The sequence below is a fragment of the Manis pentadactyla genome, chromosome 4, assembly GCF_030020395.1.
Source record: "Manis pentadactyla isolate mManPen7 chromosome 4, mManPen7.hap1, whole genome shotgun sequence".
In the NCBI taxonomy this organism is placed as follows: domain Eukaryota; kingdom Metazoa; phylum Chordata; class Mammalia; order Pholidota; family Manidae; genus Manis; species Manis pentadactyla.
The window spans coordinates 139,728,018-140,272,130 of record NC_080022.1 but is presented as its reverse complement, the minus strand read 5'-3'; the positions used below and the strand labels follow the sequence as shown (position 1 = coordinate 140,272,130).

Sequence of the window (544,113 nt, the reverse complement as noted above, 5' to 3'; positions counted from 1 at the left end):
TGCGGGGAATAATAAACAAGTTGGACAATACACCTACCTCTCCCTTGGAGCCTTCCCCCTTTCTCTGCAAGGGCTGAGGTGCATTGAGGGTAAGAGAGGAGGAGAAGTAGGAGTGGGAGAGCAAGCTCTCTGCAAGAGTTGAGGGGGGCAGGGCTAGTTCTCCTCACCCCCAAAGAAGTTTCCTTTTTTGAGGGGAAGGAATCTGTGGGCAAGGTAGGAAGGAGGAGGAATGAAGCTTTTGGCCTGGTCCTACTTTCAGCGCATGAGTTGAGTGTTTATTTATGAAACAGAGAAATGGGAGGAAGTGAGATAGAGAACTGAGTTGGTCCATAGGCTGCCAGTATAGATTCTAATGGAGGCAGTAGAGACTAGATGCAGTGCAAAGATGTCTGGGGTCCCAGTTTGGTCCCCTGACCTGTGAGGCAGCAAATGGAGAAGCCAGGGCTACACATAACCTCTCCCAGCTCTGGCACATGCAGAGATTGTCACACTTCAGCCCCCATCAGACACATAGACACTATTCAGGAATTCCATCAAAGCCTCCGAGCAATCCAGTTAAAGGGTGTTTGTTTTGAAAAAAAATTTTTTTAATTATTCGAGTCTACGTGAGACCACATGACTACAATACAAAGGGGAGTTCTTTTTTCATTTAACAGTACAATATATATAGCAAGTTCAGGCTAGAACTTACCATTTGAACAAAAGTATTTAACCTTTTCCATGCTCTTTATGTTTCCAATGTACAGAAGTCCTGAAATTTAAGCCAGGCCTGTTAGGCACTAGAGAAACCTTTGTAACTACCACAAACTTCAGCCCCCAAACTCAGTTGTATAAGAAATAGAGCTTGTTTTTTTTAGGATCCCCCATTCCCATGAGTTATATGCTGTTTTGGGAAGGCTTCTTGTTGGGAGCCCTATCATTCCCCCAGGCATTGGTCCTCACAGGTCACACCGGCCCTGCTGACTGTTTCCATTCCCAACTTGGTGACATGGGACTCTGTCCCTGGATGCACTGAGCAGCCATGTCCTTCCCAGAGGACCCAGTGCTTCTGCTCTCTGATTCACAGCCCTCTCTGCTCTTTCCTTCTCTCCTTCAAGTAGCCTGGGGGAAAGTATTGATGTATGATTATCAAAATATTTTAAAAACAGACTTATGATCTAGTAAAGTATGGATTTCTTTAAAAGCACATTACATACCAAAATCTAATGATGGATCTAATAACTTTATACTTTTGAAGTAGTGATAAATGTAAACAGTATTTCAATGTATTGCAACATCATAATAGGATATGAAAACGGCTGATTTCTGCTGATGACAAACGTACAGATACTGTTAATACAACAGTGGTTTGTTGCCTACATTCATAATTGAAGGACATTTACAGAATACGTTAGTGAAAATAAAGATGTAATTATTTTCCCATCCAAGTTCAAGAGCCCCAGGTCATCAAAAACCCTTGTCAGAGGAAATGCATGTCTTGTCAATCCCTGTTTCTTCCATAGGAGCCACAAGCTCTTCCTGAGACAAATAGCACAAGACCTATTATCTGCTTGAATGAAGGGAAATAGAGAATGTGTACATAGGCTAATATTTCAGTAAAAATTTTCCATTTTACCTTTTGGGGTTTATTTACTCCTAGTTTATACACAATCTTAATGTTCCCAATCATCTCTTTTCTTAACTCACAGGAAAAGAGAAGCATCCCATTAGAAAAAAGGAAAACACATTTGTAATACCCAAGGTGATTGCAAATAGCCTGAAATACAGGAAGAACTGTTATTTAAGGCAGACAAGAATTCAAAAATCATAGAAAATTGGAAAGATATAGTTGGTGTAGGAGTAATAACTATATGTACTTTAATTTCCCTGATTGCTTCTCTGAGATTATAGTAAGTTATATTCAATACTTGCTTTTTGAGATCACAACCAAGACTACACACACCATACACACACACACAACCAGTCCTTACTCTGCACAGTTCCAAAATGTATGAATTTCAGTTACCACAGTTTAACTAAATAGTAATGGTCCCCCAAGAACACAGTTCTGATTTTGGCTACCACGGTATATTACCTGTGAGTAATTGCATGAAGTACAAACTTTACTGCTAACAATTTAGTGCACAAATCATGTGAATAACAGATGCACATCATAATCAGTGATTAATCATGTCACTTCTTTCAAAGTCATTTGGTGACTGGTTATTGTGTATCTGGTATTGAATTCACTCACAGATAGCAAAGTATGTAGCTGTGTTTCCTTTATGTGATTGAATATAATTAGGAGATTTGAAGATGGTAACAACAAAGCAAAGATAAGAAGAGACTTAGACCCATAGGAAGCTTCAGTATGATTCATGCTAAAAAAAAGTTTGATGAATATGAAAAAACAAGGTAAAGTCACTTCACCAGCTTTTAGTTTAAACTGCACTAGAAATAGAAAGCTACTTATAGTTGAATTGGAGTACTTGTACTTGGAATTGAAAAATATAATAATTTTAAAAAATAAATCTGTTTGGCTAACATTCAGACCAAAACATTGGAGTTAATAACCACATTGAAAGAGACTGACAATTACAAGATGACTGAAGAACATCTACTGCCAGTACTGGTTGGTTTCATCATTTGAAAAATCAGCATAAATTGATTCATATTAAGCTAAACTAGTGAGACTGCTAATACAGATAAGGATGCTGCTGTGAAATTTGGACCTAGATTCAAGGGTTTGTTAAGGCAGGTAGTTGTGGTCCCAGAGGAAAGGACGCTACTAAAATTTAAAAAAAACAAAAAAAAACAAAAGAACATTTCATATTGAAGGAACTCTTAAGAGATTTCATGACATTGAAAGCTCAAAGGATAAAATCTTGGAAGCTGATCCAACCTTAGAAAGGAATGTGACAGTTCACCAAGCCATAGAAAAGATGCTCACTCTGTATCGTAAGTTACATGATGAGAAGAAGGCAAGCACTGTTGATAAATTTTTTACAAAGACATAAAACACTTTAAGTTTCAATGTTTCCAATGTTTTAAAAAACAGTGTATTAAAAATATATTAACTTTCCTTTTTTCACTTTCCTACACACTTGTAACTTACAGTAGGGAGTTTTTAGTGTTTTGACCAAAATATTTAAAGGTCACAGAACAATCATACTTTTTCCCATTGATTATTAAGATTGTTTTGCAATGGTTTCAGCTTGCATTGTCATTTTTGCAGTCCTGCATTACCATGCAACCTGAAGACTGCCTATATATATTCATTACAGGGGTTTCACCTTATATAATTGTTAGCCGACTGAGCAGTTTCTGGAAGGCTTCTGTCTTCACATCTGATGCTGGAGCTTGAAGTCCACAGGGCAGGCAATTGGGAATGGAAAATAGGTATAAAGTGGAGGAGAGCAAGAACAAGCTGCAACTCATAAACATGAGCTGGAGCCCATAAGGACTGACTTATGTGTCAGTTCATGTTGCCTCTGATGTTGATGGTGTGGGTGTACTGTGGAAGCCAGAGCTCTTTACACAGAGCTAAACACCCACACCCGACCCAGGAGTCAGAGAAGCTGATGGAATAATCAGGAAGGTGAAGCAGGTACGTGCATGGTTGCTGCCTCATGCCAATGAGGTGACACAGTGGATAACTGGCAACATGTGTCAGCTACAAAATGGCTGCTCTTCACTTCCGCCCTCCAAATCTCTCATAAGAATCTCCCTTGTGGCCCATGCTAATTGGAAACATACTGAAAAGTGAATTCTGGAAATGAAATTCAGTCTAGCTAAGCTGGTACTCTCAAAGTTATCATACTTACTCTATAGCTTGATGGTTATGAACACAGGCCCTATAATCAGACCTCCCAGTTTTGAATCACAGCAACTTTATTTCAAGCTGTGTGTCCAAGAATAAGTTACTGTTTCGGTACCTCAGTTTCCTTGTCTACAAAATGAAGATATAGTAGTAGTACTTACTTTATAAGATTTGTGTGGTTTAAATAATATTTATTAGCTGCTGATATATGATTAATATATAATCAGTAAGATATGGCCCATTGGAAAAGTTCAGTAAGTATCAGTTATTATTAGTTGTATGATACTGGGCAAGTCATTTAATCTTTCTGATCCTCAGTTTTTTTCATCTATAAAGTAGAGATAACTTCCCTGGCCTACTTCAAAGGCCTATTGAGAATCAGATAAAATACTCATCTTGAAGTCTTATTCAGATGTGAACAGGGAGTTCTTCAGTGATTACTCATGAAAAAAGTGGATTTTCAAATACACCATATTAATGTAAAATGTTAATAATAGGTGAAACTTGTTGGGTAGGAATATGGAACTCTGTATTTTCTTAATTTTTCTGTAAATCTGAAACTACTCAAAATAAATTTATTAAAAAAAAATCTTAACCTTAAAAAATAAATTTAAAAAATTTAAAAAGAGAGAAAACAGTTCTCAAACTTCAGCAGGCATCAGAATCCCCCAGAGGGTTTGTTGAAGTAGACATTGCCAGGCCCCACTCCCAGTGGGTTCGGTCAGTTTTGGGTGGGACCTAAGGAATTGCATTTCTAATAAACAATGATGAAACTGTTGATCTGAGGATCACACTTCCAGAACCACTGACTTAAAATTTAAACTACATGGGCTTTCCTGTATTTCCCATAAATAGAGGCTTGCATTCATTATGACCTGCCATTTCTTGGCTCATTCTGTCCGTGACATCACCCAACATTTACTTACCAGACAAAGAGACACTGATAATCAACTCAGTCACCCAGCAGGACAGTTAAAAAGGGCCTGAAAAATCCCTTTTACCTTCTTCCTCCACTTCTCCAGCCTTTTCAGAGCTCTAGGCCATGGATCAAACCATGATTAAATAATATACACATATTTAATATATGTAATATATTACATGAATTTAATATATATAAATATAAATGAATTTAAATATATAAATTTCATTGTAAAGAAAAATGTGCTCATGGAGGAGAAGTATGAAAAAAAGTAGAAAAAAATTACAATATATATAATTGTCAAATCACATGTTGTACACCTGAAACCAATATAATATTATGTATCAACTACATCTCAATTTAAAAAATAGAAAAATAAAAAAAAATAAGCAAACAAAATAAATTATGATCTAAATTTAAGAAAAAAAATTATCCACAGCTTTCCCACCCAAAACCAACCACTTAATATTTTTGTACATTTACTTCCTGAATTTTATTTCAACTGTATTGAGATTTTTCTTTTAAACATTGTTGTAATCAAAAAGGATATACATTTTTATATCCTGCTTTTGCTTAACATTATATCATGAACATTTTTATATTATTGGATAGCGTTTGCAAACATTAAATTATTTTAACACTCTTTAACTGCTCCTTTCTTGTTGTATGCTCCAGTTTTTACAATTTTCCTCTATTGTAAAAGAAGGTTGCATGAACTCAGGTGAAGAAAAATGTAACTCCCTTTATTTTCCTATAACTGAACTTAACTTTTCTTAAGTCCTGGGTGTCTAGAGGCAAAAATCATAATCAAGTCACTTCTGGGTAAATTAGTCAGAATCAGGATTCTTCTGCTCTTCCCAGCTCTGCACCTCTCTGTTGTTGAGGGAGTTTTGCAAAATCACCAACAAGTCAATGAGGAAGGGACAGCCTTCTTTTTTTTTTAATTGAAGTATCATTGATATACAGTTTTACATTCGTTTCAAATGTACAACACAGTAGTTCAGCAGTTATTCATATTATTAAATCTTCACCCACACTAGTGCAGTTACTATCTGTCAACATAGACAGATGTTATAGAATCATAGGCTATATTCTCCATGCTGTACTACCATCCCCATGACCAACTTATATTATGATTGAGAATTTTTGTGTCCCTTTATCCTTCTCACCCTCACCACCCATCCATCCCAACCCCTCTTTCATGGTAACTACTAGTCACTTCTCAGTGTCTATGAGAATACTGCTGTTTTGTTCCTTCTGTTTTGTTTTGTTTTTATATTCCACAAATAAGTGAAATCATATGGCTATTTGTCTTTCTCCACCTGGCTTATTTCACTGAGCATAATACCTTCTAGGTCCATCCATGTTGTTGCAAATGGCAGGATTTCTTTCTTTTTTGTGGCTAAATAATATTCCACTGTGTATATATGTACCACTTGTTTATCCATTCATCTGTTGATGGACGCTTAGGTTGCTTCCATATCTTGGCTATTGTAAATAATGCAGCAATAAGCATAGGGGTGCATATATCTTTTTGAATCAGAGATTTTGTTTTCTTTGGATAAATTCCTAGAAGTGCAGTTACTGGGTCTTATGTATTTCTATTCTTAGTTTGCTGAGGAACCTCCATACTACTTTCCACAGTGCTGCACCCACTCCCACCCAGTGTAGGAGGGTTCCCTTTTCTCCACATCTTTGCCAACACTTGTTATTTCTTGTCTTTTGGATAGCAGCTATTCTAACTGGTGTGAGGTGATATCTCACTGTGGTTGTGATTTGCATTTCCCTGATGATGAACAATGTGGAACATCTTTTCATGTGCTTGTTTGCCATCTGTATGTCTTCTTTTGAAAAATTTCTGTTCAGGTCCTCTGTCCTTTTTAAAATCAGGTTATTTGATCTTTTGGTGTTGAGGTGTATGAGTTCTTTACATATTTTGGATGTTAACTCCTTACTGGATAAATCATTTACAAATATATTCTCCTATACAGCAGGTCACCTTTTTATTCTGCTGATTGTGTCCTTTGCTGCAGAGAAGCTTTTTAGTTTGATATAGTCCCACTTGTTAATTTTTTCTTTTGTTTCTCTTGCCCAAGGAGATGTATCCAAGAAAAAATTGCTCATGCTCATGTTCAAGAGATTTTTGCCTATGTTTTCTTCTATGAGTTTTATGGTTTCATAACTTACATTCAGGTCTGTGATCCATTTCGAGTTTACTTTTGTGGATGGAGTTAGACAGTAATCCAGTTTCATTCTCTTGCATGTCACTGTCCAGTTTTTGAAGAGACTTGTCTTTCTCCGCCTGGCTTATTCCGCTTAACATAATACCCTCTAGGTCCTTTATGAGGCGACTCAACACAAGGTATTGAAGAGAATGTCTTTTCGCCATTGTACAGTCATGGCTCCTTTATCATATATTAATTGATCTTATATGTGTGGGTTTATATCCAGACTCTCTATTCTGTTCCATTGATCTATGGGTCTGTTCTTGTGGTGGTACCATACCATTTTGATTACACTAGCTTGAAGTCCAGGAGTGTAATACCACCAGCTCTGTTTTTCTTTCTCAGGATTACTTTGACTATTTGGGGGCTTTTGTGGTTCCACATGAATTTTAGAATTATTTGTTCTAATTCATTGAAAAGTGCTATTGGTATTTTGATAGGGATTGCATTGAATCTGTAAATTGCTTTGGGCAGGATGGCCATTTTGGCAACATTAATTCTTCCTATCCATGAACACATGATAGATTTCCATTTATTTGTGTCTTCTTTAAGGTCTCTCCTGAGGAGACAACTTACATTCTTGATCTTCATCTGCTTTGTCCCATGGTGGCCTCCTATTCTAGTATAACAGGTGAGCCACCACCATCTGGCTAATAGAAAGGAGCAGTAATGATGGTATGGAAGTGGGAGTTGAGAAGGGTCCCTCCTCTGTGCCGACAGTCTGCTGTTAGGTAACTACATACTCATCCTCATCCACATCTGGCATCCTCTTAACCCAGGCAGGAGTGCTTCTCCCCACCCCCTCACCAGGAGTAGGGTGTAGAAGCTGGGAGAGTCTGCTTCTGGTCTCAAGCCTTAACATGCAAAGCTATCATTTCTACTCCATAATATCTGCACCATTATGGTGGAAGATTTGCCTATTAGGCTTGTTGCCTGCCTGAGCCTTGCCCAGGAATCAAAGTCTTTTAAATCCCCAATTAAAGGGGCTTATTGAACTTCAGATGGGGTCAGGTGCACCATGAACAACAGTGGCATTATCCTAGGATCTAGGAATAAATCACCGATGCCTCCTCAGTGAGCAAAGATGGGGAAAAGGTTGTGTCACAATTAAGGATGCCCTTTCCAATTCACAGGGACAATGATGATACTCCAAAGCAATGGCTTACTCAGACAGCCCCATCCCCCCAATCTATCATTTACCTTTCTATCAATCTATTTATCTGCATGAAACCTTCATGTGCACCTAATTTAGATATTTTCTTTAAATGTTTTCTCAGAAGTGGAACTACTGAGTTAAAAGGATAAAACTTGTGTAATTTTGATATTTAAAGAAAAGACATACAGCCATGGTTTAATACATGATCTTTTTTTTTTTCCAGAGGAGTGACATTTTTTTTTCCGTATCATTAATATGAAATCACATGAGCAACATTGTGGTTACTAGATTCCCCCCGTTATCAAGGCCCCACCACATACCCTATTACAGTCACTGTCCATCAGCATAGTAAGATGCTATAGAGTCACTACTTGTCCTCTCTGTGCTATACTGCCTTCCACGTATGCCCCTCTACATTATGTGTGCTAATCCTAATGCCTCTTATTCCCCTTCTCCCTCCATTCCCACACACCCTCCCCAGTCCCTTTCCCTTTGGCAACTGTTAGTCCATTCTTGGTTTCTGTGAGTCTGCTGCTATTTTGTTCCTTCAGTTTTTGCTTTGTTCTTATACTCCACAGATGAGTGAAATCATTTGAAACTTATCTTTCTCCACCTGACTTATTTCACTGAGCATAATACCCTCTAGCTCCACCCATGTTGTTGCAAATGGTAGGATTTGTTTTCTTCTTATGGCTGAATAATATTTCATTGTGTATACATACTACCTCTTCTTTATCCATTCATCTACTGATGGACACTTAGGTTGCTTCCATTTCTTGGCTATTGTTAATAGTGCTGCGATAAACATAGGGGTGTATATGTCTTTTTCAAACTGGGTTCTGCATTCTTAGGGTAAATTCCTAGAAGTGGAATTCCTGGGTCAAATGGTATTTCTATTTTTAGTTTTTTGAGGAACCTCCATATTGCTTTCCACAATGGTTGAATTACCTTACATTCCCACCAGCAGTGTAGGAGGGCTCCCCTTTCTCCGCATCCTCACCAGCATCTGTTGTTCCTAATCTTTTCTGTATTGGCCATCCTAACTGGTGTGAGGTGATATCTCATTGTGGTTTTAATTTGCATTTCCCTGGTAATTAGCGATGTGGAGCATCTTTTCATGTGCCTGTTGGCCTTCTGAATTTCTTCTTTGGAGAAGTGTCTGTTCATATCCTCTGCCCATTTTTTAATCAGGTTATTTGCTTTCTGGGTGTTGAGGCATGTGAGTTCTTTATATATTTTGGATGTTAACCCCTTGTTGGATCTGTCATTTACAGATATATTCTCCTATACTGTAGGATGCCTTTTTGTTCTGCTGATGGTGTCCTTTGCTGTACAGAAGCTTTTTAGCATGATGTAGTCCCATTTGTTCATTTTTTATTTTGTTTCCCTTTCCTGAGGACATGCATTCAGGAAAGAGTTGCTCATGTTTATAGTCAAGATATTTTTGCCTATGTTTTCTTTTTTTAATTTATTTTTTATTAAGGTATGATTGATATGCACTCTTATGAAGGTTTCACATGAAAAAACAATGTGGTTACTACATTTACCCATATTATCAAGTCCCCACCCATACCCCAATGCAGTCACTGTCCATCAGTGTAGTTAAGATGCCACAGATTCACTATGTGCCTTCTCTGTGCTACACTGTTCTCCACATGATCCCCCATTGCCTATGTTTTCTTCTAAGAGTTTTATCGTTTCATGACTTACATTCAGGTCTTTGATGCATTTTGAGTTTACTTTTGTGTATGGGGTTAGACAATAATCCAGTTTCATTCTCTTGCATGTAGCTGTCCAATTTTGCCAACACCAGTTGTTGAAGAGGCTGTCATTTCCCCATTGTATATCCATAGCGCTTTTTTCATATATTAATTGACCATATATCCTTGGGTTTCTCTATATCATATATCAGGGCTCTCTAGTCTGTTCCATTGGTCTGTGGGTCTGTTCTTGTGCCAGTACCAAATTGTCTTGATTACTGTGGCTTTGTAGTAGAGCTTGAAGTGAGGGAGCATAATCCCCCTGGCTTTATTCTTCCTTCTCAGGATTGCTTTGGCTATTCGGGGTCTTTTGTGGTTCCATAGGAATTTTAGAACTATTTGCTCTAGTTCATTGAAGAATGCTGTTGATATTTTGATAGGGATTGCATTGAATATGTAAATGCTTTAGGCAGGATGGTCATTTTGACAATATTAATTCTTCCTAACCAAGAGCATAGGATGAATTTCCATTTATCAGTGTCCTTTTTAATTTCTGTTAGGAGTGTCCTGTAGTTTTCAAGGTATAGGTCTTTCACTTCCTTGGTTAGGTTTATTCCTAGGTATTTTATTCTTTTTGATGCAATTGTAAATGGAATTCTTTTCCTGATTTCTCTTTCTGGGTTCATCATTACTGTATCAGAATGCAACAGATTTCTGTGTATTAATTTTGTATCCTGCAACTTTGCTGAATTGAAATATTAGTTCTAGTAGTTTGAAGTGGATTCTTTAGGGTTTTTTATATACCATATCATGTCATCTGCAAACAGGGACAGTTTGAGTTCTTCCTTGCCAATCTAAATTCCTTTTGTTTCTTTGTGTTGTCTGATTGCTGTGGCTAAGACCTCCAGTACTATGTTGAATGAAAGTGGGGAGAGTGGGCATCCTTGTCATGTTCCTGATCTTAAAGGAAAGGCTTTCAGCTTCTTGATGTTAAGTATAATGTTGGCTGTGGGTTTGTCATATATGGCCTTTATTATGTTGAGGTACTTGCCCTCTATATCCATTTTGTTGAGAGTTTTTATCAAGAATGGATGTTGAATTTTGTCAAATGCTTTTTCAGCATCTATGGTGATGATCATATGTTTTTGTCCTTGCTTTTATTGATATGGTGGATGATGTTGATGGATTTTCGAATGTTGTGTCATCCTTGAATCCCTGCAGTAAATCCTAGTTGATCATAATGGATGATCTTTTTGATGTATTTTTGAATTCAGTTTGCTAATATTTTGTTGAGTATTTTTGCACCTATGTTCATCAGGAATATTGGTCTGTAATTTTCTTTTTTTGTGGTATCTTTGCCTGGTTTTGGTATTAGAGTGATGCTGGCCCCGTAGAATGAGTTTGGAAGTATTTCCTCTTCTTCTACTCTTTGGAAAACTTTAAGGAAGTTGGATATTAGGTCTTTATTAAATATTTGGTAAAATTCAGCAGTGAAACCATCTGGTCCAGGAATTTTGTTCTTAGGTAGTTTTTTGATTACCAATTCAGTTTCATTGCTGGTAATTGGTCTATTCTTATTTTCTGTTTCTTTTTGGGTCAGCCTTGTAAGGTTGTGTTATTCTAGAAAGTTGTCCATTTTTTCTAGGTTATCCAGTTTGTTAGCATATAATTTTTCATAGTATTCACTCATAATTCTTTGTATTTCTCTGGTGTCGGTAGTGATTTTTCCTTTCTCATTTCTGATTCTGTTTATGTGGGTAGACTCTTTTTTTTTTCTTGATAAATCTGGCTAGCGGTTTATCTACTTTGTTTATTTTCTCGAAGGACCATCTCCTGCTTTCATTGATTCTGTTGTTTTATTCTTCTCAATTTTATTTATTTATTTCTGCCCTAACCTTCATTATGTCCCTCTTTCTACTGACTCTGGGCCTCATTTGTTCATTTGCTAGTTTCATTAATTGTGAGTTTAGACTGCTCGTATGGGATTGTTGTTCTTTCCTGATGTAAGCCTGTATTGCAATATACTTCCCTGTTAGCACAGCCTTCACTGCATCCCACAGGTTTTGAGGAGTTGAATTATTGCTGTCATTTGTCTCCATATATTGCTTGATCTCTGTTTTTATTTGGTCATTTATCCATTGATTATTTAGGAGCATGTTATTAAGCCTCCATGTGTTTGTGGGCTTTTTCATTTTCTTTGTTTAAGTGATTTCTAGTTTTATACCTTTGGTCTGAGAAGCTGGACGGTACAATTTCAATCTGTTTTAATTTACTGAGGCTCTTTTTGTGTCCTAGTATATGATCTATTCTTGAAAATGTTCCATGTGCACTTGAGAAGAATGTGTATCCTATTTCTTTTGGATGCAGTGTTCTGTAGATGTGCGTTAGGTCCATATGTTCTAATACATTGTTCAGTGCCTCTATCTCCTTACTTATTTTCTGTCTCTTTGTTCTGTCCTTTGGAGTGAGTGGTATGTTGAAATCTCCTAAAATGAATGCACTGCATTCTATTTCCTCCTTTAATTCTGTTAGTATTTGTTTCACATATGTACGTGATCCTGTGTTGGGTGCATAGATATTTATAATAGTTATATCCTCTTGTTGGAATGACCCCTTTATCATTATGTAATATCCTTCTTTGTCTCTTGTTACTTTGTTTTGAAGTCTATTTTGTCTGATACAAGTACTGCAACTCCTCCTTTTTTCTCCCTATTATTTGCATGAAATATCTTTCTCCACCCCTTTACTTTCAGTCTGTGTATGTCTTTAGTTTAAAGTGAGTCTCTTGTAGGCAGCATATGGATGGGTCTCATTTTTTTAATCCATTCAGTGACTCTATGTCCTTTGTTTGGTGCCTTCAGACCATTTACATTTAGGGTGATTATTGATAGGTATGTACTTATTGCCACTGCAGGCTTTAGGTTCATGGTTACCAAAGTTTCAGGGGTAATTCCCTTACTATCTAACAGTCTAACTTAACTCACTTAGTATGCTATTGTAAACACAACCTAAAGGTTCTTTTTTTCCCCTTCCTTTTCTTCTTCCTCCATTCTTTATTTATTAGGTATCATATTCTGTACTCTTTGTCTATCCCTTGATTGACTTTGGGGGTAGTTGACTTGATTTTGCATCTGCTTAGTAATTAATTGTTCTACTTTCTTTGCTGTCATTTTATTTCCCCTTGTGACAGCTATTTAGCCTTAGGAATACTTCCATCTATAGCAGTCCCTCCAAAAAGCACTGTAGAAGTGGTTTGTAGGAGATAAATTCTCTCAGCTTTTGCTTACCTAAAAATTGTTTAATCCCTCCTTCAAATTTAAATGATAATCTTGCTGGTTAGAGTATTCATGGTTTGAGGCCCTTCTGCTTCATTGCATTAAATATATCATGCCACTCCATTCTGGCCTTTAAGGTTTCTGTTGAGAAGTCTGATAATAGCCTGACTGGTTTTCCTTTGTATGTGATCTTTTTTCTCTCTCTGGCTGCTTTTAAAAGTCTGTCCTTATCCTTTATCTTTGTCATTTTAATTATTATATGTCTTGATGTTGTCTTCCTTGGGTCTCTTGTGTTGGGAGATCTGTGCACCTCCATGGCCTGAGAGACTATCTCCTTCCCCAGATTGGGGAAGTTTTCAGCAATTACCTCCTCAAAGACACTTTCTATCTATTTTCCTCTCTCTTCTTCTTCTGGTACCCCTATAATGCGAATGCTGTTCCATTTAGATTGGTCACACAGTTCTAATATTCTTCCATTCTTAGAGATCCTTTTTTCTCTCTGTGCTTCAGCTTCTTTGTATTCCTCTTCTCTAATTTCTATTCCATTTACCATCTCTTCTACTACATATAATCTGCTTTTAAATCCCTCCATTGTATGTTTCATTTCAGATATGGAATTTCTTAATGATTGAATCTCTGTCCTAAATTGATCCCTGAATTCTTGAATATTTTTCTGTACCTCCATGAGCAGTTTGTGATTTTTATTTTGAGTTGTCTTTCAGGAAGATTGGTGAGTTTAGTTTAATTTGGCCCTTTTTCTGGTGTTTCTGAGATTTTTGTTTGAACCAGGTTCCTTTGATGTTTCATATTTGTATGTGGCACCCTCTAGTGCCCAGACACTCTAATTTCTGGATATGCTCAGCCCCTGTAGTGATGTCAGGGGTTGTAGGGGAGTGGCGTTGGTGCCTGGGGGGAGGAAAGAGCTGTTTGCTGCTTCCTGGCTGTAGTGCCTGTCTCCACTGTCAGAACCAGTGGGCCAAGGACACTGTGCTTTGCATCTGTAGCTGCCATAGGTGGGGCTTCTCTCTGGCTGACCTGATGCCAGGCCAGGGAGCTGGTTTGCAAGCCAGTGCCAGCAGGCCAGGAGGAAGGCGCAGCAGGCTGCATATCACATTAGGGGGCCTCAGAGCTGTGTAGCCAGCCAGGGGGATGGAGTGCCTGAAGCTCCTGAAGGTTCCCAACCAGCGGGGCCAAGTGCACCCAGACAACCTTGTCCACCTATTCCTTCTCCTGCTCAGCAAGCTGCATATAAACCCTACCCTTTCAGCAGCCCTCTCGCTGTGAAGAAGCCTCTCAGACCACCCGCCTTTCCTTTGTCCCAGAGCAGCCAGATGTGGATCCCCATCCTCCACAAACGGCCGGAATCTCAGTCTCTCCAAGCACTCTGCCTGTCCTAGCCTTCCAACCCACCAATCTCCAGAGCACCATGCAATGTAGGCCCATGCTCCCAAAGCAGATCTCCAGGGCTGGATGTTCAGCAGTGGTTTAATACATGATCTTAACACAAAAACTGCCAAAGCTATTAACTTAAGGGTGATCCAGCATCAGACACTGGTGGTAGAGAATAAATTGGTACAATCTGCAGGGAAATTTGTCGGTATGTCAGTATATATAACACAGTTTGACCTAGCGCCTCCACTTTTGGGATTTGTTTGAAGGAAATAACTGGACAGATATACAAGGACATATGTGCCAAGAGATTCAAAGAAACATATTTATAATAGCTAAAAATAGATGTGATTTAAGTATCTAGTAATAAAGAATTGTTACATAAAAAAATAGTACATCCCTGTGATCAAACATGTAGTCATTAAAATGATAACAAGAATCAACATTGACTGAGAAGAAAAATATGCATGAAATAGTGCTCAGTGAAAAGAGCAGATTAGAAAAAAAAAACATAGTATTGTCCTTTAAAAATTATATTGTGTACAGGTACATAAAATAGAAGACCAGAAGAAACACACCAACATATTGTTAGTGATTATCACTAGGTGGTGATATTATGGCTGATTTCTCTTTTCTTAGTTATTCTTGTCCATACTCTTTACCTTATATTACTTTTAACGTCAGAGAAAAAAACACTGAAAGGTAGCATGTGTGATTAGGCTACTTGGAATGTTATTTTATACACCTTTAATCTTTTATTTACATAAAGATCTACCTGCACTGAAAAATATTTCTTGGACTCCGTGCCTCTTATCACTTCACTCAGCTCAAGCCCTGCTCTTTCTTTGTAACTCCAGAATTCTGCACTTGTTTCCCCACCCCTCATTGCCTCTACTTCCTCCTACAAGCCCCTATTCTATTACCACCAGCCTTCCTTAGTCCACATCCTTTTCAAAAGTGGGCCTCGCTCTTTGTGACACATCTCTGAAGTGGCCCAGGAAAATCTCCGATGGTGGTTGCCCTTTACTCTCCTTCACTGCAGCCAGACTTGGAGGTCACAAGTCTCCAACAGCATGGGGCCTGTCACGGACGAGGGTGCCAGCCAAAGTGGCACTGCTTGGTGGCAGGGAACAACCGAAGTCCACTACCAAGTAGCACCTGGGCTGGGCCAGTAATGGGCCCTGATAAGCTGTGGGAAAGTTTGCTCTTCAACCCTTGGACTCCAGCCATGGAAGGAATCAGCAGAACTGAAAGTCCTGCTCATTCAGCTGGTTTCAGGCCTTAGCTGTGCCAGCTCTTGCCCTTAAACCTGGACACTGGAAGTAAGGGTGTGACAATTGTCAGGGAAGACTCCTACAAGTTCAGGAGGGGATCAAACTTCTAAGGGGCAGCCCTTTCACCCACTGAGAACATGTGCATTCCCTTCTGACTTAACTTTCCCAGCAAAATTTGGATCATGGGCTCATATAGGACCTTGGAGTTGGAAAGGCTGTTAGATGTTACCTGCTCTAACCTCTCCCTTTACAGCACAGAGAAGCCAAGTGACTTGCCCAATAAACTCAGTTTTTGACACAGTGAATACCAGAACTCAGGTTTCCTAACTCCTGGCTCAGAGCTCTAGCTTTAATGTAACTCTATTTGTCTTCTTCATAATGGAGTATTTCTAAAGCAAACTGTCTTATCCCCTGTGTCATCTTACACTGAAATCAACACTGACCCAAATATGACTGTAAACAATCAAAACTAGAAAACAAATGCGTCCAATCTATTTGTTTTACAAATGAGAAACTGAGGCCCAGAGAGTTTACCCAGGGTCACTTGGCTGTCCAAGTTTGGAGTCAGATCTCTGGTCTCATTCAAAGTTGTTCCCATTACATACTGCCTAGATCCTCAGCCAAACAGGATTGAACAGTGTGGAAAGCAGATTTGTGTGTCCAGATCACATACAACCAGGAAGTTCTTAAGCAGATAACTATTCCCTGGCTCTCTTCCCTCTTTCTTTTAGTTGAGTGTTCTCATGCTCAATTCCTGGAAAGATGAATGACCCAGAATCTGTGAATGTTGGTGCTGACAAACAAATTCCAATCTAAAAAGAATTGAGTAAGAAAAAGTGAGAGGTAGAAATCGAGTAAGACAGACAGACAGAGTGTGTGTGTGTGTGTGTGTGTGTGTGTGTGTGTGTGTGTGTGTGTGTGTGTTGGGAAGAAAAGTTAGGCCAAGTTTCAAGGTGTTATGGACACCACATTTTCCAAATAAAATACTGAGACTATGGTCTAATGCTTCATTTAATTAAAGGGCAGAGTATTTGAATCAGGATTGTCTTCTTCGTAGATACTTGAAATTCTGAAAGATAAGTGTGAATGATTTGCTCATGTGAATCACCTGGGCCAGACAACTGCCAAATCTTAGAGCAGAAAGTGACAATGAATCAGTATTCTGGTTTTTAGATTAGTAAATGTCTCAAAGTAAATGGCTGTCCCTTCTGTTCCTGATGTCTCCAGGGAGATGGTACCACATCCCTTCACACATTCCCTGAGGGATTACACACTGAGCAAGAATAGGAGATGGAGAAGCCTCATTGCCCAGGGCTAGGACATATGCCCTCCTCCCCTGGCATTATGGTCTGGGGTCAGCCTCACCTGAGGCATGGTGTAATGCAGACCACATGCATTACAAGTGGGGAGGGGATTCTCCAAAGCAAAATCAGGGGACCATTATCAGAAAAAGGGAAGTCAAAAATGGCTCTGCCCATAACAGAGACAACGATGATTTCATAGAGGTTATATACTAGAACCTCTGTGTAGGATATGGTTGACAGACCTTCAGTATCTTCTTCAGGGGTCCTTCCTATACTAGAGAGGCTGAAAAGATAAAGCTACACTTCCCAGATGGCATGCAGCTAGGATTCTGGGTGCAAATTAGGTCCTGCCACTTAGATGCATTTCTGTGAAATGTGAAATGTGGAAGTGAAGTGGAGATGCTTGTTGCTTTTAGCTCTTTGCTTCAGCAAGCAAAGCCATGAGATGCCAATGTTCCATATCCAGGTTCAAGGATGTTGAGAGGAAATTGTGGAGGCAGCAGTGGCAGAAATCTGCATTTCAGTGTCCAGGTCCCAGCAACAGTCTCCTGGTCCCAGCTTTCTGGTGCCTGCATTGTAGCTAGAGCAGTATGTATGTCCTGGAACTCAACCTTTTTGCATGTGACAGAGGGAAGGGGTCCCCTAGAAGTGTTCTGGGAGTAATGAAAGCAAGCCTTGAGCCTGCTCTGCCTGCCCTTCCAGAGGTTTGTTCATTGCCTAATCTGTGTTGAATCCATAAACACTGGAAGTGATTTCATTCCCTCACCTGATCCCTGACTGAAACACCTGCGTGGCTTGATGCTTATATGACCTCTCCTCTCCTTGGAAATCACTGATGTAAAAGTATAGTAACATGGAAAGATGTTCAAGTTACAGTAAGAGATAGAATGAAACTACAAAGTTGCAAATAGTCTGATTCTCTGCTCCCCATCCTCAGTGTGGATGAGTCTATAACCCAGATGTCTGCCTCGGGAGGTTGCCAATATTTCCAGACTTGGAGAGTCATGCTTTCCTGATTATTCAAATAGAATGACTCCAGCATCTATTCCACACATTCTGGTGCCCACCCTCAAAAAAGCTCCAAAGACTTTTCAAGGGTCTAATTGTTCTCCTGGACACTGAAAAATTCTCTGTCTCTGCTTTGTTTTCACCATTTTTGTTTCTTGCTGGGTCACCTCATCTTTTCATTTCACCAAAAATACTGTACTGCTAGCCTTAAACTCTACATGCAAGAGACTTTACTGAAGATGTGAAGCACAGAATCACAACACTCTACAGTCTCGGTTACAGCTCAAAATTGAGCATTAGGGAACAGTGCCCTAGATAACCACCTGCCATTCTGCCTTCTTAAGACATTTCTTGATGTCCCTGTGTTTGCCACTTCCCCCAGGCCTGCCCCTAGTCTACACCAAATCTTTGTGCAAATTAGAAAAAGGTGCTTGCTCTGAGTGGGGCTAATGCAACACCTGCCCAAGAGGAACTGGTGGACAACTGGAGTGTCCATGCCCCATCTTAACTGGACACCTGCTACTCGTTCTGGTCAATCGTAGTGTTGCAGGAATGTGAGCAAGTATTACCATGCCTTGCAGAAGGGGGAAAAAAAAATAAAGCCAGAAACTTAGATTTTTATTTCAAAATCCTCAACTTCATTTGTTAGTAACTCACAGGCAAATCAAAGTATTTACTTAGTACTTACAATAAGTCAAGTAGTTTCCCAGACATTTTGTAGGTATTAATTATTTGGTCTTTATACCAACCTCTAAGGTTAGTCACTATCATTATCTCCACTTCATAGATAAGAAAGCTGAGGCAAAGAGATTACATCTTCTGAAGTCCTATGAATAAATGCCAGAACAGGATTTGAACTCAGGCATCTGACTCTAGAGACTACCTTCCTAATCACCAGATTTTGTTGTTATGAACTAAATTTGGCCCATGCGTTGCAAGTTTTTGATCTGTGTTAAAGATTAGTGCAATCCAATGGTTTACTGCGATGATGGCAGTGTTCTATTCTGCGCTGTCCAGTATGGTAGCCCTCGGCCACATGTGTCTGTTGAGCACTTGAAATGTGGCTAGTGCAACTGAGAAACTGCATTTTTATTTTTATCAAGTTTAAATAGCCTCATGTGGCTGGTGCCTTACCATATTAGACAATGTGGCTCTAGACTCCTCTTGCAAACTGTCAGTTTTTACAGTGCCTTAGTTTTTGTTTTTAATTAAAGTATCATTGATATACATTCTTATGAAGGTTTCACACGAACAACATTATAGTTTCAACATTCACCCATATTATCAAGTCCTAACCCCCCTATTGCAGTCGCTATCAGCATAGTAAGATGCTATAGTCATTACTTGTCTTCTCTGTGTTGTACTGCCTCCCCTGTGTCCTACTTACATTGTGATTTGTGAATTATAATGCACCTTAATCCCCTTCCCCCTCCCTACCCACCCTCCCCAACCCCTTCCCCTTTGGTAACCACTAGTCCCTTCTGGGAGTCTGGGAGTCTCCTGCTATTTTGTTTCTCCAGTTTTGCTTTGTTTTTATACTCTACAAATGAGTGAAATCGTGCCTTAATTTTTTTAATTTAACTTTTCGATGCCTTAATTCCTACCACTTCCTGCTGGCAGAGCATTTTATGGCTCTCTTTGTTTTTTCAAAAACATTTTCTTTCCTTGTCTTTAAACTATGTTCTGCAGGGGGCTGGGGTGATGACTTGATATTCATTGACTTGTGGGGCCCATCAAGAATGCCCTCCATGAAAGAATCATCACTCAGTTAGGAATCATGAATCATGTACTCTCCCAGGGGCAGAAATGCAGTTGTGGTGGGTTTTGTTTTCTAGATAGCATTTCCCCCTCTGATATATATATTGATAAGTTAAAAAAAGAAAAAGATCAGAAAGATAGATAGAAATGTTAATGGTTATGTTTGGGTAGATGAATTATGTATCACCTTTATTTTCTTTTTTGTGCCTTTAAAATTTTTGACAATGTATAGGCCTTTTGAAATCACATCAAAACAGTGATTATGCAATCAGAATTCCCAGGAAGTCAGCAAAGGAAAGTCTCAGGAAGGGAGCCTTGCAGAGGCCCAGAGGGCAATTTACTCAGCTGCAGGAAGGGGCAGCAAGAGGGATGCCCAGGAAAAAAATGGAATTGAGGGATTATCCTACAAGTTTAACTGTGTGGAAAATTGGACTGAGAGGGGTTTACAGAGTTTACAGAGAGTGTGTGGGAAGACTCACAGAGTCAAACAAAGCCAAGCACATGAGAAAAAGAGGAAGTTAATACCAGCGAGGACAAAAGGGAAATGTACTTGTATCTGTCATCATCAGTATCTACATAGTCATAATAATGAAGACATGAAGAATGGTGTTGTTCCTTCTCATTCAAAACCATATGCAATGCTGTATTTTTTCCTTACATGTATGTATAACAATAACAATATTATATGCAGCAGCAATAGTAGTATAACTCCATTTAGGTTCCTGGACCCAATTCTAATGTGTGTAAATAAGTGGGAGGGGTCTTCCCACACATACTAACACAAAGCAATTCTTGAACACCAGTAGGTGTTGGAGAACTCAACTCAATTCTGATGCTATCTGCCTGGAGACAGCACCAAATTCCCAGTTAAGGGCTCTGTCCTACAAAATTGCTCTCTAGCCCTGACTCCAGATGCTGGTTGCCAAGCACCAGGCAGTTACCTCTGCTACTGAACTACAGGCTACAGATTGGAGGTTCCTATAACCTCCCCCTTAGGTTCAATTAATTTGCTAGAGCGTCTCACAGAACTCAAGAAAACACGTTTCCGAGTTTACTAAAGGATACCCTAAAGGACATAAATTAACAGCCAGGTGAAGAGAGACATAGGGCAAGGTCCCAAATGAAGGAGCTTCTGTCCTCATGGAGCTTGGGGCCTGGCTCGGTGGGACGTGGAGACGTTTTGGTTCCCCAAGCACAGGAGCTCTCTCAGACCAAGAAGCAGGACACAACCAAGGAGCACAGCCAGGGAGGAGGGTACAGAACAAAAAGCTCTTCTTGGGGGATTTTGTGAGGGCTTCATTGCATAGTCATGATTGACTAAATAATTGGCCATTGGCTGATTCAGCCTCCAGCTGGATCCTGCCTTCAGGTGGGATCCAAAAGTCTCTCGTTAACATGACAAAACACCCTTTTCACCTTTAAGACTGCAGTGTTTCCAGGAACTGTGGATGAAGACCAAATACACCTGGGAAATATACATTTGGTCATATGAATGGCTAAATATGTATTTCTTAAAACTCATTATATTCCAAATGACTTTAACCAAAATGGTGTTAAAAGACGTTAAGAGAGGGGAAAACGTAAAGGAATAATTAAATGCTCCAAGTCCACAGTAGGAAGCCCATGGGGAATACCTGCAAATGAAATTTTAAGAAATACCAGTATAAGCTTGTGATTAGAGATAAGGGGTAAATACTGAAGAAACAGCTAAGAAGGAGTCAAAAGTGGTTGGTTCTACAGAGCTGGACTAAGGTGGGAGTTGGGGAGCAGAGGGCTGCTGTTTTTCCTTTAAGTCTTTTTCTTTTATTGGACTTTTCAGCTTGTTAGCTCCATACCTACATTATTTTATTAAAGATAAAAATCTTAATGAAATTAAAAATAATCCCTTTTCGTGACCAGAGTACAGTGGTGCTCTGCTGGCTTGCTCTTCTCCCAGTGCTGGCAAGTGGGTCCCTGCTCCCTGTGCTCATCTTGGTTTGGCCACACTTTGGTCAGGCACAGTGACCAGGATGGGACACCTAGCCCACGCAGGCTGAATGACTAAGAAGGCAGGAAAGGACTCCCCCACACACATCCCTTTGGCTCCAGCAGTCTGTCCTTTACTGCAAGAAAATCGAATTGCTGAGGCTGAGGCAGCAGCAGGACAGTCACCATGAGGAGGAACCCTAATGCCAGAGGACAGTGCCAGGAGTATAGAGGAGGGAAGGACCCCAGGGTGTGGTTCTGTCACTTAATTACTCTGGCCCTGCACCTCGCACTTGGGCCCAGTGGTGTGCCAGCTGCTGCTGGATGTGGGAGAGGGACAAGGAGACAGACAGATGGGACCTGGTGTGCCCTTGAGGCCCCTGCTAAAAAGTCCAGGGATCAGGACAAATTCATAACCTCCACCCTAGATGATCCAGGTCCTTCTCCCCAGCACACCCCATTGGAGGCAGACTGCTTAAGGAAGACAGGATAAGGTGCCTGAGCAAATCTCCTCTTTCTGCTTCTTTACTTTCTTGCCCAGTCCAGGAGATACAACAATTAACGAGAGCAGCAAAGGCCCAGCTGTCATGGAATTTATAATCTAGTGAGGGAGAAAGACTTAAGTTGAATAATTGCCTTAAATTAATGTATAGTTACAAAATAAATGCTCTTGTGGCAGAGATTATAGTAATCCTTCAATGCTAATTCTCTCCTCCTTTATGAGTAATAGAACTTACCATTTCCAGGTGGATATATGGTTACCTACAATAAAAACTACATTTACCAGCCTTCTTGCAACTAGATATAATCATGTGGCTAAATTCTGGCCAATGGTATGTAAGTAAAAGTGGTGTGTATAACTTCCAGGAAATATCTTTGAAGGGAATGTTTAGGGTTGAGTTTATCCTGGTCCCCAATGCAACAAAGAATTGAAAGACAGAGACACAGTAGCAAAGCAGAATGAAAGTTTTATCTGAATACACTCCAATGAAGCAGCGGGCCAGAGTCAAGGTAGACAAAGGCAAGAAAGGGAAGCTCATTGAACTCCTGCTCAGCATTTGGCAAATCCCTTGACAACTCCTAAAACCTGGCATCCAGTGTCTGCTTGGATCTGCACAGCGTGGGAACTAAGTCCCTACCGCCCCAGGATTTGGAGGAGCTGCCGAGCTCTGGATGGAGTGAGATTATGTTCTGAGAACTTCCCAAAGGCAAAGAAAGGAGATTTTTAGGCAGGCTACTAATAAGCAAGATTGTACAGCTGCAGTCCTGTCTGGGTTACCCAGGCAAAGGGAAGTCGCAAACCCAAACAGAGCTCTTAGCAGCCCCTCCTTACTTATCTGGAGTAGAACAGAGAGCCTGCGACACTGGAAGAAAGGGGAGTGTAAGCAACCTCAGGGGATGTGCTTAAGGTCTGAGGTTTTATAGGGCCTTTTTGGGTAAGGGTCTGCATAAGGCATGATATATACAGGTGATTCATAATTCCTTTGAAGTTTTGTCTTAAGAATAGGGTTACTTAAGTGACTGTTGGTCAAGATCCCAGTATTCTTTGTCCACATAGGTTTGTTTACATTTTAGAGGTCTATCTCCTGTCCTGGTGACAAAGTTGCTTAATTAAGGGGCTACAAGAAGAGGAAGAATGGCATACAGGTTAAGTGAAAGAATAAGCTGTGCCTTTTTTTGCAGGCTAAGTAGATTTTACAAAGGCATGATCTAATTGGTACAATTAAGACATGGGCTGCGCTCAGATACTTTTTTTTATCTGGGGATCATCCAGACGTTCCAAGTTGCTCCTGGCCTTTGGAACTTCAACTAATTAACTCATTAGCTCTCTGAGTCCTTTCTTGCTCTCTCGTTTTATCTGGTTAACTCTTTGAGTCCCTTTTTTAATGGGCTTTACTTTTACTGGCTTTATTCTCTCTCCACCCTGCTCATGTCTGTTTTTCTGCCTAACAGTGACCTGCAATAAAAAGTACATTTACCAGCCTTCTTGCAACTGGAGTAATCATGTGGCTAAATTCTGGCTAATGGTATGTAAGTAGAAGTGGTATGTATAACTTCCAGGAAATATCTTTAAAGGGAGGAGGCTTGCCTTTTTCCCCTCTTTCTTCTTCCCACTTGTGGGAATGTGGACATAATGGCTGGAGCTCCAGTTGGTGTCTTGGACCATGAGGTGAACTTGGGAATGAAAACCACATGGACTGGAACAACAAGAGAGAAGCAGCCTGGGTCCCGGGCTTTTGTTTAAGCCACTGTTATTTGGATTTTTTCTGTAATTTGCAGCTGTAACAGGAAGATATATGGTTCTATAAGCATATATAACACAGGATCTCACCCATACTGAGGTGCTTCACTGAGGAAGTGATGGTCAGATTAAGTTAGCCAAGAACAGAGTAGGGTGGAAAAGGTTTTCAAGCAAAGGGAAAATCCCATGCAAAGGCCCTGAAGTGGAAAAGAGTTTGGCATGTGGAAAGGCAGAGAAGGAAGGACAGTTTGACTAGTACAGAAAAAGCAAGGAGGTAAGTGGCACAAAATGAAGTCAGAAAGATGACCACATAGAGCATCTATCATAAGCCTGTTAAGGCTTTTGGTCCTTATCCCAAGAGTTCTGGGGAGCCATTGAAAGGGTTCAGGGAGGAGTTACAGGGTTAGATTTGCTCTCCCTGTGGCAGGTAATTCCATCCACCTGAAACATAGATACCATCCCCCAAACCCAGAATATTCTTGAGGCCAGGACCAAATGTTATTTATCTGTGGATAAATTTGTTTTTTCACTATTCTATTGTCACACTAAAATACGTAACAAAATTTGCCATCTTAACTATTTTTAAGTGTGCAATCCAATGGCTTTAATTGCATTCACAATGTTGTGCAACCATTCCCACCATTTCCAATATTTTTGTGTATGAACTTTTGCACTTATTAATCATTTAATAACTGTGTGTTGGATTGAACTGTGTCATTGCAGTAGTCATTGTGTGTAAATTCCTAGAAAGTGGGCTGTGGGCTGTGAGGAGGAGTTGACCAAGTAAGAGACAGCTGGGGCCAGCCTAAAGAATGTCACACCCGGGCCAGCAATCTGTTAGCCAATCTGTCAGCTGTCAGCAGACAGGTCATTTTGTGTGCTTTACTTAAGAGAAGAATTTATTCCCTGAACTGGAACCAGGGTAGAGAACAGAGTTTGATCTCTTAGGGGATCTTAGGAAAACATTTTGACCTATTTGATCTACCTGAGAATGCCAGAGACATGGAGCACTGATTTTGTCTGTGTTCTCAAATGGAGGCAAAGAGTTCTCTGGATAGACACAGTGGTAATATGACATATTTAGGACATATGAAGCCCCAGGATAGACATAGCGATCTTCCTAGGACATTCATTTGGTATGGTAGGAAAAAATTTGCATGCCTTTATTTTGAAACAAATACTCATGTATTATGAGACAAAAAGTAACTTAGGATGATATTAAAGGGTAAAATACAAAGTTTTGAAGAATGCATGCTTACTGCTTTGGGCCTTACTCTCAGATGATGTCCAAGAATATTTGTCCCTTTCCCCTGCTGATGGTGGTTTTTTGATCTAACAGAGGGATTACGAATAGACTCTCAAACCAAACAGCCCAGAGTCAAACTCCTGATATTTCTTAGCTGCGTCATCTTGGGCAAATTATGTAACCCGGCTGAGTCTCTGTTTCCTAATCTGTAAAACAAGAAAAATAATTGTCCCTAATGCACAGGTTAATTATACGTTAAATACTTACAAAATGCTTAGCCCATACCAAGTATTCACTTATTATTACTGGTAATAGCAATATCAGATGGAAATGTTTCAGACCTTCAGCTTTTTTTTCAAAGTTTTTAAACTTATTTACCAGTAGTACTATCTGCTGATTGTAAAATATTCAAACAATATAGGAGGAAACAGGAAATCATGAAGGTTCCCACTCCCCCTAAATTCCAGTGACTAGACCAGAGGTAAACACAGATGACTATTAGGTATGTATTTTTCCTTCCAAACATTTAAAAAAAAATTCAACAATCATTTATTGAGCACCAACTATGTACTTTGTACCACTGTTATATTTTCAACCTCACTCATCTGTGATGCTTTGGGGCATTTCAGCTGTGGTGCTGACTGCAGCCTTCTTCCAGAAACTTGTGACAGGTGGCATGCTGAGAGTGAATGGAAAAGACTGTGCTCCCGACCCAAGCTATAAGCAGTATCCACTCTGTCCACATCCTCTGTTTTGGAAAATCACTTCAACAAAGGATCTTTCTATGGAGGATGTAGTCTAATAAGACTTTGAGGGACTAGGGAGCCTCAAGAAGAATGGTCTTAGCGTTTTTCTTTTGTTCTTCTTGACTTCAAGTTTCCACCTTGATGTCATGATTCCATATTTAGTATGAAAGGAGGATGGTTGAAGGTTGAAGGCTGATTGAAATTGCAAGTTCTTTGAATTCGTATCTCAGTGGTTCCCCCTCCTTTTCCTCTCCCTCTCTACCCATTAAGAAGGCCAAGTAGAGAAGGTCTCAAGACTCTCCTCAGCAGTCCTTTCCTCTAAGGAGCCTTTCTCATGCACCCCACCCAGTATGAGTCATGTGCTTTTCCACCTATTTGCATTGTGGCCTCTAAGTTTTGTTGTGGCTCCAATTACACTTCATTGTGATATTAGTTTACTTGTTATGTATTCTTCACTAAATCAGATCTGCAGAAAATGTGCCTGTTTTCTCATTATACATAGGACTTAGCACATGGCACATGATATTTACTAAATAAAAATACACTGAATAGATGGTAGGAGTGGACATTTCTTTACAAAGATGGCTGCAATAATTTTTTCCCATCCCTATATGCAAGTCCCTTTGCAATGTGACCTTGTACCACCCACAGGGGGTGGGGATTATTCCTATACTTCTTGAATCTGGGCTTGGCCAATGGGACATGAGCAAATATGATACAAGCAGAGGCTTGAAAGATGCTTGTGCAAAAGGGCTGACTCCCTTTCAGCTGTGGCTATAACCCTGAGACTGAGATGTGAACAAGCCTGAGCTAGCTCAATAGAGAGGCCATATGCTGGAGAACTAAGGACACCCAGCCAGCAGCCTGCCTATGTCAACTGGCCAATTACTAGACTTGTGAGTGAGGACGTCTTAGAATATCTGACCTCAGTTAAGGCCCCAGATGATGACAGACAGATGAATGAGTTTGGGCAAGACCAGCAGAAGAAGCACTCAGGTGACACCAGCCCAAATTACTGACCCCATAGAATCATAACAAGCCAGTAGGTTTAGGGGTGGTTCATAATGCAGCAATAGGTAACTGGCATGGAAGCTACTTTGTAAGCTTCATGCAGTTTATCTTCATACCCTACTTTTAGTGGCTGGCTCTAGTTTTTGCTTGTCTAGACTTCATTTACTTTCTTCTTGTACTAGCAAATAGATATTTTCAGTAGGACAAATACTTAGAAATGAAAAATCTGAATCAAAGAGTGGTAGATATTATGGTTTTCTTTGTAGCTTATAATTTTGATAGGTCTTATGTATATATACCATCAGATATTTATATGTCAAAATGTACACAACATTTTATACTTTAAGCATGTGTATCTTATTGTATGTCAATAAAACTCAAAAATTTGATAGATAAAATAAATACAAACATGGATTTTACTAATTTAGGGGCAGTATTGTGGTGTCCATCTTGTGAGAGCTGATCGTTAAATTTTGAGTGAGCTAGTTATTAAATCCAATCATCATCAAGAAGTAACCTACACACTTACAATTTCATTAATTGTATTTTTCAAAAGGTAATAAATACTCAAAATCCATTTTACTACATTTTGCTACTGTCTGTGTTTGTGAAGTTATTGACATCTATTCTATCTCTATGATGGAAATATTATATAATGGTATGCTGCTGTACCTCTCTTCCCAACTCCATGCGCAGTGATGTAACACTGGACGCTTGAAATTAACATCACATTGAACTACACTGGGAGTATTTGCAGCATGAAAATTAGAAAACACTATAGATCAGGGCTTTTTCCCTTCCAGAGAGCCAACTGGGAAACATTTACCAGCACTGTGCTATTATGAGTAACCAAAAGGAGAATAAAAATAAGTGTATCTTTTAAATCAATGATGGAGAATTTAGTCTATCCAATGAAAGGAGAAAAAAAGAAGTATGATAATAAAAAATATAAATTAAGAGGCAGAAATAATTATAATAAGTATATTGGACTCATCCATCAAAAGAGACTCTAGGTTACATTAAAAAACAAATCAAGTAAACTGTCTACAAAAGACTTTCTTAAAACAAAAATAATACTGTAAACTTGAAAATAAAGGAATAGAAAAGTTAACCACACAAATATGAATCAAAGGGAAACTGTGGTAACAATTTTAACACCAAAATAGTCAAAACAGAATTTATGAAATAAAACAGTCATTAAGGGCAAAAAAGAACAGAAAGGGACAATATATCAAGAAGATATAATAACCATGATCACACATGAACCTAATTATACAGCTTCAAACTCTAAAAAGCAGTAATGGAAAGAACTACAATGACGAGTAGATACATAAACACCACTCTAAGACTTGTAACTCAAGCAAATAAGAATAAACAAAGACAAAGAAGATTTAGATAACATAACTCAAACTAGTACATGTATACATAAATAAATATGTAAACATATGTGTATATATGTACATGACCCTCACAAAGTCTAACAGCATACATTCTTTTTAAGCACACTGGGGACATTGATAAAAATTAATCATGTATTGTTATTTCTAAGAAAATCTCAATACCGCATATATTATGCTCTCTGGCCATAATTCAATAAAAAGAAAAGTCAGTAAAAAAGGATAACAAAAGATCCCTTATGTCTAGAAAGTAAAATTTATACTACAAAATACCTCTTCGGTCGAAAAGGAAACTACGATGTGTATTTATGAAGTACTTTGATTTGAATGGCAAAATAATACACATTAAAATATTTACACATAGGCAAATAAATAATTAGAAAAAATATGTAGTTTTGTAGTTCTGTATACATTTATTAGAAAGTAAATAAGCTAAACATTAAAAGCAGGAAGTTTGAAACAAGTGACAGAGAAAACCCAAAGGAACAAGAAAAGAGGAAATGATAAAGATAATAAATCAGTAAAGTGGATTATTGAGAGAGAACATTGATAATACCAAAAGCTTGTTTTTTAAAACATATTAATGTTTATAACTGTAAAACCTCAGCTAAGACTGCTCAATAAAGAAATGATACAAATAAAATAAAAGCAAAAAAGGAAAATAGTGTGTTGTATACTTGAAACTAAAAAGACTGTATATCAATTTAAAAAAGGGAAAATAGTACAGATACAATAGGGATTTTAAAAATAATAAAAGAATATTATATATAAATATATGCTAATAAATTTAAAACCTAGACAAAAATGGAAAAATGTCTCAGAAAATATAAAATGAGAAACTTGGTACAAGAAAAAATAGAAAGTTTGAGTAGTCTAAGTATTTATTAAAGTATCTATTAAAGAAAACAAATGGTAATAAAGGACCTCATCCCAATTCTATCCACCAAAAGCTATTCATATTCCAGCACCTTTATTAAAATGATAGCCCATTGCTTCAAATACGTTTTTCCAGAAATTAGAAAACAGAGTGAAAACTTCTTAGCTCATTTTAGGGCTTAATATCACTATGTTTCCAAACCAGATAATAACAATAAATGAAGAAAAACTAAAATCTGTGTCACTTATGAACATAGATATGAAAATATGAAATAAAATGTTAACTAAACAAATCTAGCTACATACAAAAATAATAATACATTATGCTCAAATAGGAATGTAAAGATGATTTGACATCAGAAAACCTAACAAGGTAATTCATTAACAAGCTAAGAAAGGTAAAACACAGGATTATCTAGAATGCAGAAAATAATTTGAAAAACTTTAATATTTTTTATCATAAGAATTCCCAGAAAATTTAGAATAGAACTTCCATAACTTTGATAACCAAAAATCTACTATGTATAACATAATACTTCGAGAAACTTTAGATAACATTCCCTTTAAGATCAGGAATAAGACAAAGACACCCACTAATGCCATTGCTATTCACATTTCTGTCATCACCAGTAAAAAAGGGCAAATTAAGTATAAGGATGAGGAGGTGTGGTGAACAGAGTAATAGCCCCAAAGATGTCTACATTCTAATCCCAGAACTTGTGCATATGTTATTTTTTGTAGCAAAAAGGACTTTGCCATGTGATCTGAAGATTTTGAGATAAGGATTACCTAGGTGAGCCAATGAAATTACAAAGGCACTTGTAAGTGAAGGATGGGAAAAGCAGGGTCAGAAGAAAAGGAGGATCAGAGTCACAATGATGCTTTGTAAGAAACACTTGAGTAAACTGTTGATTTTGAAGATGGCCAAGGAATGTGGAAGCCTCTAAAAGGTGGAAAAGGTAAGAAAATGGCTTCTCCCCTAGAGCCTCCAGAAAAGAATGTAGGCCTGCCAGCACTTTGGTTTTAGCCCACTGAGATTTATTTTTGGATTTCTGACCAATTGTAATAAGATAGGAAATTAATACAGAAGGGAAGAGATAGAATATCATTATTTATAGATGGTAGTTATCTGTATATGAACCCCAACAGATTCAACAAGTTCTTAGAGATAAATAGAATTTAGCAATAAGGCCAGATAGAAGAACGTATGAAACTCAGTGTGGGGTAAAGCACAGATTTTCCAGAATCTCCCTCCTGGTCTTAGCCTATTTACATATACCGCCGCAGCTTCCCGCAGCCTCTGGGGCAACGGGTGGAGAGAGGCTTTTCTCTTCTCTCCTCTGTTGCCTAATTGGTCTGGTGCCTGTCAGTCGCTGGGACCCTCCTGTGGCCTTCCTCCCGGAAGGGGCGGGTGGGAAAGCAAGAGGGTGCGGTGGCTGCATAGACGGAGAGCACCAAGCAGGTTTTTGCTAGCGGGGACCGGGGAGAAAGGACAGAGCAGCACTACGGAGCCAGGCCTCACTGTGAAGAGTAAAAGGATTTCTCCCGACTTGCCTTTCCCTTGACTGATTTCAGTCACACCAGTTTATTCCCCCAGGCCGGGAACACGCTTCCCCCCAACCCTCCCAAACAGGAGCTACACAGTAATAACAGAGAGATGAATGATAAACAAAATCTGGTATGTATAAACACACACACTGGAATGTTATTTAGCCCTTAAAAGGAGTGAAATTCTGGCACATGGTACAATGTGGATAAACCTTGAAGACATTATACAAAGTGACATATAAGCCACACACAAAAGGATAAATATTGTGTGATTCCACTTATATGATACCTAGAGTAGGCAAATTCGTAGAGAATGGTGGTTACCAGGAGTTGGGGGTAGACTGGGGAATAGGGAGTTGTGCTTAATGGGTACAGTTTCTGTGTGGGACGATGAAAAAATTCTCAGAATGGACAGTGGTGACAGTCGTACAACATTGTGAATTTACTTAGTGCTACTAAATCATACACAATCATATATAAACCCTTAAAATGCTTAAAATGGTAAATTTTATGTTATGTATATTTCACCACAATTAAAAAAACAGGAAAACACCTAAATAACAAATGTCTGGGTTATAATGCCAGTTGAATCTAAATGGTCCCTCCTGTTACCCCATTGAAGTCATAGTAAAGGACTAAAAATATGATAAGCCACAGGTCAAAGAGAACGGTAGCAGAGAAAACAAATGATGTCAACCACATCTTAGAAGATGTAAAGGGGATGGATTAGTGATAAAAAATTTTGGTTTCAGCTCTCCCTTTTCTACTAAGTTCTCTAGCAAAATAAGGCCTCAAGAAGGAAGAAACATGAGATTCACTTTGATGAATGGCTGTGGAAAGCCTCAGAGGCCAGAAGCATTGAATACCTCTCACAGTGGGAGTGGAACGCTAAACACAGGAGCATTAGCTGACTGTGTAAGAAGGATCTCTTTCCAAGCCGACAAAGCAGGAAACTTCTGCCAGCAGAAGATGAAGAGGTTCATGGAAAGATTGAGGAGGCTCTAGACTAGGCATATCAGGGATGGTTCCCAGGGGCTGAGATACTTTTTTGCAAAGAGGAAGACAGAGTGGAATTCTGCATACTCAACAACCAGCTTCTCTCCCTCTTGGATACAGGAAAACTGACTAACACTAACTGGATTATTACTACTTTGATCAACCTTCCATAAGAGGAGGGTTTCTCTCTGAAGAAATTGAACACCAGAGATAAAGGTTCCACAGATACTGATTCAACCAAGTGTCTGGGTCCCTCAACCCCACTAAGTCTACCACATGACAGCCTTACCCATGCAGAGTTTCTAATGACCTTTTCTGTCTTACTCTTAAAAATAAATGGATAGATAAGGATCAGACTTTTGATGGCATTCATGGGAAATACAGACAATGCAAAAAAGACAAACTAGAAAATCCCAACCAATTATGATTAATATTCCTGGAGTGCTCTGAGAGGTATCACATTTGTGAAATAGGAACAGGATACTTTCTAAAAGGAACATTCAGTAAGTAAGAAGTGCCTCTTTGAAATAAGAAAGATGTAAACGGAAAAAGTTGGAACATAAGGTTAAGGAAATCTAAAATGTAAGATGAGGGAGAGAAGAGAGTAAAGAAAGGATTATTTGTTTAGAGGGGTCTAACGACTGAAGCGTAAGTGTTTCAGGAAATAAGAGAACAGAGAAAAATCCCTGGGAGGTCAGTATTAAAGCACAAGGTAATTTTCAGAATTAAAGGATGAGTTTTCAAATGGGAAAGACCTACCAATTGCTAAGCATGATTATTGAGGAAAAGCCCCACATCAAGCCAATCTTCATGACTTTCAGGACACTGGAGGCAACAGAACAAGTCACATATAAAGAGTCAGGAATCAGAATGACACTGGATTTCTCATTATAAATAAATAAAATCTATATGAGCACAAGATGAAAACTCTCTTTTCTTTCTCCACACACACACACAGGCATACACCCACATATACATACATAGAAGTTAGTGGTACATATATGCAGTTAGAAGACAATGGAGAAATGCTTTCTAACTTCTGGGAAAAAAATGATTTCCAACTTAAAAGTCTAGACAAACCATAATTCAAATGTGAGGGATAATAATACATATTTGAACATTCATGGTCTCCAAAAATTTATCTCCCTTCCAAGTAAATTTCTGAGCAAGCTCCAGATGGATGATCTCCACCACAATGAGGATGTCATAGGTTCATGGAATAGGGGCTCTAACATATATATATAGGGACCAAGGATGGAAATGTTAGGAAGTCCAGGTAATGGTTTTTCAGCAGATTTAAGGGTAACTGGAGCAGGAGAATGGAAAGCTTCAGAGGCAACACTTCCAAGATAGCTGTGTTTGAGTATATTGAGAGCAGTTTCAGAGTTATTCCGCAGACTTTGAGCATGATGTGAAACCAACCAACAAACAAAGCAAAGTTGTTTTTAACGCCAGGGAAAACAGAAAGGTGACAAAGATACTCATGGCATATTATATGCCTCAGCTGTGAACCGTATTACATGGTTATAACAAGAAGAGCACTGAGTATCAATTTTTTGTAATTGTAATAAAACTGTTTTGGGAGGATCAAGGAGGATTTTCATGTGTGTGTGTGACTATATCTATGTCTGCTGTAAAATTGAGCAAAATCCTATTTCAGTAATAAGGAGTCAATGGATAATAGCTAAAACAGGAACATTTAAAAATGACAGTATAAAAATCTTGTTTAGAGATATAGAGAAGAAAGAACTAAGAGGATGCAAGTGGTGGCTTCTGGGGAATAGGGCTGAAGGTCAGGGATAGGGCAAGGGACTGTTGAATTCTATTACAAAGCTTACAGTTCCATTTTATTGTAAAACATAGGCACTTAATAGTTAAGTGCTAAAATGCATGCAGTATGACCTTCAGAGTAGACATTCAAGGGCAGCCTTCTGCAAGTAAAGGAAGTGTGAGTTGGGACTTGAAGGATGCATGACCATTAGACAAGTGTAGGGAGTGGCATTACCTGTAAGGAAGCCTGAGGGGTAGGGCAGATAGGTAATTATATGCTGTATATAGGAAGATGGTCCTCTGGACTAGGGTGGACAGTGTTTTTAAAAAGAAATAAGAGATACAGTTGATAAAGCGGCACAAGGGAAGGGGGTGATAAGCATCAAACTTTAGAGGAATGGGCTTGGATGTGGTAGGATATAGGACTGTGTTACCAAATCGCATTTACTATCAGGAGTTGCTAGTTTTTGTTTTTTGTTTTTTTTACATATTTGTTACAATAAAGTTGATATACAACATTAAAAAAAACAGGCCCTTAATATTACTTAGACTCTGTGGCATCTTACTACACTGATGGACAGTGACTACAATGGGGTATGGGGAGGGACTTGATAATATGAGTGAATGCAGTAACCACATTGTTTTTCTTGTGAAACCTTCACAAGAGTGTATATCAAAGATACCTTAATTACTTAGAAAAATCAGTTCTCCCAAATGTGTCTATAAATTAAATACAATTCGAGGGATCGGAAGATGGCGGAGTGAGTAGAGTAGCGGAAATATCCTCCCAAAACCACATATATCTATGAAAATATAACAGACAACTCTTCCTAGAATAAAGACCAGAGGACACAGGACAATATCCAGACCACATCCGCACCTGAGAGAACCCAGCGCCTTCGTGAAGGGGGTAAGATACAAGCCCCGGCTCGGCAGGAGCCGAGAGCCCATCCCCCCAACTCCCGGCGGGAGAAGAATAGGCAGAGCGGGAGGGAGACGGAGCCCAGGACTGCCGAGCACCCAGCCCCCGCCATCCGGGCCAGAGCGCAGACACAGTACGTGCCCAGGGGGCCCTGGATGCTAGGAAAACAGGGCAGCAAGAACAGTGAGCGGGCACTGGAGGCCAGGTGCCGGAGGACATAAGAAAAGCGAGTGACCAATTTTTTTTTTTTCTGTTTTGTTTTGGCGAGCGCTTTTTGGAAGTCTTAAAGGGATAGGGACCCCAATACTAGGGAAACAGGGCAGCAAGACTGGTGAGCAGATGCCTGAGGCTGGCGCCGGAGAATAAAGAAAAACGAGCGGACACCTTTTTCTTTTTTAATTAAAAAAAAATTTTTTTTTTTTTGTGGTCGTTTTGTTTTGGCGGGTGCTTTTTGGAAGTCTTAAAGGGGCAGGGTGGGACACTTAATCCAGAGGTAGGGAATCCGGGGAACTCTGGGCACCCTAACCCCTGGGCTGCAGGGAGCAGGGAGGCCCCTTACGGAGATAAATAGCCTCCCAGCCGCTCCCCCTCCAACGCGACTCCACCACTTTGGAGCAGCTGCCCGAGCCAGGCCACGCCCACAGCAACAGCGGAGATAAATTCCATAGCAGCCGGGCAGGAAGCAGAAGCCCTGTCTGTGTGCAGCTGCCCAGCACAAGCCACTAGAGGTCGCTGTTCTCCCAGGAGAGGAGGGCCACAAACCAACAAGAAGGGAAGTTCTTCCAGCCGTCACTCGTCCCAGCTCTGCAAACTATTCCTATCACCATGAAAAGGCAAAGCTACAGGCAGACAAAGATCACAGAGACAACACCAGAGAAGGAGACAGACCTAACCAGTCTTCCTGACAAAGAATTCAAAATAAGAATCATAAACATGCTGACAGAGATGCAGAGAAATATGCAAGAGATATGGGATGAAGTCCAGAGGGAGATCACAGATGCCAGAAAGGAGATCGCAGAAATGAAACAAACTCTGGAAGGGTTTATAAGCAGAATGGATAGGATGCAAGAGGCCATTGATGGAATTGAAACCAGAGAACAGGAACGCATAGAAGCTGACATAGAGAGAGATAAAAGGATATCCAGGAATGAAACAATATTAAGAGAACTGTGTGACCAATCCAAAAGGAACAATATCCATATTATAGGGGTTCCAGAAGAAGAAGAGAGAGGAAAAGGGATGGAAAGTATCTTGGAAGAAATAATTGCTGAAAACTTCCCCAAACTGGGGGAGGAAATAATCGAACAGACCACGGAAATACACAGAACCCCCAACAGAAAGGATCCAAGGAGGACAACACCAAGACACATAATAATTAAAATGGCAAAGATCAAGGACAAGGGAAGAGTTTTAAAGGCAGCTAGAGAGAAAAACGTCACCTATAAAGGAAAACCCATCAGGCTAACATCAGACTTCTCGACAGAAACCCTACAGGCCAGAAGAGAATGGCATGATATATTTAATACAATGAAACAGAAGGGCCTTGAACCAAGGATACTGTATCCAGCACGACTATCATTCAAATATGACGGTGGGATTAAACAATTCCCAGACAAACAAAAGCTGAGAGAATTTGCTCCCCACAAACCACCTCTACAGAACATCTTACAGGGACTGTTCAAGATGGGAGAACTCCTAGAAAGAGCACAGCACAAAACACCCAACATATGAAGAATCGAGGAGGAGGAATAAGAAGGGAGAGAAGAAAAGAATCTCCAGACAGTGTATATAACAGCTCAATAAGCGAGCTAAGTTAGGCAGTAAGATACTAAAGAGGCTAACCTTGAACCTTTGGTAACCACGAATTTAAAGCCTGCAATGGCAATAAGTACATATCTTTCAATAGTCACCCTAAATGTTAATGGGCTGAATGCAACAATCAAAAGACACAGAGTAATAGAATGGATAAAAAAGCAAGACCCATCTATATGCTGCTTACAAGAAACTCACCTCAAACCCAAAGACATGTACAGACAAAAAGTCAAGGGATGGAAAAACATATTTCAGGCAAACAACAGCGAGAAGAAAGCAGGGGTTGCAGTACTAATATCAGACAAAATAGACTTCAAAACAAAGAAAGTAACAAGAGATAAAGAAGGACACTACATAATGATAAAGGGCTCAGTCCAACAAGAGGATATAACCATTCTAAATATATATGCACCCAACACAGGAGCACCAGCATATGTGAAACAAATACTAACAGAACTAAAGGGGGATATAGACTGCAATGCATTCATTCTAGGAGACTTCAACACTCCACTCACCCCAAAGGATAGATCCACCGGGCAGAAAATAAGTAAGGACACGGAAGCACTGAACAACACAGTAGAGCAGATGGACCTAATAGACATCTACAGAACTCTACATCCAAAAGCAACAGGATATACATTCTTCTCAAGTGCACATGGAACATTCTCCAGAATAGACCACATACTAGGCCACAAAAAGAGCCTCAGAAAATTCCAAAAGATTGAAATCCTACCAACCAACTTTTCAGACCACAAAGGCATAAAACTAGAAATAAACTGTACAAAGAAAGCAAAGAGGCTCACAAACACATGGAGGCATAACAACACGCTCCTAAATAATCAATGGATCAATGACCAAATCAAAATGGAGATCCAGCAATATATGGAAACAAATGACAACAACAACACTAAGCCCCAACTTCTGTGGGACACAGCAAAAGCAGTCTTAAGAGGAAAGTATATAGCAATCCAAGCATATTTAAAAAAGGAAGAACAAGCCCAAATGAATGGTCTAATGTCACAATTATCGAAATTGGAAAAAGAAGAACAAATGAGGCCTAAGGTCAGCAGAAGGAGGGACATAATAAAGATCAGAGAAGAAATAAATAAAATTGAGAAGAATAAAACAATAGCAAAAATCAATGAAACCAAGAGCTGGTTCTTCGAGAAAATAAAAAAAATAGATAAGCCTCTAGCCAGACTTATTAGAAAAGAGAGTCAACACAAATCAACAGTATCAGAAACGAGAAAGGAAAAATCACGACGGACCCCACAGAAATACAAAGAATTATTAGAGAATACTATGAAAACCTATATGCTAACAAGCTGGGAAACCTAGGAGAAATGGACAACTTTGTGGAAAAATACATTCCAAGACTGACCCAGAAAGAAACAGAAAATCTAAACAGACCAATTACCAGCAAAGAAATTGAAGCGGTAATCAAAAAACTACCAAAGAACAAAACCTCCGGGCCAGATGGATTTACCTCGGAATTTTATCAGACATACAGGGAAGACATAATACCCATTCTCCTTAGAGTTTTCCAAAAAATAGAGGGGGAGGGGATACTCCCAAACTCATTCTATGAAGCTAACATCACCCTAATAACAAAACCAGGCAAAGACCCCACCAAAAAAGAAAACTACAGACCAATATCCCTGATGAACGTAGATGCAAAAATACTCAACAAAATATTAGGAAACTGAATTCAAAAATACATCAAAAGGATCATACACCATGACCAAGTGGGATTCATCCCAGGGATGCAAGGATGGTACAACAATCCAAAGTCCATCAACATCATCCACCACATCAACAAAAAGAAAGACAAAAACCACATGATCATCTCCACAGATGCTGAGAAAACATTTGACAAAGTTCAACATCCATTCATGATAAAAACTCTCAGCAAAATGGGAATAGAGGGCAAGTACCTCAACATAATAAAGGCCATATATGAAAACCCACAGCCAACATTATATTGAACAGCGAGAAGCTGAAAGCATTTCCTCTGAGATCGGGAACTAGACAGGGATGCCCACTCTCTCCACTGTTATTTAACATAGTACTGGAGGTCCTAGCCACGGCAATCAGACAAAACAAAGAAATACAAGGAATCCAGATTGGTAAAGAAGAAGTTAAACTGTCACTATTTGCAGATGAAATGATACTGTACATAAAAAACCCTAAAGACTCCACCCCAAAACTACTAGAACTGATATCGGAATACAGCAAAGTTGCAGGATACAAAATCAACACACAGAAATCTGTGGCTTTCCTATATACTAACAATGAACCAACAGAAAGAGAAATCAGGAAAACAACTCCATTCACAATTGCATCAAAAAAAATAAAATACCTAGGAATAAACCTAACCAAAGAAGTGAAAGACTTATACTCTGAAAACTACAAGTCTCTCTTAAGAGAAATTAAAGGGGACACTAACAGATGGAAACTCATCCCATGCTTGTGGCTAGGAAGAATTAATATCGTCAAAATGGCCATCCTGCCCAAAGCAATATACAGATTTGATGCAATCCCTATGAAACTACCAGCAACATTCTTCAATAAACTGGAACAAATAATTCAAAAATTCATATGGAAACACCAAAGACCCCGAATAGCCAAAGCAATCCTGAGAAAGAAGAATAAAGTAGGGGGTATCTCACTCCCCAACTTCAAGCTCTACTATAAAGCCATAGTAATCAAGACAATTTGGTACTGGCACAAGAGCAGAGCCACAGACCAATGGAACAGACTAGAGAATCCAGACATTAACCCAGACATATATGGTCAATTCATATTTGATAAAGGAGCCATGGACATACAATGGCGAAATGACAGTCTCTTCAACAGATGGTGCTGGCAAAACTGGACAGCTACATGTAGGAGAATGAAACTGGACCATTGTCTAACCCCATATACAAAAGTAAACTCAAAATGGATCAAAGACCTGAATGTAAGTCATGAAACTATTAAACTCTTGGAAGAAAACAGGCAAAAACCTCTTAGACATAAACATGAGTGACCTCTTCTTGAACATATCTCCCCAGGCAAGGAAAACAAAAGCAAAAATGAACAAGTGAGACTATATTAAGCTGAAAAGCTTCTGTACAGCAAAAGACACCATCAGTAGAACAAAAAGGAACCCTACAGTATGGGAGAATATATTTGAAAATGACACATCCGATAAAGGCTTGATGTCCAGAATATATAAAGAGCTCACACGCCTCAACAAACAAAAAACAAATAACCCAATTAAAAAATGGGCAGAGGAACTGAACAGACAGTTCTCCAAAACAGAAATACAGATGGCCAACAGACACATGAAAAGATGCTCCACATCGCTAATTATCAGAGAAATGCAAATTAAAACTACAATGAGGTATCACCTCACACCAGTAAGGATGGCTGCCATCCAAAAGACAAACAACAACAAATGTTGGCGAGGCTGTGGAGAAAGGGGAACCCTCCTACACTGCTGGTGGGAATGTAAATTAGTTCAACCATTGTGGAAAGCAGTATGGAGGTACATCAAAATGCTCAAAACAGACTTACCATTTGACCCAGGAATTGCACTCCTAGGAATTTACCCTAAGAATGCAGCAATCAAGTATGAGAAAGACCAATGCACCCCTATGTTTATCGCAGCACTATTTACAATAGCCAAGAATTGGAAGCAACTTAAATGTCCATCGATAGATAAATGGATAAAGAAGATGTGGTACATATACACAATGGAATACTACTCAGCCATAAGAAAAGGGCAAATCCTACCATTTGCAGCAACATGGATGGAGCTGGAGGGTATTATGCTCAGTGAAACAAGCCAAGCGGAGAAAGAGAAATACCAAATGATTTCACTCATCTGTGGAATATAAGAACAATGGAAAAACTGAAGGAACAAAACAGCAGCAGAATCACAGAACTCAAGAATGGACTAACAGGTACCAAAGGGAAAGGGACTGGGGAGGATGGGTGGGTAGGGAGGGATAAGGGGCGGGGAGAAGGGGGGTATTAAGATTAGCATGCATGGGGGGGTGGGAGAAAGGGGAAGGCTGTACAACACAGAGAAGACAAGTAGTGATTCTACAACATTTGCTATGCTGATGGACAGTGACTGTAAAGGGGTTTATAGGGGGGACCTGGTATAGGGGAGAGCCTAGTAAACATAATATTTGTCATGTAAGTGTAGATTAATGACACCAAAATAAAAAAAAAAGGCAGTTCCTGTGTGGAGATCTCCAATGAGTTCTACACAAGGGTGTAAAGGGCATATAAAAGTGTAGGCAAAGGGTCTGTTTGTGTTTATACAGAGGATCAAAGCCTAATTGGGCTACCCTGAAAATGAACTAAGATACGATATGAAAAAGAACTTCCAACATCAGCACTCTCTGGAAGACTCATGCCAGAAGATGATCATCAAAAAACCCCAACAAAGATCCACTCACTGCTACAGCTGTAGATGCACTCATCCCACCAGTTCTTGGACTTGCCATGGGAATGAAGAAGGAGATATCTAAGCTGGCCTGTGCATACAGTAAAACAACAAATTTGACTGGATCTATACTGTTGGAACTCAACCAAGAATTAGGAGAAGTGCAAATTGTAGCGCTCCAAAATCTTACAACTACAGACTATTCACTGTTAAAAGAACATAAGGGATGTGAACATTCCCCAGGAATGGGTTGTTTTAATTTGTCTGATTTCTCTCAGACTGTTCAAGTTCAGTTGGACAATATCCACCATATCATAGATAAGTTTTCACCAATGCCTAAGGTGCCTAACTGGTTTTCTTGGTTTCACTGGAGATGGCTGGTAATTACAGGTATGCTTTGGTTATGTAACTATACTCCTATTATGTCAATGTGTGTGTGCAATTTAAGTAGTAGCTTAAAACCTATACATGCTGAAGTTACTCTACAAGAAGATATGTCAAAGAAATAATCAATCTTCCCATGTTTTCTTCCGCCTGCTACTTCTATAGCTTTTCTTCTTCCTTCCTAATTACAACCCTTAAATAGAATTCGTGCCTCATATCAAATTTACCGAGTATCATAATTCTTCCAAGTGGTAAAGATACCTCAAGACAAATGCTGGGCATAGAAGCCACAGGGCATAAATATGCAAAGAAATAAAAAGCTAACCATTTCAAACAATAAGGCTTCTCTCTCACTTACCAACTTTACATTTCCCTGTATGGCCCCGGAAGATGACTGGTTAGCCAGAGACAGGTAAGATTCCTCAAGGGAGGAACAACCTAAGACAGGCACAGTCGCAGGGGGGTCATCAGGTGAGAAATTGGGGATCAACAGAGGTGAGGCTTAGAACCTCACCGCCCCCCCTGTTCTGAGAGAAATCTTCTGCATACGTGGATGTTTTATTGCCCTTGTCTAGCTTGGATTAACACATAGTCTACAGGCACACACCTGATCATCTACATTTGCTCTCTTACAACACTAAACTATGTTTTCTACCTTTATCTTGTATCTACCTACCACTTCAGCATTTTATTAAAAATAATAATAATAGAGAAATGTGGTAACCACATATAAATCAAGTATAAAAATCAAATGAGTATTCATATTTGAACTGAGTGTTTATAGTTCATAATGCATGAGCAAAACTGAAAGTTTCTGTGATGACTGCCCTTGTACTGTTCACTATGTAACTTATTCACTATGTAAGAATTTGTTCTCCATGTAAGAACTTGTTTGTTATGCTTCAGAAGATTGGAGACTGATGAAAATTAGGCTTGTGGTGGATTAATGATTGTGCATTGAGCATTGACTCCCCTATACAGAATTTTATTGTTGTTAACAACCATTTGATCAATAAATATGAGAGATGCCCTCACAAAAAAAAAAAAAAAAAAAAGTACACGCTTGCAATGGTAAAATAAATAAGTAACCGGGATGTAATGTATAGCATAAGGAATATAGTCAAAATATGGTAACAACTTGGTATGGTGATAGCTGGTACCTAGAATTATCATGTATATAAATGTTGAATCACTATGTTGTACACCTGAAACTAATGTAATGTAATACTGTGTGTCAACTACCCTTCAATAAAAAATAATTATCTACAAAAAAAAAAAAATTAAATACAATTCCAAACAAAAGGTCATCAGGGTTTTTTGAGAAATTGAGCAAATTTTTTCTTGCTAGAATAACTAAATTAAATTTGGATACAAAGAGCAATGAGAGGGGACTAGCTCAGTCAGATTTTATGGTATAATATGAAGCCATAGTCATAAGACCAAAATGGTGATGCTACAGGAATAGATACATAAACCAGAGGAACAGATTAGAGAACTTCGAAATAAGCCCATACATCTATGGGAATTTGACTTAAGATGCAGATGACATCACAAGTCACTATGGAAAGGATGAATTATGCAGTAGGTGATGTCAGGAAAACTGACTCACTATTTGGAGGAAAATCAGTAAGATTCCTATCACCTACTAGACATTAATCTGCACACCAAGGGAATTAAATACCTATGAAAGATAAAAGAACACAAAAAAGGCAGGAAACCCACTTGAAAAATGGGCAGAGGCTGTCAGTAGGTAATTCACAGAAGGGGAAATGCACATAATTTAAAAGAATGAGATGTTAAAACTCACTGGTAGTCAATGATAAGCAAATTAAAACTACGAGATAGCGTTTTATTCCTATCAGAGGGGCAAAAATTAGAGGGTTAGAAAACAGCAAGTGCTGGGGAGACTTAGAGAAATTAAAAACATTTGCGTCATTATAGGAGTACAAACTGGTTCAGATGTTCTGGAAAAGAAATCTGGTAGAATTGGTGACTTTAAGGATGTAGACTCAACAACCAGCAATCCCAACACAGCCTACATACTCCAGAGAGTTCTCAGCTCCATGAGGGACCATGTACAAGGATATTCACTGAAGCTATGTTGTGCAAATGAGGAGTTGGGGTCATCCAAGATGTCTCTCACTAGTGGACTAATTGAGGGCATCTTGTGTAGTGTGCTCTTCAGTAGGTGGAAATAGGAGCTAGATGTGCATGCAGAAGCATTAGCAGGTCATAAAAACTGTGTTGAGTGAAGAATAGAAGAAATAGAAAAACATCCTTAGTCCAATGCTATTATGTGAATTCGAAACATATGCACAAAAGAGAAGCATGTATTTTACAAGAATACATGCATGTCCGAGGGCATATTTCAAACACACAACTGTGGGTGATTATGTGGGAGAGGAAGGAGAATGTAAATAAGAAATAAAGGAGTGGTTACACAGACCATGTGTGCCATGAACTGAGGAATCTGGGAAACTCAACCTTTAGCATGCAAAGCATCCCTGGCACCCAATTCTTTCAGCAAAAATCTCAGTGGAATTTCTTAGAGACCTTGCAACTTTATTCTAAACTTTTTCTGGAAGATAAGTAATGAAGAAAATATCAAAAAAGTTTGAAAAAGAAGAGCATGTAGGGATGACTTGGCCTACCAGATAATAGAATGTATAAATAATCCAGCAGTCACTCTGACAGTATGTTACTGGCACAGCAATAGACAGAAGAATCAATAGAAAAGAAAGGGCAGAAATAGACCCAAGAAGTTAGCAAAAACTACTAGATGATAAAAGTGGCATTTCAGTCAGTGAGGGAAATGCTGGGTTTTACAATAAGTGACATTGGAAAAACTGACTAATGACTTTTAGAGGAAGTTAGGATATGTATATATATGATCTCTGAAAGTAGACAAACTTAGGGTTTGAATGCCAGTTTTGCCACTGATTAGCTTTGTAATTGCAGGCAAAATACTTAACCTCCCTAAGCCTCATTTCTCCCATTTTTAAAAACAAGGCAATAAAAGTGACTACCTCATGTGATTATGAAGATTAAGAGAGATAATGGATGTTAAAAATAAAAACATGGTGCCTATCACACAAAATGTCTTATAATGCTGGCTTTTATTGTTTCTACCCTATACCACGTGAAAAGTAATGTACAAAATGAAACCATAAACATTTCAGAAGGAAAGAAATGAGTATTATTATAATCTTGGGGAGCAGAAATACTTTCTAAATATGACCGTACAGGTAGAAAACATGAAGGAAAAGATAACAATTCTGAGTACAAACATCCCCCTGCCAAAAACAAAACAAAACAAACCTTCCTTATGCCAAATCCCACCACATACAAAGTTAAAATACAAATGGCAAAGTGGGGAAAATATCTGCAATATATGCAATAGACAAACTGCTCATGGTCTCTTACTAATCCACAAGGAAAAGATGGATACAGCAATAGAAAAATTCACCAAGAACATTACAAATAAATAAGCAAAAAAAGAGATTACAAATACATAAATAAAGGGGGAAAGGTTCAACTTCCCTAACAAAGAATGAAAATTAAAATGGAATCCATTTTTCATTTATCAAATTAGCACCATAGATTTTTTTTTTGCTATCATTATTGTACAATTGCATGAACAACGTTATGGTTACTAGACTCCCCCATTATCAAGTCCCAACCACATAGCCCATTAGCACCATAGATTTTTATGATAATATTCACTTTTACTAAGCATGTTTTTGTATGCCTGTCCCCTTCACCTCCTATTTTCAGATAATCCACTCCCATGGCAGACCTGGATCAGCAAGTCACCGTAAGGAAGCAGGAAACATAAAAGACTGAAGCTGACTGGTCAAGAGAGACACTGTCTGAGGGAGCCAGTCCACCAGTGGGTCAGCTGTAAGTGCTTTCTTTATGTGATCAAGTTGGAAAAGATGAGCTTGATCCAACATATTCCTCTCTCAGGAAGTAACACAGAGGGAAGTAATCAATCCAAGGTAGCCAATTGAATGGAAATCTATGAACAATCAAGGATGGGGCAGCATGTTTGCAAGCATGTGCAAACCAGAGTAAGCAAGAAAGAAGACCCAGAGGGAGACAGTCGGGAGGGAGCTAGAAGAAAGATGAACAGACGCACCTAAAGCTGCCAGTAAACCATGACAGAAAGAGTGGGTTGCCAGGTTCCAGAATGACTGGCTCCTGCTTGCCCTGAGGCTCCTGCTTTTTGCTTTCCTCCCATTTCTTTATCTTTACACTAACCTTAAATTTACTTGAGCTATTTATTTCTAGAAGCTTGCCTTCCTTCCTTCCTCCCTTCCTTCCTCCCTTCCCTTCCCTTCCCTTCCTTCTTTCTCTTTCTTTTCTTTTAACCAAAAGAGTTCTGACTAGAACACAACATTGGTGAGACAGAGGCAGACCCAGTAATTCCACATCTTGTTCTTGATCCTCAGGATAAAATTATATTGCTGGATGAAACATAACTGTTTTTTTGAGTTGAGTTATAATTGACATATAACATTGTGTAAGTTTAAGGCATGCAACATATTGATTTCATACATTTATATTGCAATATGATTGCCATTGTTAGCTGACACCTCTATTGCATCACATAATTTATCATTTCTTCTAGTGGTGGGAACAATTAAGGTCTAGTCTTTCAGCAAGTTTAATGTTGATAAAACAGTTTTGTTGTCTGCAATCCCTATACTGTGTATTAGATCTTCAGAACTTATTTATTGACTAGTTGCAGGTGTGTACCCTTAAACAACATATTTGCATTCCCCCACCCCCCAGCCTTTGGTAAGCACCATTCACCTTTGAGTTTTTCGAGTAAATTTTTTTTTAGATTCCATGTATAAGGGATGTCATATAGTATTTGTCTTTCTCTGTCTGATTTATCTCACTTAGCATTAAGTCCTCAAGGTCCATCCCTGTTGCTGCAAATGGCAGAATTTCCTTTTTCCTCATGGAAATGAATAGTATTTTATTGTATACATATATATATATATATACTACATCTTCTTTATCCATCCTTCTGTTGATAGACACTTAGGTTGCTTCCATACCTTGGCTATTGTGAATAATGGCTGCAGTAAACATGGGAGTGGATATATCTCTTCAATAACATGTTTTCATTTCCTTTGGATATATATGCAGAAGTAGGATTGCTGGATCATATGGTAATTCTATTTTTAATTTTTTTGAAACATAACACTTTACCGAGTGTTCACTATGTGCACTAAATGCTTTATCTATATATCGCTTTATCTTCCCTACAACCTGAGATTAAACAATTCCTATGGTTATATAAATATTGAATCATTGTTATACACCTGAAACTCATATGTTATATATGTCAATTATACCTCAATTGAAAAAATACCTATGCTGTTTTATGGACGAAGAAATGGAGGCACTACAAAGTATGGCAGACAGTATTGCTCACTCAGAATTCTACCTGTTCCCCAACATTTCCCAGCCTTTCAAAGTTGGGTGGGGCCAGAAGTGCTGGCAGAATAAAGCCTGTGCATGATTCCCCAGCTCTTCTCTTCCCCTACATGGTGACCAGAAATGTAGTGTCCAGATGGGGCAATAAACAAGGTGGTAGACCCCCCATCAGCTTGGTACTTTTAGTCTTTCCAAGAAGAGCCCCACCCCTTCCTCCACTGACCACATTGCATATTGGATATATACTATAAATAAGAAATAAATCTTTCTTTGTTGCACTACAAAGATTGTGGTGCTTCTTTTTATTGCTTTGTTTTAACTGCAGCACATTCTGGCTAATCTAACATATCGAAAAGGGTCTGGGAAATTTACCCAAAGTATCACCTCTGGCACATGGCAGAGCCAGGATTCAAACCCTGACCCACCTACGTTCTTTTTAAAAATTGTGGTAAAATATACATAACATAAAATTTACCATTTAAACCATTTTTAAATGTACAGTTCCTGGCATTAAGGTACATTCACAATGTTGTGTCACCATCACCACTTTCCATTTCCAGAACTGTTCCATCATTCCAAACAGACACCTGGAACCTATTAAACAAAAACTCTCCGTTCCTCTCCCCCTTGGCCCCTAGTGACCGCTATCCTACTTCCTGTTTCTATGAATTTGCCCATTCTAGTTATCTCATGTAAGTGGGATCATACAATATTTATCCTTTTGTGTGTACTTACTTCAATTAGCATAGTGTTTTCAAGGTTTATCCATGTTGTAGCCTGTATCAGAGTTTCCTTCCTTTTTATGGTTGAATGATATGCCATTGTGTATATATATATATATACCACATTTTGTTAATCCATTCATCTTTGATAGGCATTTGTGTTGTTTCCACCTTTCGGCCATTGTTAATAATGCTGCTGTGTCTGAATCCTTGCTTTCAATTCTTTTGGGTCAGAAATTATTGGATCATATGCTAGTTTAATGTTTAGCACTTGACAACTGCTGATCTGATTTCTATCCCTATTGTTTTGACTTTTGGAGAAGCTGCCATCCTGTTCTTTTCAAAGTCAGGTTTATTAAGGAATCATTTACATATGGCAAAATTTACCTTTTAGCTGTACAGTTCTATGAGTTTTGCCTAACATGTGCGGTCACATAACTACCACCACAATCAAGATGTAGAACAAATCCATCACTCCAAAAAGTTCCCTTTTACTCCTCTGCAGTCTATCCCAAACCCTTCCTGCCCCCAGCACCTGACAACTGTTAATCTGATTTCTAACCCTATTATTTTGACTTTTCCAGAATGCCATACAAATAGAATCATTGGAGTCTAGCTTCTTTTGATCCAGCACATTTTACTTGATTCATCTATGTTGGTGTGTAACAATAATTTGCTCCTTTTTATTGCTGAATAATATTAATTGCATGACTGTACCACATATATTTATCCGTTGGCCAGATGAACATTTGGTTTGTTTTCAGTTTTTGTCAATTATGAATAATGCTGCCATAGGCATTTGCATAATGTCTTTGTGCACATGTGTTTTTATTTCTCTGGGTAAAAGCCTAGGAATGGGATTTCTGGGTCATATGGTAAATGTATGTTTATAAGTTAAACTGCCTATAAGTTTTCCAAAAAAACTGTATGCCATTTTTGATTCCCATGCACTGGAACTCTGCTGTTCCATAGCCTCTATAACACTTGTTATTGTCAATTTGTTTGTTTTTATTTTAGTCATTCTAACAGGTATATAATGTGGTATCTCACTACAGGCTTTGTTACAAGTTGGTTTAGCCCATTCTGTCCAATACAGTGTCTGCTCATCACATGGACATTTAAATTTCTTTTTTCCTTTTTTAGATTAAAATATAGTTGATATACAATATAATATTGTTTTCAGATGTACATCATAGCGATTAGACAAATTGTATACAGTACTAAATGTTCACCACAATGAGTGGTTGTCACCTGTCAATATACAAAAATATTGCAATATTACTGACTATATTTCCTGTGCTGTACTTTCATCCCCATGACTAATTATTTTATAATAAGATGCTTGTGCCTTTGTGTTCATTATAATTTTAATTTTTCATATCCCTAATGGCTATTGATGTTGAATTTTTTTCCTATGCTTACTTACAATCTTTTTTCTCTTACGTGGCGAGGTTTCTGTTCAAATCTTTTGCCCATTTTTGAATTGGGTTGTTTTCATATTATCGAGTGTGGGAGTTCTTCATATATTCTGTGTATAAATCTTTTATCCTATGTGTGTTTTGCAAAAATTTTCCTCCAGTCTGTCTTGTCCTTTCATTTTCTTAACAGTGTCTCTTCAAGAGCAGAAGCTTTCATTTTAATGAGTCTAACTTATCAATTTTTTCTTTTACAATTCTGGCTTTTTATCTCTTATCTATGAAATTTTTGCCTATCTTTAAGTCACAGATATTTTCTTCACTATTTTATTATAGGAGATTAATAGTTTTAGGCTTATGTTTAGATCTATGATTCATTTCAAGTTCATTTTTGTATATATGTACAAGGTATGGATCCAAGATTGTGTTTTTTGCGTATTGATATCCAACTCTTCCATCACTATTTATTGAAACGAACCTGTTCTTAGCTGCCCTATTTTATATATATATATATATATTTTTTTTTTGGTATCATAAATCTACAATTACATGAGGAACATTATATTTACTAGACTCACCCCTTCACCAAGTACCCCCAAAAAAACCCCATTACAGTCACTGTCCATCAGCGTAGCAAGATGCTGTAGAATCACTACTTGTCTTCTCTGTGTTGTACAGCCCTCCCGGTGCGCCGCCCCCACATTATACATGCTATTCATAATGTCCCCTTTCTTTACCCCCACTCTTATCCCTTCCTTCCCACCCATCCTCCCCAGTCCCTTTCCCTTTGGTAACTGTTAATCCATTCTTGGGTTCTATGACTCTGCTGCTGCTTTGTTCCTTCAGTTTTTGTTTTGTTCTTATACTCCACATATGAGTGAAATCATTTCATACTTTTTCCACCTGGATTATTTCACTGAGCATAATACCCTCTAGCTCCATCCATGTTGTTGCAAATGGTAGGATTTGTTTTCTTCTTATGGCTGAATAATATTCCATTGTGTATATGTACGACATCTTCTTTATCCATTCATCTATTGATGGACATTTAGGTTGCTTCCATTTCTTGACTATTGTAAATCGTGCTGCAGTAAACATAGGGGTGCATATATCTTTTTCAAACTGGGATGCTGCATTCTTAGGGTAAATTCCTAGAAATGGGATTCCTGGGTCAAATGGTATTTCTATTTTGAGCTTTTTGAGGACCATATTGCTTTCCACAATGGTTGAACTAATTTACATTCCCACCAGCAGTGTAGGAGAGTTCCCCTTTCTCCACATCCTCGCCAACATTTGTTGTTGTTTGTCTTTTGGATGGTGGCCATCCTTACTGGTGTGAGGTGATATCTCATTGTGGTTTTAATTTGCATTTCTCTGATGACTAGCGATGTGGAGCATCTTTTCATGTATCTGTTGGCCATCTGAATTTCTTCTTTGGAGAACTGTCTGTTCAGCTCCTCTGCCCATTTTTTAATTGGATTATTTGCTTTTTGTTTGTTGAGGTGCGTGAGCTCTTTATATATTTTGGATGTCAACCCTTTATCAGATCTGTCATTTATGAACATATTCTCCCATACTGTAGGATGCCTTTTTGTTCTATTGGTGATGTCCTTTGCTGTACAGAAGCTTTTCAGCTTGATATAGTCCCACTTGTTCATCTTTGCTTTTTTTTTCCTTGCCTGGGGAGATATGTTTATGAAGAAGTCACTCATGTCTATGTGCAAGAGATGTTTGCCTATGTTTTTTCCTAAGAGTTTTATGGTTTCATGACTTACATTCAGGTCTTTGATCCATTTTGAATTTACTTTTGTGTATGGGTTTAGACAATGATCCAGTTTCATTCTCTTACATGTAGCTGTCCAGTTTTGCCAACACCAGCTGTTGAAGAGGCTGTCATTTCTCCATTGTATGTAAATGACTCCTTTATCATGTATTAATTGATCCTATATGTTTGGGTTAATAGCTGGACTCTCTATTCTGTTCCACTGGTCTGTTCTTGTGCCAGTACCAAATTGTCTTGATGACTATGGCTTTGTAGTAGAGCTTAAAGTTGGGAAGCGAGATGCCCCCTGCTTTATTCTTCCTTCTCAGGATTGCTTTGGCTATTCGGGGTCTTTGGTGGTTCCATGTGAATTTTAGAACTATTTATTCCAGTTCGTTGAAGAATGTTGTCGGTATTTTGATAGGCATTGCATTGAATCTGTAGATTGCTTTAGGCAGGATGGCCATTTTGACTGTATTAATTCTTCCTAGCCAAGAGCATGGAATGAGTTTCCATTTGTTAGTGTCCTCTTTAATTACTCTTTAGGGTGTCTTGTAGTTTTCAGAGTATAGGTCTTTCACTTCCTTGATTAGGTTATTCCTAGGTATTTTATTCCTTTTGATGCAATCATGAAGGGAATTGTTTTCCTGATTTCTCTTTCTGTTAGTTCATCATTAGTTATAGGAAAACAACCAATTTCTGTGTTTTAATTTTGTATCCTGCAACTTTGCTGAATTCAGATATTAGTTCTAATAGTATTGGAATGGTAACCTTAGGGTTTTTTATGTACAATATAATATCATCTGCAAATAGTGGCAGTTTGACTTCTTCTTTACCAATCTGGATTCCTTGTATTTCTTTGTTTTGCCTGATTGCCATGGCTAGGACCTCCAGTACTATGTTAAATAACAGTGGGGAGAGTGGGCATCCCTGTCTTGTTCCAGATTTTAGAGGAAAAGCTTTCAGCTTCTCGCTGTTAACTATGATGTTGGGTGTGGGTTTGTCATATATGGCCTTTATTATGTTGAGGTACTTGCCCTCTATAGCCATTTTCTTGAGAGTTTTTATCATGAATGTATGCTGAATTTTGTTGAATGCTTTTTCAGCATCGATGGAGATGATCATGTGGTTTCTGTCCTTTTTGTTATGTGGTAGATGATATTGATGGATTTTCAAAAGTTGTACCATCCTTGCATTCCTGAGATGAATCCCAGTTGATCATGGTGTATGATCCTCTTGATGTATTTTTGAATTCGGTTTGCTTTCTTTGCTTTGATTTTATTTTCTCTGGTGACATCTATTTAGCCTTAGGAGTGCTTCCATCTATAGCAGTACCTTTAAAATATTCTGTAGAGGTGGTTTGTGGGAGGCAAATTCCCTCAACTTTTGTTTGTCTGGGAATTGTTTAATCCCTTCTTCATATTTAAATGATAATCGTGCTGGACACAGTATTCTTGGTTCAAGGCCCTCTGTTTCATTGCATTAAATATATCATGCCATTCTCTTCTGACCTGTAAGGTTTCTGTTGAGAAGTCTGATGATAGCCTGATGGGTTTTCCTTTGTATGTGACCTTTTTTCTCTCTCTGGCTGCCTTTAATACTCTGTCCTTGTCTTTGATCTTTGCCATTTTAATTATTATATGTCTTGGTGTTGTCCTCCTTGGGTCCCTTGTGTTGGGAGTTCTGTGGGCCTCCATGGTCTGAGAGACTATTTCCTCCCCCAGCAATTATTTCTTCAAAGACACTTTCTATCCCTTTTTCTCTCTCTTCTTCTGGTACTCCTATAATGCAAATATTGTTCCATTTGGATTGGTCACACAATTCTCTTAATATTCTTTCATTCCTGGAGATCCTTTTACCTCTTTCTGTCTCAGCTTCTCTGTATTCCTGTTCTCTGATTTCTATTCCATTAATGGCCTGTTGCACCTCATCCAGTCTGCTCTGAAGTCCTTCCAGAGATTGTTTTATTTCTGTATTCTCCCTCCCTACTTGCTCCTTTAGCTCTTCCATAATTCTCTGCAGGTCCATCAGCATGGTTATGACCTTTATTTTGAATTATTTTTACGGAAGATTGGTTAAATCTATCTCTCCAGGTCCTCTCTCAGGGGTTGTCTGGGTAATTCTGGACTGGACCAAATACTTCTGCCTTTTCATGGTGATTGAAGTAGCTGTAGGCAGGCAGCATGTGTGTCAGCTGGGAGAACAAAGTCCTTTCCTGTTTACCGATCGCCTTTCCCTTCTCCGCTGCCTGTGTCAGTTGCCCACACTCCTAGAGCAGTCTCCAGATTAATCCCCTAAGCTGCCATGGGCGGGATCACTGTCAGGGTAGCCCAGAGCCCTGCAGGGAGTGGCAAGTGAGCCAGGTGTGCTCTCCTGCGAGTGCAGCACCCCTCTTCCTGTGCCAGGCAGCTGCACGCTGGCGGTGGCCATTGGGTCTGGCCTGGGCGGTTGCGCACTGGGAGGAGATTCTGGGTGGCTGCTGGGGTCGCGGTCGCTCCTGGGCTGCTCTTCTGCTGCCACGGGCACATGCAGCCTCTCCTGGGCTGCTCTGCTGCCGCTGCTGACTCGCACACCAGCTCTCAAGCTACTGGGCTGCTGTGTCGGGGGCCACACTGGCCCGGGGAATGACTGGTAAGCTGCTTATCGCTGTGAGGGGCTTCAGAGCTGTGCTGCCACCCAGGGGGTTAGGGCACCTGGAGTTCCCTGGGATTCCCAGCTGCTGGGCTGCGTGTGCCAGGATGATTCCATCCAGCTGTGAGGTCCCTGTCCCTTTAAGACTTTCAAAAAGCACTTGCTTTTCTTTTGTCCCAGGGGAGCCGGTTGCGGGGACCTGCTCTCAGATTTTGCTTTTTCTTTTTTCTAATATCCAGCACACCATGCACTGTGTGTCTGCACTCCTGGTGCAGATTACTAGAGCTGGTTGTTTAGCAGTCCTGGGATTTCACTCCCTCCCCACTCCGACTCCTTTCCTCCTGCTGGGGAGCTGGGGTGGGGGGAGTGCTCAGGTCCTGCTGGGCCGCGTCTTGTATCTTACCCCCTTTGTAAGATGCTGAGTTTTCGCAGATGTAGATGTAGCTGGTTGTTGTACTGTATCCACTGGTCTCTCTTTTAGGAATAGTTGTATCTGTTGTATTTTCAAAAATATATATGGTTTTGGGAGATTTCCTCTGCCCTACTCACATCGCCATCTTGGCTCCTCTCTCTGCCCTATTATATTTTATAGAATAGCTCTTTTCCTTATTTGTACCAAAGTCTGGTGAGGCTTGGGAATATACAGCAGACACACTTGAACCATTCTTTATAATTGACAAATTACTTTTGATTATATAATCTCATTTGACCCACAATCAACCCTATGATGTAGGAATAAAAATATTATCCCTCCTATTGTATAATGAAGAGACCCAGAGAAGCGTGGCCAAGATGACAAAACTTTCAGAACTATTTTTAATACATTATTGACCTTTGCTGAACACTGAGTTGCTGTTTCCAAGATCCAACTTATTCCCATAAATCTTCCCATTACTCGAGAGCACTGGAAGCAAAAGTTAATACTCATTTATTAATTTTGAGCTTACTGGCCTGGGAAAACTGAAAAGGCTAAGATGATTGGTAGGAAGATGGTCATTTGGACTACCCATGAGAAGTGGTCACATATCTTAATCCTGTGATGTGAAGTGGTCATGGTCATGCAAACTTCATTCTATCAAAATGTATTTAGAAATCTTCTCTTTAGAAAATTCCTGAACTTCAACAAGAAAAAAATTTACCAAGTAGTCCAACTATCAGTGCAATAAACTGATTTAGTTTATGTTTTTGGTCATTTCTTAGCCCACTAGCCACCCCCTTTCTTTGGGAATTATATTCTTATCACATCACTGGAGTTGGGCTTGTGGGAACCACTTTGCTACCACTTGACTGCCTCTCGGGCCCTGGCTGTTTGCACCGGAGGTGTACACATCACCTGTGCTGATGATTAGATTGTTTATTTGGAAAATTTAGAATTGGACTGAGAAAGAGATTACCAGTCTGCAGTTGACTGGAATTTTAACATGTGAACTGGAAGCTATCTAGCAGCTATATTCTACCTGTCAAGAAATAAAAGCAAATGTTCAGAGAGAAAAACAAATGTGCAGAGAGAAAAGGAATGAAGCAGGGAGGGACTCAAAATTGCTTTACTGTTCTGTTTTTAGACTCTTTCAGTGGCCTTGCTGCATGCCTGGCCTTTGGTGCTATGAAGCACCTCTCCATCCTTTAAAATTTATCCTTTTTCTTAAGCTAGCTCAAATAGGTTTCTGTTACTTACAACCAGAGAGTCTTAACTAATACAATAGAAGTAACTGAGTTATCATGGATTAGAAAGACATGGCTAAGAACTGGCATATTAAAAACAGAACTAACTTTTCGGGCAATGGGTGTATATCTGAGAGACAAAATCCTTCCACTCTTTTATTCTTTATGAAATAATTTGCATGACAGGTTTGGGCCAGCTGAGTGAACATCACATTGTATAATGAGAACACAAGAGATTATTAACCAGGTTTAACTACCATTTGCTTCCAATTGGGAAGGAGCAGGGAGGAGGAGGAGGAGGATCAAGAAAAGAAAATGGGTGGGCGGGAAGCCCGTGGAGGAAAGAAGGGAAAATCTGACATGAGGTGATATCCAGAAAATTTTTATACATTCACATTTGGAGACTCCTTTACCTTTCGATGAAGAATGCTGATCAACTGCCAAATATTTTTTTGTAAAGTACATTCTGTCTGTGAAACTCACTTTCTGACACATTTCCAGCCATTCTCTGAAGCAGCTCCTGTGAAATCCTGACTTTTTATAAGCAGAAGTAAATACTGTGGCCTTGTGTTTTCCTCTTGCCCTGAGTCTCAGTTTCTTTGCTACACCCCTGCCTTTGCCATTTGCCATAATCAACAGAATGAAAGATTCAAAGAGGCAGGTGAGACAATGGGGCTCATTCATGGTTTGGGAAAGCAGGGAATTGTCACCGATCAAACACTGGCCCTCCTTTTTGCTGGGGACACTACAATGTTCAACTGAAAGCGTCTTGCTCAGGTTCTTCCAACAGGCATGATATGGAGCACTTAAAAAAATCCTGAGATACCTGTCAGAGATTGTGATCTTTGTAAACAAACAGAGGTTATTTAAACAGTTGTTAATTTCATTAAAAAGCTTCACTTTAAGGTCCCAGAACAGGCATTTCTTTTTATGTCAGGATTATCTCTGTGTTTTACATTTCCATCCACTCCTGATAGTTTAGCTGGGATGTCAGGTGCTAAGTTTACACTGGATTGGTGTTATGGCTTGGGCATCAAAAAGAACTTAACTTTAGGGCAGACTGAATTAGACTAAAATAAATTTAAAGGATAATTTAGAAGTATATTTATATATTTTTTTATTGGTATCACATTGTGCATACTGTTTTGTGATATTTTTCATTGAGCATAATATGAAAACATTTAATTGTCAACAAATTTTTATTTATAATATAAATTATAATGGATGTATTGTATGCAACTACATGAATGAGCTATCACTTATTTAATTGTCTCTTGATGTATATTTAGGTTGTTTTCAATTTTTCATAGCTATTAACCATACTTCCATAAAAATTATTGTAGATAAATCTTTGTAATTTCCTTATTTTCTAGGAAAAACCCTAATTTCTCATTCAGAAAAGCTACATATTTTTAATGTTTTTGACACATACTGAGAAATTGCCCTCCAGAGTAATTTATATTTCCTCCAGTTGTGTACTTTCCTTCACACATATTCAGCTTTCCAGGCTAAATTTTATTTTTTTTTCTTGGTTTTTCCAGGTAAGTGATCATATAATCTACAAGTTGTGACTTTTGTTTTTTGTTTCATCTACCAAATGGGCAAAAGTTTCAAGAATTTATACTTCATTGTTGGTGAGAATCTGGAAAAATGGATGTGCTCAAACCCTATGAGTATATAATTAGTAGTATTTTTGAAGAATAATGTATCTGTGAAAAATTTCAAGTTGCATATCCTTTGACCTAGTAATTTCAATTCTAAAAGACTAACTTTCACAAGTGAACAAAGATATACATATAAAGGTATCCATTAAAACTTTTTTTACACTCCAAAACTACTAGAACTAATATCTGAATTCAGTAAAGTCGCAGGATACAAAATTAATACACAGAAATCTATTGCATTCCTATACACTAATGATGAACTAGCAGAAAGAGAAATCAGGAAAATAATTCCATTCATAATTGCATCAAAAAGAATAAAATACCTAGGAATAAACCTAACCAAGGAAGTGAAAGGCCTATACCCTGAAAACTACAAGACACTCCTAACAGAAATTAAAGAGCACACTAACAAATGAAAATTCATCTTCATGCTCTTGGCTAGGAAGAATTAATATTGTCAAAATGGCCATCCTACCTAAAGCAATCTGAAGATTCAATGCAATCCCTATCAAAATGCCAATAGCATTCTTCAATGAACTGGAACAAATAGTTCTAAAATTCATATGGAATCACAAAAGACCCCAAATAGCCAAAATAATCCTGAGAAGGAAGAATAAAGTGGGGGGATTATGCTCCCGACTTCAAGCTCTACTACAAAGCCACAATAATCAAGACAATTTAGTACTGGCACAAGAAGAGACCCATAGAGCAGTGGAACAGAATAGAGTGTCCAGATATTAACCCACGCATATATGGTCAATTAATATACGATAAAGGAACCATGGATATACAATGGGGAAATGATAGCCTCTTCAATAGCTGGTGTTGGCAAGACTGGACAGCTACATGTAAGAGAATGAAACTGGATTACTGTCTAACTCCATAAACAAAAGTAAACTCAAAATGGATCAAAGACCTGAATGCAAGTCATGAAACCATAAAACTCTTATAAATAAACATAGGAAAACTCTCTTGAATATAAAAATGAACAACTTCTTCATGAACATATTTCCATAGGCAAGGGAAACAAAAGCAAAAATGAACAAGTGCGGCTACATCAAACTAAAAAGCTTCTGTAGAGCAAAGGACATCATCAATAGAACAAAAAGGCATCTTACAGTATGGGAGAATATATTCATAAATGACTCATCTGATAAGGGGTTAAAACCCAAAATATATTAAGAACTCTTATACCTCAACACCCAAAAAACAACCCGATCAAAAATGAGTGGAGGATCTGAACAGACACTTCTCCAAAGAAGAAATTTGGATAGCCAACAGACACATGAAAAGATGCTCCACATTGCTAATCATCATGGAAATGCAAATTAAAACCACAATGAGATATCACCTCACACCAGTAAGGATGGCCACCATCCAAAAGACAAACAACAACAAATGTTGGCGAGGATGTGGAGAAAGGGGAACCCTCCTACACTGCTGGTGGGAATGTAAATTAGTTCAACCATGTGGAAAGCAGTACGGAAGTTCCCCAAAAACCAAAAATAGAAATGCCATTTGACCCAGGAATTCTACTCCTTGGAATTTACCCTAAGAATGCAGGAACCCAGTTTGAAAAAGACATGTGCACCCCTATGTTTATCACAGTATGATTTACAATAGCCAAGAAATGGAAGCAACCTAAGTGTCCATCAATAGATGAATGGATAAAGAAGGTGTGGTACATATACACAATGGAAGATTATTCAGCCATAAGAAGAAAACAAATCCTACCATTTGCAACAACATGGATGGAGCTAGAGGGTATTATGCTCAGTGAAATAAGCCAGGCAGAGAAAGACAAATAACAAATGATTTCACTCATATGTGGAGTATAAGAACAAAGAAAAAACTGAAGGAACAAAATAGCAGCAGGCTCACAGAACCCAAGAATGGACTAACAGTTACCAAAGGGAAAGGGACTGGGGAGGATGGGTGGGAAGAGAGGGATAAGGGGAAGAAGGGGCATTACACATAATGTAGGGGATGGGGCACGGGGAAGGCAGTATAGCACAGAGAAGACAAGTAGCGATTCTATAGCATCTTGCTATGCTGATGGACAGTGACTGTAATGGGGTGTGTGGGGAGGACTTGATATTGGGGAGAATCTAGTAGCCATGATTGTTGCTCATGTAAGTGTATATTAATGATACCAATATTTTTTAAAAAAAGAAAGAAAGGGAAAAAGCAAAACAAAGAAACTTTTTTTAATAGCAAAAAAATTTCAAACAATTTAAAATTCCTGTCATTAGGGTATGTTTAAACAAATTATGGTACATGTTTGGGTGAAATACTGTGCAGCCATTAAAAAGAATAAGGTAGATCTCTAGTAGCACCTTGGACAACTCATTCCATACTATTTATTATGTTTAAAAAATATGTTGCAGGATAACAATATAGTATGATCACAATTTTATTTTTCAAAATCCAAGTATATACACTCCAAAATACATAGAAAAGGGTCTGTTGAAGGTGATTACCTCTAAGTAATGCAATTATTAGAATAGTAGGAAATGTTTACTTTTTACTTTTCATTGCTGTTATGCTGTTTTATTGCTTTTACGCTGCTTTATTACTTTAATATTTAAATGAGCATTTATTCTTCTAAAAAAGTAGAAAATTAGTCTCCTTTTTACGATTTTTATACATTTTATTTTTCTTATCTTATTGTATTAGCTTAGAATTTTAAGAACAGTTGTAACTAAAAGTCATGACAGATGATATACCCTTGTTCCTGACTTTAATAGTAATGTCTTTAATATTTTGTAATTAATCCAGTATGGTGGTAAGGAAGTACCCTGACTTTCTTATTCAATTAGAAGATTTTTATCAGCTTAGTTTGTTGAAGTTTATTAGAGGCTTTTTTGTCATCCATTAGAATGATCATACAGTTTTTCTCCTTTGTTCAATTAGTGTGGTTAATTATATTAATTCATTTTCAAATATCAAACAATCCTAATTTCCCTAGAATAAATCATTCTTGGTCATAGTGTTATTATTTTAATGTAATTTCTAGATTTCATATGTTAATACTTTTTACTGTGGTAGAAAACATATAACATAAAATTTCCATCTTAACCATTTTTAAGCATACAGTTGAGAAGTGTCAAATATATTCACATTGTTGTGAAACACATCTCCAGAACTGAAACTCTTCATGCCCTTTAAAGAACTGTTTCTCCTTTTCTCCAGTCTCTGGTAATCACCATTCTACTTTTTTTTCCTTAATATAAATTTGACTACTGTAGATAGCTCAAAATGGAATCATATAGTATTTGTGTCTTGTGATTGGCTTATTTCACTTACCACAATGTCTTCGTTTCATCCATGTTGTAACATGTGACAGGATTTTCTTCTTTTTTTTTTGTTCTTAAAATATGATAATTTTATTCTCTCATAGTTCTGGAGGCTAGATGTCTGAAATGAATGTGTCAGTCAGCAGGACCATGCTTGTTGCCGTCGGGGACCGCAAAAATGAGAAACTGAGTCAGAATGACGTTTAATTCAGAGGGCTTAGACTTCCTTGGAGACTAAGCACCAAGTCAGCGCTCCCCTGCGCTTTTATTAAATTTCAGCAAGTTAAAAGACAGGCATCGATTGATGATTATAGGATGTTTTTTCATCCAACTGAACAGTTGCAAACTAATCACCTTTTAAAGTTTCTCTTATGTCTTTTCAAGTTATCGGGCCATGTGAGTCTCACAGTGTGTTTCTTATCTGGGTTTGCCTCAGAAAGGATATGAAACTGCTTGCAGTCCTTGTCACATGGCTCATGACTCGCACCAGATTTCAAGACGCAGCACCTATTGTTCTTCTCTCTTAAATTAGTTTTGGCTATAGATTAAGCTTACGCAGGAACTAAATTACATCAAAGTTAATTGCTGGGGTATCTGCACTGGGGTTTCTACACATGCTTCCTCCAAAGACTCTTCTAGCTTCTGACAACCCCAGATGTTCCTAGGCTTATGGCACTTAAAGAACTTCCAACCTTTTTAAAGCCTGGATAACATGCCATTGTATGCACATATTACATTTTGTTTATTCATTCATTTGTCCATGGATATTTGGGGAGCTTTCCTCTCTTGGCTTTTGTGAATAATATTGCTAGAACATCAGTGTGCAAAAATCTCTTTGAGACCCTGCTTTCAATTTGGATACCCAGAAGTAAGATTGATAGATCATATGGAAGTTCTATTTTTAATTTTTGATAAACCAACATACTTTTTTTCGTAGTGGTTGCACCATTTTACAATCCCATCAACAGTGCACAAGGGTTCCAAGGTCCAATCTTTCCACATTCTTGCTGACATTTAATATTTCCTTTTTTTTTTTTAAAGAAACCATCCTAAAAGGTATGTGTTTATAGTTTTCTGTGCCCAATTCCAGTATGGTGGGGGTTTCCACATACACAACACCAAGGAATTCTCAGACACCAGCAGGGTGTCCAAGAATTCAACTCAATTTGGACACTATGAACCTGGAGATTGCATCAGATATAAGTTAAGGGCTCAGTCCTGCAAGACTGCCCCCAACCCAACACTTCAGTTGCCAGTCACAAGCCCCAGGATGCACTTCTGACCAACTGGCTCTAGATTGGCAGTTCCAAAGACCTCCTCCTTCAGTTTGATTAATTGGCTAGGTTGGCTCACAGAATTCAGGGCAACACTTACTTATGTAATCAACAGCCAGATGGAGAGATACACAAGGTGAGGTCTCAAAAATGGGAGCTTCAGTCCTCATGGAGCTTGGGGCCCAGCTTGATGGCACCTGGAAGCATTCTGGTTCCCCAAGGATAGAAGCTCTTTAAAAAGAAAGAGGACCAAAAAGCTGTCCTCTTGGGTTTTTCTGGAGGCTTTGTTACATAATCACGATTGACTGTATCATTGGCCATTGGCTGATTCACCCTCCAGCCCCTAGCCCCTCTCCCCTCCCTGGAGGCCGGGGTGGCGAGTAGGACTGAAAGCTCCAACCCTGTAATCACAGGGTTGGTCCTCCTGGCAACCAGCCTCCATCTTTAGGTGCAGTCCAAAAGTCACCTCATTAACATAACAAAGTACACCTTTATTGCTCTCATCACTTAGGAAATTCCAACTGTTCTGGGTGGGAGCTATGAGCCTGAAATGGGGATAAAGACCAAATATAAATTTCTTAAAATAAATCACAGTATCACAGTGTAAGATGATATCTCTGAAGATTTGCATTTCTCTGATGATAGTGATGTTGACTATGTTTTCACATGCTTCTTGGCTATTTGTATATCAGCTTTGGAGAAATGTCTATTCAAGCCCTTTGCCTAATTTTTTTTCTCTGTTATTCAAGTTTATTTTTCTTTTTATTATTTTTATTTTGGTATCATTAATCTACAATTACATGAACAACATTATGGTTACTAGACTCCCTCCATCATCAAGTCCCCACCACATTCCCTACTACAGTCACTGTCCATCAGCATAGTAAGATGCTATAGAATCACTACTTGTCTTCTCTGTGTTGTACAGCCCTCCCCGTGTGCTGCACCCCCTACATTGTGTCTGCTAATCATAATGCCCCCTTTCCTCCCTTGTTCCTCCCTTCCCACCCATCCTCCCCAGTCCCTTCTCTTTGGTAACTGTTAGTTCATTCTTGGGTTCTGTGAATCGGCTGCTGTTTTGTTCCTTCAGTTTTTTCTTTGTTCTTATACTCCACAGATGAGTGAAATCACTTGTTACTTGTCTTTTTCCACCTGGCTTATTTCACTGAGCATAATACCCTCTACCTCTGTCCATGCTGTTGCAAATGGTAGGATTTGTTTTCTTCTTATGGCTGAATAATATTGCATTGTGTATATGTACCACCTCTTCTTTATCCATTCATCTATTGATGGACACTTAGATTGCTTCCATTTCTTGGCTATTGTAAATCATGCTGTGATAAACATAGGGGTGCACATGTCTTTTTCAAACTGGTCTCCTGCATTCTTAGGGTAAGTTTCTAGAAGTGGAATTCCTGGGTCAAATGGTAGTTCTATTTTGAGCTTTTAGAGGAACCTTCATACTGATTTCCACAATGGTTGAACTAATTTACATTCCCACCAGCAGTGCAGGAGGGTTCTCCTTTCTCCACATCCTCACCAACATTTGTTGTTGTTTGTCTTTTGGATGGTGGCCATCCTAACTGGTGTGAGGTGATATCTCATTGTGGTTTTAATTTGCATTTCTCTGATGATTAGCAGTGTGGAGCATCTTTTCATGTGCCTCTTGGCCATCTGAATTTCTTCTTTGGAGAACTGTCTGTTCAGCTCCTCTGCCCAATTTTTTATTGGATTATTTGCTTTTTGTTTGTTGATGTATGTGAGCTCTTTACATATTTTGGTTATCAATCCTTTATTGGATCTGTCACTTATGAATATATTCTCCCATACTGTAGGATGTCTTTTTGTTCTATTGATAATGTCCTTTGCTGTACAGAAGCTTTTCAGCTTGATATAGTCCCATTTGTTCATCTTTGCTTTTGTTTCCTTTGCCCTTTGCATGAACATGTTCATGAAGAAGTTGCTCATGTTTATGTCCAAGAGATTTTTGCCTATGTTTTTTTCTAAGAGTTTTATGGTTTCATGACTTACATTCAGGTCCTTGATCCATTTCGAATTTACTTTTGTATATGGGGTTAGACAGTGATCCAGTTTCATTCTCTTACATGTAGCTGTCCAGTTTTGCCAACACCAGCTGTTGAAGAGACTGTCATTTCCCCATTGTATGTCCATGGCTCCTTTATCGTATATTAATTGGCCATATATGCTTGGGTTTATATCTGGGCTCTCTATTCTGTTCCATTGACCTATGGGTCTGTTCTTGTGCCAGTACCAAATTGTCTTGATTACTGTGGCTTTGTAGTAGAGCTTGAAGTCAGGGGGTTTAATTCCCCACACTTTATTCTTCCTTCTCAGGACTGCTTTGGCTATTCAGGGTCTTTTGTGGTTCCATTTGAATTTTAGAACTGTTTGCTTTAGTTCATTGCAGAATGCTGTTGGTATTTTGATAGGGATTGCATTGAATCTGTAGATTACTTTAGGCAGGATGGCCATTTTGACAATATTAATTCTTCCTATCCATGAGCATGGGACGTGTTTCCATTTATTGGTATCTTCTTTAATTTCTCTCATGAGTGTCTTGCAGTTTTCGGAGTATAAGTCTTTCACTTCCTTTGTTAAGTTTATTCCTAGGTATTTTATTCTTTTGGATGCAATTGTGAATGGAATTGTTTTCCTGATTTCTCTTTCTGCTAGTTCATCATTAGTGTATAGGATTTCAGCAGATTCCTGTGTATTAATTTTGTATGCCCAGTCTTTTTTAGAATAAATGACCAGAATTGGCCCTGCTCATTATATACATTAAAAATTTTAAGTATCTAACTTTTAATAAGAATGTATCACATGGTACAAAGTTCAAACAAAACAAAAAGGTTTAGAATAGCATATGGAATTTTTACCAGGAATGCAAGGTTGCTGTAGAATTCAAGGCAACCAATGTAATACACCTTATTAACAGATTAAAGCAGAAAAATCATATGAGCATCTCAACAAATGCAAACATAAAAAGCACTGACAAAAACTCAAACCATTTATCATTTAATTAAGCCTCAGCAAATTAGAAATGGAAGGGAACTTTTTCAGTCTGATATAAAGTATCTGAAACAAACTTCAGCTGACATTGTAGAGAGGAAGTATTTTCCCCTAAGGCTGGAAAGAAAACAAGGATGTCTCTTCTTGCCTCTTCTAATCGACACTGTACTGGAAATCCTGGCCAGTGTTATAATGCAAGAAAAAAAAGGCATAATGATTGGTACAGAAGAAGTAAACAGACTATTATTTGCAGATGACATGATTGTGCATGTAGAAAACTCTAAGTGAATTTAGCAAGGTCACAAAATATAAGGTCCATACACACAAATCAATTGTATTTCTATATCCTACAAACAAGCAATTGCAAAACCAAATAATTGCAAAACTATATAAATAGCATTTATAATAGCATCAAGAAATCATGGATAAATAAATCTAATGAAAGATATGTAACCTTTTCTAACAAATCTCCTGATGGAGAAGGCATAAATAAATGGAGAGATATGCTATTTTTATAGACTGGAAGGCTAAAATTAAGATGTCAATTCTACCAAACTTTATATATACATTTGATGCAATCCCAGTCAATCCCAGCTAAGACTTCTTTTAAATATGAGTCTACACTAGCTCTATGCCAAAAATTTTGAAAATCTTGATGAAGTATTATTTATTTGAAAAGATAACTCAAGGAAAAGATGAAAACCTAAAACACCAATGATCACAGCAGAAATTGAGAACATTGTCAAATAACTATTTTAAAAAGTCTATGTACAGATAGCTTTGTGAGAAAATCTAACTTTAAAGGAATGGATCATTCCTGTGCTATACTTGTTTTAAATTTTCAACTATTCAAAAATGTACAGATTGGGTTCTCTTTTTTATTATTATTAAGGTATCATTGATATACACTCTTAAGAAGGTTTCACAAGAAAAACAATGTGGTTATTACATTCACCCTTATTATCGAGTACCCCCCCATACCCCATTGCAGTCACTGTCCATCAGTGTAGTAAGATGCCACAGAGTCCCTATTTGTCTTCTCTGAGCTACACTGTCTTCCCTGTGACCCCCACACACCATGTGCACCAATCATGATATCCCACAATCCCCTTCTCCCTCCCTTCCCACCCTCTCTTCTCTACCCCTCCCCTTTGGTAACCACTAGTCCCTTCTTGGAGTATCTGAATCTGCTATTTTGTTCCTTCAGTTTTGCTTCATTGTTATACTCCACAAATGAGTGAAATCATTTGGTATTTGTCTTTCTCTGCCTGACTTATTTCACTGAGCATAATACCCTATAGCTCCATCCATGTTGTTGCAAATAGTAGGATTTGTTTCTTTCTTATGGCTGAATAGTATTCCATTGTGTATATGTACCACATCATCTTTATCCATTCATCTACTGATGGACACTTAGGTTGCTCCCATTTCTTGGCTATTGTAAATAGTGCTGTGATAAACATAGGGGTGCATATGTCTTTTTGAATCTCAGAAGTTGTTTTCTTTGGGTAAATTCCAAGGAGTGGAATTCCCAGCTCAAATGGTATTTCTATTTTTAGTTTTTTGAGGAACCTCCATATTGCTTTCCACAATGGTTGAATTACCTTACATTCCCACCAGCAGTGTAGGAGTGTTCCCCTTTCTCCGCATCCTTGTTAGCATTTGCTGTTCCTAGTCTTTTCTATGCTGGCCATCCTAACTGGTGTGAAGTGATATCTCATTGTAGTTTTAATTTGCATTTCCCTGATAATTAGCGATGTGGAGCATCTCTTCATGTGCCTGTTGGCCATCTGAATTTCTTCTTTGGAGAAGTATCTGTTCATATCCTCTGCCCATTTTTTAATCGGGTTATTTACTTTTGGGGTGTTGAGGCCTGTGAGTTCTTTATATATTTTGGATGTTAACCCTTTGTAGGATATGTCATTGATAAATACATTCTCCCATACTATAGGATGCCTTTTTGTTCTGCTGATGGTGTCCTTTGCTGTACAGAAGCTTTTTAGCTTGTTGTAGTCCCATTTGTTCATTTTTAATTTTCTTTCCCTTGCCCGAGGAGATGCAGTCAGGAAAAAGTTGCTCATGTTTATAGTCAAGAGATTTTTGCCTATGTTTTCTTCTAAGAGTTTTATGGTTTCATGACTTACATTTACGTCTTTGATACATTCTGAGTTTCCCTTTGTGTATGGGGTTAGACAATAATCCAGTTTCATTCTCTTGCATGTAGCTGTCCAGTTTTGCCAACACTAGTTGTTGAAGAGGCAGATTGGGTTCTCTTTTAATTATTTAAAATTGTAGAAGCTCTTAGTATATTACAGATATCCATATGTTGAGGTATAACCATTAGTAGAATGTTTTTCAAGTGCAATGGATGTGAGGTTAGGCATTCACTTTGATATGATGGATAAGACACACAGGAAGAAGCTCTGACAAGAGGCTGAAAGAGTGAATCCTTGAAAAATTCATCTCTGGTTCTAGTCCTTCACTCCTACCTTCCTATGGTTGGTTATGTGAACTAATACGTTTCTCTTTTTGCCTCAGCTATTTCAATTTCTATTTATTTCTTGCAACCAGAAGAGCACTAATACAACAGTTACTAACACGATGCTGTACAGCCCAGATGGCATCTTGACTGCAGTGTTATGAGACCCCCATGCCAGAACTGCTCAGCAAACCTGTTTTCAAATTCCTGATTCACAGAAACTGTAAGATAATTTTTTTTGTTTTAAAAAATGATGTAGAAATATGTCTATTGACATAGTTATGATACATTGTTGAATTGAAAAATCAGGTACAAAGAAATGTATGTGGCATAATTGAACTTTTGTAAAAGTAAAATATATCTGAAATGTAACTACATAACTACAGTAAATGAGTTATGGGAAGACAGACACCAAGATGGAAAAAGTAGTTGCCCCTGTTTGGGAGGATTTATTTTTGTGTTGCTTGTGTTTTATTATTTATTCGTCTATTTTCTGATTATTCTGTAAGGAATAAAAGAGAATGTTTTTCCTTATAGAAAAGAATGACAAATCATGGGGAAGGCAGTACAGCACGGAGAAGGCAAGTAATGACTGTAGCATCTCACTACTCTGATAGACACTGACTGCAGTTTGGGGGGTGAGGACTTGATAATATGGGTGAATATTGAAACTACAGTGTGTTCATGTGAAACCTTCCTAAGACTGTATATCAATGATACTTTAATAATAAAAAAAAGAACCTCAAGACCTAAATGTAAAACCAAAAACTATAAAATGTCCAGAAGAAAACATAGAAGAATGTCTTGGTAACCTTGGGATAGGCAAAGATATCTCAGATTTAAGACCAAAAGCACAATCCATAAAAGAAAAAAGATTGATGAGTTAGACCTTATCAAAATTTAAATCTTGTTAAAAGAAAGGCCACAAAGAAAATATTTGCAAATCACATGACTGATAAAGGACCAAATAAGGAGTGCATACTTATACATAAAACTCTAGAAAAAGCCAAGTAATCTATATTATATGGGTAGATCAGTGGTTGCTTGGGGATGAAGAGAGAAGTGGGGAGGGAGAGATGACAAAGCGTAGAAGTAAAATTTGGGGGAAAGAAGATGAATGTATTCATTATCTTGATTGTGGTGATGGTTTCAGATATATACATTTGTCAAAACGTACCAGATGTATGCTTTAAACGTGTACTTTATTATATGTCAATTGTACTTCAATAAAACATTTTTTAAAAAAAGAAAGGAATGACAAATGCACAGTGCTGTAAGGGAGACTGAAGCCATTGACACTTTTTAAAAAAGTGACTTACCATTCACATTCAGTGCTTTAAAAACCTACTTGCTTTTTGGCATAATAATCCTAATCTTTGGATTAGAATATGATAACTATTTTAAGGAAATAACCTGTGTAATGCAGCAAAGATCTATGTTCAAGAATTTCTATCACATTTTTATATAATAATGAAATATTAGAAATAATCTTAATGCACACTAAAAGAATAATTATAATTCCAAACCAGAACGTTTCAGCTACAATGACTGGGAAATGTTACTGGCATTAGTGACCAAGAACCAGGGATGTGACAAATTCTTCATAAAAAAGGACTGTCCCAACTTCCATTAATAGAAAGCTGGAGTAGATATACTTTTCTCTATTGTTCCTTCTGAGTACAACTAAAACCCCTGAACATTGTGGACAAACATAAGAAACACGTCCAAACTCAATGTATGTGGGCAGCATTACCCTGATAACAAGGCCAGACAAATACAGTACATTAAAAAACTACAGACCAATATCCTTTATCCTTTATTGATGTAAAAATCCTCAACAAAACATTAGCAAATAAAATTCAGCAGTATATTAAAAATGATGATATATCATAACCAAGTGGGATCTATTAGAGGTTGGTTCAACATATAAAAATCAGTCAATGTAATATACCATTTTTTACAGTGAAGGAAAAAAATTTACATGATCATCTCAATGCAGAAAAAGCATTGGACAAAATTCAATATCCTTTCATGATAAAAACATTCAGTAAACGACCAATGGTAGGAAACTTCCCCAACATCCCTACCATGGAGTAGTACTCAGCAAAGAAGGAATAAACTTCTAAATACACAGAACAACCTGGGTGAATCTCCAGAGAATTATCCTGAGTGAAAAAAAAAAAGCCAGTCTCAAAAGGACTGGCTTTCATAATATTCGATTCCACTTATATAACATTCTTTAGTTGATTAAATTCTTGAAATAAAGAACAGATTAGTGGTTGTCAGGGCTTAAGAAGGTGGTGGGGTGGGAGGGAAGTAGGCATGGCTTTAAAAGGGCAATGGAATAGAAATGTTCTGTATCTTGATTGTATCAATGTCAATATCCTAGTTGTGATATTGTACTATAGGTTTGCAAGATGTGACCACTGGGGCAGAGTATAAGGGATCTCTTACTCCTTACAGTTGCATGTCAATCTGCAATTATTCCAAGTATCTTGAAATAATTTAATTAAAATTAAAAAAAAATAAAGGATTGTCCCATCCAAAATACCAATAGTGACCCTGTGAGAAACACTAATACAATGGGCTATACAGCAACCATTAAAAGACTGTGCTTTTGAAGAGTATTTAATGACATGGAAAATGTTGATTTCTAACCTTCAGTTAAAAACTGTTAAATTTCAAAACTGCATTTAAACTAGGATCCTGTTTTTGTGAAAAATATTTACTTACATATATGCAAAAAATATTGAAAGGACACATACAATTTTTTCACTGTGGTTTTAGGTGAATAATGGGATTTCTTTTGATTTTCATTTTTTTCATACTTTGCATTTCCTAAATTTTTTTGCTATGGCATAAGTCATAAGTAAAAATGAAATAAACATATAACTAGTGAAAGAAAGCAGTCTTACAAATTAGCAGGATGTGGTTTGTAGAGAACTCAAACCTTTCATCCTAAATTATCCCCCATCTCACCTGTTAAGAGTGCTCCGACTAACCTGATTGCAGTCCTAGAAGATGCACAAGTATTTAAAACAAATCCCAATTTTATTATTTATTTATTTATTTTTGATTTAAGTATTATTGATATAAAATCTTATAAGGGTTTCATATGAACAATATTGTGGTTCCACCCATATTATAAGTCCCCCCCAACCCCATTGCAGTCACTGTCTATCAATGTAATAAGATGCTATCAAGTCATTACTTGTCTTCTCTGTGCTATACTGCCTTTCCCATGACCTACCTATATTGTGATTGTGAATTATAGTGCCTCTTAATCCCCTTCTCCCTCCCTCCCCACCCACCCTGCTTAACCCTTTCCCTTTAGTAATCACTAGTCCCTTCTTGGAGTCTGTGAGTCTGCTGCTATTTTGTTCCTTCAGTTTTGCTTTGTTTTTATACTCCACAAATGAGTGAGGTCATTTGGTATTTGTCTTTCTCTGCTTGGCTTATTTCAAAGAGCATTAATAACCTCTAGCTCCACCCATGCTGTTGCAAATGGCAGGATTTCTTTCCTTTTTCTGGCTGAATAATATTCCATTGTGTATATGTACCACCTCTTCCTTATTCATTCATCTATTGATGGACACTTAAGTAGTTTCCATATCTTGGCTATTGTAGATAGTGCTGTGATAAACATAGGGTTGTATATGTCTTTTTGAATTGGGGATCTTGTTTTCTTCAGGTAAATTCCTAGGAATGGAATTATGGGGTCAAATGGTATTTCTATTTTTTGTTTTTTGAGGAACCACCATATTGCTTTCCACAATGGTTGAACCAATTTACATTCCCACCAACAGTGTAGGAGGGTTCCCCCTTTTCCCCATCCTTGTTAGCATTTGTTTTTTCTTCTTTTTTTTGGATGTTGGCCATCCTAACTGGTGCGAGGTGGTATCTCATTGTGGTTTTAATTTGCATTTCCCTGATGATTAGCGATGTGGAGCATCTTTTCATGTGCCTGTTGGCCATCTGAATTTCTTCTTTGGAGAAGTGTCTGTTCAGGTCCTCCACTCATTTTTTGATTGAGTTGTTTTTTGGGTGTTGAGGCGTGTGAGTTCTTTATATATTTTGGGTGTTAACCCTTTATCAGATGAGTCACTTATGAATATATTCTCCTGTACTGTAGGATGCCTTTTTGTGCTGCTGATGGTGTCCTTTGCTGTACAGAAGCTTTTTAGTTTGATGTAGTCCCACTTGTTCATTTTTTACTTTGTTTCCCTTGCCCAAGGAGATGTGTCCAGGAAAAAGTTGCTCATGCTTACATTTAAGAGATTTTTGCCTATGTTTTCTCCTAAGTTTTATGGTCTCATGAGTTACAGTCAGGTCTTTGATCCATTTTGAGTTTACTTTTGTGTATGGAGTTAGACAATAATCCAGTTGCATTCTCTTATATGTAGCTATTTTGAAGAGGCTGTTTTCCCCACTGTACATTCATTGCTCCTTTATTGTATGTTAATTGGCCATATATGTGTGGGTTTATATCTGGGCTCTCTAGTCTGTTCCATTGATCTATGGGTCTGTTCTTGTGCCAGTACCAAATTGTTTTGATTACTGTGACTTTGTAGTAGAGCTGAAGTTAGGGAGCATAATCCCCCCAGCTTAATTCTTCCTTCTTAGGATTGCTTTGGCTATTCAGGGTCTTTTGTGGTTCCATATGAATTTTAGAACTATCTGTTCTAGTTCACTGAAGAATGCTGTTGGTATTTTGATAGGGATTGCATTGAATCTATAGATTGCTTCAGGCAGGATAGCCATTTTGACATTAATTCTTCCTATCCATGAGCACAGGATGTATTTCCATTTATTGGTATTTCATTTAATTTCTTTCATAAGTGTCTTGTAGTTTTCAGGGTATAGGTCTTTCACCTCCATGGTTAGGTTTATTCCTAGGTATTTTATTCTTTTTGATGCAATTGTAAATGGAGTTGTTTTCCTGATTTCTCTTTATGCTAATACGTTGTTAGTATATAGGAATGAAGCAGATTTCTGTGTATTAATTTTGTATCCTGTAACTTTGCTGAATTATTAGTTCTAATAGTTTTTGGTGGAGTCTTTCGGGTTTTCTATGTATAATATCATGTCATCTGCAAACAGTGACGGTTTTAACTTCTTTCTTACCAATTTGGATGCCTTTTATCTCTTTGTGTTGGCTGATTGCCATGGCTAGGACCTCCAGAACTATGTTGAATAAAAGTGTTGAGAGTAGGCATCCTTGTCTCTTTCCCAATCTTTGAGGAAAAGCTTTCAGTTTTTTGCTGTTAAGTATGTTGGCTGTGGGTTTGTCATATATGGCCTTTATTAGGTTGGAGTGTGTACCCTCTATACACATTTTGTTGAGAGTTTTTATTATGAATGGGTGTTCAATTTTGTCATATGCTTTTTCAGCATCTATTGAGATGATCAAATCCCAATTTTCTAAGAAAGAAATTTGGAACAAGATTTTACATATTTTTAAATATGGATTGTCAAAAGCAATTATAGGGAAAATATTATTATTTTGTTCATATAAGTACTGTACAATGGAGCCTAGGAGGAAATCACAGATTCTGAATATGCACCCATACTTTACTCACCTGTGAAAAGGATGGAGTTAGCACAGTAATTTTTTTTTTTTTATGAAGGAAGAATCCGGTGGGTGTTGTGAATGCCATCAAAGTTGTATAGTGAGATGATAGAAATTTCCTCCTGCTAGTGTAGTATGGAGGAGGGGATGTCAGTTTGTTTCCCCAAACCCGTACTGGAAATAGGGAAACTCTGTTTTTGTTTGTTTTTATGCTTATAGGCATTCTGTAGACCATTTTTTTAAAAATTAGCTTTGGAAGAAAAAGAAAATATGAAAACCATTTACTTAGGGTATGTTTTGATATAACCTAGCATTAGTGGTTTTTCTGGACCATCATGCGGAGAGCTGGAATTCAGTCCTTCCTTTCTCTGTTCAGCCAATAGGGGAAGGAGGGACAGTAGAAATAGCAACTGGGAGGGAAAAAGAGAATACTATTGAAGTGAGTCGGGGAAATTCTCTTTGAAAGATGAAGGTTATTGGTTTATGGTCTTACACAAAGACAAATTAACGAGCCCCACAGCAAACAGGACAAACTAGGCTATCAAGATGTTCACAACCTTCCAGTCCAGATGATATTTCCAGTCTAAAAGCACATATATTTCTCTCTTCTTCCTTCTCCATCCCTCCATCTACCTTCCACCTGTCTCTCACATACAAAAACACTCCTTTTTAGTTACACTGGGACCATTTCTTATTCCCAGAACTTGCCTTCCACAAGCCATTCTTTTCATCTAGATTACCTTTCCCCCAGACCTGAACTGTCCACAGTAGCCATTCGCCACATGATCTATTAAGCACTTGAAATGTGGCTAGTGTGGACTGAGATATGCTATAAGTGTAACATATATACTGGATTTTAAAGAGTATGAAAGAAAGATAAAATCAATTCCACCTCTTATTTTTTAAGATGTGGCTACTACAAAACTTTAAGTTATATTCATGGTTCATATTATATATCTATTGGACAGTGCTGCCATAGATCCTTATATATTAACCTTAAGGACTCATTAACCATAGCATTTGCAAATCTAAGCATTTGTCAGAATTTACTGAATTCAGTAAATTTTAAGGAAAATGTATTTATCAGAACTGACTCTATTTCATCAATTTAATTATTTGATCAATTCTTTATTTAGAGTTAAACTGCTAACAATGTTTCTATTTTCATTATGATTTTAAAAAATTATTTTCATTGGCATCATTCTCTCCTCTAATAGTTTTTAAAGAAAATTTGAGTTACTCATGAGGTTTTTTTTTTAAGTCTCTTTTTTACATTCTCTGTTACTGTGAATATCCTTGATTTGGTCATGATTTTGACCACATGCAATTTTCCTTGGTCAAATTTTGGAGATAAAAAATTTACTGTATGCTGTTTTAGCTATTGCCACTTACACACTTGCAAATCATTTCTGCTAGTAATAGTACTTTTAATTGGTAAAAGACCAATTGCTTATATTAATTTTCAAATTTATCCATGAGAAAATTGTGGGCAGATCTCAAATAATTCAGAATAATTTGATTGTCCAAGATCACTTAACTGTATTGCTTGCCCAATTTCTCCATAACATTTTATCACTCCATGCCTTTAGATGCAAAAATCAAAGAGCAGGGTCAAAATATCCTTAAGGAATTATTGTTATTCTTTTAGGTGTACTAATGATATTGTGGTTATTTTTCAAAATGTTATTTTTTCCTTCAGAGTTACATATCAAACTATTAATGAGTGAAATAACTAGATGTCTAGAATGTGCTTCAAAAATAATATGGATGGGGAACTAAGTGGGAGTATGTATGAAACAAGATTAGCCATGAATTTATAATTGTCCAACATGGTGATATGAAGTATAGGAGAGTTCATTATATCATTCTGGGTATTTTTGTATATATTTGAAATTTTACACATTAAAATCGTAAAATGATAAAGTAACTATTTGTTTTTAAGTCCTAAAGATCAAAAGGCAGAGTCAAATGTGTTTTTTTTGTCCTTACCTTTACCCACAAGTATAACCCCAACTCCCTACTATGTTCTCAAGGCCCTGTACTATCTGATTCCTACTTGTCTTTCTGATCTGGTCTCCTGCTACTTTCCTTTGCTTGGTTATTAAGAGAATAAAATGTTAGTGGTGTCCCCTGGACCAAGAGAGTCAAGAGGCCTCCTTCCTCACCATCATTTCTCTCCATCTGCCTGAACCTTCTTTCATTTCCTGGGACACAGCAAGCATTTTCCTGCTTCAAGGCCCTCGCACATTTTCCTTAATCTCAAATTCAACTGACTATTCAACTCTTAGCTTAAATGTCAGTCATTCCTCAGAAATGTCTTCTCTTACCTTCCTCACTAACACAGTCCTTATTTTTCTCCATCTCAGTAATATTACCTTCATAGCAGTGCCACCTTTTTATTGTCTTCTACCAGAATATAAACTCCATGAACTCAGGGATTCTGTTTTGTTACTCGTGTATATTCAGCACCCAGCAAAGGGTCTGGTACATACACAGAAGGTAATCAATAAATATTTGTTAAATGAATTAAAATTCTAGCCTTTTTTTAAGGTTTGTTTTAAATAAACTCCTTCATAAAGGCTTGAGTCCTCTAGGTGAAAATTAATATTTTACTCTAGTAGTTGTACAAACAGGCATAGAAGAGAAGAAAGCTTGTTTTATTCTCTGCCTGGTCTACTGTGGTGACATTCTAGAATTAATCTGATACATCCTTTTGTATTGTTCCTTTATGTTAGCATGTTAACATTTTCTATATATTTTTTAAAAGGTTTCAGATTACAAAGTGCTGCTTCTAAATATTTCTTCTCTGTCCAGGCTGAGAGTGTCATCACTTTTAAATGTGTCTAATTTGTCTCTATGGCCTCCCAATTTCCGTGACACATAAGGATGTCATGATACTGAGATGAAGAACGACTGGTTTAGTTGGACTTGCCCTCATTGACATATCCATGCTTCGGGGAAATGCAAGTACACAAATTAATTAACTAAAATGTCCTAGAGTGAGGTCTATGGTTCTCTTGCAAATGGGACTTTGGTTTGTATAACCTGTATGCCTAAAAAGCTACCTTCTCACCATTTGTCAATTGCTTTCTATCAAATATGAACATACTATAATGTGTATTTGCTTATAAACCAAGGACAGTTTCATTCTCAAAATGTTTTAACATTTGTGCTCATTATATGCAGATTTTTCCTCTCTGGAGCTGCTTTTAGAAGATATTTTGTCTTCTCCCCAATAGCAGTATTTTTGGAATGTTTCTTGTAGCCATCTTATTTGCAGAATTGTTTAACACTAATTTTATTGCAGCAATTGAAACAAATGTTTCCATTTTGAAAATGTCTGCTGGAAAAATAAAGATTTGCAATTTAAATGAATGGGAAGATTATTCTATTGTACTAAGTAAAATGGATACTATTTTTTTTCCAAGAAACTTCATCTAAAATATTCATTATTAAATGTTTCCTGGATGGATATAGTAGTTTTTGTGTAACTTATAAATAATGATTGATAGTATAGATGTCCTATTTCTCCACTCTCAATAAACAAGTGTTTATTGAGATGTATCTATCACTTTAGCAACTGAAAAGTGCAAAGAACCATGACACATCACTCTATATCAAATTAAGCACATAAGAATTTCATTTCTGTTCAGAAAAATTATAATCCAGAGTTTGTTTTTTGAAGGATTGCTACAGAAATAAAACATCATCTCAGTTTAATGCATTATTACATAATACAGATTTTAACATAGTCTAATTATATAAGCTTAAGGTTTATAGGCATTAGTACTACTTATTTGTATTAAATCAGTGTTTATCAATGTGATTCTGATTTCTTTCTGGGCAATTTTATTTTTTAGAACACTTAAAAAATAAAGAACTGACTTACTTAGCTGATTAAGTATTAAGTAGTGTGACATCAGGCAATAATATATGTTTTGAAAGGTAAAAATGAACCTCAGGTGGATTCTTAGCACAAGGGATGTTAATTTATTTCATGTTTATTGACTGATACTGGACATAGCACAGATCAAATCTCTGTGCCTCATCCTGTCCTTATCTAACTAGAGAATCCCAAAACTATAAATCTGGAAAAGACTTTCCAGAAACCATTTGCTTTCCTTTTCTGCCTTCACAAAGGAGAAAACCCAAACCCTCCAGACAATCTGATCATGTTCTTGAACACCTCTAGGGATAAAGACTTACAACCTTTCTTGATAAAAAGAAACATTGTGGTATCGAGCAACAGTAATGGTTACATGAGTTACCTATGATTCCCCACCATGATGCATCTCCTATTCCTCACAAAAGCCTTACAAGTTATTTATTGGTTCTATTTTACAGAGACAGGAAGGCCAAAGAGTATAATTTAGCCAAGATCACACTTCTGTAAGTGGCTTGATCCAGGATTCACACCCTAGTTCTCTCTCTCATTAACCAAGCTGCTTCTCAACGGCAGTGTATGTATTTAACTTACATAAAGGTAAGTAATAAAATCAATAAACATACGCCTAAACCTAAGTTTCAGTTAAAGAGTTTCCTTGGATAGTACAAATTAGACAATAATACTAGATACCTCTTATTAAGAGAATATCCAATCCTGAATGATTCAGAACCTCAAATCTAGCCTCTTTTAAGTCAAATATATCTGTGTGGAATAAACAGACTACAGATCCCCAAGAATTCTTTGTCATCAGTATCTCAACCCATAATTTAGCAAACACACACACATACATGCCTTATAGGAATAAAGTTCCAGGTCTTTCTCTGGGCGTCAGTTTCGAGGCTTGAGAGTCTCGGAAGTGTGTGACTAAGGAAAAGAATAGCTGAATCACATCTAAAAGCGAATCCTCCCAATTGAAATCTATAATAAAAAAGACAATTAGGCATTCCTCCGCCTAACCTCAAGAAGCTCTTCTCCCCAACTTACTCCCCTCCCCTCTCCCCAGACCCCTAACTTGGAAACAAACCCGAAGGGCGGAGGTAGAAAGGGCGCTCGGCCCGGGCTCTGCTGTATTCCGAAGCCTACCGGGGTCCGGATCCCATGGGTGCCCACGGGGGAAGCGGGGAGCGCGCCGTTTGTGGGCAAGAGCAGGGAGATGAACAGAGTTGGAGTTTGTGAAGGGCCAGGAAGTCAGACGTCTAGGAAAAAGGAGCCGAGGGCCTTTTCCCAAGGTTACAGAGGCAGGCGGAGCGCCAGAAGGAGAGCCTCGCGTGCAAACTCGCCCGCCAGCACCCCTCCCACCCCCACGCCCCCGGTACCGCCAAGCCGCATCGGGAGCCCGCCAGCTAAGCCCGGCAGCGCGGTTCAGGGCCGGGCCCAGGCTGGCGCATGCGCCGCAGTCCCTCTCCGCTCCCGGCCCCCCTCCCTTCCCTCATCCCGGCGGGTCTGGGGCGGCGGCGGCGGCGCGGTGACGTCAGGGCGTTGGGGCAGCTCCTGTGACAGACGGAGCTGGAGCGGCGGGGCGGCGGCGGAGTCCGGCGGCCGAGATAGCGAGTGAGCGAGCGAACAAGCAGCGACCCCAGCATCCAGGGAGCTAGAAAGAGGAGGAGGGGAGCGCTCGGGCGCGAGCAAGAGAAACCGCGAGCGCCAGGCTTAGGCTCGAGCCCCAGAACGGCTGAGGAGCCCGTCCGCTCCCCTCCCCCTCCCCTCCCCGGGACAGGGCCCAGCGCGCCATCCTTCCCCTCCCTCTTTCCCTCCCTCCCTCCTTCTTCCCTTCCCTCTCCCCCTCCCCCTCCCCCGCCGGTGGATGGGAGTGAAGGACGGAAGAGGCCCTGCGGAGGCGGCGGTGCAGCGCTCCGGTAAGGCGGCAAGGGTCTGCGTCCTCCCCTCAGTCTTCACCGCGCTCATGCGGCTGCGGGCTGGGCCCGGCTGCCTGACGAGGTGGCTGCGCCGGTCCCCTCCCTCCCATTCTCCCCTCCCCCTGCCGCCGCCTCCTTCTTCTTCTCTCCTCGCTCTCAAAATGGCGGCCGCGACGGCCGTTGAGTGAGAGACACGGGAGGAGGGGGAACAGGCCGGGAAGGGCGCTGCCCTCCGTCCCCTCCTTCCCGACCCGGGTTCGGTGGGTGCCAGGGCCGCCGCGGCTCCACCCGCGGCCTTCCCCTCGAAGGGATCGCCCTCCTCCTCCTGTGACTTAGCAAGAAAAGTATTCTTGTGTAGGAAGGGCGTGGAGAGCCGGTCGCTCTCTGATCTTGGGGAAAGGGTTCGGCCTTCCTCTCCCCGGCCGCGGAAGGCGAGCTCTGCAGTCCACACCCGACCCGCGGTTGGCGGCTCGGGGACAGGGCTCAGCCTCGCGCCGCCTCGGCACCCATAGGCCTTCACGCCTTCTGTCCCCGACCTGTCCTTAGGATGGGGTTGACCTGAGGAGGATGGCTCATCCCTTCCCTGGCCCCCCTGTGCGTTGGTCCAGCCTCTACACTCAGTAAGGAGGAGCGTCCCGACCCTCCGAACCGTCCGCAGGATCCACCCACCAAATCAGGCAGGATTTTCTTTTCTGCTACCCGCTTCTCAAACGGGAGTTGCCTTTTGACGTTGTAGCACTTGATCTTCGAGGCCCTCAGCCGTTCCTCCAACTAATCTAATCTCCCTACTTTAGGAAACGCAGTGCCCGTTTTAGGCTTCCGAGAAAATGCCTTTGAGGTGGTGGGCAGATTTTAACTGTCCCTTTCTAAATCTAAGAAGGGAGAAGAGTAGGAGGTTTTCAGTATCTGAGATGAGGGAGAGCAAGGTGCCTTGGCTTTATTTGTTATTCTGCTTTTCTTCAGTGACTTAGCAAGAAACTCCGTGGAAGGCAGGAAATTATCTTTGGGGGTTGGGGTTTGGATCCAATTTATATCAGTTCTTTGGTTAAGAAATTGTGCCTTTGAATTGAAGAACCAGATTTGTGGTTTCGTTCTCAATGGGCGATGTCATGCCAAGGTCCCCCCACCCGTTTTCCTGAAGAGGCAATCTGGAGAGAATGAAGATGTTACTGTTATTTCGATCTCTACTTTAGCACAATCCTTGAGATTCATAACGTTTTAAAGGCTAACCAAAAAATTTGTGCCATTTTTGGTAATTCTATTTCTGAGAGGTGGGTTGTTTTGTGTGAATTTCCTTTTGAGGTAGGGCGACGGAGACCGTGCTTGGGCCTTTCCTACCAGTAATGTCATCCCTTCCCTTTGCTACACAGTAGTATTTGCTTAAATTTTTTTTTTCTTTGCTGCAGCAGGGCTTGATTGCTGTGGGGCCCAGTCTCTTAATCAGGAAAATTTTCTGCTTGGGTATGTCGGTAGTGATAGATAAAATGTTGACTATATAAGAAGCTTTTACTTTAAAAAATTCTCATTTGGTCCTAAGGAATTAGCTAGCTTTTCATCTCTCGTGGGTATATTTTAGGACACAGTTTTGCAAGATAATTGGCGGTTGCAAATTGCAGTTTTTATTAAAGCAAAAGTGTAATCTGATTTAGTGATTTGTTCTTTCATGTTCTATTATAAATTATCATTGTTTGGGTTGTTCAAAAGGAACGCTCTCCTAAAACAAATTTGAAGCTGTTATTTTTTTATAAATCAGAAAGGAACCCAATTTTTCACAAAATAGTTTTGTATATATTGATTTTGATGGAGTTTACCCTATTTCGGTACCTCCTCCCCACCTCCTTTTTTAAAAAATGGGCTAATATTTGTGGATGCTGTGAACAGCCATTGAGCCGAGGAGACTGGGTGGAGTAAGAGAGCAGAAGCTGTGAAAAGCTAGATTGCCCTTTCATAGCATTTTTCTCTTGCTTATGTTTTGTAAGGTTGTTTGCTGCTAATTAGTGCTACAAAGGCATTTCTCTGTAGTAAATCTTCAAATCTAATGTTTTTAGTTTCCACCTTTTTTTGCAAGGTGGTTGAATGATTGGTGTAAAAAGCAATGTCCCTGCTATAAAGCAGACACTTATTGTCTCTGTATAAATGCATACGCACACACTTGTTACTGTTTTTTATTGTTGTAGTCAAGTGAGTGTAAATGAATGCCAGAAATATTTGGCAAGAAGTAGTAGAAATATTGTAAAAATCTAATAAGAATCTACAGATGTTTTATTTTAGTTTAGTTTGGATTAACAGTAAATCTGATTTTTTAATTATGTCAAAGATGAGTAAAAAAGGATAAGATAATTTGTGTTAAAGGCTATATTGACCTTTTCTCTCGTGTTGTCCCTTGAAAGGGACTTTTTTGTAAGGTACTCCCATAAGAGAGGGTAGGTCACTTTAATGTAGTAAGCATTCGTGTGAATAGGTATCTTCAAAAGAACGTCAGATTCATGTGGTAAATGTGATTTTGACAAAGCTTATAATTTTGTCTGTGTGTGATATACCTTTTGTTATTCTTAATGTGATTAGAAAGTAGAAGAGTTCATGTGGTGAGGAATGGTATTTCTCTTGTTATGTCTGACATATCCCTAATCCCTAGTATTTTAGCTGTAAAAGTGCACCAAGAGTAGTGATTTTTCAGTAGATTATTAGTTTATTAGGAGCTTAAAATAATTTGAGAGCTTTAGTTCCAAATGTGTATGTTTCTGATACATGTGACAGAATCTTTTGCTTAAATTAGATATCAAGTTTTTAAATGCCTTGTAATTCTGTATTTGTAAACCTTAATAAGATTGGGATAGATTCCACTTTTTAGTAGAATTATTTAGTATCTTTTCCCAGATAAAATAACTAATATGTAAGACATTTGGAGATGTTTCTGGAAGGGGAAAATCAGTAATCTCATAATTGTTGGTTTTCCAGCTAGAACATACATGCGTTTATTTTTTCAGTGCAAATGTTTCCCTATATACTTACATGTGTATATATATATATATATATATATATATATATATATATAAAACTAATGGCTCATATTTTAGGTATTCAGGGAAAAGAAAGCACCTTACCTTTTGTTTACATGTGGTTCATATTAACGCTTCTCATCATAATAAGCTATAGAAACGATGGAAGTTGTCAACATTAGGATAGAGATGTCTTAAGCAAACTCAAAGTGAAATTGTAGGGCAGAGTGAATTTTCCTGTTCTTCCCACCGAGTTCTAAAATAGTGAGTCATGCACTCTTTTGCCAAGGGACTTGAAGCTCATTGGTTTTAAACTGAGCGGGCCATGTCTGCTGTGGTCCTAAAAGATTTTTTTACTTGCCTCTGGGTCTCTTGTGAAAAAATTTCATTACGTCAGGTAATGTTTTTATGTACATTGCAAAGTTAAGTTGGAAGTAGAAGTTCTTTACCATTGTTCTATGTCTTCTACAATATGACTGTAATTGAGTGTGTTGTTTTTACTTATAAAGTTCTATTCATAATAAAACTGATGGTATACATTATGGGTTCTGAAAAGAAAAATAAAACCTACCGTTCTGAAGATGTTTAGCTGTAGGATGAACCTAGTTGCTGAAGGACAGATGTTTTGAGATACCTGTACTTCATGAAGAAAGGTGCTGTATTATATACACCTCACAGTTAACTGCAATGAAACCCTTTTAGATTGTTGTAGCTTTGTTGCTGGTTTGGTGGTGGCTGATTTTCAGCTAGTCATTTAAATAGAACCTTAATTTCTGCGATGTTAAAATTTTTAACCTTGCTATGGTAATTACAGATTTAATTGATATTTGTGAAATGCTTTGTACTCACTGGCTGCAGGTATCATAAGTGGTTATTTCATTTTTTATTTTCTCTTTAAAAGATGGTGATTTTTCATTGAAACTTAACCTCGTTAGGATTGATCTGTTCATTTAAGGAGATTTCTGGAAAGATATATTCTGACGTTACTGTTATTTAACATTATCGTATTTCCCTAGAACTTTGTGAATACATCAAACATAGTACTCATTTTCACTTATTCTGCCAGCTACTTTTTGAGGTAGATGAGTATTTTTATGGATGAGAGAACTAAATGTCAGATGTCTTTTCTAAGGTCACATACTAGGTTCGGTAGTAGCTAGAATGAGGTAAATATTATAGGCACTGGACCACTTATGTATTGCCTTGCACGATCAGAGAAACATTCCTTTTTTTTTTCACTAATAGACTCTTTGTATGATTATTCTTATGCTTGTTAATTTCTTTCTTTTCTAAAATGGTAAAAAGCAGTGACATTTATTACCTGCATCGTTTAAATGACATTATTAACATATGGTTTTGATTAACTATTTTGCTTACATAAGGCCTTAGGCATTTGAGTAGGGACTCCCAGAGAGAGCCTAAAACTGCTTTACAGTAGTAGTAATAAGTAAGTAAATATTTGTTGCATTTGATTGGATGTAGGATTACGTGAAAGGAAATGTCCTATCCTGTAGTTCTTGTAATAGTTAACTTCCAATGATCTCTAAGGAATTAAAGTGAAGGAGGAAAATGTGTTATGCTTCTTTTACAGAGATTTTATGTTGTCCCAGGGAACTAGATCATATTTCTAACATAGTTGTTTTAGGGTCACAAAATTCCCAGTTGGACAAATTAACATTTGTATTTTGTAATTATCTTTTATTTGCATTTTGATTGTCTGCTCTTTGAACTCTGATGTGTTGATAAGAATTAATGGCAGTTAACTAAGGCTGTTAAATTTTCTGGGAAACTATCTTTTGACAATGAAAAGAATCTGGGAAATTTTTGAGGAATTTCATATTTAAAGGCATTCTGCAAAGTTTCATGTTTATACAGATTCTGTACATTGTTGATTAATCCACTTTTAATCTATGGCAAAGGTAGAAGGATATGTTATAAAAGTTTCTTATTTGCATGAGGCATATATTTCATCTTTCCATATTTGTTTTTATTTGATCAAAAAGATGCTGATTGCAAAAGAAGGGAAGGTGAAGAGAATATCAATTTTATTAATGGATAATGTTCACAGTATCTATCTCATAGGGTGGTTGCTACTATTGAAGCATAAAAGGCCTGTAAATCCTTCAGTACATGTTTTTTATTACTAGTTTTTTTTTAAGGAAGAGAATTTAACATACAGTTTAATCAAATAAGCAGCCATTAATATATTGATATAGTTCTTAACATTTTGAAATATAGTTGTTAAGAATTAGTGTTGGGGATTCTTTACCTCTTTTATTATCCATTATGTGTACCTGAAACCAGTGATGTCTTCAAAATTTCTAATAGGCAAGAAGTGCTATGTAAATGAATGCCAAATGGAAAAAAAGATATTTTTTAAATTAAAGTATCATTGATACACAATCTTATGATGGTTTCAAATACACAATGCAGTGGTTCAGCATTCACCCATATTACCAAGTCCTGACCCCCTCCACTGCAGTCACTGTCTATCAAAGTAGTAAGATGTTACAGTCAGTTGTATTCTCTGTGCTGAAATACCATCCCTGTGACCTGCCTATGTTGTGATTGCAAATTATAGTGCCCTTTAATCCCCTTCTCCCTCCCCATCCCCCTTCACCAAGCCCTCCCCTTTGGTAACCACTAGTCCCTTCTCAGTGTTTGTGAATCTACAGCTGTTTTGTTCCTTTTGTTTTGCTTTGTTTTTATACTTCACAAATAAGTGAAATCATTTGGTATTTGTCTTTCTCTGCCTGTCTTACTTCACTGAACCTAATACCCTCTAGATCCATCCATGTTGTTGCAAATGGCAGGATTTCTTTCTTTTCTGTGGCTGAATAATATTCCATTGTGTATGTGTACCACATCTTTATCCATTCATCTATTGATGGACACTTAGGTTGCTTCCATTTCTTGGCTATGGTAAATAGTGCAGCGATAAACATAGGGGCGCATATGTCGTTTTGAATCAGGGATCTTGTTTTCTTTGGGTAAATTCCTAAGAGTGGAATTACTATGTCAAATGGTATTTCTATTTTTAGTTGAAAAATAGTTTTTAGTATAAAATTGTTACAAATAAGCATTTTATGTAAACTGTAAAATGCAATTTACATATTTATTTTGACAAAATTTTTTTGTATGTTTAAATATTAATTTAAATTTCACATTTTTCCCTTTTTATTTTGTAGTAATTTTAGATTGACAGACAAGTTGTAAAGATTCTTGTATATACTGTGCACCCCATTTTCCTCACTGCTAATGTCTTACATTTCTGGGGTATATTTGTCAGTTCTGGTATTTACTCTTAGCTAAACTACAGACATTATGTGGATTTCACCAGTTTCCATTAATGTCCTCTTTCTGTTCAAGAGCCAGTCCAGAGTGCCACATTTTGCTTGGTTATGTTTCCCCAGTCTCTTCTGGTCTGTAACAGTTTCTCAGTGTTTCCTTATCTTGACAGCCTTGAGTAGCACTGATTAGGTATCCTGTAAAATGTCCCCCAAATTAGGTTTGATTTTTTTTTCATGAGTAGACTGGGTTATGCTTTTTTGGAAAAAATACCACAGAGGTGAAGTGCGCTATCACATCATGTCAAGGGCTGCATGATACCCTTAAAACATCACTGGTGATATTACCTAACCTTTAACCTTTGTCACTTAATTAATGTAGTGCCTGGTAGTTTTCTCTACTGTAAAGTTTTTTTTTCCTCTCTTCTGTTTTATTCTTTGGTTTGAGTCAAGTTACATGTTCTGAATCAGGGAGTGTTTACATTATTATTTGGAATTCTTCTGTAAGGCAGATTCATCTCCTCTGCCCCATTTATTAAAACAATTTACATCTTTATTTTAATAGAAGAAATTTTAGAAGTTTAAATATTACCTATTTAAGTAACCACAAATTTTTTGTAGTTGAAAAGAAATTTTTTTAAACAGTAGTTTGGAGAATAAAGATCAAGGAAAGCTTTTGAAGAAGCTGTATTTAAGTGAATTCTACATTCCTCGAGAAACTACTCTGAGAGTAAAATTCACTGTTGGGATTTTAGAGAAGAGTAACCCATTTTGGGGTTTGTTTGGAGGGAGACTGTAATCTGAGAAGAAAGCAAACAGGGTATCTTGTTATTGGTCCTATGCTAGGATTTGAATACACCTTGTTTTTCCTTTTCTTTCAAAAATTTTAAAATATTACAGCAGAAAACAAAGTATTCTAAGTGATTTGACCCTTATTTTAAAAACAGAACTGGTAAATCCATGTCCTGAAAGATATTTATTTTACATTAAGTAGAGTTTATAACTTGAGAGCAAGATTATTGAGAATTGCAGTTATTAGAGTTCTTGCAGTTGTTTTATTTCTTTCCGTTCCATTGTAACACTTGTATAGAGAATCTCCTTTGGTTTCTACTCTTAAAAAATTATCCGTCATGACATATTTTTGTTTCCTATCCAAATTTTCATCAGTTTCCTGTTCTGCAAACTTTTATTCAGCTATGTTAATTCCAAGCATTGGGGATACACACTATTGTTAGCCCCTGCTCTTAAAGATCTGAAGATTTTATCAGCACATTTAATATGCAACGATTAGCATAACATTGGTATTATCAAAACATGTACTTGATGTATTGAGAGCCCAGAGTTTTCGAGGAAGCCTTCACAAAGATGTTGGTTAACATTTTTGAAGAAATTTTGTCACATTATTTGGGGTTTCCAGGCAGAGGAAGTAATTGATACCCAGTCTCATAAAATACACCTTGGTTGGTGAGGGAAGTTCCATGTAGTTCAGTATGACTGGAGTGATTGGGTTAGTACGGAGGAGTGAAAACTCTGATCTGTCCTGTAAAGCAGGGTGTTCATGGACCATCTTCATCAGATGTAGATTTTTATTTTTATGTGTTAAAATTGTAAATTTCCAGGCTCCTTCTTCAGTCTTATGTAGTAAAAATCCCATGGGGAGCACCTGGAGTATCTTCATTTTCAGTAAACTTCTCTGGGTGATTGTTTTTGAGAATCACTGCTTTTGCCCTTGAGGTGCCACTGGAGGATTTTAAGTGTAAGTGACATCAATACATTTCCCTTTTAGAAAGGCAGCTGTCAACATTGTGGAACATGCAATTATGGAGTAGATGGAGGCAGATAGACTTGTGAGATAGACTAAGTGGCAATGCAGGTTGAAAGAATGGATTTGAGAGGAGAGAGAGTATGAATTAGTAACCATTTGGATAAGGGAAATGAGAGAGATGAGGAAAGTGAGGAATTGAGGTGATTTTGTTTTGGGCTATTGAGTGGATGTGGGTGTTAGGAAGGAGAAAGAAAGAGCTGAGGGAGGACCAAGGTTGAAGGTTTTTGTGGTTATTATTTGTGTGTTAACTGGATAACCATTAGCTGTATTAGAGACTTCAGTTGTAAAACATTTGGTTTTTGTGTTTTATATGTCTTATGTGATTTATATACCAGTGTAATTAATAATACAGAATTTAGTCTGTTATTGCCTACTAACTTTATGAGGCATTAAAAAATTCATTCTTTCATCAGAATGTATTCAATGCACTCTGTTGTAGGAATGGTGTTAAGGTACTTGAGGGTGCTCCAGGCAGCTGACTGGAGGCGAATCATGAAGGACACCAAGTGGGAGAAGGAAGGCATACAGTACGAGATGCTAAGTGATACCGGAGTGTGAACAAAGTGAGGCTTGATTAGATGTGAGACTCGAAATGTGGGCAGGGACCAGATACTAATCCAAGACCTTATAAACTGTTTTAAAGCATGTGGACTTTGGGAAATAGGGAAGCAGAATAGTCAATGATTTAAGCACCCTGACTATGGAGCCCAGATACCTGGGTTCAACTTTCAGCTATGCTGCTTCTATAGTGCTTGTGCACACGCACACATGTGTGCACACATACACACGCTGGTTATGTAGGTAGTTGTGAGGAGTAAATGGACACTTATAAACACTTCAAGCAATGACTAGCGTACAGTAAGTACTATATAAATATTTGATAAGTAAAAAATAGGAAGCCAATCAAGGGTTGGTTTTTAAGTAGAGAAGTGATATGGTCAGATTGTATTTTAAGTAGATGACTCTGGGGGCTATGTAGAGGTAGATGTTAATAGGCCCAGACTGGAGTTAGAGAGACCTGTTGAAATTATTCCACATGAGAGGTGATGGTGTGAGCAATGGGAGTAGTGGTTAAGAATAGACAGAAAGAGAATAATTCAACAAATACTAAGGTAAACTTTGCAGATGGAAGGAATTGGGTATAGAGGAATGACAAAAATAAAGAGTCAAGGTTGATTTCCACATAAATTATTATTTCTAACAGTTTTAAAGTGATATTCTTTTAAAGTGTTTTGGATCTTAGATACCCTCTATGCTAGTGAGGATATTTGAGGCTTTGGGGGTATATATTGATACCTCCATAAAAAAGTAAGAACTAATGGTCCGAGGTAGTTTTTAATTTCTCTAAGTTAATAGACCTTTGCTATTTTCTCAGTAGATGAAAATAAATTTCTTTTTAGGGATATACTATTATGCAGAAAACTCTTTAGCCCAAGTGCAAAGAGACTTTCTGGCTTAAGTAATGATTTTATGTGTTTTTTTTTGTTGTTGTTGTTATATATCTTTATGTTGAGGTTTGTGATTGTAAAGATACTGGCATCGTGGTAATACTTTGGTAGTAAAATTACCATTTGGGTAATATATGATAAAAATTTGAAGTGACTGCTGAATCATTAAAATATTGAAATTTGTTAATTCTATTATATCTACCTTTTTAAATTGTTTATTCATATATGATAAATAAACTTTGATAACCAGAATATCTCATCACCTCTTCATTCCTTGGATAAATCTTAGTTGCCCTCCCTATTTCTAGATTGGTCAGAATATGTTCTCTTTCCGTTTAATTTTATAAAAAGGGGGAAAATTGATTGAAATTAGAACTTATTTGAATTTTCTCTAGATTCTTAGTGAAATAATTAAATGTATAGGAAATTCAGTGTTCTTATATAGTACTTCAAATCTGGGCCCTGGATTATAGTGGTGTACGTTGTGTATAGTATCTGTCACTTAGGCTATTGCAGGGCCCATATAAATCTCCTCACCAAAGACAGTTGAAAAAGATGATATTTAAACTGAATCTTGAATGAATAATTGGAGTGTACACGGAGAAGGTCATTTTAGGTAGAGGAAACAGCAACATACACAGGTACAAAAGCATGAAAAACTATTATGTGTGTGCTGGAAAGTAGTTTGGCAGAGGGATTGTATAGTACATATGGGTATGAGGTTGGAAAGGTACGTATGAGCCAGGTTGGTAGAATATGTTATCTTGTGTATAGGTTATAAGCCATTTGGAAGTCAAAACAGTTTCAAGCAAAGGCAAGCAGCATGATCAGATGTGTATTTTAGATAGTTTGTGTGGGTGGCACTGAGGAATATGGATTTGAATTTGAAGGTCACTTAGAAGGCTTTTTCAGAAAGAATGATTAGTACTTGAAATAAGAGAGGCACAATCAAGGTTGTTGACTAGCAGAAGGTTTAGGAGGTAGAATTATGAATGAATCATGTGATGGGGAGATGTGAATGAAATATGTGATGGGGAGAGAGTAGTATTAGAAGACATTTCAGATTTGTAATTAGAGTGACTGAGTGGAATTGACAAATTAGGTGTCATTAGCCATAGTAGAGAATAAGAGGAAGAATTTATGGGGGGGGATATTACATAAAATAGCCAGATTAATTTCCTGAACCACAGTTCCCAAGTCACTTTCCTGCCAAAAACTTATCACCAGCATTTTATTTATGTATGTGAAAATGCAAAGGGTACATTGCTAGCAACATAGTATTTAATCCTAAATGGGCACTCAGGATTTATATCCTGGCATACCTTTTTCATCCTTTTTCTTACTGCCTACCTTGTGTCTTGTGATTCAGCCTTACGAAGATATGTTTTGTTACTTATGGTGTTTCCACTCTTTACTACTCCTTCCCTTTCCTTTTCCTGTTTATCATCTGACATGTCCTTCAGATTTACATATCAGATTCTCCATTTCCAGGCCACCTTCCCTAATTTCTTTTCACCTGAAATTTTCTTTTTTGGATTAATTATCTTATGATATCTATTAACTTTTTTCTTGTTACAGCTTATATAAAAATTTATGTGATTTATCAAATGAGTTAATGCATTTAAAGAGCCTGTAACAGTACATAGCACATAGTAAGTACTCAGTAAATGTTGGCCATTGGTATTATGGTGATGATGAAGATGATTGAGTTGATAATAATAGTAAGAGGGGCAGCCCACATTTCTGTCTTGTATTGGTAGAACTGATTTGTTCCCTGTCCTTGGACACTGGGAAGGCAGTGTGTCTTGTGCTTTGCTTATGTACATAAAAGTGCAAAATGTACTGTGCCCTATCATCACCTTCAAAGTGAAATTACTTTCTCTGTATGTCTTTGCTATTCCTGAGCTCTTTTGAGGGAAGTAAAATGGTAGACAAGCCCTTGATAGTGATTATGTCATGAAGCTTCACAACACCTGTATGAGATAGGTGGTAGGTAGTATTTTTTAGCCCCTTTTACAAATGTGCAAATAGGTCTTAGGAAGCTTGAAAATTTGCCCAAGGTCACATGTAGTGGCCAGGTTGATATTTGAACCCTCACTATTTGATTCTAAAATTCTACATAGTAGGACCTCAAAGTGTACTTACTCCTTCAGTGCTTTAATATCATTTACATATTTATCTTGCTGTCAGAGGGCCTATCTTGGGACCTGTACTTTAAAAAGTACTTTCTGTTTTTCCTTTTAAATTTTATGTATTATAGTTTAATGAGTTATTTACTTTTATTATGGGTATGTCAAATGTAGGAGAAGTACATGCAGTACTGTAACAAAATATCCACATAACTACTACCAGAATCAACAGATGTTAACATTTGTCCTGATTGCTTTAGAGTCTTTGAAGAAGTAAAATATTATTACCGTTACAGTTGTCCCTTTTGTACCTCTTTCCATGATTATTCCCTCCCTCCCTCTTCCTAGGGGTAAAGTTCCTCTTGAAGTTCGTATATATCTTTTTGTTCCATTTTTATACTTTTACTGTACATATATGTATCCATAAAAATGTATAATGCTTAGAATTTACATGAATTAACATAGTATTGTATATTCCACAGCCTGGCTTTTTTACCTAACAATGTTTTCTAGCTGTATATATGAACTATGTATATAGTTCATTGTGTTATATAATTTCTTAATATGATTATACTATAGTTTCTTTATATCTACCCTATAGAAATGGACATTTGGTTTGTTTCCAAATTTTACTATTGTAGATAATACGTTTATAAACATGAGGAAGGTATGTGCAGATAATAGGATAAGATTTGTTTTTGTTTTTGCATTGCAGAATTCACCCTAAGGTTAATTAAATATTTATTTTTTAGTAATCTTTATGATTTTGAATTGAATAAATAGAACAGGCCATAAATTCATGAACTGTTACATTTTATTAAGTCTCTTCAACTATTCAAAAGGCTGTATTTATTCAATACTGAGCCAGGGGTTGCACACTGGCAGCCTGTGGTCAAGCTTAGGCCAAGCTAAGTAAATGAGTTTCTCTAAGCTGTGCAGATTTTTTGAGTCAACATTTAAAAATTATCTACTTTGCATAAAGTCTTTATTTCTGGGTTATCCTGAAAAATTAGAAACTCTGGCAAGAGTGGGGCCCACATTTTCCTGTGGCAACACTTGGCCCAATCTGAGTCACAGCTGGCCTCCTTTAGTTGGGCATGAGCTGTAAGTGCTCCAGTGAAAGAAGTTCTGCCACTCCTTTTTACTGTTTATTAGAGCTCTTAACACTGTTGTTTGTAGTGAAAAAATACTTGTCTATTGATGTTTCTACTTAAGGAAATGGGAAAAAGTATAGTTGGGCCACTACAATATTCAAGAACAGCATATTTCTCTGGAAGTGAAGAATATTGTAATATGATTAATATACAAACAGATTTAGGTGTACGGGAAGATTACAACCTTGCCTGCTTCACTCATTTATATTACCTGCATTGTTCTTTGTAGGCATGAGTTTGTGATCTCTGTATTTTTTTGCAGGTAGTTGTGAGAACTGCTGCACAGTGCATTTGAAGACCAAAAAGATAAAAAGACCGTAAATCATGAAATTTTGTGCAAATGCAAGGTATTTACCTGTTCTTTTAGCTGTTACATACACCCTTGCTCTAGAAAGGTTTTAAGCAGAGGGATTGAAACTCATTTAATATTCCTTAACCATCCCACCTTTGAGCATTTTACATTAGGTTCCTTATTGGTAAGTTATAAATGTATGGTGAAGGATTTGAAACACAAACATGTTCTGTCTGCTCAGTGATTTTGTATTTAATTGATCTTATTTAAAAAGCCAGTTGTATCACTGCTGTCTTATTTCTAGCTGATTCACACTTTTACCTGCCTAGTTAGTCTCTATTTGATTTGTAACCCTTTATTTAAGGCAATTTACAAAGATGCACAAACTACAAAATATGACAGACTATAAGTGAAGAGAAAAGAAAAAAAGGATAAGGATAAAATAGAATCAGAATCTAGGCCAAAAAGGTATATCACAGTGTTCTTGCTGCAGGCAGAGCACAGATTTGACTCTGAGATTTCTGTGAGCTAGCAGGAGGAAAGAACCTGTTAGGTTATTTTTCACAATGTTCTTAAGATAAAAATAAACCAGGTAAGAAGGAAACTAACCACTTGGTACTATCAGGCTAGAATTTCTCAGAGGGGTCCTGATAAAGATGATTATGTGTAATTATCATTATCCTCTTCAACATCTCTGAGGTCGATGGATATTTAATATTTAACAATACTCAGTTGGGAAGACCAACCACATCATAGTGAGAGTCAGTCTGAAAGAGTGGGTAGATTGTCCTTTGATGTCTGACCAGCTTTTGATATGCATTGATATTAAGTTCTTTGGCAAATACATAAAATGCAGGTGTTTGTACAAGTTGCCAGATGGCAAGTACAATAAATACAGACCGTTTTTCTTAGGGATTTAAATATTTTTGTGAGAACTTAGTTTTATCCAAATGGGATTTGTGGGAGTGCTTGTAGGTTATGATTCCAGAGAAAATAATTTTGAATCTGCTGTATCCCTATCTTTCTGTTTTGAAGGTGGACAGAGCAGTATTTTGTTTATATTTGAAGAGATATGGTCACTATCCTCAAGAAACATACTAATATATGGCTCTGCCCCTTCTTCACATGTGCTTAAGAATCCCCTTTGTTTAAAAAAAGATTTTTTTCCTTCATCTTGTTACTATACTGCTTTTATCTTGTTACTATACTGCTGAATCTTGAATTCAGAGTTGAAACCTCTTTGTTTTCTTACTGATGACCGCCCTTTATATTTCTCAGTTTGCCATCTTTGGCCTCAACTTTTCAGCAATGCTATATTTTCCAACTGCTTAAAATAATTGTACATTTGGATATTTTGCCAGTCATTTCCTTCTTTGATTTATAAATCTGACCTGCTCAGTCTTCCTTTCATACTACATTCTTTTCATCACCTTCTTTCCTGTTCCTGCCCTCCCACCTCACTCTAGATTTTATATTCCCTTAGGGGTAGATTGTATTTTATTCATCTTTATTTTAAAACCTCGTAACTCAGAGCCTAGTATGATAGTCAGTGTATGAAAGGATATATATATATAGCTCACATCTTCAACTGCATTGTAAGTTTCTCATGGACTGGGAATCTATCTCTTAACATCTATTTTGTATCACATGTAGCTTTCCATAGATAAGGGTGCATAGTTATTTATGTACTGAGCAACATAGGACATAGATATATATTGTTTGGTTTGAATACTAGGTCCCTGGTAGATCCTCAGTACAGAAACTGAATAACTGACACAGAATATAGTTGTTTCTTGGTTATTTGTTCCAGTGGAGACAAACGTAAGTGTGGATAATAGTAAACTAGAAACCATTCATATGAGACAGACTGCATATTTTCCAGTTGGGTTGTTATAACACCTGGGCAGTTTTCCTTGGAAGTAAATAGAAGATCTGTACATAGGGGACCAAGATCATATCCTTAGAGAAGGCTGTCTTTAAGACCAAGAGAAAGTAGTGGACTGTGTTAAAAAAAAACAAAAAAACTGCTTCTACTAATTGCAGTTTGGTCATAAAGCTTTTTTTGTTTTCAAATCATTCCCATTGCTTCCATCATAGTCCCAGCCTCTGTCATCTTCTTTCAGCCTTTCTTAGCTCTGATACCTCCTGTGCATTATCTCCAGAACAATCACCATGAAACACCAATTTGAGAGCAATGCTACCTTAAGAACTGCAGTGATTTCTGCGTTGTCAAAGTTCCTTTGGGTTATCTGCATTAGCATTTACCATACCATGTGCTTAAAAAACAAACAAACAGAACAATATGTCTTCTATTGCTTGCATGCTTGGAAGTATTAACAAACCTTTTTCTTCCGGTGTAAGGAAATGGATATTTTTGACTTTTGACTTAAAAAAAATCAGATTTACAGGGCTATTTTAGCTATGTTTGGTCTGATTGTCACTTGAAAATGTAGCATGTGTAAGCAGAAGCCAGAAGAGTAATATGCACGTTAGAAGGTAAAAAGATCTTTCTAAAGTTTTTGTATAAAGTTGACATAGCCAATTGATTTTCTAACAGGATTTAAAAATTGGTATGCTTTCTCTGGTGTACATTAATTAGTGTTCAATTTTTTAAAAAACTACATCAACACCAGCCCCAAGCAGCTGGACTTTGATTTTGCCCATATTTTAGAATTTGATTTTTTTAATTAAAAAGGTTGGAATAAAGTGTAAAGTGATACAGTTCATCTTTAATTCTGAGAACACAGTAAATTTTATCTTAGTTTTACTATGCCTTCAGTAGTCATTTAGAAACATTTTCTAGATACCTACTGTGTGTTTATTACCATATTTGATAGAGATACAAGGAAGAATTTGTCAAAGTTCCTTTTTGGAGGAGTGTTGTTGAGAAGACAACCTCAAGGCAGATAATTAACAGTGTAGTGTGAGAAGTGTTAAATATGTGTAATGTACAAAGAACTATGAAATCACTGAAGAGGGATTTACTGTTCACTTAATTTTTTGTCAAAACTATGTAAATAAATCCCTCAAGTTCTGCTATTTATACTAGTGCTGAGACCTTTGCTAATGCTGTTTAAATGCCATTGATAAGTATTAAGTTGGACCTATGTAATTGCTATTATTGGCAGTTTTATATGGCTTAACCGTAATAGCATTTTGGTATGGCAATTAAAATAAAACATGGTTAATGTTTTTTGCCAATATTGTTTGACTGGATAATTGATTAATAATAAAGCTTTGAATATTAATGTGCCATTTTGGAAAACATTTTTAAAAGTTCAGCTTGGTTCTCTTTTTAAAAAGATAATATATGGAAGGATTTTATTAAATATAACAAAACTTTATTCCTTACAAACATTTGTTGAGTGCCAGACACTATTTCTGGTTTTGGAGAGGCAAAGAAATTCAGTTCAAGTGTTTGCTGCTAAGAAGGTTAGTGTGGTATTATAGACAGTATGTCTATAGTCACAAAAAAGTCTTGGAAGCAGCACGGGGTAGAATCAGTGATTTTTCAAATTTATCTAAACAGTGGAAACTTTTCCCAAAAAAAACCTTTTGCAGAAACCCAATATATAAACAGATAAAAAGAGAATCCTACCTCCTTGGCCTACTCTCTGTCCTCTGTTTCCTGCTGTTTGAAACCATTGGTGTGGAAATCAGAAACAAACCTGGTCCTACTACTGTCCAGCCATTTGACTTTGGATACATGGCCTAACCTTAGTGAACTTGTTTCCTTATCTGTTAAATGAGGATATTAGTTTCTTCACTGGGTGTTGTAAGAATTGAAAATTGTACCAAAGGGGCTTAGCATGTAATGGCATTCAGTAAATGGTAGCTATCATGACACAGTGAGACTAAAGAAGAGATTAGAATTATGTGCACATGACACAGCAAAACTGAAGAGTACATACCTCTGTGAAGGGAAATGGGCTGGCCAAGGGGAGGGCTTCACAGAGGCTGCCTTGGCTGAATCTTGAAGGGGAATGGAAAATTGCAAGATATATGGGTGAGGGTTGTGTACTCAAAATAAAACATTTTAATAATGAAGACTTGGGCAAGTGGAATGCTGCTTCATTATACTTTTCTGGAGATAACTGGCCTCTCTCGCTTCCTAGGTAGCTTTTCCTTGTATTCTTTTACTCACACTTCTGTGTTAGGCTGGGCCAGGCCAGGGTGAGAGTCACTGACTTTATTTGCCTAATTAACAACAAAAAGTACTCTAAATCTGAATTTGTAAGCTGAGTCTTGGTTATAACTTGGTTATAATGTAGCACAGCACTTAGTCCAAGTCCTTCTTAAATGCAGTTGCCTTAATACGTTGAAAATTAGGGATCTCTTTCCTCATCTGAGGAATTAATAGGTAGCCTGAGATTCCAGTTAATGGGACTGACTACTGCTGTGGATAAATTGCAGGTGGATATTTGTTTTTGGATTGAGCTAGAAAGTTTGTTTTTAGGAAAAACTAATGATTCATAATTGGATACTTTTTCTACAATGACAGGTCTTTCCTTTTTATAACAGTCATGTTTGAGGCAAAACATATCAATGTTATAGGCTAACAGTGAAGGTGATATAGAAAGTGGAGGAGATAAAGAAAGATATGTATAAAATCATATAGCACTTGCTACATACATGTGTGTACCAGTTTATTTAATCTTCCTGACAACCTTGTGAAATAAATAACTCCTGTTATTAAAAATAGCCTGTATCAAAAACTTTGTTAAGGGGCTTTGCAAACTATGGTTGGCAAGCAAAATCTTGTCTGCTACTTGTTTTTGTACAGCCTGTGAGCTAAGAATTTTATAATTTCTATTGGTTGAAAAAAGCAAAAGAATAATATTTGTAAATTTTTACTTTGTAAAAACATCGTAAATTTTATTTTGTCATTAATAATTTGTAAAATACTACATAAAATTCAATTTTCATTGTCCATAAAGTTTTATTGGAAGAGCAACACATCTGTTCCTTTACATATTATTTCTTGTTGTTCTCTTGCTACACAAACCATAAGGTCAGCAAAAACCCTAAAATAATGACTGACTGTTCACTGGAAGTTTGCTGACCCCTGGTCTAGGTACAAAGGGGGAAAGATACAATCAAGGTAAAAAAGCAACATAGTTAATGTAGATGCAAAAGAATGTGTCTTTGTTAGAACATACCAGAAGGACTAGTTATGTAATAAACAAGCTAGCTTAATTTTCTTCTTGACCAGTTTTAAAAAAAATGTTAAATGAAAGCTTAACTCTAATGAACCTTCTTACCTAAAATGTTGGGTTGGCCTCTTCCTGATAATGTGACATGTTATCTCTTTAAGATATAGCTGAGTGGTTTTGTAAATATTTCTTTGAATTTGAGTGACAGTTACAATTACCTTTGAAATATGAGTACCTAGGTTTCACAATTTGATTTTTGGCCTTGGAGCCCAGATGACGTTTTCTGACACTGATGATTTCTTGATTTCCCCTTCTCTGTAATTTTGTTTTTGATCCTTTAGGACTAGCTGTAGTTAGTACTGTACTGTTGAGTGTATAGTTCTCTATTGAGGATATGCATCAGAATCACCTGGAAAAATTTTTTAAATTTAGGTGCCTCCTCAGAATCTCTGAGGATAGGTAAAGTGTTACCATGATTGTTTTCACGAAGTTCCTCATGTAGTTCTGATGCACACTTCTAAGATCCATAGTTCATTCTTCAACTATTTTAATAAATCCAAATAGAAAAAAGTACATATATTGCATTTATCTGAAACATATTCTGCTTCCCAGAGGTGTTTTTCAGCCTAAAGAATCATTGCCCAAATTTATGTAAACTTGGAGAGGCCAGCGGCATCAGTTTGATAAATTAATTTTCTCTTTTGATGTCACTCAGTTAATAGAGTAATATAATCCAAGTTGGAAGTTACACTAGAGAGCAAGTAGTATGATTTAATATTCATTTTTATGAATCTGGAAATAATGGATTTGATCAGGTGTAGAATACAATTTATAGGAAACCCAACATTTTAAGGAAGACTAGTTGACTAATTTATACTCCAGACCATTTTGTTTTGTGTTCCTCTCAGACTGTATATAACCATACAGATAGTAAAATAACCATATAAATAGATATTTTTCCTCATTTTCATTTGAATATATTTTGAAATTGATATAAATTAAGAAAAAATGACCCACTGTCTTTAAAATAATACTAAAACAACAAATATTTGTCTTTTTTCACATTTCCTTTCACAGTCCATAGGCATACACAGTACTTGTATCATACAGAATAACTTTTGAGTTAAAAAGCACAAAGAATCTGTATACCAAAAAATCTAAGCAAGTCCTTAGTTTCCTTGGAACTTTCAGGTGTGCAAAATGGCTTCATGCCTTAAGTTAAAAAGGGGGGAGATAAAAAAAAAATCAGTGAAGAAGCAGTCTTTGAGCACCCATTAAGTGAACACTTCGGGAACAAAGATTATATCTAGCATGTGTTTGATGGGTGTGCCATAGGAATGAAGATTCATCCTGATTAACATCTGTAAAGGGAATCCAAGAAGCAATGGGGTAGACAAGCCAAGAAAGAAGCAGCAAGGAGAGAAAAGGGAAGAGAAGAAAGATCAGTAATTAGATGGTGCCTGTAAGTTTTAACAGCAGTGAATACCAAAACTCTTTAATGGAGACAGAGATAAAGAAACAGAGTAAGACGAGCTCTCAGTTGCCTGTTTTGCACCTCAGCAACCCTTGTTCAGGACATCTGTCTTGTTTGCTGTAGGTAGAAAGCAGTTTTTTCCACTTGATAACCCTTGAAGGCATCAGTTACCTGGTATTCAGAGAGTATAGTAAGCAGTATGAGGAGGTGAAGAGTATTCATTCTAGTAGAGTTTAGTGACAGGCCAAGCCTGTAATAATAAAGATGGTTATATTATTATAACAGAACTGGGGGTTTGGGTATTACTAGTCAGGGTTCTCCAGAGAAGCAGAATCAATAGAATGTCTGTTACGAGAAAAAAGTGACCAACAGTCAATTTCTGTCTGTTCTCTTAAAAGGGGTGGAAAGGGAGAGATTTTACGGAATTAGCTCATGTGATTGTGAAGGTTGGCAAGTCCAGAATTTGCAGGGGAGGCCAGCTGGATTGACACTAGGGAAGATTCGATGCTACAGCTCAAATCCAAAGGCACTCAGCTGGGAAAATTCTCTCTTCCTCAGAAGATTGTTTTTTTCTTAAGGCTTTCAGCTGATTGGATGAGACCCACCCACATTATGGAGGGTAACTGGTTTACCAATTCAACTGATTTAAATGTTAATCTCTTCTAAATGTTAATCTCATCTAAAAACTAACTTCATAGCAACACCTAAGTAGCATTTGACCAAATATCTGGATACTATGGCTTAGTCAAGATGACACATAAAGTTAACCATCATAAGAAGTACAGTAGAAACCATCTCACAATGATTCTAGTCTAATACATAAAGGCAAAAATAGCTGATCTTAAAAGAAAAACTGGAATCTAGATGTGATTTATATTCTGTTGCTTAAATCTAAGACTGATTTCAAAGCCTAGAAGTGATTTCTACTTTTGTTTCTTTAGATTCATAATTTACAGCTATGGAGCATCTATTTGCAACACTTGGCCTTTAATATTAGAGTTACTAAACCTGAGGTTGATAGGAACAATTCTCAGAGAAAAAAGTGATTATCTTAATATTTGACCCAAGGCTAATTGAAAAATACAAAATATTTTTAAATGTAAATTTTGGATGAGTAACTAAAATCTTGAAAAAGATGAGGTCATTAGTTGTAATTAATAAGAAAGTAAGGAAGTGGTGTGGTGGTTGGAAGAATTTTACTTTTTCAGTAAACTATGCCTGAACTCATTCTAGCTGTTAATGATGAGCCAACCCTGTCTTTTGTTTCTGTTGCTGCCTGCCAATAGTAGGTCCCAGTGAATCATGGGCCAAGCTGAAGTAGAATAAGAACCATTAGACACTGAAGCCTAGGTAGTTGACTAAGAATTTTCAGTGATCTAACATTTTCAAATTGTAAGAATGGGAAAATTTTTTCTCATACTTAGACCACTGCAAGAACAATGAATATTTTGCTTAATTTGACATCTTTATTTTATTTTATGTTATGTTACGTTATTTTATTTTGGTATCATTAATCTACAATTACATGAGGAACATTATGTTTACTAGACTCCCCTCATCAACAAGTCCCCACCCACATACCCCATTACAGTCATTATCCATCAGCTTAGTAAGATGCTATAGAATCACTACTTGTCTTTTCTGTGTTGTACAGCCCTCCCCGTCCTGCCCCCTACATTATGTATGCTAATAGTAATGCCCACCCCCCAACTTTTTTTCCCCCCCTTCTCCCACCCATCCTCCCCAGTCCCTTTCCCTTTGGTAACTGTTAGTCCATTCTTGGGTTCTGTGAATCGGCTGCTGTTTTGTTCCTTCAGTTTTTATCTTTGTTCTTAAACTGCACAGATGAGTGTAATCATTTGATACTTGTCTTTTTCCGCCTGTCTTATTTCACTGAGCATAGTACCCTCTAGCTCCATCCATGTTGTTGCAAATGGTAGGATTTGTTTTCTTCTTATGGCTGAATAATATTCCATTGTGTATATGTACCACCTCTTCTTTATCCATTCATCTACTGATGGACACTTAGGTTGCTTCCATTTCTTGGCTATTGTAAATAGTGCTGCAATAAACATAGGGGTGCGTATGTCTTTTTCAAACTGGGCTCCAGCATTCTTAGGGTAAATTCCTAGGTCAAATGGTATTTCTATTTTAAGTCTTTTGAGGAACCTCCATACTGCTTTTCACAATGGCTGAACTAATTTACATTCCCACCAGCAGTGTAGGAGGGTTCCCCTTTCTCCACATCCTTGCCAACATTTGTTGTTGTTTGTCTTTTGGATGGTGGCCATCCTTACTGGTGTGAGGTGATATCTCATTGTAGTTATAATTTGCATTTCTCTGAGGAATAGCATTGTTGAGCATCTTCTCATGTGTCTGTTGGCCATCTAAATTTCTTCTTTGGAGAAGTGTCTGTTCGGATCCTGTGCCCATTTTTTAATTGGATTATTCGTTTTTTCTTTGTTGATGTGAGTTCTTTATATATTTTGGATGTCAACGCTTTATCGGATCTGTCATTTATGAATATATTCCCCCATACTGTAGGATGCCTTTTTGTTCTATTGGTGGTGTCCTTTGCTGTACAGAAGCTTTTCAGCTTGATATAGTCCTACTTGTTCATTTTTGCTTTTGTTTCCCTTGCCTGAGGAGATATGTTCATGAAGTTGCTCATGTTTATGCCCAAAACATTTTTGCCTATGTTTTTTTCTGAGAGTTTTATGGTTTCATGACTTACATTCAGGTTTTTGATCCATTTTGAATTTTCTTTTGTGTATGGGTTTAGACAATGATCCCGTTTCATTCTTACATGTAGCTGTCCAGTTTTGCCAAAATAGCTGTTGGAAAGGCTGTCATTTCCCCATTGTATGTCCATGGCTCCTTTATCGTATATTTGTTGGTCATATATGTTTGGGTTAATATCTGGACTCTCTATTCTGTTTGACTGGTCTGTGGCTGTGTTATTGTGCCGGTACCAAATTATCTAGATTACTGTGGCTTTGTAGTAGAGCTTGAAGTTGGGAAGCGAGATCCCCCCTGCTCTATTCTTCCTTTTCTGGATTGGTTTGGCTATTAGGGGTCTTTGATGGTTCCATGTGAATTTTTTAACTATTTCTTCCAGTTCGTTGAAGAATGCTGTTGGTAATTTGATAGGGATTGCATTGAATCTGTAGATGGCTTTCGGCAGGATGGCCATTTTGACAATATTAATTCTTCCTAGCCAAGAGCATGGGATGAGTTTCCATTTGTTAATGTCCTCTTTAATTTCTCTTATTAAGAGTGTCTTGTAGTTTTCAGGGTATAGGTCTTTCACTTCCTTGGTTAGGTTTATTCCTAGGTATTTTATTATTTTTGATGCAATTTTGAATGGAATTGTTTTCCTGATTTCTCTTTCTATTAGTTCATTGTTAGTGTATAGGAAAGCCACATATTTCTGTGTGTTAATTTTGTATCCTGCAACTTTGCTGAATTCCGATATTAGTTCTAGTAGTTTTGGAGTGGAGTCTTTAGGGTTTATTATGTACAGTATCATGTCATCTACAAGTAGTGACAGTTTGACTTCTTCTTTACCAATCTGGATTTCTTGTATTTCTTTGTTTGGTCTAATTGTCGTGGCTAGGACCTCCAGTACTATGTTGAATAACAGTGGGGAGAGTGGGCATCCCTGTCTTATTCCCAATCTTAGAGGAAAAGCTTTCAGCTTCTCACTGTTCAGTATGATGTTGGCTGTGGGTTTATCATATATGGTCTTTATTATGTTGAGGTACTTGCCCATTTTGTTGAGAGTTTTTATCATGAATGGATGTTGAATTTTGTTGAATGCTTTTTCAGCATCTATGGAGATGATCATGTGATTTTTGTCCTTCTTTTTGTTGGTGTGGTGGATGATGTTGATGGACTTTCGAATGTTGTACCATCCTTGCATCCCTGGGATGAATCCCACTTGGTCATGGTGTATGATTCTCTTGATGTATTTTTGAATTCAGTTTGCTGATATTTTGTTGAGTATTTTTGCATCTATGTTCATCAGGGATATTGGTCTGTAGTTTTCTTTTTTGGTGGGGTCTTTGCCTGGTTTTGTTATTAGGGTGATGTTAGCTTCATAGAATGAGTTTGGGAGTATCCCCTCCTCTGTTTTTTGGAAAACTCTAAGGAGAATGGGTATTATGTCTTCCCTGTATGTCTCATAAAATTCCGAGGTAAATCCATCTGGCCTGGGGGTTTTGTTCTTGGGTAGTTTTTTGATTACTGATTCAATTTCATTGCTGGTAATTGGTCTGTTTAGATTTTGTGTTTCTTCTTGGTTAGTCTTGGAAGTTTGTATTTTTCTAGGAAGTTGTCCATGTCTTCTAGGTTTTCGAGCTTGTTAGCATATAGATTTTCATAGTGTTCTCTCACAATTCTTTGTATTTCTATGGGGTCCGTCGTGATTTTTCCTTTCTCGTTCTGATTCTGTTGATGTGTGTAGATTCTCTTTTTCTGTTAATAAGTCTGGCTAGGGGCTTATCTATTTTGTTTATTTTCTCAAAGAACCATCTCTTGGTTTCATTGGTTTTTTTCTATTGTATTATTATTCTCAATTTTATTTGTTTCTTCTCTGATCTTTATTATGTCCTTCCTTCTGCTGACTTTGGGCCTCATTTGTTCTTTTTCCAGTTTCAATAATTGTGACTTTAGACTATTCATTTGGGATTGTTCTTCCTTCTTAAAAGAGGCCTGGATTGCTATATACTTCGCTCTTAGAACTGCCTTCGCTGTGTTCTATGGAAGTTGGGGCTTTGTGTTGTTGTTGTCATTTGTTTCCATGTGTTGTTTGATCTCTATTTTAATTTGGTCGTTGATCCATTGATTATTTAGGAGCATGTTGTTAAGCCTCCATGTGTTTGTGAGCCTTTTTGCTTTTTTTGTACAATTTATTTCTAGTTTTGTACCTTTGTGGTCTGAGAAGTTGGTTGGTAGAATTTCAGTTTTTTTGAATGTACTGAGGCTCTTTTTGTGGCATAGTACATGGTCTATTCTGGAGAATGTTCCATGTGCACTTGAGAAGAATGTGTATCCTGTTGCTTTTGAGTGTAGAGTTCTATATATGGCTATTAGGTCCATCTGTTCTAGTAGTTGTTCAGTGCCTCTGTGTCCTTACTTATTTTCTGTCTGGTGGATCAGTCCTTTTGAGGGAGTGGTGTGTTGAAGTCTCCTAAAATGAATGCACTGCATTCTATTTCCTCCTTTAATTCTGTTAGTATTTGTTTCACATATGTTGGTGCTCCTGTATTGGTTGCATATATATTTATAATGGTTATATCCTCTTGTTGGACTGACCCCTTTATCATTATGTAATGTTCTTCTTTATCTCTTGTTTCTTTCTTTGTTTTGAAGTCTATTTTGTCAGATACTAGTACTGCAACACCTTTTTTCTCCTTGTTGTTTGCATGAAATATCTTTTTCCATCCCTTGACTTTTAGTCTGTGCATGTCTTTGGGTTTGAGGTGAGTCTCTTGTAAGTAGCATATAGATGGGTCTTGCTTTTTTATCCATTCTGTTACTTTGTGTCTTTTGATTGGTGCATTCAGTCCATTTACATTTAGGGTGAATATTGAAAGGTATGTACTTATTGCCATTGCAGGCTTTAGGTTCATGGTTACCAAAGGTTCAGGGTTAGCTTCTTTACTATCTTACTGTCTAACTTAACTCCCTTATTGAGCTATTATAAACACAGTCTGATGATTATTTCTCTCCCTTCTTTTTCCTCCTCCTCCATTCTTTATATGTTAGGTGTTTTATTTTGTGGTCTTTTGTGTTTCCTTTGACTGCTTTTGTGGGTAGTTGATTTTATTATTTTGCCTTTAGTTAGTATTTGATTGGTCTGCTTCCTTTGCTTTGAATTTATTTTCTCTGGTGACATCTATTTAGCCTTAGCAGTGCTCCCGTCTAGAGCAGTCCTCTAAAATATCCTGTAGAGTTGGTTCGTGGGAGGCAAATTCTCCCAGCTTTTGCTTATCTGGGAATTGTTTACTCCCTCCTTCATATTTAAATGATAATCGTGCTGGATACAGTATTCTTGGTTCAAGGCCCTTCTGTTTCATTACATTAAATATATCATGCCATTCTCTTCTCGCCTGTAAGGTTTCTGTTGAGAAGTCTGATGATAGCCTGATGGGTTTTCCTTTGTAGGTGACCTTTTTTCTCTCTCTGGCTGCCTTTAATACTCTGTCCTTGTCTTTGATCTTTGCCATTTTAATTATTATATGTCTTGGTGTTGTCCTCTTTGAGTCCCTTCTGTTGGGAGTTCTGTGTGCTTCCGTGGTCTGAACGACTATTTCCTCCTCCAGTTTGGGGAAGTTTTTAGCAATTATTTCTTCAAATACACTTTATATTGCTTTTTATCTCTCTTCTTCTTCTCGTACCCCTATAATGCCGATATTGTACGGTTTGGATTGGTCACACAGTTCTCTTAATATTCTTTCTTTCCTGGAGATCCTTTTGTTTCTCTCTGCGTCAGCTTCTGTGTGTTCCTGTTCTCTGATTTCTATTCCATTATCGGCCTCTTGCACCTCGTCCATTCTGCTTTTAAGTCCTTCCAGAGATTGTTTTATTTTTGTGTTCTCCGTCCCAACTTTATCTGTTAGCTCTTGCATTTTTCTCTGCAGCTCCATCAGTATGGTTATGACCTTTATTTTGAATTCTTTTTCAGGAAGATTGGTTAAATCTGTCTCCCCAGGTTCCCTGTCAGGAGATGTCTGTGTGATTCTGGTCTGGATCAAATTCTTCTGCCTTTTCATGGCGATAGAGGTAGTCGTGGGCAGTTGGCATGTGTGTCAGCTGGAAGAACAAAGTCCCTTCCCGCTTGCTTGTTGCATTCCTCTCCTGCGAGTAATTGTGACCCCTAGTGGCTTGTGCTGGGCAGCTGTGCACCAACGGGGCCTCTTAGTGTGGCCCAGGCAGCTGCGGAGAAGACTCTGTGCGGCCAGTGTGGGCGTGGCATGTCTCAGGCGGCTGCTCCGCTATGATGGGGCCGTGCAGAGGGACAACAGGCGGGAGGCTGTTTATTGCTGTGAGGGGCCTCAGAACTGCGCTCCAGATCAGGGGGTTAGGGTGCCTGGAGTTCCCCTGGATTCCCAGCTGCTGGCCTGAGTGTGCCGGGACGCTTCCGCCAAGCTGTGAGGCTCCTGTCCTTTTAAGACTTTCAAAAAGCACTCGCTTTTCTTATGTTGCAGGGGCGCCGGCTGTGGGAACCTGCTCGCAGGTTTTACTATTCCGTTTCCCTAGTATCCAGCACACCATGCACTGTGTGTCGGCGCTCCCGGTGCGGATGACTAGGGCTGGGTGTTTAGCAGTCCTGGGCTCCCACTCCCTTCCCACTCAGACTCCTCTCTTCCCACTGGGCAGCTGGGGTCGGGGGTGCGCTCGGGTCCTGCCAGGCTGCAGCTTGTATCTTACCCCCTTTGTGAGGCGCTGGGTTCTCGCAGTTGTAGATGTTGCCTGGCTGTTGTACTGTATCTTCTGGTCTCTCTTTTAGGAATAGTTGTATTTGTTGCAGTTTCAAAAATATGTATGGTTTTGGGAGGAGATTTCCGCTGCCCTACTTACGCCGCCATCTTGTCTCCTCTCCATATGAATTTGAAAACTGTTTGTTCTAGTTCATTGAAGAATGCTGTTGGTATTTTGATAGGGATTGCATTGAATCTGTAGATTGCTTTAGGCAGAATGGCCATTTTGACAATATTAATTCTTCCTAGCCAAGAGCATGGGGTGAGTTTCCATTTGTTAGTGTCCTCTTTAATTTTTCTTAAGAGTGTCCTGTAGTTTTCAGGGTATAGGTCTTTCACTAGGTTAGCTTTATTCCTAGGTATTTTATTCTTTTTGATGCAGTTGTGAATGGAATTGTTTTCCTGATTTCTCTTTCTGTTAGTTCATTGTTAGTGTATAGGAAAGGCACAGATTTCTGTGTATCCTGCAACTTTGCTGAATTCCAATATTAGTTCTAGTAGTTTTGAAGTGGAGTCTTTAGGGTTTTTTATGTACAATGTAATGTCATCTACAAATAGTGACAGTTTAACTTCTTCTTTACCAATCTGGATTCTTTGTATTTCTTTGTTTTGTCTGATTGCCGTGGCTAGGACTTCCCATACCATGTTGAATAACAGTGGGGAGAATGGGCATCCCTGTTTTGTTCCTGATATTGGAGGAAAAGCTTTCAGCTTCTCACTGTTAAGTATGATGTTGGCTGTGGGTTTGTCATATGTGGCCTTTATTATGTTGAGGTACTTGCCCTCTATACCCATTTTGTTGAGAGTTTTTATCATGAATGGATGTTGAATTTTGTCAAATGCTTTTCCAATGTCTATGGGAGTGATCATATGGTTTCTGTCCTTCTTTTTATTGATGTGGTGGATGATGTTGATGGATTTTCGAAAGTTGTACCATCCTTGCATCCCTGGGATGAATCCCAGTTGATCATGGTGTATGATCCTCTTGATGTAGTTTTGAATTCAGTTTGCTAATATTTTGTTGGGTATTTTTGCATCTATGTTCGTCAGGGATATTTGTCTATAATTTTCTTTTTTGGTGGGGACTTGCCTGGTTTTGGTATTAGGGTGATGCTGGCTTCATAGAATGAGTTTGGAAGTATTCCCCTCCTCTTCTATTTTTTGGAAAACTTTAAGAAGATCGAGTATTATGTCTTCTCTACATGTTTGATAAAATTCAGCAGTGAATCCGCCTCGCCCTGGGTTTTTGTTCTTCAGTAGTTTTTTGATTACTGATTTCAATTTTCTTGCTGGTAATTGGTCTGTTTAGATTTTCTGTTTCTTCCTTGTTCAGTCTTGGAAGGTTGTATTTTTCTAGGAATTTGTCCATTTCTTCTAGGTTTTCGAGCTTGTTAGCATATAGATTTTCATAGTGTTCTCTCACAATTCTTTGTATTTCTGTGGGGTCTATTGTGATTTTTCCTTTCTCATTTCTGATTCTGTTGATGTGTGTAGATTCTCTTTTTCTGTTAATAAGTCTGGCTAGGGGCTTTTCTATTTTGTTTATTTTCTCAAAGAACCATCTCTTGGTTTCATTGATTTTTTTCTATTGTATTATTATTCTCAATTTTATTTGTTTCTTCTCTGATCTTTATTATGTCCTTCCTTCTTCTGACTTTGGGCCTCATTTATTCTTTTTCCAGTTTCAATAATTGTGACTTTAGACTATTCATTTGGGATTGTTCTTCCTTCTTAAAAGAGGCCTGGATTGCTATATACTTCGCTCTTAGAACTGCCTTCGCTGTGTTCTACGAAAGTTGGGGCTTTGTGCTGTTGTCATTTGTCTCTATATATTGCTTGATTTCTGTTTTAATTTGGCCATTGATCCATTGATTATTTAGGAGCATGTTGTTACACCTCCATGTGTTTGTGAGCCTTTTTGTTTTCTTTGTACAATTTATTTCTAGTTTTTATACCTTTGTGGTCTGAGAAGTTGTTTGGTATAATTTCAGTCTTTTTAAATTTAGTGAGCCTCTTTTTGTGGCCTAGTATTAATTTTGACATCTTTATATTTTTTTAATGTATTTTTTTATTGATGTATAGTTCATACACAGTATTATATTGTTTTCAGGTATGTAACATAGTGGTCAGTAGTTACACACATTGTTAAATCCTCACTGCAACTCATGCAGTTACTATTGTCATCATGGGAGCATATTACTGAAGTATTCACTATATTCTCCCTGCTGCACTTCCACCCCCATTACCAACCTGTGTTACGATTGATATTTTTGTGGTCCTTTATCCCCCTTACCCATTCCACCCACCCACTCCATCCCCTCCCCCATGGTAACCAGTAACTTCTCAAGTGTCTGTGAGTTTAGTGCTATTTGTTTTGTTTTGAGATTTTACAAATAAGTGAAATCATGTAGTATTTGTCTTTCTCTGCCTGGCTTATTGCACTTAACATAATGCCCTCTAGATCCATCTACGTTGTCACAAATGGCAGAATTTCTTTCATTTTTATGGGTGAATAATACTCCATTGTGTATATATACCACATCTTTATTCATCTATTGATAAACCCTTTGGTTGTTCCTACACTATTGGTGGAATGTCAATTGGTGCAGCCACTGTGGAAAGCATTTTTTAATATGGGTAGTTTTTTTGTTGTTATATTTTGGATTTTAACCCCTTATCAGATTAATTATTTGTGAATATATTGTCCTATACTGTGGTTTGCCTTTTGTTTTGTTCATGGTGTCTTTCGCTGTATAGGTTTTTAGTTTGATATGGTCCTGCTTTTCTTTTTTTTTTGTAATTTTTTATTAAGGTACTATTGATACACACCCTTATGAAGGTTTCACATGAAGAAACAATAGGGTTACATTTACCTGTATTATCAAGTCCCCACCCATACCCCATTGCAGTCACTGTCCATCAGTATAGTAAGATGCCACAGATTCACTGTTTGCCTTCTCTGTGCTACACTGTTTCCCCGTGACTCCTCACACCATGTGTACTAAACATAATACCCCTCCTCCTTCCCTCCCCACAGCCCTCCTCCACCCTCACCTCTGGTAACTGCTGGTCCCTTCTTGGAGTCTGTGCGTCTGCTGCTGTTTTGTTCCTTCAGTTTTGCTTTGTTGTTCTACTCCGCAAATGAGGGAAAACATTAGGCACTTGTCTTTCTCTGCTTGGCTTATTTCACGAAGCATAATATCCTCCAGCTCCATCGATGTTGCAAATGGTAGGATTTGTTTCTTTCTTATGGCCAAATAGTATTCCATTGTGTATATGTACCACATCTTCTTTATCTATTCATCTACTGATGGACACTTAGGGTGCTTCCATATCTTGGGTATTGTAAATAGTGCTGCAATAAACATAGGGGTGAATACGTCTTTTTGAATTTGGGATCTTGTTTTCTTCAGGTAAATTCCTGAGGAGTGGAATTACTGAGTCAAGTGGTATTTCTATTTTTAGTATTTTGAGGAACCTCCATACTGCTTTCCACAGTGGTTGAACTAATTTACATTCCCAACAGCCGTGTAGGAGGGTTCCCCTTTCTCTGCATCCTCGCCAGCATTTGTTGTTCTTAGTCTTTTCAATGCTGGCCATCCTTACTGGTATGAGGTGATATCTCATTGTGGTTTTAATTTGTATTTCCCTGATGATTAGTGATGTGGAGCATGCTTTCATTTGTTGACCATTTGAATTTCTTTTTGTAAGAATTGTCTCGTCATATCCTCCGCCCATTTCTCAATCGGGTTATTTGTTTTTTGGGTGTTAAGGCATGTGAGTTCTTTATATATTTTGGATATTAACCCCTTGTTGGATCTCTCATTTACAAATATATTCTTCCATACTGAAGGATGCCATTTTGTTCTTTTGATGGTGTCCTTTGCTGTACAGAAGGTGTTTAGTTCGATGTAATTCCATGTGTTCATTTTTGCTTGTTTCCCTTGCTCAAGATGTGTTCAGGAAGAAGTTGCTCATGTTTATATTCAAGAGATTTTTGCCTGTGTTGTTGTCTAAGAGTTTTATGGTTTCATCACTTACGTTCAAGTCTTTCATCCATTTCAAGTTTACTCTGTGTATGGGGTTAAACAATAATCCAGTTTCATTCTCTTTCATGTAGCTGTCCAGTTTTGCCAACACCAGTTGTTGAAGAGGCTGTCATTTCCCCATTGTGTGTCCATGGCTCTTTATGTCATGTATTAATTGACCATATATCCTTGGGTTTATATCAGGGCTCTCTAGTCTGTTCCATTGGTCTGTGGGTCTGTTCTTGTGCCAGTACCAAATTGTCTTGATTACTGTGGCTTTGTAGTAGAGCTTGAAGTCAGGGAGTGTAATCCCCCCGCTTTATTCTTCCTTCTCAGGGTTACTGTGGCTATTCGGGGTCTTTTGTGGTTCCATATGAATTTTAGAACTATTTGTTCCAGTTCATTGAAGAATGCTGTTGGTATTTTGATAGGGATTGCATTGAATGTGTAGATTGCTTTAGGTAGGATGGCCATTTTAACAATATTAATTCTTTATATCCATGAGCTTGGTATGTGTTTCCTTTTATTGGTATCTTCTTTAATTTTTCTTAAGAGTGTCTTGTAGTTTTCAGGGTGTAGGTCTTTCACTAGGTTAGCTTTATTCCTAGGTATTTTATTCTTTTTGATGCAATTGTGAATGGAATTGTTTTCGTGAATTGTCTTTCTGCTAGTTCATTTTTAGTTCATAGGAATGCAACAGATTTGTATGTATTAATTTTGTATCCCGCAACTTTGCTGAATTCAGATATTAGATCTAGTCATTTTGGAGTGGATTCCTTAGGGTTTTTTGGTACAGTATCATGTCATCTGCAAACAGTGACAGTTTAACTTCTTTCTTACCAATGTGAATGCCCTTTATTTCTTTGTGTTGTCTAATTGCTGTGGCAGGGACCTCCAGAACTATGTTGAATAGATGTGGGGAGAGTGGGCATCCTTGTCTTGTTCTGATCTTAAAGGGAAGTCCTTCAGCTTCGTGCTGTTAAGTATAATATTGAGTGTGGGTTTGTCATATATGGCCTTTATTATTATTATTATTAGTTTTTCTTTTTTTTTTTTAGAAAACATTGTTTTTTATTCCTATTTAAGACAATCAAGGAAACTCTAAGTGGTTACTTTAAAATGCATTGTGTGTTTTTTTTTGGTATCATTAATCTACAATTATATGAAGGACATTATGTTTACTTGGCTCCCCCCTTCACCAGGTCCCCCCCACATACCCCTTCACAGTCACTGTCCATCAGTGTAGTAAGATGCTGTAAAATTACTACTTGTTTTCTCTGTGTTGCACAGCCCTCCCTGTGCCCCCCAACACTATACATGCTAATCATAATCCCCCCTTTCTTTTTCCCCACCCTTATCCCTCCCTTCCCACCCATCCTTCCCTGTCCCTTTCCCTTTGGTAACTGTTAGTCCATTCTTGGGTTCTGTGATTCTGCTGCTGTTTTGTTCCTTCAGTTTTCCTTTGTTCTTATACTCCACACATGAGTGAAATCATTTGGTACTTGTCTTTCTCTGCCTGGCTTATTTCACTGAGCATAATACCCTCTAGCTCCATCCATGTTGTTACAAATGGTAGGATCTGTTTTTTCCTTATAGCTTTGTAATATTCTACTATGTATATGTACCACCTCTTCTTTATCCGTTCATCTACTGATGGACATTTAGGTTGCTTCCATATCTTGGCTACTGTAAATAGTGCAGCGATAAACATAGGGGTGCATCTGTCTTTTTCAAACTGGAGTGCTGCATTCTTAGGGTAAATTCCTAGAAGTGTAATTCCTGGGTCAAATAATATTTCTATTTTGAGCATTTTGAGGAACCTCCATACTGCTTTCCACAATGTTTGGACTCATTTACATTCCCACCAGCAGTGTAGGAGGGTTCCCCTTTCTCCACAACCTCGCCAACATTTGTTGTTGTTTGTCTTTTGGATGGTGGCCATCCTTACTGGTGTGAGGTGATATCTCACTGTGGTTTTTAATTTGCATTTCTCTGATGACTAGCGATGAGGAGCATCTTTCATGTGTCTGTTGGCCATCTGAATTTCTTCTTTAGAGGAGGCCTTTATTATTTTGAGGTACTTACCCTATGTACCCATTTTGTTGAGAGTTTTTATCATTAATGGATGTTGAATTTTGTCAGATGCTTTTTTGGCATCTATGCAGATAATGTCGTTTTTGTCCTTCTTTTTGTTGATGTGGTGGATGATGTTGATGGATTTTCTAGTATTGTACCATCCTTGCGTCCGTGGAATAAATCCTACTTGATCATGGTGGATGATTTTTTTGATGTATTTTTTAATTTGGTTTGCTAATATTTTGTTGGTTATTGTTGCATCTGTGTTCATCCGGGATATTGGTCTGTAATTTTCATTTTTTGTGGTGTCTTTGCCTGGTTTTGGTATTAGAATGATGCTGGCTTTGTAGAATGCATTTGTAAGTATTCCCTCCTCTGCTACTCTTTGGAAAACTTAAGGAGGCTGGGTATTAGGTCTTCACTAAGTGTTTGATAAAATTCAGTGGTGAAGCCATCTGTACCAGGTATTTTTTTCTTAGGTAGTTTTTTGATTACTAGTTCAGTTTCATTGCTGGTAATTGGTCTGTTCAGATTGTGTGTTTCTTTCTGGGTCAGCCTTGGAAGGTTGTATTTTTCTAGAAAGTTGTCTATTTATCTAGGTTATCCATTTTGTTAGCATGTAATTTTTCATAGTATTCTCTAATAATTCTTTGTATTACTGTGGTGTCGGTAGTGATTTTTCCTTATCATTTCTGATTCTGTTAATGTCAGTAGACTCTCCTTTTTTCTTGATAAGTCTGGTTGGTGTTTACGTAGTTTTTTTATTTTCTCAAAGAACCAGCTCTTGCTTTCATTCTTTCTATTGTTTTATTCTTCTCGATTTTATTTATTTCTGCTCTCATCTTTATTATGTCCATCCTTCTACTGACTTTGGGCCTCATTTGTTCTTCTTTTTCTAGTTTCATTAATTGTGAGTTTAGACTGCTCATATGGGATTGTTCTTTCCTGAGGTAGGCCTGTATTGTAATATACTTTACTCTTAGCACCGCCTTAGCTGCGTCCCACAGATTTTGCGGTGTTGAATTATTGTTGTCATTTGTCTCCATATATTGCTTGATCTCTGTTTTTATTTGGTCATTGATCCATTGGTTATTTAGGAGCATGTTTTGAAGCCTCCATGTGTTTGTGGGATTTTCCATTTTCTTTGCATAATTTATTTCTAGTTTCATACTTTTGTGGTCTGAGAAACTGGTTGGTACAATTTCAGTCTTTTTGAGTTCACCAAGACTCTTTTAGTGGCCTAGTAGATGATCTATTCTTGAAAATGTTCCATGTGCTCTTGAGAAGTATGTATATTCTGCTACTTTTGAGTGTAGAGTTCTGTAGATGTCTGTAGGTCTATCTGTTCTAATGTGTTGTTCAGTGCCTCTATCTCCTTTCTTATTTTCTGTCTGCTTGATCTGTCTTTCAGAGTGAGTGGAGTGTTGAAGTCTCCCAAAATGAATGCCTTGCATTTTATTTTGCCTTTTAATTCAGTTAGTATCTTTTCACATATGTACATGCTCCTGTGTAATGTCCTTCTTTGTTTTGAAGTCTATTTTGTCTGATACAAGTACTGCAGCTCCTGCGTTTTTCTCCCTAGTAGATGCATGAAATATCTTTTTCCATCCCTTCACTTTTAGTCTGTGTATGTCTTTGGGTTTAAAGTGAGTCTCTTGTAGGCAGCATATAGATGGGTCTCGTTTTCATCCATTCAGTGACTCTATGTCTTTTGATTGGTGCATTCAGTCCATTTACATTTAGTGTGATTATTGATAGTTATGTACTTACTGACATTGCAGGCTTTAGATTTGTGGTTACCAAAGGTTCAAGGTTAACTTCCTTACTGTCTGAGCGTCTAACTTAACTCACTTAATATGCTGTTACAAACACAATCTAAAGTTTCTTTTCTTTTTCTCTTCCTTTTTCTTCCTCCTCCATTCTTTATATATTAGGTATCGTATTCTGTACTCTTTGTCTATCCCTTGATTGACTTTGGGATTAGTTAATTTAATTTTGCCTTTGCTTAGTAATTAACTGTTCTACTTTCTTTACTGTGATTTTATTATGTCTGGTGACAGCTATTAAACCTTAGGAACACTTTCATCTATAGCAGTCCCTCCAAAATAGACAGTAGAGATTATTTGTGGGAGGTATATTCTCTCAGCTTTTGCTTATCTGGAAAGTGTTTAATCCCTCCTTCAAATTTAAATGTTAATCTTGCCTGGTAGAGTATTCTTGGTTCGAGGCCCTTCTGCTTCATTGCATTAAATATATCATACTACTCCCTTCTGGCCTGTAAGGTTTCTGCTGAGAAGTCTGATGATAGCCTGATGGGTTTTTCTTTGTATGTTATATCATTTCTCTCTCTGGCTGCTTTTAATAGTCTGTCCTTATCCTTGATCTTTTCCATTTTAATTACTATATGTCTTGGTGTTGTCTTCCTTGGGCCCCTTGTGTTGGGAGATCTGTGGATCTCCATGGTCTGAGAGACTATCTCTTTCCCCATATTGGAGAAGTTTTCAGCGATTACCTCCTCAATGACACTATCCCTTTTCCTCTCTCTTCTTCTTTTGGTACACCTATAATACAAATATTGTTCCAGTTGGATTGGTTACACAGTTCTCCTAATATTCTTTCATTCTTAGAGATCCTTTTTTCTCTCTGTGCTCAGCTTCTTTGTTTTCCTCTTCTGTAATTTCATTTCCATTTATCGTCTCCTGCACTGTATCTGATCTGCTTTTTATACCCTCCATTGTGCTCTTCAATGATTGGTTCTCCGACCGGAATTCATTCCTGAGTTGCATATTTTTCTGTACTTTCGTGAGCATGTTAATTATTTTTATTTTGAACTCCCTTTCTGAAAGATTCATGAGGTCGATGTCATTTCAGTCTTTCTCAGGAGTTGTTTTCATAATTTTACTTTGAACCAGGTTCTTTTGGTGTTTCATATTTGTATATGGCGCCCTCTAGTGCCCTGAAACTCTACTCTCTGGAGCTTCTCAGCCCCTGAAGCAATGTTGAGGGTCTCCGAGGAGTGGTGTTGGTGCCTGTGGGGAGGAAAGAACTGTTTTCTGCTTCCCAGCTGCTGTGCCTGTCAGTACTGCCTGAACTAGTGGGCTGAGCACACAGGTATTAGCCTCTGTACTTTGTGTTGTAGTTGCTGTAGATAGGTCTTCCCTCTGGCTGTCCTAACATTAGTGTTGGGTGTGCCAGTTTGGGAGCCAGGTGGGGCTGGCCGGGAGAAAGGCATAGTAAGGGTGCATATCATGGAGGGGGTCCTTGGAGCTGTGTAGCCAGCAGGGAGCTGGAGTGCCTGAAGATCATGAAAGCTCCCAAACTGCTAGGCAGAGTGCACCCGGACAATTTTGTCTACCTGTCCTTTGTCCTGAGCAGTAAGCTCTGTGCAGTCCTCACCCCTTTAGCAGCCCTCTTGCTAAGGGCTTCCTTGTTAGGAAGTCTCTCAGACTGCCTGCCTTCTTTTTGTCCCAGAGCAGCCAGATATGGATCCCTACTTTCCACAAGTGGCTGGAATCTCAGCCTCTCTGGGAATTCTGCCTGTTTTAGCTTTCCAATCCCCTAATCATGAGAGAACCATGCAAGCACCATGTGATGTAGGTTTGTGCTCCTAGAGCAGATATCTGGAGTTAGGTATTCAGCCGTCCCAGGCTTCCACTCCCTCCCCGCTCCATTTCTCTTCCTCCCACCGGTGAGCTAGGTTGGGGGAAGGGCTTGGGTCCCGCCTGGCCACGGCTTTTGTACATTAACCTGTTCATGAGGTTTATTCTTTTCTCCAGGTGTATGCAGTTTGGCGCAGCCCTCTTTCCTGTTGGTCTTTCAGGATTAGTTGTATTAATTATATTTTTGTTTTATATGCAGTTTTAGGAGGAAGCCTCTGTCTCACCTCTCATGTCGCCATCTTTAATCCCTTCTTTCCACTTGTTCATTTTTTATATTGTTTTCCTTGCCCCAGGAGATGTGTTCAGAAGAAAACTGCTCATGCTTATTTATGTTCAAGAGATTTTTACCTGTGTTTTCTTCTGAGAGTTTTATGGTTTCATGCCTAATATTTAGGTCTTTAATTCATTTCAACTCTACTTTTGTGAATGGAGTTAAGCAGTAATGCAGTTTCATTCTTTTGCATGTAGCTGTCCAGTTTTCCCAGCACCGTTTATTAAAGAGACTGTCTTTTCTCCAATGTGCATTCATGGCTCCTTTATCATATATTAATTGACTATATATGTATGGGTTTATTTCTGGAACACTCTATTCTTGTACCAGTGCTGTACTGTTTTGATTACTGTTGCTTTGTATTATATCTTGAAGTCAGGAAGCAAAATAGCCCTATGCCATCTTTTTTTATTAGAAAACTATTTCAGAACTCTAGATGCGATGTTGATGAGAAAGAGTGGAAATTATAAAGATAGATGAAGTTAAATCAATTTTAGGCAGTAGTTTGTTGTCCTGTGTAATCTCTTAGATTTCAAATATAGACTGAGGTATTTTTCAGAGCATGAAATGCATTAAATTGTAGGTGAATTTACTTTTTGTTTTCATTATTTGACTGCATTGCAGTATAGCATTAATGATGCATTTTTAAACATTGTTTTTACCTAGCATAATAGTCACAGTTAGATTTGAGAACTTATAGAAACCTGTAACCTGGTGCCATGTCTGTTTCCATGTTACAGAGCATCATCTGATGAAGTGATAAAAAATTTGCAGGCACACTCAGAATACCCACCACTAGTTATTTAAATGATTAGAGATGTTCCTCCTCTTATCCTATACCACAAGGACTGTCCAAATTAAAACACATATCTATGTTCTGTTGGATTAATTATATAAAAATCAGGATGATTTGGGTGATGCTAACAATTTGGGGACGGACGGAAGAGAATAGAACACAAGTGAAAAAATACTTCTTTTCCTGAGAGCAAGACTGTATTTTGGGAGATAATTGCTTCAGTTTTTATTTTTATTTCACTTTGCATACAAAACTTGCAAAGTATCAGTCACTTGACACTACCCAGAAAGTTGTACACGTTCTTCACTGCTTCTTATGAAAAATATGTCAAAAATTAAGCCAATTTCATGGACATTTATAAGAAAGCATGTCCAAGGATCATTGCTGGTAGTCTTTTTCTTTAAGCTGGGATTTTGAAATTATTTCAAAACTGATGGCAGTATGTAACATGATATTCCTTTGTGAATTTGTTTTCATTTATTATTCTGTTTAATTGCCATTAAACCCTCTGAGGTAAATTTCACATTTAAGTCCATTTCATAGTTGAGACAAATCAGGGTTAATGAGGAAATAGGCTTATTACACTGTTTGAATACAGCTAGTAAGTTATAGAATCTTAATCATATACCCCATAGATATGCCCCCACCCTATATTTTCATAAACGTTTTTATAAATTCACCTGATTTTTAGTACATTAAAAATGAAGTGAGTAATCTGTTTTGATTAAATTTTATTTCTTGTAGCTTGAAACTTCAGGTGATGTTCACCAAGCATTTGCTGAGTTGTCTAAGTCTTAAATAAGACAGTGTTGTACCTTTCTTGCATTCAAAACATTCTTGGGACTATAACATTCACCTTAGAATGGAAATGTACAGGTTTTTTGGAGTATAAAATTTCTGTCTCATTCTTTAAGCTTTTTAATGACTACTGTATTCTGCCTTGGTATTTTCTTATATATTTCAGTTTGATTCTTTTCTGATAGAAGAATCTTTGATTCTTATCTAAAAAACCAAATTATTAGATTAACATTATGATGTGATGTGAATAAACAGATTTTATGTCTTTCTTTTGTTGGATGCTGTTTATCTATGCTTTTTAAAAAACTTGGTCTCATTATTTTAAAACACCAAGTATGGCCAACATAACTAAGAAAGTAGCTTTTAGTTGTCTTAACTCAAAGTGAGATCTTTATTAAATTATAGCCAGTTTTTTTTTACCACTATTTATAAAAAGATTATCTTTTGTTGTTCCTTATTGGATTGTTATTTACAAAATCTGTGTAAAGATATTTGGAAAATAGTTAAAATAGTTGGAAACATCAAGAGAGGTGTGTGTATCTGTAATATGATTAGCCATACAGATTAGTAAAATACTTTATGTCCTATTAGTGACTTTGAGAAAAATTTTATTTTTTGGAGCTGCAAGTCTAAAAACCTGCTAATTTCCAGTATCGTGAAATATGCAGTTTATTGGGAAACAATTGATTTTATATAACGCTTGAAATTAATTAGTCTGAAAAGACAGTCAATAATTCTTGATTGACAATAGCTTCTACCTCGCCTCATTGCTATATCTGGAAAATAAGTCTTTAAAGGCTGTCTTGAATTCTTCTACATCCAGTAATAAATCTGATCATTTCATTTTTTATGTTCATGCTCTGTTAACATGTAGTTAGTTTATATATTCCCTCACACATCCTTTATTTTTTGTATTATTTTCCCCTATTACATAAACTCCTAGTTGGCAAGGACCGATGTACAAAATAGATGACTAAGGAAATAATATTTTATAAGAATTTTGTTTTGATAAGTGTGAAACCTATGTTAACACTTTGAAAATTAAAAATAAGAATTTAAATTAATTCACCATCCTGTTTTATAAGATTTTTTAATGCTCTGTTTTTTCCTTCTTTTTTATCTCTCTTAATGTGGTGAGCTATATACCCAAGCAATAAATATTGGTCTAGGAGAGCTGCATTTGTATAGCAGATACGTGGATGTAATATTAGAATATAGAATGCTTAAGAATTCTGCATTCCAAAAAGCATACTGAAGCCTCTGTTTCTAGTGCTTAAGCAACACAGATCCGATTTCTAAGAATGTTGACATATTGACATACACATGAATGAATGGGACTCTTCTTTGAAATGTTTGTAGTATGTACAAGTAGCTTAAAAGATTATTGAAGTACTGCCAAAATACATTTCAAAAATGTCTCCTCATTCATTATATTCACTTCAGAAGGACCTGTGAACCCCCTTCAAATGCATGTAATGTTTATATATATGTACTTCTTGGCTTTCATCACATTCTCAAAGGAGTCCAATAACCCCCTAAAAAAAATAAGAACTCCACCAGATGGTATTAAGAACTCCACCAGATGGTGTGAAAATATTGCTTGGTTTATTTGTCCTGTTGATTATAAATATAGATTGTTTATTGAAATATATTTTAAGCTAGATTGTTTATTGAAATATATTTTAAACTATTTTGTTCCATTTGAGAACCATTTATTTCTGTTGTAATATGATATTGTTCATTATCATAACAATTATATATTAAAATATTAAGCTAAAAGGATATTAATGTGAATTATACCAATTAACCATCATTAATTAATATTAAGTAAAATATTAAGCTGGGAAGATAAATCTGAGAAATACTGTATGTTCTCTATATTCTTAAGTATAATAGCTCAATCACATACTTATACTTTGTGATAGCAAAATATGTATTAAAGGTAGGAAATTGATAGAAGGTGAAATAATCTGAGTTAAAAGTTAGACAAATGATTTAGGGTTATAGAGTTGACAATATACTTGAACCCACATCTTTCTTAATCTCTGTTGCAAGTGCTTACCATATCCACGTCTGTCATCAGTACTTGGTTTGTAATAAAAACATTATTAACGTGGTTAATAACAACACACAGTTAATATTAGTTAACAAATGAGAAGTCTTAAATTTATAATTATCCTACTCTATAACCTTTCAAGAGTTCTCCCAGGATATAGAGACCTCTGTTTTCCTAATCCTTCTGTTGTCTATTTGCCTTCCTCATTTTCATCTTTGCACAATGCAGTTCAGGCTCTTTGGTTATTACTTCAAGTTTCCTCATCACTGACTGCGTTCATCACATATACTTTGCAAACCCTCAACCTAACCCTAGCTCTCTAAGTGTGTAGCTTTGCTGTGTCTACAGCTGGACTGTGCATATTTGTCAAAGAAAAAAAATCACTTGCCTTTGTAGATTGGCACCACTACAAATTTGTGGCCTCCAATTTTAAAAATGTCTTTCTATTCTTCCTGTTCTGCTTCTCTTTTCTCATTATTGATAGCAGCTATTTCAAGCCTCTTAACAATCATCTTCCTCACACTACTCCTACTCAGCAAATGACTTCATATCCTATTTGCCCAAAATACAAAAACATACTTGGATCTTTTTCTCCTTTCCAGCACAGTGGGAGAGATGACCCATCTTTATGTGTAAGACTTCTTGTGGAACTCATTCCTTTCTTTTCCTTCTCCCTCAAGTCCTTGTTCATTGATTATTTTTCCCTCTTCTGATTAAAAAAAAAAAAAGACATTATAGAAAATTTCTGGTCCATACAATTAGAGAACAGTGAAATCCACCTTCTCGATACCCATTACCCATTACACAGCTTCAACAATTATTAACTCAAGGCCAATCTTGTTTCATAAATCTCTCTCCCACTTTTTCCAACAAAATTTTTTGGAAGCACATCCCAGACATATCATTTTACTGATAAATTTTTTATTGTATATTTCCAAAAGACTTTAAAAAAATAACCACAATACTATTATGACTCTTGAAGAATTCAGTTCTTAATAGCATCAGACATCCCAGTGTTCAAATTTCCCCAAATGTTTGTTCATTGGTTTGTTTATTTTACAGTTGTTTTGAATACAGATCTAAACAAGGTCTATAAATTGGAATTGGTTGATAGGTCACTTCTCTTTATTTTAATCTGTAGATTTCCCTTCACAACTTTGGTTCTTCCTGAATTTATTTGTAGAAACTGGGTCATTTATTTTCACAGCCTGTATATTGCTGGTTATAGCCCCATGGTGTGTTTAACATGCTCCTTTGCCCTCTATACATCTTGTAAATTGGTAGTTAGAGCTAGTGACTAGAACAGATATAGGTTTGATTTTGTGGCGAGAATACTTTATAAATAATGGAGCGTTATTCTATCGAGATACATCATGTCTGGTTGATTAGGGGGTGAAAATAGTGATAATTAAAATTTTTGTTCCTTTCTTCATTTCTCCTTTTTTTTCCCCCTTCTACCAGTAAATAGCACCTAAGCATCTTACTTGGTTGAGAAAAACAAAAACCAGTAAAACTGCTTTTCAACATTTCTATGTATTTCTAAGATAATTTGTTTATGGTACCATATTCATCTCCTTGCAGTCAGTCATCAGTCCATTTAAATATGGTTTCTGCCATGTTAAAGCTCGTCCCTACCATTTTACTGAAACCATTCTCATAAAGGTTGTCAGTGAACTCTATACTGAATGGAGCAGACCCATTTCAGACTTTATTTTGCCTAATAGTTGGATCATGTATTTATTGCCTCTCTTTCTAGACATATATATATCCCTTGGCTTCCTTGAAATACTCTTTCCTGTCTTGATTTTTACCTCTTTAACTGCTTCCTCCTATCCTCAATTGTAGACTCTATTCAAAGTGTTGGTATTGCTCTGCCTGGTTCTAGCCTAGCCCTCTGCTCATCTTGCTCTACATATTCTCCATGGGTCATCTCATCTATTATCATAGCTTCAATTATGCCATCGCTAAGCTGATAAATACCAACCCTTTTTATTTTTGTAGGTTGGTTCTCTTCAGAGCTGACTTACCTGTATAACGTCCTACTAGAAATCTCGCAGGCACCTTAGAATCAACATATTTAATAAAGAAAAGAACTATATTTTCTTTCCTCATCCCCTCACATGTTAAGAGTTTCAACATAGTTCTAAGAAAGAAAAATCTCTGGACGTTATCCTTGAGTCCTTGACTGACCTTAGTCTCCCACCTTCTTGCTGCCCACATCTAGTCACCAACCCTGTAAGAGTTGCCTGGTAAATTACTTAAATCCATCTAATTATCTTTATTTACTGCTACTGTGCTAGAGTAATACCCATCGTCTTATCACCTTTATTGCTACAAGCCTCCTATCTGGTCTCTTCTTTTCCAGTCTGTCCATTCTTCACTATGTAAGTGAGAGTGTTTTTTCTAAAAACTTACCTAATGGCTTGCTATTGCCCCTACAATAAATTCTAAAGACCTGCCCCTGCTTACCGTACTCCTCAGTTTCATCCTGAGTCATGTCGTGCCCCTCCATGTGGTAATACTTGTCATACTTCTTACAGTTTTAACTGTTTCTTGGCTAAATCTTCTAGTAGAGTGTAAACTTCTTGAGTGTAGAGACCAAGTCTTTTCCCTTGTTAAACTTAGTACTTTTTCCTTCTTAAACACAATAAACATACAAAGTGTTTTGGAAATGTTGAATGAATAAACTAACTTGTACAGTTATACACAATTATACATTCAATGATTTAGTTGTCTTGGTTTTATCATTAAATAAGTCATTCTACCCAGTACTATTGTTACTTTTGTACATTGATTTGCTTTCTTGGCTAGAGGTAGTTTCTATAATTAAATTGGACTCTGTAATGTATGTAATATAGTGGAGTTCTTTCCTGATTAAAAGGGATTTTTATCCTGTTCTTACTCACTTTTATTTATATGATTCTCTGTCAGTGGATTACCATTGTCCCAGGTAATAGAACCTTGTGGACAGTTCATGCAGTCACCACCGTTAGATAATCCTTACCCTTCTGTGACCTTTGTCAGAGTGTATGAATACCTAGATGCTTCGGCTGGATGACAGACTTAAAATAGTGAGGTTTAAATAATTAGGAGCTGTTAAATACCAAAAAGGAATGTTTTCCTGGGCCGTTCATTGTGTTTGTCTCTCAATTCACTGTTTATATTATTATTATTATTATTGTATCATTAATCTACAATTACATGAGGAACATTATGTTTACTAGACTCCCCCCTACACCAAATCCTCCCCACATACCCCATTAGTCACTGTCCATCAGCATAGTGAGATGCTGTAAAATCACTACTTGTCTTCCCTGTGTTGCACAGCCCTCCCTGTGCCCCCCCCCACATTATACATGCTAATTGTAATGCCCCCTTCCTACTCCCCCCCTTCTCCCACCCATCCTCCCCAGTCCCTTTCCCTTTGGTAACTGTTAGTACTTTCTTGGGTTCTGTGGTTCTGCTGCTGTTTTGTTCCTTCAGTTTTTCCTTTGTTCTTATACTCCACATATGAGTGAAATCATTTGGTACTTGTCTTTCTCAGCCTGGCTTATTTCACTGAGCATAATACCCTCTAGCTCCATCCATGTTGTTGCAAATGATAGGATTTGTTTTCTTCTTATGGCTGAATAGTATTCCATTGTGTGTATGTACCACATCTTCTTTATTCATTCATCTACTGATGGACACTTAGGTTGCTTCCATTTCTTGGCTATTATAAATAATTCACTGTTTATTATTGACAGTAGTCTTATTTCTGTGGATTTAGACATAGCGGTAGTTATGATTTACAGCTGTCCTTCTGAGCTAGCTAGTCTCCAGGTCAGAAGAGTCATTAAAGATCATAAAATAAATCCCTGGTTATATTTCTTAGAACTGTTGAGTGGAGAAGGATCGCCTTTGAAATTATAAGCTGCTGTTGGGGACATCTGAGCACTCTTTGTTTCTGGGCTCATACTTCAAACCACGGTTTGCTCTCTCCTTTTTCTTCCTTGACTGTCTTATTCAACAACATGTGCTCAGTGCCTGGAATATTGTGCCTGTCATGGCATGAAGAAGGTGTTCAAGAAATGGTCTCTGTCTCCTCTGTCCATGATGTATCTCCAGATAAGTGGTCTCACAGGCCCTTCCTTCTTAGATGGTCACTTCATTTCATTTGGAGAGTGATTTGAGATTTCTTTGAAATGTCCCTTCCAACTGAATTTTGTATGTACAAGTAGTCTGCATTGTAAGTAAGACTATCTTGGATATATTTCCTAAATACACTGGAAATTCTGTCTAGCTATTTTTGTACAGTGTGATAAAACAAACTAAAAACTTTTTGAAAAGTAGATTAGAAGAATAACTCTTTAAGAAACAATTCTTGATTTTTCTTTTACATGCATTTACTCTCACTGAGCTGATCACAGTACTTCTTAGATATTATATAGGAATTGATTTTATAGTATTACAAGTATAAAGAAAGAACTGTGAAATATTAAGTAATAAATATAAAGTACCTATATTAGACAACTGGATTACTGTGTGAGCACATCAACTCCTAAGAGTAGTCCATTCAGTTTTTCATTTTTAAAAAACATGCTTCTAAAGGACACAAAACAAATTGAATAATATTAAGTTGTTTCTTAATTAAATGCATTGGTTAAGAGGATATGAGATTGCTAGATAGTTTATTTACATTATAAATAATAGCTATTCTAATGTAACTAATATTCAATCTTGAAGTTATGTTTGGCACCTTGTGGGTGTGGACAGTTTGAAATCCTTTTCTGTCTTTTTTCTGGTGGTACCTTTTCTAAAAATGAGAAATTTTTATTTTTTTAATTTAAAGGAGAATTACAGTCTTCTGGAGAAGTTCTATGTTAATATTTGAAATTTAATAAAATTAGTATCAATATACCTGGCAGGTGACATGGTTGGGAGTGAATAAATTTTTAAAAAGTGCTGTTTTGGCTCAGCAAACTATTAAAGATAACTCAGAATACAGAAAATACTACATATTTTGGCATTATCACAGTAGACTGAAAACATCATCTGATGCTCAATTGACATCATAGTAAAGCTCATCTTTGAAAGTATGTACTGCAAATAATTTTAAAATAATTTAAATTCTAAGTGAAAGCAATAATCTTTCCTCTCTTTCTTTTTCCTCAGGTGGAAGTGAACCTTGCTTGCTGAATATCTCCTGGTTACTGGGTGGATTCACTTATAAAAGAATCGTTTTCCCCTGCGTGGAAGCCTTCACTTAGTGGCATATTTAATTATAAATCCGGGATCACAAAGCTTTTTGATTTCCCAAAGGAGGGACATACCACTATATCAGATAAGCTTGATATTACAGGCAAAATGGTGCTGTCCCAGAGACAACGAGATGAACTGTAAGTTTCTGTGTTTCATGTTTTTTTTTAAAAAATCCTCTCAGAAAGGATAAAGTAGTAAATTAAAATACAGCTTTGAGAGATCTATTCTGAACTACTATATCTATTAAAACTATTGCCGTGAATGTTCAAATATGGTTGGGACAGTTTGGCATGATTTTAAAACTGGGTCATACTTTTGACACAGTGTTATTTATCCTTGTGACTTTATCGTGTATAAGTTTAAAGTAGAACAAAGGAGTAAGTTAATTTGGATATGTTTTATCCTACGCTTGTCTTAAATATACATTTGACCCTTGAACCAACACAGTTTAGAACTCTGTGGTCCACTTATATACACGTGTTTTTTTCCCAATAAATATACACTATAATCGGATGTAAGGCAGCAGATTCTATGGATGATGTGGGGTCAGTAGAAATGGGAAAGGAAAAATGTTTTAAGTAGTAGTTCCTCCTAAGGGAGTGGAACCCACTGTCTTGACATTATTAGCACCATAGTCTGACCATTGAGCTAACCAGCTGTTACATGGAAGAGAGAGAAACTTTGGGATCTAAGAGCAGAACAAGGCCCTGATCGGCTAGACCAGGAAGGAGGTGGGAAAGAGTGTACTCCTTTCAGTCCAGGCCTGATCCACCCTGGCAGGGACCAGTAGAATAGCTAATTCACCTGCTTTCTCTCTTTTCTTTTTTGGACCCTGCAAGCCTCCCATCTCTCTTTCTACTCTTTGTTGCGTCTGAAGTTAATCGACTCATTTGATATACAGTAGGCTAGTAGCAGTTAAGTTTTGGGGGGCAGAGCTCCTAATTCCTGCTTTATTCAGTCGTCAGCTATATTATGTTCAGTAGGAAGATAGTGCTTCAAAACTCAGAAGTTTTTGTCTGGAATCTATGTTTCAGAAAATCAAAAGCTTTTTTGTTGTTATTGCTAAGGCCTTTCCTTTGTTGTATTTTTAATCTTTTATTATCCATTGACTATTACAGGATTTGAACTTTATGAGGTGGCTAATGTAATACTTAATACAAATGCATTAATGAGAGAGGCATGAAATTATTCGATCACTGTCATTTTATAGTATCTTATAGCATCCCATATTTCATAGCATTCTGTTTTTGTAGGTGAAGAAATGTAGGGGGGAAATTTTAGCTTTGTGTTTTAGGTGGGTTTTTTTTTTTACAATTCCTGTAGCTTTTTAAAAACTTTATATGGAAATAATTCCAAATTGATAAGTAAGTTGTAAGATTAATATAAAGAATACTTATATACATTTTATCCAGATTCAGTTGTTAACATTTTGTACCATTTGCTTTATCATTTGTACTCTGTGTGTGTCATACAGTACTTTTCTCTTAAACCATTTGTCAGTAAGTTGCATACATCAAGACCTTGGCCCCAGACACTTCCATGTGCAGTTCCCAAGTCTAAGGATATTCTTCTGTGAAACCACAGTGCAAATGGCAATTTCTGTAAATTTAACATTGATACAGTATTTTTATTTAATCTGTTTTTCATACTCCAGTTTTGGTAACTGACCCAATAAAGTTCTTTATGGCCTTTTTTCCACCTGTCTGTTATATATCCATTCCAGGATTAAGTATTGTACTTAGTTTGTCATGTCTCTTTAGTCTCATTTAACTGTATTTTTGAAGAAGAGTCTTTTTTTTAAATAGAGTATTCCTCATTTTATATTTTTCTAATATTTCTTCATGATTAGATTCAGGTTATGCATGTTTGGTCAGAAAATACAGAAGGATGTTTTATTTTTCTCAGGATATCATGTCAAGACAAATAATGTCTATCTGCCCCTAGATGATGATGTTAATTTTGATCTCAGTTAATATGCCTGGTTTCAGCCACTACGTAGCTAATATTATTTCCTTTCCAACAAACAAACGAGAGGCATTTTAATTTAAGACCATGCAAGCATTCTTATTTCCATCAATAGTCTCCCCCTAGACTTAATATCCATTGGTCATTCTTAACTAAACCATTTTTCACTATAATGGTTGCATTGCAAAGTGAAGATTTTCTAGCAATACCACTCCTCTACTAGTCATCATTCAGCTTCTTTTTCTCTTTTTTGTCTTTTCATTGTTGGTATGAATTCTGAGGTTCTCAAACTTTCAATAGTTTTACCATTCGTTACTACTCTTCTTACTGTTTTGGTGCTTGACTTCTCCCAGATTGTTTCATAGGAGCTTCTTTTGTGAGCACTTCCTTACTTTCTAGCATAATAAGATGTTCCAGGCTTATTGTATACCTACCCTGCTTTAAATCTAGAATCAACCATTGTTCCAACAAGCCCTGGTTACTCTGTGGGGAATGGTATTAGAGACCAGGATACAGGCAACAGGTGTACTTAATGCTACTGGGCATCTGCTTCTGTGCTGTGTAAGTAGACAGAACTAGGAAATGAGTACATGTATAATAAACACATACACAGACACCCTGGCATGCACATGTACTAAGATTTCTCATGCTTGGCACTGTTGACATTTTGGATTGAATAACTCTTTGCTGTGGGAGCTGTCCTGTACACTCTTGGATGTTTACAACATCTCTGGCCTCTACCCATTAGGTGCCACAACCAAAACTGTTTCCAGATGTTGCCACTCTCCTCTAGGGGGCAAAATCTCCCCCGGCTGAGAACTGCTGGTATGTACATACAACTGTACCAATACTTATTAGACTGCATGGATACTTTAGTTCCAGCCTATTCTCACAAATTTCTTTCTTCCACCTACCATGTGTTATATCCACTTCTGTAGTGAGACCCTGACTCCCAGCAACATCAACACATTGGCTCATTTGCTCACTCCTGTATTATTTCTAAAACAGTTCCAGAATTGTGTTCATACTACTTCAAAAAACAAACCTCTTGAAAAGGGCTCAGAATTTGTTTGCAGTTCTCTCCCCATCCACCCCTGCCCAAGACTGAGAGCATATAATCAAATGCTGTGTTTGTATATTACTTATATTAGTTTTATTTTTTCCCTCTTCATCTGGTTATATTACTCATTAAAATATGGTTGGGTTTATTCAGTTTTCTGTGTTTAGCATCTGCCCTGCCTTCCCATCCTTCTTAATTTAATATTTTCAATATGTAGAACATTATCTGTGCCAAAGTGTGTACTCGAGTGTTATTCTCTTCTGAATCCCTTCTACTAAGTTATTCCCTCCTTATCCCTTGGAAAAGCCAACCTTTTTGGTCTATAGTGTTAAGAGAGATACATGTATTCTTGTTTCTCCGTTCTTTCTTAAATAAAAGATAGCATGCTATTTGGGCCCTTTGGATATTTTGCTTTTTTTAGTTAGCACTGTCTCATGGAACTCAGACCATGTCAGTTCATAGAGATCCTCCTTTTAACAGCTGGATATTACTCCGCTGTGTGTATACCATAGTTTGTTCTATCATTCTCCCATGTATGAACATTCAGGTAGTATCTGCTATTTTTGTAACTACGAACAATAGTGTAATTAATAACTCCATGTGTACTTTTGTATTATTGAAGATATGTGTGTGTGTGTGTGTGTGTGTATATATATATTTATATATATATATATATAATATATATTTGTGTGTATATATATATATATATATTTGGTTTTTAATCATTTTGTTTTCTAAGTTTACATATTTTTCTTCTAGACACCTTGTGTGAGCTGTCATGACTAAGTCATGCTTTTACTGTCATAATCAGGATTAATAATTTAAACCTTATGGCCCAAAATAGAGCTTTTTATTTGGATAGAAATCAATTGAGAAGGGAATAACCTAATCTCACATGGCTAAATTTGTAGAGAATTTTAGATAAGAATTGACTTAATGTTCAAGCAAAGAAAATTTATCCAATAGCTCTAAATATAAGTTTGAGACATATATTTAGTATCTTCTGGTTTTTAGCAAGGAAATAAAATGAAGGTTTTTGCCTTTTCTCCTATGTTTGAAAATAATATGAATATATATTTAGTATGATAGGAAGAAACTAATGTTTATGTACCTCTAATAATTTCTAATAGGTTGGATAATAATTAACCTGTAAAGCTCTTTGAGGTATTTTTGGAGTAGAAGTGAAAGGAGTTTTGACATACTTGAAACAGATCATTTGAGCATTACGACTAAAATGTAATTCATCTTAGCACATGTGTATTGCCTACTTCCTATGTTCTTATTCTGGGGCATATGAACATGATAATAAAAACATTTTTGTGGATATGACAGATACTTATTTTGGAGATAATTGAGGATGGGAGAAGTTAAAATTAATCCAGTTTTGTGACTAATAATAGAGGCAGAACCAGTTTTCTAATTTTAAGTTCACTATTCATTGAACAGAATTGTTACCAAAATTAGTATGTCAAACTGTAAACATTATCCCCCTCCTCGGTTTCTCCACTTTCTAGAGATGGCTACTGTTACTTCTGCATATTGTAACTTTTTCAGATTTTTTCATTTATTTACAACAATTCCACAAACATCTTTTTTTCAAGATTTATAAAATAGAATTGTACCTCATAACCTGTTTTAATATTTTTTGTCACCCTTTCTGTGAATCTGGAAGTGGTATTATCTGTTGTTAGTTGTCTAATAGCTCCTTTTAACAAAATTAACTTAGACCTCTATTTCTTTATGAATTTTATTCTTCAGTCTCTCCCCATGAAAGATGAAGAAAGTTTGTTACTTTTCTGTTGTTTTGGGTTGATAATATTTGTACTGTTTGATCTGTTTCTCACCCCTAATTCATTTGTGCCACAACTTTTCCATTCTTGTATTATTTTAAGTGTATTTTTTTATTGAAGTACAGTTGAGATGCAATACTATATTGGTTTCAAGTATACAAAACAGTGATTCAACAGTTACATTATTCTTTTTTAAAAACAGCTTTATTGAAGTATAATTAACATACAAATAACTGTACCTATTTTTAATATGTACAATTTGATGAGTTTGGACCATTCTTGTATTCTTATTTTGGTTATTCAGTTAGGTGGATTTTAATCATTACATACGAACCTTTTTCAAGATGAGCTCATAAATGGACTTCTGTGAGTCTTTGAATGCTAGTAGGGATTAGTTTTTTCTTGCTCCCATAAATGAATGACAAGTCGAAGTTACACGAACAGTTCTTAGGTTTCACAGTTTTCCCACTCAGAGTTATAAGTATTAAGGAAAAAAATGCCATGTATCAGGCTGCAAAGAAAACTCAAATTTCAAAAAAGCTGAAATCATGTAGGCCTCATTTGCTGACTATAATGCAAAAAAAGTAAAAAATTAATAGCAAAAGGAGAGCTAAGAGAAATCTATCCATGTGGACAAAAAATGTACTTCTAAATAACTGGAGTTAAAGGGTCAAATGTTTCAATTTAGGAAGTTAAGCAATCAATAATAATGAGAATGCTCCTAACAAAAACCTGTGGGATGTAACCAACATAGCATACAGAAAATTAGATGGTATTTAATGAATCTTAAAAAAAAACAAAGGTCAGAAGTGAACTATACATTGAATTCAAGAATAAGAACAACAAAATAAATCCAGAGGAAGCAGGGGGGAAAAACTAATAAGTAAAAGTAGAAATTAATAAAATAGAAAATACAACCTGGTAATTTTAATTGGTAAAATTAAAAACTGGCTTCTTAAAAAAACATAAAATTTAATAAAGAGAGAAGGCAAATGACCAATACAGTAACAAGGAAGGGAACATAAAATGAACTCAGTTGATTTTCAGAATTATAAGAATGTTCTATCTTATTAAACCTCAAATGACCTAGGTGATTTTCTATGAAGATGTATATGATAAAATTTGTTCAGAAAAAAAAAACTTGAATAGATCAATGACAGTAGAGGAACTTGTAAAGATAGCTGCAGACTTTAAGGTCAGATGGTTTTTAAGCCTAGACTCTTAACTCTGTTGAGGCTTTAAAGGCCAGTAACTTCCCAGATTGTATAGTTTTTTCCAGAACATAGAAGAAAGTGGAGAATTTAGGGGCTCATTTTATGAGGCTAGAGTAACCCTGATAGCAACACTAAGCAAGAGGAAAATAACAAAGGACATTGCAAGCTAATTTTATATGAACCAGATATAAAGGTACTAAATAATGTAACAGTTGAGTCCAGTAGCATATGAAAAAGTTAATCATGGCCAAGTATGATTTATCCCAAGAATGCAAAAGTTTTTCAACATCCAGAAACCTATTAATGTAATTGTTATATTAGTAAATAGAAAGCCCATACGATCAATCCAAAAGATACAGAAATAGTATTTTTAATACCCATTCTTGATTGTTAAAAATTTTTTAGAAAACAGGAATAGGATGTTTCCTTAACTTGGTTAGAGCTGTCTGCCAGAAATTTACAGCAAACATTAGAAATATTAGGTGCGTTCCCATTCAAATCAAGAACATACTCAAAGTTCCTAAGCTACCATTTAAACTTGGATTTGAGAGTCTAGCCATTGCAGTGAGGCAACAGAAAGAACTAGATAAAACTACTGGAACAGAAGAGACCAAACTTATTTCTGGGATAGCATCCCATAGAAAATCAAAGAGAACATTTAAAATTATTAGACTTAGTAAGGTGGCCAGAAACAAGATGGCATACAAAAATAGTTTTTGTTATTGGATAATGTAGTAAAAAGATACCTTTGCCCTGTTTAATAGTGAAAAAAGTGAATGGAGGGAAGCTGTCAGAGCTCCTAAATTATTAACAACATTAAATACAATCCCAATCAAAATCCAAACTTCATGAATTTGACCAGCTTGATTCTACAATTAATCTGAAAGAGAAATATGTAGTAAAATGGCTAAGAAAAAATTTTAAAGAATTAATGAGAAAGGAACTAACTGTACTGGATATCCAAACTATAATGGTTATAAGTAAAATATTTGTGGAATAGGAATATAGGGTAGGGGAACAAATAAACTTCAGAAACAGGCCCATTTATCTGGAAATTCAACATATTATAAAGATAACATTTCCTATCAATAGTGAAAAGATGTACTGTTGAACAAATAGTGTTAGAACCACAGGTTGTATTAAATAAAATAAACTTCAATCCAGGTGAAGTAAAAGTCCAGATGTTAAACACATACAAGGTAACAATGTAGAAATGGTAGAAGAAAACATGGCTTTTTGGTAGGAAAGGACTTCCTAAAGATATCAAATGGGAAACCAAAAGAACAATTGGTAAATTTGAATAAATTTGAATATACAAAATACAGAATTTCTCTATGAAGAAAGACCTCAAAATACAAGTGACTGGTGGTGGGGAAGTACTTGCAATACCTGTAACAAAGGAATGGCATCTAGGATATATAAGGGGAGTCCTAAAAATTGATTAAAATTATCATAACCAGTAGAAAATGAGAAAAAGGTAATACTAAGGACATTTCACAAGCAAAAAGTTGGCTAGTAAACATATTAAAAAACGTTTAATGTCTGTATACAAAACAAAATACAGCTTGTTCTCCAAGTGATTGTACAAAAGGAAAAACTGATGATAGTCTTTGTTAGCAAGCATCTGGGGGAATTGGGTTCTTTGGGCACTGGTGATGAGAGTATACATTTTAATTTCTTGAAAGGCCAGTTGGATAATATGTTTAAAAATGTATGTGTTCTTTGGTCTAACAGCTATATTTATAAAGAGCTTTTTTAGCAATACTTCTCAAAGGGAAAGTATGTAAAAGGATATTATTGTTTTTTATGGTAAGACAATCTAAAAAGTTTATCCGTCAGTAGGGGTATATTAAATATGGTACATCCATTCTATAGGATACCATATAGCAGTCTAAAAATGAGGCATATTCATGTACATCTACATGGAAAGAGCTCTAAGATCTACTGTTAAGTGAAACAGCTTGCTAAATAAGATGATATGATGCATTTATATTAAATACTGCCCCCTCTCCCACACACAACTATGTATTTCTTTTGTGCTTGTATCTGAATAGATGCAAACACTTGAAAAGATAGACCCTCAACTGTTAACAGTGGTTACCTCCAAAAGAAGAATGAGATTGGATAAAGGTGGAACAAATATTTTTGACAGTATTGTTTCAGTGTTCTATAAGGCAAAATGTATTTGTTATTTTTTGTGTAAATAACAGCAAAATTCAATGAATTTTTTTTTTAAACAGAAACTATATGCTCTGGCACTATAGATTGCAGTGGAGAAATTATAGGTCAGCCTGATGTTTGTCCTTGCTTTCCTGCTTAGGTATCCATAGTATTTTTTCTCTAAATCTTCATGTTCACCAAGCTAGTTTTTGTTAGTTCTTTATTTTAGGGACATTTTATTATATTTGTTTATGTCATACATGTCCTGGATTCCTTTTATTTTTATCTTTTTAGTTTTATATTACCTTAGATTTCTTTGAGAGTATGTGAGTATTTATAATTTTCTGCTGCCTCCTGGGGTTATTCCTCCTTTCTAAAGCATGCTTTCTTCTCTATTTTACTTGATTTCTTGCTATTAAAATCCAGTTGCTATTTGCATTGCTCATCTTTCCTCTTCTCTTAAAATTTGCTGGGTGCTATGTTTCATCCTTCTTACTAACCATCTTTGGAGACAGTTCTGTTGGTGGAAAAGAATGACTAAACTGGAATCACTTGAAATTTGAATGGGCTTAGAACACCTTTCCTGCCATATTAGTACAGTAGTCCTTTGCCCTGGGGCATGTAGCCTCTCAGCTTTTCGGGTCCTTCTCAGATGAGCCCAGGACCTTCCTGATTGTGATCTCAAGCCTTTCTGGGTAATTTATTATCTGTTAGCTAATTTGGCCAGCACATGTAAAGCTAATTTTCTTTATCCTCCTCTTAAATCCTGTTTTACCTATAGACAGTTTCACTGCCCTTAAAAAGCCCCTGTGCTCCATCTATTTTTTCATCCCTCCCTCTCTTTGAACCCTGGCAACTAAGCTTTTTTTTTACTGTCTCCATAGTTTTGCCACATCCAGAAAGTTGGAATCAAATGGTGTGTAGCCTTTACAGAATGACTTCTTTAACTAACTCAGCAATATGCATTTAAGGTTCCTCCATGTCACTTCATGACTGTAATACGTTTTTAACCTCTACAGTTAATTGAGGTCTTTAAGTTTCTCCTGTGCATATATTGAACATTATATGTATTTAGCATTTATTAGAAAGTGGTTCTGCCCTAGCCTTTAAAAAAGTAAAGGTCTGCACTTACTGCACACTTGAAATTTGTACATGAGAATACACTTCAGCAGCACATGTTCATGGAGTTGAGTTAGATGCCAGACAAGGCTCTCGCACATATGCACATTGTCATCATGTGAATAGTTGTAAAGACTTGAGTGGGCATAATACCTTGCATGGTGGCAGTATCCTATTACAAAGAGAGAGTTTGAGTGCTTAAAAAGCTTTGGGGTTTTCTTGTCTGGCTTTAGGGTCTATAATAAGAATGAGAGCAATGTTTAGATCTTGTTAGTGATTCAGCTTTCAAACAGTTACTATTTCTCACTGCATTTAAGCTACTATGGCTCAGTTTAATTGGAGAATACTTGAGATGGCAAGCTGAGCTATTAAAATCCAGTTGCTATTTGCATTGCTCATCTTTGAATTAGAATTTCTTCATACTGGGCAACAAAAGCATTAAATACATGAATTAATTGAATGCTGAACTGAAATGAGACTGATGTATTTCAGGTTTTTATATTTATAAAAACAGCTATGTTTCATTGATTATAAAAAGTAAATATATATTTAAGCAAAAACTTACTAATATATTGCTTTTATCCACCTTATGTTTTGAGGTTCTGCTTTTTCAGCTTTAAAGAGTTGATAATCATGGAACTTATGACTATGTTGCCAGTATTATAACTTCCCATATAATGATCATCAAGTTTCTTATTATTGCCTTGAAGTAAAATATTTAAAAAGGACCTCTGAGTCTTCAAAGGGAGATTAAAATAGTCTCAATTTGTGTTGTATTTAGTCTTATTTTCTGTAAGTTTTTTAACTAAAATACTTCATTCAGAATGCACCATATTCTGATCATTCCAGATAACAAGCAATTCCATACAGTAGGGGTTACAGGTATTTTCTCCATTTGCTAATAATGTTAGATATGTCAAAACAATAAGCCAGTAAACAAAAACATAACTTCATTTGTGAATTTGAACCCCAAATTATGAAATTGCTGAATGTTTCAAAAAATAAATTTCATCATTTATTAAGAGTGAAGTGTAGGCTTCTCTAAAGATAATCAAGATATGGTCATCAAAGTTAAAATCACTGACTTTGAACTCATACAAAGCCCAGTTATGCCATATCTCATTTGATTTCACTGAAAGATTTGGTCATATTCTAGAGAATTGTATTAGAAGAAAAGAATTCCAGAGTAGGAAGGCAGTGCCACAAATACCAGTAAGGAAATTGAGAAAGTTGTATGCTGGTTAGCTCTTACTTCCTTTGTGAGGTTGGAGGTCTGCTGAAGGCTAGGATGTAAGTAGGAATTGGGAGTGAGGAAAGGGGACAAGAGACAAGTAAATGAGTCATTAGGCAGCAGTGGAATGAAAACCATATATTACAATTTGACCTCTACTAATTCTAAAAATAAAAATCCCATCATTAGCAGTATTGTAGGTTACTGACTATCCTGATGTTCAGTACAGGGTTAAAAACTATGTTCCATCAACAAATGTAACCTGTCTTTAGCCAGGTAATTCTGGGTATGCTTATATGAATATGTCCTAATTTTAAGGGATCTTAACTTTTATTCTTTAGGGCTTGACTTAACTATGCAATGATCTTACTTAGTTTAGTTGCTAACCCATCTAATTTGCCTGTATACTTCTGATAAATAGGTATTTAGGATGTCTCTAGGATAAATAAGTACTTCTTAAAATACAACTTTCATTAAACTGCTTTTTTTGGTCTTGTGTATCATTTGTAATCTTTCTGTTGTGTTCTTTCAGTCATTCTCTCATTATCTTAATCTTATTTCTAATATTTATACCTATTGTTTAGATGGATTGATTGCTTTTGGAAAAATCTAAAATAATGGTGATTATAGGCATCATTGTCTTGTGCAGGTATTTCTGATTTTTTACCATTAACTTAATATTTATTGGTTGAAGTTTTGAGAGAGTTTTTAAAACATTAATGAAGAGATATCTTTTCTTTTGCTTGTATTTTTTTTTTTAATTTTGTTATCATTAATCTACAATTACATGAAGAACATTATGTTTACTAGGCTCCCCCCTTCACCAAGTCCCCCCCCCACACCCCATTACAGTCACTGTCCATCAGCGTAGTAAGATGCTGTAGAATCACTACTTGTCTTCTCTGTGTTGTACAGCCCTCCCCATGCCCCCCCCCACATTATACATGCAAATCGTAGTACCCCCTTTCTTTTTCCCTGCCCTTATCCCTCCCTTCCCACCCATCCTCCCCAGTCCCTTTCCCTTTGGTAACTATTAGTCCATTCTTGAGTTCTGTGATTCTGCTGCTGTTTTGTTCCTTCAGTTTTTCTTTATTCTTATACTCCACATATGAATGAAATCATTTAATACTTGTCTTTCTCCGCCTGGCTTATTTCACTGAGCATAATACCCTCTAGCTCCATCCATGTTGTTGCAAATGATAGGATTTGTTTTCTTCTCATGGCTGAATAATACTCCATTGTGTATACGTACCACCTCTTCTTTATCCATTCATCTACTGATGGACATTTAGGTTGCTTCCATTTCTTGGCTATTGTAAATAGTGCTGCAGTAAACATAGGGTGCATCTGTCTTTTTCAAACTGGGCTGCTGCATTCTTAGGGTAAATTTCTAGAAGTGGAATTCCTGGGTCAAATGATATGTCTATTTTGAGCTTTTTGAGGAACCTCCATACTGCTTTCCACAATGGTTGGACTAATTTACATTCCCACCAGCAGTGTAGGAGGGTTCCCCTTTCTCCACAACCTCGCCAACATGTGTTGTTGTTTGTCTTTTGGATGGTAGCGATCCTTACTGGTGTGAGGTGATATCTCATTGTGGTTTTAATTTGCATTTCTCTGATGACCAGCAATGTGGAGCATCTTTTCATGTGTGTGTTGGCCATCTGAATTTCTTCTTTGGAGAACTGTCTGTTCAGCTCCTCTGCCCATTTTTTAATTGGATTATTTGCTTTTTGTTTGTTGAGGTGCATGAGCTCTATGTATTTTGGATGTCAAGCCTTTATCAGATCTGTCATTTATGAATATATTCTTCCATACTGTAGGATGCCGTTTTGTTCTATTGATGATGTCCTTTGCTGTACAGAAGCTTTTCAGCTTGATACAGTCCCACTTGTTCATTTTTGCTTTTGTTTCCCTTGCCCGGGGAGATATGTTCATGAAGAAGTTGTTCATGTTTATGTCCAAGAGATTTTTGCCTATGTTTTTTTTTTTGAGTTTTATGGTTTCATGACTTCCATTCAGGTCTTTGATCCATTTGGAGTTTACTTTTGTGTATGGGGTTAGACAGTGATCCAGTTTCATTCTCTTACATGTAGCTGTCCAGTTTTGCCAGCACCATCTGTTGAAGAGACTGTCATTTCCCCACTGCATGTCCATGGCTCCTTTTTCATATATTAATTGACCATATATGTTTGGGTTAATGTCTGGAGTCTCTGTTCTGTTCCACTGGTCTGTGGGTCTTTTCTTGTGCCAGTACCAAATTGTCTTGATTACTGTGGCTTTGTAGTAGAGCTTGAAGTTGGGGAGCGAGATCCCCCCCACTTCATTCTTCCTTCTCAGGATTGCTTTGTCTATTCGGGGTCTTTGGTGGTTCCATATGAATTTTTGAACTATTTGTCCCAGTTCATTGAAGAATGTTGTTGGTAATTTGATAGGGATTGCATCAAATCTGTATATTGCTTTGGACAGAATGGCCATTTTGATGATATTAATTCTTCCTAGCCAAGAGCATGGGATGAGTTTCCATTTGCTAGTGTCTTCTTTGATTTCGAAGAGATATCTTTTTTAATGTTAATGAAGTTCTTTCCATTGTTTAGGAATTTTTTCAAATCAAGAATGTTGAAGAATTTGATCCAAATATACACTGGTAATCTCCATCATGTTCTAGTTTTCCTTTCTCCCCCTCAGTACCCTGTCTGTAATGCCTACTTTTTCCTTTGAGGTTCAATTCACATCTTGCCTTTATAAAAAGATCATCCATTCAATATCATTTCTCTCTTTTTAGAATTAGGTTTCACGTACTTTGGTAACTTTGGTTTTGCTCCTCAGATAGGTTTACAAGTTCCTGGAAGGCAAGGGACCAAATAACATAATTCTCTTTTACATTTCCTAGTATGAAGCTGTAACAGATAAGTATCCTTTCCCCATCCCCCCTTTTTTCCTACTTTCCTTGCTTTATAGTGAAAATTTGCTTTGGATTTTAAAAAAAAGTTTCAGACTTCTCAGTACATGACAGTTTTATTGGCTTTCCTTACAGCCTGACTTACTTGTAGGTTTCTTAAGTATGCAAAATAATTTTTACAGGAATATATTCTGAAAGGAATCCACAGTTAAATACATGTCTTACTGTTCCTGTAGATGTACATTAAAGTTAGAGAAAATGTTTTAAAAGTTGCTGGTTGTATTGAGGAACAGGTAAAATCACCGTCTGTCTGAAGACATCACTGACCTCTGGTTTATACCAATCCATGCAACTTGTTTTTAAATGTCAGTCAGTAAAACACATGTGTATCATTAACTTGAAACAACACAGTTGGGAGTCTAGTCCAGTTAGTGTGATGTCATCATAATTTTACCTTCATTTACCTTAGTTTTAGTCAGGTTATATTTTTTAGCAGGTTAAAAGGGTAAAGAAGAAAACAAATAAGAAAGGGGAGATAAAACTGAATTGTTCAGTCGTGCTGTCTGCTTTGTGTTTCTGTTACTCAAAAAAAATGTGTCTAAATATTTAGAGAATGTTTTGCTTTAAGAGAAAAAAGTCCAACATAGTGTACTTACTTGGCAGATAGTTTTGTTGTATGCTGTGAAGAGTGAGGGGTGGATGTTACCTCAGACCCAGATCTCTGCTGAAGAGAATGATAACTGACAGGCTAGTATACCAGGTGTATGTTCTCTTGCTAAATGGTGAAGATGAAGGGTTCGCTCACCCTGTCTTTGCCCAGATTTCATTCTCCTTTACTTCATCCCTTCCAGGGGATAAGATACATTGTGATCACCTGAAGTGCTTGTACTTATCCCAAGACTGGTTAAATCCTGGTCTACTCTTGAAGTAGCTACAAATCTTCAAGTATGATAGTGAAGGATGATTATTTAACCCTTTCTCAAGGCACATGAGTTTGGAGAGAGATAAGACCTATGGCTAGAAACTCATCACATCTGTGCTACCCTTTCCCCAGAGACTCAAGGGGCAGTTGTAGCATATTTAAGAAGTTAAGACTTGGTTAATGTCCTGTGGCAGCAGTTTATGGAATGACCCTCAGTAGTATCCCTGTGCATGAAGTGAACTTTCTCACATATTCCCCCAGGACTATTTAGTTCATCCTAGGGTTTGTCTAAAATGGTATAGCTTGCGGTGGTATGTGGATTGTCTTTTGGAGTAGACCACTGTTGATGATGATGTGAAATTAAATGTTTGTTCCTGCCTAGCCTCTCTGTTGTCTTGACACTGTGCCCTCATAACCTTGAAGACATCTCAGATCACTGGGCTACTACAGCCTTTTAGAACAATGCACATTAACTTCATTGCTTTCCTAATTCCTGAAAATGTGATATCAACCTTTTCAGTGTATCTTTTTTTCTTTATTAAAGTATCATTGATATACAATCTTATGAAGGTTTCACATGAGCAGCATTGTGGTTACTACCTTCACCCATATTGTCAGGTCCCCTCCCACACACTGCACTCTAGTCACTGTCCCATCAGTGTAGTAAGATGCTATAGAGTCCTGCTTGTCTTCTCTGTGCTATTAACTGCCTTCCCCATGACCCCCCTACATTATGTGTATTAATCATAATGCCCTTTAATCCCCTTCTCCCTCCCTCCCCACCCCCTTCCTTCCCTTTGCTAACTTGCTAGTCTCTTGTAGTCTGAGTCTGCCGCTGTTTTGTTCCTTCATTTTTGCTTTGTTATACTCCACAAATGAGTGAAGTCATTTGGTACTTGTCTTTCTCTGCCTGGCTTATTTCACTGAGCATAATACCTTCCAGCTCCATCCATGTTGTTGCAAATGGTAGGATTTGTTTTCTTTTTATGGTTGAAAAATATTCCATTGTGTATTGTCTTTTGAAGAGTAGACCACTGTGGATGACGATGTAAAATGAAATGTTTGATCCAGCCTGGCCTCTGTGTTATTTTGACAGTGTGCCTTCATAACCTTACAGACATCTCAGATTCACTGGGCTACTGCAGCATAGTACCACATCTTCTTTATCCATTCATCTACCAATGGTCACTTAGGTTGCTTCCATATCTTGGCTATTGTAAATAGTGCTGTGATAAACATAGGTGTGCATATATATTATTGAATCTGGGATTTTGTTTTCTTTGGATAAATTCCTAGAAGTGGAATTTGAGTCAAATGGTATTTCTATTTTTAGTTTTTCAAGGGACCTACATTGCTTTCCACAATGGTTGAACTAATTTACATCCCCACCAACAGTGTAGAAGGGTTCTTCTCCTTTGTCCCCATCCTCACCAGCATTTGTTGTTCCTTGTCTTTTGGATGTTGGCCATCCTAACTGGTGTCAGATGATATCACATTGTGGTTTTTTGCATTTCCTTGATTGATAATTAGCGATGTAGAACATCTTTTCATGTGCCTGTTGGCCATCTGAATCTCTTCTTTGGCGAAGTGTCTGTTCAGATCCTCTGCCCAATTTTTAATCGGGTTATTTGTCTTTCGGGTGTTGAGGCGTGTGAGTTCTATATATATTTTGGATGTTAATCCCTTGTCAGATATCTCCTTGATGAATGTATTCTCTTCAGTGTATCTATTTTAATGGCCTGGTGAGAAATCATTTCAGTTTGTCAGCTTTTGACTTAACCTTGTTTTTCCTCATAAAAAATGAAATTAAAATATTTATATAATTTGCAGAACATTTTTATTCAGCCTCACAGTATAGATTACACAGTTGGAAAAACACTGTTCTTGTCATTTTGGTTTCAAAAGACCGAAGTTTTTTTCCCACATCTACCATTTGCTAGCCAAAAAGTAATTTAAACTCTGTGACTCTCAGTTTTGTTATGTGTGAAAACACCTTCCACCTCAGTGTCCCCTAATGTGTGTTGTGTAATTCCCTCTGCTCTGATTTAAATTTCTAAGTGATGCTGGGGACCCTGAATTATTCTGCTTTTATTGGTGGCACGCTCCAATATTTTTAGAGTTGTTACTGTTTAACTAGCAGTTCATAGCATTTAGAGTAACTTTTAAAAATCTTAGTAAAAGGGTTTTAATGTATGTAGGGGTTGGTAGTGATAGGATATTGTGAATGATAATCCAGCTACAAAAATTAACTGGGGAAATAAAAGAAAAATGAAGAGGGTGTAGGATATCAGTCAAAATGTTTAAAATCTAATTTTGGCATTTTAGTAAATTTGGAGTAGTTTAGAAATCAAACACAGTCTCACTTGTTATTGTCATAGTTGCAAAGGACAGCAAGACAATATTGCCAGTGTGGTGCTGTTCTATATGTAAAGCTAAGTTTTGTCTAGCCAGTTCTCTTTGTTCATGAATAAAAGTTCCCGTATATTATGTTTCCTCATCTTTATCTCAGTTCTTTCTTTTGGTTTTAACCATTTTCTCTGATTCTGCATAGGGTTACTGTTTTGGGCTACCCAGAAAGACCTGTTATACTTACGGATGAATTTTTCTTTGATTCTAGTGATTGGTTGTTTTTTCTCATCTCCTGAAACTTAATAGATTAATTTAAATAATGTGTCTGAAGTTTCTTTGACAGATTATTATAAACTTATGCCTTGACGTCCACTTGCTTCAAACCAGAGAAGTCTTATATCCTTAATAAACTTGATGAATATCAGTTCTAGATCAACAACTGAAATTAAGTTAGCAAACCCTAGAAGCATGCTTTAGGCTGTTAGAACCAAGAGATTCTTCAGTCTACACCTTGCCTGAGTTGGAAGTGTTGCATTCACTTGATCAGATAGTTGCCTTATGTATTTAGTGGTGAGGCAATGGGGGTGATGGTGCCAAAATTAATCTGGCCGTGGGAACTCAGCTTTGTTTCGTGACTCAGTCTCAACATCACTTTTCTGACATGTGGCTAGAAGTGTAACTAAGAGGTCTTATTAAATTGTATTTGATATGGAAATAGAATTGACTAGACATTTATGGGACCAGGTTGTAGACTTTGTACATCATCCGAATGTTGTACAATTATCCCTAATAGTATCAGACTCATTTAAACTTCAGTTCTAAATTGTTTGGTGTATTTTTGTATATATACCTTACTCTTTGGTGGTTCAGTATTATGATATCATTAATTCCATGTGATGTCTCTTTGTAAACTCTGTATGTCATCATGTTATTAACTGAACATTTTACTTTCATTAGATAGAAAGAGAACTCATCCCTGATATTCTCAAAACTCATAACTTCTTTCCAACTCAGTATTTTGCTGTGCTCATTTGAAATCTCATTGAGGAGTGGAATACTGAATAAGTTCTGAAATTGCACTTGCTAAGTCAGCAGGCACTTCTTAGTAACCAGATAGTTTGAATGCTTTTAAACTTAATTTATTTGACCTCTCTTAGATCTTTGTCACTGCTATCCATTTCCGCTTTCTTTGAAACTCCCTTCTCCCTTGACTTGTTGACATCTTATTTTCCTCTTAAATATTGGTATCTGTCAGCGTTCTGTCATTTACATTTTAGTCTCCTTTTTTCTTCCCATTATATACCTCTTCCAGAGTGTCTCGCCATTTACGTGGTTTAAATCATTACTGCCTGTTTGCTAATATTCCAAAATCCTTTTCTTATGTCAGATTTCTAGCTTCTGATTTGTACATCCAATTATCTTCTGTGTATCTTTACTTAAATATCTTATAGCTACTTCAGGTCAAAAGGTTTAAATCTGGACTTACTATATTCCTACCTTATAACCTTCCTTTTTCTAAGTTTTCTATCCAAGTAAATTTACTTTGATCCACCGGAAACATGTGACTCAACTATTTTCTCCCATATCTAGTTAGTAATCAAAACAAAAGCCTAACGATTGAATATGTGAGTCATTCTTGTTTCAAGTATTTGTGTTTAGGTCTTTTTAAAGAGCAGTATAATCTCATTTTTAAAGTATTCCTGAGGAAACATAATATATGGGAATATACATATATATTAAATACATATAAAAACTGTACAATTTCAGTTAAAGGAGGATGGTATAGAGCTTCACCTGTTTAGCCAGTTTCTTCCCCCCTCACTCAGTAAATATTTTTGGAATTACTATCCTAAATTATTTCACTACTTGCTAGTTATATGACCTTAGATAAATCAGTCTGACAATATATAATACAGTGGAATAACTTCTCTACCTAATTTGACATGATGGTCGGTCGTAGGATGAAAAAAGACAGTGAATGTTGTTTATATTGGATTTAACATTTTATAAACAGATAAATGCAACGTAACTGTTCCGAGGTGCTGCTTTATGCACATTGGAAATTACTTACATCTTTCTAATTAATCACGTTTGCCACACAGCATTTTAAGAAAATACAGATGTTCGGTTAAGCTGTGTAGAATTTGGAAATATTGCAGAAGTTTTAAAAATGCAACATCTAGTCCACTTTAGTAAAGATTACATAAGCAAAATCAAAGGGTTATCAACTTTTTTTTTAGTCAGTAAATGCTAACCCAGATGTTTGAAAAGTAAATGTGGTAAAGGGTTGATACTCATAACTGCTGGTAAGAATATAAATTGGTACAGCTCTGGGGAGCAATTTGACAGTAGCTATCAAAATCTCTTAAAAATGTATGTATCTTTTGTCCTAGTCTGTTCAGACTGCTCTAACAAAATACGCTAAATTGAGTAGCTTATAAAAACAACAGATTGATTTCTCACAATTCAAGAGGCAGGGAAGTCCGAGATCAGGGCAATGGCAGATTCAGTGTCTGGTGCCTTTCTAATTCATAGTCTCTTTTGTAAGGGCATTAATTCCATTTCTGAGGGCTCTGCCCTCATGACCTAATTACCTCTAACGACATCCCCACCCCAATACCATCACACTGGGAATTAGATTTCAACATAAGAATTTGGGAGGGTTGGTCAACATTCACTAGCATCTTTTGACCCAAATGTGAAGATATGAGAAAGGCTTTATCTGTGAATATTTATTTGCAACATTGTTGAAAATGGTGAAGATTTAGAAACAACCTGAAAGTCTAGCAATGGCTGATTGCTTAAATAAAGTTTGATGCATCTATTGGCCTGGAATATTGTTTGCGTACTAATAACTATGTCATAAATGAATATTTACTGAAAACAAAAGGTTTTCACAACATGTTAGCAGATTAAGTTACTTGATTAAAAGCCATACCAATGCATGTGAATGTGCAAAGAACATGTTAGGAGAAGACTGCTGAAAGGTTAGTGGTAGTCTCAAAGTGTTGGGATTGTTTTGTTTTGTTTAATAAGGGAAAAGGAATAGTCATTCTGCATTTTTCTTCTTTTAATGTTCTTAAGGGGAAAAGTATCACCATTTATCTGTCTTTCCCTTACCATTAAGATTATAGTTGTTATAATCCTACCGTTTGCAACAGCGTTGATAGAGCCTAGGGTATTATGCTCAGTGAAATAAGCCAGGCAGAGAAAGACAAAGTACCAGATGATTTCACTCATTTGTGGAGTATAACAACGAAGCAAAACTGAAGGAACAAAACAGCAGCAGATTCACAGACTCCCAGAAGAGACTATCAGGTTACCAAAGGGAAGAGGGTGGGGGGGGGGAGGGAGAAGGGGATTAAAGGGCATTATGATTAACACACATAATGTAGGGGGGTCATGGGGAAGGCAGTAATAGCACAGAGAAGACAAGTAAGACTCTGTGCTGATCGACAGTGACTGTAATGGGGTATGTAGTGGGGACTTGATAATAGGGGGAATATAGTAACCACAGCGTTGCTCATGTGAAACCTTCAGAAGATTGTATATCTGTGATACCTTAATTTTAAAAAAGATCATAACATAATTTGTGCATATGTTGCATATACATATCTGTTACTTGACCTTCAGATCTGTAAGCTGTGTGTGCTGTTTACAAAGTTTTAAGCATTAGGGCTTGACCCTGAGGTAGGAGTGGAGCTGGTAGGAATCACGACTGTATGTAATTTCTTCGCTCTTGATATTTGCCTTTATTTGCTTACTGTTGGTTTTGTTTTCTTTTTTTGTAGATAATTATTTTTTATTGAAGGGTAGTTGACACACAGTATTATATTACATTAGTTTCAGGTGTACAACACAGTGATTCAACATTTATATACATGACAATTCTAGGTACCAGCTATCACCATACCAAGTTGTTACCATATTTTGACTATATTCCTTATGCTATTTATACATTATATCCCGGTTACCTATTTATTTTACAATTGGAAGTGTGTACTTTTTTTTTTTTTTCTGTGAGGGCATCTCTCATATTTATTGATCAAATGGTTGTTAACAACAATAAAATTCTGTATAGGGGAGTCAATGCTCAATGCACAATCATTAATCCACCCCAAGCCAAATTTTCGTCAGTCTCCAATCTTCTGAGGCACAACAAACAAGTTCCTACATGGAGAACAAATTCTTACATAGTGAATAAGCTACATGGTGAACAGTACATGGGCAGTCATCACAGAAACTTTTGGTTTTGCTCATGCATTATGAACTATAAACAGTCAGTTCAAATATGAATACTCATTTGATTTTTATACTTGATTTATATGTGGATACCACATTTCTCTCTTGATTATTATTATTTTTAATAAAATGCTGAAGTGGTAGGTAGATACAAGATAAAGGTAGAAAACATAGTATAGTGTTGTAAGAGAGCAAATGTAGATGGTCAGATGTGTGCCTGTAGACTATGTGTTAATCCAAGCTAGACAAGGGCAATAAAACATACACGGATGCAGAAGATTCCTCTCAGAACAGGGGGGGTGAGGTTCTAAGCCTCACCTCTGTTGATCCCCAATTTCTCACCTGATGGTCCCCCTGCGACTGTGCCTGTCTTAGGTTGTTCCTCCCTTGAGGAATTTTACCCGTCTCTGGCTAACCAGTCATCTTCCAGGGCCATACAGGGAAATGTAAAGTTGGTAAGTGAGAGAGAAGCCTTGTAGTTTGAAAAGGTTAGCTTTTTACTTCTTTGCATATTTAGGCCCTGTGGCTTCTATGCCCAGCATTTGTCTTGAGGTATCTTTACCACTTGGAAGAATTATGATACTCGGTAAATTTGATATGAGGCACGAATTCTATTTAAGGGTTGTAATTAGGAAGGAAGAAGAAAAGCTATAGAAGTAGCAGGCGGAAGAAAACATGGGAATATTGATTATTTCTTTGACATATCTTCTTGTAGAGTAACTTCAGCATGTATAGGTTTTAAACTACTAATTAAATTGTGCACACACATTAACATAATAGGAGTATAGTTACATAACCAAAGCATACCTGTAATTACCAGCCATCTCCAGTGAAACCAAGAAAACCAGTTAGGCACCTTAGGCATTGGTGAAAACTTATCTATGATATGGTGGATATTGTCCAACTGAACTTGAACAGTCTGAGAGAAATCAGACAAATTAAAACAACCCATTCCTGGGGACTGTTCACATCCCTTATGTTCTTTTAACAGTAAATAGTCTGTAGTTGTAAGATTTTGGAGTGCTACAATTTGCACTTCTCCTAATTCTTGATTGAGTTCCAACAGTATAGATCCAGTCAAATTTGTTGTTTTACTGTATGCACAGGCCAGCTTAGATATCTCCTTCTTCATTCCCATGGCAAGTCCAGGAGCTGGTGGGATGAGTGCATCTACAGCTGTAGCAGTGAGTGGATCTTTGTTGGGGTTTTTTGATGATCATCATCTGGCATGAGTCTTCCAGAGAGTGCTGATGTTGGAAGTTCTTTTTCATATCGTATCTTAGTTCATTTTCAGGGTAGCCCAATTAGGCTTTGATCCTCTGTATAAACACAAACAGACCCTTTGCCTACACTTTTATATACCCTTTATACCCTTGTGTAGAACTCACTGGAGATCTCCACACAGGAACTGCCTTTTTTTTTTTTTTTTTGGTGTCATTAATCTACATTTACATGATGAATATTATGTTTACTAGGCTCTCCCCTATACCAGGTGCCCCCTATAAACCCCTTTACAGTCACTGTCCATCAGCATAGCAAATGTTGTAGAATCACTACTTGCCTTCTCTGTGTTGTACAGCCTTCCCCTTTCTCCCACCCCACCCACAATGCATGCTAATCTTAATACCCCCCTTCTCCCCGCCCCTTATCCCTCCCTACCCACCCATCCTCCCCAGTCCCTTTCCCTTTGGTACCTGTTAGTCCATTCTTGAGTTCTGTGATTCTGCTGCTGTTTTGTTCCTTCAGTTTTTCCTTTGTTCTTATATTCCACAGATGAGTGAAATCATTTGGTATTTCTCTTTCTCCGCTTGGCTTGTTTCACTGAGCATAATACCCTCCAGCTCCATCCATGTTGCTGCAAATGGTAGGATTTGCCCTTTTCTTATGGCTGAGTAATATTCCATTGTGTATATGTACCACTTCTTCTTTATCCATTCATCTATCGGTGGACATTTAGGTTGCTTCCAATTCTTGGCTATTGTAAATAGTGCTGCGATAAACATAGGGGTGCATTGGTCTTTCTCATACTTGATTGCTGCATTCTTAGGGTAAATTCCTAGGAGTGCAATTCCTGGGTCAAATGGTAAGTCTGTTTTGAGCATTTTGATGTACCTCCATACTGCTTTCCACAATGGTTGAACTAATTTACATTCCCACCAGCAGTGTAGGAGGATTCCCCTTTCTCCACAGCCTCGCCAACATTTGTTGTTGTTTGTCTTTTGGATGGCAGCCATCCTTACTGGTGTGAGGTGATACCTCATTGTAGTTTTAATTTGCATTTCTCTGATAATTAGCGATGTGGAGCATCTTTTCATGTGTCTGTTGGCCATCTGTATTTCTGTTTTGGAGAACTGTCTGTTCAGTTCCTCTGTCCATTTTTTAATTGGGTTATTTGTTTTTTGTTTGTTGAGGCGTGTGAGCTCTTTATATATTCTGGACGTCAAGCCTTTATCGGATGTGTCATTTTCAAATATATTCTCCCATACTGTAGGGTTCCTTTTTGTTCTACTGATGGTGTCTTTTGCTGTACAGAAGCTTTTCAGCTTAATATAGTCCCACTTGTTCATTTTTGCTGTTGTTTTCCTTGCCCGGGGAGATATGTTCAAGAAGAGGTCACTCATGTTTATGTCTAAGAGGTTTTTGCCTATGTTTTCTTCCAAGAGTTTAATGGTTTCATGACTTACATTCAGGTCTTTGATCCATTTTGAGTTTACTTTTGTATGTGGGGTTAGACAATGGTCCAGTTTCATTCTCCTACATGTAGCTGTTCAGTTTTGCCAGCACCATCTGTTGAAGAGACTGTCATTTCGCCATTGTATGTCCATTGCTCCTTTATCAAATATGAATTGACCATATATGTCTGGGTTAATGTCTGGATTCTCTAGTCTGTTCCATTGGTCTGTTCTTGTGCCAGTACCAAATTGTCTTGATTACTATGGCTTTATAGTAGAGCTTGAAGTTGGGGAGTGAGATACCCCCTACTTTATTCTTCTTTCTCAGGATTGCTTTGGCTATTCGGGGTCTTTGGTGTTTCCATATGAATTTTTGAATTATTTGTTCCAGTTTATTGAAGAATGTTGCTGGTAGTTTCATAGGGATTGCATCAAATCTGTATATTGCTTTGGGCAGGATGGCCATTTTGACGATATTAATTCTTCCTAGCCACGAGCATGGGATGAGTTTCCATCTGTTAGTGTCCCCTTTAATTTCTCTTAAGAGTGACTAGTAGTTTTCAGAGTATAAGTCTTTCACTTCTTTGGTTAGGTTTATTCCTAGGTTTTTTTTTTTTTTTGATGCAACTGTGAATGGAGTTGTTTTCCTGATTTCTCTTTCTGTTGGTTCATTGCTAGTGTATAGGAAAGCCACAGATTTCTGTGTGTTGATTTTGTATCCTGCAACTTTGCTGTATTCCGATATCAGTTCTAGTAGTTTTGGGGTGGAGTCTTTAGGGTTTTTTATGTACAGTATCATGTCATCTGCAGATAGTGACAGTTTAACTTCTTCTTTACCAGTCTGGATTCCTTGTATTTTTTTGTTTTGTCTGATTGCCGTGGCTAGGACCTCCAGTACTATGTTAAATAACAGTTTGGAGAGTGGGCATTCCTGTCTTATTCCCAGTCTTAAGAGGAAAAGCTTTCAGCTTCTCGCTGTTCAATATAATGTTGGCTGTGTGTTTATCATAGATGGCCTTTATTATGTTGAGGTACTTGCCCTCTATTCCCATTTTGCTGAGAGTTTTTATCATGAATGGATGTTGAACTTTGTCAAAAACTTTTTCTTAGCATCTGTGGAGATGATCATGTGGTTTTTGTCTTTCTTTTTGTTGATGTGGTGGATGATGTTGATGGACTTTCGAATGTTGTACCATCCTTGCATCCCTGGGATGAATCCCACTTGGTCATGGTGTATGATCCTCTTGATGTATTTTTGAATTCAGTTTCCTAATATTTTGTTGAGTATTTTTGCATCTACGTTCATCAGGGATATTGGTCTGTAGTTTTCTTTTTTGGTGGGGCCTTTGCCTGGTTTTGGTATTGGGGTGATGTTAGCTTCATAGAATGAGTTTGGGAGTATCCCCTCCCCCTCTATTTTTTGGAAAACTCTAAGGAGAATGGGTATTATGTCTTCCCTGTATGTCTGATAAAATTCCGAGGTAAATCCATCTGGCCCGGAGGTTTTGTTCTTTGGTAGTTTTTTGATTACCGCTTCAATTTCTTTGCTGGTAATTGGTCTGTTTAGATTTTCTGTTTCTTTCTGGGTCAGTCTTGGAAGGTTGTATTTTTCCAGGAAGTTGTCCATTTCTCCTAGGTTTCCCAGCTTGTTAGCATATAGGTTTTCATAGTATTCTCTAATAATTCTTTGTATTTCTGTGGGGTCCGTCGTGATTTTTCCTTTCTCGTTTCTGATACTGTTGATTTGTGTTGACTCTCTTTTCCTCTTAATAAGTCTGGCCAGAGGCTTATCTATTTGTTTATTTTCTCGAAGAACCAGCTCTTGACTTCATTGATTTTTGCTATTGTTTTATTCTTCTCAATTTTATTTATTTCTTCTCTGATCTTTATCATGTCCCTCCTTCTGCTGACCTTAGGCCTCATCTGTTCTTCTTTTTCCAATTTCGATAATTGTGACATTAGACCATTCATTTGGGCTTGTTCTTCCTTTTTTAAATATGCTTGGATTGCTATATACTTTCCTCTTAAGACTGCTTTTGCTGCATCCCACAGAAGTTGGGGCTTAGTGTTGTTGTTGTCGTTTGTTTCCATATATTGCTGGATCTCCATTTTGATTTGGTCATTGATCCATTGATTATTTAGGAGTGTGTTGTTATGCCTCCATGTGTTTGTGAGCCTCTTTGCTTTCTTTGTACCGTTTATTTCTAGTTTTATGCCTTTGTGGTCTGAAAAGTTGGTTGGTAGGATTTCAATCTTTTGGAATTTTCTGAGGCTCTTTTTGTGGCCTACTATGTGGTCTATTCTGGAGAATGTTCCATGTGCACTTGAGAAGAATGTATATCCTGTTGCTTTTGGATGTAGAGTTCTATAGATGTCTATTAGGTCCATCTGCTCTACTGTGTTGTTCTTATTTTCCGTGTCCTTACTTATTTTCTGCCCGGTGGATCTATCCTTTGGGGTGAGTGGTGTGTTGAAGTCTCCTAGAATGAATGCATTGCAGTCTATTTCCCCCTTTAGTTCTGTTAGTATTTGTTTCACATATGCTGGTGCTCCTGTGTTGGGTGCATATATATTTAGAATGGTTATATCCTCTTGTTGGACTGAGCCCTTTATCATTATGTAGTGTCCTTCTTTATCTCTTGTTACTTTCTTTGCTTTGAAGTCTATTTTGTCTGATATTAGTACTGCAACCCCTGCTTTCTTCTCACTGTTGTTTGCCTGAAATATGTTTTTCCATCCTTTGACTTTTTGTCTCTACATGTTTTTGGGTTTGAGGTGAGTTTCTTGTAAGCAGCATATAGATGGGTCTTGCTTTTTTATCCATTCTATTACTCTGTGTCTTCTGATTGGTGCATTCAGCCCATTAACATTTAGGGTGACTATTGAAAGATATGTACTTATTGCCATTGCAGGCTTTAAATTCGTGGTTACCAAAGGTTCAAGGTTAGCCTCTTTAGTATCTTACTGCCTAACTTAGCTCGCTTATTGAGCTGTTATATACACTGTCTGGAGATTCTTTTCTTCTCTCCCTTCTTATTCCTCCTCCTCGATTCTTCATATGTTGGGTGTTTTGTGCTGTGCGCTTTCTAGGAGTGCTCCCATCTAGAGCAGTCCCTGTAAGATGTTCTGTAGAGGTAGTTTGTGGGAAGCAAATTCCCTCAGCTTTTGTTTGTCTGGGAATTGTTTAATCCCACCATCATATTTGAATGATAGTCGTGCTGGATACAGTATCCTTGGTTCAAGGCCCTTCTGTTTCATTGCATTTAATATATCATGCCATTCTCTTCTGGCCTGTAAGGTTTCTGTCGAGAAGTCTGATGTTAGCCTGATGGGTTTTCCTTTGTAGGTGAACTTTTTACTTTCTCTGGCTGCCTTTTAAAACTCTTCCCTTGTCCTTGATCTTTGCCATTTTAATTATTATGTGTCTTGGTGTTGTCCTCCTTGGATCCTTTCTGTTGGGGGTTGTGTGTATTTCCGTGGTCTGTTTGATTATTTCCTCCCCCAGTTTGGGGAAGTTTTCAGCAATTATTTCTTCCAAGATACTTTCCATCCCTTTTCCTCTCTCTTCTTCTTCTGGAACCCCTATAATACGGATATTGTTCCTTTTGGATTGGTCACACAGTTCTCTTAACATTGTTTCATTCCTGTAGATCCTTTTATCTCTCACGTCAGCTTCTATGTGTTCCTGTTCTCTGGTTTCAAGTCCATCAATGGCCTCTTGCATCCTTTCCATTCTGCTTATAAACCCTTCCAGAGTTTGTTTCATTTCTGTAATCTCCTTTCTGGCATCTGTGATCTCCCTCCGGACTTCATCCCATATCTCTTGCGTATTTCTCTGCATCTCTGTATGTTTATGATTCTTATTTTGAATTCTTTGTCAGGAAGACTGGTTAGGTCTGTCTCCTCTGGTGTTGTCTCTGTGATCTTTGTCTGCCTGTAGTTTTGCCTTTTCATGGTAATAGGAATGGTTTGCAGAGCTGGGACGAGTGACGGCTGGAAGGACTTCCTTTCTTGTTGGTTTGTGGCCCTCCTCTCCTGGGAGAACAGCGACCTCTAGTGGCTTGTGCTGGGTAGCTGCGTGTAGACAGGGCTTCTGCTTCCTGCCCGGCTGCTATGGAGTTTATCTCCGCTGTTGCTGTGGGCGTGGCCTGGTTCGGGCTTCTGCTCCAAAATGGTGGATTCCTGTTGGAGGGGCAGCGGCCTGGAGGCTATTTATGTCCGTAAGGGGCCTCCCTGCTCCCTGCAGCCCAGGGGTTAGGGTGCCCGGAGATCCCCGGATTCCCTACCTCTGGATTAAGTGTCCCGCCCTGCCCCTTTAAGACTTCCAAAAAGCACCCGCCAAAACAAAACAACGACCACAAAGAAAAAAAAATTTTTTTGTAAAATTAAAAAAATAAAAATAAAAATGGCCGCTCGTTTTTCTTCATTCTCCGGCGCCAGCCTCAGGCATCAGCCTCAGGCATCAGCTCACCGGTCTTGCTGCCCTGTTTCCCTAGTATTGGGGTCCCTATCCCTTTAAGACTTCCAAAAAGCGCTCGCAAAACCAAAACAGAAAAAAAAAAAAAGGCTGCTCGCTTTTCTTATGTCCTCCGGCGCCAGGCCTCCGGTACCCGCTCACTGTTCTTGCTGCCCTGTTTGCCTAGTATCCAGGGTCCCCTGCGCATGCACTATGTCTGCGCTGTGGCCCAGATGGCTGGGGCTGGGTATTCAGCAGTCCTGGGCTCCGTCTCCCTCCCGCTCTGCCTACTCTTCTCCTGCCGGGAGCTGCGGGAAGGGGAGCTCGGGTCCCGCGGGCTGGGGCTTGTATCTTACCCCCTTTACGAGGCACTGGGTTCTCACAGGTGTGGATGTGGTCTGGATGGTGTCCTGTGTCTTCTGGTCTTTATTCTAGGAAGAGTTGTCTTTGTTATATTTTCATAGATATATGTGGTTTTGGGAGGAGATTTCCGCTGCTCTACTCACGCCACCATCTTGGCTCCAATCTTCTGTTGGTTTTTTAAAAGAAAAATAAAATAAAGCTAAGAAATAGATGTCTTTTAGTTACTTTGTCCCTTATTACTTGGGATATTCTAACCAAAGGGAAATCTGTTTTTGTTGAAGGTTTGTAATAGAGGCTTTGACAATACAATATTTGATAGAGTATTTTGAGTCATTGCCTTCCTACTTTGTATTGTATTGTTGGAAGGCCGAAGTAGAATCACATGGTGAATACTGAAAGGAAGTAGATTTCACCTCTGTGTAAATAAAATGCTTCTTATGAACTGAATTGAGTTAACCCTTAGTAGAAAGGGCCAGAAGGCACAGCAGAGACAATAATAGTAAGAATTTACCTTGCTTCAATCCACTCTCCACTAATGTGATGTGCTGACCCTACCCTTCTTCCACTAGTTATTGTAATTTAATCTTTGGTATGCTGATAATTACCTGAAATATAAAATATTTGCTCTAATTCGCTATTATCTTTCTTCACTGTTTTGTTTTTGTTTTTAATATGCCTTTGAATCCAAACTTGATTCCACCAATTCTACAGTACTACTAGAGTGTTTTTATTTCCTAAAACAATAGGTGGGAGTGGCTTTGATAGGATTGTCATGATAGTGATCAGCTTTGTAGTAGTAAAGCATATGTCTGTATAATGGAATGCAGCATTTTTTTTTAAAGCAGATTTACATCTGATAAGGAATAATTGCTAAGACTGCATTTATGTGACTTTGTAAGTCATTATACTAGTGTACTGCAGTTTGTTTCAAGAACAAGAATTGATTAGAAGATTGTATGTATATGTGTTTATATGTATTTATGCTGGTTGCCTCAGGGGTGGTAGATTGGGGGGTCAGTGGTAGATAGGACCTTCTATCATATACCTATATATTTAAATTTTAACTTTGTGTATGTATATAAACTTATAAATTAATTTAAAATATTTTTAAGGAAATCCCAAGCGAACAACTATTTCTCTCACGATGAGAGACTTAAGGCTCAAAAAAATTGAGAAACGTTGGAATAGGTTGCCTTAGGAGGGAGGTAGCTGATTCCCTCTTTGAAAAAATGTAAGAAGAGCATGAAAAGGCTTCTGCTAATTCAGCTGAGTTGTTTCTAATTCTAAATGGATGTCTCATTCTGTGATAGTATACTAAGTTTATAGATTGTGCTCTGTTTTTCCACCCACTCTAGTGGTTTATAAAGTTGTTTCTAATATTGAAATACTTACTTAAATTTTGTCACAATGATGCTCTTTGCAAAACTAAATTTAAATTGTAATTTTTTGAGTGTTGACATAACAAGTAGCAAGGGAATGCTAAATGTAAATGGAAACAAAATTGATTACTGTTACAAATTGATACCAACTTATATAAGCCATATCTTGATCTGTAGAGTGCCCACAGCTCATAAGATAAGCAACACATTAGAAACTTTTAATTGAACATACAAGAATAATACTAATAATACTACAGATGTACTATGACAGGGCTAATAAATGTTTTAGAAGCCTTTGGGGGGATTCCTTTTTTGTGAAAAACTTGTGTGATTTGGAAAGGAAAATACGCTTTAAAAGAACGACTTAAGATTTATAAGATTTAAATAGATTTCTTGAAAATAGAAATGAGATTTTGCTGGGAGTCACTTGATTTTGTTTTCTTTCAGAAATCGAGCTATAGCAGATTATCTTCGTTCAAATGGCTATGAAGAGGCATACTCAGTTTTTAAGAAGGAAGCTGAATTAGATGTGGTATGTTTGACTTTTCTATAATTATTCATAGTATCATCAATGATTTTTCTCTATCAGTAAAATCGTATTTGGATCTTACTCAGTTATCAGTCGTTAACAGTCGCCTCAGTTCTTACCATTTGTTATTGTGGTTTACTTGGCACTAAGCTTGGCTTTCACTCCCCTTTTTTGGTATAGTCAGATTTTTAGCAACTTTTGGGTTTGGAGATGAATGAATGGTCCATATGTCTTGAACTGTTGTAGTTGAGCCATTTTTTAAAAGGTTCTCAATTTTTTCTTTAGAATGAAGAATTAGATAAGAAATATGCTGGTCTTTTGGAAAAAAAATGGACTTCCGTTATTAGATTACAAAAGAAGGTAACTAAGTCTTTTTGCTTTAAAGTCAGTTGTTTTCAGAGTGTTGTTATTTAAACTTCCTGAAAATACTGTCATAACATAAATTATTCTTCTACATTAATTATCTTTAGTGTTGAAAGGGCAAATGAAAATATATTTCTATTGATTAAAAAAAATTTGGACCTAGATAGGTCATTGTGGATACATGCCAGCTCAGTGCAATCCGGGTACTGTCTGGGTTGAATCTACACAACCCTGATTTCAAGGAGCTGATACTGAAAAGAACTCCTTTGTGCACTTAGATGGGAAGAATACATGCAGCCAATGTGATGCTGGAAAAGAGCACCAAAGTATGTGCTTAAAGAAGCCCTTTTCATCTCTGAGCTTTTACTTTACCTGTAAAGTGAAGGCAATAAATGTATTCTGGCCCTAAAATTTATACTTGTAGTAGGCAAAGTCAGAATAAATAACCTTGTTATAATATAGGTTGAACCATAAAAAGCGCTTAGAAAAGTGCCTATCATATAGATGTGCAATGATTGTCAGCTTTTATTATTAATATTACTATTATTAGCATGTATAATGTAAACCATCATTTGGAAAGAATTTACTGGAAGTAGCAGATTTAGAGAGACCATGATAGGTGCACTGCTCTTCCTCTGATTAGTAGATAACAATTGAAAAAAAATTTTTTTTGACCTAAGTAATTAAGACACAGTTTATACTGGATTTTTCTGAATTTTCAGTTTTGTCACGTCACTAAAATTTTGGTGGTATATAGTATAGATCATTTTCAATTAAATCTGATGAATGCTTTGTAAGTTACTGAAAAGTTTTCAAGTGTCCTGCCTATAAAATGAAAAATAAAGACCATTTTAAAAAATGTCAGATACAGTATTTCTGTCAGAATCTGTCTTTACATAGCTATGTGTTCCTTCTCAAGGTTATGGAATTAGAATCAAAGCTAAATGAAGCAAAAGAAGAATTTACGTCAGGTGGACCCCTTGGTCAGAAACGAGACCCAAAAGAATGGATACCTCGTCCACCAGAAAAATATGCATTAAGTGGTCATAGAAGTCCAGTCACTCGAGTTATTTTCCATCCTGTGTTCAGTGTTATGGTCTCTGCTTCAGAGGATGCTACAATTAAGGTAATTTTTTCCAAAATTTAATGATATGTAATAGGATACTTATTAAGAGGATACTTATTAAGACCAGATTTAAAGTTAATTAAATGAAAGAAAAATAAAAAGATCCTGAAAATGAGGACCTCAGCAGAGGGACATGAGGGACTCTTTGAAACTGTGTGATTGGTTCTAAACCCTTAAAGACAGACTTGGAATAAAATTTCATTGTAGCTCCTGAGAAGCAAGCTGACAAATAAAGTTCACTGATAAATATGAGGAAATTGGGTGCCACAATTCATTGTTGTGACTGAGGCAATAGACATCTAGTGCTTGAATAATTTTTGTTCTTGGAGAATGAAGATAAAATGTGTGCCACTTAAGCAGAGGTGTAGATGAAAACAGGATTATAAGACTAGGAAGTCAAGGGATGGATTATATTCTGCAAAATAACTCAATACAAGATATATTTAAATTGGACTCTCCTTGATGTATTTAATATTGACTTAGATTCCAAACTAAACAGTTCTGTCCGGGGGTGTGGGAATGTAAGAGTTTTTCACTTTACATCATTTATTTCTCTCATTTTTGTATTTTTCACAATAAACATATATTTTTTAATGTTTTATTTTTTTAATCAGGAAAAAAGCTGTTTTTATAATTCCCTTTGATCTAGATAAAACACAGTAACAATTGTATAATCACCTGCAGAAAGAGAAGCAAAATGTAGTTAAAGGGTTTAGGTAGGTGTTTCTTCTCTGAGGCTTATTTCACATTAAGTTCTAGATTTTAAGCTTCATTGTTAGATGTGTAACTAAGAAAATTCGAGTAGATTGGGATCGTATATATCACATAGCAGTCCAGCATAAAATGCAGAAATGATTTACATATGACTATACTTAACCTGGTCTTCAAATTAAACACTGTTTTATGTTTTTGTTATGTGGTCTTCAGTTTCTGAATCAGTGACTTTCTTCTGTCCTGTGGGCTGGTGATCCATGGGGCAGGCTACAGAGTAATTGGAAGAATGTCTTAATTTCACATGTTCATCATGTATTTCTGTAGGCCAAGATAATTACATATCTAATACATTAATATATTGCATGTTTTCAAGTGTATGTAGACATGTAATGAAGTTACTGATTTCACCATGGTCTTGTTTACTATAAAATTGCACTGCTGTTATTATGAAGCATAAGGGTGAAGGTAGATGTTCCTGAACAATTTGAAAACCCAGTCTTAATTACTGATTTTGCAGCAGGTGCCATCTTGAAATATATAACTACTGAGTCAACTTTAAAATACTACAAATGCAAGTTCAAAATTTTTTAAATTTATAATCATACCACATAGCAACTAGTTACATACGGTTCCATTTAGTCTTTGTTTAATGTGTGCACATACACTTGTTTCATTAATGAAAAGGATTTATATTTTAGTTTTGTTTCCTTTGTGATTAAACTTATTTTAGACAACCTTTCTTTGTTTCTAGCGAATCAGCATTTTAGTGGTTTTAATAAGCTTACCATTTTATTTATATGTGGAGGCTTCATAGAGTAGTTAATGATCAAGAGCACAGGCTCTGGGTTCAGGTTCCGAGCTCACTGCTTAATAATTAACGTGATCATGGTGCTTCTCTTTCTCATTAGGTAATGAAGACAGTACCTGTCTTATAGGGTTTTGGGGAGGATTAAATGAGTTAATACATGGAAAATGCTTAAAACAGTACTGACCTGATACTAAAGGAGTATTCAATGTCACCAGTTTTTTAGCACCATTAACAAATCTTCCTTTGGACATTTTAAGTTATTTCCAGTCATCTACTGTCATAAATAATACTGTTCTATTCATTTTTACAGAAAAAGCTTTTTTTCTCATAACTTAGTCTTCCTTGGATATTTTGTGGAATGAAAACAGTTTCTGTTTCCCTTCTATACTTTTCTTTCTCCAGTTGTGGTAAAACTACGTAATTTCTAAATGATGATTGTGATAGAGCTGCTTCCCAAAAAACTCAAAAGAAATTTACAAAAAGAATTATTTGTAATTTTTTGGTGTCTTGGGCAAAGTGCTTGATATGTTGAAGGCTCAATTTTCTCATTTATTTGGAAGGGTGATTAAAGGTTATCCATGTCATAAAATTTTTCTGCTTAAAATAATGTATACATAATGCACATAACATTATATGTCATGGTATAGTGCCTGGCAGTTTAGATAGATGGTAAAGGCTCAATAAACTGTAGCTGATGTAAGTTAAAATTAATTGTTATAAAATTAAGATTTTTATTATATGAAATAATTTATCCTGTGCATATGTTAAATACAAATGGTATGTTCCTTTTAAGGCCATGCTTTAACATCATCAATATTTGAACTATAATAATTTAGTAAAAATGATAACCTGAGGATACTTGGAATAAGTTCATGATTGTATTTTTAATTCTGTCATTTAAATTTTTTAAATCTTATTTATCATTTAGAAATAACTTAATTATTTAAAAAGTGAACCAAAAAACTGAAAAGTATCTTGAACTAACAAAGCAGATGAAGGATTACCAACTTTGACATAGGAAAAACAATAGTTAGTATATCTGAATAGAAAAATGTATTGTAGGGACATGAGTAGACAATTCATGGAAGAAAAAATGGCTAACCAACAATAACAAAAGTTTTGTCCTTACTATTTGTTGTAGAATAAATGCAAACTAAAATTACTGTGTATATCAAAACTACCAAAATATTTTATTTTTTAAGTGAGAATTCTCAGTGTTAATAAGAATTCGATGAAGCAGGCATTCTCATTATTTTATTTTTTAAGTGAGAATTCTCAGTGTTAATAAGAATTTGATGAAGCAGGCATTCTCATTAGATACAATTGTATCTGCATTAGATACAATCTTATGAGAGAACAATTTGGCAGAATATATAAAGGACTTGAAAGTTTATACTTTTGACCCAAAATTATTTTTCATCATCAGTGTTGGACCCAAGTCTTGCAAAATGAGGACCTATTATTTTTCAGTATTTAAAGAGTCACTTACATAATGTTCTCTATAATGAAAAATTCTAGCCAACAGTAGAAATTCCTTTAAAAAAGAATGTTTGCTAAGTTTTTAATGGCATTGAAAAATCCTTAGGGTAAAAAACAAGGGGAGGATGGGATAATGAAGTATATACAGTTACTCTACTTATAAAGTATAGAAAAAATTGGAAACTGACAGAGGCAAAAATCTCAAACATAAACATGACCAGTTTTTTCTGGACACATCTCCCCAAGCAGTGGAAACAAAATACAAAATGAACAAATGGGACTACATCAAACTAAAAACTTATGTATGGCAAAGGAAACCATCAACAGAACAAAAAGGCAACCTACAGTGTGGGAGAATATATAAATAAGCTATTTATCTGATAAGGGGTTAACATCCAAAATATATAAAGACTCATACAACTCAACATCAAAAAAAAAAAACCCAGAAAACCAAATGACCCAATTAAAATATGAGTGGAGAACCCGAACATTTTTCCAAAGAAGAAATACAGATGGCCAACAGGTACATGTAGAGCTGCCCCACATCACTAATCATCATGGAAATGCAAATCAAGACCAAAATAAGATAATCACCTCTCACCAGTTAGAATCCCACTATCCAAAAGACAAGAAATAACAAGTGTTGGTGAGGATGCGGAGAAAAGGGAACCCTCCTATACTGTTGGTGAGAATGTCAGTTAGTGCGGCCACTATGGAAAGCGGTATGGAGGTTCCTCAAAACTAAAAGTAGAAGTACCATACAACCCAGCAATTCCACTCCTAGGAATTTACCAAAAGAAAACAAAATCTCTGATTTGAAAAGATATATGCACCCCTATATTTATTGCTGCATTATTTACAATAGCCAAGATATGGAAGCAATGAAGTTGTCAATAGATGAGTGGATAAAGAAGATGTATATATATATACACAGGATGGAATATTATTTAGCCCTAAAAAAAAAAAAAGAAAGAAAGGCTTTCATTTATGACAGCATGGACGGACCTAGAGGGCATTGTGCTAAGTGAAATAAGCCAGGTGGAGAAAGACAAGTACCATATGATTTCATTTACCAGAAGACTCTAAAAACAACAAAACAAAAAGAACAAAATAGCAGTAAATTCCTGGACATTGAGAAGTGACATGGGGGAATGGTTGGAGGTAGTTAGAGGTGGATAAAGAGGCACAAAAATCTCAATCATAATATAAGTAGATTATGGAGATGGTAGTACAGCATGGAAGATACAGCCAGTTGATTCTGTAACATCTTCCTATGTTGACAGATAGTAACTGCACTAGTTGGAGTGAGGATTTAATAATGTGTGGGTTAACTGGTGAACCACAGTGTTGTATACTTGAAACTAATAATGACATTGTATATCAACTACACTCCAATAAAAAAATACAAAAGAAAAAAGGGAAACCATGCCATCTATTTTCTGAGTTTTTCTAAATCGGTTGATATATACCCTACCATAGAAGAATCTGAACTTACTATGGAAAGAATGCAATCAGCTGTTGATTTCAGAGCCTGTATTTGGTGTTGATTAATGGTCGAACTTCAAATTGGCATTTGGCCACATTCAGTATGTTCATGAGATGTGTTTCTAATATTTTTGATAGCTTATTTATTGTCAGAAAAATTATCTTTAAAAAGTGTGAATGTGACTTAAGGTTTTTATATCAAAATGACATAGGCTTTTTGTTAATCTGCTATTCATGGACAATTACTGTAAAGTTTTTTCTTGGCCTCTTAGATATCTGAGCTCTGCTTGTCTACTAGAATTTAGTACTTCCTTTTGTTCCCATAAACGTAACCACATGAAACTTTTTGTTTTTGTACTTAAACTTATTTTACATGTCTATTGCCTGCTAACAGACCAGGAAGGGACTTTGTCTTGTGTCTTTATATACCTAATCATTAAGTATGTGGTAGATAATGTGGAACAAGAGTTCTATTTTAATTGTAACATTGATTTTCTCTGTAGAAAAAAAAACAATTTATACTTGAAGATGAGCTATTTCAAAGACAGTTACCCTTGGTCACTTGTGTAGTTAGTTACTAAGGTGCCAGACTGGCCTGTTGAGTGCTAATGTAAAACAAGAAAGAAGTAAGGGGTTGATCTTAACCAATTTTCTGTTCACTTGGCAGGTGTGGGATTATGAGACTGGAGATTTTGAACGAACTCTTAAGGGGCATACAGACTCTGTACAGGATATTTCATTTGACCACAGTGGCAAGCTCCTGGCTTCTTGTTCTGCAGATATGACCATTAAACTATGGGATTTTCAGGGCTTTGAATGCATCCGAACCATGCATGGTAAGGGGCAGAGGACAGTACTTTTTATACAGACATATAACATGGCATTCCAGAGAGAAGAATATTGCTTTCTGACAGTGCAGGTTCCCTGCATTCAGCTCTTACTTATCTATATTGGTGGAACATATGATCTAGATAGTACACGGATAAGCCACAGTAGTAGGGAGTTGTTTCTGTTACAAGATTTTAGGTATCTCTTACTGGTTTATATAAAATACTTAATTTGATTTCGCAAATGTTTTTGGATAAGAAAAGCTCCTTAGGACATCTGTCTATGTTTGAGAAAAAGAGAAAATGAAGCTACTGGATTTTTAAAATTTTTGTCAATTGGGAAACTGAAGTCCAAAGAGTAGTAATAGCTGAAACCCAGATTCCATTGCTCACTTTTAAAGTTCAGATACACTGTAGTCTCCTTCAGGTTGTTCAGACTATATCTTGTCATGGAGACTATTCTGAGGCTTTGTGGAAAGAGCATGCATGGGCTTAAGAATCAGATATCTGGGTTCAGATTCCTCCTTGTTTACTTATGGCATTAGGAAATTCTATCTGCAAGGTAGAAGTAACGTTAAGTCATGGCCTTGTTAGGATAAAATGAGATTGTACACTTAGATCATCTTGGTTTACTACATGGCACATAGAAGGTGCTCACTGAGTGAGGATTTTTGTTGTTTCTTTAAACATAATGGACTTTAAATGTTTGGATTGTATATAATGAATATATACTATATTGGTAGTAAATTTTTAAAAATAGATAATCCAGTGATATCAGTACATGAATAAGGTATGTAAAATTACATAAAGGGGTGGGTTTTCTGTCAAATTAAATGCATCAGAAAGCCTATCAAATTAAAGGAATTCTCTTGAATTAATTGTAAAATCTAATATTTATGTTTCTCTAAGTAGCCTGTAACTTGTTGCTCTAATCTAAGAGAAAAGAGTTCTTTCCTACCATTATATATGCCTTAAAATAATATATTTATGAAGACTCTCTGGGTCTTTGTCTGCAAAGGATATCTAACTAGGAATGTGATAATGTGTATGGAATAATGCAATTATCTAAAAAATAAGGCTTTTTTTTGTTGTTGAAAATCAGCAATGGATAATTTTCAACCACAAGTTTAAGTTTAGAACCAAATCCCCATTTCCTTAACCATTCTGTTTAGCTTTGCCTATCTTATTTCTATATTATATCTTAGATTATCAACCATGGAAAATTTTGTGTTTTTCCACACTTTATGTATTAACATTCCATGTATTGATATATTCAAATGCTGATGATATTGATGCCTTGTGATTTTAAGATAGTTGTACAGGATGACAATCATAAATTGAGCTGGCTACATATTTCATTGTGGATTATTTAATTAAATTACTAATTTCTTATTTGTATATAAATCCAAGTTTCTTACCAAGTTATATAAAGCCTATTTTATTTAAAATTGCTGTGATATTTGAAATCCTGTGGTACACTGAAGTTCAGTTGCTCTTGGTGTCATACCACTTAATATGTTGCTGTGTTGTATGTTGTAGGCCATGACCACAACGTTTCTTCAGTAGCCATCATGCCCAATGGAGATCATATAGTGTCTGCCTCAAGGGATAAAACTATTAAAATGTGGGAAGTGCAAACTGGGTAAGTAGATTTAGTAGAAAAGTTGTCAGCTAAAGAGATACTAAACAAACAAAAAACCCAAAATTGTGTTCTTGATGTCCCAGTAGTTTTGGCTTTAACCCAGAATGATCACTGTGACAGTTGTGCTATATGCTTTAAAACTAAGTTTTGATCTCTAAATGTATCCCAGAAAAGAATAAATTATTAAAAGAATCTGTGTCCTTGAGAGCTGTTTTCTGTGCAATGGCTTATTTTCTCTGGTCTCCTTTTAGGTGCTCTCTCTGTGAGTTGAAATAAAATGTAACAATATTTGTACAGGTATGCCCCAGTTAGGCTTAATTTGGTTGTGCTTAGAATTACACTTGATTCTTACGATAAAACTTTAATCTATGTACCAGTGAGAGCATGGAATTATTTTTGTTAGGTTTATTGTATGTGTTTAGTTATGGAAGATTTTATTTTCTATTTTACCTTCTAGACTGTGTTGATTTGGTTAGTTCCTTAATGATACTCCCATCAGCTTATTTTAACTGACTTTCCAGCCTGTCCACATCTTTTATTAACCAGAAATGTACATTTATCATGTTGATGTGCACATGATTTTCCTAACTCTGTTCCATTCTTTTCATTCCAGTGCATAGTTAGTTTTGTATTACTTCTGGAAGTGTCCCAACAATTGCCATTCACAGTGTAAATTATTAATTTATTTTGACAGCTACTGTGTGAAGACATTCACAGGACACAGAGAATGGGTACGTATGGTGCGGCCAAATCAGGATGGCACTCTGATAGCCAGCTGTTCCAATGACCAGACCGTGCGCGTGTGGGTCGTAGCAACAAAGGAATGCAAGGCAGAGCTCCGAGAACATGAGCATGTGGTAGAATGTATTTCCTGGGCTCCAGAAAGCTCATTTTCCTCCATCTCTGAAGCAACAGGATCTGAGGTACTATGTGATTTACTTCTCATTTCATGATTTTATTGCTGATGTCTCAGAATTTGAGATAACTACTTATGCTCAATTTCAGGGACATTAATGCATTAAAAAATGTCCATCCCAGAATTCTGAATCTTGAAATCCTCTACTCTTTCTAACTTGCGGATGTGTTTATATTGTTTAACCAAGGATTATTATTGCTAGTAGCTGACACATGATATGTGCTGGGGATGGGGGTTCTCCTGAAGAATAAAAGTGTTCATTTAAATGTATCAGAAATACCATTGTTCTAAGAGTATACCAGTGCAAAATGAAACTTATGGCAGAGGCTAAAGTTATCTATAGCCTATTTTAATTAACGTAATTATTTCCTTTTTAAATTTATGGTGAAATACAGTTCAGTACTCAAGTACTTGTTTTACTAAATAAAGAATATTTCATATGGAGTTCTTTAATACTCAATCATTAGCTGAGTCTGGAGTTTTATTATATTTCTTTATGATTCTCAATTTATGTTCTTCATGATTTCATTCTTAGTGATTAATGCCTTAAAAATAAATTACATAGTATTTTTCCTGTGAATAAGTTAGATGAGCCAAAATTGACCACATTTATTTTTTATAGAGGCATTCCTGTATGGATTTTTTAAATTACATTTTAATAAATGAAGGAGGAGAATCTCTCCCACCCCCAATTGTTTTTCTAACTGAAAGTTTTATAGAGATTATAAAGTAATCTATTTTTGGCTGGCTGGTTGCATTTTCAAATTCTTTTTACTGCCCTCTGGTGGTAGTTATTGGCCATGTCATTAATTTGATACTGGCTGGACTTTACATTAAAGGCTGAATTAAATAGTTTTTAAATCTTATTGATTACAGAAGTCTCAAGCAGTAGATTTATCATCCATTGGTACTGTGGAAACTGATCTTAACCTAAGTGGAGATTTTTTATTTTTATATTATCTGGGTCCTTCCTGTGTAGCGTAGGTATGTCAGGACACTTGTGTATTTCAATAGAGAAAAATGAGATTAATAAATCCTGGAGACCTAATGTAAAGCATGGTAACTATAATTAATAATACTATAATATATACTTGAAATTTGCTAAGAGGATAGAGAAGTTATCTTACCTCCAAAAGGCCGGGAGTTAAGTAATGGATATGTTAACTATACATATCTCAAAACATTGAGTTGTATGCCTTAAATGGATACGGTTTTTATTTATCAAAAAAACTGCACCTTTACAAAATTGGGAGTATATATCATTGGTAAACAGAAGTTACTTAAAGTCCTTAACCTAACTTCTTATACAGGAAACTTTTTGTGTTTTCTGTAGACTAAAAAAAGTGGCAAGCCTGGGCCATTCTTACTGTCTGGATCCAGAGACAAAACTATTAAGATGTGGGACGTCAGTACTGGCATGTGCCTTATGACACTTGTAAGTTTACATAAACTTACCACCTCTTTGCATCTTCACTGTGCTTTTAACTTTTTGGGTTAGATGCCTTGTGATATCTTATTAAGTAATCAGAATCATTCCAGTCTTTAAAATAACTTCAGGTACTGTTTCTTAAACTTTTGTAATTCCATTGTTACAGTGAACGTTATTCCTATCAAATGTCATGTTGTATGTTGAATCTACAAAGCCAGTCAGTGCTGAGCAGGAGATTTTAGCTCACTGTATCTAAAAATTATGTATCTCCTATGGAGTAGAAATAGTATTATTATGGACTCATTCATTTTTGAAGCTGTGTGCTTCTTTGTTTCACTATATTTAATATGAAACCCTTTAACTATTACCTGTTTGTTCACATTGCCCAGTTTATTTGGCTTATTTTACCATTCTGAAACTAATAGTACTAACTGGCTTTATGACTTGGAAATGCTTATTTCATTTTAGGAACACCTAGATTTCATTATGAGGATATATAAATGATAATATAGGATTATGGACATTTTTGTTTGCCTAAGAGAGTTCTAAAGGAATATACAGGCATTAATTTGGCAGCAGTTTTTATAATTTGAAATCTGTATTTGTTTGAAAGATTCCTTAAGTGTTAACTGTACCTTGAAGTGATTGTCTCTCTGTAGAATATGATACAGATACTTTGTATTGTGCCTATATCACCAAGAATTGATTAAATGGAAATTAAACTCTTTAGTAGTGTTCTGAGTTGAATTCAGGTATATTGCTGATAGAAAAGGTTATCTACATATAAAATTGGAAAGCGTGTGCTCTTCTGTTTTGTAACAATATATGTCACCGTTCATTTCCTTGGAGGTTTCCGGCTCCCACTTTTCAGTTGAAGGAGGATGCTTTATTTTGGGTGGCCACAAGAAATGTGACTTGACTACATAGAGGCTTCTCTACCTCTAGTGATTGGTGACTTTTTAGGTCACTAATAATAAAGCAAATGGTTTGTCACTTTCGTTATATATTTTTTAAAATTAAAATAGCTCTTTTTTTGGTTCTTTTACAAAAGCAGTATGGTTATTTACATTGTAGAAAAATTTAGAGATATACAGAAAAGCTAAAAGAAGAAAATTAAAATCACCCTACCATACTCAATATTGTCACTCCACCATACTTAATAATACTTAACCATACTTAAAATCACATACTTAGTAATACTTAGCAAGTATATTCCTCTAGATTGGAGCTGTCCAGTTGAACTTCTCTTTGATGATGTTCTGTATCTGCACTATCCAGTATCAGAGCTACTAGCCACCTGGAGCTCTTGAGCTCTTGAAATATGGCTAGTGAGGCTTGAAGAATTGAATTGTTGATTTTATTTAATTTTAGTTAGATTATATTTAGCTACATGTGACTAGTAGCTACATTATTGGACTATACTGTTCTAAACCTTTTTAAATTTCTTTGTAGATAAATATGAGTTTTTAAAAAATACTCATGCCGTATCATGAGTATTTTTATACTTAGAGGTATCATGCTGTACAAACTGCTTTGTAGCTGTCTTTTGATTTAGGAGGTATGTGACACTTGCTCATGTCCTTCGATACTCTTCTACTCTGATTACGTACCCTGCTTTGATGAACATCTTTGTTAACTAAATCTCTGGGCACATTCTTACTTATTTCTTAGGATAAATTGCAAAAATTAAAACTGCTGGGGTGGGATATAAATGGATGGATGAATACATATGTAGTAAATACCTGTATTTCCTTCACCTAGAGTCTTCAGTTACTAACATTTTTCATTCTGTGTGTGTGTGTGCATAAATTTTGCTGAACAGTTTGAGAGTTATTTGCAGACATCATCACACTTGGTCCCAGATATTTTAACATGCATTTCCTAAGAATAAGGGTATTCTACTATATAACCACAATAAAATGATCACACTCAAGAAATTTAATAAACACACTGCATATTCAGGTGTTCTCCATTTATCCCAGTAATGTCCTATATAAACTTATAAAATAAAACTTTATATTTTAGTTTCTGTTCAGGAGCCAGTCAAGCATCAAACATTGCATTTAATGGTCACGTCTTGTTAGTTGCCAGTTTCCTTTTATCTAGAAGAATTCCTTACACATTTTTTTTCTTTTTTCTCTTTGGCATTGACATTTTTGGTGCATGTAGTTTCAGTGCACTTTGAGTAATGACCTACTGTTTTCATTGAAGCTATTTTAAAAAATTTATCCCTTTATTAAGTCAAATACCTTTTTGTTTTTAAGGTGGGTCATGATAACTGGGTACGTGGAGTTCTGTTCCATTCTGGGGGGAAGTTTATATTGAGTTGTGCTGATGACAAGACCCTCCGTGTATGGGATTACAAGAACAAGCGATGCATGAAGACCCTCAATGCGCATGAACACTTTGTTACCTCCTTGGGTATGTACAAATTGTGAGGTTTCTCAGCAGTTAGATTTTGGATGCCAGATATAACAGTTTTGCGTAACCATGTGGACTTTTCCAGGTAAGAAATGACCATGTGTTTCAGGGCAGAATAGAGAAGACAGGTTAAAAACTTCGGGGGTTCCTATCACTTGTTTTAAATTCTCCTTTCCTTAACTCTCTCTCTCCATCATCAGCTTTATAATAAAAAAATTACTTTCTCCATTGCACAACATTGGTTTTGGAAACTAGAATTGTGAAGAGGATGCTTACTGACCTACTCTGATGGGTAATTTTTCTCCCCTACTAGTTTGTAAATTTCTCACAGGAAATCTTAACTGGACTTTCTTCCTCTGGCATGTATATACTGTCATGTACTGGGAATTCACAGAATTGTTTTTAAGTTTAATGAACATCCTCAATATTATCTAGACCTGAATCTAGAATTTAAGACAGTGAGTACACGAAAATATAATACATGAGGATATGATGGATCTATTTATAAAGCCTCAGTAGAATAGGGCTGATGCCTACCTCACAGAATTGTTAAAGGATTAAAAATGAGTATAAAGCATTAGTGTAGTAAGCTTGGAACATGGTAAGTGTTCAGGAAATAGACACATTGAGGCCATCCTTATTGTCATCCTTAGATTTGAGTGCTTACTCAGCCTTAGTTGAGAATGGAAATAGTGGGGGTAGGTATTTTTATTGAGGTGTTAATAAGAGGTTTAATCATTAAGTCTTAGCTTTCCTAACCCAGTTGGTAAGCTTGATAACTTCTGGGGATGGATGTGTGCGTATCTACAGAAAAAAATAGGTATTATTTTGTGGCTTGTTAAAAATACATCTAGACCAATCTGGTTTTAAAATAAGCCTTTTCTTTCTCTTCCAGATTTCCATAAGACGGCACCATATGTGGTTACTGGCAGTGTAGATCAAACAGTAAAGGTGTGGGAGTGCCGTTGATTGAGTCTCATTTGGCCCCTCCTCCCTTTTCTCCTCTGGATGCACTCTGATGATACCATGGTTACCCCATTGAGCTCTGTTTAAATAAATATTGTCCTTTCATGTAAATTATTCTGGATGTAGATTGAGCTTATTAAATGTTACACACAAAGTATTCATGCATGGTGAATCCAAATTGTATACTGTAAATTTACATACGTTGTCTAGAAGTACCATAGGGTTTAAAAACCTGGGCTGGCATTGGTCACACCAGGCCTAAGAAGGCAGAAGTTGAATAAATTGAACTAGGGCACTAAACTGAATAGTTGACAGTGTCATTTTATGTTGGATTATTAATTCCTGTTTTTCTTTCTGCTGTATGTTGGTGCCTGACTTGATGGCCTCATTTGGAGGAAAGTGGTGGTTATTAGGGCTTTTTCTGAAATGTGTATCTATGTAACATCACTTAAGTGTGCTTAATAAATCTTCTTTAAGGATGTTAGATAATAAGGCTACAATTCAAAATCTTCTGAACCGTCTGTGTAATTAATGGGAATTACACATCGGGATTTTTGTCATGACACATTTGCCCAGTCAGTAGGGTGCATTTATTTCAGCAGCCTGTCAAGCAAGGGCAGTGGTATATTTATGTAGGAAAATAACGTAAATCTCAAATAAGAGAAATCTCAGCAGCTAATAGCAAATCATTTGTTTCATTTGGGTCTTAATGCTTTGTAAAGAAGTTAAAAACACTGTAATACTCTAAGCTTCTATTTTCTACACTAGACACACTTCTAGTTGTATTCTCCGTATTATAGACTATATAGTGATGTTTCCTACAAGTAGAGTCTAATCTTTCCTTTGACTGTGTCATGGTACAAATCACTATTTTGTTTTTGATGTTTTTTAGGGATGTGCAATGTGCATTACATAATGACAGAGAAATTACTGAAAAGGTTATGTTTGCCCATTTTAAGGGAACGGGAGAAATACAGCAGTTTGTTCAGTATGAATCTGATATTGATTTGAACTGTGTTTAACTTAACAGGATAAAAGAAAAAGACAGGGTTTAATGGAACATGCATAAAAATGTACTTTGTTTTCACCTTTTGTTTATTTATAAATGTTTATATGGGCCTATCTATAAATGGATAAGTCTGTATATATATGTCACACACATAAAACCTCCATGTCCTGGGTTTTTTAAGAAGTGCTAAAACATACAGAATAAATTTTGCTATGGACTACCATGCTTTAGAACAAACCCTTTTGGATCCTAATGCTTCTGAAAACTAGGTCTGACTCTGTGGGAATTTTTCCCAGCTAATGGAAATCCCTTCTGTTAACCACCCTCCTTGCCCCCAGTTGGGTTGTTCAGCATTTTACACATCCCTGATATATTGTATATTGTGATCCAAAGTAGGTTTAAGAGAATTTTTGTCTGTGACTTTGGAAACAATATTCCACTGCAGATCATTAATAATTCCATTGCTTAGCTAACCAACATTTTTTTTAAAGAAAGTCATTTGAAAAGTTAACAGTGAAATAAGACAGTTTAACAAAGAAATTTATTCTGAAGTGCATTTTATTCATTTGTGTAATATGTGATTTTTTAAATGTTCTTTTTAGTATTTAATGGAAATTTGGTTGCTGAAAAAGAAAAGGGTTAGTTAATGTCCTGTTAGATTCACAGAGAATAGGCCTTACGTTTACTAGAAGCAGCTTTGTGTCTTCTTGTTTGCTTGTTTTTAATAATTCCTGAGAGATGTCTCTGGATGGAAAAGTGTTTTGGGAAGTAATGGCTATTTTTTAAGACAAACATTACAGCTTAAGATAATTCCTTAAATACAGTAGAATGACTTTCAGAACAATATTGCCTCACAACCATACTCATATTGACAAGTCTTTTTTTTTGTTTGTTTCCCCTTAGCTGTTCTGACTGGATTTTTCTACAAAAGCTATGGAAAATATCTTTGTTCTTGTTTGCTGCTATTTCCTGTCCTATTTTAAGAAATATAAATACATAGAAATGGTGCATCTTAACATTTGTTTGTACATGTATAAATGTCTTGTATTTTAATTCATTTTTAGCATGTAGCAACACAAATTGTTTAAGGGTAAGCCACAACATCTAGAAATCACTCATAGATGTGAACAGTAAAGGAAAAAATGGTACTGATTTAGGAGGAAACAAGCTGCTGCTGTCTGCTGGTTTTTTTCCCCCCTGCAGCATACAGTGACTTTGGCTAACACAGGAGGAGAAACCATATTATTCTAAACAAAGTCACCCTTACTTGGGAGATTGCCACGGCCTGCTGCTTGTTTGAGTTACCAGACATCCTCCGTTTAAGAAGCAGCCAACATTGAATCTCAGGGATGGTCCTCAACTGGATCCAAATGTAACAAGCCCTGTTTGAATAATGAGGTTGGGGGGTAGGGAAAGAATGATCCATCCACAATCGGGAATCAGACTTGCAGCAGTTTCCTGCACTGTTGTTTGGCACTGCCCTGCTGATGCCCTTTCGTCCTGTCTCCTCTGTTCTCTCTGTCTGCTGTCTAACCCTGTGCCTTGCCTGGGATAAGTACAATGATGAGGTTACTGGTTTGGATTGTAAGTAGAGGAATTTATTAATTGGTTTAGAGGTTCACTGCTGCTTTGACACTTTCTCAATCAAATTGGCCACTTATGTAAGAAATAAAAAGCTGGTAGAATTGCAGGTGATTATTGACTTGTGTATGTGTGAAAACAGACATTCCAGTGCCACCCTAATGTAACGTGCCCAAGAAATCCTAGCTGCACTCTAGAAAGTGCAAGCCACGGAAACTGTGGTTTAGACATTGCTTGGAGAATAGTTGCTTTTTGACATGACATCTTGCACTTTAGGAGACTAAGACCGTCCTGTTTTGTCTGTGTGTGGTGTGACCAATGGTGTGCCTAGAGCACTGCTCTAAAACTCACTAGTGTTAGCAAGTCGTCCAGGCTGTGGAGCCCTCGCTGTAGTCATGGGGAACTTGGCTCTAGGTCACCAAGCCCCGTCTCCTGTCAGTGCCCTGCTCTCCTGTCTGCCTCTTTCTGTTTCTATGTGAATTTCCAGGTAATATCACTCATTAGTTTTTTTTTCTAAATTTATTTAAAGAAAAACTATTTAAAAGTAAAAGATGCTTTGTTTTGTTGACAGTGGTGGCTTGATAATCCTTAAGCAACTGAAGTTAAAATTGTTGAAGGAAAAGGCACTTAAAATGGTTACTCTTTTCTCTCCAGCTGTATATAAGTCCAATGTGTTAATTAATTTAGATGATGCAAAGAAGAATCTCCTGGTAGAGAAGCGACATGTACACAATCGGTGAAAAAGATTTTTTTTTTTCCAGTGGGCTGGGGGGAGGGCAAGCTGGATTTACAAGTCACGACTGGACTGAACTGGCCTTTTTATCTTTCCACTGTATCATGTAAGTAGCTGCTTTCTTGTCCTGCCTATCTTCAGGCACCCCTAAAGCTCACTCTGAAGATAGAAACAAACACAAAATCTTGGAGTTAGAAGTTCATCCTGCCTCTGACATGAAGGCAAGCATTGATTTCCTATGAACGTTGCAGAGGTGGTGATTGGAGAAACCAGTTCCCCAGATTGTGAGTTAGCTGAAGAGATTGACACAATTTAAAAAAATCAGTAAAGGAATGTATATAATATTGCTCTTGTGTTTTACAGTAAGATTTGTTGCTCTCAGACTGTGTAAAACAAAATTTATTCATGTTTTCTGCATATTAAAAAATCTTATTGTACCAATTGGTAAACTATTAAATGCCTATAAAACTAGATGCGATTTATTTGTTGTCTCCTTGTGCACAGATTTAAAACCTTTTGAGTTGAGTCTTAATAGGAAATGGGACTGTATTGAGCATGAGCAAGCCACAAATTGCTGCCAGGGCAGTCGGGTTGTAACAGGAGGCTTTTCTTTAGGGTACAGCCTTTGCTGTCTGCTCCTCTCACCCTACTTGGAGGAAGGAGCTAGGAGTGGTGGCTGTAGGGGCCCTTGTGGCTGTGGGCTTGTACAGAGCCTGCAGGATGGAGCAGCTCCAGACTCTTCTCAGGCCCTCCCTTTCTCTCCAGCACATCTGACAGTGGCTCCAGAGCTGAGGCCAGAGTTGAAGCCAAGAATGACCTACCATAGTCCCATTGCAAAAACATGGCCCTCCTGTGGTGGTCAGGGCCTGAAGATAAGGGTCCTGCCCCCTTGTTTGTCAATGAACAAGCCTCTTACTCTCTCCAGTGGTCTTGGTTTTTTGAAGATTATTAATGTTTTAAATCTTGGTTGAAATATACTAAGAACATCCACTCCTGCCCCAGAAAGCCAAGCCCCACAGCTTTCTATGCTTTATGCATGTTGGCTGGTGCCCTACATTTCATCCCCAGGCTACTTGCTCAGCTAGCGTCTGTAGTATCTTTAGGGCACCCATGAAGTCAGCCTTTTTCATTTAGTAGATAGAGGACAAGTTGAATGAAGTGGCTGTTGTAACTCAGTGGTTTTCCTGCCTCCTGTTGGGAGTAACCTGTCTCCCCAAATGGGAAACTGGGCAAAGAGCACCAAAATAATCTGCTTGAAGTTGGAGTTCACTGTGTTTTGCAGTTCCATATCCTTGTAGGGCTCCTCTTCATCTTAAGCTGAGATCTGGGTGATGAGCCTGACCGTTTCCCTAGGGGTAGAGTTTTAGCTTTAGTATCATCTCAGAAGTGCAGATGGCTGTTCAAAACCCGTTAATTCACTGGTATGCCTATCATCTCAGGCTTCCACCCACGTTTTACGGTTGTGTCTGCCTGATGTAGGAAGAGGGAGAAAAAAGTGGACAAAATGGTGATGCACTGGGTATGGCGGCTCTCCCATATCTTTGGTGAAATTTGGCCTGCATGCACACTGAGCAGTTACCTGCTGGTGCACCATAATTGTATCTAGGGAAGGTTTTCTCACCACAGTGTGGTCCCCAGGCTAGCAGCTTCAGAAGAACCTGAGAACTCATTAGAAATGCAAGCTGTTGGGCACCGGCTCAGATCTACTGTATCTGAAGCAGTGGGATCCAGCAAAATCTATTTTAACAGGTCATCCAGAGGATTCTCATGGAATCTCAAGTTTGAGAACCACTTGTCATTGAAGTAGGAATTTGGACAAAAGTTGTGAATCCCTGGACTCCACAGCTGCAGTTTGAACTCAGATCTCTTTCACACGAGGCTTTTTCTTTTTGAGTAATTTATTTGGTCATTTCCACTTGGTCACCAACTCTTCTTTTCTTTCTATAGAAGTGGAGGTGGAAAGAGACGGGGCAGGGGGGGCGTGTGTGGAATACCCGACATTTGAATGCCTATTAGGTGCTAACTCTTAGTCTCACATATACGCCCTGCTGGTGGGTGTTAGTACAATTTTAAGGACAAGGAAACAAAGCCCACTTGAGGTTATGCCAGTGGTGCTGATTTAATTACAGGAAGAGCTGAAGTCGAAACCACATCCACTTCTTTCTTTCCCTTACCTGGTTCTGCCTATATTAGGTATCACAAGTGTAAGGAGGACCTTCTGACATCTTTCAATCTAATAATGCAGGAGTACCCTCATCCTGTCCTGAGCCCCTTCCTATCACCACATTGCACCCCATTGTGATGGAAGCTGGAAGTGGAGAAGCAGGGATTATGTTGCCCACACTGGCAATTTAGAAAGGCTCCTCAATCGTGCCATGTAAAAATGACTTCTCAGGGTAATTGTGTCCCAAATGGTCTGCATCGTCTTGATTGCATTTTTTAATGGAGTTTCCTATGCAATGGGATATTTCCATTTGAGGATCACCTGCCCTCTCTAGGTGTCCTGATTATGCATACCTTGATTTGGGAGTTTCAGCAAGTAGGGGTAAGGAAATACCCAGCCACATCAGAATACCTCAGCCATTTTCACGGTGTATAGGGATTCTTTAGCCCAGTCTGAGTTCTCTAAATGCTCATATTCAACAATGACAGTTTGAGGGGCAGGAGTGGAGGCTGGTAATAGAACCTTAAATGTCTGAGTTGGTTATATTAGTTCTTTTAAAAACATTTAAGTTATAAAAGTAATATGTTAAAAGAAATCCAAGCCTGGAAGAAAGGTAAAGTGAAAAAGACCAGGGTTGGGAATGGGACTGGCAGAGGTGTGTCATTCACTCAAGACCCTGCATCTTAAACAGCTGCCAGTCTGCACAAACCATGTCCCAAAGTGCTGGGTCCCATACCAACCCTTTCCAGATAACACTATTTGCCCTTTTTCAAAAATTAAAATCTGTCAATAGGAGGGAGGTAGGGTCGATTTCACATTTAGAGCTTACGTTTCCTTTTTGCAATAGCCCCATCATTGGGTTACCAAAAGGTATCTGACAACACTAATATGATTAAGAGATCAACCACAAGAAACCATGGGAAACGGGCCTCTCAGGTGAGGAGTAGGTACAATGGTAATTAGGCCTGATCCAGTCTCAGCTTTGCAAGATGATGCCCCACGTCTAGGAGTGCTGTGAAGCACGTGATTGGTAGTCATTGGCTAAAGGCCACGTTCAGAGCACAACCATGAGATTGTAAAGGCAGGTGGTGGGTGTGTGGGGAGATGTACCAAGGCAGTGATGGTGATGCTCAGCCATCACTTAAATCTTCCAGATCAGGAAATGCCTTTTTTCCAATTGGCTCAGGAAAAAAGTAAACAGACATTATATAGAGTTCGGGTTTTTTTCCAACCAGCAACGTGACATTTGTGTGCCACCCTAGTGACTGGCAACTGGGTAAACCCTAGCTGGGTGCTTGTGACGTTACTACCTTTCCTCCCATTTAAGTGTTACAAGGGTAACAAATTTGACCTAATTTAATACACATTCATGTGCTTTAAACTCACTGGTAATGTTTCTGGCAACAGCCCTCAACTGAATGAGACTGGTACAGAACACACAGGAGAGGCTGGGACAGCAGGTTTCAAAAACTCACTTTATTCCAATGTGAAATGAAGACGTGATGGTTTAAAAACAAGAAAAAGTTCTTGATCAACTGTGGGGATGGATTGCTTGCTAGCTCATACCCACTCCCTTTGAAACAAGGTGTTTGGACAGACCATTTCCATAAGCAGCTTCCCGCAAAGGCCCCACCCGGAAGCAGCTCCCTCCAGTTCACAAGAGTGGCACTCCTCCCTGACCCATCAGGGCTCGAACAGCAGGCCCAGAGAAGCTGCACAGGCAGGCAGGCGAGGGAGTAGCCAGGGCCTGTGGGAGCTACCTTCCATGCAGGCCCCACTGCCATTCAAGAGCCGCTCTCTGAAGGTGCTTGTGTGGCAAGGACCAGGTAGGGAGCTAGGCTCCACAGCCAAGTGACAAACACTCCTGTATGTGGTAACATCCCCCCCCAGGATTCATGATTCAGCCCTGGTTCTAGCTCCTCACCCACCCCACCCACACTGTGCGTTAGGCAGCTCAGGTTAAAACGGGGAGGATACATTCACTGCCCCCAAGGCTATCCCCAGCTGGGGTGCAGGGAGTGGGAGGCAGTGCCTCCTGTAGGACCTGAGGGCAGACGGGTGGAGGCTGGGCACCGGACTGTGTGGGGAGCCACTGCGGCCCACCCTCTTCCCCAACCCCAGCACAGCTGGGCCAGTCTGTTACCATTGTAAAGCTGCCAAAGCTCTCACCGCGCCACGAGGTTAAAGTGCACCAGACCTTCCAGCTCTGCCACCAATTTACTACCCCACATCCAGGACACAGGAAAGCTCCCCTCTCTTGGCTTCACACCTGGACTTTAAGCCAGGTCAGGCCCTGGGGCACTGTCAGCAAAAGCGCCATGTGTTCAAACACAAATGACCTGAGAAATCTCATCTGCACGTCATCCACCCAGAACTGACTTGGGGCTATGTACAAGTTAGGGAAGACGGACGGGACACTCACAGGCATGGCACACTCGCACACACCTTCTGGAGGGTGGGGGGCCTGAGAAGGCACCTGCTCCCCTAGCTGGGAACTGATGCCCACACACTCCATTCACAGGTCTTCAATTAGGCCTCTGCATCATATATTCACTGAACCAGTGCAAAAACATTTTTCGTGGGGCAGGCAGGCCAGGCTGGGGTCCCAAGAAGATACGGGGGTGGATTGGGGTTGGAAGCGTGGAAGAAGAGGGAGTTGCTTCCTCTCCCGATCTGCAGGGCGTGCCCCCTTCTCCTGGAGTCTGGATCACTGGGTAATGGGGCAGCTGACTGTCCGTCTGTCTCCCTTTCTACCCCTGCAAGCTTGGGGAAGAAGGGTCCTTGGTAGCCTGGGGCTGGGAGGCCGCATCCCTGGGGGGCCCTGCTGGCTCAGGTTCGGTGGCCATGGGCTCCTCAGCCTTATCCCTGTTTTTGGTGGCTTCCTGGAGCTGGTGCCGCCGCGCCACCTCGGCTTTCAGATTCTCCAAGTCTTTTTGGCTGAGTAAAAGGACAGGGATGAAGGGTGGATGTCAGAGCAGTCCTGGGCCCTCCATCACCTTCCTGGCTTGGCTTAAACTCAAACGTGGGATAAGATCAGGCGGTGCTTTGTGTGGTGAGAGACGTGTGGAACATGTGCTTCCCCCCAAAGCAGACAGGGCCTAAAGTGCTGAAAAAGTAAGAACCCTGTGCACTTGACAAAAGCCTCCAGTGAAGGCCTGGCCTCCACCCGGACTCCACCCTGCTCCAATCTGCTGCACTGGGCTGCCTCCCCACAGCAAAAACAGGAGTGCAGCAGGGGTGCCACACACACAGGTACACGGTCCACACCCTCACCCCTGCTTGACCAAACCATGACCCACACTGGAGGGAGGGAGAGCAAAAGGCTCATGAAGGCAGTGCTGTTTAAAAGAGCCATGCTGGAAGCCTCGGGTCTGCGTGTAAGGAACATCCCAACCTAGAATAGCAGGAGGCTGGAGAAAGAATGAAGCCACTTATCATGTACTGATATGGAAGGATTGTTCGCCTATTAAATGTAGGGGGCGGGAAATCTCTACATGCACAGTTTGCTATAGTTTTTTTGGGAAACAAAGATTACAGATATGTTTGCTCACTTATGCACAGAGTAGTTCCAGAGGGACTCCCAAAGAACCTCTCACTGCTCGCCCTTTTCAATGTTGAGCTATGTCAGTGTATTATATATTTTTATAAAAAACAGAAGGCCAACTTACAAGTGGGTGTGGGGCACGGTGGGGGAGATGCCTCACCTGAGAGGAATGAAGAGGATGCCATTGATGACGTTGAGCTGTTCCAAGACACTGGCCATGCTGGGGGCTGTGAACTGAGGTGTGGCAGGGAAGTGAGCCAGCGAGCGGGTGCCCAGAGGCTGGGGTGCAGGCCACCCAGCTCCACCGGGGGACGTACCTTGAGAGGTGGGATGTTGGCACTGGAGCCGTTACGGTAGATTTCATTCATGGTGCGCTGCAGGGCCACGGCCTGCTGGGTCAGGCACTTGAGGTACTCGGAGCTCTCCTTGGTCTTCTCGTGGTCCTCGCCCAGCTGCAGGGGCAGGAGCACCAGGGCAGAAGCAGTGAGGGCTGCTCCTGATCCAGCCCCAGCCCCTCAGCCCCTGCCTTGGCCCACCTGGGTCTTATAGATGGTATAGCCTTCCTTTTCGTGCTGCAGGGCCGACCGGAACTCGGCTTTGCTCTCATAGACCCGAGCAACAAGGTGGTGGCTGCAAGGAGGTGCACAGAGGGAAGGAGTGACATGAGAGGGTCGGGGCAGTGGGGTCTGAAGGGTGTGCAGACTCGTCTAGATCCCACTCTGGAATCCACCCAAGGGAATGAACAAGTCTAGGACTCAGAGAAGAGCCAGCTGTTTAGAGAAACTTCCTCAGTAGTCAGATGGAAACCAGAGTGCGGGATCCTATGCCCACCCTCAACCCGTGGCCCTGGGCATCGGAGCCCCCTAGCCCAGTGCAGCCTCACCTGAGGGCCACCTTGAGGGACCTGGGCCCATGGTACTTGGTGCTGACGGCCAGCGCATTCTCCAGGAAGCGTAGCGACAGGTCATACTCCATCACTCCATGCAGCACCAGCCCGATGTTGTTCTGGGTGCAGTCAGGAAGGCTCTGGTCAGCCCTCCCTGCCCTGGAACGGAAGCCAGTCCCGCTGTCCCTCCCCAGCACTCACGTCCAGCAGAGCCATCTCAGGGTGGTCTTCCCCGAACACGAGCAGTGTGAGGTAGCGGGCACGGTACAGCAGGCTCAGGGCTGTGGAGAGCTGGCTGCTGGCAAAGCAGTAGAGGGCCAGGTGCATCTGCGGGGACAGACAAGTCAGGCCAGGGCAGCCGCAGGTCCCCCCCCCCGTGCACACCCTGCCCCCGATGGCTGCTCACGTATTCCTGGATGGTGTTGGGGTGCTCGATGCCCATCACTCGCTCACTCATCAGCACTGCCTTCTGCTGGTTACTCAGAGCCTGGGAGAGTGGGGGGTTGTCATCCCAGGGTGGGTACCACCTGACACCAAGTCCGCCTGGCCCATTAGTGGCCCCCACAGCAGCTCAAGCTCATCACCTCTGGCTGCAATTTGTTTTTACTTGGCACAAAGGCAGCAGAGAAGTGGTCCAAATTTAGCTGTTGTAACCATGAAAGGCTATGCCCCATTACTTTTTTAAAAAAACTTGTCTCACGCCTTCTAACAAAATCTATGCAGATATAGAAAAATTTTTAATTGTGCTAAGAATAAATATTAATAAAAAAGTACACACAGACAAAAGAAATAGTCCCTGTGGTTGAAGGAGAATGGGAACATGGCCCCTGGGTGCCACCACTCACACACCACCCCCGGCAGGTGGGCACCACCAAGCCATGCAGTGAATGGTTAAAGACAACAGCAGAGATGTTCCTCCCAACTTCACGTGGCACTTACAAGTACTAGGTACTGTGAGTCTCAGGGTTTACCCTTCCGGACACCCCCCCACCACCACCATGAAGGGAGGCCCTGCCATCACCACCCTTTGTCCATAGGCATGGTAGTTCTCCTAAGGACATGGTTTCGAGTGGCAGAGGGAATAAAGCTCAGGCAGAGCAAGCAACTCCCCAGGGTCTCCCTGGTCTCCTCCTTGCGTCCCTTAGGTCAGTAGCATCCGAGGCCCCCCGGAGCTCTAGGTTCGAAGGCCAAACACCCCTGCCTGCTGCCGCAGGGGTGGACACAGCCCCAGCCACCTCGCTCACCATCCCCCAGTGCCAGGCCAGGCTCCGTGGCCTCTGCTGACACAGCCCAGAGGGTGCTCAAGGCCCACCTCGGCATAGTCGCCCATAATGTAGTGGAGACGGGCAAGGAGGCGCAAGCAGGCGCAGATCTCCACGTGCATGGCTCCGTACACGTTGTTAAACAGGTTCAGGGCCTCACTGATGAGCTCGCAGCCCTCCTTCAGGAAGCCTGCAGGGCACCCCCAAGGGTGGCAAAGTCAGGGCTGGGCGGTGGGACCCACCTACCCCCAGCCGCACCTGGCCACGCACCCTGCTGTACTTTGGCCTGCCCGCTCTGGAAGAAGTGGAAGGCATCCGAGGCCTTTGGGTTGATGTGCTTGACCACGGGGAAGATGTTCAGCACATCCTCTTCAGTGAAGGCAGGCTTGTGGCGGCTGTCGAAGCTGTACTCCTTCAGTAGGACCTGAGGGACACAGCCCAACGCCACCAGGCAGCCTCAGTCCCAGGATCAAATGGCCAGCACCTCCCAACCTAGCACCAGGTGAGAGAAAGGCACCTCCCACCCACCGTGGCCCTGGGGGGAGCTACTGCACAGAAGGCCACCGAGCCACACCCACCTGGATTCCGGTTTTTAGGGAGATCTCCCGCAGCAGCGTTATCTTCTGCAGCCCATAGGACTCTACGGCCTGATCCACGGTCTCACTGGGGGAAAAGGGCAGGTGGGACCGAACAGAACAGTACCCACCTCTACCCCAACCTGAGCTCCAAGGCCAGATGCCACCCTCAGCCACTCCCACCATCAAGCCAGGACTTAATTCACCAATAGCTCCCTCCCATCCCTTCTTCCCAAAACAAGCAGTCCTCCACGGCTCCCTCCTTTCCCCTCCCAGGCCTATGTTGTCAGAGGACCCTGATGCTGTCTAAGAGCCCACCATGCCCCTGCCTTGCTGCTCACGCACCACTCAAGGCTGAAGTCAAAATAGTTCTTGGCCTCCTGGCAGATGTTCTTCCAAAGCTCCTGGGGGGTCATGACAGCCCAGGCTGTGTTATCTGCCGCCCCAGGAGGCCGGTTTCTCCTCCTCCTGTTCCTCTTCTTGGAGACCAGCTCATCAGCTGGCAGGTGGGCCACAGGGTTAGGATAGGAACTCAGGAAGCAGTTCAGGAAGTGGCTGATGGCAGCTGAGAGGCCTGAGAGCTCCACTCCCTGCAGAGGCAGTTGGACCGAAGTCACAAGGGCCCTCGGGCCCCAACCCAGTACTCTTCCTCAACAGCCCACACTACCCAGGCTGCACAGGAGCAGAGGTACCTGTAAGTATGTCTTGAAGATGTGCTTGGCAGAGCGGGTAATGAGCTCTCCGATACCGATTTTCTGCAAGGGTTCAGAGAGGGAGGTTTTGCTTGGGCCCCAGGCCTCCGTCCCAGCCCTGCCATCTCATGGCCCAACCTGAGCACCACTCACATAGATGTGGTCCAGCTGGTCTCGGGCTGGGCTCCGGAGCACCAGGTCCAGCACCTTGCCCAGGTAGCGCATATTGATGCCTCGCTGGCGCATCACCTCGGCCAGCGTAGCCCCATCCATGGGCAACACCACATGGTCTGTGCAGTCCTTCACCTGTGGGCTGCAGAAGGTAAGACCCCCCAGGCCCAAACTCTCGGCCTCGTCCCACCCGGGGTCTTCCTGGGGCGGCCTGCGCTCTCCTGAGGCCCTGAGAGGAGGGGACTAAGGCTCCAGCTCCCAGCTGGGAAGAGGGAAGGAGACAAAGTAGCAAAGACCTGAGAACTTGCCCTTCAGGCTTCTACATGAGCCACAGGAAAAAGGGATAGCTGTCACCCTGTGACCAACAGGCCCCCCGGGGGGAAGCCCCAGAGGTGATGAACCAACAGAGCCGGAGGTGGCACAGGCTCCCCATGACCACGTGGGGAGGAGAAGAGGTGACCACTCAAGGGCCACAGCTTGCTGAGCCTTGGAGGAATTGGGTAGGGCGCAGGGCAGCTCTGAGATCTGAAACAAGCATGCCAGCTGACCGTGGGGCTGCCCTAGGAAGCAACTCCCAAGAGGCCTACACAGGACCCTCCCCACCTTTCCCCAGTGCCCTGACCTCCCATATCAGCCATCCCATCACGGAGGGGCTCAGAGGACCAGACCCCCAGCAGCTAGCCTGCACGGAGGGCACAGCCTGGGCCTGACGCCTCCCTGGGCTGCTGGGTCGCAGCCCCATCCACACCACCGGGACAAGCACTCTGCCCTGCCTGCCTCGCAAGTCAGCGGGTCTAAGGAATTCACTCCTGTGAACGTTCCACAAGCTTCCGAAGTCACAGACAGTAAGGCCCCAGGGCCTATGCCAGTACCCTCCATGCAGCCCCCCACCTGCAGCCCCTCCCTCACCAAGCCAGGGATCTGGCAGGAGAGCAGGAAGGCAGCAGCATCTTTCAGCAGCTGCTTCTGGTCCCGAACTTCCTCCTGGCAAGATTCAGGGAAGCGAACCCCTATAGGAGGAGGGAAGGCAGAGGCTTGAGCCAGGTGGAAGGCGGGGGGCAAGATAGCACCTGTCTGACCCCCAGCACCAGTGCCTCAGGATGAGCCCCAGAGTTCTCTGCCCGCCCTGCCCCACCCCTTGCCTGGTGAGAAGATGTCAGGGTTGAAGCGAACGTCGAAGGCTGTGCTGCTGACGGAGCCAACAGCCTTGCACGCGTTGCGGATCACCTCCCGGCTCCGAGGGTCTGCTGTGGAGACATGGTCCACTAGAAGGTAGCCCTACTGCTCCACTGGTAGGGCGCGGCTGCCCCGAGCCTCCCCCTAGTTCCTAGAAGAGAGATGGGCCAGCCTCCCTCGGAGCTGGGCCGTGAACCACCCTAGGCCAGTGCCAGCTGCCAGAACAGGCCTAGCGCCCCCCTGGCATCCACAGGGGTCCCACCTGTCCCGTCGTCTGAGGCAATGGTCTCTGCCAGCTCCTTCACCTTGGCCAGGCCGCTAGCGCTGCCGCCCTCCTCCTCACTTCCTGCCTCAGGTCCTGGAGGTTCTTCAGGCTTGGGCTCCGAGGAGGGGGGGCCGCCGTTTTCCAGTGAGGTGGGCGTCTCCATCTTGCTGGCTTTCTGCTGCATGAGCTGCAGGGCAGCCAGCTTCATGAAGAGGAGGTACCTGGAGCACAGCAGATGGGGCAGAGCAGGGGCTGGGAGAGGGTCACCCAGGAGCTTCTCCTCCTGCCAGCTACTCGGACCAGGGTCTGCCCGGGCTCCTGGCCCTCTGGGGTTAAGGAACTATAGGCTGGACACACTGCCAGCTGGGGGCATACCCTGCCCAGTGTACAAATGTCACGCATGCATGCACGTGCCACCCACAACCCTACCAGGCAGCAGCCAGTTACAGTGAATCCCAATATCTCCCAACAGGGAAGAGTACCCCTGGGGTAAGGGGGTGGCTCACCATGCAGGCCAGGGCTCTCAAGAGTGACAGGAACCCCACTGGCATTTTGAGAGGGAGAATTATTTGTGGTGGGGGACATCTGGTATGGCTGCCTCCCAAGTACTAACCACGTGTCAGCCCTACACCTCTGCCCAGCCCCTGGCGCTGGGACTCAGCAGATCACTACATGCTGCATGCTAGAGGGAAGAGCATCACCGGGCTCAGAGCCACTGGTCCAGCTGCTTGCTAGTTTCTGCTGGGGGCCTGCCGCCATGGTAACTGGGGCTGGGGCTGGGGCTGGGGCTGGAACGCGTGGCCAGAGCTGGCTGTGCACTTTCCAAAGCCTCTCCTCCAGGATGGGCCCCCAGAACCGGGTGCTGGTAGGCCTCGGCCCTCACCTGTGCTCTACGAAGGCGTCCACCAGCTCCTGGCGCAGGCAGCAGAGCTTGTGCCGGTGGGTGCGGGGGAAGCCGGCGCGCGTGCACTCCTCGGGCAGTGCCTCGCCAGGCACGGGCAGGAAGTTGAGGTCGGGGGGGAAGGTGCGCAACAGGTCGAGGATATAGTGGCGCCCGTCGTTGCCAATGATGCCCTTGCACTCCACGGAGGAGCAGAGCTCCACCTCCTCATCACGGTCGTTGAGCACCCGGTGCCTCAGGATCTTGAGGGGCCGACTCGTGCGTTCCAGCAGCTCCAGGTATCGAGGGTGTGACATCACTGTCTTGCCAAAGTCAATGGAGCCATAGATAACGCTCTGCTCCTGGTCCCGCTCCAGGATGCCGGGTATGATGGACTGGGCCGTGACGCGGTAGCCGCGGTAATCCACCACCACTGTGCCCAGTGTGTACAGCCCCTCCACGTCCACTGCATTGTATGTGCGCACGCCGTTCAGGTCATTGGTGGGCGCTACATAGGCCGCCACATCCCCACCAAAGTCCTTGTAGTGGTCACGGACGTCAAAGCCAAGGCTGAAGAAGATATTATTCCAGATGAACATCTGCATCTTGGTCTCCTCGCTGGGGTTGATGGCCATCACGTTGCCATCAATGACTGCCATGGCACCCCGCGTGGCTGCTGCTGTGAAGTCACTGTGCACCTGGGAAGGGCCCAAAGTTGGGAGGGTGAGAGAGGCCCTATCCACGGAGCCTGGCTGAGTCCCCCCAGATGGTGGAGGCAAAAGCAGGCGGCCTTGGGGGCCAGGGGGACTCTAACCTCAGTTTCCTTACATTTGGAAAAGGGCATGAAATCTGTTTCTTGAAAAAAACATACCCAGAGAGAGAGTAGAGCTTAGTGATTAACGAGGAGTGGAAGGGCTGGGGCAGGTTTGGGGTTCACCAACTATGCACCAGGTGAACTTGGCCTGGTCATCTCTCAGACCTGTTTTCTGGGCTATAAAGCAATCATGACAGAAGCACCGGTCTGTACAAGGTGTCCGAAGGTCACCGCAGATAGTGCCTATGACGCACTGGACACAGCGCCTGGCCAGATTATTACCCCAAACACTTACATCTTATTTTTGTCACTATCACCTGTAGGTGAAAATTAGGGGAAATTTTAAACTTTTTTTGAACACCCTATTTTTCCCCATCTATCCCAATAAAAGTACTAACATCACCACAGCAGGGCACGTGTGCCTGGGTGAGGGCCCCATGGTGGACAGTGGAGTGGGGAGCCTGGAACAGACTCTGTCACTCAGCCCACAGTGGAGGCAAGGTCCACCCCCTGCTAGTGGACTCCAAGTCTGAGAGAGGCCAGAGAAAGGAACTGGGGTGGTCTGCCGCCGCAGGGAGGAGGAAAGCTAGCAGAACAGCCTCAGGGTGCCCTTGCTGGCCCTCCCCTGCTTTCCTCCCATCTGCAAGAGACCCAGCTGGCAGGTGGCAGGCAGGCCCCCAGGGCCATGCGCACCTTGAATACGGCTCTTTCTCTCAGGAGCCGCTCAGGCAGGTTCTTGCGGGGCAGTTCCCTTGTTGTCTGCAGCTCCTCGTTCCAGTCCCGGGTCTGCAGAGGGACCAAGAGGGACACACTGGCTCAACCCATACCCCTCAACTTGCTCTGGGCAGCTCCTTTCTCCATCTCCTCGCGGACAGCCCCACAGGGTCCCAAATGAGCAAGAAAGGCAGATGAGCCTCCAGGGAGGCACACAGAACTGGGCCCAGTACCCACCCAGAGGGGGAGGGAGGTGCCCCGAGAGGGCAGGGCCAGGCTGCAGGCACCTGTCCGGGAATGTGCTCCTCATAGCCCAGCCTTGAGGTATAGGCATCCTCAGCACGCACACAGTCCATGGCGTGCTCTGCCTGGGGGGCTGTCCAGCTGTACACCTGGAACGGGGTGGCAATCCTCTCGAACGGGTGGCGCTGGACCCTGTGGCAGGCAGAGGGAGGGAGATGGGGCAGCCTACCAAGCTCAAAGCCCTGCCCTGGGCTCCTTCTCTGAGGTCCCTAAGACCCTGTCCCGGAAAATCCACAGTAGCAAAGGGGCACCTCTCCCAGGCCTGCTGTCTCAGGGCCCGGCTGATAGTTCCCTAGAGGGAGGCTCCGGGATGGCTTGGGGCACAGCTTCTTTGGGCAGAAGTAGAGTTCAGGCTGCGTGGCTCACGCCATCCCCTGGGGTTGAGACATGAGGCAGAAGTGGGCAAAGGCACTCACTACCTTTTCTTCTGCAGCACAGCGAAGTTCTTTTTGAAGGTCGGGCTGATTTGGTTGAGCAGCTCCACCAGGGAATGGCTGAGGAAGCGGGGGCTGGCTGGCTTGGGGTTGAAGTGATACGCTGTGGACCTGCGGACGTGGAAGGAGTCACCTGGGTGCCTCCAGTGGTTGTCCATAGACCCCGAACAGGCAGACATGGGGACTCACTGGTTCAGGTAAAAGCCCCGTGTGGACGCCGTGATGCTGACTTGCCGGTCCTCAGCCGTGATCACAAACAGGTACATGAGGTCACCGTGCATCTTGCGGTTCCCAGGGGGTGGGTTCCAGCCACTCATGGTGAGCACTTTCAGGCACTGCAGGGGCTGCAGGAATGGCCAAGTGTGAGTGGGCCAGGCCTCCTGGTGTGGCGGCCCCCACCCCTCTGGAGACCTGCTCCCTGGTTCTGCTCCAGAGTCCCACCTTCCAGTCACGGTTCTGGGGCTGCAGGGGACACAACGGCCGCTCCCGGCTCCCCGGAAGGATGTGCTCAGGTGGTGTGCAGTCAATGGGGTCCATCTCCAGGCCTTTCTTCCGCTTCCCACTGTCTGAGGGACCCGAGGCTGGTGGTCAGCACAGGGCCACCCAGGGGCCATCCATCTCCCTACCTAAATGGGCCTGTCTGGGTGCCTCCAGCCCCACCCCCTCCCGATGGGAAGGCCTGGCCCTCAGCCCCTTCACCAGCCCCCAGCCAACTCTCTCCTGGCTTCCCTGCCCAGCCCCAGGTTCTGTGCCCTCCGCACCTCCCAGGTCACCATCAGTAAAGACACTCAGGAAGGACAAGGAGTTGCAGTCAACCCCGTTGAAAGCATCGGACGGGTCCAGGCTCTTGAGCAGGTCTCGGACGTGGCGCACATGGATCCGGGCCTCCCGCACCGTGTATGGCTCTATCAGGAGGGGGAGGGCGGGGCGTTACCAGACCACCTAGTGGTTTGCCTTGGTGCTACCATGGATAGTCCTGATTTTCAATTTTAAGCTTCAATTTACAAATTCCATTATTTACACATAAGCTGGAGCTCTGGTTATAATGTTCTCCTTCCTGCTAGTGGGCAGGGATCCTTGTTTGCAAGTATCTTCTGCCAGAGGGCACAAAAAATGCCCATGGAGTGCACACTGGCCTTAGGGAACCTGCCAAAAGCCCCCGCTTTCTGTTCATAGGCGTCAGGGGGAGACAGGCCTGCAGAGCAGCTGGGCTCCCAGGGCTCAGTCCTGCTCTCCAGGGGCAGTCCTCACTGAGTACTCATCAGGACCCAAAACTGCTGCACCACCTCTCACTGTGTTTCAGGAAACATTAATGGGGACTCTTGCTCAGGGAAGAGAGAGGCAGGAGAGGCTCTGCAATTAAGTCTGGGCACACACTTTTCCCACATTTGCTCTCAACAAGCCACCTGCCCAGAACCACTGATCTGCTTCTCCCCAGGGAACCCAAGTTCACAGGAGCTTCTACGTTACAGCCAAATCAACCTCACCACACCAGCTGATCATTCCACACTGGGCCTGACTTCCCTCCTCAGGAGCTGTGAAAATTTAGTTTTCTTACGAGACTTAATTTTATCTCAACAGAATTTGATTGGGCTGATTTCAAGCCCTTGCTTGGTACTGCCTTTTTATTTTCTTTTTAAGTCACTCTGCTCTTTAGACCATCAAATTGAAGGATACGTATGTGATGGCCTGAGAAGCAGAACTATTCTCCAATCTTGCCTCCACAAGTTCAACACTGCTCTGAGCCTCCATGTGCCCGCGTGACACAGGGACACCAGTGAGGGCGGGTGAAATGCCACCTAGCCCTGCCTCCATGCCCTCCTCTGGCGGGCTGCCCAACTTCCAGACACACCTTCCACCACGCGTAGCACCGAGCCCTCCTGCAGCCCCTCGACACTGCGCAGCTCTGAGAAGTGGTCCAGCATGTTGCCGTCCAGATGCAACGAGAAGCAAGTGCGGTGACATGTGTCTTCACGGTCCATGAGCACCTGGTGGATCTCCTGTACCATCTCCTGGGGGGACACCTGCCAGGGAGAAGGCCCTGACCACCCTGATGAGGACACACCCCTCTCCTCAGCCCAAAGCACCTGGGTCCCTAGGATCAAAGTCCAAATTACTCAGTTTCCCCACTTTTTGGCTTTTAAACTCTAGGCCCTGCCCTTACACACCACACCCATCTGCACGTGTGCACATACACACATGTATGCAGGACAGGGGCTGGTCCAGCTACACTCAGATTTAAACTATCCCTGCAGACCAAGAGGAAGCCCTGAGCAGGGCAGCAGGAGAACAATCAGGGAGAGGGAGCTCCTTTCTATTTGCCAGAGGGGAGCCACTCGATTCATGACTCAGTGAATAAAAGCACACAGACCTTAAAAAAATAAAGAACAAGGGAGAGAAAATAACAATCTTGCCTCTTCCCTTGCCCAATGCCAAGGTCCCCAAGACAAATGGCTTCTCCCTTCTAGAAGGGGCACTCTGGGGCCTAAGCCTGTACACACAGAGGACACAAGAGGGCCTTGCCTGGTTCCCCCAACCAGTCACCAGTTTGCAAGAACTCTGGGTTGCTGTGCTCTTGGAGGCCACCCAACGCCACCCTCCCTCCATTCAGGCAGATGGTTAAACCATGGTGAGCGAAAGGTGACTCACCCGAGGGCACAGAGCAGAATGCTTGGGACCTCAGCAGCACCCAGCCACTACCATACCTCTCCCCAAATAGGGCTTTCAGTCCCAGCTGGGAGATGTCTCCTAGCACTGCAGAAATGACCTGAACCTGGACTCTCATGTCCACCATCCCAGTTTAGTGACCTTGAGCGAGGCACAGGACCTCAACCCTGCTTACAACGTGGGCTAAGACGGGCAAGGGCAAGGCTTGGGCCCTCGTCCCCAGCACACTTCTCCCTCCTCACCTGCAGGGAGAAGGGCTCAATCCCTGGGGCCAGGATCTTCACAGAAAAGCCTGTGTCCTGAATGACAATGACTTCCTGTCCAGGGGTCTCCTCTCCCGGCTCGGCCTCCTCCAGCCCATTTTCCCGCGGCGGTTCGGCAGCCCCCTCCTCCTTCTTGAGGCTCTCCGGGCAGTCTCCATTCAACAGCATGACTGACGGCAGGTCTGAGAGTGATGAGAAAGGAGCTGTCGGGTGGGCCACATGCCTCACCCCCACCAACCCTCGGGCCCAGGCCCTATGGAACAGCATCCAAATGTCCTCCCAAAACTCAGCCCTCACCCAAACTCCACAGTCCCACCTCACCGTGGGCACAGACTCCCCGTGGCCCTGGCCACCTGCAGACCATTGTCTTCTCCCTTCCCATCTGCTCCTCAGTCCACCAGCCTGGCTTCCATCTGAGCACACCACCCAAACCACTCTCCCCAGAGTCACCAATGCCACCCTGAGGGCCAAGCCAAGGGTCCTCTCTAGTCTTAAGGCGTCTGGCCCGCCGCAGCTCCCTCCCTCCTCTCCTGATAGATGCTGATGCTCTTGTTCCTGCTCTCCAGCGCCCTCCTCCCCCAGCGGTCCCAGCTGTGGGTTCCTGGGTGCCAGCCTCTTCTCATTCTCATCTCACCCTCACCCATGACTTCAAATGCCCCCCCACCTTGCAGCTCATGTGGCCAATCAGGCCTCGCTCGAGCTTTTCAACGTGTGGCACCACCACCAAAGCATCCTGTCAGCATGGAATTCATCTTCCTCCACAAGCCAGCCCCTGCTCTGAGTGCCTCCACCCCCATCCACCCATCCGAATCTCCAAACTGGCCACAGGACCCAGCCTCTGTAGCCACGGCCCTCGTGCAGGCCACTGCCCCCATTTCAAGAACCACTTAGAACCTTGCTAACACTCCCCACTGCTTACAAGACCCAAGAGTCTCAGGCCACCCCTCAGGCAGCAGCCTGAAGCCCACCTACACCCAACTACTCAGATGCCTGAGAGCAGGCTCCCTTCCCTCCCACCTCTCTGCTTTTATTTATGCTGCCCTCAATACACCATTCCACTGGGCAAACTCCTACTCACCCACCAAGGCCTAGGTGACATAAACCGCCTTGTCTAAAGCCTGTCCAAATGAGCTCTGACAGCAGAAGTACTGCTTCCCCACTGTCCCCAGAGACACGGTGACCATCCAGAGCACTGTTCTGCTGCACTCTGGGTGGCTGCTCACACTGACAGCTCTATCTTCCCCTGTCTTGAAGGCACCCAACAGAAAGGCACTGAATTAATGATTTTGTTATTGCCAATGTGGGGTTAAGTCCAATATTCATGAACAGCACCCAACTCATATGCTGTGGGGAGAGGGTGAACAGATGAGAAAACCTTCCACTTCTACCCAGGCACTAGGGGGAACAAAGGAGAGTCCCCTTGCTGTTGTGGGGAGCACAGGACCCCCTCACAGAAATCCTCCAGCAAAACACAAGGCCTGCCTGGATGCCCATTTGGCCCACAAGGCATTCCCACCCAGGATCTGCCTGGCAGCCAAGCTGGCCCCTTGCTTGTCTGGGAACTCCAGACAGTTCAGCTCAGCCAGCCCTGCTCCAGACCCCAGCCTGTCCCACCTAGACCCGCACAGCTATTAGGTAAGTAAGAAGAGAGCATGCATTTCCCCGGGCTTTGTGAGCCCTACCCTAACACCCCCAAAAACATGAGCAGTGGCCTTGGAAAAAGAGATAAGCCAGCACAGAAGGGCATGCCAGGGAACGTGGACAGAAGCCACTCCCTCTTCCCTGTGTCCCCTCAACTTAGTGATAAGCAGGACTGCTGGGAGCTCAGATACAGTCTCCTCCTCCTCCTCCTCCCCAAAAAGGATGTCTGAGGCCCAGAAAAGTTAAAAAATGTTGCCCCAAGGTCAAGAGTGGACCACCATATCACCACACTGCCCTCAATCCTGGCTGCTGTAGACTTTCAATGACTGACAGCAGCCCTGTCCCCAGCACACCTCTCCAAACCTGAAGTCAAACCCCCAAGAACCACAAGGACACGCAAGGATCTCTCTCTCCAATGAGCCTACAGCCCCAGGCAGGGCAACCCCAAGCCCCTCAAGAGCAAGCAGCCAGCTCCAAAAGGAGAACCTGGCCAGCTATATGACAAAACATGGGGCGGGGAGAAGGATGGTGGTTTGTCAGCTTTCAAAAGGCAGCAAGAGTCATGGCAGATATGAGGCGGCACTTCCCCCAACTAGGTCCTTGAGAAAGGCTGTGCAGGCTGGCAAGCCCCCAGGATGAGGACAGATACGGGAGGGGCCCCCACCCAATACGGAGCAGCAGCTTCGAAGTCTGAGAGCCCAAAAGTCGGAAGTCAAGAGACCCAGACAGGCTCCCTGAGCCAAGGATGGGGAGGACAGGAAGGAGAGCAGGGGGGACACAGCCAGGATGGCCAAAGATCCCACCCGCCTGCTCCAGCCCGGGGGGCCTGCCCAGAGGCACCTGGGAGCCAGGCTCCCACCCCAGGGGCACCCAATCCCCTATCAGGTTTCAAAGGAATGTGGCTAGTTCCCAAGAGTCTCCACTCCCCCAGGATACCGGGCCCTGCCCTCCTGCTTCCTCTGAGGAGCCATGAAGGTCTCCCTACCACTGGATTAAGGTCAATCGACCTTCCCACGAGAGGCTGGCCACCTGGCCCACTGCCCCCACAACCCACCTGGTGTGGTTGGCCGCTGACCTCTCCTGGGCTCTGGAGTCTCGGGACCATCATGGCAGCGAGGCAGCCAGCTCTCCAGCCCGGCACTGTCTGTGTCCCTTGTTCCAGCCTCTGCCACTACCCTTGCCCCCACGCAGCTGGTCAGCCCAGGGCTGGAGCTGTGGCTGGCTTCGGGTTTCAGTGGGGCCAGGCCTGCCGGAGCAGCCCCAAGAAGGGCACACTCCCCCTGCCTCGCATCCTGCTCAAGGTCGGCCAGAAGGACAGCTGTGGGCCAGGAGGCCCAGGTCGCTCCAGGACCCCAAATGGAACTGCTACCAACGCTCAGACTCATCTCCCTGTACCAACCAGAAAGGGAGTCACTGCTGGCAAAGCCATTAGGGGGGCTTGGGGTACCTGGGCCCCTCACAAATGGGCTGACAGGGGCAGGGCCCAGCAAAGGGGTCCTCTCCTCGGCTCCGGTTCCAGTGAAGGTGGGCAGGACTGCTTCAGCCAGCTGCTGCACAAACCCGGGCCCAGGCCATGACGTAGCTGCCCCCTGTCCAGCAATCCCAGACACTGAGCACCCTGCCTGTCTCCTGGGTCAAGTGGCTGACTGAGGCCTCTGGCTCATGCTGCCCCCTGCAGGTGACCTGGCAGCTCTCCCTTTCCGGAGAGTCACTGGTTCTGGAGAGAGGGGGGATGGGTCCCCTCTCTCCAGAGGACAACTGCACCCGTGCCCCAGGCCTCCAGCTCCACCAAGAAGCTGGCAAGCTGTCTTCCCAGCAGCCTCTGCGCTGCCAGGAGACAACCAAGCTCTCCCCCAGGGAAAACGGAGCTGGCAGCAGGAGGCCGAAGGCCGTTCGGCTGTGGAGAAGGAACATGCCCAGCCTCGCCAGGGCGCCTTCCCAGGGCCTCTGACTTGTTGCCAGGGCCCAGACAGGACTGCTCCGGCATCCATACTAACCAGGGTGGAGGCGGGGAGGCAGGCTCACTACAGGCCCCCTCCACTCCAGTCCAATCTTGTCCCAGACAGCCCTGATGGCCCAGCACAGAGCAGGCCCTCCGCCTCCCCACAGCCCCCACCAAGGGTTCCTGCCTGCACACACTGACCAGATGGTCCAATGGGCCAGGTGCAGGCAGAGCTCCCCTTATCCTGCCTCTCTACCCCGAACATGCCCTAACCCTCTGGAGAAGGGGTGGGGCAGAGCAGCCTGGCAATGACCCCTCAATAGCAGTGACAACCACCTCCATTCTGGTTGCCGGAAAAGCGGTGCTCGCTCTAGGCCCAGTCCACAGCAGGTCCCTTCCAGCCCTGCTCTATCAGCTTGACCAGCCCAACTCACTTAAGGAAACTGAGGCTCCAGAAGGCTAGAAAGCCAGCTGTCCAAGGCCTCAGAAGTGACAGGCAGCCAAACCAGGTCAAGCAAACTGCAGGTCCATCAAATGCCCGAGCCCATGCCTCTGAGCGCCACTCCCCCGGGCAGCAGCACCCACCAGGCTCACAGTACTCCCTCCCTCTTCCAGACCTAAGGACTCAGCCCAGAAGGCAGATCAGGCTCCCACCACAGGATCAAGCCTCTATAGCCCTGGGCCAGCATCCCCTCCACTCATAGCCCAAGAGGCACCTCTGAGGATGTGGGCTTTCAGGAAAGGGAAAAAAGGTGGTCCTCTGTAGAATGGGAAGGGGTTGCCCAAATAGCACTGCATATCCCTGCCCTGGCCTGGGTGCATGAAGACCCCATGGGCAGCAGAAAGCAGGAATTAGAAAAGGAACTCAGGCCACCCTGGGTGGCCTCTGTGTGCCTACCCTAGCTTGGCATGGCTTCACTCTGTAGATTGTGCCAGGGCCACACCCCACCCGAGTCAAGGCCTCAGCAGGTGAGGCTGCACAGGAAGTAAGGCCCCAAAAGACACACTATCCCATCCCAGGAACCCAGGGCTTCAAGGGAAATGGGTGGGAGCAGGCAGGCAGCCTATGGAAGACCCCAGTGATATGGGCACCTCTGTTTGCCTCCTTTCTGTTACCCACCCCAGGCCAGAAGCAGGTCTGCAGGGTCTGGGGGTAATCCCATGATCCTTGAACTGCTCTACTCAGACCTACCCAAGAGAAGAGTTTAAGAATTGTTAGGGAGCCCCCCTAAGCCCCCAAACTCTTCCGCCATCTGCCAGCCCTCTTCTTCACTCTGGGCCCCAACTCCAGGGAGCCCTCCCCTGGGCAGAAGGAACTCGACACACCACTGTGAACTTGAAAAACCTGCCTGTTCTCTTAACCCTAAAAGTAGCTTTCTTCCTAAGAAGGTAACTGACCCTTGCCCAGCCACCAAAAGGCCTGTATTACCTCCTCAAGGGAACTGGAGAGCCTTCCAGAGCTGGGTCCTGAGGGTGAGAGCCTGCTGGGGGTCGACATTAAGTTCCCCCTCCTTTTGAATAGATTCAGGTTGGCTGTAATTCAAGTCCTAGCTATCTATACTAGCTTCCCAAAGATGTAAGGAGCCAAAGTCCCACTAGGATGTTCCCACTTTTCCTGAAATGAAGAGCTGTGTACCCTTCCCTGACCCAGGTTGCCCCAGACAGAGCTTCTCAGCATAGAGCTGGGATGGGCCTTTGCTCAGGTCCTCAGAGAGGTCCTCCCACACTCTCCCCTCCTCAGCCCCCATGTTCTCAGCTAACATGCCTGTCCCCACTTCCTCTGGGACAGGTCTGGGCAGCCTTGGCATGCTGGCCGTGAGCTGGAAATCCAAATGCTCCCAACAGCTAAATCGCTGTGTGACCTTGGACAAGTCGCTTCATCTAAGTGCCTGCTAAGAGAAGGGAAATCAGCCAGCTCTGACCTCCTCTTATCTAGCCTGCCCACTGATTCAGAGCCACATCAGGACACGGCATGGCAAGCTGGAGTCATCAGCATCTATCATTCTGCCCAAACCTTGGCCTCACCTAGGCAATCAGCAAAGCTGCCACAGTGCCTATCCCCTACCATAAGGCAACCTGGCTGTGACAGGTTACAGAGTTAGAAAGCCCACATAACACTTTTCCCATCCTGACTCACTGAAGCTGGGAAGGGAGATGAAAGCAACAAATTCTGACTGAGAAGAGCTGGGGGCAGTGGGAGATACGGGTAAGTTCTGCACTCCCACTGCCACCCAGGACAGAGAGGTGCCACATTCTAGTCCTGGGGCTCTGGGAAACATCTGGAGAGATGACAACTGAAGACCTGGGAAGGGGCTTACAGTCTCACAGTCAGAGTCTGAGATGTGACGGAAGGAGCAACGGCAATTAAGGAGGGCCGGGAAGAAATGGAAAGCAGCAGGCCTCACCCCAGAAAAGCTATAGCCACTCCCAAAGCCACTGCCACACAGTCCCCATGGGGGAGAGCTGGGAGCTGCACTCCACACCGATGACCTTTGCCTTAAAAACAGCAACTCTGCGCTGATCCACTTTTCGCAATAAGGCGGGTTAATGATCAAGTTCTGGCACAAACACATCCTCCTGCCAAGGAGTTTGGCTTTGCCCCCATACACAGGCAGACCCTCAGATCTGCCGACCAGGCCAATACTTAAGGCAGAGAACAGAGCCTGAAAACCTGCGGTTAAAGTCTTGCCTCTGGGAATGAACCAGAGAAGCCCTCTCACAATACACACCCACCCCCAACTCGCGTTCTTCCCACAGGAATGATCTGAAGCTTCCACAGGGAAGTCCCAAGTTGAGCCTTACTCTTAGGGCTGCAGCCCTGTGCACAGGGAATGTTTGGGATCCTGACTCGGAGTATGCCTGACGGAGCAAGTACCAGTGATCCCAGTCCGGAGGGCTCCCCATGTCCCCGCGCGGAAGGGGTGGAGCCGCCGAATCCATCCGTCTGCAGCGACGCCGCACCCCGAAACCGCGTGTGCGCGCACGTGTCCCCGCGATCTGGCGCGCGTGTGCCCGCCGCTGCTGCCCTCCGCGGGACCCCACGTGCGAAGCCCAGGCCGCAGCCGGGGGCGACAGTGAAGGTGACCTTCAGGGTGGGGGCGGCCCGGTGACATGCAACCGAGCCGGTGAGGAGGAAAGACGGCGGTCCCAGCGCAACCCCGAACCCACTCGCCCTCTCGGTCCGGTCCAGCATCGCCTCCCGGCTGCCCGCTGGCCCCGGCCCCGCTCACCGGCCGCTCCCGGCCGCCCTTTGCTACCGGTCTGCGAGCTGGGTTCCCGGGCGCTATCGGCCGGGGCGGCCGCCGGCAACTCGTCCGTTTTGATGACCATGGCAGCGGGAGCGGACGTCCGGCTCAGCTGTCCACGCCGCTCGCCGCGCCACTAACCCAAGTGCCCTGCGCGCCGCGGCCGCTGCGGGAAGGACGGAGTCACCGGCCCACGTGGTGCGCGTTGTAGCCTTTGACCCCTCCGCCGCTACCCTGCCCCGCCCTCGCGCCCGGCCCGGCCCACGGAGGCCCGCTAAGGACAAAACGCATCGCGCCTCGTTGGCCGTCCACCAACGCAGTGACTTTCCCGAACGCCTTAAAGGAAACGTACCCTGATTCTGGGGAGAGGGAGGCTTCGGGCCGACCGTTGAGGGGCGGGGCTGCGGAGAGACGTCCTTGCGGTTCGCTGCCGGTTGGGCGGGCTGACCTTGGGTGGAGACTCTTCTAGGACTGCCATTGCTAGCCTTCCCCTCCCCCAATGGCCTGTGCTTCCTACCGCGTATCTGCCAAATGAACATGCGGTCTCTAATCTGCGGAGTTAGTGTGACCCTCAGCGCCCGCTCACCAACTTGCACTTTCCCGCCGAAGGGGTGGAGCTGGGGTGCTCCTGGCTTTTGGAAGGAGTGGAGGACAGCCTAGGGCGTGGTCACTAGAGGCGGGAGTGGTAGATGGCTAATTGGGGATGAAGTGTCAGAAATGAACCCACCTAACTTTGTCCTGAGTTACAATGGGCTGTTCTCTACCAGCAGCCTCGACACCCCATTACCAGGTGGGTCCTCACTTTTTAGGTGGTACGTTATCCCCGTTTTACACGGGAGGAAGCTGAGAACAAGGTCACACAGCAAGTAGAGTTGGGTCAGGCTAAATACACAGCCAGAACACTTTACAGTCTTCATATTTTCAGATGTTTGGGGTTTGATAGGGACTGAGAAGTGAGGTCAGAGAGTGGTGCCCAGAATCCTAGTGAGCTAAGTTCTCCAAGTGTAATGGGGAGGGTCTTCCGTGCACAGGCCCAGGAAGCCACTGGGAAGCACTTAAGACATATTCCTGACATTTGCCAGGATCTGATGGGAATTGGGAAGCTGAAGCTGCAGAGGTGGGTTAGGGACTCCTAAAATTGCGACGAAAAATGAACTTTGTCTTGGTGTATAGATGGTGGGAGCCGGTGCCAACCAAAGACTTTAAGCATTTAAGCAGTGAGAAGGGAAGTGAGAAATGTTCTGGCGGCTGTGACGGGGATAAAGGAAACTGAGTGAGACTAGGGGTAGATCAGTTAGGACTCTTGCACGAGAAACCTGGAAATCAAGGTAAGACCTGACTACTGGGTGTACATTGAAGGCGGGCAGTCCGGGTGGCACATGAACCTAATAGTGGATTGGACTGGAAATCTGCATCCAGCAACCTCTACCTTGTCTCAGTAACCTTGAGCAACTCGCTTGACTTTCACTACAGGGAATCTCTGTCAAATAAAAACACCCATCTGTCTAGCCTTTCATCTAGCTGTTGGGAGGAGATAGTGATCATCAAAGCAATTTAGGTAGTGTAAAAAACTCAGTGATTCACTCAGTCTTCAAGCACAGCTTACAGGAGCTCAGTGCTGCAAGAAGACCAGGGATGAACCAGACCCAGTCCCTGCCAGAAGTTTCAGTCTGGTGGATGAAGTGAGACGTGCCCAGCAATTTCATGTCCAAGGTTGCAGAAAAGAGCCTTTAAAGAAGGCTGCTCTGCAAGGCAGGCAGTCAGAGAAGGCTTCTGGAAAGACGCTGCTCTGAACTGAGCTTTGAAGAATAAGAATTTTAATGAGCCAGTCAGAGGAATATCTGTGTCTGTCCACAGACACAGAAGGAGGGACTCTGGAAATTTATTCACTCAGTTATTTTTTTAAGTATTTTAACTTTATTTTAAATAGGTAATACATTCACATGGTTCAAACTTTAAAAAGTACAAAAAGGTAGACAGTGAAATCTCTCACCTGCCCCAGCCACATACCTTCTCTCCCTAAGGTTTCCAGTTCTTTTATATTCTTTTACAGATGTTCTTTGCATATGAGTGTGTGTGTGCATATATGTATCTTTTTTTCTCTTTAATTACACAAACGGGCCCATACCTGCTATTCTTTACCCTGATTTTTTTACTTAACATTATATTCTGGAAATTGTTCCATATCAGCACACAAAGAGATTCCTGGTTCCTTTTATTCCATTACGTGGTTGTACCACAATCCTTTTAAACAGTTTCTGACCGCTGGGTACTTAGTTTATATCTATGAAACTCAGGGAATTTGGAAAATTGTACCTAGTCTAGTGTAGCTGAAGTTGTAAGCCCTCTCCATGTTGGTAATATTATTCATAACCAGAAGCAAAACTCAGTTTTAACACTGGGAGCAGCAGGCCTGGTGATGGGTAAACAGATACACACCAAAAACATCATCCTCTAACCACTTCTCTGCAGTCTGGTGGTCTGACCTGCAATCACATATTAAGCAGACTTTCTTGCTTTCAAACTGCCCTCACCAATCCATTTTCATCATTGTCTTAACAGCAACTACTCTTAAAACTTACCTCAGCTGTTTCCCCCTTTGCCTGTACATTGGGCTGTGTTAAAGGTTAAAGTGACCATATAACTTATCATCCAAACAACGACACTACTAAGAGTCAAAGTGGACACTATTAATAATGACACTGGGACAACAGGGATATAAACTGAGACTGTCTTGGCCCAACAGGGATGTCTGGTTCTCAGGTAACGAGTCCAGTTGCTAGACTTGGGGGCTTCTTGAAGGCAAGGCCCATACCTTATTTATCTGGGTATCCCCAGCATCTTCCCAGAGCCCTATGTGTGATAGACCTAATGCACATTTGCTGGTGGAAGGGATGACTCAGAGGTAGGAAGTACCAAGCAGTCCTTTTGAGGGCTGTACAGGATGCTGAGGTGGGAGCATTTCTAGCAGCCCAGGGGTTCACCTTTGGCCCCCATCATTATTTAAAGTATCTGGGGTTTCCTTGCAGATATCCCTTTCGTGTACTGTGTGCTTTGACCTTTGTATCCACAGTTTCAGATCATTTCTCTGATGCCTGACTGAAACCCACCAGGCTGAGCTCTTGGGAGGTACCAGCCCATACCATGCCCTGGCCTTCCTCCCTAGTCCCCTTCATGGCCAAGGCTGTGAGTACCTACTGGTCAGCATGGCTGTTGGTGACCAGTCTGCCCATAGGCCTAGTGACTAACCAGTCTCAGCTGACTTAGAACCTGCCACTTGGCTTCTATGGATCCCCATCCCCTTTCCCTAGCAGGTTCCTGTTACACAGTCCCCATCCTCAGGGCTGCCTGGGTGGCAATCCTGAGCACCTCAGTTTCCCCATCTTTAGGGCCCCTGGGTAAAGGTGCTAAGTAAGTAGAAAGGTTTATTGAAGCTGAGACCTAGTCTACATAAAATTAGCCCACTTAAAGCCTCCCACTTCCCTAATTATTGTTATGATGGATACACCCACTCAGCTGAGCTGTCTTATTTCCCCCTCTCCTTTTCAGAGTTCCCAAGGAGAAGAGGTAAACAGGAACCCAAACCCCTGGATTGCAGGAGGGAGACCCCTATTTCACTGGCTTAACTCTAGGGACTCGTAAGAGAGGAAATGCTCTGCCTCCCTCAACCCTAAACCTGTATGGGCAGGACTGCCAGGAGGGAAAGGATGACAGCAAAATGCCCTGTGCCTCAGTCTCCCCATCCATAAAATGAAGTGGTTGCATAGATGATCTCCGAGTTATGCAGGGCTGACATGGCACATCTTCACCCTGCACTGTGACTCTGGGCTCGGCTCAGCCTTGCACCCCCAGGGGTTCTGTAGGGGGACCCTAAATAAAGCCAGTTGTTTCTCTTCCTTCCCGTTCTCTCCTTTTTCTCAAATTGAACATGGAACTCCAGAATCCTGGGCAGATGTTTATCCAGGGCTGGGCAATGCTTTCCAGGCTTCCCTGGTCCTGGCTCAAACCTGATGCCCAGAGGCTGGAGCAAGGAATTGAGGTAAGGCCACCCAGGCCTGGCTGCCTGCTCCATCTAAGCAACTGGGTAAGAACCAATACATGTGACTGCAAGTCTAGCTCCATCCCTGACTTCTTGTGTCCTTGAGTAAGTCATTTTAAGTCATTTATCTTTTCTCGATGCCAACTGCCCTGGGAGAAGTGTCATGAGGCAGATGTGGAAGCCAATCCCAGATCTACAAAGTCCAGCTGAGATATCACTGTCTGTTGAACTCCTTCTTAGTCCTGACAGCTAGAAGTGGTCACTCTCTCCCTAGAGCTCTGACAATATTTTATTCAATGCATTTTATTAGTTGGGGTCTACTTGTTTCTCCCCCACTAACCCTTTATTCTTGGATATCATCAGGACTCTTGGGGTTAGCAAGGCACTAAAACATAACTCAAAATAGCTTTAAAAGTTGTGTCACAAATTGGAGGAGACTAAGGAAAAAATAACTAAATGCAGTAGGATCCAAGATAGAACACCTGGTACAGAAAAAACACTAGTGAAAAAACTGGTGAAATTCTTCCCACCATATCCCAGAATCTGCTATTCCCCAAACCACTTCCCAGTTACTTTTCAGTAATCTTCCCTGAAGGAGCCAGGACAGTATGGCCTACTGTTTAGTGTATCTATTATTTCTGGCCTTTAAAATGTAACTTCCTTGTCTTGCCGTTTTAAACTTTGTTTTTATTTTTTCTTGTTGCATTTTATTCAACTGTTCAGGTATTTAGTCCCCCTTTTATATTTACTTTTTTTCTTTTTTTTTTTTGGTTTCTGTTCTAGGGTATTCCTCCAGAAGCAAAGAGCAAAATTTTACTGTTTGATGTGCCCCGAGAAATTCTAATTGTAATTTTTAATTCCAGACGTGCGTTTAATCACTGTCTCTTCATTTTAAGACTTTTAATATAAGTGTCATTTTAAAAGAACCCTCAAACTATTGCTTGTGTTTGTGTTTCGTATTCCATGATTTTAATACAGTATCGGGGTTGAGGTGGATGGGGCAGGCACCCGATGCCTCGAAGAGCTGTTTGTCAAATTTTGAAGACAGAAGTATATCAGTGAAAGTTGGGTGATATTATGCTTAACCTTAAATATGGAAAAAATCATCAAAGTCTAGGAAGCCCGGGAGTATAGCCATACCAGCCGACTACAAGATGCCCAGAATATTGAGTCTGTTCTGCTGACATGGAGCAGTTTACTTCCTAGTAGGTGGGGAGGGGAGATGCCAACTGCTATTACTGCCTTAGATCTGGGAAAGTAACCATCCACCTGGTTGGGCAGGGTAGCACTCTTTATTTTCTTTCATTAAAAAAAAAAAAATTACATCACCTTTCAAGTCAAAAACATGTTTGGGGAAAATGATTTCCAATTCTGAAGTCATACCTAATAATAGTGTTTTTTGCAGTACATTTGTATGGGTTGTAGATCGCAACCCTTTCGAGGTTTTGATTTGGAAATAGATCATTTGATTAAAAAAGAAGAGAAAGGAAAAACTAAGACAAACCCCTTGCTCTTATTGAACTGTGCAGTTTGTGGACCATTTTGACCTCATGAAATTTTCCTTCTAGCAGTAGGAGGCGGTATGAGTTTTTAATTTTCTAATTTATTTTTCTCAAGGGCCGCTTTACAATATAACCTCTGTAGAATAAAAGAAGGTGTATGACATATCAAGAGGTTGGTATGACTTAAGTCTATGAAGTGTAGATGAAGTCTTCTGAAGAGTCTTTTGACAAAGGAATTCATTTTGTTGAGGAAATCAAAAGAAATTAGAGGCCACAGATTTCTTTAAAACTCTATGAACGTTTTGCCTTAAAACACTGTGTCCTTTACCCAAGTGACATCTCAGTATTCCAGCATGGAAGAGGAACAGAGAATTTTGCCTGTGATGGTTCTATAACCATTTTTTTCATTCTTGATCTCCCTTAAGTTTAGTATCAAACTCAACTGGAAGGTGATACATGTATTCTAAATACAGAAATTGAGAAACTAAAATTTTTGCCTTTGCAAAGATTCATTCTTGCAACTTGAGTGAAGTTAGTTGCTTAAGTAGATTTAAAGTGTTGAGAATTCTGAAGACATACATCAAGTACTATGTGAAGAATTTTTTTAAAAAAGGCATTTGGTGATAGTTTTTTTATGGTTTTGTTTTGGTTTTATGGAAGCATTTTAATATAAAATGCTGCCAAGTCTATAACTAATGTAAGAAATGTATATCCTCCTGACAGGGAATATTTGAAAATGGAAAATTGGAAATGAAATAGGTTGCTGGGTGCATTAATCATCTTCACATAGGATTTAGTCACTTGCATGACTAAATTCTTTATAGGGCTAAGGGGCAGGGCAGATGATTTTAATATGCTTTTACTGAGTATTGTAAAATAAATGCTTTTTGGATCCTCAATGAAAAAAACCCCCCCACAAATTAACACCATTTAAAAACCATATGGAAAGGGAAGGGGGTTTATTGGTCCATTTAACTAAAAAGGGTAAGGGCATATGGGATACAGGAATAGCTGGATCCAGGCAGCTTAATTATTAGGAATTATCTCCATCTCTCCACATTCTGCTTATGTTGTGGTAGCTTCATATTCAGGCAACCCTATCCTTTGTAATGGCAAACAGCCCGCCAGACCTTCAGGCTGGTATTCTGCCATTTTAGCCACCCATGAGTGTGCTCTTCTCAATGGTCCTGTTTTGTTCCTTGTTGTATCCCTAACATCTAACTTGGTGTGTTGAATGAATGGTGCCAGAAGTCCTGAGATTGATGCTCATTGGCTCAGACTGAGCCATCAATCCATCTCCAACCCAGTCAGTGTGATCTACCTTACCGGGATCACATGGGTCCCCTCAACACGTGGACTGAGATGGGAGAAGCGCAGGTCTCCAAATGGAAGCAATGGGTCCTACTGTCAGAAGCAGGGTTACAGACAACCAGGATGTCCCCCGTAGCCTTAGAATGCAGAGCTGCTGCTCCATCCTCATTATCCACAGTGTAGACCTATACTCTCTAGACTGAAAATACTCCTGTGCTGATAACGTGTAGGCCTGAATTCTTGTGGGTGCTGCGCATGCTGAGCTCCCAAACTACAGTCCCAGGAGAACCCTCACCAATGGGAGGTAAGAGTAGGGCTCATCTCTGGGATGCTGGGCTTCCTGCCGCTTGGTCTGATGGGGGTGGGTGTCAGGGAAGGGGACCCAGCAAAGAACCAACAAAGATGTGATTCCAGGCTCGGAGCCCTTCCGGTCTAGCCCTCCCAAGCCTAGCTAGGAGTCTCTGATCTAAGGTCTCATTTGTTCATTTGGACTGGGGTGGCATTGAGGGAGGGACAAGGCTAAACCAAACATTGGGACAGCTTAGATGAGTGCCTCATGCCTTGTGAGAAATACTTACTGAGGGTACCCCACAGTGTTAAAAAGAAAAACAGGTCCAACATTGGATCACCTCTAGGCCAAGTCACCACCACACTGGAGCTTAATGCCCAGTGTAATCGCAGTTTCAGCCACTCCCAGGAATGGAATTTTAAGCCAATCAGTTTGGAACTTCCTAGTGAGGTCATCTGCATAACACTCCCCCCCCACCCCCCACCCCCGCCTCCTTGCTCCTAAATGAGGGTGACCTTACTTGAAACTTTCCCTAATCTCTTCTTTGGCCAATAACTGTTTGCTCCGTCCTCCTGTCTATAAACACCTTCCATTTTGTACAACGCCCCTGGAGAATTTCTCTACTTTACTGTATGGGACGCTGTCCTATTCATGAGTAGCTTAATAGAACTAATTAAAGCTTCAAATTTACTTGAAAATTTTTAACAAGAGTTGGCTTTGTGTCACCCATTTCACCCAAACCACTGGTTGATTCCCAAACCACTCTCCATCTCCTGTGGGAACAGGTACAGGGTGGGGCAGAGTGCCCAGAGAAGAGGTCTGACGTGCGTGTTTTTTTGAGCTATTTTATTAAGAATAAGGCATATGACAGTCACCCCTAAAGCACAAGGCTCTATTTCTGTGGGTGAGTGAATACACTCTGAAATGCACTGGATTGAAAAGCGCAGCCAACAGAGAATCTGGAGCAGGATCCCTCTGCCCTGCCCCTGGGGCTTCGGCCAGGTGGTTCTGAAGCCCTGTGTCCCCCACTCAAGGCTGGCACTTCAGCAAGGGTGCTTAGAGGTCCCCAGCTGTCTGTGCTGAGGAGATGCTGCTCTGCACCCTCTTGGCCTCCTTCCTGTCCACAGGTTTGGGGAAGGTCTACCCATTTCAGCCCTGGACTGGTTCCCCAAACTGCAAGCCACTGGGGGTGGGATATGGAGGGCTGGGGTGCAGAGCCTCTGCTGCATTGCCCACTGGTCCCTAGCTGGCTTCCAGAATAGGGAGGGGATCCCACCTACAGCTCTCCTTCCTGGGGCTGTCCATAGCAGGGGTGTGGCTGGAGCTCCAACTAAAGCCCAAGTGTCTGTGCCAACATGCCCCTCCCCCAATGGAAATTCCTGCTGCAGAACAGAGGGGAGGAGACACACAATCCTATCCCTTTTAGTCACCCAGACAATCCAGGGAATTGTGCCAGGTCTTTCCTTTGGCCAGCTGGGTGCTGTGGCTAGGGGAGGAAGAGAGCCAGAAGGTGAGGGTGGGGTCTCTCCCAGGCCCCAAGGCTGAGGAGTTTGGGGGCCCTGAGACCAAGGGCTGGCAACTCATTTCCAGTCCCATTCTGGTGCACTGAGGGTTCTGTTGCAAACCCAGGTGCAGGCAGGTAGAGGAAAGTCTCTAGATCATTATTTCTAGGAGAGAAACTTGTTTTAAAATTGGGCCCCTGTATGTGTCTCAGCCCTTCCCCAGCTTGCTGAGTGGAGCATGGAAGGGTGCCTTATTTCCTTTCCCAGGCACCCCAACATCTCCGCTGACAACAAGTCAGCAGGCCCAGCCGAGCCTTTCACCTGGGGGATCTTCAAGCACCTGGCAAATTGTCATTATCTCCAGCTGATGGAAGAGGGACAGGAGTTGGGAGGTGTTGATGGGGTCACTTGGGGAGAAGCAGGCAGGCCACCAGGAGCTCCCTGCAGTGGGGACCCCCAGCAGGACACCCCAAGTACCCAGGAGGGAGAGGAGAAGAGGGCTATTGCTATAGAGCTTTGTGGGGAGGACAGGTGGGAGAACTATGGCTTTTAGTGGGTGGGAGGGTGGACAAAGTACTTCACCTTCTCTGCAGAAGAATCAACATAACAAAGTCACCCTGTTCACTCCAAAAGTGTGGCTGTGAAAGTGCAGCTGCAGGGCTGGGTGGGCTCTTCTGAGAAGACACCCTTTCCCCTCCTCCCCACAGTCCTCTGGGCCCCTTCAAGAGAGTGTAGCTGAGAGGAGATAGGCCTCCTCACATGGACACTTCAGAAAGGGAGGCAACAGGATGAGGGGTACAGTGAGTCACACTTGGAGACACAGAGGGCAGAGGCACAGCCACAAAGATGGAGGGGTGAGGGGTAGAGGAGGGGGCAGGCAGAGTAAGGTCCCGGGGCCACCAGTGCAGCCCACATCAGACTGGAGAGCACTGTCTGTCCCCAGGGTGCCCACGACTTGGCTGTCAGCGTTCCAGGGGCTGGATCCCCAGACCAGCCTGGTCATTGCCCAGTGGTCTCAGCAGGCCTGAGTGTGGGCAGCAGGAGGGCACAGCGCTGTGTGGGCTGGGCGTGCGCTCACTGGTTCTGCTTCTTGCTGATTTCCCACACTAATGTACAGAGTGAAGGAGGATATGACTGGTGATTCCCCCTCTTCATCATGGGGGGTGTGATGGTACAAGGGTTCATTATCCCTGGAGATTGACTCTGCTCCCCTCCCAGTCACCAGGATGCTGGGCCTCAGCCAGGGCAGGATCTGCAGGGTGGGGTGTCTGTGAGTGAGGTAAGGTCTCTCCCTGACCCATGTCCTCCCTCTGCAGCCCCTGGAAGACCTTACAGGCACTTAGGACTCAATGCAGGACAAATGGGCGTGGGATGGGGGCCTCTAGGCATTTAGTCTTCTTTCTAGGCTGGACTGGGGGTGGGGGCCAGCAGCTGGTCAAGAGCTGTACCTCCTGCCTTTGGTTTATGGGAGCTGGGGAGGAAGCCAGAGATGGGCGTTCCCCCTCCAACTCCACTCCCCAACTCAGAGGCTACTGAGTGCCCACCACCGTCGGTCTAATGGGATTGGGGGCATCTCTGGAGTGGGCCAGGCTGGGGACTATATGTGCTTTCCCCTCTCCCCACTCCAGCAAGCCCAAACCTCTAACCGTCACTTCCAAGACCCCTGGAACCTCTTTTCCACCTCCGGGTGCAGCTGGGCAAAGTTAGCACCAATGAACAGGACTAGGAAAGCTTCCAGGGAAGCCTCCGGGTTCCCAGCTCCCTCAAGGGGAAGGCAGTTTCTGCCCTTCCAGAAGCCAAAGGGCTGGGCAGCCAACCCCGGCTCGCCCTCACTTTCCCAGCACACTCCCAGTCTGTACCTCCACGGTCAACCTGGGGAAGAACTGAGCTGGAGACAGCTCCAGACCAAAGGTTTTGCTACCAAACCCATTTTGTAATCCTAAGGGTCACTAGGTGTATGTTCCATAAATTCGAACTTCCATCAGGCCACTTTCCCCACCAGGGGCTATAGGGGATGTCTTCTAAAGTGTTCGGTGCTCACCTGTAAGGACCTATCAGTGGGGTGAGGGTAGGGGACGCGGCTTCCGAGGAAAATGTCCAGCCTCTAGCCCCTAACCCGAGCCGCCCCTCGGATAAAGGCTTGGGGGGAAGGAAGGGCTGCCGTGCGGGGCTGGGGGAGGTCAGAGTGGGGAGCTGGAAGGCCTAGGGGTGCTAAATGCCACGCTGAGTTCCTTCCGTAGGCCAGCCCAGCCTTCCCCTCCCCGCTGAACGATTGTCGGCTTCCCGGGGCAGGGACTGACTCCCGCCCCCTCCCCTCCCAGTGGCAGGGTTGGGGGCGGATAAGGACAGGAACTGCGAGTCCTCTTCACAAACAAGGCGCATCGCGCAGCCCCGCAAAGGAGCTCCCTTACGGGAGAGGGGAGCTCGAAGCTTCCGAAACGTTGGGAAACACAAAAGGCGGGGGCGGTTGGAAGCGGTGGGGAGTCGGGGCTGCCTCCGCCTGCTCCTCGGAGGAGGGCGGGCGCCCTCGGCCCCCGGGACCTGACTGCGCGGCCCGAGCTGCGTCCCCAGCCGGGCGGCCCACCCCGCCAGGCCCGCTCCTACTCCGGGTCCCCAGGCGCGCTGGGCAGGCTGGCTTGGTCCGGAGGCTCCTGCGACGGCGGCGGCCGCGGAGTGCGGCCGCCGGGCGGCGGGGGCCTCCGGGCGCAGAGAAAGAGCGCAGGGTCGGGCATGGGGTCGGCGTCGGCCAGGACGCCGGCCGCGCGGTCCCAGGCAGCCCAGTCCCGGCCCGGGCCCCTGGCGGAGGCCTCGGCGGGCGGGCGGCGGGCCCGCTGTGCGCGCCGGCGGGGCCGAGGCTCGGCGGCGGCGCCGAGGCCCGGGCGCGGAGTCTGCAGTCTCTGACGCGCCGCGTGCAGCTGGCAGGAGAGGTAGGCGGCCGCCTCCGTGTGCTTCTGCAGCTCGGTGCCCAGCACGGTGGCTCGGTGGCTGCGGCGACGAAGCTCCTCCAAGAAGCGCCGCTCTTCGGCACGCAGGCTGCAGCGCAGCGCGGATACCAGCGCCTCGCGCTGCGCCACCTCCCGTCGCAGCTCGGCGTTGGCCGCGCTCCGCGCAGCCAGCTGCGACTCCAGCGCGCGGCACTTGTTCTCCAGCTCCCGGGACGCCGCCTCTGGGAAGAGGAGGTATAGGGTAGAGGTGACAGTCCCCACTGGCTCAACCAGCACAGCTCACCGACCCACGGTACAAAGCCCAGCACCTCCCTGACTACACACCCCGCCGCGCTTCCCACACTCCTCACGCGGCTTCCCTGGCCTTCCTTTATTTTTCTCAGGGCCTTGGCACCTATCCTACCCTCTGCCTGGCCTCTCCTCTAATTCTTTAGGTTTCAACCTAAGTGCAAAACCCTCCCTGACTGTTTATTCACCCACAGATAATTGTCGAGCCCTTACTAAGTGTATTGTGTTAGGCATTGGGGATATGGTGGCTAATAAAACATTCCTTATGAAGCTTACAGCAAGCATAGTGGGAGAGGTATAACTCGTATTCACAAGTGAATGTGAGCTTGAGTCTGTGACGTGTGCCCATGCCAAGACTGTAACAGCAAACCGTGATGGAGTCAGGAAGGCTTATCAGCAGAACAAGGGCTAGGATCTGCAGGATGAATAGGAGTTAAGCAGTGAAGAGAGGAAAGAAGGGTGCTTACGACAGGGAACTGGTGCAAAAGCCCTGTGGCAGTGGAACCACATTAGAGCAAGGGACTGAATGACCTGGCAGTGTTGCAGGAAACGGGAGTTACTGTGCCCCAAAACTTGTTGCTTTCTTCATAGAGCATAAATTACATTTTGTAATTTTCTCTTTTCCTGTTTATTGTTTGCTTTTGCCCACTGCATTGGGTTTCAATCCTGGATACACACTGGAACCACCGAGAGAGCTTTGAAAAATAGTTTCCTGGGCTCTACCAAAGACCTATTGAATCAGAATCTCTGAGATTGGACCTGGGAACCTGGACTTCTTAAATCTTCCCAGGTTACTCTAATGTACCCCCAGAGTTGAGGAGACCTGCCTCCTGCATCATACAGGCTCCATTTCAGCAGGGACTGTATCCTGGTACTGACACAAATGAGTGAGTATAGAGACATAAGAAGCTGAAAGGTGACAAAGGTAGGCAAAGGCGACTCTGGAAAGGATGTGGAAATCCCTAAGTGATAGAATAGTGATCACTGAGCAAAGAGAGTGCTCAAGCCTACTCAGAGAAGACAACCAGAATATTGGGCAGTGCATTGAGCCCAGATAACACCAAAAGCCCTTTCAGAGGAAGACAGAAGTGGGATGAAAGTTGCTACTGTCACAGAACTGTCCTCATCTTGACTCTGGGATGTGTGTCTCCTTTTCCAAGCACCTAGGCACCAAGAAGTTGCATATGGTTGCTACTTAAAGAAGTGGGCAGAATTCATTCAAGCCCATAAGTGCTGACATTTTTATGCATGAATGCAAAAAGTAATTTGTAGGGCTCCTAACAATTTACCTTAAACTGCCAGCCTTCTGCATGCCTAACTCTTGGTCATGCAGCTCTTGATCTAGAAGCAACACATTAATATGGCAGAGAGTCCATTCTTAAATTCTTCCTGGCTAAGAAAGACTTTTTGTGATTCATTTTAAATTAAGCATCAACCAACTCCCTCTCCATGTCAGGTGATGTCTCTTGCACTTGGAGACAATGGGTAACACCCAGTTATAGTTCTCAGAGATCATATAATCTGGTGATTAAGATCTCCACATGGAACACCTACCATTTTAAAGAAGTTTTAATTGTGGTAAAAGAAACATAAAATTTACCATCTTAATCACTTTTAAGTGTACAGTTCAGTAGTAGTAAGTGTACTTACATTGTTAGCAACAGATCTCTGGAACTTTTTTGTCTTGTAAAACTGAAACTCTATACCCATTGAACATCATCTCCCCACCTCACTCCCCCATCTTATGAGTGAAGTATTAATCTGTACACAAATATTTTAGTGGAATTGCTACAATGGTACAAAGTCATGTTCTTACAAGGAAGGATTTGCTAATGTGTGTGTATCACTCCTCTCCTCTAGACTAAAACCTCTGAAGTCAGGGACCCCATATGGCCATTGTGTTGTATTTTGACCCTCAGCATCTTGGCGGGTGTGGACACTAACCATGGGAATCACTTGTGTAAGGACAGGAATGACTGGGGAGGTGGGTCAAAGAAAGGAATGAAGTAGGCGAGGTGGACTTCAGACACCATCTTCTTCTTGCTTTCATTTTCCTACTTTGGACAGAGATGTGGATACGGGTTCTGTGGATGGTGGCATGGGTTGTTCCCTGCACGATGTCACCCAGTTGAGTGGGCAAGTAGGGCTCATGTCCTGCACCCTGCTCAACAAGCTGAGGAGTGGCTGTCCCCAAGTCCAGACTGGGGACAGAGAAGGCTTGGGCCCTACTAAGTGGTGGTGGGGAAAAGGTGACCTGTTGGGTCCCCGTGGCACTTCCCTACCGCCATCCTTCTCTTACCTTGCTGGTGAGATTGGGCCTCTCTCATCTCCAGGTCATGAGTCAGTTCTGGGGGAAGAGAAAAGAAAAGGCAGTCGTGCATGCGTGCGTGTGTGTGTGTGTGTGTGTGTGTGTGTGTGTGTGTGTGTGAGAGAGACAGACAGACAGACAGATGAAGAGAGAGTGACCAGGAATCACAACTCAGTAAAAGTAGCAATGAGGGTCCTCAGAAACCATCTAAACCACCCTCCATACCTATTTTACTGCAGCCCTGGGAGGGGAAGAGACCAAGAGAGATGCCTGACTGGCCTGATGTTAAGCCCCATACATCTTTCCAGCACAGGCTTTGTGGCCTGGGCTTGGGGGTCAGTTTGACCCTTGTGGGACTGAGAAACCTGGCTTGCTTTGGGGCTCAGGGAGTATTTGCCCCTTTCCAGAGTGGGTTATACAAATATTTAAAGTGCTAACCAATTTGGAGGACCCCTGCTGTGTAGGACACAGACCCGTTAGTGTTTAGTTTGTAGATCTGGGAAGATGGAGTGTTCTGGGCTCTCTGGGGTCTCTGGAGGGAGACTCAAGGTAGTGACTGTTTGCCAAAAAATAGGACACATGCATCTCACTATTTTCACAGCCAATAGTGCTGTGCCTGTTATTTTCTGAATATTAGTCCTGCCTATTTCCAAGTCCTGGCACTGCTTTATTCCACCCAGCCAGAAGAGGGCCTTCAAGGGGGACAGCACCACCTGGTGTAAGAAGCCTGCATGGCACTTGACTTGGGGCTGAGGGGGTGGGGCGGGGCAGCTAAGGAGCCTGCCCAGGGCGCTGGTGCAGCAGTTTCCTCTTGCAGACCCTTGCCTGTCTGTCTGTCTGTCTGTCTGTCTGTCCAGCCCCGTTCTTGCAGCCCAGAATGCCCCACCCCTCAGCCGGCTGAGTTTGATCATTTTTCCAGCCCCACCGCACTCCCTCAGCTCCATCAGGGCTCCAGAGCTGACAAAGGGGCAGGGGAGCCTGGGAGCTGCCTGTGACAGAAGGCACCTACACAGGAGTACCTGTGTGTACGTTCAGGTCTGGTACCCAAAGGGAGGAGGTGTAAACCTGGGGGAAGGGGAGGTAGCACACCTCTGAGGCCACCACCCAACTACCCCTATGGAGACCAGCCTTGTGGGCCCTCTGCCTATCCATTCTCACCACCCTCACCTGCCATTCTAGAGACCAGGGGCTCTGCTGGATGTGTCTTCCCCAGGGAGGCCAACTGTTGCTAGGAGACAGGGAGCTGGGGTGCCTGGGCCTTTCAATGTGACCGGAGCCTGAACCTCCTTTCTGGGGCCCTGGAGACTCTCTGCCTCCACCCCTGGGGCTTCCTGGGTCCAACCTGGCCCCTCCTCCAAGGCCCAGCAGTGTAGCCCAAGGGATGCTGGACTAGGTTCAGGGATGCAGCTCAAGGGACTTTGGCTCTGCCATGAACTCCCTGTGGACGGGTTTCTCCTCAGTCTCTAATCACGGGAATTGGAGGAGGGGAGACAGAATCCCAGCTGGGCCCCACTCCCTCATCCATCAAATATCGCGCCCATCTTCTGGCCAGAGTTCCCACAGTTTAGATGAGCATGCTGTGAGGTCAGATACACTGTGTGACCTTGAACCAGTGACAGCACTTCTCTGAGCCTCAGTTTTCTCATCTGCAAAATAGGGACAAAATCCTATCTGTCTCACAAGGGCCTGTGGCTAGAATTAAGTGAGCGAAAATAAACAGAGGGCTCAGCCCAGGGCCGAATCAGTGCTGAACACATCTGGGCAGTTCTTGTCATCCAGGCTGCCCGCCACCCTGAACACACCCTCAACCTCTCCAGCCCTTTCATTCTGAGTCGCAGGCCTCATAGGCAGGCTCTCTCGGCAGCCCTGCCCCCTTCCTTCTTACATCACCCCTCCTCTCGCCCATCCCCTTCCCAGCCTCTGGGTACCTGTTTAGTCTTTTTTTTTTTTTTAATTCTCCTTGTTCTGTTCCCTTCTTCTCCTCACTCTTCAAGCCCTTGGAGGGAGGGCCTTATTCAGTTTTTTCAGCCCCAAGGGTGGCGGCTCCAGGCCAGCTCAAAGTTATTTTTATCTCCTTAATCAATAACCAGGAGGCTACAGGCCCATACCCAGCTGAGAAGGGTGATGGGGGCCGAGGGCCCTCTGTTCCTGCCTATTACACTTTCTTGGGATCCTGGCCTGGTCCTGAGACAGAGGAGCCAGGCCTTCAGAATTAGGGAAAGCAGAAAGAGATCAGAGAGCTGGAGGGTCTTCGGGCTTGCTTGCCTCGATTTTCCTTTATTGTTGTTATTGCAATGAAAATATGGCATCGGGCAGGGGTGAGTTGGCATGGGCCATCCCTGCCTGTGGGCTGGCCTCTGCTGCCATCCAGGCCTTGGGGAAGATTGCAGGGAGGTGGCCTTGGAGAATGGTAGCTGAACCTGTATATGGAACAGGAGGAGGCTGTGGTGGCTGAGAGTCAGGACTACCAGCTTCTCATGCTACAGAGTGAGAAGCCAGGCAGATCACTCAAACCCTCTGGGCCTCAGTCTCCCACAGTGGAGTGGGGAGCCTCCCATAAGCAGGGACTGGAGGGAGGGTAGGAACTAGGAGACAGGGCAGAAAGCTGAGAAGGCATTCACAACAGGGAGTCTACACCTCTAAGGGGTTCTCATCTTGTCTGTGCTGCTAACATTCTGTGCGACTTTCTCTGAGCCTCAGTTTACCTATGTGTACAATGAAGTGGTTGGGCAGTTCCAGCTGAGACATTGTGTGAATCACTGGCTCTAAAGCCTATACTTGGAGATGGCCTGTGTGAGCGCTTGGGTCAGAGCCCAGCCTCTGAGAGGGCCAGGCAGCTCAAGCCTGAGGTCCAAGGGTGGAGGTCAGGCCTGGGATTTAGCACTTCCATCTTGCTCACAAATCCAATCGCTTGCCAAGTTCTTCCCTTCAATCTGCTTCCCTCTGGTCTTCCCTTTCTGTCCCCTGTCACCTCTCCCCTGGACCATTTCACAGCCCCATCACCAGTCTCACTGTCTCCCTCTCCCACTAATTCATTTTCCATACAAATTGAGTCTGTAAATGTAGCATGCTGCTGCTCAAAAGCTTTCAGTGGCTCCCCAGTACCCAGGAGGACAGGCCACACTTCTTAGCTGTCCTGAAATGTCTCAGCATCTTCCATGATCTGGCTTTGGGTTTAAGTGCAGCTTTCTCCAGCGAAATAGGACTTTTCCTGAGCTTTTGGTTTCCTTCTGGACTTTACCACACTATTCCTTTCGTTTGGAATGCTTTCTCCACCTGCATTCCCCTCTAATATCTCACATATATAAATCTTGGCTTCAGGGAGTGGAAATGCTCCCTCCTTGGGGGGGCCTGGAATGCTTGCTCTCCTTCATCACTAATGCCGCAAGCTGGACATGATCCTGCCCGTGAATTCCCGTTGGCCCTCTTTATTTTCTGCATATCTTAAAATTACCTGTTGGTATATATTGTCTTCCCAGCTAGACTGAGGCCTTCTTAGGGCTAGAAGGTGCTTGATGAACATTTAGTAGAAAAGGACAACAATCCCCAGGAATGATTCCTAGGTTTCCCTCTGCTGAACTTGAGCCCCTTGTCCTGAAACTCGTATTTTACACCCCCCCCCAAGATTCGGTTTCCTCATCCAGAAAAGGGGTGACGAACACCTGCCTGAAAGGACCATTGTGAGGCTTACAGAGGCTCATGGTGGGCGCCCTATCAGAGACGTTGATTATGGTGACAGTTGCCCCCACCCCCCAGCCACCCCTCCTGGCCTCACCTGAGCAGCGTTTCTGCAGCCTCAATATTTCCAGGTGCAGGTCTCGCAGCAGGGCCATCTGCTCCTTTTTCAGGAAGCTGATGTGGCGTTGAACGCTCTGGATCTGACGCTCCAGGGACACGGTATCCATGGCAATCCAAACCTGGGCCCCACCTGGGAGGGATGACAAGGTGAACCCATATCTTCTGGGCCTATCTGCCTTGCCCACCCTCAGATCCCTCCTAGTCTCCTCTGATCTGGGGGCTTGTGACACTAGGTACAATTCTGCAGTAATTTCCTCTGCATTTATTCAACAAAGCTTCATGACAAGTGAGTGTGTTGGCAGGAAAGTATACTTATTCCCATTTAACAGATGAAGAACCAGAGGCCCAGAGGAAAATGGCTTCACTCCTCTGCCCCCATGTAACTTTAGCTTCTTCTCCTTCTCAGAGAGGAGAACAAATGGAGTGGCAAAGTCATTACAGAGATGGGCTCTAGCCTGCTTCTTAGCTGGCTGTGTGACTTTGGGCAAGCCCTCTCCCTCTCTGGCTCTTGGTTTTCTTGTGGCTAAAGTGGGGAGATGTGGAATGGAAGAACCTGCCCCCTCAAACAATCCAGCTCAAGGGTTACCTTCCACTGGCAGGGCAGCAACCTTTCCCCAGCTCAACTCCATTTCTCTGATAACCTCAGCCCTGGACTCCGAGCTCCTCCAGGTCACAGAGGAGAAAGAGCTGGTGAATCTTTTACTAACAGACTCTGTGGGCTGAAGTCAGGTGGCAGAGTCCCTTTTTAAAAGAGGAATGGAGGAGGGTGATAAGGAGACTTGTGCCGTGAATCCATGGTGGGAACTTTAAGACACTGTGATGGGAGGGGGAAGCTCGCATACTAAATCCTAACCATGGCCTAGTTTTTCAGCTCTCCCTCTTCCGGCTCTGCCCTTTCCTTTTGATGCATTTATTTACACATGTGATGACCAGCAGCTTGGAAAAGCATAGGCAGAGGGCAAAGCAGGGGGCAGAGGGCAGTGGAGGCCAAGGCCTCTGGAACTCAGGACTCAGAGCTCATGCCTTCTCCACTAGGGACTCCTTAAGTTTTTGAAGGACGTGCCTCCACCTTCCCTGGGCAGTGGAAAGGGAGGCCAGCTGATGGACTGCTCTGTTCAGCAAATAGTTCCCTCCAGATTGACTTCCATGGAGGCTCTGCAAATGTAGATTTTCGCTAGTAGGGTCCACCAAGCAGGTTCACCTGAGAACCTCACATTCATAGGTTGCTTTCTCCGGGCCCCATTCCCTTACACTCTCCTGATCCAACACACAGGCCTTCATCTCAGCAGGGGTGGCCCTTGGCCTGCGGGAATCACTGGCTACATTTACCAACCATCTGCTATGTTTAAGGCACTTTATGCACATTCTCTTACTTCTGGCAACAACTCTTCAGTAGGTTTTACCAACCCCCACTTCACATATCAAGAAACTGAGATTCAGAGCTGATGTGGCTTGTGCGCATTCACGTGGTAAGTGGTGGCAAACCCGATTTCCCAAAGCCTTTTGAATCCAAAGTACGTTCCCAGTATTTACACTGGGAACAGTGCTGGGTTTGAATCCTTTCAGTTACCTGCTGTGTGACTTTGAGTGAGAAAGTTAACCTCTCTGAACCTTTTTTCCCTTCTCATTAATGAAGCTACTAATAGTAACAGTCCTAGGATAGTCGTGAGAATTAAACAAGATTTAAAAAGAGTATAGAGCACTTAGCAAAGGACCTGGATCAATCAATGCTACATCCCTTCTCTTCTCTGTTTAATGTGTGAGTAGGGGAATCTTTTTCTTGATTTCCTCATTTGTTCATCATTCATTCATTCAATTATATACTATTGCCAACCTCTATGCTGGGTTCAGGAGGCAGTAATGAGCAAAACAAAATCCTTGCTTTCATGGAGCTCACAGGACAGAGAGAATCAAATAAATAAATGCATCAAATAAGCAAATAATAAAATAAGTATACAGTTGCAGCCTGTGATAAGCACCATGAAAGAAACCTACAGGGTAATGTGAAAAAAGATAAAGTGGGGCCTACTTTAGACTTGCGGTCAGAGAAGATCTCTTCAAGGAAGTGATTTTAAGCCAAGACCTTGGGGCAGGCAGAATTCTAAGATGGGCCCCCATGCTTCCCAGCCTCTGGTGTACTCACCCTCCTGAATTAAGCCCTTTCCTTGAGTGGGGGTGGGACTGTGAATATGATGGATTTCACTCCTCTGATTAGGTTGTATGACACAGATGGAGGCATTTTGCAGATAAATAATCAAGATCACCGATCAGCTGACTCTGAATTAATCAAGAGGGAGATAATTCTGGGAGGGTCAATTCAAAGGGCCTAGAAGGGAAGAGATCTGCAGCTTGAGAGAAATTCTGTTTGAAGGAGGAAAGTGCTTTCTGAGTAAGCCTAGAGGGGAAGCCACATGGCACAGACCTGAGAGAGACCTCTAGAAGCTGAGGATGGTTCTTGGCTGATAGCAAAACCAGCAGTTCTTCAACTACAAGGAAGTAAATCCTACTAATGTCCTAAGGGATCTTGAAAGCAAATCTTTCCCTAGCTGAGCCTTTGGATGAGGATACAGCTAGCCTTGATTTTGACCTTGTGAGACCCTGAGCAGAGGACCCAGTTAAAACGTGCCAGACTCCTGATCCTTAGAAACTGCAAGATAATAAATTTATATTCTTTTAAGCCACTTAGTTTGTGTTACTTTGTTATGCAGTTAGCAAAAACTAATACAGAATTGAAGGAGGAGTATAAGTCAGAAGAATTAAGGCAATAACATTCCAAACAGGGAATAGCATTTGTGAAGGCCCAGATGTAAGATAATAATGATAGCTTACATTGACTGAGTGCCTACTATTTGCCAAGTCTTGTGCTAAGGGCTTCACATGGTCTTTTTGAGGAATGGGGACATTGCTGCTGCTGCTGAGGACTGAAGTGTAAGGTATTGGGGGGGGTCACAAGACGCAAGGTTAGCAAAAGAGGATCACATAGAGTTTTGTAAACTACAGTAAGAATTTTGGATTAATACTAAGTGAAATGGGAAGTTACTGATGGGGTTTAAGCAGGGGAGGGACATGATGTGATCTGCATTAAAAAAAAAAATCACTCTGGCAGCTCAGGGGAGGGCAGATTAGAGGGGCAGAGTGTCTGCAGTGAAGTCAGCTGGGAGAATGTATCAGTAAAGAGATGATGGGGGCATGGACCAGATAATGGAGGTGTAGACGGAGAGAAGTTCCAGGTGTATTTTGGGGGTAGAATTGGCAGGATGTGGAGATGGGCTGGATTAGGTCATGAGATGTCCAGGATGTCTCCCAGTTTTCTGGCTTGGGCAATTCAAGTATGAAGGCTGGATCTTGCCCCATTTCTTCATCCTTCACATTAGACCTCTCACACTGGATCTCTTCTCTAAACTCTAATCACTCCCTACGTGATCTCATCCAATCCCTTGGCTGTAAATACTATTTATACGCTGACCCCTAATCTCACTCTCCCCTGAACACTAGACTGACAATTTAACATTTCCATTTGGATGTCTAATAGGTTCCTTAAACTTACAAGTCCCAATACTGAATTCTTGTGACTTCTCCTATAAACCTGCTCTTGCCCACCATTTGCCATCTTGATAAAAAGCATTGGAATTTGCCTGTTCACTCAGCTGCTCAGGCCAAACACTTAGGAGCATCTTTGATTCCTCTCTTTCTTTGTATTCTACAGCCAGTCCATTTGCAGTTGGCTCTACCTCTTAAAAAGTCCAAATCCCATCTCACTGTCTATATGGCTGTTAGCCTCACCCCAGCCCCCACCATCCCTCTGGTGTACCACTGCAGGAGCCTCCTAACTGGCTTCTCACTTCCATTCTTGCCCCTGTTTTCCACATAGCCGCTAGAGTTCCTTTAGCAAATCTGATGCTGCCTCCCTTCCTCCAATGGCTTCCCATCACACTTAAAACCAAAATCAAAGTTCTTACCAGATCCTACACAATCACCCCGGCTCTGATTGCCCTCATCTCCTACTGTTGTCCCATTGCTGGCTCCACCCAGCCGTCCTGGCCTCCTTGCTGTTTGCTGAACATGCCACGCACACTCTTGCCTCCAGGGCTTTGTATGTGCTATACCCTCTGTATCAGGAATGCCCTCCAAGATACCCTCATGGCCCATTCCTTCCTTCCATTCAGAACTCTGCTCAAATGTCACCTCCTCAGGGCCCTTCTCTGATTACCTGAACTAAAAGAGAACCCTCTGTGACTCTCCACTCCTTTAATCTGCATTGTTTTTCTGCCATGAACTCATCATCACATGAATATACTACATTTTTGTTTACTGTCTGTTTCTCTTGCCAGATTGTTGGCAACACCAGATGAAGGACTGTATTTTGTTTCCTTGTGTTCCCTAGGACCTAGCACAGTATCCGGTAAATAGGAGATACTCAGTAGATATGTGTAGAATGCTTGAGAGAGTGAATTTGTGGAGCTGGGGAAGATGGATCAAGAAGCGAAGCAGATTTACAGAAAAGGTAAGATCAAGGCTGAGACATATTAGATTTGACATGTTCAAGAGACCTCAAAACAAGGAGAAATAGATGTCAAGCGGGCCGTCGAATGTACTGGCAACTCAGTGTCTATATCTCAGGAGAAACAGATGAACTATGTCTGCTGTTGTCTACATTGGGATGTGTGTGTCCGCACATATATCTGAACTTGCGTGTGCGCTGCAAGGAGCACATGTATGTGTTTGGGGGGGCGTGGTTCTTGCTTCTCTCACATCTCTGTGTCTGCTATGTGTGCACCTAAAAGATGAAGGCATGTGGGCCTGGGCTTACAAATTAGATAAAATGTCTGTTCCCCGCTACTGAAATGCAAATGTTTCTGAAGAATAAAAGCCCTTTCCACACAGCGCTGGAGACTGGACCCTGGCCACTGTGAGAGGCTGAGCCAACCAGCTGTTTCTGTGTCTGCCCAGAAGGACTTGACGATTTGTTTCCAACTAGGCAGGGTGCTGTTCTCAGGGCAGAAATTTGGGTCACAAAGGATCTTGGCAAATATTCTTTCTTAGACATTATTGTTTAGTTTGTTTGGGGGAGGGCAGGAGATGGAGTGGGGATGGGGCAACCAGGGACAACACAGATCTCTGTGTGGCTGGGGAGTCACACATACTTCACAAGGGCCAAGCCCAGAAAATGTCAGATTTTTACACAGAAATGCAGTTCTGGAACCTCCCAGCTTCAGAAGCTTGTGCCTGAGGACTCCATCCAACCTCACAGGTTAAAGTGAGAAGGGTCCTCTGCCTCTGTCTCCTGTCCTGACCACCTCTAGGCTTGTATTGTTTCTGCTGCCTAACTTCTCCTGATGCTGCTAGTTCTTTGTTCTAATTTTCTAGCTTGATAAAAATGTTCATTAAAAAAAATTGACATAAAAAATAAGAAAGGACCTGTAACACAGGGGCCACAATTTATAGAGTTAATTCCAAGTACTTTCAAGATATTTCTCATCTGTCTGAAAATTACAAGTATTTTTTTCCTCTTGGGGAAGTTGTTGAGAGAAGCTGCCCATGCTCAGGTCTCCAACCACAACGTGTCAGGCTCAGGAACCCTCTGGCCCAGGCACAGTTCTGGATTTCTAAGGTCTGGGCTCCTGATCTCTGTAAATGACCTTGTCGCCTTCTTGTCTCTTTGGAGCTTCTGGGTCCCCACTTGCTTTCCCAGCGATCTTCCTGTAAGTGACGTGGCAAGTAGGAAACTGTAGTTCTAGTCCTCTCCAGTCCTTATAATTCTCTGGGTAGGAAGAACCACAGAAAGGATGGAATCACAGCATCCAGAGGAACCTTCAAAATCATCTCAATCAGTGGTTTTCAAATTTTGTTCCTAGAGCCTCAGAGTTCTGCAGAGGGGTCTCAGATATTTCCAAAAGGGTTGGGGGCAAAAGGCAGGGCTGGAGGCCTTGCTATTTTTACTCCTCTTTTAAAAGATGGGCTTCTTTTACAAAGTCACTGGAGATAAGCTGCTGCTAACCAAAAGTTTGAAAATCATTTCTATAGCCCAATATTTCCTTGGGTGGCTAACTGTTCCCTCTTCCTTAGTCTGCTCATTGTCCCCTGGCCTCTGCTGCCCCCATCTCTCCCTCAGACAGACAAGTGGCTGGGAGAGGAACCAGAACTAAAGCCTCTTGCTTTCTGCTTGTGTGGAGTTTGCACTGTCTGTCACCCCTCTCCCCCTGACCACTTCTCTTGTCCCAGTTTCAATGTCAGTCTGAGTGTTTCTTTTCTCTTTGGGACCAAATATATTTATGGAGTCAACAAATAACCTTGTACTGTTTTGAATGCTGTATACCAACATTTTGTTAGAAATTCTTTAAATATGCCTTTTTACTTCAAGGAGAATGTTAAAATTATTTTTATCATAGCCAGGACAAACATATTAGATAAGACAGGTATGGCAATAAATGAATAAATAAATGAATTAATATGTTCTTAACTTTTCTTAGTCATTATTCCTCTTCCCTACCTGACTCTGAGGCCCAGGGTAGGGGGAAGAGCAGGAACTCCATAAGTCTTCCTCAGATATGGATGCACAGGTAATAATACTTATAACCATCATCAATACTTACATATAGTTACAAATAATTGGTGCTGTTCTTAGCGTTTTCCATATATTAACTCATTTATCTTTATAACAACCCTACATTGTAGATTCTATTAGTATGTCTGTTCCACAGATGAGGAAACAAAGGTTCAGAAGGGTTAAGTAGTTTCTCAGTATGCACAACTACAGTGCCTGGCAACTAGGAGCACTCCACTGGGGGCTCACCCTGGTATTGAAGGCCCTTCCCAATCTCAATGTAGTCCTCACTTGCAGTCTGATCTCCTGCTCTTTGGACTGCTGCTCTCACAGCAAACTCTACCCATTCTGTGGGTATCCCCTCACTCACTATCCTCCACCTGCCTCTGCGTCCTGAAACTTCACTCTTTCTTCAAGGACCTACTCAAATGCTACCTTTCCCATTAGTTTTCCCTGACCATACAAAAATGGAATGACTGTCTCCTGCCTCTGTGCTGTCCAGGCATTCTGCCACGTATCATACTTGGTTGTGTATATGTGTGTGTGTGTCTGTGTGTGTGTGTGTGTGCACACACACACACGGGCGCACATGCCCTTGGCTTCTGCTCTAAGCCTTTCGCTTCTTGAGGGCAGGACTTTGTCCCTGGGAATCCCTTGCATGGAACAGTTGAACAAGGAATGTTGGTGAAACAGGGAGAATGAGTTGAATGTTATTGGTAATCACCAGGGCAAGTAAGTGCATGTATTAAAAAATTATTACTTCCCCTGGCCCTCTCATCAAGTCCTTGGCTTTCCTGGTGACTTGAGTTGGGAACAAGCAGTCAGCCCTTAACAAATGTCTGCAAGGTGGGGTTACTTGGCCAGAGCTGGAGCCACTCCTTCCAGGGGTCTTGTGGCCCTTCTCCACTCCAGGGCTCCTCTTTCCCCCGCTCCCTCAATACCCCTAGGCTTTGGCTCCTCCACTCCACTGACAATCCCAGCACCTCCAATCTCAGCAAAGCTAAGGATCCAGGGACTCCGTTGTACGACGTATGAGGAAACTGGAGCCCCCAGCCCCTTTTGTCGATGTCCTGACCTGATTATGCTTCTATATGACTCCCAGAGAAGGCAGAAGGAGATGTGGAGTCTAAGGAGGAGAAGAGAGGTACTAAGGAGGGCAGGGAAAGGCAAACAGAAGGATGTGTGTGGCGGGAGGTGGAGGAGGCTCGACCTCGGGCCGGGCCACTCTGGACTCTCCTCCAGGGCCAGGAACCGCCTGAGTCTGGGCGCCGGAGGACAACTTCTGTCAGCAGCTTGTGGGTCCGGTCCGCCTCCCGTGCGCTGCGGTGCCCAGCCCCGCGCCTGCCCTCTCGGGGGAGCTGGGGCTTGGGCCGCGCTGCTCCCCACCCCCCGGCCCCCGGCGGCCGCCCCCACGCCCACCGGCCTCCTCACCTTCGGGACCTGAGGGAGCGACGGGCCAGCGGGGCCCTCGGTCCGGCCCGGCTGGGTAGGGGGAGGCGCTCTTCCCTGCGCTAGCTGCGCCCGGGGTTCCGCAGCGCCCGCCTCGGTTGCGGCGCCATCAGCTGCTGTGAGGCTGCGGGGCGGTCGGGCCGGGGCTCCAGAGGGGTCCGGGGCGCCCAGCGGGGGTCCGGGGCGGGCTCCAGGCGTAAACACCCAGCAACGTGACCGGAACTGGCGAACGAGCTGTAGGGGGGACCGGGAGGGGGGAGCGGGAGAGATAAGGGGGGAGGGGAGGGACCTGGGACTGGCGGGGAGGGGCTGTGGGCGGGGCGGGGGGAGGGGAGGCTGGCGGCGCGCGGTCGGGGGAGGGGGAACCCCCGCAGCCCCGACAGCCAGGTCTAGGGACCCCGGCGGGCAGCAGATCTCGCGCTGCTGGCTTTGGTTGGGAGCTGGAAGGGAAACCCCGGGAACCCGCCGGCCACTTAGGGAGACAGGGAGCGGCGGGTGGATCAGCACCGCGGACAGCGCCCAGGCCGGGAGGCCGCGATCCGCTCCGCCCCTCTGCCCACCTCTTGGCGTAGGAAACAGAGACAATGCTCCCGCGGGCCCAGGGAACGGTTGGGTAGGAGGAGAGCTGAGCAGGGGTCAGAAAACCTACCTTGTATCTAGTTTCCCGCAAAGCCGCCCCTGACCTCTCACTAGCTGTGTGACCTTGGGTGAGTCGCATCACCTCTCTGGGTCCCAGTTGATAAGACACCCTCTTTCTCTTTTTGTGAGGGTGTCAAGAACCAAGAGAAGATCTTTTATAACTCTGAAGTCCAGAACACGGGTGCAGTTTTCACTGCACATGGGAGGCTTCTGGAGCTCCGCTTCTTGACCTCTAACTCTGGCCCTAGGAATGCTTGCCTCTTCTCTGGGCCTTGGTCTCCTCATCTGTAAAATGGGATACTGATGGTCAATGCAGCTCCTAAGATTTTCGGGTTGTTGTGATGATTAAATGAATATATGTAAAGTGCTTAAAATTGCACTGTGTGCTCATTAGATGTTCATGTTAACAATGGCGAGGAACCAGGTGGCACTGTGTGTGGCAGGTGGCTCAGAGCTCTGGGTGAGTCATTTCCATCCCTGCCTTCAGGGGCCGCGGGAAGGAGCTGAGTTAGACTAGTGGCTTGATCTGGCTTTGCACACTCCACTGCCAGTCAAATATTCCCTGCCCTGCTTTCCTGGGCCAAATATCCAGAGAAGTCCTCTACCTTTGTCTACAGAACTGGGAGGCCCTGGCACGAGGGCCTTGGAGGGGTTTTGGCAGCTCATTGGGGGCACCCAGCCTTCTCTCTATGGATCCTTTTCCTCGTTACCCTCTCCAGTCAACTTTCAAGCCTTAACTGGATTTGGGTGTCAATGGATAAAAGGCTTTTAAAGCTGGTCCTGGAAGATATGAAGCCTCAAAAGCTGAATAAATGACTCTCCTAAGTCATTTGGCAGGGAGTGAGCTTCAAAATTTTGTTCAAAGGCATCTGAAATCCTACTCTGTAGGAACTCCAGCTTCTAGCTGTGCTATGGGTGGCCCCTCTTCACCCTGCCTTCTCTGAGGAAACCCCTGGGAGAGAAACAAAAAGGTCAGCCCAGCCTGCTTCTAGTCCTTGCTGTCCCTCCTAGGGCAGTGTTCTGGGCCATGCACTGTGTGTGAGAGCTCAGCAGGGCCACTGGTTCTGATGAACCACCCATTCGTCCCTGATCCTGGTTAACCATCAATTCTGAGACACCAACCCCTCAATTTCACGAGATATTGGTGAGAAGGGTGAAAGGTACGTTTAATATCCTCAAAGTCATGTAGTATGAAGGGGCCTAAAAACCTGGGCTCTGATGCCAGCTCTGTCACTTACTAATTGGGTGATTCTGGGCAACTCTCAACTTCTTCGAGTTCCAGTTCTTCCTCAGTAAAGTGGGGAAAATAACACATACCCTGCCAACAGGATCATCATGAGGGCATCATGAGGAAGCATCAAAAGGCTTCAAAAGGGCCATGCAGATGGGATTCTTAGGATGAAGGCCCAAATGTGTTCCTCCTTGATCTGTATTACAACAGATCCTGGGACTCTGCTTTTTTCCCCACAGCTACAGCAAAAGCTCACACCAGCACCTGTCCAAGGAGTGGCCTTGACCATTCATGGGGGGCTCTAACTCTGTCCCAAGAAGTGCTTCTTGTAGAGTCCTGCACTGGGCCGAATTCCCAGCTCAGCATGAAAGGTCTGGTTTCCAGGGTGCCCTCAGGAATCTTTGGACCTCTTTGGCTGGAAAAATATCCACATATGAAGCAATGAAAGATGTGAGCAAAGCACGCATGGAGCAACTGAAAATGATGAGCCAGCTAAGAAATCACTACTTGAAAGCTGAGCTAGGGCTTGGATTTGGGAGCAAGGGGTCTTAGGGCACTTCCTTGGAGGAGGTTAACAATCATTCAGTTAATATGCAGAGTAATATTGAGCAAAGCTGACTGCATGGCATTCCACCTGAGGTTGTGGGGAGATCCAGAGACATATTATAAAATATGGAGATGATGATGTTTATAATAATTAACATTTATTAGGCACTTTTTATGTGCCAGGAGTGCTACTAAACACTGTTACAATTTTCAGAATTAAACTCGTAATGAAGTCAAAGAAAACAAGTGTATAAAAAGTACATCTCACCTCAGAAGTTAACTTATTTTGAGCAGAGCACTTTACCCAAGTAATCTCATTTAAACTTTAGAGAAATTTTATTGGAAAGACTTATTTCCCTTTGCAGATGGAGAAAATGAGACTCAAGAGAGGTTGAATTTAAAACCACTCAGATTGTAAATAGTGGAGCCAGGATTCAAATCCCTGCCCAGTCAGGAATACAGGTGAGTTTCATCAGACTTCTCAGTGAGGAAATGAATTCAGCTGTGGATGAAGGCACCCACAGTGATCATGAGCTTTCTGAGAATGTGAGAGCCTTGAATGCCAGCTAAGATAGTGAGGTCAGAAAAGATAGGGTGGCAGAAAAGGCCTAAAAGGCCTCCATCTCTTCACAACAGCTTGGAATACTAACTTTTTGATTTCTGTTTCAGTAACAGCTCTGTATATGGGTCAGTGTCCTGGCAGGGAACAGATGGTGCATTTAAAATGGATCATTTGAAAAGAGTTAAGGAACTATTTACAAAGCTATGGACAGAGTTTAAGGACAGGGATAGGTAGAGCTGTCACCATCCCTAGACCTGGAGCAACAAGAGAGCAAGGCAATTATGGAAACTCAGAAAGGATTGCTATGGGGAGGGGGCTGATGGGCAGGGGCTGTGGCTTTCCTAAAGGGAAGTAACTGACCCACAGTGACCTGGCAGGGAGGGAGCTGAGGAATAGATACCTCCACCTCATTCCCCTCCTGCCTCCCAGTCACCTGCTTATGACTCCATCAGCCAATCCCAATGAGAAGATGGAAGTGAAGGGAAGCCATTGACATTGCACAAGGCACAAGCAGGGTATAGAAAGATGGGGAAAGGTTCTGAAGGGATGAGATATCTGGCATATCTTCCTCACCAGCTTGGGTCACATTTGCGGTTCCCTGCCAGGCTGCTGCCCATTGAGCGTTCCAGCACTGGTGGGCATCAGACCCCCTTTCTAACCAGAGGTTTTGGTGACGGGCCTCTTAGCCCCCTCACCTTCTGAATGGAAGACCAAACTGGGGCAAGGCTGCACTTCCTTAGTGGTGAAATGCCTGATTTGAACAAAATGGTCCCTAAAATCTATCCCCACTTTAATATAATGGCAATACTTACCTATATATTTTTTCTAATTCTTTACATATATTTATACACTTATCTATATATTGTTAATTTATCTGAAATATATTTTGTGATATGAAATAGAGACCTTGTCCTTTTCCCCCCATAAATAGTTAACTGATTGTCCCATCACCATTTCCTCCACTAATTTTGAATACCTGTATCACACATATGCACACCACTTTCAGGATGTTTCTGGACCTTCTATGCTGTTTCCTTGGTCTCTGTGTTATTTATGTTTGTGGAGCTTAGAGAAAGGTTGCTCAAAGGCAGTTGCTGGCCTCATACTAGATACTACACTTAAAGGTCAAAGGCAATCTGCCAGTCTACCTTGTCCGTATCTCCTTCCTCATGTTCTTTTACACGATGCTTCTGTGTTGATTACATTCTTCATCCCCTATTGCTTCCTGTCATTGTTTGCACGTAGTGAAAAGCTCCGTGAGGATTCTTGGATTTATGGAATCTTGATTTTTGTTGAACACTGGGGAGGATATGAATACTTATGGATATGACAAATATCAGCATTTAGATTCCCCTGCAAAAATTTTCAGTGCTCCTGGGCATAACCCACAGTCCCCAAGAGGAAGATTAAACTCCCAGAATCTCCACACTGAGGGTAGTGTTTTCTCCTCTTTGCATGTTTCCCTCCTGCAAAGGATGGGGGTTGTCCTGGGATGGGAGGCAGCTGAATTAGGAGGGTGTTGTGCAATGTGCAGACAATCTCTATATTTATAAACATTTCTAAAACTCAGCTCCTTCAAACCAGGCATGAGACGCATGCTCCCATCATGTGCCGGCCAGGCTGGTCTCTGTTCAGCTCCAGGAATGAAAAGACTCTGGGGTGGAAGTAGGTTGAAGGCGTGAGTGGAGCTGGTCCTAGGGTTGGGCAGTGATCAGGGCCAATGTCATACTCTTTTAATTACTGGCACTTTATAACATATTTTAATAATCTGTAGGGCACATCCGTTTTTATTTTAGGCATTTATAGAGTAGGTTAACTCTTTTATCTAACTTTCTGGATAGGTAGAGCAGGTGTCACAACGTGGAAAGCACAGGTGGATTAAGCGAATCTCAAGTAACCGGGCAAATCACAGTAGAACTTGGAGAACTAGCTCCTCGTTCAGTGCTCGCAAGAAACCAGGCCCTTTGAGCGGCTGGGCAGCGAAGGGCCAGGCAGTGGTCCCGGCCGCCGCGGCAGAGCTGCGCGGTGCAGCCCAGCTCCAGGGGCGGGGCCGACGGCCGCAATGGGACTAGTCGCCTCGCGCCCGCCCCGCCCGCCCCCCGCGCCCGCGAGCGCGCCCTTGGTCCTGGCCTGCGGCAGCCGGAGTCGCCTCCGCCGTGCGGCCCGCGGCGGGCGACCGAGGGCATGGCGAGCCGCCGGGCGCCGGGGGAGAAGCGCTGGCAGTTGGTGCGCTGGTGAGTGGGCACCGGGGGCCGCGGGGCCTGGGGCAGGCGCGAACCCGCACGCCCTGCGCCCCGAGGCCGGGCCGCGCGCGGGAAGGAGCGGGGCGCTGGCCCGAAGTTTCTTCTTGAGCTGAGGTTGCAGGCTCGGGTTTACAGAGCGGCGCCGGGCTGCCTGCTCTTAACCATCCCGCTGTCCCCACGCCTGGTCTTTGCGGCTCAACAGAGTGCGGCCCTGGGGCCCAGGACCGCGGACCCTGTCCCTGATGTGAGGCTAAGGGGGGCCCTGGTCGTCCTTCCGCAGGCTCATCGGCAGGGTTTCCCTCCTTCCCTTCCCCCACTTCAGTTTTCCTCTGTGCAATAGCGGTCCCCCGCCTACCTCCATTTCTTCTGTTGCTCGGGGTCAGGCCACGGACTTGGGCCCCAGAGGGCACAACCCACAGCTCTCCGCTCCATTAATCGAGGAGATGCCCCCGTGCACTTACACAGATCCCCCGGGGGTGGGCACTTTAGGGACGGGAACTCGGAGAAGGGAGCCCCTAAGGCGAGGGGAGAAGCCCCTGAGGCGAGGGGAAAAGCCCCTGTGCAGGTGGGTGGTTGCCCCTATCCCCCACCGCAGTGTCCCCTGACTGGGAAATCAGAGTCTGCCGGTGTCAGGTTACCAGACTGCAGGCTGACAGCCTTTCAGACGCATCGCAGGCTAGTCATCTGGGTTGGGTCTGTGTTTCCAGTGTCCGGATGTTGAGGACTGCTTCAGCCGGGGGGTGGGGTGGGGGTGGGGGGGTGCCTGACCTCTGTTTGGCGCGCCTTAGAATGCGTGGCAGCCTGCCCAGCTCACCTCGGCCCTGAGACGACTTGCGGAATCAAAGGAGAACAGCTGGCTAGGGCCCCTCCCCATCCCACACCATCCCACCCACACCAGGGCTAGGGGACATCCCTGGAGTAGCACCAGAAACACCTCACCAGGTACACGCTATAATCTGAAGACAGGTAACAACAATAATATTGCCATTAACAGCGACCTGAGTTTCCTGAGCACTTCCTACACTCCACTATAGCAAGAATCCAGGCATTGACTTGGTTACTCTTCAGTGATACTCAGAGGAAGCTGTCAGGACCCACACTTTACAGATTAGGAAACTGAGGCGCAGAGAAGGGAAGTAATTATTCAAGGTCACCCAGCAAGCAAGTGCCAGAGTCAGGGTTTGAACCCAGGTCTTGCCCAGGGACTTAACTGTGCCTCTATTTTGCTTCTTATTTCTTGGACCACCCCACCCAGTATGGCCACATGTCCAAGTTCATATTGTCAGAAAATCCCAGCATGTCAGAGCAAGAAGGACCATAGCGTTTCCAGACTTCTCACCTTCCCCTGCTTTGGGAGGATTCCAAGAATCAAAGTCCAAATAATCACTCTTCAAATGAAACCCCAAAATATAAAACAGTTAAAAGGATAGTTAATCTGTTTGGAGAGCTAGTGGGGAGCTGGTAGTTATTTCTTACCCTTTCCTTGGTAAGGAGGCACCACCCCAGGATCCTAGAATCACCCAGATCAGTTTGCTGACATTTAGTTCTTTCCCTCACTTCAGAATGGAGGAGCTTTAAAGGGGCAGAGCTTGGATTCTCTCTACCCTTGCACTGCCCAGCTGGGTTGGATCTTGGGCTGGATCTGATGATACATGAATCATTGTTAGTGTGCTAATAATTAGGCTTTGGGTCACCCTTGGGTATAAGCCCATTGCTTTGAGAAGGGCCTGAAGATGAGGCTTGAGTGATTAGACAGTCTGGTAGGAAGTGCTTTTTGAGGGCAAGACATGCTTTGAGCCCTGTCGCATGCTCCCAACATGGTCATTCTTGGCTCCTGGTTGCAGGCTTTCAGATTGAGTTAGTTTGCTCAACTCAAACTGGCTTAAGAGAACAAGGGAGTTTATTGGCTGCAGAACTGAAAACTTCAGGAACTCTCCATGTTTCAGGCACAACGGCATTCAGGTGCTCAAGTGATATCACCAAATAATACCCTATTCTCTTTCTCCCTCAGCTTCCTCTGTTCCATTTTTATTTCCTGTGAAGGTAGGCTGGCTATCAGCAGCTGTAGGTTGTCCTCCAGATTAGCAACCCTCATGGAAAGAGAGAGCTTTCCTTTCCCAATGGTTCCAGCCAAAGTCTCAGGAAGTAATTTTATTTGCCTGACTTCATCACATGACCATCCCTGGGCCAATCTCTGTGGTCAGGGGATGGACTGCCCAGACTAGCCAGGCTGGGTCACGTGCCCGCCCATGGAGCTGGCAGCTGGGGATAGCTCTATCCAAACCTCAGAACTTTTGAGTGGGAGAGAGGGCGATGAATGGTGAATTAGTGGGCAAGAAAAACAACTCATGCAAACCCAAAATAAAGTAAAAAGGCAAATTAGAAACTGGATAACTATTTCCTCTTAACAGGTTAAATGCTATTTTGCTAAATGTAGGAAGCACTCTTATAACTAACTAACTAAATTAATTAATAAATAAACAGAAAAAAATATCGTGGACTCAGCTGGAACAATAAAAATTTATTTCCTCACAGTCTGGAAGTCCAAGACTAGGGTGCCAGCATAGGTTGTGGTGAGAGCCCTTCCTGGCTTGCCCATGTAACCTTCTCACTGTGTGCTATCTAACCTTTGTTACTTCCACAAAGGCCCTATCACCAAATACAGTCATACTGGTCGTTAGGGCTTCAACATATGGATTGGGGTGGGAGTCAGAGGACAGGGACACATTCAGTCCTTAATGCTTACCAAGAAGCTCATGGGAGCTTAGGTGGTGAGTGATTCAGGCTTAACACCTGAAAGCTGCTTGGGCTCTCATTTGGGGAAATAATGTCAGAACATGAAAAACGGATCCAACTTTGGAGCCCAAGTGTGTGTTACCATTGCAGAAACAGCAGATGCAAAAGAGCAAGGCCCTCCCCACAGATTTACATGTCCATGGGGCTGCGCAGGATTGATGTTCTACAGTACCACCTTGTGGCACAAGAGCACCAATGTCACTACAGGGCTGTTAACGCTCCACTTTTCTGCATCTAGTATATTTGAGAAGCAGGACTAAGTAAAGCTCTGGGGTTTCTGGAAAACTCAAAAGCAAGAAATTAAACTTTATAATAATAGAATTTGAGTGGGAGGGAAATGAATGCATTTATATAACTGTTAAGGTTCTTGGTAATAAAAAATTTTCAGCTGTTTGGATTGGCTGTGTAATATATTCATGATACATGATTATGTATATAAGAGCATAGATAGCCACAGAATCAAGACTTCTCTCAAGAAGTAAAATACTTCAATTTCTTTTTAAAGCTGAAAATCCCAGGCAGAACTATTGTTTAAGGTCTAACTGTTGCAAATTGCCATGTTTGAATTTGTGAGAGAACTGGGATCTCATAAAAACTGTATCAGTAATCTGTTGAAATGTATGCTTTTAAAAAAAAGTAGTGATTTAAAACAATGAGATACCACTACACACCTGTTGGAATGGCCAAATTCTAGAACACTGATGATGCCAAATACTGGTGAGGATGTGGAGTAACAGGAGCTCTCAGACATTGTTGATGGGAATTCAAAATAGTAAAGCTGCTCTGCAAGACAGTTTAGTGGTTTCTTACAAAACTAAACATACTCTTACCATATGATCCAGCGATTGTGCACCTCAGTATTTACCAAAAGGAGTTGAAAATGTATGTCCACACAAAAATCTCCACATGGATGTTTATAGCATTTTTATTCATAATTGCCAAAACTTAGAAGCAACCAAGGTGTCCTTCAGTAGCTGAACAAGTAAATGAACTTGTACATCCAGGCAATGGAATATTATTCAACACTGAAAAGAAATGAGCTATGAAGCCATGAAAAGACATGGAGGATTCCCAAATGCATATTGCTAAGCAAAAGAAGCCAGTCTGAAAAGGCTACAGACTGTATGATTCCAACTAATGACATTCTAGAACAGGCAAAACTGTGGAGACAGTAAAATGATCAGTGGTTGCCAGGGGTTCCGTGTGTGTGTTGGCTGAGGGGGTGGAGATGAGTAGGCAGAGCACAGAGGATTTTTAGGGCAGTGAAAATACTCTGTATGATGTTATAATGATGGATATATGTATAAACAGCGACAACTCCTGTCCACTTAATCCTTTTAGAACAGACCTCTTTCTTTAGGCTCTCCAAATTGTCTGTAAAGTGCCAAAAATTAAGTTAGAAGTTGATTGGATTTATCAGCAAAGTTATTAAGTATGTATGGTTTTTCCACCTTACTATTACATCTGAAGCCTGTGCCGGGACCTGCTCAGTTTTTGGTGGTGGGACTTCAGAGCCTGGAAGAGGTTGCTGACAGAGGCTAGAGGCTAAGGCTGTATGAGTAGTTGAAGAGCGGTACAGAATGTTCTGGCAATGTTCTTTTACTAACTTCAGAGTATTCCATTGTTAAGTTGGACCATAATTTCTTCACCTAGCCTACTGATGACCTTTTAGGGTACTTTGAATATTTTGATACTGCAAACATTGCTGCAATGAACATCTTTGAACCTATTCTATGCAAACATGTATGAGGATAATGGTTGGATATATTCTTCAAAGTGAAATTGCAGAGTAAAAGCATGTGCACATTGTAAAAGATACCACCAATCTGACCTTCAAAGAAATTGCACTGTTTTGTATGATTTCCAAGAATATGTGAGATGCCACTTTCCCCACACCTTGGTTCATACTGGAAATTAACTAACTTTTAAATCTTGGCCAACCCCACCAGTGAAAAATGGTCTCTCGTTGTTTTAACTTTCATTTTGTTACCTAACAAAAAGTTGCAAATTTTCATGCCTATTGGCAGTTTTTGTTTTTATATTTGTGAACTACTCATTTATTCCCTTTCCCCTTTTGTCTCCTATTGGCTTGCTTATTACATATTTTTTCATATCGATCTGTAAAAGCTCTGTGTTTATGTGGGACTTTGTCTTTTTATTTTTTAGTAAATTTTATATTTTAGAACCATTTTATATTTACAGAAATTGAGAAGATAGTGCGCAGTTCCCAAATACCCCATACTCAGTTTCCCCTGTTATTAGCATCTTACATTAGCATAGTAGGTTTGTTACAGTAATGAACCAATATTGATATATTATTATTAACTGAAGTCCATAGTTTGTTCAGATTTCTCCTAATGTCCTTTTTCTGCTCTAGGGTCCCACCTGGGTACCACATTACCTTTAGTTGTCATGCCACCTTAGGCTCTTCTTGGCTGTGACAGTTTCTCAGACTTCCCTTGCTTTTGATGACCTGCCCACTTTTGAGGGGTAGTGGTCACATTTTGTAGAATATCTCTCAATTGGGATTTGTTTGATGTTTTTCTCATAATTAGAGAAAAATCCCTCATGATTAGGGTTATGAGTTTTGGGAAGGAGGACCACAGGGAAAGAATGCCATTTTCATTACATCATATCAAGGGTACATATTATTGACATGATTTATCACTGTTGATATTGACCTTGATCACCTGACTGAGGTCATGTTTGCCAGGCTTCTCCACTTAAAGTCATCATTACCTCTCCCCCTTTCCATAAGGAAGTTACTGTGTGCAGACCACAATTAAGTAGAGTGGATTTGTGATCCACTTCCTTGGGGACAGAATATTTACATACACTGGAATGCTTCTGCATGGGAGATTTGTCTCTTTCCCTGTTTATTTGTTTATTCAATCATTTCTATCAGTATGCACTCATGAATATTTATTTTGTTAATAGAAGCCTTATTGAAGTAGAATTCATGTACCATGCAACCTAACCATTTAAAGTTTAAAATTCAATGTTTTTTAGTATGTTCACAGAGTGATGCACCCATTACCGTAGTCAATTTTAGAACATTTTCGTCACCCTCAAAAGAAACCCGTAACCTTTAGCAGTTCTCCTCCATTACCTCCAATCCGCCTCCCCTCAGCCTTAACCAACCACACACCTGCTTTCTCTCTCTGTGGATTTGCCTGTTCTGGACACTTCATATAAGTGGAATCATACACTCTGTCGTCTCTTGTGACTGGCTCCTTTCATGTAGCCTGTTTTCAAGGTTCAAGTTTCAATGCCTGTCTGAACTACCCTAGTGTTCAACTGAAAACTTGGGTGTAACCTGTAAAGAGCCTGACCCTTCTTTCTTTTGGTGATGGTTTGCATCCTGGAGGTGTCACCACACCCCACAACCTGGGACCTGTTTCTATGAGTGGCTCCTGACCTTCCTCTTCTCATTCCCTTTAAAACGTCCCTGACTATATCCAGGTCTCTTGACTCCTACTCTCCCATGATAATCTGAGAAGTTGGTTCTTACTAAAGTTTTAATGGCTAATAGTGGCTTGCATGGTTGATCCTGTGCAGTATTTAATCTCCTTCAGTGTTCATTGGACTTTCAGGCACATGGCAGGTTAATAGGAAAGATATTTGGGGATGGCTGTTTTTCCCTATATTCGGTGTGGTGCAATTCAGCAAATTCACTCACTATGTTAATACATTGGATTCATTAATAGAGATCATCTGTGTCAGAGCATTCTGTGAAAGAAGCTTCCCAAAGATGTAGGGAATTGATTGCTGTTGAGATTTTTACAGCAGCTTGGCTGTCAACCAGAGGGGCTGTGTGAGGATGTTGCTGAGATTTCAGAGATGAGTGGACACAGTCTTTGCACTCTATCAGGGAGAAAGACAGGCACGTAAATAAGTACAGGCAGGCTGAGGGCAATGTTGTGATCAAGGTTAACAAAGCATCCCCAGAATATTGGAGCCTACTTGGATTCTGGCTGGAGGATTGGGGACAGATTCTTAGGGACAGTGTGGTTTGAGGCCAGGTGGATGGGTTTGGGGTAGAGAAGGAGGGAGGGCAGTTCAGGTCAGAGCACAGCTTGGGCAAAGGCTCCAGGGTGGAAAAAGGCAGGGCATGTTTGGAGGAAGGCAAACGGATCAGGAATGCAGGGCCCTGCACAAGGGGATGTGGAAGGGGCTGCATGAAGTATTTGGAGGATATTTGATTTGCAATTGGAAGACACTACCCTTTTGAGCAGGGGAGGGGCTGGCAAGATCTATGTTGGGAAGTGGAGGCTGGCTCAGAGGAGGGAGAGGATGTGTGGTGTGGTATGTGTGTGTGTGTGTGTGTGTGTGTGTGTGTGTGTGTGTGTGTGTGTGTGTAGGAGATGGGTTAGGGGGGACCTGGATGCCATGAGTTGAAGGTACAAGACAGGCTGGCCTCTGCTACTTCCTGCCTGTGAGACCTTGGACAAGTTCACCCACTTTCCCCTGAGCCTCTTGTTCTTCATCTGCAAAATGGGATCCACTGGGTCTGAGGGTTTTGATGCGAAGCTTAGAAGAGAGAATGGAGGTTGGGTTTGTCATAGGTGAAGGCCTGTGGCTGGTGAAGGCCAGGGAGGATGGTGGGGAGGAAGGTGGTAATGGTGAATGTGTGGTAAGAGCTTCCCTGGCATTATCTCATTTAATCTTGCAACAACCATTCAAAGGGGGGTGTTACTATTACTCCCATTTTACAGATGCAGAATCTGGGGCTCATAGTGGAAAATCACTCACCTACAGTTGGTAAGTGGAATCCAGGCCAGGGTGCCTGCAAAGAGTGGAGGACCGTCCCACCTGCCTCATGAGCGTGGGTCGTGGGGGTGGATAGATTCGGGGGCAAGGAAGTGGCAGTACTGCTTGTGGCTGAGGTTGTTTGCATTCCACATGTTGGCAGATGAGTGATGGGTGAAGTGAGAATTAGGGTGGGCATGGTTCCTGAGTGAGCCTACTCCTCCCTCAGCTTGGGGGGCTGTGTGTGCTTGGCGAGGTCAAGGAAAGACCAGTTTGTGGTCTGTCAGCCTGGGAGTGAGAGGACATCACTTACTAGGTTTCGGCGCTGCCAGCATCTTTGGGCAGCCCTGTGCCCAGTTGGGGCCTCATGTCCTCATCTGTAAAATGAAGCTGTCAGGCCAGATGAGTGCGTGCCTGAGGTTTTTCTGCTCCTAATGGCCAGAGACTTCATGATCAGCAGAGTTCTCAAAAAAAAAAAAAATTTATATTTTGAAATATATACATTTGGTTCAAGTTGTTTAAAAAGATATTTATATTTTGTAATATACTCATTTGGTTCAAATTGAAAAAAAAGATATTTATATTTTGAAAACATATATTCATTTGGTTCAAATTCAAATTACAGTGCTCCCCAGCCTCTCAGTTCTCTTCTCGGAGGCAACCGGTGTTATCAGTTTCTTCCATAGAGGTGGCAAGAGTGTGTCATTCAGGGCTGAGCCCAAAGGAGCCCAAGAATGGAGAAAGAACTAGAAACTTGTCATCAGAATAGGATGGGATTAATCAGGGTGGGCTTCCTAGAGGAGCTAACATTTTTTTTCATTACATTTTTTTAATGTTTCTTTTTCTGATTAAAGTATAGTTGATATACAATATTATATTGGTTTCAGGTATACCACACAGTTATACAACAGTTACCCACATCATTAAACCCTCACCCCAACTATCTGTCAACATAGGAAGATGTTACAGAATCATTGACTATATTCTCTGTGCTGCACTTACATCCCTGTGACCAACTTATATTATGACTGAGATTTCTGTGCCTCTTTATCTGCCTCCCACTGACCTGCCCCAATCCCTCCCCCATGGTAACCACCAGTCACTTCTCAGTGTCTGTAAATCTACTGCTGTTTTGTTCTTTTTGTTTTTAGATTCCACATATAAGTAAAATCATATGGTATTTGTCATTCTCCGCCTGGCTTATTTCACTCAGCAAAATATCCTCTAGGTCCATCCATGTTGCCTCAAATGACAGAATTTCTTTATTTTTTATGGTTAAATAATATTTCATTGTGTATATATACCACATTTTCTTTATCCATTCATCTTTTGATAGACATTTTGGTTGTTTCCATACCTTGACTGTTATAAATAATGTGGTAATAAACATAGGGGTGGATATATCTTGCTGAATCAGTGATTTTGTTTTCTTCAGGTAAATTCCTAGAAGTGGAATTACTGGGTCAAATGGTATTTCTGTTTTTAGTTTTTTGAGGAACCTCCATACTGCTTTCCACAAAGGTTGAACTAATTTACATTCCCACCAGTAATTTACATTACTCTCCACCTTGAGAGACCAACAGTGTAGGAGGGTTCCCCTTTCTCCGCATCCTCGCCAACATTTGTTGTTGTTTGTCTTTGGATGGTGGCCATCCTAACTGGTGTGAGGGGATATCTCACTGTGGTTTTGGTTTGCATTTCCCTGATGATTAGTGATGTGGAGCATCTTTTCATGTGCCTGTTGGCCATCTGTGTGTCTTCCTTGGAAAATGTCTGTTCAGGACCTCGACCATTTTTTAATTGGGTTATTTATTTACTTTTTGGTGTGGAGGTGTATGAATTCTTTATATATTTTGGATGCTAACCCCTTATCAGATAAATCATTTATGAGTATATTCTCCCACACTGCAGGATGCCTTTTTGTTTTGTTGATGGTATCCTTGCTCTACAGAAGCTTTGCAGTTTGATATAGCCCCATTTGTTCATTTTTTTGCCTTTGTTTCCCTTGCCTGGCAAGATGTGTCCAGAAAAAAATTACTCATGTTTATGTTCAAGAGATTTTGCCTATGTTTTCTTCTGAGAGTTTTTGGTTTCACGTCTTATATTTAAGTCTTCAATCCATTTCGAGTTTACTTTTGTGTATGGAGTTAGACAGTAATCCAGTTTCATTCTCTTGCATGTGGCTGTCCAGTTTTTCCAACACTGGTTACTGAAGAGATTGTCTTTTCCCCACTGTATATTCATGGAGGAGCCAGCTTTTGAGTTGGGTTTTACGGGAGGAGAGTTGTCTTGGGGCAGGAAGCATGTCACAGAGGATCACGCCCCAAACTGAAGTCATGATCTTTCCTCCCAAACCTGCCCTTGTCCAGCATGAGTGGCACTGCAGCCAGATGTCTGCACAAACTGGGAACTCAGGAATGACTTTGCTGCCTGTCTTCCCATCACCCACTCCCAGCCCATCATCAGGTCCCACCAGCACTACCTCCTTAGCTCACCCGAGAGAGTCCCCCTATTTCTCTCCATCTCCAGCACTTTCCACCATATGAGCCACTGCTGTCCCACCTGGACCCCTGCAAGAACATCTAACCTGGCTGCCCTGCCGTTTTCCACCCAGCAGCCCAGATGGTCTCCCTGACATGCAAGTTGGGTCCAGGAGAGTGATGGGAGACAGACAGAGGCCAGATGCTCTGATTTGTGCGGTCCCAGGAACCATGAAAGCCCTCTCTGCTCTCCAGCTCCCTCCCTTCTCGGAAATCTCCCCAGCAAATAGCCTGTGTCCCACCCATCAGGCAATAGCAAAGCGGTTGCACAATTTTTTTTCATAGCATTTTATGCAGCTTGTAATTTCATACACACAAATACTTACAGACATTAAATATTTGGAATTGGTAATATCTCTCCTGTATGAAAAGGTAACTATTTTTATTAGCTTTTGTGTCTTTTTCTATATACAAGGAAAAGCAAATATGAATTCACCCTTTATTGCCTCCCCTTTCAAACATAAATTGCACACACTACTCTATCTGCACTTGGTTTTTTTCTCTTCACAAGGTAACTTGGAGATCCTTTCATGACAGCACACAGAGAGCACCCTCATTTGAAACACTTTTAGTGGCTGCCCAGTTTTTTTCTATATGGATGCACCATAATTTATTTAACTGGTTCCCTACTGATGAGAGCTTGGGTTGTTCCCAGTTTTTTGCTATTATAAACAATGCCACAGATAACCTTGTCCACATGCTGGAATCTGTAGCTAAATTCTCCAAAATGCAACTTGGGCTACTGGGAAACTGCATTTGTAACTTAGGCAGATGTTATCAGGCTGTCCCACAGAGGGGTTGTACCAATCGACACTCCTGCTGGTAATATATAAGAGGGTCTATTTGTAATGATGTATTTGTTTGTGTGATTATTCTGTGGCTTCTTTCCCCAAGAGGCTGTAAACTCCAGGAGGCCAGAAAGTCAGTCTCTTTTGCCCATCACTGTGGGTACTCAATGAATCTTGGATTAATGAATGGATTCACACTTCTACAAAGGGGGTGGCCAGAGTGCGAAGGATCCTTTTGTATTTGCCTTGCCTATCCCAGCTTCCCTTATCCTTACTCTGGGCTGGTCTCCACCTTGAGAGACTCCTGAGGTTCTGGAAGACCTAATCCTGACATCTGACCCCCTGACCCCCGCTCCAGAGCAGCCCTTCTCCTGCTGTGAAATCAAGGAGTCTAGCACCTCAGCCCTGTAAGGGGCTTGGAAAATGGAACTTTGCCTGATGCTTGAATCCTCTGCTTACATACCTTCAGTGACAGGGAACTCCCTCCCTCCAATGACTTCTTTCAACTTCAGACAACTGACTTTTTAAAAGCTTTTCCATCTATTGAGTTGAAACCTGCTTCCTATATCTGCCTCCTCTTTAGGGATTTTTAATTGTGGCTCTCTGGATACAGGGTTTTCCAGCAGATGAGCAGGGGGGACGTTTGGGGACAGGTACCTCTCATCTGTGTCTTCACAGCAGGCATAGCCAACACTGCAAAGGAGCTCTGCAGAGCCCTGCCTGCCCACCTCACTCTCTCCTGTCTTGCCTGCAGGTACGTGCAGGAAGGGCGGTTCCGCATTGAGGAGAGGACATTGACAGCCTTTCAGTGGCTCTACAGCCCGCAGCAGCATCGCATCCTCAGCCGCGCTGACCTTGCGTCTCCCTCCAGGTAAGGGGCCTGCAGTCCTTTCTCCATTCTGCCTCCCCACCTCCAGGCAGTACTTGGGCGACCAGCCCCACTCTGCTCCATGGATCCACAGTGGGGAACCACTGCCTCAGTGGTAGAGAAGGGTCCCAGGGTCCTGGAAAGTGTTTGTCAGCCTGGCTGCGTGTCCAGGCTGGAATGCACTGAGCAGGCAGGGGTAGTTCACTGCCTCCGTTTTCTCATCTGTAAGATGGGTATGACTGGATATATCCTGCCTTCTATCAGGAAGATCATGAGTCTCAAGTGAAATGATGCAGAGCAGCCTGTATATCAGGCTGGTTTCTGAGGCCTGTATATCAGCTGGTTCCTCTTTAAGAGGAAGAGCGGTGGGCAAGTTTGCTGGGCAGCCCCCCTTTGACCTGGGTGGAGCTGGCCCTGCCTTCCTTGTCTCCTCCTCCCCCATTCCAGAGCCTCCAGCTGGGATTCTGGCTCTGAGTGGGGGGCTGGGAGCAGAGGGCTTGTCCTCAGATTCCTGCTCCTGGGCTCCTGCCTACTCTTCTTCCATATTGTGGATGGGTGTGACCAGTGTTAGCAGTCTTGGCAAGACACCTGGGTAACCCTGTTGCTGTCACACGCCTTCCCAAGGCTTCTACTAGACCAGGTCCTGGACCTTCTGTCCACCTCTTTGTACCAGCTCCTAAATTAGCAGGACCCTCACATCCAAGAATGCACATGTCTCCCCTCCCAGGGGTGCTTGCATGAAAAAGAAATGGAAGTGACATAATTTGGGGGTGCACCATGGCTGGCCGACAAGAGGACAAGGGTGATGCCCTTCCTGCAGCCCCCAAAACTGGCCCAGGAGTAAGGTTTAGAAGTGGTGGGAGACTTCACCTCCCCTGACATCTGCCAGGAATCCTGTTTAGCTAAGAGTGGGCATCTGCTCCCTCTTGTCTCATTGATGATTTCAGAAGGTACAGGAAGCAGTGAGGTGAATGGGAACTCTAGATCCATTTCTGCCTAAAGAGGAAGAATTAATTGGATTGTGATGTGTAAGTGACAGGAACCACAGGAAAGGTGACTTGGGCCACCTGGGAACTCTTGGCATCCAGGGAATGGGTGGTCAGACAAGATTACCCTGGACTCCAGAGGTTGGATTTAAAATAATGTAGAGAAAAGCCCCCAGAGCTGGAGGCAAGAAGTATTGGGAAGGGTGCAAAAATGAAATTCTGAATGTCCAGTTGTGAATGCTAGCATGGAAAAAGGCCAGTGTGACTGCCAGGAAATTGCTAGTGACACACGGACCTGAAGGGCACATGATGAATTCAGTTTTGGATAACGTGCAAAACCTGCTGTGTTGTGTGCCAGATGCCATCTGACATAAAGTAGCTTCTCCCTCACCTTCTCTCCTGTCCTTCAAAGCTCTTGCCACTCTCTGACCTTATCTTATTTCTCTATCTGTACATTGTCTGTGGTGCCCCCTGGAATGTAAGCTTTATGAGGGCAGGACCTTTTCTACCTTGTTCTCTGCTGTATCCTGGGGTCCTAGCTCAGAGAAGGAGCACCTTAAACAGGCACCAGGTGAATGACAAATGGACCTAGTGCAGGCTCGGAATCCCAGGACAGGTGGCCCAGCTACACTGGCCTGAGGTAGTAGGAGGGGAAGAAGAGGAAGGCAAGATCTCCTTCCCATGCAGGTGGCTTGAGGCTACAGAGCTGCTGTTTTCTGAGCCAAAGAACAAGAATGCTCTTCAGAGTCACAGGAGCAGAGCTGAGTGCTTAGAGGAGGGAAGCAATCACAAGACAGGATGGAGCCATTTGAAATAACTTCAGCTTTCATACTTGGGAAGGCTACATCCCAGGGGACTTGAAGAGGAGGCTGCCATCCTCCATGACTGAAGTAATTTTGTGATAGAATATTAATAATTAATTTTTGAGTGCTTATTATGTCATGATGTACATGCTTTGCAGTGATAAATAGATTTAATCTTCATAACAATACTATGTGCAATCTAGGTACTATCATTCTTCCCATTTTTCAGATGACAAAACTGAGGCACAGAGGTTGAGTGACAGCTAATAATGGCAGTATTCCTAACCACTATGCACACTGCCTGTCAGAGAATAAGGCAGGTGTCCAAAGGCAGACGGCGAAGGTAATTTCTATCCTTACAAAGAGGTAGTAAGTCTACAAACCATAAATAAGTGAATTGAGCATCCCTCCTGGCCAAGTGTCAGAGTCTGTTATTAAAGAGATGATTGGGAGGCACTTAGAAAAGGAAGAGATGGATCATTAGCAGCAGTGAGTGAATTCCCTGAGAACCCATCCTGCTGGGGGAAGCTTATTTGCTTTTCTGATTAGTTTTCTAGACTTAAAGTAGGTTGGGGGTGGTGTAACAGGAAACAATGGTTCTGAGTGTCAGCAAGAAATTGTTCTTTTCTTCCCATCAGAGTCTCGCAGGTGACACAGAGGAATGTGGGCTGGGGGCTGGCAACAGCTAGGGAGGTTAGGTGGGCTGCCGTTGGCTGAGTCCTGCTCAACGTGTTTATGAGTTGCTTGGTGAGAAAAGATGCGGACAACATGCTGGTGACATTGCCGGTGGTGGGCACCTGGGCACCATTCCAACAGGCAAGATGGCAAAATTGGGACGCCAAATGCCCTGGAGGCTGGATTCCAGGTCCAAGTCTAGTAGGAACAATATAGCAGGGATAAAGAGGAAATCCATTTTGATGTCTGGTTCTGTCTACACCTGGGTAGCTGGGCAAGGGAATCAGAGCTGTCTGAGGGGTTCCGATTGACTGGAAACTTGGGTAGGGCCCCACTTTTTAGGTTTTAAGAAAATGCTTGCATCTTGAGGCTGCAAGGGCTCAGGGCAAAGTCCAGAGGAGAGGAGGAAGTCCTGCTGTCCTGAGTCTCAGACTCTAAGAGGAATGTTCCTTCATTTGCCCATTTATTTGATGGACAGATGGGCTAGGGGTTGAGCACCTTTTCTTTGCTAACTGTGCCAGATGTTACCCTTGAACAGCTGAGCAGGTTGTGTTTGAGGGTGATGGACCAGGCTGCTTAAGGGACTCAGACCATAGGCTGCCCAGCCCTGCCTCCCTTTCTTCCTTTCACTGGGTCAGGCCCTGGGGTTACAGTGCCTGTCTCAAGGCAGACAAGGGTCCTGCCTACATGGAGCATATATTCTAGCAGGAGAGACAGACTATAGACTCACAGACAAGAGTATTTCCTGAGACAATCTAGAGTGCTGAAGACACTAAAACAGGGCATCAGAGGTAGAGTGGCTGGTGGATGTGGATGTGTCAACACTCTGGAAGAGGTGGAAGGCCATTCTGAGGTGACATTTGTAGTTGAGTCCTGAAGAGCATAAGGTGGCAACCATACGGAGAAGCTGCTGCTGAGCAGTGTTCAATGGATGCTCGGAGGGGGCACAGGAGATGGGTGGGACAGTATTCCTGCAGGAAGAGTAAGGACAAGGTTCTAGGAATATTCTAGAAGCAGAAAGCCACTGTGGCCAGAGCAGTGAGACCATGGCCAACAGACAGAAGCGACACAGACTTCAGGGCAGTTAAAGGAATGGTTTTCTGGCACTTAGAGCAGCCAGGATGGTGTGGGCTGCCTCCTGAAGGTGCGAGCTTCCTGTCACTGAGGTGTACAAGCCCGTTAAGAGGCCGCCTTCCGTGGAGGTTACCGACGAGGGGACTCAGGCATCCCAGAGGCTGCCTAGAGGACCCCTCCTTTCCTTAACCCCTCCAAGTTAAGGCGCATCCTTGGTGAGGATGTGTGTAGAGTGAAGGCCCAAGTCAGGGCCAGTTTCCCGGGTTCAGGCATCCCTTGAGGCATCCATCTTCCAAGTCCGGACAGCACGGTACCCGGGTCCCACCCCGCGCAGAGCTGGAGAGAGCACCAGAGGGTCTTCCCCAGCAGACCAGAAACCCGCGTTTTTTTCTGCACCTCCGTTCCGCACTTCTTGGGGCCCCATCCTCCAAGAACTTCTGTGGGCAGGTGGGCTGTTCCCTCCTCTCCCCCGGGTCCCCTGGGCGCCTGCCCCGCCCCGCGCCTTTGTTCCAGAGGAGTCGCCTGGGGCCGCCAGTCCCCTGGCGGCGGCGAAGCGAGCGTCTCCAAGCGGGCGCGGCGCTCGGGACCCGCCGTAGCCCCTGTCCTCCCGCCCCCGGCGCCCTTCCCGCCCCGTGCCCGCCTCCCGCGGCCCCGCCCTCGCCACCCTCCGGCAGCTGCGCGGCGGCTGCACTCGGCGAGCCGGGGTGGGTACCCCGGCTGCAGGGCCCGGGCCGGGCGGCGGCGTCGCGGGGGGCAGGAGAGCGAGGTGGGCGCGGCCCGCAGCGGGTGTGTGGCTCCGGCTGCCCCCGGCCCGAGGTCCACGCGGCTGTACGGGCTGCGTGTGCGCGGCTCCGGAGGCTGGGGGCGCGCCCGCCAGGTGTGCGGGCGAGCGGAGGGCGCAGCTTTGTGCGTCCCGAGCCGCCGGCTGGGCGTGCGCGTGTGCGCGCGGCGGTGACGGTGCACGCGACTGGGCGGGCTGCGAGGGAAGCCCGCCGCCGAGGAGGAGGGGGCTTGGGTCCGGCTGGGGACGGGTGGCCGCCGCCTTGGCTGGTGCACAGGCCAGGCGAGCCGCTGCGACTGACTGTTGACATTCCGTCCACGTCGAGGAGCGAGCCCTGGGCGCCAGGCGTCACAGAAGGTCAGTGGGTCCGGGACTGAATGGTGATTCCATAGTCAGCCTGGATCAGGACGTGAGACCTAGGTGTGACAACGTGCGATTGGGGTGTATGTTTTGAGTGTAAATGCTTGTGTTTGCAAAGGGAAATCCAGCTCGTAGGGACGTGTGTGAGCTCGGTGCTGCGATTCCACAGAGCAGTTAAGCGTAATGGGTTATGTTAGGGAGGTTGGGTGACTGTCCTTAGAAACCCATACCGGAGGGGTGTTGCGCACACACATCATGTGTGGTGGGAGTGAGATATTGCCCAGCCCCTGTCAAAGTCTTTGGCTGGAGAAGCTGACCGGCATGGAGGTCAGAGGTGGAGTGTTTACAGGTGGTGGTAGAAGGAAAAAGCCAGACTCCCCAGGTGGACCCTGTAGCCAGGCTGGGTTGGTTGGTTTTCTTCCAGAAGGGCATAAACCCCACCCCATTTTCACTCCAACCTGTGCCTGCTGCAGGGAGGGGAGCTAGGGTGGTGCGGTGCTGGCTGAGAGGCCTTCGTGGACCTCTGGGGCAGGGCCAGCCTCCAGCCTGATGCTCATTTCTGGAAGCCTTGGGTGGGTGAGAGCCAGAGAGCCAACCCTGGGTGGGGGTCCTGGGCAGGTGTGTGTTCAGGAGACCTCAGGACTGTGTAGCGTCCACTTGGCTTTGCCACCACCTGACGCTGTGTGTGGGAGTTGGTTGAGGGTACATCCTCATGTTCCCTATAGCTCCCTTTATACCCTTCTTAACAAACCTAAGGGCATTTACATGCAAGTGGGGTTTGGATCTGAAAGCCAGACTTGCCTCTGTTGAGTAGCCCCCATTGGAGCAGCCTCCGTAAGGAATAATACGGTTGGCCTGGGCCAGGTGCCAGGGTTCTTAGGTTCTTTTCATGCTTTGTGACCCTGGGGCCATCCCTTAAGCTCCCTGGACCTCAGCTTCCTGTGGAGAGGGGAGAAGGCACCCCCCACTCCTTCTTCCTGCTTTGGGGTGAGGAGTAAACAGCTCTTGCACAGCTGCCTGGGAGGGGGGTTGCTGGGAGTGACTCAGGCATGTGAGGTCCCAGCAGTGATTTTCCCCAGGAAAGTCCCAGCACATCTTTAAGACTTGGGCAGGACTCAGGGGAGACTCTGGCCTCACCTCCAGCAGGTGTGTTGGGTTTTCTGAGTCCAGGGATAGGACAGAGTGGGTGTCAGCTAGGCGTGGCTGCTCAGGCTTCAAGAAGCTACCTCTGGTCCTCCCTCCCTTCCAAGGTACTGAGGAGTGAGGGTGGGGTGGGGGTGGGATGGGGGACTGGTGCTGAAGAGCCACAGAAATTTCTGGGCAGAGGCAGATGCTAAATTTGAGTAGGGCCAGAGCATGTCTAGCTGGGGCTTCCGCTCAGTCCAGGGTGTTGAGGGAATTTGGTGAAAGTGGTCTCAGTTCCAGAGATGACCCCCTGTTGCGGGCACCCTTACGCCCTCCCTGCCCCCTTCCCATGACCCTGCCTGAATCAAGTGTGACTGAGCCACAGTGGTTCAGAATAACTTGAACCTTAGGGAAAGGGACCCAGGCCTGGATGGTGGTGGCAGCAGCTGGTTGAGCATAAAGGCTCTGTTGTCACTCAGACCTGGGTTTGAATCCCGGCTCCACCAGCCACGCCACACTTGCTGTGTCCCCTCCGCCTGAGCTCCCCCAAAGCAGAGGCTGAGAGAAAGGCTCCTGTGCGATAGTTTATTTGACAAGTGATCTCAGGGACCAGGGGTGGGGGCAAAGGGCATGAAGGAGAGAAAGGAGAAACAGCACGGGATGCGTTATTTTATATGAGCACCACTCTGTCCTGGTGGTCTCCTGAGGAGCCTTGTGGAATGTGGTTCAAAAGTGCCCTGTTGGGGAGAGAAGTAGGGAAGTGTGACCATCCATTGGCTCTATCCCCTACTGGACATGGGAGGCTCTGTGGGCATTAACTCCCATGTGCTTCCAGACGGCTCAAGCGTGTTCCTGTGGGCATCCCTCACTGCAGCTTCAAAGAAGGCCTGGCTCAGCCCTAGATGAAGCTTTGCCATGTGGACTGTAAGCTGTGGCTTGAAGCCTGCAGGGAGCTGGTCATTGCAAAAAAAGATGGAGTAAGAAGAGGGGCCGAGAGGGTTTGAAGTGGCGCGCTTAGGTGTGCAACACACTGCATCACCTTGGGCAAATTACCTGACTTCTCTGAGTCTTGGTCTCCTTATCTGGGATTGTGAGTGTTAAATAAGATCGATATTAAATTTTTGAACGTGGTGATGGGTCTGTAGCAAAGGCTCCACAAATGGAGTATTTCTGTGTATTCAGGAAGACAGCACCTTCTGGGTGACTCAGATATTCATTCACTCATGTGGAGGAGGAGGCTGGATTGGGTGACCTCTAAGGACACCCCTCCTGGTTTAGAGTCTGGGGCTCAAGGGCCAGACACCTGACCTGGTCAGTTCCTCCTGGAGCTGTGGCCCAGGCTCCCGGCCCCCTGAAAGGTTCTGTTTGGCAGTCTGTGAATTGGAGCCAGCGATGCCCTGCCCCCTGGGCTGGTGGCTCAGACGTACCTCCCGCTGGCTGTCCCCAGGAGGACATGGGAGCCTGGCCATGGGCAGAGGAGCAGAGGGAAGAAGGTGGCTAAGTAGCAGGTGCTTGAAGGAGGCGTGGCAGGAGGGCGGATGCTGGCATTTGGAGCTGGCAGATGGTTGTGGGCACTAGTCTGGGCCAGTCAGTGGGGAGGACAGGGCAGAGGGTGGAGGAGGGCCAGGGAAAACAGAGGGCAGGAAGGGGAGGGAGACTGGTTGGCAGAGGGTGGCCAAGAATGTTGGAAGAGCTGGGCAGTGGGGCAAGGTGGGCAGCCTTGGTGCCTGGGGCTTGGGGGGCCTAGGGCGGCCAGAGGACAGGCTGGTGTGTGGGAGAGCGATGGGGTGGCATGAGAGAAGGCAGTGGTTGAGGATTATTAGTTGGGGGGTCCTAGGGCATGACCAGGGCAGGCTTTATATTAAAGAGTGTGGGACCTAGAAGCCTCCTCATTCTCCTTTTTCCCAGTGTGTCTACCTGCCCCTCCCAGGCCACCATCCCCTTTGACTGGGGAGGTGCTGACTGCAGGCACTTAAATCCCCTCGTGAGTGGCAATTGCAGAAAGCAAGTCTGTGGTACCATAGCCAGGTGGCTCTCGTCTCCCTACCCTCTCCCATCTCTGAGTAACGCGCCGCCCCCCTGAGGGAGGGATCACGCAGTGGGAAGGTGTCCTCTGCTTCTTGCTTGTGCAGGAGCAGCTCAGGTTGGCAATTTGAAGGTCACTGTGTCTACCCTCTGCCTTTAGGCAAGGTTACATCCAGCCTAGGCCGGGGAGTCATTTAGTCTTTTAAAGACTCCTCTGACCTCTGCAATTTGGGACTCCTTTTGTTTTTAATAAATTTAGTTAAAAAATAAAATAAAATGAGTAATGACACCCCATCCACCTCCTCTCCTTTTGAAGAGGGCATCTTTATGGACATTCTCTTCTTGCCCATGCCTCTTTCAATGCTTTGGTGCTCCTCTAGTGGGAAGTTCTTCCTCATGTCTGATCTCAGGCTGCCATGCTGCACTTTTTTTTCTCTGTTTGTCACAACCCTTCAGGACTTCCAGATAGTTATAAGGGGATTCCATTCCACTGGCTCACAATGTGAAACAGCTGTAGGGGCTCCCAGAGCAGGTGGGCTACAAAAGCAAGGATTGTCCTCTAGGGGACCTGGCCTGAGACTGGGCTGTGCTGAGCCCCCAGACCTGCCCGTGCTTGGTTTCAGGATTTGCAGTTTGCTCTCAGGGCTGGCTGTTGTCCCATCCCCTTACCTCGTTCAGATCCAGGGCTGTCAGCCTCCTTCCTGGATCATGCTGGGCATGCTGCTCTAGGTCAGCAGATGGCAGCAGGCATGGGCACCTGGGGAACCCTGCCAATAAGATGATTGGTAGTGAGCAAGAGCAGGAGGGGTGTGACAGGGATTTGGGCACAGTGAGGTGTGTGTGTGTGTGTGTGTGTGTGTGTGTGTGTGTGTGTGTCTGTGTGTGTCTGTGTGTCTGTGTGTGCATGCGCATGCGTGTTGCTGGATCGTATCTGCACAATCTGTGTGTGACCATGTGTGGGTCCTCTGGGCATGTTTCTGTGCACACTGTTGCATGCTCTGGCTTGTTGGTGTTCTTTTCTCCGGGTGTGTGTGTTGGCCTCGCACTGGGTGCTCTCCAGGATCCTCGGGGGTGTGCCTGTCCAATGGCAGGTGATATTTACCCCAGCAGGGTTTCCTGGCCCCCTGGGGCTCCTGAGTCTTCTGCTCTGCCCAGCTCTGCCCTCTCCCCAGGCTTCCTGTCCCTGTCCCACCCTCTACCTTGAGAAAGTTGCTTCTCCCCCACTGGCTGTGTGGATGCCCATGGCTTTGGGGCAGGGCCTGGTGGGGGACAACCAGTCCAACCTCCAGCCCCGTCCTTTGAGCTGTGAGCCTAGGGTGATGGGTGGGTGAGCTCTGGGTTGAGGAGATGAGTCAGGGATGCTGCAGGGGGTGGGCAGAAGCCTGGCTGTGTCTCAGGCTGCCATGCTGCACTTTTCAGCAATGCTTCAGGGAAATATGTGTGTTCCTCATCCATCTGACCCACCCTCAGAGGCTTGGGTACGGGTGCAGCAGTGGGAAGCCTCCCCCAGCCCCGCTATCCCTGCTCTCTTTTCCAGTAGCTGTGGCTAGCACAGTTTCTGATAGGGAGCAGAGTGGTTTCAAGGGCTTTGGTCCTCCCCGTGGGGACCTTGGCCTCAGCTTAATTCCTGCACCACAGTATTTATATTTATGGAGCTCTTCCTGTGCTGGGCCCTGGACTGCACAGTATACGTGTATTAGCTCATTGACTCCTCAGAACAACCATATAGATGGATTCTGAAAATGTCCCTGTCTTATGAGGAAGTGGGGGCTCAGAGAGGCAGGTTCTATTCACAAGGTCACATGGCTTGTAATTAGTTGACACGAACCCAGGACTGTTCTTGACACCTGCTGCTGGTCCTCCCCTCTGCACGCAGCTGGGCCCACGTCATCCTGCCGTCTCTTCTTCAGAGAGGCCGTCCTGGGTTATCCCCTCTAACCAGGGCTCCCTTCCCACCCAGTGCCCTTGGGATCATATCCCCCTGTTGTAATCCCTGTGTAAAGTAACCCCTCTTTTTTCTTCCACATTCTCCCCACCAACCCCCAGGCAGGGATCTGTCTTGTTCACCAGAATATCCTTAGCATTAGCAGAGAGCTTGGAACATGGTACTGATGCAGTAAACAAACATTTGATGAATGAATGAATATGTGAATACATGAAGATAGTCTGCCTCCAGGCCCAAGCTCTAAACTCCACCTCTACACTGTCTCCCACAGCAGGGACCTTTGCAGAGTGGCTGGGAATACCAGCTTGGGCCAGTTTGCTGGGTTCCAATTCTGGCTCTGCTACTATTCTGATGAAATAATGCTGCATAATAAACTTTCCAGAAGCTTGTGGCTTAAAACAGTGATGACGTTCATTTGCTCAGGAATCTGCAGTGTGGGAAGGGTTTGCCCAGGATACTGGTGGGGTTACTTATATCTGCTCTGCCAACATCATTAGGGGTGGCTCAAAGTCTGGGGCTGGAATCTTCTGAAGGCTCCACTGTTGGCTCGAGGTCTCAGCTCCTGGCCACATAGGCCTCTCCATGTGCTCTCTCTGGGTGCTGGTTTGGGCTTCCTCACATCATGGTGGCTGGGTTAAGGGCAAGAATCCCGAGGAAGAGCCAGGCAGCTGTCATCTTCTCACCTAGCCTTGGAATGATGTAGCATTGCTCGTGCCATAGTCACAGATCAGAGAGGAGGAGACTTAGACCCCACCTCTCATGGGGCGGGGAGGTGGTGGTGAAAATGTCATATGGCAAGAGGAGCATGCAGGATGGAGGATGATTGTGAAATGGTGTGGCCATCTTTGAAAAATACAATCTGCCACAGCCACTTCCTAGGTGTGTGACCCTGAGCAAATCACTTGTTCTTTCCCTGCACCCCAATGTCTCCATCTGCAAAATGGTGACACTGCCAGTTTGTACCTCATTGGGTTATTTCTTTAACAGTGACCACATGTCTGCCCTCAGATCCCCCAGCCTCCAGCGAAGCACTGGTCCAACTTTTCACCGAGATACAGGATCCAGCCCAATTCGCCACCCACTTGAATGTGACACACGAGGCACCGGGCTGTGCAGAGCCCTTTTGAGTGGGGAGCTGGGGGGCAGTAGTGGAAGAGAAGAGGGGACCTTGAGTGGAAAAGGCCTTTCTGCCTCCGTTTATTATGTCATTCTAATTCAGCCATGCTCCCTTTAAATGGGCAAGGGACAGGTGTTGACGGGGATGCCACGAGGCCGGGGCTCCAGCAGAGTTCCTCTGGGGTGGGGAAAGGGCCTCCATTTTTATCCAGGGAAATTGGGATAAATGAACCATGAGCGTGCTGTGTGTGAGCAGCTTGCCCTTTTTCTTTTTAAAGTGTCTGAGGTGACTCCCTGCCTCTCCTGTCTCCTGCTGCCTGTCTCCACCTGAGTCACCTTTCATCTGCCAGAGGTAGCATTCCCCAGCTCAGCTTGCCAGACCTGGGGAGGCGCCTCCGGCTTTGCTCTCCGGCCCAGGTTGGGGCTGCTCTGCAGCTGGGCATTGGCGGGGGCTCAGAAGGAATCTCGGGCTTTGCTCAAGCTCAGCTTGGCGGCCTGTCGTGTCTAGTGCTGCCCTCATTCTCTGTAGAATGGCAGAATTGTTAAAAGCAGGGGCTCGGGGTTTGAATTCTGCTATTACCTACCTGTGATCTTGGGCAACCTCTTACCCTTAGCTTCTCTAAGGCTCCATTTCATAACCAGAATAAAGGACATGGTTGGTAAGGATTAAATGAAGTAAAAACTGTAACTTCACTGGCTCATGGGATTCTCAAAAAATGACTGCAGTTACTCTACAGATCAAAAAAAAATGAGGCAGAGGGAGTTTAAGTAGTTTTCCACAGCTACATTTAATGTCAGGACCAGGGCTGGAACCATGTGTTCTGACACCAGGTGGTTACTGCTAATCACCTGCACTACAGGGAATGGCCCCGTCCCTCTGCCCCTTTGGCCAAGGAGCAGCAGTACAGCTGCCCTCTCAGCTCCAAGTCAGAAGACGCTCCCTTCCTCCTTGCACGACTCCAACTGGCCTGTAGAGGGCGCCGGTGGCCACACTCTGGTGAACTCTGCTAGTCCCCAGGTGAGGCTCTGCAGTAGTAGGGGAGGGTTGAGAGGGACCTAGCTGGATGCAGTGAGCAGAAGAGCTGGCTTTGTGATCTCCTTTAGTGAGAATCCCCTGCACACAGCTTCTAGTGCCCAAGCCTTCCCACAGATAATTCCAGGGCCACTAAAGACAATGGGAGTATTGTAGTGAATTTCATTCCTGTGTCTCTCACTGCATTGGAGTCACCTGGGGAGTCTGTTAAAGATGCAGATTCCACGGCCCAGCCCGGAACGATGGAGTCAGAATTTTAGCAGTTGCGCTGGCTAACACGGCTGCATTTCAGGCACTGATCTGAAGGTTTAACAACATGTTAACTCATTTACCCCTCCCAGCAGCCCTATGAGGTAGGTACCATTAATTCCCCAATTTTATAGATGGGGAATCTGGTCTGAGGCACAGAGAGGTTGAGGAACTAGTGCAAAGTCACACTGCTGATAAGCAGCATGGTGGGATTTGAACCAACGCTATTCAAGTCCCTAGTGACTTTTAGGCCCCTTGCATTTGGGAACCACTAATTTATAGCACTGGGCCATCTCCTTTTTCTCCTTTTGCTTCCTTTCATTCGTCATTATCTTTAATAGTGTTTATTGTTTTCCTAATTATAAAAGTAAGACATGCTTATTTCAGAAAACCTAGAAAATTCAGAAAAACACAAGGGAAAAATCATGATTCTTAGTCTCACCCTCTGAACTTTATGGCCCAGGGCATATTATTTAGCCTGTTTTAGTCCATTCAGAAATGTACTGTGACATTTTCCCTTGTCGTTACATATACTTCTACACCTACTTTATTTTGGCTGAAATGTACTCTGTTATGGGGAGATGCTGTCTTTCTTTAACCTACCCTTGTGGAAATTTAGATCATTCCCAGTGTTTCTTAGGACAACAATGTGCTGGGGACTCTCAAAAGTACAATTTGGTACATGGTTCTGATTTTTTCCCCTTGGGATGGTGTGGAATTGGGAACAGAATTGCTGGGTCAAAAGGCATGCATATTTAAAAAATCCTTTTTATTGAAGCATAATTTACATACAGAGACGTGCACAGATTTTAAGCATACAGGTTGATGAATTTCCATGAACTTGACACACCCATGTAAAACCAGCACCTGTATCCAAAAATGGGCTGCGATCTGTACTCTAGAAGTCCTCTATGTAGGCATGTAAGGATTCTGGTTTGTGTTGTCAAGTTTCCTCCAGCAAAGTTGTAAGTTGGTCTCCTTTGAGTTTTCTTAAAATCATAGCACAGACGCTTTGCTTAAAAGGCAGAGTGGATGGAAGAACCAGCTGGAGTCAGGCGGTGAGAAAGAGACCCTGGTCCTTCCTTTCTGGGGTAAGACTGGCTTCCCCTCAGGATAGAAGAGGTGGTCCCAGGACTGGGATCAGTGGTCAGTTCGAGCTCCAAGTCATTTAAGAAGGTTTTAAAGAAATGAGACTTTGTAGCTTACTCCTTCTCCTCCCCTCTTCCGTTCCCTTTACTCTTTTTTTGTCTTCTAGAGCAAACCATCCATATATTTAACACTATTTCTTTAAATTATAACATGTTCATAGTAAAATTAAAAATCAAGTGGCACAAAAAGGCATACAGTGCAAATTCCCTTCCCCCAGATTTTCAGTCCTGTTTCCATTTTTTTGGAAGTAATCAAGACCATTGCTTAAGTTTCATTCTAGAAATTGTCTAGACATATGTAAGAATTTACATATTTATTTAAATTAAGGGGATCCTACTCTATGAGCTTTTTTTTTTTTTTTTGTAGATAATTATTTTTTATTGAAGGGTAGTTGACACACAGTATTACATTACATTAGTTTCAGGTGTACAACATAGTGATTCAACATTTATATACATGAGAATTCTAGGTACCAGCTATCACCATACCAAGCTGTTACAGTATCTTGACTATATTCCTTATGCTATACATTACATCCCAGTTACTTATTTATTTTACCATTGGAAGTGTGTACTTTTTTTTAAATTTTTTTTATTTTTGTGAGGGCATCTCTCATGTTTATTGATCAAATGGTTGTTAACAACAATAAAATTCTGTATAGGGGAGTCAGTGCTCAATGCACAATCATTAATCCACCCCAAGCCTAATTTTCGTCAGTCTCCAATCTTCTGAGGCATAACAAACAAGTTCTTACATGGAGAACAAATTCTTACATAGTGAATAAGTTACATGGTGAACAGTCCAAGGGCAGTCATCACAGAAACTTTCAGTTTTGCTCATGCATTATGAACTATAAACAGTCAGTTCAAATATGAATACTCATTTGATTTTTATACTTGATTTATATGTGGATACCACATTTGTCTCTTTATTATTATTATTTTTAATAAAATGCTGAAGTGGTAGGTAGATACAAGATAAAGGTAGAAAACATAGTTTAGTGTTGTAAGAGAGTAAATGTAGATGATCAGGTGTGTGCCTGTAGACTATGTGTTAATCCACGCTAGACAAGGGCAATAAAACATCCACGTATGCAGAAGATTTCTCTCAGAACAGGGGGGGTGAGGTTCTAAGCCTCACCTCTGTTGATCCCCAATTTCTCACCTGATGGCCCCCCTGCGACTGTGCCTGTCTTAGGTTGTTCCTCCCTTGAGGAATCTTACCCGTCTCTGGCTAACCAGTCATCTTCCGGGGCCATACAGGGAAATGTTAAGTTGGTAAGTGAGAGAGAAGCCTTATTGTTTGAAATGGTTAGCTTTTTATTTCTTTGCATATTTATGCCCTGTAGCTTCTATGCCCAGCATTTGTCTTGAGGTATCTTTACCACTTGGAAGAATTATGATACTCGGTAAATTTGATATGAGGCATGAATTCTATTTAAGGGTGAGCTGTCTTTTTTTTTAAGTTGCATTTTTGGGATATCATCATATGGTAACACATATAAATTCTACTTCATTCTTTTGAATGGCTACCTAGTATTCCATTGTATGCTTCCTCCACAATAAAGTCAAATAATGGTGATTTAGGTTATTTTTTGTATTTGCTGTTAGAAACAATGATATAATTATCATCTGTGCATAGATCTTGTCAACTTATATGAGTTTATAAAGGCTTACATTTCTAAGAGGTTTTGTTATTTTAAAAATTTGGTCTAATTGTTGGCACAAAGGGTATGTGCACTTAAAATTTGATAGACCTTTTCAAACATCTACACACTAATGGTGGGTATACCTGTTTCCTTATATCCTCACACCATTATCAAGATCTTTTTTTTTTTATCTTACCTTTACTATCTGATGGGTAAAAGTTGATACCTTCCTATTACTTAAAGTTTTCTAAAATCATGACACATCTCGTAGCTTCTTTAGTGTACAGCCATGACCTGCCAGCAGTTCTCTTGGGAGGCTGGCATTACTGAGCAGATCAAAATAAACTGTGCAATCGTATGTGGGGGTCCTGTTCTTAGAGCCCAGTTTTTGCAAGTACTCTTGGGATTTTTTTTTTTTTGTCATCATCTTGCATTTCAGAACTTGTGCAATGGGAAATGCAGTCGAGCCCTTGAGATAGTAGACGTGGGGAAGGGATCAGTGCACTGTAAATCTCAGTGCAGGTGTTAGGTGCCATTTTATCTCTATCCCAGTGTGTGGATTTCTAACCGGTATGGGTTTGCTGGCTCTGAATGGCACTGTGCCCTATATTCCTGGAGATCAGTGTCCTCTGCCATAACTCTTTGGCCTCACCTGACTTATAAAGGAAGCAGAGGCTAACCCAGCTTTGCCTTTGAGGAAGGGTCATCTGAAGCCCTAATAAACCATGTGACCTGCTCATGGCAATTCAGTGGTGGAGCTAAGAGGAGAGCGGAGTCCCACAGTGTCAGTACTGGTGCCAGGTCGCGCTATCTGGAGTTGGAGAGGATCTAGGCTGAACGATCTAGTGTCTCCTTCTTGAGGGGCATCTGTTTCCTGGGCTTCCTTTACCTGCCTCATCCCCATGCCTGGGAAAGGAGCACGTCTTTTCTTCCAGGTCCCACTGGTGGCTGTAAGGACAGAGCTCACCCAGCAGAGGAAACCACACTGTCTCTTCCTTCCCTCCTGTCCTCAGGGCCTGCAGACATGATAGAGGGGCAGCTGTCAGGGGCCTGGGCTGCCTGTCCTCCTCTGATCCCAGTCAGCTTTCTCAGCTCCAATTCCTCAAAAACCCAGTGAGTTGAGTTGGGTGGGTTCTCTGGAGCTCTGTCCTGGGACTGGGGCTCTGGCTGGGACTTGCGCCCTCAGCTGAGCTAGAACAGCCTCAGGCCTCCACCAGGGAAGCCAGGGCCTTGTGACTTGGGGAACCAAAGTGTGGTCTGTGGAAGGGGCCAGGACATCCTCAGGAGAGAAGGAGGCTGTCTGGCCAAGCGTTGAAACGATTTGGGCATTTGCTCTGTCCCACTCCGTCGTTGTTCTTTCCCATCTGTTGAGCTGAGCTTTGCTTTCAAGGCCTTAGTTTTCCCGACTGTAAAATGGTCATGGCATGAGTTGTGCCTTTCTGTAGGTTCCAGAGTCAGTGGGGCAGGTTTGATCTGGTGATCAGAACCTACTGACACAGATCATTGTACAAAACAGTGACTGAGAACTTGGGCTCTAGAGTCTGACCTTGCTCTGCTGCCATCATGCTGGGTAAATTTTGTCAAGTTCTTTAACCTCTCTGTGCCTCAGTGTTCCCATCTGTAAAATGGGGATAATAGTGGTACCACCGCAGAGGCAGTTCTGAGATTGGAATGAGCTAAGCAGCTAGGTTGGCTCTGGCCCTTTGTAAACTCACAGGTTCAGAAATTGCTGCTCCTTGCTGCCCTGTCCCCCTGGCTTCTCCTCGTCTCCCTCTGATGGTCGGCAGTCTGAGTCAGCCGGGGTCTGGGAGGAAGCTGGGCTGTGTTTGGTGGGGGCAGGAGGGCTGGGCCTCCACAGTGCTTCTCTTTTCTCTTGAATCACAATCCTTGCCTGAGAGCCATGGACCCAGTGCTGCCGAACCCCACACAGAAGAGGAACCGAGGGGTCAGAGAGGAAGCAACAGGAAGCTGAGCAGGACCGAGGGAGGAGGCAGAAGCATACCGAGAATGATTATAACAGCTGCCATAATGGGGTGGGAGCTCTGTGCTGATGCTTATGTTCATTTGTGATCTTGTGAGGGTGGTGCTGCAGCCACCCCATTCCACAGAGGAGGAAACCGAGGCCTGGAGAGGCTGAGTGACTTGTTGGAGGTCCCACAGCTCCACAGCCTGGGGGAGTGGGTGCTGGACAGAGTGGCAGAGCCTCTAGAGTGGCTCTCATCACCCTCCAGAGCTTACAGAGAGAAATTAGAAGCCATCTGGAGCCTCCCTTCTCTCTGTCCAGGCCCTCTGGGGACAAGGAGGGCACAGGGTCCCAGTCCCAGTGGCTTTGAGGAAGTCCAGGGTGCCATGAGTTCTGTGCCCCCCTCTGCTGTTGCAGCCGGGCCATTTGCACTCCTTGGCCAGCTGTCTGAATCCCACGGCTCTGTGTCTTCTTTGGCTACTAAGCAAGGAGCCAGAACCAGGTGGGAGAATCCAGCCTCAGGGTGACAGCCCCTGAGGCCTTGAAGTGCTCCTCCCTGCCTGGTCTCTGAGCCATTATGCTGACCTTCAGTTGCTTGGGCCCAGGCCTGCAGCCCTCCTGGGTCTGCAAACACTTGGCCCAGGTGGCCTCCCACCTGGGAGTTTACCTGGCTGTCTCCATAGACTATGAAGGCTGGCATAATGGTGCTGCGTGAGCATTTTGCAGCTGTGTCTTCTCCTAGAGTATGTTGACCGACACTGTGTACACACATGGTCATATGTATGTACAGATAAGAATAGAAAAGACTGGCAGTCAGAAGTGCCTAAGTTTGGTGTGACTGTAACCCCACCTCTTTATCTGACACATGAAAGCACGTGAAATGATGTGCTCCAATGAAAGCTCACCATGAACTCTCTAGCTGATAAACACATAATTTGCAAAGGGGATTTTGTTATTGTAACCCACATGACTCATGAGCCCAAGCTGTGAGCTGCATCTGGCTCGAGCAGGCGCTCTCTGCACCCAGGGGGTGCTTGGCCTGGAGTAGGGGTCGCTGTCAGTGGGGGAGCAGGCTGAGTGGCCAAGGGGCTGTTTTCGCCTTCTCTCTTTCGCTCATCAAACTGTTTACCTTACCCCGGAAGACGGCTGGTTAACCAGAGACGGGTAAGATTCCTCAAGGGAGGAACAACCTAAGACAGGCACAGTCGCAGGGGGGCCATCAGGTGAGAAATTGGGGATCAACAGAGGTGAGGCTTAGAACCTCACTCCCCCTGTTTTGAGAGAGATCTTCTGCATCCGTGGATGTTTTGTTGCCCTTGTCTAGCTTGGATTAATACTTAGTCTATAGGCACAGACCTGATCATCTACATTTGCCCTCTTACAGCACTAAATTATGTTTTCTACCTTTATCTTGCATCTACCTACCACTTCAGCATTTCATTAAAAAAAAAAAATAAGGGAGAAATGTGGGATTCACATATAAATCAAGTATAAAAGTCAAATGAATAATCATATCTGACTTGATTGTTTATAGTTCATGATGTGTGATCAAAACCAAAAGTTTCTGTGATATGACTGCCCTTGCACTGTTCACCATGTAAGAACTTATTCACTATGTAAGAACTTGTTCACCATGTAAGAACTTGTTCGTTATGCTTCAGAAGATTGGAGACTGTTGAGAATTAGGCTTGGGGTTGATTAATGATTGTGCATTGAGTCCCCTATACAGAATTTTATTGTTGTTAACAACCATTTGATCAATAAATATGAGAGATGCCCTCTCAAAAAAAAAAAAAAGCCAAAAAAAACCAACTGTTTACCTTAGTTGGGACATCCTCCATGAAGAGAGATAAATCCTACTTATTGGCTTTAGGAACAAAAGGACATCTTCCATCTCTTATATACCGAGGGGGAGGTCTGTCTTCCAGGACCGCTGCCTGCAGGGGCACAGATGCTGTCTCAGAGCCTCCTTATTCCCATTGCGGTCTTTGCCCCTGCCTTCCCTCTAGGTTGGCAACATTTCCCTGTGCTCTCCACATCCCCAGGCTTCTATCCTGTGGTTCAGCAGCCCTGGGGAGGATGGGGGGAAGCGTTCTAGAAATGAGTCCCATTGGTTTCTCTTGGGTCCCCTGCGCACTCCTGCGTCCAGGAGGGTGGATGCCCTGGCTGGCCAGGCCTGGCCAGGTGCTGCCCTGGGTGGATGGAGCCAGAGTGTTTTGCTCAGAGTGAGGCCAAATAAATGCAGAGCAGGCAGGAAGCAAAGTGTCCATGGTACCTACTGAGCACCTTGTGGGGGTGGGGTGGGCGCAGGGTGGGTGAGATCTGGGTGTGAAATGGATGTCCAGTAGGAAGCCGGCAGTCTGATGCAATCCCCTAGGGTGAACTGCACAATCCTTCCCTTCTTGGTGAAGGTGGGGTGGATGGTGTGTCCTGAATGGAGGACCTCCAGCCTTCTGCTGAGAGGCCAGCTGCCTTGGAGGAAAGGACCCTGTACTCACCAGCCCCTAGACCTGAATCGGGCCAGGACCTTGAAGCTGCTCCTGCAGCCCACCCAGGGTGCCACCAGAGGTCCCTGAGCATTGTTCCTGCTGCAGAGGAGTCAAGCAAATAGAAAAGCCTGTCGTCTTTGTCTACCACTGAGGGGGTGGCCCTCTGGCACTGCAGCACAGATAATGACTCTCACAGTGGCAGCGGGGCCCCAAACAGGAAGTTGCAGAGAGGGTGGGCCAGCAGGAGAGGCCATAGCAGCCTAATTTCCCTTCCACTACTGCCTGGGTGCAGGGCCAGGGCCTATGCTCTCATACCCTGGTCTGTTGTGGCACATGTGCCACACCCCTCTAAGGGCTGTCATTAACGCCTACTGTATATTTGACAGGGTCATTGGTGCTTGCAGAGATGAGGGCTAGCCTTTAATTCCTGGAAGGGGACAAATTCACACACAGGTGCCACCCTCTCACCTCCACCACTGCCAGCATCAAGTGTGGTATTGCTGACCTCTGTCTAGATGCTGGAGGGGGTCTGTGCCTGCATATGTGTGTGTGTGCATCCTGTAGGCATGTGTGCGATCTGAGTGTGTGCCTGAGTTTGTGCACAAGTATGCTGATGTGGGAGCCCATGTGTCTAAGTCCATGTGTGAACAGGTGTTTGTCCGGGGGGTTGTATGTATATGAGATGTATGTGCAGGTGTCTCTGTCAATGTCTGTGTGAACCTGCACCTGAGTGAGCAATACCTGTGCACCTGTGTGGGTGGGTATCTGATGACACATGTGTGAGCATGCATGTCCTATGTGTACCTGTGGACCCTGTGTGTACAGATTTACACATGTGCCTGTGACCACATGGGTGCATGTGTATTCATGTCCACATGCATGCAGGTGTCATTGCATGTGTGGGGCTGGTTTATCTGTCATGTGCTGAGCCAAGCTGGAGCAGGAAGGCAAAGCCCCATCTCGGGCAGCACTAGGGAGTGAGTGTGAGGGGCCGGGTCTGCCGGGCTCCTGGACCCTTCCAACCAGGTCTTTCTGTCCCTTTCAGGCACAACTGTGGGAATCTTGAGGCCTTCTTTGGGTTCCGGGAAGCCAGGGTTGCATGGGGCTGTGCTGCCAACTTGGGCTGTGGTGCAATCTGCCAGCTGAGCCCCTTCCGGAGCTGCGGGTTCCTCTGGGTGTGGGGAAGCTGTCCTCTGCGACCTCCCCTGCCTGTCTTGGTGCCTTTTGGAGGGCAGGACACACCTCCCAACCGTGCGACTTCACCCACAGGAAGCCTGGTTGGGGGGGGTTGCCACTCTGGGTACTCCGCCCTACACCAGTGGCCCACTGACCCTGCTGCACCACAGCGCTTTGCCAGCAGCCTTGGGGACATTGCTGGGACCCTGGGCCCAGTGGCTACACCATGTTTGGCAGGAAACGCAGTGTCTCCTTTGGGGGCTTTGGATGGTAGGTGACAGATGGCAGGGTGGTTGAGGGATGGGAGTGTGAGCTGTGGCTGCCTGTGGGAGCAGAGGGCTCAGGTTGTGCTTGTGACACGGCTCAGGAGGGGGGCACTTTCAGATGCTGGGGCAGATCGAGGTGGACGATCCTTGTGGGGCCATCAGATACTATAAGCTTTTCCTCTCTGTCTCTTGAGCACAATCTTCTAGGGAATCGAAGGTTGCAGCTGGAGCCGGTGAACGTGTGCCAGTGTGACTGGTTGAACGTGTGTGTCTGCGTCCAGTGCTCCCATACACGCGTAGGCACTTCTGGGATGACTGTGAATGTGTGTGTCTGCAACTGCCAGCCTGTGTGGCTGTGCGATGTGTGCCTGACTGGGGGGTGTGCCTATGCATGTGACCTCATGTGCACTCTGTGTTTCTGAGCAGACGCTAGCCTGTGCCGCTCGCCCTTCGTACCTGTGCGTGCATGTGTGTGTTCCTGTCGGTGCCGCTTTTGTGACTTCGGGCCCACTGGACCTTGGCTGCCTCCTCTCTGCAGGGTGCGAACTGGGTGGTGGGGGCAGGCCTGTCTCCAGAGGTCCCACCCCAGGCAGCCAATCCCAGCTCTGTAGTAGCTGAGTCTATGTTCCGGCCTCTTGCCTGCCCTCAGGGCCACCTTTTGCCACTAAGCTTCCTTCTGGGATAAGGGAGAGGTCCTTTCCCCAGGGGGCCAGGAAGTGGGGAGACTGAGGTCAGAGACTTGTCTTTAGTTGCCAGCTGCTGGTAGCTTCTCCTCCTTTGTGGAACGGGGTCTAGTGGTTTTCTTTATCGGTTTCCTTTCAGCTTCTGGGCCTGGGGCATGTCAGAGGAAAGGTTCCCACTGCTGCAGGGAGGGCGGAAGGGGGTGTCCTGGTGTGGAAGCTGGTGGGCTCATGTGGGGGTGCAGGAGGCAAGGGGGAGAGGGAGGGAGGCACAGAAGGCTGTGTGGAGGTCCTCTGCTCTGCTGGCTAATTACTCCCTCCCACAGAAGTGTAGCTTTTGATTTGCTTTTCTTCCTCTTTGAAAGCACTTTGCCATCCATCCTCTGGCAGGAGGGATTATGGGTATGCCATGATTTACAGATGAGGACAGTGAGGATGAGGCGTTGCCAGGGGAGCCACAGCGCTGCTTGGGACTGGCCCACAGGCCCTTCCTGCTGCCAGGGCCAAGGGGCTGCTGTCCTGTCCTGAGAGTGGGGTCTGGGTTTGACTCACCTAGTCTGCGTCCCAGTCAGGGAGAAGCACGTGGGCTGGGCTGGGATTCCTGCAGGGCAGGGCCCAGGCAATGAGATGGTGTCCAGGGAGGTGTGGAGCAGATGGGTGAACTGTGCTTGGCACATTGTATGTGCTCAGTAGATGCTTACAGAATGACCACATGAGTTGTTGCCTACAGCACGCATTTGGCTGGGAGTTCATTGAGTTTGAAGGGATGGCAGGGCTTCCTGATGGGGTTGGAGGCTCATGGTGAGGATCATCTGGAATGGCTGTCAGCTGGGAGGGGGTATCACCGTTGGTTGGGGACTAAATTGTAAGAACCTAGAGCCCTGGTCCATTCCAGACAGTGAACAGAATCTCCGGGGGAGGTATTTTAAAAGTTGGATGCTTGAGTGAATAACTACTAGCATCAGGGGTAGACAAAGCCATGAGAGTGAATGGCTGGGGCAGAAGAGGAAAGAGAGAGAAGGTGCCAGGGAGAACCTAGGGACTGTGCCTTCCTGTGCGGGACAGGCCTGGGTCCTAGATGCTGCCCCATTTCCTTCTCAGCCCTGCCAAGGCCCCAGGTCCCACCCTTTTGGAGCCACACCCCAGCGTGGGAACCCTGTGCACAGGCTGGTGGGTAGGTGTGGGTGTGGGTGCTGGGACAGGGGCTGCTGTGACCAGGAGTGCCAATGGGTGGCATGGTGGTTGGGTGGAGGGCACTGTGCCAGGAGTCCCGGCTCTAGTGCCGGCTCCACCTTAACTCACTGGGAATCTCAGATGGGACACTTCCCTCTCTGGGTCACAGTTTCCCTATGCATGAATTTCTGCTTTACCCACAACAAAGGGATGTTGTAAGGATTAAAAGAGGTTCCTTGAGAAAATATAAAGCGTCAGGGCTTAGTGTTGGGGGTACAGTTGAGTTGTCCTGGGTTACAGGTATTACAGCCAAATGTGGGGATCTGACTTCTGGGTCCAACCTCCCCCCATCTAATGGGTTGAATGGGAGAGGAGGGTCTGCATTCCAAAGGGGGTTGAGGTCCAGCAAAACCCTTGGTAACCAGCTGTGGAAGCCCCAAGGAAGGGGCCCAGGAAGTGTGTGGGGAAGAAGCGGGGAGGGCCCTGGGCCAGGAGCCTTGGGTGTGGCTTGTTTCGCTGTTGGGAGCTGAGGTCAGAGGTGCTGGAAGGCTACTCAGAGTGAGAGGGTCCTACCCCCAGCTCGAGGGCTTGGTGCTGGTTTGTGACTGCTGGGGCAGCTCTGACTGCTCCCCACGTGGCCCCTGATACCACTCCCAGCCCCCTCAGTCCCTCTAGCCGTGTGTATGGGAAGCTTGTGGCAGAGCTGAACTGGCTGGACAGGGGGGCTGAATGACCTTCCCAGGGCTTCAAGCATCCTAGAGGTGGTGGTGATTTTGGCACTAATGGTGATGATGATGGGGGGGGGGATGGTGACACTGATGCTGATGGTGACACTCAGGGTGATGGACATGGGGTAGTGGTGACCTGAGGGTGATGGTGACACAGGGATGGTGATGATACTGATGCTGATAGTGACTGGTGGTGGTGACACCAATAGTAAGGTGACACTGGTGTTGATGCTGGTGGTTGTGACTCCTAAACAAGAGGAGACACCGACAGGGGGACTCTCACCCACTTTTCTGTCTCTGGAGAGAGGAAGGGGCCTCTTTACCAGCCATATGGGCTGGCATATGCAGAGGGTAAAAATAGAAGCTGAGCAGCCCTCCTTGCCTTCCAGCGAGGGTGGGCGCAGGCTGGCAGAGGAGCTGGCTGCTGGGACAGTCTGCAGAGATGGTCTTCCCTGCTCTGAGCCCCTGTGCCTAACCGAGCCCACCTGCCCATGCACCCGGAGCCTGCTGTCGGGTTCTGTCCCAGGAGTGGGGTCTGCCTCCTTGGGATGGGACTGGCCGCTCCCAGAACAGGAGTGTCTCTGATGCTGAGGATGCTAAGCGTGCTGGCATTTTCCAAAGCAGAAGCCCAGGAAATACTGATGTGTTGAATGTCCAGCCACCAGTGACTGAGGAACCTGGGTTGCACAGTCCTCTGGTGGAGGAGGGGTAATGAAGGGAGAGACTGCGTGCAAAGTACTTAAGATCTCTGGGTCTGGACTCAGATACCTGGATTTAGACGGGGCCGGTGATTTTACCTGTCTGAGCCTCAGTTTCCTTATCTCTAAAATGGGAAGGATAATAGTACCCATCTCCTAGGATTATGTGTGGCTCTAGCCCTCTCTGAGCTCATCGTCCTTCCTTCCTGGGCTGGAGGAGAACTGTCCCCTGCAGGGTGCTGCTGGTCTAGTGGGCTAGGCAAGCCAGGGACCTCTTCCCTGTGGATGCTAGCTGGGAGACTCTTCAGCTCTGGCACTGATTGAAGCCCTTGTTTTTCTCTCGGCAGGATTGACAAGACCATGCTCACGAGCCTGAAGGTCAAGTAAGTGGCCACTTCCTTTTATATAGAGGTCAGAGATGGCAGCAGACTGGAGCTCCCCTGGGGGAGCTCATTTCCAGCCAGGGTGTGGGAAACGTGAGTGGGGCTGTTGTATTTGCTAGATTCCCCATCTTGGTCTGGGAGGGGGGCTTCTGGATTGGAGGAGGCTGGACAAGACTCTTGATTCCTGGGGCATCTGGGGAAAAGGCCGATAGTGGAATGGAAGCAGCAGGCCTCAGAATGGTGGGAATGTGTATAGTTGTATAGTGGTGTCTTTTGGCTACAACTTAGGGATGTAAGAAAGATAACTGTTTTCTATCACCTTAATTTTTATGTGAAGCCCTAGTCCCATTAGGCTGTTTTCTGACATTCCTACCCCTGAAAAATTGTGCCACATAGTTCTACGACTCATAAAACACCCCAGAGTGTATGTATGCAGTCAGTTGACAATCGAGTCATCTGTTACAACACATATGTGATCCTGATCAGCCTGGCTCTGGGGATCTCTGAAGCTTCCAATACCAGATTTGGGGTCTGGGGACTGTCCGTCTTGGTTTACCATGTGTCTGCTCATTCGCCTGGGAAGCAATGAGCAGGCCCACCAGTCTCCTAGAAACTCGGACTGCTCTTCCCCCACCACCTTGTTCCTTTTCTCTCCATGTTTCTGGCCAAACCATTTTGTTTGCATCCTGATCCTCTTTCCCCCTTGAGACTTAAATAAGTCAACTTTATACACATCTTCCACCTTAGAGTATGAATACTGACCAACCACCTGCTTCAATTGTGTGACTTGAAAAGGAGGACATTCTGGGAGGAAAAAATAGCATTGATCACTAGCTTGAAATATTATCTTGCCACATATGAATTAGTTCATGCATGAGAAACTCCTCCAATGAGTACCCCTTTCCTGGGGTAGCGCCCCCTGCTTATAACTCCTCCATCTCAGCTAAAACGTTTCCCAAGCTGACCCTCCTCTGCTGAGCCATTCAGTGGCCAGCCCTGAGTATTAGCCTTCGGTGCAGGTTCCTGGGCAAAACAGCCAGTCTTGAGAGTTGACATATAAGTGGGTCAAAAAATAAGAGGCTCCCTACTCTGCTTTGCTTTGCTCAGAAGGGTGAGGGTGGACAGGTAGCAGAGTCGGGGTGGATGGTTTTCAGTCTCTGTAGAGTTGACACCAGGGGTGCAGTAGGAGCAGTCTTTGAAGACTGCCTGGAGGAGGTACCTTCTAAAGCAGCTCTTAAAGATGGGGCAGGACAGTGGGTCCCCCTGTGCCTATGCTGGTTAGCAGGGAGTGTCAGTACAGCCGAGTGCTCCAGGCAAGTCACTCTGGGTCAAAGACACTTAACTTCTCTGGATGGAAGTTTCCATATCCTCTGTCCAATGAGCGCAACAATGTACTAGACTTCCTGTCAGCATGCTGAATGATGCTAGGTGTAAAGCAGAGTTACTAAGGGGTGTAAAGTGGTAGGAGTGTTTCTTTTGGTGCTGTCTTGGGACATCTAGTTCAATTTCACAAGCATATATTGAGGGCCTGTTTGTTTTAACTGGTCAAGATATATGTGACCTGGAAGGGAACTAATTACAAGGTGGTATGAAGGACCGGAGATGTGGGTCAGTGTTGAGTCTGGGACCTTAGCAGGGTCTCTGGGTATCTGGGGGACAGTCTGAGAGTGTAGGCCCTGGGGAGGTGGTGTAGGACTGTGCTGTTATGTGTGTTTGGTTAAGATTATTTTGATTGCAAGAAACCCAGTGTAATCTGGTTAAGCACAAAATGGAGTTTATGGAAAAAATCCCAGAGTGCCTCAGGGAACTCCAGGGGAGAAGGTGGAGCTACAGTTGAGGAGAGGTTGAACAAACCATCCCCATCAAAAATCCCAGCTACTTTCTTTGCACAAATTGATAAACTGATCCTAAAATTCATACAGAAATTCAAGGATAATCTTGAAAAAGAACAGAGTTAGAAGACTACTTCCTGATTTCAAAATTTGCCACAAAACTACAGTAATCAAGACAGTTTGGTACTGGCATAAGGATAGATATAGATCAATGGAGTAGAATTCAGAGTCCAGAAATAAACCTTCACATTTATGGTCAATTAATTTCCAACAAGTGTTGAAAATCATGACAATTCAATAGAAAAAACAGTCTTTCCACAATGTGCTGGGACAACAGATACAAAAGAATGAAATTGAACCCTTCTCTTACATTGATTACAAAAATTAACTCAAAATGGATCAAAAACCTAAATGTGAGAGCTAAAAGTATAAAACTCTTAGAAGAAAACTTAGATGAAAACCATTGTGATCTTAGATAAGGCAGTGGTTTCTTAGATATGACACTGAAAGTACAAGCATTAAAAAGCAGCTGATAAATTGGACTTCATCAGCACTGAAAACTTTAAAGTTTTTAAATTAAAAAGTTTTTAAAGTTAAAAAGGACACATCATTAATAAAGTGAAAGACAACCCACAGAATGGGAGAAATATTTGCAAATCACATATCTGGTAAGGGACTCATCTCTAAAATATATAATGAACTCTTAACGACTCAGCAATACAAGACAAGGAACACAATTAAAAGTTGGCCAAAGGATCTGAACAGACATTTTTCTAAAGAAGATACGTAAATGGACAATAAGCGCATGAAAAGATATTCAGTGCCCTAGCCATCAGGGAAATGCACATCAAAACCACAGTGAGATACCACTTCACACCCACTAAAATGACTATAATCAAAAAGTCAGATAATGACTAATGTTGGTGAGGATGTGGAGCAATTGGAACCCTCATACCCTGTTTTCTGGGGATGTAAAATGGTGCAGCTGCTTTGGAAAAGAATCTGGCAGTTTCTCCAAAGGTTAAACATAGTTACCATATACCAGCAATTCCTTCATTAAGTATATATGCTAGAGAAATGAAAATATATGTCCATATGGAAACATACAAGAATATTCATAACAGCATTATTAATAATAGCTCAAAGTGGAAACAACCAAAATGTCCATCAACCGCTCAATGGATAAACAGAATGTAACCTATCCATACAATGCCATCTTATTTGGCCATGAAGATGAGTGAAGTACTGACATGAGTTACAACATAGAACCTTGAAAACATTATGCTAAGGGAAAGTCACAAAACCCCAAATATGCAAATAAGCGATATCCATAGAGATTGCTTGGAATGAGCAAATTCATAGAGACAGAAAATAGATTCATGGTTTTCTAGAGTTGGGAGGTTGTTAGGGGGAATAATGGGAGTGAACTAAAGGATATGTGCTTGTTTTTGGGCTGATGAAAATGTTCTGAAACTAGATGGGGTAATGGTTATACAACCTTGTGAACATGATAAAAACCATTGAACCAATAAAGCCGTCAAAAAAGAGAGAATCTCTGGCCCAGGTTGGGCCAGTTGTGTACCCATAAAATATGGCTCCTGTGGCCACTTCTCTATGTGGGAGGGGTTCTCAAGAGGGAAGGTGGATTGTGGGCTGGCAGACACCATAAGAGGTTGTATCTAGCTACGCCCACTACCCTGGGACTAAGAGGGAGATGGATACCCTTTCCCCTGCCCCTCCACCTCTCCCCATTGACAGCACCTAATACGGAGTTCTGCCCAGATGCCCAGCTGTGGCTCTGCTCACTGCCAGGTCCATTAGGTAGCCAGATGCTCAAGCTGGGGCTCTCCAGACACCAAGATAAGCTTCTTTATGCCTCTGCTGGGTGAGACATCTGTCTTTGTACTGGTGCAGCCCATTGGCTTCTCTGCTGAGCCCAGATACCCCTGGGCTCCTCCCCCAGGACCCGGTGTCCTTGACAAGAAGACAGCCATGTACCTCCTGGAGTCTGGAGCTGTCTCTGGACCATGCAGCTCTGAAGGCGGGGGTTATGGCCACTGAACTTACTTTGGGCTAATTTTTCATTGTAGTTTTTCTGAGGTTTCACAAACTCCTCAAGTTTCACAGCTACCATTACTCTGTGCATTTTACAGATGAGAAAATGGAGGCTCAGAAAGGTTAGGAAACTTGGTCACAGTCATCAGCGAGTAAGTCGTGAAGTTGGGATTCAAATCCAGGTCTTACTTCGTGGATGGTTCCATCCGGGCTGGAGCTGAATAGCTCTTGGCACCCACCCTGCCCTGCTTTCCCACTCTTACCCCCATGCACTTGGGGGCCTTGTACATAGAGAGTCTGTGTCTTGAGTCTTGGCCACAAAATGCACCTCTGCCTCCACAGCACTGAGGCTGAGGGCCAGTCCCCTGCTGGAGGCTCAGGTTGAATGGTATCTGTGGTGCCTGAGTGATGGGGACCCTCAGAAGTATGGGGCATGGGGGCAGGGAGCCACACAGGGACACTGGAGAGCAGGGCAGTGGCAGTATATGCAGGAGAAAGAGTTGGGAGGACCAGGTTTTAGTCTCAGACGAGCAAATGGGCAAATGATTAACTTCTCTGAGCCCTAGTTTCCCCATCAGTAAAATGGGAGGGTTGGACTAGTGTCTAACCTGCCGTCTTGTAGCTTTGATGTTCTAGGAGTTTGCCTTCATGACTTGTCCTCTTGTATTTCCCCCAGGATCTGGATGATGATGGGTGCTTGCTGTTGAATAAGTGAATACATGCATGCATGCGTGAATATCTTTGAAAGCAGGGGCTCTGCACATTTTATCTCTGGCTCCCTTGGATGGAACACCATGCCTGGTGCAGTGCAGGTTGTCAGTCTATATTTTCTGAGTGAATCAATCATGGTCCATCATGGCTAGCCCATCACATGTGGGTGGGGGGTGGAGAGAAAGAGGCAGTGTCAGCTGGTGTGCTACACCCTCCAGCCTGCTCTGGGGCCGCGTGGGGTAAGGGTCCTGTCTGCGGTAGTTGAGCTGTAGTCAGACTAGATTCCTCCAGAGAAGAGCCCAGGCTGGCAGGACCGGTGCCTGAATGATGGGGTTTGCTCAAGGAGGTGCCCAAAGCAGCATCCAGAGGGTGAGGACTGAGCTGGGAGCCTCAGTCCTCTCTCCTTTTGCTTCCCCCTGTCCTCCTCCCAGAGACCCCTGTCTTCTTTGCTGAGGAAAGAGCTGTGTGTTCGTGTGTGTCTGTCATCTGCACAGGCTGGTAAGCCGTGCTCGGCCCTCCAAGATGGTCATCATCACAGGGACTGGCCGTAGTGGGACACGGTGGGCTTGGGAATGGCTCCCTGCAGCCGGTCTCCACTGCCTGGGGTATAGTATCATGCACATTCCTGATGATGGGAAAATCTAGAACCTGTTGTCTTGTAGGAAAAAGAGTCCAACTTTTTAGCTGATGGTCCCAGCTCTTGGTCACTAGGACTGGCTTCTCTGAGTAGAGAGAAAGCACGTGATGGAGCCTAGAGGTGACTATGTCCTCTTATTTCTTCCTCAGGAGAGGGAGGAATAGGGCCTGGAGGAGCCCAAGCTCCCAGCAGCCTGTCTAGGGGCAGCATTTCAGCTGTCCTGTGGTTTGTCCAAAAGATGCCACGAAGCCACCTCTAATCTAGGTGTCAGATTTCACCAGCTATCAAAATCCTGTTAGAGGTGAGGTGGCTGCACAGGGTAGGGGCAGATAGAGTGTGTGTCTTCCCTTGGCCTCGGGGGTCCCTGATGGCAGTTGCTGGAGCCGTTGACCATGCAGGATGGGGGCTTGCTACATCTGGAAAGCTCAATTTCTTGCTATGTCGTAGTCTTTTTAAATGTAGGGCTTCCATCCCCGTTCTGTGAGAATTACACACAAAATCTAGATGATTACCTATACTCTCTCAGCGGTGTTAGCAAGGCCACATTCTCATTTCATGGGGAAAGAGCAGAGTCAGGGCCCAGTCTCTGCCTCCAGAAACCCCACCCCTCCTATAGTCTGCCCCTTGATTCCAATTTAATGGCTTTTTTCATGCATTGGTTGAGGGCCATGATCACCAATTCATTTGCCCATCTCCCACCAGGTATTTACTGTGGATTGCAAGAATCCTTCAGGCACCACAAAGATGTTCTAGAACCTTCTGGGGCTGCCCCGGCTTAGTCAACTGCTCTCTTCCACACCTAGGGCATCTACTGAGAGTGTGCTCATGTTGTCAGGGTTGGGGAGCTTTATGTTTTGGTGGGTGGTTAGAAGGTGGAGCCGTTCAGTTCATATTTACTGGGTGCCTGCATTCCAAGCCCAGTGCTAGGCCTGGGGCTGGAGCGGAAATAAAGGTGAATAAGACAGTCTCTGCTCACTCAGGAAAGCGTCCAGCCCTGTGGGGGGCAGACACCCAGACAGTTGCAGAGGATCATGACAAGTGCTAACAGAGGTGTCCTTAGAGAGGGTGGAGGGGGCTTGCTGGAAACGTGGACTGTCTGCAGGGGGAATACTCCCCCTCACCACCCAGGAGAGGCACAGGGTGGGAGGCACCTGGGTGCCATCACTACGACTGGATGGAAAACAGGTGGCAATGCAGGGACAGGCTGGGCCACATCTGGGAGACTAGGACAGCTGCATGGGGGCTGGGACTGCTTCTCTGGGTGACTGGAAACCATTGAAGACTTCTAAACTAGGGAGTAATGTGGCCATGTTTGGGTCAGAGGGCTCCCTGTTGGCCCTCCGCTGACTCCTTGGAGAGGTCGGAGGCCAGGGCAGGGGCAGTGGGGCTGGGGAGATGGACAGATTGGAGACTGTCATGGAGGTGGACTTCCCAGCCCTGTTGGTTTGGATGTGGGAGGAGAGGGCAAGGGAGCGGTTAAGGTGGAGACTCAAGTTTCTGGGCAAGCCCTTGGGTGGATGTTGGTCCTATGTATGGAGATGAGGGAGGGAGAAACACTCTGAATATCCAGTCTCCACTCTGCCTGTCTCCTCTGCCCTCCAGAGTGGCGGCTTAGATCCTGACCCTTATGACTACTCCCCCAAAGGAGGCGACAGAGGAGAGGAGCATGTCCAGTGGTGCAGGAGATGGTCTAGGGCCTGGAAACAGGCCAAGCAGGTGCGCTCCCAGTGGGCACTGGCTGCTGCTGCCCCTGTAACTGACAGCTGACACCCGCCCAGCAGGCATGCAGGGAACCCACTTTCAGACACATTCCAGGTGGGGTCGAGGGGAATGTCCCCGTTTCTGTCTCTAGTATCAGGCCCTGGTTCATCGATTTCTTCAGGATGGGCCCTGAGCCTGAGAACAGTGTTGGCATGTGTGGGTGTGTGTGTATGCTTCCCGTGCAGGTGGACATGAGCTTTGAGGGCCATGTGGGTGCCTGTGTGGTGCCTTTTTTTGGCTTTAGCGAGTTCCTATGGTAACCACGAACATGTCTGTTTTGGGATCTGGAGTCTCCAGGCGTGAGTGGCTACAAAGAGAAGCAAGGCGGGCGGGTGCTTCGCTGGCAATTGGGCTGTGGCCTGACTTCATTGCCAGGCACTGGGGATGCATCTGGAGGTGCTATTTGCCAGGCAGCAAGGTCTGCAAACTCTAGGGATTCGTGTGCTCCTGGCCCTCATCCCGGCTGGTCCCCACCATGCCCAGGAAGCCCTGGTGAGTCCCTGTTCCAATTCTTGATGGACAAACACTTCCCTGGGTCTTGAGTGGGTCTTGTGGCATCTGCTAATGGGCAAGCAGGGTGCTGGCTGGCAGCTTGAGCCAGTAGGTACTCAGCATTGGGGCTCTTCTAAGATGGGTGTGGGCCTGCAGGCAGGAGGGCCTCTGCTGAGATGCCTGGGCCCTGTGGGGGTGTTCTCCGTGTGACTGGTGAACTGATGGCCCTTGTCAGTTCATAGGACAGGACTAACTGTGGGGAACAGGGCAGGGTTGCAGGAGAGCAGAATGTGCATGGGGCAGCCTGTGGCCTGCCAGCCTGGGCCCAGCTCTCCCTGGAGGGCCTCCCCTACCGTGTTCAGCTCCCTGAAGGAGTCCTTGTAGAGCCAGGCCTCTGGCCACGCATTTGAGCTTCTTCACAGGTCTCCCTAGGCCCAGAGGTCTGCCAGCCTGGCCTGGATGGGAAGGCTCAGAGTCCCGTGGAGAGGGTTAGAGGGTTCTGCTTGCCTCACCAGGAGCTGGATTTGGCCAGGCTGGGGAATCGCTCTAAATGGGCTTTGGGAGGAGGCTGCGGTTGCCACACTGTGTGTCCCCTGTGCTTCCTGTCCACACACTGTGGACCTGTCGCCCCTTGCCACCTTTCAGAGAGGCCCCTGGTGGACAGGGCTCACGTGTCCGGGAGTGGTGAGGGCACAGTGCACACTGCTGTCCCCTTCCTCCTGCTGGCCCCTCCGGGGAGGGGAGTGTGCATGGCAGTGTCAGGAGGGGATGTAGAAAGCACCTCTGACTTGTGCTGGGAGGGCCCCCCCAGGGGCTAGCTGCTCCCCTGCCTCTGACAGAACCCCGGGTGCGGCTACCCTGGGTTGGGGGTGTAGGGCAGGGGATGCTGGGTCTGGCTGTGGGGGTGACCTGGTGAGGGGCAAGGCAAGCAGGCAAGTTGATGTTCTGTGCTCTTTCCAGGTCATGCAGTCCTTCCCTAGCTGGGAGGCTGAGCCCAGGGCATACTCCTGGCAGCGTTCCCTGGGAGCATTGAGGGAGGGAGAGGGGAGCCTTGAGGAGAGATCCGCAGATCTCAGGAATCCTTGAATCTTAGGACTGGAAATAAAAAAGTCAGATCAGCACAATGTGAATCCCTTGTGTCCCTAAAATGAGTTACCCAGCCTGAGCTTGGCTACTTCCAGTGCTGGGGGAGCTCATTACTTTGTACGGATGCCTTTTCTATTGCAACACGGCTCTGGGTGTTTCAGATCTGACCATTATTTGCCTCTGTAGCTGCCATTTCTTGGTCCCCCCACCCAAACAAGGCTAATCCCACTCTCTCCTGAGGGCCCTTCCGATTTGGAAGGTGGCTCCTGATCCCTGCGTCTTCTCTGCTCCTGGCTGGTCATCCCCACCCCTCAGCTGTGCTGGGATCTCTCGCTTCTGGGCTGGTCTTTGCTGGAAGGGTTCAGGTTTTTCTGGCTTCATCTCAAAGAGGGGTTGACCCAGGCAGCTTGTGGGAGCCCAGTGGACGTGAGGAGGGACAACTAGAGGGCATGGGCACCAACCTTATTTGCAGATCAGTGTGCTGAGCCCCCCAAGCCGGGGATGTTCGTGGCTTGAGATGACCCAGCACCAAGGTGGTGGATGCTGGACCGGGACCGGAGCGTCAGCTCTTGGGCTCCATGCGGCTTCTGGCCCTTTTCTGCTTCTCCCGACTCCTCCACGGTTACAGATTTCTGACTTAGGACCTCATCTCTTCTTTCTGAAGACAGCTCTGATGCCTGTGTGGATCTGGTGGGGCAATGCACCGCTGTGGGGAGGGGTCTGGGGTCATGTGTCTGCACTCTGCATGACGGACGCTGTCTATCTCCCCAGATCTTTGCAAGAGAAGCTGGGAATCTGGAATTTTAGGCAAAATCTTGACAACTAACTCAAGCCTTGTGGCCTATGGGGTACCTGTGTGTCACCTCTGCTCTGAGAGTATCATCTCTCTCAGGTCTTGGCGCCTATCTCCCCGTAGGCTATCCCCTGTCCCTCTCCCCAGGCCACCCTTTCCCCCGTGCTCCCCCTGCCTTTAGCTGAGGATTGATTGTTTCCTGCTCTGCCCCCAGATTGGACTTACTCTCAATTAACCTTGTCTGTCTTCCAAATCCAGTTCTTTCTCTGTCCCTGGGGTGTGAAGCCCTTGAGTCACAGGTCCTCACCCACCCTCTGGGTTCGGGCCCAGGGACCCTGGCATGGGGATGGCCCCCAGCCCCAGCCGGGGTGCAGAGCAGCCTTGGTTGTGCTGACTCCCCAAAGCCTTCCCTTTCTGGCGTTAGCTTTCGCTGTCTGTGGTCCGCAGCAGATCGGTTGACCCTCCCCTCCCTGCCGGGGCAACAGTCCCAACCTCTCTGCACTTTGCTATCACCTGGGAGGCTTTAAAAAATTCTTATGCCCAGGTTGCAGTCAATTCCAGAATTGGAAATCAGAATGTCTGGGGTGGGACCCAGTGCCGGTATGTTTCAGAGATCCCCAGCTGATTCCAATGTGCAGCAAAATTTGAGACCCCCTGTCCCTGGGGTAAGCAGGTGTTCCTGTGAGTGGGTGAGGTGGGGCTGTGTGTTGGATGGCTCCGGGAGAGGGAGTCACTGTAGGCCGGGGGTTCTGTTGACCCTGGGGCTGCAGGAACCTTTGTCGTGGGGGCTGCCCTGTGTATTGTGGGGTGTCAAGCTGCTAGCCCCTCTGGGATACCAGCAACCCACTCCTCTAGTAGTGACCATCAAAAATGTCTTCAGACCTTGCTGAATTCTGGGGTTGGGGGTATAAAAGCCCCCCCCCCCCCACTGAGAACCCTTGCTCCAGGCCCAGCCAGGTTCACCTTTACAGCATTCTAAGATATGTGCAGAAGAAAAGGCTACTACCCGGTGAACCTGTCTTACTGGTTAGTTCATGGGCTTTGGAGTCAGGCAGCATAGGTTTAAAACCTGCGTTTGCCGGCTAGGTGACCTTGGGCAAGCCATTTAACCTCTCTGTGCCTTAGTACATTGCTAGGATTTTTTTTCTTTTCTTACAACCTGTGCCACCTCTTGACCTTAAGCTGCAGACAGATGGCGTGACTTGCTGTTTTCTGGCGCTTTTCAGCCTTGACGTCTTTGCTTATGCTGTTTTCCTGGCATGAAACGCCTTCAATTCTTCCTGCCCCTTGTGGTCTGGTGGTTTCTGCAGTGTCCCTCTCCCCTTGCGATCTGAGGAGGCTGTGGGGGCCTCTAGGGGGCTCAGCCTGGGCTCCCTCACTGCTGTCCAGGTGAGGTGGCCGGCCCCTCCCTGCCTTGGCCTGAACTGTGAACAAGCAGGTTACCGCAGCGTCATCTTCCACCCCACGCCCAGCTCATTCTGAGAGGGTGGAGTGGGCGGAAATCCGTGCCTGGCAGACCACAAAGCCACATAACTGACTTCTGGAGCCCTGCCCTGGGGAGGGGGTGTATGTGTGCGTGAGGGCCCCATTAGTTGTCTCGCTGCTGTCAGAGGCCGTCTGGAATCGAGGAGCTTTGGGCTACAGGCATTCCCATGCCCATTTCTGGGCTCAGGAACAAGACCGCATGGGACAGTCCCTGTTCTCACCCTGCCAAACCCTGTCAGCCAGCGCAGCCTAGGCTGGACCGGTGGTTGCCCAGCCTGGCTGCAGTGCAGACCCACCCGGGAAACTGCTTCCTCAGGCCTGGGTGGGGCCCAGGAAATCTGTGTTATCAGAGCCAGCTGGGTTTGCAGCTGTTTGGGAACCAGTGACATTTACAGCTCTCGCCCCCCACAGTACAGATGCAGTGGTTAGGTTCATGTGCTCTGGGTGACCTTGGGCAAGTTACACAACCTCTCTGGCTTCAGTTTCTTTCTCTGTGGATAAAATACTTACTATAGATACTGTTGTTAAAAGATTTAGAGGATATCGTCTAGGTGAAGCATGGAGCACAGTGTCTGTTACATAGTTAATGCTTGGTCACATCACCTGCCATAATATTTCTGATGTTAGTAATAATAGTCCTGGGCTGTATGGACACATAACCATATGACATGTCCACGTGCATGAAAGTATTCTGCCATGGGCAAACTCGTACGATATGCACCCAGACCCAGGCCCGCTGCCGAGGACAGACATGGGCAGGTGGTAGGCATGCGTGAGTCAGTGGTCCCTCTGTAAACATCAGGAGGGCAGACGTGTATATGGGAGGCCTGGATGATTGGGGCTTTTATTTTATGCACACTCTGACATTCCTAGAGTTAGCAGCACCTGGGCTAAGCTCTGGGAGCCCAAGGTGCCCCTGGTTTCCATAGTAACCACAACGCAGTGAAAAGAGGAGGCAGTAAGAGGCGGAGATGACCTGTGCCAGCTGTGAGGGGCAGCCTGCCTGCCAAGGGCCTTGTTTCCACACCCTTGGCCATACTGAGGCTCTGGTCTTGTTTGTTGACATGGCAAACCTCTGCGTACTGATGACTCAGAATTGACAGTTAATGTTTGTTGCACTTTTTTTAACCCTTTAAAAATGGTGGTAAAATATGTGTAATGTAAAATTTAGTATTTTATGCATTTTGAAATCATACCATTCAGTGGCGTTTAGTATAGTTCATACTGTTGCACAACTATTACCAATGTCCATTTCTAGAACTTTTTTATTATCCAGACTGACACTCTGTACCCATGAAACATTAACTCCTCATCTTCCCCTCCCCATGCCTGGCACCCACCATTTTACTTCCTGTCTCTATGAATTTGACTCTACTAGGGACCTGATATAAGTGGACTCCTACCGTATTTGCCCTTCTGCATCTGGCTTATTTCACTTAACATAATGACTTCAGGGTTCATCCATGTTGTAGCATGTGTCAGAATTTCCTTCCTTTGTAAGGGTGAATACTATTCCATTGTATGTGTACAGTGGGCACTGGGACTTCTGGGCTGTTCTGAATAATACTGCTGTGAACACGACTGTATAAATATCTGTTTGAGACCCTGCATTTGGTTCTTTTGGGTATATACCCAGAAGCAGAATTGCTAGTTCATATGGTGATTCTATATTAAATTATTTGAGCCTTTTTTTAAAATAGAAGAAAGCATCATAAGGTTAAATCCCTGTAATCACTCCTTCTTGGCCACATTAACCCTGCCTCCTCCATCCATGGAGGTGAGCACCATCAGGAATTTAGTGTTTTTTCCCCCTCAGTCTGTTTTTAATACTTTCACATCCGTATGTGGGTATCTAGAAACACTACAGTTTTTTGTGCGTATTAAGAATTCACATGCATGATGTCTTTTCGAATTTATGTGTTTTTCATGGTGGTGGTCTGGCATCAGGTCTTGGCTCAGCTGCTTACCAGCTGTGAGACCTCAGGCAGGGGACTTAACTTCTCTGTGCATCAGTATAGTCATCTGTAAAATGGGAGGAACAGTAAAACCTATAATTTTCTTGTAGGGTTATTTTTGGGATTATGTAACAACATGGGGATGTTAAGTGATGTCAGTGCATCAGTTGTTACCATCAGAACTCTGCCTTTGTGCCTCATACACAGATTTTGGAATCTATCCGTGGTGTCTTAGATCCAGTTCCTGTTCAGTTACCAGGTGGTATTGTTTTGTATAGACATAACACATTTTTCCATTTCCCCCATTGTGTCTCCTTCTGATGAATACTTAGATTGGTTTCATTTTCTTACATCACAAACAATGCCATAGTAGCTACTACTCACATAACTCTACCCTCATGTGACTCTATGTATTTTAGTGAGAGCTGGGGATGGGCTTGGGGGAAGGGACCTGGAGGTGGGGTTGTTGGGGTGTGGCTCTGGCAGTTGCAGCCAGATTGCCCTCAAGAGAGTTTTCCCAGTTATATTTTACCAGGGGTGTGTGACTTCTACTCAAGCCCCCTTCCCTATGTCACTGGTATTTAGTTTTTACATGCATTTGCCTGACCACACCAAATTTTGTGTTATTCTGTATTACACAAACATTAATGTCACTCTGAATAAGGGAATGAAAACACTCATGGCCTTCCTGAGGCCCTCCCTGCAGGCCCAGGGGTTGTAATTATGTTCTCTTTTTTTTCTGTGCTGGATCACAAGCATTTCCCCATATTGGTATGGCCCTTTTCCCCCCTTTTAAAAATAGCTTTTTTTCTTGGTTATAAAAATAGTACATGTTCACTGTAGAAGATTTAGAAAATACGTACAAGTATTGAGATGAAAAAATAAAACCCATGACCCACCACCCAAAATGTTATCACTTTGATGCCTTTCTGTAGTCTTTTTGTGCCTTTTAGCTTCCTTTGAAAACTTGTTATATAACAACACTTTCAATACCATTAAATATTCTTTAAGCACATGATTAAAAATATGCATACCATCCTATCATTATGATGTTCCATACCATACTTTAACTATTGCTTCATTTTCAGATATCAAGGGTGTTTTTTTTTTTTCAATTTTTAACTATTAGTAAGTAATGCTGCAAAAACATCCTTGAATATAAATATTTCTATGTATCTTATTTCTTTGGCTGCCACTGAAGATAAAATGTTTTCACACAATTCTTTTTAAATTTTTTTGAGAAAATATTTCTTAATGACTCCTGCCTAGTTTCCTACTGGCATGTTCATTTATTTCTTGTGGGATCGTTGGAGCTCTCCTTTAATTGAAGCTGTTAACACCTTGTCATTCATAATTTTATTTCCAAATAGTCTTTCTCATTTTACCCTTTCCCCATAAATTTGACATTTTTGTTTTTTCGTGCAAACATTAAAAACTTTTTAAGATTGTAAAACCTATCAATCTTTTCATTTGTGATTTCTTTTGTTACTTTTATGCTTAGAAAAGTCCTCCTCCATCCAAAAAGTTGATGGTTCCCTATAAGATCATTTTCTTTTAAACAGTTTTACTTCCTTTTCACATTTAATTCTTTAATCCATTTAGAATTAGTTTGGGGGAAGATGAGTGATGGAATTATAATTTTATTTATTTCCAAATAATCAGTCAGTTGTTCTAGCACTAGACTTAAATTTTCTACTCTCACCACCACGAAGTTGTTCCCTATCCAAAGATATCCTCCTGGGTTTCTATTGGATTCCATTGACCTGTATGCTGAATCTTGTACAGGCTCAGATGTGAAAAAGAGCACAGTCTGCTCAAGTAATGGGTAAGCTGGGGTCTCAAAAGAGGGGAAGAATCAGGACCAGACAGTGGGGGGCCTGGGTTGTGGTGGTGGGCTTGGAAGGTCCGACTTCCAGGAGTGTGTGTTCAATTTACTGAGCTATGGGGTGATAAGAGGTTTTGAGTAGAGGTGTGGAAGGCTCCAACAGAGCTTTATAGGAAGGTCACTGTGGCTCCTAGGGCAGACCTGATGGGACCCTGGAGCAGATGGACGTGGGCTAGCAACTGCTTGAGCGAGAGGTGAAGGCGGCTTCAAGCATGGGGTGGAAACAGACAGATGGCTGCAAGATGCTACAGGGTAGAATCTGCAAAATGCGGAGGCAGACCACACTTGGGCTGGAAGGCAAAGGGGGAATGCACAGAGTATGCCCTGGTGTGGCATCTGGGTTACTCAGATAATCGTTCTATTGATCAGGCCTTTTCAGGTTATAAAAACTTATATGAGCATGGTTGAATATAAAGTTATGTAGGGCTAATAATAATTTTAGCAAACATTGTGCACTTATTTGGTGCAATTCTACTGTGTGAAATACATTATCTTGATCTTCACTTGATCTATGAGATGGGTGTTCTGATTCCTATTTCACAGATCAGGAAAATTAGCCTCAGAGAAGTTGTCACTTCCAAAGTCACACAACAGGCATCTGGGAACTAAAGCAAGTTTCTCTCTCCAGACCCGTGCTGTGTCTGCAGTAAGGAGGCACAGCAAGGCCCTGGGTAGGTCCTCAGTCCTGTGGGAGCCCAGTCCTTCCTGGATTCCTGGTCCCCATACTGCCCGGGACCACTAGTGACCCTCCACAGGCATGGTTCCGCTTGTCTTCCAGTGGCAGGTGTCTGCAGCTGCCTACTGCCTTGTCTGAGTGTGTTTCGTATTCGCATGCCCTAGGAGAGGAGCTGATTGGTCCATTGGCCATCATCTGCTGGTCAGGACTCTGTGAAAGTGGCCAGAAACCAGGTCAAACAGCCCTACGTGAAAGGAGGTGTCTAGGTTTTTTGTAACCTGGAGGTCCAGGGAGTAGGTCTGTCTGGCTTGAGGCACAGCTGGATCCCAGGGCTCAAACAACCCTCTGGATCAGTGCTGTCTAATATGGTCTTGTGTAAATTTAAATTAACTAAAATTAGTGCAATTAAAAATTCACTTCCTTTGTCACGCTAGCCACATTTTAAGTGCTCAGTGGTCACCTGTGGCTAGTGGTTACTGTACTGAACAGCACAGATCAAAACATTCCCATCATCACGGGAAGTTCTGTTGGACAGCACTGGCTGAGATGGAAGGCCACACTCACTTGGAGGTTTTCCAACGGCTGGACAAGCCCAGAGATTCTGCCCAGTCTGTGATTTGTCACATGCTGTTGACTTGCTCCCAGGCCCCCGGGGCTGCACAAATCCAGTGCCACTAGGTGGCGCCGAGGAGGCATCCAGGAGCTGATACTTGGCTGCTGGGAGCTCACCTAAAGCCCCGGCTTCCTCAGGCCTGTGGCGGTGAGCCTAGAGCGCTGGTCCATGCCCAGTTCAAGGAGTAAGTCATGGGCCTGGCTTCTCCCACACTCGTACTCAGACGCACACACACAGGTGCGTGCGTTCAGATGGCCTCACCTGGGTCATGCACTGTCATGTCCACTCTCAGAAATACAGTCCCCAAAGGCACAGGCAGGTTCATGCCAAATTCCATTATAATGGCAACAAAAATAGCTGCCAGTTCTGCAGCACTGCCCTGTGACCTCGTTCCATCCTCACAACTATCCCACGAAGTGGCTTCCGTTTTAAAATGGAAGAAACCAAGGCTCAGGGCAGTTAAGTGACCTGCCCAAGTGATGGAGTGGCATTCAGCAGGGGCTGTCCGACTCCCTAGGCTTTGTCTTCTGTTCTCTTGGTCATACTTACTTCTGAGCACAGGCCCGCAGGCAGGCCCAAGATCGTGCAGACACAGGGCAGGTGTGGAAGGGCAGAATTGTGCTCTCCACTTGCACAGGCACACACAGGATGCTGCTGGTCCCACTGAGGCTGGAGGGGCACGTGGAGTAATGGATGGAGTTAAAATGGGGAGAGTTATGGTTGCTGCTTCCCAGGGGTTTGAGGCAGAGGTGTGTGGAAAGTCTCCTGGTAAGTGTAAACTGCAGTGAACAGCGTGGGTTGTGCCTGGTCCAGAGTACTTCAGTGTTATGGGCTGGAGGATGGGCATGGGGCTGGCTTCCTGAGACCTGAACTCTGGCACTTTCTCCATTTACAGCTGAACCCAGATTTCCAGGTGCTGTTGGAGAAGTGTTATCAGCAAGGAAGTTGGATGCGCTCTCTCTATCCCTTGGACCACATTAGTTTCTAGTCATGTAGAATGGGGAGGCTGTGTTCAGAGAGGATGCACCTCTGTCTTATGTGTTTTGATCTCCCATAGTGGGGTCTACATTCCTTGGGGTGAACTGGGATCCAGGCTTTGTCAGGGGACCCCAGCAATGTCAGTATGCCCTGTCCCCCAAATGGTGTGGGTTCAAGAATTTATAAGTGTCTGAGAAAGAAAACCTGTTAGGATTCCAATTCAGTTAAATGTTTGCCTTTATCTTTTTTTTGGTATCTCACGATCTACTCTTAGTCAGCTGCAAGTATTGAGTAGGTACCATTGTGTGCACTGTGGAGGGCCCTCAAGCATGCAGAGTAATGGGGGCTGACCGGGACTTCTCACTAAGCTGCATGCCGTGTGCTCCCCCCAGGTTGGCTGTCCAGAATTCACCACTCATGTACCCAAAGAGGTGGCTGTATTCCTGAGGGACTGTGGATCAAATAAGAGCACAGTGCAATACTAGAGCAATTACTGATTAAACGGAATGGGGAAACAACAGAATTGAGTGGGAAATAGTATACTGGTTGTAAGTTATGTTTACTGAGCAGAGGTAAGGAGGCTTGGCTGGGGAAGAGGAGGAGGTAGGTGGGGATGCCTGTGGCGATTCTCTGAGGGAACACCTGGCATCTGGGAGTGTCTAATTTCACCAAAAAACCTATGCCCCCACTTTAAACATAGGCTTTTCACTAGCATTTTTCTCACCTTCATCACAGGGTCATTTTTGGCTCACAGTTTGGACAGGAGGGGAGAAAGGAAGGGAAGAGGAGAAACTTTGCCGATATAACTGGGTCAGAATTGGAATAGAGAAAGCGGGAGCACAGGACGTTCATGCCTTTGCATTGTGAACAGCACTGAGGTCGCATGCCAGAGAAAGGAAGACGTTTGCTTATGTAATGAATATTCACTGGGCACCTCCCTTGTGCCAGGTGCTGTTAGGTGCTGGGGATCCTGGCTCTGCCACTCACTGATGCACTTTCTTGGGCAAGCACCTGAACCTCTCTGAGCTTGTGTGTCTCCATCTGGAAAATGAAGATTGTGCGAGTCCCTGCTTCACAGTATGTTTGAGGGTTAAGTGAACTCATGAATGAAAAGTGCTTAGTACAGTCCTCAGTGCTCACGACTGTAGCTGTTACTGAGGACCCTGAGAATGGCTAAGTGATTCAGGGCCTTGTGCCTGCACCCAAGGAGCTACAGTCGGTGTGGAGACAGACATTTAACAGCCAACTGCAAAGCTCCAGGAAGTGCTGGTAGAGTTATGGGAAGGGCAGTGAATTCTTCCTGGTGGAATCAGGGCAGCTTCCTGAAAGAGGTGGCATTTGGAAGTTGAAAAGGAATCCCCTTAGGATGGAAGGGTTGTGGGGACCACTTCAGACGGAGGGAACAGCAAGGGCAAAGTCACTGAGTGGGCAATTGTATGAGAAACAGTGAGGCGGGTACTGAGGCAAGTGTGGGGTCTGCTCAGGGAGGGTCTAGGATGTGGTGCTGAGGAGGAGATGGTTGCTCCGGGGGACTGGGATGGGAAATGCCTGTGTCCTTGGTGATTTGGGAAGGCAAATTTGGGAGTCCTAGGGGTGGATTAGGGAACTGAGGAAACTTAGCTCTGATGAAACTGGAGGTGGGGACAGTGCTGGAGGGGAGGGGCCAGTGAAGGTGGAATCTTCAGACCTGTGTTTGATCCACAGGAGTGAGGGAGGGGTGGGGGATGGAAGGGGAGGTGGTGGGCAAGATGGAAGTACATGCAGTTCTCTCCTGTGCCAGCAGGTGGCGCCGTGAGCCCAGGACAGCCCGCTCTTGGGCGTGGGCAGGTGGGCAGCTGGGAGAGCAGGTGCCTTGACCTCAGGTTTATACCTCAGGATGTACACTCTGGCTCTGGGGAGATGAGGCTGACGCACTTGGGAGCCCTGGCCAGAGCCAGAGGGCAGGTGAAGACTCCTGACTGTTCTTCCAACACTGTTGTTTTCAGTGTTTCTTTGTTCATCGGCTTGGTGGTGGTGACCGTTCCCTCCCCGTTCTGTGTATCTGTGTCTTCCCCTTGTCTCTTTGCTTTTCCCTCTTGCTCTCTATTAGCTTCTGCTCCTCCCCTCTCCCGTTGCTCACTGGTGCAGCTGGTTCCTGTCTCAGAGATTAATTACTTGCTTTCCTGATGTAGCTCATACGAAGGGTGTGGTGAGTTAGGCTCAGGAAGATACTGTTTCTTATCTCTGTGCCTACCCCTCCTTCCCGGGGCTTCAGTTCTCCATGGAAGGAAAGGCCAGGGCTTGGGCAGTGACCCCTATCAGCAGAGAATGTTTCTGGGGACCCCTCTACTCCAGGACCTCTGAGGCCCAGCTCCCAGTGCCATGCCCGGCTCACTCTTGGCGCCGTCATCCCTGACAGTGGGGAGCGGAGCTTGAACCGACAAAGGAGAAAAGGACAGCAAAACAGATGGTGTGAAACAGCAAAAGAGCTCAATGAAGGGACAGTTACAAAAGGGTCGCTTTCAGTTAAATGATAAAGGGTCTGCCCTACCCTAATTTCAGGACAAGCCCTTTGAGTAATTTCTCAGTGGAGACTGAACTGGCCACAGCCTGGTGTGGACCTGGCTGTCATCTGCCAGGGTGAGCACAGTGGTTAAGAGTTTGGTCTTGTCTTGCCAATGGGTTTCAGCCCCAGGCAAGTTCACTATGGATTCAGTGATACCGAGGAATGACAATGGAACGTTCTTGGGGTGAAAGGCTCTATTACATGGCTTGTTCTCCCAGTGATTTTTTTTTTTTTTTAGTTTGAGCACTAGAATTGCATCTGCATCCAACAGTCTGCAGGTCTGTAATCCTCCTCTGTCTCTGCCTCCTCCCAGAGTACAGGCAGAACTTTTTATATAGTGACTCAGTCAATCATAGCTTATTGCCTATGGGTGTGCAAGCAGTAGCCTAGCAGCAGGCCAGTTATATTATCAAGTAGTTTAGGTTCAGGCGAGGATCCTGGCCATAGGAACTTTCACTTTAACACACTCCACCCCTCCAGGATTCTCACCTCACAATCTACACGCTCTCAATCTTCTGCAATGGTCTCTATGTGAGAAAGCTGGAGCACTGTAACCAGATTCCACAATAGCAATGGAGGATAACAACAATATAGAGATAATAACAAAAATTATGATACAACAAAATTTTGATACAGGTAACAAAAATTATAATAATCCTCAAGCCTGAGGAGGTTATTTCAGCTATATTCCAGTTCTACTCAGATGAGTTCATGACTCACACTTAGTAGTGGTACGGATAGGGAGCTCTGTGCACCCCAGTGAGTAGCAGTTTTTTTGCTAGGGTGTGTGTCCACAAAGACCTTAAGGGTGGTAAAACACATGTTTTAATGATACCAACATAGGCAAATCTTGTCCATCAGGTAGGTGCACGTAAGAGAGTGGTCCTGTGATAGGACTATAGCAGGAATGGGGTCCCGTCCAGATCTATCATACCATACCTTTACCCCTCTGCCCATGGGGGTTACTGAGGGGTCTATATATAGTGCTACTAGAGGTGCATGCACTGGCCATAATGATAAAACTCCCCAGTAAGATGCTCCTACCTTCTGGTGGTTCAGGATGTACTACTGTGATATTTGGGGGCTGCTCTGCTGTTACTCCAGGAATAACAGGAGGCCAGCTTCCAGGCCTTGTCCCCAAGGTGCCAGGAGAGCCAGCCATAGTTGGTCCATGTGTTGAAATGTCCAAGGCCATGTCCACTCAATGGAGTCTCCAGGGTTTAGTGCAGTTGGTGCTGGCAGCAAGATATTTTGGTGGCCAAACCTCAGCTTCAACGATTCTTCCTTGGTTTGTACTTGCAGTTGTACAGGGGAGGCAACAATATGTGTTAACATGTCTGCGGGGCTCAGGGCTCCCTTTTGGGGTCTTTCATTCAAACATTGTAACACTGTCCATAAGCGGACTGACGATCCCCACAGACTATTGGTGTCTGACTTTAGTCCAGATTTCAACAAGCCATTGTGCCTCTCTAATATGCCTGCCATGGTAAGATTGTATGGCACACGAAACTTCCATTTGATTCCCAGCTGTTGCACCCATTATTGCAGTGTATGTCCAGTAAAATGGGTGCCCTGATCACTCTCAATTACCTGTGGTCGGCCATAGGCAGCAAAGAGACGCTCCAGGCCTCTTTTGGTTGTCTGCTGGTCTGCACAACAGGTAGGAAAAGCAACCAGAAGTCCAGTAGCTGTGTCCACACAAGTCATGGCATATTGGTACCCTTCAGACATGGGCAGAGGCCTAACATAGTCCATTTGCCACCTGACGAGGGGTATTGGCCCCTGAGCTATTGCCCCATGTTGCTGTAGAACTTGGTGTAAGTCCCTTTTAGAGCATACAACACATTCCTTCCAGGCTCTGTTGACTTCTTCAAAGGTCAAAGGTAAGCCCCACTGATGGGCTACAGCCCACATTATCTTTTGCCCCACATGCAACAAATGCTGGTGTAGCCACTGGACCACATCAGAGGCAGGCTTTCCTTCTAACCAACGTATCTGGGCCAATTCATCTGCTTCATTATTTCCTGGGGATGCCAGTGACAAATGACCTGTCACATGGTATACTGTAACTGTTTTAGTCTGACGACAGGCCCACAAGTCTTGCCACAGTCCTTGCCCCCAAAGGGATTGGTAACCAACCAGTTGACATGGTACCATGTCAGTAGCCACAGGGTCAAGCCCTGATAAACAGCTCAGCTGTCAGTGCAGACAACTATAGGGGAGGGCTCCTGGCTGATCACAAGCCACACGGCTCTCAACTCTGTCCAGTGGCTGCTCTTCCCCTCACCATCTTCCATCCATATTGTCTCAGTCTTAGGATGGAAAGCTATGGCTGTCTGTTTTGGGGCTGCCCATGGCTGGAGCCATCTGTGTACCATGCATCTTTGGGTATAGGGGCTCTTCCCTCCTGATAGGGACTCTTTGGTACTAATGGTTCTAAAGTAAATTCTTCCTGCTTTTCACTATTATATGTCACCAGCCCCAATAAGCCTTGGAGTTCTTCACTCAAGGGGCTACTAGAGAGGGCACTATGCTGCTATAGGTATGCACCCCACTTGGCCAGTGTAGGAGTTTGTGCCACACTACTCCTTGGCTTTTGGGTCCAGTCTCGTACCCACCCCAAGATGGGATAGGTGGTTATTACCTTTATTGGGGCCATTCCAGTGATGGGTTCTGTAGCCAGCAAGGCATGATACATGGCACCCAATTGGTTTTCTATCAAGGTGTATCATACCTCTGCCCCTTTCCAGAGTTGTGATCTGAATCCAATAGGTTGGCGAGTTCGTTTAAGCCACTGCCAAAGACCCCACCCATAGCCATCTTCAGTCACATGAACATACAGCTCACAGGGCCTTGATGGGTTTATCACACTCAAGGCCTGCATGGCCTAGACTGCCCATTTTGCTGTAGTAAAGGCAGATACACATGTCTCATCCCAGTCCCACCTGATGCCCTTTTGTACCAACTGGTATAAGGCCTTCAGAATTTGCGCCAAGCAGGATAAACACTCTCCAGTAGCCTAGAAGACCCCGAAACTCCTGTAACAATGCTACAGTTGTAGGGGTAGGAAAGGCCTGGACTTTATCTATGACTGCTTCTGGTATAACTTTAGTGTTACCTGACCAGACGACCCCCAGGAATTTGACTTACAAACCAGGTTCCTGAACCTTCGTGCTTGTTCACAACCTATCCTTTCTCCTGTAGATGTTGCAGCAGTCTAGGTGCTGTACCTTCTAGATCTGAAAGAGAATCAGTGTGAGCATGACATCATCAATATAATGGTACAGCCGCACTGTTGGTGGTTTCTCCCGTGCTGCCAAGTCCTGGGCTGCAAGTCCGTGAAAGATGGTGGGGCTGTGGAGGTATCTGGGAGGATGGTGAAAGTCCATTGCCATCCTTCCCATGTGAAGGCAAACTGTTCCTGACTTTCCTGCTCAATGTCAATGAGAAAGAAGGCATTAGCAAGGTCTACCACATAATGGTATGTTCCTAGTTCATGGCTGAGGGTATCCATCAAGCCTGCAATAGAGAGGACAGCAGCATGCATAGGGGGTATGACTTTATTCAGTTCTCTGTAATCCACGGTCATATGCCAGGAGCCATCTGGCTTTTTTACTGGCCACACTGGGCAATTGGAAGGACTATGGGTGGGATTTATAATACGTACCTTTTCCAGTTCCTGGAGAGTTTCTCCCAATTTCTTTATGCCCTCTAGTAGGCAATTTGTATTGTTTGGTATTAGTCACCCACAGAGGCACAGGCAAAGCTATGGGTGGGTGCCTAACATGTCCCCTCAGAACTGCCTTCACCACATGTACCCTCAGTCTGAACTGACCTGCAGTGGTCTGCAGCCACAGACCCTGCAGGATATCTATCCCCAAGATATATTTGGGGATGGAAGAGATGTACACAGTATACTCCTTTGTGGGTAGACGCCCTATTCCCAAAGGGATTTGGGCTTGTTTCACTCTGATAGCCTTAACCCCTTAGCCATCTATAATAGCGGGGGTCCTGGGAAACCGCTCAGGGTTGCCATAAATCATTGAACATTCAGCCCCTGTGTCCACCAGAGCCAGGACCCATTGTTTGTTCACTGAGGACTAATGGATAAATATTTCGACATGTGGCCTCCAGTCCCCGCCCTGGTCCCTCAGGGCAGGTACCTTGACCTTCCCCTCAATCAAACTGTGTTCCCCAATCATCTTCCTGTGTGGGTTCAAGTGAAGTTGGCTCACTCTCCAGCAGGAAGTCTTGCAAATACACAGGTCTGATGTGTATTTTGTAATTGCTGCCTCAAGGCAGGCTGAGCCTTCAGGGAAGCTAGCTTTCCCATCTCTCATCCAGACAGAACAATTCCATCCACCCCTAAGTCCCACAGACACAGGAGCCAAGGTAATATTGACTCCAAGGGCTTCTGCCTAAACCAAGAGCCCAAATCCACCAGCCCAGCCTGAGTATAGGGGCGGAGCATAGAGTGCTCCACGACCTGGGGAGGGGGCTGCACCTCTCCTGGAGGAACCCTTGGTTGCTGTGTCTTTATTTTCTTTACCACTGGGCATGTTTTCAATATAGGAGGGGTCAGTGACTCTGGCACCACCCCTTCATCCTTCCCCAGTGCCTCCATTTCCGGGGCTGATGGCACCTTTCTCTCCCCTTCCCCGAGTGCCTCTGCTACACCCTTTGCCTTTACTACTGTGCCTTGCAGCAATGTTAGCTCAATCTTCAGTAGCTCTCTTACCTTCATCTCAATGCCTCTCAGCTGGTGTTCTCGTGCCACCTCCGCCTGTGCTTCCTTCAGGAGTGTGTCCTTCTCCTTCATGGCCTTTGCCTCCTTCAGAGCACCTGGCAGCGTTGCTGTCTCATTCTGTAAGGGATTGTTTACCTCCTCCACTGCACCTCGCAGCACATGTTCTTGCACTACCTCTTCTTGTGCTTTTTGCAGGGTTCCATCCTTTTCCTTCATGGCCTTTACCTCCTCCACACTACTTTGTAGTGATACCATTTCAGTCACCAACAAATTTTTTACCTCCTCAACAGCACCTCGCAGCCAGCGTTCTTGTGCTGCCTCCTCTTGTATCAATGCCATTTCAATCTTCAGTGAATCTACAACAGTTCACAGCTCATGTTCTCGTGTTGCCATTTCTTGTGTCTCTTTCAGGAGCATGTTCTTCTCATCTGTAGACTTTTTTAATACTGTGAGAAGCAGCCAATCCACAGTCCCTGCTGCCTCCTGGGCACTCTGTTTCTCAAAGGACCTACTTACTATACCAAGGGCCACCCCTATTGCCTCAGGTATCACCTCCACCTGCCTCCAGTCCAGGTGGGGCCCAGCCCTCTAGGAGGCAAGCCACCTCAGACCACATACCCACTGGGGACATTCAACTGTCTCCCCATTCATAAGGACAGCCTGCTGAAGCACCCGTCCCATTAGGGCAGCCTGTTCTTTTCCTTGGTCAACAATGAATCCAGCCACGTTGCCAATTGTCTTGCCAATGGGTTTCAGCCCCAGACAAGTTCACTATGGATTCAGTGAGACTGAGGAATGACAATGGAATGTTCTTGGGGTGACAGGGTTTATTACCCAGCTTGTTCTCCCTGCGGTAGGTCGAGCACTAGAATTACGTCTGCATCCAACAGTCTGCAGGTCTGTAATCCTCCTTTGTCTCTGCCTCTGCCCAGAGCACTGGGCAGAGCTCTTTATATAAATAGTGACACAGTCAGTAATAGCTTATTGCCTGTCAGTGTGGAAGCAGTAGCCTAACAGCAGGCCAGTTACATCACCCAGTAATTTAGGTTCAGGTGAGGATCCTGGCCATAGGAACCTTCACTTTATCCACAGGTCTCTTAAAATCTCCTGCTGTGTGCGAAGTCCACCTCTGCACTTTACTGAGGAACCCTGGGCAAATGACTTAACCTTTTTCTCCCAGGGCTTCTACATCTGTAATGGGAGTAATAGTGGTATATGACCGTGCAGGTTGTCATGAGATTGTCTGAGGCAATGGGAGTACAGTGTTTGCAAGAGTACACACAGTAAATGCAATGAAACTGCTTGCTGTGATAATAATATATTATTTATTAATTAATAATACATCTATACTTACAATCTATTGTTAGCTAATTGGTGTTACTATAGTAACAGCAATATAATGGTAATATATTACTAGTATAACATTTTGAGCTTTTTGGACTGCCTGGGAAACAGCACTGAGACATTTGCTTCGAGAAGGACTCACCTTCCTACGCTTGTGATTATATACAAAAGCCAACATCCATGAGTGCAGGTCTGTCTTCATTGGAAAGATAACATAACACCGTGTTAAAGAAAAGATGAGAAAGTGAACCAAAAAGCTCCTGTAATTAATCCTCCCTCTCTAACACAGAAATGATTTACAAGTTTAAAATAACATAGCTCAGTGGTTCTCAAAAGTGGACCCCCTGAGATATTTGTTAAAATTCAGATTCCTGGGCTTTACCTCAGGCCTGCTGAACTGGAATCTGAGGAGTCTGCAACTTTCACAATGGTCAGTGACTCTGCTTAGACACACTGGGTGTGAGGCTGGTGATTGGAACCCTTGAGCATTGGTGGGTTTTGCCTGCACCGTCAGCCATTCCATTACCTGAAGCTGGTCACCTGCACTAAGTTGTCAGGACTCTGAGACCCACGTTTGGCCCCAGTGTGGAGGGCATCCTGAGGGACCGAGCCAGACTTGCCAATAGCCTTTTCTCCAGGGCGTAGATAAGTGATCTGAATCCCTGTTAGTGGGCATTCAGGTTGCTTCCAATTCTTCACTACCAAAATACCACTGCAGTAACCATCTTGGTGCATGTAGTTTCTTGCATGTGAGGAATTTATTTCCTTAGGATATATTCCCAAAGGGAATGGACTTCTGTTTTTATGACTGTTGCCAGGTGTTTCCACAATGCTATCTAAAATATTGTGGTGATTCTAATGGCTGCTATTTATTAATTTATAATTTATTTTGAAGAGTAGATGTATTTCCATATATTTGGTTCAAAAACCAAAATGATATAAAGATACATATGGTGAGGAGATTTGCTCTTACTGTGACCCACCCTGCCTCCCTTCTAAAATCCATCTGTGGGGTTTCATCTCAGTGCGTCTGTATCCTCTTTCTTTTGAAGCTAAAAACATTTATTTCCTTTTAATTAAAAAAATATTTAAAGGCATAATTTTTTCAAATATATCACCTTTTCTTTGAATTCTTCACTTGTTTTGTGTTTGGGAAGTCCTGCATCCAGTCATCATTCATGTGTGCTTAGGTAAGATGAATTATATATAATATTCATATATTTTAATATATAAAGAATATAATATTCTTCTTATCTCTGTTTCTTATATAAGAGGTAAAGTGTCCTATACAACACTGTTTTACATCTGGCTTTTCTCACTGGAAAATGTATCTTGCAAATCTTTCTATATCTGTCTACTGCAAACCTCTTATCCCTCCTCCTTCTTTTTTTATAATTGTGTAGTATTTCACTATGTGGATTTACTTTTAGAAATTGATGATTCTTTTAAGAAGCTTAATTTTGTATTACAGAAGTAATATAAGAACGTATTTAAAAATGTGATCAGCAGTGCCACTACCTCTCCTCCTCAGAGTAGCCACTGCTCAGAGTTTGGTACATATTTTCATAGATAATCAAAATATTTTTACGTGCATCTTAAGTAACTACAGATATCCATGCCTACAGCCTTAGCTTGTTCCTTCTAACCATTATATAGTTTCTAGCTTATGAATATATCACACCCCACTTACCTGTTTCCTCTCTGAGTGGTTGTTTCTGGTGTCTTTTACAGAAAGTGTTAAAGTGAGCATCCTTACATGTGCCTATACATACGTGTGAGTGTTTTTCTCTAGACCTGAGTAAGTCTTAGAGGTGACATTGCTAGGTGATAGAGTAGGTGACAATATTTTTACAATACCGCTACATTGCCTTCCAGTTTCTACCCCCACCACTAGTAGGCATGTACGTTTTGCTAGTCTATTGGGTAGGACATCCTAATCTCTTTGTTGTGATTGCATTTCTCTGATTTCTCAGGGTATTCCTCTGATTCCACTAGGCATTGCCTGTCACACCCTCTGCCCAGACCAGAGCAGTCCTGGAAGGCAGTGGACTGTTGCCTCTGAAGTTCCTCCATCTGCCTGATGTCTTTGCAGGATGGTCTTTTGCTGACAACATCTGCAACTTCTCCTTTTCAGAAGCCCCAGGAATCCAGAGAGCTCTTCTGACCAGAGAGGTGGCCAGCAAGTTGACTGTGAGACTGAATGCAATGACTTCCCCAGCTGAGTTCAGAGGGGCTGGCCTTGGCTTTTCATCCTGTTATAGTTATTAAGGTACAGGTTCTGCCCTGAGTGGCCCCTGGGGAAGCCATAGCATGGAACCCAGATGCATCTCCTTTGCTGAGTGGACTGAGAGGCTGGTTGTCCCAGTCCAGGGGGTTGCCTGCCAACCTCAAGTCCAATGTCAAGTTCTAAGGACAGGTGTTGTTGGGCAGTCCAGTCTGGGGAGATCTCCCTGTGCACCAGGTGAGACCTCAACCAGGAGAGGGTTCTTGACTCTGATCAAGAAAGAATTCACCAGCAGGTTGAGCAGGTACAAGCAAAGAGTAGTTTAATAACGCAAAGTACACACTTGAAGAGGGAGTGTGGGGGTGCTCAAGAGGTGAGCACACCTGGAGTTTAAGCAGGGGTGGAATATTCATCAAGTAGGTGGGGTTTTCTCGGAATAGGGAGGGTATTTCTGGGACTAGGAGATACCTGCTTTTTGTCTTTAGTTGGTCTCCCTCGATATTGTCATGGCACCAAGGGATGTGGTTCTTAGTATGCTAATGAGTATATAATGTACTTTGAGGTGAAGTCAGGGTCAACTTCTCCTAGCTAGAACCCGTCAGTTTTTGGCAGGTCTCATATCTATACCCTCCCTCCCCTCATCCTGCACAACAGTTCACATGGAATGTTTAGAATATAAACAAGCATCTAACCAAATGTAAACACTGGCCAAAGTCCCCAACCCCGCCCCTGCTCACATCTGGCTATCTACCTCCCATAGTGCCGGGTCCCTGAGAGGCCTAGAACTGGGCAATTTGGTAGGAGTGGGGTGACTAGGAGATAGTTTCTGTCATCTACACCCACCTGCTTAGAAAGGACCATCTCATCTTGGCCTTAAGCCTTCAGTGCTTATCCTCTTCACTATACTGCTCCCTCCAGGCAAACGCTCACATGGCATCTCATGCGTGTATGGAGAAGCCTCAACCCTCACTTGACAGCAGAGAGAACAGACTTGGAAAGGGATGTATGGATAATGAGAGGACAGATCTGGTGCAGGAGCTGGTTCTGCTGATTCTGGCCCAGTGCTCTTTGCACACCTTTCTGCTGTCACAGAATACATGCCTGCATTTGTACACATAAGTATGTGCAGGTTTGAGGGCAGGGATTGGCAAGAGCGATGTGGTTTTTTTTAACTTTTGAAAATTGCCAACCTGTGCAAAAACTACAAAAGTGGTACAATGAACACCTGTATTCATCCAGATTCTCCACTCATTAGCATTTGTACAGTTTCTCTTTCTCTATAATGACAGTAAGGTAGAGAAAGTAAGTTGCAGACATCATGTCGCTTCATACCTAAATACGTGACAGGTGTCTCCCCAAAATAATACCATTCTCTGACATAACCACAATAGTATTATCACATATAAGAAAGTGTGTTTTTAAATATTTTTTTATTGAAGTATAGTTGATATGTAATATTATATTGGTTTCAAGTATACAACATAGTGATTTAACAATTACCCACATTTTTAAATCCTTACCCCTACTAGTGCAGTTACTATCTGTCAGCATAGGAAGATGTTATTGACAGAACTATTGACTGTATTCTTTTTTTTTTTTAAACAATCAAAGTTTAATTTTTTTTTTTTGAGAGGGCATCTCTCATATTTATTGATCAAATGTTTGTTAACAACAATAAAATTCTGTATAGGGGACTCAATGCACAATCATTAATCAACCCCAAGCCTAATTCTCAACAGTCTCCAATCTTCTGAAGCATAACAAACAAGTTCTTACATGGTGAAAAAATTCTTACACAGTGAGTAAGTTCTTACATGGTGAACAGTGCAAGGGCAGTCATCACAGAAACTTTCAGTTTTGATCATGCATTATTAACTATAAACAATCAGGTCAATTATGATTATTCATTTGATTTTTATACTTGATTTATATGTGAATCCCACATTTCTCCCTTATTATTACCATTATTATCATATTTTTAAATAAAATGCTGAAGTGTTAGGTAGATGCAAGATAAAGGTAGAAAACATAGTTTAGTGCTGTAAGAGGGTAAATGTAGATGATCAGGTGTGTGCCTATAGACTAAATATTAATCCAAGCTAGACAAGGGCAACAAAACATCCACGGATGCAGAAGATTTCTCTCAAAACAGGGGAGGTGAGGTTGTAAGCCTCACCTCTGTTGATCCCCAATTTCTCACCTGATGGCCCCCCTGCGACTGTGCCTGTCTTAGGTTGTTCCTCCCTTGAGGAATCTTACCCGTCTCTGGCTAACCAGTCATCTTCCGGGGCCATACAGGGAAATGTGAAGTTGGTAAGTGAGAGAGAAGCAATATTGTTTGAAAAGGTTGGCTTTTTACTTCTTTGCAGATTTATGCCCTGTGGCTTTTATGCCCAGCATTTGTCTTGAGGTATCTTTACCACTTGGAAGAATTATGATACTCGGTAACTTCATTATGAGGCACGAATTCTACTTAAGGGTTGTAATTAGGAAGGAAGAAGAAAAGCTATAGAAGTAGCAGACGGAAGAAAACATGGGAAGATTGATTATTTCTTTGACGTATCTTCTTGTAGAGTAACATAAGCATGTATAGGTTTTAAACTACTAATTAAATTGTGCACACACATTAACATAATAGGAATACAGCTACATAACCAAAGCAGACCTACAATTACCAGCCATCTCCAGTGAAACCAAGAAAACCAGTTAGGCACCCTAGGCATTTGTGAAAACTTATCAATGATATGATGGATATTGTATTGACTGTATTAATGCTATACTTTTATCCCCATGACTAATTTATGTTATGATTGAGATTTTTGTGCCTCTTTATCCTCTTGATCTGTTTCACCCTCCCACCCCAATCCCTCTCCCATGGTAACCATCAGTCACTTCTCAGTGTCTATGAGTCTACTGCTGTTTTGTTCATTTGTTTTGTTTTTAGAGTCCACATATAAGTGAAATTATTTGGTAGTTTTCTTTCTTCGCTTGGCTTTTTTTCACTGAGCATAATACCCTCTAGGTCCATCCATGTTGTTGCAAATGGTAGGATTTCTTTCTTTTTATGGCTGAATAATATTCCATTGTGTATAAGTGCCACATCTTCTTTATCCATTCATCTACTGATGGACACTTAGGTTGCTTCCATATCTTGGCTGTTGTAAATAATGTGACAGTAAACAAGGGTGCATATATCTTATTGAGTGAGAGATGTTTTTCTTCAGCTAAATTCCTAGAAGTGGAATTCCTGGGTCAAATGGTATTTCTATTTTTAGCTTTTCAAGGAACCTCCATATTGTTTTCCACAGTGGCTGCACCAATTGACATTCCCACCCATAGTGTTGGAGGGTTCCCTTTTCTTCACATCCTTGCCAACACTTGTTATTTCTTGTCTGTTGGGTGGTGGCCATTCTGACTAGTGTGAGGTGATATCTCATTGTGGTTTTGATTTGCATTTCCCTGATGATTAGTGACATGGAGCATCTTTTCATGTGTCTGTTGGCCATCTGAATTTCTTCTTTGGAAAAATGTTTGTTCAGGACCTCTGCCCATTTTTTAATTGGGTTATTTGTTTTTTTGGTGTTGATGTGTATGAATCTTTATATATTTTGGATGTTAACCCCTTATCAGATATACCATGTACGAATATATTCTCCCATGCTGTAGTTTTTGTTCTGTTAATGGTGTCCTTTGCTATATAGAAGCTTTTTAGTTTGATATAGTCCCACTTGTTCATGTTTGCTTTTGTTTCCCTTGCTTGTGGCGATATATCCAGAAAAAAATTGCTCATGCTTATGTTCAAGAGATTTTTGCTTACATTTTCTTTTAAGAGTTTTATGGTTTCATCTCTTACATTTAGGTCTTTAATCCATTTAGACTTTATTTTTGTGTATGAAGTTAGACAGTAAGCCAGTTTCATTCTTTTGCCTGAAGCTGTTCAGTTTTCCCAACACTGGTTATTGAAGGGTCTGTCTTTTCCCATTCATGTCTCCTTTATCGTTTATTAATTGACCATATACATGTGGGTTTATTTCTGGGCTCTGTATTCTGTTCCATTGATCTGTGGGTCTGTTCTTGTGTCAGTACCATACTGTTTTGATTACTGTCCCTGATATAGGTCCCTGATGGCTTTGCCTGGAGACAATCTTAGAACACTCTTGCCTACAAGTCCCCTCCCGTGACAGCCTTGATGGATGGTGTTCTTGCAAAGCTGGCTCCTAGTCCAGCTCCTGGTAACCTTGAAACTGTTCTAATGTATTAAGAGGCAGGAAAGAATGGGGCAACTTTAGTCCTTTTAGTTCTTAGCTGTGACCCAGCATTTGTGACCCAAGCAGTCTTGATCCTGCCTTGTGATTCTGAGTGTAGGGGCTGGGGCATCGGAGACAAATGGATGGAAGCCAAGAGCTTGGACCTCTGGGTGGAAAGAGCACAGGCGTGCAGCTTCACGGTGCTTTGGGACTTGGGGGGAGTTACGATAGTGGGAGCTAACTGGGGTTTTCCCTACGGGGGGAGGGGAGTTGGTCACCACAGGAGAGCTAAGGTTACAACAGAAGTGGTACAGACTAGACAGCGGGAACTTTCCTGATTGGGAGGGTGGAAAGGCCCCAGAAAGCAGGCCTGGTAGAAAGCGTGCAAATTGTACACACAGCTGCTAGGCCAGAGGCTCAGAGCTCAGCCTGGCCTAGGGAAGCTCCCGGAGTCTGTGTCAACAAGGAAGATAAGCTTTGTGTTTGTCTTGAAGGCTGAAAGGACTTAATATCCGAGTGGGAAAGATCCATTAACACATCAGTGAGTTCGAGTCCACAGTCCTTTGTGAAAGCAAACACTGTGGCTCAGCAAAAAGGCTTTGATTACACCCACTAATAGGGGCAATTTCCTCTAGAAAGGAGTATCTAACCCAGAGAAGCAACAGGTAAGTTCAGACAACAGAAGAAAACATTAAAATTTATCAGGAATCAGCTAGATGGGGACCCACCTATGAATTTTCTGGTTGATGAGGCTAGTGAGCCATCTGCCATCCACACAGCGACCCTTGTGTTGTTCACTCAGAGGTGAAGTCATTGTCCCTGCCTGGTCTGGTTCCGGCTTGCACACTCTGCATGGCACCCCATTCCCATGGGCGTGCATTCGTGTGTTTGCGCACACACACACGCACACGTATGCGCACACACACCTGTGTAGTGTGCTGGGAATGCAAATGTACTGCAGAGACCCCTCAGATGCTCCCTCTGATTGTTGTCAAGCTTGGTTGCTTGGTTTCCCAGTGAGCCAGCGCTGCGAGCAAGGACTCAAAACGGCACAGGGACAAAGGCTACTTCACGAGTTCTTGCCAGCAGCTTTCCCAAGCATTCTCATTGAACATTTTTGGTAACATCCATCTTTTTTACTTGTAAAATCAATACATACTCCTTATACATTTATAAGTAGAAGAAGATCAAAAGACAACAGTGAAAATCATCATACTTTCTGAGATAATCACTATTAACCTTCTTTACCTACTCGGAACATTTTCTTTTTTTATTGTGGAAAATGTCAAACATACACAAAGTAAACAGAGTGGTATAGCGAACTCCCCACAACCGTGATCAACATTCTGCCCTTCTTGTTTCCCGGTACCCTTACCTAGTTCACACCCCACCCTATTATTATTGCTATTATTATTAATTTCAGTAATTTTGGGGGTAAAATGTACTTACCTTGAAATGCACAGATTTTAAAACATTTTTGAACAAATGGATTCTACCACCCTATCTTTAAGTAGAACATCCCCATTTCTCTGGAAAATCCCTCACCCCCAGAGGCTAATGTTGTTCTAATGTTTTGTACCTCAGATTGTCTATTTTAGAACTTCATACAAATGGAATCATACAGAAAGTATTTTCTGTATCTGCCATCTTTCACTCAGCATAATGATTTTTGAAATTCAGCCATGTTGTTGCGTGTATCAGTATTCTGTTCCTTTTATTGCTGAGTGGTATTTCACAGTATGGATATACCACAGTTGGTTGATGGATTGTCCAGTTTGAATAAAGCTACCCTGAACATTTTCATACAAGTCTTTGTGGACCATGTATGTTCATTTAATTCTTGCAAGCACACAAGGAGGATGGCCCTCTTGTTATCCCCATTTTATAGGCAACAAAACTGAGGCTCAGAGAAGTAAAATTTCTAGCCCAAGGTCATACAGATAGTAAAAGCTCGAGAGGGGATTCTGACTCAGGTTTGCCTGACTGCAGACTCTTTTAGTTTTTATTCCTCCACTGTGGTATCTTTGTACTGCAGCTGTTTGGGGTCATTAAGTATAGGGACATATGGGTCTTCACCTTGATGGCCTTTTAGTTCATAGTTGAGTTTTAGCTCAGTACGGTAGTTGGTATTGATAATAACGGCTGTGAGTCACCAAGAAAAGGTTACATTAAACCTGTCTTTAAAAAGGACAAAAATACGGAGAACATTTTAGAAAATTTTTAGCCAAGGTCATTACAATAAAAGCAAGCCAGCAAAAAAAAACTAACAAAAAGTTTTGCCGCTCAGTGTTCTAGTTGTCTGGAAATCTCACTTAGGTGTAACACATCATCGCCCAAGGAAGCCAGGCACAGAAGGCGTTACTGGATATATAAAATAACATATAAATAATACATGTATAAGAAACCGCGCTATTCTTTGTAGAGCTAAATAGAATCAGTTTTTGGAGAGTCTGCTGGTTCTTGCTTTGAACGATGTTGCTAAGCAATGTTGCTAATATTATGGAAAGACAGCTTTCCTTCCCACTTTTCCACACAGCCCCAGAAACCCTAGAGTTGGAAGTGGCTTCAGCAGTAGTGGCTGGGGAGGTTTGGTAAACAGTGAGTGGGGGCTGGGGAACCCTGCGTGTGAGAGGACTGTGCTGTAGGCCACCCAGCTCTTGAGCTCACGGGCTCCTGACTCTCCGGAGTGACCCTCGGGCAGCCTCCATGCAGTTTACTTCTTCATGCTCATCAGAAATTTGACACACAGAAGAGTCCTTTTGAATGTTCTATTGTGGGGAAAATTATAGTCATGCCACGTAAGTTCATGGATTCAAATTCCATAAATGAGCCAAAAATAAATATCCCAAATACTTTCAGTAACCTAAGAAATAGATGAAGAATTTACGTCCCTCTCCTACCCCCTTTTTGTAGCCCCTGAACAGGAAATCAGCAAAGTTCTGATGGACATCGTGCCTTGCAAGCTCTGGGTGCCAAATGACGTGCAGCCCAAGGACTGGATGCCTGCCACTGAGTGGGATCTGTGGGTTTCCTCTGGAATGGTTTCCTTTCCCTGGAGCTCGAAATGCCACCCCAGTCTCTGAGATCTGTTTCCAAAATCGGAGCCAGATCCACTGTTCAGTATGATATGTGTGGCTTCAGGAAAGATGGCTGAGCTGGGGTTCCTAAGCTTGTCTTCGAGCCCTCTAACCTGGCCTGGGCATGGCCTGTCCGTGTCACTGAAGGACCCTGTTGTAGTGGGATGGATTTCTTTGGGGGCTGGTGGGGCTTTAGGAGGGAAGATTAGGAGCTGGGAGGAGAATCACCGTGTTGGCAAAGACACCTCTTGTGTGTGTGTCTCTCTTTTCAAAATAGAAATTGCTTCTCCACCTCAAATGACCTTCCCAATTTTTCCCTCCCTCCCCCTCTTCCCCTCGGATGGTATCCCAGAGATGCAACTGTAACGGATCCCAGCAGGGGGCGCTGATGTACCTGCCAAGAATCAATGCCGGTCCCTTTACAGGTGTGAGTGCTCTGCAGAAGTGAGATGTGAGAGGCTTCTGGGGGATTTCTCCAAGCTGGTGTATATATATGGGTGTGTCCCAAAGGCATAAGAGAGTGGGGCTGCTGTCCTGTCCTGACAAGGTCTAAAGTTGTATGTTTATAACTCCTGAATTGTGCCAAAGGTTGTGTGATCCATCAGGATGGCTGAGAATGCTTTCCTCTGTAGAAGGGGAGGTGTAAGCCATCCGAAGATACATGGTTTTCATAAAAGACTCCACCTTCCTGGCTCCAGAGCCCCTCTTCATACTTACCCCCAATCCTGGCCAAGAAGGGTTGCATTCATTTTGTGGAGCAGTGGAGTTGGGGTGTGTGTGTAACACTTGCTCTGGGGTCTCTCTGAGACCAGGGCGCGGGCGGTGGGGCTGATTCCCAGTTCCACATGGATGTGTCTCCTGGAGTGGGTTCCCAGGCACAGAAGGCCCTTTTCTTCAGGACCAAGCATGCGTGTCTGTCTCACCCCACTGGCCCCTTAGGAACGGGATGTGCAGCTGTCTGCCCTCTGTTTATGATTAACTTTTCTCTCTTTCCTCCCCCACTCCCCTGATTCCCACCCAGGCCCCCTCAGCCTTTGGGTTTCCCCTGACTGGGGACAGAGAACCAGGCTGGCAGCTGCCTGGCACTTTGTTCTCAGCGACTGTGGGCTGGAGGGTGGGAGTTGGCACTGGACCAAGCCTTTGAGGTCCTGTGAGCTGGGACACTGCTGGGTGGGTTGGAATCTGGGAGAAGACCCCCTTCTCTGTCCCCCGCAGTCCTCCCTGACCTCATTCCTTGGGGTCTAGATGTTTCTAGCCTTTTTGGTCTAGTGCAAAGCCCCCTATGGATGTGGCCTTAGAAGAACTTTGAGTATGTGAAAACTGTTCCCTTTCCAACTTTGTGATATGTCATTTGGTTGCAAGTGAGTGGCTAGTGGCTAACGCCTAACACTTGTCTATTTCCTCTCTTAACAAAGGTGCTTCAGGCTCAAAGCCTTCCTTAGGCAACAGTGTTGAGCTAGAATTTAATAAATTTGTATTTGTTTTTGTGGTTGAATGGTAAATGGTAATAGATTTTCATTTAGGGTGGTAGTAATGTTTTCTTTTAAAATTAAGTAAAAAAGAAAGTTGATTTAATCAAAGTCAAATGATAAGTGAATAACTGAGTAGTACGTTAAGACAGATTGTGAAGGTGGTATGTGAACTGTCTGACTTTGGGGAGCAGTGGCTGGACCACATGGTACAAGGCAGCCGGGGAATGGGATTGTGGTGCGGTTTTGTGTTAGCCCAGTTTGTTATAGGCAAAGATGGTCTTCCATTTCTTTCTAACCCTGGTCTCTTGAACAAAGCTGGATGCATCCTAAGTATTTAATAAAAATTGGTGGAAGGGGCAAGGCTAGCATACGTGGCCATTATGTTCTTGCCACGGATGGTTTCTTTATGCTTTGGTGTTTGGGTGTGGGGTGTGGGGTGTGGGCAGAAGAGCTCCCCCACCTGCAGGAAACTTCTGCCTCTTGGGCCCCAGCAATCTGATCAGGTCATGGTCTTTGGGGGACAACCTTCTTTTCAGCCACATTAGGGCTGGAAACATCGTGGTTGTAGAGGAACTGAGAGTGCCTGGAGCCCCAGAACAAGAATGAATAAAGTTACCTGCTTAGTGGAGAGATTTTGCACCTTCATCCCAATGCCCTGTTGCCCCCTGATGCTCTTGACCTGAAATATCGCCAAGGCAGTGGGGGATGGGCAAGAGCCCCCTGTACTGTTCTGGGAAGGAGTCAGGCCCTGCATGGAGATGCAGTTTTCCCCTGTGTGTGGGTACATAAAATACACCCCATGCTGGTCTAGACCTTCGGCCAGGACCCTGCAAGCTCCCTGCCAACCTGAAGTAGTCTGTCAGCTAGACTGTGGCTTTGTGTACTGCCAGAGGCAGGAGAAACCCTGGGCTTGTGTGCTGGGGCTCTGCCCTCTTCCCCACAGAGGATGCTCGGATGCGAGGATGTGCATTTCCCCATTCTTTTTCCACAATAATTCCCAGGTCACTGCTGGTGTAGTCCTTGCAGCTGCCAGCTTGGGGTGGGGCCTGGGTCACTCACTATCTGGTTATAAATAGATGTCCATGGCTATATCTGTGATCCCCCACCACCCAGGCAGGCTCAGGGGGGCCAAGGCCATTGCTAATGGATGCTTCATAAATAAACCAAGCGCATTTTGGCACTGCCCTGGTGCTCCCTCCTCTCCACCTCACCTCCAGTGCCAGCAAGAGGCTGTGCCCACTGGAGAGGCAGAGTTGAGGCCTCAGGCCCTTGAATTCATTTACAGCCCCTGTCCCCCTCCAGCAAGGTCCCTTCCTTGCTGGATTCTCTGTGCTCCCTTGAACACCAGACAGTATAAAAAAAACAAGGCAAATTGCCTCAGGGACCTCTGTGGCCCCAACAGAGTTGTTTCCAAAGATGGACTAATTGGTTTGTTTTAATTCCCTCCAGCCCTCTGCCCAAGTCCCTCCCTGGGGGAATGGAAGGAGAGACAAAGCCAGTGTGGGGGTGTGGTGGTGGTGGTGAGAGGGGGCTAAGCTTCCCAGAAGTGAATGGGGCTTATGAGAACCCGGGGCCCACAGCAGGGACTAGGCCACGGCCCCTTCCCCGCGAGCTGGCCAGTGACCTTCCGTCTTTCCGTGCTGAAGGAAAGACTAAGCTTGTATGCGGCAGCAGGAGCGGGGGAAGGACTGACGGGGCTGTGTGCGTGGCGCCAGCGCTAGGGCCCCGGGTGATGGTGGGGTGGGAGCGCCCCACCTGAGCTTTCCTGGCAACCAGGGACACTCCGCCGCGGTGCAGCCGCCAGGAAATTGATCATTGACTCTGTTGTATCTAACTGCCCGGGCGGGGAGAACGAATGATAACCGGGGCACCGACCCCAACCCACGCGGGCGCCAACTCTGGAACAGACCCCGGGGCTTTCCCGGACCTGCGGGGGTGGGGGGGGAAGGGCGTCCCACCCGAACCTAAACGCCAGGGAGCCGCGGGCGGCAAGGGAGGGGCGCGGGGCAGGCCCGCCGCGGTGCCCGCACACAGAGGCAGCTCCTTGTGGACTGAGGACGCGCGTTTCCTCTCGGTGCTTGTTTTTCGCTCTGTTTTACAGACAGTGACAGCACTGGGGAAGTATCCCGGCGGACCGGGCTGGGAGGGCGCGCCGGCCGCCCTGGCCTGCGGAGGGAGCCCGGGCCGGCCCGCGGTGGGGAGGGAGCCGGGCGCCGAGACCCCGGGAGCGCGGAGCGCGAGCCGCCCGAAGTGCCCGCAGCCGGAGGCGCCCCGGGCCAGGGCGCAGGAGGCGGGGCCAGGGCGGGGTCCCGGCGCCGGCGGCGCGTCTGAGCCCGAGCCCCGGAGCCGCCCGTCCCGGCCGCACCCGGAGCGAGCCTGGGAGATGCCGGTGCTGGGGGAGCGGGCGCCGGCCGCCCGGCAGGCTCCGAGGAGACGCTGAAGGTCGCCGGGAAGTGAGCGCCCAGTCACCTGACCCCCGGGGCTCACCTAGGCGGGGCGGGGCCCATGCGAGGCTGGCGGCCGGGGGCCGGGGCGCGGGCGCAGGGGCCGGGAGCGGGCGGCGCGGAACCGGGCCGGCGGGGGCGCGCGGCGGGCGGGCGAGGGCGCGGCCGGGCACCGCCGGCGGCCTCGCCATGTCCCAGCCGGCGGGGAGGATGCATTGCCGAAAGGCGGGGATCCGCGCCGCCGTGGTGCTCATCGGACTCCTGCACAAATCCCGAAAACAAAATAAAGAGAAAAGGTAAAGTCTGGCAGCGCTGCCTCCCTTTTCCCTCCGCGCGTGCTAAATTCCGGTTTTCTTTGGGGTGTACTTTTTCGAAAGGGCGTTGGGCTCCGCGTTGGTTGGGAAAAAGCCTCCGCTTCAGGCGCCGTCGGGGGAGCGAGTTCGGATCTTTGCTCCAGACACTGGCTGTTAGGAGAAAGCCCAGGAAGGGCATTGGCTGGGTCGCGGGGCGGCTGGGAGGACCCTTGGGCTTCATTCTCAACAGAGGATCACCAAGTTCTTCTCCCCCATTCCTGGCATTTGCGGTGCCCTTCCTGAAGCCTACAGCGCGGGTAGCATTGATCCGGCCTGGGCGAGAGTCCCTGGCCCAGTCCGAGTGGCCCACTGCGCCGGGGATACCGTTTGCTTCTCTGCAATTTGGCTGAGCCCGCGAGGTGCGGGGATCTGCTCGCTTTGCGCACGGTGCCGGCTGGCAGGCAAGGAGCAAGTTTGGAGGCAGCTCCCCCTCACCCCCATCTCTGTCACTGGGTTTTTGTCTTAAATTTCTCATCTTTCTGGGTTTACTCCCCTGATTGTTTGCTTCTGGGTGTTGAAAAACGTTCTGTTGGGCTCTTTCAGAAATACCCTGGAGAAATACCTCTCATCTGTGGGGTGAGAGGCGTGGGGTTTGGGGGTGAGCAAAGGAGCCCCTGGGCCAGCTTCCTGGGCTCCAGCCCCCAGCTGCAGGCTTGATGTGCACAAGATCCCATGGAGCCACACTCACAGGCTGGCATAGCCTCGCTCCTCTGCCCAGGGTACATGAGCTCAAAGTTTCCCAGCAGCTGGGTGTCATCAGAGCTGACTGTCCACAGAGGTGGTGTGGGGATTTTGGGTAACCCCCAGCGGGTCTGCTGGATCCTAATTTCCAGAGGAGTTTCGGAGTGGTTCTTGCTGCACTCTGCATTGGAAAAGGGCTAACACAAGGCCAGCGGAGCCAGAGACACCTGGGTGGTGACTGGTGGCCCCAGGGCTTGCCCAGATCCTGAGTGTGCCCGGGGAGGTGGCAGGCAGTGACCTGGAGCTTTCTGAGAGGCTGGCATGGGTTGCCCCTGTGGTATGGTCGCCTCCCCTTCCTATAACGTAGCCTAATTTGATGTTTCCCCCAGCATAGGATGAGTCTCCAGTGGCATGACCTAAGGTGGTTAAGCATGAAATAACATTGAGTCACCTAGTGAGAAAGTTCTTCCCTGTTCTGTTCTCTGCTAATCCTTGTGAATTTTTCAAAGGGGAGTTTCAGGCAGTGCTAGTCTGGTTTTAACACCTTTTTAACACTTGCTAATCTCCCTTTTATAACAGAAGAGGGAGCAAACCTCTGGTTTAGGGACTTTAAATGGGGGAACAGCACCTGCCTACAAGTTAGGTTGTTTTTGTACTACTGATTTTTAGGATTTTCTCCTAGTTTTGGCTAGGGGTAGTTATTTTCCCCTTTGTGGTGCTGATATAAAGTATCAGTTTAAATTAAATATTAAATTACAAGAATGATTCTATATAATAGAAATAGTAGTAATAGTTCACATGGTATGGAATAGGGCAGAAATCCTGCAGGTGATTTGTGATGGCTGATGCTGGGGAACTCCACTTGTCTAGCAGAAGGAATTGCTAGCAGGCTCTGTTCTCTACGAGTCTTTGGTTCTCTTCCATTCTCAGTCCTTTAGCATTTTATCCGTGGAGGGGGAATGAACAAGGCCAGTTTTCTAAAGTCAGAAGGATATGAGATGGCTGTTCTGAGATGCCTGGGCCTCTTTTGACCCATCTGAAGGGCAATGTCTTGATGGGAAGGCAGGTGCATCAGGCCAGTCTCTGTCTCTGGGTGTAGAAAGTGTGGTGGGGTAGGGAAGTCCCTGCACAGGGAGCTAAAGGGTCTAGTCCTGGCTCATCCCTCGACTGTGATGTGATAGTATGGATGCAAACTCCTCCAGCCTTAGTTTCTGTTTCTACATAAAAGGCTGGTGAGGCTCCAGTGAGATAACGTGGGCGCAGGTGCATCTGAGAGGAATGGGGTGCTGCATGAGGATAAAGAGGTTTGGTTAGAACTGCTCCTAGTCCCCCCTCCATGGGCCTGTGCCCCTGGGAACCCAGGTGAATGTCAAGGTAATAGCCCTACCAGTCATCAAGACTAGCTATGCATGGGCCAAGGAGGCAGCCAGGTGGGCATGGGCCAGGGTGGAGAGAGTTTAGAGGGATGCAGTGAGGCCCAAGGAAGGACCTGGGCAGGGGATGGGAAGGGATTGGCTAGGGTGAGGATGCCTTAGGCTCAAGGCCTCTTGTCTTTCCTCCTGGATACACTGTGCCCTTCCCTGCAATGCAGCAGACATTGGGGGCCCTCCCAGTCCCTGTCTTCATCCCATTCTGCTATTGTTCCTGCCATCCTGATGGCTTTGGCCATGGACTTAACTTACCTAAGGAGAGGGTGGGATTGATTTCATGTTGGTGCTAAATGACCTTTATTTCTCTTGCTGTAATCTGGAGTTTCTTTGTCTAAGTTCTTTGTCTAAGTGTCTGAAATGAGTGCAGTGCTCACTATTGACCCTTGCTCTGTGGGTGCTGGCCGTGGTGGGGCCTGGAGCAGGCCACAGCTGCCAACTTCTCTTAAGTGCCCCCCCAAGCCCCATACTCGGTGTTAAATTCACTGAGTTTCTCCTTCTTCCCACTTCTCATCACAGGACCCTTCTTCATCCTTCCCAGAGGGCTCCATCCAACCATTGATCTTCCTGGCACCTCTAATTGATAGACTTAATACAGATAACACTCTTGGCTGTTGGGCTTAAGAGATGAAATGATCCTATGTGGTACAGTGATGGCCTGGTGGTCCTTGTTATCATCCTGCCCTCCCAGGCCATTGGAAATATTAGCATGCAGGTATGCTGAAGAGGATGATAATGACACAGGTATGTCAGGTGGACCCAGAACCAGGAGACTTGGGCACCCTTGGTAGATCCTCAGGGCTGTACTTACAGGTTCAGCCTCAGTTTGCCTCCTGGAGAACTGTTGTAGTGCTCATCAGTCTTGATCTGAGGACTCTCTGTGGGAGTTGGGGGATGACCTGGAGGTTCTGCCTTTTTCTGACCGTCTCCTAGGGATTCCATCAACTAGGATTCTGCCATACAGTGGTATGTTTGAGAGCCTATTAGATTTGAGCCTGGTTCCAAGAAGGCCCCTGAATGGAGCCTTCCTTGGAGATGGCATTTTGGAAACCATTGTAATGGAGAGCTCCTTAAAGCATTTTGATTTTCAGAGCCTGCTTTCCTATAGATGTGGCACTCTATAGGAAATCCAGAGCACCACCTCAGTGATGATGGAAGTGGGTAGGTTGGGCAGAGTGCTGTCTTGTGAGGGGGAAACAGGTACCTTTGGTGGGATGGACCAAGCCAGAGAAACAGTCAAAATATGTCCATTCTAAAAGGTGTGGATAAAGTTGTGTGACCTCGGGTGTGACATTCTGAACTGAAGATCAGTTAGCATGAATGAAAAAGAAATCCACTTCTTACAGGGGGTGGTTTTTTGGGCCAGCCCTCACCATGGGGTTTATGAGAAAGGAAATATGGATTCACTCATTTAGCAAATCACTAATGGCAGGTTCTGTAGAGGACAGTGCATCTAATGAATGTGATCCCTCCACGTTGGGTATAGGGTCTAGTGGGTTATTACTGTGTAGATTTCTGGAAAAAGCCCATCCCTAGAGTTCACAGCAATACCAGCTTTTTATTGTGGAAGTTTTCACACATGCAAAAAAGAAGAGAGAATGGTGTAATATAATAATACAATACACAGTATCAGTCATTATCAACTCATGACCAATCTTGTTTCATTTATTTACCAACCCATTCCCCTACAATATTACCATTATGTCATTTTATTCTTAAATATCTCAGTATGCATCTGAAAGATAAGGATGCTTCTAAAAAACATAATACTTCCTACATTATCATACTCCCCAAGTTAGTCATTTCTTATCATCATATTCAGTCAATGTTCAGATTTCTCTACTTGTCTCATAAAAGTTTTTCAAGAGTCATGATTAAAAAAATCCAGCATGATTGGTGATATAAGTTTTCTCCTTCAACTCCTTTTTTTCCCCCTTACAATTTCCTTATTGAAGAAGCTGGTTTGATTTATCTTAGGGAGCTTCCCACAGTGAAGATTTTGTGGATGGTACCTTCTGGTATCACTTAACATGTTCTGTTGTCCCCATGTTACTGTAAATTAGTATTTAGTTTTTGGAGCTCTGTGAGATTTGGGTTTTTTTTTGACAACACTGTGCCACTGGAGATTGTCTAGTTATCTGATTTTGTGCTGTTGGAGGGCTGTGATTGATTTGTGTTTAGGGTTTGAAGGCTGGTATCACAGGGGATGTTTAGGTTCTGCCATGGGAGAGCCAGGGACAGCCCTGCAAGCTGGCCAGACATGGGGTCTGAGCCTGTGAAGCATCTAAGAGTTCTGTTGTTGGGAGTCCCAGAGTCCCAGGGCTGGAAGGGGCACAAGGGAGCTGATCTGCTCCCTGGCCCCAGAACAGATGAGTGCTTGTTCTCTTCTTAGGAGGTGGCTGGGTCCTGCCCTTTGTAGAAGGGCCTGTTATTCGCCCTCTCTTGTCTGATGTATGAATGCCACCCAGTTGGCTGTCCTTGCTTTAAAGAAAAAAACGTCTCTCTTTAACCAGCTTCCTATTTTAAACCTCACAGAGAGTCTGAGGAGTTAGACTCTGAGAGTTAAGGGCCAGAATTTTAGGCATAAAGAGTTTGAGTCCTTATGAACCACATTTTAATCTCCTTTTTGGTCTTCTTGCTTCTTGTCCCTTTTGTCCATTCTCCTTATGGCGGCCAGAGTGGAGAGTTTAACATACAAATAAAGTCAACTATCTCTATCGCAGAAAGCTCTCTGTAGGCTTTCCATCATGCTTTAAGTGAAATCCCAACTCCGAAGCTAGGCTGACATCCCCTGTCTGGGTCTTGGACCTCACCTCCTGCCATTTCCCTTCGCACTCACTGCAGTCACCGTATGATCACCATACTTCTGCTGCAAAGGCCTTCTTTCTATTTCTGGAATATGCCAAGCTTGTTCCTGCCCCAGGCCCTTTACACATGCTGTGTACACTGACTTATTGGAATGGTGCTTCCTCATCATCTGGTTCTCAACTCAAATATCATTTCCTCCAAAGGGACTCCCCTGACCATCCAAACTAAGTAGCCCACTCGAGCCATTATTACTTTACCTTGATTTATTTCCTCTGTGGTACTTACCATTATCTAGCTTATGAGATAAAGAACTTATTGACTGTTCCCTCCCCTAGAATGTCAGCTGAGAGCAGGGACTTAGACTTTTTCCTCTCTGGGTCTCCATTGTCCAGAATAGGAAGTGCTTAGTAAATATTGGCCGAACAAATGAAGGGTGCTCATGAGACTCAGTGACTCCCTAGGCAAAATGTGTGTATTGCCAGTTACCCCAAGGTCCTCTTAATACTGCAGTGCCCTCTGACACAGATATAAAGGTGCCCTTTTCTTGTCTGGAGTTTTTCCTTTCCCACTCCTTCCTTCTCCCAGAAGAAATTTTGGAGAAAAATGCAAGTGATTCCTCACACATGCTGTTCTGTTGTTATTCCTCTCCTTTCCTGCCTCTGTGTGGTTTGAGGACCCATAGATATGAGGGTCCAGGCTCAGTCCTAATCATCCTGAGCTGGGGCTGGGTGCCAGGGCTGTCTTTACTCTGGATTCCTAGATCTTGGGTCCTGGAGCTGTTGTCTGATAGGCAGAGGTGGGTTCCGTTCATTCAAGCCAAAGAGTGGTCAGTGGGTGTCTGAATTAGTGAACGATCACCATTAGCAAATTTTTCTAAATGCAGCTTTATGTCTTTGGAGCCCGCATGGTGCACAGATGGCTGGCTACCAGGATGTTGCCAAATAGAGGGCTTGCCAGACCTGCTTCGTTTAAACCAACGAAAATCACTTCTGTGCAAACGGGGGCTGCCAAAGGGCTCAGGAAGTTTCTCAGTCATTTTAAGCAGATGAGACCTCCTGTCCCCCTACACCCTACCCCACAGTTCCTTTGCCTCCTCAATGTGTAAAAAGTAAATGAGGTAGGCAAGATGATTTCAGGTGGACAAGTGCTTTTTATTTTAATAGCTGTTTAAAAAAATGAATTCTGGCAAGTGATACAATAGTTGCATAACATTTAAAAAAAGTAAATTGGAGTAAAAAAATTGCAAGTCAATTTAAAGAAAAGCATTAAGAAAAGGAATAGTCAGGTGGCACATAGATTTGGAAAAAATTGGAAAGATGGTATAGAAATGCCTGAGGTTTTAGGGATGCTGTTGGTAGGAAGTGGGTACATTTCTCATATCTTAACATGGGCCCAATAGCACCAATGTCCTGGGTTGCTGAAGGTTGAATGGTCATAACAAGCCAACACCCTTTGGAGCTTAATTTGTTGTGCCTGTGCTAAGTACTTACTTGCTTATCTGTCATAATTCTACCAATTATTATCTTTGTTTTCCAGCTGAAGGACAGAGGCTCAGAGGTTGAGGAGCATGCTTAGGGCAGAATCAGAGGTGAAGGAGAGATTTTAAATCAGGCCTGTTGAGGTCCCCAGGCTGTGTTCTTAACTGTTTATTATGTTATTTGGAATCCAGGATAAGCACTTATGTAGAGGCTGGCTTCTGAGAAGTGCTTCATACATGCCACTGTTGCCATTATTATGAATGTAGTGAAGCATAACATACATACAGTAAGGGCACAGATCTCAGGTGACTTCCACATGTGCATCCCCCTGCGTTGAAACCTCCCAGATCCAGCTCTGGCACCCCAACAGGCTCCTTCCTGACCTTGCACAGTCCAGTTATACTCAATGTGGAGTCAGGCCCATGGCCTTGTCTCTAGCTGGTACCTGGGGTAGGCTTGACACCGCAAGGGAGGAGCACGTCTGGGATTTGATGAGTTGGGATTTCTGCGTGGGGAGCCCTAGTTGAACCCTGAAGAGGAAGGTGAAAGAATCCATACTGATTTCTAGGGGTGAGTGAGCTGGTTTCACCTTCTGCTCTCCTTCCAGCCATGCTCAGTGGGAACCTGGAGCCGATGCTGTGTTTATTCACTGCCCTTGGAGCAAGAGGGGGTTGAAAAATTGTCACTTGCTTTTAAGCTTATCAGTTGTGACCTCTTTGTTGAATGAAGGCTGAAGCTCTGGCCAAATCCTTCCCAGAGTCTTCTGGGGGTTAGCTGACTCTGCAGGCCTCATGGTTAGTCCACTTCTCCAAAGGCAGAGAGCGGCCAGAGAGAGAGCAGCCCAGTGATTAGAGCTACCCCTCCCCTGGTCTTCCCCTCCGACCCCTTTCTCTGTTTCTTTACTGTAAAGCTCTTTACCAACCACACAGAATACACGCGGTCTAGTCCCGGTGCAGTTGATACCTGTTGTCGTGAGCTCTTCCTCTTGGGGCAAAACAAGTCATGAGAGCCCCCAAGCAGAGCATAGCATCCGCCTGGTTTACAAGACAGACCCCTAGTAAAGCTGGAGGCAGGACCTCCCCTCGTTTTCACTGTCTACCCTGTCTTCTGCTTTGCCACACCACCCGAGACCTGTCAGAGAGCAGGGACTGCAGCTCGCTTGGTATCCAGGAGTCTGCAGTCTGAGGCAGGGGTTGGCAGCAGGCCCCTGCAGAATCCTCATATCTCAGGAAGCATCTACTCTGTGCCAGGTTCTGTTCTAGGCCCTGGGATAGAGCAGAGAACAGCACAGGAACCAAGCCCTGCCCATTCTTGAGGGGCTTTGTTGGGCCCACGTATGTTTTTCCCTTCTAAGCTGGTATTTTAGAATTGTACGTTTCCATGTAGTGAATCTGTATTTCCGTCTTCCCCCAAGAAGTCAGAAGCTCTGGCCACGTTGGCTGGGCCTGCCTTCTCACATCGCAACTAAGCTGCCAGCTGCCTGCTCAGTACAGGGCTGGTCGCCTCCTCACTGCAGCACCCATACCTGGCCCCACTTGTGCCTCCTACTCCACCCCTTAGAGTTGCTGGATGTACAGCTGGAAGCTGGAGGCTCCAGGCGGGGGAGCTCTAGGTGTAACCAACTGAATGTGGAGGCTGGGGGTCAAGTCCCAGCCCTGCATGCCCTTTGGGCTCCCTTGGCTTGGGGCAGGTCTGTCCTGATTGGAAATGAGAGGTCCTGGCTGCCTGGCTGGGCTCCCTGCAGGAGCTGGGCTGCAGAATGGCCACTTTTGATTTACCTTTAGATGTTCCTCCTCCCTGCCCCTCCCTATTTGCCCTCAATTAAAAATAACAAATTGTGAGAGGCTATGCATTACAGTAGAAAACTCAGTAGTCACAAGAGAAGGGACAGCGATGGGCACTTGAACTGAGCTGCGCTCTGGGCATGGCACCGATCAAACCTCACTGATCTCGTTTCATTCCCTGCACGATGCTTATTATCATCATCTGCATTTTCCATAGAGGAGGAAACCAAGGTTCCAAAGGGGTGCTGCCCGAAAGGAGTGACATACCCAGTGTCATTTGGCTTGTACTGTGGAGCTGGGATTCCAAACCAGATTTGTCTGGTGCCACATTCTTTGCCTTTCCTCCCATGCCCAGTTACATAGTCACCCTGGGCAAGTTACTTAACCTGTCTGCCTTTGAGTTCTGGTACCTATGAAGTGAACTGTAATGCAGCTCTGGTGTCTTGACACACATACCAGGTATATGGAAAAGCTTCGAGGTATTGAGAACCAGAGAGTACCTTGGGCTGCTTTTGAATACTAGGCCGGAGCTGGGTTCAGGGGATGGTGGAGCCTAGAGTGGAAGAAGGGTCTTTAGATAAGCTGAGAGGTCTGGCTGCTGTTGTCACTTATTAGAACAGAAATTCCTGCTTCTCTATGAGAACCAGAAGGTCCCGGCTGGAGCCCAGGTTACCTGTGCCATCTGCATTTTAATAGGACATTTATTTTAATAAGATTTAATCCAAGATGCAAAGGCAGAAACAGCGTGTAAATCAAGAGGTAACTCAAACAAGCTGTCTGAAAACTACATCTGCAAATGTGCCAGGAAGAGCTTTTGAGTGTGACATCCACAAAGGCCAGTTACTGACAGCCGAGAAGAACCCCCAGGGGCACAGCGACGCGGAGGCAGGACTCAGCCCTGGTGCAAGTGATGGGAGCAGGGATACCTGGCTTCCATGTCTCAGTTCCTCTGGCCCTCCGCTTCCTTCTGGAGAGTGTTGCCACTCTGCTGTGCTATGTTTGTCCTCTCTTTCTCCTCCGTAAATGCAAATACAGGCAGCAGAACTCCTTGTAAATGGGTTGTGTTCCAAACATTCATTCATGGTCTTTCAATTCACTTCCATCAAAATTTGTGGAGTGCCAGATGTGTACCAGGCACTGGACAATAGAGTACAGGAGGAAAATAAGACACCCTCCCTGCCTCAACCAGCATGTGCCTCAGAAGAGACCAGACATGTAATATGAACCCATGGCAGAAGATGATTGGTGCTGGAGAAGAGGTACAAGGTGGCCCAGAGGTCAAAAGAAAGGAGGGACCACCCAAGGAAGGCTTCGTGGAGTTGCTGGCATTTGAGGCGGGCTTTGGAGACCACAAGATTTCTGAATGAGAAGATGGAGTGGGGAAGTACATTTTAGTCAGATGGGACAAGGTACGTGAGTGAATGGAGGCAGGAAGAGCAGAGCACATGTCCAGAACCCCGCTGGACCGTAGTGTGGGTTTCATGTTGGGGAATAGTGGGAAATGAGGCTGTCAAGGTCGCCTGAGGCCATTTTGTGGTTCATGTTGAATGTCTCTGCCTCCTGCCCTCCCCAAACTCACATGGCAGTTAGTACCCCAGCTAGCATAGAAAAACAACCAGTCAGTATTACTGACTGAATAGAGTTCTATATGATAGAGATGAAGTAAGAGTTCTGTAACATTTGTTTTATTACAATTCTATTTAACCAGTGGTTTGGGAATAGAGAGTCTTTGCCTTGGGGGTGGTGGGTAGTACCCTGAAAATGACTCTTCTGATTAGGAGTTTAGCTCAATTAGGAATCTTTTGGTTATAAGCAACAGACCCCAATTCAAATTAATGAAAAAAATAAATGCATTGGTTTATATAACTGGAAAGTTCGAGGGCGACAGATTCAGGTATGGCTGGGTCCAGGTGCTAAGGATATCCTTGGACACTGGTTCTTTCTCCCTATCTCTAGACTATGCTTTCCTTTGAGTTGACTTTGTCCTCAGATACGTTGTCCACAAAGAAAGACGATGGCTGCCCCAGTTCTGCTAGTTCAGCAACACCAACAGGAAAAGCAAATCTGTTTCCCAATAATTTGAGCAGGAGTCCCAGGAATGACTTACACTGGACACTGTGGATCTGTTTCTGTCCCTGAACTTGACTGGAGGGATGGGATACACTGATTAGCTAAGTCTGGGACTGATTGCCCACTCCTGCTTCCAGAGATGGAGTGCTTGGACTGAGAGAATAGGAAGGGTGGTCACCCCAGGAAACTTGGTGTGTTGCTGTCCGAAGAGCAGGTGATGGAGGCTGGGCAGGAACAGCTGTCCACTCTGTGGACCCTGGCAGTTTCATTGTCTTGTCTGGGTCCAGTCTCATCAGCTCCACTGGTGGCTGCAGCTGCTGGCACTCGCCCAGAGACAGAGGTGCCTCCTCCACCTCAGCTGTGTGAGGGCTTCTCTCCTCCCTGCTGAAGTGCACTGGATCCCCAGCCTTAGTGAACACACTCCTTGGACCACCTTTTCCCTGAGTCCATCCTGAACGTTGAGGCGTTCATCAGGCAGATGTGTGAGTGCACTGGACCTCATCTGGGCGGTCAGCCTGGCCTTGGTCATGGTTGGCCCTCAGCTCTGGGGTTGGTAATGCTTCCCCATCCTCTTTTGCTGATACTCTGTGGGACCCAGTTGCCCCTCAACTCAGAAAGTCTGGATTCCTTGCATACAGATTGCTGTATCCTCTGGCCGCCTAGCCAGTGGGTGCTCTTGGTTACAAAGCCTTGGCTGGGAGTGGGGGCTGGCTCTTTGTGGTCAGTCCCCTCGCTGGAGGCCCCATGGACATCTCAGGGATATGAGAGGTAGGGGCCCCAGATAGCAAGAGCAGAGGGGCAGCCAGAAGATTCATGGAAAAACCCAAGGGAGGCAGCACCGTGTGTGATCCTAAACGTATATGCTGTTCAAACTGTGGCCCCTCAGTTTTCCTATCTGTGAATTGGGACCAGGACTAATGAATGATTTTCACTTGTTATTTAATGGAATTATCTGTGTGAACAAAAATCTTATTTGGCAATTCCACTCCTAGATATATACCCTAAAGAACTGAAAGCAGGGACTTGAACAGACATCTGTCTACATGCCCATACGTATAGCAGCATTATTCACAACAGCCCAAGGTGGAAGCAACCCACATATCCTTCAGCAGATGGATGGATAAACAAAATGTGGTATATCCATACAGTGGATATTATTCAGCCATAAAATGGAATGGAATTCTGATAAAACATGGATGAACCTAGGAAACATGCTAAGTGAATTGAGCCAGACACAAAAGGACAGAGATTGCATGACTCCACTTAACTTGAAGTGCCTAGAATACGCTAATTCATAGAGACAGGAAGTAGAATAGAGGTTACCGGGGTCTGGGTGGCGGGGGTTTGGGTGGAGTGGGGGGTGAGAGTGGGGTAGTTAGTGCATTTAATGAATACAGAGTTTCTGTTTGGGAGGATGAAAAGTTCTGGGAATGGATAGTGTGAGTGGTGCATGATAGTGAATGCCACTGAATTGCACACTTAAAAATGGCTAACATGGTAAATGAAAAAAACATTATATCCTGGAGGAGAGTGTTTCCTAGTTGAAGATGGGGGTGGGTGGGTGGAGGTGGCTCTAGCCTGGTCTCTATGAAAACTGAGGTGCATTTGGAGTCAGAGGGCCTTGGGGACTCAGGGAATTAACAGCCCTCCCTTTTCTACAGCCCATGTTCTGAAGCTGAGGGTCTCGGCTTCACCTTTGACGGTCTCTGTCACATGCCCACTGACTGTCCTATGTTGCTTGGAGGGTCAGCCTGGGAGCGGGTGCTGGGGGGCTGGGCCACCTTGTGTGAGCATTCCTTTCATCCAGACATTTTTTCCCAGGGTGGCGGGCTCATGCACAGGCATATGCCAGGGCCTTACGGGGCTCTCCTTGGAGGCCTAGGGGACTGGTGCTGGGTGGGAACTTCGGGGGTTCAGCATGGGCTCCGGGAGGAGTGTGGAGATGAGCGTCCTGGCTCTGGGCCGACCTTTAGACACAGACCAGAGCTTGTGGCCACATGATGGAAGGCTTGGGTTTTGTGCCCACATGGTGGATACCCTCAGTGACCTGCCAGCAGCCACCTCAGGATGCACTGACCATGCAGAATGGGCTTCTGGGTGGACATCTGTGCTGTTCCTGACCAGTGCACGGGCTCAGAACCTTCCTCTGAGTATTTTTTGAGTTGCTGCTTGCCAACCTGATTTTTTAAAGAAATGTTTATTATATTTTTAAATCCATGTTCCTTGCCGAAAATTTGGAAAACACAGAAAAGTACAAATACTAAAATAAAAATCATCTGCAGTCCCAGAGGGGGAATTGCAGAGACAACCACTATTAACATTTAATATACTTTCTTCTGGTCTTTTTTCTATTTGGACACATAGCCTCCCTCACAATATAGTTACAGCTGCATCTACATCTGTTTCTCTATAACAAAATTGGGACTGTATACAGCATATTAGTCAGAACTCTTAGGGGCAAGTGACAGAAGCCCAGGTTGAATTAGCCAAACAAAACGGGGGGGGGTAATTTATTGGCTGGCATAACCCATCTGTGGAAAAGGCTGGGCCTCAGGAACAGCTGGATCCAGGACCAGGAGCAACCTCTCTTTCCCTGTTTTCTGTCAGCTCCATTCCCTTGGGCCATCTCTCCCTGTGATGTTGGAACTGTGGTTGCAAATGTGGTCTTAACATTTTAACCCCTTTTTCCTTCAGAGAGGGAAAACTCCTTTCCACTGGCTCCAGGTACTAAGGAGTCTGATTGGCCTGGATCACATGCCCATCTCCACCTCAGTCTCTGTATGGGGGTGGGGAAGTATGATTGGCTCAGCCTGGGTCAGGGGTTCATTCCTGCGGCTGGTGTGGATATTGTGACCACAGGAGTCCTTTCCAGTGGGAGAGGAGTGGATCCCTAAAGTAAAGGTGGGGAGTTTTATTAGCAGAGGAAGGGGTGAAAACGAGTTGGGTGGGCAGGCAAAAGCCATAGACAAAAGCTGCTTTGGCCCTAGTTCCAGCCATGGGGAGCTGGCACATTACGTTGGGTGAGCACATGGGTCCTCCCTCATTCTCATATCACTTTAAAGGACGTTTATTTGGTACCATCCCACAAGCCGTACATTTTGGCACCTGTCACCGTTATGCATGCATATCCCCTTTGACCAGTGAACCTTCTATGGGAATTTACCTAGCATGTGTATTTCCACACATACTGAATGATGTAGTAGTACAGGGTCACTCACCACAAAATTATTTTAAATAGCAAAACATTGGAAACAACCAAATGCCTATCAACAGAGAACTGGTTATCTAAATTATTTCACATTGATGACATGGACTACTATGTTATTTAAAAAAGAATGGTGAATCAATGATACTTTAAAAAAAAAATAAAAAAGAGTGGTGAAACTTTCTATGTACCAATAAAGTTCTCCCAAGATGCTTGGAGTAAAGAAATGGAATGTATAGTATACTATCTTTTGTGTTAAAAAAAAAGGATAAATAAGACTCTTATCTTTGTGTTGGCTTGTATTTATAGGTGTGTGTGTATGGCTTCTGTATGTGTAAGAAATATTTCACAGCCAAGTTTGATGCAAGGATAAGACAAAGCCTTCTAATAAATGTCGGTTTTTGAACTACACCAATGTGTTACTCATTCAAAAATCAACACATCGGTTTCCTTTTGGAGTGATGAAAAATTGTGGAACGAACTTCTGTGGTGGTGACTGTTGCACAACATTGTGAATGTGCTTGAAGCCACTGAACTGTATATTTTCAAGAAGATGGTAGGTTTTATGTTATGTGTTTTTTGCCACAATTTTTAAAAAGTGAAAAAAAAGTCAACAGACCAGCAAAACACCAAAACAGTGGAAGAAGTTAAATCTCTCTCTCTCACACACACACACACACACAGCAAAAACTCAAGCACGTGAGCCTTAGACAGCCTGGGTTCACACACACACACACACACACACACGCACACACACACGCAGAGCAAAAACTCAAACATGTGAGCCTTAGACAGCCTGGGTTCACACACACACACGCACACACACACACACACACACACACACGCAGAGCAAAAACTCAAACATGTGAGCCTTAGACAGCCTGGGTTCAAATCTTAGCTTCGCTACTTTCTAGCTCTGGGACTGTGGATGAGTTACTTACACATCTTAGAGAATCAGTTTAATTTGTGAAGTGTGAATAATAAAAGAATCTGTATTCTGAGGATTGAATGAGAGGTAAAGGATTTAATTTGGTGCTGGGGGAATCGTGGGCCTCCCTGTGAATTAGCTCTAGGGGGGATGGATTACAACTGAAAAAGAGAAAGATTATAAAGGTGCCCAAGTCAGGCTCCCTCCCCTCTGGCTAGCTGGGACATCTGCATTTTAATGGAGACTCTTGAAGTTTGAAAACATTCAAGACTAGAGGGAAGCATGTTTGAAATTTCAGAAAAATGTATAGCTCCTATTTGGGGAAAATGAAGTCTTGTCTTTTTCTTGGAAGAGTTAAACTTTTACCTTGTCCTCACCTGTGGCCCCACATTGTTGAGTTGGAAGCATGAGCGCAAATGACCTGCTAATGGGAAAAGTGGAGGACGTGAATTAGGAGAAGGCAGAAGAGCAGGGCTTAGACCCAAGAATGACAACAGTCCGAACCTGCTGAGAGGTCCCAGCCTGAAGGTTTGAATCTGGAGAAAGTGAGACAGCTCTTGAAAACAGAAGAGCTGTCAATCCTCCCAGCCTTTCTCAGCCTCATATCCTATGCTTTCTCTGCTCTCCCTGACAGCAGAACTTCTAGAAGACAGTCCCTGGCTTTGCTCTCCACCACTCCACAGGGGCTGCTTTGGTTATTGAATTCAATTTAGAAGCATTTGACATAGCTTAATACTTCTTCCTTCTTAAAATACATTTTGCACATGAAAACTCACCCTCCTGTTTTCTCTCCATCTTCTGGCCAGTCCTTCTCGGTCCCATCCTTCTCTGACTAACTAAGGTATGCTTCTGCCTCAGGACCTTTGCACCTGCTCTTCCTTCTGCCTAGAATGCTTTCCTCCCAGATACCCTTATCACTTCATCATTGCCCTCAGGCCGTCCCTCATATGTCATATTCTTATTGGGGTCTCTGATGACCTTGTTTAAATTTGCTGTGCTTTATTTTTCTTCAAAGCATTTGTCACCACTTGACATACCTCATATTTAAAGTTTTTACATTATTAAGTGTTTATTATCTCTTTTTCCCAGTAGACCATAAACTCCTTGAGGGCAGGGGTTTTTGTCTGTTTTGCTCACTGTTCTTATTGTGTAGAGCAGTGGCACACAGAAGTTGCTCAGTAAAAATGGAGTCAATGAATGAAAAAAATCTAGTCTTCATAGTCGAGGGTACGGGGGATGCCTCTTCAAGCCTTTATGTATGGGCTTCTGATCAGATTTACATTTCACAGGGTCCTTCCAGCTCCTGGGGGAAGAGGCATTGGAGTAGGATGTGAGTGTGGGATTATGGAGTTTGATTAGGAAGGTGTCAGAGGCTTGGAGATGATGGTGGAGAGGGCGATGGAGGGATGAAGATAGATGGAGGGACCTAAGAGAAATGTAGGAGGCAGAGTGAAGGGACTGTTGAGTGTGAGAGCTGTGCTTCTCAAACTTATCCGAGTGCACAGGTCACCTGGTCATCTTGTCCAAATGCAGATTCCCATTGGTAGGGCTGGGATGGGCCTGAGACTCTGCATCTTACACCAGCTTCCAGGCGATGGCCCGGCTGTCGGTCCCTGGATGCACCTTGAGTAGTAAAGGGGTCGGATGTTAGTCTTCAGGCAGGAGGAAGAGTCAGGAATGCTCTGTGCCTTTGAGAGATGACCCAGGAGGAGGAATAGATTGGGGGAAACAGTGGCGTTGCCTCTGGACTGTTTGGGTTTGAGGCACTGTGAGGTCCTGAGTGGAGACGTCCAGGCAGCAGGGTCTGAAGCTCAGAGGAGAGGCCTGAGCTGGAGCTAGAAATCGGGAGGTGCCGGGTGGGTGAGACGTCATGCAGAGGGCACCTCTGCCTGTCAGCGCTCTCCGGATGCTGTAGCGCTGCCATAATAGATGGCTGCCAGGGCAGGGGCATCGGTTAAGGCCCCCGTGGGCCATGGGGCAGGCGTTTCCTCACCAGACTCGTAGGGCTCTGACTTCACTGATAGGACATCCTCAGGAAGAAATGAGCTTGAGCAGAGCCTGTTGCCCGGAGGCAGTGGGCAGCCGAGGGGTGTGTGAGGCTGCTCTTGTTCTCAAGGAGGAGGCTGGGTGGTCTCTGGTTTTGGTGCCACAGTCACAGTGAGCCTGTCCTGGAGCATTTGAGTGGCCCCGCTGTCCAGGAGCCTGTTGTGGACCCAGGTGGACCTGGGCGTAGATCCTACTTAGCCACTCGGTAGCTGGGTGACCTTTGGCAAAGCACTTCACCTCTCTGGTCCCGTTTTCTCTTCTTATGATGAGGTGACAATAGTGGTGCTTGAAGGTCAGTGGCATGGTGTGTATAATCATCTGCAGGGGGTGTGGTACGGTCAGGATGGGCACTTGCCTGCCCGCTGCCTTCCTCCCTGCCTCCTTCGGGGACCTTGCCTGGCCCCACCCCCAAGGTCCCTGCGTCTCCTTCAGTCCCTCTCCTTGGCTTGAACCCTCTCCTCCCACTCAGCTCAGCCCTGGATCTCTGTTGCTCTGAATCCTGTCCCTGCTGCTGTCCATGTGTTCGGGGGACCTCTGTCCATTCACTTTTCCCTGCTGAGCCCGACTGTAGTGCTCCCCGGGGGTAGTGTCATCATCTGTCAGCCAGTGTCCCACATGACACTTCGGTCCTTGAGGCTGGGTAACTGCTGAGCACCCCGCAGAGGTGAGGACAGGCCCAGTCTCCGCCCTTGAGCTCGCAGTCCAGAGGGGAAGACGGCCACTGAGGTTGGGGGGTTGGCCACTGTGACCAGGGGATAGGGTGCCTCGGTGGCAGAGAGCACAGGGGCCCTGATCTAGTGTGGGCACTGCATCTCACGGAAGGGACATTCCAGCCGAGACCTGGGGGATGAATAGGACACAGGTAGCCCCAGCCTGGAGGGGGATGTGGATGAAGGGAAGGGTCTGGACAGAGGACTCTGACGTAAGGAAGAGGGCGGCTCAGTGGAGGAACTGACAAGTTTTGTGGGGTTGTGGGGGCAGATGAAAGGAAGGGTAAGGGTCAGGTGAGGCTGGATGGGGCAGCCAAGGGGCCCCTGAAGGCGTGTTGAAGAGTTGGCTTTGACCCTGACAGTCATGGGGAGCCCCTGAGAAGAGAGTGTCATGATTCAGTTTGCATTTATTTTTCACCTTCATTTTTTTAATTGTAAAGTACACGTAACATAAAATTTTTCATTTAACCATTTTAAAGTGTGCAATTTGATGACATTAAGACATTCACAATGTGGTGCGACCATCGCTACCATTCTTCCCCAGGATGTTTCCATCACCAAGCGGAAACCGTACCCATTAGCAGTCCCTCCCATCCCTTCCTCCTGTGTCTCAGGGAGCCACCAGTCTTCTCTCTGTCTCTGCATTTGCCTGTTCTGCACATCGCCTTTAAATGGAATCATAGAATAACCATGTGATCTTTTGCTACTGGCTTCTTTCACTTTTTGAGGATCATACATGTTCTGGCATGTACTAGTACATCATCCCTTTTAAGGCTGAGTAATATGTGTGTGGATATGCCATATTTTATTTATCCATTCATCTGTTGATGGACACTAGGTTTTTCCACCTTTTGGCTATTGTGATTAGTGTTGGTTGCTATGAACATTTGCGTACAAGTTTTTGTGTGTATGTGTTCATTTCTGTTGAGTTTAGTCTTAGGAGTAAAATTGCTGGGTCATGTGGTACTTCTGTGTTTAACTTTCTGAGGATACCCCAACTGTTTTCCAAAGAGGCTGCGCCATCATACATTCCCACCAGCACAGTATGGTAGCTGCAGTTTCTCCATATCATTGCCAACACTTGATATTTAGAAAAAATTATGGCCATCCTACTGGGTGTGATCAGCTTTTCACTTAAGATCCCTGTCTGCTTCTTGGAGAATAAATTGAAGGATGCAGTGGGTGGAGATGGGTTAGGATTTGGGTTTTTTTGCTCAGGTGAGAGATTGAGAAGTGATGGGTGGCAGTGACAGTGGGGTGGAGAGAGCAGACCCAATCTGGAGTGTGGTGAGGACTTAGGGACTTACTGATGCACTAGAGGCCTTCAGTGAGGGGAGAGGGAGCTCCCGCATGACTTACTCACCTCATATCCTTAGTGGCTGGCCTTGTGCTGGCACGTAGTGGGTGCTTTGTAAGTAAGGACCGCCAGGTGCCTGAGGGGGAGAAATGGGGCTTTGAAGCTCTTTGTGCTCCTACTGAGGGCTGCTGCTGTGACCGCTGCCTGCTGGTGTCCTTGGTCTTGGAGGGGTGGGATGAGGAGGGGCCACGGGCAGCCCCTCTTCTGAGGGTGGCTGCAGGCTCACTTGGGGCCGGAGTAGGTAAGGAGTGGGGTGGTAGCCGAGCAGCCCCTGCTCTGGACCACCCCCATCCTCCCCTCGTTTGGAGGGCTCCAGCCTCAGGAGACCACATAGGCAGGGCTGGGGAGTGGAGAGAATGGCCTTTTGGGCGAGGGTCTCCACTGTGGGGGCAGCCAAGGGCTAAATTGGTGGGGAAGCCTTTTCTGAGCTCCCCAGGCTTGGGGTACAAGCACTTGCTGTGTGCAGGCCGGCCTGGGGCGCCACGTGTCACGTGGGTGCTCCTCCAGGGGATGCCCGGGAGCACTCAGAGGTTTCCTCCAGTCTTGTTGTGTCTGATGGGGTTCTGGGGGCACCCACAGAGACCTGGCACAGCCTTTTGTGTGGTTGTTATGGGTGTTCCTGCCTCAGGCTGGGTCTGGTGCCTGGCCTGCTGGGGCTTCTCCAGCTTGGAGGCTTTTTATGGATTTTGGCCTAGATAGGGGAACGTGTAGTCCTCTAAAAGCTTCCACTTTCTCTCTTCCCCCTCTCTACCCTGTCTTTTCTCTCTCCCTTTTTATCCTCTGACCCTCAGCCTCTGTTTTCTCCTCACCCCCACCCCTTTTCTGCAAATGTGTAGAACAAACACATTTTAAAAAATCTCATTTATTTATTCCATCTGCAGCTCAGAGCAGAAAAAGGGGCTGCCTCCGTTGGGAGGTGACTTTTGAGCTTTGGGCATTAGTCAGCTTTGTTCTGCCCCTGGGGTAATTGGTGGAGAATCCAGGGCACTGCCATGTGGCCTGGGCCTCATCAGCCAGGCCCCGAGGCTCTGACCCAGATAGGGGAGCTCGTGGTTCCCTCTATTCCATGCTCACCTTCTGGTCCAGAGTGGGATCCAGTAAGGACAGGCAGGGACTACGAGACTGCAACCTGCCTTTGGGCAGTAGCAAAGCTAGACGGGCTACTGCAGCCACCCCTGGACTGTGTGGACTGTGGGCTCCTTGGTGGACTTGACCTTTACCTGCTCTCTTCTCTCTAAGGAGAGCTTAGAGACGAGGGAGGGTTTGCTGGGGGCCGCCTCCCTGCATGACTTGTGTCCCTGGCCTAAGCAAACCCAGGTGAACTGTACATCAGCACCGAGTGCTACCCCAGCAAGGACTCAGCCATGTCCTTTGCTTGGCCAGACAAGAATTTACTGTTCAGCACTGTTGCAGGTATGGGGGGATGTAAGGAGCACAGGATGTCGTCCTCAGAAGCTGGGAATTTGCACTGCAAGTGAGAACCCTGCTCAGGTGATAGGACCCTGATTGAGAGGGGAAAACTTAGTGCAATGAATGCCTGCTTTGCTGTGGGGCTGAGGAGATGTGAGCGATGGGAAGGGAGAGGTACAAGGGGTCAGAGGGGCTGCAGACGTCCTTTGATTCATTCTATCTGGACACATTGATCTGGGTGGAAGGCTCTCATACTTTCTCATGGGGCACTGACCAGCATAGCCCTCAAACTCATTCAGTAAATATTTACTGGGTGCCCGTAGGCAATGTGCAGGGGTACACTGGACACTGGAGGCCAGTGAAGGTTCCAGATGCCCTACCAAGTCTTGATGCTGCATCCTCTGTGTCCTCTGTATCCCACCACACGCACTGAGTTCTGAGTCCAGGGGCTCCAGCCAGGCCTGTTTGTTGTATGATGTTTCTGGCTGATGAAAAATCACTGGGCTGGCCAACGGGCAGGGAGTAGATCTGGTAGCGGGTGACAGAGGCCCTTAATTCTCAGTGGTCTCAGCTGCCCGTCGAGGCTGACTTCATGCCTCCTGGGGAGAATAATGTTGTGTTCGAGGACAGACCCTTCCAGCGTTACTGACATTGATGTATCATCTTGTCACTTAAGTGACCAGGACAGCTGGAAATGATTCAGCAGGAAGGCCAAAACAGCAGCCTTTCTTCAGCCCTGATTCCCTGTGGCAGGTGCTGGGTCTGCTCCCTGAGGCTCGCGTGCTCTGGTTTGATGGGTTGCATCAGAAGAGCAGAAAGCGGCTGTGGCGGGCCCCTCCCCACACCCAGCCCACCTCGTTAGATGCCTCTGGAGTCTCTGTAGTTTTTTTCCCCAATGAATATGTATTTTTAAAATAATAAAATAAAATATAATTTTATAAAATAAAATATAATTTATAATGTATTATACTTATTTAATTAGAATATATAACTTTATAACACAAAAATAATAAAATCAAAATGTAAAAATCAGAACTGAAAGATGGTGTCTCACTCAGTGGTGTCCTTTGAAACAATCCAGATTGAGCTATTTGTTTTTAAAAGAATATTTTTATAGGATTTAGCAAATGAAAGTTAACTTTTTCTTAAAAAAATTACAACTCACATCAGGCCCTTTTCCCAAGCAGCATAGCTCAGGGACATCATGGTGGTCTAGGCGGGAAGCCCCGAGCTCTTACTGCCCTTTTCCCGATAGAGGGTTTAATGAATGACCCCAGCACCTCTGCTGCCAGCTCTCAGAGACCAGAGCTGCTGTGGTATGGAGCGGGGTTGATGCTGAGGCCTCCCTAGCAGGAATGTGACAGAGGGGAGCCATCACGACTTACAGTCCAGGGTGCCTTAGTGTCCTAGCTCTGCCACTTACCTGCTGTGGAACCTCCCACAAGTCACTTAACCTCTCTGAGCCTCAGTTTCTTCAGCTGTAAAAGAGGAGAGTAATTCTGTATGTCTCTCGTAGGGTTGTTGAAAAGATTACTTGAAGTAATGCATGTAAAAAGCTTCGTGTTGTACCAGAGAAATAGGCTGCTATTATGATGAGGATGCGGGTGAGGATAAAAGAAACTTCTTTTATCTCTCCACATCCAGAGGAGTAATTCAGGGTCCAGGGAATGACATGAGCTTAGTAACGGATCAAACTGGTGGGGAATGGTTAACTCTGTCTCAGATTCTTGAGCAGGGAGTCGAGGTCAGTCAGAGCAACTACAGGAAATAGACGTAATTGTGGTGGGGATAACAGCAGCCTGTCCCATGCTGCTCTAACTTAGCTTTCTCACTCTGAGGGTCTGTGAGCTCCCCATTTGCTTATTCACTCTTCAGTTCATTCATTGCCAGCCTCTCTGGTGGGGGGTAGGCCAGCAGCAGGGTACATTGAAGGGGCTAGTGGGTGATCCTTAAGTTCCTCTGTTCACACTGAGACAGGAGGTGACCTGGCCAGGGGAGTGGGTATCTGCTCTCCACCTGGAGTTCTTGGTCATCCAGTGGTGGTCCAAGCTGCCAGGCCCTTTTTCTGCAGCTCCCAGTATAGATACTGCAAGGGTCATGCCCATATACCAGTTTGTCCTGGAGCCCCTCACAATACTGCTATCTTTCCTTTCCTAAAGTCCCTGAGAAAGAAGCCAGTGCTGGTAGAAGGCAGGAGGTTTGATGTCACCAGGGTTGGTTCATCTGCATTGGGTTCTGTGGGTTGAGTTAGAACATGTTGTTGGTAAGATGCGATAGCAGCCCTGGTCTCTGTGGGCTGAGTCAGCGACACTTGGTTGCTTGATCACAGGTGGACCCCTTTGCCCTGGACATTCATCTCTCAATGGTGTACCATGGTCACAAGCAAGAAAGGGCAAGAATGAGGACCGGCCATGTGCCTTGTCTTGGTACTAGAAAAACAGCTCCAGGCATTTGTTTTTCTAATGAGTGAAACTTTCACAGATAGGGAGTAACATTATTGAAAAGACCAGACATTACCTGAGATGCTATGGTTTTGTCGCCACTGAGACTAAATCATTTGAACCAATGATGAAAATCCCTCATCTGCTATGTCACTGAGTAATAACTTACTCAGAAGAGTGAAGAGTTAAGAGGCAGCCTTGGAGTGGGGTGGAGTAATGGCTTAGTTGGGAGGCTGGTCTGCTCTGTGATAGGGTGACTCCCAACACCAGCAGACAGTTGGGTGGTTTCTTAGCATGGATAGTTTAACATATCCTTAAGCTGGGGGCTAGGAGGTGGGGCTCCTCTCCTCAGATTTACCAGGAATCCAACCAAGACTTGGAACCATGTAGTAAGCAGTGTATCCTTCCAGCAGTATCATTTTTTTAAATAGTCAATGTTTACTTCTTATGACTGTGCAAATATGTTTTATTGTTCAACTAAGGAAGGTACTATAATTATGTTTCCTTTCTTGTATACCCTTTTATTTTTCCTGGAGTTAATGGTTAACTCATGTTTCTCCCATTAGCATAGTTTCCTATGTACTTATCTTTATCTATTTTACTGTTTTCATTTATTCTACCATAATTCCTTGAATAGTTTTTTTTCTTTTCCCACCAAGAGCTTCCATGCATCAGATATCCTGTCAATTCCATTCTTTTCATCAGGAGACCTCATTTCCAGAACCCTCTGTCCTTTACTGGACTGTTGCTTTTTAACCTAAGAAAGGGTGCAAGGGAGTAAATTTTTTTGAGCTCTTGCATATTCCAGAATGTCTTTATTCTGCTCTCACAGTTTGTTGATAGTTTACCTGGGTATAAAATGTTATGTTGAAAATAATTTTCCTTCAGAATTTTGAAGGTATTACACCATTGCCTACTAGATTCTAGAGTCGCTGTTGAAAAGTCTGATGATATGCTGATTAACATTCTTTTGTATAAGGTGTGTATTTACATTTTTTTCCTGGAGTTGAAGATTTTTCATTACCGAGGTGTTCTGAAATTTCCTGACAATGTTTGGGGTGGGTCTTTTTGTCATTCACTGTGCTAGGTGCTTGGCTGACCCACACTCAGATCTTTCAGTTCTAGGAAATGTTTTTATACTGATTCTCTGATAATTCTCTCCTGTTATGGTGAAATGACAACCGTTTTTGTTAAGTGCAAATTCTGTGAGTTGAGCTTTAAAGTAGGGCACATCATAGACAGATGGCTCATCTCTGTTTCACAATGTCTGAGACCTCATTTTGGGTGGCTCAGATGGCTGGACATGGCTGAGATGCTCAGCTTGGACCATATATCTGGGGCCTTGGCTCTGGGTTTGGTTCCTGTGTTCTTCTCCTGTGGCACCTGGTGGGGCTGAAATATCCAAGATGCTTCACTCACGTGGACTGGGATGTCTGGAACATTTGGGAGTTGACCGGGTTTCTCTCTTAGTGCAATCTCTCCGTGTGGCTAGCCATAGCATGGCAGTCTCAGGATAGTTGAAATTCTTGTGTGCTGGCTTGCTTTCCCGAGAACAAATGCTCCTGGAGATCAAGGTAGAAGCTTCAAGTGTTCTTCTGACTCAGTCTTGGAAGATAAGTGATGTTACTTTTGCCCTATTTTGTTGGTCAAAACTGTGTCACAGGGTCAGTCCAGATACAAAGCAAGGAAGTTCAAGGTCATTAGTACCAAGGGATATACCCATTGGGAAGCCAAGTTTGGAGACTAGCTACTACGACTCCCCTCTCTGTTCTCTATTACTTCTTTCTGGAACTTTTAGTGGTCAGATATCAAACCCCCCTGATATTTTTTACCTTTTCTCTTTCATTTTCCATATCTTTGTCTTTCTGTTCTGCTTTTTGGGAGCCTTCCTCAATTTGGTCTTCCAAGCATATTTCTATTTTCTAATACCTCTTTTTTTCCCCTAATCATTCCATTTTGATTACATTTTTTCTTTGTGTCATGGATACAAAATCTTATCTCTCTGAGGATATTAGTTAATAGTATTTTTGAAAATTTCCATCAGCTCCTGGCATTGTCTGTTTCCTTCAGGTTCCTCTTGACTATTTTGACATCTCTCCCTTATGTTGGAGGCTTTTGTCAAATGTCTGGCCATCCTTGGCTATCTCTCTGTACTCAAGGGCAGGGCACTCGGAAGTGGGTTTGAAGCTGTGTGCTTGGGCTGGTATGCCACCCGGGGCCTGCTGTGCAGGGTGATGATTGGGTAGCAAGCCTCCCTTTCCATTGGAGGAACCCAGATGTTGTCTGTCCTCAGCGACTGTTGTTCAGTTTCTCGTGTTGGTAGAGAAGTCACCTGGCTGGTGAGGGCTACTGGGGATCCAAAGACTCAGAGTTTCAAGTATCAAACACTCTCCCAGGTTATCCGTCCTCTTCCAGGCACCTGCAATCTCTTGTAGGCTGAATTTTCCTCTTCCATTATATTTGTTCTTGCTAGTCCACACTTTTTATTCTCCTTTAAAAAAAACTATTACTTTAAAGGTCTTCAGAAGAAGCAAAATAAATGCAGCCAAGTCAGTTTGATATGTTCATCATGGAAGTCTTAGGCTGAAGACTATATCTGTCTTTATCTTTACCTCTACATGCATACCTACATCCATGTTTTTATCTGTCTCTCCTAAAGGAAGTGACGGAGAACTACTTATTTTTTTATTGTGGTGCATGTCATACATTCAAACTGAGTCATAAAATTAGCACCTGCATATTTGCCATCCAGGTCAAGAACTACTAAAAGGCTGGGGAAATGCTGGTATTCTGTGCCTTTGTGACTCCATGATTTTGTAATTTTTGATTCTGGAGCTATCCGGGGCCTTGACCTTGGGAGCTGGCTGCCTTTGCTCTGACCATGACGTAGCTCTCTCAGTGGAGGCCAGGGAGTGCCAAGCAGAGCCACCTACCCCAAGAGGAGCTGCTCACTCAGCAGTTTCTAAGTGATGCAGTGTGCTCAGGGACCGATGACCCGCGCATGTCGGTTAGTGGTCTTCTCGCTGGGCAGTGGCGCCTCCTGGCCAGTGGGCGGCCTGTCCCCCAAGCTGCACTCCATTGGGGGCAGTCCTCCCTCTCTCACCTCTCCTTTCTTGCCCCGCTGAGAGCTTCTGTCCTTTTTTGCTTTCTCGGCGCCCCTGTGCTCCCTGGGGGCCTCTCCTCGCGGGACCTCCGACTCTCCCTCTGTTCTTCTGCCTGTCTCTCTGCTAAGGCTTCGGTACTTTTCTCATCCCACTTGGGTGTCCCAGGGGCCCCGACTTGCAGGTTGCCCAGAATGAGTGTTTTATCATTGGCCTCTTGCAAAGTCAGTGCTCCTCAGGCTGTGTCATGGTAGAGTTATTCCAATTCCTGAAACCTGTCTTTTCATGTTTTTGCTCTTCTCTTCCTTTACCCTAAGTCACCAAGTGCTCTTAATATTGCCCCTGAGATGCCCTATGGATCGGACGCTCTCGGGTTTGGTTTCTACGGCCACGAGCACAGTGGAGCCCCTCCTGTGCCTCTCGTCCCTCCACCTCCTCCCCTTCCAGTCGCTGCCCCCTTCCCTGCCGCCCGGAGCCCTCCTGCAGAGCCCTGCAGGTCAGCGTGCCCTGCTTTCAAAACCTGCCACCTGCTGCTCCCCTCTGCCCATGAGAGAGAGAGTTTCTTGCCTGTATCCCAAACTTGTGCCATCTGCAAACCACTTTCACTGTTTCTGTCACATCTGTGTCCCCCCCTGTATTAGTTACTTAACGGTTTCCTTTAACTGACTCAGTTTTAAAAACTGGAATGAACTAGTTTCAGAAGGCAACATTGTGTCTCCACCATAAAGGGAAAGCCAGAGTGGCCTGCCACAAATAGAAGGCAACTGTGAAACACCTATAAAGGATTCTTGCACGAAAGGCCCCCTCAGATGACCCCAGGTGCCAGCAGGGATGGGTGCAGCCCACCCTGGGAAATAAGCATGATGTGGGTGTCCTTCTGGCATAGGTTCCTGTTCTTCCCCACAGGGAGTGCAGCCCGGGGGTTAACATTATGGACTCTGGGGTCAGACTGCCCAGGTCCAAGCTTTGCTCTGCTGCTTGACAGCTGGGGGAACTTAGGCAAGTCACTTAACCTCTCTGAGACTCCACTCCCCCATCTGTAAAATGGACTGAATAATATTTGCTGCAAAGGGGTGTGGTTAGTTATTCAACGAGATAGGAGATGGGCATCACTTCAAACAGTATCTAATACATGATATGCCCTGAGGACCGTGTGCTGGATTTTCCCTGTCCTTTTTGAGGGCGTGCGAAGCCCAGAGATGTGTCTCCCCTGCATCAGTGACCCCGGGTGGTCTGCACATGGTGCCCTTTGCTTCCACTCCTCCCTGCCTCTGCTTCTGTGCATTTCCCTCTCCTTTTTCTCTCCTCGGCAGATGCTGGCCTTTCCCACCAGATCTAACTTAGCTGTCAGCCCCTCTGGGATACTTCGACTGATTCCCCAAGGACCCCTGGCCCTCTCTCCCCTGGTCCTCATGGTACTTTATTCTGTTTTAACCTGTAACCCACAGTTAACATTTGGTGCATGGGTCCTTCGTGGGTCTGCTGTGCCTTCAGGACAGGCTTTGCATGTTCACTTCTCCTGCCTGACTTGTCTTCTCAGATGCTCATCACTGATGTGGACGTCACTGCCCATGCTAAGACACACAGCCCACCCTTGGTCTCCAAGAACTCAGCTTAAAGAACATGAGAAGGTGCTGGCCAGTGTCCTCTCTTCCCCCATGGACCTGGCTTCCTCATTGTGATAGGAAAGAGCAATGGAATTGGAGGTGGAGATCTTGGGGGCTGAGGCCTAACTCTCGAACTTTCTGACCCTGGGACCTGCAGGCCCTCGCTGAACCCCTCAGAGTTGCCACATACTCAGCTGTGAATGGTGGAGCATCAGTCAGTTCTAAATGCTGGTGAAAGCTTATTTTCTCAGGAGTGTGGAGGTTTGCCTGTGTCCATTGGTTCTGAGACGCACTTAGCAGGAGGCTTCCTTGTCCCCAACCAGGGGCTTCTGCTCGATCTCCAGGCCTGGGTCTCCAGCGCTGATTTACCCTGTCCTGCTCCTCTGGCGCCTGCCCTTTCTCCTACCACTGGCCCAGGTTAGGGACTCAGGGTTCTCCAGGGAAGGGCAGTATTGCCTGCACCCACCACAGCCAGAGAGAAGCCAGGGAGTCCTCTGAAGCTGCAGGCACAGAGCACACTGCCCAGGACTCCCATCTGTCCCCTGTGCAGCCACATCTCTCTGCCCAGGGTGGCCTGTGGCAGGATCCTCCCTACCAAAAAAACCTTCTGTGCAGCCTCTGCTGTCAGTCTACTCCTTGTAGGGGACCTGAAGACCCTTGGATCCCCTGCTACTCTCTCCTCATGCAGGACTGGCACTTGGGCTTTATAGATGTCCATCCATAAACCAGCTGTGCTTCCTGACAGGTTCCTCCTGAGACATGACCCACTCACTTCCCACACACTCGTGCTGAGCTGTTTTGGGAACCACACGTCTTTGGAGAACTGGAGAGAGGCTAACTGTGCGATTTGGGCATCTCCCTCTGCCTCTCTGGGGCCCAGGGTCCTTGTCTGTGTGATTAAGTTATTGGATGGCTTCTAATGGTTCCTCTCGGGGCTGCTAGTCTGTGTCTGTGAACCCTGGGACTCGGTGGGCACAGCGGGGTTGGGTTGCCATTTTTTGCATTCCCTTGGGAGTTTTGAATCGTCAAAGATGCAGAGTTGCTCTTTGAGTCCCAGGACCCTCATAGAGTGTGTGTGGAGATGGGATGTGATACCAAAGTCAGCCCTGCTGGGGCTGACAGGTGAGCAACACCTGCTTCTTCCCAGGGGCCCCCAAGGGGGCATCGGGATTCCCTCCCTCCCCTGTCAGGGCCTCTTGTTCCTGAGTCCTGTGCCCCCTTCCCTCCCTCTGTCCCACTGCCAGCTCTGCAGTCTTGTGCTCTTCTCCCCTTCCTCATCTCCTCAGCAGAGGACAGACATTAACATCCTCACTCTTAGAGCTTGAAATCAAGCCATGCACGTGTGTGCAGGACTGGGCGGCCCACACACAGTGACTGGGCGCTCCTCTCCCTGGCCCAGTTTGCCCAATGACCATATAACTCTCTGTCACCATGATAACTGTCTAAGACTCTCATCATATGAGCACAGTTTTCTCAGTCCTGGGCAGGGGACAGGAGTTGGTTGTTAGCCTTCCCGTTCTGCAGACGGGAAAACAGAGGTGCCAAGACGTCAGGATCCAGCCTGTCAGGCTAAAGATAGTTGGAGCTAGTCTGGCTTCTAATTCTCCTTTCCTCCCATTGTGTCTATTTCTTTTGATGATTTCTCTTGAAGCTTTTCTATGTTATATTATTTCCTATTGTTTATGGTCTAACTGGTTATATAGCATATGGCAGTGTGGAAAGTTAGACCTCTGATCATCTCTCCCAGTGAATGGCGATGCTGCAGGTCCTCCAGGTGCGTGGGGCCAAAAGATTGCTTTCAGCAGGTGGGAGTAGTATGGAAAATCTCGGCATCGGGAGCTTTGGAGCCAGGCAAGAGCTGCGTACAGCCTGGGGCCCTGGGGGCACCAAGAGGCGGCTGGAGAAGAATGTAAGCAGCAGGAATGACAGAAATCGAGCCCATTCAGTCCTTTGTTTCTTACTTCTTTAAGAAAACTTGAGATCTAATTTACATATCATAAAATTCACTGTTTTAAAGGATAAAACTCAGTGATTTTTAGTATATTCACAAAATTGTGTAACCATCACCATTATGTAGTTCCAGAACATTTTTATCACCCCACAGAAAGGAACCCCTTGTCCATTAGTAGTCACTCCCTATTTTCCCCCTCTTCTAGCCCCTTGCGACCACTAATCTGCTTTCTGTCTCTGGATTTGCTTATTCTGGACGTTTCCTATAAATGGAACCATATGTTATGTGGCCTTTTGCTACTGGCTTCTTTCACTTTGCACAATGTTTCTGAGGTCCATCCATGTTGTAACGTGTATCAGCACTCCACTCCTTTTATGGCAGACTAATACTCCATTATGGATAGATCACGTTTTGTCTATCCATTCATTGGTTGGGGGGCCCTGGGGTATTTCCACCTTTTGGCTGTTATGAAAAATGTGTTTCATTCCTTTTGGTTCATTTTCCTGGGCAGCTCTTCCTAGTGGCCACCTGTCTGCATTTTTCTAGCTTTGCTATTTGGAAAGCAGGAGAAAGCAGAGCTGAGCATGGCAGGGTAGCTGGGAGCTGCTGTGGTGGGGGATGCACATGAGGGGAGGTTATAGGTTTGGGGGCACTCTCTTCGAGAGGGAGGCTTAAACCTGCTTCCAAAGCCGTCTGCTGATAGGTGGGTATTTTTCCTGTTGTTGATCATTAACCAGTGTCATGCTCCTGAGAGTCGATCCCTGGGGCTAGAACTGGTGCTTATTTGAGATGCCAGAAATGTTTTCAGGGACATTTAAACTGCCCTGGAATCTCGCTTCTCCCTCTCCACTTGGAGATTAGACCACCATTTTATGAGTTATAATAATAATAAAGATGATTATAATAAGAATAATGGTCTACATTTGTATAGGACTTTATGTTTTATTTCACAGCCATTACATTTTAATTCCTTAGAATATTATCACTCCCATCTCTGCAGATGAAGGACCTGGGACTCAGAGAGGTGAGGTAACTTAATCAAGGTCACACAGCAGGGTAGCAGGTAGAGCCAAATTTGAACTCAGGAATCTCTTGATAGGGCACTTTCTCTGAAATGTGTGGGAGCTGATGGCTGCAGTGACCTCAAAAAGGTTTAGGGCAGAGATGTGAGGCTGGAGGTGAGGACCTGGAGATCTCGGGGCTGTAAGTGAGGCCCTTGTTGGGGATCTGTCTAGTTCTCTGTGAAGAGCCTCATCTGGGTGAATCATCCCCTTGGTTTCTCAGCTCCCTCTCCAGGCTCTTTGATCATTCCCTCCTGAGATCTGCATTTGGCTAAAGCTGGCTAGGACTTCTCCCGGCATCCCTGAGCCCTCCCAGCTGTCCCAGAATTGCCCACACTTCTGGGGGAAAGAATCCCAGAGTAGAGAACCTCAGCACCCATGTGGCCCTGGGCCAGAGAGGTGCTGAGTGGGCAGTGCCTCCAGGACCCCCAATGGCTGGAGAAGGCTCTCCTGACCTGCCCATTCATACCTGCTCTTACCACCCTTCTCTTTCAGCTGAGCACATAATCTGCCTCCTCTGCCTCCTCTAGGTCTCTTCCCCTCCTCTGGCCCTGTTGCCAACCCCTCCTTTGATAGGTCCCTGTCGGGCTCTGGGACCCTGCTCTTCAGAGCTGAGCATTTGGCTGGAGGCAGTTTGCAGTCTCCCTGCCATGACACGTGTCAGGATCACTGTGGGTTACAAGCAAGTTGTTACAAATAAGAGTAAGCATATCACCTCTGTTATAATTTACCTTTTGCTTATAATAAATGAGAACAGATTTAAGGTTAAGGTTATCCCTTGAAACAATCATGTCACGTTCACTGTCTCATGTGTGATGTGTTTGCCCGAGAACGGACCGGAATTGCATTGACCACCGTACTTGTCACTCTGACTTATCTCAGCACCAGCTGGTGGTGAGGTGGTGCTGGCTGTCCTTGGCAGGGTGGCTTGCACCCAAATGTCATTGGTCATGAGTGCTGGTGCAGGAGGGGTGGTGAGGCTGAAGCAGGAATTTTGTTCTCTTTGTTTTTGGTCCTCCAATCACACAGCCAAGGCTAGGGCCTGGGACTCGGGCCACGTGCTCGTTTCCTAGGGCTGCCCTAACCAAGTACCACGGACCGGGTGGCTTAAACCCACAGACATGTTATTGTCCCAGTGCTGGAGGCTGAAAGTCCAAAATTAAGGCCATGCTCCTTCTGAAAGCTCCAGGGAAGCCAGTAGCTTCTGGAAGCTTAGCTTCCTGTAGCTGCTGATGGTGGCCGGCATCCTTGGTGTTCCAGCTGCATTGTTCCAGTGTCAGCCTCCGTTGTCATGTGGTGGTCTCCTTGTGTGTCTATGTCCTTCACATAGCCGTCTTCTCCCCCCATAAGGACACCAGTCATTGAATTAAGGGGCCACCCTCATGACCTCATCTTGGTTCCACCTGCCAAGACCCAATTTCCAAATAAGGCCACATTCACAGGTACTGGAGGTTAGGATTTCCCTATGTCATTTTGGGGGAGCCTGTTAAATCTGTAACAGGCAGTTAGCTCTTAAATAAGTACCTTTGGCTTCTAGGAGTTGAGACTAGGAATGGAGCAATTGTGGTCCATACCCCTCCCATAGGTGTGACCAAAGCCGTCTGTGTACCAAGGTAGTGTAGATTCTAATTTGCAACGAAGGATTTGTGTGTACTCTGACTTCTGATATTTTTGAGGGCAGTGGCCATGTCTTCTGCCTGCCTTGGTGTCCCCTATGGAGTCATGGGTGGAGCCCTGGAGCTTGCATGAAGCTGATAGCCACTGGTGCTCTTTTCTGCTCCAGCACCTTCTAGGCTCCAAACCCCATTCAGGAAATCTTTCTGGTTGGAAGATGTGCTGTGCTCCCACTGGCCTGTCCTCACCGCTCTCTGGAGACTGCCCCTGGAGGTTGTCCCAGCATCCAGGGCAAACAGGTTGATGCAGGGAGCAGGGCTTGGCCCAGGGAGGGTGGGTACAGAGGCCCTTTGCTTGGGACTCAGCGACCCTGGATAATAATCACTTCTGCTCTGGTCCCCTGAGAATGCACATCTTGCACCATGGAGAGAACCAGATTGCGTGACTATGTTTGTGAGCGTTTCTTGGCCAGTGATATTAAAAACCTGCCATCGTTGCCCTCCGCTAGGGTTTGTATTTCTGGAGAGTCAGGGCTGCTGTCAGTCAAGTTAGACCGAAGCCATCTCCAAGTCGAGCTGTCTATAGACTTTGGGGGTGGGGGGCTTGTCTCCCCTCTGCTCCCTGCATGCTTTTCCCTTCCTCTCCCATTGTCCTCTGCCCTCATCCATCCTCACCTCAGGGGACCCGAGGGAGCTGCCCCCATCCTTGCCCATCCATCCTCCCCTTTCCTCCACTGTAGTTCTCAGGGGCACCGGCCCATTGATGGGGGGGGCAGCGGCTGCTTGGGGGAGGGCAGAGTGGCCACAGGGGCGGGCCTGTGCTGGATGCAGCTCTGCGAGGTCCACAGGCAGGTGAAGACCAGGCCCCACAATGCTAATGTGCAAGGCCATGAGTGGAGGGGAGGCGGTGGCTGTAGCTGAGAGGTAGAAGGAGCTGTGCTCATTCCTCATGCCAGTGTGTGCACGCCTGCGTGTGCATGCTGAGTCTTTGTCCCGCTGGTTCTTCCCCCAGTTATAGTCCGGATCTGTACGGGCAGCGGATGCCCCTTGCCAGCATTCCAAGTGAGACCAAAGTCCAGGAGGAAAGGAGGAGGAAGGCAGGTAGGGCTGCAGAAAGGGACTCGCCAGGGTTGAGGTCAGTCAGGTCATAAGGCTCCTCTGCCAAGCCAGATGTTCATGCAGCCTCCTCACCTGGCTGCCAGGGAACAGTGAGGCAGGGCATGCTGCAGCTGGGGCAGGGGTCCAGCCAGGGTAGGCAGGACCCTGCATGCGTGGCCTGGTTTCTTCAGCCTGGGCCTGCCCTGTGGGCTGAGGGGAGCCAGGACGGGGTGGTGTCTGGGCCAGAGGGTAGGGGATTCTTCTGGGAAGGTGGAGTGCTGGGCTCTACAGGGAGGGTGGGCTTGTCTCATGAAGGAGGCTTGAGGTTGGAGCCGTCACCCCTGTTAGCTGGACTGGGCTGGAAAGTACAGAATTCTCGCAGGGTGGCAGTGGGTGTTCTTTGGTCATTTAAGTGAGACCTAGGTGTTGGGCTAACTCTCTGGCTACCAAGGAAATGATTGCAAAGCAAGGGGCTTTGACAGCTTAGTCCTATTTTCTTAGGTTCTAAATAGAGTTATCTTTGCCTCTTCCCACTGCCCCAGAATACAGCCAGGGCATGTTGGGGTACCTCTTCGGGGACACTCCAGGTTCTGCCCAGCTGGCTCTGTGTCACAGCTGTTGCTCCGAAGTCTTACCCCACTGCAAACATTCTGCCTGGTGATCCGACCGCCAGCCAGCCCTCCCTGGTCACCAGTAAGGGCCAGATGGGAAGTGGGGAGTGTGTGAGAGCAGCGAACTTGTCGCAATCATGTTGTCATGGTGACACAACTCTGTTTAGCTGCCTCTCTGTGGTCCTAGCCCACATGGGCTAAAATAACTTTTACCTGTAGCTTACACAGCAGGCAGCCCTGTCCTCCCAAGGTCAGCTGTCTGGCTGTGTGTGTGTGTATGTGTGTGTGTGTGTGTGTGTGAGTGTGTGTGTGTAGAGAAAGAGGGTACCCAGGGAGGATGAATCATGAAGGTTTACCCCATTATTTTGTTTTTTTTTGGTCCTTAATTCAGAGATGTATTTTGTGAACCACTGTAATTTTGACAAATGAAAAAATACTCAAAGATAAATGGTAATTGCTACAGTTTCAAGGCTTATATTGTATTCCAAGGGTGTCAGACTTTGCTGTTGTGGTGGGACAGTTAATGCCTTTAAACATTGCTCAGGACCTCAGAGACCCTTAGATGCTCTGGGTCCTGTATCTCTTTAGACTGGTGGTTCTCAGATTTCAGTGTGAGATTGTAAAACAGTTTCCTGGGTCCCATCCCCAGAGATGCTGGTGTGCACCTGAGAACCTGCATTTCTAGCAAGTTCCCAAGTGGTGTGGATGTTGCTGGTTGAGCGACCAGCTTTAGATGTTAGGACAGCCCAGCAAAGATTACACTCCACTTGCGTTTCCCACAGCAGGTCTTAGACTGTCCCCCAGCCCAGCTGCCCTTAAAAGAGAGAGGGGAAGGCTCAGGCAGGTGCTCACTCACCTCTATGTCCTGTGGCCTCTTCACAGGAAGCAAGAGCTGGCCAACAGCTCGGATGTGACCCTCCCAGACCGGCCGCTGTCCCCTCCGCTCACGGCGCCTCCCACCATGAAGGTAAGAGGCTTAGACTTGGAGAGCGGGGAGGTGGGTGGGTGAGGAAGCCTCAAGGCCTTGCTATTGTGGCTGTGGCTCCAGGCCCAGCTGCTTCCATCCCGGGGGGACTGTGGAGTGCCCAACACCTCTGGAGGCAGTGTCCACTTGAGCTCATCAGTGCAGGAGGAACATGTGACTGAGACTCAGCGTGTCAGGGGCAGTGAGAAATAGATACGGGCTGAACAGGGTTGGGACTAGCCTTGTGGAGCTGTGGGGCCCAGAACAAGGGGCCCAGGAGTAAGGGGGGGAGACTGAGAATGCAGGCTGGTGCCTTAAGGGGCTACTGCCTGGGGCTGGAGGTGAGGAAGGAGGGGTCCTGTGCAGTGGGATCCTCCTGGGACTCGAATGGCACTTCCATGCCAGGCTATCTGCTACTGCCTGGCCCTCCTGGGCTGACCCGGCCACCCCATTCCCCATTCCCTGTGGGAGAGTTGTCCTGGAGCTTCTGGGGGCTAGTAGTTCTTTCCCTATTAGCACTTCATTCATAAGTGTCTTTCCTGGGAGCCCCTTGGCTCAAGACCCTCTCATTCCTGGAAAGGAGCCAGGGTGACTGTATCCTCCCCCAACCATGTCTGTCCCCACTCTCCTTTCAAGTCCCCGTTCGGTTTGGCCACAGGCCTGAGCTGGCTTGCAGGGAGGACTTTGGTTCAGCCAGCTTTCCTGCCTGGGCAGCCGTGCACCATCACCTCCTCTCCGTCCCTCCCTCACACCTGGTGGGGTGAGGACTAGCTCTGGAGAAGCCACCTGCCTCCTGAGTCATCTTAGGGGACATCTCGGCAAGCCCCCATTTCTGTTCTGGGGCTCTGGTATGAGGTGACTCACAGAAAATAGTGAGGCAATTCTTCTGTGTTGCTCTTTGTTGTGCCCCCTCTTCCCTGACGTGATCTTTGCAAAATAATGCCCCCAAAGGAAATAGATACCCCCAAAGGAAATAGATGCAGCCACCTTCCCGTTGTCATCCCATGATGAGTGCCCACCACGTGGGGAGTTTTGTGGTATACACTGTGGGAGAGTGTTGGAATGGCAGCAGAGCCTGCCCTGGCTGGATTAGGAGTTCAGTTGGGTGGGCACAGGGCTGACTGAGGACAGCTCTGCTCTCCTCCTGCTGGGTTACCTTGGGACATTGAAAGCCAGACCAGTTTTTCAGCCTTGTCTCAGTGCTGGCCTATGAGCCAGGCTCCGAGTGGCCTTTTTCTGCAGGGTAATGCTGAGAAGCATGTTGCCCTTCTGAGTTTTGGCCCCTTGGTCTGTGAAGTTGGATGAGAGATGTTTGTCTCTGTTCCTAGATGGTGGGAGTTTCAGAGAGAACTCTGAAGTCTCCTAGGAGTGCTCTTGGCAGACTTCACTGATGCGCTCATTGAATTCACTCAACACCCAGTATTTATTTGAATATTGTATGAGGACTCTTGGTTGCAAGTGGCAGAAACATAACTCATTTTGGCTGAAGCATAAAAAGGAATTTATTGTCTTTGTAATGGCAAGTATAGACTCCAGGCATGGCTGCATCCATGAAATCTGTCTCTTTCCATCTCTCTTCTGTGTTGATTTCATTCTTTGTCAAGCTCTGTCTCTGTGGTGGCAGGGTGGTGACAGCAGCTCCTATCCACTAGTATTTCCAGTGAAGAAAACTAAACTGCTTTTTCCTGAGTAGTTCTAACGGAAGTCCCAGGGAGGAGGCTCATTGGCCTGCCTTAAGTCACATGTCTGTCTCTGAGCCAATCATCGTGACCAGAGAGATGGAAGGCTCTGACTGGCCAGACGTGGCTCTCATGCCCTTTATCTAAACCGTGAGAACTGAGAGCGGGAGAGGGGTGGTTCCTCAAAGGGAAACTGAGATGCCAGCTGCGAGAAGATGGGGAAATGACTGCAGGGCAGGTAAGACCAAATGGCTTTCTACCACAAGTGCTGACCCTGTGCTGGTTCCAGTGCTGAGTTCTGGGGACCACATAGTGAGCAAGGCACTACAGAGCTTGTAGTCTAGTTAGGGAGACAAAAGTTGAGAAACTGGTTTTAGAATGAAGCATGGACAGTTAGATGCGATGAGTGTTCCAGCGGAGAAGCACAACATAGCTCAGGGACAGTATAAGGGTGGCTGTGTGTGTGGGAATCTCACCTAATCTTGGAGAGGGTCAAGTAGGACTTCCTTGAGGAAATCATGTTCGAAATGAACCCGGAGAGTTGAGTAGGACCTAGTTGGGCCAAGGGGCAGTCAGGGTGGCAGAGAGTGTGCTAGGTACTTGCTACTCAAAGTGAGGCCAAGGGACCATCAGCTCCCACGCCATTTGGGAGCTCCTTAGAAATGCAGACTTTCAGGCTACACTCCACGCTACTGTGAACCGGAATCTGCCTTTTACCAATATTCCCAGGTGACTTGAGTGCCACTCTGGGAGCAGTGCCGAGGGCTCCGGAAGCGCCTGAGGCAGGACAGAGAAGGTTGCCCTTCAGGAACCTGAAGACCAGAATGGCTAGACAGAGAGGCAGACCCCTTGGGAGTTTTGTCAGAGATTTTGTGCTTTATCAACTAAGGGCATTGATGTCTTTGTAGATTTTAGTCCGAGGAGTAGTAAGATGATGGGACTTTGAAAAAATCACCGTGGCTGTCATGTGAATTCGTGAATTTCGTGAGCAGGGTGGAAAGTGGGGGAGGAATAGGGTGGCTGGTGCAGGAGTCCACTCGGGAGGGGATGGTGGCCTGACTCTGAGGGGCCTGGGGGTCGTTGGAAGTGGTTGGAGCTCGGGTTTCCTAGCAGATAGGCTGGGGATGTCAGGGAGCAGCTGGTTATTTGGGTGCCAGGCTAAGAGGAAGGGTCTGGACTGGAGGTAAAAACCTGGAGTTTTTTACCACAAGCTCTCTGGGGGGAGAGGGTGGAGTGAGAAGAGAGCTTCCTGGGCGACATGTGGGAAGGACGTTTCACAGAGGGCGGGAGGGCAGCTGTGTCAGCTACTGCGGAGACACCATGTACGATGCAGAGCACAAGGTGGCCTCTGGGTTTAGTGGCCTGATTGTAACTCAGAACAGTTCTGGGGAGGGATGGAAATGGACAGCAGACAGGGTGCGTTGAGGAGTGAGTGGCCTTGGTGTGAGAGTCAGAGGTGTAGACAGCGCTTGGGAGATGGGAGATGGGGGTGTGGTGAAATATTGAAAGGAGGAAGCCAGGAGGGTATACAGAGACATGGGAGAGAGGGGGGCTGGGCAGGAATCTGGTGCACAAATAAGGGAGCATTAGTTAACATACCGATTCATTCATAAAGTTATTGGGGAACATCCACTCGGTGCTCTAGCCAGCACAGGGCCCAGTGGGTGGTCAGGGGTTAAGGCTAGTCTGACTGGGGCCCCAGGCAGGCTCAGAGCAGAGCTCTTGCTGCAGGAAATCTTACAGCCACGGTCAGAAGACAGTCCCACCCACCAGTGCTCTGTCTTTTGATTTTACTTTCCAAAGCTCCAAGGCCGAGGTTCTGTGGGGACCTCAGAGGAGGATGTGAGGGCTCTCCCCAGGGGTTCAGCCTGGAGTTGGGACCCTTCTGTGTTTGATGTTGGGGGTCAATGTATGTGTGGGGTAGGAGTGTGTGCATTTAGGCATGTCCTTGTGGCTGTCATTTGGGCTTACTCTGTGACTAAGACTTAGCCCATGGCCATGGTTAGGAGGCTGTCTATGGCTAGGACATCTTTTTGCCTTTGAGTAAAGTAAACTGACCCAGGTGTGACTTAAAACCATGATCTCACCCTAGAGGGAGCATCCCCTTGTGACTCTTAAGTCTTGTTCCTGGTTGTCTGATACCTCCCTGCATTGAGTTCTTTGAGGGAAGTGACTGTCCTGCTCTGTGGGTCCATAGTCCTGGCTTGGGCTGGGTGCCCGGTAGATGTTCAGGGTGCGCTGACTGTGCAGGCATCCAGCTCAGAGGAGCTTGCACATCATCTTCTACTCCCTTGGCTTTGCTTGAATTTTCTATCCCAGTAGACCCTGTATTGCCAGGAAATGCACTTCTAAATTGAGCCTGTAGACATGTGTTCTTTAAGATGGGGACTGAAGCCCCTTCCTTCCCTATCAATCTTGGGGTCACCTGCATGGACCTGGGCTCCCTGATGTGATGTCTGACTCCAGGGTGGGATCAGGCCTCTGCTTTGTTGACACCTCCTGACCTCCCCAGGTGAGCTGTTGCACGCTGAGGTCTGAGATATGGGGTGGAGGCTAGACTGTCTCCAGCGTCTCTGGCCTGGGTGGCGGTGGTGGTTTCCATAGCCCTCCTCTCCCCGGCCACTGGGCAGTGGGGGAGGGTCTAACCTGGTACCTTTGGGCAGGGGTGGCAAACATACTCCTTTGACTGATTAGCTTGGGAGTCACCGAAGTCAGGAATGGATGATCCATTTCCATTGTAGCTAAACTGGATGGGAAATGACTCGCCCAGGGTCCCACTGAAGATACCTGTGTTGCTTCCACAGTCAGTAAAGTTAGATGACCCAAACCATTTCAGCAAAATGCTCTTCTCAGCCATCCCCACACACCCAGGGAGAGCCCCTCCTCCGGCTGCTTCCCCCACCAGGAAGGGACTGCTGGAGCAGAAGCTGGCCTGCAGCCTGAGACTACCCAGGCCCCTGCCCCCGACTGGATTGCCTACTGCAACTGGTCCTTTATTCGCCCTCCCCCACCTCTCTGCTGTTGTGTTTTTCAAGGGGATTTTTTTTTTTCTAATATGAAACTTAGAAAAAGCAACCAAAGAGATGCTAAGCAGATGGGCTGAAAGAGAGCCCAGTTCCAGCCAGAACTCCAACTGTGGATGGCGCAGGGCAGCCTGGGAGAGGGGTTTGGGGCTTTCTCCCTGGTGTGCTTGGCTGGTTTCCAGGCCCACACTTTTTATGGTTTGGTTTTCATGCCCAAATGAATCAACAGGCATCTAGGGAGGGTCGGCTTTGTGTGCCCAGCATTGTGCTGGGCCCTGTGGGGTCAAGCTGAGGCCGTGGTACTCGCCTCTCAAAGAACCCGCTGTCTGCAGGGGCCTTAACTGAGCAGAAGAAACCATATGGCTCAGCATGTGATGAACTCAAGTGTGTCATGTGGCTTCTCAGTGGGGTGGAGAGGAGTGGGAACAGCTTCCTGGGGAGGCGGGCGGGTTGGAAGGGCCCCCGCGGCAAGCGCAGCTAATGGTCCCAGGAACGACCAGAGATAGCCCCCTTTCCGGGCTTCCTGAAGCAGGTTCCTTCAGGGGTTGGGGTTGACCCTCCTGATTCCCCCACAGCTCACACTAAGTGTGCACAGCATTTCACTGAAGGTGACAATCCTGGAACTTGATCTGACCTTCATCTGAAGTGTCACTGTCGTCTCTGGAGCCCCACCAGGCCTGTGCAGGCCTGGTCAGCTGGGAGGTGACCCTTGCTTAGCCTTCTCCATCTCCCTGTGTGTGAGTCTGAGGACAGCCCCCCTCAGCGGTCTTTGTCCCCCTGTGTATGTGTCTGAGGACAGCCCCCCTCAGCCGTCTCTGTCCCCCTGTGTGTGAGGTTTAGGGCAACCCTCCTCAGACCTTGTCCGTCCCCCTGTGTGTGAGTCTGGGGGCAATCCCCTCAGCCTTTTCTGTCCTCCTGTGTGTTAGGCTTAGGATAGCCCCCCTTAGGTCTTCTGCATTCTCATGTATGTGAGGATTAGGACAGCCCCCCTCAGCCTTCTCTGTCCCCCTGTGTGTGACTCTGAGGACAGCCCCCCTCAGCCGACTCTGTTCAGGGAAGCCCGTCCTCACATCCACACTGCTTTTTTGCTCCCAGGAAGTCGCTCTTTAGTGGGCGGCATCTGGATAGGTGATAGAAATGGGGTCTGTATGGAGTCCAGAGCGTCCACAAGAGAACCTCCCTCCCTGCAGCAGTGGTCCTGGGGACACAGGGAAGGGACACAGACAAGTATCTGCCCTATTCTGTGTCTCCAGCATTTTCTTGAGGGGAAAATCAAACTTGTTTTTGATGTCTCTGATCCCGTCCTTAGCCCCAGGATGGTTCCTACATCTTCCCACAATGTCTCCTCATCTCATCCATATAAAACTGGTAGATCTGAGGGGTGCTGACACCCCCTCATTCAGCCCTGGCAGAGAAGGGTAGTCTCCTTTCCCAGCAGGACAGAAGAGAGGGGGCAGGAACCAGGGGTAAACTGAATACTACATGGTAGTGGACCTGAGGCCTTGCTGCAAACTGGGAAGGAAACTTCAGCCTACCCCCAGGGAGAGAGTGGCCTGTGGGCATTGTTGGCCGTCTGAGGGCCGGAGGACACCTGGAACAGCTCTGCCCAAAGGGAGCACAGATGGTGCAGAAGAGAAGGCTCCTCTGACTCCCTCTTCTTCCCTAGCACCTGGAGACACTCACCTGCCTGACCGGCCTTGGGAGTTTCGCAGCACTAGTGAGTTGTGGAGAGCAAAGTACCAAAGGAATACCTAGGAACCAGAGTGTCTGCTCAGCCCCACAGGAGGAACCCCAGGCCTCCTTACCCTCTTCTGGAAAGGAGAAGGTCTGAGTGAGCCTGCCCTGTTCATGTTTTAAGGCCAAACTAGCTTACACTTTTTGCAAATCACTTTAGGTGTAACTTGATTTTTAAAAATTTACGTACATTGGAGTGCATAAATCTCAACTGTATACTTTATTTAATGGATGCATCCATGAGACCTGTACTCTGATTCAGACAGACATAGGGCATTTCTGTCCCCCCAGAATGTTCCACTCTGTCCATGGCACCCTCCCACTCCCAATCCCTGCAGAAGCAAGCAGTGCTCTGATTTTTTTTTTTTTCACTCAAAGTTAGTTTTGCCTTTTGTATAATTTAATTGAAAAGGAATCATGTAATGTGGGCTCCCTTGTTTCCAGCTCGGCACAATGTCTGTGAGATCTGCCTGTGCCGCAGACTATGCCAGTGAGTTGGTACTTTTTATTGTCATTGTACGAATGCACCACATTTTGTTTCTTCTTCTGTTGAGGGGCATTTGGGTTGTTTCCAGGTTTTGGCTGTAATGAATAGCCAAAGACTGAACATTTTGATATATTTTTGTTTCTTTTTTTTTTTCTGGAGATGTGTTTTCATTTGTCTTAAGTAAATATCTAAAGTGAAATTGCTGGACTAAAGGGAGGTGGATGTTTTACGTATAAAACCACCAAACTTTTTGCAAATGGTTGTACCATTTTACACTCCTACTGGCAGTGTTAACAGGAGTTCTGGTTGCTTCCCATCCCCGTCAGCATTTGCTATTGTCAGTCTGTTTAGTTTTAGCCACTTGAGTGGGTGTGTAGGGGTATTTCACTGTGGTTTTAGCTTGCATTTTTCTGATGACTAATAATGTTGAGTACCTTTTCATATGTTGTTGACCATTCTTAAAGAGTTCTTTCTGCCCTTTCTCTGCTTTTATAATTGGGCTGTTTGTCTTCTGGTAGGCATTCTTTACATAATCTGGATCCAAGCTGATTCCTTTCCTTAACAATGTCTTTGATGAGGCAGAAGTTTTAATTCTGATGATGTCTAATATATGGATTTTTTTCATTTTATGTCTATAGTCTCTGTGTCCTAAGAAGTCTTTGCTTATTCTGTATCACAAAGATTTTCTTTCCATGTTTTCTTCTAGAAGCTTTATAATTTGAGCTGTAGGTCTAAAATCCATCAATTTAATTTAGTTGTGAATGGCATGATATAGGGATCTTGGTCCGTTTATTCCCATGTGGTGTCCAGTTATTGAAAAGACTTTGACTTGCTTTGGTGCCTTAGTAAAAAATCTGCTGTCCATGTAAGTGCACCCCTGTATTTGTACAGTTGTTTCCACAAGCCGTGGTGTTTCTCTAGATCAGAGATGGCAAATATGTGACACTTGTGCTATCACTCCATTCTTCTGCCCCTATGACAGATATTAGCAACTCATCACAGCACCCATTCCCAGGAGTTTAGATGTGGTCTGAGAACCCGCTCCAACACGTCTTCTCCCTCCAGGCAGTCACCACCAGGCATTTGGAGTCAACATTTGAAATGAATCAATTCTGGCATCTCTGATCGAAATTGCCGGAAGAGGTCAGGTCATTCACTCAGGATTCCACAGCTGGTGAGGGCAGAGCCAGGGTTTGGACCCTAGTCTGTCTGTGTGGCTCTGAAACCTGTGCTGTCTTAACCGCCATTCCAGACCGCTTTGCATGAAACATTCGAGCATGTAACTTAATCCCCCTGACCTCCAGTTTCTTCACCTGTAGAATAGGGAGAGTGGCCACCTGCCCTGGAGGAGTGGGTGTGAGGAGTGCCGAGTCAATGCATGAAGGAGCTCCTGGAGTGCCTGACACATAGGGGGTGCCCGATTGGTTGTGATATAATGATGATAATTTGACGATGATGATGATGATGTGGTTCTTGCCCTTGAGAAACATACAATCAGAGCTTCCTTTAGGGAACTGGGAACCACCTGCTCATACGAGCCCCTTGCTTGGCCCCAGAGGGGAGTGCTGCTTCCTAGAAATTGCTAATGGAGCTGAAGCTACAAGCCTTGGCCTAGGCAGCCGGGCCACCTGAGCCTTGTGTGGCTAGAACAGGCCACTGTGGGCTTCCACAGTGGCCTGTTTTTTCTGAGAATCCTCTTCTCCTCTCCTGTGATACCCCAGCCTATCTCCTTTTCCATCTGAAAGGCCACATGGTCTCCTCCAGCCCTGAAGGCTAATCCAGTTCCTTTGACCTGGACTCCTATCTCTTTGAAGTTCTTGTTCAGAAAGGTCAAGCCTATGTAGTAGTTAAGAACAGTTTTGGGAGCCAGTGTGCCTGGGCTCAAGATTTTACCCCTTCCCACCAGTTCTCTGGGCCCTGGTTTCCTTGTCTGCAGAATAGGGATGTCAGAGTACCTGCCTTGTGTGGTTATAATGGGCATTAATTGAGGTGATGTATATTTACCCTTGGAACAAGCCCGTAGCGTGTGCTGCAGAAATGTTAGTCATTATTATTCCTCCAGAGAACAACAGTGCTTAGTGGGAAAATCTGGAAGGAAGCACATGGATTTTCTGGTGCTAATGCAGTTTCTTCTCAGGACCGCCTGCTTTTCCTGCCCTCCCTGGTGCCCGCAGCTGAGGTGCTTCTCCATGTCTAATGAACAGAAATTGAAATTGCATTTTGTGTGATTGGCCCCACCTGAGCCCTGTATACCAGACCCGAAACCCTGCCTGATAAATGTGGATGACAACAAGGGTACTGGGAAAAGGCCCAGAACAGGGGTCCTGCCCAGCAAACCCAGACAGACTTGGGGGAGGGGCCTTCCGGGCAGGAGCGCCCTGTGGATCAGGTTCCCTGCTCTTGTGGTCGGCTGCCCCAAGCTAGCTGGAGCTCAGAGGTCAGGTGGTCCTTGTGGGGATGGGAAAAGCCTGCCGGGCCAGCATCCTCGTAAAGGATTTGGGATGGGATGGAGTAGAAACCGGGGTGATTCAGGGCAATGGAGGGTCCCATGGTTAACCTGGGAATGCCTTTTACCATCTGTTTGTCCCCATCAGCAGTCTCCTTCCTAATCCTTTTGCCTGTGGTTATATTAAAGTGAGTCTGTATTTCTAGACAGACACTGACCTTGTGCCCCGACAGAGCGCTTGGTGGCATCTCTTTGGGGATTCTCCCTGCACTGCTGTGGCTCTACTCTTGCCACCTGCCTTTGAAGGCCTGCCCGCTGTCCTACCCCTAACCTAGCCCTGGTTCTGTGACATCCTGTTTGTTTTGTCTCTGCTTCCCTGATGAGCGTGGGGTGCAGAGCTCTGGGCCTGGGTCTGGATTTGGTGACCAACTGTGTGACCTTGTGCAATGTGAACCTCAGTTCCTTCATTTGTAGGACTGAGCCTACTCCATAGGGCTGTTGGCAAGATTATAGGAGGAAGCGGGTGGGCGAGGGCTTCATAGCGGACCAGGCGCACACAGGTATTATATTTTGATATGCAGTGGGTACTAGTGGTTATGATTGTGGCAATGAGCTAACTGCTTGTGGGTGGTTTCATTGATAATCCCACTCTCCTCTTCCAGCTGCCATAGATGCATCTCACTCAGTGCAGGAGTGGGGTCCTGCCAGATTACGGGCCCTGCCTCCCATGCCCACCCCCACCCCATACGTGGTGTCATTTATCTGACACTCAAGCCCAGTGTTTCTGGTGCTTTGGGGGCAGTGGACGTAGGGTTCTGTATTTGTTCCTGAAGGGATGTCACCCCCACAGTTCAGAGCCCCAGTAGGCACTGCCTGTGTGTCCCCTTCTAGTTGACTTTTCTCCCCTGGGTCCCTGGCAGACTGCTCTTTACTGAGTGTGGAGGTGGAGTTTCAGGCCTCGGATGTATATTCATTTCCTGGGGCTGCTGTAACAAATTGCCGCAGGTGTGGTGAGTTAAAACAATAGAAATGTATTCTTTCACAGTTCTGGAGGCCAAAAGTCAGAAATGAGCATGTTAGCAGGGCCATGCTCTCTTCAAAGGCTGTAGGGGAGGATGATTCCAGCTTGCTTCTTCCAGCTTCTGGGGTCCCCAGGCACTCCTCTGGCTTGGGGCTGCATGGCTCCAGTCTCTGCCTCTGTCTTCTGTAGCCTTCTCTTCTCCCTGGGTGTCTCTGCTCGGTGGGTCTCTTATAGGACACTTCTCATTGGATTTAGGGCCCACATGGGTTATCCAGGATGATTGCGTCTCAAGATCCTTAACATTATTCTGCAAAGACCCTTTTTCTAAATAAGGTGACATTCACAGGTGCCTGGATGTGGACATATCTTTTTTGGGGCTACCATTTAACCCAGTATGGGGTGTGGGTTGCCCTCTCCTAGGAGGTCCAGACAGGAACTTGGTGAGGTCTAGAAGCTCACCCTTGTATAGTTGGATGTCATTTAAATGTGACTGCAGAGGTCGTGTGTGTATAGGGCCGGACATCACAGGGCCAGGGCTAAGAGGAACTGGCCTAAGGCAGCCCCAGTTCTATGTCCTGAGGGGGCAGGTGTATCCTCCCAGCCTTGCTGCTGCAGGGCCTGGTATGTAAGGGGTCCAGAGTAGGCACATCATGTGTACTTCGTGGTTGGTTCTTAATAAAAACTCATAATAGTGATTATGAATCCTCTTTGATTGATCCAGCTTTGAGAACGTGGCATTGAACAAAAAAGCCCAGGATTTTCCTGGAGAATTTTCCTAAGATTTTTGCAAAAGCAAAAACCCACAAAAAACTATTTTTAATGCAATGATACATGCATATTATTAAAGAATCTAAGGAATTGTTAAGTATAAGGAAAATAAAAAAAACCCTAATTAATAATAATCCTATCCAGATATACTCATTGTTACCATTTGCTAAGCATCTGGATATCTCAGCATCATAAATACATACAGAAACATAAATCAATGGGATCTCACTGTGTGTGCCCCTTTGCAATAAAAAGAGTAAAGTTCAGTTTTACTTGCATTTAACCAGTGAAGGAAAAAACCAGGCAGTTCAGAAGAAATTTCTGAAGTTTAGATAAATGTTTCCTCTCTATACAAGATATTAATTCCTTTAAGAGTCCTCTGAAGATGAGGGGAAAAAAAATAACAAAAACAACAACAGACCTTTGAGGGGGAGACATTAATTTTTTCCCTGAATTATTTCAACCTTAAACATAGCAGTTGGCTCCCTGCTTTGAAATACGAGAGCCAGCTGATTTGGGAGGCGAGGTGTTGCAGTCTGTGCACTGGGCCCCTCAGGGGCATGACATGCTCCTTTTGAGGGGAACTGCTGTGCCCTTAATGGAGGCTGGGCCAGCCGGGTCTGCATCTTCAGCTCCTTGGAGGGAGCGTTCTGGAGCCCCAGCTCAGTTATATGTGGAAATCAAGCTGAGCCCATTGCCGGAGTGAATTGGGTTTGTTAGCAAATGACACGGCTGAGCTGATTTGATTTGGCAGCAGGACCGAGAAGTTTCTGAAAAGTCAGATGCTAATATGATGGCTGGTTGGCTTTAAATTGGAAGCCAAAAGTGGGGCGGGGGGATGGCCAGTGGCATCTTCAGCTGTGGAAGGGAAAAGAGGATGTCCAGGATTGGAAGGGGCAAAAAGGAAATGGGAGGTGGGGAGGGGCAAGTGACGAGGGGAGGGTGGAGGAAGGAAAGACCAGGTGGGTTTGCTTCATCGAGGAGTGTGAGCTGGTGGGCTTGGGCCCCGGCACCCTCAGTTAGCCTTGTTTGACCAGCATAATGTTGAAACACTCCTTCAGTGCTGTTGGGAGGGATGTGCTCTCTCTAGCTCCTATTTTGCTCTTATCCTCCCTGCCTCCCAAAGGCGCTTGTGTTTAAGACTTCTGCCAGATGTCTGCTGCTGTTTCTAGAACTCTTCCTTTCCAGGGGCTGGTCCCAGTGGGTGGCCTCTGCTCCGAGGAGACCAGAATTGCACCCATCCCAGAGGGGCTGTAAGGGGTCAGGATGACTCTCAGCATCCAGCTGGATCCCTTTATGGATTCCCTGGCCTCCCCCCAGCCCTGTGAATGTCCAGATGGAGTTCAGGACAGTATCTGAGTGTCCCTTTCAGGTAGTCGTTCCTGGTCGGCAGAGCCAGGCCATGGGAGATGGGAGGGAGGAGCTGTGGTTTTTATCTCTGTCTCCTCATGCTTGGTGACCTTTTGCTGAACTAGGAAGATAGGACCTCTAGTCTTTGAGGGTATGATGGCTGCGAGGATGTGAAAGCCCCAGAAGTCACCCTCTGAGAGTGACCCAGGATGAGACAAGGCTTCCACCAAGGGGCCCAGTGGTCTGTGTGGGTGTGGAGGAAAGGGTGGCCTGGTACCTGCATAGGCTCAGAAAGGCTGGAGATCCTTGGATGACTCTCTCCGGGTCCCTTCGCCATGAGAAGATGGATCCTGGGGTCAGGGGGCCCCAGAGTGTGTCTCTCAAACACAAGAACAGTGAAGCAGGAAGTAGGTCCGGAGCCACAGTCACATCTGAGGAGCAGGAAGGTGGGCCGTCAAAGCCGGGAGGGTCTGGTAAGTGTTAGGGCCGGGCCTTGTCGCCCTAGAGGAAGACTGAGTTGGAGACCCAGAGCTGTGAGGTTCGTGCTGGCAGCCGAGGTGGGAGCCGGGAAGCCCAGGCCTCCCAGGTCACCAGACCAGCTCGAGTCGTGGACAGGCGGTGCCCCACGTCCTGTTTGCATGGCGGCTCTTCTCCCACCTGCTTGGGCAGCCTTTCTCCCTGCAGCATGAATCTCAGGCCCTGAGGAGCTCAGGAATCCAGTCCTGGTTTCCTGAATATCAGCAGAGAGCTTCGAGGCAGTTGTCCAAATATCAAAGTGAAGTTCACCCCAGCCTGGGAATATGTGCCACACAGTATTTCAGTTTCGAGGAGCTGGGAAAGGTTACCTGGTCAGAGGCATGGTGCTAGAGTGCCAGAGTGCCTCCCTTTCCACAAGGTCTTATTGGACTGTGCCTGTCCAGAAGTCTGTATTTGTTTCTTACGGCTGCTGAAACAAATGGCTACAAACACAGACTTACCGTCTTATAGTTCTGGAGGTAAAAAGTCTGAAATGGGTCATTCTGGGCTAAAATCAAGGTGTTGACAAGGCCACATTCCTTCTGGATGCTCTAGGGGAAAATCCATTTCATTGTCTTTTCCAGCTTCTAGAAGTCCACCTGCATTCCTTGGCCCCATTCCTCTGTCTTGAAAGGTAGCAATGTTGGGCCAGGTTTTTCTCATATTGCCATTGGTTCTTTCTCTTCTGCTTTCTTCTGATTACAAGGGCTCTTGATTAAATTGTGCATAACTCTATAATCCAGGATCCTCTTCACATCACAGAATCATCTGATTAGCAACCTTAATTCCATCTGCATCCTTCATTCGCCTTTGCTACCATATAACCTCACATATTCACAAGTTCTGAGGATTAGGACAAGAGCATCTTTTGGAGGGGGACATTATTCAGCTTATGACAAGGTCATGCCAGCTTCATGGTTCAGTGGAGAGACTGGACTTTGCTAGAGCTGGGTTTCTTTTTTGGAAAATGGGGGATTTTTACCCACTTCCTAAGGAAACTCTAAAGGCCTAGCACATGGTAGGTCTCCCTTGGTTCTGTGGCTGATTCTCTGCCTGCCTGATTTAATTGCTTTGTGAGCTCATGACTGGTCATGTGATTTCAAATGCCCTGCCCTTGACCATGGTATTTGAAGCACGCTGTATATGGCATCTTGTATGTCCCTAAGCTTTTCTGCAGAGAAAAGAAGGCCACGTAACACTCACATTGTCAGTCTCGTGCTGAGATGTGACTTTAATTTTGTTACCTTCAAACAACAACTTGCTGATCCTCTTCTAAGAGGAAAGACGACCCCTCACTGAGGGGAAAAAAAAATGACATACGTGAGCTTCCCCCAGCTCTGATTTGGAGATATCCAGTCTTTTCTTGAAAGGAGGAGTTGCCAAGCCTGTCTTCAATCTTCCTCCCATCTAACCTGAATCTTCCCTGCTGCAATTCTAGCCTGCTGGCTCTGTCTGGTCAGCAGGGCCGCAGCAAAGCAGCCTACCAGGTTGATAATGATACCTAATCCCAGTGATTTGCTTCTGACCCATTCAGTGCCACCACTTTTATCCCCGGGACCACTCTGTGCTCCTTCCTGTTAGAGTGGCCTGTGTTGGGGAGAGCCTGTGGGTCCAGCATTATTTGGGGGCGAGGGAGGGAAAGTGTAGGAGGGGAGGGAGGCACTGCATTATGCTGAGATTGGCTGTGCTTAGATAACCCTCCCCAGGTGACCTGCCTGGCACTGAAAGTCCAGCTCCTTGTCCCCCAGGTCAGATAGCGTTGCTTGGCTACGGGGCAGCCGGCAAAGCTCTGGCAGGGAGAGTAAACAGGAACACATGTTTAAAATTCAGTATCACTAGGCAGGCAAACACCCCAGCAGGGCCTTCCAGCCCACTGATAATCTCTAATTCTCCCTGATACATGCGTTGGGGGGGGTTCTGCACCAACATCCAGATGGTCTCTTCTGGGAACTGGCCATCAGTTGGTGTGGGGGTGGGGGTGGGGGTGAGTTACAGCCTCAGCCGCATGAAGACTTATCACCCTGGTCACCTGGGCAAGACTCTTGAGAGACTTTGAGTTGGCCTGGACTTCTTAACGGGATGGGGTTTCAAGGGCAAGAGTGGTCTTATCCAATCCAAGCCCCTGGCTTCAGCCTGGCCCAGCCTGGGGCTCTGGGGGACCAATCCAGATTCTACCTGGGACTGCAAAGAGAGCGCTGTGGTGGGGGTGGGCCCCTATGGAAGGCGTGCACTGCCCCAGGCACCCAGCACAGGAGATGAGTTGGGGCTGAAATCCACAATCTACTGGCCAGCTGGGTGTCCCTGTGAGGGACTGGATGTGCCCAGAGGGAAGGATGACTTTTTCTAATTGGCTCCCCTGGAAGGGTGCTCTTTTTTAAAATTCACACAGAGGCCCTTTCTAGGCTAGCCTCAGTCCTGCTAAAGCGAAACTTGTTAAGTAGGTTGAATTTCAAAGACGGTATTGGGATGTTGAGCATCACCTGGCTTGTTCCCAGGCAGCCTGTGCCACCCAAGGGGGATCAGGGTTCCTAGCAGCTGTGGGGAAACGGGGGCGGTGGACAGATCCACTCCCCTTGTGTGGGGTGAGAAAGTAGACCGGCCTCCTCTTAGCTAGCAGTGTGCAAATAGCTGCTTGGGGCATCATGATAACTGGTACTTGGTGGAGACCATAGGGTGGTGTCCTAGTAAGGTCATTCCCGGCTGGGATCGTTTGACAGCAGTAGAGCCAGGGAGGCTATTTTCCCTGCCTACGCTTCATGCGTTCCCCTCTTCCACTCCCCAGGTTCTTCCTCTCTCCCTACTCCATAGCTTCCCTCCTTCCTAAATCTGCTTCCTCATAGGCACAGCTTGGGTGCCACCTCCCCCATGAAGCCTTCCCTCAACTCTTCTAGCAGGAGTTTGTATTGCTTGCTCACCTCCACAAGAACACCTTACACATGGAAGTGCTGGTGAAATCCCTTACTTTGCAAATATTTATTGAATGTGTGCCATGAATTAGGGATTGCTTTAGGGCCTGGAGATGCGGCAGTGAACATGCAGACGCTCCTGCCCTCTTGGAGCTCAGCTGCCGGTGAGGGACGTAAGAAAGTAGTTAGACAAGTGTAGCTCCTGATCGGTGCTCTGAAAGAAAGACGAACATGGTGCTGGGTGAGCTTCCTTTCAAGGGAGCTATTAAAGAATATTGATGTCTGTGGGAGGGAGGACTAGGAACTCAAGGAAGACCTCTGGAGGAGGTCACATTTAGGCTGAGCCCTGAAGGACGGGGAGAATGGTCGTGTGAAGAGCCAGCAGTGTCCTGGACTCCAGAAATAACAAGTGCAAAGACACCAGGGCCGGAAGAGTCTGCACCATTGAGGAACAGGAAGGAGTCCTGGAACGAGGGGAGTTTGCAGAGAGGCAGAGCGTGCCTGGCCGCTGGCCTTGGGGAGGACCTGGATCTTGCTCAGCAGAATGATGTGGTTTATATCTGGCTGCCGAGTGGAGAATGGATTATAGATCAGCAGAAGTGGAAGGAGAGAGACCAAATGGGTGGCTGTTGCTCTAGTCTGGGCGAAAGTGGAGGGAGCTTGCACCTGGGGTGGGGGTTGGCAGTGGAGATGGAGAGAAATGGATGGCTTTGAGTTACATAGCAGTCGAGACAATAGGAGGTACTGATGGATCAGGCGTGCGAGGTGAGGGAAAGGGAGGAATCTAGGTGTGTAGTCATCGTAGATGGGATGCAAGCAATGGGTGAGTTTTGGTCCCAGTTTTCTGAGATGGAGAAGCCAGGGAAGGTTCGGGGAGGAAGATCAGGGGCTCTGTTTTGGACATGCCGAGTTTGAGATAATCATGAGACAGCGAAGTGGAAAAAATCAAATATGCATTTGGAGATGGTAATTGGAGATCTAAGGAGAGGCCAAGGTTGGAGATACTCATGTGGGGGAGTCAAAATGGAGATGGCATTAAGTCCAGGGTGTTGGACGGGTAGCTTGGGAGGACAGCAGAGCCAGCGAGAGGAGGGCCGGGCCGAGCCTTGGGGGTCTCCCCAGAGGAGGAGGGGCCCGAGGGGAGGGCCAAATGAGACCAGGAGAGCGGCTGTCGAGGAAGGCCAGGGGGAATGCTGCCAGGGGCCAGCGGCACTGAGATGCAGACGAAGGCAGAGGTGTTTCCTGGATTTGGCAACATGGAGGTCATTGGTGACCTTGGAAAGAGCAGTTTCAGGGGAAATATGGGGCTGGATTTGATCAGCTGATGGAGGCAGGAAAACGGTCACTTAAGGTGTGCAGTATTCCTCAGAGCTGACCGGAGTGGCCATGCACAGGAAGACCTTGACTCCATCCACTGCAGCTGGAGGTGGGGTCTCCCGTGTACATGGCCAGGCTATCCTCCTGGTGGCTGGGACCCCATCCTGGGAAGGCAGTGGGCTTCTTTCATAATCCTGGCACACTGCTTCCCAGGGCAGGACAGATCCAGGCTGCCTGGTTGTTGTAGGAGAGGATGGTCAGAAGGGTGAGTGCCCAGCCCAGGTCTTGTTAGGTTCAGCCAAAGTCATGAATGTCCCTTCCTTCTCCAGTAGACATGTCCTGTCCTCAGGACTGGGAGCACAGGGGCACGATTTTACTTCCTGGTGGCCCATTCAGAACAGTCAGTCCCAGGGCTCCAGTCCACCCTTTCCTCTGGACAGTCATGTGGCCAAAGGAACCCCTAATTTAATGAAAACCGGGCTGTGCTTTGGGGCTTGGGCTTATCACCTGCCCTTTGGGGGCTGGAAAGATGCTAGAGGTGTGTCTGGGACTGTAGAAGGCCAGAGCTCTGTTTAAATAGGTCTGCTTTGCTGTCCCCTGCCTCCTCATCCATCCACATCACAGGGAGAGATTTGGAGCCCCAGCTGCGGGTCTGGACCTTCCAATGGCTCACCAGGCCCCCTTGTGGCTGACACCATCAACACCAGATGGGACCCTGGGGCTGGAGCTGGGGGGGAATGGGGAGCAGTGACAATCCCACTAGCTGCCTGCTAAGCTGGGCTGGCCCCGGGGGACAGGGTTGGCAGGAATTGGGGCCTACTATGTCCACTGCCTGCCTCACCATTCAGGTGCCCCGGAGGCCTCTGCTGAGGGGTGCTGCAGGGTCTTGTGTTCCCAGCACAGTGGGCTTGGGTGCTGTTTCAGCCCCACCGGGACTGCAGCTTCAGTGCCAGGTCTGGAAGGTGGCACCAACTTCCAAGCCAGACGCCAGCCCTGCTTCAAACACTGGATGCCCAGATCTCTGTTGGTGGAAAAGGAGTTGAATTGTGAGAAAAAAGCCGAGGGCTCTAACTTTGTCCTCCTTCACGTGGAGCACCTTCTTTGTGGTCTGCTTTTGAGGCAGGGACCATTGGGCTGGCACCTTGGAAACAGCAGCGGATTATGACTGATTATAGCAGGAGGGTGTGTGCAGCAGGCGAGGGGTCCTGGCCCTGGGGGCCCGTAAACGTCCCTGAGATCTAGGCATGTGCATTTGCATAAGTGAGTGTTATTGTGTGCGGGAGTGAGCAAGCAGGTTTGGGTCGCTCTCTGTTGTGTCCTCCCTGTGTTTTGGGTGTCTGTTTTGGGGGTGGGTGCTACAGGACTCTGCAGCCGAATGCTTCACCAGCCAGGACAGCCCAGTGGCCTTACCCCAAATCTTGGGAAGGCCTGCATTTGCCCCGTACCCCATTCATCAGCCCCAGCTGGCAAAAGGGGGTGGGGCAATTGTGTTATTTGACATACGGTTTATGGGAGAGAGAGCTGTTCAGCGTCTGAGTCCCCATGCGGTTGTATATGTATAATTAGGCTGTTGGATTGACTGTTAGAATCGCTCTGGGACCGAAGCATTTATTTAGGTAATCATTAACTGGAAGATGGGGAAGGAAAGAACAGGCAATTTGCAGATGCCCCTCCCCTTCTGCAGGTTAGCTTGAAATGCAACTCCCAGCAAGTGGGGAGACGGGATCCCCTCAGCCTAATCCTGCTGTCTCCCTCTGGGGAGGGGAGGGTTGGGGTCTTAGGGGGGCAGCCGGTGCTGAGGCGGGATGACTCAGTCTCTCTCTGGTGTGTTGGGAGCGTGAGCCAGCGAAGTTACCAGTTCCCCATGACTTCTTTTCTGGTATCATCCTTTGTTCGGCCAAGCCTAGCTGCACAGAAGCATGTATTGATCCATTCAGTTCTCAGTCTAGTACATCTGATGAGAGTCTGCTACGTGCTAGGCAAGGGACTGGCTCCAGCTGAATCCAGCAGTCTGTTGCCCTGAGTGGAGGGGTATGTGACCAGGTAGAGCCCCAGATAACTGAAATTCTGGTATAGATAATCTCTAAAGATTGCTTCTGCCTCTAACAGTGCTGATGTGGGCATGGTGGGAGGGGAGCACTGGTTTTCTTCTTGGCCTTAGAGCAGAGGTGTGCAGCTGGGAGCATCTCCTAGGCAGGAGGGTGCTAGGAGCAGTCGGGTGCCCAGCGGTCACCAGCCTGCTGCTGGTGATAGGGCACCTGGTGGTCTCTGTGGGGTGGCAGCTCAGCCCCAGTGGAGGGGAAGGGAGAGCAGCCCTTACATACCCTGAGTGAGTGTGGACATGGGGGCTCATTGAGAAGGTTTGCTGGTTTGTGGTGTTTGTCTTGGCATGTGTGTCTCCTACTTCAGAAATGGTATGGGGTCGAGTCCCGGCACTCGCTCCGTCTTGTTCATCCAGCCCTTAGAGTGAGCTGGGTTGTGAGAATAGTATGAGTATTTTGGAGATGAATGAACTGAGCTTGGTCACAGCCAAGTGGCCAGCAGGATAAAAACACCTGTCCAGTGGTAGCTGGGTGTGTTCCGGGGTCCCTGGGATGAAGCTAGACTCTGCTAGGAGGGCGGTGACACTCCTGCATCAGCCCGGTGGCTCAGAGGCTAAGCTTCTGAGGTACAGGAAGGGAAACAGGGTCTGCCCGGGAGGCGGCTCAGGTCCATGTCTGGTCTGTGACTGGTTCTCTCTGAATGTCAAACCCAGAAGAAACTTCTTCAGCCTCTTCTTCTCCCAGGCGCAAGTCAAAGCCAGGATTGGGGAGGAGGCTAAACAAGGGTCTGCTGCCCTTGGCTGCAAACCCAGAGTCCAGGTGCTCTGGGCAGCGTGGCTGCGGTGTCCACTTTAAAACATGCAGCAGGAGAGTGGGCAGGTGGGAGGGGAAGAGAGAAGGTGGAGGGGCAGGAAGTGTAATGTGAGAGGGTGGATACGTTGGAAGGCACCCTGGTTTACGCAGGAGCTTTGGGAACAGAGGCCACCATGGAGAGATGCAGGCAGGGAGCCATTCCGCTGATACTCCACCAGACACCCACCCACCAGAGCCACTTAGGAGCACACGACACTGCATTTCAGGGACAAGAAGGCTTGGAGGGAAGCAGAGATTTTCTGGGAGGCCAACACTGTCCTCTGCACTGCCGAAGCCTCAGGTTGCTCTATTTCCTATTCCTTGGGAGAGGCTCAAACATGGGGACCTGGGCTTCTTGCCTGGGCCAAAAGTATGGCCACTGGGACACCAAAGCCAGACTGAGCCCCTCCACCCTGTCCTGCCTGCAAGCCTTTGTTTAGGCTGTTGCCTAACCTTCTAGTTCACAAGGTTTATTTCCAATAGCCTGATGAGATTTACAGAACTATTTTTCCAGTCCCCCACTGTGAGGCTCAGACCTGAAGCTGGGCCAAACTTTGTTGGGAAGACTGGAAGTTTCAGGCCACAGACTGGATCAGATCCAGAAGCTCTACCAACTGGCATCCCAAAGCCTGGCTTGGAGACACGCACTCCACTGTGTAGACGCCACGATTCCTTAACCAGTGCTGGCTGGGAACGAGTGTCATGCCCTTGATCCAAGGTACAGACCAGTTGGAAGCAGGAACCCGAGTTGTTTCCTAGAAAAGGGGGCTGGATTGCCCTACGGCAGCCATGCTTTTACAGGGATCCTTGCAGACACCCAGGGGTCTCCTGGCCTCACTCATGACCAGCGATGGTGTCTGTCGCGTACTGTTCATCTTCATCCTATTTATACTTTAGTTGTGGTGGTGTTTTACAGTTTATAAGCACTTTCTTGGACTCTTCTGGTTCTAACAACCACCATGGTAGTGAAGAGTTTTTTCTCCCACTCTTTAGATGAGAAAATCAAGTCTTAGATAAATGTAGCACTCTCCTTAGCCAGCTGGTAAGACAAATTTCAGGCATGTGATTTAAAGTTCAGCATTCTCTCTACTACCCCAAGAAATAATTACTGAGTACAAATAATTACTGAGTCTCTACTACTGTATTTCATCACATCTGAGATAACATTTTTCCTCCTCTCATTTAACATTTCTGAAATCAGACTGTGTCTCGTTAGCAATAGTGGGCCATAGTTCATAATTGAGGGTGTTTGTGCTTTGTGAGTGGTACCTAAAATAATGTGTGCCTTACAGTTTTAGGGTTGATGAAATCCATTGTGTGTACAACTCTGGTGTGTGTAGACATAGCTTCTGCCTGCCAGGAGTTTTTAGTTGAAAGGAAAGATTAGACAGTCCTAGACACTGAGATGAAATAGCATATGATATGTACCCAAATCACGTCAAGTGCTATGGGAATTCTGGCTGAGGGATTTCAGAAACGCTTTAGGAAGGACGGGTAGGATTTGGACGCTCATGAGCATCCTGCTTCTTGGGTATCAACCAGCTGATCTAAACACCAAACAACCCAGGTGCAGTCAGGGTGGTGGTTCAACCCGTTGGATGCTGGAGGGTGACTGTATTTGCATCGCTCATGCAGACTTTCTGATCTAATTTCAGTTTAGGTTGGAGGGAACAGCCTCTCGGCCTCAGTTCCCACAACTGTAGAGTGGGGATAATGATGGTGACTGCCTCATAGGTGGTCGTGAGGATTAGATAAGAGCTTGGATGTACAGTACTTAACCCAAGGGCCTGGCTCATTCAGTGAGAGGCTCAGTAAATGTCAGCTGCTCCCATCCCGAAATAAGTTCTATAAATCCAACAGCTTTAGAGTAGGCAGATGTATGTTGACCAGTCGCTGTCCTTGTGCTAGGCGCATTCACATTTGTCATCTGCTTTCATCTTCAGAAGCACCCAGGAAGATGGGGCTCATTGTTCCACTTTTACAAATGAAGCAAAGGGGGCCCAAGGCCCACAACTGGCCAGCGGCCGGGCTGGGGCTTGGGTGCTGGTTTGTCTGACTCCGAGTCTGGGGTTCTTCTTACTGGACCACAGCTGCTGGTAAAAGATTACAGGCAGAGAAGGAAATCCTGCTGATCCTGGTGGACTTGCTGAAGGCAGGATACTTTATGATCAAATTATTATTATTTTTAATGTTTTTTTCCCGTGTAGAAGGAAGAGAGGTCTCATTCAGAGGCACAGGAGGCTCATTTGGTGGAGTGGAAATTTGCTCAGACCTTAACCTCCCCTCCCCATGTCTCAGTGGTCAGCAGGCAGCTTGGCCCCCAGGATGGATGCTTGTCCCCCTGGCCCTTGTTCCTTCTGTGTTTGGTTGTTTCTGGGGCTCACTGTCCTGGCCTGGAGACCTAGGATTCTCCTTCCTACCCTCTGAGTCTAACACAGTTGCCTTTTCTCCCTACCCTTTCCCACTCTCCTTCTTGATCTCTGTTATTTCTGCCTCATCCCCTCCTTCGCCCAGAACACCTAGTGCTGCTGCCAACAGGCTGTGTGACCTTAAGTAGTTCAGTCAGCCTCTCTGAGCTTCATTTCTCATGTCTTCCCCAGCTGGATTATCATAAGGGTTAAATGGGTGGTGGTAGGAATGGGTGTTGACTTACCACTATATATCCTTAGATGCAGGACTTCATTTTCTTGTATCTCTTGGCTTTTTCTGTGAAATGCAGCACAGCCGTAGACCATTCCCCCAGGAGTCAATGCAGGCTTAGCCCCATTACTGCTCCTCTTTCATTTGCTTGTAGTTATTTACTTCTCTGATTGTCTTAGTTGCTAGATGGAAGTTCCCTTACTCAGTTATCTATTTGGCAAGTGATAATTGAGCACTTATGTGCCAGGTGCTGAGGCTACAGGTGATGTGGGGGAAACAAACAAGAAATTACAATACTGGAGGTAAGTGATTCAATAGGGCATGTGCAGGATGCTATGGGAATACCATCTCGGGGAGGTGCGGAGGCCAGGAAGGCTTTGTGAGGAGGTGGTTTCCAAGCTAAGTTCTGAATCCAACAAATGCAGGAGAGTGGGTAGGAGGAGAGGGCCTGGGACTGATCTTCTCTGGGTCCCTGGCCCCAAGTCCTTGCTGGACCTGGAGGGGATCAGTAAGTTAGCTCACTGTCTCTTTCCTTCCTCACTGTTTCTGAATGCATCCTTACACAGAGAGGTAGGGGCTCGGACCCCGGCTTCCTGGGCTCTGGGGTGCTGTGGCTAAGGGGGTTGCAGAAGTATTCTGCATAAGGGGCATGTCCTGGGGAACCAGGCTGTGGGAGTGGGCATGGCAGGGTGGGGTGGGGGCTCTGGTAAATGACTCATTGGCCCTGAGCAGAGATGCAGATGAGTGAGAAGCAGGTTGGGGAGGGAACAGGGAGGATATTGAGGACACAGGAGCCTTCCCCTGGGTCCCTTTCCCCAGGGGAAGGAGAGGAGGACCCGTCTGGGACAGCACAGTCAGGCCCCTGACTACCCCTAAGGGCGGGGAGGCCAGTGAGCTTGACCACATCCCTTCTCACATGGTCTTTTTTTATCACAATCTTAAGTAGGAAGGGACAATGCGAGAATTCTCTGCAGGCAGGGTTCCCTCTAGCACGTGGCTCCTCCAAATGTGTGAGGTGACCCAGTTCACATCCTAGAACTCTGCCCCCTCCTCCCCCACCCATTCTGACCTCCTGAGTCATTTCAAACCCTCAGGGATGGACCCATGCCAAGGCTTCTCTGACCTTCATAGAGCGGTGCCCTTCACAGTACCTGGGGACATCTCCTGGCCTCTCTGTTCTCCCATGGATACTGTTGGGGTTTCTGGAACTTGAGCAGGACCGGGATGGGGCTGGGCTGGAGAGACGAGATGAGCTATTTGCCTGGCGGTGGGCTGGCCTGAGGAGAGAAAGCAGAAATGAGATGGGCCTGCTGGGTGGGGTTCGGCAGTTGGTGGGGTGCTTTTCCCACTGTCTTGGGGGCCAGGGCCTGAGGAGCTGGCACTGAGAGGAAGCAACGACCATCATCATAGTTGCCATTTAGGGAAGGTATTTGTGCCTCCCCCTCCACTGGATGTATTGTAGACACCACATTCTGTTCTGCAGCTACCTTGCAAAGTGGGTCTGATCTCTCCATTTTACAGATAGGGAAACTAAGGCTCAGAGGCTGAGTAGTTAGCTCACGTAGCTTGTAAGCAGCAGAGCTGGGGGTTAAAACCTTGTCTGCCCCGCACTAAGTCTGGGGCTATTTCTACAACACCACGCTACCCTTTTTTGAGGGCTTTAAAAATTCATTCCTCCTGAGCCAGGGACATTGTTTTCTTCCCAGAGCTGGAATGGGACCAAGGGTCATGGATGGATATTAAATGCGATGTGTTTATTAGTGTTGGACAGAGACTCTGAGACTCAGGTGAGCCCCGGGCTGTGCTCCAGGGGCAGGCTCCTTGCTCTCCACACTCACGCTCTTGTTAACCACACAGTGCTGGGGCGCCTCTTGTCTCTGAGCCATAGATGCAGTGTTTCTCCCCAGGCCATTTGCTTTATTTATTTTTAATTTTCTTGTGGGATAGCCACAGGGCATGAGAACGGTTCTCTTTTTTGAAGTACATTAAAAACAATTTTTTAAACCAAAGTAATGCATCCAATGATTAAAAAACAAACAAACCCACAACCCAGACTATTCACTACACTTCTGCCCCTAACCTGCAAGCCCCTCCTGCAGAGAAACCCCTTCTTACTCTTTGAGCTATTTCTTCAAACCCCTGAGTAGGATGTTTCTGGCTCTGTGAGGTCCGTGTGAATGCCTTCAAAGATGCAGACACCTGCTTTCTTTCTTATACTTTGTTTTTATTCTCTTTACACTAGGGCTTTCCACTTCACAGGTGGGAAAATTGAGACGCAAGCACGTGTGGCCTGCCTTGGGTCCCACACCGTGTCAGACACCGGTCTTCTTCAGGCCTTGCCCTGTCACTGGCGTCTCGTGCCCAGTCCTGCCTTCTATCCCACATTGCAGGCCAGCAGTGTAGAGAACTCATTCAGGATTTGGATGGCCTGCAGGAATGCCTCCTGCATGCTGACTTTCCTGTATGCTGAATGGTCTCCTCTTTAACTGGTGCCTACATGGTGCCTCTCCCCTGGGAGGGACCCCTTGCCCTTAGGACATATGACATGTGGCGGCTTCTCCAGCCCTGGGTTCCCCAGAGAAATGACACTGGCGGAGGAGGGGTCAAAGGTCAGGGCTAGTCAATGTGGAATAACAGCTCTGGGCGGACACCCAAATCCTGCAGTTCCTTGTTTGATCTTAAGGAAGTTGTCCAGCGTCAGCAGCAGTAGCTGGGGTGGCGGCAGCCACAGCTCAGGGGTGCTCAGGCAGCCAGGCCAGGCCCCCCAACTCCCGGGGCCCTGGTGGAAGATGATGGATTTCTTAAAGAACCTTTTGGTGAGTGTCCCCAGGCTGTGGACGGATGCCTATCATTTGGGAAGGAGAAACAGAGATCAGGGACAGAGGGACTGCGTGGAGGGGTGTGACGGAGGCCACGGGACAGAGTTGGGCACCAGTGCCTTTCCACCCTGGCCTGCGGGTCAGAGATGGGGGTCCTGGCCTAGGACTGGGCAGAACTCACCTCTGTGCCCCTCTGCAAGGCTTCTTGGCACCGTGCCAGAGCCTGAGGGGCCCCACAGCCAGCTGCAGGTGGGGGTCAAGGGCAAGGAGGGAGGGACTCTGCAGCTGGCCTGGCTGCAGACCCTTGGAGCCCTGTGGGTCCAGCCCCTGTGCCCTTTGTGCTGTGGTGGCTGGGATGGCCTCAGGGTGGGACTCTGCGTCCTGTCACAGAGCCTCAGAGCAGTTACTGTGACACTTGGGAGTGGCATGCATGACGTTCTCAGCTGGCCTGGAGTCCTCACAGTCCTGTCTTGCTCAGCCAGCTTGTCCCCGGAGGCCCGTGGGTCCCATGTCAGCTGTGCAGGCCCTTCTGGTGACCCTGGGCCCAGACTGATTGCCCAGGCTGGGCCTGCTGGCTCTCCCTCACCCACACGCCTGCCTGCTGCTGCGCACTGGGTCCTTTCCTTTCTGCCCCCTCTGGGCTGTGTTACCCTCCTTTCTGTAGGGCAGCTAAGGGTGACAGTGTAGGGATGGGTGTGGGGAGTGTCAGGACACGTGTTTGGGGGTCGGGCCAGGAAGTCCCCCAGTCTCGGATGGTGCCACAACTGCGTCCAGGACGGTATGTGCTGGGGTGGGGATGAGCTGGTGACCCTGTTACCAAACAGAAATGGCATATTTGTTTTAGTTCCTTGATTATATTTCTGACTCCCTTGCACCTCAGCATGAGTGTGGAGTTAGTTGTTGGAGGGTTTTAAGCTGGGGGTCGATGTCATCAGAGTTATCTTTCAGAAAGGCCATGTGGCTGTCATATGGGGAGCTGGTTAGGGAGGCGCTGGTATGGAGGCTGGGAGCCTGGTGAGGTGGCAGTGAGGGGCGCAGAGAGGCATGGAGGCGGGGCTGCTGCGGCGTGCTCAGCTGTGGGGTATCATTTGGCAGTAGATGTGCAAGTGGATTGGGTGTGGGGAATAAAGAAATCAGTGGTGACCTGGGCTTTTGTCCTGAGCATGAGAGTGAGTGGAGCATGGGGAGACTGGCTGGGGTGGAGGAAGGCTTTTGAGGGAAAAAGTCAATGAGAGTTACTCAGGCCTTGCGAGGTCTGAGACTTGCATGTGAGATGTGGAGCTGGCAGGTCCAGATGGATCTGGACATGAATTTGGGTTATGCCTTTACCGAGTGTGTTCAGTCTGGGCACGTTGCTTAGCCACTCTGACCCTTCCATCCTCTGACTCCCCTTGCTGAGCACTCATGAGGCTCATCAGGTGGCATGTGTGAAGTGCCTGATTCAGCGCCTGGCACATCACGGGGGCCTACAGAGGATACCTTGGGCTTCCTAAAGCTTTGCTTATATCATCCCATTTTTTAGTGCAGGAACATCCAATGGCTCCCTGTTGTACAGGGCAGAGCTTGAAACTTGTGTCTTTGAGCTGATTTGGCTTTTAGGTGTATTTTGTTTGGGCCCCAGGGAGATTTCTAAGGATTTGAGTTGGTTATCAATATATAAAAATTGAGAGTGTTCGCATACAAATTTGGATTTCTGGCTTATCTTGAAAAGTTGACGACTGGTAACATTGGGCTTGCATTTCTGCTTGCAGCCTGGCTGGAGATAAGCAGTAGCTGCCCCCTCTGGAAGGGGTGTGGCTCTTCAGTTTACCGCTGTTTCCCTCCCCCACTCTTTTTTTGTTGTTGTTGAGATGAAATTTACAGAACATAAAAATAACCATTCTAAAGTGAACAGTTCAGTGACATTTAGTACATTCACCGAGTTGTACGACCACCACCTCTACCTAGTTCTAAATTATTTATCCCCAAGTAAAACTCCATTGAACAGGAACTCTTCATTCTCCCTTCACTCCAGCCTCTGGCATAAACCAGTCTGTTTTATGTCTGTGCATTTACCTATTCTGGATATTTCATAGAAATGGAGCCATGCAACAGGTGGCATTTTTATCTGGCATTTTTCACTTAGTATAATGTCTTTGAGGTTCATTCACATTGTAGCCTGTATCAATAGTTATTCCTTTTTATGAGGGAATGATATTTCATTGTATGGTACACCGTAATTTGTCCATCCCTCTGCTGATGGGCATTTGGGTTGTTTCCACATTTTGGCAAGTGTGAACAGTACTATTTACTGTACAAGTGAACAACATTGGTGTACAAGTACTTGAATACCTGTTTTCAGTCCTTTTGGTTATTTACCCAGAATTGCTGGGTCATATGATAACACTATGTTTAACTTTTAAAGGAACTGCCAAGTTTCCCACAGTGGCTGCACCATTTTACATTCCTGCCAGCAGTGTATGAGGGTTCCAGTTTTTCCACATGTTCATCAGCACTTGTTATTTTCCATTTTTAGAATATCGCCAGGCAGATGGTGTGAGGTGGTATCTCATTGTGGTTTTGATTTGCATTTCCCAGGGACTAATGATGTTGAGCATCTTTCATGTGCTTATTGTCCATTTGTTTATCTTCTTGGAGAAATGTCTATTCAAATCTGTTTCCCATTTTTAAATTGGGTTGTCTTTTATTTTATTTTTTATTAAGGTATTATTGATATACACTCTTATGAAGGTTTCACATGAAAAAACAATGTGGTTACTACATTTACCCATATTATCAAGTCCCCACCCATACCCCAATGCAGTCACTGTCCATCAGGGTAGTAAGATGCCACAGATTCACTGTTTTCCTTCTCTGTGCTGCACTGTCTTCCCCGTGACCCCCACACCATGTGTACTAAACATAATACCCCTCCATCCCCTTCTCCCCCCCTCCCCACATGCCCTCCCACACCCCTCCCCTTTGGTAACTACTAGTCCTTTCTTGGAGTCTGTGAGTCTGCTGCTATTTTGTTCCTTCACTTTTGCTTGATTGTTAAACTCCACAAATGAGGGAAACCATTTGGCACTTGTCTTTCTGGGCCTGGCTTATTTCACTGAGCATAATATCCTCCAGCTCCATCCATGTTGTTGCAAATGGTAGAATTTGTTTCTTTCTTATGGCTGAATAGTATTCCATTGTGTATATGTACCGCCTCTTCTTTATCCATTCATCTACTGATGGACACTTAGGTTGCTTCCATATCTTGGCTATTGTAAATGCTGTGATAAACATAGGGGTGCATATGTCTTTTTGAATGTGAGAAGTTGTATTCTTTGGGTAAATTCCAAGGAGTGGGATTCCCGGGTCAAATGGTATTTCTATTTTTCGTTTATTGAGGAACCTCCATATTGCTTTCTGTAATGGTTGAACTAGCTTACATTCCCACCAGCAGTGTAGGAGGGTTCCCTTTCTCCACATCCTTGCCAGCATTTGTTGTTCTTAGTCTTTTCAATGCTGGCCATCCTTACTGGTGTGAGGTGATATTTCATTGTGGTTTTAATTTGCATTTCCCTGATGATTAGTGAACTGGAGCATCTTCTCATGTGTCTTCTGGCCATGTGAATTTCTTCTTTGGAGAATTGTCTTTTCATATCCTGTGCCCATTTTTTAATTGTGTTATTTGCTTTTTGGGTGTTGAGGCGTGTGAGTTCTTCATATATTTTGGATGTAACCCCTTGTCGGATATGTCATTTACATATATATTCTCCTATACTGTAGGATGCCTTTTTGTTCTGTTGATGGTGTCCTGCAAAGCTTTTTAGTTTGATGTAGTCCCATGTGTTCATTTTTGCTTTTATTTCCCTTGCTCAGGGAGTTGCATTCAGGAAGAAGTTGCTCATGCTTATATTCAGGAGATTTTTGCCTATGTTGTCTTCTAAGAGTTTTACGGTTTCATAACTTACATTCAGGTCTTTGATCCATTTTGAGTTTACTTTTGTGTATAGGGTTAAACAATAATCCAGTTTCATTCTCTTGCATGTAGCTGTCCAGTTTTGCCAACATCAGTTGAAAAGGCTGTCATTTCCCCATTGTATGTCCATGGCTCCTTTGTTGTATATTAATTGACTATATATGTTTGGGTTTATATCAGGGCTCTCTAGCTTGTCCCATTGGTCTATGGGTCTGTTCTTGTGCCAGTACCAAATTGTCTTGAGTACTGTGGCTTTGTAGTAGAGCTTGAAGTTGGGGAGTGTAATTCTCCCAGCTTTACTCTTCCTTCTCAGGATTGCTTTGGCTGTTTGGAGTCTTTTGTGGTTCCATATGAATTTTAGAATGATTTCCTCTAGTTTATTGAAGAATGCTGTTGGTATGTCTTGTCTTTTTGTTAAGTTAGGAGTTCTTTATATATTCTGGATAGTAGGCTCTTATCAGATAAGTATTTGCAAATATTTCCTCCTGTCTCTTGGTTGTCTTTTGAATTTCTTGGATAATGTCCATTGAGGCATGAAAGTTTTAAATTTTGATGAAGCCCAATTCATCTATTTTCTTTATCTTTTCTTTTTTTTAAATGATGCTCTCCTAAGAATCCATTACCAAGTCTACTATCATGAAGATTTACTCCTATGTTTCTTCTAAGAGTTTTGTAATTTTAGCTCTTAGGTTTAGGTTGTTACTTCATTTTCAGTTAATTTTTATATATGGTGTGAGGTGTAGGAGTCCAACTTCATTTTTCTGCCTATGGGTATCCAGATTTTCCAGCACCATTTGTTGAAAAGATTATTTCCCCATCGATTGGTCTTGACACCCTTGTCAAAAGTCAGTTGGCCATAAATGTAGGCATTTATTTCTGGACTCTAAATTAGATTCCATTGGTCCTTATGTCTATCCTTATGCCAGTACCACGCTGTTTTGATCACTGTAGCTTTGTAGTAAGTTTTGAAATTGGGAAGGTGAGTTGTTTTTCAAGAATATTTTGGCTATTCTAGGTCCCTTGAATTTCCATATCCATTTCCATTTAGGATCAGATTTTCTATTTCTACAAAGAATCCAGCTGGTATTTGGATAGGATTTGCATTGCATTTGTAGATTGTGTTGGATAGTATTGCTACCTTAACAATATTAAGTCTTCTAACCTGTGAACAGAAGATGTCATATCATTTATTTAGGGTTCCTTTAATTTCTCTTATCATTGTTTTGTAGTTTTCAGTGAACAAGTGTTTTATGTTCTTGGTTAAATTATTCTAGTTTTTTTTTTATGCTTGCAAGTGGAATTGTTCCCTTAATTTCCTTTTCAGGTTTTTCATTGCGGTGTATAGAAACAACTGATTTTTGTGTATTGGTCTTGTACTGCAATTTTGCTGACTTCCTTTTTTAGCTCTAGTAATTTTTCTTTTGTGTGTGTTTGTGTGTGTGGATTCTTTGGGGTTTTCTATATTAGATCATGTCATCTACAAATAGAGATAGTTTTATTTCTTCCTTTCCAATTTGGATGCCTTTTCTTTCTTTCTCTTGCCGAGTTGCTCTGGCTAGAACTTTTCAGCACACTGAATAGTAGTGGTGAGAGTGGGCATCCTTGTTTTGTTCCTGGTTTTGGGAAGAGCCTTCAGTATGTTTTCAGTATCATTGAGCATGAAGTGAGTTAAAAAAAAAAAGTCATTTATCATGTTGAGGAAGTTCTTTTCTATTCCTAATTTTCTGAGTGTTCTTACCATGAGAGGGTACTGGATGTTGTCGGGTACTTTTGCTGCATCAGTTGAGATGGTCATGTGGTTTTTTTCCCCTTTATTCTGTGACATATTACATTGATTGATTTACTTATGTTGAACCAATCTTGCATTCCTAGGAAAAATCCCACCCAGTCATGGTGTATAATATGCTGTTGAATTCAGTTTGCAAGTATTATGTTGAGGATTTTTATATCTGTCAATCAGGGATATCAGTCTGTAGTTTCCTTGTTGCTTCTTTGTATGATTTTGGTAATGCTGGCCTCAAAGAATGAGTTAGGAAGTGTTCCCTCCTCTTCTATTTTCTGGAAGAGTTTATGAAGAATTAGTACTAATTCTCTTTAAGTGTTTGGTAGAATTTACCACTAAGCCATATGATCCTGGACTTTTCTTTGTTGGGAGATTTTGATGACTGAATCAATCTCTTTTTTTGTTATCACTTCATACTTTTATGTTTCTTATCTGGTGCTCGTAGTCATTTGCATTTTCAGATCCTGTGTTAGAGATTTAAATATAAGTCTGTTTCATTTTTAAGATGTCTTATAAAAAAACCCAGCCATCCTCTCTTTCTCTCTCATGCCGCCCCATCTCTGCTCTGGCTAGGTTGGTCCCTTTCACATACTGCCTGCATTAAACACAGTCAAGTCCATAGGTCAGTGGTTCTTAAAGTGTGGTCCCTGGACCAGGAGGATCAGTATCATATGGGAACTTGTTAGAAATGGAAATTCTCTGGCCAAGAATCAGAAACTCTAGGGTTGGGGCCAGAAACCTATGCCCTACAGGCAGTTATGTTGCATCAGCATTGCCATAGATAACAGAGAGCCTTGTAGGCGCCTGGCCCAAGTTGACACAGTAGTGTCTCTGAAGGACTCCAGCAGCAGAGGAGCTGTGCTCAGTGTGAGTTGGTGGGAGGGGAGGTCAGAGAAGGGAAAGAGGAACATGGAGGTGAGATGGGGGAGAGGGGAGGGGAGGCGTGGTTGGAACAGGACTTGCATCTGGATGTAGCTTATCATTGGAGGCACCCGTGGGGATAGGGTTGGCTGTCCAGGTGGGAGGCATAGTCTGTGGCCAGAGAACAGACAGCTGTACTAGAAGGGACAGTGGCCTGTGGAGCCCTGACTCCCAGGCCTAGGACTCAGGCTCCACTTCCTGCCTCATTCTCATCTTTGCAGAATAATCAGTCATCCATTCAGCACACATTTCTTGAGCATCTACTATGTGCCAGACAGTTCTAGGCCCAGGGATACAGAAGAGAACAAAATAAACATAAAGTCCTGCCCTCAAGAACCCTCTGTTCTGGTGAACCATCCTTTGCCTTCTTGCAGGGAATAGTCCCAGCGTTTTCTGCAGGCCTCGGCGGCCTGGCTGGCAGCCAGCTGGCCCTCATCCTGCCCGTGCTGCAAATGGGGACTTCTTAGCCAGAAGCAGAGCCAGGGCAGTGTGGCATGTGCTGTGTGTAGGGAGCTGTGGGACGCAACCGATCTGGCTCCCAATGGGGTGTGTGCTCTGGGTTCCCTGTTCCACCAACATTCCAAAAAATCTCTTTACAAAACCCTCCAGAAAGCCTTTTCTTTTGTGAGGGGACGAGAAACTTGGTTTGACCCTTGTTTTCCTAGTCCCTCAGCACTTCCCAGCCCATGTCTCCATCCTCTTTTCCTGGGACCCATGTGTGGTGGGTAATACCTTGTACTCCACCCTTGTCTGGTTTTAATGTTTCTTGTGGCTGTTGACACACCTTTGCTCCCTGGTTGAATTCAGGTGGTAGCGTAAGGAGGCAGTCACCACTGTGCATGAGCATGTTCTGTGCTGGGCGCTGTGCCAGGCTCTGCAGACCTGCTCACGGCACCCGACCAGAGCCTGGCTCCAAGGTGCCGGTGCTGAGACAGTCATCCTGTGCTGTGAACTGTGAGTGTGTGCTGCCTCCTGTGCAGGGGCTGTAGGAAGGCTGCTCACTAAACACACCCCTCCTCCAAGAGGAGGGGAGAGGAGCCCAGAGCCAGGGCAGGTCACCTAGCAGGCACTTGGTGGGCAGCAGGTGGATGTCACAGGTGTACAGTGGTGTCACTTATCCAAGTAGGGTCAGAGAGGAGGAGGTGTGTCCTGGTGGGGGCCTCCTGAGCTGGGATGCAACAAGGAGGAAAGAACAGGTGGCTCCTTGTCTGCAGGGAAAGGCCACATCCATGTGTATAACTGCTGTGGACCAGGGGGCAGGCCAGGCCCCAGGGCGGTGACAGGGTGGTGGCAGCCCTCCTCTCCTCATACACGCCAGGCTCCTTCCTGTGGGCCGGGGGCCACCATGGAGTGAACAGGCACGGGCATGGGGAAGGTTTCTCAAGACCGGCCTTGCCGCTTCAGCTCATTGCAGCTCCTGCTGCCTTGGGCCTCCCCCGGCATTCTGCCCACCCACTGCGGGGCTGGCTTTGTCCTTCTCCAGGAAGGCCAGGCGGTTTCTATATTGGGAGGTTGGGAGGACAGGGACCAAACCTGAACTGATCCCTGGGGCCCAGCCTGTGATTTCCTTAGCTGAGCGCTGGCTCTAAGCGACTATTTCATGGCCTACTTGACTGGCTATTAGAGCCCAAGGGAACACACTGGCCACCGCTCTGATTTGGGTGGCAATGGCTGTTGCTAATAATAAATGAGATAGCTGAGTGGACGCTGTTGATGAGGAGGCCCAGTTACATTTCTCTGTGAAAAGTGCATGGCTTCCTGATGGAGGAAGATCCCCTTCCTAAGGATGCCCCGGGCAGGACTACATTCTGCCCTAAAGGGCTTCAGGACAATGCCAGAGAGCCAGTGAGCACTTCCCGGGCACCTGCCTGCTCTGTGCCCCTGGCTGTGTGGAGCAATCCTGGGGGTGTGAACGAGGGCAGGCCTGAGTGGCTGGAGCTGCTGTTCCAGGCTGCCCTAAGTCACCCTGCTTCTGGGTGGAAACGGAGGCCTGCTCTTTGCCAAGGCTTGGACTGTCCCACTGGAAAGTTGAACGAGTCACTGAGAAGTGGGGCCAGCCCAGCTGAGGCCACACTGCCAGTGGCTGCTTTCTGCTCCTGGACGCTGTCCCTGCAGGAATCGTGTACTGGGGCAGTACTCAGCGCTGAGGCTGGATTGCAGCGCCTTCTTCTCACTGCCTGTGCCAGCCATGGAGCATTTTTATTCAGGAAACACAGACCCATTCTTAAAAGTAAACGCACCGCCTCTGGGAAGACCAATAAAGTCCAGAAAAGCTAACAAGTGTTCTACATCCGAAAAAGCTCACTATCCTAAAGCTACTAGACCATCTCCACATGGGACAAGGCTTGTTCCCAGAGCGAGCTTCTAATAGTTCCTTCTGGCCGTTGCTATCTGCTGAGGGCTCACCGTGGACCAGGCCGTGGTGGGTGCCCCGTGTCCAAGTTCTCAGGGCACTCTCACATGGGCCCTGAGAGGCAGGGGTCGATTCCACTGGCCACCCCCCAGACCTGGCTTGGACCACTGGGCTCTGCTCTTCCTGTATCTTTCTACTCTACCCAGACCTCAGTCACTCTCCACGGTCTGCCAGATTAAGTCAGAATTCCTGCATTTGGGCCTAGATCCCAGCCCTCCTTTCCAGTCTGATCTCCAGGATGTTGACTCAGATCCCCCAGTCTGATCCACTCACCACTCACTGAGTACACATCTCTTAACGCCTGTCTGCCCTTGTCTGCACAGTTACCACTACCTTTGATGCCTTTGGCATCCCTCTCTGTCAAGTGGTTTCTGTTTATCCTTTCAGGTCTGGCTGGGATTCCACCTCTTACAAGAAGCCTTCCTTCATGTGGTGGTCTTAAAATATATTCACAGATTCTTTGAAACTTCTCTCCTCAAGAGGTGGAACCTAATTCCCTTCCTCTTGAGTGTGGGCTGCTCACAGACACTTGCTTCTAATGAATAGGATAAAGGGGAAATGATGGTGTATGATTTCTAAGACTAGGTCCTAAAAGGTACTATAGCTTTCTCTGTGCTTCCTTTCTCGGGTCACTTGCTCTGAGGGGAGTCAGCTGCCATGTTTTAAGGACACTGAAGCAGCCTTTGGAGAGGTCCATGTGATGGGGAATGGAGGCCTTCTGCCAATAGACCTGTGAGTGCACCATCTTGGAAGCAGATCCCCCAGCCCCAGTCAAGCCTTCAGATGATGCAGCCCCTGGCGATATCCTGAGAAACCCTGATCTGGAGCTGCATGACTCAGCCACTTGTGAATTCCTCAGCACAGAAATTCTTTTGAGTCACTAAGTTTTGGGGTAATCTGTTACACAGCAATTGAGAACTAATACAGTTGATCTTCCACTTGGAAGTGTTTTGTGCCTCCTCTGAAGCACCATGCCGCTGGTTATCTGTAACATGACCCTGGATAGTTTTGTCTCATAATTAAGATCAAGTACCATGGAAATTGGGTCTTTGTATGTATTACTTCATTGTCCAGTCCGTGCCTTGCAGGTGCTTAATCAGTTGGAGTTCACTGATTAACCAATACAAAGGCATTGTGTAAGAACATACCTGAGTATTTTTGGATTGCCAATTTGCAGGGGCAGCAGAGGGTAAGCTGGATATGGGGGACAATGCAGGCGAGCCTCTCAGTCTGTGGTGCCTGGAACCAAGTTTAGACCTGGAAATAAATTGGCCTAAATCCACAGGCTTTCTGTGGGCGCTGAAGGCTGTGGCTTGTGTCCCTGGACACACCCTGTTAGTAGTGGGGGAAGGGTTGGAGGAAGCAAAGAAAGGAATGCCAGAGCCTCCGTTTATAGGTTGAAGTCTTAAAAACTCTATTTATGGGTAACAAATTACCGCAAAATAATTTGTAATTGTTGTAGAAAACCTAAAAAAAATTGAAAAGTGTAAAGGAAAAAAAAATTATCCTTAACTTGTAGCTCAGTTTGGCATGTATCCTTCAAGATTTTTTTTTTTCCTGGATGGGTGACATATGTATTCCCATGCAGGCCCATATATAATATGAGATATATACATATGCATATATGTATATACACACAAAAACAGGTTTTCTATATTTAATTGAAAAAAAATGGGATCATCTTGTTCTAAATCCTGTTTTTCTCACTTAGCAACGCATGGTGAATTTTCATGCTAGCATAATTAACACAGATCTCTCATAGTATTTTCATGTGTGGACATACTCCCACACCTTATTTACTGGCTCCCTCATGGGTGAATACTTTGGCGGGTTGCACTTTTTTGCCTATAAACAGTGTTGTAACAAATATCCTTGTATATGTATCCTTGTGTAGTTGCCCAGACACTGCCTTAGTGTAGATGTCCTAGCGTGCGTTTACTGGACCAAAATGTGAACATCTTTAAGGCTTTGGACACATAGCCCCAAATTGTTCTTCAGAAAGGGTGTACCAGGTACACACTTATCTATAGTTGCTGTATCCTTAACTCCATATCCTTGCCAATACTGGGTTTTCTTTTTAATCTTGGCCAATCTGATAGATGAAAGGTGTTACCTTACTGTTATATTAATTTCTTTAATAACTAGGGAGGTTGGGCATGTTCTGTGTATTTCTTGGTCATTTTGTCTTTCTCTTACACCAAATTTGTGTTTGTGTCTTTTGCACATTTTTCTGTTTCCCTTACAAAACTTAACTGACTTGAAATTTAATTATGCAAGTAAGGTAGGTTTACATGCCTGTGAAGCTGGCTGTGTATAAAGCAAAACCCCTTCACTGCCCTCATTCCCCCTTCTTGATATGCTGTTGACCCTTGAACCACATGGGTTTGAACTGTATGGGGCCACTTATACACAGATTCTTTTCCCATAACTATGTTGGAAACATTTTTGGAGAATTGTGACAGTTTGAAAACGTCTTTTCTTTGCTCTCATTTGCTTTATTGTAAGAATACAGCGTGTAACATACAGCATACAAAATATTTGTTAATCAACAGTTTATGTTGTTGGTAAGGCTTCCAGTAAATGACAGGCTGAGAGTAATTAAGGTTTTGAGGAGACCAGAGTTAAACATCGATTTTCGACCACACATCCTAATCCCTGCATTGTTTGAGGGTCAACTGTAATTGCTTTGTGACACTGACATATATACATCCATATTACTCTCTTTGCATTTGTATATATTCATATAGGTACCTTTAGGTTTTGTTTTTATGAAAATGGAATCATATTCTATGTGTTGTTTTCTGATTTGCTCCCTTGCCCCCACACTTACTATATTATCTTGGAGATTGTCTGATGTAAGCAATATAGAGTTATAGTTAATTTTTTTTGGGAACAGCTTTATTGAGAAATAATTCATGTACTGTAAAGTCACGATTTAAAGTGTACAATTCAGTGGTTTTTAGTATCTGCACAGAGTTGTGTAACCATTGTGTAATCATCACTACAATCAATTTCAGAACGTTTTCATCACATCAAAAATAAACCCTGTACCCTTCAGCTATCACACTCCAAATCTCCCATTTCCCTTAGCCCTAAGCAACCACATACCTATTTTCTGTCTCTCTAGATTTGCCTATTCTGGACAGTTAACATAGATGGAATCAAATAACATGTGGCCTTTCGTATCTGTCTTCTTTCACTTAGCATAATGTTCTCGAGGTTCTTCCGTGGTGTAGCTTGAATCAGTACTTCATTCCTTTTTTATGGCTGAATACTGTTCTGTTGTACAGATAGGCCATAATTAGTTTCTGCATGAGTTGATGGATGTTTTGGGCATTACGAATATCACTGCTGTGAACATTGGTGTACTAGTTTTTGTGTGGACGTGTGTTTTCATTTCTCTTGGGGTATATACCTAGGAATGGAATCACTGGGTCAAATGGTAACTCTATGTTTTACTTTTTAAGGATCTGCCCAACTGTTTTCCACAGTGGCTGTACCATTTCCCATTCCCACTAGCAGTGTATGTGAGTGTTCTGTTTTCTCCACATTCTAACACTTGTTATTTATTTATTTTTGTCTTTTTGGCTATAGCCATAGCAGTCGGTGTAAAGTGGTCTCTCATTGTGGTTTTGATTTACATTTCCCAATGGCTGATGTTATTGAGCATCTTTGTATGTGCTTATTGTCCATTTATATATTTTCTTTGGAGAAATGTCTCTTCAGATTTTCTGTGTTCATTTTAAAATTGAGTATTTATCTTTTTATTATTGAGTTGTAAGAATACTTTATATAGTCTAGATACAAGTCCCTTATCAGATTATGATTTGCAGATATTTCCTTCTATTCTGTGGGGGTGTCTTCACTTTCTTGATAGTGTCCATTGAAGTGCAAATTTGGTGAAGTCTAATTTATTTTTTCTTTTGTTGCTTATGCTTTGGATGTTGTATCTAAGAATCTATTGCTAAATAGCTCTTATGTTTAGGTTGTTGATGTAGCTTCAGTTAATTTTTGTGTATGGTGTGAGCTAAAGGTCCATCCTCATCCTTTTGCACATAGCTATCCAGTTTTTCAGTACAATTTGTTGAGAAGACCCCATTGAATAGTCTTGGCACCCTTGTTGAAATTCAGTTGCCATAGATACATGGTTTTATTTTTGGACTTTAAATTCTGTTTTATTGATCTAAATGTCTGTCCTTGTCAGTACCACACAAATACCTTGTATCAGGATTTTGTTTTGTAAAATACAAAAACATAGTATTTGCATTTTATCTTGATTGCTTTTATTAAGTTTTGAAATTGGAAAGTGTGAATCTTTCAAATTTGTTCTTTTTCAAGAGTGTTTTGGCTATTCTTGGTCCTTGGGTTTCCATATTAACTTTAGGATTAGCTTTTCAATTTCTGTAAAAGATCCAGTTAGAATTTTGATAGAGATTGCATTGAGTTGGAAGACTGATTTGGAGAGTTAGTTATCTTAATTATATAGACTCTTTCAATCATGATCATGGGATTTATTTCCATTTATTTAGAATTCTTTAATTTCTTTCATTTAGTGTTTTCTAGTTTTCAGATTATGAAATTTGCACTTCTTTTGTTAAACTTACACCTAAGTATTTTATTCTCTTTGGTGTTAATGTAATTGAAATTGTTTTCTTAATTTTATTTTTGGATTGTTTGCTGATAGTGTATATGAATACAATTGATTTTTGGATATTGGTCTTATATCTTCAGGCTTGCTCAAGTCATTGATTATATTAGTTCTGATTGCTTTTTAGAGAATTCCTTAGGATTTTCTATATACACAGTCATGTCATCTGTGAATAGAGATAGTTTCAATTCTTCCTTTCCAATTTGGATGCCTTTTATATAGTTTTATTGTCTAATTGCTCTGGTTAGGACATCCAGAACAATGTTAAATAGAAGTTATGAGTGGATAGCCTTGTCTTGTTCCTTATCTTATGGGCAAAGTATTTGGTCTTTCATTAATAAGTATGATATTAGTTGTGGATTTTTGTAGATACCCTTTATCATGTTGAGGAACTTCCCTTCTATTCCTAGTTTGTTGAGTGTTTTGTTTTTTTTTCTGAACAAGAAGGGTTTTTTTTGCATTCAAATGCTTCATGCTTTATCTATGTCTGTGAGATGACAGCGTGGTTTTTTGTTTTTAATTTTATTTGTGTGGTGTTTTACATTAATTGATATTTGGATAGTAAACCAACCTTGAATTACTGGGATAAATCCCACCTAGTTATGATGTATAATTCTTCTTTATATGTTGCTGGATTCAGTTTGCTAGCATCTTGAGAATTTTTCTATCTATATTCACAAGCTGTATTGGTCTTTAGTTTTCTTCTTTTGTCATGTCTTTGGTTTGGGTGTCTGGGTAATACTCACTTCATCGAGTAAATTGGGGAGTGTTCCCTTCCCTCTTTTTGGAAGAGTTTGGGAGGAATTAATATTAATTTTTCTTTAAGTGGTAGAATTCACAACTGAAGTTATTTGGACCTGGCCTTTTCTTTGTGGATAGTTTTTTGATTATTAATTCAATCTCTTTATTTATTATAGGTCTTTTTAGATTTTCTGTTTCTTCCTGAGTCAGTTTTGGTAGTTTGTATATTGCTGGAAGTTAAGTTATGTAATTTATTGACACACAGTTCATAGTATTTGTATTTTATTCTATGAATGTAGCTTACTCTAACCAATTTCCTATACATAGGAATGTTTCCATTTTTTTACTGTTACAAAGTACTGCAATAAACATTTTATTATCTCTAGCTTTGTATTCATTGTAAGTGTGTTTATAGTATAGATTCCTAGAAGAGGAATTGCTGGGTCAGAGGTCCGGATATTGAAAATGTTGATGGTTTCTTCCCCTTTGTTCTCTTTCTGCTCATCTTTCTAGCTTTATTGATTTCTATGTTCTTCATGTCTAGTAATCTTGGTCACCTGGAGTTTGGAGTTGGTAAGAATGCACCAAGCAAGTAGGAAGGATAGGTCTGGAAACTGTGTGTGGTGTTTGCTTGAAGGGGGTGCACTGTTTGTTCTCAATCCTGCACATTCACATGTGGGATTTCCAGACCCTGGAACCTAAACTGCTGGCAGATCAGAGACTCTGCCTCTGACAGGCCAGTTTCAGTCTGGGAGAGGTCACTTGGAGCCTGCAGCAGGGCTGGGTCTCCCCAGCTGACACCACAGGGATCCTTCCCAGGGCCGTTGTCCTGGGAGTTCTGGGAGCAGCAGGGGCTCCAGGCAGGTCTGGCCCGTTGGTGCCTGCGAGGAAGGGAGACTGGGTGCTTTTCCTCTGCGTGAGGAAGAGACCAGGACATACCTTTCTACCTTATCATTGCCTTCTTTCTCTCTTGTTCCTCTGGGGCCTGTTTGTTCCAGGTACTCATTAACTCATGGCTTGCCAGTGCCCAGATGTGGGCAGTGATCTTACATCAAGAACGTGTAGCTGTTTTTGTGAAATGGGAAGTGGGGGAAACTTCTGAGGAACCTCTGCGTGTGTTTTCTTAGGGTAGCGCTTTCAGACTCACCTCAATTTGACCTCTTTTTCTTCTTTTTGCCTTTACCTGGAATTTACAAAGGTGGAGCCAAAGTAGGTTAAAGGTTTAGATTTATGAAGTTTGAGATTTTAGAAATAATCTCTCCAGGTCCTTGGGGGCTGTAGTTCAATGGCTTTCAGGCTTTGTGCATGTGCTGTAGGGTGGCAAAGAGGTGTCTTGGAGACAGGGGACAGGAGCTGCCCTGGCCAGAGCAGCTCTGCTTTTATGGTCTTATATGTTTAATTTCTAAGTGAGATTTTGTATGAGGAGACAGAAGGGGGATGTTGGAAAAGTACTTGTGTTGGACATCTTGGCTCCCCTGTTGGGTTGAAAACATCCCAAACGGGAATGCTACTGCAAGTCAAATTCTGGGGCCAAGAGGCATTTTGGGGAACTGGCTTTTCCCAGGGGCCCCACAGGCCCCACAGCCACAGAGACCAGGTGGCTGCTTTTCCCAGGGCCATTTGCCAGCCTGGAAGTGTTTTATTTTTTTCTTTTGTTGTATGGGGTGTTCTGGCCCTCCAGCCCTGCAAAGGCAAAATCAAATTATCTTCTTGCTTGATCCAGATGAATGTTGTCCCTGGGGAAGCCCTGGGCTGGACTTCCAGACAGTTGGTGAGCAGACCTCTGGCTGATCCCTCTTTCTCTCCCTGTCCTCTTTGTGTCTTTCAGTCGGCAGAGTTCTTCGAGATGCTGGAGAAAATGCAGGTGAGCATCCCCAAAGTGGGGAAGCCGAGCCCCGGGTGGGGTTGCCAAGATGGTCTTGGGGGGTGCACCACCAGGTAGAACCCATGGGCAGAATTCGGGAGCCTTAGCGGGGGGCAGAGAGAGGACTCAGACCTCACTGGCCTGGGCAGCCTCGGGCCAGTAACAGGTCGAGCGGCACAGAGGATTCTGGGAAGACAGACTCCTGCCTGAGGAACAGGGAGAAGATAAAAAACAGGACCTCTGGCCAGGTGAGCAGACCAGGTGTGGGGAAGGTTTGGAAGGGTCCATTTTTCCTGAAATGGTTTGAAAGGAAAGCCCCTTCTCAGGGGAGTCATTCTGTGTCTGGGAGGCAGACCGACTGGTGACAGACAGACCTGAGTTCAAATCCTGCATCAACACTTATAGTTCAAGTTCCTTTGCTTTTCAAAGCTCCTGTTTTTTGTCTACTCACAGCCCTGTTCTCACCTCACTCTGACACAACGCCAAATGTGTGGTTGTTTGTTTCCCCACAAGACAGTTATGTGACACGAACCAGCTATCCTATGATTCAGCTCAATTCTGACACTATATCCCTGGAGAATAAGGGCTCTGCCCCCGAGACTGCCTGCCTTCACATGCCAACTGACAGTCAGTTGTCACCTGGGCTTCTGACCAACCAGTTTAAATTGGAGGTTCGCACCACCAGGTTCAATTTATTTGCTAGAGCACCTACCTCACAGAACTCAGGAAAGCAGTTTACTTACTAGATTACCAGTTTATTATAGAAGGATACAACTCAGGAACATCCAGATGGGAAAGACCCAGAGGGCAGTGTATGGGGGAAAGGGCACAGATCTTCCGTGCCCTCTGAACACACCACCCTCCCAGCATCTACATGTGTGCCCTGACCTGGAGGCTCTCCAAACCCAGGCCTTTGGATTTTTATGCAGGCTTCATTACATAGGTAGGACTGATAAACCATTGGCCACCAATAGTTGATTCAACCTCTGTGGAGTTTTGTTGGGGGGAGGACACTGAAAGTTTCACCCCTCTAATGTGGTTGGTTCCCCTGGTAACCAGCCCAGGGTGGCCCAAAAGTCACCTCATTACTATAAATCATTAACATACATTTATGACTGCCACTCCTTTCACCTTTATGTCTATGGACTGTTTCAGGTACCGAAGATAGAAGACCAAATACTATAACAAAAGATGCTCCCATTTCTCTTACCACTTCGGAAATTCCAAGGGTTTTAGGAGTTCTGTGCCAGGAACAGATGAAGACCAAAATATGTATTTCTTATTATAAATCACAGTTGCACAGCTTCCATAAATAAACAGAAATAAAAATACCCACTTCCATGGTTGTTGGGATGAAATGAGGTAATATATGTAAATACTTGGTAGGTCCGCCCTGCATAAAAATCAGTGTTCAGTGTTGATTTGGGGGCCTTTATAATTACTTGTCCCCAGGGGGTCAGGGCTCACAGGTGAGATCCACTGCCCTAGAGAATGTAGAGAGGGGTCCAGAAGGCTTAATTGATACAGGTGGAAAGAGTGGGATGAAGATGTTGATAATAGCACATATATTTTCAGCACTTCTCCTGGCTCAGAGATGGGCAGGTGTTACCTATTTCTTCTTGACAAGGCCTGCAGGAAGTAGATATATTGTTGTTATTATAATTACCCCCGTTACACAGAATATGTGAAAAGTGAGGAAACTGAGGCACAGAGGTGTTACATAAAGCACTCAAGGACTCATGGCTAGTAAGCACCTTCTGAGCCAGAAGACTTGGCCATTGTATTATGATGCTTTTTTACCCTAAGTGAGTGCTATTGGCTCAAGGAAGGAAGATTCTGTGGCAGTGTTCTGGAAGCTTCAGGAGGAGAGGCAGATGGGGTGTCCACTGCTGCCTGAGGTGCAGGTGGAGGCGCTGAGGTCCTCATGGGAAAGCCCGGTCTCCCTAAGGATGGGGAGGGGAGGGGCAGTTTGAGGGAAAAATATTTTTGGTGCTTGTGTCATTATCACAAGCAAGTTATTAAGATCCTCATCTCTGTCCAGCAGTGTATGGACTAAAAACTAATTTTATATGCATTTAGGGAACTCACAATCCAGGTGCATGAACAGGGATGGCATTGTTTGGAACAAAGCTGAGATTTTCACCTCAAGCATATGGATTCCTGGCACTCTAGGAAGCTGGCAGGGGACTTGCAGCTCACCCAGTCCTCACCCTGCCTTCTTTCTGGTTGTTCCCACACCCCACCCATCCTTCACTCTTAGCTGTGGTCCCCTGCCTACCCCACAAAGGGCTATACTGTTTGAACACATAACTCAGCCCCTTTTGACTGGCCTCGTATCATTCTGTTGTTTATTTAGGCTGCTGGGCTTGCCTTCTCAACTAGATAGAGACCCTGGGCAGGGGTCTGGTTTTGTGCTCCCTCTGTATCTTCACGGCAGCTGATACCTAAGGGCAGCTTGCTGATTACATCTCAATTGAGACTGCTGGGGCCTGAAATCAGACTTGTCAGTGTGTGGGTACCTACCACATGCCCACTGGGCCCAGCCTCCGAGGGCCCACATTTTCCAGCTCCTCTGTATGCACGACACTCACATATGGGGAACCTGTGGATGAAACCGGTGGCATGGTGTGGCCGGATTCTGTCCTTGAGTGCGGGCACCATCTGTCCTCATGCGGAGACTGAGTTTCAGAGCAACCAAGTGCTCGGGGCACTCTGATTTGTGGAGAAGTGAAACTAAGTGTGCTTGGTCAAATCACTAGAACTCTGTGATCCTCAGTTTCTTCATGGCAGGGGAAAGAGGGGATAATGATAATACCTATTGTGAAGGATGGCACACAGAGGGGAGAGGGCCTGGGTCTTGGCTGGTGGCTCTGTCGTGGGGGAGGGCAGGAGAAGAGGTTCGCTCTCCTGCCCAGGGGCTGTTCCCAGGCAGGGATGACTAATGCAAGGCAAACAAAACAAGCTTCTGACATCACCCCGACTCCTGTCCGCCCAGTTTGCCTACCTGGACAGGGTCTGCAGGGCCACCCAGGCGGTTTTCTCCCTCTGTGAGGAGAGGAGCACCTGTCTGGTGGGAGGGGCCCTCCCACACCCTTCTGAACAATGCTGCCGGGTGACTCAGGCCTGAGAAGTCCAGAGAAGCTGAAGTCCAAATCCACCCCGTGAGCAGGAGCCCTGGGCTGCAAGGGCCGTGAGGTGGGAACATGCACGGGGTGGACAGATGGCCCAGCTTCAAATCCAGCCCTGCTATTCACTAGCTGTGTGACATTAGGTGGGCAGCCTTCTCCCTGGGCCTCTTTCTCATTGGTGAAAAGATGCTGAGGGCTTCAAAGGAGGAGACAGGATGCCAGGGAAGGTCAGGGACCTGCAGTGCCATGTCATGAACAGGCAGCGGCCGCTTCTGGGCTCTTCTCTCCAGAAGGGACCCATTTCTCCTGGTTGTCCCACCATGTCATACCTTCATCTGGTTTATTCAAACAGTCTTGAGAATACCATGTGCTCCCCTCTCAGAAAACACCCGGTTAAGTCGGAACTTGACTATAGGACCACTGGATGAGGCACTGTGTTCTCCAGAAAATAGTTTTCCACAAACCTGTAGGTGAACCCTTTTAATGCAGCCCTGTCATGGTGTCTGATCCCTGAAGTAATACGTCTGTGAGGTGGCAGGTGGGCACTAGAATCCTTATTTCCCAGATGCAGGTATGGAGGCTTCAAGAGGCCCAACTTGGTGGAGGGTCACCTCACCTGTAGTAAGACAGTGGCAGAATGAAGACCCTTCCACCGGGGCAGGATGGAGCTGGTGTGGCGTGAAGGCCAGGATGCCGGCTGTGACACCCCCAGACACGGGTTCTCACCCCTCGCCTGCCTACTGCTTCCCAGAGTCTTGCGGAGATATTTTGGCCCAGGACAATGCTGCCTGCCTGGTGATGAGGATAACCCATTGCTTTTACTGTATACCAGTCACTCTTCCAAGAGCTTAACATATTATCAACGTTTAACCTTCACCACAGTAGTAGGTGCCATTATTGTTTCCATTTGACAGATGGGAACACTGAGCCACCGAGAGGTTTTGTGACTTGCCAAGGTTATAAGGTCGTAAGTGGCAGTGCTGGGATTTGAAGCTCAGTGATCTGGCTCCAGTCCATGCTCTTCACACCCCTGCCTCCTGCCTTGCCTGGGGCTGCTGGGAGGACTGAGCGTGACAAGGTGTGTGACGTGTCAGGGTCCAGCACCCCTCAGCTGCCACTCTGATTACCAACCCCAGCAAGGCAGGTGTTCCCAAGAGATTCCTGTTTGGCCCCTTTTTGGTGACTTTGCTTTTCCATAGATCCTCCTTGTTTCCACAGGGGATCAAGCTTGAAGAACAAAAGCCAGGACCCCAGAAGAACAAGGTGGGCTGTGCAGAGGAGGGAGCCAGGTAGCCCCAGCCAGGGAGCCCCGCTGAGAGGACAGCAGGGGAGCAGCTGGCGTGCTGGGGTCTGCTGTCTGACACCCTCTGATTTGGATTTCACTGCGAGCCCCTTAAGTGGCTGTTCCCCTGTTGGCTTATGTAGAGTGGGTGTCAAAGGGGGCCCCTGGTTTTCTGCCTTTAGGGCAACTTGAGAGCAGGCGAGGGTGGGGGCCTCAGGCCAGGCCTAGGGCTGGTGGCTCAGCCCGGCTCCTCTGCACCCCCTCCTGTAAATGAGCCACATACAGTGTTTTAGGGGGACAGACTCTGAGCTCTGGGCTCCAGTGGCCATTAGTTCTCAGCTTCAGTTTCCATTTCCAAGGCCCAGGGGTTCAGCTCCTCACCTGGAGGTCAGCCCCCTTGCGTGGTGGGGGACTGGGCGGGGTCGTCGTCTTCCTGCTGCGGCATCCTCAGTTAGAAGGTAGCGTAGGAGGGCTGTAAAGTCAGCGCCTTTGTGTACGGTCTTCAGCCAGCCAGGTCTACATGCAGGTTATGTCATTTTGGGGAAGAATTCGAGAAGCCAGGTCCTAGAGCTGCCTGTCTGCTGCCCTCCTGTCTGGTGGTCTTCCTGTCTGTGCTCCCAGAGCTCTGGTACAGCCTGCCAGGCCCCCAGCCCACCCCTCCCCAGATCTGGGAGGGGAATGGAAACAGTTGCACATTTTAGGGGCACTGATGGGGCATTGTCTGGTTTGTCTTGCAGGATGACTACATCCCGTACCCCAGCATTGACGAGGTAGGGGCCCCTGGCCGCTGTGAGGCCTGCTCTGGTCCTGTCTCTTGGGCAAGGCTGGGGGAGCTTCTGGTGATGATGGTGATGGTACCTGCCCTGCCCTGCGTGGGACTGAACTTGGGGTCTGGGGCTTGAGGGCCCAACTCTCCCATCTCTCCCTTTGTGATCTCAGTTTCTCCATGTTTAAATTGGGGGTGCCCATCCAAGGCTGGCAACTCTGGTGCCACAGGGTTGGTGAAGCTGGAGATGTCATGGGGCTTAGAGAAGGGGTTCATGTTACTGCCTTTGGCCTCAGATATGGGGGTCCCTCCCTTGGAGATGTTCAGAGGTGGTGGTGGAGACACCACCACTGGCATCACGCCCCTCCCCCTGCAGACTCAGGGCAGGCTGCAGTGTGAGATCCACTCTCTGCCTCCAGGTGGTGGAGAAGGGGGGCCCATACCCACTGGTCGTCCTGCCCCAGTTCGGTGGCTATTGGATCGAGGACCCGGAGAACGTGGGCACCCCGACCTCCCTGGGCAGCAGCATCTGTGAGGAGGAGGAAGAGGACAGCCTCAGCCCCAGCACGTTTGGTTACAGGCTTGAGTGCAAGGGAGAAGCCAGGGCCTACCGCAGGCACTTCCTGGGGAAGGTGAGGCCCAGGGGCCCTGGGCGGCAGTAGCTGACGGTGGGGGAAGCACCGGGAACGCTCTGCACTGCCCCCTTCCCTGCTGTCTGCCTCTGTCCTCAATGGAGAGGGCTGACTGGCTCTGCTGGCCAGGGGACAGGGAGAGTGCAGAAGTCAGGAAGGCTCATCCCAGCAACTGTTTGAGGAGGTGATGGGACGGGTAGCCTCTCGGGCGTGAAAGAGGGAGGAAGGAGAAAATATGTTCTCACACCTCGGAAGTCTCCACTTCCTTCTGAATAGTGCAGATCTCTCCTGTACTCACTTAAGCAGGTCCCCCAGGTCCTTGTAGTGGACGATGTGCTGTGAGCCGCTGAGAAGTGACAAAGTCTTATTTCTTTAAATATATTGTGCCTTTCAGCCTTGCCAGGTTCTGGAAGCCCCCAAAGCAGACAACAGAAATCTCCAGCTGAAGGCAGCTTTACAGGGTCTCAAAGGGAGGAGCTGCAGCAGAACGCCCCCCACACCCGAACTTGTTAAAAAATCGATTCCAGCTCCCCACCCTGATAGGGCAGGTCTGGGGTGGGCTCCCTGAGCCTGGGGGCCACCCCCCCACCAGAGCACTTCCCAGCTCCCCTTGGGCAGGGGTGCCAGGGTTCCTCCCAGCTTTATTCCCACATGGAGTCTGAACTGGGGAGCAAGGAAGTGAGGATTCAGTATCTGGTGAAGAATTTGAGCTTCAGTCAGGACAGATGTGGGTATGAGTCCTGGATCTGGCTCTTACTAGTTGTGTGTCTCTGGACAGTTAGTTCACGTGCCTGAACACTGGTTTACAGGTCTGTGAAGTGTGATTCTCACTCTCATAAAGCAGTCAGGATCAAAGGAGATGATGGGCATCAGCGCCCAGCGTCCTGAGGACTGGGCAGGTGGAACCCATTGCTGCCATCCTCCGCCTCCCCTCCTCTCCTCCTCTCTTTCCCCTACTTGCCGTCAGTGGTGGCCACAGCAGTAGCATGGGGGCTCTCTTTCCTGGTGAAGGGAGAGGTTTGGGGGGCCATGTCTGGATTTCCCCTCCTCCCCACTAACACCTAATTTCTGTGCCTAGGATCATCTAAATTTCTACTGTACTGGCAGCAGTTTGGGGAACTTGCTTCTGTCCATCAAGTGTGAGGAGGCAGAGGGCATTGAGTACCTTCGGATCATTCTCAGGTGGGGCTCCTGCACGTTTGGAGGCCACGCCTCTAGTGGCCAGGACCCAGAAATACCAGTCCGACCAGTCTGGTCTGGGCGTGCTGGGGGGAACAGCTAGAATCCTGGGGCCACGTCCAGGTTGCCAGGCAGGGAGCCCAGGTGTTTATGCCACCTGGCTGGTTGCTGGAGTCAGAGTGGTATCTGGTCTCAAGGTCACCTAGACCATATCCCGACCTGCTTCTTGGGGACCGTAGCTCTGAGGAAGATGACGGGAAGAAAGAGTAGAGATAGCTTATTCTGCCGAGATAACGCCAGATCATCCTGCGAGCGGGTTTGACAGAACACTGCCTTTGGTGTGCACCCTGTCAGGGAACACAGATCCCAAAGCATCTGTGCGCTGGGTTCCCCGGGATGGAATGATTGTCATAACAGGAGCATTGATTTACAGCTAAGCCAGGGCACCTCTCTCTGGATGATGACCTCTTCAAGGGCAGGAAGTGGAACTGGTTTCTGTTTTCGACTAACATGCTGTGTAAAACCTCCTTTATACCAGGAGGCATGTGTGATAGGTGCTGGGTATGCAATGATGACCAAGTCGTGGTCCCTGTTCTCTAAAGACTGATGGTCTAGAGGGAGAGACAAACAGAGGATTTTAATATGTGTCACAGGCACTATTTTAGCGATGTGCACAAGATGCTATGGGAACACAGAGAGTCTGGGTCTTATTTATCTCTGTCCCTGGTGGGCTGGTAAAGAAGCCAGGAAGGCCAAGTGTGAAGGCCAAGTGCTGGTGCTTAGAGTGCTGTGAACCTGCCAAGGCTCCCACTTCATATTTGTTCAGTCTAATTGGAAGTCCTTGAAGGTATTTTTTTTCTGTCCCAATTTTGAAATGAATATGGGAGGGAACAGGGACACATAGAAGCTATGGGAGAAGTTTGCTGGGGGTTTGAGGGGAGGGCACCAGGAAGTTGTCAGCACCCATCCAATCTTCATTTGCTTTTTATTAAGAAAGGAAGCAATTTTCTTTACTGAGGTTCACTGGCCAGAAATCATGTTTGCAAGGCAAGGAAGAGTCAATTAAACCACTAGAGCCAATTTTTTGAGGAAGTAATACCTGGATCCACAGTTCCAAATAAGATTTTAAGCTAGGTGAATCTCTAAAGAAAATTACTTGCTTTCTTAATAAAACTCAGACCCAGATTGGGTAGGATTTCTGAGTTAGATGATGACTGCATACAAGGCTCTAACACACTTTTTCTAATACTATATCCTATCTGTAATGCTGCCATCAGGACTGAAAACTAGAGAAGGATGCTGGGAATACACACTTCGATGATTTTTTTTTGTGTGTGGTAATCTGTGGGGCAGATAGGACTACAGTGTAGGTGATGTTGAGAGTTGAATCACAGTTCCCCTTCCTTAGAAAGAAATGTATGAAATGGGAGATTCTGTGCTCTTTAGAAGTGAGGGTTAGCCCTGGAACAATCAGGAGTCTTTCTGCATGGAACCATTTTATTGTTTTGAGTTCAGCAGCATTTGAAATCAGTGCCTTAGGGTACCTAATGTCAAGCTCAAATGTGGCTCTCCCAAATGGAATGTCAGTGAGTGGGACGGTGGAGAGAAGCCATGTGTCAGCTAGGAAGTTGGACATCTACATCATGTACTTGGAGGGATGGCCAGGCCAAATTGAAAACCAGACATAAAATAATTGACCCCATGGCTTTAGCAGCTTTACCAGACACAAAGAAGAAATTATGCAGAGGTGAAATTCTCCTGCTGGCAGTGACTCCTGTCCCAGCTTCTTCCTCATTCCCTGTAGGCTTCTGGATTATTTACTTAATGTCTTGTAACAGCCAGCTCTCCAGCCTAAACTCTGAGAAGAATATTCTTACTGCCGCTGTGTGTGCTATGAGAATAGCCAAGAAGAATCTATCCACAATTTGGAAACAAATAGCATAGTTGAGTACATTTCTTCTTTTCCAAATTTGAATATAACAAAGGAGAAGAAAAACCTGACAGGTTGGTGAAAGAAGAGAGTCTATATCTTAAAAAAGTATAACCTGGCATTTAGAAGATACGGAAATAACTGAATTTTGAAAATGATTTACAAATAAAATTTAGATAGCTATTAAATTTGTATTTTCAGCAAACTTCTAAAAATAATTAACTGTATGAAAGAAAGAAGATAAAATAAGGCCATAGAATGAGATGAAAAAGTTGCTAGTTAAGGAACTACTGTAAGACAAGGAAAAATGGCCCCTCAATTTTTTTTTAAATGGTATTAGAAGCAGTGAAGAGCAAAATCTACTTCATGGAAAACCCAATTAGTAATATTGAAGACAAGCTGAAGAAGCTCTCATGTAATTCAAAGGAAAATACAGCATCTCTAAAATGATGAGCAAAATTATAATGAATTTGGAGACTAGTAAGCAGGAATTAAACATGTGGATAATTGATGTTCTTAAGCTGATTAAAGACTTCAGTTTAAAGATCAAAATGACTCACTCAGTATCAGAAAAAGATCAATGAAAGGAACCTAATAGCTGGACTTATTCTGATGAAAATGTAATGTTCTGTGGATATAAAATTACTGGTAGAATGAAATGTTCCAAATAGTAAAGGAAGATGGAGAGAACATACACATATAGAAAAAACAGAAAATAAAGGAATCATAAATAAGTAAGTATATTAGAAGTAAGTCTGAGTACTTCTATTATATGTATGTATAATGTATAATTATAATATATGTTTAAATATAAGCATGTAAGATAAAGATATACATGATATACAGTAAATATGAGTTAAATTCCACTTTTAAATAGCAAAGAATCTCAGTTGAGTCATCCCTCCAAAAAACCCCCACAAATCAACCAACCAGTGGATCTATATTTTATTAAAGATGGTAACTCAGTATATTTAAAAAGAAGTGTTATGAAAAAGTTATAACAATAAAATACAAAAAGAAATCACAGTTGCTATATTAATATGGAAAAGTAGAATTCAAGGTAAAAAAGCAATCAGTTTGATAAAGAAGGCTAATTGTCTATTCATGAAAGATAAAATCTGCAATGAAGATATCTTGTAAACCCTTTTATTCTTAATAGTATGTATTATAGTATACACATATATGTGATTAAAATATGGAGGGATTTATAGAATACAAGTATAGTGGATTTTAACATCACTTGACAGATCAAAGAGGATAGAAAATGAGAGGATATTGATAATCTCAATATTTTTTATGTCAATTTTCTATTTTTGTCTATATCTGTATCTATATGTAGCTCTCAAACTTTGACCCTCTAACAGATTTCTGCTTCTTTTCAAGTGCCAGTGGAATATTTACACATATTGATTATAAGGTAGATCAGTGTTTTTCTGTGGATCTGCTACAACAGAATCATCTTAAAACTTTAAAACAAAGCAAAGTGAAAAAACAAAATAGCACCCAGACTTTAAGATGCCAACCATTTAAAAAACAAAAATTTAAACGTACATTTACATATTTGAATATAAATATGTAAGATATAAAAAGACATAAATAATAAAATGTATTTCTGTTTCCTGATTTCTACAGCATTTTAGAGAACATACTGTTTTATAACTTGCTTCTCTTAATGTGTCTAGAGTTCTGTTCATATTAATATATAAAGAGCTTAATTCCTTTTACTGCTGCATATATTCCATTCCATGTATGTGAAATAACTTATTTAACAGATGCCCTAATGCCATTGTTAGTCTTTTGGTATCACAAATAATGTTACAGTGAAAAACCTTGTGCAGATATCAATTTGTATAGATTAAAATAATTTCTCAGAAGTGAGATAGGTCAAAACATAAAAGCATTTGTATTTCAATAGATATTGCCAAGTTGTGTTCTGTAGGAGCTGTATTAATTTGAACTTTCATCAGTAATGTATCAGAGTGTTCATTGTTCCAAAGCCTCTACAACAGAATGTTTATTCAAATATTTGAATCTTTGCCATTCTGTTAGGTAAAAATGGCATTTTAGTATAGTTTAAATTTACAATCATTTTGTTGAATGATGTTGGGTATTTTTTCATATATTTAAAGACCACATGTAATTATTTTCTATGAACTGTCTGTTCAAAAGCTTTGCTCCCTTTTTAAAAAATTGAACTGTCAGTTCAAATTTCTATTTTAAAAAATCTTGCAGATAATTCTTGATAGCAGGTAGATTTAGGAACCAGCCTTTGATACCATAAAATAAATCTAAATAAATGTAAAAAAGCAGATACTTTGCTGGATATATTTGCTTACAATTTCACAATAAAACTATAAATGAATAACAAAGTGATGTTTAAAAAACCCACTTAGCCACTTAGAAATAAACAATCTCAACACTTTCCTATAAATACTATTGGGCCAAAGAGGAAATCAAACCTAAAGTTTTTGAATATTTATAAAATAATAACATTAATAATATTACATATAAAAACTTATGGGTTGTGTCCAAAGCTGTACTTAGGAGGAAATTAATTGCCTTAAATAGTTTCTTATTAAATAAGAAAGAATAATATTTGCAGGTTGTTACTGTTGTTAGTAACCTGTCTGTGCCTCAGTTTCTTCATCTGTGAAATGGTGATGGTAAAACCCACCTTAAAATTACTGAATGCTTGTCATGTGACAGAGCCTGATGTGTTGTAGCTATTCAACAATGATAGCTGCTATTATTATCAATATTATCACCTGAAGAAAATAAGAGAAAGGAATTAACAAAGATTAAAGTCAAAACAAATAAATTAGAAATAAAAAGAACATGAGACTTGATGAATAAATCTAGGCTACAGATTCATTTATAACCTAGAAAAAGATACAATTCTTTTGGGGGAACAAGACAACAAAGTAGGTAACTATCTAGCTGGTCAAATACAGATAAAAAGAGAAAATAAAAATCCGTAATATTTGTTATTAAAAAAGAACTACAGATGTGAACAAGATTAAACAATTGCTAATAGATTATAATAGATACTATATTCAACCCATGCTATCATATTGGAAAGTTTATTTGAAACAGATGGCTTTCTAAGAAAGTATGCATTACCAAATTTAACACAAGTTAAAAGACCTGACCAGATCAATAACTGTGGGATGAACTGAAGAAGTTCTCAAAGAACTCTCTAAAAGTCTACATCTCGGTTTGCAGGTGGTTATTTTAAACTTCTAAGGGACAGGTTTCATGCTATTTAAGTTCCAGAGAAAAGAAAAATATGGAAAGCTGCTCAATTAATTTAACAGTGCTTAAAAGAGTCATGAAAAATAGCAGACCAATAAAATTTAAAAAGAAAGAAAGAAAAACAAGAAGTAACTGGTACCAATATTCCTTGTGAATCAAGAAGTAAAGATTCTAAACAAAGTACCAATTCCAGCAATTCAAATCCAGTCTATTAACAGAATAATTCACTATACTCAAGAAAGAGTTACTTTAGGAATGCAAAAATGGTTAATAGGAAATCCATTTATTCACTGTTTAACCAAGGCTTCATATGTACCAAACTTTCTCTAGGGGTAGGAATGATGTGAGGAATAAGCTCTTATTTTATTACCTGGATATAGAGAGCATTCAGTGCATGTCAGATACTCTCATTCTTACTCATCTCCTTCTTATGGACATGGATTATTCTAGTCTAGTGAGGATGATCCAAGTATTGATGGTACGGGGAGCTGAGAGAAGTCCAAAAGAACTTGAATGTGGAGTGAGTATCTGAGTGTATATATGTCTGAGCATGTGCAAGTTAGAGTGTGTGCTGGAGAGGTAAGTAAAGGCTAAATCACGTATGGGCTGTGTCTAGGAACTTGGATTTTATCCTGTTAGCAATAGGAGAGCTCCTGGAAAGGGAGTATCATGATCAGAGTTGCATTGTAGAGTGATCACTGGCTAAGGTAAGGAGAATGGCTTGGAGGGAAGGCAAGGCCAGAAGCAGGCAGAGGAGTCAAGAGGCTGCTGTGAGGAGTCGGGTGACTATCACTGCTGATTATACAGGCCAATAGGCTGCATAGCAGGAATGGTGCCCCCACAGCTGTGTGAACCAACAGCCCTGATGGGAGCTAAACCAGGGTGCTTGCACTGAAGATAGAGAAAAATTCCAAAAGCCCTGGGGAAAATTGACATTAAGCAGGCCAGCCAAAACCACCAACAAATAATAGATAGATTTATTGCTGATGAAATGCCAATAATGTTATAGTTTTGAAATGATTTAACTATATTTAAGATCCTAAAAAGATAAAGAATGAATAACATCTATAAAAGGGAAATAAATTATGATTTATTAAATAAATGAAATGAATCAAGAATGGGTACACATGGGTATAAAAAAGAAAATGATTGAAATTATTAGAAATAAAATTGCTGAAATTTCCAATACATGAGATAAAATCTAGTCTAATATAATCTGTTCAGAGTCAAAGAGCAAATCTGTTAATTGGAAGATAGTCTTGAATAATTCACCCAGAACACAGCACAGATACAATGATACAGTATATGAGAAAGAAGATAAGGTATGTGGGTAATAGACTGAGGGGTCTCAGCATTTATGTTAAAGGAATTCCAGAGGGAAGAATAGAGAGCCCGTGGGGAAGAAATATCCAAAGAGATAATGGCTGGGAATGTTTCAGAATTAAGAAAGTACACCCTATGGTGTTGAGCACAATTTTAAAACAATACTTCTAGACAAAGATGCAATTAAAAAGTGGCAAGAAATAGGTCAATATGCTGATGATTTAATTACTGACTGGAAAAAAGTAAGTAAAACATTAGAACATCAAAGATAAAGAAAAATTTAAACCTGCCTAAGGATAAAGACAGATTATCTCTGAAGTAATGACAACCAGGCTGAGAGCATACTTCTTTGTCATGGGACAATAAGACAGTACCTTTAAGATGTTGGAAGTAGGCAAGCAAGAACACTTTTAGCCTAAAATTCTATACCCAGAAAAACTATCCACAAAGACAAAATAAAACTGTTTTGAGACATAAAAAAATGAAGAGACTCTCCCTGGAAATAATTACTTCAGCCAGAAGAAAAGAGAAACCCAAGGAAAAGATGCAATTAAAAAGTGGCAAGAAATAGGTCAATATGCTGATGATTTAATTACTGACTGGAAAAAAGTAGTTTTTTCTGTGTTTAAGAGGAAGCTTGAACTAAATTCATAAACAAAGTACGAAGGACAGTGGGCAGGGAAGAGTTCAGTAGTTAATTGTTCTCCCTTCCCTTCTGAGGAGAGAGATAGCAAGTAAGTTTAGAGTTTGTTGGAAAAATATATAAATATATGTATTGGAAGTTTAGAAATACAACCTATAGCACTTAAGCTAGCAGAAGGATAAAAAGAGAATTAAAAAAAACCTATTTAAACTGAAGACAGGAAAGGAGGGGAAAAAAGGAAAGGAAACACAGGGTAATAGGAAACACAGTAAGTATAAATATATTAAGTTAGCCTATGAAAATGTCAGAGTATCAGATTGGGCTAAAAATATATTCTCCTTATAAGAGATGTAGCTAAAGAAAAACAATGTGGAAATATTTAAAATAAAGAAATGGAAAAAGTTATGCTAGGAAAATAGTAACCAAGAAAGTTGGTGTAGCAACATTAATATCAGATAAAAGATAATTTCAGGAAGAGGGCATTAGCTGGGGGTAAAGAGAGTGTGGCTTCGTAACTTGGAAATACTTCCCCACTCTTGATGGGAGTTCCTGTTGAGTGGAGGCAGTACTTCTGTGGGCACCCATGCTCCCTTTGCCCTCTCTGATAGGTGAATTTGGAAGCAAGAACTTGACGTATGTAGCCCTGTGCTTCCCCCTTTCCCTCTTGGCAGCTGGCCACCCTGGGGCGTTGCCTGTCACCCCGGTGCTGTAAGTCCATCTGAGCAGACCCCACGAGGAGAGGCTTGCCCCTGCCCAGCACTGCCTGTCACTGGGTAGGTAATTCTGGGGTTTAGTTAGAAGGCCCGTTTCATCTTCACAGTAATCTGCAGGCTTTGTTCTGGGGTCTTTTTCAGTAACAAAGTACTACTTTTGCCTTCCGGTGCCTTACTCTTAACTTTTTTTTAATGTCTGAATTTGTTCTTAGCCTGGGCAGGGAAAGATGCCCTTTACTGGACCCTTCAGAGGCCTTAGCCTACATGATGATAAAGAGAACAGTCCACCCAGAACATCTAACAGTCATGAACTTGCAGTTAGTAACAGTCTTGAATTTAAAAAGGTAAAAACGGATAGGAATATAAGAAGTACACAAATCCTCAGTTACAGTGGTGGATTTCAATAACATCTCTCAGATACTGATAGACCAACCAGACAAACAATTGAGGATGCAGTTTTGAACAATACACTTAACAAACTTGATCTCGTAACACACATTCCAGAACTCAAGAACAACAAAAACACATTCTTTTCAAGCCCATGTGGAAGATGGGGAAAAAAAGTATATGTATTAAGTCAACAAATTGCAAATAAGCAATATCATATGGATTATGCTCCCTGAATATAAGAAAATTAAATTAGAAATCAACAATTGCAATATGGAAGGGAAAAACTCATTCATTTGGAAATAAAACAACAAAGAAAAGAAAGCCCTTTAAATAACTCATGGGCTAAAGGAGGAATCACAGAAGAACTGACAAAATATTAGGACTAAACGACAATGAAAATACTACCTGTCAATGTGTGGGATACAGTTAAAGTGGTACTTAGAGAAAGATATATAGTTTTACAAGCATTTGTAAAAAAGAAGATGAACTGTGTAAGTATGCAAGTCAGGAAGTTAGAAAAAGAATAGTGTAGAAAAAAAATAGAAGGAAGGAAATAAAAACATAAGAACAAGCTAGTGAAGTAGAGAGCAAAAATAAAAAAGAACAAAGACAGTTAAACCAAAAGCTATCTCTTTGAAAAGATGAATGAAATAGATTACTTCCCATCAAGGACTGATTAAGGAAAGCAGTATTAACAGCAATTAGGGAAGGTAGAGAGCAAGTCCTAAAAGAATACCAAAACCAACTTTATATCAGTGCATTTGATGGATAATTTTAGAGGTAAAAATTACCAAAATTGACTCAATAAGGAGAAAAAAACCTAAATAGTCACCATTAAAGACTACTGAATTGGTAGCTAAAGGTACCCTCCCACAAAGCACAGCAGGCCCAGAGATCTTAGAGTCTTAGAAAACCTTTGAGGAACAGAAAATCCCCATGGTATACAAACTATATCAAAGGATGAGAAGCTTCCCAACAGTTTTCTGAGGCTGGAATAACACCTTGGTAGCAAAACCTGACAAGGAAAGTATAAGAAAATAAGAAAAATAGGTCAGTGTTGCTACTGAACATAATCGTGAACCTCTAAATTTTAACAAGTTAAATTCAGCAGTGTATGAAAAGAATAATACATCATAAACGAGTGGAGTTTTACCCGTGGAATGAAAAGATGGCTCCACAGACATGTAATCTAGCAGGTTAACGGATTAAAAACCATATGATTATCTCAGCAGATGCAGAAAAGCATTCAGTAAAATTCAACACTTTCATAATGTGCTGAATGAATCAGGAGAACAGGCTAAATTTAGTCTTCTGGTGAATCCCTTTATAAAGCAGCTTTCATCCCATTTATATTTTGAGTAAATCCAGATTTTCAAATACTGGATTTTCTTCTCATAAAGGTTTAACTGCTTGTGAGAATCCAAGTATGTCCAGAAGCTGTGCCCAGTTCTTTGGGAGAATACAAAAGCCCCACAAACAAACCATAAGAATAACAGTGAACTTGAAGGTGACTGCATTTCCTGCATCTCAGTTGCAGACAGCTCTACCTAGCAGGTTCTTTAAGTATCCACCTTCCCTGGGATACCTAAAGAAGATTCCTTTTTCCCCACCATTTCAGAGTGGCTCCCAGTGTGTGGGTTGGGTGAAATGAAGCAGCTGACCCTGGGGAGACACGAAGCAAGTGTACCTATGGTCTGGCATAATCTCAGCTACCTTCCTGATTGACTCTCTTTCTTGGGAACATTCTTTTCTTACCCTCACCCACGTGTGCAGGTCCAGAGTGAAGACGGTGCATGAGCGGATCCCCTTGGCTGGACTGAGCAAGTTGCCCAGTGTCCCTCAGATTGCAAAGGTAAAAACTGTACCCTGGGAGAAGGGGTCTTCTTTAGCCCATGCTCTCCCTGGCCATGGTTCGTGAACTGTGTTTCTCTCTCCTTGCTTAGGCTTTCTGTGATGATGCAGTAGGGCTGAAATTCAACCCTGTCCTGTACCCCAAGGTGAGGATCTTTACCTCTCCCCCTTCCCCAGGGTTCTGCAGCATGGTACAGATTGGCATACCTGTGGCTTTGTGGGGATTTGTTTGCATCTTGGTGGGGTTTTGTCCGGGTCTCCAGTAGACCTCCATGTCTCCGTCTCTCCCTGCCCAAACCTTCACAGACTGGTCCACTGAAATCCATCCTTGGCCATGCCTGGGTCTCTGCACTGCTGCCCCCGTGAATTGGTCCTGAGTGTTGTGGAGGCAGCAGAGGTGTAATGATGTTGTAGCTTCTCCACCTTACCCCGTCATACCTCCCTGAGGCCAGTTCTGGGGTAGGGAGTGATTCTACCTAGCTGGGGGCTTGTGTAGATGGGTCTGCTGGTCTGCCTTCATGGAGGGGTGAGGGGGGCAGAGAGCAGAACCCCACTAAGAAATAAAAGGCCAGACCTCGGCTGTCCACTGCCAATGTCACTGCAGCGCTGAGGCTTTACAAGCCCCTGCTCAGCCCTACTTAATAAATTGGCTGGTTCTCTATTGGTTTCTGTAGGATTGGCCTGATCTCGATCGACCCCAGTTCGGGTGTGGGGTTATATGGGGAGAGGAGCAATAATAACCAAGCAAACCAACAATCCCACTCAAGAACAGTTATGGCCTGACAGGACTTCAGTCACTCAGAATTGCTTTAAACTGGCCACAGGAAGACCCAGTGCACTGAGCCAGTGGGGTCTGGAGAGAGGGAAAATGCAAGCTGGCCTGTGCTTCTGGGTTTTTGTGGGGCCACACTGGCAGCTGAGGCCTGTTGGGGACCTGGTTTAGTCCATTTTCTGAGCCCCAACTCTGACCACTAGGAGCCATTAAAGGAAATGTTTGGTGGGGAAGAGAGGCCCTGTCCTGGCTGGGACCCCCAGAAGCCCCTGGAACAAGTGCCTGGAATGTTTACAACTGGCCATGACATTCTGTTTATCCCTGTGCAGTGGCGGAGCTAATGGCGCCATTCTCTCCTGCACAGAGCATGTGCCAGAGTCCTTCCTCGCCCAGCCCCGGCTGGTTAGCCCTTTGAGCCCCTTTAGGCACTTACCAGTAATATGCTGCACTCCATGGAGTGTTGTCTGTCATTCTCACTGCCCTCCCCTTCGTGATTAAAGCTGAATGAGTGAGGTTTAACCAAACATGAAAACCCTGTCATAAAGGCCCACTTTAACTATGAGTTTGGCAATTTTTGTTGTCAAATCATATCCACTGGGGGAGCCCAGTGACGCTCATTTGCATAGTTCTCTCCATAGCCTAGAAAGCCTCTGGCTCTGGTAATAATGGAAGAGCAGCTGTATTTTCATGTTTTCTATATTTGAAGGACTGTTTAGCACGGCGGAGATGTTAATCTGGCTGAGATGTGTGTGTGTGTGTGTGTGTGTGTGTGTGTGTGTGTGTGTGTGTGTGTGTGTTTAAAATTCCGAGTTTAGGATGTTCTTTGGAAGGTCTCCATGGCCGGGTACCTCTTCCCTTGCGGGCCACTGCCCCGTGCCTTTGACTCATCCCAGGAGGGACAGCGGTGCTCTGCCAGGGTTGGAGGGGAGCAGACACATGTAATGGTGGCAGCCTGACATGGGCCACATATTCCTGCCAGCAGGTTGTGCCGGGTTTGTTCTCCCTGTTGCATAACCTGTGGTCAGATCCCTCCTTTTTAATTGCAGAGGATACCCCAGTAGCACTCCAATCTTTTCTTTCTTAACAAACTAGTTCAGCCCTGATCTTTCTGGAGGGTCACCTAGGATGATGGTGCCCTTGGTTGCTGCGCTGTGCTTAGCCCATCGTGTGCCTGGTCTTAGTGAATCTTCATGACCACACATCTCCATTTAACAGATGAGGAAACCGAGGCCCACAGAAGTTAAGTGGCTCACTCAAGCTACATAGGTAAAAGCAGCGGATTCAAAATTAGAATTTAGTGTCTCTGACCCCTGGATAAACCAACTGTTGAAGCACAAAAGACAATGGGATAGAATCAGTGGTCAGGTTTTCTTTCTTTTTTTTTCTTTGCGTATTGTATTAAGGTATGTCCTTCCTTAGAGGGGTCTCCTGAGAGACCTCTCCTTTTATGGATAAGGGGGATTGGAATCTGGGCAGGAGCAGTGCCATGCTCAAATCATACTGCTGAGTAGAGGTGGGATTAAAGCTAGCACCGTCCTCGCTGACCAGTACTGGGCTACTGGCTTCACTTTTTACACCACAGATAAGACGCTGGGGTGAAGTCAGTTCCCTGAGTCCTGCTGGTCTCCCTGTGTGCCCAGGCATGTCCGATGGGAATGGGATGGATGACCCAGATGTGGCCCCTCCTGGGGGAACTAAGTGAGACTCTTGGAGCCGATCCTGACCATCTGCTTGACTTCACCCTTTCTTTTCCTCCACATGTGTGGGTGTCTCATATTGGCGGGGCAGGACGGAGAGGGGAGGCATGTTCACCACTGAAATGGGTGCTTCCCCTTCCATTTGCTTCCTTGTTTGCCTCCAAGTTAATAAATAATTTAATTTTTCTCTCTGCGCATTCTCCAGGCCTCCCAGATGATTGTGTCCTATGATGAACATGATGTGAACAACACATTCAAATTTGGGGTCATTTATCAGAAGGCCAGGCAGGTGAGCACCACAAATGCACACTGGTCACTATATCCTATGGTTTCTCACCAGGGATCCTTTTGCCCCCCCTCCAAGCACAGGAGCCCTGCACTAGGTTCTTAAACAGCCTGAATACAGTGATCACATCGAATGTGAATCAGTCTGGATGTGGCAAAAATCTGTAAGGGGGACTACTCCACACAGAAAGGCCTGCAAATCCTTTAAATAGTAATAGTAATCCTTTAAATAGTAAATATTTTTCGTGCATAAATTCTAGTTCTTTACTCAGTTTATATTGAACTATGGGCTGTTGGTCACAGGAAAGATCAGACCGGGTAGTGGGAATGGATTAGCAAAGCTACTTTCTCCCTGCCCACCGTTCTCCCAGCTGGGATGGCCAGAGCCAGTCGTGTGCATCTCTTCCCAGCTCTGTGTTTAGGGACACAGAGGTTACATCATGTAACCATGGTGGAAGTATTTACACCATGGAAATTGGCCAACACCAGGGTTTCTGTTTTTTCCTCTTGGGAGAGCTGGTTGTTAAAAAATGTACTTGTACACCACTCTTCACTCTCCTCTGTCTCTTGAAGCACTTACTTACATGCTGTTTTGGAGTTAGTTGACCAGAATGTTTTTCAAAGTGTGTTTCATGAAACACCAGGCTGGTGAGGTACTCTGTGAACAAATGACTTGGGCAGGGGAGGCGGGGGTCAGTTGTGTGGGAATATTTGAAAAGCTTAAAGAACTCTTCATAATTTTCTTGAACCCATAGTTTTTGTGTTTCCCATACTTTTTGACCACAAACTTTGCAACTTTCCTACCGTGAACATTTATGAATGTCCTGAGAAGTGGTCTGCTGCACACACTAGTGTTTACTTACCTAGATTGTATGAAAGCAGGTTCCATACCCTTTTCATCTTTGTGTCATCCAAGAGCCTAGCATGGTGACTTTATATAAGTATACTTGTAATTTTTTGTTATGTGATTAATGAACGAATGAAAATTTTGGCCCTGCTAATGGTAGGTCAATAGTATTTTTCAATATTGTCTTTTTTTTTTTTTTGCGTGACAGTGTCTTTCTTGGCTAGATGATAGATGACTTCCTTGTCTGAAGATATTAGACCACAAGAGACATGTGTTCACTCAGAAATACTGTAATTAAGTGAAGGGTTTAGGAGCTGAAACACCAACACAGATGAATCTTATAATTTAAGGGAGATTATTCAGGGAGCCACTCTTAATTATTTTCACATACTGCATTTTTATTTTGTACGGCTCTGCTAATATAACCCCCCCTAATTAAAGCTCTTTGCTTGTGCTGTTTACCAAAGCAGATCTCATAAGGTGATTACAACCCAATGTTCCGGCAAAGGTATAATTACTGAACATTAACCATCTACCTCTGAGAGGGAGTCTGTGTGTTATTTATGTACCTGATGTTGCTGAGGCAAGGTGGGGATGCGCAGGGTGATAAGTCTGTTTTTTTTAAAAACTGGGCAGATTGTTGTTTTGCAAGCCTACATCTGGGGTGGGGGTTGGGCGAGTAATATGAACATTTGTTGCCCAAAAGCTCTATGCTGGTCTTAGGATATAAGTAAGCCCCACCTAACTCTCCTGTTGGTCAGGCTCTGTGATAAGCACTGTGGGGGATACAGTGATGATTGAAAGTCCCTCCCTGCATGAATGGTCAATCTCAGTATAAAAGTAAAGACTGCTAATCCTAGGCTGGGGGTAAATCCTGGAGTGAGGTGCCTGTCTCAGAGCATAAACTCAGTGTTTTCCCAGTGGAAGATGTGTGTTGCCTGGAAGCAGCTGTTCTGCATTCTGGCCTCATGACCTGGACTAAACAGTACACTGGGCTTGAGTTGCCATGCCTTTGCAGCATGCCATAGATCAGGGATCAGCAAACTTTTTCTGTAAAGGGCCAGATAGTAAATATTTTAGACTTTATGGGCCATACCATCTCTGTCCTAATGACTTAACCCTATCTCTGTAGTATAAAAGCAGCCATAGATAATACTAAATCAATTGGCCTGGCTGTGTTCCAATAAAACTTTATTTATAAAATCAGGTGGCAGGCCAGACTTGGCCCATGAGCCATAATTTGCTGACCCTGCTAGAGAGCAGTATTTACCATACTTCAGACATTCCCAAACCACATCCAAGTGACTCTACTGTATGCCACTGTTAGACTTTTTATCATACCTGTACTATTAACTACTTAATATTTTCTTAAAAAATTTTTTCCACCTTAAATGCATTCTTTAAAGGAAAATTTGTATCACTACTCTAATTGGAAAATCAGTATCACTTGCATGAAATGAAGGTAGTTCTAAAGAGAAATACTATAAAAAACACAATGAAGTTATTGAAGTCTAGGTAGTTGCTGGCCCCTCAGAACCTGAGGCTTACTCTTTTTTGTTAATAAAGGTGTTAAGGAGGTTTGAAGAATCATCTATTTGATACTTTCTCCTTGAAGTGATTGCATAGACCTTAAGATGCATGAGTGTCCTTGAAGCATCTGCAGCTTTTGTGGCCATATACAGATGTTTGCAGAGCCTTCAGCAGTTTGCAGATCCTGCCATTGGGGGCAGAGTCTGTTATCAGGCGGTGTTTTAAGCCTGTCACACTGCAGAGCTTACTACTGTTTTCAGTAGTTACCTAGTTTTCAAAAATTATTAACCTTTTTATTTTTAGATATTTGTAGATTTACATGCAGTTGTAAGAAACAATGCAGAGAGATCTTGTATCCTCTTTATGCAGTTCCCCCAAAGGTAATGTCTTATAAATTTACAGCACAATATTGGAGACAGGGTACTGACATTGATACAATCTTTAAATCTTATTCAGACTTCCCCATTTTATATACACTCATTTGTGGCATGTGTGTGTGTGTGTGTGTGTGTGTGTGTATTTAACTGCATGTAATTTTATCATGTATGTAGGTTCTACAGTCAAAATGCAGAAGTTCTCCTAGGAATTTACCCTAAGAATGCAGGAGCCCAGTTTCAAAAAGACATATGCATCCCTATGTTTATTGCAGCACTATTTACAATAGCCAAGAAATGGAAGCAACCTAAGTGTCCATCAGTAGATGAATGGGTAAAGAAGATGTGGTACGTATACACAATGGAATATTATTCAGCCATAAGAAGAAAACAAATCCTGTCATTTGCAACAACATTGATGGAGCTGGAGGGTATCATGCTTAGTGAAATAAGCCAGGCGGAGAAAGACAAGTACCAAATGATTTCACTTATCTGTGGAGTATAAGAACAAAGGAAAACTGAAGGAACAAAATAGCAGCAGACTCACAGAACCCAAGAATGGACTAACAGTTGCCAAAGGGAAAGGGACTGGGTGTGGGTGGGTGGGAAGGGAGGGAGAAGAGGAATAAGGGGCATTATGATTAGTACACATAATGTAGTGGGGGGGGCATGGGGAGGGCTGTACAACACAGAGAAGACAAGTAGTGATTCTACAGCATCTTATTACACTGATGGACAGTGACTGTAATCGGGTATGTGGTGAGGACTTGATAATGGGGGGAATCTAGTAACCACAGTGTTGCTCATGTAATTGTATATTAATGATACCAAAAAAAAAAAAGATGCAGAAGTCTACCACTGCAAGGATCCCCTGTACTGCCCTTTTATAACCATGCCAGCCTCCCTCCTCCATGTCCCTAACCCCTGGAAACCACAAATGTGTTCTCTGACTTCTAAAACTTTGACATTAAAAAAATGTTATATAATTGAAATCATACAGTATATAACCTTTGTAGATTGGCTGTTTTCTACTCAGCAAGATTATTCCAAGTTCTTGAGTGTATCAGTAGTTCTTTCCTTTTTATGGCAGAGTAGTATTCCATCGTATGGCTATACCACTGGCTGTTTAGCCATTCACCCATTGAGGGACTTCTAGGTTGTTTCCAGTTTTGGGGTGTCATCAGTAAAGCTCCTATGAACATTTATATACAGGTTTTGTTGTGAACATAAGTTTTCATCTCTCTGGGATGAATGTTTAGGAATACAGTTGCTGGGTTATATGGCAATTACATATTTAGTTTTGTAAGAAGCTGCCAAACTGTTTTCTAGAGTGGTGGTTGCATTTTACATTTCTACCAGCAAATGTATGAGTGATCTGTTTTCTCTACATCATTGCTAGCATTTGGTGTTGTTACTATTTTTTACTTTATTCAATCTGATAGATGTATAGTGATATCTCATTATGGTTTTAACTTGCATTTCTCTTGTGGCTAATGATGTTGAACATATTTTCATGTCTTCAGTGTATCCTCTTGGGTGAAGTGACTGTTCATGTCTTTTAACCATTTTCTAATTGGTTATTTTTTTTTACTGTTCAAATTTTTTATGGCAGACCATGGTATGTGAGTTATACCTCAATATAGTGCACAATTCTGTGGTCTGTAGTATGCTCACAGAGTTGTGCAACTATCAGCACCAACTCCAGAAAGTTCTCATCACCCTCAAAAGAAACTCCATACCTATTAGCAGTCACTTCCCATCACTACCCTGTATAGCTCCTGTCAACCACTAATCTTTCTATATATGAATTTCCTTGTTCTGGACATTTTATATAAATGGAATCATAATGGGTGGGCTTTTTTGTCTAGCTTTTACTTAGCATAATGTTTTCAGGGCTCATCCATATTACAACATGAATCAGTACTGCATTCCTTTTTATGGCCAAATTATATTCCATTGTATGGATATACCACATTTTGCTTATCCATTTGTCAGTTGGTGGACATTTTGGTTGCTTCCACTTTTGGGCTATTATGAATAATGCTGCTATGAACATTGGTGTTTAAGTTTTGTGTGGACTTATGTTTTCATTTCTCTTGAGCATATTCTTAAAGGTGGAATTGCTGGATCATATGGTAACTCTATGCATAGCATTTTGAGGGACTGCCAGACTATTTTCCAAAGACATGGCACCATTTTACATTCCCATCAGCAGTGTATATGGGTTCTGATTTTTCCATATCTCATCAACACTTCTTGTTGTCTTTCTTTTTGATTATAGCCATCCAGTGGATGTGAAGTAGTATCTCGTTGTGGTTTTGATTATTATTGAGTTTTGAGTGTTCTTTAAATATTCTAGGTATTAGCCCTTTTTCAGAAATCCAATTACTTGTTTTTCATTTATTCATTGGGTTTTGGTATTAGGTCTAAGAACTCTGCTTCAGCTTTGCTTTTGTGAAAAACAGCCCTTATTCAAGTAGAAAGTCTTCATTAGCCTGCTCCAAAAATCCTGCTCTGTTGAGTGAGATTCTTTAAGTCCTTCCTCCAGTTGAGGGCAGAGCCTCAACTGGATGGCTGAATGTATTGGGGGATAGGAGAAAGGAAGAAAAGGATCAGGTATCCAGACAACCATATTCCTTCCCTTGACACCAAGAAGGCTTTTTCTAACTCCTGCCCCTGGTGCTGTTTCCTTTTCAGACACTGGAGGAGGAGTTGTTTGGGAACAATGAGGAGAGCCCAGCTTTCCAGGAGTTCTTGGACCTGCTGGGGGACACAATCACACTGCAGGACTTCAAAGGGTAGGTTTTAGCCAAGCGATGACTCTCTTCTCATCAGTGAGGTCCTAGAAGAAGGTAAAGCGTGACAGTGAGTTTCAGGGAGGGCATGTGGGAGTTAAAAACACACACAGGAATGTGGGATTGTTTTTCAGCAAATAAACAACACTCACCTGAATTCCTAAGGAAACTGTGGTACAGGGGAAAATCCAGAATGGCAGATTATCTGAAAGGCACTGACATTTGACCTTAGGATGCATGATGAAATCGCTGTACTTCAGATTTGTCTTCCTAATTACATTTGGCTTAGGCTGAGAGTGAAGTGAACCCATCTTCTCTGTTGCTCGCCTGCCTGGCATTCAGGGAAGAGAGGGCCCTGTGCAGTTTGGGTAGAAATGACCCATTTTAGATAATACAAAAAAAAGGGTAATTGGGAGTTGGTGAAAATACAGTTATCCCCTCCTCACTGGCAGGAATCTACGCAACCATCTATTGCTCTCTAAGTGGGCAGAAAGAAGATTGGGGCTGTTGCTTAGAAAACTCTAGCTTTTGATTGACAAAGGCAACATTTGGGAAGGACCTTCAGACCTGGCCAGCCTATTGTGTGTACATGGTTGAGCTCCCAGAGTAACCCACTCCAGAAGCCAGATTTATAATATCTCCTAACATCTGTGAAAGCACCTAGCTCCATGCCTCGCATGTAGTTGGTTTTCAATAATCACTTTCCCTTTGCTTCCTTCTCTCTCTTTTTTTCTCCCCCTGCCCTGCCTCAGTTTTCTTCCCTTCAAGGCCATCACTGCTGTCTCGAGTCAGTCACACATGGGTTAAAATCCTATCTCTACCACTCAGTAGGTCTGGCTTTGAACAAGTGACTTATCCTCTGAAAGCCTCAGTTTCTTTATCTGTAAAAAGGGAGATAAAGATAACACTGACCACACAAGGTTGCTGAGGTCTTAAAAAAGAATGCATGTGAAGCACCTAAGCTAGTGCCACACACAGACTTGGCACTGGTAGCCATTATTGTTCTTGTTCTTAGTAAAACTCCTTCCACTGACTCTGAGATGCCTTCATGATAAGATACATGATTTCAGAGATATTAAGATGTGAAAAAATGATGTGTCTTAGAATAGATGAGACAAAGTACATTAAAACTGGGAAGGACCCCAACCCAGAGATCATGTATTCCTGTGCCTTTATTTTATAGAGAAAGGAAGCTGAGACCTAGAAAGATGAAGTGATACGCCTAAGGCTGAGTGCCGGATTAGTGGCAGAAGCAGGTCTAGAACCTGGAGCGCCTGACTCCCAGTGTGCTTTCCTCCATGCTGGGCTGAGCACATTTGTTTGGCTTGTATTACAGTGCTTGAGGGACTGAATGATGTCAAGGGTCTACTTTATATCATTTTTCTTAAAGGAACTCGCATCCTCCTCCTCTTGCTGTAGAATATGATCCACAGGTGGCAGCCGTGCTTCTATAAAGGAAGGAGGAGCAGCTCTCGGAAGGCCACCTGCTCCTTAGTACTTCCCTCTCCTGAGATACACAGAAAAGAGACCTCCTTAGATGCCTCCAAGCTGGTTGCTGCCGTGGTTGGGCCTCCGCATAGGGACTGGTTGGGTGGAAGTCAAGCATCTTCTGCTGCTCCTGCTGCTCCTGTAGGGCTTACTGCCATCCACCTGGAGGGCTGGTTGTCCTGGCTCTGGGCTGAGGACTTGCACATGGCCTTGCAGAGAGCAAAGGCTTATGTCCAGCCTTGGGGACCACTGGCGCCTGGGATGGCATTTGTCTGGGATTGTGGGTGGACAACCATATGGTGTGGAGCGGACTCTGCCAAGTCTTGAAAATGGAGGTCCTGCCTTTGTCTTTTAGAGAATAGACTGATGGTTGGAATGCCAGGACTTGTCTGTTCAGAAGAGCAGACCTCCCTGCATTCCCACGGCCTGATCCCTGTGCCCCCAGCTCACTCATGTCTTCTCATTTGCCCTTCCGCTTCTACAACCTTAGGGAAGGTTGCACCAAGTTGCCCACTTCCCCTCACTTTCTCTTTCTCTGGCATTTGCCTGGTTTTACTGACAGTTTCCGAGGAGGCCTGGATGTGACCCATGGACAGACTGGGGTGGAATCGGTGTACACGATATTCCGGGACAGGGAGATCATGTTTCATGTCTCCACAAAGCTGCCGTTTACAGAGGGAGACACCCAGCAGGTAACCTGGTTCGAGGGCTTGGGAGCCCGGGGCATGGGAGGTGAAAGTCTCCTTCTGGTCTGATCTGCCTGACAGGCTGTGGCTCCCCTCCCCGTCTTCATAATCAAAAGGCTATGTCTTCTCATCAGAGCCTGTTTTGTTGCACTGTGTCACCCACCAGCCACTCTGTGCAGGACCCAAGGACAGGGTTTGTAGATATTCCATCATGACCAAAGGGGAAATTGCAGTGCAGCGTGGTTAAAACACTTGTTTCCCTGTTGATTAGTGGCAGAGCTGGGAGCAGAGCCTGGTGCCCCAGTCATGTAGGGTAACAGTAAAGAGAATGTGATGTGGTCTGCAAATGGCAGCTGGAAGCCAGCTCTGCCACCTCAGGACATGTGATTCTGGGCAAACCGGTTAACCTTGTAGCCTTATTTTTCTCATCTGTAAGATGGGGATAACACCATGTACATCAGAGGGTTGTTGTGGGGATCACATAAGGCTCTGAATGCAGGGCTCAGTACAATGCCCGGCCGTGGCAGGCTTCCTGCCTCACAGCTGCTCACTCTGCAGGCTGCCAGGTGCTTTGCCTTCCTTCATGCTCAGCACCACAAGGTTGCTTGTTGCATGAGATGCCCCCCAACTTTTCTAGTCTCTCAGCAAACATGCCGTGAGCAGGAAGGCACCTTTACCTCAACCCTGCAGCCCTGGATGAGAACCCCCTTCCGGTGTCTCCTGCTGTCCCTCCCACTGACCACTCTGGACAGCTGCGTGTCCCAGGCAGGGAGCCGGGGCCTGGCTCTTTTCTCACTGAGCCCTGAAACCAGCAGCCAGCAGCCGAGCCCTGGCTGTTGCACCATTCGTGCTTTTCAGTCTCTAGGAAAATCAGAAAGGAAAGTAGGCCTTTCACCAGCCTCTGACCCATTCGTTTTGAGCAGGGAACTGAGGAGGGAGCACAGATGTCATATTGTAAACATAATGCCTGGCTTCGTAGGGAAAAAGAAACTGGCAAATGAGACTGTGATTTGGCTCTAAAATAACTACTGAATGTTCCAGAAACAAATGGGAGCAGGATTCCTTTTGTATCCAAAGTAGGTTTTCTCTGCACATTTCCCATTCGGTCTCCTGAGGCTGAGGGCTGCTGGGTGCCTGGCTCTACCAGCCTCACCTATGTTAAGTGGGAGGTGTACTGAGCTTGGCTCTCAGCAAGGACTGACTATATATTAATTCTTCCCAAGAAATGGGGTGATGGGTATGGAGTTAGACAATTTGCATAAGAGTGCCTGCATGCAGTTGGTGCTTAATAAAGGAATAAATGTGTAAGTAAGCACCTACCAGGACTCAGTATACAGGAGGGCCTTAGCATTTGAAATCACGCCTGTGAACATTCCATGGTTTCTGATGCACAGCAGGTGCTTGAGGATTGAGGTTGCCTGTGATAGCATGTGGCCCAGTTTGGGATCCTGAGTCGGGATCCTGAGATTTCTCTCCCCCATGACTTCTGCCAAACCAGCTTGGCTGTGTTTCTCCAAACATGGCTCTTCCCCCCTTTGGTATAGAATGATCTTTCCCCCGATCCCTGATCATTCACATTTCCATCAAACCCCTACACCCCCCACCCCCATCTCCTCTTCCAGGAAGCCTTCTCAGATTACCCTCTGGCTTCTGGTTTTGCCCTCTTCTGTGCCCCTGGGGTGTCAGGCACTTCATGTGCAGCAGCTGATTTAGCAGTTGCTGGCTGGTGACTTTGTTAGTGTTCTCAGGTGGCCTCACCTGTGTTTGTGTCTCTTCTGGCTCAGTTATGGGCTCTACCAGGACAGAACCTGGCACTGGCCTTTGAACTTTTCTCCCTGAGCCCTGAGTCAGGGCTCTGCATGCTTAGAGCTCAGTGAGAGGCTTGCTGGCCTCTACCTAACAACTTAGGCTGCTTCTCCCTTGTTATCTTTTTGGTAGCTTCTACAGATTGAAAGCTCCCTGGAGAGCTAGGCCTCAGAGTTCCAGAGTTTATGTATAAAGATAGAATAATGAGGAATTTCCGGTGTAGATCTATTCTGTTCTCAGGATGTTCCTAACTGGCTTATAACAATGCAACACTTTTTATTTAGCTCCAGAGAAAGAGACACATTGGGAATGACATTGTGGCCATCATCTTTCAAGAGGAGAACACACCATTTGTCCCAGATATGATTGCCTCCAACTTCTTACACGCCTACATTGTCGTGCAGGTGGAGAACCTGGGCACAGAGACTCCATCCTACAAGGTGAGGAGAAGGTCTCATTGGAGGAAGCGGTGGGCCTGGGCACTTCACCATACCTCATCCGACCAGTGATACCAAGGAATGCCAGCTCTCGATGGCTTCGCAGACCTTTCTCCAGGGTGGCACATCTTTGATGTGATCAATTTTCTTGGGTTTCTTGGTGTTTTCTATGAGTGTTTGGGTTTCTGGGACTTGGGAGCTAGACTCCTGGTGGCGAGCACCTTCTGAGGTCACCCATGCCATCTGGCTGCCCCTGGGCTCAGCGGCATCTAACTCGGGGGTTGAGAAGCTCTGGATCCTCCTATTTGGAATCAGGTAATGCCATTTGCTAGAATAAGTCAAAGCCAGAGGAGAGAAAAAGGAGAAAGTGGAGAGGGCCACCAGGAAGGGGAGGGGAGAAGTGGGTGACAAAGGAAAGAAAGGAAAAGGAGAAATATGTCTGGGGAGAACAGTGGCGAACAGGGGCCTGGTAGGCCCTGGCCACTGGGTGGGCCCCCCTGGGTTAGCTGTTCTGGAATAAAGGATTGATCTTGATTCAAAGACTCCTAGGGCAGGGTGACAGGCCCCTGGATCTAAGCTCCTGACCTGTAAGAGCTCTTTCTTATTGGCTCAAAATCTCCCTAATGCAGCCGAGTCTTGGCAGCCCTCACCTGCCCACCCCTGATGGCGGTACTCCGACGCTCTCCTCCTCCATGAGACACAATTCCAACCTCTTGGGTAACAGTTTCTCTCTATCACAGTGTGGTGTTGGGAGGCGTGGGACCCAGGGAGATAGATTGAGGCAGGGTTTTTAGGGCGGATGTTAGTTTTGAACGCCCTGCAGATAGGTGCAAAATGTTGTTTGTGTACAAAATATTGAGTTTATGTACTTCTTTGCAGTTTCTGGGGAGAGAGGGCTTAGCTCACATTCTCAGAGAGCTCCCTGCTCCCCACAATGTTAGGAACCACTGTTCCAAGGCAGAGGGAAAATGAGCCTGTCATTGCTCATGGGAGACTGTGAGGCCTGAAAGTGTTTCCTATGTAATAACTTAGGCTGTTGCTGGATCCTGGGGTTCCCGAAGCCACAGCACTTCATGGCTGTCCTCATGAAGTTTCAATTTTGCTCAAGAATCTCGGGAAGAGAAAATGATATCCTATAATGGTCACGGAAGTATAAGCCCAGATATATTAAGTGCAAAATTCATATTACTTTATTACCAAATGTGAGATTTTAAGAACACAAAACTCCCCTCTCTGCTATGGAGTAGAGCTGATTTTCTTACATACTCATATTCATGCTCATGCTCCTCTGTTACTGAGCAGTTCTAGCTGAAAAGCTGGAGAAGCCATGGTTTGGGCATTTCCTTGAAGGACAGGGCTGGGTCACGGCCTTGACCGAGATGGGTATCGACTTCAAACAGCTGCTTGGCTTGTTGGCAGAAGCAAATTTATTCATCCGGTGCTTGCCATTTGTCAGGTACCCTGCTAGGGGTTAGGCATGTTAGGGTGACACACAGCACCAGCCTCCAGGGAAGGGACAGAGGAGCCCATGAGTGCAGTCCAGCCACTGGGCCGCTCACACAGCCAACTGGCCCTCTTAACAGCCAGTGGAGACACAGAGCTACTGAGTAGGGTCTCCAGAGGAAAGCTGTGGGACAGGAGGGCTTTCTCTCCTGTGTGTGGCTTGTCTACTGGGCCTCTGCTGGCAGAAGGGGGCCTCTTACGGACGATTAGTATTTGCTCTTAGCTCCAGATAAGAAATGGAGCTCAGCTAACTGGCTTCTCCACTTTCCCAAGAGCTTATGGAGGGGGAAAATGAGAGACAAATCAGAGGTCAGGAAAAGCACTACCCTACCTCCAGCTTTGATGCCAGAAGTCTTTACCAAGTCTTCCCGGCCATAGCCCACGGGCCAGGGAAAGGAACTCAGGGGTCCTCAGGGAGATGAGAAGCAGAGAAGCAGGACCTGCCAGAGAGCCCCACTGTCCCCGGGATGTGGGACTTCATGCTGCACCTTCCAGGCAAACAGTGATGTTTGAAGGCAAGACCTGTGAACTTGGGTCGGGGGTGCAGAGGGCAGGGAGGGAGACCAGCATTCCAAAGCTCTGTCCATCCACATCCCAGCAACACCCCAGGGGACCAGCAGACTGAGGAGGACCTGGTAAGGTCCCTCAAAGGGTCCATAATGAAGTGGGCCTCCAGCTGACTCCTGGGCTTCCCTAAGCAGAGGTGGGCGAGATTTCCCCAAGGGCTGACACTTGCCCTGGGGGGCCTCCACTGGGTGGTATGGACGGTGGGAGAGAAGAGGAAAGGCACGATGGATGGGGTGGGAGCAGGGAAGGGCCGCAGACCGGGAGGCAGGGAGCCTGGGGTTCTGGTCCTGGAGTGCCTTTGCTCTCCGCTCTTGGGCCAGTTCCTTCCCTCTCTGGGCCTGTGTTTCCCTCCGTGAGAAATGAGGACATTGGCTAGACAATCTCTGAGTTCCTTCTGGCCCTGACGTGCTGCAGGAGGGGAAGGAGGAGTTGAGAAACAGGGGTGTGTGCATGTTGGATTAGGAAGTGGTTTTGGGGGGACCTCTCTAGTACTTCAGTGTCCATATTAGGCACAGGTCAGCAGAGAAAGTAAAAAAAAACCACCAGGTGACAGTGGTCTCCCCCTCCTGGGTGCATGCTCTGTCCCAGGCACTGTGCTAGGCTCCCACAAGCACCGTCTTCTTGCGTCCTCACATGCCCCTGCCCAGGCAGGGCCTCTCAGCGCTGCTTCACAGGGAGGACGCTGGGGCTGAGAGCTTCAGGTACTTAAGGCCTGAGGCCGCAGAGCCCAGGAGCGGTGAAGCTGTAATCCCTCTCTGGGTTTGCTGGGGTGCTTGTTACTGAGCTGTCAAGCAGGTGGGAACTTGGTTTCAAAACCTGGTTTGTGAAACATCACATCAGATTATTTTTCAGACATGAATTTTGTCCCCGTCCTGCCAGATTGGAAGGACATTCCAGCTGAACCATCACTAAAACTCCCTCCTCTCCCTGAGGTCACTCTGCTCCAACCCCTGAAGTCCTGCAGAGGTTTCAGGAATCTGAAGCAGACCATCAAGGAAGGCTCCTGGCTGTGTACCCCTGCCCTCCTCTCACTACTGATCTGGGGTTTGAGCGACCCTCCGTGGGTCTCTGAGGCTTCCCGGCTGTTCTTGGCTGTGGGGATCGTATCAAGTTTGGGGCCCTGGGAGTCTCCTCACCTACCTCGGGCATCCTGATTACTCACACCCCCCAGGTCTTCTTCCGTTTTCCAGCCTTGAACATTCTCTTCCCCAGTCACCTGCCTCCTCTCCTTCTAAGTCCTGCTTTGCCCGCTGTCGGGAGGCCCTCACTGAATTTAGAAAACCGGAAGGTGTGGTCCTGTTCAGGCAGCTTCTGCTTTTTCAGCCCAGCGACCCAACTGTTCTCAAGAGGAGGGGACACAAAGGCCCCTGAGCTCTGTTGGAAAGGGGTCAGGAGATGGAAAAACGGGAACAGAAGATGAATGGCTATCACAAGGAGGGAACTTGTCCCCTGCTTTTCTGACATGCTGCTGTGGTGGGCTGGTCTGGCTGGGAACTCTGGTGGATTTAAGAGCATATCTGAACCCCATACCCAATCATCACAGGTCTCTCCAATGCAAGCCTGAGAAGCAAGGGTGTTCAGGTGGGAAGAGGCCAGAGGGCCTGGCCTGGCCTCCTGGCCTCTGGCTTTGTCCCCAGTGCCCACAGACAGCCCCCTCTCAGTGTCCTTCCCGCCACCCGGTCAGTCCCCAGATTCTGATGCACAGTGGGTGGTGGTGGGGGACTGGGTTTGGCAGCTGGAACCAGCCAGAAATCATGTCAAACACACAGTGTTTCTTGACTCTGGGTATGCACTGTGAGCCATATGCACAACCTTGAGCTTGGGCAGAGAAAGCCTTGTTGACCAGCTCTCTCCTGCTCCCTTCCCTTCTAGACCCTGACAGGGCTTTTCCTTGGCCTGGCTCCTAGCTGCCTGCTTACTGGGTCTGGCAGACTCTCTGCATCTGCCCTACTTCACAGGCCAGGGAGGCTGGCAGCATGCCAGGGGCTCACGTCAGCAGCCGCCCGGGGAAGGGAGAGGGCAGAGTCTCCAGAGAGGCTGCAGCCCTGTGGGCTGAGAACAGACGAAACCAGGGCACCTCCGTGCAGACAGAGGAGGAGCAGAGGTGTGGGGCCTGTCCTGACCCTGGGAGGCCCCCATGAGGAGCACATTGGGGCTCTCATGCCTCCCTAGGCTGGCCAGAGGCACACACCCCACCCAGAGCCTGGGACACCCTAGGCACAGTGCCTTGCTGTCCCCCACCCCCAAGTTGCCAGCCTGGGCTCTGGTGCCCTGTTAGTTCGAGCCCCACCCAGACTGCCTGACCTTGTGTGTGGGCACAGGGCTTCCAAACATGAGTCCATCCAATCTAAGGAGCACTTAACAGCTGCACATTCCTGGCTCCACCCCAGAACGTTTGATTCAGTAGGTTTGGGATGTAGCCCATGCAACCAGTATTAATTTTTTAAACACTGGAAGTGACTGTGATGCATGGCCAGCTTTGGGAGTCAGTGTTGTGGGAAAAGAGCCCCAGAGCAGGACTCACCCCTGGCTAATCACGTGTGCCTTTGTGGGGGATTGCTCCACGTCTCTGGGCATCTGTTTCCTCACGGTGAACAGGAGTAATCGTCTTCGCTCAGTCTTCCCTGTAGGATTAGTAGGGGGTAATGGGATGAGGCCTCCTGGGCACTTACATTGCATCAGAACTAGGGTCCTCCTCAGCCCCGTCCAGCTATCTTGCCAGACGTGCTTCTGGCCTCCAGGAATGCAGATGAGAGTGTGTGGATGGCTCCGCACTGTCCACCCACTTCTAGGAACAGTGACTTGGGGCAGGTTGGCTTTGCTCCCAGAAGCATTTTATTTGTATTCTGGGAAGGGCAGCAGGGAGCAGGGGAGTGGACCTGCTGTGGGGAGTGGGCTTCTCCAGGGCTGGGGTGGGATGCATTACCATTCTCTGCTTGGATGCTTTCCCTGCCTACATGGACGCTCTTGTTTCAGGTCTCAGTAACTGCACGGGAAGATGTGCCCACCTTTGGCCCACCTCTGCCCAGCCCCCCTGTTTTCCAGAAGGTAAGAACCTGTCCTTTCTGCTCCTCTCATATCCAAGACTCCAGGTTGGTTGGGGCGGGCTGAGTCTGAGCTGGGAATGTTAGGAGGGCCTCCGGCAGGGTTTGGGGAGCCTCCTTGCTTGGGTTGTCTCCCCACCTGTCTTCATGCTGTCAGCTGGCCTAGCACAGGGCCTCTCATCAGGGTGTTTGACACGGGGGTAGCCTTCCTGCTGGAAGAAGGGTTTTTGTACCAATACTCCAGTTCCAGGAGCCTTGGGCCCAAATTCCCTCCGGTCATAGAAATGCCAGTGTGGCTGGGGAGGGTTGATTTCCAGGACCAGGGAAGCTGGTTTCCTTGTTGACATCTTAGCAGGTGGGCTTGGCCTGGCTAAAAAATGATCAGTTGTCAGAAAGGGACCTTTCAGGGGCTCTCCCCAGGCGTCCTGTTCTTCCCACCTGTTACTGTGGCTGACACCCTCTTGGCAATGGCTGAGACTGGGAGAGTCCCAGAGCTGCTTGTCTGTTCCAGGGCCCGGAGTTCAGAGAATTTCTGCTCACCAAGCTCACCAACGCAGAGAACGCTTGCTGCAAATCGGACAAGTTTGCAAAGCTGGAGGTGAGGGGCTGGTGTCTGAAGGTCATTCTGCGCTCCCAGCTGCCTGTTAGCCAGCTACTTGGGGATCTGTTTTGGGGGGCCATTCAAAGTGAGGAGGACCATCATTGTCTCTCTAAGCCTTTAGCCCTGCATTGTTATAGGAACTCTTTCTTCCTGTGCAAACTCCATCCAAACTTCAGTTCTAGTCAACCATTCAACAATCATTTATTGAGCATCTACTGTGTGTCCAGTTCTATTCTGTACCCTTCACTCACTATAGGGCCAAGTGAGAGATAGTTCCTGCCCCTACATAGTTCCTGGGTTGGTAGGAGGAGACATTACTAAAGAGACAGGTGTGATACTGTGTGCCATCACTGGGCCATGAGGGAGGCTGGTGCTGGTGCTGGGGCTCAGGATAGTGACTGCTTCTGCCTGTGGGGGGCTGGAGTGTGTTCAGGGTAGGCTTCCTGGAGGAGGTGCCCCATGAGCTGTTGAATCTGGATATCTGACAGGCCTTTTGCCAGGAGGAAAGAGTGGGAAGTGTTATTCCAGGCATGGGGCCCAGCATGAGCAAAGGCCAGGCAGCACCAGAGCCTGCCTTGTGAGGGAGCTCCGGAGGGTTTGATGTGGCCTGAGGGGAGGACTCAAGTGAGGGATGGGCTGGTGGGAGACTTGGCTGGAGACACTGGTTGGGTCAGATCAAGAAGGGCTTTGAACTCTAGAGGCGATGAGGCACTAATAAAGTGCTCAGGCAGGAGAGCGATGTGTTTGATTTGTGTATTAGAAGATTCCTCTGACGGTGGGGAGGAGGAGAGGTTTAAAAGGGAGGAGGGCAGGAAGGGTGGCAAGTCAGACACTATGAACCGGAGTCCGAGATAGATGATGACAGCTTGCTCATGCTGGGCCCAGGAGGAGACGATTTGGGGTCTGAGTCAGGAAGACCTGATGGTCTCCTGTATGTAAGGGTGGGGGAAGTGGAATTGTGGGGCGGCTCTTGGGCCTTTGGCTGGGGCTCTTCCCTGACATGGGGTCCACTGGGAGATGAGTCTCCTCAGGATCTGCTGGTCTGTGAGGATCCTAGGAGGCGCCTGCAAAGGCTGGGTCGCTGAGAGGACCAGTCCTGGTCTGTGTGCATGGCGCTCCCTGGAGGTCGTATCCTTGGTTCTAGAAGAACAGCTGGGTGGAGGAGAGCAGTGGGCAGTTGGGTCCATGGATGTGGAGACTGAGGCAGACATCTGGGCTGGGAGTCAGCAGGGCAGAGCCTAGGATGGCCCAAGGAGGAGCAGCAGAGGGACAGGTACAGAGCTTTAGTGGTAACTGCATCAGTTGTGAGCATGGACCCCAGCCTGGCCTTGGGTCCACACTGTTGCGGGACTGCATGTGGCCAAGTGCGTGGAGCCTCCAGGGAGAGGGTGCACCCCTGCCCGCAGGGCCAGCTCCACAGCCCCCCTGTTCTTCCCTTCCAGGACCGGACGAGGGCCGCGCTGCTGGACAACCTTCACGACGAGCTCCATGTCCACACACAGGCCATGCTGGGACTGGGCCCAGAAGAGGACAAGTTTGAGAATGGGGGCCACGGGGGATTCCTGGAGTCTTTTAAGGTACAGGGGCAAGAGCAGCTGGGGATTGCTGGGGTGGGGAAAACAAGGGAAGACGTTCAAGGTCCACGTGATCCAAGGAAGGCCCATGCGGTCCCGACCCCAGAGCCCGAGGGCCTCCAGAGGAGGCAGGACCAATAGGGGCATCGCAGGTATTTGCAGAGGGCAGGGGCATCAGGAAGTGGGAGTGGCTGGAGCAGCCAGCTGTGCCACCAGCGTCCTTTGCACCCTGCCTTGAACTGGCTTGTCTCCTCCTGGCCCCGGGGTCTGACAAGCAGGGACAGGGTAAGAGTTAGCACCAGGAGAGGACCAGTGCCCATCGAAAGCATCCTGCTTTCATCTGCCTCCCTTCTGTGGCAGGACGGGGAGCCCGGGGAAGGCTGGCAGGAGCAAGGACACAGACCTTACGGGTCTTCAGCAGCCTGTACAGGGTACGGGTACCGCAAGGATTCTTTCCAACTGGCAGGGCATTGGAGGACCTGGCCAGGCCAGTGGTATGGAGTTACAGGCAAGTCCCTGTGGGCTTTGAAAAAGGAGGAACTTCCTAACCATAATGAGCTGCTGAAAGAGGTAGTGAGCTCCCTGTCCCTGGGATTTTTCAAGTAGAGCTTGGACTGCCACCCAGCTGGTGTGAGATGAAGAAGGTTCGCCATCCTGTCGTTGCTGAATGCTTGTCAGTCCCCAGAGCACTTTCATCCAGCATCTGATCTGAGCCTGGTTGTAATCCTGTTCAGTTGGCAGAACAGGTTTTGTTATTTCCACTCACACGAGGGCTCAGGCTGAGAGAGGCCACGGGAGGGCCCAGAACCTTACACCTACTTGGAGGTATAGCCTTGTTTCAAACCCAGGTTTCCTGGTTCCTAGGTCAGTGTTCTGCTGGAACAGCCATCGCAGTGACTTGTAAAGCTGCCATTTTGGGGACAGCGTGTGTGTGTGTGTGGGGGGGGGTTAGACCTGCCCGTTTTAGCATTCCCGGCTCTATGTGATCCTGGGCACCGTCTTTAAAGTCTCTGAACTATATAGTTTTCTCGTCAACAGCACAGAGATGATCAAGTGCACCTCTGTCCTAGAGTTGCTGGGAGATTCATTGAACTAATACCTGGGAGAGTGCACATTGCCTGGAATACAGTAAATGCTGGTAAAAGTTTTAGCTGTTTTGTAAAGTGAAAGCTTAACACACATTATCCCATCTAATGCCTCACACTTGGCGCTCTGTGCCCTGTGAGCAAGGCTATTATTATGGGTATAATCATTCATACCCAGTTTTAATAATTATGGGTGTCATTTTTCAGGTGAGTAAACTAAGACTCAAAGAGATGGAGTAGTCTGTCTCAGGTCACCTGGCAGATTTGGGAATTGAATCGGGGTCTCCTGGTCTCCAAAGCCTGTGTTCTCAGTGACTGTGACACTGACTATGGCTTCCGACTCAGTTAAGATTCCACCCGCCCTAGTGGCCCAGGCAAGCCTGGGGTCCATCCCTGGCTGCCTGGCTGGACTGCAGAGAGCAGGGCATGGCTGTCCTGGCCCCAGTCGAGGCTAGCAGCTGAGATTCCTCAGGAGGGTGGGGGAGGAAGCTGAGCTGCTTGTCCAGGCTAGTGGGAGATTCCTGGGGCATCTGTTTCAGTCCTGATAGACAGTGGCAGCCAGGGTGAAACAGGGGAAATTGGAGATGAAGAGGAAAGTGGGATGAGGAAGAGGAGGCAAGAGAGCCACGCCGGCTAGGCCAGCCCAGAGAGGGTGAACGTGACACCCAGCAAATAGGGAAACCTTTGTAGGCTGTGCCCTTCATCATCTCAGGCATATCAAAATGCTTCCATATGCCACAGTGAATGTCATTTTTATATGACTTGAGCTGCAGTTGACATAACGTTGTATTTTCCAGACATTTAGTGATGCAGTTGTTGCTTTCTGCTGCAGACTCTGTAGTTTGCATTTAACAATTGTTTTTTTCAAGTTTCAAATATTTTTATAACCTAGAAAAGCCTGTAGGCAGTGGATGCTCTGCCCATGGTTCCCAGTGGGTGAAGGGCCCAGCAGCTGCATGCAGGTTTGGGGTCTAAAGGAGTGGCCCGAGGCCATTGGTCCAGCCCCTGGGCTCTGGCAGCAATAGTGGTTGTTCTGTTTTGGTTCCAGTGGGTCTGACTAAAGGGGTTTCCCAGAGAGGAGAGGCTTCAGTACTTTATCATTATTAATCTTGGATCCAATAATTCAGGGAATTCTTATTTTCAACCCTTTCAGCTCTAGGCTCTTTCTGCATTCTGCTTCCATGCCTGTCTCTGAGGTCACTGTGGGGTGAGGAAGGGGACTGTCAAGGTCAATCACACAAAGTAGGCCTTCAGAGGGCTGCCAGTTCTGATCAGCCTTTTTTCAACCCCCCGCTGGGAACACGAGCTCTTTGCCTGGTCCCTTCCGTCCTCACCCTCATATCTCCCAAGCCGTGGAGGCTGGAGCTGAGGGCAAGCCAGGCGCAGCAGCGCAGAGCCCTGCAGCCTGAGGGATGCTGACTTTTGGGCGGGGCTGTGGCCTGGCCTCTGGTCCGACCCAGCTCAGGAAGCTGTCTCTAGTTTGGATATTTCATCATGGGCCTTGGGTCGGGCTGTGCTGAAGGAATTATCGGCATTCCTTACGGTGCTCCTCACCCAGATCTCCGTGGAATCCCCTCCTGAAGGAAATGGTGCATGAAATGATTCCAGAAAGAAAAGCTGTGTGTTGTATCTCCTTCCGGTCAAGCTCTCATCCCACAGGCATGTAGAAACATAATTGAGAATTCCTAGGGATAAATGTGGACTCAGCCGTCCATCCCTTGCCTCTGGTGACTGTTCTGGCCCGACTGTGGTGCAGCACCCTACAGTTTGCATCTCCTAGGGAGCAGACCCATCCCTGCCCTCGGTTGGCTGCCTGGCACCCCATACCACATAAACCAGTTCTGCACATTTTGCTTCAATTCTGCTGGCTACCATTTAAGCTTTTCTCCCAGAAGTAACATAACAGTTGATTTAGGGACGTCTAGACCCACTTCTCAGACTGAGGTGATTGGAGATACTCTCAGGAATTCTCCAGTTTTACACACTTTAAAATTTGTTGTTTTTATTTACATGATGATCTAAAAAAAGAGGTGTGTTTCCAACTACAGAGGCTAAACTTTTGCAATGAAGCTCATGATTAAATGACATTTCTGTAGAATGAGTAGGCATATTGCAAATGCAAGTCCATGGGACCACTGATGTTAGGGGTCTGGACATATTCTTGGAGTCTTACAGGAATCATTTCTCCTTACAAAGAAGCTGTACATTGGAAAAATACTGATCTCTAGACTGTTCTCAAGTGCCATTCTCAGCCACTGCCAGCTGTTGATGAAGTTTTTGTCTGTAATGCAATGAAAAAGTGATGCTACTTAATAGATCTATGTGAAATGTACTCAAAGCACCCATGAGCCATGTTTTGAGAAACACTGAGCTAGCCCAACCCTCCACTCACCTCATCATGCAGGAGGGACAAGGAGGCCACCCAGCAGCGGCAGACCTGGACCATGGCAAGCAGGCAGTTGTTTTCCAGCCTTTGAGGGCCTGTGACAGCTTATGCACTGGTCTGATCTGACCCCTAGTGGCAGGAGGGGAGCGCCGGGCTGCAGGTATCCCAGGCTCAGGTCCCTCAAGCCAGGACAGTCCCAGTAGCTCACAGATAAGAGGGAGCCCTGGTCTGGTCTGGTCACAGATTAGAGTAGAGGTGTGGAGGTGTATTTCCTCCTCTGTCAGGAAATACTTTCTGTCCTCCTGCTGAAAGGACAGAAGACCCCATTCGAGACCTCATAATACTTCTTGATTCGGAGCCATCTCAGCAGGCAAGCAGTTAGCGTGTTTCTCTCCAAGGGCCTCTTCCACTGTTGTTTGCCTGGTACAGATAGCCACGTCCACCTTGGAGGATTTGGGTTCCTTAAGTTGAGTTTGTTGAATTGAAACAACTCACAAGACCCACCTGTAAGGAAGTGAGGTTTGTGGTTGGCCCGGAAGAGACTTGCTCCCTGCATGATGCTAACTGGTGCTCAAGCCCCTTGCTGAAAGGGAGGGACAGGAGCAGATAACGAGAAAGAGATGCCATCTCTCTTCTCACTCCCCCAAAGAGAACATGTTCAGGGGCAAGCTGTGAGGTGAGCTGAGGGCTAGGAAACCAGGGTGATCAAGGATGTATATTGGAGTCAGACACAAGCAGACTCTGAGATGGTTGTGTGAAATACAGAGTAGACTGGTCTAGGTCTCCAAAGTCTAGAAAGGGTAAGGTTTCCACTTGGTGCACAGAAGACCTTCCAAGAGCCAGGCTGTCCACCGCTAGAACAGGCAGCTTTGAAACAGTGTGCAGCCCGACCCTAGGAAGATGCAGGCAGAGAAGAGATAGCCTGTGGCCCAGATGTACATGGGCTGAGTGGGAGAGGGACCAGATGGTCCCTGGAGACCTCTGGATGCCGACACAGAGCCTTGACCTGCTTGTCTTTTTCTCCCCTCCCTTCCTCTTCTTATATCACTGTCCTCCTCTCTCTTCACCCTTTACCCAAGTCCTCACCCAATTGGAAAAGGCCGGTGCTCCCAGCTCTACAACAGATTGAAATGTGAGATACTTTGGACCATGTCACTGGGTGACTTCATCCAAATCAAGCTTTATTTTAAGGTTTTGAGCCTTAGAACATCCTTCTGTTCCCAAGAGCAGGGGAGGAGAGCTGACTTGAGAGCGAGTAGGTATTTGGCACACACTGTCTCATCTCAGGCAGGGGCCATCGCCACGTTGTACAGACAAGGAGACTGTCTCAGAGAGGTTCAAGAGATTTATGCACCATGCTGGGAAGAACCAGGATTCAAACCTCTTCCTGTGTTTTTTTTTTTTAATCTAGTAGAGTTAATATACAGTATTGGTTTTAGGTGTACAACATAGTGATCCAACAATTATATACATTATGAAATGCTCACCAGTGCTAAGCGTAGTTACTGTTGCCACACACAGATATTACAGTATTTCTGACTATATTCCCTAGATTGCAAAACCCCTTCCTGTTTGCTTCGAGCAGCAGCTGGCCACACTACGCATCCCTGGAATTCCCTGTCAGCCCATTATCTCCTCAAACTTACCCTGCTGACTCAGAGCAACGCCACAGGCGATTGAGGAGAAGGTATGCTCCCTGACAGCAGGCTTGGAGACTGTTTTTGAGGGGAGGCTGAAAGCTCCTTGTCCATCAGTCAGCAGATGTTATATTCAATCGGGGCCACTTTTTGGGTTGCTGGAACTGTTCTTCTGGAGCTCAGGGTTTGGGTCCTGGGATCGGGTCCTAGCTCCGTCTCTTACCTGTGATGTGACCTTGGTAATCATTTACTTTTTGGGACCTTCTCTATCCGTATCTGTCCTCTCTGCATCTCAGGGCTGTAGGGATTCACTCAGATCACGTGAAGCTCAGCAGGCCAGGTACCATTGCACAGGGCTTTTTACTCATGTCAGATCCTTTGTGGAGAGAAACAGTGAGTGATACATCACATGAGGATGATGAAGTGACATGTCTTCATTGATGGCGATGGTGGTGGAGGTGGCAGTGGTATTCATGGGGACACCAACAGAACAGAATGATGCTGAGATTTATGGAGCACTTCACTCATGGAGTAACCTCACTGCTTATCCGGGGACACCTCAGTGTGGTGCCACACCTTTCCTGCCCTCAGTTTTCCAGTGTGACTTAATGGTCTTTGGGTGATGGAATGCACAGAATGTGCGGCTGTTCTAACCATGTTTCAGGAAACTTGCTGTGCGACTCTCTTCTGTGGTCCAGAAAGGGCGAGAGAGATTATGTTCCTCAAGGGGCATCTTTGGCTCAGACAGGAGAGGCTAGATGGCATCAGAGGTACAAGGCTGGTGGGCTCCAAATCTCATTCACAAGTGTAGCTGGTCTCCAGGGCTGTCATATTTACCAGTGGCCCTCCTTCCTGAATCAGCTTCCTGCATCCACATGTCTGTCCTTCTAGGTCAGTTTTCTGAGGTTCTGAGAACCTCAGCCAGCTTACAACAGGAGGAAAACCTCGTAGCTCACTTAACAAGCGGGCCTGAGGTGACTTAAGACCATGTGGTCCTCAGCCTGCAGCTTCTCCCCTCTTCCCCCTCTGCCATCCCCAGCTTCTCAGCTTCATCCCACAGGCTTGAGCCCTCGTGGCCCCAGGTGGCTGCTGCAGTTCCAGGTACAGAGACATCACATCTCTTGAGAATCACCAAGGAGACCTTCCCCCGGAGCCCCCAGCAGACATCCCCTCATGTCCCACTGGCCTGGGGGCGGGTTATGGGACTGCCTTAGACCTGAAGTCCTCCTCCATCCCATCGGGCCAGCCACACTCTTTGACTCCCCTCCTGCCTTTCTTCTGGTTGTCCCCTCCTGGGCACTTCACTGTTTGCCGATGTGCCCTTTGCTCTTCAGCAGCCCTAAGTAGGCACAGCGCATCATGGAGCCTGAGCAGCTCCATGCCCCCTGAGGCCCTGAACCCTGCCCAGTCTGAGCATCTCCTCTGTCAGCACCTGTGCCAGACTGTGGGCTTGTGATGATGCTGTCTTATACCCCCGCAAGTGTGAGAGATGCCCCAGTGCATGGATTAGTAAGAGCTCCTAACCAACGGCCATTGTATTCCAAGTTACACAAAGCACACTTTGGAATGACAGCAGATGGGATATCACTTTTTAAATATAGAAGGGTGCTTGGTTTTCTGGGAAAAGAGTGAGATCGGGGTCAGGCACATTTCCCACCATAATCCTGTGTGGAACATATCATTTCCTGAATTACAGATGAGGAAGCTGGAGCTTAGAGAGGTTGGTAACTAGACCAGGATGGGGGCTCGGGGAGCTGGCCTCACTTCCCTTACCTGTAAGATGGGAATAGCAACCTTTGTCCACCTTGCAGTGGTGCTGGGCACTGAGCCCTCAGACTCCCTGCTAAAAGTCACCCACGCCCGGAGCGTGGGATGGGATATGTGAATATTCTCTGTAGTGATTGTCATGTGAGCCACTGAGAGAGAATGCGTGTGTGTGTGTGTGTGTGTGCACATGTGCACATGCCAAGGGCTGTGTCTGCAAACCCTACCAGGAGGGCAGGGTCGTCCGGTGGGCCAGAGCTGGAACTCTCTCCCCACAGAGGGCCATCCGTGTGCGCAGCCACTCCATGGAGACCATGGTGAGCAGCCAGAAGAAGCAGCACAGTGGGGGCATCCCCGGCAGCCTCAGCGGGGGCATCTCCCACAACAGCATGGAGGTCACCAAGACTACCTTCTCGGTGAGTCTCCATGGGCCCCGGGCAGCACATGGGTCCTGGGGAGGGTCCTCAGGCCTGTGGAGGAAGGGTGCATTCACCCAGGTTTAGGCCAGGTGACCAGAGCAGGGATGACAGAGGGAAACTGAGGCTGTTAGGGGGTGACCCCAGGCCCTGCCCTGAGAAATGGTGCCGTCCCAGGTGGCACCTGCATTTGGCCCGGACCAGAAGCCTCCTGTTCTCTGAGTTTCCTCAACAAGTAGGACTTCTCCTTGGGACCAACCTGGCAAAATGGTTGTGGGACACATTGGCAAAATGGTCGTGGGACACATTTCTCTGCCCGGGGCTTGGGCCCCATGACGGGTGCCCTTGCTTTGTTATTAATGGTAACAGTGGCCTCCCAGCCTGCTCTGCACATATACTGAGCTGAGTAATTCATGGACATTATCTCATTTGATCCCTGGATCAGCTGTCTGAGGTAGGTGCTAATGTGTTCTCCATTTCACGTTTGAGGAAAAGGAGGCCCAGGGGGGTTAAGTAACTTCCTACAGGTCACCCAGCTAAGCTGAAGAGCTGGGATTTGAGTGCAGGTCTCCTTGAGCCCAAGCCTTTGCTCTTAGGCGCTGTGTAATGGAGTTTCCAAGGAAAGACAGCTTGGCAAGTCTGTGGGTTTGGGTTCTGGTCTGTTTGCACCAGGGGCTGGCCAGTGAAGGAGCCACATAGTCCTTTTAAAAAGCAAAGCGACTTTGGATTTGCAGACACTAGGGTTTTTTCTCTATTTAATAGCAGAACATGATATTAACAATTTGTATTACAAATGGTCTTACATAATTCATTTCATTTACCAAATATTTTCATAGCTCTTGGTGTCCTCCACCCAGGAGGTCTGTGGAGTGGGGGGGTGGGGGCAGGGGGCAGGGCAATCACCTTTATTCTGTCGAGGAGGAGATGGTGCCCAGAGAGTTTTGCCACTCACCTAAGGTTGCACAGCATGTGAGTGTCAGGAGTTGGGGCCTGAGTTAGCAGCCTGGTGGGCTCTAAAGAATGACTGCAGCCTCCTATCTCCTCCTCCACAATCTCCCATCTCTCCATTGCCCCCCACCTCATGGGGCTGAAGTGGAGCCATTTTCTGGGGAGCTTCCTCTTCCTGTGGTTACACATGAGCCTGGCTCTGCCATTCTCATTCTGTGTTGTTATAGAGTCCCTCAGCTTGGACCCATCTGTTTGAAGGGAATGAATGGGAAATCAAGAACCCTGGATTCTTGTCCTCACCTTCCCTGTGATTTGCTATATAACCTTGGCCGAACCCCCTTACCCTGCAGCTCTTCAGCTCCTTCATCGATAAAGGGAGACGTTGGGCCGGGTCACTCCCAGGGCCTTCTCAGCTCTGTGGTTTCAGGCAGGGACCCTCAGAGTCATTCGTCTTTCTTAACAGGTGGGCTCTCCTTATGGTGGCCCTGACCCCATGTTCCTCCAAGATTCTGGCCTATAGTGGATTGTCATCTGGGGTCACAAGGTTTGACTTAAAACACAGGAGAACAGACTGCAAAAGGCTTGAGTCTCAGGGTCTCAGATCCCAGGCTTCCTAGCTCGCTTGCCATTTTCTGGGGTCTCCGCCAGACTAGGTAGGGGGTTGCAGGAGCTATTGCAGATTGGAAAGGAGAAGGAAGGGAAGAAGACTGGGGTTTGGGGTGTGAGCACTCATTCTCACGGTTTCATTGCAGCCTCCAGTGGCCGCGGCAACGGCGAAGAACCAGTCACGCAGCCCCATCAAGCGGCGGTCGGGGCTCTTCCCCCGCCTGCACACAGGCTCTGAAGGCCAAGGGGACAGCCGGACACGGTGGTAACTGTCCAGTGTGGGGTTGTCAGCTCCCTCCATAATATAGCTGTCAGATGCCCAGCCTTGGGGAGGGCTTTGCACAGCTTCAGGAGACGGCATCTTTCTAACCCTGATCCCCACTTCAGGCACCTGCCCACCCCCTGCCACTCACTCACCTCTTTGTCCACTGAGGCAGATTTGGCCAGTCTCTGCATGGAACTTTCCAAAGCTGTTCTTGTCATATTTTTGACCCAAACTAGAAATGTTGCTTGGATTCTTTTCTTTCTTTGTTTCCTTTATCAGTGCTCGCTCGAATGTCCCTTCTTAGGGAAGCCTTCTCTGATTCTGCCAAAGTTAATTGAACTTTTCTGTGGGCTTCCAGAAAGTTCTCTCTTTTTTTTAAAGCAGTTCTCACATTGTATCATACTTAACCTGTCCTTGCTGATTGTCATTCTGATCCTTTAATTGGTGAGTCTGTCTGTTGAATTCAGCAAGCAGCATTTCTTGAGTGCCTCATACGTGCCAACCTGCAGAAGACACAAACCTGCCCTTCAGAGGCCTCCAGTGAGGGAAAGGAGGCATTTGGGTTGACTTCCCAGGTTTCCGAGTTGTGTGTCTGCAGCCCTGGATGGTGGCATCAGCCCCTGAGCTAGGGCCTGTGGGATGAGGGGCAGGTATATGGAAGACAATGAAAAGGTCTGTTTGGAAGCTGAACATGCAAGAGAGTACTTGTGGCCCACCTGGTAGAGAAGCATGGAATTCTGAGTGCTCAGAATTGCGAGTCTTGAGCTTGGGAGAGAGGCCTTGACCAGAGAGGAAGAGTTGGGAGTCAGTGAGGTAGGGGTGCTGTTTAAAGATGGATCGATGAATGCAGCCACCCAGAGGGGTGTATGGAATGCCTGGGGAATGCCCGTATTTAAGGGCAAGGGAAGAAAAGGAAGGAAGAGAAGAGAAGAGAGAGGCTGGGATCTCAGAGCCAGAAGAGAAATTCCATGAGGGAGGGTCAGTAGTGTCAGGGTCAGCCAGCTCAAGTCTTGCTTGAGTTGATAATTAGGAGGTCGTTAGCACTCTCATAAAAGTGCATTGAGGCCCCTCATGCCTCTAGGAAGACAGATGGACATAATCAAGAAGTCAAATAATAACAGGTGTTTGCAAGGATATGGGGGAAATGGAAGCCTCATGCATTGCTGGTGGGAATGTAAACTAGTGCAGCTGTTTTGGAAAATAGTCTGGCAGTTCCTCATGGAATTACTGGGTTGAATAGAGAATTACCAAATCACCCGCAATTCTATTCCTAGATATATACCCAAGAGAAAGCATACATATGTCTATGTAAAAACTAGCACACAGATGTTCATGGCAGCATTATGTGTAATAGACCAAAGTAGAAATGATCCAAATGCCCATCAGTTGATGAATGGATAAGTAAAAGGTGGCATATCAATAAAACAATATTATTTTGCAATAAAAAGGAGCAAAAGAGCAAAATAGTGATACACAAGACAACATAGATAAATCTTAAAAACACTATGTTAAGTGAAAGAAGCCAGTCACAAAAGGCCCCAACATGATGTATGATTTGATTTTATGAAGTGTCCAGGACAGGCAAATCCATAAAGACAAAGTAGATGAGTGGTTGTCAGGGGCTGGGGTTGGGGTGGGGTGGGGAGTGATTGTGAATGGGTCTGGAGTTTCTTTTAGGGGGACTAAAATGTTCTAAAATTAGATTGTGGTGATGGTTGTCTAACTCTGTGAACATACTAAAAACCCATTGGATTGTACACTTTCCAGGGGTGAATTGTACATGGATTGCATCTCAATAAAGCTGTTATAAAAATAAAAGTGCCTTGAGGAAAGGGCCATCATGTCCCCAACAGTGGGCACAGGGCAAATAGTGGGCATCAGTACATGGTCTTTGTTCAATTTTAGGAGAAGGAAATTCTTGGGCCCCAGGTTTAGAGTGGCCCAGTTCCCAAATTGCCCTTCTTGGCACTCAGGGCTGCCTCCTCACGTGCATCTGGGGAGGTCATATCGAAGCCAGTGTGAAGGGGGTCCCCGGAGTTATGCAGTGTGGGCTCTGCGGCACCCCTGAGGAGTCCATGTGCACTGGGTTATTTCCCTACACAGACCCCCCACCCCCATACCTCTGTGGCTTGCTCTTGACCTAGAGCTCTGCTTGGTGGGATGGAAGCTTGGGTTGGGAGTGGGCTTGGGTTCCTGGCCATCAAGCCAGGATGCTTGCTTTGGCTCTTGACTCTCACCCAGGAGCCTGGGGTAGCCCCTGGCGGAGCAGAAAGGCCTTGTGTGCAGCAGTCTCTGAGGGAGCTTGCATGGGAATGGAGGTCCTGGTGGCCGTGCTCTGGCAGGGCACACTGTGACCCATGGCCCCCATGGCACTCTCTCGGGCCTAGGGATTTCTTGGGGGCTGGCCCCATGGCCTCACTCTTCTTCATTCCCATTTTGTCAGTGACAGTTCCTCCAGCAACCCCAAGACCCCGGATGGTGGACACTCTTCTCAGGAGCTAAAGTCTGAGACCTCGTCCAATCCCAGCTCTCCGGAAATCTGCCCCAACAAGGAGAAGTAAGAGACAGGGTTGGGGAGGGGCTGGCTTTGGCCTCTTGGGGCCCTGGAATATGCTGTCTGCTCCAGGCAACCTGACAGCCAGCATCTCTTGTCCAGGGAACTCTCCAGAGCACAAGCCAACAGGCAGGAGCATGAGGCGCAGCTGGTGGGCAAGCTCCCTCTTTGCTGGCCCTGCCCTGTCCTGCCCTAGGGCCTGGGGAGGGCCTGGGGGTATTGGTGTATGACCCGGGCCTGCCTTGCTCCCTGTCCCCTGCAGGCCCTTCATAAAGTTGAAGGAGAATGGCCGAGCCAACATCTCCCGCTCCTCCTCCAGCACCAGCAGCTTCAGCAGCACGGCTGGGGACGGCGAGGCCATGGAGGAGTGTGACAGTGGGGTACGTGTGGCCCTGTCCAGCTCTGGGGAGCAGGGAAGGGCACCCTGGGCCAGCTGGACACCCACGCTCTAAAATGCCTACTGTGGGCAGAGTGGCATCCAGGTTCTGGGGATAAAAGGGGAAATGTGGAAACAGGAGGTGGCCCGGTCAGCCACCTCCACCCTCTGGGAGCAGTGGCCGGGGGTGGGGGGGTCTTCCTTGGAGTGACATAGGGGCGGCAGCAGAGGGGCAAAGCCCAGGCTGAACAGTGTCCCTGTCGTGGAGCTCCTGGCTGGAGAGGGGAGGGGTCAGCCCCTGTGGGCCTGGGTCCAGGGCACTTCCCGGGGGACGGGGGGAGGTTGAAGCCAGGTTGGAGGCAGCAGAAGGTAAGAGCAGGGCCAAGTTGGGAGCGGGAGGCTGTGACTGTCCTGGCCTTGCTGGGGGCTTGTCTCAGGTCGGCTGAGGCACGGGCCACCCTGTGGGGCTGCCAGGGGGTGGGTCTGTCCTCGCTCACCCAGCCTCTGTCCCCAGAGCAGCCAGCCGTCCACAACCTCGCCCTTCAAGCAGGAGGTGTTTGTCTACAGCCCGTCCCCGAGCAGTGAGAGCCCCAGCCTGGGGGCAGCTGCCACCCCCATCATCATGAGCCGGAGCCCTACCGGTCAGTGACGTTCGCGGGGTGCACCATGGGGTGGGGGTGGGGCTGTGCCCTGACCACTGTTCGTGGCGTATGTACCCCAGGCACACTGAGGTTCTGTTCTACCCCAAAGTGTGTGGCCCCTCGGCTCTGTTAGCTCACTTCATCTGCTCTTCAACCGTAAGGGGCTCTTTGTCTCCTTACTTATGGGGAAACTGAGGCTCAGAGAGTTCAGTGATTTGCTGGAGGGGTTGGGATTATGGGATTTGAAAGCTGGGCTCTCTGCACCCACACCATCACTGACCCAGGGCCCCTCTGTCACGACAATCCTGATAATATAGGATACAAGGTGGGAAGAGTGTTGCAGGTGGAGGGAACAGCACACAGGAAGGCCTGGAGGGGATTGAGAGACTGTGTTCTGGAAGCGCATGTTCCAGAGGCTGGTGAGAAAGGAGACAGCAGTTAGGATGCTATCCCAGGATGGTCAGGAGATCTGGCGAGGATTTTGGTGGTGTCCTGCTGGCAATAGAAGCCATTGGTGGGTTTTATTAAGTCTTTGAAGGTTCTTAAGTAGAGAAGTGCCATCTGGAGCAGAGGAAGATCAGTTTGGTGGCTGCAGCAGGCTGAGCAGAGGACTGGTGGGGAAGCACATCAGGGAGGGGTCACAGTGGGCGGTGAGAGGTGGCAGGGCCGTGGATCTGGGGATGCTTGAGCAGTGAGAGACACATGGATTCGAGAGGTGTCACGGAGGTGAAATCTTCCACTCTCAGCGGTGGGGGTTCAAGGAGAGCAAGGAGCAGAGGCCTTTCGGGTTTCTGTGAGCCCTGCAGTCGGGCAGGCAGGAGGAGCCAGCTCTGGGGGGAGGGGGAGGGCTGGCGCCCCAGGGGCACCCAAGTGGGCATGAACGGGAGGTGCAGTGGGAGCCCAGAAGAACCTCGAGGAGGGCAGCCTAGCATGGGGCAAGTGCAGGGCTCTGGGGCGTGGGCCCAAAGTCTGGATCTGCCACTACTAATGGTGTGACATTGGGCAGGTTACTGAACCTTTCGTGCCCTCAGTTTCCCCAAACAAAATATGGAGGGAGGGGAATAGTTTCTACCTCATATGGCTGGTTGTGTGAAGGTTAAATGAACTTATGGTTGTAAGAGACAGAACTTTAACCTAGGTGTTTGTTCAACAACAGTAATAAAACAGCAGTATCATCGGTGGTTCTCAGTGGGCTGCTTCTCCCCAGGCACATTTAGCAATGTCTGGAGATAGTTTTGATTGTCAGGACTGTGGGAGGGGGTGTGCTGCTTACATCTGGTGGGCCAAGGTCAAGAATGCTGCTAAACCTCTGCAGTGTACTGGGTAGACCCCCAACCAAGAATTATCTGGTCCTAATGTCAACAGGCTGAGGTTGAGAAACTCCAGTCTCAAGATAGAAACACAGACAGTTCTTGCGCTTCCTCCTTCAGCTCCCTGTGGCTGGGCAGCCGTGGAGCTGGGTTCTTGTCCTGGCTGTGGTGTTGACCCGCCTCCCTCTCTGGGCCTCACTGTCCTCATCTGCAAAGTGGAGTGGTCATACAGATTCCTTGATTTTTTTTAAAAATAAGGCTTGGTTAAATATTGAGGGATTGAACAAAAGAATCTATAAGCAAGGCTGGGAAGTCTTGAGTAATGGGAGGTTTAGAAAAGAGTGCAACTTGCTGAAGGTCATGCTGGGCAGAAGGGGACCTGGAACCAGCCTGGGGGCTCCTTGTGCTTATTGTGCCACATGGTGATGCATCTCCTCATACCAGCCCCCCATGTAGTATCTGACCCTGGGGCCATCTCTTACTGCCACCCCCACAGGAGTTGTGGGGACCAGGACCACGGAGGCTTTGTGGACGTTTGGAGACCTTTTTTTAGGCTGCTCAGTGCTGCATCTAGGTAGAAGCAGGGTCAAAGGGAGGGAGGTGGCGTGGGAAGGGGCTGACACCCCGTCTTGCATAATCTCAGGTGCCCCAACCATTGTTCCTTTCTCACCTGGGACCCTCAGAGGGGGTTTGTCAGGTTACACTGAGAAGTACTCAGAGTGCTGGGTGGAACCCCTTGATTTGAAGCACCAGAGTAAGTCAGCAGCTTCCAGCTGGAGGGTGCTGAGCTAGCTGTGGATCCCCTCAGCCCGAGGAGACCCAGGAAGCCAGGTGGTCCCCCTGCCACTGCTGTGCTGACAAATGCGACTGGCTCTCCTAACCACACATGCATACATGTACACAGTCTCACACGTTTTTTGTAAATCTTACTGATATAAAGGATCTGAAGCACACAATTTATTAGTAATACTAAAATACAGTCTTTTTAAAAATACTTTTTAAGAATGGAAGTATAGTTGATATACAATATTATATCAGTTTCCAAGTATTCAACATAGCGATTCAACAGTTTTCTACATTATTAAATCCTCACCCTAACTAGTGCAGTTACTATCTGTCAACATAGATGTTGCAGAACTGTTGACTATATTCTCTATGCTGTACTTTCATCCCCGTGACTAATTTATATAATGATTGAGATTTTGTGTCTCTTTATCCCTTTCATCTATTTCACCCACCCACCCTAGCCCCCCATCAACGGTAACCACCAGTCACGTCTCAGTGTCTGTGAGTCCGTTGTTGTTTTGTTTTGCTTCTAGATTCCACATTTAAGCGATGTCATATGGTTAAAATACAGTCTTTACTATAAATCCCATATAGCCCATTCTCACAAAACGCTTTTATTGATATTTGCCTAACCTTTGTATCTGGAGACAACTTTGCAAATAATGAACAAGTGTAGTTCTAACATGAATATTTGATATTATTTTGTCAGTGACATGAACAACCTCTATGTTGAATCAGATAATAATTTTCAAGTGTTGGAAGAGTATTTACTCAGTTTTTTGTGCTAATTGTGTAATGGCTATAGACATATCAAGTGTAATCTATATTATTCACATTTTTCCATTTGTTTCTTAAGTCTAAACAACAGAACAATAAAGCCCTGATTTTGTAGCATTTGCTGATTTCTGTGGTGTAAATACTCCTATCATGGTTGAGCTCGAGCTACCAGTGTGATGTGGTGTTGGGAAGAATTACCAGCCAGATGGTTTTTATGGACACAAATAACTTTATGTCTATATATAGAGTAACTTTATGTCTATAGACATAAATAAGAGAATCTATAAATGGTAAAATATAGTGACATAACAAGGAAATGATGACTTGAATATTTATTACCCTCAATGAATATAATTTAATTGTAAGCTTATATTATTAAATTAAAAAAAAATAATGGTGTTTAACAACCAGCCCACAGCATTTCTAAATGTTTAAAGAGTTGGCTTGTGAATTGGTACACATCATGTAGAGTGTCTGGTGGAGGGGGGGAGCTCCCTTCTCCTGACCTCCCTAGGCAGCGCCCCCACTTCAGTGACCTCTGCAATCCCATCCTGTCTTTATGGACATGTTTCTTTTTTCCCAGATGTCAAAAGCAGAAACTCCCCGAGGTCAAACCTGAAGTTCCGCTTTGATAAGCTCAGCCATGCCAGCTCTAGTGCGGTAAGGACCTAGAATTGTGGGGGGAACAGGGGGAACCCCTCATATCCCACATTCCAACCTCCTCCCAAAGCCAGCCATCCTCCCAGGGGCTCGAGGAAGAGGGTGCCTCACACATCGCATAGGGGGAAGAAAGCTCTGGTCCCATCTGGGGGTGATGCTCTCGGTCCCAGCATGGTGCAGGCATCGGCCTGGGCATCACCAGCACCTTTGCCACACCTCCTGTGGTAGAGCCACGCCCTTGGACACACACAGGTGTCCTTCAGGAACCGTTGTCTCCTGGGGCCTCACCGGAGAATTGAGAGCTGAGTGCATGTAAACTGCAGTCAGTGGGATTGTGTTGTCCAGTTATTTAAAACTCTTGTCTGGATTTTTCTTGCAACAGGGTCACTAATGTGAAACAGGAGTCCTTCACCTGTCAAAGGTGGGTCAAGTGTTTGTCTTGCTGTGGCCACCAGGGAAGGGGTAGTAGATCAGGGTACTCCTTTAAGATCAGGGTGCTAGAGGCCTGATAACCTGAGATTGGACAGAGAGATCCTGACAGCTGGGAGCATCTATGATGGGGCTCAGGCCTGGATTGGGAAGATGGCAAGTGGCCTTGGGGGCAAATGGGAAGGGTTGTCCTCTCAGGACTGGGTCAAACTCACTCAGTTAGTCTCCTGACACTAGAGGGGCCTGGTTCCAGCAGGCAGAGGCGCAGTAGCCCAGAGGCCACCTTCTTCGCCTGGAGGGGAGATTCCTTAGTTTACCCTCTCAGTTGCCTTTCCTTCCTTGTGTCTGGGCTGAAGTATGTCCTTCCTGTGTGTCCAGATAGATATCTTGCCCTCTAAACATTGTGCAGGACGACCCCAGGGTGGACCTTTGCCAAGGGAGCATGTGGTTTTGGTAGAGCAGGGCATGGGTCCAGTGCCCCACCACCAAGGCCTGACCTCCTGCTGGTCAAGCTGCCAGAGCCCCATCTGATCTCCCAGCCCTCTTCCTGCCATGGGCCTTCCAGGGGTGTGAGTCACAGTTGGAACCAAGGGGAGGGACACAGTCGAGCCCACTTTGTATAACCCTTATCTATGAAAAAGCAGGAGAAAAGAGGGGAATGCAGACACTCACCCCCACCTCCCATCACGTGCTGCAGCTGACTGTTCACCAAACCTGTGTTAGGCCCAGCGTCTCAGGCCGTATGAGGTCTGGCACCCTTGCGTTTGGACTCTCTGGTCCTAGTACATTCAGTGGGCTACAGCCAGGGGCACACATTTGCCCTCCCTCCATTACCCAGTGCTTGTCATCACCTCCCTCCTCCTTGTCTCCTCCAGGGAAGCCCCGATTCTGCCTCGGAGAGGGCTCCTATTCCAGCGGTTCGGGGGTGCCGTCCACTACTCTGACCGTCACAGTCTGCTGCCCCATGGCCCCTGCCCACCAGACCAGCATCTGCCCCAGCATCCCAACCCAGCAACAGCCCTGCACACCCCTTTGCTGGACCCCCTGCAAGCACCTGCCCACCTCTGGACCAGGCTTCCTTCCTCCAGGCTCCCCCTTTCCCGGACCCCCACGTGATGTGTGTCTGGGTCGTTTGTCATCTTGTTTTGTCTGTAGAGGAAAGAATTGGGCAAGGGGGTATCCGGGTGCTGAGGATTCCGTCAGAAACCAGAGAGGCAGGGAGAGCGGTGGGGTGGGGAGCAGAGGCTGCCCACAGGTTACGGCTCCCCAGGCAGGGAGGTGCTGCGCGTCCTGGGTGTGGCAGGCACAGCGGTCGTTCAGTGGTGGTGGAAGGGCCGCTTTTCCAGGAGTTGGGATTTGTAGCAGTTCTTAAAGCTGTCCTCATAGAAATCAGCTCTGTTGCTCCTTCATCTCTGGAGCTCCCAAACACTCAGTTTGCTGCTGTGCTAGGACCTTCTTTTCCATCTGTGGACATCAGGCCCAGGGCTGCCTCTTCCCTGTTGCTGTGTATCCTGAGTGGCCTGGCTGGTTGAGGCCGAATCAGAGCTGGGTGTGTGGGGGCTGCAGGCTTCCTTGACAGCAGCCTGAACTGTGTGTCCAGCCTACGTTCTCATGGCTGCCATGGGAGAAGCCCTGTGTTAGTCTCTCCCCTTTCAGCAGATGTTTTTCCCATGAAGGGGTGGGCAGCCGGGAGTGAGAAGGAGTTTGGGGAAAGCAAGCCAGCTAGCCGGGGCTGCAGCTGAGGAAAACCTCAGGGCTGAGGCCTAGGTGGGGATCCAGGTCTCCGCTGGAAGTGGACTGGGGAAGTAACTCAACCACCACTTTGGTGAGAGCCCAGAGGCAAGGAGCGTGTGGGGAAGGAGCGGCGTCCTTCTGCAGTTTGCGTTCCTCGCATCCGTGGGGGACCCAGGGCTGCCTGGGGGCTCTTTCCAGCTGCTGGGCCCTTTGTCTGTGTTGGGGCTTGATCCCCCCATCGTGCCCTTCCCCCATTCAACCACAGGTCTGTAGGCAGTGGTCCTATCAGTACATTCCTGCAACCCCGGGCCCCAGGATGTGAGTTTGGCCACCACGTGCTGCCCGCTCCCCCAGCTGGAACCAGTTCGCTGGGATGAGCCGGGTGAGCTCGGGGAGGAGCCCCCCTCTCACCTCTCACCCACCCTAGTGTGCAGTGCTGGGTGGGTTCTGCTGACTGGCCCTGCTTTAAGGCGGGGTGTCCTCCAAGTAAGAGTCTGAAGAGCAGACCCCTGGAGGCACTGCAGCTTCAAGTGCTTGTGGGCCCCTGTGACACAGGGCTGCCCAGGTGACACAGGCTGGGCTCCTGCTTTAAGGAGGAGATGACAAGATTTCCAATCAAATGCTTTATTTGCACTGGGATCTAGGCCTCTTCCTAAGTCAAGACATGTAAACATCACACTGGTTTTGACCGATGTGACAGTTTCCCCACTGCTTTTGCCATGGGAGCAAAGCCCTTGACCCTTTGTCCCCCACTCACCTGGACACTGCAGTTGGGGTGGACCTCTCCCATCACAATATTTGGGAAATGTATTTATTTAAGTACTAGTCTGGTAAAATTTATTCTAGCTAGAAGGCCAACAAATGTCTGTTTAACTTTTACTAAAAATCACCATAGTGGCGGCCACTGCTGGAAGGAGGCCCGCAGATTCCGGCAGCATTCTGTTGGCTGGGTTCCTGAACTTGAAAGGTCAAACTGCATCTCTTTAAAAACTCTTCCAGAGTTCTGGATGACTTCTCCGGGTGGCTGGTATTTACAGCTGCTTGGTGGCTGTGCTGTCTTGTGTCGTAGTCTGGGGCTCCTCTGGGGTTTCCAGATTGTCCCCACTCAGTTCTACTTGGGACCCTCATACCACCTTCCCCTGCTGTTCTGGCTGCCTGCCCTGCAGCCCCTACCTCCTGGGAGGGCTTTGACCCTGCCTGAAGTTAGCCAGTGCCCAGGATGGCTGGCTGTGTCCAGAGAAATGGAGAAACTATGTCCTCTAAGAGGCAGACCTGAGAAGTGGTCTGTCCCTTGTGTTTGCTAGTGGGGATGCTCTGGGCAGGATCTGAAATGTCCCTCCATGTGGGTCTTGTCTTACCATCTCTAGAAAGTCCATCCTGCGGTGTCCAGAGTGTACATGGCCAGCCCCTCTGAGGTCCCAGGGCTGATGGGGAGGGAGAAACCAGGACTGGGCAGCCTCCTCTGCCTGCAGGCTGCTTGCCCCACATGCCCCTTGCATCACCTCTGACCCCAAACGTCTTTCCTTTTTTAGCTGCACCTGGTCTTGGGGCCCAAAATTTTGCTCAAGCCTCATTGGTCCTTGGGACTAGACTCATCCTGATGGTGCTCATGCTGATGTTTGAGGCATTCCTCTTGGGGTCTCCTGAACTCAGGAGAAATGTTTCCGGGACATGTCTCTGCCTCTGGGACCTGCCTAACTCATGGAAAAAATTATACTTGTCAGGCATTCTGGGGCACCCATATGCCTCTGCTTGATTTATGCTTAACAGATTCAGGAGCTTGAGGTAAAAGGTCATAGCTAGAGTTTCTGTCAATACCAATGAATAGAAAATGGTGTTTCTTAAAAAAATATTCTATAGTTCAGCCTTGTCAGCTTCATCTCAATGTCCAAGTCTCTAGGGCCCTTTTTAGTACCCACCTGGTCATCATCTAGATGAGAAACCTTAGCCCCAGTGGGGGTAAATAACTCGCTTGAGGTCACACCACCAGCTAGTAGCAAAGCTGGGATTAGAACCCACAACCCAGGGCCCTTCCTTTGGCACCACCTGCATGCTCGGTTGAACAAGTGGCTGCATTTCCTGGGCCCCTGAGTTTGGAGAAGCCAGTTAGCTGGTGCCTTGGACCTGACTGGGAGGTGCTGGTGGTCAAGGGTGCTGGGGGCCTTGGCCTCCATGCTTCTAACCAAAAGGATATTCTCCGGGATTTTTTGGTGAGGGCCCTGGGATTTTGGCTGCAGCTTGAGCAAAGAAAAGGAGGAGGGAAAGAGATTCCTTTCCTGTTTCTCAGTGATCTGAGTTTTTAAACTCCTGTCTGTAATAGGGTTGGAGGTCAGGGCAGAGATGCAGTTAACCAACCCTTAGTTTCCCTTCTTAAGAACAACAGTGGTAAAAGAAAACCCTCTGATTCTCCTTGATCCTTAAACAAAGGTGGCTCATAAAACCTAGGCTCAAGTGACAAGGTGGGACAAGAGCCTCTTTCATTTTCTTACCCAGACTGTTTAAGGTGCCAATACAAACACTACCTTCTTCATTCAGTCTGAGTCGGTAGAGACAGGTCTGTTGTGGAGGAATGGTCAGGCGTCAGGTAGATCGTATGGCTGCAGGTGGCTGGCTGGCAGGAACCTGGCCCATCAGCCATGCTTGGCACCCCATGGCTCCTCCCCCAGCCTCTGGCTTCCCCCTTGCTCAAAGGTGAGGGTGGGTGGGTGGAACTGGCCAAGGCTGTCCCTGCTACGGGGGCTGGTTGGGGCATTCTTCTACAAGCTCTGATACCTGATTTATCACCAGCCCCTTGCCCAACCCAACCTGTGTCTCCTTCCTTTCTGGGCTGTGTGCCCCTTCAGAGGAAGGAGACAACCCCTGCTCGGGCCAAGGACAGCTGAGCTCTGCTTGTATAGAGGCTGTTGGGGCAGTGGCTGTGTCCTGTGCCTTACCAGCCTGGAAGAGAGGGTGTTTGGCCAGAAGGCTGGAGATTAAATGGCATTGCCTCTGATTTTGTGACATTTCCAGTTGGAAGGGTCAGTCCCCCATTCCCGTTCCTTAGCATGTATGCCAGCTCTCCCCATCATGGGAGTCACCCTTGCACACTCCAGCCCAGGGAGTGCTGACATTTAAGTGTGAAGAGAGTCCTCTGTGTGATAGAACCTATATGACGTGTAGTTTGGAAATGATCATGTGATGATGACTTTTGTTTCTTTCCTCTTAGCGAGGAGGTGATTCGTAGACCCTGACTGCCTATGTAATGTAAATAGTGTACATTTAATTTATTGCTATGGTAGCACATTGTATTTGTTAATGTATAAAACAAATTCTAAAAGGTTGACAAATGTATATTTTGTTGCTTAATGTGTCTTTGCAGAAATTGACAGTAAATAACATATTTTGTGTCCATCAGTGTTCAGACTTCTTTGCTTGGGGCCCCAGTTCTGAGCACCATCTTGCCTTCTGTTCAACAGAGGTTGAATCTGCAGCCCATGGGGCATATCTGGCCTGAAGATGTGTTACTTTGGCCTCAAAGTGTTTTAAAATTTTTGAATTAGTTGCCATTGTTTAAAAAACTGACCTCGATTAAAACGAAAACAAAAGACCCCTAGAAATTACACACACATCTGAATTTTTCTGCTTCTCTTAAAAATCAGATGCTGGGTGTACTCCTTAGGAGTAGCACAAACTGGTCAGCGCTCACTAGAAGCTACCCATCTGGTGAGACCTGAGTGCACCCTAATCCCCACCATTCCCTACTGTTTACACCTGGAGCATTTTACCCATTGCTGTTATTTGCTTGGCCCCTCTAAGCATGAGTTTAATACCCCTGCTAGTTGCCCCTGATTTGTCTCCATTTTTTTCGCTCCATTTTTATCTGTCTAGATTTTTTTCTTCCTTCTGCCTACTTTTCAAATTCCCAATTCACCTTTTCAAGGATTCTGTCATGATTAAATGTCCTCTCTCCTATCTGCCAGTGACTCCCAAATGGCCATGATTTTTTGTACATTTTACATTACAACATTTGTAGATAGGTTTAGAAGTAATATCTGTATATATTTTTTCTTAGGAAATTCAAAGACAAGGAACAGGCCTTTATCAGCTGGAACTTGGTTGTGTGATCTTGGGCAAATTACTTCTCTGCATTTGCATTTTCTTTGATTAATCAGAAAAATAATCTTCATGCAAAGCATGAGGATAAAAGTGAATTCGTAATTGGGAAAAAGCTTTGAAAAAAAGACAAGTGTTATTCAAGCCCCAGAGGTTCTATTGTTACTACCATTGTGACACTACCAGCAGCTGATATCTATCAAATGCTTACCATGAGCTAAGTGTTGTACTTATACTGTCAGTTCTTCTCTAATGACATCACAACACTATGCAGAGTTGTGCAACCACAGGGCTTATGGGAAAAATAGGGCTAGGGACATAACACACAACAATCTTATCAGCAACACATAAAAATAAGATAGGAACTCAGTGAAAATGGTAGCACAGTTTTACACAGGTTAAAGGATTAAGAAATACTAAATATAATAAAAATGACATTGTACTTGGAAATAGACTTGATGTTGGGTTGTGGAAGCAGAGCTGGAAGAGATGCTGCCTGTGTTATTGTGAAGAGGTGGAATGAGATGTTTTCTGAAATTGGAGGGATGGTGGTTAACACCAGATGGGACGGCTGTGGCTCATAACACCTTGTATGCTGAGGTAGCTGGCAGATACTTGAGGTGTGTGTGTGGTTTTCTGAGTCATCTAGTATTTCTCATGGATGAGTTGCATAATCAAATGTGCAATTTGTACTACACTCAAATTTCTCCCTAATATATCAATTGCATTTAACCAAATACCCATTTTCAAAATAAGTTTTCTAGCAGAACTGACTGTATTATCTCACTTAGACATCCAGACAGCCCACTAAGGTATATGTGGCTATTATCTGCATTTCACCTAAAGAATCAGAATCAAACTTCAATTTGGAAACCAAATTTGATGCAGTTGTACCTTGATATGAAGGTTAGTTTTGGGCTGTGGGGTTCCAGGTGTGTAGCATACACCCAGTAAAGTGGGTTCCCCTCTCTGGTTTCTCTGCCCAGCTTAGAGCCGCCGCTCTGGCCCGTCTTTGCAGCATCCCGGGCTGCTGTCATCACACCCAGGCTAGGTGGTGCCTCATCTGAGCCCACGGTTGCAGGTTTCCTATTGCTTAGAGTTTTAGGTTCCATTTGTTGAGTCCCATGGGTGCAAGTGAAGCTGCATCTTCACACAACACCCCATGCTGTCTGCACCTCATGATTTGGCTGCTTCTCAGGTTCAAACCTTCTTCCCAGAAGCTGGGACTTCACTGACTCCCCAGAGCCTTTGTGGAGGTTGTGTGGGAAAGAGCTGTAGGATGCTTTCAGGCGGGCCAGTTACCATCCCTCCAAACTTCAGACCCTCCTAGGGCCCTTGCAAGCTCACCTTTCAGCCCCAGTTCTGTGTTCAAGTGTTGCCCCTACTGGATGACACACACCTCCAGGTTTGGGGCTCATTCTTAGGGCTCTTGAAACTTCCTTGCCCTACCTCAGTGCCCAAGCAGTCATCAGACATCTTAGAGGCCATTATTCCGCCTTACAGGGAAAAGATTTCCCGAGGAGCCTGCTTAGCCCACGTTCAGGTTTTCTTCAACGGCGTCTTTTTAAGTGCCTGCTGTGTCTGGTGGTGTTACCAGCTGCACTCTGACTAGCCCTTCCTTGCCCTCTGGGAAGCTGCCTCCAGTGATAATATCACAGTCCAATTCTATAACTTTGCGGTTATGAAAACTGTTATTTCAGTTCAGACTCAGTCCTATTGGTTTTAAACTGCAATTCACATTCAGTCAGCACCCCTCCCCATGTAACCCTCTGGGGCAGGCTGGCAGGTGGGTCCAGAGTCTTGGCTTGGGGTGTGGCAAGGACTCTTGGACCCCCCATTTCTGGATAGGTCCAAATAAGTGCAGGGGAGGCTGAGGCCCCCTTTTTCTTGGTTCCCTCTGTCTCTCTAATATGAACTCTTCCATTGGTTCCTTTGCTTAGCAGGCACTCAAATGCTACTGTTTCGTCACAAGTCCCTGCCCTGAGAGATGGGGCATAGGCTGGACCCATTTCTCCCCTTTCCTTGGCTCCTGTTCCAAGAAGTCTACTTTGCAGCCTTTGGTTAATGGTGTGAGAACTTCAATCCCACTACCTCCTCGGTGCCCAGTCAACTCTCAGGATGTCCCCTTATCCTCATCACCCAGCAGGCAGCGAAGTCTGCTACTTTTTGCCATATCCTAGCACTGGTTTTCTTTGCTCTGTACCTACCTTCTCCTTTCCCCAGACCCTGGCAGTGACAGGTGGTCTCAGCAACGTTAAGACAATCACCATACCCTGATGCACTGGGTACCGTGGTTGGAGGCCCCTCCACCTTGCAGAAATAGAGAGGGACAAGTCAAATACTTTCCCTTCCTCAGAGAGCCAGTCCTCTCATACTGCCTGGGAAGTGAGATGAGGTACCATTTCTGATGAAATGGTACCTCTTTGCAAGCCTGGTGGGGCTGCATGACTCCACTGGTTCTCTGAATTGACACGTGAATGTGGTGAGCCACTGCTATGGCACCTTCAAACAGCTGCTCTCAAACATTTATGGTGCACCTGGTGTTCCCAGTCAGGGACACTGTTAATGGGAACCACGGTTAAGTTCCAGAGAGGAGCTCTGAGACACAGGTGTGACACCTAAGGGCAGTGATCCTTGGAAGGGGACTTTCAGTCTCCATTTCTTCTGGCAGAGATAATATGCTGGAAGCAACAGGGTCTGGAGAAACTTTGTAGGTTATCCCTGCTTCAGACCAGACCCCTCCACTCTCAGGCCAGGACACTGCCCGTCCCAGAGGCTTTCTTCTCTAGCAGTTCAGTTTTAGGGTGCATAGACACCACCTGGAGAGATTATTAAAATGCAGACTATAGGCACCATTCCAGAGATTAGAATTCAGTTGGGCTGGGTGGGGCCCAGGAACCTGCATTTTTAAACAAGCACATGGGTGATTCTGATTTCTCTGGAAACCACAGTCCAGATTGGAAACCATGTCTCTCTATAAACCTCCCAGTACAGTAGTGTCAGGCCCTGTGAGAATGGGGTTGGGAAACAGTGAGTGTGCAGGGGGCTTGAGAGATGCCAGTCCCCCATGCAGGGGATTGTCATTATCATCACGAATGGGGGGCAAATGTCTGTCCCGGCAAAACACAAGATCTTACAGGAAAACGAAAGGGACTCACCAGAGAGAAGAACATAGTACATAAAACATGAGGCTGGTAAGGAGTAGTTTCAGATGAAAATGGACTGTGGTTGTGTGAATTATAAGGCCGTCTGTAATAAGAAACACCGGGAGAAAAGATGAGCATCATACACGAAACAGGAGGGATTTGGTCAAAAGAAAGATCTGATACTGAGAATCGAAAATTAAACTAAAATTAAACATTAAAATACAACCAGCGCCTCTTTCTCCAAACCAGAACAAATGATCAGATGAAAGATGTGATGTGAGGGCTGTGGAAACCTACCGGCCATCCAGGAGCGAAACAGAGCTGCTGGAAAGAGCTGAAGATCGTTCCTACCACTAACGATGTTAAAGGCAAAGTAATCTAGGAAACACTGTAGGTAAAGAATATGGTTGATGAATTGGCTCCATCAAGTGGAATCATAACACGAAACAGCCCATATAAAAGAACTAATAAAAAGTGAAAACATGAACAGCTCCCCATAAGAAATTACATAATTGAACGATTAGACAGTTATGGAAAGGTGCAGACACTTCATGAGAAAGATGGTAAAAGACTGGCTCAAATGATTAGATCAGATAAATTTTACTAATCCGCTGCAAGACAGTACATAAAAATATTATATATATATATATATATGTATATATAAAACCAACAAGGAAGTCTGGATAGCCTTGCTCTAAAATAACAATTAGTAGGTTTTACAAGAACTTATCACTAAGAAGGAATCTGAGGAAAAGGCCAGGCAAAATGGATGAGGCCCAGATGATCCAGTTATGTATGCCCCTTAGAGTGTAATAGTGAATGTAATAGGGATTTTAACTTTTAATTGTTGAATTTTCTACTAAGAGAGTTTCCAAACCTGGAAGGGATAAAATTCCAGTAGATACTAACTGTAACCTATTACAAGGACTCAGTGTAGGTACAATTGCAATATTTGCAGAATCTCTCGTCTGGCCTTAGTCCATCTCCGTATCAATAATAGGTAATTACAAGGGGGAGCAAGGACGTATCTGGATGGGAGAGGTTGGGTGGGGCCCTTCTTGCAACCAGGTCAAGAGAGACAGGGGCGAGCAGGAGTGGACGACTGCTTGTAAGCAATAAAAGGGTTTCTCTCACTTAATTTCTCCCTTTGACTCATTTCAAAGGTGTATTCCCCCAGGAGTTACACTCAGCAATGATAAAATTATCTAAGATTTTAATTCATGACTTATTATTGCCAATCTGTAGTGATTAGGATGACTTTGTTGCAGGGCTTGAAGCTAGCTTAAACTAGTTTAAGTTGATTAAAGGAGGCAGTTATTAAAAAGAGACAGGTGTGTATCCTCAAATCAAGCGACAGGGGTGCAGCTGGGGCACCAGAAAGACAGAAAGGGTCGTCAGACTTGTTGCCTCTCTCACCTCTGCTTTCTGCTTTTCTTCTGTGAATTTCTTTTCTCTCCATTGGGTTGTTGGTCTTTTCTTTATGGATTTGTGATGGCTTTTTGTTTAGCTTTAATTCTGTCCCTGAAGACCGGATGAGGTGGTCTCAGCATCACTTTCCCTTCACCGCCAAGACTGTGAAAGGGATCCGGGTCCTTTAAATGTTTCCTTCGCCAGCTGGCGCGAAGTGACGCTTTGTCAGTAGAGGGTGCAAGAGAGACTTTGCAGGAGGAAGGGACTTGGCTCCCGGTTTGGCGCTTCGCAGGCCCTCAGGCCTCACTGGGCACTCTCGCGGCGCATGCGTGGCTGCAGGCTGGCACCCGCGGCGCTGGCGGCTCTTCTAGGCCGGGTTCCCGCGGGGCGCGCCAGCCAGCAGCGCAGGGGCCAGTGCCTTCCCCGGCAAGGACGACTTATTGTACCCAGTTGGTTCATCACCTGGGGAGTTCCCCAGGTGAAGTCTGAAAATGGCCCCGTACATGGAAGGCAGGGAAAGACGGAAGAGGCAGACTGCTCCAGATTGGTAGGTGGCAGTGTTAGTAAGCAAGGGACTTACCACTGAGGCTGGTTTGGGGGCTGCTAGCGGAGTAGAGCTCCGTGTCTGCCCTCCAGAACCTTGGAGTTTATAGAGAGGCATTAACTGAGTTCAGTCATGTGTACTGCCCAGATGGTCGCAGCAACACATTGCTCCCTAAAGGCTGTGTCCTTGAGGCAGCTTCTAGCTTGGTGAAGGTAGGCATAGTTCAAGGACAGGAAAGGGGGTGAGGAGCCTCTATAGGCTGGTTCACCTCTTGGGTCATCCCCTGGGCATGTTCTCACCATGACCTCCTCCCTCGTGACTGGCTCTTACACTCCTACATGCCCTCCACCATCCTCATTATGTACTTTGAGTGGTGAGCAAGGGGTTTTACTAGCATGGAGGTGGCTTGTTTGGTGGTTATCTGGCTGTATCAGAAGCAGACACCCCAGCTACAGTATAGGTATGGCGAGAGGAAACACAGGTTAAAATAATGATACCCGGAATGAGGAACAGTTCTTTTCCACTAAGAGCCCTATGATCTGAACCACTTATTAAGTCCCCTAGACTGGGGGTTGGATCACTTAGGGCATTCATTTGAGTTCTTACTTGACTCATTAAGTATGAACACACATGTTCTGTTTGGATAGAAGCCCAGGTGCCTCACTGCTAGGCAGTGATAATGTCCAAGGTCCTCCTGTTCACTTGGACGACAGCTTTTTCACTAGAGAAATTTCAGTGTTCAATAAGGGTAGGCCTTGTCCACTCACTATCATTTAAGGTTTTCTGGGTGAATTTGGTAAGGGCTTTTTTCTGTGTGTGCTGTGAAGTCTTCGACGCCAATGGAAAGAACAAAAACAGTGGCCAAATGATCATACCAGTAGAAACAGAATGTGTCCATTTGGCCTTGAGGAGAGGGTGGTTGGTAATTGCAGTCACCACGGAGCAGATTCTCCTCTGTGCCCAGGGAAAACCTAAGGGACAGTGGCTCAACCACCCAGGTGCAAGCCATGGCCAGAGATTTGTGCTACATAACCACTGGGTTCCACTCAGGGCTACCCAGTAAACGCCTGGGTGGTGTGACCAGTCAGTGTCAAACCAGGTGCTGTCCTTTAGTGTAGCAGAATGACTACAGTTGACCCTTGAACAACACAGGAGTTAGGGGTGGCAATCCCTGTGCAGTCAATAATCCACACAGAGCTTTTGACTCCCCCAAAACTTAACTACTAATAGCCTTCTGTTGACTGGAAGCCTTACTGATAACATAAACAGTTGATTAGTACATATTTGATATGTTGTATGTGTTATGTACTATATTCTTACAATAAAGTAAGCTAGAGAAAAGCTAATGCTATTAAGAAAATTATAAGGAAGAGAAAATACATTTACAGTACTGTATGGTATTTATTGAAAAAAAGATCTGTGTATAAGTGGACCCATGCCTTTCAAACCCATGTTGTTAAAGGTCAACTGTATATAGTTCAGGTAGTCTCATCCCATATTTCTGGTACAAGTGGGTTGGTACTGTTTAGAGTGATTTTTCTGTTCCCAACATAGGGGTGCCCAGGTGCTCAAATGCCTATAAACCTGGTTGAGCCATACAACTTTCTTCCAAATCTGAGCATAATCATGCATGGCTCTGATGGTATTTTTAGGATCCTTCCAGTCAGCAGTTTGATGGGCTGCATGTCTAGTTTGATTGACAGAAAAAGAATACCCATGTCCAGTGTTATTGATAGTATATGCTATAGGCCAGGTTTCTGGATCAATAGTAGCAGTATCAGATGAATTAAAAGTACCAGTCTTACTTTGTTCTTTTTAAATGGATGGATTGCTTTAGGGCTTTTGATCCTCTCCCTGAAATGGTGATATACTCACTATGGCAATCCTGATACACTAGAGAGAGAGAGAGAAGCTGCCTATATATCCAGGAGTTGGATTGGTTCTTTTGTTGGGCATACAAGTGGGCCCATCGTAGAAAGGTATTTCTATTAAGGACCTATTCCATGACTGGACACTAAAGGAGCAGCAGAAATTTAAGGCCAAGAAGACAGATACTTAGTAGCAACTTGTATGGGAAGGTTTCCCTTATATATATAAAAGTTACCCTTATGGCCTGGTCCTTAGATGCTCGTGTGGCTACAGCTTTAGGAAGTTGTCCTGGTTATGCATACCATACCTGCTGGCCAGGGGAGGCAGCTCTGTCAGGCCGTGAGGAGATGGATGGGGTGGCGGGTGCGATATGTCAGACCAGGACCCCTAGTTTTTCCTCTCTTTCAATGGTACGTGGTCCCTTCCAGGCATAGTGCATTTCAACAGATCAGGCTTGCAGCAAGACGCTGAGATCCCATCGGAGACTGAGTAGTTCCCCTTCACCCGAGGGTGCCAGGTAATTCATCCTTCCTGGTGGGATGTCATTGCAAATTCCAGTAGATAACTCCTTTCCCAGGCGTGATGGGACTTAGTGTCCTCACTCAGCATAGCACACAGATCCACTCTGAAAGTTGGGGCAGTTGCCATCTCCCGAGACCTTGTTTATTTTTACGATGTTGGGTGTCTCAGCAGGGGTCCTAGTCTGACGTATGGGGCAATAGGCTCAGCTGATTGAACATTTAAATGTATTAAAGCCTGGGATAGTATTTTAGTCTACATTACCGAGAATTTCATTTTTATTTTTAAACTCAGTAATCATGTTAACTTTTATCAAATGCCTTTGCTCATTTAAAGATCTGTTTGATCATTGTTTTTGTGCAGTCTCCTAATGTAATCCTGGACTTAAATTGGCTAGTTTTCATTTAAAGTTGTTGCATCGGCCTGGTGGTCGTGGGAAAGAATTACTCAGTTTTAAGGAACGGGAGGAGGGCCCGGGACTATTTTGCTTCCCGGTGGGTGGGGACAGTTGGCAAGCTCATCCTTTCTTCTGAACTTGGGGAACGCTAAAAAAGATTGAAAGAGGTTTTACTAGTACTTGTAGGTTTCTAATAAGGACGCTTGCGGTCTCTGCCTGGCTGCCACTGGATGGCGCGCGCAGCCTGCGGAACCACCACAACGCTCGGTGAAGGCTAGAGCGCCGACCTCTCCCGGCTTTTCACCCGCTGGTTTTCGGGGAGGCCCGCCTTTCCGGTCTCCCCATTGGCTGTTGGCTGAGTGGGCGGCTTTGAGCCTCTCGGGGGAGGGTGAAATGCCTGTTGGACAGATCGAAAGGCCCGACTTTACAAGGGCCAGTCCATTGAAGGACCAATCCAACCAGGGCCCCCCATTGGTCAGTAAAGCAGGAATCCCACCCCCAGGGCTTGCCATTGGCTGCTGCTCCTGCGCCCGCTGCTCTTTGAGGCTCTCGGGAGGAAGCTCTCCGTAGTTCTATAACCGGCATGCGAAGCGGAGCCGGCGCGCAATCGTGGGGCTTAATCCTCCATCGCTGCCTGTGTAAGGCCCGCGGCGGACAGGGCTGGGGGAGCTTCAGGGGACAGCTGGTCCTAGGGCGGAGGTGGAGTGCCCAGAGAAAACGACGGCGGGTGGCGGGGAAGCGGAGTCTTTCCTCGGTCTAGAGATCTGGGTACTCTGCCGGTCGTGCTGGGGCCTGGGGCCGAGTCCTGAATAGGTGGGATGGGTTGGTGGAGAAGATCTCTGCGGGCAGCCCCCACCCTCCCCTCCAGCGCTGGGGAGCGGCGAGTCAGCCCAGCCGGGATCTCGCAGCGGGAGAGCCACACCTTCTAGAGCCTCTGACGCTCAGTACTGGAGGCCTGACCTCACATGAAATCAAACATTAAAATGCACCTCCACCCACAGAAAACATTACTGGTGGGCTGAGTTACTGTGGGGTTAGGTTTTGTAGACATTGAAATAAATGTTTAGTAATTTTAATTTTGCAGTTTTGTTATTTTGGAGCTAATAATATGTATTTTTTCAGGATTATTTTATTAATCCTTGGAAAGCTCATAGGCCAAAGGCACGGGACCTTTAGTGGCTAATGGATAAAACTGTGGGACTCCCCAGCCCTACCTCAACACACACACACACACACACACACACACACACTCTCTCTCTCTCTCTCTCTCTCTCTCTCTCTCTCTCTCTCTCTCTACAGGTACTTAGGACGTTGCTGGGTCACGTGACTCAGGCAGAACTGGGCAATGTTTGTTTATACACCAGGAGAGGCTGGCCCAGCCTCTGTATAAGCATAGACTGGCTGCTGTTGAATACATATATGTAATAAAAGGCTGAAGGGCTACTTGCTAAACAATAAAACTGAATGTAGAAAATGCTCTGTAAGTCACCTTGTGACTAATTCTGGGTACAGAGGCAGTGGTCTCTTCACATGGGCTTGCAAAGGGAGGAAGCATGTTAGGGGCAGAGGGCGCTGCCAGGTTGGCACGTGCTGTTCTGCTGCTCTGAACTGTGAATGCCAAGGTAGCATCAAGCCTTACTGCTGTGTCTAGATAATTTTAAATAGTTTATTCCATAATCTCTGATGTAGACACTGCATGCACACTGTTGGGCCAGAAAATCTATGGAGGAAAGGATGAGTATCTGAAAGGACACACATCAGTTTATTCCATAATCTCTGATGTAGACACTGCATGCACACTGTTGGGCCAGAAAAATCTATGGAGGAAAGGATGAGTATCTGAAAAGACACACATCAAAACTGTTCACAGAGGTTTACTCCTAGGATATCAAAGCAGATATGGGAGTGGAAGGGTATAGGCTTAATTTTTATTTTACTTTTGACAGTACTTTAAAAAAAAGTAATAAAGACATATGGAAAAATTGTAAGCTGCTTAAGTGAGCAAGCAGTGAAAAATGTTTCTCTACTACTCTGATGTCCCTGTTCCCCTAGCCGGAGGGAACTTCTAAGTTTCTTGAGTATCCTTCACTTTAGTTTATGCAAATAGATACTTATTTGTATAGACTCCTTTAAATTTTACACACATTTGCATTGTTTGTTTTTGCAAGCAAAGAGCCAATTAAAAAATGAGTCAAGGGGAACTTCATACATAATATTTTGGATTAATTAGGATGCGGTTAATGCTTTTTATTTTCCAAATAGCTCTTAAGTACTTGACTTCGGTGTTCAGAATATGCTCTTCTAGTAATTCTCTTGAGAGCTGAGGTCTGAAATCTATTTGTGTGTGTGTATGAGTGTGTGTGATTCTTAGGTTAAGAAGACATTGTTGGCCCAGAGGCGAGTTGCATGCCTGGTGGTGGAGGGATTGCAGCCAGGGAAATGTGGCCTTGAAATGAAAGAGAGAGGTCTGTGCCCCATTTAAAACTCCACGTTGTTTATTCCACTGGATCTGCTGCACAACAGAGTTTATGTCCATCCATGCTGTGCTACCATGTCAGCCCTCTCCCTGTTCTGAATTTCACCTTGAGTGGTTGTGTGAATTTACAGACTCCAATTTGGCAGTTTCTGAAGACTCACATGATCAGGAAGTAGCAGCCACATCTTGTGTTAGCTGACTGGGGTTTTGGTACTCTCCTATGTCCATCCCTTTATTCAATAAAAATGTATCAAGCACGTCCTATGTACAAGGTCGTGCTTGAGTACTAGGGAAACTGGGGAGCAAAAGCAAATGGATGCTTTCAGTCAGCTGAATGCAGGCTGCAAGGGTAGGTGCTGAGAGGTTCTGCTTTTGAACATTGATATCCTGACTAACTTCTAAACGCACACGGTCTTGGCTGGGCTTCTTGCAGGTTTTACCTGCTAAAGCCTTCTCTGATCCAACCCCACCTTCATGCTTCTGTTGGTGCCCTGTGTAGGTTCTTCCCCTCAGCTGGGACAAATTGGTAGTCTCCTAACTGTTCTCTCTGACTTTATGCTTTGCCTTCTACTTCACAACCATTATTCGCACTGCTGCTCAACACAAAGCTGGGCAAGTCTCAAGCATGACACACAATAGTTTCATGCTTGAAACTTCATGGGCTCTTTATTGCCCATGGAATAAAACCTGAGCTCTCTAACCAGCTGTTGAGGACCCTTGATGACATTGCCTGTACCTGTTCATGAAAAATGGAAACTCATTGGCTAGATCCCCCTTCAGTGCCACATGTGCTGCCTGGCTGTGGGGAGTGCAGTGGCAAGCAGAGAGCGTCCAGGGGTCAGCTACAGGAGGATTTGCCTCCGCTGCAGAGTCTCCCTGTTTGAGGCCTCCTTGCTTAGGGTTGCCCACACCTGGTGACTGAGCCAGGCAGGGTTTAAAAACTGTCCATTTTGGGCTGATGTGGGACGGCTCTGATGGTCAATACTCACTCCAGATCTCCTGCTGGGCTGGCCAACGCTCTGTAGGGCTTGCTTGCAATCTGATTTCTGTCTCTGCCCAAACTGCATCCCTTGTTCTTTCACTGTTAATCCCAAATAAACACCTTATACTCCGAACTCCATCTCAGCGTCTGCTTCTGGAGAATCCATCCTGTGACTTTGCCTTGACAGTGCCATTGCCTGTCACTCTGATTACACCAGATTGCCTGTAACTCTCTGCACATACTTTGTTGTTGAAAGTCCCCATGCTTTTATTTGTGCTATTCCCTTTGCCTCAATTTCTCTTCTTACTTTCTTTTTATCAACATAACTCCTTATCCTGTTCTTCCAGGTGCAGCTCAGGGGATATCCCCTCCCTAGCCCCTACCCACTGACCCGGTTTGCCTTTGTGCTCTCTCACCTCCCAGTGTTCACAGAATACTTCTCTGCTTGGTGGATGCATTATGAAGTGTGTTTTGCACCCAGAAGTGATGGACTCTAAGCAGGAAGGTGCCCAGGACTGCCTGACAGGATGATTAATTTGGTTCTGCAGTGGGCTCAACAACAGCATAACTCCTGTGGGTCAGGTAGCAGTGATGGGGTTATTTGCCTGAAGGTAGGAAAGAGAGAGTGTGACAGGCTGGTTTGGAAACAGGGAAGTGCCCTGAGTAGCTACTAAAATCTGGGGAAAACAGGGAAAACTCAGGCCCAGAAGACCAGCTGCTGAGGTGCTTTATCCTGTCCAAAATTCTTATCTAGACCTAACTTTTAGTGAAAACAGTACAGAACACAAGCCTCCATATTAACTTCCACCCCACCCAAGCAGGTGATACCCAAAGAGATGAATGACACTTAAAAAGGGAATCTCAGCTACAAACATAAGTACATACATGAAGAATCACCAGCCATTATGAAAGCACAAAATCCATGAAAGGGTGATGAGAAAAAAAAAAAATAGACAAAAGGGAAGAGCTTACACCCAAGAAAACAGACCTAACAGAACATAAGAAGAGGACTTTCAAATAAGTGTAATAGTGTCTTCAGAGAAATAAAGCAGGGCAGCATATTCATGAAACAAGGACAGTTATATAACAGAACTGATTAGGGATCTTGCAAATGAAAGATGTCTTTGTTTAAATAAAAAAATTGAATAAATGGTCCAAGTAGCAGAATGGGCCCAGCTGAAGACTGAAGTGGTAAAGTGAAAGGTCAGGCTGAGGATTTTTCCCAAGACGTGATACAAAGAAATAAAGAGGTGACATATGAAAGGTTTGTGGGCAGGTGGCTCACTTCCAGCTGTGACCCTGGGTCAGAGGGTGGAAACTTCCCAGGCTCTGTTCATAAATGGGACAGAGCTTTCTCAGCTCTTTTAACTTTCGTATATAGGAAGTTGAGTTCTCAGTCTCACTCACATGAGTCCTCTGACTTCAGCTCTTGGCTCTATGGGAGGTAAAACTCCAGCCCTGAAGTTCCCAGTCATTCCCCCAATTTAATTCCTTCTGGTTAAGGGTTCATTCTCCACTTTTCTGGCGTCTGGTTATTTTTCCTTCTAGGCTTTCAAACTTGACTACTTTTTAAATTAAAAATATATTATCTAGATTTTCTAAGTGTTTGGAGGGGAAAGAAGTATGTTACCCACATCTGATCAAACCCAAAGGCAAATCAACCTTTCAGATCATTTAAAAATTGAAAAAAATTCATCAGGAATAATTTCCAACATATAGTACAATATGGGAAATAGTTTTAGACCCGCATGTAACTCCCTACAAAAATCAAATCATGTTTATTTGTTACCTTGTTGTATCATCCCTCTCTAAAAAACACTTAAAATGTTATAAATACCACTAAAGCATTATCCCAATTCCTTTCTCACATTCTGTCCTCCTCAAAGGAATCATTTTCCTGAATTTGATGTGAATCATTTTCAAGTATGTTTGCCTTTTAGGGGAGCTATTGGTCTCAGGGTATACTGATACTCTTAAAAATTTTGTGGACCCCCCAAAGAGCTTTTGTTTACATGGATTGCATCTGCCAATATTACCGTATGAAAAGGACATTTACAAATATTTATTAATTCATTTAAAAAACAATGTGCCCATTACGTGTTATCATAAGTAGGCTTTTTAATGAAAAGCAATATATCTTTCAGAACAAAAACTTAGGAGAATGGTATTGTTTTTACATTTTTTCAAAGCTCTTAAAAATCTGCTTTCATAGAAGATAGCTGGATATTCATATCTGCTTCTGCATTTATGCTGTAGTGGTAGGTTATTTTGGTTGAAGTATATGAAGAAAGTCCAGCCTCACCCAAATATGTAGTTGGAAAAGGGAGAAGTATTTTAAAAGCCTTTTCAGCTAATTATGGATAGTCTTCTTTGATACTACCTCAAAACTTAACCAATGATAGTTTCCTAAAGGCCAGTAGCAATACAGGGTTTCATACCACATCAATTAACTTTTTATCCTCTATGACATTATTTCCATTGGTCTATCCTGTATTTTGAACTGATCTATTACCCATGTGTTGTTTTTTCACATAATGCAATGGTTATTTGGAAAATATTTGTTCATTGAGTTATCTGAGTTATGCATATTTTCCAAATGTTGAAACATTTCATTATATATTGACACATTTCATGTGTTGTTGATACATTTTACACCCATATGTCATTTATATATATGTGCTTATCTAGTTAATCACTGGTCTCATCAAAAAGGCTTGAAGTATTGGGAATCTATTGAGCTCGCTATAGCAGATAGAAATTTTCCAAGATTTATTATTTGCTTGAAAGCTCAAATGTTTTTACTGGCAATGAACACCATCAGTTTTCCTTCCAGGGTCAGGCTCATGTTTGTTTTTGAGGCAATATATGCCAAACACCCAAGTCTGAATTATTTTTAGTAGATTCTTTCTTTTCTTTTTTTTGGTATCATTGATCTACAATTACATGAGCAACATTATGGTTACTAGACTCCCCCCATCATCGAGTCCCCCCTACATACCTCATTACAGTCACTGTCCATCAGCGTAGTAAGATGCTATAGAACCACTACATGTCTTCTCTGTGTTGTACAGCCCTCCCCCACATTATGTCTGCTAATCTAAATGCCCCCTTTTCCCCTTTTCCCCTCCCTTCCCACCCTTTCTCCCCAGTCCCTTTCCCTTTGGTAACTGTTAGTCCATTCTTGGGTTCTGTGAGTCTGCTGCTGTTTTGTTCCTTCAGTTTTTTTCTTTGTTCTTATACTCCACATATGAGTGAAATCATTTGATACTTGTCTTTTTCCGCCTGGCTTATTTCACTGAGCATAAGAGCCTCTAACTCCATCCATGTTGTTGCAAATGGTAGGATTTGTTTTCTTCTTATGGCTGAATACTATTCCATTGTGTATATGTACCACCTCTTCTTTATCCATTCATCTACTGATGGACATTTAGGTTGCTTCCATTTCTTGGCTATTGTAAATAGTGCTGCAATAAACATAGGGGTGCATATGTCTTTTTCAAACTGGGCTGCTGCATTCTTAGGGTAAATTCCTAGAAGTGGAATTGGTGGGTCAAATGGTATTTCTACTTTTAGTTTTTTGAGGAACCTCCATACTGCTTTCCACAATGGTGGAACTAATTTACAGTCCCACCAGCAGTGTAGGAGGGTTCCCCTTTCTCCACAACCTCGCCAACATGTGTTGTTGTTTGTCTTTTGGATGGTGGCCATCCTTACTGGTGTGAGGTGATATCTCATTGTGGTTTAAATTTGCATTTCTCTGTTGATTAGCAATGTGGAGCATATTTTCATGTGCCTATTGGCCATCTGAATTTCTTCTTTGGAGAAGTATCTGTTCAGATCCTGTGCCCATTTTTTAATTGGATTATTTCCTTTTTGTTTGTTGAGGTGTGTGAGCTCTTTATATATTTTGGATGTCAACCCTTTATTGGATATGTCATTTATGAATATATTCTCCCATACTGTAGGATGTCTTTTTGTTCTATTGAAGGTGTCCTTTGCTGTACAGAAGCTTTTCAGCTTGATATAGTCCCACTTGTTCAATTTTGCTTTTGTTGCCCTTGCCTGGGGAGATATGTTCATGAAGTCACTCATGTTTTTGTCCAAGAGATTTTTGCTTATGTTTTTTTCTAAGAGTTTTATGGTTTCATGACTTACATTCAGGTCTTTGATCCATTTTGAATTTACATTTGTGTATGGGATTAGTCAATGATCCGGTTTCAGTTTCATACATGTAACTGTCCAGTTTTGCCAACTCCAGTTGTTGAAGAGGCTGTCATTTCCCTATTGTATATCCATGGCTCCTTTATCATATATTAATTGACCATATATGTTTGAGTTAGTATATGGACTCTCTATTATTTTCCACTGGTCTGTGGATCTGTTCTTGTGCCAGTACAAAATTGTCTTTATTACTGTGGCTTTGTAGTAGAGCTTGAAGTTGGGAAGCAAGATCCCACCTGCTTTAGTCTTCCTTCTCAGGATTGCTTTGGCTATTCGGGGTCTTTTGTGGTTCCATATGAATTTTTTTTTTTAAATAATTATTTTTTATTGAAGGTTAGTTGACGCACAGTATTACATTACATTAGTTTCAAGTGTACAACACAGTGGTAGAACATTTATATACATAATTCTAGGTTCCAGCTATCACCCTACCAGGCTGTTACAATATCTTGACTATATTCCTTATGCTATACATTACATCCCGGTTACTTATTTATTTTACCATTGGAAGTCTGTCCTTTTTTTTTTTTTTTTTTTTGTGAGGGCATCTCTCATATTTATTGATCAAATGGTTGTTAACGACAATAAAATTCTGTATAGGGGAGTCAATGCTCAATGCACAATCATTAATCCACCCCAAGCCTAATTTTCGTCAGTCTCCAATCTTCTGAGGCATAACAAACAAGTTCTTACATGTAGAACAAATTCTTACATAATGAATAAGTTACATAGTGAACAGTACAAGGGCCGTCATCACAGAAACTTTCAGTTTTGCTCATGCATTATGAACTCTAAACAGTCAGTTCAAATATGAATACTCATTTGGTTTTTATACTTGATTTATATGTGGATACCACATTTGTCTCTTTATTATTATTATTTTTAATAAAATGCTGAAGTGGTAGGTAGATACAAGATAAAGGTAGAAAACATAGTTTAGTGTTGTAAGAGAGCAAATGTAGATGATCAGGTGTGTGCCTGTAGAGTATGTGTTAATCCAAGCTAGACCAGGGCAATAAAACATCCACGTATGCAGAAGATTTCTCTCAGAACAGGGGGGGTGAGGTTCTAAGCCTCACCTCTGTTGATCCCCAATTTCTCACCTGATGGCCCCCCAGCGACTGTGCCTGTCTTAGGTTGTTCCTCCCTTGAGGAATCTTACCCGTCTCTGGCTAACCAGTCATCTTCCGGGGCCATACAGGGAAATGTGAAGTTGGTAAGTGAGAGGGAAGCCTTATTGTTTGAAAAGGTTAGCTTTTTACTTCTTTCCATATTTATGCCCTGTGGCTTCTATGCCCAGCATTTGTCTTGAGGTATCTTTACCACTTGGAAGAATTATGATACTCGGTAAATTTGATATGAGGCACGAATTCTATTTAAGGGTTGTAATTAGGAAGGAAGAAGAAAAGCTATAGAAGTAGCAGGCGGAAGAAAACATGGGAAGATTGATTATTTCTTTGACATATCTTCTTGTAGAGTAACTTCAGCATGTATAGGTTTTAAGCTACTACTTAAATTGCGCACACACATTAACATAATAGGAGTATAGTTACATAACCAAAGCATATCTGTAATTACCAGCCATCTCCAGTGAAACCAAGAAAACCAGTTAGGCACCTTAGGCATTTGTGAAAACTTATCTATGATATGGTGGATATTGTCCAACTGAACTTGAACAGTCTGAGAGAAATCAGACAAATTAAAACAACCCATTCCTGGGGACTGTTCACATGCCATATGTTCTTTTAACAGTAAATAGTCTGTAGTTGTAAGACTTTGGAGCGCTACAATTTGCACTTCTCCAAATTCTTGATTGAGTTCCAACAGTATAGATCCAGTCAAATTTGTTGTTTTACTGTATGCACAGGCCAGCTTAGATATCTCCTTCCTCATTCCCATGGCAAGTCCAGGAACCGGTGGGATGAGTGCATCTACAGCTGTAGCAGTGCGTGGATCTTTGTTGGGGTTTTTTGATGATCATCTTCTGGCATGAGTCTTCCAGAGAGTGCAGATGTTGGAAGTTCTTTTTCATATCGTATCTTAGTTCATTTTCGGGGTAGCCCAATTAGGCTTTGATCCTCTGTATAAACACAAGCAGACCCTTTGCCTACACTTTTATATGCCCTTTATACCATTGTGTAGAACTCGTTGGAGGTTACCACACAGGAACTGCCCTTTTTTTTTTTTTTGCTTTGTTTTTGGTATCACTATTCTACACTTATATGACGAATATTATGTTTACTAGGCTCTCTCCTATACCAGGTCTCCCCTATAAACCCCTTTACAGTCACTGTCCATCAGCATAGCAAAATGTTGTAGAATCACTACTTGCCTTCTCTGTGTTGTACAGCCCTCCCTTTTCTCCTACCCCCCCATGCATGTTAATCTTAATACCCCCCTACTTCTCCCCCCCTTATCCCTCCCTACCCACCCATCCTCCCCAGTCCCTTTCCCTTTGGTACCTGTTAGTCCATTCTTGAGTTCTGTGATTCTGCTGCTGTTTTGTTCCTTCAGTTTTTCCTTTGTTCTTATATTCCACAGATAAGTGAAATCATTTGGTATTTCTCTTTCTCCGCTTGGCTTGTTTCACTGAGCATAATACCTTCCAGCTCCATCCATGTTGCTGCAAATGATTGGATTTGCCCTTTTCTTATGGCTGAGTAGTATTCCATTGTGTATATGTACCACATCTTCTTTATCCATTCATCTATTGATGGACATTTAGGTTGCTTCCAATTCTTGGCTATTGTAAATAGTGCTGCAATAAACATAGGGGTGCATCTGTCTTTCTCAAACTTGATTGCTGCATTCTTAGGGTAAATTCCTAGGAGTGGAATTCCTGGGTCAAATGGTAAGTCTGTTTTGAGCATTTTGATGTACCTCCATACTGCTTTCCACAATGGTTGAACTAACTTACATTCCCACCAGCAGTGTAGGAGGGTTCCCCTTTCTCCACAGCCTCGCCAACATTTGTTGTTGTTTGTCTTTTGGATGGCAGCCATCCTTACTGGTGTGAGGTGATACCTCATTGTAGTTTTAATTTGCATTTCTCTGATAATTAGCGATGTGGAGCATCTTTTCATGTGTCTGTTGGCCATCTGTATTTCTGTTTTGGAGAACTGTCTGTTCAGTTCCTCTGCCCATTTTTTAATTGGGTTATTTGTTTTTTGTTTTTTGAGGCGTGTGAGCTCCTTATATATTCTGGACGTCAAGCCTTTATCGGATGTGTCATTTTCAAATATATTCTCCCATACTGTAGGGATCCTTCTTGTTCTATTGATGGTGTCTTTTGCTGTACAGAAGCTTTTCAGCTTAATATAGTCCCACTTACTCATTTTTGCTGTTGTTTTCCTTGCCCGGGGAGATATGTTCAAGAAGAGGTCACTCATGTTTATGTCTAAGAGGTTTTTGCCTATGTTTTCTTCCAAGAGTTTAATGGTTTCATGGCTTACATTCAGGTGTTTGATCCATTTTGAGTTTACTTTTGTATATGGGGTTAGACAATGGTCCAGTTTCATTCTCCTACATGTAGCTGTCCAGTTTTGACAGCACCACCTGTTGAAGAGACTGTCATTTCGCCATTGTATGTCCATGGCTCCTTTATCAAATATTAATTGACCATATATGTCTGGGTTAATGTCTGGATTCTCTAGTCTGTTCCATTGGTCTGTGGCTCTGCTCTTGTGCCAGTACCAAATTGTCTTGATTACTATAGCTTTATAGTAGAGCTTGAAGTTGGGGAGTGAGATCCCCCCTACTTTATTCTTCTTTCTCAGGATTGCTTTGGCTATTCGGGGTCTTTGGTGTTTCCATATGAATTTTTGAATTATTTGTTCCAGTTCATTGAAGAATGTTGCTGGTAGTTTCATAGGGATTGCATCAAATCTGTATATTGCTTTGGGCAGGATGGCCATTTTGACGATATTAATTCTTCCTAGCCACGAGCATGGGATGAGTTTCCATCTGTTAGTGTCCCCTTTAATTTCTCTTAAGAGTGACTTGTAGTTTTCAGAGTATAAGTCTTTCACTTCTTTGGTTAGGTTTATTCCTAGGTATTTTTTTTTTGATGCAATTGTGAATGGAGTTGTTTTCCTGATTTCTCTTTCTGTTGGTTCATTGTTAGTGTATAGGAAAGCCACAGATTTCTGTGTGTTGATTTTGTATCCTGCAACTTTGCTGTATTCCGATATCAGTTCTAGTAGTTTTGGGGTGGAGTCTTTAGGGTTTTTTTATGTACAGTATCATGTCATCTGCAAATAGTGACATTTTAACTTCTTCTTTACCAATCTGGATTCCTTGTATTTCTTTATTTTGTCTGATTGCCGTAGCTAGGACCTCCAGTACTATGTTAAATAACAGTGGAGAGAGTGGGCATCCCTGTCTAGTTCCCGATCTCAGAGGAAATGCTTTCAGCTTCTCACTGTTCAATATAATGTTGGCTGTGGGTTTATCATAGATGGCCTTTATTATGTTGAGGTACTTGCCCTCTATTCCCATTTTGCTGAGAGTTTTTAACATGAATGGATGTTGAACTTTGTCAAATGTTTTTTCAGCATCTATGGAGATGATCATGTGGTTTTTGTCTTTCTTTTTGTTGATGTGGTGGATGATGTTGATGGACTTTCGAATGTTGTACCATCCTTGCATCCCTGGGATGAATCCCACTTGGTCATTGTGTATGATCCTTTTGATGTATTTTTGAATTCGGTTTGCTAATATTTTGTTGAGTATTTTTGCATCTACGTTCATCAGGGATATTGGTCTGTAGTTTTCTTTTTTGGTGAGGTCTTTGCCTGCTTTTGGTATTAGGGTGATGTTAGCTTCATAGAATGAGTTTGGGAGTATCCCCTCCTCCTCTATTTTTTGGAAAACTTTAAGGAGAATGGGTATTATGTCTTCCCTGTATGTCTGATAAAATTCCGAGGTAAATTCATCTGGCCCGGGGGTTTTGTTCTTTGGTAGTTTTTTGATTACCGCTTCAATTTCGTTGCTGGTAATTGGTCTGTTTAGATTTTCTGTTTCTTCCTGGGTCAATCTTGGAAGGTTATATTTTTCTAGGAAGTTGTCCATTTCTCCTAGGTTTCCCAGCTTGTTAGCATATAGGTTTTCATAGTATTCTCCAATAATTCTTTGCATTTCCGTGGGGTCCGTCGTGATTTTTCCTTTCTCATTTCTGATACTGTTGATTTGTGTTGACTCTCTTTTCTTCTTAATAAGTCTGGCTAGAGGCTTATCTATTTTGTTTATTTTCTCGAAGAACCAGCTCTTGGTTTCATTGATTTTTGCTATTGTTTTATTCTTCTCAATTTTATTTATTTCTTCTCTGATCTTTATTATGTTCCTCCTTCTGCTGAACTTAGGCCTCATCTGTTCTTCTTTTTCCAATTTTGATAATTGTGACATTAGACCATTCATTTGGGATTGCTCTTCCTTTTTTAAATATGCTTGGATTGCTATATACTTTCCTCTTAAGACTGCTTTTGCTGTGTCCCACAGAAGTTGGGGCTTAGTGTTGTTGTTGTCATTTGTTTCCATATATTGCTGGATCTCCATTTTGATTTGGTCATTGATCCATTGATTATTTAGGAGCGTGTTGTTCAGCCTCCATGTGTTTGTGAGCCTCTTTGCTTTCTTTGTACAGTTTATTTCTAGTTTTATGCCTTTGTGGTCTGAAAAGTTGGTTGGTAGGATTTCAATCTTTTGGAATTTTCTGAGGCTCTTTTTGTGGCCTAGTATGTGGTCTATTCTGGAGAATGTTCCATGTGCATTTGAGAAGAATGTATATCCTGCTGCTTTTGAATGTAGAGTTCTATAGATGTCTATTAGGTCCATCTGCTCTACTGTGTTGTTCAGTGCTTCCGTGTCCTTACTTATTTTCTGCCCGGTGGATCTATCCTTTGGGGTGAGTGGTGTGTTGAAGTCTCCTAGAATGAATGCATTGCAGTCTATTTCCCCCTTTAGTTCTGTTAGTATTTGTTTCACATATGCTGGTGCTGCTGTGTTGGGTGCATATATATTTAGAATGGTTATATCCTCTTGTTGGACTGAGCCCTTTATCATTATGTAGCGTCCTTCTTTATCTCTTGTTACTTTCTTTGTTTCGAAGTCTATTTTGTCTGATATTAATACTGCAACCCCTGCTTTCTTCTCACTGTTGTTTGCTTGAAATATGTTTTTCCATCCCTTGACTTTTAGTCTGTACATGTCTTTGGGTTTGAGGTGAGTTTCTTGTAAGCAGCATATAGATGGGTCTTGCTTTTTTATCCATTCTGTTACTCTGTGTCTTTTGATTGGTGCATTCAACCCATTAACATTTAGGGTGACTATTGAAAGATATGTACTTATTGCCATTGCAGGCTTTAAATTCGTGGTTACCAAAGGTTCAAGGTTAGCCTCTTTAGTATCTTACTGCCTAACTTAGCTCGCTTATTGAGCTGTTATATACACTATCTGGAGATTCTTTTCTTCTCTCCCTTCTTGTTCCTCCTCCTCGATTCTTCATATGTTGGGTGTTTTGTGCTGTGCTCTTTCTAGGAGTGCTCCCATCTAGAGCAGTCCCTGTAAGATGTTCTGTAGAGGTGGTTTGTGGAAAGCAAATTCCCTCAGCTTTTGTTTGTCTGGGAATTGTTTAATCCCACCGTCATATTTGAATGATAGTCGTGCTGGATACAGTATCCTTGGTTCAAGGCCCTTCTGTTTCATTGTATTAAATATATCATGCCATTCTCTTCTGGCCTGTAGGGTTTCTGTTGAGAAATCTGACGTTAGCCTGATGGGTTTCCCTTTATAGGTGACCTTTTTCTCTCTAGCTGCCTTTAACACTCTTTCCTTGTCCTTGATCTTTGCCATTTTAATTATTATGTGTCTTGGTGTTGCCCTTCTTGGATCTTTTCTATTGGGGGTTCTGTGTATTTCCGTGGTCTGTTCGATTACTTCCTCCCCCAGTGTGGGGAAGTTTTCAGCAATTATTTCTTCTAAGATACTTTCCATCTCTTTTCCTCTCTCTTCTTCTTCTGGGACCCCTATAATATGGATATTGTTCCTTTTGGATTGGTCACACAGTTCTCTTAATATTGTTTCATTCCTGGAGATCCTTTTGTCTCTCTCTCTGTCAGCTTCTATGCGTTCCTGTTCTCTGGTTTCAATTCCATCAATGGCCTCTTGCATCCTATCCATTCTGCTTGTAAACCCTTCCAGAGTTTGTTTCATTTCTGGGATCTCCTTTCTGGCATCTGTGATCTCCTTCCGGACTTCATCCCATTTCTCTTGCGTATTTCTCTGCATCTCTGTCAGCATGTTTATGATTCTTATTTTGAATTCTTTTTCAGGGAGACTGGTTAGGTCTGTCTCCTTCTCTGGTGTTGTCTCTGTGATCTTTGTCTGCCTGTAGCTTTGTCTTTTCATGGTGATAGGAATAGTCTGCAGAACTGGGACGAGTGATGGCTGGAAGGACTTCCTTTCTTGTTGGTTTGTGGCCCTCCTCTCCTGGGAGAACAGCGACCTCTAGTGGCTTGTGCTGCGCAGCTGCGCGCAGACAGGGTTTCTGCTTCCTGCCTGGCTGCTATGGAGTTAATCTCTGCTGTTGCTGTGGGCGTGGCCTAGCTCGGGCAGCTACTCCAAAATGGTGGAGTCGAGTTGGAGCAGGAGCTGCTGGGAGGCTATTTATCTCCGTAAGGGGCCTCCCTGCTCCCTGCAGCCCAGGGGTTAGGGTGCCCAGAGATCCCGGATTCCCTACCTCTGGTTTAAGTGACCCGCCCTGCCCCTTTAAGACTTCCAAAAAGCACCCGCGAAAACAAAACAACGCCCACCAAAAAAAAAAAAAAAAAAAATTTTTTTTAATTAAAAAAAAAAAAAAGTTTTTAATTAAAAAAAAAGGTGGTCGTTCGTTTTTCTTTATTCTCCGGTGCCAGCCTCAGGCCTCTGCTCACCGGTCTTTCTGCCCTGTTTCCCTAGTATTGGGGTCCCTATCCCTTTAAGACTTCCAAAAAACGCTCGCCAAAACAAAATAGCTAAAAAGCAAATAAAAATGGTCGCGCGCTTTTCTTATGTCCTCTGTCGCCCAGCCTCCAGTGCCTGCTCACTGTTCTTGCTGCCCTGTTTTCCTAGTATTGAGCACCCTGCACTCTGGCCCGGATGGCTGGGGCTGGGTGTTCGGCAGTCCTGGGCTCCGTCTCCCTCCCGCTCTGCCTCCTCTTCTCCCGCCGGGAGCTGGGGGGAGGGGCGCTCGGCTCCCGCGGGGCCGGAGCTTGTATCTTACCCCCTTCGTGAGGCGCTGGGTTCTCTCAGGTGCGGATGTGGTCTGGATATTGTCCTGTGTCCTCTGGTCTTTATTCTAGGAAGGGTTGTCTTTGTTATATTTTCATAGATATATGTTGTTTTGGGAGGAGATTTCCGCTGCTCTACTCACGCCGCCATCTTCCGCCCCTCCCGAATTTTAGAACTATTTGTTCCAGTTCACCGAAGAATGCTGTTGTTATTTTGATAGGGATTGCATTGAATCTGTAGATTGCTTTAGGCAGGATAGCCATTTTGACAATATTAATTCTTCCTAGCCAAGAGCATGGGATGAGTTTCCATTTGTTACTGTCCTCTTTAATTTCTCTTAAGAGTGTCTTATAGTTTTCAGGGTATAGGTCTTTCACTTCCTTGGTTAGGTTTGTTCCTAGGTATTTTATTCTTTTTGATGCAATTGTGAATGGGATTGTTTTCCTGATTTCTCTTTCTGTTAGTTCATTGTTAGTGTTTAGGAAAGCCACAGATTTCTGTGTATCAATTTTGTATCGTACAACTTTGCTGAATTCCGTTATTCTAGTAGTTTTGGAGTGGAGTCTTTAGGGTATTTTATGTACAATATTATGTCATCTGCAAATACTGACAGTTTGACTTCTTCTTTATCAATCTGGATGCCTTTTATTTTTTTGTTTTGTCTGATTGCCGTGGCTAGGACCTCCAGTACTATGTTGAATAACAGTGGGGAGAGTGGGCATCCCTGTCTTGTTCCTGATCTTAGGTGGAAAGCTTTCAGCTTCTTGCTGTTAAGTATGATATTGGCTGTGGTTTTATCATATATGTCCTTTAGTTTGTTGAGGTACTTGCCCTCTATACCCATTTTGTTGAGAGTTTTTATCATGAATGGATGTTGAATTTTGTTGAATGCTTTTTCAGCATCTATGGAGATGATCATGTGGTTTTTGTCCTTCTTTTTGTTGATGTGGTGGATGATGTTGATGGATTTTCGAATGTTGTACCATCCTTGCATCCCTGGGATGAATCCCAATTGATCATGGTGTATGATCCTCTTGATGTACTTTTGAATTTGGCTTGCTAATATTTTGTTGAGTATTTTTGCATCTATGTTCATCAGGAATATTGGTCTGTGATTTTCTTTTTTTGTGGGTTCTTTGCCTGTTTTTGGTATTAGTGATTCTTTGAAATAGGAGTGGTATTCCATGAAGCAGGTAGTTCATCTCAAACTCAAAGTATCACTCAATTGCTTCCTCTCAAGACAACCATGTACTTTGGGATGCCGAAGTGCTTCATTATATACCGACCCATGTCATCTTGCAGAGTATTCAAAAGATATATTTAAAAGTTGAGATTGAATAAAGTAACTTTAATGCCTTATCAGAGACATTCTTTAGTTTATAATTTTATCTAACACTTTTTCTGTATCTATTAAGATGATCATATATTTCCTTTCAATCTGTCAATATAGCAAATAACATTTATGGATTAAAAAAATACCAAATTATCTTTACATACCTGTGATAATTCCAAAATAGTTGTTTAGTGTTATTATTATTTTTAAAATGCTCTGTTGGATTTAATTTACTAGTATTTTGTTTAGAATTCTGATATCTATATTCATAAATGTAGTGAGCCCTTCCAATTTTTTTCTTGAACTTTTTTACTGGCTTTGTTATCAGGTGATACTGATCTCATGGAATGAGTTGGGAAGTAGTGTTTTTTTCATTTTCTGGAAGAATTTGTAAAAAAAACGGGATGATCCAGAATTTGCTACAGCTTGCCTGTAAAGCCAATGGAATTGGGTATTTTCTTTGTCTTTAACCGTGGCTTCAATTCTCCTAATAGTTTATGGGACTTCCTATTTTTCCATTTATTTTTAAGTTAGCTCTGGCAAGTCATATCTCTCTGGGGACTCATCCATTTTTTTCAAAATGTCCAAAATTATTAGCATATAGATGCTGATAATACTCTCAACCATTCTAATCTCAATTTTATCCCTCTTTTTTCCATTGTAGTGTTCGTGTTTCTCTATTCTTCCCTTGATTAATTTCCCAGAAGTTTGTCCCATTCATTATTTTTTCAAAGACCTACTCTTTTTTTTTACATCTGAAAGCAATCTTATATTGTTTGTCAACTGTACTTTGATAAAAACGTTAAAAAATGAAGCAACATAAAAAAATAAAGAACCAAATTTTTTGGATCCTTTCTATCTTATTTTGTTAACTTCTACTCCTAATTTATTTATCTCTTTCCTTCCATAAATTCCTGAAGTTATTCCATTGTTCATTTGTTCCAGAATCCTAGGAGGACACTTAACTAAAGCAGGAAGCTTTCCTTCTTTCTAATATAATCACTTAAGACCAATTTTCCTTCAAAGTGTCATGCTTGCAATGTCTTACAAGTTTTGACATGCAATGTTTTTATTACCATTTAGTGCTAGATATTTTCAAATTTCCATTTTGATTTTTCTTCTCATCTCGAGTTAGCTAGCAGTTTGTCTTCCAATTCCAAAAGAGAATTTGGGTTTCTCTATTTGCCTTTCTGTCTTTAATATCCAGATCTGAGTTGTGATCAGAGATTATGTGAGGCCTTGAAATTTGTGGAGGCCTTCTTTTTCTCATGGCCCAGTATGTGATTAATTCCTTTAACTCCTGCAAATGTTCCACATGAGCCTGAGAAAAACATTCTTTTTCTAATTATTGCATGTAAACTCCGTATTGACCAAGCTGTTCCAGTCCTCCACATTGTCACCATTTCTCTGTCCACCTGACCCACCAAAAATCAAGGGAGGTCTTCCAAAATTTCCCTTCATGATGGTAATCCTATAAATTTTTCTCTGTAATTACACTGGTTTTACTTTATATATTTTGAGTTTTTTTTTAAGGAGCATACATACTTAAAGTTGCTTTAACTTAGTGACTTATGTAGGGGTAAGGCAGGTCAAGATTCTGGGGCCTGAAGTTATACGGTTTAGGGTCCTGTATCAGCAAAGTAACACAGATTACAAATTAGATGCGGACCTTACATCCAGGTCCCTGCCAGGGAGGGGTGAGGGAGCTTGAAGAGCATACACTGTGCTCCACAGAGTGTCAGGGCATATTTCAAATTTGTCCTGAGTGGTAACACTCTGCATCACTAATAATGTGTTTTTGCTTTGAAGTCTCTTTTATCTGGTGTTAACACAGCTATATTCAGCTTTCTTTTGATTGGGATTCTCCAAATGTGCCTGTTTCTATTCTGTTACTTTCAAGTTTTATGTGTTTTTACGTTTTCAGCATGTCCCTTTTAAATACATAGAACTGTATTTAACTTTTAAGTTGATCTGTTAAATATTGCCTTTTAATTTATGAATTAGGCCCATTTACTTGACTGTAATTTTGTCTACTTCCCTCAGTAGGCTGGGAGCTCCTTATTCACATTTGTAACCCAGTTTGAGGCTTCTAATGGACATTTGGTTGTTATCAATGAAATGAATAGATGAATGACTTGAATGAACATTAAATCAACTCTGTCAACATCTGGCTTAAGTGCTGGCTCTGATGATTCATCTGTAAAGGACTGCTTCCTCTTTCAAATCATCTCAACCTTCTTATCAGTTACTATTCACTTTCTTTTCATTGCTTTTCACAAGGCAGTTTGAGCCCCAATAGAGACTGGGTCTCACCTCCCCACCTTCCACTGCCTCCACCACCACTCCTGCTTATGAGTGTGTGTTGATATGTTCGAGAGTTTTGTGTAGAGAGAATAAGGTAGTTGCTGCATGAAGAAGAGAGGGCAGGTGAGGAGTCACAGAATAAGGGACAGGATGGACTTTCCAAAGAAGATGGCTCATTTCTTTCAAAGAAAAGGAATGCAGGAAAAAGGTGCAAGAGGCAGTAGTATTTTGAAGACCATCTGATTGAAACGAACCCAGGCAAAACAGAGGAATCTTTTCATTTCTGCATGGACCTCAGGGGCTATGTCCGTAAGGGCTGTGGGTCAGTCCTGAAGCAGACTGTTCCACCTGGAAGTGCATCAGGCAAGGGGTGGGCTCACCCAGGACACTGCAGTGGGAGTAGTACCAGGTATCTTTGATAAATGGCTTGCAGGCACCAGGCTCCTTAGAGAAGGCAGAGCTCAGGAACATGTGTGGATGTATGTTAAAGAAAACACAAATGACCTCTCTAGGCTATACCTGTGTTTATCTGGATGAAGCTGGGACTGTGGTCCTGTGGTCAGGCAAGTTGAAGGATTTGATCCTGCAAATTTCTAGTGTGAGTTGAGTTTGACCTCATAATTGTCAAGGCTGGTGAGGTCTGGTGGACATTGGGTTACACATACATGTCTTTTTTTTTTTACCACAAATAAACTCATTTTGAGCTAGAACTGTGTCCTAATCTCTCTTATATACCACACAGGGTAATACGTTGCAGATAGTGCAGGAAACTCCCAGTCTTCATTTCAATGCCCCAAATTTCCCTCATGTCAACCCCTGGAAATCTTTCCCTAAGAGAAGTCTTCCCAGAGCCCCTTGCATGTCCTTGTTCCTCAGGCTGTAGATGAAGGGGTTCATCATGGGGGTCACCACAGCATACATCACGGTGGCTACTGAGTCCTTCATGGAGTAGGTGTGGAGGGGCTGCAGATATACCATGGCAAGTGTCCCATAAAAGAGGGAAACCACAGCCAAATGGGAGGCACAGGTGGAGAAGGCTTTGTACTTGCTAGAAGCTGAGGGTATCCGGAGGATGGCTCTGACAATCCAGACGTAGGACATGATCATCAATCCTAAGGGGGTGAGGAAGATGAAGCAGCCTGTGGCGATGAGCACTGTGTGAATGATCTGGGTGCTGGAACATGCAATCCTCAGCAGCACATACATCTCGCAGAAGATGTAGTGGATCTTCCGGGACCCACAGAAGGTCACCCTGGTCATAAAGAGGGTGAGGAAGAGGCCATAGAGGGCAGAAATCACCCAACAGAAAGAGAGAAGCAAAATACAGAGCCCAGGGCTCATTAGTGTGACATAGTAGAGGGGGCGGCAGATGGCCACATAGCGGTCATATGCCATCGCGGCCAGGATGAGGTTGTCCAGGGCCACCAAGGAGACCAGGAAGTAGAGCTGTGTCAGACACCCTGCATAGGAGATGGCTTTGTTCTGGGACTGAAGGTTCACCAATGTCTTGGGGATTGTGTTGGTGACAAAGAAGAGGTCGGTGAGGGAGAGGTTGGCCAGGAAGAAGTACATGGGGGTGTGCAGGTGGGAGTCAGAGCCAATGGCCAGGATGATGAGGACATGTCCCACCACTGTGACCAGGTACATGGACAGGAACATCCAAAATAGTACCCGCTCCTCTTTAGGACTCTGTGAGATCCCTAGGAGAAGGAACTCAGTGAATTCACTCTGGTTGCCTCCAGGCATTTCCCCATCTGTCTGCAATATTAGCACCAGCAAACATTTCCTAAGTATAATCAATTGAGGAAGAACATTCAGATAAGCAAAATCAGCTGTTTCATCAGCATGAAAAATATCTTAGACTCAATTTTATAATTCTTTTTACATAAGCAATAAAGTAGTAACAGAGAAAAACATAACATGGTCAATCTTAATGCAGCTTAGTCATTCTAGCAACTGCTCATATGACATACTCAGTGTTATATATAAATAACGTCTGTTTTATTTTAAATCATGTCATCTTACAATACTCTAGAAGTGCTCAAAAGTAGTATATTTTGATATTACTTAGATTTAAAATGGTATTTACAACAGATATGAACTATAGGAATTGATATTGTACAATTGGCCAAAGGGGGGGGAGGAATACAAATATTTGAAGGGAGAGGAGACAGAAAAAAAGATGGCAGTGTAGGAAAGCAAGGCAAAAACCTTCCCAAATCACATAGAACACAAAAATACAGCATATACAGCTAGGTCTGAAATCAACCTGAAGACTGCAGAGCTGACCACCTACATCTGAGGAAGAAGAGAAGACCCTATAGAAAAGGATAAAGTGACAAAGCCATGATCAGGTTGGACCCAAGCCCTCTCCCCACCCTGGCCCACAGGTGGGAGGAAGAGGAACAGTGGGGAGGGAGTACAAACCCAGGACCTCTGAACACCTGACCCTGGAGATCTGCTCTGGGAACATGGGACCACATCGCATGCTACCCTGGTGATTGGTGGGGCTGGACAGCAGAGACGGGTGGAACACCTGGGAGGCTGAGATCCCAGCTGCCTGTGGAGAACAGGCAGGCTCTACCAGCCCGCTGAGAAAGAAAGCAGAGCGGGCAGTTTGAAAGACTTCCCAGCAGTGAGAGGGGCGCCAGAGGGGCAAGGATTGCACAGTGCTCTCTGTTTAAGAGAAAGGTCAGGTGAGCAGTACCTCCCCAGCCTGCCCTCCTCAGCCCAACAGGTTGGGAGCCCTCAGGAACTTCAGACGCTCCCTTCCCCTCGCTGGCAACATAGCCTGGAGATTTACAGTGGTGTGCAGCCTGCTGGCTGGCAGTGAAGTTAGACTTTACTTGCTGGCAGGCAGCGGGGGAACCTCCAGCCTGCTTAGCCCTATTTTGGGCCAGCCGGGGAGCTGTGTGCAAGAGCCAGCCCTGGGAATTCTTTCCTCCCAGCAGGCGCCTATCCCCATTGCCTGCAGCCTCCGCCATTGTAGCAGGCTGGAGGGAGGGTGGCTCTGCCCATGGCAGCTCCAGACAGACTCACCACTCCCATGATCAGCTGACAGCCCACACAGCCCATCTGAAATCAGAACACCATGAGCAAGGCAGACAGGTACCACACCCACTGCATTCCAACAGCTGGGGCTCCTGCACAGGAAATTGAGCTTCTGGGCACTAGAGGGCACCTCCTACAGAAATCTATTATCCCATTTTAGAAACACTAAAAAAATGAAGAGACATAGGAATTTTGTCCAAACAAAAATTCAAGAAAAAACACCAGAAAGACAGCTTAGTGAAACTGAAAACACCAATCTTCTTGATAAAGATTTCAAAATAAAAGTCATAAACATGCTCATGGATTTACTTTTCTAAGTATTCAGGATCTCAGGATTCTAGGTCTTCAACAAAGAGATAGAAATCCTCAAAAAAAGCCATTCAGAAATGAAGAATACAGAATCTGAAATGAAACATACAATGGAGGGATTTAAAAGTAGATTAGATGATGTAGAGGAGATGGCAAATGAAATAGCAACTAGAGAACAGGAAAACAAAGAAGCTGAGAAGCATAGAGAAAAAAGTATCTCTAGGAATTAAAGAATAATAAGATAGCTATAATTGAGGAAATAATTGTTGAAAACGTCCCCAATCTGGGGAAGTAAATAGGCATTCAGGCCATGGAAACACAAAGATCACCCAACAAAAGGAACCCTATGAAGACAACACCAAGACATATAATAATTAAGATGGCAAAGATCAAGGATGAGGAGACAGTCCTGAAAGCAGCCAGAGAGAAAAAAAAGGGTCACTTATAAAGGAAACCCCATCAGGCTATCAACAGACTTCTCATCAGAAACCTTACAGGCCAGAAGGGAATGACATGACATATTTAATGTAATGAAACAGAAGGGCCTCCAACCGAGAATACACTACCAGGAAAGATTATCATTTGAATTTGAAGTGGGGATTAAACAATTTCCAGAGAAGAAAAAGTTGAGGGAAATTCAGTACCACCAAACCATTTTTACAAGGTCTCTTAAAGGGACTGCTCTAGATGGAAATACTCCTAAGGTTAAATAGCTGTCACCAGAGAAAACAAACCCACAGTAAAGGTAGTAGACTAATTAATTACCAAGAAAATATGAAATTAAAACAATTACAAAGTTAGTCAAGAAATAAAGAGTGCAGAATATGACACCTAATATATAAAGAGTGGAGGAGGAAAAAGAAGAAGGGGAGGGAAAGAAAAGAACCTTTAGATTGTGTTTGAAATAGAGTAATAAGTGATTTAAGATAGGCTGTTAGATAGTAAGGAAGCTATCCTTGAACCTTGGTAACCACACATCTAAAGCCTAAAATAGCAAAAAGTATGTATCTATCAATAATCACCCTAAATGTAAATGGACTGAATGCACCAACCAAGAGGCATATTGAATAAAAAAAACAAGACCCATCTATATGCTGCCTACAGGAGACTCATTTCAACCCCAAAGACATACACAGACTAAAAGTGAAGGGATGGAAAAGATATTTCATGCAAATAATAGGGAAAAAAACCCAGAAGTAACAGTACTTAGACAAAATAGATTTCAAAACAAAGAAAGTAATAAGAGACAAAGAAGGACAATATATAATGATAAAGGGGTCAGTCCAATAAGAGAATATAACCATTATAAATATCTATGCACCCAATATAAGAGCACCTAAATATGTGAAATAAATACTAATAATCAAAGGGGGAAGTAGAATTCAACACATTCATTTTAGGAAATATTAACACACCATTCACACCAAAAGGCAGATAAACCAGATAGAAAATATGTAAGGAGACAGAGGCACTGAACAACACATTAGAACAGATGGACTTAATATACATCTGCAGAACACTCCACCCAAAAGCACGAGGATACACATTCTTCTCAGGTGTACAAGGAACGTTTTCCAGATTAGAGCACATGCTATGCCATAAAAAGAGCCTCAATAAATTCGAAAAGGTTGAACTTGTACCAACCTGCCTCTCAAACCACAAAGGTATGAAACTATAAATAAATTCTGCAAAGAAAACAAAAAAATCCCACAAAGACATGGAGGCTTAACAACATGCCCCTAAATAATCAATGGATCAATGACCAAATAAAAACAGAGATCAAACAATATATGGAGACAAATAAAAGCAACAACTCAACAGCCCAAAACTTGTGGGATGCAGCAAAGGCAGTTCTAAGAGGAAAGTATATAGCAATACAGGCTTACCTCAAGAAGCAAGGAGAATCTCAAATGAACAGTCTAAACATACAATTAATGAAAGTAGAAAAAGAAAAACAAATGAGGCCCAAAGTCTTCTACTAGAAGGAGGGACATAATAAAGATCAGAGCAGAAATAAATAAAATTGAGAAGAACAAACCAATAGAATCAATGAAGCTGGAGCTGGTTCTTTGAGAAAATGAACAAAATAGATAACCCCCTACCCAGACTTATCAAGAAAAAAGAGAGTGTACACACATAAACAGAATCAGAAATGAAAAAGGAAAAATCACAACAGACACCACAGAAATACAAAGAATTATTAGAAAATACTATGAAAAATGATATGCCAACAAATTGGACAACCTAGAAGAAATGGGCAACATTCTAGAAAAGTACAACCTCCCAAGACTGACCCAGGAAGAAGCAGAAAATCTGAACAGACCAATTACCAGCAATGAAATTGAATTGGTAATCAAAAAACTACCTAAGAACAAAACTCCTGTGCCAGATTGCTTCACAGCTGAATTTTCTCAAACCTTTAAAGAAGTGCTAATATCCATCCTCTTTAAAGGTTTCCAAAAAGTAGAAGAGGGGGGAATACTTTCAAACTCATTCTATGAGGCCAGCATCACTTTAATACCAAAACCAGACAAAGACACCATAAAAAAAGAAAATTATAGACCAATACCCCTGATGAACATATATGCAAAAATCCTGAACAAATATTAGCAAACTGAATTCAAATCTACATCAAAAAGACCATCTATCATGACCAAGTGGAAATTATTCCAGGGATGCAAAGATGGTACAATATTTGAAAATCAATGAATATCATGCACCACACCAACAAAAAGGACAAAAAATCACACGATCATCTCAATAGATGCAGAAAAAAGCATTGACAAAATTCAACATCCATTCATGATTAAAAACTCTCAACAAAATGGATATAGAGTCAAGTACCTCAACATAATAAAGGCCATATGTGACAAACCCACAGCCAACATCATACTTAACAGAGCGAAGCCGAAAGCTTTTCCTCTAAGATTGGGAATAAGACAATGATGCCCACTCTCCCCACTTTTTTTTTTTTTTTTAATAATTATTTTTTATTGAAGGGTAGTTGACACACAGTATTACATTACATGAGTTTCAAGTGTACAACACAGTGGTAGAACATTTATATACATAATTCTAGGTTCCAGCTATCACCCTACCAGGCTGTTACAATATCTTGACTATATTCCTTATGCTATACATTACATCCCGGTTACTAATTTATTTTACCATTGGAAGTCTGTCCTTCTTTTTTTTTTTTTTTTTTTGTGAGGGCATCTCTCATATTTATTGATCAAATGGTTGTTAACGACAATAAAATTCTGTATAGGGGAGTCAATGCTCAATGCACAATCATTATTCCACCCCAAGCCTAATTTTTGTCAGTCTCCAATCTTCTGAGGCATAACAAACAAGTTTTTACATGTAGAACAAATTCTTACATAATGAATAAGTTACATAGTGAACAGTACAAGGGCAGTCATCACAGAAACTTTCGGTTTTGCTCATGCATTATGAACTATAAACAGTCAGTTCAAATAATGAATACTCATTTGGTTTTTATACTTGATTTATATGTGGATACCACATTTCTCTCTTTATTATTATTATTTTTTATAAAATGCTGAAGTGGTAGGTAAATACAAGATAAAGGTAGAAAACATAGTTTAGTGTTGTAAGAGAGCAAATGTAGATGATCAGGTGTGTGCCTGTAGACTATGTGTTAATCCAAGCTAGACCAGGGCAATAAAACATCCACGTATGCAGAAGATTTCTCTCAGAACGGGGGGGTGAGGTTCTAAGCCTCACCTCTGTTGATCCCCAATTTCTCACCTGATGGCCCCCCTGCGACTGTGCCTGTCTTAGGTTGTTCCTCCCTTGAGGAATCTTACCCGTCTCTGGCTAACCAGTCATCTTCCGGGGCCATACAGGGAAATGTGAAGTTGGTAAGTGAGAGAGAAGCCTTATCGTTTGAAAAAGTTAGCTTTTTACTTCTTTGCATATTTATGCCCTGTGGCTTCTATGCCCAGCATTTGTCTTGAGGTATCTTTACCACTTGGAAGAATTATGATACTCGGTAAATTTGATATGAGGCACGAATTCTATTTAAGGGTTGTAATTAGGAAGGAAGAAGAAAAGCTATAGAAGTAGCAGGCGGAAGAAAACATGGGAAGATTGATTATTTCTTTGATATATCTTCTTGTAGAGTAACTTCAGCATGTATAGGTTTTAAGCTACTACTTAAATTGCACACACACATTAACATAATAGGCCACTCTCCCCACTTTTATTCAACATAGTACTGGAGGTCTCAGCCATGGCAATCAGACAACACAAAGAAATAAAATGAATCCAAATTGGTAAGGCAGAAGTTAAACTGTCACTGTTTACATATGACATAATATACATAGAAAACCCTAAAGACTCCACCAAAAAACAATTAGAACTAATAATTGAATTCAGCAAAGTTGCAGGATACAAAATTAATGCACAGAAATCTGTTGCATGCCTATATGCTAACAATGAATTAGCAGAAAGATAAATCAGGAAAACTCCCATTTACAGTTGCATCAAAAAGAATAAAATATCTAGGAATAAACTTAACCAAGGAGGTGAAAGATCTGTACTCTAAAAACTACAAGACCCTCATGAGATAAACTAAAGAAGATACTAATAAATGAAAATACATCCTGAGCTCATGGATAGGAAGAATTAATATTGTCAGAATGGCCATCTTGCCTAAAGCAATCTACAGATTCAATGTAGTCCCTCTCAAAACACTAACAGCATTCTTTGGTGAACTAGAACCAATGGTTCTAAAATTCATATAGAACCAAAAAGTCCTTGAATAGCCAAAGCAATCTTGAGGAAAAATAACAAAGGTGGGGAGATTGTGTTCCCTGTCTTCAAGCTCTACTACAAAGCCACAGTAATCAAAACAATTTGGTACTGGCACAAGAACAGATCCATAGATCAATAGAAAAGAATAGACAGCCCAGATATAAACCCACACAAATATGGTCAATTAATGTATGATAAGAGCCATGAATTACAATGGAGAAAAGATAGCCTCTTCAACAACTGGTGTTGGAGAACTGGATATCTACATGTAAGAGGATGAAACTGGGTTATATTGTCTAACTCCATACATAAAAGTAAACTCAAAATGGATCAAAGATCACAATGTAAGTCATGAAACCATAAAAGTGACAGAAGAAAACATAGGCAAAAATCTCTTGAATATAAACATGAGCAACTTTTTCCTGAACACATCTCCTCGGGCAAAGGAAACATCATCAAAAGTGAACAAGTGAGTACATCAAACTAAAAACTTCTGTACAGAAAAGGACACCATCAGCAGAACAAAAAGGTATCCTACAGTATGGGAGAATATATTCATAAACAATTTATCTGATATCTATCCAAAATATATAAAGAACTCACATGCCTCAACACACAAAAAATAAATAACCCGATTAAAAAATGGGCAGGGGATCTGAAAAGACACTTCTCCAAAGAAGAAATTCAGATGGCTAATAGGCATGTGAAAAGATGCTCCGCATTGCTAATCATCAGGGAAATGCAAATTAAAACTGTAATGAGATATCATCTCACACCAGTTAGGATGGCCAACATCCAACAGACAAGAAACAACAAATGTTGGTGAGTATGCAGAGAAAGGGGAACCCTCCTATACTGTTGGTGGGAAAGTAGATTGGTACAACCGTTGTGGAAAGCAATATGGAGGTTCCTCATAGAACTAAAAATAGAAATACCATTTGATCCAATAATTTCACTCCTAGAATTTACATGAAGAAAACAAAATCCCTGATTCAAAAAGATATATGCACCACTATATTTATCACTGCATTATTTACAATAGTCAAGATATGGAAGCAACCTGTGTCTATCAATAGATGAATGGATAAAGATGTGATACGTATACACAATGGAATATTATTCAGCCATAAAGAAAGAGAAATCCTACCATTTGCAACAACATGGATGGATCTAGATGGCATTATGTTCAGTGAAATAAACCAGGCAGAGAAAGACAAGTACCAAATGACTTCACTCATTTGTGGAGTGTAACAGCAAACAAAACTGAAGGAACAAAACAGCAGCAGACTTGAAGACTCTGAGAAGGGACTAATGGATACCAAAGGGAAGGCATTGGTGAGGGTCTGTGGTGAGGGAGAATGAGATTAAGGGGCAGTACAATTCACAAGCAATGTAGGTAGGTCATGGGGAAGGCAGTACAGCATGGAGAAGACAAGTGATGACTTTATAGCATCTTACCATGCTGTTGGACAGTGACTGCAATAGGGGTGGTGAGGGCATGATAACATGGGTGAATATTGAAACCACAATGCTGTTCATGTGAAACATTCATAAGATTGTATATCAATGATACTTTAATAAAAAGAATATTGGAAGGGAAAAGAAAAAAGGATCATTATTTGCGTATAGAATTATCTATGTGGGAAACCTAGGACAACTGAAATGCCATTGAAAATAAAAAGGGATTTCAGTAAAATGGCCTACCACACACCAAATAGACTGAAAACTAATGATACTTGCAAAGGTCATGTAGTGCAGTGTAAGATTGTGTTGTCAGAACACTGGAATTCAAATCTGTATGCTCCCATTTACTAGCTGGGAAACCTCAGGCAAGTTACTTGAGCTCTTTAAGACTCATTTCTTTATCTGAAAAGTGGGTCAGATGGGGATAAAATTAATAAGTTGCTTAATACAAAAAGGTTGCAGGCAGTGAGCACTTAACAAATATTGCTATTACTATTATGTGCAAACTATAAACAGGGATAATAAGGTTAAAATATAATGTGAAACAATGGCATCCTCTTTATCAAGAAACAAATCTATGCATTAATATGTTAACAAGAGTCAGGCAGGATCTTCAAATTCTCCAGAGAGGCATAAAGTAGAAATTTGATAAGTGGATTGACAAACCAAGAGAGCTCAAGTATTGCAAAGATGCAAATTCTACTGTCCTAACAAAAGTCTAAGGTGTAACAGGGTTTTTTACAAAACAGAAGCTAATTTAAATTTCATTTAAAAATAAGCAGGAAAGCTGTCTTTTTGTACCTCCTGTGTGGCTCCTGCATGACCTTGAGGAGGGAGCACAGCCTCTCTGAGCCTCCCCATCTCACCCATGAAACCTTTCGTGTAGACTCGAGAGTCATGTGCAACAGGGCATGTGACAACACTTTGAAACTATTGAGTGTTAAAAAGATTGGAGGGATTTTATATTACTTTAAATACTAAGGAATTACATTATATGAACACTTTCAAAGTTTGTGAGTGTATTTGTGAGAGACAGAGAAGAGGACAGAGAGAATGTGAGCCTTGTCCAGCCCTTACTTACCCTCTGCTTTGTGCAGCTCTCAGAGGTCCCTGTTTCTGCTGCTCCAGTGTTCTTCTATATAGGATGAAGATTCAGTCAGCAAAGAAAGGGCCCTAAGACATTGCTTTGTGAATAGGACTTGCTGATTTGTCCTAATGGCTAAGGGTGGGAAGCAGGGCAATTGGCTCCTGGATAATCAGACCACAGGAAAGAGGAGACAGAATGGAGGATGTTTTTGCTTTAGGAGGATGGAGGGATCTGAGAACTGATGGCTGGAATCTAAGTTCCTAAAGGAAAGGGCTCAACTGGGAGCACATCAGGCCTATTCATCAGTTTTGGAGAGGCCTTGGGGAGGCAATCCCAAGAGATCCTGTTGAGGTGAACCTGGATAATTGCTCCAATGTTACTATCTGTAAGCAAGGGTCTTGGGAAATGAGTCTTGTTAAAGAAGAGTAAATCTTCCACCTTGGACAGCAATCCTAAAAGGTGCCCTAATAAGCTAGAAATAAAGAAGATCACACACATGCTCCTATCTGGCTTTAAATATGGGTTAGGATGATCCCAGATTGCTAGTGACTCCAGTACTAAGTGAAAGAAAATTTAAAAATTAAACTTGGAGGAAAATGATTAAGACGTTATTTATTTGAGTGGTTTGAGGTTCACACAATATTAGGGAAGGTAGAGAGATTTTTCATATACCACTGAGCTCCACACATGTATAGCATCCTCCGTTACCAACATCCCCACCCAGACTGGAGACTTGTTACAAGTGATGAGCCTTCATGAGACGTCATTGTCACCTAATGTCCACAGTTTATGTTACAGTTCACTCTTGGTGTTGTACATTCTGTGCGTTTGACACGTATGCATCAGTATGGTATCACACAGAGTAGTTTTACTGCTCTGAGATTCCTCGGTGCTCTGCTCATTCATTCCTAGTCCCTCCCAGCTCTGGCAACTGCTGATATTTTACCAGAATGTTACACAGTTGGAGTCATATGGTATGTAGCCTTTTTAGATTGGTTTCTTTCAGTTAGTAATAGGTATTTACAGTTCCTCCATAATTGGTAGCTCATTTCCTCCATGATTTTTTTTCATGATTGGTAGCTCATTTCTTTTTAGTGCTGAATAAAATGAGTGTCGGGATGCGCCACAGTTTATCTGTTCACCTACTGCAGGACATTTTGGTTGCTTGCATGTTTGGCAATTGTGAACATAGCTGCTATAAATATCTGGATGCTTTTTTTGGGGGGAGAGGGGCCACAAGTTTTCAACACAAGTTTTTGTGTGGACACAAGTGTTCAACTCCTTTGGGTCAATAGCAAGGAGTGTGACTGCTAGATCGTATGGTAAGAATAGGTGAGTTTTGTATAGAACCACTATCTTCAGGCGTGATGGTACCATTTTGCATTCCCACCAGCAATGGCTGAGAGGTCCTGTTTCAATTTGCATTTCTCTAATGACCTATTATGTGAAACATTTTTCATATGCCCTTTTGTCATCTGTATATCTTCTTTGTTAAGGTCTTTGGCCCATTTTTTATTTTTATTTTTTTTATTTATTTATTTATTTTTTTTAATAATTATTTTTTATTGAAGGGTAGTTGACACACAGTATTACATTACATGAGTTTCAAGTGTACAACACAGTGGTAGAACATTTATATACATAATTCTAGGTTCCAGCTATCACCCTACCAAGCTGTTACAATATCTTGACTATATTCCTTATGCTATACATTACATCCTGGTTAATAATTTATTTTACCATTGGAAGTCTGTCCTTCTTTTTTTTTTTTTTTTTTTTTTTTTTTTTGTGAGGGCATCTCTCATATTTATTGATCAAATGGTTGTTAACGACAATAAAATTCTGTATAGGGGAGTCAATGCTCAATGCACAATCATTATTCCACCCCAAGCCTAATTTTTGTCAGTCTCCAATCTTCTGAGGCATAACAAACAAGTTTTTACATGTAGAACAAATTCTTACATAATGAATAAGTTACATAGTGAACAGTACAAGGGCAGTCATCACAGAAACTTTCGGTTTTGCTCATGCATTATGAACTATAAACAGTCAGTTCAAATATGAATACTCATTTGGTTTTTATACTTGATTTATATGTGGATACCACATTTCTCTCTTTATTATTATTATTTTTAATAAAATGCTGAAGTGGTAGGTAGATACAAGATAAAGGTAGAAAACATAGTTTAGTGTTGTAAGAGAGCACATGTAGATGATCAGGTGTGTGCCTGTAGACTATGTGTTAATCCAAGCTAGACCAGGGCAATAAAACATCCACGTATGCAGAAGATTTCTCTCAGAACGGGGGGGTGAGGTTCTAAGCCTCACCTCTGTTGATCCCCAATTTCTCACCTGATGGCCCCCCTGCGACTGTGCCTGTCTTAGGTTGTTCCTCCCTTGAGGAATCTTACCCGTCTCTGGCTAACCAGTCATCTTCCGGGGCCATACAGGGAAATGTGAAGTTGGTAAGTGAGAGAGAAGCCTTATTGTTTGAAAAAGTTAGCTTTTTACTTCTTTGCATATTTATGCCCTGTGGCTTCTATGCCCAGCATTTGTCTTGAGGTATCTTTACCACTTGGAAGAATTATGATACTCGGTAAATTTGATATGAGGCACGAATTCTATTTAAGGGTTGTAATTAGGAAGGAAGAAGAAAAGCTATAGAAGTAGCAGGCGGAAGAAAACATGGGAAGATTGATTATTTCTTTGATATATCTTCTTGTAGAGTAACTTCAGCATGTATAGGTTTTAAGCTACTACTTAAATTGCACACACACATTAACATAATAGGAGTATAGTTACATAACCAAGGCATATCTGTAATTACCAGCCATCTGCAGTGAAACCAAGAAAACCAGTTAGGCACCTTAGGCATTTGTGAAAACTTATCTATGATATGGTGGATATTGTCCAAATGAACTTGAACAGTCTGAGAGAAATCAGACAAATTAAAACAACCCATTCCTGGGGACTGTTCACATGCCATATGTTCTTTTAACAATAAATAGTTTGTAGTTGTAAGACTTTGGAGCGCTACAATTTGCACTTCTCCAAATTCTTGGTTGAGTTCCAACAGTATAGATCCAGTCCAATTTTGTTGTTTTACTGTATGCACAGGCCAGCTTAGATATCTCCTTCCTCATTCCCATGGCAAGTCCAGGAACTGGTGGGATGAGTGCATCTACAGCCGTAGCAGTGCGTGGATCTTTGTTGGGGTTTTTTGATGATCATCTTCTGGCATGAGTCTTCCAGAGAGTGCAGATGTTGGAAGTTCTTTTTCATATCGTATCTTAGTTCATTTTCGGGGTAGCCCAATTAGGCTTTGATCCTCTGTGTAAACACAAACAGACCCTTTGCCTACACTTTTATATGCCCTTTATACCCTTGTGTAGAACTCGTAGGAGGTTACCACACAGGAACTGCCCTTTTTTTTTTTTTTTTTTTTGCTATCACTAATCTACACTTACATGACGAATATTATGTTTACTAGGCTCTCCCCTATACCAGGTCTCCCCTATAAACCCCTTTACAGTCACTGTCCATCAGCATAGCAAAATGTTGTAGAATCACTACTTGCCTTCTCTGTGTTGTACAGCCCTCCCTTTTCTCCTACCCCCCCATGCATGTTAATCTTAATACCCCCCTGCTTCTCCCCCCCTTATCCCTCCCTACCCACCCATCCTCCCCAGTCCCTTTCCCTTTGGTACCTGTTAGTCCATTCTTGAGTTCTGTGATTCTGCTGCTGTTTTGTTCCTTCAGTTTTTCCTTTGTTCTTATATTCCACAGATAAGTGAAATCATTTGGTATTTCTCTTTCTCCGCTTGGCTTGTTTCACTGAGCATAATACCCTCCAGCTCCATCCATGTTGCTGCAAATGATTGGATTTGCCCTTTTCTTATAGCTGAGTAGTATTCCATTGTGTATATGTACCACATCTTCTTTATCCATTCATCTATTGATGGACATTTAGGTTGCTTCCAATTCTTGGCTATTGTAAATAGTGCTGCAATAAACATAGGGGTGCATCTGTCTTTCTCAAACTTGATTGCTGCATTCTTAGGGTAAATTCCTAGGAGTGGAATTCCTGGGTCAAATGGTAAGTCTGTTTTGAGCATTTTGATGTACCTCCATACTGCTTTCCACAATGGTTGAACTAACTTACATTCCCACCAGCAGTGTAGGAGGGTTCCCCTTTCTCCACAGCCTCGCCAACATTTGTTGTTGTTTGTCTTTTGGATGGCAGCCATCCTTACTGGTGTGAGGTGATACCTCATTGTAGTTTTAATTTGCATTTCTCTGATAATTAGCGATGTGGAGCATCTTTTCATGTGTCTGTTGGCCATCTGTATTTCTTTTTTGGAGAACTGTCTGTTCAGTTCCTCTGCCCATTTTTTAATTGGGTTATTTGTTTTTTGTTTGTTGAGGCGTGTGAGCTCCTTATATATTCTGGACGTCAAGCCTTTATCGGATGTGTCATTTTCAAATATATTCTCCCATACTGTAGGGATCCTTCTTGTTCTATTGATGGTGTCTTTTGCTGTACAGAAGCTTTTCAGCTTAATATAGTCCCACTTACTCATTTTTGCTGTTGTTTTCCTTGCCCGGGGAGATATGTTCAAGAAGAGGTCACTCATGTTTATGTCTAAGAGGTTTTCGCCTATGTTTTCTTCCAAGAGTTTAATGGTTTCATGGCTTACATTCAGGTCTTTGATCCATTTTGAGTTTACTTTTGTATATGGGGTTAGACAATGGTCCAGTTTCATTCTCCTACATGTAGCTGTCCAGTTTTGCCAGCACCACCTGTTGAAGAGACTGTCATTTTGCCATTGTATGTCCATGGCTCCTTTATCAAATATTAATTGACCATATATGTCTGGGTTAATGTCTGGATTCTCTAGTCTGTTCCATTGGTCTGTGGCTCTGCTCTTGTGCCAGTACCAAATTGTCTTGATTACTATGGCTTTATAGTAGAGCTTGAAGTTGGGGAGTGAGATCCCCCCTACTTTATTCTTCTTTCTCAGGATTGCTTTGGCTATTCGGGGTCTTTGTTGTTTCCATATGAATTTTTGAATTGTTTGTTCCAGTTCATTGAAGAATGTTGCTGGTAGTTTCATAGGGATTGCATCAAATCTGTATATTGCTTTGGGCAGGATGGCCATTTTAACAATATTAATTCTTCCTAGCCACGAGCATGGGATGAGTTTCCATCTGTTAGTGTCCCCTTTAATTTCTCTTAAGAGTGACTTGTAGTTTTCAGAGTATAAGTCTTTCACTTCTTTGGTTAGGTTTATTCCTAGGTATTTTATTTTTTTTGATGCAATTGTGAATGGAGTTGTTTTCCTGATTTCTCTTTCTGTTGGTTCATTGTTAGTATATAGGAAAGCCACAGATTTCTGTGTGTTGATTTTGTATCCTGCAACTTTGCTGTATTCCGATATCAGTTCTAGTAGTTTTGGGGTGGAGTCTTTAGGGTTTTTTATGTACAGTATCATGTCATCTGCAAATAGTGACAGTTTAACTTCTTCTTTACCAATCTGGATTCCTTGTATTTCTTTATTTTGTCTGATTGCCGTGGCTAGGACCTCCATTACTATGTTAAATAACAGTGGAGAGAGTGGGCATCCCTGTCTAGTTCCCGATCTCAGAGGAAATGCTTTCAGCTTCTCGCTGTTCAATATAATGTTGGCTGTGGGTTTATCATAGATGGCCTTTATTATGTTGAGGTACTTGCCCTCTATTCCCATTTTGCTGAGAGTTTTTAACATGAATGGATGTTGAACTTTGTCAAATGCTTTTTCAGCATCTATGGAGATGATCATGTGGTTTTTGTCTTTCTTTTTGTTGATGTGGTGGATGATGTTGATGGACTTTCGAATGTTGTACCATCCTTGCATCCCTGGGATGAATCCCACTTGGTCATGGTGTATGATCCTTTTGATGTATTTTTGAATTCGGTTTGCTAATATTTTGTTGAGTATTTTTGCATCTACGTTCATCAGGGATATTGGTCTGTAGTTTTCTTTTTTGGTGGGGTCTTTGCCTGGTTTTGGTATTAGGGTGATGTTAGCTTCATAGAATGAGTTTGGGAGTATCCCCTCCTCCTCTATTTTTTGGAAAACTTTAAGGAGAATGGGTATTATGTCTTCCCTGTATGTCTGATAAAATTCCGAGGTAAATCCATCTGGCCCGGGGGTTTTGTTCTTTGGTAGTTTTTTGATTACCTCTTCAATTTCGTTGCTGGTAATTGGTCTGTTTAGATTTTCTGTTTCTTCCTGGGTCAATCTTGGAAGGTTATATTTTTCTAGGAAGTTGTCCATTTCTCCTAGGTTTCCCAGCTTGTTAGCATATAGGTTTTCATAGTATTCTCCAATAATTCTTTGCATTTCTGTGGGGTCCGTCGTGATTTTTCCTTTCTCGTTTCTGATACTGTTGATTTGTGTTGATTCTCTTTTCTTCTTAATAAGTCTGGCTAGAGGCTTATCTATTTTGTTTATTTTCTCGAAGAACCAGCTCTTGGTTTCATTGATTTTTGCTATTGTTTTATTCTTCTCAATATTATTTATTTCTTCTCTGATCTTTATTATGTCCCTCCTTCTGCTGACCTTAGGCCTCATCTGTTCTTCTTTTTCCAATTTCGATAATTGTGACATTAGACCATTCATTTGGGATTGCTCTTCCTTTTTTAAATATGCTTGGATTGCTATATACTTTCCTCTTAAGACTGCTTTTGCTGTGTCCCACAGAAGTTGGGGCTTAGTGTTGTTGTTGTCATTTGTTTCCATATATTGCTGGATCTCCATTTTGATTTGGTCATTGATCCATTGATTATTTAGGAGCGTGTTGTTCAGCCTCCATGTGTTTGTGAGCCTCTTTGCTTTCTTTGTACAGTTTATTTCTAGTTTTATGCCTTTGTGGTCTGAAAAGTTGGTTGGTAGGATTTCAATCTTTTGGAATTTTCTGAGGCTCTTTTTGTGGCCTAGTATGTGGTCTATTCTGGAGAATGTTCCATGTGCACTTGAGAAGAATGTATATCCCGCTGCTTTTGGATGTAGAGTTCTATAGATGTCTATTAGGTCCATCTGCTCTACTGTGTTGTTCAGTGCTTCCGTGTCCTTACTTATTTTCTGCCCAGTGGATCTATCCTTTGGGGTGAGTGGTGTGTTGAAGTCTCCTAGAGTGAATGCATTGCAGTCTATATCCCCCTTTAGTTCTGTTAGTATTTGTTTCACATATGCTGGTGCTCCTGTGTTGGGTGCATATATATTTAGAATGGTTATATCCTCTTGTTTGACTGAGCCCTTTATCATTATGTAGTGTCCTTCTTTATCTCTTGTTACTTTCTTTGTTTTGAAGTCTATTTTGTCTGATATTAGTACTTCAACCCCTGCTTTCTTCTCACTGTTGTTTGCTTGGAATATGTTTTTCCATCCCTTGACTTTTAGTCTGTACATGTCTTTGGGTTTGAGGTGAGTTTCTTGTAAGCAGCATATAGATGGGTCTTGCTTTTTTATCCATTCTGTTACTCTGTGTCTTTTGATTGGTGCATTCAACCCATTAACATTTAGGGTGACTATTGAAAGATATGTACTTATTGCCATTGCAGGCTTTAAATTCGTGGTTACCAAAGGTTCAAGGTTAGCCTCTTTAGTATCTTACTGCCTAACTTAGCTCGCTTATTGAGCTGTTATATACACTATCTGGAGATTCTTTTCTTCTCTCCCTTCTTGTTCCTCCTCCTCGATTCTTCATATGTTGGGTGTTTTGTGCTGTGCTCTTTCTAGGAGTGCTCCCATCTAGAGCAGTCCCTGTAAGATGTTCTGTAGAGGTGGTTTGTGGAAAGCAAATTCCCTCAGCTTTTGTTTGTCTGGGAATTGTTTAATCCCACCGTCATATTTGAATGATAGTCGTGCTGGATACAGTATCCTTGGTTCAAGGCCCTTCTGTTTCATTGTATTAAATATATCATGCCATTCTCTTCTGGCCTGTAGGGTTTCTGTTGAGAAATCTGACGTTAGCCTGATGGGTTTCCCTTTATAGGTGACCTTTTTCTCTCTAGCCGCCTTTAACACTCTTTCCTTGTCCTTGATCTTTGCCATTTTAATTATTATGTGTCTTGGTGTTGCCCTTCTTGGATCCTTTCTGTTGGGGGTTCTGTGTATTTCCGTGGTCTGTTTGATTACTTCCTCCCCCAGTGTGGGGAAGTTTTCAGCAATTATTTCTTCTAAGATACTTTCCATCTCTTTGCCTCTCTCTTCTTCTTCTGGGACCCCTATAATACGGATATTGCTCCTTTTAGATTGGTCACACAGTTCTCTTAATATTGTTTCATTCCTGGAGATCCTTTTGTCTCTATGTCAGCTTCTATGCGTTCCTGTTCTCTGATTTCAATTCCATCAATGGCCTCTTGCATTCTATCCATTCTGCTTATAAACCCTTCCAGAGTTTGTTTCATTTCTGCGATCTCCTTTCTGGCATCTGTGATCTCTTTCCGGACTTCATCCCATTTTTCTTGCGTATTTCTCTGCATCTCTGTCAGCATGTTTATGATTCTTATTTTGAATTCTTTGTCAGGAAGACTGGTTAGGTCTGTCTCCTTCTCTGGTGTTGTCTCTGTGATCTTTGTCTGCCTGTAGCTTTGCCTTTTCATGGTGATAGGAATAGTCTGCAGAACTGGGACGAGTGACGGCTGGAAGAACTTCCTTTCTTGTTGGTTTGTGGCCCTCCTCTCCTGGGAGAACAGCGACCTCTAGTGGCTTGTGCTGGGCAGCTGTGCGCAGACAGGGTTTCTGCTTCCTGCCCGGCTGCTATGGAGTTAATCTCCGCTGTTGCTGTGGGCGTGGCCTAGCTCGGGCAGCTACTCCAAAATGGTGGAGTCGCGTTGGAGCAGGAGCTGCTGGGAGGCTATTTATCTCCGTAAGGGGCCTCCCTGCTCCCTGCAGCCCAGGGGTTAGGGTGCCCAGAGACCCCGGATTCCCTACCTCTGGATTAAGTGACCCGCCCTGCCCCTTTAAGACTTCCAAAAAGCACGCGCCCAAACAAAACAACGACCACAAAAAAAAACAAGAAAAAAAAATTTTTTTAATTAAAAAAAAAAAAATTTTTAATTAAAAAAAAAAAAAGGTGGTCGTTCGTTTTTCTTTATTCTCCGGTGCCAGCCTCAGGCCTCTGCTCACCGGTCTTTCTGCCCTGTTTCCCTAATATTGGGGTCCCTGTCCCTTTAAGACTTCCAAAAAGCGCTCGCCAAAACAAAGCAGCAAAAAAGCAAAAAAAAAAAATGGTCGCGCGCTTTTCTTATGTCCTCTGTCGCCCAGCCTCCAGTGCCTGCTCACTGTTGTTGCTGCCCTGTTTTCCCAGTATCGAGGGCCCTGCACTCTGGCCCAGATGGCTGGGGCTGGGTGTTCGGCAGCCCTGGGCTCCGTCTCCCTCCCGCTCTGCCTGCTCTTCTCCCGCCGGGAGCTGGGGGGAGGGGCGCTCGGCTCCCGCGGGGCCGGGGCTTGTATCTTACCCCCTTCGCGAGGCGCTGGGTTCTCTCAGGTGCGGATGTGGTCTGGATATTGTCCTGTGTCCTCTGGTCTTTATTCTAGGAAGGGTTGTCTTTGTTATATTTTCATAGATATATGTTGTTTTGGGAGGAGATTTCCGCTGCTCTACTCACGCCGCCATCTTCCGCCCCCTCCTGGCCCATTTTTTAAATTGGTTTGTTTTCTAATTTTTGAGTTTTAAGTGTTATTTGTATATTTTGGATAACAGTTATATATATATGTATGTGTATATACACGTGTACATAACAGTCTTTGGGAATAACAGATATGTCTTTTGCAAACATTTTCTCCCAGTCTGTGGCTTGTTTTCCTATTCTTTTGATATTGCCTTTTGCAGAGCAGAAGGTTTAATTTTAATGAAGTACAGCTTATCAATTATTTCTTTCATTGATGGATCAAATATTTAGTGTTGTATCAAAAAATAATCACTGTATTGAAGGATTTTTGTCTTGTTATTTTCTAGGTGTTTTGTAGCTTTGCATTTTATGTTTAGGCCTGTGATCCCTTTTGAATTAATTTTTGTGAAGGGTATAAGGTCTGCATCTAAATTCATTTTTTCGCATGTGGCTGTCCAGTTGTTCCAAAGCCATTTGTTGAAAAGACTATCTTTGCTCTTTTGTCTTACCTTTCCTCCTTTGTTAAAGATCAGTCGACTGCATTTATGTGGGTCATTTCTGGTTCTGTGTTCTATTCCATTAATGTATTTGTCTATCTGCAATCCCAGAGTCTTGATTTCTATAGCTTTATAGCAAGTCTTGAAGTTGCAGCATTAGTCCTCCAACTTTTTCTTCTACATCGACATTGTGTTGACTCTTTGGAGTCTTGCGCCTCTCCCTATGAGCTTTAGAGTCGGTTTGTTGGGCTTCACAACATGACCTGCTGGGATTTTGATTGGGATCGTATTGAATTTATAGGTCAAATTGGGAGGAACTGACATCTTGACAATATTGAGCCTTTCTATCCATTAACATGTCTACAATATAGGGATTTATAATAAACATATATTTAGCCTTCATCCCATTTCTGGCACATAGCTCTTGAAACCTTTGGAATTTCCTAAATGATAAAAATAAAGGTGTCTTGATACTCATAACAAACCCCTTTCAGCTATCCCTGAGATTATGTTAATATGGAAAGCACCAAGGTTGGAAAGCACCTAATGTGGGAGCTGGTTGCCAGGGAAACCAACCATGTGATCAGAAGGTTGGGACTTTCAGTCTAAACCACCCCCTCACCCCAACTTCAGGAGAGGAGTGAGGGGCTGGAGGTTGAGTCAGTCACCAGTGGCCAGTGATTTAATCAATCATGCCTATATAATGAAGGCTCCCTAAACATTCCAAAGGATGGGATTTGGAGAGCTTCTGGATTGGTGACATGTAGAGATTCGGGGAGAGATGTATGCCCCTTTCCTCATACCTTGCCCTATGTATCTCTTCCATCTGGTTGTTCCTGAGTTATATCTTTTTACAACAAACTAGTAATCTAGTAAGAAAATATTTTTTTGAGTCTGTGAGTTGCTCTAGCAATTTAATTGAAACCCAGCAGGGGCTCATTGGAACCTCCCATGTAGTCGGTCAATCAGAAGCACAGGTGACCACCTGGACTTGTGATTGGTGTCTGAAGTTGGGGAGCTCAGTCTTGTAGGACTGATCCCTTAAACTGGGGGACCTGATGCTCAGTTCAGGTAGGAGTGTCAAAACTGAGTTGAACTGGATCAATTGGTGTTGCAGAATTGCTTGGTGGTGTGGAAGTAACACGCGTTTGAAATTGGTGTCTGAATCATAGAAGCTGAGTAGACTGGGCTTCAGAACTGCCTCCTTCCCTTCCACTGCAGCCACATCCACTCCAGCTCGTGAGTGTGTGAGGGTGTGCTGGAGACTTTGGTTTTGAGGGAATGAAGAAGGGACGGGAGATGAGGAGCCACAGAAATAAAGGATAGGATGGACTTCCCAAGGACAAAGTCTATCTTCTCTCAGAGAAATGGAATGCAGGATAAAGGCAAGAGAGGTTATACTTATTTGTGGCCCAAAGGACAAAAGAGAGGGATCTCTTGCCATTTCTGCCTGAACAGCAGGGGTTGTGTCCAAAGGGCTGTGGGTCAGAATTGAAGCAGTGGGAACTGTTCCTGGAAGAGTATCAGAAGAGGAGTGGGCTCGCCTGCAGTGGGGGTAGTGTCAGGTGTCATCTGTATGTGGCGTGCAGGCAGCAGGCTCCTTAGAGAAGTTCAGAGTTCAGAAGAACACAAGTGGGTGTGTGCTGGAGAACATGAGAGACCCCACTAGGCCATAACGGGGATATCTGGATAAGGCAGGGACTGGCCCTGTGGTCAGACAAATTGGAAGATTTGATCCTGAAAATTCTAGTATGAGTGTGTGACCTATTGATTGCCAAGGCTGGTGGGGTCTGGTGGAATGTGGTTACACATTCATGCCTTTTCCTTATTACAGGTATATGAGCTCATTCTAAGCTGGAGCTCTTTCCCCATCACCCCTGTGTCCCCCACAGGATAATGCCTTGCACATAGTGCAGGAAATTCCCAGTCCCTACTTGAATGTTCTTTCCAAAATTTCCCTCATGTCAACCTCTGGAAGCCTTTCCTGAGGAGGAGCCTTCCCAGAGCCCCTTGCATGTCCTTGTTCCTCAGGCTGTAGATGAAGGGGTTCATCATGGGGGTTAACACAGCGTACATCATGGTGGCTACCGAGTCCTTCATGGAGTAGGTGCAGAGGGGCTGCAGATATACCATACCAAGTGTCCCATAGAAGAGGGTGACCACAGCCAAATGGGAGGCACAGGTGGAGAAGGCTTTGTACTTGCTAGAAGCTGAGGGTATCCGGAGGATGGCCCTGACAATCCAAATATAGGACATGATCATCAGTCCTAAGGGGGTGAGGAAGGTGAAGCAGCCCGTGGTGATGAGCACTGTGTGATTGATCTGGGTGTTGGAACACGCAATCCTCAGCAGCACATACATCTCGCAGAAGATGTAGCGGATCTTCCGGGACCCACAGAAGGTCACCCTGGTCATGAGGAGGGTGTGGATGAGGCCATAGAGCACAGACAATACCCAACACAAGGCGAGGAGCAAAACACAGAGCCCAGGTCTCATGGCTGTGGTGTAGTGGAGGGGGCGGCAGATGGCCACGTAGCGGTCATATGCCATCGTGGCCAGGATGAGGTTGTCCAGGGCCACCAAGGAGACCAGGAAGTAGAGCTGTGTCAGACACCCCGCGTAGGAGATGGCTTTGTTCTGGGACCAAAGGTTCATCAGCGTCTTGGGGATTGTGTTAGTGACAAAAAAGAGGTCAGTGAGGGAGAGGTTGGCCAGGAAGAAGTACATGGGGGTGTGCAGACGGGAGTCAGAGCCGATGGCCAGGATGATGAGGACATGTCCCACCACTGTGACCAGGTACATGGACAGGAACATCCAAAACAGGACCCCCTGCTCCTCAGGATTCTCCGAGAGCCCCAGGAGCAGGAACTCGGAGACCCCACTCCGGTTGACTCCATCCATTTCCCCAACCACTGCAACATCAGCACCAAGAAATGCATGTTCACTAAATGTCCTCAGTGGAACAAGGACATTCAGATAAGCAAATCAACTGTTTTCTTATCATTAAAAAGTATCTTAGGCTAACTTTTTTTTTTTTTCATAAGAAACGATGTAATGAAAGACACAAAAACAGAACATGGAGAATGTTTTTACAGGTTAGTCATTCCAGCAACTTCTTATCTGGCATACTCAAAATTATAGGAATGATGTCTGTATCTTATTTTAAATCATACCATCTCACAATTTTCTTGAAATGTTTAAATATTAGTATATTATGATATTGTATAGATTTAAATGATACTTAAACAGCTGTATGCAGTACAAGAAATTGATTTTTTATAATTGGGCAAAAATGGGGGAAAAGTAAAATGTTGGAAAGGAAATGGAGAAATTCTCATTGTTAGCCGGTAAGATGACCTATCTGGGAGATTGAAAACAATCAACTGAGATGCAATTAGGAATAAGAAGGGATTTCAAAATGTTTGAAATCAAGTCTGAGCTCTGACACTTTCTGGCTGTAAAACCTCAGGCAAACTACATGAGCTCTTTAGGACCCCTGGGTCAGGGCAAGAATACAGTTAAATAAAAAGTGCTTGACACAATGAGCTAACTGCATGAGCACTCAAATATTCCTTATTAGTATTACATATGAACAATATCAGGAATAGTAAGATTAAAATATAATGTGAAATAATCCCATCCACATTATCAACAAACAAATCTATGCATTAAAATATTACTAAGAGTCAAGGAGGGTCTTTATATTCTCCAGAGACACATAAAATAATAAATGGATAGATGTGACAAGATTCCAAATGCGCATACTCTGCCTAGTTAGTCTAAAATGTAAGCTATTCAAACTTAGAATTTTAACAGGGTTTTTAAGAGAGAAAAGTTCATCTAAATTTAATCTAAAAGTAAGCATGAAAATAGGTTAGGAAAATGTTGAAAAAGAGAACAAGGGGACATTTCCTTTGCTATATATAAAGTACTCTTAAAATAGTATGGTACTGGTGCTATGATGAACAGTTCAATAGAAATGGGTAGAAATTTCAGGTACAGACCAAAGAACATGTAGGTGTTATTGGATTATAATTAGGCTAGCACTATTATCAGGAGAACATTTTAGATTATACAATAAATGGCATTGAGACAACTGTCTATTTTGAGGGAAATGGGAGATCAGTATTTTGTGTCTTTCCAAACACATTTCAAACATACCAAAGATTAAAATAACTCAGTGTGTTTTGTTTTTCTTTGGAAACCCAATATATAAGAAATATGTTTAAAAAAGAAAAATAAAAAATTTTATAAGAAAAATTAAAAAAGGGCACCTACAAATAAATAACCTTAAATTCCACTATGTGGAGATAGATAACAACTGCTCATGTTGGGTTGTTATTATTTAAGGTAGAAGGATGAAAAAAAAGGATGAAGCTTTGGTGGAAGAGCATTGCAGAAAGAGAGCTGCATGTACAAAGGACCTGAGCTGGGCCTCTGTTGCGTTTAGGGAATTAAATATGCGTCAGTGTGGCTGGAGGGAAGACGGGAGTGGCGAGATTTGGGATTGTACATGTGAACACGACTCAGGTCATGCACAGCCTTGTTAAGATTTTAAAATTTTATTTTGAGCGCGATAAAGAGTACAACACAGAGAAGACAGGTGGTGATTATATAGCATCTTACTACGCTGATGGACAGTGACTGTAGTGGGGGGTGTGGGGGGGACTTGGTGAGGGGGGAGCTTGGTAAACATAGTGTTCTTCATGTAATTGTAGATTAATGATAGCAAAACAAACAAACAAACAAAAGTTTAAGCAGAAGAGAGTGTTTAGAGTTAGCAACTATCCTTCTACTTGTATCTTTCCAATAATATCCTAATAATTAGCCAAGGTTTTTCATTTTTAACCAAATGCTTTTTTCAGTGCCTGTGACATTTATGGCTTTGATAATTTTGAACTATGCTAGCATTTCCAGTAAAAAATACTGAAATTGACTTGCATTTGTTTCATTTAGACTTTTGTAGCTCCATTCATAAATGAGGCTTATCTATAATTTCTTTTCTTATGTGCCATCCTTATCACCTTTTTGATATGATTGTTTGTCTTGTTTTCAATCTTAAACTTATATTTCTACTATTTGTAATTTGTCGAAATTACTTCCCTAACTTAAGATGTAAATTTTAAAAGAAATCCCATGAAATTCATGTTCCCAAAATGGCTTTTGATATATTGCAATCTACTGATTATAAACAAAGAAATTCCAGTGAATTACACAAACGATACAGAAACATCTAAATGGAAAAAAGTAAACATGATCCCAAACTCTGCCATGTGACCACTGTTAACAGTTTAGTGCACATACTTACATATTTTTTCTTCCAGTTCTCTATTGACTCAACAGTGTGATGGGGAATTTTTCCAAGTCAGTATTCTCATTTTTCACCTATTTTTTTTTCTTCTTGAAAGTCCTTATATATCTGCCTGCATGATTTTTTCTTTGAAATTAAAATTTTCCCAGTTCTATTCAGGAATTGCATTGAATTTCTGATTTTTTCCATGTGCAGATAGGAAACAATGGTTTACATCTTGATGTTTTTATCACTTGAGATGTGAAGGATGCCTCCCTTCCATTGATTTATCTGACTTAGAATGTCATTTCCAATCTAAAAATTATGTCTCCCCTCATTTTATGAAAATCTTCATTCAGTTATTCTTCTTTTTTTTCTGTTACATTCCTTGGAATTTATACTATAACTGTATTGGATGTGTAAGTTAGCATTTCATTTTGTTGACCCTACTCCTAAAAAAACCCATAGTAAATCTCAACCTGTCTTTTTGAAAATGGATAGACAGATGAAAAGTGTTTGGAATGGACTCAATAGTCTAAAAGAAGGACGTCATTCCAAGTAGTCAGGTGAATAATGCTTCTGTGCAAAAGACTTTATTTTAAAAGAGAGATTTAAAAGATAATCATTCATGATATCAATGGCAGGAGGATATTTCATCTATCAAAAGAGAGTACATCTCTCTTAATAAATTTTGCTTTGGGGTGAAAAGTAACTTCACAAAATTAAAAATATAATGGATTAGGTAGTTGACTTCTGGCATGACTTGTGGGGCTCCACTGACCTACTTCCCAGGGACACTGGAGAAAATATAAAAATATAAGGATTTAAAACTTGTAGAAATGGTCCAAAGGGCAAATTTCAAATGAAGAAACATCTATTCAAGAACATCTTTGAAAATTCAGTAAGTAATGTTGAAATAAAAGGATGGGAAAACCTATACTATGCAAACAGCAGCCACTGAAAAAGTAGAGTGGCTATATATTAGTCTTTATATATAAAATTAGATTTTAGGGATTAAAATAGGCTTTAATTTTAAAATGTTACTAGAGATAGAGGGGGACATTTTATAATGATAAAAGGAATCAAAGACCTAAATGTAAGAGCTGTAGCTATAAAGCTCTTAGAAGAAAACATAGCGAAATCTTCATGATTTGTGGTTTGGAGAATGGTTTTCCTATTTCACACCAAAGCATGAGCAACAGAAATAAAAAATACACATTCACAAGAATGGCATTTGATAACAGAAAACACAATAAAAATTGTGCCATATTATGCTTCATAAAAGTGAAATACTTTGCACATCAAAACATAACAATAAAAACAACAAAATACAAATAAATGCCAAAAAAGGAAAAATACTTGCCATGTAAGTGATAGACAAAGGGTTAATATGTTTAAGAGAAGCATTGTAAGCAATTATAAAATTAAGAAGACCCCATTGGAAAATAATAGAGATGAACATGCAGTTCACAAAAGAAGAAATTCAAAGTTAATGAGCATATGAACATACATACAGCTTCATTACTTATCAAAAAGATGGGATGAATAGGCAGTTTTATATCTGATGAAAGGTAATAAATGGGTATAACTTTCTAGAGGGAAACTTGACCTTCCATGCCATAAGCTCTTAAATAAGACATCCCCTTGAGCTATCCCAGTTTTAGGCATTTGTCTTAAAATATAACCAGACAGACAGAAGATGGCAATGTGAGAGGTGAGACAGAGAACTCCTCCCAAAACCACATATAATATGAAAATATAGTTAATACAACTAATCTTAAAAGAGCAACAGAAAAGAAGGCTGTATGAGACTGCATACACCTGGAGAAAGAACAGAGCAGACCTCATGAAACAGGGTAACATACCAAAGCCTTGATCCAGCATGACCGAAGCCCTACCCCCACCCCAGCTCACCAGCGGGAGGAAGAGAAACAGAGTGGGGAGGGAGTGGAAGCTAGGACTGCTGAATACCCAGCCCTGAAGATCTGCTTTGGGAGTGCAAACCTACATTGCACGGTGCCCTGGAGGTTAGTGGGGTTGGAAAACTAAGACAGCAGAATACTTGGAGAGACTGAGATTCCAGTCATTTGTGGAGGACAAGGAACCACATCCAGCTACTCTGGGACAAAGGAAAGGTGAGTGGTCTTAGAGGCTTCCTTGGAGCAAGAGGGCTGGTGAAGGGGCGGGGTTTGCATGGAGCTTGCTACACGGGAGAAGGGATAGGTGGAGAAGGTTGTCTGGGCATGCTCTGCCCATCAGCTTGGGAACCTTCAGGAACTTCAGGCACTCCATCCCCCTTGGCTGGCTACTCAGCTCCGAGACCCCCCACTGTGATATGCAGCCTGCTGTGCCTCCTCCTGGCCTGCTGGCACTGGCTTGCAAACAGGCAGTCCCTGCCCTGGCACCATGCCAGCCAGAGGGAGACCACACCTATGGCAGCTACAAATGCAAAGCACAAAGGCTTACACCTATGTGCTCGGCCCACTAGTTCTGACAGTGAAGACAGGCACTGCAGCCAGGAAGCAGGAAACAGCTCTTTCCTCCACACAGGACCCAGCGCCACTCCCCTGAGCCCCCTGACATCACTCCAGGGGGAGCTCCAGAGATTAGAGCTTCTGGACACTAGAGGGAGCCAGATAAAAATATGAAACATCAAAGGAACCTGGTTCAACCCAAAATCTCACAAACACCAGAAAAAGGCCCAGGTGAAACTGAACTCATCAATCTTCCTGAAAGAGAGTTCAAAATAAAAATCATAAACATGCTCATGGAGGTACAGAAAAATATTCAAGAACTCAGGGATGAATTTAGGATGGAGATTCAATCATTAAGAAATTCCATATCTGAAATGAAACATACAATGGAGGGATTTAAAAGCCAATTAGATGTAGTAAAAGAGATGGTAAATGGAATAGACATTAGAGAAGAGGAATACAAAGAAGCTGAGGCACAGAGAGAAAAAAGGATCTCTAGGAATGAAAGAATATTGAGAGAACTGTGTGACCAATCTAAATGGAACAATATTCCCGTTATAGGGGAACAAGAAGAATAAGAGAGAAAAAGGGATAGAAAATGTCTCTGAGGAGGTAATTGCTGAGAACTTCCCCAATCTGGGGGAGGAGATCAAGTTACATAGATATCCCAACACAAGGGACCCAAGGAAGACAACACCAAGACATATAATAATTAAAATGACAAAGATCAAGGATAAGGACAGACTATTAAAAGCAGCTAGAGAGAGAAAAAAGATCACATACAAAGGAAAACCCTTCAGGGTATCATCAGACTTCTCAGCAGAAACCCTATAGGCTAAAAGGGAGTAATATGATATATTTAATGCAATGAAGCAGAAGGGCCTTGAACCAAGAATACTCTACCTGGAAAGATTATCATTTAAATTTGAAGGAGGGATTAAATAATTTCCAGATAAGCAAAAGCTGAGAGAACTTACCTCCCACAAACCATCTCTACAATGTATTTTGGAGGGACTGCTATAGATAGAAGTGTTCCTAAGGTCAAATAGCTACTTCCAGAGGTACTAAAACCACAATAAAGAAATTATAACAGTTAATTACTAAGCAAATGCAAAATTAAATCAACTACCCCCAAAGTCAATGAAAGGATAGACAAAGAGTACAGAATATAATGCCTAATGCATAAAGAATGGAAGAGGAAGAAAATGTAGGAAAAAAAAGAACCTTTAGATTGTGTTTGCAATAGCATATTAAGTGAGTTGTTATACTCTTAGATAGTAAGGGAATTACCCTTGAACCTTTGGTAACTACGAATCTAAAGCCTGCAATGGCAATAAGTACATACCTATTGATTATCACCCAAAATGTAAATGGTCTGAATGCACCAATCAAAAGACATAGAGTGACTGAATGGATAAAAAAACAAGACTGAATTATATGCTTCCTGCAAGAGACTCACTTCAAACCCAAAGACATACACAGACTGAAAGTAAGGGGATGGAAAAAGATATTTCATGCAACTAATAGTGAGAAAAAAGGAGGAGTTGCCATACTTGTATCAGACAAAATAGACTTCAAAACAAAGAAAGTCACAAGAGACAAAAAAGGACATTACATAATGATAAAGGGGTCATTCCAACAAGAGGATATAACTATTATAAATATCTATGCATGCAACACAGGAGCACCTACATATGTGAAACAAATACTAACACAATTAAAGGGGGAAATAGAATACAGTGCATTCATTTTAGGAAACTTCAACGCACCACTCACTCCAAAAGACAGATCAACCAGACAGAAAATAAGTAAGAAGACAGAGGCACTGAGCAACGTATTAGAATAGATGGACCTAACAGACACCTACAGAGCACTCCATCCAAAAGCAACAGGATATACATTCTTCTGAAGTGCACATGGAACATTTTTAAGAATAGATCATATACTAGGCCACAAAATGAGCCTTAGTAAGTTCAAAAAGATTGAAAGTGTACTAACTAGTTTTTCAGACCACAAAGGTATGAAACTAGAAATAAATTACACAAAGTAAATGAAAAAGCCCACAAACACATGGAGGCTGAATAATCTGCTCCTAAATAATCAATGAATCAACGACCAAATTAAAAACAGAGATCAAGCAATATATGGAGACAAATGACAGCAATAATTCAACATCACAAAATCTGTGGGACGCAGCAAAGTTTGTGCCAAGAGGGAAGTATATTGCAATACAGGCCTACCTCAGGAAAGAAGAACAATCCCATATGAAGAGTCTTATCTTACAATTAATGAAACTAGAAAAAGAACAAATGAGGCCCAATGTCAGTAGTAGGAGGGACATAATAAAGATTAGAGCAGAACTAAATAAAATCGAGAAGAACAAAAATAGAATCAATGAAAGCATCAGCTGGTTCTTTGAGAAAATAAACAAAATTGATTAACCCCTAGCCAGACTTATCAAGAAAAAAAGAGGGTCTACACATATAAATAGAATCAGAAATGAGAAAGGAAAAATCACTATGGACACCTCAGAAATACAAAGAATTATTAGAGAATACTATGAAAAACTGTATGCTAGATAACCCAGAATAAATGAACACATTTCTAGAAAAATACAACCACCAAAGGCTGACCCAGGAAGAAACAGAAACTCTGAACAGACCAATTACCAGCAAGGAAATTGATTTGGTAATAAAAAAACTACCTAAGAACAAATGCCTGGACCAGATAGTTTCACTGCTGAATTTTATCAAACATTTAGTGAAGATGTAACACCCATTCTCCTTAAAGTTTTCCAAAAGGTAGAAGAGGAGGGAATACTCCCAAACTCATTCTACAAGGCCAGCATCACTCTAATACCAAAACCAGGCAAAGATACCACAAAAAAAGAAAATTACAGACCAATATTGCTAATGAACATAAATGCAAAAACACTCAACAAAGTATTAGGAAACCGAATTCAAAAATATATCAAAAAGATCATCCATAATGATCAAGTAGGATTTATTCCAGGGATGCAAGGATGGTACAACATTCGAAAATCCATCAACATCATCACCACATCAACAAAAAGAAGGACAGAAACTTCATGATCATCTCCATAGATGTTGAAAAGCATTTGACAAAATTCAATATCCATTCATGATAAAACTCTCAACAAAATGGTTATAGAGGACAAGTACCTCAACATAATAAAGGTCATATATGACAAACCCACAGCCAACATCATACCTAACAACAAGAAAGCTGAAAGCTTTTCCTTTAAGATCAAGAACAAGACAAGGATTCCCACTATCCCAACTTTTATTGAATATAGTTCTGGAAGTCCTAGCCACAGCAATCAGACAACACACAGAAATAAAATGCATCCAGATTGGCAAGGAAGAAGTTAAACTGTCCCTGTTTGCAGATGACATAATATTGTAGATAAAAAACCCCTAATGAATCCATTCCAAAACTACTGGATCTAATATTTGAATTCAGCGAGGTTGCAGGACACAAAATTAATACACAGAAATCTGTTGCATTCCTATACACTAATGATGAACTAGCAGAAAAAGAAATCAGGAAAACAATCCCATTCACAATTGCATAAAAAATAATAAAATACCTAGGAATAAACCTAACCAAGGAAGTGAAAGACCTATATCCTGAAAACTACAAGACAATCATGAGAGAAATTAAAGAAGATATCAATAAATGGAAACACATTCCATACTCATGGATGGGAAGAATTAATATTGTCAAAATGGCCATCCTGCCTAAACCAATCTACAGATTCAATGCAATCCCTATCAAAATACCAACAGCATTCTTCAACGAACTAGAGCAAATATTTCTAAAATTTATATGGAACCACAAAAGATCCCAAATATCCAAAGCAATCCTGAGAAGGAAGAATAAAGCGGGGGTTGGGTGGATTACATCCCCCAACTTCAAGCTCTACTACAAAGCCACAGTAATCAAGATAATTTGGTACTGGCACAAGAACAGACCCATAGATCAATGGAACAGACTAGAGAGCCCAGATATAAACCCAAGCATATATGGTCAATTAATAGATAATAAAGGAGCAATGGATATACAATGGGGAAATGATAGCCTCTTCAACAACTGGTGTTGGAAAACTGGACAGCTACATACAAGGGAATGAAACTGGATTATTGTCTAACCCCATACACAAAAGTAAACTCAAAATAGATCAAAGACCTGAATGTAAGCCACGAAACCATAAAAGTCTTAGAAGAAAACATAGACAAAAATCTCTTGAATATAAACATGAGCACCTTTTTCCTGAACACTTCTCCTCGGGCAAGGGAAACAAAAGCAAAAATGAACAAATGGGGCTACGTCAAACTAAAAACTTCTGTACAGCAAAGGACACCATCAGTAGAACAAAAAGACCTCCTACAGTAATGGGAAAATATATTCATAAATGACATATCTGAAAAGGGGTTGACATCCAAATTATATAAAGAGCTCATGCACCTCAACAAACAAAAACCAAATAATCCAATTAAAAAATGGGCAGAGGAGCTGAACAGACACTTCACCAAAGAAGAAATTCACATGGCCAACAGGCACATGAAAAGATGCTCCACATTGCTAATCATCAGAGAAATGCACATTAAAACCACCATGAGATATCACCTCACATCAGTTAGGATGGCCAGCATCAAAAAGACTATGAACAACAAATGCTGGTAAGGATGTGGAGAAAGGGGAACCCTCTTACACTGCTGGTGGGAATGTAAAGTACAACCATTGTGGAAAGCATTATGGAGGTTTCTCAAAAAACTCAAAATAGAAATACAATTTGACCCAGGAATTCCACTCTTAAGAATTTACCCTAAGAATGCAGGAACCCAGTTTGAAAAAGACATATGCACCCCGATGTTTATCGCAGCACTGTTTACAATAGCCAAGAAATGGAAGCAACCTAAGTGTCCATCAGTAGATGAATGGATAAAGAAGATGTGGTACATATACACAACGGAATATTATTCATCCATAAGAGGAAAACAGATCCTACCATTTGCAACAACATGGATGGAGCTAGAGGGTATTATGCTCAGTGAAATAAGCCAAGCAGAGAAAGAGAAATACCAAATGATTTCACTCATCTGTGGAGTATGAGAACAAAGGAAAAACTGAAGGAACAAAACAGCAGCAGAATCACAGAACCCAAGAATGGACAAACAGTTACCAAAGGGAAAGGGACTAGGATGGGTGGGAAGGGAGAGATAAGGGGGAAAAGGGGCATTATGATTAGCACACATAATGTAGTGGGGGGTGGCACATGGTAAAGGCAATATATACAGAGAAGGCAAGTAATGATTCTATGGCATCTTACTACGCTGATGGACAGTGACTGTAATGGCGTATGGGGGGGGCTTGATAATAGGGAGTCCAGTAACCATATGTTGTTCAAGTAATTGTACATTAACCACCGCCCTCCAGAAAATAATAATTCATTCTATCAATGTCAGGGGAATACTGCATCAATCTAAAGATGTTACTTTACTGTCAAGAAATCTTACCCTTGTGTGAAAAATGAACTAATAAAATTTTTAGATGGAGTAGGCACTTGACTTCTGGCATAACAGTGTGAGATCTTCCAGTATCCCATTCCACAATGAAACTGGTATAAATATAGAAAAATGATAATTTGAAGCCTCTGGAAATGGTTTAAGGGTGAACATCAAATGAAAAAGCATCTATTCAAGAATGTCTTTGAAAGTTCAACAGAAAATAGTGGAGCACCAAGAGTCTCCTTCCTCTCTTCCCTGTGCTCAGCAGTGTGGAGCCTCCACTCCAGACTCCCAAATCCAAGCACTCAAGGCTCTCTATACCCAGTAGGACAGTTTCTTTGCAGGAAGAGCAGGTCTTCAATATTTCTAATCATGCTCCCAACAACCTATTGGTGAGGCTAAGTCCCAAGCAAGTGCAGTTGACAGGTGGGGGCCTTTCTCTGTGCAGCTCCCACTTGTGGAATGGAGGCTCTACCTTGGTGTGGAGTGCTGAGTTTATTGGGAATTCCAATTGTCCTTGCTTGCCCTGCCTTATGAGTTGTTGGTTCCAGGAAAGATAAGCTCAGAGTAGCTCAGAGGGCTGCTCCCCCAACAAAGTGCTCAGCTTGTAGAGGTTGTAGGGTCACTCAGAAGATTGCTAATTTCCTCACCTGCTGCTCCAGAGCTATGGCTTAGAGATTTGACTGGGTGTAGAAGTCCTTAGAAAATAGCTTTTAGTCTCCTTTTCCAGGAACCAAGGTCATTTGCAACAGAGCATGGAGAAGTTCAACCCTAAAGACAGATGGGAGAAGCCCTCCTGGGGATGGATCAAATATTACACACTGACCTAAAACACTATTCCCTCAAAGGAGTCACAACTTGATTGGAATAGTCTATTGAGCAATTTGTGCCCCAGAGAATTGCTGAAAACAACAAGGAACCACCTGCCAGTCAGTAGAGTTTAACAGCTGAGTGTTGTGAGGGACGGAGAAGAGCCCAGCGAATACTACTGTCAGTTCACAGTGACTGGAGGCATAGCCAAGCTGTGATGCCCTCAGGAGCAACATCAGAGGCTCAGCACTGTGGGGTAAAATTGACACAATACAATGATATTCATCCAACACTAATGAATAAATATGTAAGTCATAATAACAGATCCAGAAGGGAGGGTCAGTACACAGAATTGCTACAATGTATTATCTATAATGTCCAGTTTCCATCAAATTTTTATGTCATAAAGATAAACAGGGAAATATGACCTATACAGCAGGATAAAAAGGCAGCAAGAGAAATTACATGTGAGAGTGATGAGATGACAAGCTTAAGATTCAAAATAAGATTCAAGCTTAAAATTCAAGCTATAAAATGCTATATTCAAAACTATTCACTTAATGGAAAAGAAATCAACTAAAGGAGGAATAGAAGAACAAAAAAGACATTCATCACATAGAAAACATGATCACTTCCTGTTCTTTATGTTCTTTTATGATTGTCCCACCTACATTTTGCTTCCATGCCTGTTCATCTATGAGAGTGAGACAGCCTCAAGAGAAGGGGCAATATCATTTCATTTTTGTATCCCAGAAACATGCATAGTGTCAGACACAGCATAAGATCAATTTATGAAGGTTGAATTGAACTGTGTAGGAATTAGGCATTCCATGTATTTGAGATGAATGAATGGAATAGAGTGATCAGTCCAAGAGCCTGAATGAATAAGTGCCACTACAGATAAAATGTAGTGGTTTGGAAAATCAACTACTGTGCCAGAGAAAGTGGGCTTTTTTTGGAAATTCAATTTGAAAATTTGGTGAACCTGAAGTAGCACAGCAGGACAAACAAATGCAGATGTGGTGACAATAAATAATTTAGGAAATTAAAGTAGTTTGGAGCTCCCAGTTTGGGGGAAGGAGAGAACGCCCAGCACTTAGCATCTTATCTTAACAGAGAGGAATTTTCAAGTACCCAGTGTTGATGGTACAGTGGATGGACATTTTTGAATCAGAAGTTTGGGTCCAAGTTCCAGCTTAACACCTACAACTATTTTTTGAGCAAACAGTTATCCGCTACTGAGCACTTGATTAGATAATGTGATAGGTGTTATATATGTATATTAAGATCTTGTAGTTAGTCCATACCATATCACAATTTGACTCAAATATCCCAATTTCTTGATGAAATGACTGAGACTTAGAAGGTTAATGAGTTTCCCAAGTTGCTCACCTAGGAACTGATAAGAGTTAGAATGAGAAACCCCCCACTTCCATCCCCAGTGTTCCCCCCTTCACTGCTCTGCACGCATTTACAAGAGTAATTGTGCCTATCCTAATGGCAGTTTGGAGAAAGAGCTGAAGTGCAGTATGTGGAAGCACTTTTCCAATCTAAATGGGAGGGATCATGAAAGGACCCCTTTTCTCAAACATTTTCTCAAACTCCTGACTACGGTTTCCTACTGGAGGGACAAAAACAAAGAGGCATCAGGGAACCCAGCCTCCCCTCCATCCTGGGCCTGGCTTTGTCCTCCACTGAGACAGGAGCAGCCTCAGCCCACATGTGCCTGCAGAGAATGGCCCAGAGAGAGATTCATTTGTGGCGGGCACGCTTGTGTTGTCTATAAAGGGAAGGGAAGAATGAGGGAACTTATTCTTGTGGGCTTCCCACATACAGGGCTGTGATTTGCCCATGTCGGGAGCTAGGGAATAATGGTGAGACAAAGAGAAGAGCCAGGCTCTCTCTCAGGAGAGTTAAGTGCTCTTCCAGTGAAGGGGGCTCATGGGGAGGTGAATTCCTCAGCACAGAAGGCTTTCAAACACGACCCCATGGGCTGAGTGATCGTTTCAGAGCTGATTCCAGTCCCTAGTGGAAGTCGGTGATGGTTAAGGTCTCTTTTTAACACAAGATGCCAAATTATAGAGTAATCATGTGGTGGTCCTTTGACATTTGAATGAAGATGAGTAACCCCTGGAATAGGCTGTAGAGACTTTTTGTATGTACAGATTTCCAGCCGTGTTATTTGTTACTGTATAATTCACTTTAGGTTGCACACCATGAATGAGGCCACTTATTCTAGAACTTAAGGAAGGGAGATATGTGCATGGCCACCAACTGATTTGGTGGCGGTGAGAGGGCTTTGACCAGGAGTTTCAAGCTGTGTGTTTGGTTTTATGCTAGGCTAGGACTAGGAGGACATAGAAAACCTGGAAATACAAGGTAAGCAAGGGGTGGGCAGCTTGCCTCTTAAGAAATCCAGGAGTTTCACTGATAAGAGGAACTGAAGGGGTGACCACAGACCACCTCCGAGCCCCCAGATGGCCCAGGAGTGAAAGAGAGCACCATGGGACTCCCTGAATGACCCCACCCTGAGCACATCTGGCTGCACCTTGGCTCTGCCCTGGAGACAAAGATTGTCTACCTCCTTAGACCCCAGCAGAAATGACTTCCTTCTGCAGCCTGTTGCTTGGATTCATGGCCCTCTGGGACATATGCCTGCCAGGAGGGAGGGGAGCAGGCAGGTAAGGGGGCTGGCAAAGTCAGACACTCAGAGGAATTGCTGTCCCTGCCTTCTAGCCCCCAAGGCAGGGATCTCCATACTTCACTGTGCAGCAGAGGCACCTGTGATGCTTTAAAAGAAAAAGCTGATTTTCTGGCTCCTGTCCTTAAAACACTGGTTCTGTTCTGAGAACTAGGTTCATTGTGAAACTGCCTAGAGATTCCAATTGCACACTTTGGAAAGCACTGTTCTGAGTCTGTAAGAGTCAGTGGGTTCTGAACACCCGTGTGGTCAGATGGCCTTAGGACACAAACCCCTCTGCAGTGTGGCCGGGTGGAGAGAGGGGAGAGTGTGGAGGTGGTGTGGAAAATACACCAACTTGATAAGAAAGGGAGGAGAGAGAGAATGTGAACCTTGTCCAGAACTTACCCTCTGTTCTGTGCGGCTCTCAGAGGTCCCTGTGTCTGCGACTCCAGTGTCCTCCCATGCAGGATGGAGATGCAATCAGGAAGGAAAGAGCCCTAAGACATTGCTTTGTCAATAGGACTTGGTTGTGGGTCCTATCAGCTGATGGCAGGAAGGAGGATATTTATGCCTGGATCTTTCATCCTGTTAAAGAGGAGACACAGTGGAAGGCTGTGGATGCCCTGATGATGGGAGATCTGAGGACTACTGGCTGGATCTCAGGTTCATGGAGAAAGTGCTTGTGCTGGGAGTGCATAGGGCCTATTAATCAGTTATGGAGAGGCCTTGGGGAGGCAGTCCCGAGACAGCCTGTTGAGATGAATATGGATAATTGCTCCAACGTTAGTGTTTATAAGCAAGGGTCTTGGGATATGAGTCTTATTTACAAGGAGTAAACCAACTCCATACTGGGCAGCAATTCTAAAAAGTTTCCTTGGAGTAACAGGAAACCAATTTAAAAGAGATGCTGCAGCAGAATCACAGAACCCAAGAATGGACTAACAGTTACCAAAGGGAAAGGGACTGGGGAGGGTGGGTGGGAAGGGAGAGATAAAGGGGGGAAAAGGGGACATTATGATTAGCACACATAATGTGGGGGGTGGGGGACACAGGGAAGGCAGTACAACACAGAGAAGACAAGTAGTGATTCTATAGCATCTTACTATGCTGATGGACAGTGACTGTAATGGGGTATGGGGCAGGACTTGATAATAGGGGGAGTCTAGTAACCATAATGTTGTTCAAGTAATTGTACATTAACGATATCAAAATAAAAAAAATCTATTCATTAAAAAAATAAAATAACCATGCTTTAAAAAAAAAAAAAGAATCAATTGGCAATTAAAAAAAAAAAGTTGCTGCATGCACATGCTGCAGCCTGGCTCTGAGTCATCAGAGGTCTGGAAAATCTCAAGCATTAAAGTGGAGTCATGATGATCTCAGACTGCCAATAACCCCAAATACAAGTAAAAGCAGTTGGAAAAAGAATCATGTTTAGAGGGAAAAAACTCATCCTAGGCTTCAAATTACTTCTCTTATAATTTTCTCAAATGCAATATCAAGCACAAGCTCCAAGAGAGGCAGGCACACAAGGGAATAAGATACTGAAAGCAAGACCCAACAGAGGGAAGGTGTGAGGAACTCCAGATAATATAATAATCAGACACAGACTGAAAAACAATGATGTTGACAATGTTTATGAAGTAAAACCAATCCTGGAAATTCATCAGGAATTTTTATAAACCGAAAAGAAAGGAGTAACAAGCACTCAAACAAGAAACACATTACCAGCAATCCACACATGCTCTGTTCTTTTGCAGTCACTGTTCCTGTAAGAGTAATTGCTCCTAATGGTGTAATTTAGTTTTACCCAATTTTGTGTCTTATATAAATGAATGCATCTAGTTTCGCTCTTGTGTCTGCTGTTTTCACTCAGCATTATATATGTGAGGTTCATCCATGTTGGTGTTTGTGGTTGTAGGTTGTTCATTGCTGTATAGTGTTCTCTTGTGTGAATATACCATGAAAAATCCACTTTTCATTGATGTGCACTGGTATTTTCCATTTTGGGGGCTGTTATAAATAGTGTAGGTGCACATATCTCTTGGGCATATAATCTAGGAGGTGACCTTCTGCATCACTGGTCTGTCCTATGTCTAGTTTTAGGAGACAGTGCTGAAGAGTTTCCCCAAGTATTTGTGCCAGTTTTCCCTCCCTTTGGCAGTGTATGAGTGTTCCAGTTCTTCCACATTCTAACAACATGCTTTGGCCTTTTTCCATCCTTTTCATATAAGCTATTGTGGTGTGTGGGTAATGGTATCTCATTATTATTATTTTTTTTTATTGAAGGGTAGTTGACAACAGTATTGCATTACATTAGTTTCAGGTGTACACATTTATATACATGATAATTCTAGGTACCAGGTATCACCATACCAAGTTGTTACAATATTTTGACTATATTCCTTATGCTATACATTACATCCCGGTTACTTATTTATTTTACAATTGGAAGTGTGTTTATATATATATATATATATATATATATATATATATATATATATATATATTTTGTGAGGGCATCTCTCATATTTATTGATCAAATAGTTGTTAACCACAATAAATTTCTGTATAGGGGGGTCAATACTCAATGCACAATCATTAATCCACCCCAAGCCTAATTTTCGTCAGTCTCCAATCTTCTGATGCATAACGAACAAATTCTTACATGGAGTACAAATTCTTACATAGTGAATAAGTTACATGGTGAACAGTGCAAGGGCAGTCATCACAGAAGCTTTCGGTTTTGTTCATGCATTATGAACTATACACAGTCAGTTCAAATATGAATATTCATTTGATTTTTAAACTTGATTTATATGTGGATACCACATTTCTCTATTATTATTATTTTTAATAAAATGCTGAAGTGGTAGGTAGATACAAGATAAAGGTAGAAAACAGAGTTTAGTGTTGTAAGAGAGCAAATGTAGATGATCAGGTGTGTGCCTGTAGACTATGTGTTAATCCGAGCTAGACGAGGGCAATAAACATCCATGTATGCAGAAGATTTCTCTCAGAACATGAGGGGGGAGGTTCTAAGCCTCACCTCTGCTGCTCCCCATTTTCTCACCAGATGGCTCCCTGCGACTGTGCCTGTCTTAGGTTGTTCCTCCCTTGAGGAATCTTACCCGTCTCTGGCTAACCAGTCATCTTCCGGGGCCATACAGGGAAATGTTAAGTTGGTAAGTGAGAGAGAAGCCTTATTGTTTGAAAAGGTTAGCTTTTTACTTCTTTGCATATTTATGCCCTGTGGCTTCTATGCCCAGCATTTGTCTTGAGGTGTCTTTACCACTTGGAAGAATTATGATACTCGGTAAATTCGACATGTGGCACGAGTTCTATTTAAAGGTTGTGATTAGGTAGGAAGAAGAAAAGCTATAGAAGTAGCAGGCAGAAGAAAACCTGGGAAGATTGATTATTTCTTTGACATATCTTCTTGTAGAGTAACTTCAGCATGTATAGGTTTTAAACTACTAATTAAATTGTGCACACACATTAACATAATAGGAATATAGTTACGTAACCAAAGCATACCTGTAATTACCAGCCATCTCCAGTGAAACCAAGAAAACCAGTTAGGCACCTTAGGCATTTGTGAAAACTTATCTATGATATGGTGGATATTGTCCAACTGAACTTAAACAGTCTGAGAGAATTCAGATAAACTAGAACAACACATTCCTGGGGACTGTTCATATCCCATATGTTCTTTTAACGATAAATAGTCTGTGGTTGTAAGATTTTGGAGTGCTACAATTTGCACTTCTCCTAATTCTTGGTTGAGTTCCAACAGTATAGATTCAGTCCAATTTTTGTTTTACTGTATGCACAGGCCAGCTTAGATATCTCCTTCATCATTCCCATAGCAAGTCCAGGAACTGGTGGGATGAGTGCATCTACACCTGTGACAGTGCGTGGATCTTTGTTGGAGTTTTTTTTTTTTGCTGATCATCTTCTGTCATGAGTCTTCGTGAGAGTGCTGATGTTGGAAGTTCTTTTTCATATCGTATCTTAGTTCATTTTCGGGGTAGCCAAATTAGGCTTTGATCCTCTGTATAAACACAAACAGACCCTTTGCCTACACTTTTATATGCCCTTTATATCATTGTGTAGAACTCATTAGAGGTCACCACATGGGAACTGCTTTTTTTTTTTTTTTTAATCATTAATCTACACTTACATGACGAATACTTTGTTGACTAGGCTCTCCCCTATACCAGGTACCTCCTATATTCTCCTTTAGAGTCACTGTCCATCAGCGTAGCAAACTGTTGTAGAATCAATACTTGTCTTCTCTGTGTTGTACAGCCCTCCCCTTTCTCCCACCCTGCTATGGATGCTAATCTTAATACCCCTCTTTTTCTGCCCCCCCTTATCCCTCCCTACCCACCCATCCTCCCCAGTCCCTTTCCCTTTGGTACCTGTTAGTCCATTCTTGAGTTCTGTGATTCTGTTGCTGTTTTGTTCCTTCAGTTTTTCCTTTGTTCTTATATTCCACAGATGAGTGAAATCATTTGGTATTTCTCTTTCTCTGCTTGGCTTGTTTCACTGAGCATAATAACCTCCAGCTCCATCCATGTTGCTGCAAATGATTGGATTTGCCCTTTTCTTATGGCTGAGTAGTATTCCACTGTGTATATGTACCACATCTTCTTTATCCATTCATCTATCGATGGACATTTAGGTTGCTTCCAATTCTTGGCTATTGTAAATAGTGCTGCGATAAACATAGGGGTACATTGGTCTTTCTCATACTTGATTGCTGCATTCTTAGTGTAAATTCCTAGGAGTGCAATTCCTGGGTCAAATGGTAAGTCTATTTTGAGCATTTTGAGGAACCTCCATACTGCTTTCCACAATGGTTGAACAAGTTTACATTCCCACCAGCAGTGTAGGAGGGTTCCCCTTTCTCCACAGCCTCGCCAACATTTGTTGTTGTTTGTCTTTTGGATGGCAGCCATCCTTACTGGTGTGAGGTGGTATCTCATTGTAGTTTTAATTTGCATTTCTCTGATAATTAGCAATGTGGAGCATCTTTTCATGTGTCTGTTGGCCATCTGTATTTCTTTTTTGGAGAACTGTCTGTTCAGTTCCTTTGCCCATTTTTTAATTGGGTTATTTGTTTTTTGTTTGTTGAGGCGTGTGAGCTCTTTATATATTCTGGACGTCAAGCCTTTATCAGATGTGTCATTTTCAAAGATATTCTCCCATACTGTAGGGTTCCTTTTTGTTCTATTGATGGTGTCTTTTGCTGTACAGAAGCTTTTCAGCTTAATATAGTCCCACTTGTTCATTTTTGCTGTTGTTTTCCTTGCCCGGGGAGATATGTTCAAGAAGAGGTCACTCATGTTTATGTCTAAGAGGTTTGTGCCTATGTTTTCTTCCAAGAGTTTAATGGTTTCGTGACTTACATTCAGGTCTTTGATCCATTTTGAGTTTACTTTTGTATATGGGGTTAGACAATGGTCCAGTTTCATTCTCCTACATGTAGCTGTCCAGTTTTGCCAGCACCATCTGTTGAAGAGACTGTCATTTCGCCATTGTATGTCCATGGCTCCTTTATCAAATATTAATTGACCATATATGTCTGGGTTAATGTCTGGATTGTCTAGTCTGTTCCATTGGTCTGTGGCTCTGTTCTTGTGCCAGTACCAAATTGTCTTGATTACTATGGCTTTATAATAGAGCTTGAAGTTGGGGAGTGAGATCCCCCCTACTTTATTCTTCTTTCTCAGGATTGCTTTGGCCATTCAGGGTCTTTGGTGGTTCCATATGAATTTTTGAATTATTTGTTCCAGTTCATTGAAGAATGTTGCTGGTAGTTTCATAGGGATTGCATCAAATCTGTATATTGCTTTGGGCAGGATGGCCATTTTGACGATATTAATTCTTCCTAGCCATGAGCATGGGATGCATTTCCATCTGTTAGTGTCCCCTTTAATTTCTTTTTAAGAGTGACTTGTAGTTTTCAGAATATAAGTCTTTCACTTCTTTGGTTAGGTTTATTCCTAGGTATTTTATTTTTTTTGATGCAATTGTGAATGGAGTTGTTTTCCTGATTTCTCTTTCTGTTGGTTCATTGTTGGTATATAGGAAAGCCACAGATTTCTGTGTGTTGATTTTGTATCCTGCAACTTTGCTGTATTCCGATATCAGTTCTAGTAGTTCTGGGGTGGAGTCTTTAGGGTTTTTTATGTACAGTATCATGTCATCTGCAAATAGTGACAGTTTGACTTCTTCTTTGCCAATCTGGATTCCTTGTATTTTTTTGTTTTGTGTGATTGCCATGGCTAGGACCTCCAGTACTATGTTAAATAACAGTGGGGAGAGTGGGCATCCCTGTCTAGTTCCCGATCTCAGCGGAAATGCTTTCAGCTTCTCGCTATTCAATATAATGTTGGCTGTGGGTTTTTCATAGATGGCCTTTATTATGTTGAGGTACTTGCCCTCTATTCCCATTTTGCTGAGAGTTTTTATCATGAATGGATGTTGAACTTTGTCAAACGCTTTTTCAGCATCTATGGAGATGATCATGTGGTTTTTGTCTTTCTTTTTGTTGATGTGGTGGATGATATTGATGGACTTTTGAATGTTGTGCCATCCTTGCATCCCTGGGATGAATCCCACTTGGTCATGGTGTACGATGGTTTTGATGTATTTTTGAATTCGGTTTGCTAAAATTTTGTTGAGTATTTTTGCGTCTACGTTCATCAGGGATATTGGTCTGTAGTTTTCTTTTTTGGTGGGGTCTTTGCCTGGTTTTGGTATTAGGGTGATGTTAGCTTCATAGAATGAGTTTGGGAGTATCCTCTCCTCTTTTATTTCTTGGAAAACTTTAAGAAGAATGGGTATTATGTCTTCCCTGTATGTCTGATAAAATTCCGAGGTAAATCCATCTGGCCCGGGGGTTTTGTTCTTTGGTAGTTTTTTGATTACCGCTTCAATTTCGTTGCTGGTAATTGGTCTGTTTAGATTTTCTGTTTCTTTTTGGGTCAATCTTGGAAGGTTGTATTTTTCTAGGAAGTTGTCCATTTCTCCTAGGTTTCCCCGCTTGTTAGCATATAGGTTTTCATAGTAGTCTCTAATAATTCTTTGTATTTCTGTGGGGTCCGTCGTGATTTTTCCTTGCTCATTTCTGATACTGTTGATTTGTGTTGACTCTCTTTTCCTCTTAATAAGTCTGGCTAGAGGCTTATCTATTTTGTTTATTTTCTCGAAGAACCAGCTCTTGGTTTCATTGATTTTTGCTATTGTTTTATTCTTCTCAATTTTATTTATTTCTTCTCTGATCTTTATTATGTCCCTCCTTCTGCTGACCTTGGGCCTCATTTGTTCTTCTTTTTCCAATTTCGATAGTTGTGACATTAGACCGTTCATTTGGGATTGCTCTTCCTTTTTTAAATATGCTTGGATTGCTATATACTTTCCTCTTAAGACTGCTTTTGCTGTGTCCCACAGAAGTTGGGGCTTAGTGTTGTTGTTGTCATTTGTTTCCATATATTCCTGGATCTCCATTTTGATTTGGTCATTGATCCATTGATTATTTAGGAGCGTGTTGTTTAGCCTCCATGTGTTTGTGAGCCTTTTTGCTTTCTTTGAACAGTTTATTTCTAGTTTAATGCCTTTGTGGTCTGAAAAGTTGGTTGGTAGGTTTCAATCTTTTGGAATTTACTGAGGCTCTTTTTGTGTCCTAGTATCTGGTCTATTCTGGAGAATGTTCCATGTGCACTTGAGAAGAATGTGTATCCTGTTGCTTTTGGTTGTAGAGTTCTGTAGATGTCTATTAGGTCCATCTGTTCTAGTGTGTTGTTCAGTGCCTCTGTGTCCTTACTTATTTTCTGTCTGGTGGATCTGTCCTTTGGAGTGAGTGGTGTGTTGAAGTCTCCTAGAATGAATGCATTGCATTCTATTTCCTCCTTTAGTTCTATTAATATTTGTTTCAGGTATGTTGGTGCTCCTGTATTGGGTGCATATATATTTATAATGGTTATATCCTCTTGATGGACTGAGCCCTTTATCATTATGTAATGTCCTTCTTTGTCTTTTGTTACTTTCTTTATTTTGAAGTCTGTTTTGTCTGATACCAGAATTGCAACACCTGCTTTCTTCTCTCTGTTGTTTGCTTGAAATATCTTTTTCCATCCCTTGACTTTAAGTCTGTGCGCGTCTTTGGGTTTGAGGTGAGTCTCTTGTAAGCAGCATATGGATGGATCTTGCTTTTTTATCCATTCTATTACTCTGTGTCTTTTGATTGGTGCATTCAGTCTATTTACATTTAGGGTGATTATTGAAAGGTATGAGTTTATTGCCATTGCAGGCTTTAAGTTTGTGGTTACCAAAGGTTTAGGGTTCGCTTCTTTACTATCTTACTGTCTAACTTAACTCGCTTGTTGAGCTATTATAAACACAGTCTGATCATTCTTTATTTCTCTCCCTTCTTATTTCTCCTCCTCCCTTCTTCATATGTTGTGTGTTTTGTTGTGTGCTCTTTTTAGGAGTGCTCCCATCTAGAGCAGTCCCTGTAGGATGCCCTGTAGAGGTGGTTTGTGGGAGGCAAATTCCCTCAACTTTTGCTTGTCTGGGAATTGTTTAATCCCTCCTTCATATTTAAATGATATTCATGCTGGATACAGTAGTCTTGGTTCGAGGCCCTTCTGTTTCATTGCATTAAGTATATCATGCCATTCTCTTCTGGCCTGTAGGGTTTCTGTTGAGAAGTCTGATGATAGCCTGATGGGTTTTCCTTTGTAGGTAACCTTTTTTTTCTCTCTGGCTGCCTGTAATACTTTGTCCTTGTCTTTGATCTTTGCCATTTTAATTATTATGTGTCTTGGTGTTGCCCTCCTTGGATCCCTTGTCATGGGAGTTCTGTGTACCTCTGTGGTCTGAGAGGCCATTTCTTCCCCTAGTTTGGGGAAATTTTCAGCAATTATTTCTTCAAAGACATTTTCTATCCCCTTTTCTCTCTCTACTTCTTCTGGAACACCTATGATTCTTATATTGTTCTGTTTCAATTGGTCACTCAGCTCTCTTAAAATTCTTTCATTCCTGGAGATCCTTTTATCTCTCTCTGCATCAGCTTCTCTGCGTTTCCTGTTCTCTGTTTTCTAGTCCATTAATGGTCTCTTGCATCTTGTCCATTCTGTTTTGAAGTCCTTCCAGAGCTTGTTTTATTTCTGAATTCTCCTTCCTTAGTTCTTGCATATTTCTCTGCAAGTCCATCAGCATGGTTATGACTTTTGTTTTGAATTCTTTTTCAGGAAGACTGGCTAAATCTATCTCCCCAGATTCCTTCTCAGGGGAAGATGTAGCAGATGCCGAAGCTGTTTGGGTTAGTCTTGTCTGGATCATATTTTTTTGCCTTTTCATGTTGACAGGTGCTATTGACTGTCAGCTGGGAGGGCCAAAATTTTCACTTGCTACTGGCCTTTCTTTACTGGGACAACTGCGACCCCTAGTGGCTTGTGTTGGGTTATTGCGTGTAGACTGGTTCTTTGTGTCTTGCCTGGCCGGAAGGGAGAAATTTCCCTTTCTGTGGGCGGAATTTGTCTCAGGCTGCTTCTCTGCTTTCGCAGCGCCCGGTGGGGTAATGGATGGGGGGCTGCTTTACTGTTTGCCTCCGTGAGGGGTCTCAGAGCTGTTGCCCAGGGGGTTAGTGCACCCGGTTTTCCCTGTAATTTCCAGCTGCTGTACTGTGACCTGGGTTGTTTCCGTCAAGCTGTTAAGTCCCTGTCCCTTTAAGACTTTCAAAAAGCCCCCGCTTTTCTTTGTCACAGGGGCATCAGATTCGGCACCCGCTCAGAGGTCTTACTCCCTGTTCCCCCAGTATCCAGGGCCCCCTGGGCACGTACTGTGTCTGCGCTCTGGCCCGGATGGCTGGGGCTGGGTGTTCGGCAGTCCTGGGCTCCGTCTCCCTCCCGCTCTGCCTGCTCTTCTCCCGCCGGGAGCTGGGGGGAGGGGCGCTCGGGTCCCGCCGGGCCGGGGCTTGTATCTTACCCCTTTCACCAGTCGCTGGGTTCTCGCTGGTGTAGCTGCAGTCTGGCCACTGTCCTGCGTCTTCTGGTCTCTCTTTTAGGGCTAGTTGTGTTTGTTGTATTTTCAAAAGTATATATGTTTTTGGGAGAAGATTCCCACTGTCCTACTCATGCCGCCATGTTGGCTCCGCCTTCCTCATTATGTTTTAAATTTTCATTTTCCTGATGACTTCTGAAGTCAAATATCTTTTCATATGGTTATTATCAAAATGCATATCTTATGTAAATTATTCAATTTTCTCTTGCCCATTCTTCTATTAGGCTGTGTGTCTCTTTCATGTTGATTTGTAGGTATATGTTTATCACTATGTATATATGTCACATATATATTTACATGGCATTGTGAGTCCCTCTGTCAGATGTTTATAGTAAGAATATCTTCTCCAAGTTTGTGGGTTGCTTTTTATTCAATTAATGATGTCTTCTGAGAAACAGAGCTTTAATTTTAATGTATTTCAATTTATCAATTTTCATTGTATAATAATTATTTTTGTATCTTGTTTAAGAAAGCTTTGCCAAATATCTAGCAATGTTCTGTATTTTACTCTAACTGATTTACTCTTTTACCTTTAACACCCGTTATTAACATAGAATTGATTATGATCTCAGACAAAGTAGAGGTGAAGATACATTTTTTTCTCCCTACAAGTGTGAATATCCAACTGATCTAGTCCCATTCGCTGTAAAGCCCACCTTCCTCTGCTATATTGTAGGACAAGTCTTTACCATTTTTCATATGATTGTACCTATGTGAATCTGTTTCTGGATCCTATTCTGTTCCATTTGTCAGTACTCTATCCTGGCATCACTATTCCATTCATTAATTACCATACTTTTTAATAACATTGTTATGTGGTTTAAATTTTTTGTTATTTTTTTTCCTATTGTTGGTTCCAAATTTCCATACAAATTTTAGTGTAGGCTTGCCAATTTCCCCAAAAAGACTTGCTAGGATTTTAATTTGTGTTGCATTGAAACTAGATTAATTTGGAGGCAAATGGGTATCTTTGCAACACCGAGTCCCTATAAATCTTGAACGTTATATTTCTCCATTTTTGGGCTTTACTTTGTCTCAATAACGTTGTGTAGTCTTCAGAGTAGAGGTCTTCCATATATTTTGCTGGATTTATTCTAATGTATTCATTGCATTTTATTAAATTAAAATTGTGTCTAAGGTGTATACTGTGATGTTTTGGTATATGCACATATATACACACACATACACATATAGAAATGGTTACTACAGTCAAACTGATTAACATATTCATCTGCTCACTAAATTAGCCTTTTCTTTCATGATAAGAGCACCTGTAGTATACTCTCAGCAAATTTCCAGTATAAAGTACAGTATTATTAACTATAGTTACCATGCCATGCATTAGATCTGAGAACTTTTTTATCCTACATAATTTCAACTTTGTACCCTTTGACTGACATTCCTCTATAGCCCCACCTCCCCATTCCTGGTAATTGCCATTCTACTCTCTGTTTCTATGAATTTTACTTTTTTAGATTGTATATAAAGTGAGGTCATGCAGTACAATTGTTAGGGGCACCGTCCCCCCCACAGTCCATGTACAACTCCTGACTTCCTCAAAACTTTACTGGTAGTCTACTGTTGACCAGAAGTTTTGTTGAAAACAGAAGTTAACACATATTTTGTATGTTATATGTATTACATACATATTGTATTCTTGCAATAAAGTAAGATAGAGAAAAGAAAAGAAAATGTTTTTTCAAACTGTCACAAGTCTTCCCAAAATTTTCCAATATATTTATTGAAAAACTTCCATGTGTAAATGGACCTGCACAGTTCAAGGGTCTGTGCTTTTCAGGGTCAACTCTGTCTTGGTTATTTTTATATGTCCAGCTTATTAGCATAATATCCTCCAGGTTGATCCATGTTGTTGTAAATGGCAGGATCTCCTTTTTCAAAGCCAAATAATATTCCATTGTATATATATATACCATAATAGCTTTATCCATTGACAGTTTGATTGTTTCCACATCTTGTGGAATTGTGAATAATACTGCAGTGAACATGGGAGTACAGATTTCTCTTGAGGTCCTGAGTTCATTTTCTTTGTATATATACCCAGAGGAGGGATTGCTGAATCATATGCTAGTTATGTTTTTCATTTTTGAGGAACTTCCACACTGTTTTCCACATGGCAAAACCAATGTACATTGTGACCAACCATATACAAGGGATCCCATTTTCTCCATAGCCTTGCTAAAACTTATCTATTGTCCTTTTGATAACAACCTTTCTAACAGGTGTAAGGTGATGTATATCATTGTGGTTTTTATTTACATTTCCCTGATGATTGGTGATTTTGAGTATCTTTTACATGATTGTTGGCCATTTGTATGTCTTCTTTGATGAAATGACTATTCAGATCCTTTGCCCAATTTTACTTGGTTATTTGTTTTTTGATACTCAATTCCTTATATATTTTGGATATTAAAATTTTATCAGATGTGTGGTTTACAAATACTTTCTCATAATCCTTAGGTTGCCTTTTCAGTCTGCTGATTATTATTTTATTTTTTATTTTTATTTTTATTTTGGTATCATTAATCTACAGTTACATGAAGAACATTATGTTTACTAGGCTCCCCCCTTCACCAAGTCCCCCCCACATACCCCTTCACAGTCACTGTCCATCAGCATAGTAAGATGCTGTAAAATCACTACTTGTATTCTCTGTTTGAAGAGGTTACCTTTTCCCCATTGTGTATTCCTGATGCCCTTGTTGAAAATTAGTGGACTGTATATGTCTGAACTAATTTTTGGGCTCTCTGTTCAGTTCCATTTGTGATGTCTGTTTATATTCTAGAAACCTATTTTTGATTATTTTAACTTCTTGATATACAGGTAGTATGATGCTTTGTTCTATTTTTCTGAGAATGCTTTGACTATTCGTTGTCTTTTGTGGTTCCATATGAATTTTAGTGTTGTTTTTCTATTTCTGTTTTTGAATGCCATTGGAATTTTGTAGGGATTTCATTGAAACTATGGATGGTTTTGAGTAGTATGGATGTTTTAGCAACATTAAATGTCCCAATTCATGAACATGGGATATCTTTCCATTTATTTTTGTCTTCTTCAGTTTTTTTCATCAATGTTGTATAACATTTTTACTTTAGCCATTTTTAAGGGGTTGACAATTTTAAGTACAGTGGCACTAAGTACATTTACATTGTTGTGCAACCATTGCCACCACACTCATTTCCAGAATATTTTTCATCTTCTAAAATTGAAACTCTGCACCCCTATGCCTTGATTTATAAATGTACTCATTATCTACTGATTTCTTGCATAGAAGGTGAAAATAAGAAACTCTTTCCTTGCTGTGGGGCAGGGCTTTGTATGGCAAGCAAAGTTTTGAGGTGCAAAATTTAAGGAGATTATTTTTGGGTACTGACCTTGCATTGCTCAGGCCTGAGAGTGAGCACTGCCCTCAGTTCTCTGTCCAAGTTGTCTCTCTCTATCATTGACTTCCGGGCCTGTACATGGGGGTCCACATCACCACCCACCACATGCACAGCTCCTAACCAGATTCTCTCAATATAGCTATACCTTTAAATTGAATCAACATTTAGCATTTACTTAATGAAAAGCCTGTAAAATTATCATCCCTATGCAGTTATGTTTGCATATTCTTTTCCATTCAACACTACATTTTTCTTGTGTAGTTGTATCATAGGCAGACCTCAGAGATACTGGGGGTTCAGTTCCAGCCCAGACTACCACTGCAATAAAGTGACAATCACAATGAAGAGAGTCAAGTGAATTTTTTGGTTTTCCAGTGCATATAAAAGTTATGCTTGACTCCATAGTGTTATTTATTAAGTGTGTAATAGCATTATGTCTAAAAATCAATGTACATACCTTAATTAAAAGATATTGCTAATAAATGCCAACATCATCTGAGCTTTCAGTGAATTGGAATCACTAGTCACAGATCACCATAAGAAACATAATAATGATAAAAAAAGTTTGGAATATTGTGACACAGGGACACAAAGTGAGCAAATGCTGTTGGAAAAATGGTGCATTAGACTTGCTCAATGCAGGGTTGCCATGAATCTCCAATTTGTGAAGAAATGTGATACCTGTGAAGCACAATAACAAATCTGGATAAAACAAGATACGCCTGTATTTACTTCATTTGGTGAATATGGGAGTTCATCTTCAAATATGGCTCCTGATGAACTATGCCTCTCAGACTTCATGATTTTACACTGTTGTATTCCCTAGAATCAGGCCCTTGACAAAGACAGTGGTAGAAGTGATATTCTGGAATGTTTGAGGCTAAGTCCTAAGAAGTCTTGCAGCTTCAACCTGAGTCCCTTGAATACTTGCTCTTGGCAAAGCAGCTGACATTGAAGACTTATGATAACCTTGAGATGGCTTGCAAATGTGAGCACAGGGAGCAGATGTGTGGACAGGAGAGAGCTGGCAGCCATGGTCTGAGGGAGCCCAAGGCAGCACGGGGGTGGCCATGTGGATGGGAGATAGCTGGCAGCCATGCTGTGAGGGAGCCTAAGGCAGCATGGGGGGGGCAGCTGTGTGGCCAGAAGGAGATACCTGGCACAGATGCTTGAGTGAAAACTCATCTCGTATGTCCATCACTGAGCCTTCAAATGACTGTAGTCTCAGCCCATGTCTGACACATCTCAGGAGAGGTCCCCAGGTGAGCCTTGTTGACCCACAGAACCCTGAGCAATCGCAGTAAGTTGTTATTTTCAGGGACTAAGTTTTGGGGTTTGTCACACAGTGTAGCTACGGGACACACTGTGGGCTATCACTCCCAAACCTCTGACTTAAAGGGAAAGATTCTTCCAGTGGAGTCTAATACAGTGACAAATCTGTCAGATTATTTCCTCTTTGGAGATGTTCTTCTGGAGCCTCTGTTTCCTTCTCTGGCTTCACTGGCAGTTCTCTGAGCCTGAGATGCAGATGAAATTCTGAGCATTTCATTTCCTCATGGGATTTCTCATTTCCTATCTCCTACACTGATCTGGTTCCTGACCCATGTTCTCTATCTTTGTCTTTTCAAGAATACAGTGTCTTCTGGCTTCCTTAGGAATATCAGTTATAGTTAATTTGAAATTTTCTTTTGCTCCCTGAAATATCTTTCTTTTTCTGCATTCTCTGATTTTTCTTTTTACTGTTTGTCTTTGTTCCACTATTTATTATTATGTGCTTTGTTGGAGGTTCTCCTCGAATCTTGTGATTCTTACCTACTGGTTTTTATTTAAGCATAAGACACTAAAATATTGATTGTTAAGTCCATGTGTCTAGGTTGGCTTGTCAATTGCTGAACTTCAGTGTACAGTGACAATGAGACAGGCCAGATTTCTTTAATCTACAAGGGTTTTGTGAGCTGTTCCATCACTTTTCTGAGTATGTATTATGTGGGGGTGATGAAGGTGGTTGTAAGTCTGGCTGCCAACATCTTAGAAATGGAAAGAAGGAAAGGAGCATAAAATACCGTGAATGAATATTTTTTTTTACTAAAGTATCATTGATATACAATCTTCTGAAGGTTTCATGTGAATAACATTGCAGTTTCAACATTCATCCATATTATCAAGTCGCCCCCCCAACTGCCCCATTGCAGTAACTGTCCATCAGCATATTAAGATGCTACACAGTCATTACTTGTCTTCTCCATGCTGTACTGCCTTCCCCATGACCTACCTATACTGTGATTGCTGATTATAGTGCTCCTTACAGCCCTGTTCCATCTCTCCCTACCCAACCCCCTCCCAATCCCTTCACTTCAGTAACTGCTAGTCATTTTGTGGACTCTGTGATTCTGCTGCTGTTTTATTCCTTCAGTTTTGCTTTGTTGTTATGCTCCACAAATGAGTGAAATCATTTGGTTCTTGTCTTTCTCTGCCTGGCTTATTTCACTGAGCATAATACCCTCTAGCTCCATCCATGTTGCTGCAAACTACAGGATTTATTTTCTTTTAATGGGTGAATAATATTCCATTGTATATATGTACCACCTCTTCTTCATCCATTCATCTACTGACGGACACTTAGGTTGCTCCCATATATTGGCTATTGTAAATAGTGCAGTGATAAACATAGAGATGCATAGGTCTTTGTGAATCAGTAATCTTCTTTACTTCAGGTAAATTCCTAGAAGTGGAATTCCTGGGTCAAATGGTATTTCTATTTTTAGTTTTGTGAGGAATCTCCATACTTCTTTCCACAAAGGTTGAACTAATTTACATTCCCACCAGCAGTGTAGGAGGGTTCCCCTTTCTCCACATGCTCACCAACATTTGTTGTTCCTAGTCTTTTTGATGTTGGCCACCCTAACTGGTGTGAGGTGATATCTCATTGTGTTTTAATTTGCATTTCCCTGATAATTCGCAATGTGGAGCATCTTTTCATGTGCCTGTTGGCCATTCAAATTTCTTCTTTGGAGAAGTGTCTGTTCAGAACCTTTGCTCACTTTTCAATCGGGTTCTTTCTTTTTTGGGTGTTGAGGCATGTGAGTTCTTTATATATTTTGGATGTCAACCCCTTATAGGATATGTCATTTATGAATATATTCTCCCATACTGTAGGATGCCTTTTTGTTCTGCTGATGGTGTTCTTTACTATAAAGAAGATTTTTAGTTTGATGTAGTCCCATTTGTTCATTTTTGATGCTGTTTCCCTTGCCCAAGGAGATGTGTTCAGGAAAAAGTTGCTCATGTTTATATTCAAGAAATTTTTGCCTAGGTTTTCTTCTATCAGTTTTACAGTTTCATGACTTACATTCAGGTCTTTGATACATTTTGAGTTTACCTTTGTGTACGGAGTTAGACAATAATCCAGTTTCATTCTCCTACATATAGCTGTCCAGTTTTGCCAACACCATTTGTTGAAGAGGCCATCATCTCCCCATTGTATATCTCTGGCTCCTTTATCATATATCAATTAACCATATATATGTGGTTTTATATCTGGGCTCTCTATTCTGTTCTATTGATCTATGGGTCTGTTCTTGTGCCACTACCAAATTGTTTTGATTACTATGGCTTTGTAGTAGAGCTTGAAGTTAGGGTCCTTAGTTCCCCTCAGCTTTGTTCTTCCTTCTTAGGATTGGTTTGGCTATTCAGGGTCTTTTGTGATTCCATATGAATTTTGGATTTATTTGTTCTAGTTCATTGAAGAATGCTGTTGGTATTTTGACAGGGATTGCATTGAATCTGTAGATTGCTTTAGGTAGGATGGCCATCTTGATAATATTAATTGTTCATATCCAAGGGCATGGGATATATTTCCATTTATTGGTGTCTTCATTAACTTATCTCATGAGTGCCTTGTAGTTTTTAGAGTATAGTTCTCTCATCTCTTTGGTTAGGTTTATTCCTAGGTAATTTATTCTTTTTGATGCAATTTTTAAATTAAGGTATCATTAATATACAATCTTATGAAGGTTTCACAAGAAAAACAATATGGTTACTACATACACTCTTATTATCAATACTCCCCCCACATACCACATTGCAATCACTGTCCATCTTTTTGATGCAATTTTAAATGGAGTTGTTTCCCTGATTTCTCTTTCTTTTAATTCATTGTTAGTATATTGGAATGCCACAGGTATCTGTGTATTAATTTTATATCCTGCAACTTTGCTGAATTCAGTTATTAGTTCTAATTTTTTTGGTGGAGTCTTTAGAGTTTTCTATGTAAAATATGTTGTCTGCAAACAGTGACACTTTAACTTTTTCCTTACCAATTTGGATTCATTTTGTTTCTTTGTGTTGTCTGATTGCTGTGGCTGGGACCTCCAGTATTACTTTGAATAAAAGTGGGAGAGTGGGAATCCTTGTCTTGTTCCTGGTCTTAGATGAAAAGCTTTCAGCTTTTTGCTGTTAAGTATGATGTGTTGGTTGTAGCTTTGTCGTATATGGCCTTTATTTTAATTTTATTTTTTTGGTATTATTAATATACACTTACATGAACAACATTGTGGTTACAAGATTCTCCGCATTGTCAAGTCCCCACCACACACCCCATCACAGTCACTGTCCATCAGCTTAGTAAGATGCTATAGAATCACTACTTGTCTTCTCTGTGCTATGCTGCCTTCCCCATGCCCCCCTACATTATGCCTGCTAATCATAATGCCCCTTATTCCCCTTACCCCTCCCTTCCCACCCATCCTCCCCAGTCCCTTTCCATTTGGTAACTGTTAGTTCATTCTTGGGTTCTGTGAGTCTGCTGCTGTTTTGTTCCTTCAGTATTTTTCTTTATTCTTCTACTCCACAGATGAGTGAAATAATTTGATATTTGTCTTTCTCCACCTGGCTTATTTCACTGAGCATAATACCCTCCAGCTCCATCCATGTTGTTCCAAATGGTAGGATTTGTTTTCTTCTTATGGATGAATAATATTCCATTGTGTATATGTACCACATCTTCTTTATCCATTCATCTACTGAGGTTGCTTCCATTTTTTGGCTATTGTAAATAGTGCTGCAATAAACATGGTGGTGCATATGTCTTTTTCAAACTGGGCTGCTGCATTCTTAGGGTAAATTCCTAGAAGTGGAATTCTTGGGCCAAATGGTATTTCTATTTTGAGTTTTTTGAGGAACCTTCATACTGCTTTCCACAATGGTTGAACTAACTAACATTCCCACTAGCAGTGTAGTAGGGTTCCCCTTTCTCCACATCCTCACCAACATTTGTTGTTGTTTGTCTTTTGAATGTTGGCCATCCTAACTGTTGTGAGGTGGTATCTCATTGTGGTTTTAATTTGTATTTCTCTGATGATTAGCAATGTGGTGCATCTTTTCATGTGCCTGTTGGCCATCTGAATTTCTTCTTTGGAGAAGTGTCTGTTCAGCTCCTCTGCCCATTTTTTAATTGGATTGTTTGCTTTTTGTTTGTTGAGGTGCATGGACTCTTTGTATATTTTGGATGTTAACCCCTCATTGGATCTGTCATTTCTGAATATATTCTCCCATACACTAGGATGTCTTTTTGTTCTACTGATGGTGTCCTTTGCTGTACAGAACGTTTTTAGTTTGATATAGTCCCACTTGTTCATTTTTGCTTTTGTTTCCCCTTGCCTGGGGAGATATGTTCATGAAGTTGCTCATGTTTATATCCAAGAGATTTTTACCTATATGTTTTTCTAAGAGTTTTATGGTTTCATGACTTACATTCACATCTTTGATCCATTTTGAGTTTACTTTTGTGTGTGGGGTTAGACAGTAATCCAGTTTCTTTTCCAATCTGGATGCCTTTTCTTCTTTCTTTCTTTCTTTCTTTCTTTCTTTCTTTCTTTCTTTCTTTCTTTCTTTCTTTCTTTCTTTCTTTCTTTCTTCTTTCTCTCTCTCTCTCTCTCTCTCTCTTTCTTTCTTCTTTCTCTCTCTCTCTCTCTCTCTCTCTCTTTCTTTCTTTCTTTCTTTCTTTCTTCCTTCCTTCCTTCCTTTCTTTCTTCTTTCTTTTTCTTTGTTCTTTCTCTCTCTCTTTCTTTCTTTTTTTCTGTCCTATTGCTCTTGCTTGTGCTTCCATTACTATTTTGCAAAGAAATGTCAAGTGTGGGCATCCTTACCTTGTATAGATATTAGAGGAAAAGAATTTCATTTCTCCCCAATAATTATGATGTTAGTTGTGGGCTTTTCAAAAGTGGTCTTTATTGTGTTGATCTAAGTTGCTTTTGTGTCTGTTTTGTTTAGGTGTTTTAATTGTGAATGGATATGGAACATTGTTAAACACTTTCTGTGCTAGTATTGTGTTGATTGGCTTTATCTTTCATTCTGTTAATATGGTGTATCACATTGATTGCTTTGTGTACATCAAACCCACTTTACATGCAATGGATGAATCCTACTTGGTCAGTGTGTATAATAATTTTCATGTGTTGTTGAATTTGGTTGCTAGTATTTGGTTGAGGATTTTTTCATGTCTGTACATTAGGGCCATTGGCCTGTAGTTTTCCTTTGTTGTTCTTCTATGGCTTTGGCATCAGAGGTATGCTGATGCTGGCCTTGTAAAATGAGTTTTGAAATACTCTCTCTACTTTTATTTTTTCAAGAGCTTAAGGAGGACTGGTATGAATTGTTCTATGAGTGTTTGATGGAATTCACCATCTGGTCCAGATGAAGCCCATCTAGTCCTGGGTTTTTCTTTATTGGGAGGATTTTGATTACTGCCTCAATCTCCTTATTTGTTATTGGTCTGTTCAGGGTATATATTTCTTTTGGGTTCAGTCCTGGTAGGTTTTATTATTCTAGGAACTTGCTTATTTCCTGTTGGTTATCTAATTTGTTTGCATAAAGTTGTTCATAATAGACTCTGATGATCTTTTTGAAAATTTTCTGAGGCATCCATTGTAATGTGTCCTCTGTCACTTCTGATTTTATTTGAGTCATATCTATTTTTAGTGTGGCTAAATTTTCTTGATTTTATCTTTCAAAAGAAAAAGCTCAGTTCTGTTAATTTTTTTCTATTTCTATTCCGTATTTGATTTATTTTGCCATGGTATTTATTATCTCCTCCTTTCTCCTACTGTGATGTAGTTTATTCTTATCATTCTAGTTACTTGAGGTATAAAGTTACATTGCTTATTGACTTCTTTCTTCTTTTTTAATGTAGGCATTTATCAGTATTAACTTGTTTTTATATGGCTGTTGCTGCATCCCATAAGTTTTGGTATGTTGTGTTTTCATTTTCATTTGCTTTGAGATATTTTAAAAGTTCTTTTTGATTTTATGTTTGACAGAGTAGTTAGTATTCCAGAGTTTGCTATGCAGTCCATGCTTATGTGAATTTTTTTCCATTTTCTTGCTGTATTGATTTTTAGTTGCATTGCATTTTGCTCAGAAAAGGTAAATGATATTGGAGATGGTAAGAGGAACAATTAAATTTTACCCACATCACCCCTTCCCCAAAAGCAGCACGTCTGAATGCCAAGAGAGACCTCAGTCCATGTTTTCTCCCAAGGATGGGAGTGTGGAGGCAGGGAGGTGACAAAATGAAGAGATGTTGTTGAATGGCTTAATTCCAGTTATGTAGGATGAATAAGATTCAGAGATTTAACATACAACATGATGACTGTAGTTAATAATAATGTAATGAATACTGGTAACTTGCTAAGGGAGTAGATTTCACATGTTTGCACCAGAATAGGTTAATTAGCTCGACTGTGGTAAGATTTTTACTATATATGTATATAAAATGTCATATATATATATATATATATATATATATATATATATATATATGCTGTATATAATCTCATTTTATGACTTACATTGTAAAATTTTTATAAAAAATAAAATAAAAAGATCACAGGAAGATGACGGCATGAGTAGTTCAGAGGAAATATCCTCCCCAAAACATATATATTTATGAAAATACAATAAATACAACTATTCCTAAAAAAGACACCAGTGGATGCAGTACAATAGCCAGGATACATCTACATCTGTGAGAACTCAACATCACACAAAGGGGGTAAGGTACAAGCCGTGGCCAGGCGGGAACTGAACACTCCCCCACCCCAAAACCCGGCGGGAAGAAAGGAGTCAGAATGGGGAGGGAGTGAAAGCCCAGGACTGCTAAACAACCAGCTGTAGAAATCTGCACTCGGAACGCAGACACAAGGTGCACGGTGAAGGGCCCCCACCAGTAAGATGGCGAACTTCCGACTTCTCTTCCGGGTCCTCAGTTCCCGACGGCACCACCTAAAGACCTATCACCTCTCTCCCCACTCCCACTCCCAGCACCTAGCCAATAGCCACCAGCCCCGTAGAAGTAACACCACAATTACCCCATGCCCCTTCCTATATAACCCAGCACCTTTCCCCAATAAAGCAGAATTCTCCGGTGAATTGCTGCTGTGTGTTGCTCCTTTCCTTTCATTGGTGCCGAAACCCGGGAGACGGGACACCCCAACTGGGCCCCGTCTTCCCCCCGACACCAGCGGCAGCTTGCCCTCGTCCTCTTTTTCCGGCGCTGGCTCCTCACACTCACCACTCCTCTTTGGCCTTTAGGTAAGTTTTTCCCCAGAGTGGGCCACTCTTCCCTGAGCTATTGCAGTGCCATTGACTGTAATTGTCTGGCAAGGCCCTGATGCTCGGGGACGAAGAAAAAACTCTCCCTGCCTCCAGCCTTCACGGCTGCAGCAGACCCTCAGGCCCCCCTCCAACAGCCATAAATTGCCACCTCCGGCCTTCACAGCTGCTGCAGACCCTCAAGCCCCCCTTCAACAGCCATAAATTGCCACCTCCGGCCTTCACAGCTGCAGCAGACCCTCAGGCCCCTCCTCCAACAGCCATAAACGAGGTGACTCCTTTGTGGATGAGAACGCTCCCTTTTCCCCCTTCCTCCTTCCGTTCTGCCTGCCAAAATCCGTTCTGTCCACCGAAAACTCCTAGTACTAGGTACCTCGGACTCCAGCACTCTGCCTTCTTAGAGAAGTCTGGGTGATGACCCACACTTCCTAAGAAACTAACTCATATACGAGTTTCCGCAGACCACCAAGGATCATTGGGGACGCCCTTTGTCTCCTTGCACTCTGCTCCCAGTCCGAGGGTCTCCGTTCATCTTCCCCTGTTTGTCTCCTTCTCTGTCCTTTAGCCATGGGAGCCTCCTCATCCCTCCCTGGAAGTTCACCTCCTGAATGCCTGCTCAAGTATCTAGCCACCCTCTCCCTGACTCCTGATATGAAACCAAAACTTCTCCACAAATACTGCTCCCAAGATTGGCCAACATAGCCCCTAAACAATAACAACCAATAGCCCGCAGGGGAAACTCTTGATCCTAACATCACTCGCGATCTCTTTAACTACTGCCAGCGCCTGAAAAACTGGAAGGAGATTCCCTATACCTAAACTTTCCGCCTCCTCCCCCGCCTCCCCCCAAGTTCTCCTAGCCTGCAAGCCGTCTCTCCCACAGAAGCCTCCTGTTCACTCCCTTCCCCCTCCTCTCCTACAACAGCCCCTCCCCCTTCCTCCACCACCATCTCCTCCCCCACCTCACCCCCCTACACATCAACCCTGAGCCTTTCAGCCCCCCTCTAACTAAGTTCCAAGAGCCTCCTCTGTCTTTGCCCCCATCACCTGTTTCTCCCCCACAGACTGAGCCAGAACCCTTCAGTCCTCCTCAGACTCAGTCCCGAGGGCCTCCCAAAATTATCGCCCCCCCCTCCGAGAAGTAGCAAGATCCGAACGCATCATGCGCATTCACGTCCCTTTCTCCTTAAGAGATTTACCCCAACTTGAGAAACGCCTAAGTTCCTTTTCCACTAATCCCACAACATATATCAGAGAGTTTCAGTAGACCCTCCAGTCATACAGCCTCACACATCATGACATTTTCATGCTCCTGGCCAATACCCTCCTTCCTGAAGAGCATAAATGAGTTTGACACTTCGCCCAAACGCACACCACCTAAACCCACAGGACTGACCCCACCTATCCCTCTGGCCCCACCGCTGTCCCCGAACAAGACCCACACTGAGATTATAACACCACTGTGAGTCTCCGCTCTCGAGATATCTTCACCTGCTGCTTAATAGCAAGTCTGAAAAAAACAGCTCGTAAATAATCAATTTTCAAAAGCTCCCTCTGAGTTCTTAGACAGACTCACTCAAGCCCTATTACAGTATACCAGCCTGGACCCAGAAACGCCTGACGGGAGACATGTCCTTATGACATACTTCCTAGCTCAAAGCTACCCCGACATTAAAGCTAAACTCAAAAAGTTATAACAGGGCCCCGCTACCCCACAGACTGAGATCTTAACAGTGGCCTTTAAAGTCTTCCATAACCGGGAAGAGGAGAAGGAACGCCGTAAACAAAAGGCTGATCAGGCCAATTTCCAAATGTTAGCCCAGCTGATAAAACCACAACCTGGGCGCTCTTCTACAAACAAGCCCCCTGCAGGAGCTTGTTTCAAGTGCGGACAAGAAGGACATTGGTCAAGGGCATGCCCATGCCCCAGATGCCACAAAAAGGGCCACTGGAGGTCTGATTGCCCAGCCACCCGAAGGGGAGGCTGGACGAACAACCCCCATCCTAAGCCCGCCATAGTGGGGCTGGCAGAAGAAGATTGATGGGGCCTGGGAGCTTCTCACCCGACCATTTCCATCACCAAACAGGAGCCCAGGGTTACTTTAATAGTAGACGGTCGCCCCATCTCCTTCCTCCTAGATACAGGAGCCACCTTCTCAGTCTTGCGGGAATACCGGGGCCATACCATACCTGCCATTACTCCTATAGTCGGGGTAGGAGGTAAGCAGATTTTCTCGTTAAAACCCCCCCCCCTTTTATGCACAATCCAAGACAATCCTATACCTTTCTCCCACTCCTTCCTAGTTATGCCCCAGTGTCCCATCCCTTTACTAGGACGGGACATCCTTTCTCTCCTCCATGTTTCCATAACTATATCCACTCCCACAGCCCCCAGTACTCCCTTTCTGATGGCTTTCATAGCTGATGACCCCCCTCTACCCAATGAAAGCTCCAGTTTTGCCCTCATACACCCTCTAAATCCCAAAGTTTGGGACATTACCAGCCCCTCCGTGGCTCTATGTCCTCCTGCCTCTATCAAACTACGTGACCCCTCTCAGTATATCTGTTAGGCCCAATACCCCCTAACCACTTCAGCCCTCATAGGCCTCCAACCCATCATCCAGGATCTCTTAAACAAAAATTACCTCAGACCCACTCACTCCCCATTTAATACCCCCATATTAGCTGTTAAAAAACCAACGGATCTTTCTGCCTCATCCAAGACCTTTGCCTCATCAACATGGCCGTTGTCCCAATCCATCCCTTAGTTCCAAATCCATACACCCTTTTATCGCAGATCCCTGCCTCAGCCTCCCACTTCTTAGTCCTAGATCTCAAGGACGCATTTTTTTCTATCCCTCTGGACCCCTCCTCCCAAGATTTCTTTGCCTTCACCTGGACAGACCCATACACAAGACATTCTGAACAACTCACTTAGACAGTTTTGCCACAAAGCTTCCAAGTCCACCTTATTACAATACATGGACGATCTTCTACCCTGCAGTCCCTCGTGGGAACAGTCTCAACTTGACACTGCCTCCCTACTTAACCTTCTAGCTTCCAGAAGTTACTGAGTATCTCCTGTCAAAACTCAAATCTCTTCCCCTTCTGTCACTTACCTCCAATTTCTTCTATCTCAACAAAGAAAGTCCATTACCTTAGACAGAAAACAGCTCCTCTCTGACCTGCCCGTTCCCAAAACCAAGACAGAAATCCTTTCCTTTCTAGGCCTGGCTAAGTATTTTAGAGCGTGGATCCCTACCTTCTCCCTGTTGGCAAGACCCCTATACGACCTCAGCAAGGGCCCCCCTGAAGAACCGTTATCCTCCTCACCCTGACACTCCTTCATTAAGCTCTGTCGAGCCCTTGTGGAAGCCCCAGCTCTCCATTCTCCTGATTTGTCGAAGCCCTTCTCATTATACATTCATGAGAAGTCCAGTCAAGCTCTAGGAGTCCTAGGCCAATATTATAGCCCATCCTTTGCCCCAGTAGCTTATCTTTCCAAGCAATTAGACCCCACAGTTCGGGGATGGGCCCTCTGCCTATGGGCATTAGCTGCTGGACAGCTCTTGCAGAAAGAAGCTCATAAACTGACATTCGGGGCACCCCTTACCATTCTGTCCCCACATCACCTAAAAGATCTCTTAACCTACAAAAGTTTACAGACTTTCCCTCCCTCCAGACTCCTGACCTTACTATCCTCTTTCCTCCAAAATCCCGTTCACCCCCTTTGCCATCCATACCCGAATCATGACTTTTTCCTCCTTTACCACTCTCTTGTTTTTTCTCCTCATTCCTACTGCCACCCCAGCCTCCTTTGTATGGCAATTCAAAGTAAGACAGACTTACATGCAGCATCAAACAAAAGTTACTGTCCTCATTGCCACATCAGACTGCCCTCTGAAAGGCTGCTCCGAGCCTTTATACCTCCACTTTCCTCCCTCCACCGAAGTGTTCACTAGCAGCTACCTTTATTCTCCCTACCTCTGCTTCCTCTATGACCAAAGACAAGCCTATTGTAAGCAATGGAAAGACACCTATGGAAGATGTCCCTACAGGTCTTGCGCCATTCACTACATAAGTAATCCCTAGTACCCACAGTATTACTCCTCCAACCGTTTCATGAGATACCCCAACGGCTCATTCTCCTTATCAATCCCAGATCCCTGGGACTCTCGATGGGCCGCCGGGGTCACAGCCTCAGTTTACTATGGGGGATCCTTGACCCCCCACGGTACCCTTCATATCTCTCGAGAGTATGTTCCCTCTCACTCCCAGATCTCTCAAGTTGCATCAGATATCGGACATTCCGAAAAAGTCATTATCCAAACTCTTGACGGCACTTCTTCATCTTCTTATTCCTCCTACTCTTAGTTACAGCCTATTCAAGACACCACCATCTTTCTCAACCACACCCTCAACACCGCCAATTGTTTCTTGTGCGCTTCACTACAGTGCCCATTGCTGGCTGCCGTGCCCCTTAATATTTCCAACTACTCCTTCCATGCAGAAGGACAACCCCTCCGCCCCCTGGCAGACATACCCCTATGGGAACCAGAATACGCAGATAATCTCACCATCCACCACTGTGTAAGCCCAGCTCCAACCCCCTCCAGCGCACTTCACTGACTCTCTATCTACACCCCTAACTCCGGCTCTAAGACTTTCACTCAACCAGGACACTTCTTTTAGTGTAATGGCAGTCTTTTCAACTCACTGCCTCCCAACTCCGATATACCCTGCATTCTCGTCACCCTAATCCCACAGCTTACACTTTACAGCATGGCAGAATTTCTTGAGCTCCAACCTCCCTTGCCCTCACTCACAAAAAGGGCTGCTTTCCTTCCCATCACAGTCAGTATTTCAGGAGGAGCCTTAGGTCACTCTCTACGGGCAATTAAAAATCTCAATGCCAAACTTGAAAGAGCCCTGACATCCACTGCCGATTCCCTGGCTTCTCTCCAAAGACAGGTCACTTTTCTAGCTAAAGTCACCCTTCAAAACCGGCGGGCCTTAGATCTGCTTACAGCCGAGAAGGGCGGCACCTGCGTCTTCCTTCAAGAAGAGTGCTGCTATTACATCAATGAATCCGGCATTGTAGAAACTGACATTACCAAACTCACCGACCTTGCCTCCAGCCTCCACTCTGCTTCCAATTCCAATCCATTCTCTTCAATACTAACAAACCCCCTCCTTACCTGGCTCTGGCCCATTGCAGGCCCCATAATAATCATTCTCGCCTGTCTCTTCTTACCCTGTATAATGAAGTTCATCAAATCCCAAGTCGGAAAAATCTCTAATCAAACTTTCAACCAGCTTTTACTCAGGAACTATCAGCTTCTGGCCACAGAAGATCCCTCACCCTCATGTGACCTCCACACCACATGCTGAGATGGACCCCTCTCTCCACTGGAAACTGTTCCTGGAAACAAAGGCCGCAGACACCTGGCTTCTGGCACCCATATCCTCTTGGCACCATTAGAATCAACAAGTCCTCGACCTATAGTTACAAGGAACCTTTATTGATTTCCAACCTGAAGAAGTCCACATCTACTTGTCCTTACTGTGGGGAGTCCTATCAACCCTTTCCCCCCAATCCTTAAGCCCTCACTCCCTTCTCTGCCCCCGTTCAGCAGGAAGCAGTCAGAAAGAAAGCAACGTCCACAACCCCATAGAGGAGAAAGGGGGAAATGAAGGGCCCCCACCAGTAAGATGGCGAACTTCTGGCTTCTCTTCCGGGTCCTCAGTTCCCGACGGCGCCACCTAAAGACCTATCACCTCTCTCCCCACTCCCACTCCCAGGACCTAGCCAATAGCCACCAGCCCCGTAGAAGTAACACCACAATCACCCCATGCCCCTTCCTTTATAACCCAGCACCTTTCCCCAATAAAGCGGAATTCTCTGGTGAATTGCTGCTGTGTGTCGCTCCTTTCCTTTCACACGGGGTGCTGGATATTAGAGAAATAGAAAAGCAAAACCTGTGGGCAGTTCCCCACATCCAGCGCCCCTGAGACAAAAGAAAAGTGAGTGCTTTCTGCAAGTCTTAAAGAGAAAGGGACCCCATAGCTGGATGAAGTTGTCCTGGCACAATTAGACAGGAGCTGGGAATCCTGGGGTAACTTAGGTACCCTAAACCCTGGGGAGGCAGTGCAGCTCTGAATCCCTTCACAGCACTAAGCAGCCTGCCAGTCATTCCTCCAACTGGCGCGGACCCTGACACACTGGCCCAGTAGCGGGAGAGTGGCAGCGCATGCTGGGGACAGTGGCACTGGAAGGGACTGGGAGCAGATCCGTGCACCAACGGCAACAGAGGAGACCAAGCGAGGCTTGTGTGAGCCCGCAGTGGTGCGACCAAGCAGCCTGGGCATGGCTCACTTGCACCGGCAGCAGTGGAGCCAGAGGAGGCCAGTAGAGGCCCATGCACACCTGAAGCAGAGCCAGAGGGAGCAGGCACGCTCCCAGCAGCTGACTGGAATCCCAGTCCAAGGCACAGCTGCCTGGGCCAGACCCAAAGGCCACTGCTGACACAGAGCTGCCCGAGAGGGGTGCTGCTAACATGGAGAAGCGCACCTGGTGTGCCTGCCACTCCCTGCAGGGCTCCGTGCTGCTCTGATGGAGACCCCGCCCACAGCAGCTTAGGGGACTAACCCAGTGGCTGCTCCAGGAGTGCGGGTAACTGTCACTGGCAGTGGAGAAGGGCAAGGCATCCAGCAAGCAAGAAAGGACTTTCTCCTCCCAGCTGACACACCCACAACCTGCCTACAGCCACCGCTATCACCATGAAAAGGCAGAAAAATTTAGTCCAGTCCAAGATAGTTCAAACAACACCTGAGAAAGGATCTTCAGAGGCAGACCTAACCAGTCTCCCTGAAAAAGAATTCAAAATAAAAATCATAAACATGCTGATGGAGATGCAGAGAAATATGCAAGAGCTAAGGGATGAAGTCGGGAGGGAGATCACAGAAGTGAAACAAACTCTGGAAGGATTTATAAGCAGAATGGATAAGATGCAAGAGGCCATTGACGGAATAGAAACCAGAGAACAGGAACACATAGAAGCTGATGCAGAGAGAGATAAAAGGATCTCCAGGAATGAAACAATATTAAGACAACTGTGTGACCAATCCAAAAGGAACAATATCCACATTATAGGGGTACCAGAGGAAGAAGAGAGAGAAAAAGGGATAGAAGTGTCTTTGAAGAAATAATTGCTGAGAACTTCCCCGAACTGGTGGAGGAAATAGTTGCTCAGAGTATGGAGGCACACAGAACTCCCGAGAGACAGGACCAAAAGAGGACAACTCCTAGACACATAATAATTAAAATGGCAAAGATCAAGGACAAGAACAGAGTATTAAAGGCAGCCAGAGAGAGAAAAAAGGTCACCTACAAAGGAAAACCCATCAGGCTATCGTGAGACTTCTCAACAGAAACCTTATAGACCAGAAGAGAATGGCATGATATATTCAATGCAATGAAACAGAAGGGCCTTGAACCAAGGATACTGTATCCAGCATGATTATCATTTAAATATGAAGGAGGGATTAAACAATTCCCAGACAAACAAAAGTTGAGGGAATTTGCCTCCCACAGACCACGTCTACAGGGTATTTTAGAAGGACTGCTCTAGATGGCACCACTCCTAAAAAAAGCACAGAACAAAACACTCAACATATGAAGAATGGAGAAGGAGGAATAAGAAGGGAGAGAAATAAATGTCAGACTATGTTTATAAGCGAGTTAAGTTAGATGGTAAGGTAGTAAAGAAGCTAACCTTGAACCTTTGGTAACCACGAATCTAAAGCCTGCAATGGCAATAAGTATATATCTTTCACTAATCACCCTAAATGTAAATGGACTAAATGCACCAATTAAAAGACACAGAATAACAGAATGGATAAAAAAGCAAGACCCATCCATATGCTGCTTACAACAGACTCACCTCAAACCCAAAGACATGCACAGATTAAAAGTCAAGGGATGGAAAAAGATATTTCATGCAAACAACAGAGAGAAAAAAGCAGGTGTTGCAATACTAGTATCAGACAAAATAGCCTTCAGAATAAAGAAAGGAACAAGAGATAAAGAAGGACATTACGTAATGATAAAGGGCTCAGTCCAACAAGAGGATATAACCATAATAAACATATATGCACCCAATACAGGAGCACCAATATATGTGAAACAAATACTAACAGAATTAAAGGAGGAACTAGAATGCAATGCATTCATTTTGGAGACTTTAACACACCACTCACTCCAAAGGACAGATCCGCCAGACAGAAAATAAGTAAGGACACAGAGGCACTGAACAACACACTAGAACAGATGGACCTAATAGACATCTACAGAACTCTACATCCAAAAGCAACAGGATACACATTCTTCTCAAGTGCACAGGGAACATTCTCCAGAATAGACCACATACTAGGCCACAAAAAGAGCCTCAGTAAATTCCAAAAGATTGAAATCCTACCAACCAACTTTTCAGACCACAAAGGCATTAAACTAGAAATAAACTGTACAAAGAAAGCAAAAAGGCTCACAAACACATGGAGGGCTAACAACATGCTGCTAAATAATCAGTGGATCAATGACCAAATTAAAATGGAGATCCAGCAATATATGGAAACAAATGACAACAACAACACAAAGCCCCAAATTCTGTGGGACACAGCAAAAGCAGTCTTAAGAGGAAAGTATAAAGCAATCCAGGCATATTTAAAGAAGGAAGAACAATCCCAAATGAATAGTCTAATGTCACAATTATCGAAATTGGAAAAAGAAGAACAAATGAGGCCTCCGGTCAGCAGAAGGAGGGACATAATAAAGATTTGAGAAGAAATAAATAAAACTGAGAAGAATAAAACAATAGAAAAAATCAATGAAACCAAGAGCTGGTTCTTCGAGAAAATAAACAAAATAGATAAGCCTCCAGCCAGACTTATTAAGAAGAAAAGAGAGTCAACACAAATCAACAGTATCAGAAACGAGAAAGGAAAAACCACGACGGACCCCGCAGAAATACAAAGAATTATTAGAGAATACTATGAAAACCTATATGCTAACAAGCTGGGAAACCTAGGAGAAATGGACAACTTCCTAGAAAAATACAATCTTCCACGATTGACCCAGAAAGAAACAGAGAATCTAAACAGACCAATTACCAGCAACGAAATTGAAGCGGTAATCAAAAAACTACCAAAGAACAAAACCCCTGGGCCAGATGGATTTACCTCGGAATTTTATCAGACATACAGAGAAGATATAATACCCATTCTCCTTAAAGTTTTCCGAAAAATAGAAGAGGAGGGAATACTCCCAAACTCATTCTATGAAGCCAACATCACCCTAATACCAAAACCAGGCAAAGACCCCACCAAAAAAGAAAACTACAGACCAATATCCCTGATGAACGTAGATGCAAAAATACTTAACAAAATATTAGCAAACCGAATTCAAAACTACATCAAGAGGATCATACACCACGACCAAGTGGGATTCATCCCAGGGATGCAAAGATAGTACAACATTTGAAAATCAATCAACATCATCCACCACATCAACCAAAAGAAGGACAAAAACCACACAATCATCTCCATAGGTGCTGAAAAAGCATTCGACAAAATTCAACATCATTCCTGATATAAACTCTCAACAAAATGTGCATAGAGGGCAAGTACCTCAACATAATAAAGGTCATATATGATAAACCCACAGCTAACATCATACTGAACAGCGAGAGGCTGAAAGCTTTTCGTCTGAGATCGGGAACAAGACAGGGATGCCCACTCTCCCGACTGTTATTCAATGTCGTACTGAAGGTTCTAGCCATGGCAATCAGAGAAAACAGAGAAATACAAGGAATCCAGATTGGTAAGGAAGTCAAACTGTCACTATTTGCAGATGACATGATATTGTACATAAAAAACCCTAAAGACTCCACTCCAAAACTGCTAGAACTAATATTGGAATTCAGCAAAGTTGCAGGATACAAAATTAACACACAGAAATCTGTTGCTTTCCTATACACTAACAATGAACTAATAGAAAGAGAAATCAGGAAAACAATTCCATTCAGCATAGCATCAAAAAGAATAAAATACCTAGGAATAAACCTAACCAAGGAAGTGAAAGACCTATACCCTAAAAACTACAAGACACTCTTAAGGGAAATTCAAGAGGTCACTAACAGATGGAAATCATCCATGCTCCTGGCTGGGAAGAATTTATATCATCAAAATGGCCATCCTGCCCAAAGCAATGTACAGATTCGATGCAATCCCTATCAAATTACCAACAGCATTCTTCAATGAACTGGAACAAATAGTTCAAAAATTCGTATGGAACCACCAAAGATCCCGAATAGCCAAAGCAATCCTGAGAAGGAAGAATAAAGTGGTGGTGGATTCTCGCTCCCAACTTCAAGCTCTACTACAAAGCCACAGTAATCAAGACAATTTGGTACTGGCACGAGAACAGAGCCACAGACCAGTGGAACAGAATAGAGACTCCAGACATTAACCCAAACATATATGGTCAATTAATATACGATAAAGGGGCCATGGACATACAATGGGGAAATGACAGTCTCTTCAACAGATGGTGCTGGCAAAACTGGACAGCTACATGTAAGAGAATGAAACTGGATCACTGTCTAACCCCATACACAAAAGTAAACTCCAAATGGATCAAAGACTTGAATGTAAGTCGTGAAACCATAAAACTCTTAGAAAAAAACAAAGGCAAAAATCTCATGGACATAAACATGAGTGACTTCTTCATGAACATATCCCCCCTGGCAAGGGAAACAAAGGCAAAAATGAACAAGTGAGACTATATCAAGCTAAAACACTTCTGTACAGCAAAGGACACCATTAATAGAACAAAAAGGTATCCTACAGTGTGGGAGAACATATTCATAAATGACAGATCCGGTAAAGGATTGACATCCAAATTATATAAAGAGCTCACATGCCTCAACAAACAAAAAGCAAATAATCCAATTAAAAAATGGGCAGAGGAGCTGAATAGACAGTTCTCTAAAGAAGAAATACAGATGGCCAACAGGCACATGAAAAGATGCTCCACATCGCTAATCATCAGAGAAATGCAAATTAAAACCACAATGAGATATCACCTCACACCAGTAAGGATCACCATCATTGAAAAGACAAACAACAACAAATGTTGGCGAGGTTGTGGAGAAAGGGGAACCCTCCTACACTGCTGGTGGGAATGTAAATTAGTTCAACCATTGTGGAAAGCAGTATGGAGGTTCCTCAGAATGCTCAAAATAGAAATACCATTTGACCCAGGAATTCCACTTCTAGGATTTTACCCTAAGAATGCAGCACTTCAGTTTGAAAAAGACAGATGCACCACTATGTTTATTGCTGCACTCTTTACAATAGCCAAGATATGGAAGCAACCTAAATGTCCATCAGTTGATGAATGGATAAAGAAGAGGTGGTAGATATACACAATGGAATATTACTCAGTCATAAGAAAAAAACAGATCCTACCATTCACAACAACATGAATGGAGCTAGAGGGTATTATGCTCAGTGAAATAAGCCAGGTGGAGAAAGACAAGTACCAAATGATTTCACTCATATGCGGAGTATAAGAACAAAGGAAAACCGAAGGAACAAAACAGCAGAATCACAGAACCCAAGAATGTACTAATGGCTACCAAAGGGAAAGGGACTGGGGAGGATGGGACGGAAGGGAGGGATAAGGGCAGGGAAAAAGAAAGAGGGCATTACGATTAGCATGTATAGTGCTTGGGGGGCACGGGGAGGGCTGTGCAACACAGAGAAGACAAGTAGTGATTTTACAGCATCTTATTACACAGATGGGCAGTGACTGTGAAGGGGTATGTGGGGGGGACTTGGTGAAGGGGGAGCCTAGTAAACATAATGTTCTTCATGTAAATGTAGATTAATGATACCAAAATTAAAAATAAATAAATAAATAAATGAAAAACAGAATAATGGTTCTTCAAATTTGTAGTGAGGGTATCATATTTCATTTGAAAATATGTCTATTTTTAAATGCTAGAGTGGGTAAGTAGTAATGATATAAAAAATTACTGTATCCCTAGATAATAGGCATAATTTTTGGTTTTCAATACTTATGGAAATATTATCATCCTTATTATGAATTATGTCATTATATATTTAGTAAGGTAGTAAAATGAATAATAGTGAAACAGTTGGTGAGAACTTACAGAAATTGTTACATTTTAATAACAGTTTGCCAGTGTAGAAACATGAGCTTTAAAACTGTTCATTGGTATACATGGAAATATTTGTTTTTAAGAATGTAGGCTAGGAGAATAAATCATGAAAAAGCAATGTTTGCTGAAATGATATTTTTTAATATTCAAAATTTTAGATTAATCTTCAAACAGTACAGCAGGGGCAATCTTTGATAAAACATGGTGTCTGGGTATACTGGCACACCTCAAAAGGTATAATAATGACAAATGTGGAAACTGTGTTGTTTTGTGGACATCCACATACAAAGTATAAGCATGAAAGAGTCACACTTAATTTAAGTTAAAGGTAGACCTAAAAATATTGACAAATATTTATTTAAACAGTGAGAGATACATGTTTGCCATTGAAATAGAGGGAACTGGGATGGCGCAAACCCCTGTGTATTTTAAGTACTAAGATTTTTACTTTAAATTTAAGTGCCTAGTAAACATGGTTTCAAAGGTAGACTAAAATCTCTCCTGCATGTAACTCCTAGTAAGTAGGCAATACTACATGAAACCCCACAACATTCTCCAAAAGAGTGACTTAAGCACAGGATCCCTTCTAATAATTTCAATTCTAGGTCATACATGATTCCTTATAAGTCATTCTTGAGAGTGAATTCACATTACCTGCTGCTGTTAAGCTTTCATTTTAACAAGGAAAACCATCACCATAGCCAAAAGTTATTGAAAATATTCTGTATACTAGGAAATAACTCTTTAAATACTTACATGCATATATAATTTACCACAAACATTGCTTTACATGTATTATCATATTCAAAATTCCTGACAACACAATGAGGTAGGTTATATTTACTTTGAAAGGTTAAGTTATTGTCAGGGTTGCACAGCCTACAAGTGGCAAAGCCAAGATTTGAACTTGCTTCTGTCTAACTAAAGCCATTGTTGTCCACCAACTTTGCTATACAGGTGGTCCCTGACTTGGAATGGTTGGACTTAGGCTTTTTTGAATTTATGATGTTGCAAAAATGATACGCATTCAGTAGAAAGTGTTTTGTGAATTTTGAATTTTAATCTTTTCCTGGGCTTGTGAAATGCAATATGATGCTCTCTGGTGATGCTGGGCAGCAGCGAGCTGCAGGTCCCCATCAGCACACGAGCATGAGGGTAACAACTGGTACAACCATTCTGTACCCATACAACTGTTCTGTTTTTCACTGCCAGTACAGTATTCAGTAGATTACATGAGCTATTCAACACTTTATTATAAAATGGACTTTGTGTTAGATGATTTTGCCCAAATGTAGGTTAATGCAAGTGTTCTGAGCACACTGAAAGTAGGCAAGGCTAAGCTATGTTTCATAGGTTATGTATATCAAGTGCATTCTTAATGTAGAATATTTTCAACTTAATGATGGGTTTATCAAGACAAAAAATAACTATTGTAAGTTGAGGAAGTCCTGTACTATATTTTATTGTCAGAAGATAGTGTGTGAGCTCACTATCAACACACTTTCACTGGAGAAGGTATTATCTACAGCAATCACAACCTATGTCAGTGCAGCATACAACCTGATACAGAGAAATGAAGAATGAAAAATAGTCCAGTAGTATTAATTTTACTATGGAATCTAATTGGTTATTTTCTACTGTATTGTAACTTTATTTGCCCTAGCTTTTACTGATTTACCTTTCCCACAACTTTTAATGACTTAGCTTTTAGTAACCACCAATAATAATCAATGAATTATAAAAATATTGGCCTGTTGATTTTGAGAGAAATACAGAGCAGTGTGAGCTGACTGTGGACCACATATGTTATGAACTGGTGATGGTGGACCTAATAATAAATACGATAAATATTTTGAACATTATTCTGCAAGTAGAAGAAAGTTACTGGGTTTTACTAGGGTAGTGGTCATGATGATTTCATCATATCCTGTGAAGACTGATCTGATTGTGGTGTGCAGAGTGGATGGAATAGGGAGAGGCCAGGGAATGAAGAACATTAGGAGGGGGTTTCAGTCATTCAGGAAGGAGATTATGAAGTGTCCAGGAAGTCATTGTTACTGGCCTGCAAGTTTATGATTGCAGCCATGCCAGTGGGGTTCAGCACATACTAATGGGGCAGGCATTATGCCAAGTGGTAAGCATTGGGATTGCAAAGATGAAATGGACTTGGAAAAAGTTTCCCCAAAGATGAAAATGAACTTGGGAAATTTGAGATATTAGGGGGTATGGCGGCCTTGTGTTCCTTGTAAAACATTGCAGTAGGGCTACCTGAAGACTCCACCCCATTAAACTTTTCCCTGTCCCAGTTTCCATTCTTTTTTTTTTTTTTTGTAGATAATTATTTTTTATTGAAGGGTAGTTGACACACAGTATTACATTAGTTTCAGGTGTACAACACAGTGATTCAACATTTATATACATGATAATTCTAGCTACCAGCTATCACCATACCAAGTTGTTACAATATTTTGACTATATTCCTTATGCTATACATTACATCCTGGTTACTTATTTATTTTGCAATTGGAAGTGTGTACTTTTTTTTTTTGAGAGGGCATCTCTCATATTTATTGATCAAATGGTTGTTAACAACAATAAAATTCTGTATAGGGGAGTCAATGCTCAATGCACAATCATTAATCCACCCCAAGCCTAATTTTCGTCAGTCTCCAATCTTCTGAAGCATAACGAACAAGTTCTTACATGGAGAACAAATTCTTACATAGTGAATAAGTTACATGGTGAACAGTACAAGGGCAGTCATCACAGAAACTTTTGGTTTTGCTCATGCATTATGAACTATAAATGATCAGTTCAAATATGAATATTCATTTGATTTTTTTTTAGATAATTATTTTTTATTGAAGGGTAGTTGACACACAGTATTACATTAGTTTCAGGTGTACAACACAGTGATTCAACATTTATATACATGATAATTCTAGGTATCAGCTATCACCATACCAAGTTGTTACAATATTTTGACTATATTCCTTATGCTATACATTACATCCCGGTTACTTATTTATTTTACACTTGGAAGTGTGTGTGTATATATATATATATATGGTTGTTAACAACAGTAAAATTCTGTATAGGGGGGTCAATGCTCAATGCACAATCATTAATCCACCCCAACCTTAATTTTCATCAGTCTCCAATCTTCTGAAGCATAACGAACAAGTTCTTACATGGAGAACAAATTCTTACATAGTGAATAAGTTACATGGTGAACATTACAAGGGCAGTCATCACAGAAGCTTTCGGTTTTGCTCATGCATTATGAACTATAAACAGTTCAAATATGAATAGTCATTTGATTTTTATACTTGATTTATATGTGGATACCACATTTCTCTCTTTATTATTATTATTTTTAATAAAATGCTGAAGTGGTAGGTAGATACAAGATAAAGGTAGAAAACATAGTTTAGTGTTGTAAGAGAGCAAATGTAGATGATCAGGTGTGTGCCTGTAGACTATGTGTTAATCCAAGCTAGACAAGGGCAATAAAACATACACGTATGCAGAAGATTTCTCTCAGAACAGGGGGCGGGGAGGTTCTAAGCCTCACCTCTATTGATCCCCATTTTCTCACCTGATGGCCCCCCTGCGACTGTGCCTGTCTTAGATTGTTCCTCCCTTGAGGAATCTTACCTGTCTCTGGCTAACCAGTCATCTTCCGGGGCCATACAGGGAAATGTAAAGTTGGTAAGTGAGAGAGAAGCTTTATTGTTTGAAAAGGTTACTTTTTTACTTTTTTGCATATTTATGCCCTGTGGCTTCTATGCCCAGCATTTGTCTTGAGGTATCTTTACCACTTGGAAGAATTATGATACTTGGTTAATTCGATATGAGGCACGAATTCTATTTAAGGGTTGTAATTAGGAAGGAAGAAGAAAAGCTATAGAAGTAGCAAGCGGAAGAAAACTTGGGAAAATTGATTATTTCTTTGACATATCTTCTTGTAGAGTAACTTCAGCATGTATAGGTTTTAAGCTATTAATTAAATTGCGCACACACATTAGCATAATAGGAGTATAGTTACATAACCAAAGCAGACCTGTTAAATAGACCCTTAAATAGAATTCGTGCCTCATATCGAATTAACCAAGTATCATAATTCTTCCAAGTGGTAAAAATACCTCAAGACAAATGCTGGGCATTACCAGCCATCTCCAGTGAAACCAAGAAAACCAGTTAGGCACCGTAGGCATTTGTGAAAACTTATCTATGATATAGTGGATATTGTCCAACTGAACTTGAACAGTCTGAGAGAAATCAGACAAATTAAAACAACCCATTCCTGGGGAATGTTCACATCCCATATGTTCTTTTAACAGAAGACAGTCTGTAGTTGTAAGATTTTGGAGCGCTACAATTTGCACTTCTCCTAATTCTTGGTTGAGTTCCAACAGTATAGATCCAGTCAAATTTGTTGTTTTACTGTATGCACAGGCCAGCTTAGATATCTCCTTCCTCATTCCCATGGCAAGTCCAGGAGCTGGTGGGATGAGTGCATCTACAGCTGTAGCAGTGCGTGGATCTTTGTTGGGGTTTTTTGATGATCACCTTCTGGCATGAGTCTTCCAGAAAGTGTTGATGTTGGAAGTTCTTTTTCATATTGTATCTTAGTTCATTTTCGGGGTAGCCAAATTAGGCTTTGATCCTCTGTATAAACACAAACAGATCCTTTGCCTACACTTTTATATGCCCTTTGTACCATTGTGTAGAACTCATTGGAGGTCGCCACACAGGAACTGCTTTTTTTTTGTTACCATTAATCTACACTTACATGACGAATATTATGTTTACTAGGCTCTCCCATATACCAGGTCCCCCCATAAACCCCTTTACAGTCACTTTCCATCAGCATAGCAAAATGTTGTAGAATCACTACTTGTCTTCTCTGTTGTACAGCCCTCCCCTTTCTCCCACCCCCACCATGCTTGCTAATCTTAATACCACCCTTCTTCTTCCCACCCCTTATCCCTCCCTACCCACCCATCCTCCCCAGTCCCTTTCCCTTTGGTACCTGTTAGTCCATTCTTGGGTTCTGTGATTCTGCTGCTGTTTTGTTCCTTCAGTTTTTCCTTTGTTCATATACTCCACAGATGAGTGAAATCATTTGGTATTTCTCTTTCTCTGCTTGGCTTATTTCACTGAGCATAATACCCTCCAGCTCCATCCATGTTGCTGCAAATGGTAGGATTTGCCCTTTTCTTATGGCTGAGTAGTATTCCATTGTGTATATGTACCACATCTTCTTTATCCATTCATGTATCGATGGACATTTAGGTTGCTTCCAATTCTTGGCTATTGTAAATAGTGCTGCGATAAACATAGGGGTGCATCTGTCTTTCTCAAACTTGATTGCTGCATCCTTAGGGTAAATTCCTAGGCATGGAATTCCTGGGTCAAATGGTAAGTCTGTTTTGAGCATTTTGATTTACCACCATACTGCTTTCCACAATGGTTGAACTAACTTACATTCCCACCAGCAGTGTAGGAGGGTTCCCCTTTCTCCACAGCCTCGCCAACATTTGTTGTTGTTTGTCTTTTGGATGGCAGCCATCCTTACTGGTGTGAGGTGATACCTCATTGTAGTTTTAATTTGCATTTCTCTGATAATTAGCGATGTGGAGCATCTTTTCATGTGTCTGTTGGCCATCTGTATTTCTTTTTTGGAGAACTGTCTGTTCAGTTCCTCTGCCCATTTTTTAATTGGGTTATTTGTTATTTGTTTGTTGACGCGTGTGAGCTCTTTATATATTCTGGACGTCAAGCCTTTATCGGATGTGTCATTTTCAAAGATATTCTCCCATACTGTAGGGTTCCTTTTTGTTCTATTGATGGTGTCTTTTGCTGTACAGAAGCTTTTCAGCTTAATATAGTCCCACTTGTTCATTTTTGCTGTTGTTTTCCTTGCCCGGGGAGATATGTTCAAGAAGAGGTCACTCATGTTTATGTCTAAGAGGTTTTTGCCTATGTTTTCTTCCAAGAGTTTAATGGTTTCATGGCTTACATTCAGGTCTTTGATCCATTTTGAGTTTACTTTTGTATATGGGGTTAGACAATGGTCCAGTTTCATTCTCCTACATGTAGCTGTCCAGTTTTGCCAGCACCACCTGTTGAAGAGACTGTCATTTCACCATTGTATGTCCATGGCCCCTTTATCGTATATTAATTGACCATATATGTTTGGGTTAATGTCTGGATTCTCTAGTCTGTTCCATTGGTCTGTGGCTCTGTTCTTGTGCCAGTACCAAATTGTCTTGATTACTATGGCTTTATAGTAGAGCTTGAAGTTGGGGAGTGAGATCTCCCCTACTTTATTCTTCTTTCTCAGGATTGGTTTGGCTATTTGGGGTCTTTGTTGTTTCCATATGAATTTTTGAATTATTT

The 544,113-nt window shown here is 43.8% G+C and overlaps 6 protein-coding genes across 19 annotated transcripts; 2 read left to right on the top strand and 4 right to left on the bottom strand.

The window, feature by feature from the left end:
* Positions 1–77,479: 77,479 nt before the first annotated feature.
* Positions 77,480–172,409, top strand: PAFAH1B1 (platelet activating factor acetylhydrolase 1b regulatory subunit 1). Of its 3 annotated transcripts, XM_036906127.2 has the most exons (12): positions 77,596–77,914; positions 91,019–91,103; positions 123,998–124,221; positions 154,356–154,440; positions 154,723–154,797; positions 155,720–155,926; positions 161,080–161,248; positions 162,779–162,881; positions 163,576–163,804; positions 165,131–165,232; positions 167,491–167,647; positions 168,543–172,409. In XM_036906127.2, the coding sequence occupies exons 3-12, from the start codon at positions 124,190–124,192 to the stop codon at positions 168,614–168,616; spliced, it is 1,233 nt and encodes a 410-aa protein (XP_036762022.1). In that variant the 5' UTR covers positions 77,596–77,914; positions 91,019–91,103; positions 123,998–124,189; the 3' UTR covers positions 168,617–172,409. The 3 variants fall into 3 exon arrangements, with proteins under 3 accessions (XP_036762023.1, XP_036762022.1, XP_036762021.1); XM_036906128.2 differs by lacking the exon at positions 91,019–91,103 and having other exon boundaries at positions 77,480–77,609; XM_036906126.2 differs by lacking the exon at positions 91,019–91,103.
* Positions 172,410–175,554: 3,145 nt separating this feature from the next.
* Positions 175,555–195,822, bottom strand: CLUH (clustered mitochondria homolog). Of its 3 annotated transcripts, none has more exons than XM_036906125.2 (26): positions 195,560–195,822; positions 188,726–188,928; positions 187,669–187,840; positions 186,578–186,721; positions 186,258–186,382; positions 186,006–186,160; positions 185,802–185,927; positions 185,367–185,514; positions 185,059–185,151; positions 183,555–184,249; positions 182,669–182,892; positions 182,373–182,474; positions 182,140–182,240; positions 181,213–181,365; positions 181,060–181,122; positions 180,713–180,957; positions 180,371–180,455; positions 180,063–180,216; positions 179,843–179,982; positions 178,937–179,017; positions 178,732–178,857; positions 178,528–178,649; positions 178,181–178,274; positions 177,962–178,096; positions 177,805–177,878; positions 175,555–177,037 (listed from the first exon to the last, which is right to left on the bottom strand). In XM_036906125.2, the coding sequence occupies exons 1-26, from the start codon at positions 195,657–195,659 to the stop codon at positions 176,851–176,853; spliced, it is 4,047 nt and encodes a 1,348-aa protein (XP_036762020.2). In that variant the 5' UTR covers positions 195,660–195,822; the 3' UTR covers positions 175,555–176,850. The 3 variants fall into 3 exon arrangements, with proteins under 3 accessions (XP_036762020.2, XP_036762019.2, XP_057357026.1); XM_036906124.2 differs by having other exon boundaries at positions 182,373–182,477; positions 195,560–195,820; XM_057501043.1 differs by lacking the exons at positions 175,555–177,037; positions 195,560–195,822 and adding an exon at positions 177,044–177,510 and having other exon boundaries at positions 182,373–182,477.
* A 7,722-nt stretch (positions 195,823–203,544) lies between these two features.
* Positions 203,545–221,811, bottom strand: CCDC92B (coiled-coil domain containing 92B). Of its 2 annotated transcripts, XR_005028931.2 has the most exons (5): positions 221,532–221,811; positions 213,534–213,686; positions 209,750–209,797; positions 206,259–207,383; positions 203,545–205,469 (listed from the first exon to the last, which is right to left on the bottom strand). XR_005028931.2 is itself a non-coding variant. In XM_036906119.2 (4 exons), exons 2-4 carry the CDS (start codon positions 213,661–213,663, stop codon positions 206,818–206,820), a joined length of 744 nt encoding a protein of 247 aa, XP_036762014.2. In that variant the 5' UTR covers positions 213,664–213,686; positions 221,532–221,811; the 3' UTR covers positions 206,197–206,817. The 2 variants fall into 2 exon arrangements, 1 of the variants encoding a protein (XP_036762014.2); XM_036906119.2 differs by lacking the exon at positions 203,545–205,469 and having other exon boundaries at positions 206,197–207,383.
* A 4,854-nt stretch (positions 221,812–226,665) lies between these two features.
* Positions 226,666–437,578, top strand: RAP1GAP2 (RAP1 GTPase activating protein 2). 9 transcript variants are annotated; one of them, XM_036906109.2, is made up of 26 exons: positions 226,666–226,761; positions 238,398–238,514; positions 263,001–263,036; positions 336,718–336,802; positions 378,686–378,721; positions 383,068–383,112; positions 383,869–383,901; positions 384,317–384,529; positions 385,608–385,711; positions 395,733–395,811; positions 395,903–395,956; positions 398,485–398,568; positions 404,013–404,113; positions 406,161–406,290; positions 408,375–408,530; positions 413,574–413,645; positions 414,153–414,239; positions 415,685–415,819; positions 422,967–423,104; positions 424,805–424,923; positions 427,367–427,480; positions 427,740–427,857; positions 428,368–428,494; positions 431,951–432,027; positions 432,410–432,448; positions 433,332–437,578. In XM_036906109.2, exons 1-25 carry the CDS (start codon positions 226,712–226,714, stop codon positions 432,416–432,418), a joined length of 2,319 nt encoding a protein of 772 aa, XP_036762004.1. In that variant the 5' UTR covers positions 226,666–226,711; the 3' UTR covers positions 432,419–432,448; positions 433,332–437,578. The 9 variants fall into 9 exon arrangements, with proteins under 9 accessions (XP_036762004.1, XP_057357025.1, XP_036762005.1 ...); XM_057501042.1 differs by lacking the exon at positions 263,001–263,036; XM_036906110.2 differs by lacking the exon at positions 414,153–414,239.
* A 28,974-nt stretch (positions 437,579–466,552) lies between these two features.
* On the bottom strand, positions 466,553–467,521 carry LOC118922876 (olfactory receptor 1D2-like). Its single transcript, XM_036906102.1, has one exon. The coding sequence runs from the start codon at positions 467,492–467,494 to the stop codon at positions 466,553–466,555; it is 942 nt and encodes a 313-aa protein (XP_036761997.1). The 5' UTR covers positions 467,495–467,521.
* A 21,031-nt stretch (positions 467,522–488,552) lies between these two features.
* LOC118922875 (olfactory receptor 1D2-like) lies at positions 488,553–489,532 on the bottom strand. Its single transcript, XM_036906101.2, has one exon. The coding sequence runs from the start codon at positions 489,492–489,494 to the stop codon at positions 488,553–488,555; it is 942 nt and encodes a 313-aa protein (XP_036761996.2). The 5' UTR covers positions 489,495–489,532.
* Positions 489,533–544,113: the final 54,581 nt, after the last annotated feature.

Coding starts and splice junctions, on each gene's coding strand:
- PAFAH1B1 (XM_036906128.2), top strand. CDS start 124,190: ATGGTGCTGTCCCAGAGACAACGAGATGAACT. Junction 165,233..167,490: donor GCATGTGCCTTATGACACTT/GTAAGTTTACAT, acceptor TTTGTTTTTAAG/GTGGGTCATGATAACTGGGT. Junction 167,648..168,542: donor ACACTTTGTTACCTCCTTGG/GTATGTACAAAT, acceptor TTTCTCTTCCAG/ATTTCCATAAGACGGCACCA.
- CLUH (XM_036906124.2), bottom strand. CDS start 195,659: ATGGTCATCAAAACGGACGAGTTGCCGGCGGCCGCCCCGGCCGATAGC. Junction 187,841..188,725: donor TTGAGCCCTTCTCCCTGCAG/GTGAGGAGGGAG, acceptor TCTCCCTGGCAG/GTGTCCCCCCAGGAGATGGT. Junction 178,097..178,180: donor ATACCATCTATAAGACCCAG/GTGGGCCAAGGC, acceptor CTGCCCCTGCAG/CTGGGCGAGGACCACGAGAA.
- CCDC92B (XM_036906119.2), bottom strand. CDS start 213,663: ATGGATACCGTGTCCCTGGAGCGTCAGATCCAGAGCGTTCAACGCCAC. Junction 209,798..213,533: donor GCTGCAGAAACGCTGCTCAG/GTGAGGCCAGGA, acceptor CTCTTCCCCCAG/AACTGACTCATGACCTGGAG. Junction 207,384..209,749: donor GGCCCAATCTCACCAGCAAG/GTAAGAGAAGGA, acceptor TCCTCTTCCCAG/AGGCGGCGTCCCGGGAGCTG.
- RAP1GAP2 (XM_036906109.2), top strand. CDS start 226,712: ATGGCGAGCCGCCGGGCGCCGGGGGAGAAGCGCTGGCAGTTGGTGCGC. Junction 404,114..406,160: donor ACACTGCAGGACTTCAAAGG/GTAGGTTTTAGC, acceptor TTTTACTGACAG/TTTCCGAGGAGGCCTGGATG. Junction 408,531..413,573: donor CAGAGACTCCATCCTACAAG/GTGAGGAGAAGG, acceptor CTCTTGTTTCAG/GTCTCAGTAACTGCACGGGA.
- LOC118922876 (XM_036906102.1), bottom strand. CDS start 467,494: ATGCCTGGAGGCAACCAGAGTGAATTCACTGAGTTCCTTCTCCTAGGG.
- LOC118922875 (XM_036906101.2), bottom strand. CDS start 489,494: ATGGATGGAGTCAACCGGAGTGGGGTCTCCGAGTTCCTGCTCCTGGGG.